At 45.1% G+C, this 576716-nt stretch overlaps 4 protein-coding genes and 1 long non-coding RNA gene across 18 annotated transcripts; 4 read left to right on the top strand and 1 right to left on the bottom strand.

Annotated features, from left to right (window-relative positions):
• Positions 1-48240: 48240 nt before the first annotated feature.
• Positions 48241-51147, top strand: LOC137560766 (uncharacterized). The gene is made up of 3 exons (XM_068271914.1): positions 48241-48313; positions 49800-49962; positions 50319-51147. The coding sequence occupies exons 2-3, from the start codon at positions 49811-49813 to the stop codon at positions 51145-51147; spliced, it is 981 nt and encodes a 326-aa protein (XP_068128015.1). The 5' UTR covers positions 48241-48313; positions 49800-49810.
• An 85375-nt stretch (positions 51148-136522) lies between these two features.
• On the top strand, positions 136523-409095 carry LOC137564051 (pleckstrin homology domain-containing family A member 5-like). 11 transcript variants are annotated; one of them, XM_068277364.1, is made up of 30 exons: positions 136534-136708; positions 136965-137041; positions 157745-157802; positions 285184-285267; positions 289054-289171; positions 303250-303354; positions 308083-308155; positions 316087-316187; positions 316580-316695; positions 331687-332151; positions 338277-338751; positions 340219-340302; positions 342383-342499; positions 345193-345246; positions 348147-348227; positions 355840-355902; positions 361162-361242; positions 361329-361478; positions 375351-375452; positions 377446-377548; positions 383262-383308; positions 383628-383819; positions 385906-386026; positions 386167-386282; positions 386461-386670; positions 387126-387254; positions 389764-389858; positions 391692-391825; positions 408245-408361; positions 408466-409095. In XM_068277364.1, exons 1-29 carry the CDS (start codon positions 136614-136616, stop codon positions 408337-408339), a joined length of 3741 nt encoding a protein of 1246 aa, XP_068133465.1. In that variant the 5' UTR covers positions 136534-136613; the 3' UTR covers positions 408340-408361; positions 408466-409095. The 11 variants fall into 11 exon arrangements, 10 of the variants coding, with proteins under 10 accessions (XP_068133464.1, XP_068133465.1, XP_068133455.1 ...); XM_068277354.1 differs by lacking the exon at positions 383628-383819 and having other exon boundaries at positions 136536-136708; XM_068277357.1 differs by lacking the exons at positions 342383-342499; positions 383628-383819 and having other exon boundaries at positions 136536-136708.
• Positions 408440-464935, bottom strand: LOC137564053 (uncharacterized). Its single transcript, XR_011030500.1, has 3 exons — positions 464530-464935; positions 460049-460140; positions 408440-409136 (listed from the first exon to the last, which is right to left on the bottom strand). It is a non-coding gene; the product is annotated as an uncharacterized lncRNA (long non-coding RNA).
• AEBP2 (AE binding protein 2) lies at positions 464270-523432 on the top strand. Of its 4 annotated transcripts, none has more exons than XM_068277367.1 (10): positions 464270-464397; positions 464507-464911; positions 481902-482112; positions 486450-486557; positions 491730-491913; positions 506323-506474; positions 509082-509149; positions 517239-517352; positions 518073-518124; positions 521153-523432. In XM_068277367.1, exons 2-10 carry the CDS (start codon positions 464691-464693, stop codon positions 521174-521176), a joined length of 1134 nt encoding a protein of 377 aa, XP_068133468.1. In that variant the 5' UTR covers positions 464270-464397; positions 464507-464690; the 3' UTR covers positions 521177-523432. The 4 variants fall into 4 exon arrangements, with proteins under 4 accessions (XP_068133468.1, XP_068133466.1, XP_068133470.1 ...); XM_068277365.1 differs by having other exon boundaries at positions 464471-464911; XM_068277368.1 differs by having other exon boundaries at positions 464272-464397; positions 464471-464911; positions 506350-506474.
• A 13755-nt stretch (positions 523433-537187) lies between these two features.
• On the top strand, positions 537188-564125 carry FOXM1 (forkhead box M1). The gene is made up of 9 exons (XM_068277353.1): positions 537188-537259; positions 542090-542758; positions 545194-545342; positions 549533-549733; positions 549851-549973; positions 553290-553325; positions 555935-555992; positions 559354-559523; positions 561970-564125. Exons 2-9 carry the CDS (start codon positions 542128-542130, stop codon positions 562756-562758), a joined length of 2157 nt encoding a protein of 718 aa, XP_068133454.1. The 5' UTR covers positions 537188-537259; positions 542090-542127; the 3' UTR covers positions 562759-564125.
• Positions 564126-576716: the final 12591 nt, after the last annotated feature.

The following is a 576716-nucleotide window of genomic DNA, read 5'->3' as shown; positions in this document are numbered from 1 at the left end:
TAAGCACAATAGGGGTAAAGAGGCACCCAGGTATGGATAAAACTAACTTAAAAGGCAATAATAAAATAAAAAGAAGGGGTGAGGTGGCTTACCTCAAAGCCGACAGTCTCACAAGACAAAAATTATTTATTTAGCACAAGCTATGCTAAATAAATAGTTTTTGTTTTACGAGACTGTTGTCTTTGAGGAAAGTCAGCTTACCCCTTTTTTTTATTTTATTATTGCTTTTAACTTAGTTTTATTCGTACCTGGGCGACTCTTTACCCCTATTGTGCTTTCACTTGAGACATTAGGTTTCGTCTTTGCATCCTGAAGAAATATATGTTATGTAAATACACAGGGCAGTTTTTAGGGGTGGACGAGGCGGGTGACCGCCTGGGGCACATTCTGGGGGGAGGGGAGCAGTAAATGTTGCATGCACTGTACTACAGCTGTCCCCCCCAATCTTTCCTTGCTGTAGCTGCCAAGGCCGTTGTAACGCCACTCCGCCTTTACTGTATTGGCCGTAGCTGCTGTAACTCCGTCCCTGACTGCTGTAAATCTTCCCCAACAGCGCATGCTGTAAAACTCCACCATCAGTTCATGGTAACTTGTATACTTGTAAATAATGTCCAAGCAAATGGACATTGAGCACTGTCCAGTGTACAGGCCTGCTTTCACACTGATGTGACAGAGCACAGCGGGCATATGAAACTTAGCAGGAGGAAGAGGAAAGAGAAAGGAAGCTGCAGCAGTACCCCAAAACCTAGAGGGGGAAAGTGGGGGCATGTATGTATGTGTTACATAGTGATCCAGGGCCATCAGGATTGCAAGCGATCCCTCCCACCCCAGCAACCGCAACTCCAAGCTACTTCCATTGGGTTGCCGCTTCAGGTCCATCCCCACCAGGACTTCCAGGCACAGGAACTCTTTCTTCCACCAAGGTGTCCTGGCCCTCAACTGAGCTCCCCTCCCTTCTGTAACTCAACAATAGCTACCCCCTAGTGGAACATGCCCCACCCCCTTGTGTAATGCACACTCACCCCATTGTACCTATGTAAATAACTATGCATGTGCGTCATTAAACCCATGTAAAATCCTACCTATGGATATATCTAACCGTGTATGTGCCCATGTATGTAGCCATGGAAAGTCTGTGAGCTGTCTGTGCCAACAATTCCTTGTATGATACCATGTAGTTGGCGATTAAAATTGATTCTGATATATGGGGTGTGGGAGAAACAGAGGAACCCATAAAAAATTGTGTGTATGAGGATGTTTGTATGCATGCGTGTGTGTGTGTGTGTGTGTGTGTTGCGCGTGTGTGTAGCCCATAATAAATTGTTTGTGTGGGGAGGGGAGATGGCAGAGAGTGCATGGTAAAATGTCACTGGGTGAAGGGGAGGCAGACCTGATAAAATGTGGAGATAGTAGCACAGTGAATGAGGCTAGTAGTGGTGCTCGGATAACCCCAATTACGAATTCAAGTGATCACAAAATTCGACTCCGCCCACTTACAAATTTACTAATGATCACGGTTTTGAGTCAAATAACCGCATTTAATCACGAATCCCGAGTGGTATTCGTAATTAAAAGCCTGCCGACTTTAACGGTTAAATCGATTTTAAGCACTTCACCCCAAAGGGGTTTTTACCCTAACGGACAAGAGCGATTTTCACCTTTCAGTGCTCATCCCTTTCATTTGCCAAAAGCTTAATCACTACTAATCACAATGAAATGATCTATATCTTGTTTTTTTCACCACCAATTGGGCTTTTGGGGGTTGATATTTGTTTTCAGTAATTACTTTCTATGCATTTTAAAGGGAAAAACAAGGAAAATTGAAAAAATACACTATTTCTCCAATTTCATCCTTTATAGTTTTAATGTAAACACTGCTACTGTACATAAAACCCACACATTGTATCTGCCTATTTGTTCTGGTTATCACAACATTTTAATGATGTCCTTAGTACAAAGTATGGGGACAATATATTGTTTGGAAATAAAGGTGTATTTTTTCTATGGTGTTTTTTTTTCCCCACTATTTTCCCGTGCACGGGAATGCACGTGCACACGCGGGAGCGCGCACATGCATGCACACAGCGGCAGCAGCACTGTTTGACTTATAAAAACCTCCTGGAGCCGTTAAGAGGCTCTAGCAGGACATTTTTATAAGTCAGCTTGTCATTAAGTGGTTAAACTTTCAAATGAAAAAGTATTCCTGATTAAAACCCCACCAAAACCCACCACACCAAATTAGCCGGATATGTTAAGAAGAACAGTGGGAACAAGAGAAAAAAAAATTCAGAAAGACCTTATAGTTTTTGAGAAAATTGATTTTAAAGAGAGTCTGTACTCTAATATTCTTACACTAAAAAGCATACCATTCTATTCCTTATTTTTTCCTGTGCCACTCTGTGCTGTTTCTGCCACTCTCTGCTGCAATCCTGGCTTGTATTTAACAGTTTTAGGCAGTGTTTACAAACAAACTAACCAGCTTGTGATAGGCTCACATAAACAGAGTGTGTGAGTCATACAGAGTGTGCAGGGGGCCTGCAGAGGGTGTGTATCACTTCTATCCAATCACAAGCAGCCCTGCACATTCCACACATTCAAGCCTTAGCACGACAGACACGACAGAGGAAAGGAGATACGATTTATTACAGAGACAGTGCAATTAGGAAAGGCTGCAGTAAGCCAGAGCACATTAGAACAGGCATAGGAACTTATAGGATAGAAGAACTAAGGCTGAAAAATTTGTTACAGAGTCTCTTTAAATTTTCAAAGGAAAAAATTATATATTTAAATGCGGTAAATACATTAACTGTCATTTACCTCATTTAAATGTATACTTTGTCCCTTTGAAACTTTAAAATCGATTTTCTCAACAACTATAAGGTCTTTTTTGTTTCCACTGTTGTTCTTAACATAACTGCCAAATTTGGTGTTTTTGGCATGTAAGGGGGCTTTGCTATTAGCCGTTAAAGTCGGCGGGTTTTTAATCACGAATACGGACTAGTGATCACAAGTAACTCGTGATCACGAGTCGGGTAATGAGTGCAATCATGAGTGCATTCGTGATCGGCATCCACCGTTCACTAATGCCGATTACGACCTCGTGATTGCAAAAATCGGTTTGTGATCACAAGTTACTCTGATCACAACCTCGTGATGAGCATCCCTGGAGGGAAAGAATATGTAAGGGCCTGTTTCCACAATATCCATATACTCCCCACATGCGTGACAGACAGAGAAAGTTGCCTATTCAGACACCAGCATATTTGTTTTTTTTAAAACTGCCCTGGGAGTAATTTAGTCTAGAAACTGCCCTGTATAGCAGTGGTCCTCAAACTAAGGCCCGCGGGCTGAATGCGGTCCCCCGAGGCTTTTTCACTGCCCCCCCAACACAAAATGTATAACTTATAGATGCTGCCCACTGCACCTTTATATGTTGGCGCCCCACATATAGAATAGCAGTGCTGGCCATACTGTAGAAGCCAGCGAGCAGTCAATTGCTGGCTTCAAATCCAATTCTGCATCAGGTGACCATACTATCCACCTGGACAGCAGGTTGTCACCTGAATGCTTCACTGTCTGGTGCACAAAGATGATCTTCGGGCGCCGCATGACTGAATGGCTGCTGCTGGGAGTTCTCCACCGGGCATGATTGAGGGGAATCAATACTTAGATTTAATGTAAAGTTTTTCAACATCATTTTATGAGGTTTGGGGACCCTTGCTGTATAGTATAGTACATATACAGTATACTGTATATGCATAATATACAATATATATCATACACTTTTGTGAGCACTAGGTGGCAGCACACCACAGTTCTGTGTCTATAACAGCTTGCTGGATTCTCCTGGTTGTAAGAATCTATACGTTGGTTGCTATTGACAACAACATTACACCTTCGTTCGGCACCATATCACAGTAAGTGTGATAATACTTGACTCTCATCACAGCAACAGCATATGAGATAGAACTTCTTAGGCGTCATCACAGTTTCAAGGAGTTTATTCAGTAAACAGATATACAGATGCTCATCCCTACACAGCGAAGCAATTGTTGTGTAGTAAGTCCTCTTTGCGTTACAGCTCTTGGTTCCATTGCATGGCAACCAGGTTTCCTCTTATGTTCCATCCATACTACGTAGCCTGTAGGCCTATATACAGCATACAGTTAGATAATATGACAATACATTACAAATAAAAATAAAGGGTGGAAGTCATCAGCCAGACATCAGAAGAAGCAGCAGTAGTCCGAAGTGTCTGTCTGGAGCCCGTCAGCTGCTTTAGTGCCGACCACTAAAGAGTTAAATGTGACATCATCTGAGCAGAGACGTATCACTAACTCATCACCCCCTATTGGCTGATAAGACCTCGTGATATAATGACCAGCCCAGTCTTTACTGCACATGCCCTGGAAACCTCCATGTTCCAGACACCGGTCATCGTGTTCTGAAGAAGCCAGTGTTTAATGTGCTTGTGAGAATATTTTCATAACAATGGCTCATATTTATGTTGTTTGTTGCCAGCTAGTCTGGCCTCTGCACTGGATATCTCTGATACAGCCTTGGGAGTTCCTGTATCACACTGTTCTTCAGTGCTTCTAGAAATCCTCTTTAAAGGTATACTCTGCAAATCAGTCTTTTAACTAGCCTCAGTTAAAGTAACTGAGGCCTACAAATTCAATCATATAATTCTTAAATTCTAACACTGGTCACCTTCTGTCCTTTGACTTTACAGTTTATCATGTATGGACAGCAGGGAAGCAATTAGGGCCCATTTGCATTTGTGCACTTTACAAGCGATTTCAGCATCGCTGAAAATTGCTAGCATTTTGAAAAACGCTTGTACAATGAAAAATGTATGGAAGTGTTCTCATCTAAGCGATTGCCTGCCGCATTTTCTGAGTGATACAGCATTTTCTGAGTGATACTGAGCGATTAGCGTTTCAATGTTAAGTATAGGAGCGCTGGTAAAATGCTCTGGAAGCGCTGGTCTGTTCACAATCAACAGAGTTTTTCCATTGATTTTCCAGCAATTTTACCCATCAAACCTTGCAGTTTATCCACAAAACACCTCTTTTTCCTGTGCAGATGTCATTTCCTGTTTATGGAAGAAAGACAGCTTATGGAACTAGAAATCGCAAAACGCGAAACGTGAAAAAAACGCTTTCTGTACAGTGAAAAATTGCTGGAAAATCTCTAAGAAAAAATGCTGGAAAACTCCAGAAAATCGCTCACCGTTTGCAATTGCGTTTAACGATTTCTAGTGTAAATGAGCCCTTAAGCCTTTTCCATGTGCACATACTCCCTGGTGAAACATCACTGGCAGTAGCTTCCATAGACTGTCTGTCAGAGTGTTGCAGGAGATGGTTCTGTCAGTGACCATCCAGAGCCTGACCTTCGCCATCTGCTATGGAGAAATGGCAGCAGCTGGTATTAGCTGATGCTAAAATGAGGTTTAATTACCAAAGAATGGGAGCAGTAGAGTGTACCGTTAGCTATCAGTAAAAGCACGAACCGAGCTGAGAAAGATTTCCCCTTTTGCTCAGAAATTCTGCATACCTTAATCCTCAACTGAGGGTGCATCACAAGGGCCAGCCTTTGATATGAGCGACTAGAGCGGTCGCTCAGGGCGCCAGCTCTCAAGGGCGCATGCGCCATCACCCCATGCCGCCCCACTGTCTCTCCCTGCGTCCTCTCAGTCTGTAATTAGAGCAGGACTACAAGAACATGGTTGACGATGTCCACAAATGCAGATAATCCGTGGTTATTTTCTTGTAGCCCTGCTCTAACTACAGATGGAATGGAGGAAGGGAGAGAAGAGTGACGTCGGCGCTGGAGCGTGAAAGTCAGGTGAGTCAGTCTCTGCCCGGCCCGCTGCCGCAGAAGGGGGGGGGGGATTGACTGGGGGCATACTACCTACACTGTGGGCATACTACCTACATTGGGGGCATACTACCTGCATTGGGGGCATACTACCTGCATTGGGGGCATACTACCTACACTGGGGGCAATACTACCTACACTGGGGCATACTACCTACACTCGGGCATACTACCTACACTGGGGGCATACTACCTACACTGGGGGCAGCGATGCTACTACACTGGGGGCAGCTATGCTACTACACGGGGGCAGCTATGCTACTACACTGGGGGCAGCTATGCTACTACACTGGGGGCATACTACCTACACTGGGGCAGCTATGCTACTACACTGAGGGCATACTACCTACACTGGGGGCATACTACCTACACTGGGGGCATACTACTTACACTGGGGGCAACTATGCTATTACACTGGGGGCAACTATACTACCTACACTGGGGGCAGCTATGCTACCTATATGGGGCAACTATACTACCTACACTGGGGGCAACTATACTAGCTACCTATACTGGGGCAACTATACTACCTATACTGAGGGCTACTATACTAGCTACCTTTACTGTGGCAACTATACTACCTATGCTTGGCTACCTACACTGAGGGCACCTACACATGAGATCCTATACTGAGGGCACCTGTACCTGGCTATCTACCTACCTATACTGAGTCTGAGGGCATTTTTGGGGAGGGACGCACCACAGCTATAATGAGAGTTGCAAATTGTTGGTGCTATATATAGGCCTGTGTGTGTGCGTGCGTATGTGTGTACGCGCGCAAAGAGGATGGGGGGGCACCAAAATCCGGTTTCGCTCAGAGTGCAGTGCATCACTTTGAAAACAGTCAACCTCTTCCAGATCTTGCTATATCTGTTATCTTGTTTTCCCCTTATATTTTAAAGTAACTGTAATCAGTGGCGTAGCTAACGAGCTGTTGGCCCCGATGCAAGTTTTACAATAAGGCTCCCCAAGCACTCTATACATAACAATTGATACGGTGCACCAAAATCTGCCAATGGAAACTACAGTGTCAGAGGTGCAGGAAGGGAATGGTGAACGGTTTGTTAATGATTACCACTATTCAAAGTATCTATAGAAGTTATTATTATGAACACAGGACCAATAGAGAGCTAATACTGTAGTTGAGGGAGGGCCTTTCGGGGCCCCTCTGGCCCAAGGGCCCCGATGCGGTCGCTACCTCTGCACCACCTATAGCTACACCCTTGACTTTAATAATTTTCTTTATGATATTCAAGATCCAGTATATCAGGGACATAGCAATAGCCATAGCAGCTGCTATGGGGCCCTAAGGCAGAGGGACCCAGGTGATACTTGATGTGCTCACTATTAACTCTCCTTTGTTTCTCCACCCTGTGACTCTCAGGGCCAATGGGCCATACAGTGCACATTGCATGGGAATGTAAATTGCCCCAAAACTCCTATGAATAGGGAAGGGGCAATGGGCTTTGCCTAGATCTGATGGCCCCATGGAAATTTTGCTATGGGGGCACATAAACTCTAGCTACATCACTGCAGTATGTAGTACTTATATATTTTTCTCTCATGGGGCAACAGCTTGCGGAGAAAGATGCCAATGGCAATACTGTTTTATTCAGCTGTTAATTGTTACCCAAAGATTATTGAGTTATTGTTGTCTTTGAGCAATCATCAAAGGTCCGCACCATCCAATATTCAAGTTTCTTTATTTATAGCTCTTGTAAAAAAGACATGAGTAAAAACATATTGAATATTGGATGGTGCGGACCTTTGATGATTGCTGTGGATTCCCTGTGACTCCAGGGGTGGTCTCTGCACGCCAAATCCATTGGTGCAACAACGCTGGTTTTGTTTGATTGTTGTCTTTGAGGACAGAGACTTATTTGTTTCCTCCCTGCACCCTAAAGTATTATAACTTTTATTTTTTAAATTCTGGATAATTGTCTGGCTCAAATGGATTCACAAGGAGATGGGCATTCTAGCTGGTTGTGTTTTTATTTCAACCTGCCTGATTGACCCTACCATGTCCTTTACTTCTAAAAAATCCATTCAATCACAGAAACTGACTTTACTGAGTCTCCAGCCATCAGTAGTGAGATGTAGCCTGATGTTATTTCACATGGAGGAATAAAAGTTATTTATCCTGGATCTCGATGTACACCTCTTTTCCAATTTCACAGTACTGTGACCTCTAACAGCTCTAAACTATCTTTCTATTAACTTTGAATGTGTGAGGTATCCAAGATAAAATTAAGTGTACAGACTTGTTGGACTATCTTAAAAAGGTAAGTGTGGATATAATAGCCTTACACAAAGTGCACCTTGAGAGGACCCCTTCACTTTCACTGCTTAATGGATAGGTTGGTCTTAATACTTAAGGTGCCCAAATATCTAGCGATGTATGGACAGATCCACCATAAGGCTCAACACACACCATACAATCTTGGTTGTTCAATCTTACCACTTTCATGTAGTATAAGAGCTTATCCAATCAGTCATTAAAGGTATTTTCAATCTGTTGGCCCTTATACTACATAGATTTGGTAAATCTGTACAACCAAGATTGTATGGTGTGTGTTGAGCTTAAGACAGATCTCTCTCTGATCAAATCTGATCAGACAGAGATCTGTTGCCTGTCCATACACCGCAGGCTGACTGGAATCAGGAATGGGCCTAGTGACACCGCCTCCCCAGAGTGTAAAATGTCATCTCTGGTGCCTGGGCTCTGAAAATGTTCACCTCTCCTGCAGGCCCATCTCCTAGTGTGCTCCACTGTAACCTCCATTATCGCAAATGCTGTACCCCGTTTCCTGTGTGTGATGTCACACACACACCTGTGGCCACGTGGCACAGGTGCGCACGGTATCGAGGGTATCAGTGGAGGACGCCGTGAATCATCCCAGTGGGACAGGAAAGAATTTACAGAGCACAGGCACCGAGGGGGTCATTTTGCACTTGGTGAAACAGTGGCCGGGGTCTGTTGAGTACATCGGTCATCGCAATATCGCATGGCGTTACTGCCATGCACCCAATCAAGCACTTTCGGCCAAAATTTTCCAGCATATCCAATCAATGCATTGATTACAGATAGCTGTCATAGCAAATAGGGATGCTCAAATTCGGCTTCGGGAGATATCCGGATTTTTGCTATCCGGATATCTCCCAGTAATGCTGTGCGGGCTGGGCGGGGGGGGGGGGGGGGGGGGTCGAGCTTACCTCTCTGACGTTTTCTTCGGTCGTCCCTCAGCGCCTCCCACGATGCGCTCCAAGCAGCGGTCACCTGATTACAAACACTTCCTCCTTCCGGGTTGAAGGAGAAAGTGTTTGTAATCACGTGACGCGCATGGAGCGCATCGTGGGAGGCGCCGAGGGACGACCGAAGAAGACGTCAGAGAGGTAAGCTTGACCCCCCCCCCCCCCTGCCCAGCCCGCACAGCATTACTGGGAGATATCCGGATAGCAAAAATCCGGATATCTTCCGAAGCCGAATTTGCGCATCCCTAATAGCAAACATCTTGACACTCCTGTCCTGTATGCTTGTGCTACTCGACCACCCATAGCATACCTCCCAACTTTTGGAGACAGGAAAAAGGGAAACTAAGACACGCCTCTGCCACACATTTAACCACGTCCCATTTTTTCAAAACCATGCCCCTGTCCTGTACAGTTTCCCCCCTCCATCCTATGCAGAGATTGACACATGGAGGGATGATAGGGAAGTTATTTAAAGAATAATCACAGCACACGTATGTATTAAAGGATATAAATTAGAGTAAACAGCTCTACATGAAGAGTTAAGAATATATTAAATAAGAAAATATAGATTGAAATGTGCAAAATATTAAATTCTTTATTTCTGGCAAAAAACGTCACATATCAGAAATGTGTAACGATTGCGGAATTATTTCCGTGGTCAGCGCACAAGATGCGCGCTGACACTGCGGAAATCCTCCACAAGCGTGTAATTTAACAGAACCCAGCTATGGTGCTATGCACCTGTAGAGGGAAATTCCCACTGGCAGATGGAGCTGTGGAGTGCAGAGGAACACAGCCTCTGCCCTGCCACAGATGCCAGATGGGAATTGTACGAGTTGAAGCAATTCAGGGCAAGATAGCCCTTAAAGAGAGAGAGCACAGAGACAGAATGTATGTGTGTCCACCAATCTAGTCGCCACCCAGCGACGGTGAACACACAACAGCGGAGACGAAGTGGGAACGCAATCGCAAGAGTGGCGATTGCCAATAGTGACACAAGACCGAATCAGACAGAGCACAAGTGTAGCAAGAAAGACATAGCAAATAACAATGATCAGAACATCAAAGAAAATAACAAACGCTAGCTAAACGCGAACTCCGCACTCATTCGCAACAGCGAACGCGTTAAAGACACGATCACCGCGTATTAGGCGCCCAGTGATAAGCGTGCCACCCTAACTAACCAATGTAACACAAACACAAAATAGAGAACGCGAACGCTTGTTAAATGGTTACCTCACCGAGCCTACAGCAAGCGTTCGTACCAGACAAGACAGAGAGAAGGAGTAGCCAGCAGCAACCGCAGCTCTGGCCTACACTCCCAGACAGAGTACCACCGCCACTACCGCTAGAGCGAATGCGATCCAGACAGACAGACAGATGGGGCTACCAGTAGCAACTGCTGCTCTGGTTAGCACCCCTAAGGCAGAATACAGAAGGAACCACCGCCACTACCGCAAGGGCGAATGCGATCCAGACAGAACGATTTCCTGTCGACCGCCGCTGGCGACAAGACAATCGCAACAGATAGACAGCACAAGGCAATACAAATAATACAACCTGACTGCGCTAGAAGGGATGCCTAGTGCAGTCCCAAGGAATTAGATAATCTAAGATAATCTTAGCAAACAATAGCAAAGGCTGAGACTCCAGGTAAGTCAGCAGGAACAAACCATCATGACCAGCCAGGGATTCTGGGAGAAAATGGTATTTATACTGCAAGCCATCAAAGGAAGCAGCTAAGCAATTTGCATGCCAAGTGGATGCAAATTCCTCACCAGAACAGCAGCTCAGAACGTTGCAGAGTAAAGACAGGTCTCCTTTCCAGAGACCTGCAACGCTCAGAGCTACAAAATGGTCAAAAAGCTGTCTGCCTGTGCAGACAGCAGAGCAGATCATTACAAAATGTTAACACAGTGCCTACAAATGCATAACTCTAGTCCCAGGACTGTAAATGCATAAAACCGCACAACTATCCCTAATTAAGGATCCTGTGCCTCGATATGGGTTATTAATAAAAGCAAGAGCACAAAGGAATGCAACCAATATGATTGATACATACAGGATTTTTTAGCACTTCACAAGCATATTGAAAGATAAGATATCCACCTCACTATTCATATGCTTTGTAACCAGATAGCCAGGGTAGAGATCCCTGTCTCACTCTCTCACAACTTGAAAGAAATTCCTGGCTGAGGCTTTGCCTGGTAACCTGCTATGAGTCAGACTGTTTGCCCATATGACTGACATAGAACCCAGCCATAACACCTGCAAAAGCTCCTGCCTAATACAATCTACAATACCCTGTAGGCAGATGTAGCATACAGGCTGGCAGACAGCAAACACCAAACACAGTAATGCAATGTATCCAATATACTAAATAGTCACCTGAGGCCTGAAGATTGGAGCAATCTAGACGAAGACAAGGTAACAGGGAATGGCTGAAGTACTCACTAGACAGATGCAAGGTCAATCAGGCCAGGGTCAATGCAGGCAGCATTCATGCGAATCCTTTAACAAGCTGGGTCGGTAACAAGGTATCAAATACAGAAGCGTGGTCAGGAATAAGCCGGGTCGGTAACAGGTATACAATGTAGAAGAAGCTTAGTCAAGAGACAAGACAAGCACTTGGTGTGAGCGCAATCTCATCAACAAGCCCAGAATTGGCTATCACGGGCGCAGACTGTAGCGCTCACCAGATACAAATACCAGGCCTCACCAATCGGATCTCAGCGTGTCAGATGATCAGCTGACACGCAGGGAGACATGTGGCTACTGTTACGTAGGCGGAGCGCGCACTGAGACGCGTCCTCCACCTGCCGCCCTGCACGCATGTGAGTCAGTGGCAGGGACAGCAACAATCTGTGAGTCAGCGGCCTGCCGACTCTTTACAGGCTGGAGTTTTATATTGTTGTGCTGCTGATGAAGTTCAGCGTGAAACAAGGCTGCAGAGTGTGATGTGATGCATGTATTTTAGTGTTCTCTGCAAAGACTCTGGGAAGTGAAACAGTTAATTGCAAACTCTCCTGCTCTGTGAAGATGTCGGGACATTTGACCAGTGCCCCATGATGCCGTGATAGAGGCTGCAAATCTTAGTGCCACAGAGAAACCGTTACACTTGGCTGGTCTGCTATAGGACTCATTCAGATAGCATATCCGAAACAATAATAATACCCAAAATGTCTTCTACATCATCTACAATCAGAGGTGGACATAAATAACCAACAGGTATTAGTTGGGCAAGAGATGGGAATATGGAGCCACCTGAAAGTGTTCTATGTGAAGAGCAGTTCTAAACTGGTTCAGGAGGAGGAAAGCTGTTCAAATTTCTGATGCTTCACTGTGAACACAGCCCTGTGCACTCATCTCATCTCTAGACAAGAGGACCTGTGTGAATGCCTGTCACACATTATAGCATTTCCCTTTTTCTGGCGTGAGATGTGAAATAAGTCTGTGACTCCGCCAGATGGAGCAGCCATCATTAATCAATCCACTGCTTTTTACTACACTGTACAAGGTTGTTTTATGAAGTGACACAGGCCAGAAGCGTTTTGTCCTCCGTGTAGAATGTTCAAACATGCAGCCTCCATCTTCCCATAAATCAGCCTGAGTGGACATCTTCTGCATGCTAATCACATCCAGTGATAAATCCCTGAGTCTTCCCCAGACACAAGGCCATTTGTCCAGTCCCCATCAGGTCACTGTCAGCCAGCTAGCATAGCCACACATGGAGCAATCTGTTCTGTCCACGTAACAAATAAATCCATCAAATTGGTGATAAAATCTCTGATTTAAAGTTAAAGAGTCTTTTTAATTAATGATTTCTGTGCATTGATCCTGATGTAATAACTCATTTCTGCTTTCCTATATCATTGGAGACTATGGACTTGATTCACTAAGACAAATAGCATGCCTTATCCGACTTAACACACCTTACCAGAGATAACACGCCTTACCAGAGTTAACACGTCTTATCAAAGCCACCATGCCTTATCAGAGTAACATAGCGAGCACTACGAACTTATGCTTGCTAATTGGCAATGACAAGAGCTCCACTCGTCCTGCCCTGAGCCCCTGCGAGCTTGTAGCATTCGCTATGCTTCTCTTATAAGGCGTGTTAACTTTGATAAGATGTGTTAACTTGGATAAGGCATGTTATCTCTGATAAGGCATGTTATTTGTCTTAGTGAATCAAGCCCTATAAGTGATCCTCAAGACTTGACCTCAATCTATTATAAAAGAGTTTTCACTGCAGGTGCTGCACATGGCTGCAATCATGTGAAACTAAACATAAACAGTTCCATTGTACAAAATATGATGAATCCCCTCCCATCAGCAGTGACTAACTCATATTCAAACAGTTGGGTAAAACATCCTGTGATATTATTTAGCTAAAGTCAAATTTTCAAACAAGAAGAGGCAGGCTTGCCACAATGTTCCCTCCAATCACCCTCTCATTCCCTCCACTTCCCTGCCCCAAAAGGGAATGAGAGGGTGATTAAAGGGTACATCTACCTTTTCCTGGGATGTATGCAATAAACTGCGTTAAGTAGAATTATGTGCATAAAGTTTTACCGCATGATGAATAGTGCATAATGCAATATGTTACATGCAATGCATTGTGCTCTACTCATCGTGCAGTAAAACCTTAACACACGTTATTCTGCTTACTACAGATTAGTGAATATATCCCTTTGTCCCTTAACTAGCAGTATTTTACTACTCACATACTATTTATCTCTAAGTTAGCCAATAAATTGTATCATCCTGATTCAAAATGTCTTGCTTTTACTGATGGCTAACATGCAGGGGCAAACGCAGGATTTTAAGGGGGGGATTCCTGAAAGGTCCAGAAGCACTTATGTCCTCGAGTGCTTCCGAATGCAGGTGGCTCCATACTGCCCATGCACAAAAGTGCGCCTATCTTTGGAAGTACTCAAGGACACAAGTGTTTCTGAGGGCTTCTGGTAGATGCAAATTTGAACAGGGGACAGCGCTGGAACAACTCCCCGAGAGAGGAACGGGAGATTTAGTTTGGACAATTCAGTGGAATATGCCACATAGTGTCACATAGCGCAAGTGATACCCATATGATGAAGGGATATATGCATCTGCGGAAGATGGCGGCGCTATATAAATACTAAATAATAATATTTTGCCTCACCAGAATTGCACTTTTATTTAGCTTTCCTGTATGACAAGAAGCCATAGCCAGCAGCACTAGGGGAAGAGGGAAACAAAGGTGAATGAAGGAGGCTGCTGCACACCAAGAGTGCTTCTGAGCGTTTTTCAAATCAACAGTGATTTGAAAAGCGCTTGGCTAATGTTACCCTATGAGGGTGTTCCCACAGCAGCGTTGTGACTTTTTCAAAATCGCATGTATACTGCTTGTAGCATGTTTTTGAGCGATTCATTCAAAAATCGCTCTGAAAATCACTTCACAAAATCACACTCCCAAGTTGCTAGCGATTGCTATTGTCATTTTGGCGTTGCACTAGCCCAGAGAGAGGAGGAGTGGAGAAATTGAGAATAGCCTGAGATGGAGCAGAGAACTTATCTGTATTGCAGTCCCACATCAGACAGGCTACTTGTCTGTAATCGGACTCCTGTCCCTGTCAGTCTCTCACACAAGTCAGAAAGAAGCCCTCCTGGAGTCTAGGGACTGGCAAAAACTTTTCAACTTGTTTAAAACCTTATCCACACATGCAGTCATTATAACAATAGGGAGAGACAGGACAGATGTTTGTCCGTGGACCCTGAGTCCAGGCAAGCTCTGCATCATGTTGTGCATATTTACCAGCTTGCCTGCCTTCTAATTGCATCATGTCTGACACTTCTGTGCTGTGGAGAGTGGGGGACTCCAGAATCAACATTCTCTCACTGCAGGCTGCATCTTCTTGGGGAAGCTTGGCTGCCTCTCTCATTCTATTAGCAGGAGGGAGGCACCAGACGTAAGAAGGGAGGGAGAATGAGGCTGTTTATATTATGTGGGCTTCCCTGGCTGAATACACAGCTCAGTGCAGGGGGGGGGGGGTGTTCCAGACACCCGGAATAGCCCCCTCCATTCGCCAGTGAACATGGTACAACACTCTACTGCTTCTAATACCAACATAGAGAACTGTCATTCTTAGGACTTCATCATGTATGCTGCTTTAGTACTTGTTTACTTATTGCACAAGCCCAACCAAGCAATTGGGTTTTACTGTGTCGATTGCCCACCCCGATAAAAATGATCTTGATTTCATTCCTTTTTCACTCCAGGTGACTGTTACATATAGCTGCTTTTTTGCATTCCACAGAGTTGCACCCCATACTTTATACAAATGACAGGGGTTATAAAAATGTGTACGTTCATGTTCAAAATAAATAGTTTTCTCAGTTATTTAATTGTTTAGGGCAATAACACATTGCATTGTGTTACACCACCACTGATTGTGCCACATAGGTGTTGCAAAAAATTGTGTGTTTCTTTATTTACTGTTTAAGATATTGATGTGAGCTGACAAGAAGCGCCATCATTTCTCAATCGCAGGTTATGTAGGTAGAAAAAAACAAAGTCTTGTAAAAGTAATACCTTTTAATGGCTAACTGATAACGTTAAATGATGCAAGCTTTCTGGGATCTAGTCCCCTTCTTCAGGCATATTTCCAGAGGTAAGCTGAAATGTAAATACCATAATGTACCGCACACATTTGGAATACTTTACCTCTGGAAATATGCCTGAAGAAGGGGACTAGATCCCAGAAAGCTTGCACCATTTAACTTTATCAGTTAGCCATTAACAGGTAATACTTTTACAAGACTTTGTTTTTTTTTCTACCTACATAATTTGTTTGGCTAAAATGGTACAGAACATTTTTTACTACTTCAGTGTCAGGTTCTGCTTCCATGGCCTAATGTTTCCATTGCCTTCTGTATGCTAACCATCATGCAAAATTCAAATTTGCCTTCTGTCACTTTAACTGCGATTTTCTGAAATACCATAAGGTCTTTTAGAACTTGTTGCCACTGTTCTCCTACACATACCTAGAAAATGTTGTGGTTCAAACATGTATAGGAGCTTTGAACATTTACCAGTCACTTTTAATTCAACTATTGTTCATTCATTACAAACTGTCGGGATTGCTGTTTTTTTTTTTTTCATCAAGCATGTGCACAGACCTTAGGCTTGTTGCACACCTAATGTTAGACATCAGCCTACAGATGACCCTGTGCCATGGTGCGGTAACGAGTCATATGCATAGCGTCGCCCCCCAGTCAGTGATGTATTGCTTGCTGGGCAGGAAGTGCGTCACTGGAATTCTCGTTGTCCTCACATACACGCCACGCCGCACCATGCTCCTGTCATGCACACTTACTGCATCACCCATTGACTTGCATTACTGCATAATCCGGGCAGTAGGCACAGACCATGCGGTAATGCGCTGCAGACTCTGCGTCGGGATTGCGATAAATTGGATACTTCCGTCGCAAAACATGAACTGTGCAAGTCTCCATAGACATGCATGGCCCTTGCGGCAGGGATGTGGTGGGGAAGCGTAACGTAGTGCAATGGAGTGGGTAAGTGTGCAAGGGGCCAATTTCCACTACACCCAGATTCTGGATGCAGAAAACAGACTCCATTGAATCACTACACTTTATAGAGAATTTATGTGTGCATCAAACCAAGTAACACCTGACAAATCTCGCTTTGCAAATTTGGCCTAATTGGCTACTCACGATACATAGCTCTTGCAAATATGCATTTGCTTTTGCATGCCAAAGTTTGCAGGGTTTAAACCAATACCGCAAAGCGGTCGCCCTGCGGGAATTAGTTCATGCTACATTAGCACTATCCAGGAGCGCCACGGGGATGCTTCCCAATGCCCCCATACAACCGGGGTGACGTGGGGCCCCAAGCTCTCTCACTGCCTGGAAACCACAGTGGCATCCCGGAGGGGGAGGCCGGGAGGTGCAGGCGACCCCCCCCCCCCCAAGCGTGGCCAGCGCTGGGAAGAGCCACCCGCACCTGCCTCCCAAAATCTAAAAACAGGCACTTACCTTAACGTCCATTGCGTTCTGCTACATGAGCGCGACTTGGGAGCAAACACATGAAAAAGGAGCGAAGCATGGGCCACACCAAGCTTTGGAGCTCAGAGCTGGCTTTCACACAACACTCCAAGGGGGTGGGGGAGGGCAGGCGCAGACAGCTCGCTCCAGGGCTCTCACCTCCTAGAACAAGCCATCCACCACCCGCCTCCAAAGGGGGATAGAAATGAAACACTACACTTTATATAGAATTTATGTGTGCATCAAACCAAGTAACACCTGACAAATCTGGCTTTGCAAATTTGGCCTAATTGGCTACTCACGAGACATAGCTCATGCAAATATGCATTTGCTTTCGCATGCCAACGTTTGCAGGGTTAAAACCAATACCGCAAAGCGGTTGCCCTGCAGGAATTAGTTCATGCTACATTAGCACTATCCAGGAGCACCACAGGGATGCTTTCCAATGCCCTGGAGCGAGCTGTCTGCGCCTGCCCTTCCCCACCTTGGAGTGTTGTGTGAAAGCCAGCTCTGAGCTCCAAAGCTTGGAGTGGCCCATGCGTCACTCCTTTCTCATGTGTTCGCTCCCAAGTGGTGTTCATGTAGCAGAACGCAATGGACGTTAAGGTAAGTGCCTGTTTTAAAATTTTGGGAGGCAGCTGCAAGCGGCTCTTCCCGGCGCTGGCCACGCTTGGGGGGGGGGCCGCCTGCACCTCCCAGTCTCCCCCTCCGGGATGCCGATGTGGTTTCCAGGCAGTGAGAGAGCTTGGGGCCCCACGGCACCCCGGTTGTATGGGGGCATTGGGAAGCATCCCCGTGGCGCTCCTGGATAGTGCTAATGTAGCATGAACTAATTCCCGCAGGGCAACCACTTTGCGGTATTGGCTTTAACCCTGCAAACTTTGGCATGCGAAAGCAAATGCTTATTTGCATGAGCTATGTCTCGTGATTAGCCAATTAGGCCAAATTTGCAAAGCCAGATTTGTCAGGTGTTACTTCGTTTGATGCACACATAAATTCTCTATAAAGTGTAGACTCCATTGAATGCCTATGGGAAATCTGCATCAGAATAATTGTGTTTAGTTGAAACAGGCCCATAGACATTCATTGGAGTCAGTTTACCTGCATCCAGAATCCGTGTGTAGTGGAAACAGGCCGTGACAGAAGTCTCCAAATTTTGCCAGGGGTATGAATAATTATGGGCAGCACGCCCATAATTATTCATACCCCTGGCAAATTTTGACTTAACCAGCCTGGCGTTCTATTAAGATCGCTAGGCTGGCAACCCATGAAAGCCCACTAGAGGGCGCTCCTAATGCGTACTTCTGATCGCATCCGGCGATCAGAAGTAACAAGAAAGGCCGCGATGAGCTGTCGTTCTTGTTATGCTTTTCTCGTCGCCATGGCGACGAGCAGAGTGACGTCATGGATGTCAGCCGACATCCTGACGTCAGCCGCCTCCGATCCAGCCCTTAGCGCTGGCCGGAACTGTTTGGTCCGGCTGCGCTGGGCTCGGGCGGCTGGGGGGACCCTCTTTCGCCGCTGCACGCGGCGGCGATCAGGTAGCACACGCGGCTGGCAAAGTGCCGGCTGCGTGTGCTCCTTTTTTTTTTTTATCAAATACGTTTTATTGAAGTTTTTCTTTAACACAGATTCAACAAATACAACACATTGTACAGTTACATACATAACCATCCCTTAAGTTACTACAGTATCCCACCCTTCCCATCTTCCCCCTCCCCCCTTCACGGTCCTGTCCTATGCAGGCAAGTAATAACAAAACAGTGAAAAAAAAAAACAACTTCATGTTCCACTACTATTGTGAGTGGTAATCAATACCTTGGTCTTTAAAGGGAATGGTCAAGCAAAATAAAAAAATGAGTTTTACTTACCTGGGGCTTCTACCAGCCCCATGCAGCCATCCTGTGCCCTCGTAGTCACTCACTGCTGCTCCAGTCCCCCGCTGGCAGCTTGCCGACCTCGGAGGTCGACGGGACGCATTGCGTACATTTTTACGCATTCCCGCTAGTGCAGGAACATCAACACATACATTTTTACGCGTTACTGGTTCAATGCGTAAAAATGTACGCATTAAACCAGTAAGGCGTAAAAATGTAGGTGTTGATGTTCCTGCACTAGCGGGAATGCGTAAAAATGTACGCAATGCGTCCCGCCGACCTCCGAGGTCGGCAAGCTGCCAGCAGGGGACTGGAGCAGCAGTGAGTGACTACGAGGGCACAGGATGGCTGCATGGGGCTGGTAGAAGCCCCAGGTAAGTGAAACTCATTTTTTTATTTTGCTTGAACCTTCCCTTTAAGATACTCAATCCATGGGATCCAAATACTTTCGAATTTGAAAGGACAGTTTCTCTGTATGTATGTCAGTTTGTAAAATAGTAGGGCCTTGTTTATCATGTGGACCCAGTCATGCATTTTTGGGGGATCCTGGCGGATCCAATGAGTTATAATAGTTTTCCTGGCATAATAACATAAGAGATCCCAGAGATTGCGTGTGCTCCTTTTTATTTGATAAAAATCGGCTCAGCAGGGCCTGAGCGGCAGCCCCCGGCGGTATTGGACGAGCTGAGCTCGTCCATACCGCCCGGCTGGTTAAAGTTACTTTTAATTAACCAGCAAGTAATTTTTTGACGGGAAATGACATAGGTGCCTCCCAAAAGATAATAAGACGATGTAGAAGAGGCATTATTGTAGGGGAAAAAAAACATTTCTCAGCTTTTATTTACATTGGAGCAGAAAGTGTCCAGTCCAAAATTATTCATACCCTTCTCAATAATTAATAGAAAAGCCTTTATTGGCTATTACAGCAATCAAAGGCTTCCTATAATTGCAGACCAGCTTTTTGCATGTCTCCACAGGTATTTTTGCCCATTCATCTTTAACAGTGAGCTCCAAATCTTTCAGGTTGGAGGGTCTTCTTGCCATCACCCTGATCTTTAGCTCCCTCCACAAATTCTCAATTGGATTCAAGTCAGGACTCTGGCTGGGCCACTCCAAAACATTAATGTTGTTGTCTGCTAACCATTTCTTCACCACTTTTGCTGTTTGTTTTGGGTCATTGTCATGCTGAAATGTCCACTGGTGCCCAAGGCCAAGTTTCTCTGCAGACTGCCTGATGTTGTCGTTGAGAAACCTCATGTATTGCTCTTTTTTCATGGTGCTGTTTACTGTGATTAGGTTCCCTGGTCCATTGGCTGAAAAACACCCCCAAAGCATTAGATTCCCACCACCATGTTTGACAGTTAGGATGGTGTTCTTAGGGTTTAAGACTTCTCCTTTTTTATGCCAAATGAAGGAAACATCATTGTCAGGAACCGGCCCGCGGCACGCCTGCGTATACGGTTCCCGACTGCGGGTTTGACCAGATCGAGAGGGGAAGCAGCCTTAGTCAAGTTAAAACAAGGCTGTGACCCCTCAGAACACTTCTCACTGCCACCACTAGCTGTTGCTAGAAACGTCCACTCGGCTGTCGAGTGCTCAGCACGCAATCCGCGTTTTCGTATTCGGGTCAGCTTTGCGCTTTAGGCGGAATACGGAAACGCCACGCACACACACACACACACACACACACACACACAGTACAGTTGTACAGTAACACGGCACAATCAGGCACTGACTTGTAATGCAAGTTACACTGTAGTGCAGCAAAACCACTAACAGTCGTTCCGAACGATACTGTAAGCCACTCTGCTGTCGAGCGCAACAGTGCCCATACACACAATGCAAATACAATCTCATACGGTAGGGTTGCCCAAACGTACAATCAGGCATGGACTTATACACAGTTACACTTCAGTCTCTTCTAGGCTATGAGTGTTAGTTTAGTACAGCAGAAGTCAAACTTATTAAATAACAATTTAATATTCCAGGAAAAAAAAATAGAACAATGCAGAAAATAATATATACAAAAGATTTACAAAAACAGTAAAAGTTACAAAATAAAAGTTACAACGATACACACAAGGAAATTTGCATAAAAATAAAACGGGGATCAAAACGTTACCAACTTGAAGGTCTAAATGTTGTTTGCGGGAGAACGCAGTTCCGGCCAGTAGCCGGGGAAGTTCTAGCGTTGTTGCCATCTCCTGGAACTACCAGTGGTGACTATCCTAGCTGCTGTTTTATAGCAAATTTGGTGGCCCGAGGCCACCCCAATGTCCAGGTCCAGGAATATCCAATTTCCTGTTTAACGCGGGCAACTTCAAAGGGTTCCCGTTTTAGCTTGTGAAGATTGAAGTAAAACTATCTTCTAGTACATACATCATAAGATTGTATTTTGGGTGAAGCTTCCTGGCTGTCATATGTAAATTTCAAACATTCCTGTCCATTTTGAACTTGGCAGACTCACTAAGGGCTGGTTCAGACGGGCGTTTTTGTGGCGTTTAACGCAGCGTTTCAGACGCAGCGTTTTTTGGGATCTACTGCCATCCCATGCAAGTGAATGGGAGCGTTTAGAGCTGGCTTTTGCAGGCTTTCATGAAAGCCTGGCAGTAGATCCCAGCGTTGCGTCTAGTCTCAAAAGCAACATGCTGCTTTCAGAGGCAGTAAACGCGAGGAAACAATAGCAGAGACCAGAACTGCTAGCCTTGAACGCTTTTCAAAAGCTTTCAAAAGCTAGCTTTTAAACGCTGGCGTTTGAACGCAATGCCAAGCAAAAGCTCAGCAGACGCCCGTGTGAACCAGCCCTTAGTCAGATAGTGTTTTGACCCACAGGCAGCTGTCTACATTAATACAAAAGATCAAAGCAATGCACCCCATTTGCAGGATGTCAGACAAAAGGGAACCTAATTACCTGGCTGTCCAGAGGAACTGTATGCTAATGTAGGTCTATTGACACACACACACACAATCACATTAAAGGCCCATACACACGTCGGATTTTAGCGAACGACCCGTCGTTTGAACGTTCCATCGTTCTGACGTTTTCGCGTCAAATCCGACGTGTGTACAGACTATCGTTCGGGTGATAAGACTGGTTACCAACGATCCGCCGGGCGGATCGCTGGTAACCAGTCTTATCACCCGAACGATAGTCTGTACACACGTCGGATTTGACGCGAAAACGTCCGAACGACGGAACGTTCAAACGACGGGTCGTTCGCTAAAATCCGACGTGTGTATGGGCCTTAACAGTCCCTGAAGCTAGCTGCCAATACCTTCAAAGCCAGACTGGCTGACATACCCATGTGATACAGCCAGAAAAATGAAAAATACGCTTCTGTGCGATACCATACGGCGGCGATATTCTGCATATTACCGTACATATCATCCTCACCCCAGTATATCACCACAATCATTGTGACCAAACAATTCATTTTTTGTTTCATCTAACCCCAACACAGAACACCAGAAGTCTTCTTCTTTGTCCACATGAGCATTTGCAAAGGCCAAAAGAGCTTTTGTGTGCCTTATCTGGAGAAGTGGCATCCTCCTTGGTCTGCATCCTTGGAACCCAGCAGTGCCCTTTGGATTGTCTGCCTTGAGACATTGCGAGCAGCAGAGCTCAGATTCACCTGGATGGCCTTGGTGGTGATCATTCGATTATTTTTCACCTCTCTCACTATCCTCCAGGCCAGCACAGGTGTCACTTTTGGCTTCCAACCACGTCCTCTGAGATTTTCCACAGTACGGAACATCTTGTATTTTTCAATACTGTAGCCACTGGAACTTGAAAACATTTAGAAATCGCCTTGTAACCCTTTCCTGACTTGTGAGCAGCCACAATGCAATGCACAGCTGCAGGTCCTCAGTGAGCTCCTTTGTTTAGCCAGGTCTGTCCACAAACCAACTGCAGAGAGCTGCTGTTTTTCACCTGTTCCCAATTAATCAGGATAATTAGGATACTTTAGAACAGCTTGGACTATTTGGAAGGGTATAGAACTTTGGATTTTCCCAGAGACTGTGAAAGTTTGTGAAGGGTATGAATAATCCTGGACTGGACACTTTTTTGCTCAAATGTAAATAAAAGCTGATAATTTTTTCCCCCACAACAATGCCTCTTGTGCATTGTCTTATCTTTTGGGAGACATCTATGTAATTTACCATCCAAAAAATTACTTGCTGGTTGAATAAAAGTAACTTTAAGTCACAATTTGCCAGGGGTATGAATAATTATGGGCAGCACTGTATGTGAACAGCTCCCTTTAACATTGTAGAAATATCTAACAGTCTTTTGTAACATGTCAGCAGAGTCCTGCAACATAAGGGCAGTAACTTGCCATTTTCTTTAACATGGCACCACACTCCAACAGTTGTCTGTAACAAGAAAACAGTTCCTAGCTTTTCTCATGTAATGTGGACTGCACTCTATTGTAGCACCTTAAAACCTTCTTGTAATATGGTAGCAGCATACAATATCATAACAGCAATCTCTAGCTGTCTCTTGAAACATGATTTTATTTTTAGCAATGTACGGAGAAAAAAAAACAAAAAAAACAGCAGCATCCTAATGAAAATAACCTTCAGAGTTCTGGTGCTGAACCGTTCAGGACCAGAAGGTCCAGGGAGCATCTTCCATCCAGACAGACTAAATTCACAGACTAGTACATAATAAGATGGGTGAACGCGAGACAACTGAGGAACTTCCTGTTGCAGATTCTCCTTTCATTAAAAATGCTGCCTACTTCCCAGCGATACAGACACATGTAAAACACTGGGTACAAGTGAGAGAGTGTCGCATCTCTCACTGACTTTGTCACTGCTTCGGAGGTCACATTTCCACAGAGATTAATGGCTTTAGAAGATGATATTTGATAGACAAGGTACAAAGAGTATTTTCTTCTTAATCAGGCAGCGTGGCTTTCCCTTCATCTAAATCTAATTTTCTAGTCCGCAGAGAATTCCAGAGCCCTCTTCCCCATTGCTGTTGTCACTGACTGAGCACGTCTAAGGAGGCCAAAACTTAGGGACTAGGGAGGGTATGCCAAAAACAGAGAGATTGTAGATAACATGGCTTGTCTGCTGTGAGAATATTCAGTTTTCCCATCCACGCTGACAACATCCCCAATGATGTTATCACAGCTCACCCGGCCAATTCAGGTCGCATAGGCTGGTATACACAGCAGATAGGGGCATGTGCACAAGTTTCTCCAGGAGAGGAAGAGGGAGAGTAGATGAGGGAACAACATTTTTATGAGCCACAAAGGCAAGAAACTTTCGTGACGCTATTGGTTTCTTCTTCTATTACTTTACTGTAAATTAGATTAACTATTTATATGCACGATGTTTGATTTTTTTCTAACCATGGTGGCAGTAGTTGTGGGAGAAGGACTCATCCCTTGTATCCTCCTAGGCACATTTTACACTTGATCAATTGCTCTCAGTTATAACTGAAAGAAAACTGATTTTCAAAGTAATGCCCATGTTTCCCAATGGCTCAGGTCCCACTCTACACCTTTTAACTGAAAGCTTTTTCATAATGCATTGCTATGGAAAAAACGCGTACCAACGCATACCAACATATTAAGTGTAAAAGGACCCTACTCTTTCCTGCAGACACAAATGGGAGCAGGTTAACCAGTAATAATTTGCCGTAGATCCACCAAGAGCTGAGACTACCAAATTCCAGAAAACATTGTATCAGTTAGCACAGTCACATGTTCTGCATTGCCATTTGTTTTCTGATCTGCTGTGAAATCTTCAAGCATAGGCCTCACCTAGTCTAGGCACCAGCGGACAATCTCTGCTGTTCAGGAGAACATTTCTCTTATTCTTCCTCTTCACTTCAAATAACTTCCTATAAATGATTGATAGCTTTATTTTGTATAGGGACACCACATCTGGAGGAAAGGGGGTGGTTGTGGTGCATGACTATTTCCACAATCCTGCCTGGGAAATTTTGTCCTGGGCAGAGGCGAGCGAACAGGGATGTACATGAATATTTAGTAGGCAATCAGTGTGTACTTCTCTGGTTGGCTAGTCACAGTCATGTGATCAATTCTCACCTTTTCTTGTGTAGGCCACATAAATGTAGACAGTGTGTTTATTTTCATAGCACCATATCTAATCCCTGCAATCCCAATCTCCCCCGTCATCACAGTATGGATGCAATAAGCCTGACGTGTGATGTCATTTAAAGGGGCACTATGGTGAAAAATTGTAAAATTTAAAATACATGCAAACAAAGACAAATAAGAAGTACATTTTTTCCAGAGTAAAATGAACCATAAATTACTTTTTTTTCTATGTTGCTGTAACTTACAGCAGGTAGTAGAAATCTGACAGAAGCAACAGGTTTTGGACTACTCCATCTCTTCATAGGGGATTCTCAGCGAGGCTTTTATTCTTTACAAAGATATTCCCTAAAAAAGATTTAAACAATGATGCTAGCCAGCTTCCCTGCTCGCTACACAGTTTTTTGGCAGTTGGACAGAGCAGCTTCTATTCACTAAGTGCTTTTGAAAATAAATGAATCCCTCAGAATCCCCCATGAAGTGATGGACTAGTCCAAAACCTGTCACTTCTGTCAGATTTCTACTACCTACTGTAAGTGACAGCAACATAGGAGAAAAGCAATTTATGGCTCATTGTACTCTGGAAAAAACATACTTCTTATATGTATTTGTTTGCACATATTTTACATTTTACAATTTTTCGCCATGGTGCCCCTTTAAGAAGGTGATACAATAATAATAATACAATACAATAACATTTGTAAAGCGCTTTTCTCTCAGAGGACTCAAAGCGCATAAACATGTCTCAGATTAATACAGGGTTTCAGGATGGACTGTGTTACAGACAGGGGAGGACTGGCCAGGGAGGAAGGGGGGAGATTTCCCCCCAGGCTGCCTCTCATTTAATGATTTAGGGCTGGTACTGTGCCTGGTGAATTCAGGTTTCTGTATAAGGCAATGTGAACCACTAGGCTGGATGAGGGAAATAAACACCCAATTACAGAGCAATTGCAGGGCGGGCAAGCTAGTAAATATACACAGCATGATGTAGAGCAGAGGCTTGCCTGCAGGGTCCGTGAGAAAAAATCTGCCTGGTCTCTCACCATTGTTAACTGCATGTGCACAGCTACATAAGATATTGTCTAGGTTGAAACGTTTTCGACAGTCCCTAGACTCCAGAAGGGCTGCTTGCAGGACTTGTGTAAGAGATAGAAATCCCGACCGTTGTAACTCAAAATGTATTATGTGCCCCCCCCCCCCCCCCCCCAGTGCCAGTGCATTTATACTTTACCCGTCACGCTGTCCCTCGAGTGTCCTTGCTGTATTTCCCACGTGACTACTGGCATGTAGCACGTGGGGCACGTGTGTAGTGTCATTTCGGCTGGGGCTGCCGTGAAAACGGGCCTCTAGTTTGTGTTTTCCCCCCAGGCCAAAAGGTCCCAGTCCTCCCCTGGTTACAGAGGAAATAGTCAGGTGTTTGTAAATGCCATGCTAAACAGGTGGCTTTTCAGTTTGGACTTAAATGCTTCCAGGGATGAAGATGTTCTGATTGGGTGTGGTAGGGAGGTTCAAAGTGTACATGAAGCATGACAGAAGGCTCTGTCTCCAAAGGTTTTGAGGTGGACTTTTGTGGGGTAACCAGGTTATTAGAGCCTTTTGATCTAAGATTGTGGGGCTGTGATGCAGTTGCAACAAGTTATTCAGGTATCCAGGGCCCAGGTTGTGCAAAGATTTGAATGTCAATAAGCCAATCTCCATTTTATCTGTAGCCTGTGAGCGAAGAGTTGGTATTATGTGGCAATGGCAGGGTTGGCTAGTTCACAGCTTTGCAGCTGCATTCTGTACTAATTGCAGGCAATGCAAGTCTTTGTTTGCCATTTTGTTTTAGCCAGTTATTATGCATTCACTTCTGAAGTTGTCTTAAAGGTGTACTGAGGATTCTGAACATTGTATTGTAGAGCCTCCATTTTTACCATATATTCTGTATACAGTGCCCGTCTAGCGTGGGGATCTCTTAAGTGCGGGACGCCGCCCGGGAGACGCTGCAAAGCTGTAGAAGGGCCCTAGGAAATACTTCTGTGATATACCTTAAAATCTACTGTAGTCTGTAAGTTGCAAGTGTGGCGCGAGAAGCGCTGTTGTAAGCATTGATTACAGTAGCTTTGAGCAATAGTTTTTTTTTTTTTCAATTGAAGATTAAAACGTTTTTATCAAGATATCTGTGATGTTTCACTGAAGTACCCTGGTGAACATATAATAGTAAGCTAGACCCACCTGAAAAGTGAGGTGGTTTAAATCCGGTGAGCCTCTCTGTTGTTGGGTGACTGGGACAAGAGTGCTGACACTCGGTTTACACTGCACGGAGGTTGTGTGCTGTTCATACCTGATGGAATAACGCTGTTTGCAGTTTATTTTATAGGTGGCCAAAAAACAGATGGAAGAGTGAGAGAGCGTAGTGGACTGTATAATTTAGTTATTCTGTATATTGCCAGAGGATCGGGAACCAATGCCTGTCTTGATGGAAACATGGTGATTCCTTACTCCTGATCAGATTTTCCTATGAACAGAGTTGTTCTAGGAAGTTGGCGCAAGATGTGGGGGAAAAGGGGTTGGTTTAGGGAATGAAGGTAGATGCTAGTAAAATTACCCATAGATTGCTCAGTAAGATGCTGTATATATGGCCAGCAAAACCTCTCTATGGCTTATATAATTTCAGTAGTTGCACTTTAGCAGCAAAGCTTCTGGATAAGGATTGCAGTGAACTGATTTTGGGACATCAGGGGCAAAAGGAGAAAAATGTGCATAGTACTGTGTTCAGATGTATCCCATCGTACTCAGAATAGTTTGTAAATACACTTAATAGCCGTTGTATGTTACATCTGCTGTGATGAACCACCAGGGAATTTCTAGCACTACACATCATTTAAACTGTGATCCGGCAAAGAGAAGATTCTTTGCACTGTAAGGCCTGGTGCACACCAGAGGAGTTTTTCTGAGCGTTTTGAGTTTTTAAATCTGCTGCTAATGTTATCCTATGTGTCTGTGCACACTGGAGCAATGAGGTTTTGTAAAAAACCCCATAGCATTACATTGGGAAGAGCTCTTGAAACCTTTAAAAGCTCTTCCCAATGTAATGCTATGTGTTTTTTTACAAAACCTCATTGCTCCAGTGTGCACAGACACATAGGATAACATCAGCAGCAGATTTAAAAACTCAAAACTCTTAGAAAAACTCCTCTGGTGTGCACCAGGCCTAAGGCCCAGTGCACACCAAAACCGCTAGCAGATCGTCAAAACGCTAGCGGTTTTGGGAGCAGAGAGCAGATATTTGGCCGGGTGCACACCAAGCGGATTTTGTATGCGATCCACCAGCCGCATCAGCCAGTGAAAACGCTTGGCTATTGTATTTCAATGTGTGGTGCACACCGGCGGTTTGAGGTTTTGTAGCAAACCACAAACGCGCAGCAGGAGGCGCGTTTGCGGCTTGGCAAAAACCTCAAACCGCCGGTGTGCACCATCCCATTGCAATACATTAGCCAAGCATTTTTCCACGCGGATGCGGCCGGCGGATCGCTCCAAAAACCGCTCGGTGTGCACTGGGCCTAAATTAGATTTACAGAAGCTGGATTACCACCCATACTTGTACTTCATCTGCCAGTCACAGAGCAGCAGCCACATTATCACCAGAGGAGCTATTCACAATACTGAGAACAAATGAAGTGGCATGTGCAGAAAATCCCCATCAGTCACAGAGAATATCCACACTTTTTCATGTGCAGCCAACTCTCCCAGCCCTGTGCGGAGGCCCCTGCACACGGAATGGTGAGCTGCAGCAACCACCCTATAAGCAGAATCCCCCTTTCCAGAATTATACAGTGCCCCTTTTGTAAGGCTGGGCAGTGTGTAACTGTGGCTAGATAGTGTCTGACATAGACCAGGGTTCGAATCTTGGCTGTTCCTACTCAGTAAGCCAGTACCTATTCAGTAATGAGTCAGCGAGAAATACTCCTCATCAATGCAGGGTGACCTGTTGATCACACCCTTAGTGACTGTAGCTCTCAAGCGCTTTGTGTCTGACAAGAGAATAGCGCTATATTATTATTATGTGTTTATGCCAAGGTATGGTAAATTTTACAGCAATTTCCTGGGTGTAATCCTGGCTTGCGTGAGCAAGTTTCGCAATAATAGTTGGTTTTATGCCTTCCACCCGGTGCCTTCATGTCACTACACACGATGCAATCTTTGGTATTTTTCGATTGGGAATTAGAGCAATGAAATTCTGGCTACTATTTAGCAGCTCCTCCACGTCCATTGCATAGGATGCCATTGCTCCTCTATGCAACTTTGCAAGCAATCTGCAATGGAATCTGCAAGAAGGAATCAGTAAGGAATAAGCAAGGAATCTGCAAGGAAAATTCAATGCATTGGTCACTTCCTGGTAGCGCTGATCGTGCACTTCTGGTTTGGGGCAGGGGGTACCACCTGTGTGGGCATGTACTTTAACATGCCCACTATACAAGGGGAGAGAGATCGGACTTTGCCCCCCGCAGATGTGCCTGCAAACTGCCGCTGAAATTATGTCCCGCATAGTGGAACATACGAGTGCAACGGGAAATTCGCAATGTCCTGCTATGCGGGACATACGAGTGTAAAGGGTTAATGGGAAAATGAAGCCCACTGACTGACTCTTAAGACCTGCGGATAAAAACGGTTAACAGGCTATTCTGGCCTGTTAACCAGGCTATTCTAATAACAACACTTCTCGGTAGCAAATCTTCAGAAAGCTAGGATTCGTTATGTGTGACTAAATAGTAGTTGTAGCTGAAAAAATATAAATGACTTTAAGAAGTCTTTTATTAATAAATGCAATATAAATAATTAATATATACAGAAAATCATTAAAAGTAGCAATTAAACAATAACCCAGTGTAAAAAAAATAAAAAAGGAAGACAATAAACAAATACTTAAGTCAGGTGAAAATGTCCGCTTTGAAAAATAAATGGCTAAGGCCTCTTTCACAGTGGGATGTTAAAGTTGCATGTTATAAAAAATAACGCAGACTAACGCACAGCAATACAAAGTCTGTGTGACATTCACAGTGCATATGTTGCGTTGTGTGTAACGTGTAGCAATATTTAGAAAGTGCTGCATGCTGTGCGTTTAGCAATACATTTGCTGCATTATGTGTGTTGCACATGCTCAGTAATGGTTGTTTTTTTTTTTAAATGTAACGCATGCGCTGTTTTCGTTCCATCAGTATGCGATGAAAACGGCGCACGAAGAGACACAACGCAGTGCAAAATAACGTTGCATTTCATAACCTACATGTGCTGTGTTAGGGACACGTTGTGAGACTTTAACGTCGCAGCAAACGCAACGTCCCACTGTGAAAGAAGCCTATGTCCTTGATTTCAGAGTCAGGAGACTCAGCGTCAAAGTCCAAACAAGGCAGATGCCAGCATGTCCTCAAGCTGGCGAGGATATAATCGGGATGATGTTTTAAAGTGGAGGACTCCCCCCCCCCCTCCCTCTGCAGCTTGGTTTTATGGAAGCAAGTTTTGGGGTGGGACCAAGCCTGCCCACCTCCAATTTACAACCAATCACAGTTCACCTCCTTGAAGAGAGATTTTTATGTTTACCTTTGGACCACTGTAAGTCAGAAACGATAACTGCCATATTTGTGCTGATGACAGATTAATACACAGTGGATCCGGGGGATCATACAAAGATCAAGAATCACAAGTCTAGCCCAATTGGTTGCACCAAAATTAATAACTCGGCTTAAGAAAGAGCTAGGAACTTCCACAATATCTTAAAACGTGTGCAATTTCAACTGCACCTAAATGTGTTATTATTGTAGAGATAGTCAGTGGCATTCTGCTACAATCTTACCAAAACACGACTGGCTTTACTTTCACTTTGTGCTGTGCATACTAGGGAGAGTCATGCTGGGCCGTTGCCGTGATTTCCTGCAGGACTGTAGTTTCTGAATAGGCCCCCTTGCTGTGGGTTTCCTGGCTATTCCTGTGTATGAGGCTCTGATAGTGTTTGTGCTGTCTTTCACAGGTAACTATGACGAGGTTCATTACCTGGTCTGTGTTGTCACAGGTATGCATGAAAATGTCTTCTGAGCTAAACAACTAGAATACCTAAGCTTCAAAGACAAGTTACCCAAAGCTCTGTAGCTTACTGGGAACACACATACAATTCAGATAACATTAACTGCAATCGGTACAGAAAACATATTGCGATTGCATTTTCTCATGGCTCTTCCGTGACAATGTGCTTTATATACTCTACTTTTTTAATCTCAGCTATACTCTATTTATGTTAGTGGAATAAGAAAAGCCGAGGTAGTAAAATGTGTTCATACATTTTACCTGTTGGAAATATCTAAACTTGATAACCATGATGTACAGCCAACCATTATGTATCATTGCACATTGTAATGTGCCATTTCCTGGCATTCAAATGTAGCATCTATAGAAAAAGTTTCCGGGAAGGTCCTTGACGGTCACCACACTATGGAGGAGAACGTCTTAGGCCTAGGGAAAGGATGAGACCGGGAGCCCTTATGGTGTAGTATCGTTAGACAGGTGGATTATGTAATAATGTGGGTAATGAATACTCACAAAGGTGGGTTGCCCTGATGCAACCAATGACAATCACATGCGGAAAAAAAATGTTTCCGCTCGGCTCTGGAACACTCTGGGACCAGGCGGTCGCTCTCCTCCTGTGGTCCTATATACTGGTGGATAGTCTCCCCGGTAATATAGTAGCACCTCAAAGAGGTGAGGGATACGGAGGCAAATCAGTGGAGGCACCCTTAATCTTATCAACAAGCCAATATCGGAAAAAAATATAAAAGCTCAAAATAAAAAAAGGTATCTTACCTCATCAAAAGACTCACATAGGTGGAAATGTTTATTAAAATAAAGGGGTTAAACCTTTCTACCTATGTGATTTATTTTTTTTCCGATATTGGCTTGTTGATAAGATTAAGGGCGCCTCCACCGATTTACCTCTATAGAAAAAGGAACATTTCATCTGCTGCTTATTTCTTGTCTCCAGTCAGACTCTTGATTTGAGCGCATGCAGGTCACAGGGTAGGAGCCGGTGTAGGGAAACTTATTATTATTCTCCTTTATTAATAAAGCTCCAGTAGATTACATTGTGATGTGCAATAAAGAGTAAGTGGTGATAAGGACACACGTCCACACAGGTACACGCCATGGCATAGGATGGGGAGTGGACCCTGACCATATGAGCTTAGAATCTAAGCATTGCAAGGAGGAATCTACTCTCGGGAGACAGGGACGGATCTAGGGGGGAGCAAGCGGGTCTCTTGCCCCAGGCGCAGTTTGTTGAATTCTTAAAAAGGCGGCAAAATGTGGATGGGGAATGGCAGTTTAGGCGCCAAAACCTGACCTTGCCCCAGGCGCAACTTGGGGCAACTTGGTCTAGATCCGTCCCTGTCGGGAGACACAGAACACAATAAAATCTTAGCAGAGACTTCCTTCATCCAAAATGAATCGATAACATTTTCTAAAGTTGAGCTTTCAGGGGTCTCAGGTCCTAATGGTGCCATCATCTGAGCTGATCTATTTGATGATGGATGAACTGAATCAGCCACATTTGGCACCGCACTGGATCAGACTGGCAGAGAACATCACCTAGAATTCAGAGGATTCAGTGGATCTGCAGAGAATCTGAACCTGGAAAAATAAGGGCCTGTTTCCACTACATGCAGATTGGATGCAGAAAAACTGACTCCAATGAATGCCTATGGGAAAATCTGCATCAGAAAAATCGTGTTTAGTGGAAACAGGCCCATAGGCTTTCATTGGAGTCAGTTTTTCTGCATCCAATTTGCGTGTAGTGGAAACATGCCCTAAGGGTTCCTTGAGGAAGTTAACCCTCCTGGCGGTCTATTAAAAACCACCAGGGAGCAGCGCAGCAGTTTTTTTAAAATCATGAACTCTTCCCCATTGCGGTGAACAAGCGCTAGACGCGCGAAACGGACGTCCGCAGGGGGATCTAGACCTGGCGCCCACCACATCCGCATTGCATCCGACCGAACGCTGACTGTAAGTGTTTCTTATCATCCATTACCCTATTAAAAATTTGAATCGCAGTGCTGGCTTCACCTTGCCTCTCTCCTCCGTACAAGTTTGCTGTCTGCCATTAAGCCTTTGCACGCCTTTCCACAGGACATACACTTACACCCAATACAGCGAATTCAGGTCTGGTCCACATCTCCTGCTGCCACTTATTAAGAGTGCTGGAACTTTACTTTTCTTGCATTGAAATTTTTTAAAATCATGTAGCGAGCCTAGGGCTCGCTACATGATAGCCACCGTGCAGCGGCATCCCCCCACCCGCTTCGATCGCCTCCGGCGATCTGGAAATCCCGTTCAAAGAATGGGATTTCCTGGAAGGCTTCCCCCGTCGCTATGGCGACGGGCGGGATGATGTACCCGACGTCATGACATCATTGGGAGTCCAGATCCACCACTCAGCGCTGCCTGGCGCTGATAGGCCAGGCTGCGCAAGGGGTCTGAGGGGGGGGGGGGCGACGCGGCGGGTAGCGGCGAATCAGCGGTGATCAGTGTGCACACGCAGCAAGCAAGGTGCTAGCTGCGTGTACTAGCAGGTGAGGAAAGTGGAAATGTGACCAATTTATTTCAGGCGATACAAAGATGGCAGCAGTTTTACCATGAGAAGAGGAACCAATCCAGATATTGGGAGATCTTTTTAGAAGCGAGAATTAATCTATATTTTTAATCTGAGTTACCGAGGTGCTCTTGGATTGTAGATCTTTGAAGAACATAGATGTTCCAGCAAACCTGACCTACATAACACCCTCCCTGTGACTGTCTGATTGAAGCTTGCAGTCATATAACTACTCTTTTACACCCAGGTGAAGGTTTCAAACTCTTACCTTTCAATAGGAGATAATTTGGGGGCCTTTTTATAAAGAATTGTGATTTGTTTAAACATCACCATTTCATTGTTTGACACTTTTCTCATACGGTTACCATATTCTACTGCCACATATAAAATGTGTTTCTTTTTCACCAGTGATCAGCTGATAAAAGTGGAAATTATGACTACAGCACCATCAAAAAACAAAACAAAAACTCCTGGCAATATTTTCATGAAAATCGACAATAATTCACAACAAAAAATTAAGGGGAGGGAACACATAATGGGTGCTTTCTATACAAGTATGTACACATGTAAGGGAATGGGGATAAATGCGCAAAAAGATGGCCTGGTGGCATACATCCTATTTTAACGTATGTAAAACTTGACTAACAAAATGGCAGCTACAGTATGTGTGGAATATGTAGTGCATCGGAAAACTGTCTACAATCTACACCCCCAAGCCTCTCAGATAGAAACTATGTAAGCATCTGTGATTTTATCAACAGCCAAAACAAGGTTATAATAATCAGCCAGGGGCAGGGCCGGATTTACCATAAGGCATGTAGGCATGTGCCTACAGGCGCCTGATGATGGAAAAGTGGCTAACTCCCCTCCCCAAGTGCCTCTCTCCCTCCTTCCCTATACAGAGTTCCGAGCAGTGTGTAAATGATAGGTCACTCACCTGGCTCTCTGCATTCCACTGACGAGATCTCCCTTCATTCGGGGGCAATTAACCACTTCACCACTGAGGGGTTTTACCCCCTGAGCACCAGAGCAATTTTCACCTTTCAGCGCTCCTTCCATTCATTCGTCTATAACTTTATTATTACTTATCGCAATGAAATGAACTATATCTTGTTTTTTTCGCCACCAATTAGGCTTTCTTTAGGTGGGACATTATGCCAAGAATTATTTTTTTCTAAATGTGTTTTAATGGGAAAATAGGAAAAATGTGGGGAAAAAAATAATTATTTTTCAGTTTTCGGCCATTATAGTTTTTAAATAATGCATGCTACTGTAATTAAAACCCATGAAACGTATTTGCCCTTTTGTCCCGGTTCTAAAACCATTTAAATTATGTCCCTATCACAATGTTTGGCGCCAATATTTTATTTGGAAATAAAGGTGCATTTTTTTCAGTTTTGCGTCCATCCCTAATTACAAGCCCATAGTTTATAAAGTAACAGTGTTATACCCTCTTGACATAAATATTTAAAAAGTTCAGTCCCTAAGGTAACTATTTATGTATTTTTTTTAATTGTAAATTTTTTAATTTTTTTTTAATTACAAAAAAAAAAAAAATGGGGAGTGTGGGAGGTAATGAGTTAATTTTATGTGTAAAAGTCATTTATTTGTATGTGAAAAATGTGTAGGGTGTAGTTTACTATTTGGCCACAAGATGGCCACAGTAACTTTTTGTTTTAATGCGACCTCCAAGCTTCCTTCCGGAAGCTTGGAGGAAGAATAAGGAGGCTGGACACGTGAGTTTTTTCTCACAATGATCGCGCTGCCCATAGGAGAGCAGCTGATCATTGCGGGGCTTAGATCAACGAACGGGAATGGATTTTCCCGTTCATTGATCTCTGGGCGAGCGGGCGGCGGCGTGTTTACTAGCGGCGGGCGGCGTGTTTACGAGCGGGAGCGCGGGCAGCGTCGGGAACGCGGAAAGTACGTGTTTCTCCGTCCCTGGTTTTTAAAGGATGGAAAAAGGGGCGGAGAAATACGTACGCGCGGGGGTAAAGTGGTTAAAGTGTAACAGAGACGAGATTATAATAAAAGTTTTATACATATGTGGGGCTTACGCCAGCCCTGCGTGCACGGATTGCTTCCACCCCACCTTCCTCAGCCTTCTCCAGCTCCGGTACCGGGTCCCGTAAGTTTTGCCAGTCTCGGCCAGTCTACGCAAGAGAAGGGCACCCTCTACGTATCTCTCTGGCGGCAGCCGGAGGAAGCCCCAGGTACGTATAAAACTTTTGTTACATTTTTCTGATAGTGTGCAGAGTGGGAGTGGGGCCACTTTCAGACAGGCAGCTGACAGACGGTGAATTCATTTGTATTTCAATTATTTACATTTCATTGACTATCTTTAGGGCTGGGACCTACAAGCAGATGTCTGTGCACTTGCTGATCACCAGCGACTTGCAAAGCACTATGGACAGTGGAACCCAATACAGCACTTGCGATTTGTAGAAATCCTAAAAGTGCTGCCTGCAGCATTTTAGAAGCGATTGAGTGTAATGCAGGACAAAATTTGCATTCGCTACAAAACTTGCTCAATGTTTATCAAGTTGTAAGTGAATCCCAACCCTTATTGGAGAGATAATCAGTGAAATACAATTTTTTCTAATTTGATGCAAATTTGTTTCAGTTTGTATGTGAATTGAAATTGGGGAAAATCCAAACTGGCAACAACTACATTTGATTGGTCCAATTTCGATTTGCATAGAAACAGCAACCAAGTTTGCATAACGTCAGGGAGAGAAAAAAGTGCTCACTCCTTTTCTCCAGGAATATGTTCACTTCAAGGATAAAGGAAAGGATGGGGACTATTGTAGAATATCCTCGGTGTCTCAAAAGAAAAAAATAATATAGTTTACTATACACTTCTCTACTTTGAAAACAGCTGTTTTTTATCGTCACGTTTACTGGCAAACTGCTTTGTTCTCCATTTCATAAACATGGCATTAAAAAATGCACATGATATAACTGGATTGCTGTAACCTTGGCTACTTCGTAGAACCATAATAACAGTAGGCTGGATTCACACTGTGCGCTTTGCAGAAGGCACGCATTATGAGTGTGAACTGCAATGAAGACTAGACAAAGACATTACCATAATGTCAGCACAGTAGCGTAGTGGTTGGCGCTTTCGCCTTGCAAGCGCTAGGTCCCCAGTTTGAATCCCAGCCAGGTCAACATCTGTAAGGAGTTTGTACGTTCTACCTGTGTCTGCGTGGGTTTCCTCCGGGCACTCCAGTTTCCTCCCACAACCCAAAAACATACAGATAACTTAATTGGCTTCCCCCTAAATTGGCCCTAGACTATGATACATGCACTACACAATACATACATAGACATATGACTATGGTGGGGATAAGATTGTGAGCCCCTCTGAGGGACAGTTAGTGACAAGACAATATACTCTGTAGAGCACTGCTTAATATGTCAGCGCTATATAAATACTTATATAAAAATAGATAAATAAATAATTCAAAGCCTGCACACAGCGACTTAGAATAACTTACTCAGTTACAACGCAGTTCCAAGGGCGTAGGGCCCGTGGTCGCAGCGGTCGCCTTGGCGACCGGGCCCGGCTCCTGAGGAGGCGGGGGAGGGGCCCGGGGGGCCCATCTCCGTTTGGAGGGCCATGCGCCCGTTCGCGCTGGTAGGAGGGAGCCGCAGCTGCGGGGAGGGCAGCCCGACCTCTTCCTCCCTTCCTCTCCCCGGGCCCCCCCCTCAGATGCAGAGTAAGCGGCTAACGGAAGCGCTATAGGCAGAACTCACCTCCCTGCGTTCCACTCGCCGCTGATCTCCTCTCTGGCTGGCTCTGCATAGATGTTGTTACACACGCAGCTTCCGGCTAAACAGGAAGCTGCGTGTGTAAGCATCTATGCAGAGCCAGCCAGAGAGGAGATCAGCGGCGATTGGAACCAGGGACGGAGGTGAGTTCTGCCTATAGCGCTTCCGTTAGCCGCTTACTCTGCATCTGAGGGGGGGCCCCGGGGAGAGGAAGGGAGGGAGAGGTCGGGCTGCCCTCCCCGCGGCTGCGGCCCCCCCCCCTCCATTATGGGGACAGGCAGCTACCTAATCTATCCTGGGGGGCAGCTACCTAATCTATCCTGGGGGGCAGCTACCTAATCTATCCTGGGGGCAGCTACCTAATCTATCCTGGGGGGCACCTACCTAATCTAACCTAATCCTAGGGGGCAGCTACCTAATCTAACCTATACTGGGGGGCACCTACCTAATCTATCCTGGGGGGCACCTACCTAATCTAACCTAATCCTGGGGGGCAGCTACCTAATCTAACCTATACTGGGGGGCACCTACCTAATCTATCCTGGGGGGCAGCTACCTAATCTATTCTGGGGGGCAGCTACCTAATCTAACCTATACTGGGAGGCACCTACCTAATCTATCCTGGGGGCAGCTACCTAATCTATCCTGGGGGGCAGCTACCTAATCTAACCTAATCCTGGGGGGCAGCTACCTAATCTATCCTGGGGGGCAGCTACCTAATCTAACCTAATCCTGGGGGGCAGCTACCTAATCTATCCTGGGGGGCACCTACCTATTCTAACCTAATCCTGGGGGGCAGCTATCTAATCTATCCTGGGGGGCAGCTACCTAATCTATCCTGGGGGGCAGCTACCTAATCTATCCTGGGGGGAAGCTACCTAATCTATCCTGGGGGGCAGCTACCTCATCTAACCTATACTGGGGGGCACCTACCTAATCTATCCTGGGGGCAGCTACCTAATCTATCCTGGGGGGCAGCTACCTAATCTAACCTATACTGGGGGGCAGCTACCTAATCTAACCTATACTAGGGGGCACCGACCTAATCTAATTTATACTGGGGGCACCTACCTATCTAACCTATACTGGGGGCACTTACTTATCTAACCTGTATTGGGGGCACCTAGCTAGCCTATACAGGTGGCAACTAAACTGGCTACCTATATTGGAGGCACCTACCTAACTAACCTATACTGGGGGCACCTACCTATCTAACCTACGCTGGGGGCAACTATTCTGGCTACCTATATTAGAGGCACCCACCTAGCTAACCTGTACTGGGGGCACCTATCTATCTAACTTATACCGGCGGCGCCTGCCTATCTCACTTATACCGGGGGCAACTATACTGGCTTACCTATGCCTGACTACCTATACTGGGGGTACCTATAGCTGGCTATAGGGATTTTGATATGTGTGTGCATCCGTCGGGTGTTGGGGGGGCTGTTGTTGCCGGGGGGGGGGGGCCCACATCCAGATTCCGCATCGGGGCCCAGAGGTTTGTAGCTACGCCACTGCGCAGTTCTGTAAACATCCCCATAGAATTGAATGGGCAGTGAGATGACATGCAGAATTATTCTGCAATGCAACTGAGCTCTGTGAACTACTAGGCCTAAGAATAACACAATCAGTTACAATACAAGCCAATAGAATTGTTTGGGCCGAGAGATGACATGCAGATTTATTCTGCAACGCAAGTGATCACTGTGAGCAGAGCCTTATGTACTTTATAAATAACACAATTTTTCTGATAAAGATTCCAGAAAGAATAACGGGAATTTGGGGTATGAATCTGATATTTAACTGTAAGAAGTTACTGGTGTCGAAGCAAGGTGATATAGAAGCAGGTTCTAACAATAAACTGCCCCCATAAACCGAATCCTCAGATCCTCCTGTGGTCAAGGCTGAATGATGCACATCAGGCGACCTCTGACCTCCGTCCAGATATAAATATCTTCTCTCTCAGGATTAATCAAGCTGGAGGTCGTGTGAGGAAGAAGCTGCGAGATGCCTCTTCTGTCATTAAGGTTTAATCGATAATCAGCGCGCCGCTTATCCCCCTCCTGGCTGGAATCTGGAAGTTTCTGCAGAGGAAATGAGAAGATCCACAGAGTGATTATTATTACCATTACGTGTTTGATATAAAATTATCTTACTGATATTCTGATGTAGTTGTATGCAAATGTCTAGCCAAATTGCAGTGTCTTTATTAAAAAATTGAAAACGCTAAAGCATAATAATGTTTTATTTCATGGAACTTATAAGACCAATGCAAATAGTAATTGTAACATAGAAATTTTGGACCATCTGAAGTATTTAGTAACTCTATTTTTGGCATATATATATCGTCAGTGTCTTTTGCATCCATTCAGGTGTGTGAGGGTGGAAACACACAAGGCAGTGCATGAAAAGTAGCCTTTTGCTGCATATGCATTTGTGCATTTAAGTGTGTTTTGAGTGCATTTGCATTTTGCATATGCATTTTTCTTGCTTTTTCAATGCGTTTGCATTTCACAAATAAAAATCGCATATGCGGTTTGTATACGTTTTTGATATGGGTTTTATGCTAATCACTAGGAAGTCAACAGGAAGCAGAAATACATCACCAAACTTGTTTTTTTTTTAAATGCATAAAAAAAACACACTAAAAGCCACTAAGTCTGCATCACCATTGACATACATTATGTGCATTTTAGATGCGTTTTGGAAAAATATGCAGCAAGTCTTGCGTTTTTGTCCTACGCACATTGCAGAATGCAAACTTAGGGCCGGTTCACATTACAATTGTGGATGGCCACGCATGCGGAACGCAACGCGTACGAACGCACGCCATTCGCGTTTGTATGCGTTGCGTGGCTGATCCCATCACTGAAAAGTGAATGGGACAGCCGCGCGTTTTTACAAAATCTGCGTGCAGCATGCGTTCCCGGACCGCACAGGTCCGGAACGCATGCAGTGTGAACATCAGACAGTGCACTCTATGCACTGTCTGATGTCGTGCGTGTCGGCCTCCTGCACGCGTTTCCTAAACGCGGCTGGAAACGCGTGCAGTCTGAACAGGCCCTTATGCATTTTTTCATGTGCCCCATTGATTTGCATTATGTGCATTAACTCTAGCGTTTCTGCCTAGTGTGTTTCTACCCTCACAGTTCTCGTTGAAGGGATTTTTTCCAACTCTTTGCAGGTTATGTTTAATTCCTAAATGTTCTTGTGCCTCCTTACATGCTCAGCATGTTTAAGATCTCAAGTACAAAAGGTCCAGGAAGACAAGAGAAGAGGTGATTTCTCTTCACAGGAAGGGCAATGGCTATAAGAAGATTGCAAAGATGTTAAACATACCAAGAGACACCATAGGAAACACCATTCGCAAATTCTAGGCAAAGGGCACTGTTGAAACGCTACCTGGTTGTGGCAGAAAGAAGATGCGGACTTCGACTGCTGTGCGCTACCTGAAGCGCAAAGTGGAGAAAAGTCCCCGTGTGACTGTTGAGGAACTGAAAAAAGATTTGTCAGATGCAGGTACTGAAGTTTCAGCTCAAACAATAAGGTGCACACTGAGTAATGAAGGCCTCCATGCCAGAGCTCCCAGAGCTCTCTTGCTGTCTCCAAAGAATAAGAAGAGTCGACTGCAGTATGCCAAAAGTCATGTGGAGAAACCACAAAAGTTTTGGGATAGTGTTCTGTGGACTGATGAAACTAAATTAGAACTGTTTGGGGCCATGGATCAACGCTATGTTTGGAGGAGGAAGAAAGAGGCCTATGAAGAAAAGAACACCTTGCCTACTGTGAAGCATGGCGGGGGGGGGGGGGGGGGGGGTCAATCATGCTTTGGGGCTGTTTTGCTTCTGCAGGTACAGGGAAGCTTCAGCGTGTGCAAGGTACCATGAATTCTCTTCAGTACCAGGAGATATTGGAAGAAAATGTGATGCAGTCCGTCACAAACCTGAGGCTTGGGAGACGTTGGACCTTTCAACAGGACAATGATCCCAAGCATACCTCCAAGTCCACCAGAGCATGGTTGCAGCTTAAAGGCTTGAACATTTTGGAGTGACCTTCGCAGTCACCAGACTTAAATCCGATTGAGAACCTCTGGTGGGACTTAAAGAAAGCAGTTGCAGCGCACAAGCCTAAGAATGTGACTGAACTGGAGGCTTTTGCCCATGAAGAATGGGCTAAGATACCCGTAGATCGCTGCAAGACACTTGTGTCAAGCTATGCTTCACGTTTAAAAGCTGTTATAACTGGAAAAGGATGTTGTACTAAGTACTAAGAATGATTGTCACTTGGGGGTTGAATAAAACTGATAATGATGTGAGCACAGAAAAGACATTTGTGGTTATTTCATTATAAATGTTATGTTATATTTGTCTTGACTTTGACTCACAAGTGCCTCTTTGATTTAATTGTAAACAAGATGACTGAAATGATCAAAATCAATGTCAAACTGGCCAAAACACTCAATTTCAGTTGAATAATTTTGAACACAACTGTATGTATGTATATATATATATATATATATATATATATATATATATATATATATATATATATAATTTTCTGTGCCCTCTTTAGTGTGGCCCGTTATGTCCCCCTTAACAGGTATGCCCCCTTTGTCCCACTTGTTTGCAATTATGGCTCCCATGTGCCCTTATTAACAAGTGTGGCCCCCATTTGTGTGGCTGCTTTGTCCCCCCAGTTCATTTGGCTGCTATGTCCCCCTTGTTTGTGGGACTGCTTTGTCCCCCATTTGTGTGGCTACTATGTCCCCCATTTGTGTGGCTTCTTTGTCTGTTTTTGTGCTGCCTTGTCCCCTTTCTGTGGCTGCTTTGTCTATTTGTGTGCTGCTGCTCCCCCCCCCCCCTTCTGTGGCTGCTTTGTCCCCCCCTTTCTGTGGCTGCTTTTTGTCCCCCCTTTCTGTGGCTGCTTTGTCCCCACTTTCTATGGCTGGATAGTGTAATGGTTAAGGGCTCTGCCTCTGACACAGGAGACCTGGGTTCAAATCTCGGCTCTGCCTGTTCAGTAAGCCAGCACCTATTCAGTAAGGAGTTTCTTGGGCAAGTCTCCTTAACACTGCTACTGCCTACTGAGTGCGCTCTAGTGGCTGCCTCGCAAGCGCTTTGAGTCCGACAGGAGAAAGGCGCTATACAAATACTGCAATTATTATTATTATTATTATGGCTGCTTTGTCCCCTGTTTCTGTGGCTCCTTTGTCAGTTGGTGTGCTGCTTTGTTCCCCCCCCCCCCCTTTCTGTGGCTGCTTTGTCCCCAGTTTCTGTGGCTGCTTTGTCTGTTTGTGAGCTGCTTTGTCCTCCCCCCCTTTCTGTGGCTGCTTTAGTCATTGGTGTCAATGCAGGGATAAAAAAAAAAAAAACATACTTACCATCTGACGTTTTTTCCTCCTTGAAGCTGGGATCCTGTTTGAACTCCTGTGAGTGCCAGAACTATAGAGCTGGCTTCGGTTGATGTGGCTGCTAAATAGAGCCATCCGCCGCATCACTCGCAGCAGCATGAAGGAATCCTTCCGCTGCCGCAGACCTATGCAGAAGCGGGACTATATTGTCCCGCGGAAGTGTCAAATTGACACCGAACCCCTGGAGGGTTCTCGCGGAACCCCAGTGTTCCCCGGAACTCCGGTTGAGAATAGCTGCCTTAATCTCTAGTTATCTGGCTTGCTGTCACTGCCATGTATCCCCTTTTCTTATTTCCCTCTAGCTTCAAACACAATAGGAGAATGATAGCTGAGTGAGTTGTGACGTCATTAGTCACTTCCTGCATGTGAAGTCTACTGGTCCAGGTAGGTAGTGTGCACCCTGGCCCTGCTCTGCCTCTACTGTCCCCACTGATCTGAAGTAACCAGCCCTCCCGCCTAGCAAAACCATTACCCAGCAAAGCCCCCACCAAATCGCCCCACAAAGCGCCCAGAAAATCGCTCCACAAAGCCCCCAGGATAGCAAAGCGCCCAGCAAAGCCCTGGCAGATCGCTCCACAAAGCCCCCAGCCTAGCAAAGCACCCAGCAAAACCCCCTGTAAATCACCCCACAAAGCCCTCAGCCTAGCAAATCATAACAGAAAGTCCCCAGCAAATTACCCCACAAAGTCCCCAGCCTAGCAAAGTGCGCAGCAGAGCCCCCAGCCTAGCAAAGTGCACAGCAGAGCCCCCAGCCTAGCAAAGCACCCAGCAAAGCCCCCACCCCAGAAAATCGCCCAGCAAAGCCCCCAGCCCAGCAAAACCCCCAGCAAATCACCCAGCAAAGCCTCCAACCCAGCAAATCGCCCCAGCCTAGCAAAGCCCCTACCAAAGCCCCAGGCCCGGGACCCAGCAAAGCCCCGAGCCCAGGACCCAGCAAAGCCCCCAACCCAGCACCTAGCAAAGCCTCCAGCCCAGCACCTAGCAAATCGCCAGCAAAGCCTGATAGACTGATGCAGAGCAGGGACAAGGTCCTCCAGCACCCAAGGCTGAGACACCAAAGTGCGCCCCTCCATCCCTTCCACCCCAGCTGTCACACACTGATTGCTATTAGACTAAGAGGGCCACAGGGCCCACAACCTCCCCAACACCTTAATATCTAGTTATCTGGCTTGCAGTCACTGCTATGTATCCCCTTTTCTTATTTCTTTCTGCTTCATACACAATTAGGAATGACAGCTGAATGAATTGTGCGCCCCCTCCTACACTGCGCCCTGAGGCTGGAGCCTCTCCAGCCTATGCCTCGGCCCAGCCCTGGACTGATATATATGGGTACATGGCTACTTAATTCTGTTTTCTAAGGAACATGGTTACTTAGTTTATGTATACTGGGTCCAATCGGCTACTTAATTATTTTATTTTGTCATGCCTGACTATTTAATTTGTTCATTGTAAGGCACCCGGCTACTTAATTATCTTATCTGGAGGTATGTGACTTCCTAACATTTTTATTTAGTGGTATGTGACTACTTGATGAATTATCATGAGCAGGGCTGTGGAGTCGGAGTCAGAGCAATTTTGGGTACCTGGAGTCAGAGTCAGTGGTTTCATAAACTGAGGATTCTGAGTTGGAGTCGGATGCTTTCTGTACCGACTCCACAGCCCTGATCATGAGGCATATAATTACTTGATTATTTTATCTAAAGTTTATCTAAAGTTTTTCTGGGATGGCCCCCTCTCTGTGAATAACACCGCCCGCTACTTATTTCATGTACATTTGGGTCTGCCCATGACCCATCACGACCACGCCCATGTTTCAGTGCATGTCCACACCACTTTTTTGCTATGGCACATGCAGCGCGGCATATAACCAGCTCCCATGCCAGTGAATCCAGCACCTCCACAGTCCTCCTGCCGCCCTCACAAAAACATTTTTGGAGCAGCCCCTGCATTGTCATGTCATGGGCTGTTCTCAGAAGAGTTCACAATATATTCCCTACCGTAGTCATAGTCTAAAGTCCTACCAAATTATTATGTATTTATATAGCACTGATATCTGCACAAAATTTACAAAAACATGGGTGTGTGAGCTCCAAATCGGGGAGGTGTGTGGTCCCCGCCCCAGGCTGAAACTTCTCTGGTGGGGCCTTAGTGTCCCAGTGCGATGCTGTGTGTATTTGCAAATAAGTGAAACTAATACCTTTATATTAACCTCCTTGGCGGTAAGCCGCGCAGGAGGTTTTCTCCGGCCCTGCTGGGCCGATTTGTTTAATTTTTTTTTTTTGCTGAACGCAGCTAGCACTTTGCTAGCTGCGTCAGCACACCGATCGCCGCAGCCCCGCGCTCGATCGCCGCTATCCGTCGCGCCGCGCGGCCCCCCCCTCAGACCCCGTGCGCTGCCTGGCCAATCAGTGCCAGGCAGCGCTGAGGGGTGGATCGGGACTCCCAATGACGTCCCGACGTCGGTGACGTCATCCCGCCCCGTCGCCATGGCGACGGGGGAAGCCCTCCAGGAAATCCCGTTCTTTGAACGGGATTTCCTGATCGAAGCGGACGGGGGGATGCCGCTGAGCAGCGGCTATCATGTAGCGAGCCCTGGGCTCGCTACATGATATAAGAAAAAAAAACCAAAAAAAAAAACTGCTGCGCTGCCTCCTGGTGGAATTTTTTATACCGCCAGGGGGGTTAACCACTTCAGCCTACAGGTTTGAGATTTTTTTTTACATCTGAGCAACTTTCACCTCCCATTCATTTGCCAATAACTTTAGCACTACTCATCACAATGAATTGATCTATATCTTGTTTTTTCCGCCACCAATTAGGCTTTCTGTGGGTGATACATTTTGCTGAGAATTAATTTATTCTAAATCCATTTTAACAGGAATATTAAGAAAGAAATGGAAAAAAATCATTATTGCTCAGCTTTTGGCCATTATAGTTTGAAATTAATACATGCTACCATAATTAAAACCTATGTACTTTATTTACCAATTTGTCCCGCTTATTACACCATTTAAATTATGTCCCTATCACAATGTATGGCGCCGATATTTAATTTGGAAATAAAGGTGCATTTTTTCAATTTGCGTCCATCACTATTTAGAAGCCCATAATTTAATAAATCATATGGATATACTCCTTTGACATGAATATATAAAAAGTTCAGACCCTTCAGAGGTAAACGGGATTTTAAAAGTTTTAAATTGTATTTATTCAATTCAAAGTGTTTTTTGGTGTAGTTTGCTATTTGGCCACAAGATGGCCACAGTCAAAAGATCGATCTCGCTCCCAGGAAGAAGTATGAAGACGGGGAACTTTTTGATCTCAGAAAAGCCGCAGCATCTGAAGAGATGCTGTCGGCTTTTCTCCGGGGGGGTCCGATCAGTGAAAGGGATTTACAATCCCTTTCATTGATCGCTGGGTTAACGGCCGGCAGCGGGAGCGCGCACGGTGGGCCCGCCGGAGCGCGCGCAGCCTAACTGGATGAAAATTTTCGTCCAGTTAGGCTGAAGTGGTCTTTTTGTGTGTTAAGATGGGTACACTCATCAAACCTTGCTTGGCCAATCACTGTCCAATTTTACCACCTACATGCAAAATGAGAGTTTACATACAGAAATCTGTTCATAGTATTTAATATCTGTTGACCCTCATACTACATGGTTGTGGTAAAATTGGTCAGTGACTGGCTAATTAAAATTGGAAGTGTGTACCAGGCTTTCTTTAGTGGCAGACCTGGAGCCCTCCAGAGCTGTTGCAGCAGCATTTTTGGAATTTCTGGCGATTGCAAAAATGCTAGCTGGTTTAACCTCCTGAGCGGTATGGACGAGCTCAGCTCGTCCATCACCGCCGGAGGCTGCCGCTCAGGCCCTGCTGGGCCGATTTGCTTCAAATAAAAAGCAGCACACGCAGCCGGCACTTTGCCAGCCGCGTGTGCTGCCCGATCGCCACCGCTCTGCGGCGATCCGCCGCGAGCAGCGGCGAAAGAGGGTCCCCCCAGCCGCCCGAGCCCTGCGCAGCCGGACCAATCAGTTCCGGCCAGCGCTAAGGGCTGGATCGGAGGCGGCTGACGTCAGGACGTCGGCTGACGTCCATGACGTCACTCCGCTCGTCGACATGGCGACGAGGAAAGCCAAACAAGGAAGGCTGCTCATTGCGGCCTTCCTTGTTTGTTCTGGGCGCCGGAGGCGATCGGAAGAACGCCTCCGGAGCGCCCTCTAGTGGGCTTTCATGCAGCCAACTTTCAGTTGGCTGCATGAAATAGTTTTTTTTTTATTGAAAAAAAACCCTCCCGCAGCCTCCCTGGCGATCTCAGTAGAACGCTGGGGAGGTTAAATTGCAATTGTATGTATACAGCAGAATTTCTGGAACATTTACGCATATATATTTATATAAAAAATAAATAAATATAAATATATATATATATATATATATATATATATATATATGCAATACAAAGTATGGGGATCTCTGTAAAATCACTTTCAGTCGTTGAACAAAGATTTTGCAGCACTTTTCTACCGAACCTATGGAAATCGCATCAAAAAGCCATGAACGGTTCTAAGAAATGCCGCAAAACTCATTAACAAAAGCGCCCGGCAATTGCGATACTGATTTGCGCTTTATAGTAGGTCCCAGCTCTCATCCGGATTGCTTTTTCTGGGCATTGGCCCCAACACTGGTGACAAGCAGAAATAGTCAATGAGGTGCTAATAGTTTCAGCTTACATGAAAATTTAATGCAAACTGTATGTGGCTTGGAATTGGGGGAAATCCAGTGTATGTCCTACTCATTGTGATTGGCCCATCTCCAAGCTGCATACAATTTGCATTCAAGCTTGAGGGCTCGTTTCCACTATCGCGAATCCGCATGCGTCCAACGCATGCGGATTCGCACATGTCATGTAAGTGGATGGGCCTGTTTCCACTTCTGCGTTGGCGTTGTGCGTTTTTCGTAGCGGTGGAAAAACGCTCAAAAGAGGCAACGATTTCGCCTGCGTGTGGAATGCATGCGATTCGCATGCGATTCGCATGTAATGTATTTGATAGGGATTTCGCATGCGGTTACTACATGCGAATTTGTATGCGAATTCGCATACGAAAACGCGTACAATAAAGTTTCCCATTCAATTTTTTTTTTTTCCCCTTTTGTACAATTACCCACAAGCAAGGCCTTCTTTCCTGCTTCCTGTGTCTGTATTTCAAAGCGACTGGCAGCCATGGAATACACTATTGAGAGCCTGGTATCCTTGGTACATGCTAATCCTTTTATATATGATAAAAGGCTGCCAGGCTATAAGGACAAAGCACTTATTAAGAGGACATGGCACAACATAGCAGAGGAATTCACTCCGGATTGGGAGGACTTGTCATCGTCAAAGAAAAAGTTGGAAGGTGAGTGGTGATCTGTGCACTTGTAATATGTTTTGTGTGTATTGTGATAGCTTTATATGAGTAATGGCCCATAATGTGAATGACAGGTGCTTGGCTCGTGGTTTCCACAGGCCACTGTACTGTCACACTGTAGATCGTACCCTGGGGGTAACATTCCCCCCTCCCCCCCAATTGTAGGGGACTCATGTAGTGGAATAGCATAGATGTGCCTGGAAAATAGATTATGAAGTGCAACAACAGCACAACCCAGCAGTTCTGCAGTCGATAAGTGGGGGGATGATCACGCAGCACGTGTGGCGCACGTTGGCTAACCAATACACGCACTTCCGCCAGATGTCATGTATGCCTACCATTTGTGCGGTGGGGTTACAGTTAGTATACGTAGATAGGTTGATGTCATTACTGGTGAAATGTGCCTTAATGTAACGTCTAAGTACCCCAGCACCAAGAAGCATGATGTATATGAATATGTTAGTGTTAGTGCTTTCACTCAATCAGTCAAACACATTGTTATGTTTGCACATTTTATTAGTAGAAAGCCAGAAAAAAATGCATGTAGGTCTACAATCTCCCAGCTCTGTTTTGGAAGAAATGTGACATACAGTCGCGATTTCTGAGTGCCTCATTCGTGTGCTGACCTCCACTCCAAGTGATGCCACTTAGCGGTGGAACCTCAAGTGCATTCACTTCATCCACCGAGATTCCTTCTTTGTCTATCACGACATTGTGAAGGATGCATGCAGCTTTCACCACAGACACCGCATTTTCCACTTTCAACTGGATAGCTGTATGCAGCACCCTCCATTTGTTAGCCAAAATGCCAAAACTACATTCCACCACTCGTCTGGCCATACTTAACCGGTAATTAAAATGTCTTGTCCAGTCATTCAAGCGAGTGGCTGAGTATGGGCGCATTACATGTCGGGATAAAGCAAACGCCTCATCACCCACAAAGGTGTAGGGGTAAGCAGGATTGTTGGTCCCAGGCCATGGACTTGGTTGCGGCAAGTCCAGCGTGCCATTCTCCATGCGATAGCACAAGTTGGTGTTCCTGAAGATCTGGGAATCACTTGCTGTTCCGTATGCACCAACGTCGATGTACAGAAATTTGTAATCGGCATCAGCAACTGCCATAAGGACAATGGAAAAAAAATTTTTATAATTAAAATACTGACTACCGCTGTGTGGTGGGTGCACGAGTCTGATATGTTTGCCATCCACTGCTCCAATGCAATTTGGAAACCGACACTTTGCCCAAAACTTAGTTGAAACCTCCTCCCAACGTTGGCGGTTAGGGACGGCCATAAAAGTGGCATGAAGTTCTCGCCAGATTACCAGACACGTGTCCTTCACAATGTTTGAAATTGTAGTTTTTCCCAAGCGGTAGGCGAAATGCAATGATGCAAATGATTGGCCAGTGGCCAAAAACCTATGGAGAAAAAGGAATGTACCATTAATGTTCTGTTTTGTTATCTTTTCTCTACAGTAAAATTCTATATGAATAAGTGGAGATCCGTAAGGGACACTTACAAAAAAGAATTGACGAAACTAAGGAAATTGGAGAAAAGTGGGAGTGCTGCTCCAGCTCCACCCACCTACAAGAACTTTGAATTGTTGTCCTTTCTGCGTACCATATATGAACCACGAAGGTAAAGTTACATTTCATATTTCGATTGGTTGCCCAACCATTTAACCACGATCATTAACAACACACATACATTTGACAATGGCACACACTGTGAGATATATAGTATGGCTGAGGGAGGCCTAACAGCTGCTTAGCTCGTACCTAACATTTTAATCATGCATGAAAGCACCGTTTGCTGTACAACAAAAACATGTGCGAGGGCTAGGTCAACCATACTCTGTACCCCCATGTGTATGTCAATGCCCATTCCACGTAGATATGTGTTGCCATGGATGCTGGATAATTACATAATGTACAGATCTGTTGCCACATATACTCAATCATACATTGGGATCTGTTGTTTCTTTTGTTTTTCAGAACAGAGGATAGTTTTTCCACTTCAACTAATGTGGAGGCCGACAGCGACAGTACTTGTGCTTCTGCCAACAGCAACTCAGATGCTGGGGACAATGTTTCAGAGGTGCCATCCACTCATACAAGTGGGAGTGCTCACTCCTCACTTACCACTGTGAGACCGCGGACTAGACCAGCAACTCGACCAAAAAGAGTTAGGCCTGCCGTAGTGGACGAGGAGGAGAATGTACATTTGGCACAAATGAACAAAACTTACCAAGAAATTTTGGAACACTTCAAATCAAACCGTGAGCGACAAAGGTCACCCGAGGAGAATGTGGCCTACAAAATCACAGACTCAATGGTGCCTTACCTAATGGACATTGACCCACGTTACTATGCCGATGTACATGGGGAATTCATTGATGCAGCTAAAAAATATCTAGCAAAAACACGGCAAGACCGTGATGGCAACCAGGGTAATAAGCAGGGGTCCAACTTAGAGGGTAGTAGTTTTCGAGTTCCCAATCAGGGTACATACCAAGAGTGCTGGCCGTCTGATAAGTCGATGCCAGTTCATAGGTCAGAGCCGCAACACTCATGGATACAGCAAGGGCAAGCGTACAGTAGCATGCCTCCCTCACAGATGCATTCAATGGGGCGGCCACACAGAGAAACATCATCTACCTCTCGGACGGGAGCAGATGTGGGCGAAATGTATCATAGGAACCCCACTCAAATTCCCGAAACACGTTCATATCATAATTTAGATAGGCCTTCAGCACCCTGTGCTTCACAAACCACAGAATTCTCGATGACGAGATTCATGTTTGATTATGATGCTACGGAGTAATTACCACATTTTTCTTATTTGCTTTTGTTCGTCTCATTATGTAGTTGGGAATTGCATTATGCACAGTCCGTTGAGTGCACTACAGAGGCATGTACCGAAGCCATCATACAACCTTTCAGTTAAAAATGTTTTGTGTTGTAAAGATTCAAAAGGTAAAGTATTACAGGACCAGAGTGAATGTCCGTATATGTAGTTTGGTTATCATGATTTTGTGAAGTCAGACAGTGATTGATTTGCCATCACATGCAAAGAAAACAGCCATCACTATCATGGCTGCCTTTACTACAAACATATTGTGCAAACAAATCTGCATGCTACAATTTACAATCTGTGAAGCTGCTGCTCCTGGCAGCAGATCTCCCCCTATACATTTCCCCAAGGTGGGGCAGGGTTCTCTTTGCTGCGCTGCACAGCATCCTACCATCCCGCACCGCATGTCTACATCCCAGCGTACAAGATCCTTCCTGTGTCACTCCTTTCTTGCAACTTCATGGTCAGCAGAGTGACACCGAAAGTATACTGCACTGTGGGATGTGGCCAAGTGGTGCGGCATTGTAGCACACAGTGCAGGTTAGAAAATAAAATCAGGAGGCACAGAAAAATAGTGAACACTACTGTTAGAAAAGTACTGTCTGTATTGTTTGCCTCATGGCTGTGTGGACGTACATAGCGATTGAGCTGTAGGTGCGGCCATGCCGCCTTTCCTCTGTTATATGACGATTGTGCCGATTAAAGTGGCCCATTGACAACGCATCTCACAGACTCTGTCTGTCTGTATTACGGCACAGTCATGTGAGGGGATCTGAAGCCTATTTCATTGCCTCCCTTCCCTGTGTATTACAGTGACTTACATCGCAACACTGGGTCAGGAGGCAATGAAAGGGGCTCCTGAGACGCTCATATGCCTAAGCCATAATAAATAAGCGCACAGTATACATCCGGGGATCACAAAGAAAGGAGGTTGTGGAGCCGAAGTCGATAGATGATGTTCACATTGGAACATCAGCCTCTGCTCCTTGCGTGGCTGCAAAATGTTTTTCCTTCAGTAGTTAAAGTGTATGTATCTGCTTATGTGAGGAAAAACATGCACATGTGTTCAAGCACCATTGGTGTAGCAGTACACTTCTCTTGCTGGCCCTTTCATGAGAGGACTGTAAGTTTAAAATTTAACACCCAGTCAACATAAGCAATGAATAATGCAGTCTGAAAAGCAGATGCAGATATGTTGAGTACACTTTGTATTATGCTTTATGTGTTTGTGTTGGTTTACAAAGCTTGACAATGTGACCAAAATGGAACTATTTCCAACATGTTGTGCTACTTGCAAGTGTTTGTTTGATTAAAAATTACAACACAAGATAGCACTTACTATTATTTAATACGTTACCTAAACATTATATTAAAAAAATTTATGTTTTAATGTTGCCTGTGTCCTTTGTTCACCATCTAAAGTCATATAAAGTAACCAGTCCTTGCCAACTGCTGGGTGGTCCCTCCACGTGGCCAAAGCCTCTCCACCTTAACTGCTGCATTGATGATGTTAGTGGAAGTGAAGACAGAGAGGCTTTTGCGACATGCATGGACAAAATAGCGGATGGTAAGGACGACCATTTAACAATGTGGCAATGACATAAATGTAAGAGGGCGCCTTCTCACCTTAACGTAAGCAGAAGTCTCTCCTCCGGGATCACAGCATTACGGTACCAGGTATTCTGCCTCCGTAAATGTGCGCCCAAGGTCTGCAGCAGGTAATCAAAACTGGGCAAAATAAAAAAAACAAAAATGTTACATACTTTTCAGCATTTTACATTAATGAACAAATTAAGATACATTTTCTACTTACGTGCTAGTACTCATCCGTGTATAGTTGAAAAACTTCACCGGGTGACTACGGATATCCTCATAAAGGAGCGTAAACTGTCCTTTTAGAGGCCTCTCCACCACCAGAGGATGCACCCAAAAGCGGTGTCTCCTACGAGGTTGCCTCCTCCTCCTCCGCATCCTCTCCATAAAAAATTGCAAATTGTTCATCATAGACAAAAGCACAAGATCCTCCAAATCCGACATTCTCCTAACTCCTCAAACCACAACCGACTAAAACTCCCACACCAAACACACGTGGCAACACCTTTTATAGGAATGTGTAATCCTTTTCCTGTGATGACAACTTCCTTCTACAGAATCACAGGCATTGAAAGTGTTAAAAACGCTTCTTAATGTTCGCATGCGAATTCGCATGCGAATTCGCATGAAATTACGCATGCGAATTCGCAACACTGATACGAATTCGCATTCCTCCAAATATTACAAACGCGTGCAAATTCGCAACGCAACAGTGGAAACAAGCCCTCAGCCAGTAAGGGTTATCATGCAGTGTTAGGGAGTCTTGCTCAAGGACTCCTTACTGAATAGGGACTGACCCTAACCTGGATTTGACCCCTGATCTCCTAAGTCAAAGGCCGTACCCTTAAAGAGAACCAGAGGTGGGTTTGAATAAAAACACGCAGATTGTCGCTAGCCAGCTGTTTACCAAAGGCTGTAAGTCATCGCCGCTCCCCCGCCTCCTCTATAGTGCGGCTTCCCACCTGTGTCCCTTCCCTCCCCGCCTCCGTAAGCTTCCTCCAATCGGCTTACTTTACTTTGTGGGCCACATAATGGTTGCTTACTTTAGAAAGACGTCAAGTCAATATCACGCTACCACCACGTGATAACAGCTGATGTCCTATAGTGGTACTGCTTGCTGTCAATGCGTGGCACCTATGGAGGAGTCGGCTTTTCGGGCTCTCTTCGCCTGTGTGTTTTCCTGGTTCCTGCTTCCTCCTGAGTGAGCGGTTGGTCACTAGTTAGTAGGCAGATCTACTTGTGACCTGTGGCTGTGTGACTGTCCCTAAAGAGTAAAGGTTCGAGAGTCCACGGGGTGGGGGCAAAGGGGGCGCAATTTTTACACCATCAACCTGGGTGCAATTTAGCATAGAAACTGCCCTCCTTTGAGCCAACAGATATACCTGTCAGGCTTGTCTGGTCAATGACTATAGGTCAGGCTGTATGCCCATATGACCGACCTATAGCCCAGCCCGTAACACCTGCACAAACTCCTACCTAGCACAGAACTACAATATCCCTGCAGGTAGATGTAGCATACAGACTGACAGATAGTATCCACCAAACAGAACCAATAACAATCATACAAGGCACAGTATCACAAGTATAATAGTCACCTGAGGCCTGGAGGATGATGCAATCCAGATGAGAGTCAGATGACTGCAAGCAGAAGTAATGGTATGCAGATCAGGCACTTAAAGGGAAGGTTCAAGCAAAATAAAAAAATGAGTTTCACTTACCTGGGGCTTCTACCAGCCCCATGCAGCCATCCTGTGCCCTCGTAGTCACTCACTGCTGCTCCAGTCCCCCGCTGGCAGCTTGCCGACCTCGGAGGTCGTCGGGACGCATTGCGTACATTTTTACGCATTCCCGCTACTGCAGGAACATTAACACATACATTTTTACGTGTTACTGGTTCAATGCGTAAATTGTTACGCATTGAACCAGTAATGCGTAAAAACGAATGTGTTAATGTTCCTGCACTAGCGGGAATGCGTAAAAATGTACGCAATGCGTCCCGCCGACCTCCGAGGTCGGCAAGCTGCCAGCGGGGGACTGGAGCAGCAGTGAGTGGCTACGAGGGCACAGGATGGCTGCATGGGGCTGGTAGAAGCCCCAGGTAAGTGAAACTCATTTTTTAATTTTGCTTGGACATTCCCTTTAACCACTTGAGGACCACAGTCTTTCTACCCCTTAAGGACCGGCCACTTTTTTTCCATTCAGACCACTGCAGCTTTCACGGTTTATTGCTCGCTCATACAACCTACCACCTAAATGAATTTTGGCTCCTTTTCTTGTCACTAATAAAGCTTTCTTTTGGTGCTATTTGATTGCTCCTGCGATTTTTACTTTTTATTATATTCATCAAAAAAGACATGAATTTTGGCAAAAAAATTATTTTTTTAACTTTCTGTGCTGACAATTTTCAAATAAAGTAAAATTTCTGTATACATGCAGCGCGAAAAATGTGGACAAACATGTTTTTGATAAAAAAAAACCATTCAGTGTATATTTATTGGTTTGGGTAAAAGTTATAGCGTTTACAAACTATGGTGCAAAAAGTGAATTTTGCCATTTTTTCCAAAGTATTCACTGAGAGGCATAGTGAGTTCATAGAAGATATTATTTTTTGTCACAAGTAAGCGGAAAATGACACTTTGTGACAAAAAAAAAGAAAAAAAAAAAGAATCCATTTCTTCTAACTTGCGACAAAAAAAAATGAAATCTGCCACGGACTCACCATGCCCCTCTATGAATACCTTGAAGTGTCTACTTTCCAAAATGGGGTCATTTGTGGGGTGTGTTTACTGTCCTCGCATTTTGGGGGGTGCTAATTTGTAAGCACCCCTGTAAAGCCTAAAGGTGCTCATTGGACTTTGGGCCCCTTAGCGCAGTTAGGCTGCAAAAAAGTGCCACACATGTGGTATTGCCGTACTCAAGAGAAGTAGTAGAATGTGTTTTGGGGTGTATTTTTACACATACCCATGCTGGGTGGGAGAAATATCTCTGTAAATGACAATTTTTTCATTTTTTTACACACAATTGTCCATTTACAGAGTTATTTCTCCCACCCAGCATGGGTATGTGTAAAAATACACCCCAAAACACATTGTACTACTTCTCCCGAGTACGGCGATACCACATGTGTGGCACTTTTTTGCACCCTAACTGCGCTAAAGGGCCCAAAGTCCAATGAGTACCTTTAGGATTTCACAAGTCATTTTGCGGAATTTGATTTCCAGACTACTCCTCACGGTTTAGGGCCCCTAAAATGCCAGGGCAGTATAGGAACCCCACAAATGACCCCATTTTAGAAAGAAGACACCCCAAGGTATTCCGTTAGGAGTATGGTGAGTTCATAGAAGATTTTATTTTTTGTCATAAGTTAGCGGAAAATTGATTTTTATTGTTTTTTTCACAAAGTGTCATTTTCCACTAACTTGTGACAAAAAAATAAAATCTTCTATGAACTCACCATACTCCTAACGGAATACCTTGAGGTGTCTTCTTTCTAAAATGGGGTCATTTGTGGGGTTCCTATACTGCCCTGGCATTTTAGGGGCCCTAAACCGTGAGTAGTCTGGAAATCAAATTCCGCAAAATGACCTGTGAAATCCTAAAGGTACTCATTGGACTTTGGGCCCTTTAGCGCAGTTAGGGTGCAAAAAAGTGCCACACATGTGGTATCGCCGTACTCGGGAGAAGTAGTACAATGTGTTTTGGGGTGTATTTTTACACATACCCATGCTGGGTGGGAGAAATACCTCTGTAAATGACAATCTTTTGATTTTTTTACTCTGTAAATGGACAATTGTGTGTAAAAAAATCAAAAGATTGTCATTTACAGAGGTATTTCTCCCACCCAGCATGGGTATGTGTAAAAATACACCCCAAAACACATTGTACTACTTCTCCCGAGTATGGCAATACCACATGTGTGGCACTTTTTTGCACCCTAACTGCGCTAAAGGGCCCAAAGTCCAATGAGTACCTTTAGGATTTCACAGGTCATTTTGCGGAATTTGATTTCCAGACTACTCCTCACGGTTTAGGGCCCCTAAAATGCCAGTTCAGTATAGGAACCCCACAAATGACCCCATTTTAAAAAGAAGACACCCCAAGGTATTCCGTTAGGAGTATGGTGAGTTCATAGAAGATTTTATTTTTTGTCAAAAGTTAGTAGAAAATGACACTTTGTGAAAAAAACAATTAAAATCAATTTTCCGCTAACTTTTGACAAAAAATAAAATCTTCTATGAACTCACCATACTCCTAACGGAATACCTTTGGGTGTCTTCTTTCTAGAATGGGGTCATTTGTGGGGTTACTATACTGCCCTGGCATTTTAGGGGCCCTAAACCGTGAGGAGTAGTCTTGAAACCAAATGTCGCAAAATGACCTGTGAAATCCTAAAGGTACTCATTGGACTTTGGGCCCCTTAGCGTACTTAGGGTGTAAAAAAGTGCCACACATGTGGTACCGCCGTACTCAGGAGAAGTAGTATAATGTGTTTTGGGGTGTATTTTTACACATACCCATGCTAAGTGGGAGAAATATCTCTGTAAATGACAATTGTTTGATTTGTTTTACACACAATTGACCATTTACATAGAAATTTCTCCCACCCAGCATGGGTATGTGTAAAAATACACCCCAAAACACATTATACTACTTTTCCTGAGTACGGCGGTACCACATGTGTGACACTTTTTTGCAGCCTAGGTGCGCTAAGGGGCCCAACGTCCTATTCACGGGTCATTTTGAGGCATTTGTTTTCTAGACTACTCCTCGCGGTTTAGGGCCCCTAAAATGCCAGGGCAGTATAGGAACCCCACAAGTGACCCCATTTTAGAAAGAAGACACCCCAAGGTATTCTGTTAGGTGTATGGCGAGTTCATAGAAGATTTTTTTTTTTGTCACAAGTTAGTGAAAAATGACACTTTGTGAAAAAAAACCAATAAAAATCAATTTCCGCTAACTTTTGACAAAAAATAAAATCTTCTATGAACTCGTCATACACCTAACAGAATACCTTGGGGTGTCTTTTTTTCTAAAATGGGGTCACTTGTGGGGTTCCTATACCGCCCTGGCATTTTACGGGCCCAAAACCGTGAGTAGTCTGGAAACCAAATGTCTCAAAATGACTGTTCAGGGGTATAAGCATCTGCAAATTTTGATGACAGGTGGTCTATGAGGGGGCGAATTTTGTGGAACCGGTCATAAGCAGGGTGGCCTTTTAGATGACAGGTTGTATTGGGCCTGATCTGATGGATAGGAGTGCTAGGGGGGTGACAGGAGGTGATTGATGGGTGTCTCAGGGGGTGGTTAGAGGGGAAAATAGATGCAATCAATGCACTGGGGAGGTGATCGGAAGGGGGTCTGAGGGGGATCTGAGGGTTTGGCCGAGTGATCAGGAGCCCACACGGGGCAAATTAGGGCCTGATCTGATGGGTAGGTGTGCTAGGGGGTGACAGGAGGTGATTGATGGGTGTCTCAAGGTGTGATTAGAGGGGGGAATAGATGCAAGCAATGCACTGGCGAGGTGATCAGGGCTGGGGTCTGAGGGCATTCTGAGGGTGTGGGCGGGTGATTGAGTGCCCTAGGGGCAGATAGGGGTCTAATCTGATAGGTAGCAGTGACAGGGGGTGATTGATGGGTAATTAGTGGGTGTTTAGGGTAGAGAACAGATGTGAACACTGCACTTGGGAGGTGATCGGACGTCGGATCTGCGGGCGATCTATTGGTGTGGGTGGGTGATCAGATTGCCCGCAAGGGGCAGGTTAGGGGCTGATTGATGGGTGGCAGTGACAGCGGGTGATTGATGGGTGGCAGTGACAGGGGGTGATTGATGGGTGATTGATAGGTGATTGACAGGTGATCAGTGGGTTATTACAGGGAAGGACAGATGTAAATAATGCCCTGGCGAATTGATAAGGGGGGGTCTGAGGGCAATCTGAGCGTGTAGGCGGGTGATTGGGTGCCCGCAAGGGGCAGATTAGGGTCTGATCTGATGGGTAACAGTGACAGGTGGTGATAGGGGGTGATTGATGGGTAATTAGTGGGTGTTTAGAGGAGAGAATAGATGGAAACACTGCGCTTGGGTGGTGATCTGATGTCGGATCTGCGGGCGATCTATTGGTGTGGGTGGGTGATCAGTTTGCCCGCAAGGGCGGGTTAGGGGCTGATTGTTGGGTGGCAGTGACAGGGGGTGATTGATGGGTGATAGGTGATTGGCAGGTGATTGACAGGTGATCAGTGGGTTATTACAGGGAAGGACAGATGTAATTAATGCACTGGTGAATTGATAAGGGGGGGGGGTCTGAGGGCAATCTGAGCGTGTGGGCGGGTGATTGGGTGCCCGCAAGGGGCAGCTTAGGGTCTGATCTGATAGGTAACAGTGACAGGTGGTGATAGGGGGTGATTGATGGGTGATTGATGGGTAATTAGTGGGTGTTTAGAGAAGATAACAGATGTAAACAATACATTTGGGAGGTAATCTGACGGCGGGTTTGCGGGCGATCTAATGGTGTGGGTGGGTGATCAGATTGCCCGCAAGGGGCAGGTTAGGGGCTGATTGATGGGTGGCAGTGACAGGGGGTGACAGGGGGTGATTGATGGGTGATAGGTGATTGGCAGGTGATTGACAGGTGATCAGTGGGTTATTACAGGGAAGAACAGATGTAATTAATGCACTGGCGAATTGATAAGGGGGGGTCAGAGGGCAATCTGAGCGTGTTGGCGGGTGATTGGGTGCCCACAAGGGGCAGATTAGGGTCTGATCTGATAGGTAAAAGTGACAGGTGGTGATAGGGGGTGATTGATGGGTGATTGATGGGTAATTAGTGGGTGTTTAGGGGAGAGAATAGATGTAAACAATGGATTTGGGAGGTGATCTGATGTCGGATCTGCGGGCGATCTATTGGTGTGGGTGGGTGATCAGATTGCCCGCAAGGGGCAGGTTAGGGGCTGATTGTTGGGTGGCAGTGACAGGGGGTGATTGATGGGTGATTGATGGGTGATTGATGGGTGATTGACGGGTGATTGACAGGTTATCAGGGAAGATAGATGCATACAGTACACAGGGGGGGGGGTCTGGGGAGAATCTGAGGGGTGGGGGGGTGATCAGGAGGGGGCAGGGGGCAGGGGGGGGGATAAAAAAAAAATAGCGTTGACAGATAGTGACAGGGAGTGATTGATGGGTTATTAGGGGGGTGATTGGGTGCAAACAGGGGTCTGGGGGGTGGGCAGGGGGGGGTCTGAGGGGTGCTGTGGGCGATCAGTGGGCGGGGGGGGCAGATCAGTGTGTTTGGGTGCAGACTAGGGTGGCTGCAGCCTGCCCTGGTGGTCCCTCGGACACTGGGATCACCAGGGCAGGAGGCAGCCTGTATAATACACTTTGTATACATTACAAAGTGTATTATACACTTTGTAGCGGCGATCGCGGGGTTAACATCCCGCCGGCGCTTCCGTATGGCCGGCGGGATGTTACGGCGGGTGGGCAGAGCCAGTTGCCGGGGGAAGCGCGCGTCATCAATGACGCGATCGCTCCCCCGGCATGCCTAAAGGACGCGCCGCCTGAAGGCGTATTGCGGTCCTTTAGGCGTCCACTTTGCCGCCGCCCATGGGCTGTGGGCGGTCGGCAAGTGGTTAAGAGATAGCGTGGTCAGTTCTAGCCAGATGTCAGTCCAGGCAGCGTTCTTGCAAGTCCTTTATCCAGGCAGAGGTCGATCCAGGCGGCAATCAGACAGAGTCCAGGTATAATAGCAGAGTCGGCAACAGGTAATCCAATTAGGCATGGTCAGGAAACAGAGTCGGCAACGGATAATCCAGTAGAGCTTGGTCAGGGTACAGGCACCAGGGAATCAATCTAGAGTAAACATGGTCAAGATACAAGGCAGAATCGTAAACAGGAGTCAAAAGGTTTTGTGAGCGCATACCCAGCAACAAGCCAAAAGCTAATGCTACAGTGGGATGCGAAAGTTTGGGCGACCTTGTTAATCGTCATAATTTTCCTGTATAAATCGTTGGTTGCTACGATAAAAAATGTCAGTTAAATATATCATATAGAAGACACACACAGTGATATTTGAGAAGTGAAATGGAGTTTATTGGATTTACAAAAAGTGTGCAATAATTGTTTAAATAAAATTAGGCAGGTGCATAAATTTGGGCACTGTTGTCATTTTATTGATTCCAAAACCTTTAGAACTAATTATTGGAACTCAAATTGACTTGGTAAGCTCGGTGACCCCTGACCTACATACACAGGTGAATCAAATTATGAGAAAGAGTATTTAAGGGGATCACTTGTAAGTTTCCCTCCTCTTTTCATTTTCTCTGAAGAGTAGCAACATGGGGGTATCAGAATAACTCTCAAGTGACCTGGAGACAAAGATTGTTCACCATCATGGTTTAGGGGAAGGATACAGAAAGCTGTCTCAGAGATTTCAGCTCTCTGTTTCCATAGTTAGGAACATATACGGAAATGTAAGACCATAGGCTCAGTTCAAGTTAAAGGACAACTGAAGAGAGAGGTATATGGAGGCTGCCATGTTTATTTCCTTTTAAGCAATACTAGTTGCCTGGCAGCCCTGATGACTCTCTGCCTCTAATACTTTCAGCCATAGACCCTGAACAAGCATGCAGCAGATCAGGTGTTTCTGACATTATTGTCAGATCTGACAGATTAGCTGCATGCTTGTTTCTGGTGTTATTTAGACACTTCTGCAGCCAAATAGACCAGCAAGGCTGACGGGCAACTGGTATTGTTTAAAAGGAAATAAACATGGCAGCCTCCATAGTCTTCTCACTTCAGTTGCCCTTTAAGGCTCAAAGTGGCAGACCAAGAAAAATCTCAGATAAACAGAAACGACGAATGGTGAGAACAGTCATAGTCAACCCACAGACTAGCACCAAAAACCTACACCATCATCTTGCTGCAGATGGAGTCACTGTGCATCAATCAATCATTCTGCGCACTTTACACAAGGAGATACTGTATGCGAGAGTGATGCAGAAGAAGCCTTTTCTCCACCTGCAGCACAAACAGAGCCGCTTGAGGTATGCTAAAGCACATTTGGACAAGCCTGCTTCATTTTGGAATAAGGTGCTGTGGATTGATGAAACTAAAATTGAGTTATTTGGGCATAAAAAGGGGCGTTATGCATGGAAGAAAACCAACACAGCATTCCAAGAAAAACACCTGCTACCTACAGTAAAATATGATGGTGGTTCCATCATGCTGTGGGGCTGTGTGGCCAGTGGAGGGACTGGGAATCTTGTCAAAGGTGAGAGATGCATGGATTCCACTCAGTATCAGCAGATTCTGGAAACCAATGTCCAGGAATCAGTGACAAAGCTGAAGCTGTGCCGGGGCTGGATCTTTCAACAAGACAACGGCCCTAAACATTGCTCAAAATCCACTAAGGCATTCATGCAGAGGAACAAGTACAACGTTCTGGAATGGCCATCTCAGTCCCCAGACCTGAATATAATTGAAAATCTGTGGTGTGAGTTAAAGAGAACTGTCCATGCTCAGAAGCCATCAAACTTGAATGAACTAGAGATGTTTTGTAAAAAGGAATGGTCCAAAATACCTTGAACCAGAATCCAGACTCTCATTGGAACCTACGGGCAGCGTTTAGAGGCTGTAATTTCTGCAAAAGGAGAATCTATTAAATATTGATTTCATTTCTTTTTTGTGGTGCCCAAATTTATGCACCTGCCTAATTTTGTTTAAACTATTGCACACTTTCTGTAAATCCAATTAAATTAATTGTACTTCTCAAATATCACTGTGTGCATCTCCTATATGATATATTTAACTGACATTTTTTTATCGTAACAATCAATGATTTATACCGAAAAATCATGATGATTAACAAGGTTGCCCAAACTTTCGCATCCCACTGTATCACGGGTGATGTCTCGGGGTGCTCACCATGCGTAAATACAAGGACTAACCAATCAGAAACAAACAAAATTGAAAACAACCAATAGAGACTCAGCGTGTCAGCTGATCAGCTGACACACAACAAACACACGTGGTTACGGTTTACAGCGGCGTAGCGCGTCCTGAGAGCGCGTCCGCCGCCTATCCAATGGAAGCTGAGCACCAGGCTGCGCTCCAGTGACGTCAGCGGTCTGCTGAGATCCTGAAGCTTGCGCCTCAGCCCGGGTCTCAGCGTTACGCCGCCATGAGTGCCCTGAAGATCTAACAGTACCTCCCTTAGGAGTGGACTCTGGACACTCCAGTCTGGGTTTCCCAGGATTCTTCTCATAAAACTCCCTTATTGCTAAATCAGCATGAACTTGTTTAGCAGGAACCCAAGATCTCTCTTCTGGTCCATATCCTTTCCAGTCAATTAAGAATTGTAATGAATTTCTCAAAATACGAGAATCAAGAATTCTCTCAACCTCAAATTCTTGTTCACCATCAACTTCCACGGGTGGAGGGAGTGGTTCTGAAGTATTGTAATTAGCTGCTGATTTCAACAGAGAAACATAAAAAAATTAACTCCTCTAATGGATCTGGGCAATTTGACTTTATAAGTAACCCGATTAATTTTTTCAGCCACTGGATATGGACCAATGAACTTGGGTCCCAGCTTGGCAGAAAGCTGGCGTAAAGGAATGTGACGGATAGAGACCCAAACTAAATCTCCAGGCATAAATTCATTCTCAACAGTTCGGTGCATATCAGAGAACAATTTCTAGGTATTTACAGCATTCCTAATGTTATTCTGTACTTGTTCCCAAATTTGGTTACACCTTGGAGGACCATTCCTCTAACTCAGGAAGATTGGAAATACCAGAAAGTGCATTGAATTTAGGGTTAGAACCATAGATAATCTGGAAAGGAGACATTTTAGTAGAACTATTAACCTGATTGTTCATAGCAAATTCAGCAAACGGCAAAAACTGAACCCAATCTTCTTGACAATCTGAAACAAGACATCTCAAATACTGTTCCAATTACTGATTCATTCTTTCAGTTTGTCCATTGGACTCAGGATGAAACCCAGAAGAAAATGACAAAGAAACTCCCAATTTGTCACAGAAAGCACGCCAGAACTGAGAAACAAATGGCACCCCCTTATCAGAGACAATGTATTCAGGAACACCATGGATTTTAAAAGTGTTCAACAAAAATCTGGGCTAATTCCTTAGCAGATGGAAGTTTAGCAAGTGGTACAAAATGCAACATTTTACTAAATCTTTCCACCACTACCTAAATGACAGGTTTACCCTGAGAAACTGGAAGATCAACCACAAAATCCATGGACACATAAGACCAAGGCTTTTCAGGAATAGGCAATGGCAACAAGGTACCTTGAGGTGCATACGTGCCACCTTACTTCGGGCACAAACAGAACATGATTTCACAAAAACATCAACATCTTTACTGAGCGAAGGCCACCAAACATCCCTCCCGAGAAGCTCAATGGGTTTTTTTAGCCCCAGGATGACCTGCCGATTTATCTGCATGAAATTGTTTAAAGACGACTTCTCGCAGATCACAAGGATTAAATAATTTCCTAGGAGGTTTATTCTGAGGTGCCTGGTCTTGAATCTTGAGCAATTGGTTGGAAAGGTCAGGAGACAATTTACGAGCAGAGATAATGCATTTCTTAGGAATTATGGATACAGGATCCATATTAGCATTTTTCTTTCAGAAAACATCTTGATAAGGCATTAGCCTTGACGTTTTTTGAACCAGGCTTATAAGTGATGCAAAAATTAAACCTAGAGAAAAACAATGCCCAACGGGCTTGTCGAGAATTCAGTTGTTTAGCATTCTCAATGTACTCAAGGTTCTTATGATCGGTATAAATTGTCACCAGATTTTCTGCACCTTCCAACCAATGTCTCCATTCTTCTAAAGCTAATTTAATAGCTAATAATTCTCTATTCCCAATATCATAATTTCTTTCTGCGGGAAAGAATTTCCGAGAGAAAAATGCACATGGGTGTAATTGTTCAGGACTGCCAGAAAACTAAGACAGGACCACTACAACTCCCACCTCAGATGCATCCACCTCGACAATTAAAGGGACTCCGAACAGTGCAGAAACTATGGAAAGATGCATATCATTTTAAAGCTCTCTTTCTCCTCTTTCCAATGATATATAAACCGCCGCCCTATGCCTTTTAGTTTTCGCTATTTTCGCGATTGAAATTGCAGCGGCCGTGATTTCAATCGCGAAAATAGAAAGAACTAAAAGGCTTAGGGTGACGATTTAGGTGTCGCCAGAAAGAGGAGAAAAAGAGCTTTAAAATGATATCCATCTTTCCATAGTTATTTGTATTACACAGGACGACACTTTCCCCAGTGTCAGCAGCTCCATTCAGCAGAATGGAGCTGCTGACTTTAGGAAAAAGTCGCCCTGTGTAATACAAATAACTATGGAAAGATGGGTATCATTTTAAAGCTCTCTTTCTCCTCTTTCTGGCGACACCTAAATCGTCTCCCTACGCCTTTTAGTTTTCTTTCAATTGCGAAAATAGCGAAAAGTAAAAGGCGTAGGGCGGCGGTTTATATATCATTGGAAAGAGGAGAAAGAGAGCTTTAAAATGATATGCATCTTTCCATAGTTTCTGCACTGCTCGGAGTCCCTTTAAAGATTTTTTTAATATCTGGGTGAACCAAAACTGGAGCAGAACAAAAGGCCTGTTTTAACCCTTCAAAAGCCGTAACAGCCTTGGAGCTCTAACTGGATGGATCTGCCCCTTTTTTGTGAGATCCGTGAGGGTAGCGACTTTGCCAAATAAATTATTAATGAGTTTCCTATAAAAATTAGCAAACCCCTAAAATCGTTGCAAGGCTCTAAGACTGTGAGGCTGAGGCCAATCTAACACAGCTTTGACTTTCTCCTGATCCATCGTTAACCCGGTATCAGAGATTACGTAACCCAAAAATGTGACTTGATTTACCTCAAATATGCATTTCTCTAACTTAGCATACAATCAATTTTCCCTCAGCTTGATTAACACTTTTCTCACGTGATCATGATGATCAGACAAGGAGGAAGAAAAGATCAAGATAAACAACCATAAATTTGCCGAGGAACTCACGAAAAATATAGTTGACAAAGTGTTGAAAAACTGCAGAAGCATTACATAGGCCAAAAGGCATAACCAGATACTCGTAATGACCATCTTTAGTATTAAAGGCAGTTTTCCATTCATCTTTTTCTCTAACGCGGATAAGGTTATAAGCACCTGTAAGTAACCTAGTTTGGAAAAAAATCTTAGCTCCCACAGCCTGTGAGAACAAGTCATCGAGGTCAAAAGGTAATGGATAACGCTTTTTAACAGTAACTTTATTCAACCCTCCATAATCAATACAAGGTCTCAGACCACCATCTCTTTTCTCTACAAAAAAGAACCTTGCACCAGCTGGTGAGGAAGAGGTTCTGATGAACCCCTTCTGTAGATTTTCCTGGATATACTCCCTCATGTCCTGCTCCTCTGGTCTGTTCAGATTGTACAGCCAGCCAGGAGGAGGCATACTATCAGAGAGAAGATCGATAGCCCAATCATATGGTCTATGAGGTGGTAATGCATCAGCTGCTTTAGGAGAAAACACATCTGCAAACTCTTGATAAGGAGGTAAGTTTTGTTCAATGAGTTAATTTTTTGTAAACACTCATCTTTACACTGATCAGACCAGCTAAATAACTGACCAGACTGCTAAGCACTGGGTTACGTTTCTTCAACCATGGTAACCCAAGAATAATTGGATAAGAAGGTAAATTAAAACAATAAAACTGCATGACTTCAAAATGTAGAATTCCTACCTGCAAAGTGACTTCAGTAGTTAATCTTAAACTTTGATCATTCTGTAACACTGTATCATAGATACGTATCAATTCAGACACTGCAGTTTTCTGAATGGATAACGTCTCTGTTAGGGAAATGTCCATGAAATTGCCCACTGCCCCACAATTAGAGATGGCCCGAAAGGTTCGCCGGAGAACTTGTTTGCGCGAACTTAGCTGGTTCGAGTTCGCGGTGAACCGCGGACACTTAGCGAATTCGACCCGCCCCCTATACTACATCACTGGGCTAAACTTTGACCCTCTACCTCACAGTCAGCAGACACATGGCAGCCAATCAGGCTGCACTCCCTCCTGGAGCCCCCCTCCCCCTTATAAAAGGCAGCAGCGTCGGCAATGTTCTCACTCTGTGTGCTGCTGTATTAGTGAGAGAAGGGAGCAACATTGGAGAGATATGGAAAGCGATAGTTAGGAGGCCTGTTGGCTTGCTCCTTGCTGATATTTGTTGATGAAAAGCACCCTAAAACTGCTCTTTTGAGAGCTAATGTTCTTCTGATGTGTTTTTTTTGTGTGTGTGTTACTGACACTGCATATACAGCCCTGTCTGTCGCAGCTGGCCCTTGCTAATTGCTGTACTGTGCCAGGCCCAGAACATTCAGTGCATACCTTTCACTGCCTCTGTGTGACTGCACTTTGTATTATACCACCAGCAGTCAGGTCAAAAAAGTGTTGAGTACCTCACCTTTATCAAAATGAATGAGGCATGGATCCCGGAGGGCTACTGCCTGCCCGAAGACTAAGTCAGTCCCCACACACAGCACCTCTGCCTGCACGCCATGTGACTGCCTGCCCCAAGACTAAGTCAGTCCCCACACAGCATCTCTGCCTGCCGGCGGCGGCTGCTGCCTGCCCCAAGACTAAGTCAGTCCCCACACAGCATCTCTGCCTGCAGGCCACTTGACTGCCTTCTCCACCACCACCAACAAGGTCCAGGACTCCAGGTGGATTCCTGAATTTTTATGGCCACTGCTAGCAGCAGCGGCTGCTACCAAAAATAATAATATTTTTTCTGGTGCATGTACATGCCTAATTTTTCTAGCTGCACTGCAGCTGCAACAACAAAACAAAAGGCATGTACATGTGTCAATTCCCCTTCGCGATCGTTACCTTGCCGCAGTGAGGGGGCTTGTGAATCACAATGAAGCACTGACCAGCTATATGAGTGTGTTGAGGGGCACACCTGACCCAAGATAATAAGGTCGTTGCTTCATTGTGCACAGTTGTTCTGTCATTGAGCTACCACAGCCCGACCATATGGGCTTGAAAAAAGCCATCGCCTTCACTCTCCCCATCGTGCGGCCATCACTACACAGACAGCTGTTTGCGGTGCGTTACACAGTGAGTTTAGTCTGTCAGTATGAAGCAGTACACTACTTACACTTACTGCTGATCCATGTATACACACGCAAGATGTTTTCAACCACTTTAGACCTCCAATTTAGCAATGCAATGTGATTTCTGCCTTTTAGGGATTATAACCCTGCTGTGCGTCAAATCCGTAATTTTCCCCGGGACTTTTGGCATGTATCCCACTCCGCCATGCCCCCTCCAGGTGTTAGACCCCTTGAAACATCTTTTCCATCACTTTTGTGGTCAGAAACAGTGTTTGTAGATTTTCAAGTTCGCCTGCCCATTGAAGTCTATTGCGGTTCAAAAAGTTTGCAGGTTCGCAAACTTTTTCGGAAGTTCGAGGTTTGCGAACCGAAAATCGGAGGTTTGAGCCATCTCTACCCACAATCGATTAGGGCTAGGCAATTGTACACAATTTCTCCAATAAGAATGGGGACGGGTAGCATGATGAGGTTATTTTCTGGAGAGAAACTGATTGCCTAACTGCGTTCTCTCCACCCCAGTTAAGTATTGGAGTTTTCCAGCTTCTTAATTTTATTAGGGCATGATTGAACGTGTCCAGATTCCCCACAATAGAAACATAATTTTTCCCCTTTTTTACAATTTTTCTCTGCTAAGGAGAGTTTTGAAAACCCTAGTTGCATTGGTTCCTCAGTAGTTGTGATGTTACTACTATTGGACGGAACAGTTACAGGAATAGGTATGTGAGACCTTCCCTGGCGACGTTGTCAAACTCGCATGTCAACCCGCATTGCCAAAGTAATAGCTTCTTCTAAAGACAAAGGTACTGGATGACTGATAAGAATATCATTAACAATATCAAATAGTTCAAACAGAAATTGGCCCATTAGAGCTGAATGATTCCAATTAGTTGAGACTGACGGAATTCTGTAGCATATACTTCAACAGTGCGACGACCCTGTCGCAGATTCTTTAGTTTTTGTACTGCAGTAGAAGCAACATCAGGGTCAGAATACAGTATAGCCATAGCTTTAAACAGATTATCAACTGAGGTCAAGGCTTCATGCTCAGGAGGTAGGCTATAGGCCGAAGACTGTGGATCACCTTGTAACAGGGGTACGACAGAGGACACATTTTGAGATTCTGAACCAGAGGATTGAGAACGGACTTTGAAATATGACAAACAGTTATTCATGAAATTACTGAATTGAGATCTTGTACCAGAAGATGTATCCGGAAGAGGTATTTTAGGGTCCATGGGTACTTTAAGAGTAGGAGCTGGAAGAAGTACTGAACGTGCAGTAGGAGAAGCAGGAAGTTCAGGACGAGAAGAGGCATTGACCAATTGAGTAAATTGCACCTGTTGAGCAGATACTTGTTCCGTAAGTGTATTTACAGCTCCAGTGGGAATTAGCAATTGATGTTGTAATTCTACCATGGTGTAGACCCCCCCCCCCCCCCCCGTTAGTCTCCCTATTTGATTGGGGGAATTTCTGGCCCGTGATACTGTCAGGCTTGTCTGGTCAATGACTATAGGTCAGGCTGTACGCCCATATGACTGATCTATAGCCCAGCCCGTAACACCTGCACAAACTCCTACCTAGCACAGAACTATAATAACCCTGCAGGTACAGTGGCGTAGCTACAAACCTCTGGGCCTAGATGCGGAATCTGGATGTGGGCCCCCCCCGGCAACAACAGCCCCCCCTCCCCCGACAACACCCGACGGATGCACACACATATCAAAATCCCTATAGCCAGCTATAGGTACCCCCAGTATAGGTAGTCAGGCATAGGTAAGCCAGTATAGTTGCCCCCGGTATAGGTGAGATAGGCAGGCGCCGCCGGTATAAGTTAGATAGATAGGTGCCCCCAGTACAGGTTAGCTAGGTGGGTGCCTCTAATATAGGTAGCCAGAATAGTTGCCCCCAGCGTAGGTTAGATAGGTAGGTGCCCCCAGTATAGGTTAGTTAGGTAGGTGCCTCCAATATAGGTAGCCAGTTTAGTTGCCACCTGTATAGGCTAGCTAGGTGCCCCCAATACAGGTTAGATAAGTAAGTGCCCCCAGTATAGGTTAGATAGGTAGGTGCCCCCAGTATAAATTAGATTAGGTCGGTGCCCCCTAGTATAGGTTAGATTAGGTAGCTGCCCCCCAGTATAGGTTAGATTAGGTAGCTGCCCCCCAGGATAGATTAGGTAGCTGCCCCCAGGATAGATTAGGTAGGTGCCCCCCAGTATAGGTTAGATGAGGTAGCTGCCCCCCAGGATAGATTAGGTAGCTTCCCCCCAGGATAGATTAGGTAGCTGCCCCCCAGGATAGATTAGGTAGCTGCCCCCCAGGATAGATTAGATAGCTGCCCCCCAGGATTAGGTTAGAATAGGTAGGTGCCCCCCAGGATAGATTAGGTAGCTGCCCCCCAGGATTAGGTTAGATTAGGTAGCTGCCCCCCAGGATAGATTAGGTAGCTGCCCCCCAGGATTAGGTTAGATTAGGTAGCTGCCCCCCAGGATAGATTAGGTAGCTGCCCCCAGGATAGATTAGGTAGGTGCCTCCCAGTATAGGTTAGATTAGGTAGCTGCCCCCCAGAATAGATTAGGTAGCTGCCCCCCAGGATTAGGTTAGATTAGGTAGGTGCCCCCCAGGATAGATTAGGTAGCTGCCCCCAGGATAGATTAGGTAGGTGCCCCCCAGTATAGGTTAGATTAGGTAGCTGCCCCCCAGGATTAGGTTAGATTAGGTAGGTGCCCCCCAGGATAGATTAGGTAGCTGCCCCCAGGATAGATTAGGTAGCTGCCCCCCAGGATAGATTAGGTAGCTGCCCCCCAGGATAGATTAGGTAGCTGCCTGTCCCCATAATGGAGGGGGGGGCCGCAGCCGCGGGGAGGGCAGCCCGACCTCTCCCTCCCTTCCTCTCCCCGGGGCCCCCCCTCAGATGCAGAGTAAGCGGCTAACGGAAGCGCTATAGGCAGAACTCACCTCCGTCCCTGGTTCCAATCGCCGCTGATCTCCTCTCTGGCTGGCTCTGCATAGATGCTTACACACGCAGCTTCCTGTTTAGCCGGAAGCTGCGTGTGTAACAACATCTATGCAGAGCCAGCCAGAGAGGAGATCAGCGGCGAGTGGAACGCAGGGAGGTGAGTTCTGCCTATAGCGCTTCCGTTAGCCGCTTACTCTGCATCTGAGGGGGGGGCCCGGGGAGAGGAAGGGAGGAAGAGGTCGGGCTGCCCTCCCCGCAGCTGCGGCTCCCTCCTACCAGCGCGAACGGGCGCATGGCCCTCCAAACGGAGATGGGCCCCCCGGGCCCCTCCCCCGCCTCCTCAGGAGCCGGGCCCGGTCGCCTTGTGCGACCACGGGCCCTACGCCCTTGTGCAGGTAGATGTGGCATACAGACTGACAGATATTATCCACCAAACAGAACCAATAACAATCATACAAGGCACAGTATCACAAGTATAATAGTCACCTGAGGCCTGGAGGATGATGCAATCCAGATGAGAGTCAGATAACTGCAAACAGGAGTAATGGTATGCAGATCAGGCACTTTAGAGATAGCGTGGTCAGTACTAGCCAGATGTCAGTCCAGGCAGCATTCTTGCAAGTCCTTTATCCAGGCAGAGGTTGATCCAGGCGACAATCAGACAGAGTCCAGGTATAATAGAGTAGGCAACGGGTAATCCAATAGAGTGTGGTCAGGATACAGGCAGAGTTGGCACCAGGGAATCAATCTAGAGCAAACGTGGTCAAGATACAAGGGAGAAATCGGCAACAGGAGTCAAAAGGTTTTGTGAGCACATACACAGCAACAAGCTAAAAGCTAAAGCTATCACGGGCAATGTCTGTGGGCACTCACCATGCTTAAATACAAGGACTAACCAATCAGAAACCAACTGAATTGAAAAAAAAAACAATAGAGACTCAGCGTTAGCTGATCAGCTGACACACAACAAACACACGTGGTTACTGTTTACAGCGGCGGATCGCGTACTAAGAGCGTGTCCGCCACCTATCCAATGGGAGCTGAGCGCCAGGCTGCACTCCAGTGACGTCAGCGGTCTGCCAAGACCCGGAAGCGTTCCGCCGTCATGAGTGTCCTGAAGATCTAACAATACCGTTCCAGCTCAGCCAGGTACTCATGTACTAATGCGTCATACTGCATTGACATTTACCAACTATTCTGTTTGACTTTTGAGGATCTGATGTATCTTGCCAAGGAAACAAACCAGTACGCTACCCAATTCTGTTCAACTTATTCTATTAATAAGAGAAGTAGACCCATGGGGCAGGTGAGGCTTTGGGCAAGTTTGTGGGTCTGGCAGGGGGTAATGTCCAACAGAATTCACCACTGCAGGACAGCAGACGCTAACATTTAAAAGCAACAGATCAAGTTGACAAGCAGGCCGGAGATCTGTGAGGAGTAGCAGCACATTGCGACATGCTTTTTGAGGACATATTATCTCCATACAGACACATGTTGACAACATTGTTGAGTTGGTCTCTCTGTGCGGTTATCAAGAGGTGAGGAAGTTGCAAGACATGACCGTAGGATGCGGCTTGTCACCAGTCAACTAACCCACAGTTGCTGTTACTCACCACACCACTTTTTAGCGTACTACCAATATACTCTACATTTCTACTGCTACCATGAGCCCAGACTACTGCAGCAGAGTTGGAACGTCCTCTTACATTGGGCTTAATATTTTTGCTATTTGTATTTATCTTCTGGGTGCCATATCTGATTATGTTCCCCCAGGTGATGCTGCAATCTAGTAATGGGGTCTCCCTGGCGAAAGCTTACCTGAAGCAGCACTGCTACTCTTTTCCCTGACACACACTCCATCTCAGATCTTCCATCCTTGGGCCTAATGCTTCCACTACTTTTAGATACATTAATGGATTACATTATTTATGGTGTCATCTTGTTCATGATGCCAGCTAGCAATACACTCTACAGCTGGTTTGACGGCCCAGACTACTGCTAGTGCTGTGAGCTGGCACTTACCGGCACCGTCTCAATCTCAGGTCCCTCTTCCATGGCCTAATGTCTGGCATGCATGTCTTTGTCAAGCTGCAAAGTAGCAACTAATCTATTTATCCTGTCCATCATGCTAATTTTCATTTTCTCAAAGTTTTGGGGAAAAAACAAAATGTCACACTTAGGCCCGGTTCTCATTAGCGGATGCTATCCGGAATCGCCGTGCCGGAGCCGTGCCGGAGCCGGACCGCATGCGGACCGGACGAAACGGACGCACGGCATAGCAATGAAAGTCTATGCGACCGTTCACATGCGTCCGTTTCGTCCGGACCGGAGCCGGACCGGATCCGGACTCCGGCGTCCGTTCCAACATGCGCTATTTTTTGGTCCGGCTGGTCCGGCTGACGTATCCGGACCGGAGCCGGAATGTTGCATCCGGCCAATGGAAACCAATGAGAACCGGAGAGCGCACAACACACTGGCTATAAAAAACGGATGTTGTACCACACTTCCTATGCTGACTCTATGGTATGGTGGCCATTTTGGATGGGGACCACATGGCACCAGCGTTCACAGAGTGGAGCAGCAGTGACTTCATGCTGGAGCTCTTTGGCAGCAATATGGAGCAGGATCTGTCTGATAGCGAGGGGGTGAGGCCCTACACATCAGAAGACCTCATCCTACAGGTGCAGCAGGTACCAGCCCTGTGGGACAAGGGGGATGCGGACCACAGCAACATCAAAAAATGCAGAGGCCTGTGGAAAAAAATTGCCAAGCTGTATGTGGAGGACTTTGAGAACTTGAGCAAGAGACAGCAAGGCACAGAGGGTATGTTGACTAGAAGTTTTTGGGGGGGGCTTGTGGTTTAAGCTTGTGATGTATTCCACTTTTGCTATGGATTTGTGTTGCCCACCCACCTGTTCCCCACCCACCTGTACCCCACCTGTGATGTATCCCACCCACCTGTACCCCACCTGTGATGTATCCCACCTGTGATGTATCCCACCCACCTGTGATGTATCCCACCCACCTGTACCCCACCTGTGATGTATCCCACCCACCTGTACCCCACCTGTGATGTATCCCACCCACCTGTACCCCACCTGTGATGTATCCCACCTGTGATGTATCCCACCCACCTGTGATGTATCCCACCCACCTGTACCCCACCTGTGATGTATCCCACCCACCTCTACCCCACCTGTGATGTATCCCACCCACCTGTACCCCACCTGTGATGTATCCCACCCACCTGTACCCCACCTGTGATGTATCCCACCCACCTGTACCCCACCTGTGATGTACCCCACCTGTGCTGTATCCCACCCACCTGTGATGTATCCCACCCACCTCTACCCCACCTGTGATGTACCCCACCTGTGCTGTATCCCACCCACCTGTGATGTATCCCACCCACCTCTACCCCACCTGTGATGTATCCCACCTGTGATGTATCCCACCCACCTGTACCCCACCTGTGCTGTATCCCACCCACCTGTGATGTATCACACCCACCTGTACCCCACCTGTGATGTATCCCACCCACCTGTACCCCACCTGTGATGTATCCCACCCACCTGTACCCCACCTGTGATGTATCCCACCCACCTGTACCCCACCTGTGATGTATCCCACCCACCTGTGATGTATCCCACCCACCTGCGATGTACCCCACCTGTGCACATAAAACATACACAATGACCAATTATTATACATAAATTTATTGTAAAAAATTAATACATTTAAAATCACTCAAAAACTTGAAACTCCAAAATAAACACATTTCAACAAAACATATTAAAAACCAAACATTCACCCTCGTCCTGGTGGTGTGGTAAAATAAAGTCTCAGTTGGTCCCTGTTCCGCAGTGACACTACCCTTGGCCTGGTTGCATACCTCCGCAGGGGCATTAGTGGAAGCACATTCGGGGGTTCCGGAGTCTCTCTTTCCTCCTGCCGCACAAAGTTGTGGAGGATGCATGCTGCCTTCACCACGACAACTGCGTTGCCCGGTTTCAGCAGCATGGGCGTGTGGAACACCCTCCACTTTGACACCAGGATCCCAAATGTGCACTCCACCATTCTCCTTGCACGGCTCAACCGAGCATTGAAGTGTAGCTGGCTGGCATCAAGTCCCCTGTCTGGGTACGGACGCATTACATGGTCGGACAGGGCGAAGGCCTCGTCCCCCACAAACACATAGGGGTAGGCCGGTGCCCTTGTCCCAGGCCAGGGTCTGTCACGGGGGAGACGCAGTCTGCCTTCCTCCATCAGCCGGCAAAGGGTCGTACGCTGGAAAATTCCAGAGTCATTGGAACTACCGTACGACCCCACGTCCACGTACACAAACTTGTAGTCCGCATCTGCCACTGCCATTAGAACAATGCTAAAGTATTTTTTATAGTTGAAATAATGGCTGCCACTCCCCACGGGTTTCTGAAGCCGGATGTGTTTCCCATCCAGTGCGCCAACACAATTAGGAAACTTGCACTCGGTCCAGAAGCCCTGGGCGATTTCCTCCCATTTCGTGGTGTCCGGCACAGGCATGTATCTGGCCCTCAGTCGCGTCCAAAGGATCCTCGAAGTCCTCACGACGATGCCTGCCACCGTGCTCTTCCCAATACGAAATGTGACATGTAGCGATGTATATGTTTGTCCAGTTGCGATGTACCTACAAGAGAAATAATCGAAATCAATTTTTCATGTCGTTACAGGAGAAAGGTTCAAGACAAGGTGGCGCAATATACGGGATGCATACGTGAAATGGCTACGGAAGAAAAAACTTGCCGAACGAAGTGGCAGTGGCGGGGGAAGGCGACAAAAAGACTACCAATTTGCCAAGCAATTGTCTTTCATCAATGCAAGCCTGGAACCTAGACTGTAAGTACCACTACTGTGGGCAGGAACTGAGAGCTCATTTACCATGACTTCGGCCATGTATTGCTATGGCCTCAATTCCCATGGCTAGCGAACTTTTCTCACAAGCTTTATCAAATGTTGGGTAGAAACGGTTGATAAAGTGATTGCTAGTGTTTGCTAGCTCTGTGAATTGACGCCACATGCTGTTTGGCACACCAATAAATATTGTTTTTATCTACAGGACTGAAGACAATTTGGAGCAAGAGGAACCGACCCAGGAGGCACGGTTCAGCAGTGAGGAGAGCTTGGTGGATGATGACGTCGCCGATGTAACCTATTGCCCCGAGGAGAGGAGTAGGAGGAGGGAGTCCTTAATCCCAACTCTCTCCTTTGATGATGACTTGGCAGAAGAGAGCTTGGATGTTGAGGTTGCAGGACCGAGTGTGGAAGAAGCTGAACCTCCACAATCGACCGCTATGGAAGCTCCAGGGGAACAAGAACAAAGTGAGGAGCACCGAGAGACTGCAGCACAACCAGCGCGCAGGGCAACCCCGACACAGGCCAGAGGACGGGAAGATGCTGCCACACCACCAGTGAGGACCACCACACCAGTGAGGCGTCGAGGTACCCTCCCCCCAACAAGGAGAGAGACAGAGTCCGAGATGTCCGGGGCTGTCTCCGGACTTCTCGGGATTCTTCAGAGCCACCAAACTCTCATAACCCGGCAGTTGCAAGATGAGGACAGGGGCCATATCATGGAGCAGTACAAGTCCCACATCACTTCACTGCAATGTGAGCTCGACGCTGTACATGGGCACTACAGGGACGAGCTTAAAATGGTGCATGAGATGCACAGAGGAGAAATCGACCAACTGCGTGCGCAGCATCATCAGTCGGTGGGCCAGCTGCAGAACATGATGCAGCAAATGCATCAACAAAGCAAGGAACTACTGAAATTGCAGGCACACCCATGTTTTCACACTGTGATGTCTCTAATACCATATCTGGAAAAGGTGCCTTCCCAAAACCTGATGGCGTGCCATTCCAATTTGCTGGAGGTGATTAAACAGCACATGGACACGCCATTATTGCAACCACCAATTTTTAGACCCCCACAACCAACAGCGGTGCCCACCTGGCAATCATCACAGATGTACACCGGCTACAGAGGCAGTCAATATGGGCCACCGCTGTCAGGGTCCAGCTCATCCACGACCAGCACCCAAGAGAGTCCAGATTTCCAGGCAGCAACTCCCACCTTTTCTAGTAGTGGTGCCGATACAATTTGAAAAAAAAAGTCAAATTGTTCCTGGACATGCTCCTCTGAATACCTCCGATCCTCGGAGGAAGGATACCATCACAGGGCTTTTTAACTTTTGGTTTTGCTGGACTTGAACTTTAGGGCCTGGTGTCCCCGAAAGACACTACCTGGGTCACAACCTTGTGCCTGTTGCACTGCACCTGTAGTCCTGCACCTGTGCCTTTGATTCCTCTTGTTCCTTACTTTGTTGATCCTAATCACTTGCACAAGACCCTTGGAGCCATGGGTGAAGGACACCTTCACTGGTCGGTGAGAGGCCTAGCCTTTTCACTGACCTGTGTCCTTCATCCATGGCTCAGAGGGTCCTGTGCCAGTGGTTAGGTTTTAGAAGCACTAATAATTTAGGGCCTGGTGTCCCCGAAAGACACTACCTGGGTCACAACCTTGTGCCTGTTGCACTGCACCTGTAGTCATGCACCTCTGCCATCGGTTCCTCTTGCTCCTCACTTTGTTCTTGTTCTTAACCACTTGCACAAGACCCTTTGAACCATGGATGAAGGACACCTTGACTGGTCGGTGAGAGGCCTAGCCTTTTCACTGACCTGTGTCCTTCATCCATGGCTCAGAGGGTCATGTGCCAGTGGTTAGGTTTTTAAAGCACTTCAATTTTAGGGCCTGGTGTCCCCGAAAGACACTACCTGGGTCACAACCTTGTGCCTGTTGCACTGCACCTGTAGTCCTGCTCCTCTGCCATCGGTTCCTCTTGCTCCTCACTTTGTTCTTGTTCCTAACCACTTGCACAAGACCCTTGAAACCATGGATGAAGGACACCTACACTGGTCGGTGAGAGGCCTAGCCTTTTCACTGACCTGTGTCCTTCATCCATGGCTCAGAGGGTCCTGTGCCAGTGGTTAGGTTTTTAAAGCACTTCAATTTTAGGGCCTGGTGTCCCCGAAAGACACTACCTGGGTCACAACCTTGTGCCTGTTGCACTGCACCTGTAGTCCTGCTCCTCTGCCATCGGTTCCTCTTGCTCCTCACTTTGTTCTTGTTCCTAACCACTTGCACAAGACCCTTGAAACCATGGATGAAGGACACCTACACTGGTCGGTGAGAGGCCTAGCCTTTTCACTGACCTGTGTCCTTCATCCATGGCTCAGAGGGTCATGTGCCAGTGGTTAGGTTTTTGAAGCACTTCAATTTTAGGGCCTGGTGTCCCCGAAAGACACTACCTTGGTCACAACCTTGTGCCTGTTGCACTGCACCTGTAGTCCTGCTCCTCTGCCATCGGTTCCTCTTGCTCCTCACTTTGTTCTTGTTCCTAACCACTTGCACAAGACCCTTGGAGCCATGGATGAAGGACACCTTGACTGGTCGGTGAGAGGCCTAGCCTTTTCACTGACCTGTGTCCTTCATCCATGGCTCAGAGGGTCATGTGCCAGTGGTTAGGTTTTTGAAGCACTTCAATTTTAGGGCCTGGTGTCCCCGAAAGACACTACCTTGGTCACAACCTTGTGCCTGTTGCACTGCACCTGTAGTCATGCACCTCTGCCATCGGTTCCTCTTGCTCCTCACTTTTTTCTTGTTCCTAACCACTTGCACAAGACCCTTGAAACCATGGATGAAGGACACCTACACTGGTCGGTGAGAGGCCTAGCCTTTTCACTGACCTGTGTCCTTCATCCATGGCTCAGAGGGTCATGTGCCAGTGGTTAGGTTTTTAAAGCACTTCAATTTTAGGGCCTGGTGTCCCCGAAAGACACTACCTGGGTCACAACCTTGTGCCTGTTGCACTGCACCTGTAGTCATGCACCTCTGCCATCGGTTCCTCTTGCTCCTCACTTTGTTCTTGTTCCTAACCACTTGCACAAGACCCTTGGAGCCATGGATGAAGGACACCTTGACTGGTCGGTGAGAGGCCTAGCCTTTTCACTGACCTGTGTCCTTCATCCATGGCTCAGAGGGTCATGTGCCAGTGGTTAGGTTTTTGAAGCACTTCAATTTTAGGGCCTGGTGTCCCCGAAAGACACTACCTTGGTCACAACCTTGTGCCTGTTGCACTGCACCTGTAGTCATGCACCTCTGCCATCGGTTCCTCTTGCTCCTCACTTTTTTCTTGTTCCTAACCACTTGCACAAGACCCTTGAAACCATGGATGAAGGACACCTACACTGGTCGGTGAGAGGCCTAGCCTTTTCACTGACCTGTGTCCTTCATCCATGGCTCAGAGGGTCATGTGCCAGTGGTTAGGTTTTTAAAGCACTTCAATTTTAGGGCCCGGTGTCCCCAAAAGACAGTACCTTGGTCACAACCTTGTGCCTGTTGCACTGCACCTGTAGTCATGCACCTCTGCCATCGGTTCCTCTTGCTCCTCACTTTTTTCTTGTTCCTAACCACTTGCACAAGACCCTTGAAACCATGGATGAAGGACACCTACACTGGTCGGTGAGAGGCCTAGCCTTTTCACTGACCTGTGTCCTTCATCCATGGCTCAGAGGGTCCTGTGCCAGTGGTTAGGTTTTTGAAGCACTTCAATTTATTAGGGCCTGGTGTCCCCGAAAGACACTTGGGCAGCTATGCCCTACAACTCTTCCAGCACAAAGTTGGTGGTTGGTGTTCCTTAAAACTGACCGGGCTATACCATAGATATGTTATTTTTTTGTCTTCCATGTTGGAAGAATGTTTCCATGTTGGAAAGTGGTTGTTTTTGCAATAAAAAAATTTGTTTTTACATACCTCAGTGTGATGAGTAGTTGTTCTTGTGGTGTGACTGCTCTCCTGAACGTGGTATCCTTCTTCCTAAGGTCATCCTTCACCATCTCCAAAAGGGTATCAAACCTGTCAGGAGATGGAAAGGAAGAAGCTGTAAAGTATGTTGTGGGACAAGGTGTTGGGTGGAGGATGGGGGAGGTGTGTTTACAGAGGTTTGGGAGTGTTGTGGAGGGTGGGGGTGTACTGTATAGCTAGGTATACAGGGGTGTGGGGGTCAGGGTGGTGTGTTTAGCTAGGTATAAAGGGATGAGGTGTTGTGGGGGTGAGGGTGGGGTGTTTAGGAATGGTGGGGGTTGGTGTATTTAGGCCTATATACTTACAAGGGAATAGACATCCGAGTGTAGCTGTAGAACTTCTTCGCATAGCAATTCGCATAACTGTTTCACAGAAAATTCGCTGAAACCATCTTACACCAAGTGTGAGGACATTTTTGCAAGACTGCCAGAGGCATTCTCGATTATCCCTAATCAGAATGTAGTAACCATATATATAGTATCAGAGAACAGTATTAAATTACATACAAAGTATTGATAGAATTTATGGATTTATGCAGCTGGATTTTGTACTTGTTGGTAGTTGGAGTGTGGAGTTTATGTGAAAGGTGGTACAGACTATATAATATTAGAGCAAAGTATAAATAGTGAAGGATAGGAAAAAAAATAAAATAAATAGTACAATCCATATATATATATATATATGTATGTATGTATATACATACACACACACACACACATATATATATATATATATATATATATATATATATATATATATATATATGAATCTGGCCTTTAGATTTCCACTTTAGGTATGGCAATTACAGCACTGATCTGGCCAGTAAGTGTGTACGTTGTGTGGTTGATGTACATGGGACAGGTCCATCTAGTTAGGGTATAGCATGTGGGTCATGGGGTTCCCAAGGAGTCCCACATGCCATAAACAGATTCATGTATCCCTCTATAGATAGTTAGGGTATAGCATGTGCCCCCCCCCCCTCCCCCCCACTTCCTGTTTTTATAGGGTTTCGGGTCATATTCTTCCACAGTGAGTGCTGTTACTCATGTTGGTCAATAAAAATACCCGGTTTTTAACATAGCTTTTGAACACTGTGTGCTTTATTTTCTGCCTCAATTAACCATGTATACAAGGCATGCTTCTGCAGTGTCAGTGTAGTTAATTGGGGTTGTGCCTCAACACATACAGTATTTTTAGAATATTAGTACTATATGTATATCATATGTATGTTTAGAATCAGAATCAATATTATTTCGCCAAGTAAGTTTGCACCTACAAGGAATTTGTCTTGGCAGTTGCTTAACAAACACAAACAAAAACAATACAAGGACAGACAGTGTGTATATTACAAGTCAAGGACATTATGCAAGCAGCGGCGGCTCCAGCTTCAGATTTTTGTTCTGGCTCAGAATGGGCACAGTGGCTGGCAGGTGGGGCTCATGGCAGAAAGTAGCGGCGCGCGAAGCAGTGAAAAATGGGCATGGTCATGATGTCATGTGGGCGGGCTAACTGTAATGTAGTTACATAAAAAATATGAAGTAAATGCACATATTGACAGACAGCGTTTCCCCAGTAAATACACATAATGAGAGACCGCGTTTCACCAGTAAATGCATGTAATGAGAGTCAGCGTTTCACCAGTAAATGCACATACGAGACAGTGTTCCACCAGTAAATGCAAGTAATGACAGACAGCCTTTCACCAGTAAATGCATGTAATGAGAGACAGTGTTTCCCCAGTAAATGCACATAAGAGACAGCTTTTCACCAGTAAATGCACATAAGAGACAGCTTTTCACCAGTAAATAAACGTAATGACAGACAGCCTTTCACCAGTAAATGCATGTAATGAGAGACGTTTCCCCAGTAAATGCACTGAATGAGAGACAGCCTTTCACCAGTAAATGCACATAAGAGACAGCTTTTCACCAGTAAATGAACGTAATGACAGACAGCCTTTCACCAGTAAATGCATGTAATGAGAGACAGCCTTTCACCAGTAAATGCATGTAATGAGAGACAGTGGTGTAAGTGGGCCTGCTGGGGAAGTTTGAGCACCACCGTAGTTTCCCCCCAAAACACACGTAATCTGGCAGCACTCCAAAGGTAGCCATACATCAGGCGATGATGGGCAGATTCAATCAAGAGACAAATCTCTCTCTAATTGAATCTAATTAGAAATAGATTAGTCGGTTGCCCATGCACTGCAGGCCAAATTCCAATCGATTTTATGCTGATATCGATTGGGAATCAACCTTGTGACACCGCAACCACCGCCTTGACGCTGCCCCTCCTTCCTGTTGCACTATACTTTACCTGTCCGTGTCCGCTGCGGGCTTCGGCCGAAATCTGCATACACGTGCCCTAGGTGGTTGCCGCAGTAACATAGGCAAATGTATGCAGATTGTGGATGGAGCCAGCTGCGGACACATTAAGAATAGTACACATTTGACTTTAGAGGGAACAGTGCTGGGGGTTTCGTCGCTCGTCCTGATATTGCTCGCGGTTACAGCTGTACACCTGATCAACCACGACGGTCCGACATCTTTCATCATGTCCGATCAATACATGCAACCAATTTCGACCTGAAATTGGTTGCATCATCTTTCACTTAGCAGCACTGATTTTGATCGGCTACAAAGTCGATAAATGTATGGCCACCTTAAAGTGGACCTGAAGATTGAATAAAAACAAAGAGATTCACTTACCTGGGGCTTCTGTTAGCCCCTGCAGACATCCTGTGCCCGCACATACCTGGAATGATCCTCTGGTCCCCCACCAGGCGCAGTTTGTAATCGTTCGCAGACGCAGTACAGATTTTCTCACACTGCACCTGCGCAATACACTGCCGGCCACAGAAGCGCAAACAAGGATGCGTACGGCCAGAGCTGCGCAGGCACAGTGGCCGTTGACTTGTAAGTCGGCGGTGAATAAACCGAGCTGCGGTGGGGGACCGGAGGATCTTTGACAGGACGTCTGCAGGGGGCTGGGAGAAGCTCCAGGTAAAGTGAATCTCTTTTTTTTTCCCCAGTCTTAAGTTTAGTTCAGTCCAGGGTATGTGAAACTAATGAGTTAAACTGACCCCAGTTCATAGCTGGTCAGCAGGAGGATATCAGTGCACACCGTAAGGCTCCCTACCCCCATGATTACAATCTGTGTGCTCTTAAGAGTTTCCAGTCAGACCTAACTGAAAAGTGAATGCTGGCAATTTGGGAGATGATGAGGAATGAGAGGAGAGACACTCTCAGAGAGGGAAAGACAGTTCCCCCTGCTCGCAGCACCTGGGTCAGAGCTGCAGTCGGGGGCTGGGAAAACACAGGCAGCAACTACAGACAATGAACGTGAGACTGTCAGCCCAAACCTTTCTGTGGGGATTCATTGCTGGGCTTGACTGGCTGCTTTGCTGCTGTCACTTGTATGGCATGGCTGGCTACACTTTCCTGCAGGATGCCACGTTCCCCAGTCAGTATCTCATGTGCTAGAAAGAGGGTGGAGCTGGAGCCCGGCTGACAGGAAGATAGAGGCTGAGAGGAGGAAAAGCTGGGCTGCAGTTGGATGCCTGAGCTGAGGGGCAGGACTGGAGTCTCTCCCTCTGTCAGCCAGCTCTGTCTCTATTAGCTGTGCGGCAATAATGCCCTGGCTGGCGGCCCCGCACCCCACCGTAACATATTTTTACCAATGCCGCCCAGTCTGTTACGGATTGTACGGGCAGGGGGGCTTTTGGGGGGGCTGACTGCTTGTGAGCTGGGGCTTAAGCCTGGGTAAGCCCCAGTGTAGCGCCGCCACTGCATGCAAGTATAGTGGCAGTAAGCAATGTGAGAATTGTTCATTTTCAGTTCTAGCTGATTACTTTCAAGTCCTAGCAGCTCTAACGTGGTTCTGCATTTAGTATGGCTTCCGCTTGAGGAAAAAAGCTGTTCCTGTGTCTAGAGGTTTTGGTAGCGATTGACCGGAATCTTACTCCTGAAGGCATGCGCTGGAAGATGGAGTGAGCTGGGTGAGAGGGGTCAGAGGCAATTTTGTTTGCTCTCTTTCTACACCTGCTAGCATAAAGATCCTGCAGGGAAGGTAAGCTACAGCCAATTATCCTTTCCGCTGTTTGGATGATGCGCTGCAGCCTCACCTTTTCTATTGTTGAGCAGGAGCTGAACCATACAGTCATAGATGATGTTATGGTGGATTCAATGATTGCAGTGTAGAACTGTACAATTACATTTTGAGGTAGGCCAAACTTTTTCAACTGGCGTAGATGGTACATCCTCTGTTGCGCTTTCTTGACAAAAGTGGCAGTGTTGTTGTCCCATTTTAGGTTGTGTGAGATTGTGGACCCAAGAAACTTGAATGACTCTACCTGGGTTATTGTGGATCCATTTATGGTTAAGGGGAGGTGCTGGGGGTGCTGGGGGGGGGGATTTCCTAAAGTCTATTATCATCTCCATGGTTTTGAGAGCATTTAGTTCCAAGTTGTTGCTGCTACACCAGGAGGAAAGCTGTCCCACCATATGCCTGTATGCAGACTCGTCCCCGTTTTGTATGAGACCAACTACTGTTGTGTCATCTGCAAACTTCAGAACCTTAACAGATGGATCTGTGGAGATGCAGTCGTTGGTGTACAGTGAGTAGAGCAGTGGGGAAAGCACACAGCCCTGGGGTGCACCAGTACTGACCGTCAGAGAGCTTGATGTGTGCTTCCCAAGTCTGACCTGCTGTCTCCTGTTGGTTAAGAAATCGGTTATCCATTTGCAGATGGATTCAGGTATGTGTAGCTGGGAGAGCTTGCTGTGTAGCAGGGATGGTATTATGGTATTAAATGCAGAGCTGTAATCTATAAATAAAATCCTGGTGTAGGTTCCTGGGTGTCTAGATGCTGTAGTAGATAATGCATACACATGTTCATGGCATAGTCTGCGGATCTATTAGGCCTGTAGGCAAATTGCAGAGAGTCCAGCAGGGGATCTGTGATAGATTTCAGATAAGCCATTATGAGTTTTTTCGAATGCTTTCATAACCAATGATGTCAGGGCAACAGGCCTGTAATCATTTAAACATGTAGGTTTTGGAATTGGTACAATTTTTTTGGAATTGGTACAATGGTTGAGCTTTTAAAACAGGCCGGGACAGTTGAGAGTTCCAGAGATGCTTTGAATATGTCTGTGAATACAGGGGCTAATTGATCGGCACAGAGATTCAGACATTTTGCAGAGACAGTGTCTGGCCCCATTGCTTTCCTAGTGTTTTGTCTTTTGAACAGTCTGTTTACATCTGATTGGCATATTGGTAGAGCATGCACATCTGGGGACAGGTTAGCAGATTGTGCCTGGCTTCCTGTGTTGTGTAGATGCTGAGGCACCGCAGGGGGTGGAGACCTTGGCTGGCTGGAGGAGTGCTCAGTTTGCCTGCTGCAGAGATGCAAATTATGCAAATTGACTTGGTGTGCTTGGCTTTTGTTGGTAGTGTCAAACCTGCAATAAAATGTATTCAGTTAATTTGCAAGCTGCAGGTTATGTAGTGAAAGTGGAGATTTCTTTCTGTAGCTGGTAATTTCATGTAGAGATTTCCATATTATGGAGGGGTCGGTGTTAGAACATTTTTCCTCAAGTTTTTTTAGAATAATCTTTTTTTGCGTCAGTAATGGCTCTCTGCAGTTTGTATTTTGCATCTTTGTAGAGGACTTTATCGCCTGTACGATATGCCCTTTCTTTATCGAGGCGCAGCTTCCTAAGATGTGATGTAAACCAGGGTTTATCGTTATTGTACCTGGTGCGTCAGTGTATTCATTTAGGTCACTGGTGGATTCTTTAAATATATTCCAGTCAGTTAAATCAAAGCAGCTCTCTAGTTTTTCTACAGCTTCACTCATCTATTTCTTAACTGTGGTCCCTACAGGTTTGGCAGTTTTTAGTCTTTGTATGTATGTTGGGATAAGCTGTATAACAGCATGATCAGAGTGTGACGCCAGGCGACGCCCAGTCGTCCAAAATGCACAAAAATCGCAGATCCAGCAGTCGTTTCTGATCACCGCAATCGATCGCACATCTATTGCAGGGCTTAGAATGACAAACTTTGGTTTTAAGATAGACAGTTCTGGGAAAAGTAGTTAAAGGAATACTATTGATACCCAAGTGTTCTAAAATGACAGTGTGCAAATAATGTCTAAGTAGGTGTGTAAACATTTTCCTACTTTTCATATTAAATATCAGAGGCAAAAGCTGTAATTTATTGAGGGTAGGATTTAGCTATATTGGGACAAATCAATTGCAGAATGGGTGTCTGCTTCAATGCACAGCCAGAGTTGCATATCAGACTACAGAAAGCAAATATCAAACATATCAAACTCTGAAAGCAAAAACAGTATGAAAAGCTGTGATAATTAGTTACATTTCCTCTTCTCTCTTCAGACAGTCAGTCAGAAACACAGGACACAGAAGCTGCAGCTGTTAGGAGCTCTCTTCTCTGTGTGTACAGAGCTACACATAGAGTTAACTGATCAAGTGTGAGGGGAATTTCCCCTCTCCTCATGGCTCAGTCAGCCGTCAGTTTTGGCATCAGTAAAGCTTGAAAGTATTTTGCTAACGGTAAACAATGAAGTTGCTACTAAAATGTATACACCAGTACTTAGCAGCACTTCCCAAACAATTCCTGTGTCAATTGAAAAAAAATATGTGAATCGATAGTATTCCTTTAATTGCATTTAGCACTTAGCTGTAACAAGCTGGTTCCCCAGCCTCCTGGAGAGCTAATGGCCCCTCTCAGAGGATATGCCAGCTGTTTCACTCTGATAAGGAGGCCTAGATTCAGCCAGGCAGGCTACGAATGCCCGGGAGGTCTTGACACCTTGCTCCCTGGTAAGGATCAAAGGGAAGCCAGCTGCCAGCACACACCCTGAATGACCTGAGGCTCATAGCATAATCCATAACTTCCCAGATCTGTCATATTTCTGGGGTTCCGGAGATGGCAGCTTCGCCAAATGTGGGGAAAGTGTAGCATGAGTCCCAGTGCTGGTTCTGTGAAATTCCCAGAACTCTGTCCCCTAAACTCTCATAGCAATATGGGTTTAAAGAGACGGGGGGTAAATTCTCATGATAGACCTGTAATATTTCATGTCCTAGGATTCGTAAAATCATGCCGAGTGTGAATATGCGGTATAGGTTTTAACTGCCCCCACGTGCACCCCAAGACGGGCTGAACTAGAATTCTGCCAGTCTAAGGGTCTGTAAGGATGGAACAGCCCCTGCTCCATCCTCCCGAGGCTGGACTTGTGCCTGTCATAGCCACTCCCCGCAGCGATGGGTGATAAAACTATTGACAGGCTGAAACGCAAGTGTCCTCCACCTTGAAACACCACCTTGATCACATCTGTGCCAGCTTGAGGATATGCTGGCATCCACCTGGTCTGAACTCTGAACTTTGAACTGAAACAAAAGGAACTCTACAAGTTTTTCCCACAAACGGACATCTTTCCACAAATCTAAGTATTTTTTATCCCTTTTAGTTTCTTTTATACTGTGTTATCATCTGTCTCTATACTTTGATTTTAACGATTTTCTGTATATATTAATTATTTATATCGCACGTAAATAAAGACTTTATCAAAGTCGTTTACTGTTCCGCTACACCTGCTATACAGCCATACACAGAAACTGAACTCAGGTCTCTGAGGAGTCGCTACTATTATTGATATCTAGACAGAATACAGCGTGTTTTAACCGTTTTATTTGCAGGATCAGTCAGTCAGTCGGTAGGGACCACTGGCCCATACCAGTGGTGGTGGCAGATATACCCTGAAATAGTGTGTAAAGTGTATTTCCGTAACCGACAGGCTCCCTTCTGGTTTGTCTGCGGCCAATTCCCAACGGTTTCTGCGCATTGACTGTGACCACAGTTTGCACGATCTGTGAGCTGGAACCGTTTGGAAGGCATTTCGCGTTCCAGCCACCAGGGCTTCTGTGACAGTGTTTGGCAATGGTTGTGATCTGTGTTGTGCTGAAAGTATCTAAGATAGCGCTAGCGCTATCAAGAAACAAACTAATTCGTTGGTGTAGCTGGAATGCAATATATTTTTTATATATACAGAGAGACTGTGTAGCCAGTACCCCTCCCTAAAAGTTTTATTTTATTTGGCATGGAAATGTCCGGGAACTACAAGAACATGTGCATGGCAGACCTGCAAAATCTTTGCTAAACGAGAGGCATCGACATCTGCCGCAAGAAACAACAGGAACTGATAAATGACTTGTTTCAATGGGATAGCCAGCAACTGCGGGAGCTGGATGCGTCCGCTGAGGTGGACGCCGGCTCATCTGAGTCACGTCGAGGGGAACCAAAGACTGAAGAACCTGAGCGTACAGAGGTTGAGCAACCTGCGGGCAATGCGGCAACAGTTACGCAGGAGACTGTCAGTGTGAACCCCGATCTCAGAGTTTCTGAAAGTACTCGCCCGGAACCGGCCAGTACTGGACTGTCCGTTTGTGCTGATCCGGTAATGCAGCTGGCATTACGAAAGCTGATGGACACTGACCTGGAAAAGTACATGCAGTACATGCAAGCGCAGTTGGAGCGCCAATCTGCAGAAGCCCGTGAGGAGCGGGAGGAACGGGAGCTCCAACGACAGCATGAGCTAAACATGGCAAAAGTGCAACAGGCCAGCCGGAGTTCGCCGCCCAGCCTCCCTGCTGAAGGAGCACCACCCGTAAGTGCAAAATTTAAATTTGCTAATATTGAGAAAGACACAGACATTGACTTGTTTTTGCGATCTTTTGAAAAAGCATGCCGTCAGTATCGTCTGTCCCAAGACCAGTGGGCCAGACATCTGACACTTTTGCTGCGCTACAAAGCGCTTGATGCTTTCGCAGAGTTACCTGCGGAGAAAGATAATGATTATGCTGCTATAAAAGACGCTATCATTACCAAATACCAGCTGACGCCAGAAGCCTATCGCAAAAAGTTCAGGTCCTGGCAGAAAAAGTCTTCTGATTCTTACCGAGATGTGGTCAGCAGCTTGCTCACCACACTCCGCCAGTGGACTCTAGGCCTCACCAAAGGGTCTTATGATGTCCTGGAGGACTTGATAGTCCTAGAACAATTTCTGAACATTTGTCCTGCTGATGTCCGACAGTTTGTGCTGGAGCGCAAGCCTGCGTCAGTAACGGTCGCTGCGGACCTTGCTGAAACTTTTGCGACTACCCGGGTGCCTGACACACGCAGAACTGCACCATCCAGCTGGAGGGGAGGTCAGCCCAATACTCTGGCAGACTCTCCTGTCCCTGTGAGCCGTCAGCCACAGAGGCCACCCAGCGCAGCTGCTGCGCCCAGGCCTGCAGCACCTGAGGGGGTCACCTGTCACTACTGCCGCCAGCCCGGACACATGAAATTCGACTGTCCGGAGCGGAGGCAGACACCACCAGCACCTGGATCATCTGTATCACCTGTACCACCTGTACCTCACCCACAGCAGAGGCAACCAGCCAGCGAACCACAGCCTGGATCATCAGATTTTGTTCTGTTTGCCAGCGGAAAGGAAATCCGCGACCGAACCGAACAGCAGCAGCCTGTTAGAGTGAACGACAAGGTTGTCACCGAATTTCAAGACACCGGAGCTGACATCACGTTAGTTCACTCGCACCTTGTGCCAGAGGAGAGCATCAGCTCCAGCCGATCCCTTGCCCTTACTGGAGTAGAGGGAACCCTTTTACACATAGCCCAAGCGAGAGTGAAGCTCGACTGGGGGTCCAAGAAAGGGTTGTTGGGGTTAGGGCTGCACGATTTTAGGGAAAATTTGAAATTGCGATTTTTCACTCAGAAATTGCGACTTCGATTTTTTTCACGATTTTTTTTCAAAGCAAGCTTTAGCACTAAATTGCACATGTATGCAGGTGGGGCCTTCTGTGAGGACGCTGGGCGCAGTTAACAATGTGCAGCGTATTGCCAGGGCCGGATTTCTACTTTTTACCGCCCTAGGCCCACCATCACCAGCTGCCCCGACCAACAGCATCTCAACCAAACCCCCCTCCCCCATCTTACACACACACACACACACACACACACACACACACACACACACACACACACACACACACACACACACACACACACACACACACACACATTTCCCCAACACTATAGGTAACCTCACCTAACCTTCCTGCATTATAGGTATCCAAATTACCACACACACCGCACTCCTCTCCTGCAGTATAGGTAGCCATGTGATCCCCCCCCCCTCCAGTATAGGTAGCCACTGTGTTATAAACTGTTCTTATCACCTTGCTTCGACACCATCGTCTCACAGACTGTGAGATCACTTGACTCTCCACACAGCAAACAGGAAATAGACTTTCTCAGGCTTCTCCAATGTTTCCGTTATTTATTCAAGAAACAGGAATACAGATAGATACATTCATCTCCTGGCCAAGCAGACTTCCATGTTGCGTTACAGCTGCTTGAGTATCTTCCTACTGAAGATACCCAGGTCTTCTTGTATCTACTCTATGTTACAGCTAGACTACCTATGTACAGCAAACATTATATCAGATTACATAAAGGAAGAACATGCTTAGAGAAATAATTGGGTTCCAGTCAGTATTGCGAGCTAGTGCGGAAGGAAGAAGCAGAAGACTTTGTAAGCCTGCGAATTCGACCAGCTTTTGGCAACTTTCCACGACACTGAGTGGATCTCTGGAACTACTGAGCGTCAGCTCTGTGTACCCACACTGGCTCAGCGGATCAATCTCCAGCGGCAGCTGCCAGCCGGCTTCGGAGCCTTCCAGTCACCTGTGATCCGGTTTAGGCTGTGACTGATGTGCACTGTCAGTCAAAGTTTAACATCCACGAGTGTCGCCGCTGGTTTCCCCGAATTGCAGCCCGTGCCCGTGTGTGGTCGGCTCCCACACACTACTCACACCAGCTTATCAGTCTCAGCTTGATAAGCTTTACAGTCCGTGTCCGTCTATTCCGCTTGTTTTGCTGTGGAATATCTTGAAACCATTTTCCTTCGGCCCCGGCCCCGTCTGCCTGTTTTGCTAGGCAGGGAAGGATTTCAGGCACCACTGTTATAAACTGTTCTTATCACCTTGCTTCGACACCATCGTCTCACAGACTGTGAGATCACTTGACTCTCCACACAGCAAACAGGAAATAGACTTTCTCAGGCTTCTCCAATCTGGAACCATCTCACTCTGCATAACCAAGACAAGGTACCCCTGAATCACACACTCCACCTTTTGCATGTACCCATTGTACTGCAATGTACCTTTTAACAAACCTTTGGATCGGTGCATTGATTCTGGGAGTGTGGCATTCAATAGCAGATTTACACTGCCATTAAATTCCCACTGCCCGCACACTTGACCCTTCAGACCTTTCACCCACCTTGTGCCATGAAATTTGCTTTCTCCTGGCACAAGTGCTCTTTTCCTCCGTCCCTGCATGGTCCATCTGTGCCAAGCGGAGGGAGGTGTGAAAGGATCAGTACCTTTGTCACCCAACATTAACATGCTTGGGCCTTGCATTCTCATTAACCCCTTATTATACATGAGAATGTCCTCTCTTCGTTCTCCTAGGACGGAATGGCAACCTAGGATCACCATCAGCATGGTACTCTTCATTATAAAAGCACCACCTTGGGAAAGAAAAACATTAGCACTTTGCATTATGCTTTGCTCCGACAGTTTTGTTAGTCTCTTTCCGATCTCCGAAATCTCGTGTTTTAGTCTCTTTCCGATTTCAGGAATCTCGTGTTTTAGTCTCTTTCCAATTTCAGGAATCTCGTGTTTTAGTCTCTTTCCGATTTCAGGAATCTCGTGTTCCTCCAAGCTTAGATCGGCATCTGGAACCTTTCGCTTATCCGACTGACATCTCCATCTTTGCTGCCAGCACTGCAGCTGTCTCAATTCCATATTGCCAAACACCTGAAATCGAAATACAAACAAATCAATTCTTATTAATGATTTGGGATTCGCCCTGCGGCTTGTACTCTTTACACTTTAAATTGATCAATATATATCATAATTGATCTCGTTGCTTTATGGTTCTCCTGAACTCTGTTTACTCTTATTGGTAGATTGGAGTTAAACTTCACCCCCCTACCTCAGTACTATCCTCAGTACTTACCTGTTTAAAATATTAGCACATATAAAGGAGGAATACCGTGCACCTTATCTCTTTAACAGTTCCATCATTTTATTCCTTTCTTCAGCCGAGGATAAACAGTAAACAATGCTGACATATGTAAAAGAGTCGTCAAACCTGTGTACTGGAGGTTGCTGCGGTGAAGGAGGGAGGGGTGACCAGGGAGTGATGTGTGCCGTCCACATCACTCCCTGGTCACCCCTCCCTCCTTCACCGCAGCAACCTCCAGTACACAGGTTTGACGACTCTTTTACATATGTCAGCATTGTTTACTGTTTATCCTCGGCTGAAGAAAGGAATAAAATGATGGAACTGTTAAAGAGATAAGGTGCACGGTATTCCTCCTTTATATGTGCTAAGATTGTTATGGTGCTCTGCACTAACTTTACCCGCTGCACTTCTCAAAGTTCCCCTCGCCAGCCTTGCAGAGGTTACCTATACATGGAGGTAATGATATGTTCTATTGCATGAGATGCAAGCGCCCTCTGATTGAAGCCTTGTAACCCCCAGGTTAAGCATTTGAGTGCCAGACAGTCAATTTTTCTGTTATAGTGTCCTGTTTAAAATATGCTCCCGCGGACTTCACTTGTGGAAGCTCTCACCTCATTGCAGCTCACTCCACATCCCCCCCTATCTGTCCATGCGCGGCCGTCGCATGCACAGATTACGGAAGCCACACCTGTTGCTGCTTTGCAGGTGAGCCTGCAATGCTCTTACTCATTATCGCATTTACTTATCTAGAACTTCATTGCGATACCAGCTCTGCTAGAAGTTCTGTGTGTTGTACCCTCTGATCAATGTTTGCCGTGCCACCACCTAAACTACCAAAAAAAACTGGCTGCCTCCCTGTAGGAAGGAGCACTTTGCACTTAAACTACACAGGGTGCAGGGCTAAGCATACCAGCGTCACATGCCTGTATGCAGATCCCTGAATGCCCACTTGGTAGGTAGCCACATGGCAAACACCGTACTGATACACTGTCACTCTGTAAACGGCAATTCTATCATCGGTATAATTGCCCCATGAACTGCTGTCAGTTGACAGGAGCTGGAAAAAAACACCTTTGACCAATCAGTGGACGAAAAAACCGCACCAAAAAACAGCCCCAGCCCAGCATAGACCTCTCAGTCAAGCTCTGGCCCTGTCCACGACAAAAACCGGAAAAAACGTTACCGCTCTGCAGTAGCGGCGACGGAAACCCGAATTGGTCAACTCCCTTTTTTTCCAACTCCGGCACCCCCCTGATGCACTGTCCCCCCCTATACTCTATTGGGAACTCATGCTGCACCACCCATTAAGGTGCCCCACTTACAGGAATAATCCCATAAGGAACCCAGTACAGACCCTTTCCTGATCTGCACTGCTACGTGTGTCCCTGCACCTAGCTGGGAAACACTTCCTATTCTGGCATTCCTGTCCATGGACCCAGGGAAAATCTCTGGGGAAATACTTTGAGAACCGAGACACACAGGAGAATGTCTCTGCATTTCTACCCCCCTCCCTTTCAGCTGCTCTGCCCGGAGCCGCGAGCACAGCCTGACGTGACGTGGATCCCCCAGCCCCTCCTCCCCCCCTGCCATGACGTGTGGGGGCCATGACTTTTGGGGGCGGGCTCTCTCCACTGCCGCCATTTTGAGTCCTGGACTGCCAGCTAAGATGGCTGCTCCCATAACAGCCTCTCGTTCCTATACCTTAGGAAAGAAAGCAAACTCAAATAGAACATACATTTTTTTATGCATAGTTACACACAGCATCTATCCACAGTGCACAAAAATCAGCCTCAGCATTCCTTCACGTCTCAGCTGTAATCCGAACTGCAATCAGACATACGGATCCCCAGAGACGTAGGAATCTTTCTCCCCTCACAAATCATCTGCATCTCCCCTCTGTACAGCTCCGCCTACCGCCTCCGTCATACCATCTCTATCTAGCCATTGGTGGAGCTGTGTGCCGCTCTGGCCTTGACTCGCCCCCCGCTGCCCGGCTCATTAACATTCAAAAATATGCACTGCTACTGCTAGTCGTAGCTAGTGTCTGCTGGTCTCTCCTCCACCGGACATCTCGGCGAATCACGTGTGAGAGATGCCGGGCAGAGAGACAAGCAGCGGCAGCTAAGGGGAGAAGGAAGCTTCCGTAATGTAGTGGACTCCGTTCCAGCCAGAAGCTAGACTGGACTTGTCCCCTGCTGCCCGGCTCGTTAACAGTAAAAAATATGCACTGCTGTTTGTGACGGCGCCGCGGTAGGCGAAACCATGCGGCCAAGCACAGCGAGCGCTGAAAAAAAAAACCCCGAAGCTACTGACGATCTGAAGATCGCCCGCATGTGAATCGCGGTTTCGGTTTTAAACCGCAAAACCGTGCAGCCCTAGTTGGGGTTGTGAATGATCTCCCAGTCCCTGTGTTGCTGGGGACTGATTTGGGCAAGCTTGTGTCCTACTACGAACCTGCCACAACCGCCTTGTCGCTCACGGGAGGAGACGGACTCTCCGCCCACCATCAGGGTTGAATGTGCCCAGTTCAAGGGTACCAGGTTCAATAGTGCCTGCTTCAAAGGCACCTGAGGTTGATGTACAAACTGTCTGTTGTGATGATGATGTAACTGTACCTGAGTTTACTGTACAAACTGTCTGTAATGAAAATATGTCAGTACCTGTCACTGTCATTAAGGCATGTGTCAATGATGTGAAGAATGTTGATTATTGTAATGACAATGATGTGCCTGTACTGGCAGTCACCCAGGGTGCTGCCAGCACTGTGGGCTCAGCGCCGAACTCCTCGTTCAGTACTGACCCCAGCACAGGGACCTTTCAGCCGCTGACTTCATGCGTCATGGGCCAGCTGGTTGAAACTGACAGCGCTGTACTCACAACAGCACTACAAAGTGACCCAAGCCTGGAGGCACTCAGGCAGCAAGCCTCTGAGTCCCTCGCAGACGAGGCCGCTTTCAAGGTGTACTGGGAAGGTGGGAGACTGTACAGTGAGTCTGTACAGCCCCCTACAAGTAAACCGCAGGCGAATACCAAATGGCTTGTGGTCCCGAGTGCGTTCAGGGGACATGTGCGGAAATCCGCACATGGTAATCCTCTGACAGGGCACTCAGGTGTCCGCAAGACACTTGCCTGTATTCGGAAACAGTTTTATTGGCCCAGGATGAACAGGTATGTAGCAAACTACTGCAAAGCATGTGCCGTCTGTCAGGAGCTGGGAAGGTCCAGGGATTCCTGCGGGGTTCCCTTAGGTCCACAGCCACTTAGCAGGGAAACCCTGCGTGGGCTGGCTGTTGACCTAACCAACCTACAGCCCGTTGTCAGCAGTCCTGGCAGACACCACATGCGACTGCAGTGGCGCAAACGCCCTGTCCAGAACGGTCCATGTCAGGTCAAACCTGAGGGTAGCGGACAGCGTCCTGTCCAGGTGAAACCAAGCCGCAGGATCCAATGGGTTTTCCCGCCGTACCGGCAGCTCGAGACCCGCCAGCCAGGCAGCCGACACCAAAACGAGGATGGGCTGTCCCGATGTCAGGGGGAACTCGACCCAACCGCGCCAATGGCTGCTACGGAAGGCGTCCTGGTGACACCTCCCTGTGCAGAGCTCAGAAAGGGGGAGGTGTGACGCCGCGAAGCCCAGTCGTCCAAAACGCACAAAAATCGCAGATCCAGCAGTTGTTTCTGATCACCGCAATCGATCGCACATCTATTGCAGGGCTCAGAATAATAAACTTTGGTTTTAAGATAGACAGTTCTGGGAAAGGTAGTTAATTGCGTTTAGCACTTAGCTGTAACAAGCTGGTTCCCCGGCCCCCTGGAGAGCTAATAGCCCCTCTCAGAGGATATGCCAGCTGTTTCACTCTGATAAGGAGGCCTAGATTCAGCCAGGCAGGCTACGAATGCCGGGGAGGTCTTGACACCTTGCTCCCTGGTAAGGATCAAAGGGAAGCCAGCTGCCAGCACACACCCTGAATGACCTGAGGCTCATAGCATAATCCATAACTTCCCAGATCTGTCATATTTCTGGGGTTCCTGAGACGGCAGGTTCGCCAAATGTGGGGAAAGTGTAGCATGAGTCCCGGTGCTGGTTCTGTGAAATTCCCAGAACTCTGTCCCCTAAACTCTCATAGCAATATGGGTTTGAAGAGACGGGGTCAATTCTCATGATAGACCTGTCATATTTCATGTCCTAGGATTTGTAAAATCATGCCGAGTGTGAATATGCGGTATAGGTTTTAACTGCCCCCACGTGCACCCCAAGACGGGCCGAACTAGAATTCTGCCAGTCTGAGGGTCTGTAAGGATGGGACAGCCCCTGCTCCATCCTCCCGAGGCTGGACTTGTGCCTGTCATAGCCACTCCCCGCAGCGATGGGTGATAAAACTATTGACAGGCTGAAACGCAAGTGTCCTCCACCTTGAAACACCATCTTGATCACATCTGTGCCAGCTTGAGGATATGCTGGCATCCACCTGGTCTGAACTCTGAACTGAAACAAAAGGAACTCTACAAGTTTTTCCCACAAACTGACATTTTTCCACAAATCGAAGTATTTTTTATCCCTTTTAGTTTCTTTTATACTGTGTTATCATCTGTCTCTATACTTGTTGATTTTAACGATTTTCTGTATATATTAATTATTTATATTGCACGTAAATAAAGACTTTATCAAAGTCGTTTACTGTTCCGCTACACCTGCTATACAGCCATACACAGAAACTGAACTCAGGTCTCTGAGGAGTCGCTACTATTATTGATATCTAGACAGAATACAGCGTGTTCTAACCGTTTTATTTGCAGGATCAGTCAGTCAGTCGGTAGGGACCACAGGCCCATACCAGTGGTGGTGGCAGATATACCCTGAAATAGTGTGTAAAGTGTATTTCCGTAACCCACAGGCTCCCTTCTGGTTTGTCTGCGGCCAATTCCCAACGGTTTCTGCGCATTGACTGCGACCACAGTTTGCACGATCTGTTCGCTGGAACCGTTTGGAAGGCATTTCGCGTTCCAGCCACCAGGGCTCCTGTGACACAGAGTTCCCCAAAGCTGCCCTGCTGACAGAGTGATACGAGTCCTTAGTCGTAGTGTAACAGTGATCAAGCGTCTTACCTTCTCTAGTTGCACTTGTGATGTGTTGCCTGTATTTGGGGAGTTCTTTGGAAAGATTAGCACTGTTGAAATCTCCTAGTATGATTAAAAAAAAAAAGAATCGGGGTACTCCCTTTCCACCTCAGTGATTTGATCTGCGAGATCTTGGAGTGCAGGCTGCATACATGTTTGTGGAGGGATGTACACAGCAGCCAAAATAAATGAAGAAAACTCACGGGGTGAATAGTAGGGTCTGCAGTTTATGAAAAGTGTTTCCAGCCCAGCCGAGCATGTCCTCTTAATAACTGTAACATCCGTTTATATCATCATGCCACTTCAGGTGTGCCTTAGGCTTAATTCACAGTGCAAATCGCAAAGCGATTTTATTTGCCAGATTATAAATGAATGTGTGATTTTGCAGCATTACATCAAACGCAATCGCTCAAAAAATGCTGCATGAAGCGCAGTTTTGATTTCATAAAAATTGAAACACTGCAGTTAGAACACTCATTTTATTACAGTGACACAGCACTTTGCTGATCGACGCAATCAGCAAAGCACTGTAGATGCAAGTAAAAAAAAAAAACGTTATACAGGTAGTCCCCGGTTAACGAACGAGATAGGGACTGTAGGTTCGTTCTTAACCTGAATCCGTTCTTAAGTCGGGACATTGTGCTATCCCTGTTCCTTGTGCCTCCAGTATTCCCCTCTTTGTCTCCCTCGTACCTCCTTACATTCCCCTTTTGCCTCCTATCTCCCCTTACCCAGAATAGGCGCAGTGGAAACCGCATGGAGACTTCTCACCTGTTCCATGGTGGTGAAAGGTCTAAGCGTGCTCCCGGGTAGCTGCGCGGCCCGTTGTCTCTCCCTTCACTGTTCCCCGGCGGCTCCTCTTGCGTCGCATAATGACGCAATCAGGAAGAGCCGCCACAGGCGTCATTATGCGACGCAAGAGGAGCCGCCGGGGAACAGTGAAGAAAGAGAGGACAGGCCGCGCAGCTTTCCGGGAGCACGCTTAGACTTCCCGGGAGCACGCTTAGAATGCCAACAAGGAATAGCCAAAAGGGGAATCCTGGAAGGGGGGGGGGAACGGCGATGGAACGCTGTGGCTGTTACCGTAGATGCACCAGCATCCTAGCAGTGAGCGCACAGGGTTTAAATACATTGTCTCTCAATTAGGGAGCATGCAGTACCACCCACAGCCATTGCATAAGAGGGGGAAGAAGCGCGCGCCCCTAGCAAGAGAAGACGCCTGAACCCGGGCGTCCGTCAGGTCAGCGTCTTCTGCCATGCGGGAGAGAAGCGAGGAGCTGCGTAGGATTCGGCGGCTGAAGTGAACAAGCAATCCTCACACTCCGCTGTTATTACAGTAGCCAGCACAGGCTGCAAGGTAAGGTAAGTAACGAACAATTGTCACCCCCCCTTAAAGGACAACCCCCAGGTGTCCTCAGACTTGACCTCTCAAGGTAACTACCGAGAGAGGCCCAACAGAAAAATGGCAAGTAACAAATAAGACATTCCCCTTCACCATTTTCTTTTGCTGATCACTAGGAGAACGACTGGTTACAACTAAATTAGGCACTCGCCTTCGCCATCTTAGGTGGATCACAAAGAGAGATTTTAGGTTATGGGCCATGGAAAAAAAGTTATGCGTTTCCCTTCAAATATTAGCAGGATCATAACTACAGGTAACTGGGCAAACAGGACAATTACTAAAAAAGTGCCCCGATTTACCACAGTAAAAACAAATAATAGAGTCACAACGTTTCAGATGTTCCTTTTCTGAAAGGCAAGCCCTAACCGCACCTAACTTCATTTCCTCTGGAAAGTTCTCCAATTCCCCAACCTTGGGGGTAGGAGAGGCCAGACCTGGAAAGCTGTGGCAGGGACCATTACTCCTTCTCTCCCAAGCTCATTCACGGAAGCGTTGATAAGTCTGAATTACTAACTGAACGAGATCTTTGAGTCGTTTGGGTATATAAAATCTGGCCAACTCACCTTTGAGACTCTCAGAAAGAACCATCCTAAACTGATCTTTCAAGGCGGGTTCATTCCATAGGACTTCATCACTCCAGCGGAAGATCTCTGTTAAGTACTCCTCCAAAGGTCTTGATCGTTGGCGGAGGGATCGCAAAGCTGTCTCTGCGGAGGCCGCACAACCAAGGTCATTGTAAAGTTCAGAAACAGCTTTGAAAAAAACAGTTACAGATTGTATTGCTAAGTGGTTTTGGTCTAGTGGGTGGAAGACCAGGCTTGAGGCTCAGCTTGTAAAAGTAAAATAATCACATGCACCTTTAAACGTTCAGTAGAAAAAAGTTCTGGGTAGCATAGAAAAATACAGGTGGCAAACGCTCAGAAAAGTCCTGAATTTGTATCAGTCCCCAGAAAACCGCACAGGAAGGGGCACCCTAGATTCAGGAACAGGTGCCATCGGCAGTGAGTGTTCTGGAGTGACCAACAAAGCTCACAAACAGTCTTCCAGTAGTATCTGTTGTTGCGGACTCTGAATTGTAGAGCAGAGGTCGGCAACAACGCCATACAGGCACTCGATGGGATCCTCTTCCTAGGCAAGTTTTACGTTTTGGCTGTTTCATACTGTCAGGATTCTTGCGAACCATCGGGGTCCTGTTGATCCCGCCATTGGTATTAAGGAGCAAGCAGCCCGAGGGCGTGGAGTCTAAGCAAGCATGGGTGTTCACCAGCGCACTACGCAAGGGATGATGGGGTGTCACCCCTAGTGGGTGGCAGACTACTTTGCGGCCTAGTGCTTGCCAGGTCATGACCCCCAGGACTACCGCACCAGTGAGGGGAAGAACAGAGGGTATCTGACAGGATAGAAGGGGGTTCAAGCAGAGCAGACCATAGAGCTATTAGGGCAGGCTTGCTGGGCAGAAAGGCCTAACCCAAAGGGAATCTCCACAAGGGTCCTGACTGGATGAGTTCCCAGGAGGGGAACAGACAGGCAGGGGAAACGCGTTGAAGGGAACAGACTGTGGGGGTCCCAGGAGGGGAACGGACAGGCAGGAGGAATCCCCGGGACAGGAGTGACTGGGGAAGTTCACAGGAGGGGAACGGACATGCAGGGGAAACCCCAGGAAGAGAGCAAACTGGAGGAATTCCTGGAGGGGAACTGACAGGCAGGGGGAATCCCCAGGATGTAGCAGCAGACTTGAGGCGTTCCTGGAAGGGAACTTGGCAGGCTGGAGGGAAACCTCAGAATGAGACCTGGGTAGAGGAGTTCCCGGAGGGGAACAGACAGCTGAAGGAATCCCCGGGAGGCTGCGGCTGACAAGAGGAATTCCCAGAGGGGAACTGGCAGGCAAGGGAATCCCTGGGAGGGGAATGACTGGCAGGGAAGTGACTGAGGGGAGACAGACAGGGCAGTAACTGAGGGAGAAATTCCAGGAAGGGATCAGACAGGCAGGAGTCAGGGATGCAACAGCATCCTAATAGTTAGAGCATAGGGTTTAGATACCCCGACTCTCAATTAGGAAGCATGCAGTACTGCCCACTGCCACTGCATAAGAGGGGAAGAGGCGCGCGCAGGCGCGCCTAGCAACAGAGGACACCTGAACTAGGAAGTCCGTCGGGTCGGTGTCCTCTGCCAGGAGAGAAGGGAGGAGCTGCGTGGGTCCCAGTGGCTGGAGTGAACGAGCAATCATTACACTCTGCCGCCATCACATGAGCCGGTGCAGGCTGCGAGGCGAGGTAAGTAACAAACAATAATTACACTAACCTTCACTTCTCAAACCCCGCTGCCTAACCTTAAACACTTCACCACTTCAACCCCCTGCCTATGCTTAACCCCTCCACCCCTCTACCTAACCTTAACCACTCCACCCCCGCTGCCTTACCTTGAGCACTCCACTCCTGCTACCTAACCTTAACCACTCCACCCCTCTGCCTGACATTAAAGTGTACCTAAGAAGGGGAGGGAGGGGGAATGTATACATACCTGGGGCTTCATCCAGGTTTGTTGCTTCCTCATCGCCCTCCCCCGTCTCCTGGATCCTCTAAAACTGGCCCTGAGCAATCTGCGTGGAGGGGGCTGGTGGAAGCCCAAGGTATGTATAAAACTTTTCTGTCCCTCCATCTCAGGTTCACCCACCCACATAAACTTAACTACCCCCTGCCTAACATTAAGTCGTTGCCCCCCCCCCCCCCCACACACACACACACACAAACCTTAGCCCTATAAACTACCCCTTGCCATAGTAAAAGGGGCTTTTACTATTGCCACCTAAGACAGCACCATTTTTGTTGGCATGCGTCCTGTGCCATTTTTATCTGCTTTGTGAACGGGAGGGGGGATTGATGAGTGGGGAGTGCTTGCAGTAAACTTTGCAACTGTCAACAGCTCAGCAACTCCTAATGGCTTTAAAGGCCTATAATAAAGTAATTATGATCAAAGGGACTTTGCACAAAGAAGTCTTTAAAGGATACCCGAAGTGACATGTGACATGATGAGATAGACATGGGTATGTACAGTGCCTAGCACACAAATAACTATGCTGTATTCCTTTTTTTCTTTCTCTACCTGAAAGAGTTAAGTATCAGGTATGTAAGTGGCTGACTCAGTCCTGACTCAGACAGGAAGTGACTACAGTGTGACCCTCACTGATAAGAAATTCCCCTTTTTATCTCTTTCTTGCTCTCAGAAGCTATTTTCTGCCAGGAAAGTGTTTTATAGTTGGATTTTCTTATCAGTGAGGGTCACATTGCAGTCACTTCCTGTCTGAGTCAGGACTGAGTCAGCCACTTACTGTACATACCTAATATTTAACTCTTTCAGGCAGAGAAAGAAAAAAAAGGAACACCGCATAGTTATTTGTGTGCTAGGCACTGTGCATACCCATGTCTACCTCATCATGTCACATGTCGCTTCGGTATCCTTTCATCAGCATGGAACTGGAATGGTGTTGAAATCTTTGTGCATGTTATAGTTAATATTCTTATGTTCTCATGAAAAACGCAATTGCCCATACACTGAGCCGATTAGCGGCTGATCAATCGATCGCAAATCAATTGACCGGCCAATCGATTTGCTGCCGATTTCAATCGATCTGACATGCAGGAAAATCTAGGTCGATCTGTTGAGATTGCTTATCATTTTGCATTGGACCTAATGGAAATCTGATGGCAAAAAAATGCCATCAGATAGATTTTCAATAGATTTCATACTGAAATCTATTGGAAATCTGTTCCTAGTAAGAAAAAAAAAAATGTTCCTAAACACATCAGATAGATCAGAAATCTATCTGATGATCTATCTGCTGCTAATCTAACGAGTGTATGGCCACCTTAAAATCTCTCTTGGTCAAAACTGACGCGTGTGTGACTTCACACGTGCGCCCTTACTTGGAAACCATGTTGGGCGCGTGTTTGCAGAGACGGAAACCAGCGGGGGACAAGCGAAGGTCGCGGAGAGGTAATGTATGCATTTACACGGGGAACATTTACATAAGGGGGGACAGCGTCGGGGGTTTCATTGTGCTCGTTGATTGTCAGGAAATTGCACACCGTTACCACTGCGCACCCGATCGAGCAACATCTTGCAGCATGCGCAATCGAGAATGTGACCAATTTTCACCCCAAAATTGGTCGCATTGTCGTTCGGGCATGCACCTGGCAGTACCGATTTTACACCAATTCGATTATAATAATCTAATTGGATGGTCGATCGGCCGCCAAGTCGCCTGATGTATGGCCAGTTTGATTTCACAGAAGTGTGATTGACTTGAAGTTACATTATATATAAGTTTTTCCCTTTATTTTGTTGAGCGGTGTATATATGCAGAGTACAGTGCAGTATAATATGGCTACATATAAAGCTACACACAGCTGGTGTGCTGGATGTTGTATCTGCACACACAGTGAACAAGGCGGGTCTGGGCCAGGCAAGCAGGTTTATCTAGCCAGAGTAGTTTACATGGTAATCTATATGTCCCCTCTCCCAACTGTAGATGATTCATGTGCTGGGCTCCTTCCTGTGTGTACAGTCTGTTCATTCAGTACATGGAGTGCACACATGTGTTCTGCACAGGATATGAATCATCAGGAGTGTCTATTATGTCATTCAATGCAGGACATTGTACAGCTGGGTTCTGCGGTCACCATGATGTGGCCTCTACCAGGACACAGTCACTGGTGATTTTGGTCCTCAGCAGCGCCGGACCTAATTACTAAACTTCTCTAGGAAGAAGTCTGCACAATAAAGGTAATTCAATAATCAACTGAATTTTTAAAAACATTGTCTACTATTAGACAAAAATGTCTAATGCCTCGTTTACACTTTGTGTTGCCATGCGTATTGTGGCAAATCTATTTTGCAGCGCAGCAATGCGTTGCGATAACGCACTGCTGCCCGCATTTTTGCACAAAACGTAGCACTCATCTACTCACTGTAGTGAATGGGATCAGCAGCGCAACAGATGGAAATGTAGATGGTGTGCGATCACATGCGTTGCGTCTGAACACTTGGCCATCTGTGTATCATGGTGAACAAGGCCTATGGCTGGGAGTACACTTGTCTGTTGAGAAAACCACAAGTTTTCTCCCATGTGTGTTTCTGCATTTTACTGCACTTGCATTTTTAAGCTTTGCATGCAATTCTAATGAGTTACACTATATGCTTTGCTAAGCGTACTTGGACAATGCGTATAACATCAGATGGAAAATCTCCACCAGTCAGGGGCTGCAGGAGTGGTGCAAAGTTGATGACCCACAACAACGCATTGCATCGAAAAATGCCATGGTGCGGGGTTCAATAGATTTCCAATATATTTCATGCTTTCATCTATTGTAAATCTATGTGAAGGAATCAATCCCTATATAATCAGATTTCGATCAAAAAGTATAGATCATTTTAAGCACACCTGAACTGAGAGGGATACGGAGGCTGCCATATTTATTTCCATTTAACCATACAGGTTGCCTGGCTGTCCTGTTACATAGTTACATAGTTATTTTGGTTGAAAAAAGACATACGTCCATCGAGTTCAACCAGTATAAAGTACAACACCAGCCTGCTCCCTCACATATCCCTGTTGATCCAGAGGAAGGCGAAAAAACCCTTACAAGGCATGGTCCAATTAGCCCCTAAAGGGAAAAATTCCTTCCCGACTCCAGATGGCAATCAGATAAAATCCCTGGATCAACATCATTAGGCATTACCTAGTAATTGTAGCCATGGATGTCTTTCAACGCAAGGAAAGCATCTAAGCCCCCTTTAAATGCAGGTATAGAGTTTGCCATAACGACTTCCTGTGGCAATGCATTCCACATCTTAATCACTCTTACTGTAAAGAACCCTTTCCTAAATAAATGGCTAAAACATTTTTCCTCCATGCGCAGATCATGTCCTCTAGTCCTTTGAGAAGGCCTAGGGACAAAAAGCTCATCCGCCAAGGTATTATATTGCCCTCTGATGTATTTATACATGTTAATTAGATCCCCTCTAAGGCGTCTTTTCTCTAGACTAAATAAACCCAGTTTATCTAACCTTTCTCGATAAGTGAGACCTTCCATCCCACGCATCAATTTTGTTGCTCGTCTCTGCACCTGCTCTAAAACTGCAATATCTTTTTTGTAATGTGGTGCCCAGAACTGAATTCCATATTCCAGATGTGGCCTTACTAGAGAGTTAAACAGGGGCAATATTATGCTAGCATCTCGAGTTTTTATTTCCCTTTTAATGCATCCCAAAATTTTGTTAGCTTTAGCTGCAGCTGCTTGGCATTGAGTACGATTATTTAACTTGTTGTCAATGAGTACTCCTAAGTCCTTCTCCAAGTTTGATGTCCCCAACTGTATCCCATTTATTTTGTATGGTGCTAGACCATTAGTACGTCCAAAATGCATGACCTTACATTTGTCAACATTGAATTTCATCTGCCATGTATGTGCCCATATAGCCATCCTATCCAGATCCTGTTGCAATATGACACTATCTTCCTGAGAGTTAATGATTCTGCACAATTTTGTTTCATCTGCAAAAATAGCAACTTTGCTCACTACTGCATCTACTAGGTCATTAATAAATAAATTGAAGAGCACTGGACCCAGAACAGACCCCTGTGGGACCCCACTGCTAACAGTCTCCCATTTTGAGTATGATCCATTGACCACAACTCTTTGTTTTCTGTCCATTAGCCAGTTCCCTATCCATGAACACAGACTCTTCCCCAGTCCTTGCATCCTCAACTTTTGCACCAGACTTTTGTGGGGAACAGTGTCGAAGGCCTTTGCAAAGTCCAAGTATATCACATCTACAGCATTCCCAATATCCATATTAGCATTCACTACCTCATAAAAGCTGAGCATGTTAGTCAAACAGGACCTGTCTTTAGTAAACCCATGTTGATGCTGAGAAATAAGATTATTTTCTACTATGAAGTCATGTATAGTATCTCTTAGTAAACCCTAAAATAGTTTGCATACAACTGATGTTAAACTTACAGGTCTATAATTTCCTGGATCAGATTTTTTGCCCTTCTTAAATAATGGGAAAACGTGGGCTGTACGCCAATCCACTGGGACTCTGCCAGTTGCAAGAGAGTCACAAAAGATAAGATAAAGGGGTTTATCTATAACTGAACTTAATTCCCTTAGGACCCGAGGATGCATGCCATCCGGGCCAGGTGCCTTGTCTATTTTTAATTTATTTAGTCTTGCCTTCACTTCTTCCTGCGTTAAGTATTTAATATTACAGTTAGAAGATTGAGACTCTTCCGCCTCTGTAGTTTGCAACAGTGCTGTTTCTTTTGTGAAGACAGAAGCAAAGAAAGCATTTAATAACTCTGCCTTACCTTGGTCATCCACCATTGAGTTCCCATCCTCATCCTTTAGGAGTCCTATACAGTCAACCTTTCTTTTTTTAGAGTTAATGTACTTGTAAAACTTTTTTGGGTTAGATTTGATATCCTTAGCGATTTGTTTTTCAGCTTCAATCTTTGCCTGCCTAATTTCTTTTTTACAATTTTTATTGCACTCCTTATAATTGCTTAGTGCAGCCTCTGTCCCCTCCTGTTTTAAGACCTTATAGGCATTCTTTTTCCTTTCATTTTATCTTTAACCTTTCTATTCATCCATAGAGGCCTTTTTTTATTCCTAGACATTTTGTTTCCATATGGGATATACATACTACAGTATTGATTGAGTATAAGTTTAAAAGCTTGCCATTTCCCTTCAGTGTCTTCCCCTTGTAGTACATTATCCCAGTTCACGAAACTTAGTGCCTGCCTAATTTGAGTGAACATTGCTTTTCTAAAGTTCATAGTTTTAGTGGTCCCGCTGCCCCGTGGCCTATCAGTCACCAGCTCAAACGTTATCATGTTGTGATCACTATTTCCCAAATGTTCTTGAACCTGCACATTTGATACATTATCTGGTCTATTAGAAATGATCAGATCCAGTAACGCATTCCCCCTAGTTGGTTCAGTTACCTTTTGAGTCAAGTAATTGTCCTGTAGTGCTGCCAGAAATCTGCTGCTTTTACCAGAATGGGTAGCCTCAATACTCCAGTCAATGTCTGGAAAGTTGAAGTCGCCCATAATTATGACCTCATTTTTACCTGCAGCTTTTTCAATCTGCTGTAGTAATCGCAGTTCTGCAGCTTCATTAATAAGAGGTGGCCTGTAGCATACCCCAATAAGCAATTGGCAACTTTTACTTCCACCATGAATATTTACCCAAACGGACTCCACATCTTCGCAATCTTCCTCCATCTCATCGTTGAGGACAGCTGTAAGAGAATTCTTAACAAAGAGACAAACCCCTCCACCTTTTTTCCCTGTTCTATCCCTCCTAAACACATTGTATCCTTTTAAATTAGCTATCCAGTCATGGCTTTCATCCATCCATGTCTCGGTTATTCCCACAATGTCATAGCCTTTGTCATTCAGAATGAACTCTAGTTCGTCTATTTTATTTGCAAGGCTCCGAGCATTGGTTACCATGCACTTTATATTTTTACCACCACATTTACCAATTTTGTTTACATGAAATTGGCTACTTGAATTTTTACCAACCTCCTTAATCTTTACACTGTCCCCACCCCCCTCTCCACCCTCCATAATGATAGGTTCCCACTGTCTTTTTACCTCATCTTGTCTATGTATTGAGACTTTATCCTCCCGCCTCCCCCCAGATCCTAGTTTAAAATCTCCTCCAACCGTTTAGCCATCTTCTCCCCCAATGCAGCTGCACCCTCCCCATTAAGGTGCAGCCCATCCCTGCTGTAGAACCTGTAGCCGACTGCAAAGTCTGCCCAGTTCTCCAGGAACCCAAACCCTTCCTTCCTACACCAATTTCTCAGCCACTTATTTAACTCCCTAAGCTCCCTCTGTCTCTCAGATGTAGCACGTGGCACTGGCAGTATTTCAGAAAACACCACCTTGGAGGTCCTTGCTTTAAGTTTATCTCCAAGTACCTGAAAATCATTTTTGAGGACCTTCCATCTCCCACTAACTTTGTCATTGGTGCCAATGTGTACCATGACAGCCGGGTCTTCCCCAGCCCCACCCAGTAATCTGTCAATTCTTTCCGCTACATGCCGAACCCGAGCACCCGGGAGGCAACAGACTGTACGGCATTCGCGGTTTCTTCGACAGATTACCCTATCTGTGCGCCTAATAATTGAATCCCCTACCACCAGTACCTGTCTAGCCTTAGCTGCACTCCTATTCCCTTTCTCGTTACAGCAGTCTGCCCCTTGGTTGCTAAGGAGCACATCCTGCTGCAGCATTGCTACTCCTGAATCATCCTCCCCAATATTACGCAAACAAGCATACTTATTAGTGAGGGACAACTCGGGACTAGCCTCCCTGCCACTTTTTCCCCTACCCCTTCTAACTGTGACCCAACTAGCGGCTGCCTCTGCTTCTTGGTCCGGCTGTACTCCACCCTCCTCATCTTCAACGGTTCCATCCAGTGTCTGGATCGTGAGATCCAAGCTCTTCTCCATGTTGTGTATGCTTCTCAGTGTTGCGAGATGCTTATTTAGCTCTGCGACTTCCGCCTCTAACTGAGCAACACGCACACACCCAGGGCAACAGTAAACACCCTCAATCCGTTGATCAAGGCATGCATACATGTTGCAGGATGTACACTGTACAGCATAGTCCAACATGATGACTTTTGTGTGGGGAAAAATTATTTAAAGTAAACTGTGGTGGTAAAAGATGAAATGGGAGAGTGAGTGTAGCTGGGGAGGAGGAAAGGGAGAGTAAGTGAAGTTGGGGAGTGAGTGAAGAGGGGGGGGGGGGGGAGGGGAGGAGGGGGAGGAGGGGGAGGAGGGGGAGGGGGGGAGGAGGGGGAGGAGGAGGGGCGGGAGGGGTGGAGGAGTGGAGGTGGAGTGAGTGAAGTTGGGGTGGAGTCCTCAAAATATAAAGACTACACCACAACGTGCCTAGCACATTGTAACCAATGCAAAAAACCACAATATTGATTGAAGTTTTTTTTTTTTTTTTTTTTTTAGTCCTTACCTACTTCCTCTCACCACTCTCTTTGTGCCTGTGTTGTAACGCCTGTTTTTAACGCCTATGCCACTTGTGTCGCAGCCACTTAGTGAGCAAGCCACAGACTGAGCAAGCTCAGTACTGAGTCCTGAAGCTGACCAAATACCTCCTGTTGCAGCTAGTCCCTCCCCCTAGCCAATTGCCTGCTGCAAAACAAACTAGAGGGAAAAGAAAAAAAAATTGTACTTTTAAAAACTGACACTTGCTGTTTAATATCAGATGAACCACACAGACAATCCACCAGATATTGCAGCAGCAAAAAACAATATACAAACAGCAATGTAATATAATTAGTGCTCACAATTCCCAGCAGTGAAGTGAAGCAGCCCACCACCAATACTTTTAGTGATAGACCCTAAACAAGCATATCCAGAACAGGTGCTCTGACTGGATTTGCTGCATGCTTGTTTCAGATGCTATTGCAGGCATTTAATCCACTTTTTTTTTTTTAAAGAAAATAAATATGGCAGCCTCCATAACCCTCCATTCAGGTGTACTTTATTAATGTCCAGGCAGTCAACAACCAAATATACAACCACTTTAAGTGGTTATATATTTTTGTGTCTTTTATTTGTACATTGAATTTTTTTTTCACTCTACTGATGCCACTTATCGACTCTTTTTCAAAATCATCACCGGGACTCTGGCAACCACCATCTGTGTTGCCGTGGTCCAACCCCCAGCTCAACAGCCGTAACTAGTGCACATAATTAGTGACTGTCGAGCTGGGGGCAGGCCACGACAGCGCAGGTTTCCAAAGAGCTACGTAAGTCTTCGGAAACATGACTGCAACTGCTCTGTCGAGGAAGAGCGTCACCTGTGACCTGAAGATGTTGGATCAGGGGTGGAGCGTCACATGTGACCTGAAGATGTTGGATCAGTGAATTATTTAACCCTGTGAATATCTCCCCCTCCCCCCCACCACCAGCCATTTGTACCTTCGGTACTCTTTAACCTTTTGATTTTTTTTCCATGAGTGGTGATGTATTGACCTAATATAGCATATGTACATATATGTCTGGCCAATAGGCCTTAAGACTTTGCATGTCGCTTTGTTCAACTCCATACCCAGGCCTTTTGGAAGCTGCTACTTCATGCACCACACCATTGACTTTTCTCCTCTACTCATAGTAATGGTGGTCATCATTCTGAGGCAGGGCCAGCGCTTCCACAGATGCAAACTAGGCAATTGCTTAGTGACCCGGAGCTGGCTGCTGGGCCCTCATGGCACCTTTCAACTTTATTGTAGTACCTTGGACTCCTGCAGAGTTTTTGGCAACAGAGCGAACAACAAGCAATTAACAAATGTGTCACTCCTCTATGCAGGACCGTTTCTAGTTGCAATGGGGCTGCTGCTTTTCTGTGACCCGGTGGCACATTATAATGCAACAATCGGCCCTCCAGGAAGGAGGACAGGAGCACATGGACTGATGAGGAGCACACCAGCTGGACAGACGAGTTTGGCCCAGGGACCACAAAAAAGTTGGGGGGAGGTCTCTGATGCCACTTACGGGTGGAGCCCATGTTAATTTTGTCCAGGGCCTAATAGGAGCTAGAACTTGCCCTGCATAGAGGAGTTACATGTCTGTTAAAGCGGATCCGAGATGAAACACTAACTATAACAAATAACTTGTCTATATATCTTATCTAAAGTTTAGATAGTTTACACAGCATATCTAGCTGCAAAAGTTTAAAAAGTGTATGATTATTTATTCCTGTGATACAATGGGGGCAGCCATGTTCTTTTTGTCATATTGTCACAGGCTAAAGCTAAGTACTCACGGGGGGACAATTGTAGCTGTCGCTAGCACACGGGAGCGTGTGCGCGACAGTTCGGCGACAGTTCGGCGACAGCTCGTCGCCAAGTCCCTCTGCATCCACATGGCAGCAGAGGGATTAGCGATGCGGCAGAAGCTGTCGCCGAGGTTCCTCCCCCCCGCCGGAAGCTCCGTGTGCTGTGTGTGGGTAGCTGTCGCTAGCCCGCATACACATGCGGGACTAGCGACAGTTCCGGCGAGGTTGCGGCGACGGCTGTAGCCGGCGATTGAACATGTCAATCGCCTGGCGACAGCTCCGACGGTCGACGGTTCGGGGCGCGCGTCATACACACGGGCGAACTGTCGCCACAACATGCGCATGCCACACGGTTGCGGCGACGGCCGTCCCCCGTGAGTATGGACCTTAAGAGCTGGAGATGGTATCAGATTTCTTGTGTGTAAATTCAGTCCCCTCTCCTCCTCCCCTCTGCCTTTGAAATCAATGGCTAGTAACACCTCCCCCTCCTCCTGCCCAGACTGAACTCCTGTAAGCCCTTGCTATTGTCTGAAAGTGCCTTGGCACTCTGAGGGCTGTGGGCGTGGCTTTTTTAGTTTATAGGGAATTAAACAATTAAAACAAAAATAAAAAAGTATTTGGCTTGAGGAATGCCCTATAAACTGTAGAAAAGGGACATAATTATGCAATGAGTAAAAGTTCATCTCGGATCCACTTTAAGTGCTTGTTTTCCACAGTGCCATCTGCAAAATCAAAGTTGATCATGAAGGGAGACACTAATGGTGCCTGCATACGCACTCATATTGTTATTGTTCCTTGACTGCATTTTACCGGTGCATTTTCTACATACTTAATGAAGTTAAATTCTATGTTACTTGAAACCAAATTGGGCTTGGGCGCCGCCATAGACCATAATGTTAAACAGTCTATAGCAGTGCAGGGGTATTCTCAAAAAAAATCCCTGTAATCCGTGTGCTGGCAATAGCCAGAATCCGATTCCATGTCTCCTCTGGGTTGCTACAACTCAGAGGGGAAATAGTGTTTAACCTGCCAACCAATAAGGACAAGCCTGACTCGTCAGAAATTTTTTTTTGGAATGGTTATGCTGGGTATACACCATGCGTTTTCCCGCTCGATCTGTGGGTCGATCGGGATTGATTAGATTATTTCCGGCGTGCTCAATTTGGGTTTCGATCGTTCCTGCCATCGATTTGCATGTTAAGTATGCAAAATTTATGGCAGGAACTATTGAAGCCCGAAACAAGCATGTCTGAAATAATCGAATCGATCCCGATCGACCTGCGGATCGAGCGGGAAAACACATGGTGTGTACCCAGCATTAAGGATGAGTCAGGCTCGTCTAGTAATTCCTATTACTCATCTGAGGTGTTGCTTCGCATGTGAGATCCTTTGACGGCACCTTGCAGATTCCCGTCTTCTTAGCGACGATCCACGGCAGCGATCTCCTCCTCTTCATTCTTCATCCACTCCCTATCCAGTAATCACGTCCCCTCACAATCTGCAAGCGGTCCGCAAAAATGCTTACAATATAAAGAAATGCCTGAAAATTTTTTTTTTTTACAGCTTTTGGTACAAAAATTGCAGGGAAATTAAATACCAGGAAGGTTAAAGTGATACTTAAAGTGTACCTGAGATGGGGCAAAAAAAAAATGTATACATACCTGGGGGTTTCCTTCTGATCGCTCCCACGCTGCCGTCCACTGCCGCCTGCAGCCTCTGCAACTGGCCCCGGTAAGTCGTCCAGTCAGTGCAGTCTGGCTATGTGCACTCCCGTGGCCGTGAGTGGCACAGAACGCTCCTGACAATGGGGACACGCGCGCGGCTGTATGCGCAGTATGCCCCAGACCAGAGGACTTTCAAGGGCAATTTGCAGAGGCTGCAGGCAGTAAACGACCGCAGTGTGAGAGTGATCAGGCTGGAGGGGGCAGGAAGAAGCCCCAGGTATGTATACATTCTCCCTTCTGCCCCATCTCAAGTTTACTTTAAAGAGAACCCGAGGTGGGTTTGAAGAATGTTATCTGCATACAGAGGCTGGATCTGCCTATACAGCCCAGCCTCTGTTGCTATCCCAAACCCCCCTAAGGTCCCCCTGCACTCTGCAATCCCTCATAAATCACAGCCACGCTGCTGACAAACAGCTTGTCAGAGCTGGCTGTGTTTATCTCTATAGTGTCAGTCTGCTGCTCTCCCCGCCTCCTGCAGAACTCCAGTCCCCGCCTGCATCCCTTCCCTCCCTGCTGATTGGAGGGAAGGGACGGGGCAGGGACCGGAGCTATGCAGGAGGCGGGGGAGCAGCTGAGACTGACACTACAGATGTAAACACAGCCTCACAGCATGGCTGTGATTTATGAGGGATTGCAGAGTGCAGGGGGACCTTAGTGGGGTTTGGGATAGCAACAGAGGCTGGGCTGTATAGGCAGATCCAGCCTCTGTATGCAGATAACATTCTTTAAACACACCTCGGGTTCTCTTTAAAGTGGATCGGAGATGAACTTTTACTCATTGCATAATTGTGTTCCTTTCCTATTGTTTATAGGACATTCCTCAAGCATCAAGCCAAATACTTTTTTGTTTTAATACTCTAATTCCCTATAAACTAAACAAGCCACGCCCACAGGTTTTCAGAGAGCCAAGGCACTTTCAGACAGTAGCAAGGGCTCATGGGAGCTCAGTCTGGGCAGGAGGAGGGGGAGGTATTACTAGCCAGAGATTTCAGAGACAGAGGGGAGGAGGAGGGGGGGATTAGGTTTTTTTTGCTTAAGATGCAGATAAGCTTGCCTCTGTGTAATGTTTACAAACAACATGGCTGCTGTCACTGTATCACAGGAAGAAATAATCACATTCTATTAAAGCTGTTTGCAGCTAGATTTGCTGTGTAAACTATCTAAACTTTAGATAAGATATATAGACAAGTTACTTGTTATAGTTAGTTTTTCATCTCGGATCCACTTTAAGTGAAAAAAGTCAGAATATTAACTCTTTCAGGCAGGGTAAGAAGAAAAGCATCACAGCATCTAGCATTTTTCAAAGCGGTTTTCCACTTTCCTATACTTTAACATTGAGGCAGAAACGCCTCAGAAATCTAAAAAATGTTGCAGCCCCCGAGTTTGCGTTTGTGGAAAAAACAAACCGTTTTGGTGTGCACCAGCCCATTGAAATACATTACCAAGCTGTTTTCAGCTAAGGCTTGATTCACAAAGCGGTGCTAACATTTAGCACCCTGGTGAAAAGCCCCTTATTACGCCTAAACTCAGTTTAGGCGTGATAAGTTTAGGCATGATAAGTTTAGGCGTGATAAGTTTAGGTGTGATAAGTTTAGGCGTGATAAGTTTAGGCACCAACTGGGTTAGCACCGCAGTGCACAGCTGATCAAAAGTTTTGCGCTAGCAAAGTCCGGTGCACTTTGCATAGAGTTTAATGGCGCTGCTTTGCGCGCGGGACTTTGCGCGCGATCTAAACTTATCTAAACTTATCACGCCTAAACTTATCACGCCTAAACTGGCTTTTCACCAGCGTGGTGCAATGGTTATCACCAGGGCTGTGGAGTCGGAGTCATGGAGTCAGAGTCGGGCAATTTTGGGTGCCTGGAGTCGGAGTCGGGAAAAAATGCACCGACTCCGACTCCTAATGAATTTGTAACTGTAATTAAAATAGACAATATTATAAAATGTTCTATTTCTCAGATAATAGTCATTAAAAATAATGTATATATATATACAGTATATATACAGTAATAGCTGTGCTTAGTCCACAAAAATGAAATAAACCAATCAAAATTAGTTACTTGTGCTGCTTCAATAAAGCAGTCCCCGTATTTTTAAGGTCAGATATACATATCTGATTGTGACTGTATATATGATGTGTACACAGGAATCTCTTATATATACTAAATAACATCTATGCTGTAAGAATAAAGCCTGATGTGTAGCTGTGTCACTAATAGAGATTGTCAACGAGATGGAAATAATTCTGCATTGATGCTGATTTATGCAAATGTATGCGCTCCTTTTGCTGATGAAATCAAATAATTTGATATGTTGTTAAAATTTGGTTTGGTGACTACAAATTAAAGGGCAACTGAGACGGATGAAAAGTAAAGTTTTATACATACCTGGGGCTTCCTCCAGCCCCCTTCAGGCTAATCAGTCCCCCGCTGTCCTCCACCACCCGGATCTTCTGCTATGAGTCCTGGTAATTCAGCCAGTCAGCGCTGTCCGGCCGCATGCCGCTCCCACAGCCAGGAACATTCTGCACCTGCGCAATAGTGCTGCACAGGTGTAGAATGCTCCTGGCGGCGGAGTGTGTGCATGCGCACTACGCCCGACTGGCTCAAGTACCTGGACTCATAGCGGAAGATCCAGGCGGTGGAGGAGGACAACGAGGGACTGATTATCCTGAAGGCGGCTGGAGGAAGCCCCAGGTATGTATAAAACTTTAATTTCATCTGTCTCAGGTTTACTTTGTTACACAGTAGTACTATACTCTACATATGCACTCCCCACAGAGCTGCAGGGAATCCACTGAGAATGCTGTGCACATTGAACACAGAGGTGTTGTCTGTTTACAATCTCCTTATTCCCCTGCAGAGTACCTGCACATCATTCTTACATGTACCCACACTTACATTGCCTAGGGCCTGATAGATGTTCTTTGTTCCGGTTTGTACCTTTTACAAGTACTCTTACCAAGGACTAGTTTTAGTCTAAAGGGAATAAATATAGTAGTCTACATATCCTTCTCACTTTAGTTGTCTTGTAAAATTCCTAAGCGTTGGCAGTTAAGAGACGAATTTCATGTTACATACTTTTAATCAACAAAATTGTAATATGCAAATTAGAGGAGTCAGAGTCGAGGAGTCGGAGTCGGTGGAATCCTAAGCTGAGAAGTCGGAGTCGGTGGATTTTTGGACCGACTCCACAGCCCTGGTTATCACGCCTAAAGTCTTTTACTGGGTTAGTACCGCTTTGTGAATCGAGCCCCTAGTGTTTTTAAAAATGCTCCATAACCACTCTGGTGTGCACCAGCCCTCAGTGAGGATTACTATAGTCCAGCTATGTCCCGGCTGGCGAGAAACTTGCATACCTGAAAGTTTAACTCATTCAGGCAGTAAAAAAGAAAAGGAACACACAGATTAGTTATTTGTACTGCACTGTACATACACATCTATCTTATCATATCACCTTGGGTACACTTTTTTTTGTAAGAAGGTTTTCCTGCTGAATCATTCTATAATTAAGTAATCTGAAATCTGAGTTAATGAGATACTACTCATCCCAATAATTAATTCCTGGATAAAGAGATATGAAAATCACTCATGTTTGGCAGGTGCAGGTCATGTTTTTTTATACAGTGTAAGCTGATCCTTATTTACAGTAGTATTCAATTTTGGATAACGATACCATCCCAAAAATACATTTATATAACAAGAGGTTCAAAATTTGTGTGGTTTTCCACAACATTAGAAAGTAGGCCACCATGATTGATAGAGCAGGTCAGTATGATTCTCACTATAATTTGCAGGTTGCATAGCTTATATACTGCCTCCTCATCCTACTCTGCATACAGAGAAATGTGCCATATTGGGCAACCAATGGCTCCACCTTACCCTTTAGGGCCCGTTTTCACTAGCGTGAATCCGCATGCAGACAACGCATGCGGATTCGCATAAGCAATACAAGTGGATGGGACTGTTTCCACTTGTCAGTTTTCATTTGCGTTTTTCTGTGCAGGATTTTTCTGCACGGTAGACCCTGCAGAATTCGCCTGCGTGTGGAATGCAGGCGAATCGCAGGCAATGTATTTAATAGGGAAATCGCCTGCGTTTTTTGCATGCGTTTTTCCCGCGATTTCGCTAGCGATTTCGCATTGAAAGTATTGTAAATTGACACTGGCAGTGACATGGTTAAAATCGCTTATACCCTGCCTATGCGAAATCGCATGCGAAATGGCGGCAAAAACCGCATGCGGAATCGCATCCGCATGTGATTTAGTCAGCGGTGATATGCGGCAATTCCGCACCGCAATAGTGGAAACGGGCCCTTAAGGTTAGGAACACACTAGGCAGAATCGTATATGCGTTTTCCACTATGTGCTATGGAAAACGCATATGCAATTCTGCCTAGTGTGTTCCTACCCTAACAGTTTGCTCTCAATTTTGCATTCAAATAGGCCTCAGCTGGCTGAAATTTCTCACTGAAAAATCGCTTGCACTTGGTGGGAACACACTAGGCAGTGCGTGAAAGTTAGCCTTTTGCTGTATATGTGTTTTGAGTGCGTTTTCAGTGCGTTAGCGTTTTTGTTGTGTTTTAATGGGTTTGCAGTTTGCATATATAAATCGCATATGCGTCTTTGATATGTGTTTTATGCTAACCACTAGGAAGTCAACAGGGAGCGGAAATACATCATCAAACTTGGTTTAAAAAAAATAAATTTTTTTTTAATAATATATACATATAAAAAGCACTAAAACACAATACCTCTGCATCACCATTGACTTTCACTATATGTGTTTTAGAGGCGTTTTGGAAAAATATGCAGCAAGTCCTGCGTTTTAAAAACGCACATTGCAGAACGCAAACATATGTGTTTTTCCATGCGGCCCATTGACTTGCATTATGTGCGTTTTCCGCAACGCTAGAAATTCTGCCTAGTGTGTTCCAACCCTAAAGGAACATAAAAATTAATGTATTCTCACTATTAAATTCACACAGATACACCTCGTCTAACCAAAAATTACAATTGAATCATGAATGAATATGTGCTTGTTCAAGAGTGAGCTATATTCTAGCAAGTTAACAATTTAAGGGAGCATACAAACATCCAATTTTGATTGGCCAATCACTAACCAATTTTACCACCTGCATTTGAATACTATGATCAATTGTGTAGATAAGCTCACATACTACAAAGAAGTCACACCGTTTATCTATTGACAAGGCACAAAGTTCTAACAACAATAAGACCAAGCAGCACTGCAACAAATGGTGGACTACAAGTTCCAGCTGAGGCAAACCACAAGTCCATGCAGCGGTCAACAAATCAGAGGACAATACGTTCCAGAAATAAACAAAGGTCACTAAACACAAATTCCTACCAAACACACAATTGGAGAACCTCACTCCCAAACAGTTCTCTGCTGCTTTATAAAGCCTGCAGGCTGCTTATAAGCCAATGAGAAGTGCACACATAATACACCTAGCCTGCAGTGATAATCAAGCAAAAGCTGAGCAAGTCAGCCAATTAGTAGGAGAGGGCTTCAGTTGCATATAGACAATGGCTATATGACCAGCAGGGGGCACCAGCGTGCAGGATATTCCCTCTCATCTGCCCCCCTCCTAACTAAACTGCATGGGATACTACAATAATTAATTGTTGTTAATTATTGTAGTATCCCATGCAGTTTAGTTAGGAGGGGGGCAGATGAGAGGGAATATCCTGCACGCTGGTGCCCCCTGCTGGTCATATAGCCATTGTCTATATGCAACTGAAGCCCTCTCCTACTAATTGGCTGACTTGCTCAGCTTTTGCTTGATTATCACTGCAGGCTAGGTGTATTATGTGTGCACTTCTCATTGGCTTATAAGCAGCCTGCAGGCTTTATAAAGCAGCAGAGAACTGTTTGGGAGTGAGGTTCTCCAATTGTGTGTTTGGTAAGTTTTAGAGCAGTAGGAGACAGGCCTTGGATGTGGCAGCTCCAAGGTCTTGGCTGCGCTCACATATGGTGTCAGATGCTGGTTCTGGGGCCCCGGGCAGTGAGAGTTCCCGGGGCCCCAGGCTGGCTCATGCACCATTGTTTTTAAACACAAATTCCTGGCTTAAGGTGCGTACACACGCACTACTATAAGGAACAACGGGTCCGTCAGACCCTCCCGCTGGGCGGGCGTTCCGCCGATAGTAGAGCGTGTGTACAGTCGGCAGACTGATAACACTGTTTCTGAATGATCCACTCAGCGGACGGGAATCAAATCTACAAGAAGCTTGGTCAAGAGACAGACAGAAAGCTGCAGCAAGACAAGGCACTTGGTGTGAGCGCAATCTGAGCTACAAGCTTAGTTTAGGCTATCACGGGCGAAGACTGTGGGCGCTCACCTCTCTCATACTAGGACTAACCAATCAAAATTAAAGGAATCCAAAACAACTAATCATTCTGCGGCTTGTCAGCAAGTCAGCTGAAATGCCAGTACGCATGCTGCTACTGTTTACCGCGGTGGAGCGCATACTGAGGACGCGTCCGCCGCTTGGCCAATAGGGAAGAAGCGCCATGCGCTCCACTGACATCAGAGCTTCGCCGAGACCCAGAGGCTTGCACCTCAGAGTGGGTCTTGGCGTTCTACCGCCATATGCGGCGAGGTTTTACATAATCATAATACATGATCATTGGTTCTAAACAATTTCCAAGTTTTACTATTGCTTTTAATTAGCAAAAATACTAATTTGGTGTTATTTAAATAAGATTTATCATTTTCTAAAACTCTAAATTTGTTATTCTTGGCTAAGTATATCAAGCCTGAGTACCCCCCTGGAACCATCAGAAGTACCCCCTGGGGTATGCTTACCACACGTTAAGAACCTAGGCAGTAGATGGTTGGACCTATGTGGAGCAGTCATCGTGCTCACCTCCAGCAGCAAAAAAATCATGAATTGCAGCTATAACTATTGGATACCCAACTCATAGCAGCAGGCGGAACACTAGGCTTGTCCTAGGAAAGTTAAAGTCTCACCTCAAACAACAGCTAAAGCACACATTCAACTAGTCTGCTGTTCTGTCTGAGTATTCAAACCCCAGCAGGAAGTGGCTCCAGCACTGGGCAGGGCAGTTATTAAGTGGACCTTAATCCTCCCCTTCTTCTGTTTCTCCTAAGACTTTTTACATGTTAGGGACAAAAGGTTTAACCGAACCTTGTACTTGGGGAGGTGGAAGTAATTACCCCCCGAATGTGGATGTAAGTTCTGGAGGAAAAGTGTGGTGGAATCCATCAGGGCTGTGGAGTCAGTACAAAAATCATCTGACTCTTTAGTTTATGAAACCATCGACTCCAACTCCGAGTAGCCAAAATTCCACGGCCCTTGCATGGCTATGGGGTGGATACAAAAATCATCCGACTCCTCAGTTTATGAACCCACTGACTCCGACTCCAGGTACCCAGAAACTGCTCCGACTCCACGACTCCGACTCCACAGCCCTGGAATCCATGGAGGCAGTAGTCAGGCAGAGGCATGGAGTTGAGGCAAACCTTCAAACTGTAAGTGCAGAAACAAGAAGACACAAGAAAAGAAGGTGAAAAAAAAACAAAAAAAGAAGTGTTCAGATAATAATACTGGCAGAAGATAATGTCAGAGGAAATACATTTACAGATGAAGAGAGCTTATGAAAAAAGCCCCTCATCGCTGAGCACGCCCCTGCCCCCCCCCCCCCCCCCCCGGAATGCAATGTCGCTAATCCCATCTGGGCCGTGTAGCTCCTTTTCCTGGTTGAAGTGCGCGCAATGGCCGATTGAGCCCTCCTGTGCAGTAGCCAGGGGCTCCGTGCTACTGCGCATGCGTGGGCGGGCTGGCGTGCACTTCAACCAGGAAGAGGAGCTGCATGGCCCCAATGTGAAGGGCGTTAGCGTGCTCAGCAACGGGGGGCTTGTTACAACGGAGGGAAGAATCCAGGGCTGTGGAGTCGGTACAAAAATCATCCGACTCCAACTCCTCAGTTTAAGAAACCTCCGACTCAGACTCCAACTCGGACTCAAGGTACCCAAAATGGCTCTGACTCAGAATCTTTAGTCTAATTCTTACTAGAGTTGTAAATTTGGTACAAAAATCACCTGACTCCGACTCCCGACCAGTGATGATCACCGGATGAAATCCGAATAGGTTTTATTCGGATTTCATCCAGGAAATTAAAGCACCTGTGCGGCGAGGGTGGGTTAAACTTACCCAGCAGGCGTCTTCTTTTTTTTTTTTTTTTTTTAAACTTGTTTATTTGGGATTTTAAACATACAGTAAGCATGAGATTTTACAACCAGGAGATGGCAGAAGCTTGTCATTAAAGGGAACCTAAACTGAGAGGGATATGGATGTTTCCTTTTTAAACAATACCAGTTGCCTGGCTTCCTGCTGATCTGTATGTCTGCAGTAGTGGCTGAATCACACACCTGAAACAAGCATGCAGCTAATCCAGTCTGACTTCAGTCAGAGAACCTGGTCTGCATGCTTGTTCAGGGGCTGTGGCTAAAAGTATTAGAGACACAGGATCAGCAGGAGAGTCGGGCAACTGGTATTGTTTTAAATGGAAAAATCCATATCCTTCTCAGTTTAGGTTCCCTTTAAGGCACAACATAATGGATATACAGTATAATGTTGATTAGACTAGAGAACCAAGTCCTGGGAGACTCTGAATTTTCAGAGTCTTCTGATAACAATAGTGATGTAACGTAGATCAGAAGAACATCCTAGAATCCTAAAACAAGTGTAGTACCCAAACTCCCCCTCCCCCCCTTTGACCCTCCCCCCTCCCCTGCGGTTGCTCTCTCACGGGGTACCAGTGTAAATGGAGTTTTCCATAGATGGCTGGAAAACGGGTCATATCTAAACCTGTTCCTTATGAGGATGGCCGGGGTCCATTCAGTTTTTTAGGGAGCAAGTCTCAGAGCCCCAAGGGTGTCATGTAGGTCTTCAGTGCAGTACCATCCTGTATAGCGAAAAGGACTAACCAAGGATTGGATTTCTTCAGTGGTAAATATAAGAGTTATAAAATGTTTCCATTTTTTGAAGAACTTCTTGGAATTTTTTTCCTTGTGTAGTAGGGAGTCAACTTTGTCCATTAGGAAAAGATCTAAAAGAACATCCTTGACATCTTGTATAGTGGGGGAGGTGGGGTAAATCCACCTGTTGAGTATGGCTTTCTTGGCGGCTGCCAGAGTAAGGTGTAAAATATCAGGATATTTAGGTGAATGAGTTGGGGAGGGTAGGAGATTAGATTTATTATGGAAAAGATACAGCAGAGGTTCTCTATTATGGGTACCACAATTTAACCGCTTAAGGAGACGAGATACTTGATCCCAAAATTGTATGATTTTTGGGCATGACCACATACAGTGGACCATATCAGCGTTAGGTAGGTTACATTTAGGACATTCTGGGGAATAGTGGGAAGGTGGGGTTTTGTAATGAACAGTGGCGTACCTAGGGCATTTGACACCCGGTGCTGGGTATTATAAGACACCCCCCCCCCCCCCCAAAAAAAGTAAAGGGGCAAAAAATGGGTGGCGCTACAACATGCGGCGCGGCAAAAAAATGGGCGTGGCCATGACCGGATGAGGGCGGAGCTAACTGTAATTTGACGTGAACCCGGGTGAGAGTGATATGGAGGCTGCCATATTTATTTCCTTTTAAACAATACTAGTTGCCCTGCTAATCTATTTGGCTGCAGTAGTGAACTGAATCACACCAGAAACAAGCATGCTTGTTCAGGGTATGTGGTTGAAAGAATTAGAGGCAGAGGACCAGCACGGCAGCCAGGCAACTGGTATTGCTTAAAAGGAGATAAATATGGCAGCCTCAATATTATTCTCACCTCGGGTTCCCTTTAAAAGTGCAATGCAAAGACAGTGGGCCCAAGTTTTGGTGACCCTTTCCCCAGAAAATTCACATAATTGTGCAGGTTTTCTCAAGAAAATACACGTAATGTGTGCAGATTTGCCCAGAGAATACGTTCAATCATGTCGGCAGATTTGCCCAGAAAATACATGCAATCATGTCTGCAAATTTGCCCAGAGAATACGTTCAATCATGTCTGCAGATTTGCCCAGAAAATACATGCAATCATGTCTGCAGATTTGCCCAGAGAATACGTTCAATCATGTCGGCAGATTTGCCCAGAAAATACATGCAATCATGTCTGCAGATTTGCCCAGAGAATACGTTCAATCATGTTGGCAGATTTGCCCAGAAAATACATGCAATCATGTCGGCAGATTTGCCCAGAAAATACATGCAATCATGTCGGCAGATTTGCCCAGAAATTACATGCAATCATGTCTGCAGATTTGCCCAGAGAATACATTCAATCATGTCGGCAGATTTGCCCAGAAAATACATGCAATCATGTCGGCAGATTTGCCCAGAGAATACGTTCAATCATGTCGGCAGATTTGCCCAGAAAATACATGCAATCATGTCTGCAGATTTGCCCAGAGAATACGTTCAATCATGTCGGCAGATTTGCCCAGAAAATACATGCAATCATGTCGGCAGATTTGCCCAGAAAATACATGCAATCATGTCGGCAGATTTGCCCAGAAAATACATGCAATCATGTCGGCAGATTTGCCCAGAAAATACATGCAATCATGTAGCAGATTTGACCAGAAAATACATGCAATCGTGTGGCAGACCTGTCCACAAAACACTTCAATCGTCAATAGTTGCCCCCAGTATAGCTAGTATAGTTGCCCCCTGTATAGCTAGTATATTTGCCCCCTGTATAGCTAGTATATTTGCCCCCTGTATAGCTGCCCCCAGTATAGCTAGTATAGCTGCCCCCAGTATAGCTAGTATAGCTGCCCCCAGTATAGCTAGTATAGTTGCCCCCAGTATAGCTAGTATAGTTGCCCCCAGTATAGCTGCCCCCAGTATAGCTAGTATAGCTGCCCCCAGTATAGCTGCCCCCAGTATAGCTAGTATAGCTGCCCCCCAGTATAGCTGCCCCCAGTATAGCTAGTATAGCTGCCCCCAGTATAGCTAGTATAGCTGCCCCCAGTATAGCTAGTATAGCTGCCCCCAGTATAGCTAGTATAGCTGCCCCCAGTATAGCTAGTATAGCTGCCCCCAGTATAGCTAGTATAGCTGCCCCCAGTATAGCTAGTATAGTTGCCCCCAGTATAGCTAGTATAGTTGCCCCCAGTATAGCTAGTATAGCTGCCCCCAGTATAGCTGTCCCCAGTATAGCTAGTATAGCTGCCCCCAGTATAGCTAGTATAGCTGCCCCCAGTATAGCTAGTATAGCTGCCCCCAGTATAGCTAGTATAGCTGCCCCCAGTATAGCTAGTTTAGTTGCCCCCAGTATAGCTAGTTTAGTTGCCCCCAGTATAGCTGGCCCCCAGTATAGCTGCCCCCAGTATAGCTAGTTTAGTTGCCCCCAGTAGAGCTAGTTTAGTTGCCCCCAGTATAGATGCCCCCAGTATAGCTAGTTTAGTTGCCCCCAGTATAGCTAGTATAGCTGCCCCAAGTATAGCTGCCCCCAGTATAGCTAGTTTAGTTGCCCCCAGTATAGCTAGTTTAGTTGCCCCCAGTATAGCCAGTACAGTTGCCCCCAGAATAGCTAGTATAATTGCCCCCAGAATAGCTAGTATAATTGCCCCCAGAATAGCTAGTATAATTGCCCCCAGTATAGCTAGTTTAGTTGCCCCCAGTGTGAGGAAAGCCTGGAAGGAGGGGTGGCGGGGAGGGGGGCCGGACCCCCCACCTCCCTCACCTGGGTCCCCCTCCTTCTGGCGCTTCCCCCTCCTAATTAGCAGCAGCGGGCAGGAGCGGCGAAGAAGACACACTCACCTGCTCCTGGCGATACCGGCGGCGCATAACGTCATCCTCACGCGACGCTGGTCTCCGACTTCTCTGTTGCTCACTGTGCTTCCGCCAATCAGGAAGCACAGTGAGCGGTGGAGAAGGCGGAGACCAGCGTCACGTGACGATGACGCTATTTGCCATCGCCTGGAACGCAGGAAGGAGGTGAGTAAGTCCTCTTGCCCGCTGCTGCCCGCTGCTGCTAATTAGGAGGGGGAAGCGCCAGAAGGAGGGGACCCAGGTGAGGGAGGTGGGGGGTCCGGCCCCCCTCCCCGCCGCTTTCCCCGCCACCCCTCCTTTCCGTGCTGCTTCCCCCTCCTGTCCTGCACAGGCCTCTGTGGGAGGCCTTGATGACACCCCCTGGGGCGCCCGACACCCGGTGCGGGGCGGCCCCTGCAGCCCTATGGTAGGGACGCTACTGGTAATGAATATTAAATGCATATTTGGCATGGTGTAGGAATAGAAGGTGTGACTCACGCCAAGATTCGTTTATAATTAGGCCGAAATACGTTTGCATTCCCTCTAATATTTTTTCTTCTAAGTTGGGGATATCAAAGTATTTGGACCACCTTTTTAGGTTAGTCAGGGCCAATTTTGGTGCTTGGAGATTTTGAAGGCCTCGATGGAGTGTGGAGAGAGACAGTATCTCGTCTCCCAGTCGTATGAACAGATCAAATGGTGTGAATGTATCTAGGCATGCTTTGTTTATGAGGTGTTTTTGGACATATGATCTGATCTGTCCATACATTAAGAAATCAGATTTAGGTATTTTCCAAATTTGAGTAAGTTTGTGGAAAGTAAACCATCTAGATTTGTGTATTTCAAAGAGTTGACTGAGTTTATTTAACCACCCTGGCGTTCTGATTAAATCGCCAGGGTGGCTGCGGGAGGGTTTTTTTTAAATAAAAAAAAAACTATTTCATGCAGCCAACTGAAAGTTGGCTGCATGAAAGCCCACTAGAGGGCGCTCCGGAGGCGATCTTCCGATCGCCTCCGGCGCCCAGAATAAACAAGGAAGGCCGCAATGAGCGGCCTTCCTTGTTTCGCTTATATCGTCGCCATAGCGACGAGCGGAGTGACGTCATCGACGTCAGCCGACGTCCTGACGTCAGCCGCCTCCGATCCAGCCCTTAGCGCTGGCCGGAACTTTTTGTTCCGGCTACGCTGGGCTCAGGCGGCTAGGGGGGCCCTCTTTCGCCGCTGCTCGCGGCGAATCGCCGCAGAGCGGCGGCGATCAGGCAGCACACGCGGCTGGCAAAGTGCCGGCTGCGTGTGCTGCTTTTTATTTCGTTAAAATCGGCCCAGCAGGGCCTGAGCGGCAGCCGCTGGCGGTGTTGGACGAGCTGAGCTCGTCCAGACCGCTCAGCTGGTTAAACCTTGTTCCTCCCATCTAAGGAAGGCTCCATGTTGCATGCCAGGTTCAAAGGCTGGGGTACCCCAGAGTGGCATGTACTTGGAAACCCTCCAGGGAAGGTGGAATAGTTTTCTGGTTTCCTTCCACGTGATGATAGTATCTCTAACAATGACATTATGTCTCAGTCGAGGAGGTAGAGAGGCCCAATTGGAGTGAAGGAGGCCTACCGGGGACCATGGTTCAATCAAGGCTTGTTCCAAGGCGAGATTTGAGAATCCAGAAGTTTTGGATATCCAATCCCTGACATGTCGTAGCATGCAGGCTAAGTTGTAGAGACGGATGTTAGGGAGATTGAGACCACCCAGGCTCTTTGGGAGCTGTAATTTGGATAAAGAAATTCTGGCTCTTTTGTTTTTCCGTAGAAACTGGGAGATGGCTCTATTTAAGAGCTGGATGTCAGTGTGTTTGAGGAGGAGGGGGAGTACCTGCATGGGATAGAGGAGCTTACCAAAAGTGACCATCTTAACTAATGCTGCTCTGCCCATAAGATTGAGAGGAAGATTCAGCCATCCTTGGAGTTGTGTGGTCAATTTGCGGATGAGGGGGGTTATATTAAGGTTGTATAAGGAAGATGGGTCTTTGTGGAATTGAATGCCTAGGTAGGTTATGGTCCTTTGGTAACTTGCACTTCAGAGATGTTATTCATGATCGTTAAAGGGACTCTATTTGACAAGAATAACAGTTCACTTTTGGATTTATTGATCCGGAAACCGGATTCTTGACCTATTTCTTGTATTAGCTTAAAGATCTTAGGTACTTGCTCTTCAGGATTATTAAGGAATAATAGAATATCATCAGCAAAGAGAGCCTGGGTGGTCCGCTCCTCCCCAATCATAACGCCTCCAATCAATTTATCTAGTAGTCTAGCTAGGGGTTCCAGGGCGATATTAAATAGGAGGGGGGATAGGGGGCACCCTTGACGAGTACCCTTTTGTAGTGAAAAGGGAGAAGAGAGAAAACCCGGGGTGTAAATGCGTGCTTTGGGGGAATGATACATTGACCTGTAGAGATTCATGAAGTTTCCTGAAAACTCCATCTTCAAGAGAACAAGGTCCAGCCACTTCCAATTTACCTCGTCAAAAGCTTTATGTGCGTCTAATAATAGCACTGCGCTTTTTTGATAGGTGGAAGGGTAAGCTTTCACTTGTTCAAGGATGGTGAGCAACTTCCTAATATTGGAAACCGCTGACCGTCCCTGTGTAAATCCAACTTGGTTGGGGTGAATGAGTTTGGGCATATACGGGGCCAGCCTGTTTGCCATTAGTTTTGTTAGGATTTTTAGGTCCTGATTTATAAGGGATATAGGGCGGTAAGATTCAGGTTTGGTAGGATCCTTGTCTCTCTTGAAAATCAGTTTAATGTAGGTTTCGTTAGCTGAGGATAGGAAACGGCCGTCCTTTAGGATCTCGTCATACACGCTGACTAGGGTGGGGGATATATCTTTTTGAAGAATTTTATAAAATTCGGAGGATAGGCCATCAGGTCCAGGGGCTTTATTATTTGATACATTTTTAATCACAGAGGAGATTTCAGAGGCTGTGACCGGAGCATTAAGATCTGCTAGTTCATCTGGGCTAAGGGTTTTGAGTGGGACCTTCTCCAGCCATGAAAGGCTTGTATTTTCATCACAAAAGGTGGGAGAGGAGTAGAGTTCCCCAAAGAATTTGGAGAAAATGTCATTTATATCTTTTGGGTGGTGTTTTAGTTCACCACGGTCGTTGTGGAGCATTGATATGGGGGATGGTGTGAACCTACCCTTTGCTAAGGTTGCTAAGAGTTTCCCAGCTTTATTGCCAAATTTAAAAAATTGAAGGGCCTGGTATGGTCTGGTGAAGGTCTCCCTCAATTTCATCCACTTGTCTGTGAGAGCTTTGGCTTTTAGCCATTGGGATCTGAGATGAGGGGAAGGGGATTGTTTATATTGGGTGTAGGCTTGTCTGGTAAGCTGTAGTTGTTGGTTATATTTTTGGAACGTTAGGCGCTTCTTGGAGGTAGTATGAGCTAATATTCGACCTCTGAGCACAGCCTTGGCTGTGTCCCAGAACAAATGAGGGTCTTTTTGGTGTTGGAAATTATCCCCTTTATATTCAAGCCACCATGATTGAAGTAGGGAATGAAATTCCTCGTCATTGTATAAATGGGAGGGGAATCGCCAGATATAATCAGATCCTCTGGGTGTGTGATCTAGGAGATTTATGGATATAGGGGAGTGGTCAGATATGACAAGATCCAGGATTTCAGCCGACTCCAATCTAGAGCAAAGTGAGGCAGTTAGAAACAGGTAATCTATCCTAGAGAAGGATTCATGAGGTGAGGAATAGAAAGAATACTCCCTATCATAGGGATGGAGATATCTCCAGGTATCTTGTAGACATAAGGAGGTAACAAGCTCAGACAGGACAGTGGGTTTGGTTGGGCCTGGGGTGATTTTGGATGTGTTCGACTTCCTATCTTCAAGTGTATGCATAACATCATTGAAGTCTCCCCCTATTAGCATTTGTTGAGGACTAGCCGAGAGTATTTGAGAGTGGATCTGCTTAAAGTAGTGAATTTTCCCTTCATGAGGACCATATATATTGAATATAGTTAAAGGATCCTCAGGTATGTTGACTCTGATCGCCACACATCTACCCTCATTATCGCTGAAAATATGATCAAGCCTGGCATTAATTTTTTTATTAATTAGTATGAGAACTCCAGCTTTCTTGTTGACAGCTGGGGAACCAAAGCATTCGGAGACCCATTTTTTGTTCATAAATTGTATCTCCTGGGCCCCCAGATGTGTCTCCTGCAAAAGAGCGATATCGGCATTAATATGCTTAAGATGTCTTAAAACTTGTGCTCGTTTTACAGGAGACCTCAGACCCTTGACGTTCCAGGAAATCACTTTCATAATATGGGTGTTTCAATGAGCGAGTATATGATGGCGAGCAGTGTAAAACATGAGAGAACAGAGAGATATGCATAATAAACAACCTTAAAATCTATAAAATGAGAACAGCAGACCCCAGAGAGAGCAACCAAAAAGTAAAAATAAAAATAAGGGAACCAAAAAATACTTATGCTCCAACAGTTTGGTGTTGATCCCTTACGCTGAAGGAATGCGTAGAGTGTCTGATGGCGATAGGGTATAGTTGGAGGGAACAAATCCAACTTCCCTGGAACAACAAAAACTTCAAAAATACATAGAAGCATGGACTTCACTTCTTCCCTGTAGCTCCAAAGCTTCCTCACGTCCGAAGCCAGACAAAAATACAGGCCACGGTAGTGATATTAGACCTAAATATGTGAAATGAAAAAAATCACGCAGGATCATCATCATCATCATCTCTTGACTGTGGCGCAGGAGAGGCGGCTTTGCGGTTGGGAGAGGAGAATCGAGTGCGGAGGTAGGAATCAGCTTCCTTGGGGCTCTTAAAGATGCGGAATTTCTCATTGTCCTCCATTATTTTCAGAGTGGCCGGGTATAGAAGAGAGAACTTGACGTTTCTCAGGGCCAAATAGGAGCAGGCTTTGGTGAAGGCTTGGCGTCTCTGGGATACTTCATAGGAATAATCGTTGAATAACCTGATGGGTTTATCTTGATGGAGTAGTGGTTGCTTTAGAGATTTAAAAGCTCTGAGGATCTTAGCTTTCGCGTTGTAGTCCAGATAGCGAACCATGACTAGACGCGGGGTACCTTTAGGAGATTCCGGCTTAGGTGGGCCTACCCTATGGGCTCTTTCCACTTTAAAGTCCCCTTCCAGACAAAGTAGCTGGGGGAGGGTAGACTCGCAAAACTCAGGCAGCTTGTCTAGGCGGATATGTTCAGGTAGACCCACCACACGGAGATTATTCCGCCTTGATCTGTTCTCCAAGTCCTCAATACGTTCATGAGAAATGGAATTCTGTTTGGTGAGATAGTCTATCTTGCTAAATGCTTTATCTAAGTCTCCTTCACATTGTTCAATGCGATGCTCAGCATCATCTAGTCTAGCAGAGTGTTTCTGCAGTTCTTTAGTGATGGCTGATAGGGTCTTAGAGACAGCCTTCCCCACTGCAGCTTCCAAGTCAGGGGCGAGATGTTTCATCATCTCTTTGGCCAGGGCTTTGTAGTTTAGAGGTGGTGGGGCTCTCTTACCGTCTTCCGAGGGTGCATCGGAGTCCTCTCCCCACTCGGGCTGTGAGGCCTGGGAGTCATGACGGGAGCCGCGCTTCCCTGTGCCAGGCGCCATCTTGACTCGTGGTGTCTGCTGCGCTGTATCACCTCGCGTGTTGGAGGAGCGGGTGAGGTAGCGGTCCATGGATGATGTCTCCGTGGTCGGGAGACTGTGAGCCACCCGGGGATGATATCCTCGGGCGTGTGGGTGGGTTTTTTCACCGCCGCGGGCTGGCTGGCTTTACGGAGCTCCGCTACTAGCTTCCTCCCATACAGGCGCCGGAACCGGAAGTCCAGGCGTCTTCTTTAATCCGTCCCTAAATTCCTTCTTACGCTGCGTTCCAAGCACATCACGTGACCACAAACAAATGGGAAGGATCAAAGAAGACGCCTGCTGGGTAAGTTTAACCCCCCCTTGTTCACCTGCACAGGTGCTTTAATTACCTGGATGAAATCCGAATCAGTGCTGGGCCGAAATTACGCATTAGCGTAATTACGCATCGTAATTCACTACAAATGCACCGTAAGCGTTACGTGTAAGGTTACGGTATTACGCGTAATTAATTACGCGTAGACCGTAGGGTTACGTTTTACGCGTAACAAATTACGCGTAAGACAGTAAACTCCCATTGAAATTACACAGTCTGCCGTAATCGCGTAATATTACGCTCCCGTATAATATAAAAAAGCCGCCGACTTTAAGGGTTAATAGCAAAGCCCCCTTAAGTGCTAAGAGCCTCAAATTTGGAGAATATATTAAGGAGATCAGAAGGAATAAGAGGAAAAATTTTTTTTTCAAAAAGACCTTATAGTTTTTGAGAAAATCGATGTTAAAGTTTCAAAGGAAAAATATATACATTTAAAAACCCGCCGACTTTAACGGTTAATAGCAAAGCCTGCTTAAAATTTAGGAACACCAAATTCACAGGGTATATTAAGGGGATCAGTGGGAATAAGAGGAAAAATTTTTTTTTCAAAAAGACCTTATAGTTTTTGAGAAAATCGATTTTTAAGTTTCAAGGGCGAAAATGTCTTTTAAATGCGGAAAATGTCAGGTTTTTTTGCACAGGTAACAATAGTGTTTTATTTTCATAGATTCCCCCAAGTGGGAAGAGTTTTACTTACTTCGTTCTGAGTGTGGGAAATATAAAAAAAAAACGACGTGGGGTCCCCCCTCCCAGACCTCTTTAACGCCTTGTCCCCCATGCAGACTGGGATAGCTAGAATGCGGAGCACCGGCCGCGTGGGGCTCCGCACCCTGACTATACCAGCCCGCATGGTCCATGGATTGGGGGGTCTCGGAAGGGGAGGGGCAGCCAAGCTTTCCCCTCCCCCTCCGAGCCCTTGTCCAATCCAAGGACAAGGGGCTCTTCTCCACCTCCGATGGGCGGTGGAGGTGGAGGCCGCGATTTCCTGGGGAGGGGTTCATGGTGGCATCTGGGAGTCCCCTTTAAAAAGGGGTCCCCCAGATGCCCACCCCCCTCCCAGGAGAAATGAGTATAGAGGTACTTGTAGTACCCCTTACCCATTTCCTTTAAGAGTTAAAAGTAAATAAACACACAAACACATAGAAAAAGTATTTTAATTGAACAAAAAACATAACCACGAAAAAAGTCCTTTAATATTCTTAATTAACCATTAATACTTACCTGTCCCTTTAAAAGCCAGTTCCCACGCAATATCCTCGGAAATATACTAATCAGTTACAATGTAACAAAGTTATTACAATGTAACAACTTTGTTACATTGTAACTACGCCGCACCCGACGTCACTCACCGCCGCCGCCGCCACCGCGTCTGTGCTGCAGGACCCGACAGAGCTCTGAGCTATAGCTCAGAGCTCTCTAAGCATCTTTGTATTTGGGCTCCAAGGAGCCCCATTGGTCCTTAGCAGACCAATGGGGTTCCTTCTGATTTGAAGGAACCCCATTGGTCTGCTAAGGACCAATGGGGCTCCTTGGAGCCCAAATACAAAGATGCTTTCGAGAGCTCTGAGCTAATATAGCTCAGAGCTCTGTCGGGTGAAGGGACGCTAAGTCCCCGCCGGCTCCGCTGCCCTCCCCGCCTCTCCCACATGTCACCTATATACATGCTGGCACCCATGGGTGCCAGCATGTATATGAGTGACAGGTGTGGGCGGAGTGGACGGCGGGAGCCGGCGGGGACTAGCGTGTATGCGGCGGCCGGCGGGTGAGCGGCGAGTGACGTCGGGTGCGGTGGTGTTACAAAGTAACAAAGTTGTTACATTGTAATAACTTTGTTACATTGTAACTGATTAGTATATTTCCGAGGATATTGCGTGGGAACTGGCTTTTAAAGGGACAGGTAAGTATTAATGGTTAATTAAGAATATTAAAGGACTTTTTTTGTGGTTATGTTTTTTGTTCAATTAAAATACTTTTTCTATGTGTTTGTGTGTTTATTTACTTTTAACTCTTAAAGGAAATGGGTAAGGGGTACTACAAGTACCTCTATACTCATTTCTCCTGGGAGGGGGGTGGGCATCTGGGGGACCCCTTTTTAAAGGGGACTCCCAGATGCCACCATGAACCCCTCCCCAGGAAATCGCGGCCTCCACCTCCACCGCCCATCGGAGGTGGAGAAGAGCCTCTTGTCCTTGGATTGGACAAGGGCTCGGAGGGGGAGGGGAAAGCTTGGCTGCCCCTCCCCTTCCGAGACCCCCCAATCCATGGACCATGCGGGCTGGTATAGTCAGGGTGCGGAGCCCCACGCGGCCGGTGCTCCGCATTCTAGCTATCCCAGTCTGCATGGGGGACAAGGGGTTAAAGAGGTCTGGGAGGGGGGACCCCACGTCGTTTTTTTTTTATATTTCCCACACTCAGAACGAAGTAAGTAAAACTCTTCCCACTTGGGGGAATCTATGAAAATAAAACACTATTGTTACCTGTGCAAAAAAACCTGACATTTTCCGCATTTAAAAGACATTTTCGCCCTTGAAACTTAAAAATCGATTTTCTCAAAAACTATAAGGTCTTTTTGAAAAAAAATTTTTTCCTCTTATTCCCACTGATCCCCTTAATATACCCTGTGAATTTGGTGTTCCTAAATTTTAAGCAGGCTTTGCTATTAACCGTTAAAGTCGGCGGGTTTTTAAATGTATATATTTTTCCTTTGAAACTTTAACATCGATTTTCTCAAAAACTATAAGGTCTTTTTGAAAAAAATTTGTTTCCTCTTATTCCTTCTGATCTCCTTAATATATTCTCCAAATTTGAGGCTCTTAGCACTTAAGGGGGCTTTGCTATTAACCCTTAAAGTCGGCGGCTACCTAACATTGATCCATGCGTCAACTTTTCCGCTTGGCAGCATGACCTTACGCATTAATTGCTAGTAGGATTTTACGCATAAACCGAAAACGTAATAACCTGAATTACGGTATACTTACGCGTAATTGCGTAAGTGCTATGCGTAATTATAGACATGTACCGAAATTGACTGTCTATGCCGTAAGCGTAATTTCGTAATGCGTAATAGCGTAAAATTACGCGTAATGATCCGTAAGCGTAGCTTTCTCCATTACGACCAGCACTGATCCGAATAAAACCTATTCGAATTTCATCCGGTGATCATCACTGCTCTCAGTTTATGAAACCACCGACTCCAACTCCGACTCCAGGTACCCAAAATTGCTCTGACTCCACAGCCCTGGAAGAATCAATAGGATCCTGAGGCTTCCCTCTTTAGATTTTGAACCCAAGCTTTGGCTCGGTGCACTTTAAGTCCTTCCCAGGATTCCCCATACAAGGTGGGAATGTGCCTCATGTCCTTCACATGTCATGCACCATGAGGCCTTGTTCACATTGCGTTCGGCATGCGTGTCCATCTGCTTTGGGCTGTTTTTGAGGCGTCTTTTTTTACCCGATTCCCAGTGCTTGAGTGGGCGATTCCTTTTTGTGTCTTCTAAGCGTTTTTCCAGAGCGGTTTTGTAATTCACTCCCTGACGCAAGTCAGGAAGTGAACTCTTTGACCCGGAAAAGAATAAATACAATGTAATTATTCTTAAAAACGCTAACGCAATTGCTGTACAAAGCAATTTTGTGAGTGTTTTGCGTTTCTCCTATACTTTCCATTGAGGCGGAATCGGCTCAAAAAATGGTCCACGCACCGCTTTGCTGCCCGCACAGCGCATGACCCGTGCTGATATGAACTTTCTCAGACATTCATTGCACAAGCGTTTGGTGGGCGATTTCAAAAATTGCCCACGTGTAAAAAAAAAAACGAAAAACCCTGCAATGTGAACAAGCCCTGAGGGCAAATATGGATTGGATGACATAGCCCCCTCATTAGTTATTCTGGTCATACCAGCTGGCATAGGGGAAAACGGGTTAAAAAAATCTGCGTATGTGGAGAGGGTGCGAGTGTGAGGGAAATTAGGGATCATATGGCACTTGAAAAGGATGTTATCACATGATTTAACAGGGTTAAATGAGGAAAAGATATTCATAGGCTAACGCAGGAGGGGGAGGGGGGGGTTACAGCTGCCCAAAATCCCCCCTCAGACCAGGGCCAGTGCAGTGTCTGGGGACAGGCACAAGTTGAGACACCAGAATATCTGCAGGTATCCTACAGCTCACAGAACTGCCCCTTCTTTCCCTGCTACTGTTGACTTTGGATGTAGCAGCAGAGGGTGTACAGAGCATGGAGCAGCAGTGTGTGTACAGGATATACAGCAGCAGTGTGTGTACAAAATATAGAGCAGCAGTGTGTGTACAGAATATAGAGCAGTAGTGTGTGTACAGAATACAAAGCAGCAGCGTGTGTACAGAATATAGAGCAGCAGCGTGTGTACAGAATATAGAGCAGCAGCATGTGTACAGCATATAGAGCAGCAGCGTGTGTACAGAATATAGAGCAGCAGAGTGTGTACAGAGCACGGAGCAGCAGCGTGTGTAGAGCACGGAGCAGCAGCGTGTGTACAGAGCACGGAGCAGCAGCGTGTGTACAGAGCACGGAGCAGCAGCGTGTGTACAGAGCACAGACCAGCAGCGTGTGTACAGAGCACGGATCAGCAGCGTGTGTACAGAGCACGGAGCAGCAGCGTGTGTACAGAGCACGGAGCAGCAGCGTGAGTACAGAGCACGGAGCAGCAGAGTGTGTACAGAGCACGGAGCAGCAGAGTGTGTACAGAGCACGGAGCAGCAGCGTGTGTACAGAGCACGTAGCAGCAGCGTGTGTACAGAACACGGAGCAGCAGCATGTGTACAGAGCACGGAGCAGCAGCTTGTGTACAGAGCACGGAGCAGCAGCTTGTGTACAGAGCACGGAGCAGCAGCTTGTGTACAGAGCACGGAGCAGCAGCTTGTGTACACTGTACAGAGCACGGTGCAGCAGCGTGTGTACAGAGCACGAAGCAGCAGCGTGTGTACAGAGCACGGAGCAGCAGCGTGTGTACAGAGCACGGAGCAGCAGCGTGTGTACAGAGCACGGAGCAGCAGCGTGTGTACAGAGCACGGAGCAGCAGCATGTGTACAGAGCACGGAGCAGCAGCGTGTGTACAGAGCATGGAGCAGCAGCGTGTGTACAGAGCACAGAGCAGCAGCGTGTGCACAGAGCACGGAGCAGCAGCTTGTGCACAGAGCACGGAGCAGCAGCTTGTGTACAGAGCACGGAGCAGCAGCGCATGTACAGAGCATGGAGCAAGCAGTGTGTGTACAGAACTGGGGAACTTAAAGGGAACCTTAACTGAACGGGGGGTAAAGAGTTTCACTTCCCTGGGGCTATTACCAGCCCCCTGCAGCAGTCCTGTGCCCTCGGAGCCGCTCTGGAATCCTCCGGTCCCCCGCTGTCACTTAGTTTCGTTTTTGACGACTCACCAGTCGGCCCGCCGCCATGCATATTATTGGACGCATTCCCTACTGCAATTAGCGCTGTTGCGGACCGCAATGCGTACAAAAATACGTGACAGCGGGGGACCGGAGGATTCCAGAGCGGCTCCGAGGGCACAGGACTGCTGCAGGGGGCTGGTAATAGCGCAGGTAATTGAAACTCTTTACCCCCCCCCCCCCCCCCCGATCAGTTAAGGTTCCCTTTAACAGAGAACAGAGCCAGGTATTTACACACCCCTTGCCTCTGCTGGTTGAATGTTCACTTTCCCCTTCATTACCAATATCGGCTGTCCTCATTATTATCTGTATCCAAAATGTCCCTGATCGACCCTGTTATCAATCGGGAGTAGATCGGACAGTTAGGAAATAATTGTCAGATCCTGTCAGTCGGACGGGAAATTGCATGTACCCAGCATGATATCTTACCATATTATTATACTGTATTGAGAGTGGCTGAGGCAGACCTTTCTGAAATCCCCCCCCCCCCCCCCTCGAAAATCCTGGGTTTGTCCGAATTTGTAGAGGAGGGGGGGTAGTCGCAAGACACAGCAGGTAGACATTACCTTGCCCTGAAGCCGAAACATTGGATGTCACACAGAGAAAACATTGACTCCAGGGATCACCTCTCAGCCCATACATGGTAGTGTACTACAAACGGGGAATATTGTGTTGTCACCTACGACTGCAGGGAGATATTGATTGGTCACTTGACTGTGCGGAGGGAGTCATCTGTAACCTGACGCTGCGAAGAGGAACTACTAGCATCACTCCTAGCATCCTATGAGCTGCTGGTTGTTGTGACCCAGCTGATGTTGGTTGTGCCCAGCGTGGCAGCGTCTAGGCAAGGCAGAAAGCCAATTACACTCCTGCATACTGAAATGCTACTGTGCTTGCATGCCCCACCTCCATTCCTGTAGTGTACCTGTATGAAAGGGGGAGCTCCCTCTGGCCCTGCCCCCGCCTGGTCTGCGCTGTTGGGCGGAGAATGTTGGCTGCGGGGATGGGCGGTGATACTACAGTAGGAGGCGGGAACGGGTGGAAGCTTGTGTTGTGTGAGGAAAGTAGTCTGTGGGCAGTGATTGCGGGGCAGCTAGTGGTGGGCGGGTATAGCAGAGCACTGGGTTGGCGGGGATTCGTATACTCTTGGCTCTAATTCTTGATACTCTGGTGTGGTGGGCGGGAATAGTTCTTGGTACTCTGGTGTGGTGGGCGGGGAAAGCAGAGGTTTGGATGGACGAAGGTCGCTGCAGGCACGACTAGATGAGTGAATGGGCTGGAGTTGTGGGCGTGTTCTGGCGAATGCGCGCTCCCGGGTAGGCGGGTTCAGTGATCGGGTGCGCGCTTGGGGAAGTGCGCGGTCCCGGGCTGGCAGACATGGCGGAGGATGGCGGCAGCCCGGAGTGGGTGATCTCTTTGCCCGGATCTTGGAGGGCAGCCATCACTGCTGGGGGACGCGTCTTCTTTATCAAGTAATGATGGAGACAGGGGGTGTCATTTCGCATTATATATTCTGTATGAAGATCACATGTACATCGAGACTCCCTACATTAATCGTTACTGTGTGTCACACTGCATCCCAATATATATTCTGCATGCCACTGTGCACCAATACTGCTTCCCAATACACACGTTTCCCGCACCAACTGTCCTCAGTATACCCTCTTCACTGTACCCCATTATGCACGCTGTCTCTCCCTTCATCTCTCCTCTTCTGTACCCCTACAGTGAGGAGGCCAAAAGCACCACCTGGTTGCACCCCATCACTGGGGAGACCATCCTGACTGGCCACCGGAGGACCCCAGGTGAGTCTGTGCATCCTGCATACTGGCTTTCTACTGAGCTCATGTCATTTGCTATGCACATACTTTTCCTGATACACGTGCATATACCTTTTTTTTTTTTTTTTTTGTGCTGCATAGTCTGTGTACGCTATATATTACACATACTGTACATATAACCTTATATGGTACAGAACCTGTACTTTATCTACAATGATCTGCCTCATTCTGTCACCTCACCTACATATATTATTCACATGCCAGTACAACATGTCTATGCTTCATGTACAACTGGTGTCACTACTTGTACAGTTGAACTGTAAAGTTACATCTGGTATTATGTATATACACCTTTGCACTGTACATTCATACCCACTGTCAGTGTATGCACAAACCACTATGCAACACAGTCATGATCAAGGTGTATATACATTGTATACCATACAGTCTTTCCCAGTGGTTAGGTATATGCCATTGTATGCTATATATACATATTACCTGTATTATCATATCCTATCAGTGTATATCTACACTTGTATAATGTACAGTCATGCTCATGAGCAGTGTGCATATACACCTGTCACATGTTTGCTGTACAGTTGTACTCAATCTCTGTGTATATATATCCTACACACTTGAATACTGTACAGTCATACTCAACATCAGTATATATAACCTCATAGTAGTATCTAGGTATATACTTACCTGAATACCATGCAGTCACACTCAGCATTTATATGTATACACTTGTACAACCATATGTAGTATTTTTATATGCGATCTGTCATCTGTACACTCACTAAATGTCTGTGTGTAAAATACAAAACTTTGTCATATGTAAAATTTACAGTCTTGCGCAGTATTAGTGCATATGCATATCTCTCATTTGAATCCATATTCTGTATTGGGCTACCTGTAGCTGTGAGTACATTTGAAATCGGTGCTGGTAGACTTGGGCGCAGGATTCAGCGGTATATGGCTGATCCTGCTTCTGCACAAGTCTGGGCCGTTTTAATTACTATTCCCCCTCCAGGCCGACATGGATAGTGGGGGAATGAAATAATTCGTCTTTCAGCGATTGCTGGAGGCCGAATTAATGTGTTTTTTAAGCAACCTCGGCTCCGTCTTCTGATGGACCCGACGTTACTCGCTGAGCGCTGCAATAGGAGTGATTCCTATTGTAGTCTATGGAGGCGCCGGCTGCGCCCAAATCTAGCAGCGCTGAAAAGCACTGCTCCGGTAGCTGTCCCTATAATTTCTAGTTTTACTTGAAGCTGAACTGGAGTTCCAGTACCAGGGTATTATGGTACTGATTGGCCTACCAATAACTGCAGACTTTGCTGAATGCTTGGCTCCCGGGAACCTTGATCCTATATTATCCAATGGACTATCAACAGTTGGGCTCTGTACATTTCAATAGAATTTTAACAACTGGGTCCTGCACATTTCAGTACCTTAGCAGCAGCTGGGTCCTGTATGTTTTACTGTACTCGCAGACATTTCAATGGACTATTGGCCTATCAGCAATTCGGCTCTTTACATTTTACTGGACTAGCCACACTCTTTGTACATTTGACTGGACTAGCCACATCTGGGCCATATATATTTCACTGGACTAGCATCAGCAAGACCCTATACTATATATTTTTTGGCTACCAACCATGGACCACTGGAGTTTGAGTAACTGAGACCTATACTATTCTTGAGACTACTAGAAACTGGCTTCTATTATTCACTGGACTACCAGCAAGTGTGACCTTTACTTTCCACTCATACTATTCTTTTCACTACCAACAATTGGTTCTTCTATTATCTATTGGACTACCAGCAACTGGGACCAATACAATACACCAGACTACTAGCAACTGGCAGCTATGCTATCAACTGGACTACCAGTCTATGATAACCTATGGACTATCTGCAACAAGGTCCTATTCTATCCACTGGAATATCAACAACTGCACTATACACTGGAGTACCATCAACTGGACTGTAATACTATCCACTGGAATATTATCAGTTGGGCCATATATTATCACCTGAATTACCAACAACTGGGACATATATGTACTGCAGTACCATAATTTGAATCTATCTACTGGATTACAGAGAATAAGACTATAACATTTACCAGAGTATCATCAGATGAGGCAGACTCTATCTGCTGGACTGCCAACAGTTGGGAGCTATGCTTTCCATAGGATTTCTGACAGCCACACTATAAGAATACTGTCTATTGGTTTGCCAGTAACTAGGTCTCCGGCTGTTATTGTTGCTTGGTTGCCATTGCTTTCAACTGTTTAAAGGACACCTGAAGTGTGAGAGTTATGAAGGCTGCCATATTTATTTTCTTTTAAAGTGGGATTGTCACCATAAAAATACAATTTCAACAGCAACTGGTCTGAGTGTATTAAGTGATAAAGATGCTGATCCTGCATTCAAAACTTTCAAAACTTTTTCTGCAGTTATGATTTGGAGTTATCACATACTTAAGGAGCATTGGCCCTTTAGTAGCCAGTGCCAAACAGTTGCATGCTGGGGGTTCTTTTTATCTATAATATATTCCTCCTCTTCCATTTATTTCCCTGCCTAGCTGCTTATCTGAAACTTGATCCCCTGTTTACTTGTGTTTACAAGCAAAGCTGAGGTGACTCAGTGATTGGAGGAGAAAAGAGAAAAAAAGTAAAGGGCAGAACTAACATCAGGATTTAGCCTCAAATCGTGGGCAAATGACATGGTTCCCAACAGGAACAGAATTCTCTTCATTTACTATATAACATTCACTGAAATCAAAACGTGGACAGTACAATACATGTGTTATGTAAGTAGATCAAGTATTTATCTACTTATATATGTGTGTGTTTTTTCCTTGCCATAGTATGGCTAATCCTACTGCTTTAAGCAATACCAGTTGCGTAGCAGCCCTGCTGATTCTCTGCCTCTAATACTTTTAGCCGTAGACCATGAACAAGCATGCAGCAGATCAGGTGACATTTTTGTCAAATCTGACAAGATTAGCTGCATGCTTGTTTCTGGTGTGATTCAGCCAAACAGATAATAAGGGCTGCCAGACAACTTGTATTGCTTAAAGGAGTTATCAGGCAATTATAAGCAAAATAAGTGCTACTTACCCGGGGCTTCGTCCAGCCCCAAGCATGTCCTTCGCTGCAGCTCCGCTGTTTGCCGCCGCTTCCTCCCGCTCCCCGGCGATGATGTCAGGTCGACCTGTACTGCGCCTGCACGAGCAATCACCACCACGTGGACCAGAGTGTACTGCGCAGGCGCAGAACTACTGTGCCTGCGCAGTACACTCCGAACCACATGGCGGTGATAGTCATCGCTGGGGACAGAGAGGCAGCGACAGCGAATGGCTGATGTTGGAGCTGAAGCGAGGGACATTCTGGGAGCTTGGGGCTGGACGAAGCCCCGTGTAAGTAGCACTTATTTTGCTTATAATTGCTGATGACTCCTTTAAAAAAAGAAATATGGCAGCTTTGAGCCAATCACAGTAATTGTTCTCCCCTGGCTCTTTCAGCCGGGTGCTCCACCCGGCTGTCATCAGCTCACCTCCTCCCATTCTGTAAGCAGAGTTGCACACAGAAGAACCGGCCCTGCATTCTCTCATCTCGCCCCACCCGGCTACTTTTTCATGCCACCCGGCTACTTTTTAATGCCACCCGGCTACTATTTCATGCCACCTGGCTGGAAAAAGTTCTGGGGAGAAGACTGACAGTGATCACATTAACTAATTTGGGAACGCACAACTATGACCCATTAAAGACCAGAGCCTTCTTTTAATTTTTTTTTTTCTTTGTGATAACCGATTGGCTCAAAGTGATCACAGGGTCAAGAGCACCGCTATTAGCTCAGTGTAGTAAAATATAAGCCACATCAGGCTTAAGCAACCACAAGTGCAGCCTAGGTTTTACTACGGGTGGTCCCGAAGAAGTTAGTAATCCCGAGCCACAGCTTGGGATCAAAATCCGAGGCATGCTTTAAAAGAGGATCCTATTGAGGCTTCCCTCACTGACTTGAAGCTCCCCATGGTTAGGGGTGTCCCCCCTCCACATGGGGGCCACGCAGCTCTTCCTTCTGAAACATGGCTGCACACTAGCCCATCCGCACATGTGCAGTAGCATGGAGTCCGCGGCTCCGGCTTACTGCGCATGTGCGGGTGGGCTGGGTCTGCTATTGCGCGCCCACGATATGATTAGCGCCAATGCATCTTCTGGGGAGCCGTGCTCAGCGACGGGGGACAGCAGAGTTGGGAGGTAGGTCTCAATAGGATCCTGAGACTTTCCTGTCTTTAGGTAAGTATCTAATTTGACTCGGTTATTCTTTAAAAAAAATGGTCCTTTAAAGGGAATGTCCAGGCTCCCTAAAAAAAATATCTACTTACCTGGGGCTTCCTCCAGCCCCTGGTAGCCGATATGTCCCACGCCACAACTTCACTCTCAGCTGCTGGCTCCCATTCCCCGCTGACTGCAGAGGCAGTAGTTCTGCGCATGCGCAGTACACTTCGGACAATGTGGACTTGATAGACAGTGGCGCTTCCGCAGGCACAGTGGAGGATGACCTCACAAGGTCAGCCTCTGCAGCAAAGAGGACTTACTTTCTAAATGTTTTTAAATAGAAAATAAAACCATGGAATATAAAAAAATAAAAAATAAAAAATTGGAGTAGGAGGATAGATACAAATGTTTATCTCATCCGTTTATTTTCACCTTGGGTTCACTTTAAGCGAGGTCACTGCTCAGCCCAAACATTCTGTCAGTCATAGCGTGTTTGGGCCAGTGAAATCTAGGCACTTCTTCAACCCATCTCTACCGGGGTGGAGGCTGAGCAGACCGCTTCTGCCTTCCTGGCAATATCCTCTTTCCTGAATGTAAGACTACCGCTAGATTGTGAAGGACTTCATGGTAGATCTCAACTGCACTACTTTTTCCATTCTGTATACACAATTGTGCTCCTAAAATTGTACATAGGTAGATCATTTTGACTTGCTAATAAAGCAGCTCACAAGCTGAAAAAGTGTGGGCACCTCTGAAGTAGATACTAATATAACAAATTATTTTTTGATGTGGACGAACTATTTAATATTAGTCTTTAGAGTTTAGTTTGGGAGATAAAATCCCTTTAAATTTAACACTTAGAGCTGAGGGTGTAGGGAAGAAAGCCAGGATTAAGGTTCCATTCACACTTGGCAAACGCTAGCGGTTTTTAAAAATGTGTGCTGTTAGAGATTGCATAAAATGCAGTATCTAATGTTCCCACTAGTGTGTTATCGCACTGCAGTATCCATTTTTGTCTTCTGCCCTATTCAGTCAAATGAATGTGGTTAGTGGTATTGTGTGCTGCCACCTGTGTTGTGCAGTGTGATTGTATCCTCAATGTTGGATGGATGTACATCAGTGGAATGGTGCAAAGGGTAGTAAAACATACGGTATGTGTTGTTTACCCCAGTCTTATGTGGCCTCTGCCTGCTTGGGACCCTAAAGAAATTATATCCTGGACTGAAAGAATGGTGGTATTATGGCTAGCACTTTTGCATTGCAGCTCCTAGGGTCCCAAGGCTCGTTATAGAAGACTAGTGACCTTAGCCTGTTTAAAAACGGGCTAGGTCTGTCTCCGCGCGTCTGCTGCGCGTATGCGCGCTCCCACCCGTCGCACGCCCGCTCGCACACCCGCCTGGCTGCGTCCCTCTCGTCTTCCCTGTGTGAGGCTGGGTCCGTGCTGCGCACATGCGTCGTAGCAAAAAGCACGGACCCAGCTACACTGAGTCAACTGTCCCTGCTACGCAGGGACAATTGCCTATTATTATAGAGGATAATATATAGATAGATTTTACATTCTACCTGTGTTTGTGTGGGTTTCCTCCCCCATCTCAGAAACATTCAGATAAGTTAATTGGCGTGAAACTTTGATAGGGACTATGACAAATGGTAGGGAATAGATTGTGAGCTCCTCGGGGAAACAGCAGCATGTCTATATACCCTTTAAAGCACACTGCAGAAGAAGTCAGTGCTATATAAATTCAAAATAATCACTTGCTTGCAAAATAGGATCCACTATTAGAGGAGATTGTGGGAAAGAGTGCTAGCAGTAAAATGGCAGTGTTCAGCATTGTAGTAATATTGCCTGAGCCATGGATTTGAGAGAGCTGATATGCAGAGATCAGTGCTGAGCTCTGTATGAATATTGCGTGTGCTATGTGTGCGCGAGCGTGTGTCAGCAGGCACTGGAATGTACTTATAAAGTGAAGACGTTTTTCTCCTAAGAACAGAGATTATAGCGAATGCTAAGATATAATTCGGGGGAATTAGTGTCAGCTGATGTACTGCACTGACAACGCTACACCCTGCCAGACGCGCACAAAGATGTAAATATTTACAGTGAATTCAGGGATCTGTGCCTTTAATATAGGCCATGTATGGATGTAGAGGACTTGCAGATCCTGAGTGGCTGGAAGTAACCTGGTATCTTATACACGTTATATTCTTTTACCAGAATCCTGCCAGTCTGGGTTCTCTGTCCTGCCTTTTTCAGCATAGGCGAGTATAAGTATGATTGGTTGCATCTCGGCTCTCTGTAGCAAGTCAAATTTGGCCTACTTTATACTCACTAATGACTATTTGGATGGCATTCAGCTTAGATGCAGATGGCTGTTTTCATATTTCTGTGCCCCTTGTTTGTAAACATGGTGGGGATGTCATCATAGCGGAATTGCTGGGAACGCAATATGGAGCATGCTCGAGTGATGAGCAGTAAGTATGTCAGGGCTATGTTAAGGTCTTACCCCAGCATAGAAAGTCATGGATTGTGCGGGGGGAGAGGGAGGGCGAGTTAGGGGGGATTTAGTTAGTGCACAGCGGCGGGGATGCAGCGGTTTAGGTAGGACAGTAATGTTAAACACATTTTTAAAATAAAAACACGATTTATAGGAGACTTCAGTCAGTGTCTCTTTAATTATAATGTCTCTTTATTGTAGTGGTTTTTATGAATGTGTTCATTATTAAGCTATGTACCCACCTGGCGATATTTCCAACGACCGGCCATTTTTACATGACATCGTCAGGTGGGTACAGAAGCACGATTGCGAACGTCGCGCGATGACTAAAGACCGACATGGCGGATCTTTAAGATCCCCGATGACACTGCGCAAAGTATCGCGATTGCTGGAAGTCTCGCTTGCACAGCCGTGTACATCGCATGAGCTGATGCTTCACCCGCCAACAGGAAGAGGCATCGCTAGCGACTGTCGTCAAGGGGACGTCGCTGAACCCATCGAGCGGTGAGTACGCAGCTTTACTTTGCCCACCAATTTAGTGCTTCTTTTTACAGTACCCCTTTTATAATGTGCTCTATTATACTACTCCACAAAAATGCCAAGGATCCCCTGCAGAGTTCTCAAGGAACCCTGGGGTCCCAGGCAACCCTGGTTGAGAAAGCCTGGTGTACACCAATAAACAAAACACATAATTGGTGACAAAATACAAAATCGCTACAAAATACAGAATTGGTAATGACAGAGACAACCGTAACATGATGAATGAAATGTATAATGATTTCCAAGATACAAAAAGGGGAAGAGAGCCCTGCCCTTGCGAGCTTAAAATCTAAAGGAATAGGGGGGAAACAAGAGATGGGATAGTATACAATAAACATATAGAGGCAGTGTGTTTTAGGATATCTGGTAGGAGTGCAATTTTGTCTTAGGACAAAGGGGAAGTGGCCGTGGCCTAAGTTAGTATATGCTTGTCGGAGAGCATTTTAAAGGTAACAAAGGTTGGAGAGAGGCAGATGTGTTGTGGGAGGGTATTCCAGAGGAGGGGTGAAGCGTGTGCAAAATCTTTAAAGCGTGAATGTGAGGACGTAATTCTAGAGGAGGACAACAGAAGGTTGTGTGCAGATCTGAGATTGTGACTGGGTTGGTATCTGCAAATTGGTGAGGAGATGTACAGGGGGGTAAGATTGTGGAGAGCTTTGTAGGTTAGGGTTAAGAGTTTGAACTGGATCCTCTGGTTAATTGGTATCCAATGAAGTGCTTGACAGAGAGGGGCAGCAGAGGAAGACTGAAAAGAAAAATGAATGAATGAGACGAGCAGCTGAGTTCAGTACAGATTGAAGCGGTGACGGTATGTTAATAAATGAATATGTCAGCCTCCATATTTTCTCACTACAGGATCACTTTCAAGTTTAAATATAGTTTTGATATATATTGAGAAATAATTTTATTTCATATACCATACTTCCTTGCTTCTGTGCTTTCAATATGTAAATGTTTAATCGTATAGGTCTGTGAACGTTTGATCAGTATTTTTCCAATGATTTGTAAATGGGAGTGTCTACCACAATTACCATAACTATAATGACTTCATGCGTGCCATTATTGTAGTAAGAAATACTGCACCTAGCATCCTGTGCAAGTAGAGAAGTGGTATGTGGGCTTGCTTTGCACACTGGGAATGAGGTGTGCTAGGTGACTGCAGACAGAGAGAAGAGTATGTGCTGTCTGACTGTGCAGGCAGAGAAAGGTTAATGTGCAAAATGGATCTGTAGGCATAATTGAGGTCATGTGGAGTTTGTTTTACAGATAGAGAACTGTCAATGAGCAGGCTGGATGCACAGAATATGAATCGTGCAGAATTTTTGTGCAGGTAGGTAAAGAGGTTATGTGGAGTAATAGTGCAGGCAGAGAAGGGGCTATGTGCAGGATAGCTCTAATTAGCCCAAGAGGGGTAATATACAGACTATTTGTGTAGGCATGAGTGAACTTATTTGCAAAATGGTTGTTTAGGCGTTGATGAGGTTATGTACAGGTTGGTTGTCCTGGCAAATATGGAGTTGTGCACAGGATGGTTATGGCAAAGGTGGGGTTATTTGCTTGGTGATTTTGTAGTCAGAGAAAGGCAGGCATGCATACTGGGTGGCTGTGTAAGCAATTCAGTGGTTATGTGCACTTGGAATTTTGCAAGGAGGCAACGGGTGTATATTCTGGCAGAAAAAGGGTTATATGCAGGCAGAGAAAGCAATATATTGTGGTTGGCTTTTTACGCAGAAAAAGAGCAATTTGCTTGTAATTGTGCAAGTACAGAAGAGATAATGTGCTGAGTAGCTGTGTATGTAGTTAATATAAAGGTTATGTGCAAGCAAAAATGGGGTTTTGTCATAGGTAGGCTGCAGATTGGACAGAGCAACTGCCATTCACTAAATGCTGTTGAAAATAAATAAATCCCTGAGAATCCCCACATGAAGAGATGGACTAGTCCAAAACCTGTCGCTTCTGTCAGATTTCTACTACCTACTGTAAGTGACAGCAACATAGGAGAAAAATAATTTAGGGCTCATTTTACTCTGGAAAAAACGTACTTCTTATTTGTCTATGTTTGCACGTATTTTAACTTTACAATTCGCCATGGTGCCCCTCTAAGTGCTGGATGGCTGTGCAGGCAGGATAGGGGTTAACTGCTTATCTATGTGGTTGTCGGGACAGAGAAGTGGCCATGTGCTATGCTAGTTCTAAGTGGCAGACAGAAAATGGGTTATTTATGGAGTAAGGCCTTGTTCACACCTAAAAACGCAAACATTTTGTGTTTTTTGTATGCTAGGTTTTTTTGTGTTCCCGGCACTCCACTACTGCACGCTGCATTTTTGAAAAAGCGATTTTTTTCTAAGCGCTTGGCCAGAGCGGTTTTGAGATTCACTCCCTGACGCAAGTCAGGAAGTGAACTCTTTGCCCTGGAAAAGAATAAATACAATCGCCGCATAAAGCGGATTTGTGAGCATTTAGCACTCTTCCTATATCTTCCATTATAGCAAACACGCCCCAAAAATGGTACAGACACTGCTTTGCTGAACGCACAGCACACAAACCGCGCTGATATGAACCTTCTCATAAAGATTTATTGCATAAGCGTTTGTGGTTTTTTTTTTTTTTTTAAATCGCCTGCACTTGAAAAAAGACCGATAACGCCCCTAGTGTGGACGAGCCCTTACTGTGCACACAGAACAGGTTCTGTGCTTGATGGTTTGTATGGGAAGTTATGTGCTGTGTGGGTTTGTGGGAAGGGTAGAAGTTGGCTGTGGCTGTTCAAGAAGGGAAGCAGGTTTGTGCAGGGGGATCTTGCAGGCAGGTCGGCAAGGAATTATGACTATGCTGGCAAGGCAGGGGTTGTCTACCACCTGAAAGCTACACAGGCAACGAAGAGGCAATGTGCAAAGTGGTTGTGCAGACAGGAGTAGCTTTGAGATGTGTGGGTATTCAAATAGAAAAGTGTTATATGCTGACTCTGCAGGCGGATGAGTTATGTGCTGAGTAGCTGCTTAATGGAAAAAGTGATTAAATGCTTGGTTTTCATGCAGGTTTTTGTGCAGCATGGTTGTGCAGGCAGAATGGGATTATTTATATTACAAAATTGGTGAAGCAGCGCTCACAAAAATTACAAACGCATGCAATCGGGTGCCTAATCAGCCCCACAAAGGCAACCTTTTCCCAAGCAGGTCTGTATAAAGTTCAATGTATGCAAGTCCCCTAAGCCAATATGGCAGGAGACTGCAGGATGAAACCGCCAACAAGACTTAAATGAACGTTGGAGCGCTGCGGAACACACTAGGTTACACTATTTACACGCTAGGTTACACTAGTCCAGTCAAATCAAATATCAATATCCGCACTCTCCCTCCAGCAAATATCTTCCAATAGCAATGGATGAAGTTAAGAAAGCCCTTCACGCGTACAGATTCACCAGATCGAAGGGTCTAACGACCAGAATTCACATTGGTGGTGTGGGCCCTCCCGTCGCCTCTCCGGTAATTTGTATGTCGTTCCTGTCCCTCTCCGTCTGGCGTGGATTTCCTCCGTTCTGCACAGGCTTGCAGGCTCTCTGATTCGGACTCAGCTTGTGAAAAAAGTCAGAGGACCCACCTCTAATAGTGTATTACTTCTTTATTAAAAGATTCCTTAAAAACAAGGCTTTAAAAATCAGCAGTGCAGCGAGGCTAGCAAGACATGTCTCTTATAGGGGAGTTAGCTCCCGGGTGGCCATGTCCCTCCTTAACAATGCCTCCGCTCACGCTCTCTATCTCTGCCGTTCTAAAAAAACTTGCCTGGGTTCACATAACAAGTGACGCCGCTCATTGACAAGTCTATGCGTGTTAACTCTGCGCCATGCGCATGTCCACAACTACTTCGCACGGAGGCTCCGTCCTACACGTTGCGCTGATCACAGCTCATCAGGGGCTTAGCGTAGTGACTTATCGGCTTCCCTTACAATACTGTAGTCCCTCCCCACAGCCCTCCAAGAAGTAGCTCCTCCTTCGCAGGTTAAGTCCAATCATTGTTTACTATCTTCAAGGTAGCAGGCGCACACTTTTTATCCGGGATTGTGTGTGATCTAAGCTAATTAATTACAGAAATAGTATTAAGTACAGATCTTCTCACACTCCTTTATAAACCTTACTACAGGTCACGATGGGAAAATGTAGAAATTCAAATGGCACTAAACACATCACGTAAAATTTAAAGATACAGGTCTAACTTCTTAAGCATTATTCAGGAAACAGTTCATATCAATATTGATCCCCTTTGGTTCAAGAGTGTCTGGCTAGTATATCCATTTGGTTTCCCGCCTGGACAACTCACGTATTTTTATTACATCCCTGCCATGATTGATTCAATATTTCTATACCACACATTTTCAACCGGCTCAGTCTGCATCTATGGTGGTTTACAAAGTGTCTTGGGACACTATGATTAATATGCTTTTTTTCAATCTTATACTTGTGTTCACACAACCGGGCCTTTAGTTCTCTCCCTGTACATCCCACATACTGCTTCCCACACTCGCAGCTTAAAAAATAAACCACAAATTTACTGCTACTAGTGATGAACCCCCTTATTTTAAAACTGCGTCCGTTACTTGAAGATGTTATTGTAGTTGTCCTGGCTGTCAATGCAGCCCGGCACAAACTACATGTCCTTCAAGGATAAACTTTTTCAGGTGGTTTTGCACAGCTGGGTGCCAGTATTGATTTCAAATTATTAGCTCTCCTATATACAAATTTGGGCCTATTAGGCACAATAGACCCCAATTGTACATCAGCTTTAAAGATGAGTTGTCAGCCATGCTATCTCAGGAAAAAAAACCAAATATATAAGTAGATATGCTTGCTCTACTTACATAACATATGTATTGCACTGTCCACGTTATGATTCCTGTGAATTTTATAATGGAAAAGTAGAGAATCCTACTCTAGACAGTTTCCATTTCCATATATACTGTGGCTATTTTGAAGCCAGTCGTGATGTAATATTCACCCTTAGTCTCCTCTGCCTGATTTGCCCGCCCTTCACTATAGAAAGCGCATTGTTTCAGCCTGAGAAATTTTGGCCAATCGGAGAGGAACAGAAGTGTTTGAGAGAAAACAGGAGGGAAAGAGGCTTCAGCCAATCAGCTGCATCAGGCTGAGGTGAAAAAGAGAAGCAAAAAACGACAACCCAGCATGCCCGGCAACTTCTCTTTTGTGTACCAAATTTTCTGTGTACCAAATAAGTCATGTAAACTGGGAATGATAATTTATCAACAAGAAAAGTAGTAGAATTGATTTTTGATTTTATGCCCGACAGTTACTCTTGAAAGAGAGGCAGAGACGAAGCACCCCATGTATTTTACCATATATATCAATGGGAACATGACAGTAAACACCTACTCTGCTCTATGTTTCATTCTTCTCTGCTAAATCTGCCTGTTATCAGCCCTGATAAGAATCCCCGACTGAGCATTCAGTCTAGCTTTCACCGGAATGGTTATAGCTGAGTCAGTCTTCTGTGATGTCTTTTCAAGCCCAAGTCTGCCCTCTTGTGGCTCTGCTTTCCTGCTATTTATCCTCAAAGCAGCAAAGCAGAGCCACAAGGGGGCAGACTTGGGCTTGAAAAGACATCACAGAAGACTGACTCAGCTATAATCATTCCGGGCAAAGCTAGACTGAATGCTCAGTCGGGGATTCTTATCAGGGTTGATAACAGGCAGATTTAGCAGAGAAGAATGAAACATAGAGCAGAGTAGGTGTTTACTGTCATCTTCCCATTGATGTATATGGTAAATTACATGAGGGTGCTTCGTCTCTGGTTCCCTATAAGTATGTTCCAGTGTCTGTTGATTATTTTTTCCACCTCTCTATATTGTTGATCAAAACCGGTGGTGAACTGGAAATCCACTCTGGTTTGTTTTTTTGTCTTATTCTGGCACACCTGTTCCCTTGGTAGACAAGCTACTCTCATTTTTTTGACATATACTCTCATGGTTATATCCTCTATCTAGAAAACTTTGTTCAAGGATTTCAGATTTTTCCATATAGTCCTACTGATATGAACAATTTCTTTTAATTCTCAGGAATTGACTCTTAGGGACCGATTTAACCCAATTTGGATGATAACTATCGGTCCCTATATAGCCATTTCCTGTCTGTGTCTTTTACAGTAGGTACGGGTCCATAATTTAGGCACCCCTTTACTTCCAAGTCCAGAAAATGTACTTTGTCATAGTCACATTCCATAGTCAACTCGATATTTCTATCATTATGATTTAACTTATCGATAAATTCCTTCAATGACTTTTCAGGGGAATTCCATATTATTACCTAGGTCGTCTATATATCTTGCCCATTTAACTATTGCGGAGGAGGCGGGGCCCGCCAGAACCTCCTCCTCCCAAACTGCCATGAAGAGGTTCACAAAGCTTGGTGTGAACCCCCGCCCCCATTGCACATCCTTTTATCTGCACTAAACCTCTGGTTAAAAACCAAAAATTACTTTTCAAGGCAAATTCTGGTAACCTGATAATAAAGTCAACCGGAATCTCGTTTAGACCTGTCTTTTGCAGATAAAACCTTGTTGCATCTACCCCTGCCGCACGGGGAATGTTTGTATATGTTGCGGCCAGAACCCGAAGTCTGGCCACTTCGGGTTCTGGCCGGTCAGATCTAGAAGTGGCCGGCTCATGCGGCCAATGTTCAAAATGAAGCTTCCCTGCGGACTTTGGCCGGCCAGAACGCGTTCTGGCTAAGAGTGCCCGGTGCTCCAACGTTTTGACCTACGCGTCGATTTTGTCTACTTTCCCTTCTGCGCGTGCTCAGTACTTTCCACGCCCACTCTGCATATGTGCATTTAGGTTTTCTAATTTCCCCTCATCGGTTTACCCTACGGGTGTGCGGAGTAATAGCCTGTGGCTGGAGGGAGTGCAGCGGCGTGTGTGTACCAATGAGCAGACCCCTTTCTAGGGGCCGTGCAGCCGCCCTGAGCATAGATGAATCACCTATTTCTGCTACATTTTCATACTTATTTCCATTATTACCTTAATAGCAATAACATACAGTGAAACTCATAAACAATCTCCCTATATCCATAGTAGGATATTTCGATTTGTAGGTCACCTCAATGGAGTTCTCCATCATTCTGTCATTAGCGTAGGTTATTTCGACAATATAGGACAAAACGTTGGAGCACCGGCCAAGTCCCGAAGTCCCCTCACCTCTCCCCCGCTGCCTGCACTTCTCAGACCTCACATCAGGACGACCCGGACCAGAGAGGCAGAGCAGCGCGCACACGCGACCCGCAAGACGCATGCACTTCCATGCTGAAGTGACGTCATTGCTCACTTCCGCATGTGAAGTGTATGGGTCAGGGCGGGTAGCGTGCGCGCTGCTCTGCACCTTTCCACCGCTCTGGTCGCCCTGATCTGAGGTCAGCAAATAGCGCAGGCTGCCCCCCCACAAGCCATGCAAAGCGCACAGCAAATCCCTCCAGCCATGCAAAGCACCCTGAAAAGCCCCCACCCCCCACAGCCATGCAAAACTACCCCAGCCATGCACAGTGCCCAGCAAAGCCCCCCAGCCATGAAAAAGGCCCAGCAACCCCCCCCCCCCCCCAGTCATGCAAAGCGCCCAGCAAATCCCTCCCCCCAGCCGTGCAAAGAACCCAGCAAATCCCCCCCCAGCCATGCAAATCGCCCCAGCAATGCCCCCCCCCCCCCTCCAGCCATGCATAGCGCCCAGCAAAGCACCCCCCCAGCCATGCATCCCCCCTCATCTGTGACTAATCGCCACTGTAATTTGATCTCTCCCCTGTGTCACCTGACTGCCACAGCAGAGCAGCCAATGTAAAAGCACAGGATGTTAACAATATGTCAGCTCCCAAGAAAGCAGGATGTAAACACACTGCAGATTTATTGCAGGATTTGTAACAGCTGTATCTAAGTTAAATGCTTTTCTTTAATAAAAAGATTATTATGCTGTATCTTTAAGAGCAGAGAGGAAGTTCCGAGTACCATTCATGATGCAGGACAGGACCCGGGATGCTCTGGGATTTGTGCGTTTTGAACTTTGGCTGACTGACTTTGGCCATTTCTAGAACTGGCCGGCCAATGTCAGAAATTCCCAGCATTTTGGACTTTGGGCGACGTCAAATCGGCCAGTTCTAGAAACGGCCGGCCAATTCTAGAATTGGCCGATTTCTGGTTTTGGCCGTAACATATATAAGGATGACACATTTGCACAAAGCATATGTGCCTCTATGTTGGCCTTTTGTAATACCTGGATGGCATGTTTGGTGTCTGAGGAGATATGGCACCATTGCCACAGCCGGCTGCAGCATGTCATCCAAGTACTGGCCTAACCTATGGGTGACCGACCCCATCCCACTTATAATACAATACAATAACATTTCTATAGCGCTTTTCTCCCATAGGACTCAAAGCGCTTAGGCTCTCTCAGATTCAGTAATTGGTAGTAGGGTGAAGTATTCACACGACAAAAGTTATATTTCTGCAAATGCCAGACTGAACAGGTGGGTTTTCAGTCTGGATTTAAACACGTCCAGAGATGGTTCTGTCCTGATCTGTTGAGGTACGGAGTTCCAAAACATAGGGGCAGCATGACAGAAGGCTCTGGGACCAAAAGTTTCCAAGTGGACTCTGGGTATGACTAGATTATTGGAACCTGTGGATCTGAGAATGCAGGGATTGCTACGCAGCTGCAACATTTCTTTCATGTATCCAGGGCCTGGATTATTCAGTGATTTAAATGTCAGTAGGCCGATCTTGAATAGGACCCTCCATTCTATAGGTAGCCAGTGGAGGGAGTGCAGGACTGGCGTTATGTGGCAGTGACGGGGTTGGTTGGTTAGCAGTCTGGCAGCACTATTCTGTATCAGCTCTAGGCGGTACAAGTCCTTTTTTGGAAGGTCAGTGTAGAGAGCATTGCAGTAGTCCAGTCGGGAGGTAATGATGGCATGAACTAAAGTTGGTAGATCTTCTGGGAGGATAAGGTGCTTGATTTTTGTGATGTTCTTAAAGCGGTATCGTCACCATAAAAATCAAATTTCAACAGCAACTGGTCTGAGTGTATTAAGTGATAAAGATGCTAAGCCTGCATTCAAAACTTTTTCTGCTGTTATGTTTTGGACTTATCACATACTTAAAGGGATACTGTAGGGGGGTCGGGGGAAAATGGGTTGAACTTACCCGGGGCTTCTAATGGTCCCCCGCAGACATCCTGTGCCCACGCAGCCACTCACCGATGCTCCGGCCCCGCCTCCGGTTCACTTCTGGAATTTCCGACTTTAAAGTCAGAAAACCACTGCGCATGCTTTGCCGTGTCCTTGATCCCACTGATGTCACCAGGAATGTATAGCACAATCCCAGTATGGTCTGTGTCTGCGCAGTACGCTCCTGGTGACATCAGCGGGATTGAGGACATGGCAACGCAGGCGCAGTGGTTTTATGACTTTAAAGTCGGAAATTCCAAAAGTGAACCGGAGGTGGGGCCGGAGCATCGGTGAGTGGCTGCGCGGGCGCAGGATGTCTGCGGGGGACCGTTAGAAGCCCCGGGTAAGTTCAACTTATTTTCCCCCGACCCCCTTGTGACGCCGGGCGACGCCCAGTCGTCCGAGGATTCGCGGCCGATTGTCCGATCGCAACCGTGATCGGAAAACTGACATTCTTTATTTTTAAAATAGAAGTTTTTCCTTCCTGCCTTCCCCCCCCTTTTGCCATGAGGGCTGAATGGGCCTGCGTTAGCATATGGCTAAAGCAACCTGGTTTAGCAAGAAATCCTGTTAAGGCTCCCGGAAAAGCTCTGGTGACACTAATGTGCTAATTGGGCAGAGCTGAAATACCAACAGAGTCTATTCAACAGGGGAAGCTAGCACAGCATGAGGTCTATTGACACCTACATTCCTCCCAGTCTTGACGGCACCGACTAAACTGAGTATGGAATGCATGGCGTTGATAACTTTGTCACATTTTGCAAATACCATCCATGGGAGGAATATGAAAATTACATAATTTTGTTTCCCTAATTCTGTAGAATATGGTGATACTAGACATAGCCAGGTAACCCGAGCAGGGGCTGAGATATGAATAATGGGGTCCCCGTGCGCCCAAATATTGCAAGTTTGATGTCCTATGAACGTGTATTCTCAGCCCAATCTGAATATGAAATCGGTTTGCATGTGCGACAAAACCCCGGCGGGGTATGAAATTGGACATATTTTGTGGATGGCTGGAAGTTCCTCCCCTGAGAACTCACTGCCTGACACGCCCCTGGGCTGAGCTTGAGACTCCGCCCAGAAATGTCAGTGCTCAAAACTGATTGCATGAGGACCCCCAGCCAATTCCCCCACTTTCCATCATACCGAAAAGACTGCCACTGCTTGGGGAAATAGCAGTGGCCATCTTGCAGGCGGAGCAACGGCCATGTGGTTCGGCCATATTGCGAACTAACTGCAACAAAGGAACTTTGTCTTTTCCCGAACGGACTTTCCACAGAATCATAAGTATTCGTTCTTTTTATCCCTTTTTCTTTTATGTACTGTGTTATCACTGTCTCTCATCGTTTAATTGTTCACGATTGTCTGTATATATTAATTATTTATATTGTAACAAATAAAGGCTTGTTAAAAGGTCTTTACCTCTCAGTAAAACCTTCTATTCAGTATACACAGACGAGACCTAAACTTCCGAAGGGACGCTACTGTTTTGATAGATAGATAGGAATTGCACAGTTTTAACCGGTTGTTTGTTTCACAGGTCTATAGCCAGTTAGCAGTTATCTCTGGGCTGATAGAAAACAGAGATGGTGGCAAATCTACCCCTGGGTTGGAGTAAAAGTGTATTTTCGTAACCTCACAGGCTCCCTACTGCGTCGTGACGCTCAAACTCCGCCAATTCTACGCAGATTGCGTCCATAGCTCTCAATCTGTGTGCTAGAATCGGATCGGACGGTTTTGCGTGTTCACGGCCAGTGGGGCTCTTGTGACACCCCTACAGTATCCCTTTAAGGAACACTGGCCCTTTAGTAGTCGGTGCCATAGAATTGCATGCTGGGTGTTCTTTTTATCTATAATCTATTCCTCCTCTTCCCTTTATTTCCCTGCCAGCTGCTTATCTGAAACCTAATCCCCTACTCACTTGTGTTTACAAGCAAGGCTGAGGTGACTCAGCGATTTGGAGGAGACAAGAAAAAAAGTAAAGGGCAGAAATGACATCACGAGTTAGCCTTAACTGTGGGCAAAAGACATAGCCCCCACCAGGAACAGAATTCTCGTAATTGACTATATAACATTCACTGAAATTAAAACGTGGACAGTATAATACATGTGTTATGTAAGTAGATCAAGTGTTTATCTACTTATATATGTGGGGTTTTTTTCCTGGCATAGTATGGCTGATCCTACTGCTTTAAGGTGAAAATAGGATGATTTCACCACAGCAGAGATGTGAGTTCTGAAGTTTAAATCCATATCAATTAGAACTTCTAGGCTACGCACATGATCAGAGCTGTGTAGATCCGTGCCTCCTATTCCCAGTGGTGAAGACTGCAAGTTAAGTTGTTTTGTTGTCATGCGCTGCCCTCCGATCAGAAGGACTTCAGTTTTGTCTGCATTTAGTTTCAGCCAGTTGTCATTCATCCATTGCTGTAGTTCATGTAAGCAGGCGTTTATAGTTAGAGTTGGGTCTGTCACACCAGGCTTGAAGGAAAGATATAGTTGGGTGTCGTCCGCATAGCAGAGGTATGTCAGGCCATGTTTTTATGATCGGTCTCCCAGGTGGACATACATTCTCTCAGGCCTTCCTTTAGGATCTCTCGCAAATTATCATAATATTCTAGTATTCTAGTGTGGGATCCTTCTGTAATTTTTTTATAGGTGGATTCATCATTAACCAGCCTTGCCAGTTCTTGATTGTATTGCTCATTGGTCATAATGACAATCCCCCCCCCACCCTTATCTGCAGGTCTTACTACCAACTCATTGTCATCCAAACTTTTCTTAACTGTTGTGGGCAATACATCCCCTTTTCTTTCTGTGATTTCTTCTAAATTTCTACACACCATCCTTTTGAAAGTCTCCACAGTACTTCCCACAGGAGCCCCGTGGGGTTAAAGATAGAATTATTCCTCAGGGTGGTGTGCCTATACTGATCCTTCTGCCCCCCTTTCCAGGTGACTGCAGGTTTATCCAGAAAATATTTTTTTAGTATTCAATCTCCTGATACATTTGTTGATGTCTATATAAGTTTCAAATATATTCAGGGAATTCTTTGGTGCACGTTTCAAGCCTTTGGATAATATTTTTAACTCTTTATTTCCCACTTGACTTATTCTTTCTTTCTTTCTGTCCCCTCTGCATCCCCTTCTGCTCTTCTCTTTTATTTGATTTGATGGGATTATTTATATGATGGCTATGCAGGCAGTGAAAGTGACATGAAAATACCAAGTAGCTCTGCCGGCAGGGAAAGTGTAACGTACTTGACTGTTGTTTAGCTAGGGATGGGGTTATGTGCAGAGTGGATGTACAAACAGAGAAAGGGTTTTGTGCTGGGTGGTTTGCAGGAAGAGGAGGGATCCTGTACTGGGTGTTTATGCTGGCAAGGAAGAGTTAATGTGCCAAGTAGATGTGCATGCTGGGAAGTGGTTGTGCATGTGAGAATGGGGTTAAGTGGAGAGGGTACTGCCAGGGAAAGTGTTTTGTGTGTGCTGGCTGTTTAAATGGGGATCTGAGATTTATTTGCATGTTCTTGTTTACCCAGATATTGGCATTATATTTTGTTTATGGCTGATATCTACACGATATATGTTTGTAAATATATCTTATTTGCTTTAAAATCGAATAAAAAGATATGTTATAATTAAAACAAACCGGGGATCTGTTTTTTTGCATGTTGGCTGTGCATGTAGAGAAGCTGTTTGCTTGGTTAGCTGTGCATGCAGGGCATAGTTGTAACAGGAAGAGAAGGGAACATTGTGCTGGCAGGGAAGGGGTAGTGCGATAAGTGGCTGTGTATGCAGTGAAGGTATATTTTATGGGTGGTTGTGCAGATGGGATGGGTTACCTACATGGTGGCTGTGCACACAGGGAAGTGATTATAGGCTGGATTATGGTTCATATAGTACAGAATTTATATGCTGGGTGACATAGCTGGGGGAGAAGGGGATATTTGCTGGGTATCTGTGCAGTCAGGGATGGGTTATGTGCTTGTGGAGTAATGAAATAGGAAAGAGTGTATATACACATCCTGTACACACCATCTTGCACATCCATCTTCCTCTGCCGACCCATACAACCTTCCTCTGTACATCCCCTTCCGCTTTATGAAACACCAAAACATTAATCTGTGCTTCCAATGGTCTTCCTGTAGTTGTTGCTAATTCTTAACTGACATTGCCTTACAGATCTGCCAACAGGATGGGAGGAGGCATACACCTTTGAGGGAGCCAGATACTACATCAAGTAAGTGATATTGGCTGTAACTGCAGTGTTTTTAATGCTGAAACCATGAAACCATCAATATGAGTTAGCAGAGGTAGATATTGGACAGCTCTATGATTTGGTTGTGTCCCTGTGTTTGGCAAAGCTGGACCTGGTAGAGTTTTTTGAGCTGGAACTGATTCTAACTGTTGTTGATTGGAAGAGATGAGGAAGAGCTTACTGTGTGTTTTTTTTTTTTTTTTTTTGTGTGCAGCTGAACTTGTTCAAAGTTATGTAGATGAACACGAGGTAATAGCAGCTTCTGGCTGCTGTGGGTGGGGTGCCATAAACACGTTTTGTTTGATGTAATGAATTGGTGGTGTCGCTGCAGAATTAGAAAAAAAAATGGCACTTATTTTTTACATCAGATATATCGTATTATATATACAGAAATGCAAGAATGTTGTTCTGTCCATGTTCAACAGCCAAACACAATTGATTGGAAATTTGTCAAGGCTTTCTTCTGTCTCTGAATGGATAGAGAATGCTGTGTTCATGTTCAGGATATCTCTTATCTGGACACAGGTATTGCTGAATTCAGGTGGTGAGGGGAAGTTTCCCCAGTAGGTTTATAGAGAAGAACCGGCACTGAGATTCACCCTCTCCCACGTCATCTAGAATGAAAACTTCAAAATTGGGCTGGGTTCACACATAAAAGGTTTCCTATCAGTTTTTGACAGTTGGCATGAGTTTTGTATGAGTTTACTATGGCTGTGTTCACACATAAAATGTGTACATTTCCGGTCCAGTCTAGTCCTGTCACTTTTGTATTAGTTTTCTAGGTGTACAGTTCCAATCCTGTCAGGTGAAACTGATGAAAAAAATGACAGGATTGGACTGGGCCAGAAATGTACTTTTTGCAGTTGCAAATGCTGCATAGATTTCAGAAATGTGCTGTTATTATAAAATTGGGGGAGGGGAGCAAAGCATTTTCTAGCTTGGAAATTGTCAGGTTCTTGTTGTAGTCTTTGTTCCTGTGAGCAAGATGTTGTTCATGGCTATCCTGGTTCTACCAGCATCTGTGTAAACCTGAGGAACCTACTGGTTTGTGCCACAGAGGCTTTTTATTTGTCTGGCCTAGAGCCCTGCCTGTTGTAGCTGTCTGCTTCCTAAACATCTATAACAACATTTAGATACGCCTTGCAATTTATTTTTAGGATTATCTTGGGGAACAGAAGAATTTGAGAACTTGTGTTTCAAGTACACTTATCCTTTTCTTCTATTGGTTATCAAACATCTAGCTGCTGTTCTGTTGGTATCGCCTCAAAAGGGTTGGCTGTAATGGGTCAGGCACTGTTGTAATAGGTCAGTTATATTGATAAGCTTGGGAATATGAAGCCTCTCACAATGACACTCTCAAGCCCAATCTACACGATACGATTCTTTGAGCGATTCGATTACGATCCTATTAAATCCGACATGTCCGATCGGGATTCCATTCCATTCAATTTGCCATTGCAAAACAATGTCAAATCGAATTGAATCGAATCCCGATCGGACATGTTGGATTTAATCTGATCGTAAATAGAATCGTAATCGAATCACTCAAAGAATCGTATCGTGTAGACGGGTCTTCAGAGGCAGGAAAACTCGACTGAAGCACACTATCTTCCATGTACAATCAATATAAAAGGCAGCTCTGGATGTTTGCTTTTTATAGTGTGCTCTGCTCAGAAAATGGCAAAGCAGTGGAAATGCACCTGATTCACTAGCCCTAATTAGGGCCTATTTCCACTAGTTCTGCATCAGTTTTTCTGCATCCAGATTTCTGGATGTGGCTTTTTAGGGCCTGTTTCCACTACACACAGATTCTGGATGCAGAAAAACTGACTCCAATAAATGGCTATGGGAAAATATGCAACAGAAAAATTGTTTAGTGGAAACAGGCCCATAGGCTTTCATTGGAGTCAGTTTTTCTGCATCCAATCTGCGTGTAGTGGAAACAGGCCCTAAGGGCCCGTTCACACTGCACGCGCTTCCAGCCGCGTTTTGGAAACGCGTGCAGGTGGCCGACACGCAGGACATCAGACATTGCATAGAGTGCAATGTCTGATGTTCACACTGCATGCGTTCCGGACCTGTGCGGTCCGGGAATGCATGCTGCACGCAGATTTTACAAAAACGCGCGGCTGTCCCATTCACTTTTCAGTGATGGCGTGCGTTCGGACGCGTTGCGGTCCGCATGCGTGGCCGTCCGCATTTCGCAGTCTGAACGGGCCCTAAATGCGATTTTTCTGAGGTAGATTTCTGCATCGTGCATCTGTTTTCCCATACAATGAAAAAGTTAGTGGAATCAGAACCATAGACATTCATTGGAGTCAGTTTATCTGCATTCAGAATCTGATGCAGAAATCTGCAACAAGCCATCCATAATTTTTCTGCATCAGAAAAATTGCGTTTAGTGGAAACAGGCCCATAGGCATTCATTGGAGTCAGTTTTTCTGCATCCAGAATCCCCGTGTAGTGGAAACAGGCCCTAAGACTGAGTGGGTATTCTGATTCTTGTATTTGCTCATCAGTCTCTTTAAGCAGCAGTTTCTGCAGATGAATATTTTTCTTCTCTCTGTGCGGCTGTAGTGCCCTGACAGCTCTCTGTGCAGCAGGTGTTTCAGGCTGCTTCTGTATTGCAGAGTGTGCGTCCCTGGGGTCAGCGGGTGAATTAGTAGTCAGGTAACGCCGGCTGAAGAAACGCTCTGATCCTGGGAGGAGAAACATATGACTCATGGAATGAATCTTATTGAGAAATCTTGTCAGGCTTCTACATGTTGTAGAAAAATCCAACACTGAGACAATGGCAGTCTTGGTACCTCTAAATGATATATTGAGAGGGGCAGCGCCCTCCCACCATCACTAAACACCACCTCCCCAGCTTTAATAGCAGGAGATTAGCAGTGACTGTCCTAATGAGAGGGCATACTCTGCCTCCAACTCTTCACACCACAAGCCAAGCAATATCTGCTGATGGGGAATGCTGCCAGACACCACCCTGAACCCCTCAAATTCTGATAACTCAAGGTGTTATGCATAAATGGGGACTGTGTCCCTTCCTTTCTATAATTTGTGCACCTCTTGGTCACCACTGGGAATGGAGGGTTAATTACAATGGGAAGTTTTATTTTTCTCTGACTCCTCTCCTGGGATATTGGGGGGTTATCTTTGTCCCACGCCCTCCCTGTCATATCGTCATCCTCTGAGAGATGCTCACAGAGCTCCCATTAGTTTATTCATATTTTCTAGCTGAACATCCTGTTTCTTTCTCAGTTCCCATGATCCCACATGTCACATGCTAAACAATGACATCCCCCTGGACCACTGGGTGTTTGTGCATGTGTCTGTGTATATGTGCTGTGTGTGTAATGTGCAATTCATATTGCTGTGGAAAGCAAACTAAATGTGTCCTCAGTGTGTATGTGTGTAGCATGTACCATATATATGGTATACACAGCTTTTTATTTTTATTTTGCAGAGCTCATCATAGATGATGCTCTCGTTATGAAGTGTCTTGACAACGTACGCACACGCACACACGCTCTTTCTCACTCTCTCTCGCTCTCTATCTAAGTTCTGGCCAATCTGTGAACTCCTGACCAACTCCTTACATCTCACCAGTTGCTGAGGTTAACTTTTTTTTTTATAAAGTTTAAGCCGTATTTGACCCGTAAGTGGAATTTGGTGATGTGCCTCTCTATGGAAGAAAATTTTCTCTAAAGATATGTGCTCATGTTGCATATATATTTAAATTACAGTATCCTTGAGCTCCCTTGGGGAGGAATATCATTTGCAGGTAGTAGAGGGGGGAGCTGATAGGTCTTGTATTCCCCATGAAAAAAAGTGATAACGAATACAACACAGGTTGTAGGAGGTGTAGGTTTGGGATCTCATGGCTCACTTATTAAACAATGTGGATGTAATATTAGGTATACACCATTCAATTTCCTGTCAGATCGACGGGTCGAACCAATCATTTCCGACATGTCTTATCAACTCCCAATTGATAACAGGATACATTTTGTGCAGTACTGATTTGAAAATCTATTCCATTAACAATTATAAGCAGATCTGACATAAAAAATTATCGGTTCAATCTGTTGATCTGACAGCAAATTGAATGGTGTGTACCTAGCCTAATGTATAGAGAGTTAGGTAGCAATGAAGAGAACTGAGACTTAATATTTGTACAAATAAGAGTCCAGTCAGTCTGCAAGTCTCCAGGGCAGATGCTTTTTTCTTTCCCAAACACACAGAAGGATCAGACAGGTTCAGCAGCCACTGTCATCATAGCGTCTGGGAGACCTGAATCGTGGGAGCACAGCAGGACTGTCGGCACTCTCTCTGCAGGTGAAGTGTGTGGGTGGTGTATTGTCCTGATCCCCTCTTCCCCCCCCACTATGATAATTATATAATGGACCCCGTGTAAGGGAACACAAGCCTGACTTATCCTACAGAGGATTCATGGCCCGCATTGGCCCTTTCTCTGTTCTCACTGCTCCTGGCTGCAGCATCACCTGTAACCATGGCAACCAACCGAGCTCACACATCTTATTACGAATAATTCTCTGATTGGGGGGGGGGGGGGGGCAGCATTGCGGCGTGGGAACCTGCAACGTTTACATGTCTGTTAACAGCATGGTTATGTGTTCTGGGCTCCGCCCCCTATCATCACTGCACTTGTCTTATGTAAGATGCAAAATTTATTTTTCAAACAATATACGTTGACATACAAACAGAAAATACTCAGTATAATTTATACATGCATATACAGTCAGCCTACATTAGCAAAATGTATACATTGGTTTACAGTCCGAACATATTGAAAGTATGTATGCATGGAAATACAGTCAGCAGATGCTGAAAGTAAGTTATACATCCATAAACATCAGCCTCCATATCAAACATGCAGATGTGGACAAATTTGTTGGGTCTTCTTACAGCTCATTAACCACTTAAGTACCAGTGGTCTCTGCCCCCTAAAGAACCAGAGACCGCTGGTACAAGAAACAGTGGAAAATGGACGAATCACCGTCACCGCTGCATGTCGGGAACCTGGGCCACCCACTCTGCCGTCTCTATGATGGCAGAGTTCCTGTGAGCCGGTCTGGAGCCGCTTTCATTGGTTCCTGACCCTGCCTATCAATGTAAGCCAATGGGAGCCTCTTATGTTGATATGTCAGGAGCTGCTTTCATTGGCTCCTGACCCTGCCTATTAATGTAAGCCAATGGGAGCTGCTTACGTTGATAGACAGGGTCGGGAGCCAATGAAATCGTTACACTGTTATAGAGACGGCAGAGCGAGTGAGCTGCGGCGGGGAGACAGCGGCGAGATTGTCAGGAGCGACGAAAGCGTTGAACGTGCGACGACGGATTGAAATCTACACCCTGGCAGCCAGGTAGCCAGCAAAACAAGGCGTAGATTTCAATCACTAAGGTCCTTAAGTAGTTAAAAAAAGAGTGTTATGTTTATATCATAATAGGTTAGGCATATTTTTGGCACCCACAGAAAAGGTCATAAGGGCTCATTCACACTATGGGCTTAATTCACCAAACCATGATAACTCAAATACCACACCTTATCAAAGATATCACACCTTATCAAAGTTAACACGCCTTATCAGAGTAACATAGAGAACGCTACAAACCCACAGGGGCTCAGGGCAGGACGAGTGCCTTTGCCAATTAGCAGGCATAAGTTCGTAGCGCTCGCTATGCTACTCTGATAAGGTGCGATATATTTGATAAGGTGTGATATTTTAGTTATCACGGTTTAGTGAATCAAGCCCTATGTGCATTGCAGTCAATTTTGATGCACTGCACATAGTGTGCGATGGACATTCATTTTTAACATTCACAGTACAGCAGTGCATTGCTGAGTAGTGTATTTCAATGCAGGGAAGTGATTAGATCACACTATGCATGCGCAGTGCATACTAATAATAGTCTATGGGCACATAGTAACGCATGCTACATGTGTTTCAGCGCATGGATCATGCAGATAAGCCCAACTGAATCAGCTGGTTTCCTTACCCTCCACGTCACTTACCCTGGAAAAAGAAACCACAGTGGTTTGACAATGTAGTTAAACAGGTGGAAATGCATGGAAACGCACGATTAATTGCACAAAAACTCACTGATAAATGCATGCATTTTTACTTTACATTTTAATGCACTTCAAACGCATTTACTAGTGAGAATGAACCCCAAATAGCTGGATTAAGCTCGATTCACTCTCAACTATTTAAAAAAATCAATAAAAAAAATTCTCATGGCGTCCTCTTCTCCTTCTCCGTTTGCCCTGGAAAGTCCTCCGTGCCGGGGCCAGCTGCCAGATTTTTCAAATATTACAATCCATAAGAAAAATTGATTGTAATCCTAAAACTGTAAAACAAATTTAAAAAATTGTATGGTGTTTGGCCACCTTTGACCTGATGGTCTTTTGAGAGATTGTAATTGGTTAGGTGTATGTTTATTTACTGATTTGTACTGTCCTTGCCTCTTCTGCATGCAAAACTGACTCCTGAAAACATCTACACAATCCTTCATGCTTCTCTACCCTGTAATAAATATATGTGATCTCCATGCATGTTTGAAGTAAGGGTAGTAACACACTAGACAGAATCGCATATGTGTTTTCCTCTATGTGCTATGGGAAAAACTCATGCGATTCTGCCTAGTGTGTTGCTTACCTAAAAGTCATTGGGTTGTCTGATGAGGCCCAACTGACCAGTGTTCTAAGGTTCTCTTCTAGTAGGTGGTGGCTGCAGGGCAGTCCCTAATTAAAAACTAGAATGCTTGTGTAGGCTGTCTGAGGACGTGTATGCAGGATGTAGTCCCATCTTATGTGTTCGTATGGATGAAGTCGCATGTCTCTCCAGGCAGAAAAAGAAACAGTCAGAGGAGAGCAGTTGCTATGGGTTATAGCACTTTGCACTATCCATGCTTTTGGGATGTGAGGTTTAATAGATGTTCTTGGAGTTCAAATATTGAGGCAGGTGGTGTAGGCTGTGTGCATGGCGTGGAGGGCTGGGTGATGATAGTTTTGTTTAGATGTCTTTTTCTTGAGGTTTATGAGCTTCTAGCAGCTGACATATTTGATGGATGTGACATTCACTTGCTTTGTTCATAACTACATGTATGGGATAATAACCAGGGATAGCTACAACTCAGCAGGACATGCTGGGATTGTCCGTTCACATCTGGCTATGCAGAGATTTTCAAAACCTGCAAAAGATTCTTCATAAATGTATAGGTACTTGTGGCATGCTGGGACTTGTAGATCTAGGAAAGTTTTCATTGTCCTGCTGACTGGGTATGCTGAGACTTCTAGAAAGGTTGGCAAGGTTATGAGGCTTGTTGCTATGGAAAGACAAACTGGGGATCCTGGAACTTGTATTTGGGTAGAATCTGGCAGTGACCCATATCCCCATTCTCTCTTACATTTACTTTCCTATCTATCCTCCTCTCTTCCTCTCTACCCTGATCTCCACTCTCCCCATCTCTTATTTATTCTGTCTTGTTGCTCTCCTCTTTTTCCCTCTCTCCTCTGCACTCTACTCTCACCTCTTTTGTCTCTTTGCTCCACTGCTCACATCAGTCCTTACCTCCACTCTGTTCCTCCCATGCTGGGCTGTAACTGATCCCTATAGGAATATTTTCCTTCTTTCTTTCCTGACATCTAACCCTAACCCCCACACCCCCCATCATGTTATCCCTTTCCTGACAACTAGTTCCCCCCCACCCAAATGTCAACCCATTGAAGACGTCCAACCCTAATCTCTCTCCTTAAGCCTTAAAGTTTCATGTTCAATACTTACCTGGGGTTTCCTTAAAGAGACTCTGTAACAAATTTTTCATCCTTTCTTCTATCCTATAGGTCCCTATGCCTGTTCTAATGTGGTCTTTCCTACTTGCACATTGGCTGTGTTATCTCTGTTATATGATCTAATCTTCTCTCATCTGTCGGGTCTGGCTGGAATGTGCTGTGCTGTTTGTGATTGGTTAGAAGCTATACACACCCTCTCTAGGCCCCCTGCAAGCCCTGTTTGACTCACACACTCTGCTTACTTGAGCCTATCACAAGCTTTTAGCAGCCATGTCTTTTGTTTGTAAACACTGCCTAAAACTGGTAATTACAAGCCAGGTTTGTAGCAGAGAGTGGCAGAAACAGCACAGAGTGGCCCAGGAGAACATAATGAATAGAATGGTATTCTTTTTTTATTGTAAGAATTTTAGAGTACAGATTCTCTTTAAAGAGGAACTGTCGTGAAAATCTTAAAGTTTAAAACACATACAAAAAAGAAGTACATCTCTTCCTGAGTAAAATGAGCCATAGGTGACTTCTCTCCTATGTTGCCGTCACTTACAGTAGGTAGTAGAAATCTGACAGAAGCGACAGGTTTTGGGCTAGTCCATCTCTCCATAGGGGATTCTCAGCATGGCCTTTACCCTCTATAATAAAACCCAAGTGTCTCTGCATCCTATGTCCCTGTGTGTGTGTTTTGTAGCACTGCGCATGGGCAGGGAGGGACGCAGAGACACCGTGTGTGTGTGAGTGCGTGGCGGGGGCGCTTCAGGTGGACGGGCGCATGGAAACAGACTCAGCCCGTTTTTTAAACGGGCTAAGGTCACTAGTTCTTTATATAAAGACATTCCCTGAAAAAACTTTATACAAAGATGCTGGCCAGCCTCCCTGATCACTGCACACTATTTTGGTAGTTGGACGGAGCAACTGCCATTCACTAAGTGCTTTTAAAAATAAAGAGAACCCCCCTATGAGAAGATGGACTAGTCCAAAATCTGTCGGTAATTTCAGATTTCTACTACCTACTGTAAGTGACAGCAACATAGGAGAAAAGTAATTTATGGCTCATTTTACTCAGGAAGAAATGTACTTCTTATTTGTATGTGGTTTAAATTTTAAGATTTTTGCGACGGTTCCTCTTAAAGCCCCATTAGGGCTACTCGCCCCTAGCCGTCTCCCTGGGTGACTCCTGTCACGAGACGTGCTCCATCGCGCATGTGCGGCCTGTCCAGGCACGATCCACCGCCGTGCTCCTGGGAATGATTTGTGCGATTGCTCCCAGGGACAGGAGCGCACCTGGCCCGGGCTGCGCATGCGTGAAGGATCAAGTCTCGGCCAGGCTTTAGGGGACAAAGACCGTGAGGGACGAGCAGCCCTAACGGGGCTTAAGGAAGCCCTAGGTAATGGGCCTGAAAAATCAAATTTGAATCGAAAACGCGATTACCAAGATCACAATTTCGGAATCGTCAAAGTGGCGATTATTGCGATCACATCATTTTCACATGGGGGAAGTTTGAAGAAGCGTCTTCAAACTTCACCAAAGTCCTGTACCTTGCGGCCTGCAGCGTTGGACATACCTTCCGCACGAGTCCAACGCTGTTCGTCCTCTATCGCTGTCTGCCGGCTCTTGTGCTTGGCAAAACTGTGGGTTCCTGTATGTCACATGATATACAGGAAGTATTCCGTGCATTAGTGCCTGTAGTAGGTGAAGTGGATTGACGGGCATTGCTGGACCCTGCTGCATCTTGGAGGACAGAGGGGGCACAGAGAAAGAGACACAGAGAAGGCACAGAGAAAGAGAGAGAGACACATAGGGGGCACAGAGAGAGAGAGAGAGACACAGAGGGGGCACAGAGAGAGAGACACAGAGGGGGCACAGAGAGAGAGACACAGAGGGGGCACAGAGAGAGAGACACAGAGGGGGCACAGAGAGAGAGACACAGAGGGGGCACAGAGAGAGAGACACAGAGGGGGCACAGAGAGAGAGACACAGAGGGGGCACAGAGAGAGAGAGACACAGAGGGGGCACAGAGAGAGAGACACAGAGGGGGCACAGAGAGAGAGACACAGAGGGGGCACAGAGAGAGAGACACAGAGGGGGCACAGAGAGAGAGACACAGAGGGGGCACAGAGAGAGAGACGCAGAGGGGGCACAGAGAGAGAGACACAGAGGGGGCACAGAGAGAGAGACACAGGGGGGGCACAGAGAGAGAGACACGGGGGGCACAGAGAGAGAGACACAGGGGGGGCACAGAGAGAGAGACACAGAGGGGGCACAGAGAGAGAGACACAGAGGGGGCACAGAGAGAGAGACGCAGAGGGGGCACAGAGAGAGAGACGCAGAGGGGGCACAGAGAGAGAGACGCAGAGGGGGCACAGAGAGCGAGACGCAGAGGGGGCACAGAGAGCGAGACGCAGAGGGGGCACAGAGAGCGAGACGCAGAGGGGGCACAGAGAGCGAGACGCAGAGGGGGCACAGAGAGCGAGACGCAGAGGGGGCACAGAGAGCGAGACGCAGAGGGGGCACAGAGAGCGAGACGCAGAGGGGGCACAGAGAGCGAGACGCAGAGGGGGCACAGAGAGCGAGACGCAGAGGGGGCACAGAGAGCGAGACGCAGAGGGGGCACAGAGAGCGAGACGCAGAGGGGGCACAGAGAGCGAGACGCAGAGGGGGCACAGAGAGCGAGACGCAGAGGGGGCACAGAGAGCGCGAGACGCAGAGGGGGCACAGAGAGCGCGAGACGCAGAGGGGGCACAGAGAGCGCGAGACGCAGAGGGGGCACAGAGAGCGCGAGACGCAGAGGGGGCACAGAGAGCGCGAGACGCAGAGGGGGCACAGAGAGCGCGAGACGCAGAGGGGGCACAGAGAGCGCGAGACGCAGAGGGGGCACAGAGAGCGCGAGACGCAGAGGGGGCACAGAGAGCGCGAGACGCAGAGGGGGCACAGAGAGCGCGAGACGCAGAGGGGGCACAGAGAGCGCGAGACGCAGAGGGGGCACAGAGAGCGCGAGACGCAGAGGGGGCACAGAGAGCGCGAGACGCAGAGGGGGCACAGAGAGCGCGAGACGCAGAGGGGGCACAGAGAGCGCGAGACGCAGAGGGGGCACAGAGAGCGCGAGACGCAGAGGGGGCACAGAGCGCGAGACGCAGAGGGGGCACAGAGCGCGAGACGCAGAGGGGGCACAGAGAGCGCGAGACGCAGAGGGGGCACAGAGAGCGCGAGACGCAGAGGGGGCACAGAGAGCGCGAGACGCAGAGGGGGCACAGAGAGCGCGAGACGCAGAGGGGGCACAGAGAGAGCGAGACGCAGAGGGGGCACAGAGAGAGCGAGACGCAGAGGGGGCACAGAGAGAGCGAGACGCAGAGGGGGCACAGAGAGAGCGAGACGCAGAGGGGGCACAGAGAGAGCGAGACGCAGAGGGGGCACAGAGAGAGCGAGACGCAGAGGGGGCACAGAGAGAGCGAGACGCAGAGGGGGCACAGAGAGAGCGAGACGCAGAGGGGGCACAGAGAGAGCGAGACGCAGAGGGGGCACAGAGAGAGCGAGACGCAGAGGGGGCACAGAGAGAGCGAGACGCAGAGGGGGCACAGAGAGAGCGAGACGCAGAGGGGGCACAGAGAGAGCGAGACGCAGAGGGGGCACAGAGAGAGCGAGACGCAGAGGGGGCACAGAGAGAGCGAGACGCAGAGGGGGCACAGAGAGAGCGAGACGCAGAGGGGGCACAGAGAGAGCGAGACGCACGCAGAGAGAGAGACACAGAGGGGGCACAGAGAGAGAGAGAGAGAGAGAGAGACACAGAGGGGGCACAGAGAGAGAGAGAGAGAGAGACACAGAGGGGGCACAGAGAGAGAGAGAGAGAGAGACACAGAGGGGGCACAGAGAGAGAGAGAGAGAGACGCAGAGGGGGGCACAGAGAGAGAGAGAGACGCAGAGGGGGCACAGAGAGAGGGGGCACAGAGAGAGAGGGGGCACAGAGAGACAGAGAGACGCAGAGGGGGCACAGAGAGACAGAGAGACGCAGAGGGGGCACAGAGAGACAGAGAGACGCAGAGGGGGCACAGAGAGACAGAGAGACGCAGAGGGGGCACAGAGAGACAGAGAGACGCAGAGGGGGCACAGAGAGACAGAGAGACGCAGAGGGGGCACAGAGAGACAGAGAGACGCAGAGGGGGCACAGAGAGACGCATAGGGGGCACAGAGAGACAGAGAGACGCAGAGGGGGCACAGAGAGACGCATAGGGGGCACAGAGAGACAGAGAGACGCAGAGGGGGCACAGAGAGACAGAGAGACGCAGAGGGGGCACAGAGAGACGCAGAGGGGGCACAGAGAGACGCAGAGGGGGCGCAGAGAGAGAGAGAGAGAGACGCAGAGGGGGCACAGAGAGAGAGAGACCACTAGTGCTAGGGGCACTTTATTTATTCACCCAGGTCTCTCTCCCTCTATATCTGCTAAAAAATTCATTTCTCACACAGCTCACAAATATATTTCACCTTGTCACTCACAGCATGCAGGAGACATGAGGAGAAATAGGCTGATCTGAGGTGGTAACAGGTAACTAAATGAGCTGGAATATAACTAGCTATAACACTAGTCTGGTTGCCTGCTTGTGATGATTCACTCCAGGCTGCATTCACTTTACAAGCTGCTGAGAGGGGCAAACCACTGTTTACAATTAGCATTATTAGTATCTTTATCAGTCAAGAGAGGCAAAGATAATAAACACACATTGCTAGAATCTTTAACCCCTTACCACCATATCAATAAGATTCTTTCAGCAAGGTGATAATTAAACTATAAACTGAGGAGTTGATAGCAACTCCCCTGTGCAGAGACATGGTCTAGCCCTCTGGGAGCCGTCAGTATTTAGATACATTTTGTATCCAAAACTGACGCCAAAACTGACGGAGGATTTTACAGCTGAGCTGTGTGAGGAATCAAATTGCTCCTAGTACTTGTCCTAATGTGTGCTACAACATACAGCATTTCAAAATAAATGCATACATCGTTAATATTCCTTTAACCACTTGCCGACCAGTGGATTTCGGTCTGATCTGTGCTGCGTAGGCTCTCCAGCCCGCAGCACAGATCAGGTTTTAGCCAGGGCGATCAGACTTACCCCCTTTTTTCCCCACTAGGGGGATGTCCTGCTGGGGGGATCTGATCGCCGCCGGCTCTCTGCGCTTTGCGGTGGGGCTCTTCAAAGCCTCCCTCCGCAGCGTTTTCGGCGCTCCGTCCCTCTCCCTCCCTCTCTGAACTGCTATTGTAGGATAGGCTTCAGCCTATCAAATGACGGCGATCCCCGGCCAATCAGGCCGGGGATCGCCGATCTGCCTTACGGCGCTGCTGCGCAGCAGCGCCGTATGATGTAAACAGCAGGGATTTCTTCCCCGCGTGTTTACATTTTGACGGCGAGCCGCGATCGGCAGCTCTCCGGCTGTTCACGGAGACAGCCTCCGTGAACGGACTTTGAAAGGCCTTGGAAACCCGCAGACGACCAGTTTACGACAATCGGCGTTAGCTGGTCGTCAAGAGGTTAAGCACAGGCAACGCGTTTCGCAGGTCTGAGCCCGCTTCCTCAGGCCAATACAAGTGCCAAATGACTGAAAATTTATGGTGACGGGAGCCTCCCTTCACCATATGTTTTCAGTCATTTGGCACTTGTATTGGCCTGAGGAAGTGGGCTCAGAGGGAAGCTACCTCATGGTATTTATCATTTTTAATCTGTTTTATAACTCCCAGGGCGCCTCTTTCCCCCATTTGTGCTAAGTATACCCCCCTATTCTTGTGATCCGAGGGGGTGGAAACAGGCCACCGTTGGTTCCCGCCACGGTGGACATCTGTTTCTCTTGTTTCTAAGAGAGCGACCACATCCAGGTCCTGGCTAGGACCACCCCGAGTGGAGTCAAGTTTGTCTCCACCTGATTCCTGTGGTCGGTTGCCCCTTGCAACCCTCCTTTGTAAGTAGCATTTCTATCACCATTTTTTTACCCATTGTCTCACACATATTGCACTACTGGGCTCCTGTTTTTGTGTCTCCTTTATCTTTTCCTTAGGGTGCAGAGCCACCCCGACTCGTATCTCGACTTTTCACCAACGGTTCATCAGGGGGATCTGTATGGCTTATATTGTGGTGAACCCCCTCCCACAAGAAACTCTGAGGACCATGGTCCTGGCAATTTCCTGTCTGTGAACCTCGTTGCATTGTGGGAAATAGCTGTTTACAGCTGTTTCCAATGGCCAAAAAAGCAAGCAGCAGGCACATCACCTTCCAGCAGTAAAAATGTCACCATGTGGTAAATGTCAGAATGTAACTCAGGGATTTAAAAGATTTTACAATGGGCAAACACTGACTAAATCATTTATACATAATTATTGTAAAAATGAAGCACTTTTTTTTTTTTTACATTATTTTCACTGGAGTTCTTCTTTAAGATTAGTCCCTTCCTGAATCCTAACCCTTATCACCTCCTCTTAAAGTTAACCCTTTAACTTAAACCCAGATAAAACACCCTTTCAGATGCCTAATCCAAATTTAAAAAATGAACTTTCTCCAACCCCTTTCCCTAACGCTTAGAGGACAACTGAAGTGAGCGGGTTATGAAGGCTGCCATGTGTATTTCCTTTTAAGCAATACTAGTTGTCTGGCAGCCCATCTGAACCTCTGTCTCTAATACTTTTAGCCATAGACCCTGAACAAGCATGTCGCAGATCAGATGTTTCTGACATTACTGTCTGATCTGACAGGGTTAGCTGCATGTTTTTTTTTTTTGTGTTATTCAGACACTTCTGTAGCCAAATAGATCAGTAGGACTGTCAGACAACTGGTATTGTTTAAAAGGAAATAAATATAGCAGAATCCATGTACTTCTTACTTCAGTTGTCCTGTAAAGGGGAACTGAAGTAAGAGGTATACGGAGGCTGCCATATTTATTTCCTTTTAATCAATACCAGTTGCCTGGCAGCCCTGCTGGTCTATTTCTCTGCATTAGTATCTGAATATTAACACCAGAAACAAGCATGCAGCTAGTCTTGTCAGATCTGACTGTAAAATCTGAAACACCTGATCTGCTGCATGCTTGTTCAGGGGCTATGGCTAATAGTATTATAGGCAGAGGATCAGCAGGGCTGCCAGGCAACTGGTATTGCTTAAAAGCAAATAAACATGGCAGCCTCCATATACCTCTTTTCAGTTCCCCTTTAAGGGCCTGTTTCCGTTTCCACTACACACGGATTCTGGATGCAGAAAAATTGACTCTAATGAATGCCTAAGGGCCTGTTTCCACTAAACGTGATTTTTCTAATGCAGTTTGCTGCATCATGCATTCGTTTTCCCATACAATGAAAACATTAGTGGGAACAGACCCATAGGCATTCATTGGAGTCAGTTTTTCTGCATCCAGAATCCGCGTGTAGTGGAAACCGTTCCCACTGTGCACGGCCTGCATCCTGTGAGATGCAATGCCAATGTTACGAGATGCATCCAAATCCCTTGGATGCATGCATTCCCTGTTTTTTGCTGCATGCTGGCCGATTCCCCCCCTTCCCGCATGATAATCAGATGGCAGCCTATTGATTTCAATAAGCTATGTTTTTCTGTCCAAATTCAAATACGGGAAAACACAGTGAATCGTGCTCTATAAATAAACAGGCCCTTACACTCCTAAATGAAGCTAAAACCTAACCTAATTCTCCTTTACATAGTTATTTGGGTTGAAAAAAGACACATATCCATCGAGTTTAACCAGAAAATAAAGTTTAGTTGTCTGCCTTGGCTTCAAATCCAAGCATGTAGATGCATTGTGAGCACATGCTCAGAATACATGAATAATAAAAGTAAACTTTGACCATCTTTCTGCTACCGTCTGTAGTCAGTATAAATGGAGACATCTCTCCAGTAACCTCAACTCCTACTACATGCCGTTTGGGGATATATTTAAGAATTATGTTAACTATAGTACCTTTATACAATTTACACCACAAAAATATATCCCCTCTTCTGTTTCCTCACACAAGAAGCTACTAAAATACTGTTGCATGTCGTAATTCTATCCCATCTCAACTACTACTCTGTGACCTACCAAACAGACTGGCGCCTCTCCAATTCCTACTGAACTCTGTCCTACCTCTCCTTCTGCTCCTGTACTCGATTCAGTGCAATGCTGTGGGCCGTCAATTTATGCGGCTCCTACCTAGCTCCCAACCCACTGAGATTTTCATCCGATCAATAATTTTATTTTTTTTTTTTGTAAACATTGGTCGAAATTTCCAAGGATCTGACATGCTGTGTGATAGATTTCTGGCAGATTCCTGAAGAGTGATCAAATCTGCTGGGAAATAAGAAAATGTGTATGACCTGCTTTAGGCCCCTTTTACACTAGCCGGTAATTCCTACATTGCGTTAGCCTAATTTGCTGCAAGGGGTCGCAAAAGCAATGAAAGTCTATAGTGACTTCACACTTATTGCGGTCCCTTGCATTGCGCTGGAAGTATCAGAACCGACGCAAGGACAACAGTGCTTTACCGCTAGTAACTGCGTTTAACGCGCGATGCTTGGGATAATGTAAGTCTATGGGCGATGCACATAGTGCATGCGCGGACCATCGGGAATCCCAGTGACGTGCTTCCTGCCCAGGAGAGAGTAAGTCACTGAGCGGGGCGGAGCTATTCTTATGACCCTGTCAGCGCACTCTGCTGCAGGGTGATATGTTTGTCATATTTTATGTTGCAGTGGAATGCAGCAGGAGCATCACATCCCCACCGCAAGGCAAAAAATGTATGTAAAACCTGCCTTACTCTTCTCTTGCTCCTTCTTATATCATTTTCAGTTACCCTTTGCTAATTTTCTCTATCTGCTCTGCCCTTTGAACTGTCCTCTCTGCTCTTCTCTGCTCTCCACGTAGCTGGCTTCTTTTTGAAAAGGAAAAGTTTGGGAAAGTTTTGGTGTTCTATAATTGTCTCTTGAGCAGTGAGGACAGAAAGATCCTCAGCATTGATCAGGTTCGGTGACTGGTTTAGTGGAATATGTTTTGTTCCTCGGTGGCGGCATTAGCGCAGTTCTCATTGCATTAGTGTTTGCTGTGCTGTAATGAGACTTATAATGCGGCCAGACTATTAATGTGATAGAGCTGTTGGAGGACATTGCTGAAGGACAATGTCTCTCTCATCTGTTCGGAGACTCTTCACATACCTCCCCATGATTTGGGAGCTCCCCACCCAGGCGGAGAGATCAGCCGCTGAATCCCTGCATTTTTTGGGGGATTGGGCCTTACTTGATTTTTAAGGCTCTGACTTGGGCAGGATGTCATATAGGTAATTAATAATGGTGGCTCACTTTTTCCATGTTAAAGTAGGGCATTCCTGAACATTATCTGTAGAAGTGTCTGCATTTTGTTTTCACAAACTTGGCGGCTACTTTTTGTGCAGGAAAAATGCATTCTTTTTGTTAATTTAAATCAGAATTTTGGTATTTTTCTTTTACTGCAATTTGTACCTCTGAGCAGACTTCCGCTTGGATGGAAGCTTGCTGGTCCTGTGATACAAGGGAAGCTTCCTTTGTCCCTTCATTAATTGGAGTAGCGACATAGCGTGTTCAAGTGTTGTGCGTGGGAACCTGCATTCTTTGGTATTGTGTGTTCTGAATTCATTGGTGTTTGTGTCATGTTTTTGTTGAGTTTATATTGTGCTTCCCTGCTTTTAAAACAATCTAATGATGGTCTGTTTTTATGAAGGCAGTATAGTGATGTCACTTCAAAACTACATATACTTCAGCATTTATCATTCAGGTTCAGGCACTTGTGGCATTCATAAACACACGTTACCCTTAAAGTACTAACAGAACAAGTTTATGTTTTTATTGGGAAGACCTAGCTTCCTATGTATGGTAATATGAGATTTTGTAAGGACTGGGATGGATTCTGGTTGGAGTGTAGGTTTTGCAGCACCAGATGGCTCCCTGTCTCTTGGATCACGTTGTGCAGTCCAGGATGTTTTTCTGTTCTCAGTTGAAAATGGTATGGTTAGTACTGGAGAACACTCTTTAACTTTGTTGGGAAGTAATGAATAACTCATTGTCACTTGGCTTGGTTTGGATAGGACATATTAGGTTACAGCACTTCTTGCCTCTGAGTTAATTGGGCTAGACACACTACTGGATGGCTCACTGTCTTCTTCGTTGAAAGTTTGATCGGACAGCACAGTATGGCTTTATGCTTCTTGTTTGGAATTAAATTACACAGCACAAGGTGGCTTCCTGTCTCTCATGTTGGAGGTAGGGTTTAGGCAGTTGTGCATGACTCCTTGTGTATTGGGTCAGATATTGGGTTGTTAAAAACCAAATGGCCTCCCCTCTGGCTAGAGGTTGTTTTGAACAGTTCTGTAGAGCTCCGTGTCTCTTGGGTCAGATGTTGGGCAGTTCTGGATGTATTGCTATGAATAGGGTCAGAGGTTGATCTAGGTGGTACCAGATGGCTCCATGTTTTTTGGGTTAAAGGTTGGGCAATACTGGATGACACCTACTTCTTTCATGGGCTTGGGTTTGAAATTGGTCTGGGCAGTACCAAGATGCCTCTGAGTGTCTTGGGTCTGAGGTTGGGTTTTACAAAGAAAACAGTTCCCTGTCTTTCAGCTGGAGGTTGGACTGGACAGCACTATAGATGTTCCCTGTCTTTCTTGGATCTGGAGTTTGGATATGAGGTACCGGAGAGCTTCCTGTCTTTAGGGTGGGAGGGTTGGGTAGGGCAAAGAAAAGCATATTTTTGCTTTGTATAAATAGTTGTTTATTCTTCACACCTTACCTGCGCCTACTAATAATTACACTCTTTAATTGCCATGCTGCCAGTTCCGGCTCTCCACCTAGCGCCAGTAATGACCTCCGAAGCTGAATTATTAGTCTTGTAAACTTGCAAAGCTTGTGTTATGATGTGATACGCAGAACTGAGCATTTTTGTGCCTCACTCTATACTACACTTCTACATTTCAGGCTGGTGCAGTTGTTAGGACTATTATGTGGCTGGCACACACTGCATTGGCTTATGACTCCGGATTGGCAGCCAAAATTATTAGACTGGATCAGTGCCAAAATATCCAACATCTACTCCCGGAGGCGTGCAGAGTCTGTGCTGCATGTTGTCTATTCTCCCATGGGTGAAAATCTAATATGACACACAGAAAAATTCTAGACTTACCACAAGTGATACGAAAGAGTCTTGTGACATTTTGCTTGAGTGCATGTATACATAGCACTTTCAGCACGTGTGTTGTCCCATTACATAACATACATGGAAAGTCTGACTGTGACAGGGTATAGGGAATGAGAGCATCCCAGTATGGGTAGAAACAGGGCCAGGAATTATGGCTGGAGATCTCCATGGAACAGAAGTAAGTGGTTGCTTCTGATTCAGAGATGGAAATACAGTGAGCCAATAACCAGAACAGGGAGATGAGAATTTTGGGTAGTTCTGTGCATCGAATTTTTGCATTTAAAGGGTAGGTCCGATCACAATAAAAATCCACTTACCTCTGGCTTCCTCCAGCCCCTTGCAGCTGTCCTGTACCCTCGCTGCAGCTCCAGTGGCACCCGGTCCCCTCTGGTGTAGATGCCGACCTTGCCTGCACTGGCGTCATCCGGACTGTACTGCGCAGGCGCAGAACTACTGCACCTGCATAGTACAGTCCGGATGATGTCAGCGCGAATCTGAGAGCAGCTTGCGCAGGCACAGTGGGCATCTTGCACCAGAGGGGACCCCAGTCCACCGGCGGGAAACAGAGCTACGGCGAGGGCACAGGACGGCTGACAGGCAGGGACAAACCCGGGATTTTCAAGGGGGGTGTTTCTGAAAGGTCTCCCTCAGCCACGCGCAATACAGTATAATATGGTAGGACTTCATGCTTGGTACACATAATGCAATTTCCCGTCGAAGTGACAGGATCTGACCATTATTTCCTAAATGTCCTATCTGCTCCCGATCGACAACGGTAGTGTTCTCCCCAGGCTCTTTTAGCCGGGTGCTCCACCCGAGTAGTTTTGGTGAGCACCCGGCTAGTTTTGGTGAGCACACTTCCTTCTCTGTTTAAAGCAGATTTGTGCAGAAAAGCGCCGGCTCTGCATTCTTTCATCTCGCCCCACCCAGCTACTTTTTCATGCCACCCAGCTGGAAAAAATTTCTGGGGAGAACATTGAACGGGATAGATCAGGAGCAGTTTGGATACAAATTAATGAGGACAGACAGCATTGGTAATGAAGGGGAAAGTGAAGCATTCACACAGCAGTGGCACAGGGCTGTGCTCTTACCTGACTCTGTTAAGTTCCCCAGAGCTGCTCCATACTCAGTACACACGCTGCTGCTCCGTGCTCTGTACACGCGCTGCTGCTCCATCCAAAGTCAACTGTAGCAGGGTAAGAAAGGGGGCAGTGCTGTGAGCTGTAGGATACCTGCAAATATTCTGGTGTCTAAACGTGTGCCTGTCCTCAGACACTGTACCGGCCCTGGTCTGAGAGGGGATTCTGGGCAGCTGTAATCTCCCCTGCGTTTGCCTATGGGCAGGGGCTGGAGGAAGCCCCAGGTAAGTGGATTTTTTTTGTTATAGTGTTTGGATGTATCCTTTTAAGTTTTAATAAATTAATTTGTTTGCAGGGGATGGGGGTTTGGAAGGAAATGTTAATATAAATCAGTTCAGTAATTGGTTTTATCTAGTCTGCAGCAATACAGAGAGTTTTCCATCCAGCCTGTTAGTAGAAAAAGACTGGGCCACTTGGGATGTCTCACACACTAGCACACAAAGCTTTTACCCAGGTTGTGTTTAAGCAGAACTAAAATCAACACAGAAAACAAAATAGGGTACTTATCCGTTAGCCGGGCGCATCCGGCAGGTGGCGCTAATTACTATTCCCCCTCCAGGCCGACATGGATAGTAGGGAAAGATGTAACTCTGGTGGAGTTTTGTCGCCACCTAGAGGATGCGCCCGGCTAACGGATAAGTACCCAAAATAGCTTATAGCAAAGTAATTATAACATCAATGCTTAAAGCAGATCTCATCCAACAAATAAGATTCAGGGGTAAAAAAAATGCACTTACCACAACCCACAATGAAATCCAGACGTAACGTAGGTACCAGGACCTTCAGGAAGCTGGGTACTGCATTGCTGCAGAGGGCTGTCACCTCCAACAATGTTTGCAGGGAGGAGCCATAGACCAAGCTGCTCCTCATTATGCCTGTTCATTGTGTGTTTAAACTAGAGGGATATGGTGGCTGCCATATTTATTTCCTTTTAAACAATACCGGTTTGGCATCCTGCGGATCTCTTTGGCTGCAGTAGTGTCTGAATTACACACCTAAAATAAGCATGCAAGTAATCCAGTCAGACATATCTGATCTGCATGCTTGTTCAGGGTCTATGGCTAAGAGTAGTTGCATAGTTGGAATCTCCCATGTATCTCTTGTATTCATTTCTGAAGCCAGAGCGTGGAAATTAGTCTTTCAATAATTCTGCCAGTACCTACCGGAAGTACTCAAGTTCAGAGTGGCAGAGTGATTTGCCCTAGTAATTCAATCAATCAAATTATTTGGTCTAGAGTTGGACAGCTCAAGCACAAGGTTAGGGCCAGTATGACATCCAGGCAATCTGCATTGTTTAAAAAGAAATTAACGTGTCAGCCTCCATATCCCTCTCAGGTCAGGTGTACTTTAATAGCACAGTGTCAGCTTTCCCTTTTTGTCTAATTTCCCACTTCTACGTAATATCTTACATCTTAGTAAGGGGGCTTTTAGGACCATTGTAGTCCCTTACACACTCCAATGATTTCTGGGTCACCATGAGCTTGCTGGTTAGTCTGTGCCTCTCGGATTCACAAGCCCTACTCCATAGAGCCATATTAATCCATGCCATGCACTGATGAGGATCAAACAATCCGAAACAGTCTGTATGCATGTTGGATTATTATGTCTCTGTACAAATTAACAAGCTGACACATCATTGCATTCCAGCGGTTCTGGAGGTGTGTTTAGCTTCTAAGGGTACAATGGTTAATTTCCATATATTCAGCAGTGTTGCTCTGGGAGACCTCTCAAGCTCGCTCCAACCTGAATTATCGCAAATTCTTTCTGTTTTAGGAAAGCAAACTTTTCATTGTAAAATGAAAGACGTTTTGAATCCGGATACTATTTATTGGCTAAATTAAAAATTGAAGGTAGCCAGTAAATGGTATCCTCCTGATTCAAAATGTCTTGCTTTTACTGATGGCTAACATGGTACAATACTCTATTGCTACTATGAGGGACTACCTAAAGTCTCCAAAGTAGAGTCACGCATTTTACCCTTCTACTCCATATATTTGGTAAGATTGAATTAATAAAAAGTGTACTATTAGTGGGCACCTTAAGCAGCAACGTTTCCCCAGAAGAAAAACCATATAGCGCAGCAACTGTTCACCAGAAAGAACATGTAGTGCAGCAACGTTTCCCCAGAAAATACCTATAGTGCAGCAGCATTTCGCATAAAATACACATAATGTGCAGCGTTTCCCCAGAGAATACACAACGCATAGTGTTTCCCCAGAAAATTCTCCTTTCATGTCTGCTACTCCCTGATAGCGTCCTGGTGCTAGTTCTGCACCTGAAAAGAAGAAAATGTACTAACCTGGCAGACTCCTCTCTCAGCTTCCAGTGTTACTCCCCAATCAATCTTCATTGCAACAAGTCCGGCTGCAAAACTCCCACGCTGACAGGTAGGACTAAGGGAAAATGTTGCCCGAAGCCCAGCACTGGAGACACAAATAGACTCCAGTGCTGGGCTTCGGATGCCATTTTCCCATTGCCCGTAGCTTGAAACAGGTGAGCTGCAGCCGGTGAATTGGTGTGGTGTCCATTGGGAGACTGCAAGCCATTTCATGTCCTGGGGGGGGCACAATCCGATCCCGCATCAGTGGGCCGGAATAAATGGCCAAGTAGGCCGTAGTTTGCCCACCCTTAGTATAGCCCATTGGAGGACCTGGAAGGATGTTCTGGTTATTAAAATGAGCTTTATGGCCTACCAGTTGAGAGGAAACGAATTCAATCCTATTTCTAGTTGTTAATTATATTTTTCCTTTTTCCACCCCACACACCCACCAAATCCATAGGACTCTACAGTACAGTACATACCTATATCAAATTTAGGGATCAGAGTGACTTGCCCTCTCCTTCTTTCAAGTGAATCTTATCCTTCAACTGATCCCCTGTCCAAACACCGCCACAATTCATACCTTCCACCCATAGGAAACAAATGATGGACTATAGAATGCCTGGCAACTGACTTTAAAATATGTTGCTGATAGACAATATAACATTTATATTGCGTTTTTCTCCTGGTGGACTTAAAGCACTTGAGCTGCAGCCTCAAGGGCACGCTCGGTAGGCAGTGGCAGTGTTAGGGAGTCCAAGGACTCTTTACTGAATCGGTGCTGGCTTATTGAGCTGGAAGAGCAGAGATTTGAACCCCAGGTCATCTGTGTGAGATACTCCCTTAACGAGTAGACTATCTAGCCCAGGGATGGGCAAACAACGGCCCGCGAGCCGTATACGGCCTGCGGACCTCCTAAATCCGGCCCCTACGAAGCCCGCCAAAACCTGCAGCATGTTTATTTTTTAACTCAATCTGCCCCGGAGTCTGCAGCGTGTTGCACGCACTCCACCGGCTGGTCTGCCTATCCAATCAGACAGGGGGACTGAGGCGGCCGGCCGTGGCGTGCCCTGGTGCGTAGCTCCGTCACGCTGCTTGACTCCGCCCCCCCACCTGGAGCCATTGCCGCAAGCCCGCTCTGCACTGCCCGCCTGTTGGAGCGAGCGAGCCGAGCTTCAGCGTTCTGTGCTAGGGCCTGGGGGACCTGCCACCTGCCTGGGGCTGCGGCTGCCTGGGCTGCCTCTGACTGGCTGCCACGTGGAGGGGAGTCCTGGCTAGGAGGCATCACACCATCACCACCTGCCTGGCTGCTGCTGTGGAGGAGGAGTAAGAGACAGGTCCTGAGAGGAGGTTGGGTCCAGGTCGCCAGAGGAGAAGGTATTACTTTGCCTGCCTGCCATTTGGCAATGTGCTGCCATTAAGATTGCATTTGTGGGGTAATGTGCTGCCATTAAGATTGCATTTGTGGGGAAATGTGCTGCCATTAAGATTGCATTTGTGGGGAAATGTGCTGCTATTGAGATTGCATTTGTGGGGAAATGTGCTGCCCTTAAGATTGCATTTGTGGGGAAATGTGCTGCCATTAAGATTGCATTTGTGGGGAAATGTGCTGCCATTAAGATTGCATTTGTGGGGAAATGTTTAGGCAATCTCATTGCATTTGTGGGTTGATCTGCTGCCAATCTCATTGCATTTGTGGGAAAATGTGCTGCCAATATGATTGCATTTGTGGGGAAATGTGCTGCCAATAAGATTGCATTTGTGGGGAAATGTGCTGCCAATCTCATTGAATGGCCACACCCTTTCCTGCGATGTCACCGCCCACATCTGGGCATGGCCACGCCCATTTATTTATTTTTTTAATGTTTTTTTTTCTTTTGCTGCGGCGCCGCACTCCGGACCTATTTTCAAAACTCAATGTGGCCCTGGACTTAAAAAGTTTGCCCATACCTGATCTAGCCACTAGTACTATACTGATTCTGGATCTTTATCGTGTTTATTCTCCTGCAGCACAGTAAAGTGAGAAATAATACAAGCTTTTAGCTGGATAACCACAGCCACTCAGGACATTACATATAATTTAAACAGGCAAGTTATCAAACACCTCTGTGGTGTTTTTTGTTCCAGTGTCAGTGTCATATTTAAAGATGAAAGGTTAAACTTTAAACTGTGTAATTGCTGTAACTTTAGGCAACTCTTTTTGACTGTAGTTCTGCTAGAACTGATTTCTTGCTTAGTGTGAATTATTTGGCTGGCTTGTGTTGGGCCATAGGAGTGTTGGTATTTCATGAGGCTGTGAAATCTGCTGCATAGATGATACAATGGTGAAATGCTCAGCATTGGATGAGACAGTGACGCCCCCCCCCCCCCTTTATTTCCAGACTTTGAGAGGGCAGAGCATGCTGGGTAACATAAACATTTGCTGTATTGGAGTCCCTCAGCAGTAAATCCTCCTTTGCTGACAATGCAGCCTTATTTAGCATGTAAAGTCCCAGGAGCTCGGCACACAGCACTATGCAACTAGTGTACATAAAAGTGGTGCCTTACAGTGAGCCCTACCCTGTATAACTTCACCTTCATGTACTAACGCTATCCTTGTGTATAATAACACCTCTTATAACATCACCAGTCTGAACTGACAACACCCCTCTAACTCCACTGTGTAATATCACTCAAATCAAATCAAAGATGGCTTTATTGGCATGACCAAGATTTATACAGGCATTGCCAAAGCAAGGGGAGAAGGGGGTGGGGTAGGAGGCCAATGGGTAAGCAGTCTGTAGACATTTTTATGTTTACAGTTTCGTTATGCTTCTCTGTCTGTGGCATGCTGTGACAGTGTGCAGCAATTGTCACTGTGGATTCTTCTTCTCCCAGTAAGATATCTCATTTTCTAATGTGAGAAAGTCTGGGAATAGTTCCATCAATTTCTTAAAGTAAAGGCCCATACACACGGGGCACAACTGTCTGAGCGACAGTTGCCCCACGTGTATGACACGCACGCCACGAACTGTCGCCGGATAGTGAAGTTGCCGTGCGATTGAAAAGTTCAATCGCCGGCAACTTCTGTCTCCGCAACTGTCGCTAGTCCGCCACACGTACTGCGTGTGTATGCAGAATAGCGACAGGAGACAAAGGCAAGTGAATGGAGCATCCGGCCGGGGTATGCTCCCTTCACAGACAGCTTCCGCCACGTCTCTGCCTTTCTGGCGAGAAGTGTGGATAGCTGTCGCTCCCTGGTCTCTCGGCTGCATGCAACAGGGGACAGTTGTGCCCCGTGTTTGTATGTAGCTTAAAGAGACTATGAAGCGAGAATAAAACTCGCTTTTTCCCTTCTATTCAGCAGGGGCATGTGTGCCCCTGCTAAAGCGCCGCTATCCCGCGGCAGAACGTGGGTCCTTTACCCCCAAAGTTTCCTCCCCCTTCCCCTGCAAAATCCACGACCAACTTGGTCGTAGATTTTGCTGCTCATAGAGGCAGAGCTATGAGCTGTAGCTCTGCCCCATGCACGTCTATCAGCGGTGGATCTCGGTCTCCTCCCGGCCCCTCTCAGTGAAGGAAGACTGAGAGGGGCGGGGGAGAGGCGGCGATCAGTGCTGATAGATGCGCTGAGAGGCAGGGCTGCGGCCGTTAGCCCTGCCTCAAGCAGGAAGAGCTCCCCGCACAGTACGGAGGGGATTTGGGGCGTAAAGGACACCAGTTCTGCCACGGGATAGCGGCGTTTTAGCAGGAGCAAACATGCCCCTGCTGAATATAAGGGAAAAAGCGAGTTTTATTCTTGCTTCAGACTCTCTTGAAGTGTTCCTGGTTGCAGTATATTTGGGGCAGTGCAGCAGGAAGTGATTCCTGTCCTCAAGGGTCATTTGCTCACAGTGTTGGCATAGTCTCCCCTCCCTGGGTTTGTACATCTGTCTGTGTCTCCCTCTTCCAGACTCTATTTCGAGATTGTGAGCACTCAGTCTGTAGAGACTCAGGATTTTCCTCTTGAGAGTTTTGGCGCTTTTCCAGGTATTGGGCCATTTTATATTCTCTCTGTAGGGACTTGTATATGGTTAGCTTTTGTGACCGTTTTATTTCACTTCTCCATTTTTCCACATAGTCCTATTTGCCCTTGGCTGTGATGTGTTTTCTCTGGACTCTTGTTATGACCTGTGGATCTGGGGTTGGAGGGAGTATAGAGTTGACCACTTCTTTCAGTGCACATGGCTTTTCTTGGTCTTCTTTGTGCAACATAGCTTTGTAGTGGAGTGAGTCAGGGCTGCTGGTCTGTAGGTGGCCCAAAAGGAGAAAACACTCTTCTGTATCTCAAGCAGTAATGGGAACCTACCCAGCTCAGCAGGCATTGTTTGAGGTACTTCGATGGACATGGGGAAGGTGTTTGCAGAATTCCAGGTGGAATATTTCTGTTGGGCTGGATTCCCATTTTGATTGGTCTGCGTAAGTGGTGGGGCCTATACTTTAATTCCATACAGTAGGATTGGGGTGATGACATTGTCAAATACTTTCACTCACTGTCTAGCTGCAACCTCTAGAGCAGTTGTCCTCAAACTACGGCCCGCGGGCCGAATGCGACCCCCTGATGCTTTTTCACTGGCCCCCAAACACAAAATGTATAACTTATAGATTTGGCCCACTGCACCTATTAATATCAGTGATCCGCATATAGAATAGTAGTACTGCCAGCACTACTATTCTATATGCGGACCACTGATATTAATAGGTGCAGTGGGCCAAATCTATAAGCTATACATTTTGTGTTTGGGGGCCAGTGAAAAAGCATCAGGGGGTCGCATTCGACCCTTCCATATACTGTAGAAGCCAACGAGCAGTAATTCGCTGGTTTCCAATACAGTTCTGCATCAGGAGACACTGCTGTCCAACTGGACAGCAGATTGTCTCCTGGGTATGCTTCACTCTGGTGCACAAAGATGTTCTTCAGGCGCCGCATGACTGAATGGCCGCTGCTGGGAGGTCTCCTCTGGACATGATTGGGGGGAATCAATACCTAGGTTCAATGTAATGTTTTTTCAACATCATTTTATGTATGTTCCGGCCCCCCAGCAGTATGAAGTATGTTGACCCGGCCCTTGAGGGAAAAAGTTTGGGGACCCCTGCTCTAGAGCCAGGGGTCAGGACTGCCAGAACTGTTAGCATCCCCTCCCTTATAACATCACCTAATTCCCCTGGGTACCCCCATATTCCATCATTTCATGGACAGCATTAACCCCTCCTCATTTATTAGCCTTGCGCCTGTATAATATCACTGCTCCACTTTTGCTTGTCTTGATAAATCAGCAGGTGTGGTATGAGTGCGTGTGTGTCTCTGTACAATCTATCTCAGTTAGAACATGCGTAAGTTACTGTCTTTCAACGCATGGAAATCCTCTAAGCCCCCTTTAAACGCAGATATAGAATTTGCCATAACTACTTCCTGTGGCAATGGATTCCACATCTTAATCACTCTTACTGTAAAGAACCCTTTCCTAAATAAATGGCTAAAACATTTTTCCTCCATGTGCAGATCGTGTCTCCTAGTCCTTTGTAAAAGCCTAGGGACAAAAGGCTCATCCGCCAAGCTATTATATTGCCCTCTGATGTATTTATACATGTTAATTAGATCTCCACTAAGGCGTCTTTTCTCCAGACTAAATAAGCCCAGTTTATCTAACCTTTCTTGGTGAGGCCTCTCATCCCTCATATCAATTTTGTTGCTCCTCTCTGCACTTGCTCTAAAACTGCAATATCTTTTCCAGATGTGGCCTTACTAGAGAGTTATACAGGGGCTATATTATGCTAGCATCCCAAAATATTATTTGCTTTAGCTGCAGCGGCTTGGCATTGAATACGATTATTGTGCAGATCAGGGGGCTTAGATGCTTTATTTGCATAGAAAGACATCCATGGCTACAATTACTAGGCCCAGTGATGTTAATTCAGGGATTTTATCTGATTGCCATCAAGAGTCGGGAAGGAATTTTTTCCCTTTTGGGGCTAATTGGACCATGCCTTGTAACTGTTTTTCGCCTTCCTCTGGATCAACAAGGATATGTGAGGGAGCAGGCTGGTGTTGTACTTTGTTTTTCTGTTTGAACTGATGGACGTATGTCTTTCTTTCAACCTAAATAATTATGTAACTATGTATTTAACTTGTTGTCGATGAGTACTCCTAAGTCCTTCTCCGAGTTTGATGTCCCCATCTGTATCCCGTTTATTTTGTATGGTGCTAGACCATTGGTACAACCAAAATGCATGACTTTACGTTTTTCAACATTGAATTTCATCTGCCATTTATTTGCCCATATAGTTCAGTTTATGAAATGGATAAGCGCTCTGCGATGCTTGTACTCCTATAGACAGACTGTCTATAGGAGTACAAGCATCGCAGAGCGCTTATCCATTTCATAAACTGAACTTTTACTAATGGTGCACGCATTGAGGAGCGCTCCCAATGACATTGATTATAGGACTTATTTCAGTGTTTTAGTGGTGCTGCCTGTACTAAAGACGCATATAGAGTTGTCTATGCTCCATACAGGTGCGCAGTATCGGGGTGCTTGAATTTTATGTATTTTCCATATAGCCATCCTATCCAGATCATGTTGCAATACGTCACTATCCTCCTGAGATTTGATGATTCTGCACAATTTTGTATCCTCTGCAAAAATAGCAACATTGCTTTCTACTGCATCTACTAGGAGGTCATCCTACTAATATTATAAATGGGAAAGTTCGGATGTTTGGATCTTTGGATGTTTGTTACTCGATCACGCAAAAATGGCTGAACGGATTTGAATGAAATTTGACACACACATAGTACAATACCTGGAATAACATATAGGATACTTTTTATTCACATAAACAAAAAGTGGGCGGAGACAAATACAAATTTCACTGGGAAAATGGAAATTGCAGCCATTCTTACACTGTTTATGGTAGGGTTCTCAAGCTTTGCACAGTTGGTCACTGGGTGCCTGGGATTAATATTTAGAAAAGTGGGTGGAGCCTATAAAAGCTAATCAAAATTCACCTATTGATTTTCAAAGGGAATATGTTATTGCTGCCATTCTTGCACTGTTAATGGCAAAAGCCTTAAACTTGGTACAGTTGGTCATTGGGTGACTGGGGTTCAAATTAAGAAAAAGGGGTGGAGCCACAAATAGCCAATCAGATTTGTTTAATTTCAATGCAAATTATTAAGACCGCAAAGCTCACAAACGGGGTCATTGAGTAATTGTGTTAACGTTAGAAAAAGTGGGCGAAGCCAACACCAGCCAAATACATACCCGAGTAATGTCTGAACATCAGTGGGTGGAGAAACATACAAATTTCATTGGGAAAATGTAAACTGCAGCTTTTCTTACACTGTTATTCGCAGGGTCCTCAAACTTTGCACAGTTGGTCACTGGGTGACTGGGATTAATAATCAGAAAAGTGGGTGGAGCCTACAAAAGCCAATCAAAATCTGCCTATTTATTTTCAAGGGGAATATTTGATTGCTGCCATTATTGCACTGTTAATGGCACAAGCCTCTTGCACTGGTAATCACCTGTACCTTGAACAGTTGGCCATTGGGTGATTGGGGTTCAAAATCAGAAAAGGGGTGGAGCCTCAGCCAATCAGATTTATTTTATTTCAATGCAAATTATTGATGCCAAAGACCGCAAAGCTCACAAACTTGGTCATTAAGTAATTGTGTGTTAGGATTAGGAAAAGTGGGCGGAGCCATCAGCGGCCAAATACATACCTGGGCAACGCCGGGCCACTAGCTAGTTAATAAATAAATTAAAAAAGCACTGGACCCAGTGCTGACCATGGTGGGACCCCAATGCTAACAGTCACCCATTTTGAATAAGATCCTTTGACCACAACTCTTTGTTTTCTGTCCATTAGCCAGTTCCCTATCCATGCACACAGACTCTTCCCCAATCATTGCATCCTCAACTTTTGCACCAAACTTTTGTGGGGAACAGTGTCAAAGGCCTTTGCAAAGTCCAAGTTTATCACATCTACAGCATTCCCAATATCCACATTAGCGTTCACTACCTCATAAAAGCTGAACATGTTAGTTAAACAGGACCTGTCCTTAGTAAACCCATGTTGATGCTAAAAAATAAGATTATTTTCCGCTATAAAGTCTTGTATAGTATCTCTTAGTAACCCCTCAAATAGTTTGCACACAACTGATGCTACCGTATATACTCGCATACAAGCCAAATTTTTGACCCCCAAAAAGGGGGCCAAAAGTTGGGGGGTCGGCTTGTATGCAAGTCTTGGTAGTCCGTAGCCCCCCTCGCTCCCCGTTCCCCCCGCGACCGCTGCTGCTATTACCTGGTCAGCCAGCAGCCGCTTCCTCTAATCCGGGTTCCCCTCTTCATGCGTATACGGCAAGTGTTTCACAGCAGCGCGCCGGGCGCTGCTGCTGTGACTAGGCAGGAAAGAGCGGTTCCAGTGGTAACGGCAATACAAATCGCCACTACAGGAAGCCGCGCTCTTTCAAGCCTCCTGCCTCGTCACAGCAGCAGCGCCGGGCGTGCTGCTGTGAAACACTTGCCGTATACGCATGAAGAGGGGAACCCGGATTAGAGGAAGCGGCTGCTGGCTGACCAGGTAATAGCAGCGGCCACGGGAGGGTCGCTATACTGGGGCACTATACTAGCTATACTAGGGCACTACCTACCAATACTGGGCACTATACTAGCTATACAGGACACTACCTACCTATAGTGGGCACTATACTAGCTATATTGGGGCGCTATACTGGGCACTATACTAGCTATACTGGGGCACTACCTACCAATACTGGGCACTATACTAGCTATACTGGGGCACTACCTACCAATACTGGGCACTATACTAGCTATACTGGGGCACTATACTGGCTATACTGGGGCACTATACTGGGCACTATACTAGCTATACTGGGCACTATACTAGCTATACTGGGCACTACTAGCTATACTGGGCACTATACTAGCTATACTGGGCACTATACTAGCTATACTGGACACTACCTACCTATACTGGGCACTATACTAGCTATACTGGACACTATATTGGGGCACTATACTGGCTTTACGGGGCACTATACTAGCTACACTGGGCACTATACTGGGCACTATCCTAGCTACACTGGGCACTATCCTAGCTACACTGGGCACTATCCTAGCTACACTGGGCACTATCCTAGCTACACTGGGCACTATCCTAGCTACACTGGGCACTATCCTAGCTACACTGGGCACTATCCTAGCTACACTGGGCACTATCCTAGCTACACTGGGCACTATACTAGCTACACTGGGCACTATACTAGCTACACTGGGCACTATACTAGCTACACTGGGCACTATACTAGCTACACTGGGGACTATACTAGCTACACTGGGGACTATACTAGCTATACTGGGGACTATACTAGCTATACTGGGGCACTATACTAGCTATACTGGGCACTAACTAGCTATACTGGGGCACTATACTGGGGCACTATACTAGCTATACTGGGCACTTTACTAGCTATACTGGGCACTATACTAGCTATACTGGGACACACTGGGGGGGATCACGCGGCCTGCACCAATCCAGCATTTCCTACCCCTGGCTTATATGGGGGTCAATCATTTTTTTTCCTGTTTTTTCAGGTAAAAGTTGGGGGGTCGGCTTATATGCTAGTATATACGGTAAGTTTACAGGTTTATAATTTACTGGGTCTGATTTTTTTGCCCCTCCTTAAATAATGGGAAAACGTGGGCTGAATGCCAATCTGTTGGAACTCTGCCAGTTGAGTCACAAAAGATAAGATAAAGGGGTTTATCGATAACTTAATTCCCTTAGGGACCGAGGATGTATGCTATCTTTGCCGGTGTTTTACCTTATTTACTTGTATTTTATTTAGTCTTGCCTTCACTTCTTCCTGCGTTAAGTATTTAAAGAGGAACTCCAGTGAAAATAATGTAATAAAAAAAAGGGCTTCATAATTATAATAATTATGTATAAATGATTTAGTCAGTGTTTGCCCATTGTAAAATCTTTTAAATCCCTGATTTACATTCTGACATTTATTACATTCTGACATTTATTACATGGTGACATTTTTAATGTTGGCAGGTGATGTAGCTGCTGCATGCTGTTTTGGCAGTTGGAAACAGCTGTAAACCGCTATTTCCCACAATGTAACAAGGTTCACAGACAGGAAACTGCCAGGAGTACCGCGGTCCTCAGAGTTTCTTGTGGGAGTGGTTTCACCACAATATCAGTCATACAGCGCCCCCTGATGGTCTTTTTGTGAAAAGGAATAGATTTCTCATGTAAAAGGGGGTATCAGCTACTGATTGGGATAAAGTTCAATTCTTGGTCAGACTTTCTCTTTAATACTGTATTACAATTGGAAGCTTGACGTCAGGTGCTGCTATCATCCAGTAAACTGCCAGCACAGCTAGACCTAGTATAATGCTCTTAGCTAGTTCCCTGTAGGGTGACAGTGCGTAGGTGGCGCTATAAAGATGCATCACTAACCTCCTGACGAGCGACAAATCTGTTGCTATGGAGTGGGGTGGAGAGAGCAGAAGCTGTGCACAACGGAGCAGCTTACCACAGGCAGTGTGAGTGCTCTATTGTGAAAACTTTTAATAACGACTGCCTTTGTCAAAAATCTAACGTTAGTACAATGACCAGCAGTCAGTCTGGCATATTGACTTGGCCAAGCACTAGCCAAGAACATTGTTCTCCTCACTCACCTTGACTGCTCTGTGATGCTCCTAGTGCTCTGCTCCAGCAGCCCTATCCCCTATGCATAAAGGACAGTACAGCCTTGGCCCCACACTGTTGTCCAAGGGATTGAGTGCCGATCCTTTCTGTGTACATACCTCATATGAGTGTATGAGGCTTAAGGCATCAATTGGCAAGCCCAGTCTTGCCCAGCTGGGCACTGGCCACTTATTTGCCAGTGCAGCCAAACATCTTGGTGCTAGTATCAGCCAGTAATCATTTAGCTAAGCTGAACATTGGTTGCTGCTGTCTGACACTACAGGCAGACAGTGAGTGTGGCCATCGGACAGTAACCTGCTAACACAATCACTAGATCAGCTAAGGGTCAGATGCTGCAGTTAGCAAGTAAGTGGTAATATCACCAACACAGCCGTCAGAAGGAGGTGATAGCATGGCATGCACATAACCTGATATTATACATAATCTTCTGAACTGTGTGGGGCTGTCCAGTAATCAGACACTTGATATCCTATAGAGATGGTTGTGTATGGAGTCTGAAGTAACTCTGCTCTGTACAAAAGCGGATTAAGCCATGTATTGTTCCTGCAGGTGATGGAGAATTGTGCTGAAATCTGACCACCACCAGCAGCTTTGTACACACTTCTTACACCACACCAAGGGCAGATTTATTTTAAATCTATTGCTTTAACTAGGCACATAGTTGTTTAGTTCTGATTATACTGTGCATGAACTGTGTATGTACAGTATGTATTTATTGTATAGTTCCACATATACACAATATATTGGCAAAAGTTTTGAGGTGCCTGCCTTTACACATACAGTACATGAACTTTGACAACACCCCTTCTTAGTCTAGCCTTAAGTATGGAGTTGGCTCACCTTGGCAGCTTTAACAGTTTCAGCTCTTCTGAGAAGACTTTCACAAGATTTAGGAGTGTGTTTAGGGAGTTCTTGACCATTTTTCCATAAGAGCATTTGTAAGGCCAGCACTGATGTTAGACGAAAAAGCCTGGCATGCAGTCTCCAGTCTAATTCATCCCAAATTTGGTTGAGGTCGGGGCCCTGTGCAGGCAATTCAAGCTCCTCCATATTAATCTCTGTTATCCATGTCTTTATGAACCTTTGTGCACTGGAGTTTAGTCATGTTGGAACAGGAAGGGGGTCATCCCTTCCCACGAAGTAGCTAGAATGAAATTGTCCAAAATGGCTTGGTATCCTTTTTGCTGGAACAAAGTGGCCAAGCCCAACCCAAATCCCTGAAAATCCACCGCACCCTAAAATTCACCCCTCCACCAAATTTTATACTTGGCACAATGGAGTCAGGCAAGTATGGTTCTGCTGGCATTTCCACCAAACCCATTCATAAAAGCATGATTCATCACTCCAGAGAATGTCTCCATGCTCTAGAATCCAGTGGTGACATGTTTTACACCAGTGTATTCGAAACTTTGCATTGCAAACCTAGCATCTAGCTACCTAACCTGGGAGGGGGGCTACAGAACGCTGGGGGCACATCTAGCTGCCTAACCTGGGAGGGGGGCTATAGAACGCTGAGGGCGCATCTAGCTGCCTAACCTGGGAGGGGGGCTACAGAACACTTAGGGCACATCTAGCTTCCTAACCTGGGATGGGGGGCTACAGAACACTGGGGGCACATCTAGCTCCCTAACCTGGGAGGGAGGCTACAGAACGCTGGGGGCACATCTTGCCTAACCTTGGAGGGGGGCTACAGAGCGCTGGGGGCAAATCTAGCTTCCTAACCTGGGGGGGGGGGGGCTACAGAACACTGGGGGCACATCTAGCTGCCTAACCTTGGAGGGGGGGCTACAGAACGCTGGGAGCACACCTAGCTGCCTAACCTGGGAGGGGGGCTACAGAACGCTGAGGGCACATTTTGCCTAACCTGGGAGGATGGGGGGGGGGATACAGAACGCTGGGGGCAAATCTAGCTCCCTAACCTGGGAGGGGGGCTACAGAACAGTATGGGCACATCTAGCTTCCTAACCCGGGGGGGGGGGGGGGGGGGGGGGATGTACAGAACGCTGGGGGCACATCTAGCTGCCTAACCTGGGAGGGGGGCTATAGAACGCTGAGGGCACATCTAGCTGCCTAACCTGGGAGGGGGCTACAGAACGCTGGGGGCACATCTAGCTGCCTAACCTGGGCGGGGGACTACAGAACACTGGGGGCAAATCTAGCTTCCTAACCGGGGGGGGGGGGGGGGCTACAGAACACTGGGGGCACATCTAGCTGCCTAACCTGGGAGGGGGCTACAGAATGCTGGTAATACATCTAGCTGCCTAACCTGGGAGGAAGGATACAGAACACTGGGGATACATCTAGTTAACTGGGGAGAGGGGGCTACAGAACACTGGAGGTAAGGTTAACTATCAATACTTGGGAGGGGGCTACCTAATACTGGTGGAACATCTGTGCCTGTGTGAGATTGTTTTTGAGGCCCAGTGGTTTTCCATATGCCCGCATCATAGCCCTGTTCCCTGCCCAATCCAATTTGCTGACAACAAGGCCCCCCCCCCCCCCCCCCACCTTCCCCCACCTCCACCCCCGGGTCCCCGGACAAGTGTTTGGACAGGAAAGCGGTCTCCGGGCCAAAAAAGGTTGGGGACCCCTGGTGTAAACTATTACCTGTTTACATGTGCAGCCATTTTGTTCCCATTTAACCAAAGCAGATATTAGGCCCCCAACACATCATGTGTAAATATTATGCCCCAATACAGCATGTGCAGATAGTAAAAAACCTCTCTTCGCCAGGCAGTGAAGCATACTTGGGGCAACTTGTCATCCAATTGGCCAGCAGTGTCACCTGATGCGGAATTGGAAGCCAGCGAATGATGCCTCGCTGGCTTCTACAGTATGTGGATGGGTGGTGCCAGCACTGCTATTTTATATACGGGCCACCAATATTTAAAGATGTAGTGGACCACATCTATAACTAATACATTTTGTTAGTGGGGGGCCGGTGAAAACGCCTCAGAGGGCCGCATTCGACCCACAGGCCTTAGTTTGAAGACTACTGGTTTAGGTAGTGACAGGTGCCCCCTAGTTTAGGTAGCGCCAGGAGCCCCCCCAGTTTAGGTAGTGACAGAAGCCCCCCAGTTGAGGTAGTGACAGGTTCCCCCCAGTTCAGTAGTGACAGGTTCCCCCCAGTTCAGTAGTGACAGGTTCCCCCAGTTCAGTAGTGACAGGTTCCCCCCAGTTCAGTAGTGACAGGTTCCCCCCAGTTCAGTAGTGACAGGGTTCCCCCCAGTTCAGTAGTGACAGGTTCCCCCCAGTTCAGTAGTGACAGGTTCCCCCCAGTTCAGTAGTGACAGGTTCCCCCCAGTTCAGTAGTGACAGGTTCCCCCCAGTTCAGTAGTGACAGGTTCCCCCCAGTTCAGTAGTGACAGGTTCCACCCAGTTCAGTAGTGACAGGTTCCACCCAGTTCAGTAGTGACAGGTTCCACCCAGTTCAGTAGTGACAGGTTCCCCCCAGTTCAGTAGTGACAGGTTCCCCCCAGTTCAGTAGTGACAGGTTCCCCCCAGTTCAGTAGTGACAGGTTCCCCCCAGTTCAGTAGTGACAGGTTCCCCCCCAGGTCAGTAGTGACAGGTTCCCCCCCAGGTCAGTAGTGACAGGTTCCCCCCCAGGTCAGTAGTGACAGGTTCCCCCCCAGGTCAGTAGTGACAGGTTCCCCCCCAGGTCAGTAGTGACAGGTTCCCCCCCAGGTCAGTAGTGACCGGTTCCCCCCAGGTCAGTATTATTATTATTATTATTATTATTATTTATTAGATTTATATAGCGCCAACATATTACGCAGCGCTGTACAATAAATAGGATTACAGACAATGATAACAGGGTTGACAGAACAATACAGGTAACAGACCATAGATACAACAATACAGGTAATAGCAATACGATACACAACACAATGCAGATAATAGTACAATGCCAGATCATAAACTGGAATGGTAGTGGTAAAAGATTACCAGTTCCAAATTCTGGGTAAAGTGCACACAGTCAAGTATGATACACAAGGGGAGAGGGCCCTGCCAAAGGCTTACAATCTAGAGGGAGGGGCCTGTGACACAAAAGGAGGGGGTGCATCAAGAAGTTATTGGCAGAAAGGATTAGGGTAGTGTTGAGTTGATGTAGGCCTCCTTGAAGAAGTGAGTTTTGAGTGCTTTTTGAAGGTGTTGAAGGTGGGAGCGAGCCTGATGGGCAGTGGGAGAGAGTTCCACAGGATAGGGGCAGCTCTAGTGAAGTCCTGCAGTCTGGCATGGGAGTGCGAGATGCGTGGGGTGGTTAAGAGGAGGTCGTTGGAGGAGCGAAGTTGGCGGCCAGGTGTATATCTGCTGACCAGGTCAGAGATGTAGGTTGGGCAGGACTTGTGTATGGATTTGTATGCCAAACATAGGATCTTGAAGCTGATTCTGAAGTGAATTGGAAGCCAATGAAGGGATTTGCGTAGGGGAGTTGTGGAGACAGAGCGGTGGGAGGAGTAGATGAGTCTGGCTGCTGCGTTTATGATGGATTTTAGGGGGGCAATGCGATTTTGAGGAAGGCCTGACAAGAGGGAGTTGCAGTAGTCCAGGCGAGAGATGATGAGGGCATGGACAAGGAGTTTGGTAGTGTCTGGGGTCAGGAAAGGCCGGATCTTGGAGATGTTGCGTAAGTGGAAATAGCAGGCTCTAGCTACGGTTTGGATGTGGGAGGTGAAGGAGAGGGCCGAGTCTAGGGTGACACCCAGGCAGCGGGCTTGTGTGGTTGGATGAATGATTGTGCCATTGACAGTGACATAGAGGTCAGTGGGGGGTGAAGCAGCACGGGGCGGGAAGATTAGGAGTTCAGTCTTATCCAGGTTTAATTTTAGGAACCTGGCAGACATCCACGATGAAATAGCTGAGAGACCAGAGGACACCTTCTCTATGGTGGTGGTGGAGAGGTCAGTGGTATGGAGGTAAATCTGGGTGTCATCTGCATATAGGTGATAGTTGAAACCCAGAGAGGAGATGAGTTTTCCGATGGAGGCGGTGTAAATGGAGAACAGCAGGGGACCAAGAACAGAGCCTTGGGGGACCCCAACTGAAAGTGGGAAGGAGGTTGAGGAGGAACCATTGAAGGAGATCTTGAAGGAGCGATTTGAGAGGTAGGAGGAAAACCATGCTAGGGCACGGTCTTGGATACCCACAGATTGCAGGGACTGGAGTAGCAGGGAGTGATCAACAGTGTCGAATGCTGATGAGAGGTCTAGGAGGAGAAGGATAGTGTATTTTCCTTCGGCCTTGGCAAGCGTGAGGTCATTGACGACCTTGGTGAGGGCAGTCTCGGTGGAGTGGCCTGGCCGAAATCCTGATTGTAGGGGGTCAAACAGGGAGTTGGAGTCAAGGTATTGGGTCAGGGCTGGGGGTTGATGGGACGGCTGGGGCGGAATGTGGGGGGTGCAGCAATGTCTAGGGCTGCTGAAAGGGCCTGGTTGTATTTGGCCACGGCTTGCTTTGGGCAGGCAACGTTTGGGAGGGTGGATGTGAGGGAGTGGAGGGGGTTGGCTAGTGCAGTTGGGTCTAGGTTATGCAAATCTCTCTGCCAATGACCTGAGGGTGGTGGAGGATTGGGGGAGCATGATGGGGAGATGGAGAAAGTGAGAAGGTGATGGTCAGAGAGGGGGAAGGGTGTGATGTCCAGGTTGGGGAGGGTGGCGGATTTTGAGAGAATCAGGTCGAGAGTGTGGCCAGCGCGGTGGGTGGGGGAATTGGTGTGTTGGGAGAGGCCAAGGGAAGTAGTGAGGGAGAGCAGTTGAGAGGCTTCAGGGGAGTAAGGACTGTCCATGGGGATGTTGAAGTCCCCAAGTATGATTGTGGGGAGGTCAGAGGAAAGGATGTGTGGGAGCCAAGAGGCCAGGTTGTCCAGGAATTGTTTAATGGAGGTGGATGGGGGGCGGTAAAGGACTGCGATGATTGCTGGAAGGGGATGGTAGAGGCGGATAACCTGTGTCTCAAAGGATGTAAAGTTTAAGGAAGGGGGTGGCGTGAGGACACGGAAGGTGCAGGACGGGGAGAGGAGCAGACCCACCCCTCCCCCAGACCTGTTTTCTGGTCTGTGGGTGACAGGTTCCCCCCAGGTCAGTAGTGACAGGTTCCCCCCAGGTCAGTAGTGACAGGTTCCCCCCAGGTCAGTAGTGACAGGTTCCCCCCAGGTCAGTAGTGACAGGTTCCCCCCAGGTCAGTAGTGACAGGTTCCCCCCAGGTCAGTAGTGACAGGTTCCCCCCAGGTCAGTAGTGACAGGTTCCCCCCAGGTCAGTAGTGACAGGTTCCCCCCAGGTCAGTAGTGACAGGTTCCCCCCAGGTCAGTAGTGACAGGTTCCCCCCAGGTCAGTAGTGACAGGTTCCCCCCCAGGTCAGTAGTGACAGGTTCCCCCCAGGTCAGTAGTGACAGGTTCCCCCCAGGTCAGTAGTGACAGGTTCCCCCCAGGTCAGTAGTGACAGGTTCCCCCCAGGTCAGTAGTGACAGGTTCCCCCCAGTTCAGTAGTGACAGGTCCCCCCCGTTCAGTAGTGACAGGTTCCCCCCCGTTCAGTAGTGACAGGTTCCCCCCCGTTCAGTAGTGACAGGTTCCCCCCCGTTCAGTAGTGACAGGTTCCCCCCCGTTCAGTAGTGACAGGTTCCCCCCCCCCCCCCCCCCGTTCAGTAGTGACAGGTCCCCCCCCCCCTCCCCCCCCCCCGTTCAGTAGTGACAGGTTCCCCCCCCTCCCCCCCCCCCCCCCCGTTCAGTAGTGACAGGTTCCCCCCCGGTCAGTAGTGACAGGTTCCCCCCGGTCAGTAGTGACAGGTTCCCCCCAGGTCAGTAGTGACAGGTTCTTCCCCCCAGGTCAGTAGTGACAGGTTCCCCCCAGGTCAGTAGTGACAGGTTCCCCCCAGGTCAGTAGTGACAGGTTCCCCAGTTTAGGTAGTGTGACAGGGACCCCCAGTTTAGGTAGTGTGACAGGGACCCCCAGTTTAGGTAGTGTGACAGGGACCCCCAGTTTAGGTAGTGTGACAGGGACCCCCAGTTTAGGTAGTGTGACAGGGACCCCCAGTTTAGGTAGTGTGACAGGGACCCCCAGTTTAGGTAGTGTGACAGGGACCCCCAGTTTAGGTAGTGTGACAGGGACCCCCAGTTTAGGTAGTGTGACAGGGACCCCCAGTTTAGGTAGTGTGACAGGGACCCCCAGTTTAGGTAGTGTGACAGGGACCCCCAGTTTAGGTAGTGTGACAGGGACCCCCAGTTTAGGTAGTGTGACAGGGACCCCCAGTTTAGGTAGTGTGACAGGGACCCCCAGTTTAGGTAGTGTGACAGGGACCCCCAGTTTAGGTAGTGTGACAGGGACCCCCAGTTTAGGTAGTGTGACAGGGACCCCCAGTTTAGGTAGTGTGACAGGGACCCCCAGTTTAGGTAGTGTGACAGGGACCCCCAGTTTAGGTAGTGTGACAGGGACCCCCAGTTTAGGTAGTGTGACAGGGACCCCCAGTTTAGGTAGTGTGACAGGGACCCCCAGTTTAGGTAGTGTGACAGGGACCCCCAGTTTAGGTAGTGTGACAGGGACCCCCAGTTTAGGTAGTGTGACAGGGACCCCCAGTTTAGGTAGTGTGACAGGGACCCCCAGTTTAGGTAGTGTGACAGGGACCCCCAGTTTAGGTAGTGTGACAGGGACCCCCAGTTTAGGTAGTGTGACAGGGACCCCCAGTTTAGGTAGTGTGACAGGGACCCCCAGTTTAGGTAGTGTGACAGGGACCCCCAGTTTAGGTAGTGTGACAGGGACCCCCAGTTTAGGTAGTGTGACAGGGACCCCCAGTTTAGGTAGTGTGACAGGGACCCCCAGTTCAGGTAGTGTGACAGGGACCCCCAGTTCAGGTAGTGACATAAGCCCCCCAGTTCAGGTAGCGACATGAGCGTTTCCCCCCCCCCCCCCCCCAGTGTAGGTAGCGACAGGGCCCCACTCAACGTAGTGACTGCGGCAGCAGCCCAGCATCAGACCGCAGAATCAGCCAGCGACCAGTGAGTGCGGGCACGCATGGTACTCCGTAGACATCACAATGCATATGCAGAAGTGATGTCACTTCCGCATATCAGTGTAGTGTCCGCTAGGTCCTAGCACCTGCACTCAGTGGTCGCCGGCTAATCGGGGGGGAGGGGGGGTGTCAGGGGGGCAGCTGGCGGCCAGGGCGGGTCAGGTGCCCCAATTTGCCCGACGTTCGGACGCCCATGGTCTTAGCGATTGACTTTGCAGAAAGTTGGTGCCTCAGTATACACTGTGGGCTCTGATTTTTAAGGAGACTACCTCTTTGTGAGTTGCTGCTGTTGTTTTCACAAGTTGTTTTCACTTTGTTTTAATACCACTAACATTTCCCCATGGGATTATTTAGCAGCAAAGAAATGTCTTAAATGTGCATAAAATTACCCCGTTCTGGCCCACAAACCCCCAAATAATCTAAATACTTTTATGACCTTTTTATGGTAAGAAGAATAGTTCAAATGTGTCACACAGTGATATTCCATTATTACTGGATGTAGCCAAACATACTAAATGTGCACAGTCTAATCCCAAGCAAACATGTTTTGAACCTGCTGATTTTTAGTCGGAGCTATGATTAAGAAACAGCAGGTTTGAAACGTTTGCTTTGGACTATGTGTAGCTACTGTATATGCAGTGGTAGTCAGCATTGAACTGATACTAAAGTCTGATTCCACAAACTGATGACAAGAAAAGTCAGTTCCAAGTTTGCAAGTACAGAGTCATACTATAATCTGCACATGTAGAGCAACAATTTTTATTTAATTTTTTAATTATTTTTTTTTTTAAGGATCCTCTGAGAATTCTTTGCCATGCAGTGCCATGTTGAACTTTCAGAGACCAGTATGAGAGTGTGAGAGCTGTAACGCCAAATTTAACACTCTCTTTCTCCCCATTTAAACCTGAGAGTAACATGACCCCATGGAGGGAAAATGTCTAATTGGGCACAAAGTTTTTTTTTTTACCCTCATGTTATCTTTAGGAATACCTTAGTCCTTAATCAATTTGTAAATGAATGCCCTGTGTGTGTGGGGAGGTGCGCATAGGCTTACCGCACCTCCCCTAGCCCGGTGTCTCCATCCGTTCATCTGTAACCAGCCCTGTTCCAAAGCCCTGATCAGTGGGGTCGGTGCAGGCGTGGAATGTCCATGGGAGTATGAGCGTGCTCCCACGGGAAGACGTAGCCACCGCGCGTGGTCACCTGACCCAGACATAGTACACACGCATGCGCAGTATGTCCGCTTGGGCACCACATGACCGTGCAACGGCTATGTCTTTCCACAGGAGGGCGCGCATACTCCCGCGGACATACTGGGCCTGCACTGACCAGGGCTTTGTAACGGGGTTGGTTACAGATGAAGCGATGCAAACGCCGGGTTACGGGAGGTGCGGTAAGCCAATGCACACCTCCCCACACACAGGGCGTCAGCTTCCAAATTGATTAAGGACTAAGGTATGCTTTAAGCAAAGTCTTCAAGGTATAATTTATAACCTCTGATCTGCAGCATTGCTATCAGTGAGTAAAGCTGGCCATACATTACTCCATGCCTACCACATCGACCATCAGATAGATCTCTCTCTGATTAATCTAATCAGAGAGGGATATATTAGCTGCCAACACACTGCACAGTGCACACAAATTTCCAATAGATTTCAGCATGAAATGTATTGGAAATAGTCCATACTTGCACCACCACTACCGCCTGCAGGGTCTTCTGGTTTCCCCCCATGTAATGTGCACCCCTGGTAACATAATGTGTATCTGCCAGCATGCCGCTTCCAGTGTCTCCCCTCTATCGCCATGAGCATGACCGCGTGGATGCTGTGGGGTCACATGGTATAGGTGCCTGGTGGTGATGTGGAGAAGACACTGGAGGAGACATGCCGGTGGATAGGTGAGCCCAGGGGCTACACATTACACACGGGAGAGATCGGCCGGGGTCCGGCGGTCGTTGAGAAAATGAATGCTGTTACAGCTGCGCACCCGGCCGTGTCTATTTGAGCATGATATTTCTGATCAATTGTGGATGGAAATCGATCGAAATTACGATCAGCCAGGCATGTTGCAGCATCGATCTCCGGCAGATTCAAACTTTAAGATTGAGGTTAGGATCACACTAGGCAGAATCGCATATGAATTTTCCACTATGTGCTATGGAAAATGCATATGCAATTCTGCCTAGTGTGTTCCTACCCACTGTCTAATATTGATGCTGCAAATCAAGTATTGGCACCTTTAGACTTTTTAGACATGCCCCCTGTGATCTGCTGCAGTCCCCACAGTTGATTTGTTGCAGCTGGAATTTAATAGTCCCTGCTGACACACCCTGCTAGCACTGGGCTCACCTTCCCTGAGAGCTGGGAACTCTGTGTAACCTCTGAGTGATAAACTGAGCTGTTTTCTGTTGGACATGTAGAACCAGTTTGTTGGGTTTCCCTGAGTCTGGAGTGTGAACTCTTTCCTGTTGCTCCACCCAGAATCCTCAGACATTAAAGGAGACGTGACCTGGAGCACATCTTTGCAAGCTCTTTGTTTTCAGGTTGTTCTGTCTTTTCTGTTATTTTGATGACAATCTTTTCTTTTTTTATTTTCAGAGAGGTCATGCTCCAAATACTTTAAATTGTGATCAGGAAGCCTTTATTACATATCAGTTTAAAACCTAATTAAGACCTTGACTTCCAGATGACAATTCTTGTGTTAAAGGACAACTGAAGCAAGAGAGATATGGAGGCTGTCATATTTATTTCCTTTTTAACTCCTCTGGTGGTAATCCCGAGCTTAACTCGGGCTCTGATTCAGGAGCTGTAAGCTAGAGCTCAGCTCGGGCTGGTTAAAACTGCCGCTCCTGTGTTTTTCCTGGGTCCCGCGAGCTATCGGCGCTGCACAGTGGGACCCAGGCTTCTCCCCTGGGCTGTAGACCTCTACCTTTTTCTATATCTGATAGAGAAAAGGACAGGGCCACTTTCTGCAAAGGGGGGGGCAGATTTAATGCACCAGAACCCAGCTGATACGGCGTTCCACTGAATCTTATTAAATAGACAATGTGTTGGGACATTCTAGCTTTTAAGTATTAGCATACGTTTTTTTACGATATGTACACGAGAGGTGCATTTTAACTAAACTTAGGATATAGCTGTAGGTAAGACCTTGGAAAGCGTACGGTATTTGTAGAGAGTGCATAGAGGAACAAATACAGTGGGATGCGAAAGTTTGGGCAACCTTGTTAATCATCATAATTTTCCTGTATAAATTGTTGGTTATGATAACAAATGTCAGTTAAATATATCATATAGGAGACACACACAGTGATATTTGAGACGTGAAATGAAGTTTATTGGATTTACAGAAAGTGCGCAATAATTGTTTAAAATTAGGCAAGTGCATAAATTTGGGCACTGTTGTCATTTTATTGATTCCAAAACCTTTAGAACTAATTATTGGAACTCAAATTGGCTTGGTAAGCTCAGTGACCCCTGACCTACATGCACAGGGGAATCCAATTATGAGAGAGAGAGTATTTAGTGGGGGTCAATTGTAAGTTTCTCTCCTTTTTTTAATTTTCTCTGAAGAGTATCAACATGGGGGATCTCAAAACAACTCTCAAATGACCTGAAAACAAAGATTGTTCACCATCATGGTTTAGGGAAAGGATACAGAAAGCTGTCTGAGATATTTCAGCTGTCTGTTTCCACAGTTAGGAACATATTGAGGAAATGGAAGACCACAGGCTCAGTTCAAGTTAAGGCTCAAAGTAGCAGACCAAGGAAAATCTTGGAGAAAAAGCGACCAATGGTGAGAACAGCCAGAGTTAACCCACAGACCAGCACCAAAGACCTAGAACATCATCTTGCTGCAGATGGAGTCACTGTGCATCGTTTAACCATTCGACACACTTTACACAAGAAAATACTGTATGCGAGAGTAATGCAGTGGAAGCCTTTTCTCCACCCACAGCACAAACAGAGCCGGTTGAGGTATGCTAAAGCACATTTAGACAAACCAGCTTCATTTTGGAATAAGCTGCTGTGGATTGATAAAACTAAAATTGTTATTTGGGCATAACAAGGGGCGTTATGCATAGGGGAAAAAGAACACAGCATTCCAAGAAACACACCTGCTACCTACACTATTATATGGTGGTGGTTCCATCATGCTGTAGGGTTGTGTGGCCAGTGTAGGGACCGGAAATCTTGTCAAAGTTGAGGGACGCATGGATTCCACTCAGTATCGGCAGATTCTGGAGACCATTGTCCAGGAATCGGTGACAAAGCTGAAGCTGCGCCGGGGCTGGATCTTTCAACAAGACGACTCTAAACACTGCTCAAAATCCACTAAGGCATTCATGCAGAGGAACAAGTACAGCATTCTGGAAAGGCCCTATCCTATGGTGTGAGTTAAAGAGAGCTGTCCATGCTTGGAAGCCATCAAACCTGAATTAACTAGAGATGTTTTGTAAAGAGGAATGGTCCAAAATACCTTTAACCAGAATCCAGACTCTCATTGGAAAGTACAGGAAGCGTATAGAGGTTGTAGTTTCTGCAAAAGGAGGATCTACTAAATATTGATTTAATTTATTTTTTTGTGGTGTCCAAATTTATGCACCTGCCTAATTTTATTTGAACAATTATTGCACGCTTTCTGTAAATCCAATAAACTTCATTTCATTTCTCAAATATCACTGTGTGTGTCTCCTATATGATATATTTAACTGACATTTTTTTATCGTAACAACCAACGATTTATACAGGAAAATCATGACAATAAACAAGGTTGCCCAAACTTTCACATCCCACTGTAACATTCATTGGGCCCTAGGCAATCTGTGGGTACATCTAGGCCTCTTGCACACTGCAAGTGACTCCGATTCAGATTCCGCTTTTTAGGCCTCTTGCACACTGCAAGTGATTCCGATTCAGATTCCGCTTTTTAATCAGTTTTTACATCCAATTCAGATGCTGATTTGCAGTTTGCTCCCTGCACACTGCAAATCGGAATCTGAATCTGATGTAAAAAACGATTAAAAAGTGGAATCTGAATCGCTTGCAGTGTGCAAGAGGCCATAGCGTGATGTGCAAGTACTCTGCAGGAGAATGAGGGGATTCTTCCTCTATTACACATTATTTATGCACAATCTAAACCAGGTTTATAGGGGATAGACAGCACCTCTGTGTTCAATGTGCACAACATTCTCAGTGGTTTCACAACAGCTCTGTGGGGAGTGCAGATGTGGAGTATAGTACTATTGTGTAGAGATGGGCGAACAGTTTGGCTGTGTTAGCCGAACTGTTCGGGCTGCCCAATCTGTCATTTATCTATGCCTCTTACTACTTCCGGGTCGCAATGACCCGGAGTAGTACGTCTGCGCTGCCCGGCGGAGCGCGTCCTAGCGACGCGCTCCCGTTGCCGGGCAGAAGTGCCCGGCAACGGGAGCGCGTCGCTAGGACGCGCTCCGCCGGGCAGCGCAGACGTACTACTCCGGGTCATTGCGACCCGGAAGTAGTAAGAGGCATAGATAAATGACAGATTGGGCAGCCCGAACAGTTCGGCTAACACAGCCAAACTGTTCGCCCACCTCTACTATTGTGTAACTTAATTTATAGTCACCAACACCAAATTTAACAACATATCAACTAATTGATTTCATGAGCAAACGGTGCATACATTTGCACACAATATTTGCATAAACCTGCATCATTGTAGAAATATTTGCCTATCATTGTACATTCCTACTAGTGACACAACTACACACATCAGGCTTTATTCTTACAGCAGAGATGTTATTTATTATATTCCGTGCTCAGCATAAATGAGTACACCCCCTTTTAAAAGTATGAATTTAATCAGTAGCTCAATGAACAAAAGAACAATTTCCAAAATTTTCACAAGGCTGAGTTTTATTGAACACTTATTTAAAGAGGATCTGTATTGTTAAAATCACACAAAAGTAAACATACCAGTGCGTTAGGGGACATCTCCTATTACCCTCTGTCACAATTTCGCCGCTCCCCGCCGCATTAAAAGTGGTTAAAAACTGTTTTAAAAAGTTTGTTTATAAACAAACAAAATGGCCACCAAAACAGGAAGTAGGTTGATGTACAGTATGTCCACACATAGAGAATACATCCATACACAAGCAGGCTGTATACAGCCTTCCTTTTGAATCTCAAGAGATCATTTGTGTGTTTCTTTCCCCCTGCATCTCTCATGCACTGAAGTTTCAGGCTGCTCTTTTCTTCCTGCAAACAGCTTTGCCCTTGTCTGTAATTCCTCACTATGTGAAAGCCCAGCCAGCTCAGAGGATGATTTATCCAGCTTGTAAAAGATAAGAGAGAAGAGAGAAGCTGCTCTAATCTAAATAACACACAGGCAGTGTGCATAGAGGGGCCTGGAAGGGGGAGTTCATAGCAGAACCACAACACTGAAGAACTTGGCAGCCTTCCAGACACAGGCCTGACAAGTCTGACAAGAGAGAGATAAGTTGATTTATTACAGAGACTGTGATAGTACAAAGTGCTGCAGTAAGCCAGAACACATTAGAATAGCTTTTGGAACTTGTAGGATGATAAAAAACAGGATGCAATTTTTGTTACGGAGTCTCTTTAACTCCATGACATGAAATTAAAGTTGATACTTCAACTTAGATCACAAACTCTTCAGTTTTACTCAGTGGTTGAAACAAAAATGAATACACCCCACAACAAAAACTACTACATCTAGTATTTTGTATAACCACCATGATTTTTATGGATAGCACAAAGTCTTGGCATAGAAAGTACACGTTGGCGACATATTGCAACATCTATCGCTTTCCATTCTTCAAGAATAACCTCTTTTAGGGCTCGTTCGCACTAGATGAGTTGTTGGCCGAATTTAAGTGCGGACATTTTTTCTAAGACGCGCTGAAACGGGCTACACCATGCTTCTCTATGGTGTAGTTTAGAATGGAGCTTTCCGTCCGCGTTCCGCTCAGAAAAGCGGTGCATGGGCCATTTTTGAGGCGATTTTTGCCTCAATGGAAGGTATAGGAAAAACACAAACGCTCACAAAATCGCTTTGTGCAGAAATTGCGTTTGCGGTTTTAAGAACAAATATATTGTATTCATTATTTTCCGGACCAGAGTTCACTTACTGACTGACAGGAAGTGAAAAACCGCAATCGCTCGGGAAAACTGCTTAAAAAAGCGGCTAATTTTTTTTTTTTTTTTTACAGTGCACAGGTAATCGCCGGGAATTGGGGGAAAAAACTCTTTACAAAATTGCCAATGCGGATGGACACGCGGACGGAACGCAATGTGAACAAGGCATTAGAGCCTGGATGCTGGATGGAGAGTGATGCTCAACTTGTCGCTTTAGAATTCCCCACAGGTGTTTAATCGGGTTCAAATCAGGAGACATACTTGGCCATTCAATCACCTTCACCCTGTTCTTCTTCAGAAATGCAACAGTAGCTTTAGATGTGTGTTTTGGATCATTGTCGTGTTGGTAAAATGCACGACGACCAAGTGCACGGAGTGGTGGCAGCATCTTCTCCTTCAGTATAGAGCAGTACATTGTTGAGTTCATGATGCCATTAATGAAATGCATCTCCCCAACACCAGCAGCAATAATGCAACCCCACATAAGGACACTGCCACCACCATGTTCTACTGTAGGCACAATGCATTTTTCTTTGAAATCCTCACCTTTACGAAGCCATACAATTTTGAAACTATTCGTTCCAAAAATCGTGATCTTTATCTCATCACTTCAGAGTATAGAGTCCCAGTAGTCTTCATCTTTTTCAGCATGGGCCCTAGCAAATTCTAGGCGTGCTTTTTTGTGCATGGGATTTAGGAGAGGCTTCCTTCGTGGACAATACGCATGCATGCCATTCCTCTGCAGTGTGCGCCGTTTGGTGTCACCGGAAATGGTCACTCCAGTTTGGCTTTCTACTGCTTTAGCTAACTGCAGTGAACTTGCATGGCAATTTTCTTCAACCCTTCTCATCAGAAGGCGCTCCTGCCGAGAACTTCCGTGGACAGACTTGGACGTCTCTGTAAGATGGTTGCACTTCAATCTTCTTACATTTTTGGATCACTTTTGCTACCGTGTTTTGACTGATATGTAAAGCTTTGCTGATCTTCTTGTAGCTCTCACCTTTTTTTGTGTAAAGTAATGATTTCCTCTCTGGTTTTTTTTGACATTTTGCTTCCATGTGGAGCCATTGCTGATAGCATGAAATGGGAAGGGCTTTTCTTATGTAATGCCCTTTTATAGTCACCTGTCTGCTGGACACCTCTTAAATGAATCATTAAGGCCCATACACACGTCAGATTTTTTTAAACGACTGGTCGTTTGGAAGTCCAGTCGTTCGGGCGCCAAATCGGGCGTGTGTACAGTCCGTCGTTTAGCTGATAAGACTGGTCTTGAACGATCCGCCTGGATTTGTATTCTCTATTTTCAGAAAGTGTGATCTGTATATTTTGTATATTAGTATGTTATGTAAAATTGAATGCCCCGTTTAACAATCATGCATGGAGAAAGGAGCGACAGAGAATTGTATATTTTTTTTTTTTACTGGAGAAATGAGTCAAAGGCCCAAAAGTTCAAATGTAGGGAAGAGGCACATGGTTAAACCAAATGACAGATCTGAGCATAACTCGAAAGTAGAGAACGAAGTTTAAAGTAGAACATTAAAATTATTCATAAGGCTACGTTTACACTAGCACGTTGTGGTGCGTTGCGTCGCATTAGACAATATAATCCTGTTGGTAATGATGACATTTTATTTTCTTTCATGTGCTGGGCAGATGGTTTTAAATGCCACAGTTCTCTTTAGCTTAGAATGGTGCATGTAGTCAGCCCAGTCACAATTGAACTCTGGATTTACAGTATGTCTCCCCCATCGCCAGAGTCTGTTTTATGTTATGTTGTAGGAAACTGTTGATCTTATCATTTTAGCCAGGATGCCTGGGAAAGCCTCCTGAAGTGACAGTTAAGGCATCTAATTACATTTATTTATGTTTCCTAAAGAATGTTTCTCCTCTGAATGACAGTATGTTTAAGCTGTGTTTTTTACATTTTGTCAGTATATGCAGTAATCAAGTCCGACGAAGGCTTATTATTAGCCAAAAGCCTACCATTTAATTATTGTAGAAATGTAGAGGTGACAAAAGGATAAAATTCGCTAAAATCTTTAAAAATGTTGGGGAGCCAGTGGTGGACCAGCACACCCAAAGCAGACACGATGCTGTCGATTAATGTAATGACACATTTATTCACATACTCCTATGAACAACTGGCAAATCTTCAACATTTTTAAAGATTTTAGTGAATTTTATCCTTTTGGCGCCTCTGTACATTGGTACAATATTAGTGGAGGGGTGTTACACCCTCTTTTTCTCCTATCCACAGAGAGCGACATCTTAGTCCTGAGTGGGGACAGGGCTAAATTCCCTACCTGCCTCAACAGTGGTTGCCTGAGTGGTAACCCTGGTTTGTAAGTATAAATACTTACGATTCATATTTTCTCCTTATTTCCAATACATACTACACTATGGCTATCATTTATAAAGGTGCAGTCAGTAGTGCGGGAAAACACCGTTCTTCTCCGCAAGCGGTACTTAAGACTTCTGGGTGGTCATTCATAAAAAAGTTGCCTGTTGCGATACAAGTGCGGAGGTTTTCTGGAGGAAGCTGGCGGTAGCGTGGCGGAAGACATGCGGAAACATAAAAGCTGCCCGATTCCCTCCGTGCGCTGCTCTGTCTGATGCTGCTTGGGAGGTCCGTCCCATTAATTTACAAGTAATCCGCCCGCCTATCGCTACTGTCGAGCAAGTGGTATTTTCCTTCCGCATACCGCTTGCTCTAATCTTTATGAATGGACGTGTTTGTCACTTTTTCTAGATAAATCTAGAAAAACTCCGCACAAGGCGGAAATGTATCGCTCTGCACGGGAATGTCAGCTTTTCATGCGGAAAGAGCCTTTATGAATGGGGATTTTGCTGAGTGTTCGGTAAAGTCAGCGGTATTAAGCATTTCCGCATGCGGAAATGCTTTATGAATGATAGCCTATATTAGGCTCTCGGTTTTCTGTTTTATACCATTTACTTATCTCTGAGTTAGCCAATAAATGGTATCATCCTGATTCAAAACTCCTTGCTTTTATTGTTAATGATGCAAATTGTTTCGGAATGGTAAGCTCACAACGGCGTGTTAGCAGTGCGGTGTGACAGATCCACGAGGCATGCAAATGTGTTACGGAACAGCATGCACACTTACAATTACAGTAAAGCATTCATTTACGGTAATTGACTGTGTGCTCCACTATATGCGTTACACATGCAGTGCAACTTTTTGTCTGTTGCGTTACGATCCTGTTTTTGACAGGAAATGCAACACCCATGTGTAAACCTAGCCTAACCTGATCTGAACTGCCACCTGCATCTTGTCAGTTCAGGAGGATGTGTATTATATCCTACATCTCCCTCTGCTGGAGGCATCCTACATCTCCCACTGCCGGAGGATGTGTGACTGGTGGTGGACTGCCTCTTACATTTCTTTCTGTAGGAGGATGTGGAAAATCACTCTCCCCCTGCATTAGAATGTGTGATGTCACCTGTATTAGGCCCCTTGAAAGCAGCAGGAAGTGCATTAATTTGCATTATGTTTTCATACCAGTCCAAATTATTGGACTGATCAGGTCTACTGCACCATGTGCAACCTTATCTCTACTGCAGATTATGCTTGCTGCTGGAGGATATAGGGCATGATCTTTACTGCAGCTAACTTCTGCCTATCCGGCACCTAGCATCTCCCTCTGCTGTAGGTTGTATGACATTGCCTGTATTGCTGTTAGCATTTCCCTCTGCTGGAGGATGTATGGCATCATCTGTAGTGTAGCATTTCCCTCTGCTGGAGGATATATGACATCATCTGTATTGTAGCATTTCCCTCTGCTGGAGGATGTATGACATCACCTGTAGTGTAGCATTTCCCTCTGCTGGAGGATGTATGGCATCATCTGTATTGTAGCATTTTCCTCTGCTGGAGGATGTATGACATCATCTGTATTGTAGCATTTCCCTCTGCTGGAGGTTGTATGACATCACCTGTAGTGTAGCATTTCCCTCTGCTGGAGGATGTATGACATCATCTGTAGTGTAGCATTTCCCTCTGCTGGAGGATGTATGACATCATCTGTATTGTAGCATTTCCTTCTGCTGGAGGATGTATGACATCATCTGTAGTGTAGCATTTCCCTCTGCTGGAGGATGTATGACATCATCTGTAGTGTAGCATTTCCCTCTGCTGGAGGATGTATGACATCATCTGTAGTGTAGCATTTCCCTCTGCTGGAGGATGTATGGCATCATCTGTAGTGTAGCATTTCCCTCTGCTGGAGGATGTATGACATCATCTGTAGTGTAGCATTTCCCTCTGCTGGAGGATGTATGGCATCACCTGTATTGCTGCTAGCATTTCCCTCTGCTGGAGGATGTATGGCATCATCTGTATTGTAGCATTTCCCTCTGCTGGAGGATGTATGACATCATCTCTATTGTAGCATTTCCCTCTGCTGGAGGATGTATGGCATCATCTGTATTGTAGCATTTCCCTCTGCTGGAGGATGTATGACATCATCTGTATTGTAGCATTTCCCTCTGCTGGAGGATGTATGACATCATCTGTATTGTAGCATTTCCCTCTGCTGGAGGATGTATGACATCATCTGTATTGTAGCATTTCCCTCTGCTGGAGGATGTATGGCATCATCTGTATTGTAGCATTTCCCTCTGCTGGAGGATGTATGACATCACCTGTATTGTAGCATTTCCCTCTGCTGGAGGATGTATGACATCACCTGTATTGTAGCATTTCCCTCTGCTGGAGGATGTATGACATCATCTCTATTGTAGTATTTCCCTCTGCTGGAGGATGTATGGCATCACCTGTATTGTAGCATTTCCCTCTGCTGGAGGATGTATGGCATCATCTGTATTGTAGCATTTCCCTCTGCTGGAGGATGTATGGCATCATCTGTATTGTAGCATTTCCCTCTGCTGGAGGATGTATGGCATCATCTGTATTGTAGCATTTCCCTCTGCTGGAGGATGTATGACATCATCTGTATTGTAGCATTTCCCTCTGCTGGAGGATGTATGACATCATCTGTATTGTAGCATTTCCCTCTGCTGGAGGATGTATGACATCACCTGTAGTGTAGCATTTCCCTCTGCTGGAGGATGTATGGCATCATCTGTATTGTAGCATTTTCCTCTGCTGGAGGATGTATGACATCACCTGTATTGTAGCATTTCCCTCTGCTGGAGGATGTATGACATCACCTGTAGTGTAGCATTTCCCTCTGCTGGAGGTTGTATGACATCACCTGTAGTGTAGCATTTCCCTCTGCTGGAGGATGTATGACATCATCTGTAGTGTAGCATTTCCCTCTGCTGGAGGATGTATGACATCATCTGTATTGTAGCATTTCCTTCTGCTGGAGGATGTATGACATCATCTGTAGTGTAGCATTTCCCTCTGCTGGAGGATGTATGACATCATCTGTAGTGTAGCATTTCCCTCTGCTGGAGGATGTATGACATCACCTGTAGTGTAGCATTTCCCTCTGCTGGAGGATGTATGACATCATCTCTATTGTAGCATTTCCCTCTGCTGGAGGATGTATGCCATCATCTGTATTGTAGCATTTCCCTCTGCTGGAGGATGTATGACATCATCTCTATTGTAGCATCTCCCTCTGCTGGAGGATATGACATCATCTGTATTGTAGCATTTCCCTCTGCTGGAGGATGTATGGCATCACCTGTATTGCTGCTAGCATTTCCCTCTGCTGGAGGATGTATGACATCATCTGTAGTGTAGCATTTCCCTCTGCTGGAGGATGTATGGCATCATCTGTAGTGTAGCATTTCCCTCTGCTGGAGGATGTATGGCATCATCTGTATTGTAGCATTTCCCTCTGCTGGAGGATGTATGGCATCACCTGTAGTGTAGCATTTCCCTCTGCTGGAGGATGTATGGCATCACCTGTAGTGTAGCATTTCCCTCTGCTGGAGGATGTATGGCATCATCTGTAGTGTAGCATTTCCCTCTGCTGGAGGATGTATGACATCATCTGTAGTGTAGCATTTCCCTCTGCTGGAGGATGTATGACATCATCTCTATTGTAGCATTTCCCTCTGCTGGAGGATGTATGGCATCATCTGTATTGTAGCATTTCCCTCTGCTGCAGGATGTATGGCATCATCTGTATTGTAGCATTTCCCTCTGGTGGAGGATGTATGACATCATCTCTATTGTAGCATTTCCCTCTGCTGGAGGATGTATGGCATCATCTGTATTGTAGCATTTCCCTCTGCTGGAGGATGTATGACATCATCTGTAGTGTAGCATTTCCCTCTGCTGGAGGATGTATGGCATCATCTGTAGTGTAGCATTTCCCTCTGCTGGAGGATGTATGGCATCATCTGTAGTGTAGCATTTCCCTCTGCTGGAGGATGTATGACATCATCTGTAGTGTAGCATTTCCCTCTGCTGGAGGATGTATGGCATCATCTGTAGTGTAGCATTTTCCTCTGCTGGAGGATGTATGGCATCATCTGTAGTGTAGCATTTCCCTCTGCTGGAGGATGTATGACATCATCTGTAGTGTAGCATTTCCCTCTGCTGGAGGATATATGACATCATCTGTAGTGTAGCATTTCCCTCTGCTGGAGGATGTATGACATCATCTGTAGTGTAGCATTTCCCTCTGCTGGAGGATGTATGGCATCATCTGTAGTGTAGCATTTCCCTCTGCTGGAGGATGTATGACATCATCTGTAGTGTAGCATTTCCCTCTGCTGGAGGATGTATGGCATCATCTGTAGTGTAGCATTTTCCTCTGCTGGAGGATGTATGGCATCATCTGTAGTGTAGCATTTCCCTCTGCTGGAGGATGTATGGCATCATCTGTAGTGTAGCATTTCCCTCTGCTGGAGGATGTACGGCATCACCTGTATTGTAGCATTTCCCTCTGCTGGAGGATGTATGGCATCATCTGTATTGTAGCATTTCCCTCTGCTGGAGGATGTATGGCATCATCTGTATTGTAGCATTTCCCTCTGCTGGAGGATGTATGGCATCACCTGTAGTGTAGCATTTCCCTCTGCTGGAGGATGTATGGCATCACCTGTAGTGTAGCATTTCCCTCTGCTGGAGGATGTATGGCATCATCTGTAGTGTAGCATTACCCTCTGCTGGAGGATGTATGGCATCACCTGTATTGTAGCATTTCCCTCTGCTGGAGGATGTATGGCATCATCTGTATTGTAGCATTTCCCTCTGCTGGAGGATGTACAGCATCACCTGTATTGTAGCTAGCATATCCCTCTGCTGGAGGATATATGGAATCACTTGTATTGTAGCTAGCATATCCCTCTGCTGGAGGATGTACAGCATCACTTGTATTGTATCTAGCATATCCCTCTGCTGGAGGATATATGGAATCACTTGTATTGTAGCTAGAATATCCCTCTGCTGGAGGATATATGGAATCACCTGTATTGTAGCTAGAATATCCCTCTGCTGGAGGATGTACAGCATCACTTGTATTGTATCTAGCATATCCCTCTGCTGGAGGATATATGGAATCACTTGTATTGTAGCTAGAATATCCCTCTGCTGGAGGATATATGGAATCACCTGTATTGTAGCTAGAATATCCCTCTGCTGGAGGATGTATGGCATCACTTGTACTGTATCTAGCATATCCCTCTGCTGGAGGATATATGGAATCACCTGTATTGTAGCTAGAATATCCCTCTGCTGGAGGATATATGGAATCACCTGTATTGTAGCTAGCATATCCCTCTGCTGGAGGATGTATGGCAGCACCTGTATTGCAGCTAGCATTTCCCTCTGCTGGAGGATATATGGAATCACCTGTATTGCAGTGTTTCCCTCTGCTAGAGGATGTATTGACATTGCATGTATTGTTGATAGCATTTCCCTCTGCTGGAGGATGTATGACATCACCTGTATTGCAGCTAAAATTTCCCACTGCTGAAGGATGTCTGTAAAGATGGCAGGTTTTATCCCTAAATTGCAATCTACGCACTGTTTGTTACATCAATATTTTGTGTACCATTGTTTTTAAAGCTGTAAAGTGTGGCAAAAGAGTGCAAATTGTGTGATCGCAAGAAGATGGCATAGCACTGCGATTGCTATGTCATTTATTTCCGCTCCCATTGACTTGACCTAAACGCCAACACAGGAAAAATGCAGCATGCTCTGTGTTGGCGTTTATGTTAAAATGGAAAATGTGGTAACAAACAAAATTTACCTGATATTGACTGTTCACCAGATTGCGAGCTTTCCCCACTAGTAGATCTGATCTCAGCAGGGGTCTGATCTAACGCTGCTTATGCAGTTGCAAGATTCTCCCCATACTTAGGGTGTGTCAATCTACATCTGTCTGATTAACAAAACAATCAGACATCAATTGAAGGGGGGTCTTCATAAATAATAGATTTTTGTTGGCTTAGTTTTTTTTTATTAGGAATGTTGTCTAGTGTATAGTATAACTAGCTTACATCTCCCTCTGCTGGATGATGTGTGACATGTTCTTTACTACATCTTACATCTATCACTGCTAAAGAATGAGTAACCTTACTAGAATCAGTGTTAATTTTATGCAAAAGTACAAAGTTTGGAGTTGGGTCACTCAAATGGAGTAGCTGATGATTTTGTTTGTCCAATTCTAAACTGCATACATTTGACAAACAATTTGCATCAACTTAACATTCTTGGTATCTCAATGACCTCCCTTGACATTACTACAGCTCACATCTCTCGCGGTTAGATATAAACTATAGTGCTGCTTATGTCTCTCTCTGTTGGAAGATGTGTGACATCACCTATACGGCTGCTTACATTTCCCTCTGTTGGAGGACGTGTGACATAGGCTGTACAGCTTCTCCAATCCAATCCTAAAAAAAAAGCTTTATTGGCAGGTCCAAATACATTTAGCATTGCGAAAGCAAAACACTAGCAATTAGTATGGGAGGGGGTGGTGTGGGATTATAGGCTTGGGGAGGGTATAGGTGCCAGTATAGTCCATAGGGTTAGGGAGGGTATTGGGGCAGTATAAGGGGTATACAGTCAATGGGGTATCAAATTCCTCTTATGTGGTGGCAACATATCGGGCAGCTAATTGCACCGTTGTTTCCCTAGTAGGCTGTTACGTTTCCTTTAATCTGTGGATGTTAAGTCCAGGATATGGGGGGAAAGTCTCTAGAAGTGGGCAGTCCTTACAGATGCATATTTGCTGCAGTGTAGCAGGAAGTGGGCCTCATCCCCCAGGGCACTCTGGTCACTTTGCCTGCACAGTCTCTCCTCCCTAGGCTTCCATGTCTATCTGTGCCGCCCTGTCTCTATCTCCAGGCTGTGAGTACTTAGACGGTACAGGCTTAGGGTCTGTCTTTGGGGTGGTGTAGCCTCTCCAAATAAGGGGCCATTGTGTACTCCCTCTGCAGTGATTGGTAGACTGTGAATTTCTGGTTGTTCTTTTTGTTGCTCCACCATTCCTCTAGGTATTGTGCCTAGCAGCATTCTATAGTCTCTTATGGTCCCTGCTTATGTCTCCCTATGTATGGAAAATTCACCTTTGCTTCAACTCACCTGTGTGCTGCAGTAAATATTGTTCCATGTTAGCCATCATATTGGCTGACATAACCGTTTCCGGACAGTGGTGATTGAAATCTACTGTTTTAATGCTGTTATTAAGCCTGCTAGGGCGTAGAATTCACATCACTGCCGCCACGCGTTCTTGTCACTCTCATCGCTTTCTCCCGCCGCAACTCTCGCGCGCTGCCGTCTCTTTGACGGCAGAGCTCTGTGAGCTGGTCAGAAGCTGATTTCATTGGCTCCTAAACCCTGTCCTCAATATAACCATCTCCCATTGGCTTACATTGATCACACGGTCAGGAGCCGATGAAAGCGGCTCCTGACTGGCTCACAGTGCTCTGCTGTCCATATAGACAGCAGAGTGGGTGGCCTGAGGCGGGTATGTGCGGCGGTTTGTCAGTATTCAAAGGTTTCTGGTACCAGTGGTCTCTGGTCCTTAAAGAGAACCTGTACTGAGTAAAAAAATTTAAAATAAACACATGAGGTAACTTCAAATGAACATTACAGAGTTACCTTGCCATCAGTTCCTATCAGAAGCTCACCATTTTCTTCTGACAATAATCCCATCCAGTTCTGACAATATTTTGTCAGATCTGAAATAGATCAGTTGCTGTCAGTAAAATATCAGTTGCTGTCAGTTATAGCTGAGAGGAAAACGGATGTACCGGGTAATGTCCATGTTTCCCTATGGCTCAAGTGGGCGATGTTACAGTTTAACTGTGTGCTGACCAGAAAGCTGTTATGGGGTAATGGCTATTTTCAAAATGGAGGACGGAAAATTCCCTTGATCATAGTGAACAAATAGGACGCGGGACAGGAGAAAGACACTGAGGAGTAGACTACATGGAAGGTAAGTATGACTTGTGTATGCTTATTTTCACTTTTATTTTCAGTACAGGTTTTCTTTAAAGAGGAACTCCAGTGAAAGTAATGTACCGGTAATAAAAAAGTGCTTCATTTTTACAATTATGTATGAATGATTTAGTCAGTGTTTACCCATTGTAAAATCTTTCCTCTCCCTTATTTACATTCTGACATGTATCGCATGGTGAAACTTTTACTGCTGGCAGGTGATGTCACTGGAAGGAGATAGCTGCTTGCTTTTTTGACAGTTGTAAACAGCTGTTATTTCCCACAATGCAACAAGGCTCCCACAGTGTGAGGTCAGGACCATGGTCCTGACCTCACACTGTGGGAGGGGTTTCACCACAATATCAGCCATGCTGAGCCCCCTGATGATCTGTTTGTGAAAAGGAAAAGATTTATCATGGGAAAAGGGGGGTATCAGCTACTGATTGGGATGAAGTTCAATTCTTGGTTACGGTTTCTCTTTAAGGCTAGGTGCACACTTGTCCCCTGCAGAATGGATACGTTTAAAACTGATCCGTTTTTGTAAACAATTTTTTTTCTCTCCCTTTGAGACAAATGGCTTTTTTTTTTTTTTTTTTTTGCAAGGACGTTTCCAGTCCGTGGAAACGTCCCTGGCCGTGTGTGTGTGTGTGTGGGGGGGGGGGGGGGGGGTGCGCCATGCTGAAAGGGAGAGCAGGCAGGAAGGGGGGAGGGGGGGGGGTCATTCACCCCCCTCCTCCCCACCTGGGTCCCCCCTTCCCTACTCCCCCTCCAGCTAGTTTCAATAATTTAAAAACCATTTAAAATCAATATAATGTAGCAGGCGGTGCGCAGGGAACTTACTTGCTATCCACCACTCGCCGTGTCACTTCTTGTAATGCTGTCCAATGAACATCAGAGGACGGCATTACAGGAAGTGACGTGGCTGCGGTTGGACGCAAGGAAGTAAGTTCCCGGCTGTTACATTATATTGATTTTAAATGATTTTTAATTGTGAAACTAGTTGGAGGGGTAGCGGGGACAGGGGACCCAGGTGAGGCAGGGGGGTGTCCCCCGCTGCCTGCAGCCACCCCCGTCCTGCCTGCTACACCCCTCGGGCATGGCGGCCCCCTATGTGAAATGGATCCGTTTCTGTGTCCAAAACTGCCTGTGTGGAGGGGGATCCGTTTCCCATTGCTTTTCACTACCCCTCCATGTATCCGTGGTCCATGAAAATGCAGCAAATCCGGACCGTCCGTTCAGGTTTTGAAAACTAGTGGCGCAAATGCAGACTAATTGTTTTTTTTCTTGGGTGAAGATGGCTGCTATTTTTAACATTGCTATCCGCGGCTCCGGTTTTGATCCGGGCTGAAAAACGGAGCCACGGATACTTTTCTGGACCTAGTGTGAACTAGGCCTAAGGGGGCAGAGACTGCTGGTACTAAAGTTAAAAGAAAAAGCGTAAGCTTCCAGCTAATAAGCTTCTTGAGATTCTGTTCCTTTATGCTGACGAGATGTTGGAACAGACAGCTTATATACATCTAAATGCTGCATCTTACATTTCCCTCAGATGGAGAATGTATAGTATGATGTGTATTAAAGTTTATCTCTGTCCATGCGGGAAAATGTGTAGCACGATCTTCTCCAAATCTTATATTTCCCTATGCTGGTTGGTGGACGTGTGGTGTTACTTCCTCTCTACAGGAGGATGTGTGACATCACTTTCCCAGTGTTCTCCCCAGAATTTTTTTTCCAGCTGGGTGGCATGAAAATGTAGCCGGGTGGCATAAAAAAGTAGCCGGGTGGGGCAATATGAGAGAATGCAGGGCCGGTGCCTTTCTGTACAATTCTGCGCACAGCATAGGAGGAGGTGAGCCGATGACAGACGGGTGCTCACCAAAACTAACCGGGTGGAGCACCCAGCTAAAAGGGCCTGGGGAGAACACTGCTTTCCTGTAGCTTACATCTCCCTCTTTTGCAGAATGTGTATCATAACTTGTATTGTTGGTTACATCTCCCCCTGCTGGAGGATGTGTGACATAATTTGTACTGCACGTTATGCTAAGTACTCTCCTCACGATGCAGGTAAATGGATCCAGCGATGTCTCCTTGATGACTAGCACTCTGCCAATCCATCTTCTTCAATCTTCCTGTGTGTGTGATGTTACATGGCAGGCACGACGAGACTTCAAGCAATCGCGGTACTTTGTGTGGGGATCTTAAAGAAAACCTATACTGAAAATTAAAAGTCAAAATAAACATACACAAGTCATACTTACCTCCCGTGTAGTCTACTCTTCAATCTATTTTTCCTCTCCTGCTTCCTGTTTGTCCACTGTGATCAATAGAATTCTCCGTCCTCCATTTTGAAAATGGCTATTACCCCATAACAGCTCCTGGTCAGCACACTGTTAAACTGTAACATCGCCCACTTCAACCATAGGGAAACATGGACACATCAGTTTTTCTCTCAGCTGTAACTGACAGCAACTGATATATAACTGGCAGCAACTGATATATTTCAGTTCTGACAAAATATTGTCAGAACTGGAAGGGATCATTGTCAGAAGAAAATGGTGAGCTTCGGAGAGGAACTGATGGAAAGGTAACTGTGTAATGTTTATTTGAATTTACCTCATGTGTTTATTTTAAATAATTTTACTCAGTACAGGTTCTCTTTAAAGATCCAATCCAGCGTAACGGTCATTATCGCTGCACGACGCTAAGCAAAGTTTGCGTGATCATGCGCCTTCACCCATGGCGTGAGATCGCGTAAACGACCGCTCATTGCTCAAAACATTGCCAGCCGTTGGGAAAATCGTTGAAAAAAATTGTGAGGTGGGTACGGGCCTTTAGATCTTACCTTGCTGTAGGATGTGTGACATGATCTGTACTGAAGCTTATATCTCCCATATTTGAGTTGTACATTTCCGATATTTTTTCCAGGAATATATTCTGGAAATAATGTAAACTTATGGATATTCTTCTATCTCCTTTTAATGATAGTACAATATTAGTACATTTACTGATACTCTACTAGCACTTCACCCTAACCCCACTCTCTTATTACTCCTCCCCCACCTACACTTAACACCCCCCTAACCACATGCACACACTCTACTCTTAGCATTTGCTGCTGTAGGAGGGCACTAGACAACCAGGGAAAGCAATAAGGAGCGGTGGCTGGACTACTAGACTAATAGGGTCAGCTATATGGGAGGGAGAGAGACCACACTAAACTACTGGACCCTCTGGGAAGCTATAAATGAAGGGTGGAACCACCAGAACAAGTTATAAGGAGGGGAGGGGGACTACTAGACCCAACAGGGGAAATTATAATGGTTGGGGGATTACCAGTAGACCACCATGGAAAGCTATAAGGAGGGGGCCATTTGAATACCAGGGAAAATAAACAGCACAGCACAAAGTTTCCACATGGGACACATAAAATAGGGGCCACTGTAAGGAGGCATAAAAGAGGGACACTTAAAATGAGGACACTTAACTTAAAGTACCCGTGACCTGGTTCCCTCCCCCCATACTTTTAATATTGTTTAATTACTGGTGCTGCGACTAGCACACAGCACCATCCTGGGCCCCCTGTAGCCCATGTTCTGCTCAGTCATAATCTTCAACGAATCAGAATGTAGAATACGGGCGAGGAGGAAGTGGCAGTTCTTCCTTCCCTCTGCGCGTCCATTATTCAGCCCTGGAGCTGCGCTGTGTGCGATCTTGTGGTATTTGAGGTCAGATAACCTTCCAACCTCAATCACCACAAGCCCGCACACAGTTCAGCAAATCATAAGGGGAACTATAGCGGCGAGTGGAGGGGGCTGGACTAAGGACTGGTAAAGGGGATGAACTGCTACTTCCTCCCTGCCCATGTTTGATGGTAGAACGGGGGGTGCTGGAGGTGGGAGAATGGTGCTGTATGCTAGTCGCACAGCACCAGTCACAAAACCTCTTAAAAATATCAGGGCCAAGGTCGCGGTCAGAGGTACTTTAAAGAGAACCTGAGGTGGGGACAGAAAATGTAAATAAAAAGTATGCTACCTGATCACTTAGCCGCCATCTCCACCGCTACTGTGGCTTGCAGTCTGACACTTTCACTTTTGTGGCCTTTAGGGTCACAAAGCTGGAAGGTGAGTAAGATGCTCTCCCAGTGTGCAGGGAGGCGGGGGAGTGGCCAGAGAGAGCTGTGGAAAGCCTGCAAGAAGGCCCAGTGGGCGTTTTGAGTAGTCATTTCCAGGGCTGTGGAGTCAGTACAAAAATCATCCGACGCCCCCTCGACTCCTCAGTTTATGAAACATCTGACTCCAGGTACCCAAAATGACTCTGACTCCTTAGTCTAATACTTACCAGGGCTGTGGAGTCGGTACAAAAATCATCCGACTCCTCAGTTTATGAAACATCTGACTCCAGGTACCCAAATTTGTTCCGACTCCACAGACCTGGGCAATCCTTCTCCTCACATTACCCTGCGGAATAGAGACAATGATTGTTGCTGAATTTGGGGGGTTATAGCGGTGGTGGTGGTGGTGGTGGGGGGGGGGGCGGGTGCAGAGAAGCATGTCCTGCAGCAGGGAACGTGCCTCTTTATCCCATCTGATTTAATAGGGAAGTAGATGAAATGTCCTGGACCATAAGGGGGAAGCAACGTGTAGGTGCTAATTGGTTAATGTCTCCCTCTGCTGAAGGGACATGTGGCTCTTGGTACACACTTCCCAGCTGCTGTGCTGGGTGCACAGTGGAAGGACAGGGAAAATGATGGTGACGGCAGAGATGGTGATACTCTCCGATCACCCATCTTTCTTTGTGCCAACGAGTCCCGTTACAAGCAAGGATTTGCGATACCTTTACATGGTTTAATCAGCAGAGGGTGCTCTCTGCCCACTTTTTGCACCAGTCAAGTGCACATATCTCTAGTGAAGCCTCACTGGCTGAGATAATTATTGTAAGCGACACAGTGTCTCAGTGCCTGGAAATGAGTGCAACATTGTGACATTGTACCACAGTGCTGTGATTGTTATAAATCACTCTCAATGATGCTCTTATATCTCCCATACCATATGTGTGGGGTCATTTACTGCCTTGCATGAGGCACTGTTATTGTGCTCTAAGGTTTTTTGGGATAGCCTGATGGTTACCAGTTTTTGTTTTGTAACATTTGTATTCATACATATACACCAGTGCTCTGCAGGCTGCCTCTCCTTGTCTCTGAGACACCGACAACTGCAAAACTGGACAGCTGCACAGAAATCCCTGATAATAATGCTCTTATCATTGTATAATTGTTGAATAAAAATAGGTCAAACATGAACTGGACACTATATACAGTATATTATTGTTTCAAGTTACAGGTAACTTCTGTTCATAATACTAAAATGTGTGGGACTGCTGCCATGTTTGTTGTTGCATGTTACAAGAGACTGCTAAAATCTTCCACTGTGTTACAGAAAACTGCTGAGCACTGCTTCCATGTTACAAGATATTTCAAGCATGTTATAGGAGTGTGGTAGACACTGCTGCCCTCTTGCCAGAAGACTGATGAAAACTTGTGCCATGGTGCATGGAACTCTTAGGGCTCTTTCTCACTAACGCTGTGACCTACAGCATGACGTCAGCAGGTTGCTGTTATTGCCCATACACATAGCATACAATTGTCCCTGCGGGCACGCGACGGTTCGTGCAACAATTGTGCTGTGAGTGCGCAGCGCGTGACAAATGTCTGCAGACAAGCCCTTTATCCAACGATTGAACTGTCTGATCGATCCAGGGTTGTTAAGTGTGGACGGCTGTCTTCTGAAGACTGCAGAATCATTTCCAATGGACATGCGCATAATATCTGGCGGAACTGCCTTTCTTCTGTGTGTTTGTGTGTATATGTAATATGTATGTGTGTGTAAACCATCATGAATGCGTGCGTGCAGTATCGGTCGCTATTATAATTGTCGTTAGTTGAGCATTGAATATACAATGGAATTAGACAACAACTATCGCCACTTAGTGCAAGACCAGCTGCTGTGATATCGCTACGACTGTTGTTGCGTGTGTACAATCATCGCTAAGACAAACTATCGATTTTGCACACACACTAAAATCTTTTGTATTTTGTCTGCCTCGTAACTGAAGACATTTGTATGCCGTGTGTATGTATCTTTAGACGGCGCTAGTTCAATTTCACCCAATGGGAAAACTCTTGCTCCGTATGATTAAAAGCTCCCAGAAGCGTTAGTAACCCTCTGGAACGCTTTTTCTAATGTGAATGGTAGCATGAAAGTCAATAGACTGTTTCCTTTGTTATTGCATGCTAGTTGCGTGCTGTAAAAATGGTTGGAACTGCTCCTTGTGTGAAAGAGCCATTAGAGACACTGAAGCCTCCAAAAAACCCCGTTTTTACTTAAGTCTTCTTAAGCCTTAATGCCTTACCTGAAACGCTGCATACCTGCGGCTGAGCTCTCAATTATTACCCCCGAAATCCCTGGGGGGAGATTTTCGGATCACTTCCGCATAGAGGCAGAGCTTTGGGCAGTAGCTCTGCCTCTACTCCTGGCAATCTGCGCTGATCGCTGCCTCTCCCCGACCCTCTGTCTTCTTTCATTGAGAGGGGTGGGTAGAGGCGGCGATCAGCGCAGATTGATTGGTCTGAAAGCAGAGCTACAGCCCAAAGCTCTGCCTCCCCCGGGCAGCAAAATCCACGACTTGGACGTCCAAATTGTTTCAGATCAATTTTGCGATAGATTGTGATTTGATAAGTACCCAAAGTCTATTGCAAAATCAAACGCAATCCAATTGGACAGGTTGGAAATTATCCAATAGATCCGGTCTGATGGAAAATTGTACCATGTAGATGAGGCTTTAGAGGTGGTTGACACTTTACAGGAGACATGTAACATGATTCTTTTATACTATGTTGCATATAACTGTTGCCATGCTAAAATACAGTGCTGTAGATGGCTGACTTGGTACAGTATCAATAATGGATTATACTGCAGCTACCATCTCTTCACATTGATTCCCTTTTGAGTATTGAGCTAAACGCTGTGTAAGGATTATTGTAGGTACATGCTCTTAAAGGACTTCTCCAGTGAAAAAAGTAAGCAGTTATAATCTGACAGAACAGACAGGTTTTAGACTAGTCCATCTCCCCATGGGGAAGTCTCAGGGTTTTCTTCGTTTTCAAAAGCATTTCCTGAATGGCAGTTTAAAGAGAACCCGAGGTGTTTTTTTTTTTCAAATCTTAATAGAACACAGAGGCATGTTCTGTGCACAGTGACATGCCTCTGTGTCCTACTGCTGCCTGTCCCCTGGGCTCTGCTGTCCCCCCTGATTAATAGCGCAAGGCTAGCGACAAGCTTGTTGCTATCCTTCTGTTTACTTGCAAATGTCAATCAGTGTCCTCCGCCTCCCTCATTACATGCCGCTCTCCCTGCCTCTGCTAGCTTCCTCCAATCAGAAGCTAAGCTGCGACCCAGGAGTACTTCCCCTGATTGGGGTCATGTCCATTCATTACATGCATTGCGATTGGTTCGGGGAAGCCTTGCTACACTTTCTTAACCACCGACACGGAAATACTGCTGCTCGGATGCGGCGGTCACGCAGGGATCCACCGCAAAATTACTGGACAAGAACACTTGTCCAGTTAGCCTTGAGCGGCGCCTATCTGGACAAGAATACTCGTCCAGATAGGCTTAAAGAAAACCTGAACTGAAAATAAAAATGCTCAAGTCATACTTGCCTCCCGTGTACTCTACTTATCAAGCTCTTTCTCCTCTCCTGCGTCCTGTTCGTCCACTGTGATCAATGAAATTCTCTGTCCTCCATTTTGAAAATGGCCATTACTCCATAACAGCTTTCTGGTCAGCACACAGTTAAACTGCAACATCGCCCATTTGAGCCATGGGGAAACATGAACACATCAGTTCTCCTCTCAGCTATAAGGCTAGGGCCACACTAGCTCCGGGTGCGGGACGCATCCGCGGTCCGGGCTCCGATTTTCAAAAACCGGAACGCTAACGGATCCGTGCTGCCTTTTTTTGCAGCACACGTTCTGGATCGATTTGCGTGTTTGTTTTTTTTTTTTTTGGTTTTTTTTGCTAGAGGAGGTAGTAGCCACAATGGGGGGCTGCGAGCAAAGCGGCGGCCAGGGGGGTCGCCTCCCCCCTCTGGCTCACCTGGGTGCCCCCCGTCCCGCTCCCCCTCCAGCTCGCTCATAATGTAATAAATTGTACCTAAGGAAGTTCGGCGAGCTGGGCTTTTACGCCCACACCCCTCGCCGCCACTTCCTGCAATGCCGCCCTCTGTATTTCAGTGGGCGGCATCGCAGGAAGTGACTCGAGCGGTGTGGGCGGAAGTGCACGGCTCGCCGAACTTCCTTAGGTACAATTTATTACGTTATATGCGAGCTGGAGGGGGAGCGGGGACGGGGGGCACCCAGGTGAGCGGGGGGGGGGGGTGTGACCCCCTGGCCGCTGCTTTGCCCGCAGCCCCCTGTCCTGGCTGCTACCCCCCTCCAGCATGGCGGCCCCATCCTTCACCAAGGGACACTGGAAACTGATCCATTTCCAATGTCTCAAAATGTCAGTGAAGAGGGAGGCCCGTTTCCCCATTGATTTTCACTACCCGTACGTGTATACGGGTCCGTGAAAAATGCTGCAAGTCCGGACTCTGCGTTCCGGGTTTAAAAACTTATTCCGCGGATTGCACGCGGATACGTTTTTACCTTGCGTGTGTACTGTTCCTATTTTTAACATTGGTATCCGTGGCTCAGTTTTTCGTCCGGGACAAAAAAACGGAGCTACGGATATGTTTTTAAAGCAAGTGTGAACCAGCCCTAACTGACAGCAACTGATGTATTTCAGTTTTGACAAAATGTTGTCAGAACTGGAAGGGATCATTGTCAGAAGAAAATGGTGAGCTTCTGAGAGGAACTGATGGCAAGGTAACTATGTAATGTTCATTTGAAGTTACCTCATGTGTTTATTTTAAATAATTTTACTCAGTACAGGTTCCCTTTAAGTGGTTGCCAAAATAGTAAAATACCATCCAGCCTCCCTACTCACTTGCACACTATTTTGGTATTTAGACTTGGCAACTGCTGTTCAGGAAATGCTTTTGAAAACAGAATCCTCCATGAGGAGATGGACTAGTCCAAAGCCTGTCGGTTGTCAGATTTTAACTGCTTTCTTTTTTCGCAATAATGGTCCTTTAATGTGATTGCGCAGAGGAAAAGACTGGTGGATCTCGAAATGTTGACTTGTGTTTTCTTCAGGGAATAAAGTTGTTAGAAAATATTAACAGGGCTGTGGAGTCGTGGAGTCGGAGTCGTGGAGTCGGGCAATTTTGGGTGCCTGGAGTCGGAGTCGGGAAAAAATGCACCGACTCCGACTCCTAATGAATTTGTAACTGTAATTAAAATAGAAAATATGATAAAATGTTCTATTTCTCAGATAATAGTCATTAAAAATAATGTATATATACAGTATATATACAGTAATAGTTGTGCTTAGTCAACAAAAATGAAATAAACCAATCAAAATTAGTTACTTGTGCTGCTTCAATAAAGCAGTCCCCGTATTTTTAAGGTCAGGTATACATATCTGATTGTGACTGTATATATGATGTGTACACAGGAATCTCTTATATATGTTACGGCCAGAACCCGAAGTTTGGCCACTTCTAGTTCTGGCCGGCCACTTCGGGTTCTGGCCGGCCAATGCGCGAAGTGGCCGCTGCGCTGCGGCCAATGTTAGAAATGGAATGATTCCTCTGAGGTTAATGTATCTTCTGGCCGCAGCGCAGCGGGCAAACGTATAACAACTTAGTGAATTTATTGCAATTCACCCGGCGGCAATGTAACAATTCAAGCCGCCGGCTTTTTCTCTGCCTCTCTCTCCTCCCCCCCCCCCCCCCGCCTCTCTCGCTCTCCTATGGGCCGCCGGCGGGGACACGCGTGTCCCCCCGGAGTCGTTCGTCGCGGCAGGGGAATCCTGCTGTTCTTGCAGAGCGGGTGCTGGCAGAAGCAATGTCTGCAGCCTCCCCACTCTGCTGCCCTGGCGCCACGAACGACTCCCGGGGACACGCATGTCCCCGCCGGCTGCCCATAAGAGGAGAGAGAGAGGCAGAAAAAAAAAAGCCGGCGGCTTGAATTGTTACATTGCCGCCGGCTGAATTGCAATAAATTCACTAAGTTGTTATACGTTTGGCCGCTGCGCTGCGGCCAGAAGATACATTAACCTCAGAGGAATCATTCCATTTCTAACATTGGCCGCAGCGCAGCGGCCACTTCGCGCATTGGCCGGCCAGAACCCGAAGTGGCCGGCCAGAACTAGAAGTGGCCAAACTTCGGGTTCTGGCCGTAACATATATACTAAATAACATCTATGCTGTAAGAATAAAGCCTGATGTGTAGCTGTGTCACTAATAGAGATGGTCAATGAGATGGAAATAATTCTGCACTGATGCTGATTTATGCAAATGTATGCACTCCCTTTGCTGATGAAATCAAATAATTTGATATGTTGTTAAAATTTGGTTTGGTGACTACAAATTAAAGGGTACCTGAGACGGATGAAAAGTAAAGTTTTATACATACCTGGGGCTTCCTCCAGTCCCCTTCAGGCTAATCAGTCCCTCGCTGTCCTCCACCACCCGGATCTTCTGCTATGAGTCCTGGTAATTCAGCCAGTCAGCGCTGTCCGGCCGCATGCCGCTCCCACAGCCAGGAACATTCTGCACCTGCGCAATAGTGCTGCACAGGTCTAGTATGCTCCTGGCGGCGGAGTGTGTGCATGCGCACTACGCCCGACTGGCTCAAGTACCTGGACTCATAGCAGAAGATCCAGGTGGTGGAGGAGGACAACGAGGGACTGATTATCCTGAAGGCGGCTGGAGGAAGCCCCAGGTATGTATAAAACTTTAATTTCATCTGTCTCAGGTTTACTTTGTTACACAGTAGTACTATACTCTACATATGCACCCTCCACAGAGCTGCAGGGAATCCACTGAGAATGCTGTGCACATTGAATACAGAGGTGTTGTCTGTCACCCATAAACCTTGTTCAGATTGTGCATGAAGAATGTGTAATAGAGCTTCCTCTCCTCATTCCCCTGCAGAGTACCTGCACATCATTCTTACATGTACCCACACTTACATTGCCTAGGGCCTGATAGATGTTCTTTGTTCCGGTTTGTACCTTTTACAAGTACTCTTACCAAGGACTAGTTTTAGTCTAAAGGGAATAAATATAGTAGTCTACATATCCTTCTCACTTCAGTTGTCTTGTAAAATTCCTAAGCGTTGGCAGTTAAGAGACGAATTTCATGCTACATACTTTTAATCAACAAAATTGTAATATGCAAATTAGAGGAGTCGGAGTCGGTGGAATCCTAAACTGAGGAGTCGGAGTCGGTGGATTTTTGGACCGACTCCACGGCCCTGGAAAATAAGGAGGTGCCAGCTTGTACTTTGTATATTGCATGACTTGGTACAGTAGACTGCTATAGACTGCTGCTATGCTACTGTAGATTACTATAGACCGCTGAAATGCTACAATAAATGAATACAGAATGCTGTTAGGTTACAGGCGACCAATATACTGCTGCCATGTTAACAGGAAACTGCTGCTATGCCGCTGCGTTACTGAAACAAGCCCCTAGTGTACCACTAAAGATTCCTGTATTGTTACAAAAGACTGTCTAATGCCGGGCATACACGGCACGTTTCTGGATGCAATTATGCACCGGATCGAGCTGCTGGCTAGATGCCCGCGCATCCCCGCTCGCCTGCGCGGATCGATTCCTGCTCGTCCCCACCGGCGCTCCTTATCAGCCGCTCGATTCCCCGCTATTGTCTGCCGGCGGGGATCGAGCGGGGAATCTATCCGGCAGGTCATCGGACCTGTCGGATATTATCAATGGATCCCATCAGCGGCTCGATTGATAAGGAAAGAAAGTGCCGTGTATGCCCAGCATAAGATTGCTCATGCTATAGAAGACTGCTAGGAGCTGCTGTTATGCTACTTCAAATTGACAGAGACAGTTGCGTGTTTCAATGGACGTTTTCCATGGTATAGAAGTGTGGTTATGTTTTCTTCCACTTTACTCCACAGTCTGTTGCCTTGTCTTGTGATTCTGATGCTATGTTACTGGAAACTGCTAGCGACTACTGCCAGGGTATGGTAATGAATGTTGCCATACCTGTTCCTAGTGTGTGGCACACATCAGATAGATTCCTGTCAGGTTCCTGTCAGGTTCGACTTGACAGAAATCTATCTGATGGTCAAATCTGCTGCAAATCTATAAGTGTATGGCCACCTTTAGTGGGCTCAAGCCCTTAAGGGGCCCATACACCTAACGATTTTCCTGCTGATATACAGCAGATGCGATCACTGCGAAGACAGCGGGGACACGCGCCAGCGGAGCAGGTAATGTATGCGGGGGGGGGGGGCAGCGGCAGCACCAGCACCACCACAGATTGTGATCGGTTTCGTGCTGAAATCAATTCACAGTCTGTTTGCAGTAAAGGCAGCCATACGATCCCTCTCTGATCAGATTCGATCAGAGAGGGATCTATCTGTTGGTTGAATCTGATGGCAAATCGACGAGTGTATGGCCACCTTTAATGTTACAGAAGGCAGCTATGGGCTGCTGACATGTAAAAAAATAACTGCTAAAGACTGCTGGCATTTTATTGGAGACTGTTGCTAACCACTTTGTTACAGGGGAACACTAGAAACCTCTTCCATGCTACAAGATGTGCCTAAAAACTGCTGCCATGATATAGGAGACTGATGGAACCTTTTGCCATGTTGCAACAGACCGCTTCTTTGCTATAGAAGACTGGTAGACGTTACTGCCATGGTGTGGCAGACTGTTACCATGTTACAGGACACCCTGGAAGACTGCTGCTATGTTGCAGGAGAAAAGTAAAGAAAGCTGCTATCATAAAGCTCTAGTATACTGATATTTTATAGGAGCCTGATAGAATTGGTTGCCATGCTGTAAGAAAGTGCTTCTATGTTATATGTTAGTACTAGAGACCACTGCCATTTTATAGAGATTGCTGGGGACTACAGCTGTGTTACAGAAAATTGTTAGAGATTTCTGTCATGTTGTTGAAACCTGCTAGCTAGTGATGGTCATGTCTGAAAGAGCTCATGGAGAAGCATGTGATTTGTTTGATCAACTGATAGATCTGCATTCGCCTCCATCAGACTCAAAGCCTGTATGCTAAAAAGTTGTTAGAGCACACCGCTATATACATGCAACATTAAGAAGGGGATGCATATTGCCATATTAAAGGGCATTGCTACAGACTGCTGGCATTGCTACAGGATGCTGCTTTAGGCCTGCTATGTTACAGGATGCTGCTTCCATAATATAGGAGGCCATGTTTTAAAGCAGTAGGATCAGCCATACTATGCCAGGGGAAAAAACACATATGTAAGTAGATAAATACTTGATCTACTTACATAGCACATGTATTATACTGTCCACGTTTTGATTTCAGTGAATGTTATATAGTAAATGACGAGAATTCTGTTAGTGGTGGGGGCCATGTCTTTTGCCCACAGTTAAAGAGACACTGAAGCGAAAAAAAAAATTATGATATTATGATTTGTATGTGTAGTACAGCTAAGAAAAAAACATTAAGATCAGATACATCAGTCTAATTGTTTCCAGTACAGGAAGAGTTGAGAAACTCCAGTTGTTATCTCTATGCAAAAAAGCTATTAAGCTCTCCGACTAACTTAGTCGTGGAGAGGGCTGTTATCTGACTTTTATTATCTCAACTGTAATTGAACTGTTTACTTTTCCTCTGCCAGAGGAGAGTTCATTACTTCACAGACTGCTCTGAAAGACTCATTTTGAATGCTGAGTGTTGTGTAATCTGCACATATTATAGAGTGATGCAATGTTAGAAAAAACACTATATACCTGAAAATAAAAATATGAGAATATTTTCTTTGCTGCTAATCTTCTAGTAATTATTCATAGTACACAACCAATTCATTATATCATATATTTTTTTCGCTTCAGTGTCTCTTTAAGGCTAACTCGTGATGTAATTTCTGCCCTTTACTTTTTTTCTTGTCTCCTCCAATCGCTGAGTTGCCTCAGCCTTGCTTGTAAACACAAGTAAGTAGGGGATTAGGTTTCAGATAAGCAGCTGGCAGGGAAATAAAGGAAAGAGGAGGAATACATTATAGATAAAAAGAACCCCCAGCATGCAATTCTTTGGCACCGACTACTAAAGGGCCAGTGCTCCTTAAGTATGTGATAACTCCAAATCATAACAGCAGAAAAAGTTTTGAAAGTTTTGAATGCAGGATTAGCATCTTTATCATTTAATACACTCAGACCTGTTGCTGTTGAAATTTGATTTTTATGGTGACGATACCGCTTTAAGAGATTACTAAAGACCTCTGTTGTATCAAAAGAGGCTGATAGAAACTGTTGCCATTTTGCAAAAGATGTATGTTGTATTACAAGAGACTGCTAGAGTCAAAAGTTGTATTAACTTTTAAATATTTCTGCCATGTTATGGAAGACTAATTGGGATTGCTGCCATGTTTTTATAAAGCAATAGAGACCTTTTTGTGGTTCAAGAAACTTAAAACTATAGGATACTGCTTGTCTGTTGTGAGTAAAGTGCTAATGTCCGCTACTTTTACTATAGAATGCTAAAGACCATGTTGCAAGAAATTGCTAGATTTCTGGCATGTTACAGGAGACTGCTTCAAATTGCTGCCATGTAACAGAAGACTGCTATAAACATTTACAAGGTTACAAAATATTTTTTATGATGGCTATGAAGGTATCTGTATAGGGATTGTCGAATGCGGTCTTGTTACATTGCTACATAGTTTGGTTGAAAAAAAGGCATCTATTCATCAAGTCCAGTCCAGTCAGTAGATAATAGTAGGTTGTTGCACTACTCGTTCTACTACAGAAGCTCCTAGAACTGCTGCCATATGACAGGAGGTTACTGAATACTTTTGCAGAGTTACAGGAGAATATGTTCTGGTGTTACAGGAGATTGTTAGCGCCACCAAGAGACCACTCTTGTGTTACAGGTAATTACCAGAATCTACTGACATGTCATCTGCAGTCTATCAGTCTCCAGCAACAGGACGTTGCTGGAGACTGATAGAGACTGCTGCCATGTTACAGGAGACTGCTATATACCATTGTAATCTTTCTAGAGACCACTACTGCCTCCATCTCACAGGACTGCTGTCATTGTACAGGAGACTGATGCCATAAGAAAGCATTCAAAATAAGTGGTATCTAGTCCAGACTGTTCTGATCGTAGCCTGGTTCCTGCACACTCCACATTGTGAGTCCCTCACTCGCTGCACGACTGTAACTAAGTTTTGTGGAAGATGTGTGTGATGGAGGGAGGTACACTTTACTCCTCATATAACATAACACCAAGTCTCTGTGCTGCTATTGTGTGATGTGTGGCTAGATCCTGTATTGGCTTGATCGCCCTCTCTCTTCCTCTGACTTCCGGGCGTGTGCCAGTCTCTGGAAATAGCTTATGATTATTTGCTGGAGCCATTTTCACACAACCCTGATTGTTGTGTTCATTTCATATGGTGGAACCATGGCAACCAGCTCTGTGCTAAGTGGGAAAGTTTACACGTCTTTCTGAGAGCAGCTTGCCTCCTCCGCTCCTTCAGATTCTAGCTCTCCGCTAGGGGCCACTTCCTAGGGCTTTGGGCGTCAGTGACATATGACCTCATCAGCCAATGCATAAGTCTATGCCAGTCAGGGATGGTTATATCCATATGCTTGTCAGTGAAATATGAAATAATTGTGTTTTGTGTAAATTTTTAGCCATTCCAGATATTGGGAAGTAAATGAGATTTGATCTTCGTGACACTGTTCACAGCCCAGAGACCTTACTTTGTAATTATACAGCTGTTCCCTAAGTGACATGTGCCACTTCCCTGTAATTTGTTGCTTTCACATTCTGTCTGGGTATATACAGTGGGATGTGAAAGTTTGTCATGATTTTCTTGTATAAATAGTTGGTTGTTAAGATAAAAAATGTCAGTAAAATATATCATAAGAGACACACAGTGACATTTGAGAAGTGAAATTAAGTTTATTGGATTTACAAAAAATGTGCAATAATTGTTAAAATAAAATTAGGCATGTGCATAAATTTGGGCACTTGTCATTGTATTCATTCCAAAACCTTTCGAACGAATTGTTGGAACTTGGTAAGCTCAGTGACCCCTGACCTACATACACAGGTGAATCCAATTATGAGAGTATTTAAGGGGGTCAATTGTAAGTTTCCCTCCTCTTTTAATTTTCTCTGAATAGTAGCAACATAGGGGTTTCAAAACAACTCTCAAATGACCTGAAGAGAAAGATTGTTCACCATCATGGTTTAAGGAAAGGACACAGAAAGCTGTCTCAGAGATTTTAGCTTTCTGTTTCCACAGTTTGGCACATATTGAGGAAATGGAAGACCACAGGCTCAGTTCAAGTTAAGGCTTGAAGTGGCAGACCAAGAAAAATCTCGGATAAACAGAAGCGACGAATGGTGAGAACAGTCAGTCAACCCACAGACCAGCACTAAAGACCTACAACATCATCTTGCTGCAGATGGAGTCTCTGTGCATCGTTCAACCATTCGGCACACTTTACACAAGGAGATGCTGTATGCGAGAATAATAACCAAGTGATCTGGGGAACAAATTATTAACATTTTGGGTACATGGCAGGGAAACTCCCTAGACCTTAAAAAGAGCCTTGCGGTGTGCTCAAAAAAAAGTTGGCTACTCGATCCGTGGGGCTGAGCGGATCAGGTAGCCGCAAAAAACGCAGCTCCTGTGGGCCACACTGGCTCACTTTCATGACCTATAGGTCACGATGCTGGGATGAGAGATTCATTTTCTCATCCAGCGTGCAGGGAGGTGGGGGAGCGGAGGGGGTGCGGCCAGGGAGAGAGAGCTGCCCAATGGCAGCTCTGGAAATCCTGAAAGAACGCCCCTAGCGGGTGTTTTGAACAGGGAATACCTCTCCCTGTTTTTATCTCAAAGATGGCGACAAATAATGTCTCCAATCTCAGGGGAGCTATAGCGTGGCGGTGAAGGGGGGGGGGGCAGAGAGCTAAAGTGTGGTGACACAGAGGCATGTCATGAGGCAGAGAACATGCCTCTGTGTCCCATCTGCCCCCCTCTGGTTCTCTTTAATACAATTGAGAACCTGTAGTCAGTCCTCAAGAGGTGGGTGGACAAACTCCAAGCATGAATTATAAACATGATTCATTGACCTCAACTCTTTGTTTTCTGTCCGTTAGCCAGTCACAGATTCTTCCCCAGTCCTTGCATCCTCAACTTTTGAAGCAGACTGTTGTGGGGATTAGTATTGAAGTCCAAGTATATATCTACAGCATTCCAAATATCCACATTAGCATTCACCGCCTCATAAAAGCTGACAGAGTCAGAGGCGCTTAATTTGAATCCTTGTGCAGATTGTTTGATACTCCTCCCTATATTGCCTGATGAAGCGGGGTTGAACCTGTGAAACGCGTTGCATTTCTTTTTGGAGTTCCTAATAAATGTGTTTGACTGTCTGAATCGCAGTCGTTGTCGTGTCTGCTTGAGGGAGGTAAGACCACCACTTCCTCCTTCAATTTTGCCATTTAAGTTGGTTTTTAAAGAGAACCCGAGGTGGCTTTGTATAACGTTAGTGGGGCACAGAGGCTGGTTGGGCACACTAACACCAGCCTCTGTTGCCCCATGGTGTGTGTCAAAGACCCCCCTGCTCGCCGCTATACCCCCGCAATGCTGGCGACACGCAGCGTGTCGCCAGCACAATGTTTACCCTAGCGCTGTCTGTCAGCGCCGCTCCGCCGCCTCCTCCGCATCGCCGCTACCCGCCCTCGTCCCTTCCCTCACGCTGATTGGAGGGAAGGGACGAGGGCGGGTAGCGGCGATGCGGAGGAGGCGGGGGAGCGGCGCTGACAGACAGCGCTAGGGTAAACATTGTGCTGGCGACGCGCTGCGTGTCGCCAGCACTGCGGGAAGGATAGCGGCGAGCAGGGGGGTCTTTGACACACACCATGGGGCAACAGAGGCTGGTGTTAGTGTGCCCAACCAGCCTCTGTGCCCCACTAACGTTATACAAAGCCACCTCGGGTTCTCTTTAAGCTCATTTAATCTAATCTTATACTTTTTGTCGCCTCTGTTCATTGTATACAATTCTGAGCATGTTAGTCAAGTAGGACCTGTCCATACCCATGCTGATACTGAGAAGTTAGTCTCTGCTATGAATTCTTCTATAGCATCTCTTAGGAACCCCCCAAAATAGTTTGCACACCAGTGATGCTAAGCTTACAGGTCTAATTTCCCGGATCTGATTTTTTTGTTTTGCCCTTCTTAAAGTATACCTTCGGTAAATATTCTCTAACAAACGGGACACAGGCATGTACCTTTCCCCATCACGGAAGTACTTCTGGGGCCATGGCCATTTTGGGGGGGGGGGGGGGGGAATCAGAGCGATGTAGGACGGCAGGAAGTGGGTTGTTTGACTCTGGGAGGAGAGCTGGTTCAGGTAGTACGATCAGTGTTTAAGCACTGTACCGCGATCGCTCGAGAATCGCAGCAACATGCTGCAGGAACACGTTTCGCGATTACCGCTGATCATGGAAAGCCCACAATCGGCAGCAATTGTGGCAGTGAGAGCACTGCCATATAGTTATAATTGCAGTAGTGCTTTAAAACGCGCTTGCACTTTGGCGATTAGCAGGAATCACCCACTAATCGCCCTAGTGAGAACGGACCCTTAGAGAGTTAAGCTTGTCTAATTCCCCCTTATCTGTGACTAAGCACAAGTTGTAATTTGATATGTCAGCTGTATCAGCTGCCTGCCACAGCAGAGATCTAAATGTTAAACACAGGATATTATCAATCTATCTACTTCCATGAAAGTAGGAAGTAGACAAACTGCAGATTTATTGCAGGATTTGTATCAGCTGTAACAAAGGTTATGCTATTGCATATCTATTAGAGCAGAGGCGAAGTTCTGAGTTCAGGTCCACTTTAAAACTATCCCACCTGAAAGAAAGTTGCAAAAGATAAGATAAAGGCAGGAGTTGGATCTGCAAGCAGTGTAGTTTTTAGCTAGGAAAGGAGTTGGATAAACGAGCAGTATGGTTATTAGCTGGGACAGGAGTGCGATCAGCAGGCATGATACATAGTTGTTGGATGGGACAGGAGTGGGAAATCTGCAAGCAGTATAAGTGGCTGCTGGTTGGAACAGGAAGTGGTTATTAGACAGGAGTGAGTTCAGAAAGCAGTATATGTGGTTATTAGCTGGACCAGTATTGGAATCAGCAAGCAATATACAGTGGTTTGCAAAAGTATTCAGCCCCCTTGAAGTTTTCCACCTTTTGTCACATTACTGCCACAAACATGAATCAATTTTATTGGAATTCCACGTGACAGACCACTACAAAGTGGTGTACACGTGAGAAGTGGAACGAAAATCATACATGATTCCAAACATTTTTTACAAATCAATAAGTGCATAGTGGGGTGTGCATAATTATTCAGCCCCCTGAGTCAATATAACACCCTTTTGCTGCAATTACAGCTGCCGGTCTTTTTTAGAGTATGTCTCCACCAGCTTTGCACATCTAGAGACTGAAATCCGTGCCCATTCTTCTTTGCAAAACAGTTCCAGCTCAGTCAGATTAGATGGACAGCGTTTGTGAACAGCAGTTTTTAGATCTTGGCACAGATTCTCGATTGGATTTAGATCTGGACTTTGACTGGGCCATTGTTGCCCTGGCATTATGTTTAGAGTCGTTGTCCTGCTGGAAGGTGAACCTCCGCCCCAGTCTCAAGTGTTTTGCAGACTCCAAGATGTTTTCTTCCAAGATTGCCCTGTATTTGGCTCCATCCATCTTCCCATCAACTCTGACCAGCTTCCCTGTCCCTGCTGAAGAGAAACACCTCCAGAGCATGATGCTGCCACCACTATATTTGACAGTGGGGATGGTGTGTTTATAGTGATGTGCAGTGTTAGTTTTCCGCCACACATAGCGTTTTGCATTTTGGCCAAAAAGTTCAGTTTTGATCTCATCTGACCAGAGCACCTTTTTCCACATGTTTGCTGTGTCCCCCACATGGCTTGTGGCAAACTACAAATGGGACTTCTTATGCTTTTCTGTTAACAATGGCTTTCTTCTTGCCACTCTTCCATGAAGGCCAACTTTGTACAGTGCACGACTAATAGTTGTCCTATGGACAGATTACCATAGCTCAGCTGTAGATCTCTGCAGCTCGTCCAGAGTCACCATGGGCCTCTTGACTGCATTTCTGATCAGCGCTCTCCTTGTTCGGCCTGTGAGTTTAGGTGGACGGACTTATCTCTATAGGTTTACAGTTGTGCCATACTCCTTCCATTTCTGAATGATCACTTGAACAGTGTTCCGTGGGATGTTCAATGCTTTGGAAATCTTTTTGTAGCCTAAGCCTGCTTTAAATTTACCAATAACTTTATCCCTGACCTGTCTGGTGTGTTATTTGGACTTCATGGTGTTATTGCTCCCAATATTCTCTTAGGCCCAGTGCACACCAAAACCGCTAGCAGATCCGCAATACGCTAGCGGTTTTGGGAGCTGATTTCAGAGCGATTCTAGGTATGTTTAGAGAGGTTTTCTAAACATACCTAGCGGTTTTGGGTGCGTTTTTGTGTAGCAGATTACACATATTGTTACAGTAAAAGCTGTTACTGAACAGCTACTGTAACAAAAATGCCTGGCAAACCGCTCTGAAGTAGCGTTTTTCAGAGCGGTTTGCGTTTTTCCTATACTTTACATTGAGGACGAAACGCTTCCGAAATCCGCAAACGCGCAGCAGGAGGCGCGTTTGCGGCTTGGCAAAAACCGCAAACCGCCGGTGTGCACTATCCCATTGCAATACATTAGACAAACGTTTTTATAGGCGGATGCGGCCGGCGGATCGCTCCAAAAACCGCTCGGTGTGCACTGGGCCTCAGACAACCTCTGAGGCCATTACAGAGCAGCTGTATTTGTACTGCCATTAGATTACACACAGGTGAACTCTAATCATTAGCACTAATCAGACAATGTCTATGGGCAACTGACTGCACTCTGACCAAAGGGGGCTGAATAATTACGCACACCCCACTTTGCAGTTATTTATTTGTAAAAAAAAAAACAATGTTAGGAATCGTGTATGATTTTTCCTTCCACTTTTTACATGTACACCACTTTGTATTGGTCTTTCACGTGGAATTCCAATAAAATTGATTCATGTCTGTGGCAGTAATATGACAAAATGTGGAAAACGTCAAGGGGGCCGAATACTTTTGCAAACCACTGTAAATGGTTATCTGGGGCAGAGTGAAATCACATTTAACCAAATGAAGTGCCATCACTCATTATATAATGCGTATCAAAAGGACCATCTTTATTCAAATTAGCTGTGTAAACATCAAGCAATATTAAAACCAATTCTCTGCAAAGCGCTCTACAGTAACCAAACTGTCACTCACATACACTTCCATACTACACTCAAGCAGATACTGGTACCAAAGATTTAATGCGGCATCTTCAGAGTGGGAGATACCGTACATGTATCTCCACCAGGTCTCCTCCTTTTCTGGCTGGGACCTCTCTGGTCTCTTTGTGTGCACGCCAATTAGAATTTTTAATGGCTCAGCCCACTTTAGAGCGCTCTGCAGAGATATGGAGTACAGCCCTGCCCACTCACGCATTGTGCCTGCCTCACAAAGGCTTTGTTAGAATGTCGGACCACCAAGCAGTAAAAACGGTCATTAGCAGGAACAGGTGTGGGGTCAGCAAGCAGTATACATGTAGAAGGGTTTTGGTAGTTCTTGTAGGGACCAAGAGCACCTAAACGAAGTAGAGAGAAACCAGGTGCGCAATTGTGCAGATAGCGTTAGTTAAGCAGTATACATGGTTGTTAGCAGGGACGGGAGTGGGGTCAGCAAGCAGTATATATGGTTGTTAGCAGGGACAGGAGTGGGGTCAGCAAGCAGTATATATGGTTGTTAGCAGGGACAGGAGTGAGGTCAGCAAGCAGTATACATGCTTGTTAGCTGGGCCAGTACTAGAATCAGCAAGCAGTATACATGGTTGTTAGCAGGGACAGGAGTGGGGTCAGCAAGCAGTATACATGGTTGTTAGCAGGGACAGGCATGGGGCAGCAAGCAGTATACATGGTTGTTAGCAGGGACAGACTAGGGTCAGCAAGCAGCATACATGGTTGTTAGCAGGGATAGGAGTGGGGTCTGCAAGCAATATACATGATTGTTAGCAGGGACAGGAGTGAGGTCAGCAAGCAGCATACATGGGTTGTTAGCAGGGACAGGAGTGGGGTCAGCAAGCAGTATACATGGTTGTTAGCAGGGACCGGACTGGGGTCAGCAAGCAGTATACATGGTTGTTAGCAGGGACAGGAGTGTGGTCAGCAAGCAGCATACATGGTTGTTAGCAGGGACAGGAGTGAGGTCAGCAAGCAGCATACATGGTTGTTAGCAGGGACAGGAGTGAGGTCAGCAAGCAGCATACATACCGGTAGTTGTTAGCAGGGACAGGAGTGGGGTCTCCAAGCAGTATACATGGTTGTTAGCTGGGACAGGAGTGAGGTCCGCAAGCAGTATACATGGTTGTTAGCAGGGACAGGCGTGGGGTCTGCAAGCAGTATACATGCTTGTTGGCTGGGCCAGAACTGGAATCGGTAAGCCAGTATACATACTTGATAGCAGGGTAGATCAGCATGCAGTATTAATGGTTAATAACTGAGACCGGAGTGAGATCAGCAAGCAATATTAAAAGGCGATAACTGAGATAGGATTGGGAACAGCAAGCAGTAGAGATGGTTGTTAGCTGTGACATGAGTGGGATCAGCAAGCAGTATATAGATGATTGTTAGCTGTGACATGAGTGGGATCAGCAAGCAGTATATAGATGATTGTTAGCCAGGAGAATCACATGCTGGGCTGTTGTCGCTTCTACTGAGCATGCTCAAAGCAACCATCCATCCTCCTCTCTGGGATCTCAGCTCACAGCTCATCCGTCATTCAGCAAAGGCACACGGACCGACCTGTGTCCCTGTCTGCCTGGCCAGGTGAGTGACCCTTTCTTGTGTTATTACAGATGCTGCACACAGCGTACATAAACTGCACACATAGTCTATAGATTACTCCCATGAGGGTGCTGATGATGGAACTGCACAGCTATAGAGGATTTTATCCAGATTGTAGCACTCATAGAATTATGATGAGTTTATCAGGAAATAATGTCAAGGCCTTTACAGTTCCTACTCATATCAGCACAGTGCAATTCAGCAGCTAACATTTCTGGTGCTGGTTCTGTATGCTGTGAGATCATCTGATTTTACAGAGAGGGATATATCCTCTGACTGTATTCGGCTGTATGACTGATCTGACCCTCATAATTTACATAAGGTTATGTGTACTGGTTCTGAGCACTGTTCTAAAAATCTAATTGTACATGTACAGTGAATTTTATACGCTATCACTCTATACTGAATTGCAGGTGTGACACCAGAATCCCAGATGACATTCTGTGTACTGTCCTCCTGTATACCGAGGTTTTTATTATCTGGGTGTACTTGTGCTCTGATTGCATATTTTGTCGGTATTACTTATCTGTGACTAGTAACTAATGTTCTGTGTACTGGTCCTGGTTCTGATTATCTGTTTGTAAAAGTACAGTGAGGAATATGTGCTGTTGCTGTATAATTAGATGTATTACTGTTCTGACACTACAAGTATAGAGAAAATTCTTTGTATTGCCCTAGTTTTTAGTATTTAGTGGCTTTGATTACCCGATTGGACACATGCAGTGTCTGTGTGTTATGATTTTATATTACTTTATAATTAATGTTTTGAGACTAGTAATGTAAGACTTTGTACTTGTTCCGGTTCTCTGTTTTGTGATTCTAATTGTACTGTAGAATGTCAAATGTGTAATAAAGTTGTATTTTGTCGTTATTTCTGATCCGAGCCTAATAAACTTACATAAGGCTCTGTGTCCTGGTCCTGTACACTGTGGTTCAGATCAATGTAACTTTTAGATACTGTGGTGAGCATCTAGGCACATACCGTATATTTATTCTATTAGCAGTGCGTCCCACTCATAATATGCAGATGTATTATGATCTACTACTACACATATACCCACATAATTTTGTATGGCTGAGGTTAATGCATATATCATCAGTTGACTAACTCCTACACATCTTTTCCCATATGGCAGCAGAATATGTCTGCTCACCACACGACGACTGCTATTTTTAATTCTTTCCCTCCAGGTAGTACCAGGCATTTATACCTACTAGGAAGTTGTTGGTAAGTCATGCAGGGCTGATTATACATTTTGGTTGATTTTGATTGGTAGGCTGCACTGGGTATAGCGTACTGTCACAGAATTAGGTGTACACTGAGCAAGAGGGTCTACATCTCTGGTTTGTCTCCTCATGTACCCCCAGGTTGGCTCTTTGGTTCTCTGTTATGTGGTTTGAAATGGTGTGTTCTTTCACTTCATGGAGACACATAATGCAGGTCACTGTACTTCTGGCAGAAGTAGAAGAACATTGGGAAGTGTGTACAGACCTCTTGGGCAGATGGTGTGGAGTCAGGCAGAAGGCAGACAGTCTGTGAGGTAAGGTAAATCCACTCAGTACACTGCATCCCCAAAACTAGACAGAGCTTAATGACTGTAAATACCATGCAATTTTCACTTCAGATCCTATTCCAGCGAGTGATGAGATCCATATTCAGTTCTGGCATTGATTGAATTTAGAAGAAAGCTAGTGTACACATGTATGCATTTTTTATTTATTTAAATTACGATCAGACTTTAGATACTTTTTCCGATTGATTGAAAATTACATACACATGAATGATAGCCAGTATTTTGAGCAAATGTTTTTCAGCATGTTTGATTTGAACTAGGGATCAGTTGCTGGCAATCAGTAAGCTGTGTATTTTTTTTTCCCCCCAGAGCCGATCAGTTTCTCGATCAAAAATAGTATATGAAGTAAAAATTGCATGGTGTGTACAAGGCCTTAGATTCTCTCCCTTCACATATCTGCTTTGGTGTGATTAACAATTTAGAATCTCTTCCAGTGCACAAAATAATACCGAACACTTTCATTGCCAACGTTTTCCATACACTCCAGTATTTGTATGTTCCTAAAGCCCCATACACACGCTCAACAGCGGTCCTATGCAGCACAAATGTCAAACAACTGTTGTTGTGGAACAAGTTGAAACAACTAAAGTATTTTGCTATTGTTCAAATAGCTGATAAGGATAAGTAGTCAATTCAACTGTTGGATTGACTTCTTATCAGCTGTTCGAACAATAGCAAAATATTTTTTTTTTAGTTGTTTCAACTTGTTTCATAACAAAAGTTGTTTGACAATTGTGCTGCATAAAAGACCGCTGTTGAGCATGTGTATGGGGCTTAAAGGGAACCAGAGACGAAGGAACCTTAAAAATGAAAAAATACTTTATACATACCAGGGGCTACCTCCGTGCCCCATCAGCCTGGATCTCTCCCACGCTGCCTTTCTCCGCTGCTTCTATATGCCGGTACCAGGTCCGGTCGCGGCCAGTTTTCCACCTGTGCAGTACGGAAGGAGCGCACTGCGATTGCGTCGACTGGCCGAAATGACTGGACCCCGTACCGGTGGATAGAGGCAGTGGAGAAAGGCGGCGTTGGAGCGATCCAAGCTGATGGGGCTGGAGGAAGCCCCAGGTATGTATAAATCTATTCATTCATTCGTCTCTGGTTCTCTTTAAAGCGGACCCAAACCAAACATTTTCTTTATTAAAAATATTTAGTTGCCCCACTCTGACACATACAAAGATAAATAAACACTCCTTCAAACCTATGATCATTTCAGTGCATGCTTTTCACCCCTCTCTTTTCATAGCTAGGATTATACTGGGGGCAGCCATTAGCAATTCCTCCATTGCCAGACACCATCTACTCCACCAGTTTGCCGGAAAAATTCCGGCAATTTGAAAGGAAGGGAGGGGTTCCTCCAATAAATGTAAAATATTTTATATTTGTCATCATGCAGTTGAAAAAAGGCTGCTATTTATTATTATAATTTAGAAAATAGATTTTATTTCTGAAATCTTGTATTTTTAATTTGGGTCCACTTTAAGGAATGAAAGATAAATCAAGACAAAGGCCCAAGACTTGTAAGGGTTTATTAACTTCCTCTGGATCGGATATGTGAGGGTGCAGGCTGGTATTGTACCCTATTTTCTGGTTGAACTAGATGGACATATGTCTTTTTTCACCCGTAGGCCCGGTTCACACTTGCGGTTCTCTGCCAAACGGACCGGATGACCTGACCGGATCCGGACCGAATCCGGATCGGAACCGTACGGTTCTGATCCGGATCCGATCAGGTTGCATCAGGTGTTCATCAGGATGCGATCCGGATCCGTTTGGCAAAAGTTAGTACAAACCAAATAAAAATGTTGGGGTCTGGGAGGTCAGCAGAAGGGGGACCTGTGGAATCAGGCCCTCCGCTGTTTAGCACTCACCTCCACCTCCGACATGCTGCCAACATCTCCAGCTCGTTTAAAGTCACTGCTGCTCCACTCCAAAATGCTTGCCCATGTGTCCCCATCCAAAATCGCCGCAACAATCCGCATAGGAAGTGGGGTAGAACATCCGGATTTTTAGCCAGTGTGTTGTGCGCTCTCCGGTTCTCATAGCTTTGTATTGGCCGGATGGTGCAGTCCGGCTCCGCCCCGGATACGGCTGCCGGAGGAGCCGGACCAAAAAATAGCGCATGTTGGAACGGACGCCGGAGTCCGGATCCGGTCCGGCTCCGGTCCGGCAGAACGGACGCATGTGAACGGACGCATACGCTTTCATTGCTATGCCGTGCGTCCGTTCCGTCCGTTCTGCAAGCGGTCCGGCTCCGGCACGGCGATTCCGGACGGCCACCGCTAATGTGAACCGGGCCTAAATAACTATGTAAAGCAATCCCATTCGCTAGACTCTGAACACTCTCTGTAGGCTTGTTTCAGAACTGGATCAGAACCATCCAGTTCTGAAACATGCTTGTAAAGAAATCTTGTACAGTTGGGGCCTGTACACACTGCTGCGCTTGCGCTGCGCTTTTCAATTCGCATGCGCTTTTTAATTGCAAGGTCTTCTGAAAAATAATGAAAATCGTGAAGACTTGTACACACTGGTGCGATGCGCTTTTTCTATTTTCATGAAGGCTTGCGATTTTAAAAGCGCAGCAGTGTGTACAGGCCCATAGTCATTAAAGGTATCACCTAAACAACAGTTGTTGGCTTCACTCTCTGTAGATCAACCTTATGAGAATGTACACTCCTCAATGCACAGTAAAAAGTGAAATCTGATTGGTTTGTGTGGCAGATTTAAATTTTCAGCTTGTGGCTCTCTTTATATATTATGCAGCTGTGCCCACTCTACCTGCCCTCATGCTCCTGCAGATAGTTGTGGTAACCAGCCTTTTATCATTATTGCACAGCCAGACCGGCTGTGCAATAATGCTTCCCCCAACTCCCCCCAACTCATTATGTCTTTACTTTTATTCACAGTGTTTCATCTTTTTGTCTCCTCGTGCCTTGGGCTGTTCTTGGCAGGCTGATGTCAGTACTGTTTATGTAAGGAGAGACCGTTCTCTGTAATGTGTTTATCCACAATAGATGGTCAATGAGATTCTAACAATTCCATCTTGCATACTTGGAATTAGGCCAATCAAATGCAATAGCCTGCTGGTTTTTGATTGGCTAATTCCCAAGCTGCATACAGGTTGCATTTCATTTGCATGCAAGCCAGAATTATTTGCATCTCCTTGATACTCTCTAATCCACAGTGGTCAACAATTTTGTTTCATGTGTCACGTGCTCTTTGATTCACAGTGATCTTGTGTTTGCATTGGATTGTGTTGCAGGGGCATTTTCCTTTGTCATGTGTTTAAAGGACACCTGAACCTAGAGGGATGTTGGAGGCTGCCATATTTATTTCCTTTTTAACTGATACCAGTTGCCTGGCAGCCCTACTGATTTCTTTGGCTGCAGTAGTGTCAGGATCAAACACCTCAAACAAACAACAAATCTAGTCAGACTTCAGTCAGAGCGCCTAATCTGCATGCTTGTTTAGGGTCTGACTAAAAGTCATAAGATCAACAGGACAGCCTGGCAATGTGCATGGTTTAAAAGGAAATAAATGTCAGCCTCCATATTCCTCTCACTTCAGGTGTGCTTTGATCACAGAGATCTGCCATCTTGATTCCTCATGTGCTATCTTGGATTTGAATTCGGTGGTGTGGATTAAGGCTGCCTATACATACATGTAAATCCTGGTCACTTTGGTCATATCTTTTGGTCTTCTATTTCCATACCTGATCAATTCCCTTCCAATCATTTCCAAGTAAAAGTCTGATCAGACACATTAGAGAATCTCTGTGCGATTGGGCCTGGCCAGGAACAGTGGGGGTTGATGGCCAAAGTGTGACACTACATCAAGCAATACAAAGTGGTTTGTTGGCATGTATGCTGTGTAGAGCGAATGGGAGGGTGATTTTCCTTTGTCACATTTTTCTACAGTGATCCACCATCTTGGTTCCCCTTGTGGTATATATTAGATTGGCAGGTGATTTCAGCAGAGATAGTTGTGTGATGTAGGGAGCCCCATATGTCCTTGGCTCCGGATCTCCCACACACCAGCCCGGCAGCAGCTGCTGTTTATCTCCTTGTGCTGAATCTGTACTGCGAGTACCATTAACCCTCTCAAGGCTGCACAGAGGCTGCAAGTAGTGGAGAGGAAACTCTATCTATCAAGCAGCTAACTTTCAAATTCAACTTTGGCGACAGGCTTATATTCCTTCTCTCCAGCTCTATAGGTCAGGAGTGTTTTTATACCGTCCTAGCGGACCAGTAACATGTGGCAGTTCTCAGTATCCAGTCACATCTCCCCTTCTATCAACAGCTACTATATAACTGAAGAGGGATTGCTGATGGCTTGTGCTAACTTGCACCTCTCTTCATCTCGGTCATTAAAGGAATTAAAGGAATTCAGGGTTTCCCAGATACAGTGTATCACAAAGTATTAAAACTGGATAGCTTTCAGGGCTTCACCTTAAAAACTTAAAGAGAATCTGTATTGTTAAAATCGCACAAAAGTAAACATACCAGTGTGTTAGGGGACATCTCCTATTACCCTCTGTCACAATTTTGCCGCTCCTCGCCGCATTAAAAGTGGTTAAAAACAGTTTTAAAAAGTTTATTTATAAACAAACAAAATGGCCACCAAAACAGGAAGTAGGTTGATGTACAGTATGTCCACACACAGAAAATACATTCATACACAAGCAGGCTGTATACACACTTCCTTTTGAATCTCAAGAGATCATTTGTGTGTTTCTTTCCCCCTGCAGCTATCTTCCACTGAAGTGTCAGGCTGTTTCTTCCTGCAGAGTGCAGACAGCTCTGCCTGTATGTAATTCCTCAGTATGTGAAAGCCCAGCCAGCTCAGAGGAGGATTTATCCAGCTTGTAAAAGATAAGAGAGAAGAGAGAAGCTGTCCTAATCTAAATAATACACAGGCAGTGTGCAGAGAGGGGCTTGGAGGGGGGAGATGCATCACAGAACCACAACACTGAAGAACTTGGCAGCCTTCCAGACACAGGCTGACAAGTCTGACAAGAGAGAGATAAGTTGATTTATTACAGAGATGGTGATAGTAGAACATGCTGCAGTAAGCCAGAACACATTAGGATAGCTTTTGGAACTTGTAGGATGATAAAAAACAGGATGCAATTTTTGTTACGGAGTCTCTTTAAGGTAAACAAAAGTTAGCTTTCTTAAGAGAAAGAATTTGCGATAATTCAGGTTGGAGTGAGCTCAGAAATGTCTCCCAGTGCGTCACTGCTGAATATATGCAAATTAACCAGCTGTATTTTCCAAATTTAAGCTGCATTTGGACTTTGTTTCCAAAGGTGAATGTGATTTGAACACTATGCAAGCACCATCACATTTGTGTTTGCGTTGTTCCATGTACACAAACCCTATTATCCTGTGTAGCACCAAAGTACCATCACACTGCATAGAGGAGGCTTGGTTTGGTGTTTGTCCCCCACATACAGTCTTTATCTATGTCCAGTTTTTTACATCTATAGGCAAGAATTGGAGCACACAAGCAGGGCTGTGGAGTCGGTACAAAAATCCACAGACTCCATCTCCTCAGTTTAGGATTCCACCGACTCCGACTCCTCTAATTTGCATATTACAATCTCGTTGATTGAAAGTATGTAACATGAAATTCGTATCTTAACTGCCAACGCTTAGGAATATTAAAAGACAACTGACGTGAGAAGGATACGGAGACTGCCATATTTATTCCCTTTAGTCATAGACTAAAACTAGTCCTTGGTAAGAGTACTTGTAAAAGGTACAGGCCAGAACAAAGAACATTTATCAGGCCCTAGGCAATGTAACTGTGGGTACATGTAAGAATGATGTGCAGGTACTCTGCAGGGGAATAAGGAGATTCGTCCTCTATTACACATTCTTCATGCACAATCTGAACCAGGTTTATGGGTGATAGACAACACCTCTGTGTTCAATGTGCACAACATTCTCAGTGGATTCCCTGCAGCTCTGTGGAGAGTGCATATGTAGAGTATAGTACAACTATGTAACAAAGTAAACCTGAGACAGATGAAATTAAAGTTTTATACATACCTGGGGCTTCCTCCAGCCCCCTTCAGGCTAATCAGTCCCGCGCTGTCCTCCTCCGCCACCTGGATCTTATGGATCTAATTAACATGTATAAATACATCAGAGGGCAATAAAATAGCTTGGCGGATGAGCTTTTTGTCCCTAGGCCTTCTCAAAGGACTAGAGGACATGATCTGTGCATGGAGGAAAAACGTTTTAGCCATTTATTTAGGAAAGGGTTCTTTACAGTAAGAGTGATTAAGATGTGGAATGCATTGCCACAGGAAGTCGTTATGGCAAACTCTATACCTGCATTTAAAGGGGGCTTAGATGCTTTCCTTGCGTTGAAAGACATCCATGGCTACAATTACTAGGTAATGCCTAATGATGTTGATCCAGGGATTTTATCTGATTGCCATCTGGAGTCGGGAAGGAATTTTTTTCCCTTTTGGGGCTAATTGGACCATGCCTTGTAAGGGTTTTTTCGCCTTCCTCTGGATCAACAGGGATATGTGAGGGAGCAGGCTGGTGTTGTACTTTGTTCTCTGGTTGAACTCGATGGACGTATGTCTTTTTTCAACCAAAATAACTATGTAACTATGTAAATTATTTGATTTCATGAGCAAAGAGAGTGCATACATTTGCATAAATCAGAATCCACGCAGAATTATTTCCATCTCATTGACCATCTCTAGTAGTGACACGGCTACACATCAGGCTTTATACTTACAGCATAGATGTTATTTAGTATATATAAGAGATTCCTGTGTACACATCATATATACTGTACAGTCACAATCAGATGTGTATATCTGACTTTAAAAATACGGGGACTGCTTTATTGAAGCAGCCCATGTAACTAATTTTGATTGGTTTATTTCATTTTTGTGGACTAAGCACAGCTATTACTGTATGTATAAATTATTTATGATGACTATTATATGAGAAATAGAACATTTTATCATATTTTCTATTTTAATTACAGTTTAAATTCATTAGGAGTCGGAGACGGTGCATTTTTTCCCGACTCCGACTCCAGGCACCCAAAATTGCCCCGACTTCACGACTCCGACTCCACAGCCCTGCACACAAGAATAGAAGCTTGGTGTGGTGTGTGGCATCTACAGATACATTTGGTCATTATTACTTATGGCAAGCGATAGTTCTCCTTTAGAGTAGAAGCACAGAGGAGGCTTATTAGGATTTGTGGTTTCCAAATGTATTTTGTCATTGCTAGATATGCTATATGCCTATACAGTATATGTTAATACACTCATACACAAGAATAGAACATACTGTATTAAAGAACTGTGGAATAGATTATGACTTTATCCATAGCAACCAATCAACTTTTAACCTTGGTATGAAGCTTTAGCATGCAGTTTGTTTTGGGCAGCAGGCTCATGGTGAATGATCATGTGTTGCTTTGTGGTAAATACATCCTAGTTCTCAGTGTTGCCAGCACACTTGCGGTTCCATCAGATTGATTGCAGCCACACATCAGGCGCTGTGTCCTGGCAGCCTCCGATTTCTTTTATGCTTCTTTTCCTTTTTTCTGTCAGGGTGATAAAACATATTCAGCATTCTTTTAATTAATTTCTGTAAATCGGAGTATGGCTGCGGGCAGCCTGGTGGTGGGTGATGGCTAAAGCTAATTCCAGCGGATGGTGGCGTTTATCTGGTCTTGTGCTGAGGTGACCTACTTACTTCTATTTCCTGGGTAATTGTTATTTAGAGTTGATTTGTTCATTGTATTCCTCCAGCAGAGAGCTGAGTCCTGATGAGTATTAGTGCTTCCATATTGTGTAACCAGGCCTGTCTGTAGAAAAGGAAACAAGTAGACTACCTGCTGCTTTTGTTCTAGTTTGGGACTAGGTGTCAGTGCCCTGATGTCACCTGTCTGAGTGATCTTCGCTGGAAACTGGTTTTGTTTCCTATACAGCATCTCTTCCAGGCATCTATAGATGGGAGGGCTGCAATGAGCACCTGCACCTTCCCAAGTCACAGTAAATGGACTTTAGGAATCTCTACCCCAGCAGTTCGAGGTGACCAAAACCATGTTCACCATGACCTTGCTGGGGTAGTCTCTAACTCGGAGCGTTTCAAGTCCTGCTCCATAGAGCCACATTAATCCATGCTATGCACTGATGAGGATCATTCAATCCAAAACAGTCTGTATGCATGTTGTATTATTGTGGCTCTGTACAGTTAACAAGCTGACAGATCATTGCATTCTAGCGGTACTTGAGGTGTGGTTAGCTTACAGGTACAACAATGGATAATTTGTATATTCAGCAGTGCATCATGGGAGACACCAAAAGCTCACTCCAATTATTGCAAATACCTTCTGTTTTAAGAAGGCAAGCTTTTGTTTTGCATAAAATGTTAGTAAGAGGGCCTTTTGGTCCTTTGTAGCCCCTTACACACTCCTGGGAATTCTGTTTCACCATGCGCTTGCTGGGTAGTCTGGAATATTAGGAGATGGCTATACAATGTTTGTATAAGGTGAATACTGCTCTCTCCTGCCTTGTGGTACAGTGGTTAGATAGACACAACTCAAAACATTCCATTGCCTCTTTGTACACTCATAAATACACACGTATTTATTCCATGTGAGACTAACAAAAGCATAGCCAGCAACTACATCAATGCAGTATGTTTACGATTCAGTACATGTCCCTAAACTAAATGAAAGAAAGGCATATTAGTTTACAAAAATGTACATGATTCTTTGTAGTCATGAATGCTAAGCAAAGGTTTCTTTGTTAGTTGGCACCCTAACAGCAACCCTGTGATTCAGCACAGTGGCGTAATGGTTAGCGCACTCGCCTTGCAGCACTGGGTCCCCAGGTTTTAATCCCAGCCAGGGAGCTATCTGCGCAGAATTTGTATGTTCTCCCTGTGTCTGCTTGACATTCCTCTGGGCACTCTGGTTTCCTCCCACATCCCAAAAACATACAGATAAATTAACGGGCTTTCCCCTAAATTGGCCCTAGACTATAATACATAGACTACACATTATATACATAAGACCCATGACTTTGGTGGGGATTAGATTGTGAGCCGCTCAGAGGGACAGGTAGTGACAAGACTATACTTCGTACAGCGCTGGGGAAGATGTCGGAGATATATATATATATATATATATATATATATATATATATATATATATATATATATTTATTTCTTTGTATAATACTGCAAGCTAATATGCATCATGATTATAAGCCCCATCTGCCGCCATATACATTTTCCACTGGGACTTTCTATTGATCATTGGTGTGAACCAATAGGAGTTTGGTGGAATAATTCAATAAGCTTAAGTGTTTGAATTTATTGCAACACATGGTCTACAAAGTATGAAGAAACTTTCACATGCATCCGTGGTCTCCCTATTCATTTCAATGTAGCCATGTGCGACTTCAGTAGCAGGTGGTTGGGTCTAAAAGTGCGAAAACTCACACTTAAAGCAGACCCAAGGTGCACCTCGGGCGAAATATTAAGAAGAGCGTCCATGGTGCTTGCCTGATGTTAAGTGGTTGTGAAAGCTTGAGGCCGGTTTCACATCTGCAACCAGCATTTTCATTGTGGTGCGTTTTGATAATCGCATTGCAACGCAAAAAAAAGCTTTGTAGTTAACTGCGTGAGGACCCTTTCACACTAGGGTGGTGTGGTGCTTCAAATTGACGCACTGCTACCGCACTCCAGTGCAAACCTATGGGGTCATTTATATTACCTGCACCGTGCTGCGGTCCGCCGGAAATCCTCGATCTGACGCTGGTCCAGAACTATGACACCGCTCGGCTTGGAAGTCATGTTAGTCTATGGTGATGCAGGGATTTTTAAACATGGCGGCTTGCACAAGTTTGCAGTGTAAAACCAGCCTCAAGCTCCAAAACACACCATAAATGAGGCTCTCCAGCGCTCACTTCCTGTGGTGAAAAAGCAAGTGTATTGAAAAATGTTGCATCCACACATGCGCAACGCTAACGCGAAACAGTTTAAAACATCTGCGGTACCATTGACTTACATAACTTCTAGTCAATGTGTGTTACCGCAGATGCTGTGCCGCAACGCGCTGATGACCTTGCGTCAAATCGAATTCTTCTAGCGCATCACATCAGGTATGAAATGTCCCATAGACTTTCATTACTTTAGCGTTACCTTGCGTTAAAAATGGGTAATGCAATACAATGAAAATGCGCTTCAATGAATCATTAGGCAAAAATAAAAAATCCGCCTTACTTACCTGGGGCTTTCTCCAGCCCGACTGTTCCACGCTGACCACTACGCTCTCCACCGCTGTCCCGGGCTCCCCAAACACTGTTCAGGCCGACCTCAAGGTCGTCCTTACTGCGGCTGCATGAAGCACTGCTTTCAATCGTGGCCGCGTGGTCCGCGGCGCACTGCTCGGGCGGGTCATGATTGACAGCAGCAGTACGCGCAGCCACAGTAAGGATGACCTTGCGGTGTGTGTGTCTGTGTATATACAGTACAGACCAAAATTTTGGACACACTTTTTAGTTCAAATAGTTTTTGTTTTTTTTCATGACTATAAAACTTGTAGATTCACACTGAAGGCATCCAAACTATGAATTAACAAATGTGTAAATATAGTACATAACCAAAAAGTGTGAAACAACTGAAATTATGTAATATTCTAGGTTCATCAAAGTAGCCACCTTTTGCTTTGATTACTGCTTTGCACACTCTTGGCATTCTCTTGATGAGCTTCAAGAGGTAGTCACCTGAAATGGTCTTCCAACAGTCTTGAAGGAGTTCCCAGAGATGCACTTGGCCCTTTTGCCTTCACCCTGCGGTCCAGCTCACCCCAAAGCATCTCGATTGGGTTCAGGTCTGGTGACTGAGGAGGCCAGGTCATCTGGTGCAGCACCCCATCACTCTCCTTCCTGGTCAAATAGCCCTTACACAGCCTGGAGGTGTGTTTGGGGTCATTGTCCTGTTGAAAAATAAATGATGGTCCAACTAAACGCAAACCGGATGGAATAGCATGCCGCTGCAAGATGCTGTGGTAGCCATGCTGGTTCAGTATGCCTTCAGTTTTGAATAAATGCCCAACAGTGTCACCAGCAAAGCACCCCCACACCATCACACCTCCTCCTCCATGCTTCACGGTGGGAACCAGGCATGTAGAGACCATCCGTTGACCTTTCCTGCATCGCACAAAGACACGGTGGTTGGAACCAAAAATCCCAGCCAGGTCACTATCTGCAAAGAGTTTGTATGTTCTCTCCGTGTCTGCGTGGGTTTCCTCCGGGCACACCGGTTTCCTCCCACATTCCAAAAACATATGGATAAGTTAATTGGCTCCCCCTAAATTGGCCCTAGACTACAGTACTTACACTACATAATATAGACATATAGACATATGGCAATGGTAGGGATTAGATTGTGAGTGCCATTGAGGGACAGTTAGTGACAAGACTATATATATATATATATATATATATATATATTATATATATATATATATTTTTATATATTTTTATATATATATATATATATATATATATATATATATATACTCTGTACAGCGCTGCGTAATATGTCGGCGCTATATAAATACTAAATAATAATAATCTCAAATGTGGACACATTAGACCAAAGCACAGATTTCCACTGGTCTAATGTCCATTCCTTGTGTTCTTTAGCCCAAACAATTCTCTTATGCTTGTTGCCTGTCCTTAGTGGTTTCCTAGCAGATATTCTACCATGAAGGCGTGATTCACACATTCTCCTCTTAACCGTTGTTCTAGAGATGTGTCTGCTGCTAGAACTCTGTGTGGCATTGACCTGGTCTCTAATCTGAGCTGCTGTTAACCTGCGATTTTTGAGGCTGGTGACTCGGATGAACTTATCCTCCGCAGCAGAGGTAACTCTTGGTCTTCCTTTCCTGGGGCGGTCCGCATGTGAGCCAGTTTCTTTGTAGCGTTTGATGGTTTTTGAGACTGCACTTGGGGACACTTTCAAAGTTTTCCCAATTTTTCGGAGTGACGGACCTTCATTTCTTAAAGTAATGATGGCCACTCATTTTTCTTTAATTAGCTGTTTTTTTCTTGCCATTATACAAATTCTGATGCTGGGCATACATGGGTCGATCCGGCAGCTGATTAGCCGCCGGATCGACTCCCACCGCGTCCCCGCTCGTTCGCGCGGATTGATCCCCGCTCGTCCCCACCGGCGGTCCTTATCAGCCGCTCGATTCCCTGCCATTGTCCGCCGGCGGGAATCGAGCGGGCGCGGGTCGAGCGGCATGATCGGGCCAGCTGAATATTCTCAGCTGGCCGGATCAGCTGGGCGATACACGATACAGAAACGTACCGTGTATCCCCAGCATTACAGTCTATTTAGTTAGGACTATCAGCTGTGTATCCACCTGACTTCACCACAATGCAACTGATGGTCCCAACCCCATTTATAAGGCAAGAAATCCCACTTATTAAACCTGACAGGGCACACATGTGAAGTGAAAACCATTTCACGTGACTACCTCTTGAAGCTCATCAAGAGAATGCCAAGAGTGTTCAAAGCAGTAATCAAAGCAAAAGGTGGCTACTTTGAAGAACCTAAAACATGACATATTTTCAGTTGTTTCACACTTTTTGGTTATGTACTATACTCCCACATGTGTTAATTCATAGTTTGGATGCCTTCAGGGTGAATCTACAATGTTCATAGTCATGAAAATAAAGAAAACTCTTTGAATGAGAAGATGTGTCCAAACTTTTGGGGTGTGCGTGCGTGCGTGCGCGCGCATATACATACACACACTGATGACCTAGCATTGCCTTTGTATATATTTGGCTGGTGTCGGCTCCGCCCACTTTTTCTAACCCTAACACACAAACACCCAATGACCAAGATTTGTGAGCTTTGGCATCAATAACTTGTGTATGCTCATAGAAATTAAATCAGCAATTTAAATATCTCCTTAGCCAATCAAAATTCACCTGTTGATTTTCATTATAGGCTCCACCCACTTAACTTAATATTAATCTGTCACCCAGTGACCATCTGGACAAAGTTTGAGAACCCTGCCATTAACAGTGTAAGAAGGCCTGCAGTTTACATTTTCCCAATGAAATTTGTTTTTGGCTCTGCCCACTTTTTGTAACCTGGTCACTCAATGACCAAGTATGTGAGCTTTCGGGTCCTTGGCATCAATAAAAACAAATCTGATTGTGGCTCCACCCTTTTTCTGAATTTGAACCCCCAATGACCAACTGTACCATGTTTTAGGGTTGTGCCATTAACATTGCAAGAATGGCAGCAATTTTAATATATTCCTTGAAAATCAACAGATGAATATTTATTGGCTTTTCTAGGCTCCACCCACTTTTCTGAATGTTAATTCCAGTCACCCAGTAACCAACTGTGCAAAGTCTGAGAACCCTGCCATTAACAGTGAAGAAGGGCTGCAGTTTTCATTTTCCCAGGGAAATCTGTTTTTAACTCCCACCCAGTTTTTGTAACCTTGACACACAGTCACTCAATGACCAGGTTTGTGAGCTTTCGAATTCCTGGCATCAAAATTGTGTGAATGGAAGCAGTTTATCCAGCAAAGAAATCTGATTGGCTGTTTGTGGGTCCATCCCTTTAGTTAATTTGAACCCCAGTCACTCAATGACCGACTCTAGCAAGTTGAAGCCTCTGCCATTAATGAATGACAGCAGTTTCAATATTCCCCTTCAAAATCAATAGGTGTATTTTGCAGGGCTTTGGAGTCGGAGTAGGGGCAATTTTGGGCACCCGGAGTTGGAGTCGGAGTTGGAAGATTTTTGTACCGACTCCACAGCCCTGGTATTTTGATTGGCTGTTGTAGGCTCCACCTACTTTTCTGAATGTTAATCCCAGTCACCCAGTGACCAACTGTGTCAAGTTTGGGAACCCCTGCCATTAACAGTGTAAGAATGGCTGCAGTTTATATTTTCCCATGTAAAAAGTTGTTTTTGGCTGTTTCTAACCCTGACATACAGTCACTCACTGACCAAGTTTATGAGCTTTGGGGTCCTTAAATTAAACCAGTCTGATTGGCTGTTTGTAGCCCGCCCCCTTTTCAGAATTTAAACCCCAGTCTCCCAGTGACTGACTGTACCAGATTTGAGGCATCTGCCATTAATGGAATGCTATCAATACCCAAGTGTTCTAAAATGACAATGTACAAATAATGTCTAAGTAGCTGTGTAAACATTTTCCTACTTTTCATATTAAATATCAGAGGCAAAAGCTGTAATTTATTAAGGGTAGGATTTAGCTATATTGGGACAAATCAATTGCAGAAGGGGTGTCTGCTTCAATGCACAGCCAGAGTTGCATATCAGACTACAGAAAGCAAATATCAAACATATCAAACTCTGAAAGCAAAAACAGTATGAAAAGCTGTGACAATTAGTTACATTTCCTCTGCTCTCTTCAGACACTTCAGTCAGAAACACAGGAAACAGAAGCTGCAGCTGTTCTCTCTGTCACACACAGAGTTACACAAAGAGGTAACTGATCAAGTGTGAGGGGAATGTCCCCTCTCCTCATGGCTCAGTCTGCCGGCTGTTTTGGCGTCAGTGAAGTTTGAAAGTATTTTGATAATGGTAAACAAAGAGGTTGCTACTAAAATGTGTACACCAGTACTTAGCAGCACTTCCCAAACAATTCCTGTTTCAATTGAAAAAAATATGTGAATCGATAGTATTCCTTTAAGAGTGTAAGAATGGCAGCAATGTAAATATTCCCCTTGAAAATCAATAGGTGAGTTTTGATTGGGCATTGTAGGCTCCACCCACTTTCTAAATATTCAACCCAGTCACCCAGTGGCCAACTGTGTCAAGTTTGGGAACCCTGCCATTAACAGTGTAAGAATGGTTGCAGTTTATATTTTCCCATGTAAAAAATGTAGTTGGCGCCGCCCACTTTTTCTAACCTTGACATATAGTCACTCAATTACCACGTTTATGAGCTTTGGGGTCCTTGGTATCAATAATTTGTATATTCCCATTGAAATAATCAAATCTGATTGGCTGTTTGTGGCTCCGCCCCCTTTCTGAATTTGAACCCCAGTCACCCAGTGACAAACTGTACCAGGTTTAAAGCATCTGCTATTTCCAGTGTAAGAATGGCAGCAATGTAAATATTTCCCTTGAAAATTATCAGGTGAATTTTGATTGGCTGTTGTAGACTCCGCCCATTCTCCTGAATATTAATCCCAGTCTCCTATTGACCAACTGTGCAAATTTTGTGAACCCTGCCATTAATAGTGTAAGAATGGCTGCAGTTTATATTTGACCAGTGAAACTTGTTTTTGGCTCTGCCCACTTTTTGTAATCTTGACACACAGTCACTCAATGACTACGTTTGTGAGCTTTCAGGTTCCTGGCATCAAAAATGTGTGAATGGAAGCCGTTAATCCAGCAAAAAAATCTGATTGGCTGTTTGTGGCCCCGCCCTTTTAGTGAATTTGGAACCTAGTCACCCAATGACCGACTGTAGCAATTTTGAAGCCTCTGCCATAAACAGTGTAAGAATGGCAGCAGTTTAAATATTCCCTTTGGGATTAATATTCAAAATTTACCTATCGATTTTCAGTCACCCAATTATTATTATTATTATTATTATTATTTATTGTATTTATAAAGCGCCAACATATTACGCAGCGCTGGACATTAATTTATGACTTCTTGCTTCCAATGACCAAGAGTGGCAAGTTTGAGAACCCTGCGATTAACAGTCTAAGAATGGCTTCAGTTTACATTTTCCCATTAAAACTGAATGGCTGAAATTTGATTGGCTGTTTTATGCTCCGCCCACTTTTCCTGGATTTATAACCTCGGTCACCAAGTGACCAACTGTGCCAGGTGTGAGGATTCTGGCTTGATTACTGTGAGAATGGCAGCCTTTTATATAATGTATATATAGACGCTCCGGCATATAAGACGCACCTAGGTTTAGAGGGCAAAAATCAGTGACCCCCCCCCCCCCCCAAAAAAAAAAAACCCTGAACCTATGTGCGTCTATACTGCAGGCGCGTCTTATGTACCTTTATCCCCCAAAACATTTTTCTAAGCTACTCTATCTACACTACACTGCCCAGTTACACTACACTATGCCGTTTCCCACCAGTTACAGTACAATACACTACACAGCAATACACTACACTACAACTAAACTCCACTGCACTAAACTACTATTAACTACACTACACTAAACTACACTCCAATTAACTACACTACACTACAATACACTTTCATACATTACCTGATCCTGCAGCCGCGATCCTCCCCCTGGCTGTCAGCAATCCTCTTCAGCATCCTCCTTTCCTCTGCGGTCCCGCAGCGCGTTCCTCTTCAGTGGCAGCAGTAGGCAGGGACACCGGCCGCCCTACCGCTGTGCAGAGCCGCCGGGGTCCACGGGGCCATCTCCATAAACACCGTCGGAGTCCGCTGGGCCATCTTCATAAACACTGCCGGGGTTCGCTGCGTCGCCGCCTCCATACACGCAGTTCTGTGCACTAGCCGCACATGTGCGCCAGGGGTCATGCACAGAACTGCGTGTATGGAGGTGGCGACCCAGCGAACCCCGGCGATGTTTGTGGAGATTGCCCAGCGGATCCTGGCTGCTCTGAACAGCGGTAGGGCGGCCGGTGTCCCTGCCTACCGCTCCCACTGAAGAGGAACGCGCCGCGGGACCCAGGAGGATAGGATGATGCTAAAGAGTATCGCTGACTGCCAAAGGGAGGATCGCGGCTGCAGGATCAGGTAATGTATAGTGGCGATTCAGCTTTCCTGCGCACTCTGCATTGATTTTTCTGTATCTTTAGAATTTTAGACGCACCCACTTTTCTCCCCAAAATTTGGGGGAGCAAAAGTGCATCTTCAGACAAATACGGTATATATACAGTATCTCATGTTGCAGTATACTACAGGTTTTTATTTTTTATTACATAGGGAATTATATGCACTCCAGTCTGGGATTCTAACAGTTTCTCAGCATGTGACAGGCAGCTCCCTCCCCCCTCAGCCTCAAAAACTGCATCACTGTCTGTGAGGAGTAAACAAAGCACACAGAGCCTGCCGGGGCGTGCATAACTTGTATTAATTACAACAGAGGCAGCCCATTCCTCCCTGGGTCGACAAAGCGTGACAAAGAAAAGAAGATTAGATATATTACAGAGACAGTGCAACTAGAAAAGGCTGCAGTAATCCAGACCACATTGAAACAGGTATAGGAACTTATAGGCTAGAAGAAATGAGGCTGAACATTTTGTTACAGAGTCTCTTATAAGATCGGGGTTGCGCACAGGGAGAAATATGTACCTTTATGTATTGGATGGAATCTGTGTAAACAGGAGGGATGCATGAGGTATGTATACACAGGGGGAATGTTGGATTCCAGGAGAGAGGCTGTCAATGTAGGACTGCTGGTATATTCACAGGAATACATTAATCACAGAAACAATGGCAAGCAGGAAAAATAAAGTAAATGGTTACACAGAAGGGGTTCTATGTACAGTGGATATAAAAAGTTTACGCACCCCTATTGAAATTAAGTGTGTGCATGCTTATGCAACCAGCTTATTGTAAATGTATTATTTTCCTAACATATTTCTTTCCATTTGCATTGTACAGGTTATTAGTTACACTAAAGGTGGGAAAAGTTTTGAAAAGATTTGTTTTAATGTCATTTCTTACATCACAAAAACCTGGCACAAGGTTGAGCAGACCTTTTACATTCACTGTACATAGAAGGGAAGCAGTGTGTGTAACAGGAAAGGTGTATGTATGAGGGATGGTGGAAAGGGATAACTTTATACGTGGGGAGGGATGGTGAGCTGAGCTTCCTATATACAGGAGGGTTAGTGCCTTCACAGAGTGATGCTGTATACACGGTGGGAATTATGCATGGGTGTAAATACAGTATGCAAAGGAGGGTTCATGTGTACACAGAGGTGTTGCATGGGAATGTTGTATATAGTGGGTGTATATATAAGATTATATACATTTGTACTGCATACACTGATGGAGTGCTGTATAGCTGGAGTGTATATGGTATATACAAGGTGGATAGTTGTACACAGGAAGGATGATGTACACCTGATGTTTTGTAGGAATGACACTAAATGGATTGACAAAAATTGTGAACCTGTGAGTGACTCGCCAAACATAGTCATCTGATTTGACAGTTGGATCAACCTTGGATAAACGTTGGGGTTACCATCTGTGCAGTTCCCGTCTGTTGATTTCTATTTTAGTATGTTTCTGAGCTGGGGATCTGGATCGATGGTGGGATGAGGACAATCAATGTTACAGAGGACAAGTGTTTCATCACCCCACTTAACTATGTCTGTGCCCAGAATATAATACATTGCTCTGTGTGTAAGCAGTAAGCCTACTTCAAAATACCTGCCCTCTGCTCCTGAAGAAAGGAATGAGGAGTCTGTAATTTCTGACCTAGATATTACCAGACTTCTGCACTGTTCCTGGCAGTATGTGCAGCAGATTGCAGTGCATATTATACAGCATTCTGCACCATTAACGGCACAATTACACTGTACATTGCATAGAACTCTACACTGTTCCTTTAACTCTGTGCAGCAGCTGGGTGGGTGCCAACTGGAGGAGGATCCCTGGACCTTTCCTGTGTGTTATATTACCCCAAACACACTGCATGAACAGACTATTTTGAAGGGAGTCCAGAGCAGTGAGTATTCTTTTCTAAGTAGGGTGAGGACTGATGCAGGGTATGGAAAGGGAGGAAGACTTTTCAGGGGTTAGATCAGCAATGTCAGTGATCGTGGATGTGAATATGCTATGTGTATGTATAGTAGGTAGTTTGGAAGGGGTAATCAGTTTATAGGGCTCAGAGAGGCTTAAGCAGCAAGATTCTTCTGTTCATGTATGGTTGGAAATTAACAGGGTATTCGCTTTGCTGTTGCAAGAAAGGCAATAGCAGGAAGGGAAGTATCCTATGTGTATATATGGTAGATAGCTGGGGTGGTTAGCTGCTATACAGGCATTAGAGAGGCTGAAGCAGTAAGTATCCTTTGTGTACTTATAAAGGGTATTTGTGATGGGGGGTGGCAAAGTATCCTCTGTGGGTTGGAGTCACTGTGCTGGAACAGTGAGTATCCCATATGTGTAATGGTTTTGGGGAGTTAGTCTACATACATTCATACATACATGTGTGTGTGTGTGTTCGTGTGTGTGTGTGTTCGTGTGTGTGTGTGTTCGTGTGTGTGTGTGTTCGTGTGTGTGTGTGTTCGTGTGTGTGTGTGTTCGTGTGTGTGTGTGTTCGTGTGTGTGTGTGTTCGTGTGTGTGTGTGTTCGTGTGTGTGTTTGTGTGTGTGTGTTCGTGTGTGTGTGTTCGTGTGTGTGTGTTCGTGTGTTCATGCAGGATGGAGAAATGTGCTTTCTCTGTGTGTGGGGTAGTTGAGGGGTCACTTGTCCATGTTGGGTTAATAGTGTGGCTTCTGTGTTAGTTTACACCAGGTTTTTTTTTTTTCCCCCAGAAGTTGCACTTTGTAGATAACATACTTTTGGCTGCAGTTTTGTGTTAAAATATTTTATCCTGAGATCTGTGTGCTGATTTTGTTTATATCTGGTTTGGGTTACCAATACTGGGGATGATGGTGCAGATCTGTTGTGGGATTCCAGTATCATCAGTGCAGATATGATATGAGCTCTCCATCCGAGATAATGGTGCAAGCTTCGGTGTGGGTTGATGGTGCAATCTTTTAATATCATGTGGAGGTGCCATTCTAATGCTGGGAACACATGATGCTACTTCTGGTCCAATCGATGGGAATTGGACGGGTATTTCCAACCTGTCTGATCGGTTTCTGATCCCCCCCCCCCTGATCGGCGCTGTAATACATACCCCCCAGGGATCCCGCAATGGCGCAGCCTCCCAATCAGCTCCAGGCTTCGCTATGGGGAGGATCGGGACTGCGCATGACGTCATGATGTCGATGACATCAGACGTCCTGTCCGATCGTTGCCATAGTGACGCCTGAAGCTGATTGGGGAGGCTGCGGCTCTCGCGGGTTCGCGGCTGGGTAAATATAAGTGCCGGCGATCGGGGGAATCGCAGAGGTTTGGGGGACACAGGTAGCTAGCCTAGTGCTAGCTACAAGTATTACAACAAGTTTTATTCAAAAAATCCCTCCCGCGGACGCAGCCACCGAAACTGCGTACCGCCAGGGAGGTTAAGATATATGGCAAACTTAAAATTCTTGTACATATACCCTTTTTTCCTGAAAATAAGCCATACCCTGAAAGTAAGTCCTAGCTGGAATTTTGAGCATGCTTGAAATATAAGCCCTTCCCTGAAAATAAGCCCTAGTGAAAGTTAAAGAGAAGGTAGAGGCAGCCACCAATCGGTGACACAGAGCCGATCGGGCATCGGTCCTGTCATCCCAACACACAGCAAGGTATCCTACAACATACTATACTTTGTATTCTTTGTTGCTGGGCATAAGTGTCCTTCTACTTGGTACACCTGTATTGTATGTGGTGCTGGGCATTACTATTATCATACATTTGATCCCTGTATAGTATTTGGTGTTGTATATTACTAGTGACATTCTATGTCATTTGTTGCAAAAGGTGATTGTTTAGTGTTATTTGGTTTAGAGTTTGTACTGCCTTCTCTGGTATTTTATCACCTGAGCCATCCACATATCTGTGTCCTCTCTCCCCTACCACATACCTGGAATTTCTTCCCTGTGTAACCTAAACATTGCACAGAATGAGATGCTGGAACTATCTGTGGGTAGAGATAATCATCTGGCAGGAATAAGTATATGGGGGGCGGCAGCGGAATTGAGCATGAGAAAGTCCCATGTTCTGTTCTCATGACGGGGTGTGTAAATAGCGCAATACATGAAATGAGTAACACATTGTTCTTCAGGAATCGCAGCAATGCAAAATTGTGAACTGTCAATGAGCCTCTTGTGTTTATAAATCTGCACATTGTCTGATGTGGTAATTCTGCTGACATGAAAACACTTTATAAATTCATAAATAATGATAAAGAATGTGGCCACTAAATCAGACATATTCAAATACCCTTTGTGGCGTTCTGTATGTGTGAACAGGGCTGATATCTGTGTCATGGACACCATGGCTTTCTTACAGAGCAGTGACCATTCTAACTGCTGTCTGGCGACAGTGGATGAGATGATGGCTTCTACCATTTCTAGTCTGTGTTTCTGGAGGCTCCATGCACTTTACTTGGTGGTCACTGTAAATCTTGCCATGTAGCATGAAGGTCACTAGAGAAATCACAGCATGGATCCTCTCTGCCAATTCTGCTTCTCTATCACAGATCAGAGAATTCCCTCAATGTCCTAGAGCTTGGCCATACACAATCCAATCCATGAACAAAGTGATCACAATTAGAGCAGGTCAGTGAGAAGCTAATAATGCTGTTTTTCATGCAACTTGTATGCATTTAAGACCGAAGCCAGTCAGACGAGTGCATTTGACTGGCCCGATGCCAAGCTTGCAGAATTATTTGCATCTAGTGAAAAGTCCCTAAGTCACAAAGATAACCACTGTTTACCTGGTGTTAAATGAATCCATATAGAGCTTTTGATCAGCGAATCGGGAAGTAACATTTTACATACTGGATGCAGTGACAACTATTAGTCCACAGCCAATCAGTCACTTCGTTCAGTTCTATTTATCAATTGTACAATAGAAGGTTATTAAAAGTTCCTAATGAATACATTTTCTTGAAAGCAAAATAATTCAGACTGATATAATTAACACAATATAATCTTCCTGAAACGGATCTGTGGATTTGATCAGTATGTGAGAAGGTGAGCAGCAACTCGGAGTAGCCAATTAGTTGCTAGTAAGTAGCCAATTAGATGCTAGTTCTCATACTCTGCTAGGTTCTATGCAATTTCCCTTCAGATCAATGCGTCAAACTGATAATTTACATGTCCACTCTGCTCCAATTGATAACGGGATCGATTTTATGCATTAGTGATCTGACAATCGATCACGTTATCGATCAGGAGTAGATCAAACATGTTAGAAATTATTGGTTTGACCCATCAATCTGAGGGGGAATTTATGGTGCGTACCTAGCATATAGTACATATATGTGATTAGACTTATCGGCATTGTGTAATCAAGAATGTGTGGTGAATGCTCCCCTCAGAAGAACATAGGATGTGGTTGCTATGAGTATTCCTATACCCTATGTTTTGAATAAGCCAGACACAGATTGTGAGGCATGCAGGGCTTTGGTCTCTGGTGGATGAGAAGAAGCATATAGATATATGTATAGCTAGATGGGTCTCTATAGAAGGACAATTGACACATTACAGGAAATATTCGAGGTGAATAAACAGCAGCAGAAATTCTTATTATTTGTTGGGTATAATGAAGGACTGCAGTAATGTTTGTACATTGTATGTGTTATTTTTCCTTTTGTTGGAGTGGAGGGGAGGAGAGTGCTTCCTCCTCCAGAGACCTGCAGAGTTTTTTATGCAGATTGTTATATAAATATACAGATGATCTAAAGCTACCTCTTCCTCCAACTAGTCCTGTTTATGTAAAGCTTGGAGAGCTCTCTGAGTTATATAAAATCTCCATCTGAAGAGGGGAAAAAAACAAGTGTTTACAGCTCAGCCTTTGCCGGACTCTACAAGTACATTAATTCCAATTACAGTCAGCACATCTCATGGCAAGAGAGACCTTTATGGTGTGTAATTGCAGCGGAAGGCTCTTCACCACCATAATTAGCCTGATTCCTTCATTTTACATCTCATTTACACAACTTGATTAAAAACCTCATTGATATATCAACAGCTTGTACTCAGCAGTGAACGAGTGGTATATTTAGCACGGCGGTGGATTTATAGTTTTGTGCGTATTTATAGTTATGTGATGCTATTTGTATGAAATGTTCCAACTTGTCTGTGTGAGGTCTGAGCATGTATCTAATGACGTGTGTACTTAGACCAGGCCTGTGCAAGGAGCCTGTATCTGAGATACTATGTATGCGGATCAGGGTGAGTAAGGGCTCAAACCCACTAAGAAGCCCTTTCTAATCGCTAGTGATTTGAAAAAGCTCTTGCTTATGCAATGCTATGGGGGATATTTATAAAATCACATCGCTCAAGTGGGTTCACACCCATAGCATTACATTAGCAAGAGCTTTTCAAATCGCAAGCGCTCAGAAAAGCGCTTCTAGTGGGTTTCAGGCCTGACTGAGGCCCAGGCTGTGTAAAGGTGGCCATAGACCTGACGATTATGGGCAGATTCGACAAAGACAAATTTGTCTCTTGGTTGAAGCTGCCCATAAACTACAGGCTGATTCCTGTCCGATTTCAGCATGAAATCTTCAGGGAATTGGCTGAGCCCGTCGTGTTTGCAACGCCGCTGCACCCCAATGTATAAATCCCCCCCAGTGTGTGCATTTATACATTACCTGTCCGATGGCAGCCGCATACACGCTAGCGGCACATGGCGTCTGACGTCAGATGATATGCGCCGCTAGATGGACGGTCACCGCGTGGAGGCTGATCGTGCACAAAGAGGAAGGCAGCTGCTATCTTACAGAGGGTCCCAGGCAGCAGTCTTCGTCTCCAGGAGGGAACCACACTATAGGATGGACATTGATGTTCTAGTACAACTCGCAAAGCCTCTTTGGGATACAGAGGCTTCCATCTTCTTAGGTAAGTAGCTAACTTTAAATTTTCATCTACCTTAGGTACACTTTAAGAACTTGGAAAACTGATAGGGAATGTGGAGAGGCAATACAGTAAGTGAGCTCAGGATGTACTTGTATAAACATAGAAGCATTCTTTAATGATTTAGATGATAATACAAAATATGTATAAAAATAAAATATCAAAATACTATAGTGCAACCACTATAGGCATATTGCACAGCTCCAGAACAGCCATTAGTCCATAGCAAAGTTCCTTATCCACAGCCCAATCAGGGTCTTAACCACTTCCCGCATGTACAAATGGCGGCCGGGAAGTGGATCCCACAAGGACCGCCGCATGTACAATTGGCGGCGGTCCTTGTACGGGCATGGGCGGAGCCATCGCGTCATTCGTGACGCGATCCTCCGCCGGGGACTGGCTCCGCCCCCTTGCACTGTAACCCGCCGGCCGTTCGGAAGCGCTGGCGGGTTACTAGCACCCGGATCGCCGCATACAAAGTGTATAATACACTTTGTAATGTATAAAAAGTGTATTATACAGGCTGCCTCCTGCCCTGGTGGTCCCAGTGTCCGAGGGACCACCAGGGCAGGCTGCAGCCACCCTAGTCTGCATCCAAGCACACTGATTTACCCCCCCCCCCCCTGCCCCCTGATCGCTCACAGCACACCTCAGACCCCCCCCCCCCCCCCCGCCCACCACCCAGACCACTGTTTGCACCCAATCACCCCCTTAATCACCCATCAATCACTCCCTGTCACTATCTGTAAACGCAATTTGTTTTTATTCCCTAAACTGCCCCCTGCTCCCTCCTGATCACCCACCCCACCCCTCAGATTCTCCCCAGACCCCCCCCCCCCTGTGCACTGTATGCATCTATCCCCCTGATCACCTGTCAATCACCCATCAATCACCCCCTGTCACTGCCACCCATCAATTGGCTCCTAACCTGCCCCTTGCGGGCAATCTGATCACCCACCCACACCAATAGATCGCCCGCAGATCCGACGTCAGATCACCTCCCAAATGCATTGTTTACATCTGTTCTCTACCCTAAACACCCACTTATTACCCATCAATCACCCCCTGTCACTGCTACCCATCAGATTAGACCCCTATCTGCCCCTAGGGCACTCAATCACCCGCCCACACCCTCAGACCCCAGCCCTGATCACCTCGCCAGTGCATTGCTTGCATCTATTCCTCCCTCTAATCACACCTTGAGACACCCATCAATCACCTCCTGTCACCCCCTAGCACACCTACCCATCAGATCAGGCCCTAATTTGCCCTGTGTGGGCTCCTGATCACTCGGCCAAACCCTCAGATCCCCCTCAGACCCCCTTCCGATCACTTCCCCAGTGCATTGATTGCATCTATTTTCCCCTCTAACCACCCCCTGAGACACCCGGCAATCACCTCCTGTCACCCCCCTAGCACTCCTATCCATCAGATCAGGCCCAATACAACCTGTCATCTAAAAGGCCATAGACCACCTGTCATTAAAATTTGCAGATGCTTATACCCCTGAACAGTCATTTTGAGACATTTGGTTTCCAGACTCCTCACGGTTTTGGGCCCGTAAAATGCCAGGGCGGTATAGGAACCCCACAAGTGACCCCATTTTAGAAAAAAGACACCCCAAGGTATTCTGTTAGGTGTATGACGAGTTCATAGATTTAATTTTCTGTCAAAAGTTAGCGGAAATTGATTTTTATTTTATTTTTTTGCACAAAGTGTCATTTTTCACTAACTTGTGACAAAAAATAAAATCTTCTATGAACTCGCCATACACCTAACGGAATACCTTGGGGTGTCTTCTTTCTAAAATGGGGTCACTTGTGGGGTTCCTATACTGCCCTGGCATTTTAGGGGCCCTAAACCGTGAGGAGTAGTCTAGGAAACAAATGCCTCAAAATGACCTGTGAATAGGACGTTGGGCCCCTTAGCGCACCTAGGCTGCAAAAAAGTGTCACATGTGGTATCGCCGTACTCACGAGAAGTAGTATAATGTGTTTTGGGGTGTATTTTTACACATACCCATGCTGGGTGGGAGAAATATCTCTGTAAATGACAATTGTTTGATTTTTTTTTTTTTACACACAATTGTCCATTTACAGAGATATTTCTCCCACTCAGCATGGGTATGTGTAAAAATACACCCCAAAACACATTATACTACTTCTCCTGAGTACGGCGATACCACATGTGTGGCACTTTTTTGCACCCTAACTGCACTAAGGGGCCCAAAGTCCAATGAGTACCTTTAGGATTTCACAGGTCATTTTTGTTTCAAGACTCACGGTTTAGGGCCCCTAAAATGCCAGGGCAATCTAGGAACCCCACTAATGACCCCATTTTAGAAAGAAGACACCCCAAGGTATTCCGTTAGGAGTATGGTGTGTTCATAGAAGATTTTATTTTTTGTCACAAGTTAGCGGAAAATGACACTTTGTGAAAAAAAAACATTTAAAATCAATTTCAAGTACATGCAGAGTGTAATGTCAAGCCCACAGTATGCACTCATAAGCATATATAACACTTTCAGATGTTAACAGGAGTGCATTCTATGCAGTAAGTGCCTGAATGGTGGACCACAGAGCCACAAGTCACATGGTCAAGCACACCAAGTGAAAAAGCAGCTTTGATGAGTCTCAAAGAATTACAAAATAAAAAAATCTTACTGCAGATGAAATTGCAAAAATCTACAAATTTTATTATGGGTGTTGTTACATGGTCAAGCACAATTAGATTGCAGACTAGGCCACAGAGCAGCAGGTCTAGTGGTCAAACAAATCAAGTAGGTAGTAGCATAGGGTTGCAGGAGAAGGTGCAGTCAAATGCCACGTTAGCAAAGGCATACTTGCGTTTGTTAGCATCCATGGAAAGAGTAGTGCACTTGCATGTTGTTGTATTCAAAGTAGGCAAGGCTGGGGGAGCTGGTGATGGCTGATGACCATTGTGCCAAACCAGAATAACAGGTACAAAGCCTGAGTGATGTGTGGTATGCCCCAGTTGCAGAAATCGTGTAAAGCCAACATGTTTTGCTGGACCTATTCCAGCTTCCTCAGGGCCACGAGGATAGAGCGCAACGAGCCAACATGGCGAACAGGGATATTACGGCTGGGGCCCTGCCCAAAAGGGACAGAACTGCCCGACAATTTGCAATAGGAGCATGCCACCCCTTCCACACAACAACCCCAAGTGACAACGCACGGACAGGGGACCACATTGGTCAAAGGTAAACCGGAAACTAAAATCAAGAAACTGTGCATACCAAGCCACTCCACCCATATGAACGGCACGGGAGGAAGTCATGTATATCATCTTGGAATACAAATACAAACACATTAAATATACATTGTCGTGGTAATGTCCAGGGCCGGATTTGTGCTCTACGGATTTGTACACTACCTATACTGAAGGGGGGCGGCTGATGACTGCCATAGGCCACTGTTATCAGCCACCCCCCTTCAGTATAAGTAGCAAGATGACCCCTCCCCCTTTCCCTCCAGTATAGGTAGTCGGATGACTTCCTTAATCCCTCCTTTTCCCACCCTCCCACATTTAAGTATAGGTAGCCAGCTTGCCTTCACACCACAGTAGCCATCTGTGTCACTCATTTCTCCACTCGTCTCCAGTGCAGAAGCTTCCTCTTCCTTTCCATCTCCAAAGTGCTGCCCAAGTCCATAGCCACTGGCCACAATGCAAACATGCACAGAAGGCAAGGTGGCTACTGCACAGACAACTAGCAGCAGAGTTCAGCGGTTAGGCGCTCACCTGATCTCCCTGCATTGCAGCATTTGCAAGCTTGCCAATTCTGCACCAGTTTAGCCTGCTACATTGGTGCCCTTCCTCCTGTGGTGTCCTAGGCCATGGCCTAAATTCGGCCCTGGTAATGTTACACCGCCAAACCTATCTATGAAATGAAGAAACAAGTGTTACTTAAAGCAAAAAAATTAACCACAGGCATGCACATCTAGCCAAAGGAATCCCATAATCGAGATAATACCGTAGCAGGACCCAAAAGAGACAGGATCAGCATACAGAATAGCATTATTAAAGCCCAGGGGGATCAGTAGCCCCCCGAACCCTACAGCAGCAATACTGATCCATGTTGCCACCATGCCGGTTTGCATGGATGCGATCCAAGGCAAAGATTTTAAGAGCACATTTTGGCCTTATGTGAAATTGTATCTAGCCACTTAACATTGCAATTGCAATTCCTACTGTCAGAGACCTGTTCGGAAATGCATTCTTTGAATGGCCTTGAAGTCTTGCCCACATAAAATGTCCCACAGTGGCACTGGATTATGTACATTACAAGGGTGGTGTATTCCAACATCTCTTGGAATTAGGCTTTAACCACCCTGGCGTTCTGATTAAATCGCCAGGGTGGCTGCGGGAGGGTTTTTTTTAAATAAAAAAAAAACTATTTCATGCAGCCAACTGAAAGTTGGCTGCATGAAAGCCCACTAGAGGGCGCTCCGGAGGCGATCTTCCGATCGCCTCCGGCGCCCAGAATAAACAAGGAAGGCCGCAATGAGCGGCCTTCCTTGTTTCGCTTATATCGTCGCCATAGCGACGAGCGGAGTGACGTCATCGACGTCAGCCGACGTCCTGACGTCAGCCGCCTCCGATCCAGCCCTTAGCGCTGGCCGGAACTTTTTGTTCCGGCTACGCTGGGCTCAGGCGGCTAGGGGGGCCCTCTTTCGCCGCTGCTCGCGGCGAATCGCCGCAGAGCGGCGGCGATCAGGCAGCACACGCGGCTGGCAAAGTGCCGGCTGCGTGTGCTGCTTTTTATTTCGTTAAAATCGGCCCAGCAGGGCCTGAGCGGCAGCCGCTGGCGGTGTTGGACGAGCTGAGCTCGTCCAGACCGCTCGGCTGGTTAAAGGGCAACTGTAGCGAGAGGGATATGAAGGCTGCCATATTTATTTCCTTTTTAGCAATATTAGTTGCCTGGCAGTCCTGTTGATCCTCTGCTTCTAATACTTTTATCCATAGACCCTGAGCAAGTATGCAGCAGATCAGGTGTTCCTGACATTGTCAGATCTGACAAGATTAGCTGCATATTTGTTTCTGGTGTGATTCAGAGTCTACTGCTGCCAAATTGAGCAGCAGGACTGCCAAGGAACTGGTACTGTTTAAAAGTAAAGAAATATGGCAGCCTCCATATTCTTCTCACTACAGTTGTCCTTTAAGACTGCAATGTTTGACTTTGCAGCACATTTAGTAGAGGGAATTTACTTTTCTTTTAGTTTGTCAGATATGCATCTCCATAACTAAACTGGGCCCCTCATGTTGCTGACACTTGTAAATCCAGTTGTTCTCCCAGCCTCCAGTGATTTAATATGGATATTTTGGCATCACAACAGTTCTGTAAGTCTTACTGTAGAAATAGAAGCTTTAGTTGGCGCCTATCTAACCAAAGCTCTCCTGAGACTTTGCCAAACCATGAAATATTGTAGTATTTGGTCACATTCCTGGCTGGTCATCTGTCATTAGTTGTGTCCTGTCATTATGTACATATGTGGAAATTACACGGAGCCTGGCTCTAGTGCCTGTGGAAGTTGATGATGCAAGGGGAAAATAATCCAGAATAAGAGCTATCTTTGGGATGAATATAGTCTATTCATCCATCTTCCTGTCCCTTGGGGTCTCCTAACACCCAGTGCTTCTTCCTTTGGTCACCTTACCTGTTTGTGCTGCCCCATGCCGCAGTTGTGTTTGCCAGCTGCAGTTCTTGGCTTGTCTTGCTAATTGGAGCGTTTTATTGTAGTGACTGTTTTGTCTTCACTACATCCTGCAGCTCATACCTCAGTTGAGGCAGAAATAACAAGTGATTCCAGCTTTTAGTGGAAGTAATATTAGCTAGAGAACACAAAGTAGCTGCTTCATCCAAGGATATGACGGGAAAAGGGCGCTGGTGGACACTGTGCACTTTTCTCCCAGCAAATATACACAAGTTTTAAAGAGCTGAACATGTGTGATAGGAGAAGACCTGGGTGTGTGGGGGGGGGAGGGGGGGGGGTCTTTTTTTTTTGCTTTTAGCTCATCCACTCTAGCAGCCTTGCTATTATTCCTATTAGGCATTATTTTCATTACCTTGTGCAGCTGCAGTGCACAAGTCTGTGTACACATATTATGTACTGTGCTGCCTGACCTGTGTACCGTGCATTCTGTACAAATGCCCTCTAAGGCCTTGTTCACATTATAAATTGCCAGTGCAAGGGCTGAGCACTTTTTAAAAAGCTTTTAGAGCAATTCACACTTTAAGTGCTTTTCTAAGCTCTTTTCAAAGCGATTTTGACCGGCGATTCTTTATTTCTTTTTTTTTTCTTCCTGATGATACTCGGGAAGTGAACTCTTTGACTTGGAACAGAATAAATACAATGGCTATCATTCATAAAGCAATACTGCATGCAGTTATGCAGAAAACAGCTGACTTTACCAAGCACTTAGCAAAATGTCGATTCATAAAAGCAGTTATCGAATGAAAAGCTGAAATTCCCGAGCAGTGAGGTAAATTACCGACTTGTGCAGTAATTACCTCAACACATGTCAGTAAATGTCCATTCATAAAGATTAGAGCAGGCGGTAATGGCACGAAACATACCGCCTGCTTTGAAGAGGTGATAAGAGCAAAGTTAATGGTGGCCCACAAGCAGAAGCAGTGAGATCTCCTCCAGGCAGCAGCAGCGAGAGCAGAACAAGGCCTCCCCTAAATACCTTAGGCTTTGTGTTTGACCTCTTGGGTTCCTGCTTTTAAGATGTATATTTCACATCAGAAAACCTGCCATGTGTAAAGTGTCTTGAAGTTCTTCTATGCTGTGGCAATTAAGTAGATTGTTAAGAAAGACTAATAGACAGATACAGAGCAGATTCAGGGCAAGCAGAGGCAGAATAACAAAAACATGCACTTCTAAAGGGAAGTTGGGGTGCCTCTTTTATTGTAATGCGGTCTCTGCAAGGAGAGCAGGAATGTAACAAAACACTCGTCTCATGTTACTGACAGCTGGGCTTCGGTAAAACACCGCACTTCTATCGCAGCTGTGAAAATGTTGATGAATTAGCACACAAAAGTCTAAAATACAGATTGCGGTATTTTCCCGACCAGATTTTTTACTGTACAGCCTTTTATGAATGATAGCCAATTTATTTATTCTTAACCAGCTGGGCGGTCTGGACGAGCTCAGCTCGTCCAGTACCGCCGGAGCCTGCCGCTCAGGCCCTGCTGGGCCGATTTTCTTCAAATAAAAAGCAGCACACGCAGCTGGCACTTTGCCAGCCGCGTGTGCTGCCTGATCACCGCCGCTCTGCGGCGATCCGCCGCGAGCAGCGGCGAAAGAGGGTCCTCCCAGCCGCCTGAGCCCAGCGTAGCCGGAACAAAAAGTTCCGGCCAGCGCTAAGGGCTGGATCGGAGGCGGCTGACGTCAGGACGTCGGCTGACGTCGATGAATTCACTCCGCTCGTCGCTATGGCGACGATGTAAGCAAAACAAGGAAGGCCGCTCATTGCGGCCTTCCTTGTTTATTCTGGGCGCCGGAGGCGATCGGAAGAACGCCTCCGGAGCGCCCTCTAGTGGGCTTTCATGCAGCCAACTTTCAGTTGGCTGCATGAAATAGTTTTTTTTTTAAATAAAAAAAAACCCTCCCGCAGCCTCCCTGGCGATCTTAATAGAACGCCAGGCAGGTTAAGGCTGGTTTCACACCAGGACGTTGCGTTTTAGGGGACGTTAAGGTCGCATAACGTGCCCCTAACGCAATGCCTGGTGGTGTTGGAGCAGGACGCTACCAAGAGCCGCGTTACAAGCATCTCTTAGTGCACCTGTTCTGTCGGAGGCACTGCGGAGACCACGTGAGCGGAGCTCTCCGCATCGCGTGGTCCCGCCAGCCAATCAGCGGCCGCTCCAAGAAGAAAACACTGCAAGCACAGTGAATATTAAGTAGCCATGTGCCTGGCTACGTAGCGGCCTCTCCCCGCCTCCTCTCCGCCCCCAAAATAAAAAACCCACCCGTACTGAGCATGTGCAAACAGTCTAATGCGGCTTCGCCGCGTGTAAAGTACTGCATGCAGTACGTTATCAGGACGTGCTGCGTTAAAATGTAACGCAACGTGGGCACTGTGAACAGCCCATTGATTTTTCATTGCTGTGCGGTGGGGTGCGTTACAGGCTGCTCTAATGTGCGCCTGTAACGTCCCACTGTGAAACCAGCCTAAAAGAGATGGGGAAATCGCTTTTCAAAGAGCTTTTTGAAGCGCTTTGCGATTTTCCTATACTTTGTATTGAAGCGCAAACCCTCAGGAAATGGTGCAGGAGCTGCGTTTGCGATTTTGAAAGAAAGCTCATCACTCATGTGAAAACACTCACATAGAGCAACATTGCAGAAGCGCTTTTAAAATGATTTTTGAAATCGCCAGCGCCTAAAAATAATCAAAAATGCTCACATTGTGAACAAGCCCTAAATGGAACAGGTCAGAAGCTTTACTTCTCCTTTGATTTTGTCTTTACTTTTTGAATAGGGTAATGGTTAATGGAAGGGGGGATTTTGATGACGTCATTTGACCAGGGCTGCAGAGTCAGTATAAATATCCTCCCAACTCATCAGTTTAGGATTCCATTGACTCCCATAATTTTCATATTACAATATTGTTGATTGAAAGTATGTAACATAAAAGGCATTTCATAAATGCCAATGCTTAGTAATCTTAGTTATATTAAGACTAGTAGACCTAAGCCCGTTTCAAAATGGGCTCTAGGTCTGTGTTGAAACCCCCGCCTCCCTCTTCTCCTATCCCCTTCCTTCCCCTCTCATTCTCCCCGTGACCGCTGCACAGTCACCGCGCATGCACGCACAGTCAACACGCATGCGCGCACGCCCCTTCTGACCCTATCCTCCCTCAGCTCTCCTCAGTCTCTGCGTCCCTCCCTGCACATGCGCAGTAGCACAAAACACAGGACACACCCCCCCGGAAGTGCAGGGATGGGCCGCAGAGACAAAGAGGTTTTATTATAGAGGATGGCATCAGCTTAATATAGGTCATGGCCAGAAAGCTGACCCTCTACCCTGTCAGCCATCCCAGCCTGTCATTGCCAACATGAATGCCCCATCATGCTGTCTGTATTAGAAGATTTACCGGAGCCCCGTATCAGCCAGGCTCCAGCGTGTAGCCCTGTCATATTGCAGAAAAAATCTCTTTCTGATAAAGAAGGGCCATTTTCTGCAAGGAATCAGAGCTATGCAGCAGAACCCAGCAAATACAGGTTTCCAGTGAATCACTGTAGTGAGAAAAATAGTGAGGCTACCATATTTATTTCCTTTTAAACAATACCAGTTGCCTGGCAGCCCTGCTGATCTATTTGGCTGCAGTAGTGCCTGAACAACACCAGAAACAAGCATGCAGCTAATCTTGACAAATCTGACAATATTGCCAGAAACACCTGATCTGCTGCATGCTTGTTCAGGGTCTATGGCTAAAAGTATTAGAGGCAGAGGATCAGCAGGGCTGCCAGGCAACTGGTATTGCTTTAAAAGAAAATAAATATGGCAGCCTCCATATGCCTCTCACTTCAGTTGACCTTTAAAAAGATTTGGGACATTCTAACTTTTAAGCATTAGCGTGCCTTTGTGTTTTTCTATGTACAATAGAGATGCATTTTAACTAAACTTAGGATACAGCTATAGATTAGCTGTTAAATAGAAATCAAAACTATTCTTTGGTAAGAATACTTGTACAGGGTGCAGACAGGAACAAAGAACATTGATCAGGCCCACTAACTGTGGGTACAACTAAAGGTGCCTATTAACAATATTTTTAGCAGATGCTATCTTTCGACACAATATTTACGATTGAATTGTACAGCAAACATTGGTGAAAATCGATGTAAAACAATTCTTTGGTCGACTGGAAATGAAAATTCTGTTGATTCAAAAGTTTGATATTACGATCGTATCTGAAGAGGAAAAATGCCCTAATCGACCTGTTTATGGGAACAATAGATAATTACCGTCTGATCGCAAAAAGTACGTAGAAAGATTGCATCTGATGAAAAAAATTGTACTGTTAATGGGCACCTTAAGAGTGATGTGCAGTCATTCTGCAGGAGAATGTGGGAATTCTTCTAGGTTTATGGGTGATAGACAACACCTCTGCAATCAGTGTGTACCACGTTCTCAGTGGATTCAGAACAGCTCTGTGGGGAGTGCATATGTACTACTGTGTAACTAAATTTGTAGCCACCAAACCCAATTTTAACAACATTTCAAATTAATTGATTTCATGAGCAAAGTGATTGCATAAACTTGCATACAAAATTTGCATAAACCTGCATCAACGCAGAATTATTTGCATTTCATTGACCATCCCTTCTAGTGACACAACTACACATCAGGCTCTATTCTTACAGCAGGGATATTTATTATATATAAAAGATTCTCGTGTATTCATCAGACACAGTCACAATCAGATATGTATATCTGTAAAAATTATGGTGACTGCGATCCTATATGGTTCCAGAGAAGCTCCACCAAATTTATCCTGATAGATCGGAGCTCTACTTCCAGGGCTCCCGAATACAGGATCTCTTTATCATATCTGGTGGTCTTGTCCTGTAGTTGCAAACCTTTGCCCAAACTGATCCACAAATTAAACTCTATCATCTCCCTTCATTTGAGAGTAGACCCGACTATATGCCTGCTGAGACTACAACCATATACCGCATGCGAAACATAAACTTATCCAGTCCATTATAAAAGCAACTAAAACCTGTATCGCTTCTCAGTGGCTTCAAACACTCTTATCGGTGTGTTCTTACTAGAATCCATTTCACTATGCTAAACGAAAAAATAAAATCAGCAGGCTTAGGGTCAACATAAAGTGTAGCTGCACTCACAAGAGTTTGCTTTTAGCTCATTCACTCTAGCAGCCTTGCTATTATTATTATTAGGTATTATTTTCATTACTTGGTGCAGTTGCAGTGCACAAGTCTGTGTACACATATAATGTACCGTGCTGCCTGACCCGTGTACCGTGCTTTCTGTACAAATGCCCTCTAAGGCCTTGTTCACATTATAAATTGCCAGCACAATCGCAAGCACTGAGCGCTTTTTAAAGCGCTTTTCCCTGTGCTTTTAGAGCGATATCACTATGCTAAACGAAAAACTAAAAGCAAACTTAATGGACAGGAACCACCATTTTAATAGGGTGTTGCAGCCTTGGACGCAAGCAGGCTTCTCTGCCAGTGGTCGCGAAGCTCTTAATAATTTTATTATTGATATTTTCCTGTACGTGGGTGTAATTACTTCCTTTCTCTTCTACTTTCTTTGGCACAGCACAGGCGGCTACCACGTTATTTTGACGATACTAATGTTTTTTGTCTAGCACTAGACCACTATATGCTGCTATGCTTATTATTATTATTATTTAGTATTTATATAGCGCCGACATATTACGCAGCGCTGTACAGTGTATATATATATATATATATATATATATATATATATATATATATATATATATATATATATATATATATATATATATATATAATCTTGTCACTAACTGTCCCTCAAAGGAGCTCACAATCTAATCCCTACCATTGCCATATGTCTATATTATGTAGTGTAAGTACTGTAGTCTAGGGCCAATTTTTAGTGGGAGCCAATTAACGTATCCGTATGTTTTTTGGAATGTGGGAGGAAACCGGAGTGCCCGGAGGAAACCCACGCAGACACGGAGAGAACATACAAACTCTTTGCAGATAGTGCCCTGGCTAGGATTCAAACCAGGGACCCAGCGCTGCAAGGCGAGAGCGCTAACCACTACGCCACCGTGCTTATGTCATACATTCTTAACATCTGCAGTGTATTTTCAAACCATGTATGGACCCTTTTCCATTAGCTGTGTTTTTGCCAAAAACGCATGCGTTTGCTGATTCTTAAGTGCAGCCTGTTTAAAATAAGAATATTGGGTGGCTTTTTCCACTGCTGCGTCCTGATTTTTTAAAAAAACGCAAACGCAAGTCTGTGCGATTATGATGCGTTTTGTGTTTCAATGTAAAGTATAGGAACGCATGAAAAACGCATAGAAATGCGTTCGCGTTTTGTATTGATTTAACCACTAGTATCTATTTTCAAAAATTAAGACAACACTTACCAATCAGAAAAATGCAAACGCATCAGAAACGCACATCAATTGGTCATTGCAGTGGAAAAGGACCCTTATACCATATTTTTATTGCACTTTCATGCCATTGTCTGTATGCTATAGGGCCAGATTGGCCTTTTGAGATGCATTTTTGAATGTATCAATACTTTTCTACCCAATAAAGTTTTTGAAACTAAAAATACGGTGTCTGCTTTATTGCAGCAGCACAAGTACAGCACAAGTAACTATTTTTTGATTGTTCTATTTCATTTTTGTCTACTAAGCACTGCTATTACTGCATATATGTTATTTATGAAGATTTTTATCTGAGAAATAGAACGTTATAATTTCTATTTTAATTACAGTTTAAGCAGAGGTCTCTGCATTTTTTCCCGACTCCGACTTCAGTTACCCAAAATTTGCTCCGACTCCTCGACTCTGAATCCACAGCCCTGCAATTGACAGCTACTATAGACCAAATATAATGATTTTTGGAACATATTTAAAAATAAAGAAAAATTCAACTTGGCTCATAAAATGTATATTACCACTATTACAAATAAGGTGTTCAGTTTAGTTGGTGTCAAGGAACATAGATCCAAACATTTTATATGTTCAGATAATCCAGATACTACAGGCAATAGTAAGTCAAACTAACAGTCACCATGGTCCATCCTTTTTTGGGACATATTTTGTCCCAGGGCTGTCGTTGGTCTCTCATCAGGTAATAGAAGTAACATTTTCTCCACAATGGAGGTCACACATGGTAGGCAGGTTTTTTTTATCTGGGGATTCTATTATTGAGTGCTGATGGACTGGTTAAATACTATACACAAAAGCTAATTTTGTGTACTTTTGCTGTTTGGATGGCATAATTCAGTCGATTACCCACTTAAAGGAAACCTGAAGTGAAAATAAACAGATAAGATAAACAATTGTGTCTGTCCTCCTACTCCTTCTACCGCTGTGCACCTAGCCTAAAGGTTTTATTGTCTCAGCTTTGACACAGTCTTTCAGTGTCCCAGAGCTATAATATATGAACAATTTACCTTTTTTTTTTATCTATCCCCAGCACGTAGAAACTGTTCTCTTCCAGGAAAGACTTATATGGCTGTAATACCTTATCATTGAGTGTTGCACTAAAGTCTGACAGGGTCCCAACTGGGGAGAAACTGTCATTTACTTTCCTGAATATTTAACTCTTTCAGGCATAAAAAAGGAGCACAGCCTAGTTACATACACACGTTTATCTCATCAGGTTCACTTTAAATCCTGCTAGTGTTGATGGACAGGCTGGTAAGTCTCCTCTGCACACTGTTTACCCCGTTATAAGCCAGCACTGGTATTATCTGTCTGAAGCCTTCCTCTTCGAAAGCCGCATCAGGAATTCTCAACAGAGAGCAGTGATCCTGTCCATTTTCTCGCAGGCCGTACGAGTGCTCTGCTTGTTCCTGTAACTCCAGCAGCCCTCCTATTACTAAAGGAGGCAGCACCTTCCTCATCTATTCCTGGCTTTTGGTTACGGTTTGACGAATTGTTCTCAGCATGTCAGATAAACTGCTGAAGGCGGATTGAAGTGCTAATTCCACTCTGAGATGGGATAACGTGCGCTTTGGTTTGAGGAAAGTGACTTACGAATTATGATGAGATTTGTATAAAGAAGCTCTGAGAAATGCGATCAGATTTAATCACATTATAACGGGACATGTTCTTGTAATTCCATCTTTGCTCATGTAGCCCTGGATGCTGGATACCCAGTGGAGAGTGAATTCCTATCTTCTCTGCATGTTGGTGGTAAATGTCTGACTGACTGCCTCCTGTTCTACCAAGTGGTCTGTGTCGGATATAGTTGATAAATGGTAACAGCATGACAATGAAGGGAATGGTACTGGTATTATTGACTAATAGTAGTTGGGGAAGGGTATGGTGCTGTATTATTGGCTAATGTTGGATAAAGGAGACTCATCAAGCAGATCTCCTGTAGGTCGCCCTGACTCACACTGGCACCTGTACAGGGTAGAGTGGTGTATTCTTGCACAAACCTCTGTTGGATGAATGGGACATTCATTTGCATGGGTTTTTTCTGGTTTCCTTTAACATTTTAAAGACATACTGGTAGGTTAACTGGCGTCCCATGAAAATTAGGCCTTAGACCATAAAAAAAGATAAACCAATTACTATAAAATTTTGGAGCCAGTCTGTCCAATCCAAAGCCACAAAAATAGCCACTAATAACAATTGGGAAAACCATCAGAAGTTAAGCACTAGCTGTAATTTTTAAGAAAACTTACCTGTCAAGCCCCAGGGATTTTTCCAACTCGAAAGTGTGACCTTTCTGGGGAAAAGTAAGCAATGTTTACTGGGCACTATGAACTCTGTTCCAGGATTTGTAATGTAAAATATGTACCATAGGCTGTGGGCAGAACAGTTCATGGTGTGACTGTGCTTTATGTAGCCTGTTCAGAAAATTATAATATATCAAATAAAATAATCATTTCTTCTGTCAGACTCAAAACACTTGGGTATCTAAGGAGAGCTGCAACCACTTCAGCCACCCTGGTAATGACTACCAGGGTGGCCGAAGTAGTTGCAGCTCTCCTTAGCATTAGGCAGCTTTGTGGAACATAGGTAGTCACTATTCAAAACTTGGTCTCTTATGTTTAAGGCTACTTTCACACCAAGACGTTGCGTTTTAGGGGACGTTAAGGTCGCATAACGTGCCCCTATTGCAACGTGTGGTGGTGTTGAAGTTGGACGTCAGATTGAGCCGCGTTATGCAGCTCTCAAAGCAGCAACTGCAGGATAGTGATGGTAGGTCCGGATTTTTTTAAGGATACGGAACATTCGAATCGGATCATTGAAAAGATCCGGATCTTTGAACCAAATCATTTGAATCATTTTACTAGGGAAGCAGACTGGGTGAAATGACTAGCAGGACAGGACTTTCCCTGCACTGTACATTCTGTATGTTCCTGTTTCTTCCAGACAGACATTCACTGTGAACCGAATCTTTCATTGTGATGATCCGGATGATTCGACTCACAAAAAAGATCTGGATCAAATGAACGATTCGATCATGATCCGGACAACACTACGAGTCCCACCAGGAGTCACCACAGTGCAGTGAATATTAGCCATGTGGCTAGTCACTGAGCATGTGCAAACAATCTAACGCAGCTCTATAGGGGTAGAACGTACAGCATGCTGCACTTTCATTTAACGTGCAGCGTTATACCCTAATGCAATGTGTGCACTGTGAACAGCACATTGATTTTACAGTGCTGTGAGTTATGGCCCGTACTCATGGGCTGCAAAAGTGGCCTGTCACCAGCACACGTGAGCGTGTGCGCGACAGGCCGGCGACAGCTCGTCGCCAGGTCCCTCCGCGTACACACACGGAAGAGGGACCAGCTCTGCGACGGAAGCTGTCGCCGACGTTCCTCCCCTGCCGCCGGAAGCGCCGTATTGTAGTAAGAGGTTGCTATTGCTAGTCCGCATACTCACGCGGACTAGCGACAGTTGCGGCGGCAACTGTTGCCAGGCGATTGGCCGCGCCAATCGGCCGGCGACGGCAGCGACGAGCGACGGTTCGGGGTGCGCGCCCGTGCAACGGCCCATACTCACGGGCGCGTGTTGCGGCGACAATTGTAGCCCGTGAGTATGGGCCATTAGGCTGTGTTACTGGCTGCTGTAACGTGGGACTTTAACGTCCCACTGTGAAACCAGCCTAAGGTGATGCCTTTAACCACTTGCCGACTGCACGCTTATACCGTGCGTCGGCAAAGTAGCAGCTGCAGGACCAGCGACGCAGTATTGCGTCGCCAGCTGCAGGCTGATTAATCAGGAAGCAGCCGCTCGTGCGAGCGGCTGCTTCCTGTCAATTCACGGCGGGGGGGCTCCGTGAATAGCCTGCGGGCCGCCGATGGCGGCTCGCAGGCTAAATGTAAACACAAGCGGAAATAATCCGCTTTGTTTACATTGTACGGCGCTGCTGCGCAGCAGCGCCGTAAGGCAGATCGGCGATCCCCGGCCAATCAGCGGCCGGGGATCGCCGCCATGTGACAGGAGACAGCCTGTCACTGGCTGCACAGGACGGATAGCGTCCTGTGCAGCCCGGCTTACCAGGGGGGGGCCAGGTAGGAGAGGGAGGGGGAGGATTTCGCCGCGGAGGGGGGCTTTGAGGTGCCCCCCCCCCCCAACACCCGGCAGGCAGGAGCGATCAGACCCCCCCAGCACATCATCCCCCTAGTGGGGAAAAAAGGGGGGCGATCTGGTCGCTCTGCCTGTACGCTGATCTGTGCTGGGGGCTGCAGAGCCTACCCAGCACAGATCAGCTAAAACAGCGCTGGTCCTTAAGGGGGGGTAAAGGGTGGGTCCTCAAGTAGTTAATTATTACATTATCCAGGCACCCATTAAATGTTATCCTGTTGTTATCGCTATTCCCAAAATGTGTTTGAACCCATACATTGGGTTGTTATTTTTTGAGTCAAGTTACTGTCCTGCAGTGTTGCTAGAAATCTGCCATTTTCACTAGAACGATTAGCTTCAATATCCCAGTTGATGTCTGGATAGTTGAAGTCACCCATAACTATGACCTCACGTTTAATTGCAGCTTTTCCAATCTGCTGTAGTAGTTGCAGTTCTGCAGCTTCATGGATATGTGGCTGTCTATAGCTCACCGCAATAACCAATTGGCAACTGTTATTTCCATTATGATTATTAGGCTTCTTTTACACGGCCAGTAAAATTGTACTGCTTAATGGTGAGCAACGGAATGAATAGGAACAGATGCAAATGAATCCTATGTTCGTTACGGTTAACAGCATGCAAGTTTGAGTCCTGCGTGATTTTTCAGGATTGGCCAGATAAAGCAGATGGTAACGGAGGCCGATCTCACAAGGCTGTTTGTTGCACATGTTTTCTGCAAGTTACTCACCTATCGCCATTTATTCAGGTCCCTCACAGAACAAATGCAGGTATACCGATCCCAGAGCCCCAGCAGAAGCATCTCACGCTCCCTTTGGTTGGCAATAGATCGATGGGAATGAACCCTCTCCCCTTGGTTCACTGAGAAGGGACATGACACAGAATATTTATATCATGCTTTTCTTTAGGTGGACTCAAAGTGCCAGAGTTGCAGCCACTAGGGCACACTCAGTAGGCAGTAGCAGAGTGTTGCCTAAGGTCTCCTGAATAGCCAGGATTTGAACCCTGGTTTCCTGTGTCAGATGCAGAGCCCTTAACCAGTATACTATATACACAGTATACTATATACTCAGGCTCTGGGATTGGTACACTGGCATTTGTTCAGTGCAGGGACCTGAATGGACAGTGGCAGCAGTGGCTGAGGAAACGAATGGACACTACCAGGTACCAAGCAGGTAGCAAACAGAACACATTGGAAAACTAGACGAAAAACTGATTCACAATGTAAGAAACTGATCTGTTTTTTTTAAAGGAAAATGGATCAGTTTTTACAGGATTAGTTATCTGTTGCAGTGCAAATCCAGCCTTCAGACTTTTTGTCCAGACATATTCACAATCCTACATCAAGTTCTTCCTTAACCCTCTGGGCGATACAATAAGATCGCCCAGGAGGGGGCGCAGCACTTTTTTTTTTAATTTTTTAGTTTTTAAATCATGTAGCGAGCCCTGGGCTCGCTACATGATAGCCGCTGCCCAGCGGCATCCCCCCACCCACTCCGATCGCCTTCGGCGATCAGAGTAAGCAGGAAATCCCGTTCAGAACGAGATTTCCTGTTGGGCTTCCCCGGTCGCCATGGCGACCAGGCGGGATGACATCACCGACATCATGGACGGCGTGACGTCAGAGGGAGTCCCGATCCACCCCTCAGCGCTGCCTGGCACTGATTGGCCAGGCTGCACGACACGGCGGCGGATCGGCGGCGAGCGGCGGCGATCGGAAGTTACACGCAGCTAGCAAAGTGCTAGCTGCGTGTAACAAAAAAAATTATTCAAATCGGCCCACCAGGGCCTGAGAACTCCTCCTACGCGACATACCCCGAGCTCAGCTCGGGGTTATCGCTCAGGAGGTTAATGGCAGCTGTAAAATATATTTTTTTTTTTTGTTGTTCTTGGTTGGTGGTTGGAGTGGTTGATGAAAGGTAGTTGGAAAGAATATAATTAATGGTTAGGTTTTCAAATGAATCCTGCAGATTGCAGTGATGTTATACAGTTGTGTACATTTGTAATTGTGTTCAGAATGAAATTTTACAAGGACTTTTTAAAGAACAAAATGCAACTAAAATAACATCAATTGTTTTTGTTATACATAAATGTTTTTTTGTGATTTCTTCATTGAGAAAATTATTCAACCCCTTAAAGACTACCACTCTTAAGAACAGAGGTTCATTCAAGTTTTTTCGATCAGGTATTGAAAACACCCGTGGATGTTAACAAGCAGCAATCAAGCATAATAAGCACCAATTAGGCAGATTTAAAATGACTGCGATACTCAGCTCCTTCTAGACATTTACTGGTGTGTTTACAAACATGGTGAAGTCAAGAGAATGGTCCAGGAAGACAAGAGAAGAGTTGATTTTTCTTCACAGGAAGGGCAATGGCTATAGGAAGATTGCAAAGATAATAAACATACCAAGAGACAACATAGGAAGCATCATTTGCAAATTCAAGGCAAAGGGCACTGTTGAAATGCTACCTGGTCGTGGCAGAAAGAAGATGCTGACTTCGACTGCTTTGCGCTACCTGAAGCGCAAAGTGGAGAAAAGTCCCAGTGTGACTGCTGAGGAACTGAAAAAAGATTTGTCAGATGCGGGTACTGAAGTTTCAGCTCAGACAATAAGGCGCACACTGCGTAATGAAGGCCTCCGTGCCAGAACTCCCAGGCTTACCTCCTTGCTGTCTCCAAAGAATAAGAAGAGTCGACTGCAGTATGCCAAAAGTCATGTGTACAAACTACAAAAGTTTTGGGATATAGTTCTGTGGACTGATGAAACAAAATTAGAACTGTTTGGGCCCATGGATCAATGCTATGTTTGGAGGAGGAAGAACAAGGCCTATGAAGAAAAGAACACCTTGCCTACTGTGAAGCATGACGGGGGGTCAATCATGCTTTGGGGCTGTTTTGCTTCTGCAGGTAAGCTTCAGCGGGTACAAGGTACCATGAATTCTCTTCAGTACCAGAAGATATTGGATGAAAATGTGATGCAGTCCGTCACAAACCTGAGGCTTGGGACCTTTCAACAGGGCTGTGATCCCAAGCATACCTCCAAGTCCACTATAGCATGGTTGCAGATTAAAGGCTGGAACATTTTGGAGTGGCCATCACAGTCACCAGACTTAAATCCGATTGAAAACCTCCGGTGGGACTTAAAGAAAGCAGTTGCAGCACGCAAGCCTAAGAATGTGACTGAACTGGAGGCTTTTGCCCATGAAGAATGGGCTAAGATACCCGTAGATCGCTGCAAGACACTTGAGTCAAGATATGCTTCACGTTTAAAAGCTGTTATAACTGGAAAAGGATGTTGTACTAAGTACTAAGAATGATTGTCACTTGGGGGTTGAATAAAACTGATAATGATGTGAGCACCGAAAATACATTTGTGGTTATTTTATTATAAATGTTATGTTATATTTGTCTGACTTACAAGTGCCTCTTTGATTTAATTGTAAACAAGATGACTGAAATGATCAAAATCAATGTCAAACTGGCCAAAACACTCAATTTCAGTGGGGGTTGAATTATTTTGAACAGAACTGTAGGTTTAAGACAACTTCATATTATAATCTGGATGTCTTGGTTTTGTCAAGTTCTCCATTGATGGTGATAATGTGTTTATATGAGGGCTCTGGTTGGGATGGAAACAGAACTTCTATGTTCCATGATGGAGGATTACCAACTTAGCTATTATGTCTTATTACAGTAGTCTGTACTGGTATGTTGTCGTGCTGCAGTGTAGTAAACTGGGAAGGGGAGGGAACAATGTGAGCAGGAAGATGTGTATATTATATTTGAAACTCTTCTCACCATTCCTGTACTTGCCTTTGCAGCCACAATGAAAGAAAAGTGACATGTAAACATCCGGTGACTGGGCTGCCCTCCCAGGAGAACTGCATCTTTGTGGTCAACGACCAGTGAGTACCCAGCCATCGTCCTCTGCTATTGTAGCACTTTTCCATCATTCTCTACCTGAGATATTCTCCTAACCTTTCCTAACCATCTGTCATGAGTCACAGCCTTTCCTAACCATCTGTTATCCATCATAACATTTTGACACAAAGTAGATAAAAGCACAAATAAATTTGGATGTAGCTGCATTTTTATGGTAATTTACCCAATCAGATTATCGTAGGTGCAGACTGTTAAATTTGGGTGCAACGCTGTATCAGTAATCATTGATTAGATTAACGGTAATGTTAGTGTTAAGGTCCGTACACACGCCGGACTGGAGGCAACGACGGGTCCGTCGTCACCTCCCGCTGGGTGGGCGTTCCAACAACAGTCCGGCGTGTGTACGCACTGTTGGCGGACTGATACGGCTGTTTCTGAGCGATCCGCCGTGCGGATCGCTCAGAAACAGCCGTATCAGTCCGCAGACAGTGCGTACACACGCCGGACTGTCGTTGGAACTCCCACCCAGCGGGAGGTGACGACGGACTCGTCGTTGCCTCCAGTCCGGCATGTGTACGGACCTTTAGTGTTAGGTGTAGTCAGGGGGGAGGTCAGTGTTAGGTGTAGTTAGGAGGGAGGTTTGTGTTCTGTGTAGGTAAGAGAAGGGGAGGTGTTAGTGTTAAGCATAGTTCTTTTTTTGTTTGTTTGTTTTTTTGGAGGGGGGATGGTTCGGGATAGGATAAGATAAGGTAATAGTAGAATATCAGTAAAATTACCAATATTCTGCTATTGGGAACAGGCCATAGTATAATATCAGTAATAATCTCAATATTCTATCAGCAATACTCGCACCCAAATTTCCACACACAAAGCTATATTTGTATGTTTTTTAACACTGTCCCATCATTCATCACATTGTAACCACTTTCTATCATTCTTCACTAAACCAAGTGAAGGTGATAATCTTCTGGAGTAGTAACACCCTCCCATCATTTATTACAGCAATTGTGATAGATTGTAAGAACTTTGCATCACACATCATCAAAGTCTCTATCAGGGCAGTCCTGCCTAGAGCCCTCCACATCCTAAGCCTACTTTTTCAGAACATCCCCACTACTCCATCCACAACCTTATATCAGCATGTCCCTGTGTATGTCTTTCAGGAGGATTTCCTTTATATAACTTGCTAGCTCTTCTTTATGCAGTATGTTGCCTTGCTGTAATTTTCACTTCCTACTGATACAGCCCTCTCCCTTTGGAGATGCCATACCCCAGCGCAGCCTTCCTTTGTGCAGTGCTCTGTGTGCTCTAGTGCAGGCCACCTCTGAAGCTCACTTTTTCTTTCAGCATATCCCAGCATCTCCAGAGCTGTCTTCTTCCTCCAGCACTTTCTTATCTCACTGTAGCTGTCTGCTTCTCCATTTCAGATTTGTCTCTCTGTAGCTTCCTACTTCTTCCCTCAATACCCCTGCCTCTCTAAAGCACTCAACATCTCCATCACAACCCACCGCTTCAGTGCTCTCTGCTTCTACAAGCTCAACCCTGCCTGTGTTCTCTGCTTTCACAGCTCAGCTCTACCTTTCTGGAGCATTTTTCTTCCCAAAGTACCGCCTCTTTAACTGTCTGCTTTCCACAGTACAGCTCTGCCTCTCAGAGATATCTGCTTTTCTCAGCACAGTCCTGCCTTTGCAGAGCTTTCTGCCTCTCTCATTACTGTCTTTCCATAGTGGTCTGCTTTCCAAGCATGACCCTTCCCTGCCTCTCTGGAGCTCTCTGCTTTCACTAGTACAGTCCTGCCACTGAGTAAATCCCCCAACCTTCCCCCAGCACAACCTTGTCCCTCCAGAGCTATCTGCTGTCACTGTAGAGCCCTTCCTCTCCAAAAATGTCCTCTCCTTTCCTCCTGAATACAGTCTTGGGTCTCCTGGTCTCTCTACCCCTCCTAACACAGCCCAGCCCCTCAAGGGCTATCTACTGCCCCTGGATAGCAGTTCCTCTCCAAAATGTCCTCACCTTCCTTCCCAAACACAGTCTTGGTTCTTCTGTTCTCTGTGCCCCTCTTAGCACAGCTCTGCTTTGTAGTAGTACATTCCCCACTTCCTCCATTACTGTTATGCCTAACACATCGCTGTCCCTACCCAGCACAGTTAAGACCTCCTTCTGTCCCTCCCAGCACAGTGCTGCTTATTTGGAACTCTCCTCCCTCTTTACCCAGTACAGTTGGAACTCCCCTCAGGGCTCTTTCACACCAGAGCCCGTTTTCTGCGGTGTTAACGCAAAGTTTCGACTTTGCGTTAACCAAGATAAAATGAAAGTCCATAGACTTTCATTTTACCTTTCACCCCTGACGCTGCGTTTCGGTGCATTGCGGTTCAACTCACCCGGGAGCTTTTAATCGCTGGGAGCCGGCGTTTTCCAATTGGGTGAATTAATAGCTTCTGCCGCTGATTGTGTCGCACCGCAACATCCCGACGACATGCCGCAGGCTATTGAACGCGTGCAGGAGAACGGCTCCTGCACGCGTTGTTAGATGTGAAAGAGCCCGAAGTCCCTCACCAGCACATTTTTGACTCTCTGGAACTTCTCTATTTCTCTTCCTTGCACAATCCTGCCTTTCTGGATCTTGTCTTCATAGCCCATCACAGGCCTGCATCTCTGGAATTCCCTTTCTTCTGTCCCCAGCACACTCTTGCCTCTCACTAAACCTTTTCGGGGGATTTTTGAGCGCTTCACTGTGTCAATGTATTTCAATGCCAGTATTCACACTGCAGCATTGCGATTTGTATGAAATCACAAACTCACTGCATGCCGCATTTTTTGAGAGATCACGATGTGTTTCTATTTGCATTACAAAATTGTGTTTTGAGATTGTAAGTATGAATTAGCCCTGTTACTTATAACAGTAGGCAGCATAAGGCCTGACACCCACTAGCAGCACTTTTCTAAGCTTTCTCTGAGCGCTAGTGATTTGTAAAGCTCTTGCTAATGTAATGCTAAGGTGTGTGATCCCACTTACGGGATGCGATTTTCTAAAAAAAAAACATAGCATTACTTTTAGCAAGTGCTTTACAAATCACAAGCGATTAGAAAAGCACTGCTAGTGGGTTCCAGGCCTAATAGATGCATACCTAGTCCATCTTGAGCCTTCTCCTAATAAATAATAAAGGCCAATTTACCATTGCGACCTCCTCAGTGGCATGAATTCACCCAAGTTGACCACTTTCTAACCACAGAAACACCTAGTTGGCATGGTGCCTCCAAGTTAGTGTGTCTGTGGCTAGAAAGTGACCAGTTTGGGTAAATCGATTGCTTTGGAGAAGTTTGCAGTGGTAAAGAGTGGCATTTAGGAGAGAGGTCAGGATAAACTAGGTATGCATTCATTATGGTGCCAACTGTTGCAAGTAACAAAGTTTTGTGCAAAGAACCATGTATTTTGCAACTGTGCAGCATTGGAGATTTCTCATCTGACAGTAGTTTAACTAATCTGCTGGACTAGGAGTTACTGAATGTGGATAATATTTTTGGATGTATTGAGGAGAGGCAGTTAAAACTGTCCTCATCTTACACATTAGAGTATAATGTGAGGTGTACACCTTACACACCCCACTATAGTCCAGAAGTCCAGAATTTTCTCAGATTAATGTTGTATTATCCAAGTTTTCTCCCTTGTTGTATACAGATTGTTTAGTTTCCACTGAGCTGTGTTTGGCTGGGATATTGTCTGATTACTTTCTCAGGCATTGTATTGGCAGTTTTTCAGATTCTTCTTTTATTTCTCTTTTTTTTCCTTTTATAATTGTTACTTTCAGGTCACCTTCAACTATGACCTCTCAGGAAACAAAGGACCGGGCCGTCAGTGTGACCAGTGACACTTCCAACTCTAACCAGCCGGTTAATACGGGCAACCCCACCAGCCCCATCACTCGGGTCAGTGTGTGCCAAATTGCCATGACTAGGAGGCTATGCTCATTTTGAAAGACTGACTCTCACTAGCTTCATTAAATTGGAACACAGTGCATGCAAGGACAGGCACTACTCCTTCCAAAGCAAGTGCTAATTGTGATCTTCACTGGCTCTGCAGATGAGTTCCCAACACTTCCTGCCAAAAACGGTAGTCAGTTCTCTTTAGATGGATAGATAAATAATTGAATCCTCAGTTAGTGGGAACTGTGGTACAATTTCAAATATTCAGGGTGCTGCTCACCCAGACAAATCTGTCTTATGAGACACAAGACAAAGGAGCGTAAACTGCATAATTGTATGTCAAACCTCTTTCCCTACAGCAAACAGGTCTTGCCTGATATGGCAACTAGTAAGCCTGTACAGTATAGGATTTCCAGTAAAAGACCATTTGTCCCTCTCATACTGAATATCGGGCTTGTAGAGTTTCCATAGACTTCCCTATCTATAGCTCCAATCATTAGGCTCATCAGGAGGCAAGCTATTGCCAGCTGGCAAGATGAAATAAGACTGTTGGGTGCCTTTTATAGATGAGTGGCCATGCATAAGTCCATTTAGGATGGGGGATGTGGGAGCGTATATAGGTAAGGAAATTTTCATTATAATACATGTTTAATCAGTTAATGTTTATAGTACAGTATATCTACTCCCCCAAAAACTTCATCTAAAGTCCAGGCGAGTAGATATTCATAATCCCGCTGTGCGCACTCTCGCTCGCTTGTGCACATGCTCGCGCACTTGTTCTCACCGCTGCACGTTAGCCTGGAGATCAATAAATAGGAACACAGTTCCCATTCATTGTTCTAGTTCCCCGGGTCTATGATTGCGGCATCAATTGGATGTCTGCGGTCATTTGTAAACACTGTAAGTTACACTTACACAAATTAGTTCCTGTTTGCGTACTAAAAGCACGTGCAGGAAGCTAATAACTGAGGACATCTTGTGGCCAAATTGTAAAATAACATCTACATTCATTTGTTTTAATAAAGAGACCTACACATAATTTAAAATTAACCCCTTACCTCCCACACTCTCCCATAAATACCCAAATAAAACTGATGCATAAAAAAATTACAATAAAAAACAAAAGCAAAACATAAATGGTTACCTTAGGGACTGAACTTTTTTAATATGTATGTCAAGAGGGTATATTACTGTTATTTTTTTTTTTAAATTATGGGCTTGTAAATAGCGATGGACGCAAAACTCAAAAAATGCTCATTTATTTCAAAATAAAATATTGGTGCCATGCATTGTGATAGGGACATAATTTAAATGGTGTAATAACCAGGACAAACAGGCAAATAAAATATGTGGGTTTTAATTATGGTAGCATATATTATTTGAAAACTATAATGGCTGAAAACTGAGAAATAATATTTTTTTTCCTTAATATTCCCATTAAAAGGCATTTAGAAAAATAATTCTTAGCAAAAGGTACCACCCAACGAAAGCCTAATTGGTGGCAGAAAAAACAAGAAACATCTTTTTGTTGTGATAATTAGTGGTAAAGTTATTGGCAAATGAATGGGAGGAGCGCTGAAATGTGAAAATTGCTTTTGTCCATAAGGTGAAAATACACTGAGGGCTGAAGTGGTTAAGCCACATTACTTTTCATGGGGCATCTCACACCTTTCTCAGGTTATCACAAAATGACATAAGCAGATTATAAATAGGAGAGACTGTCAAAATGAACAGTCATCCCAAGCAACTCATTATATACTCGATTCCTAACTTGAGTGGCCAGAATGGGTCACTCCACCCAGAATTGAAATCTTAGTGTTTGGTGGAGTTTTCTGAGAGATGATCTGGTTAACTGAGGGACAGGTAATGACATCACTACAGAGTCTGAAAAGCACTGCAGAAGATGTCAGTACAATAAAAATAAATAACAATAATAAATATTAAGTCTTTTTAATATCTCTCTGTAACTTCAGTGGTGAGATATCTGTACTTTTCAGTTACCAGCCACATCCATTAACACAGGCTTCCTCTAACGGATTTGTAGAACTGTGTGAGGGACTTTAGTGATGAGATTGCTGCATTCTTTACTTCTTAGCTTTGTACAATTTCCACAACCATTACCAGGAGCTCTCCCTCATGGTGAGAATCCTATGCTTTATATTTCTCAGCGCTGTGCACCTACATACCCTCTACAAGGGGCTACACAGTTGGGAAGTGAGTGAGATCTCACAGCTGTAACACTCAAACGATATTAGAAGCCTTCTAGACTATATTGAAAATATTTATTTAGGATAGCATGGCTCTTAAAACCTACATGCCTCTTTTAGAGCAGCATGGGCTAGTTGCAGCAGTTGACATTGTTATAACAGCAAGTTATGATAGTCATCTGAAGCATTTTGTCCTGTCACTTCTATAGTGTTCCAGCTTCTTCCCTTTATCCATTATTGTCACACAGCATCTAATGGTTACTTTTTGCCAGTCTCCATCTCAAGCCAGGATGGAGACTGGCAAGAAATAAGAGGGAGAAAATAAAAAAATTGCCTTTTTTATAAAAAAAAAAAGTAACAATATTATTGATTAAAAAAATTACATCGCAGCAGCAATCAGATACCACCAACAAAAAGCTCTGTTGGTGGGAAGAAATGGAGGTAAGATTCATTTGGCTGCTAAGCTGTATGGCCGAGCAATAAACTGTTCAAGCTGCAGAGTGCTGATTTGTAAAAAATAGCTTGGTCACTAGGGGCGTAAAGCTGTGGTCTTCAAGAGGTTAAATGTTGCAGCCAAGCACCTGGTCTCCACAGCACCATGCCCCTTGCAGAGTTGCAGTTAAAGTTCTACTGTAAGGCCCCTTTTACACTTTAGGCCCGTTCAGATCACAAATGTGGATGGCCATGCGTCCAGAACGCGTGCCGTACGCAACGCGTACGAACGCACGCCATCTGTGTTTGTGTGCGTTGCGTGGCTGATCCCATCACTGAAAAGTGAATGGGACCGCCGCGCGTTTTACAAAATCTGCGTGCAGCATGCGTTCCCGGACCGCAGAGGTCCGGAACGCATGCAGTGTGAACATCAGGCAGTGTACTCTATGCACTGTCTGATGTCGTGCGTGTCGGCCTCCTGCACGCGTTTCCAAAACGCGACTGGAAACGCGTGCAGTCTGAACGGGCCCTAAATCAGTTGGTGTGCGTTAGTGCGCGTTGGTACGCATTTTTTTCACAGCAGTGCATTGGGAAGATTTCAGTTAAAACGCCTTAAAGAAAACCTGTACTGAAAATTAAAAGTCAAAATAACCATACACAAGTCATACTTACCTGCTGTGTAGTCTACTCCTCAATCTCTTTCTCCTCTCCTGTGTCCTGTTTGTCCACTGTGATCAATGGAATTCTCCGTCCTCCATCTTGAAAATGGCCATTACCCCATAACAGCTTCCTGGTCAGCACACAGTTAAACTGTAATATCGCCCACTTGAGCTATAACATGGACACATCCGTTCTCTCAGCTGTAACTGACAGCAACTGATATATAACTGACAGCAACTGATATATTTCAGTTCCGACAAAATGTTGTCAGAACTGGAAGGGATCATTGTCAGAAGAAAATGGTGAGCTTCTGAGAGGAACTGATGGCAAGGTAACTATGTAATGTTCATTTGAAGTTACCTTGTGTGTTTATTTTAAATAATTTTACTCAGTACAGGTTCCCTTTAAGTGTGTCAAAAGAGACCATAGGAAAACATGGGCATTACTTTGAAAATCAGTTTTATTTCAGTTATAACTGAGAGCAACTGATTAAAGAAAACCTGTACTGAAAATTAAAAGTCTAAATAAACATACACACTTCATACTTACCTCCCATGCATTCTACTCCTCAATCAATTTCTCCTCTCCCGTGTTCTGCTTGTCCACTGTGATCAAGGGAATTCTCCATCCTCCATTTAGAAAATGGCCATTACCCCATAAGAGCTTTCTGGTCAGCACGCTGTTAAACTGTAGCATCGCCTACTTGAGCCATAGGGAAACATGGACATTACCTGGCACATGAGTTGTCCTCTCAGCTATAACTGACAGCAACTGATATATAACTGACAGCAACTGATATATTTCAGTTCTGACAAAATGTTGTCAGAACTGGAATGGATCATTGTCAGAAGAAAATTAGAGCTTCTGAGAGGAACTGATGGCAGGGCAACTATGTAATGTTCATTTGAAGTTACCTCGTGTGTTTATTTCAAATAATTTTACTCAGTTCAGGTTCCCTTTAAGTGTAAAAGGGCCCTAAGTCAGCTGTGCTGGCAGCACACACAGATCTGTGCTGCCTGTCCACAGTGTATTAACTGTCACCTTCCCTATCTGCTTACAGTTCACATACCCTGGCAGAAGTTTTGAAATATTGTTTGCTTTTTTTTGATAGAGAATACGATTGACCATGGTCAAAATGTTCCTTTTCATGCATAGTTTGTAATTGGCGAAACCATTTTTTATCATTTATTTGTTTTGTTTTTTAACATCATATGTACAAGTGGTGGAATCACCCAGATGGCTTTGATCAAACGTTTACATATCCTTAGAGTTTTGGTCCGATAATATACACATAAATTGACACACAGGTTAATTAGAATTTTGAAGTGTACCTGTAGGGGACAAAAACTGCCCTATGTAGATACTAGGGGGTTGGGGAGGGGGAGCCTCTTGATAATTTAGAGGCTGCACCCTTCAACCAAACCAATCCAGCGCCGGGATCTCCTGATCTTCAAACAAACAAGTGATTGTCGACGGAGTACGGCCAGAGCTAATTAGGCTCAGCTTTTTCAGACAAGCTCGAGTGGCTCCATGCTACTGCGCAGGCATTGGCCATCCTGTGCCTGCACAATCTGGACACGCTTGTTCATGTATAGGAGAGCAGCCATAAGTTTTCAGCAGGTTCTGGTGAGAAACAGTGGTCTGCAGGAGGATTTGTGAAGGATCCAGAGGCTTCCCTTTACAGAGGTACTTCTCAAATTTCAAAATCCATTAAAGGGGAACTTCAGCCTAAACAAACATACTGTCATCAAGTTACATTAGTTATGTTAATTAGAATAGATTGGTAATATAATCTCTTACTCGCCCTGTTTTAAAAGAACAGGCAAATGTTTGTGGTTCATGGGGGCTGCCATCTTTTTGGTTGAAAGGAGGTGACAAGGAGCAGGAGACACAGTTCCAACTGTCCTGTGTCCTGATTACCCCTCCCAGCTGCACACGCTAGGCTTCAAATGTCAAATTCAAAATGTAAAAAAAAAAAAATTGCACCAAAACAGCAGAACGAGAACAGCAAAATCAGAAATCCCATCATGCTTTGCACAGCATCAGCGGAAAAAAGCCCGGGCAGTTTTCTTCTGTGCAGCTAAAAATGAGGCTTGTATAAGAGAAACAAAGTTCTGATGCTGTGAAACTGTTAAAGAAACACAAAGCCTTTTCAGTGCTGCTAAGTCGATTTTTAGTCCGGAGGTTCACTTTAAACTCGCAGGCTTGCTTTAAAGGTTATTGTCCATGCCTGTGACTGCTTTGCTTTTAATTACAGTAGTCTGTATAAAATGTTGGTGAGAGTCTTGGCCACATTTCAGCAATTGGAAAGCAGAGCAACTGTCAAAGGACCTGAGAGAGAAAGGTGTTTAACCACTTAACGACCGCCCCCAGCCGATGGGCGGCGGCAAAGACCGGTCCCAAACGACCGCAATACGCCCATCGGCGGGGGCGGCTGCGGGAGTGGCTATGCGGCGATCGCGTCATTCGTGACGCGATCAGCCGCCGGGGACTGGCTCCGCCCCCCGTTCGCCGTAACCCGCCGGCCGTTCGGAAGCGCCGGCGGGTTACTGGCATCCGGATCGCCGCTGCAACAGTGTATAATAGGCTTTGTAATGTATACAAAGCCTATTATACTGGCTGCCTCCTGCCCTGGTGGTCCCAGTGTCCGAGGGACCACCAGGGCAGGCTGCAGCCACCCTAGTCTGCACCCAAGCACACTGATTTCCCCCCCCCTGCCCCCTGATCGCCCACAGCACCCCTCAGACCCCCCCCTGCCCACCCCCCAGACCACTGTTTGCACCCAGTCACCCCCCTAATCACCCATCAATCACTCCCTGTCACTATCTGTCAACGCTATTTTTTTTTTAAGTCCCTAATCTGCCCCCTACTCCCTCCTGATCACCCCCCCCCACCCCTCAGATTCTCCCCAGACCCCCCCCCAGACCCCCCCCCCCCGTGTACTGTATGCATCTATCCCCCCTGATCACCTGTCAATCACCTGTCAATCACCTGTCAATCACCCGTCAATCACCCCCTGTCACTGCCACCCATCAATCAGCCCCTGATCTGCCCCTTGCGGGCAATCTGATCACCCCCCCACACCAATAGATCGCCCGCAGATCCGACATCAGATCACCTCCCAAATCCATTGTTTACATCTATTCTCTCCTCTAAACACCCACTAATTACCCATCAATCACCCCCTATCACCACCTGTCACTGTTACCCATCAGATTAGACCCTAATCTGCCCCTTGCGGGGACCCAATCGCCTGCCCACACGCTCAGATTGCCCTCAGACCCCCCCCCCTTATCAATTCGCCCGTGCAATATTTACATCTGTTCTCCCCTGTAATAACCCACTGATTACCTGTCAATCACCCATCAATCACCCCCTGTCACTGCCACCCATCAATCACCCCCTGTCACTGCCACCCATCAATCAGCCCCTAACCTGCCCCTTGCGGGCAATCTGATCACCCACCCACACCAATAGATCGCCCGCAGATCCGACATCAGATCACCTCCCAAATCCATTGTTTACATCTATTCTCTCCTCTAAACACCCACTAATTACCCATCAATCACCCCCTATCACCACCTGTCACTGTTACCCATCAGATTAGACCCTAATCTGCCCCTTGCGGGCACCCAATCACCTGCCCACACGCTCAGATTGCCCTCAGACCCCCCCCCCTTATCAATTCGCCCGTGCAATATTTACATCTGTTCTCCCCTGTAATAACCCACTGATTACCTGTCAATCACCCATCAATCACCCCCTGTCACTGCCACCCATCAATCAGCCCCTAACCTGCCCCTTGCGGGCAATCTGATCACCCACCCACACCAATAGATCGCCCGCAGATCCGACATCAGATCACCTCCCAAATCCATTGTTTACATCTATTCTCTCCTCTAAACACCCACTAATTACCCATCAATCACCCCCTATCACCACCTGTCACTGTTACCCATCAGATTAGACCCTAATCTGCCCCTTGCGGGCACCCAATCACCCGCCCACACCTCAGAACGCCCTCAGACCCCAGCCCTGATCACCTCGCCAGTGCATTGCTTGCATCTATTTCCCCCCTCTAATCACACCTTGAGACACCCATCAATCACCTCCTGTCACCCCCTAGCACACCTACCCATCAGATCAGGCCCTAATTTGCCCCGTGTGGGCTCCTGATCACTCGGCCAAACCCTCAGATCCCCCTCAGACCCCCTTCCGATCACCTCCCCAGTGCATTGATTGCATCTATTTTCCCCTCTAACCGCCCCCTGAGACACCCATCAATCACCTCCTGTCACCCCCCTAGCACTCCTATCCATCAGATCAGGCCCAATACATCCTGTCATCTAAGAGGCCACCCTGCTTATGACCGATTCCACAAAATTTGCCCCCTCATAGACCACCTGTCATCAAAATTTGCAGATGCTTATACCCCTGAACAGTCATTTTGAGAAATTTGGTTTCCAGACTACTCACAGTTTTGGGCCCGTAAAATGCCAGGGCAGTATAGGAACCCCACAAGTGACCCCATTTTAGAAAGAAGACACCCCAAGGTATTCTGTTAGGTGTATGATGAGTTCATAGAATATTTTATTTTTTGTCAAAAGTTAGCGGAAATTGGATTGTTATTGTTTTTTTCACAAAGTGTCATTTTTCACTAACTTGTGAGAAAAAATAAAATCTTCTATGAACTCACCATACCCCTAACGGAATACCTTGGGGTGTCTTCTTTCTAAAATGGGGTCACTTGTGGGGTTCCTATACTGCCCTGGCATTTTAGGGGCCCTAAACCGTGAGGAGTAGTCTAGAAAACAAATGCCTCAAAATGACCTGTGAATAGGACGTTGGGCCCCTTAGCGCACCTAGGCTGCAAAAAAGTGTCACACATGTGGTATCGCCATACTCAGGAGAAGTAGTATAATGTGTTTTGTGGTGTATTTTTACACATACCCATGCTGGGTGGGAGAAATCTCTCTGTAAATGGACAATTGTGTGTAAAACAAATAAAAAAATGTGTCATTTACAGAGATATTTCTCCCACCCAGCATGGTTATATGTAAAAATACACCACAAAACACATTATACTACTTCTTCTGAGTACGGCGATACCACATGTGTGACACTTTTTTGCAGCCTAACTGTGCTAAGGGGCCCAAAGTCCAATGAGTACCTTTAGGATTTCACAGGTCATTTTGAGACATTTGGGTTCAAGACTACTCCTCACGGTTTAGGGCCCCTAAAATGCCAGGGCAGTATAGGAACCCCACAAGTGACCCCATTTTAGAAAGAAGACACCCCAAGGTATTCTTTTAGGTGTATGATGAGTTCATAGAAGATTTTATTTTTTGTCACAAGTTAGCGGAAATTGATATGTATTGTTTTTTTTTTCACAAAGTGTCATTTTCCGCTAACTTGTGACAAAAAAAAAATCTTCTATGAACTCACCATACTCCTAACAGAATACCTTGGGGTGTCTTCTTTCTAAAATGGGGTCACTTGTGGGGTTCCTATACTGCCCTGGCATTTTAGGGGCCCTAAACCGTGAGGAGTAGTCTAGAATCCAAATGCCTCAAAATGACCTGTGAATAGGACGTTAGGCCCCTTAGCGCACCTAGGTTGCAAAAAAGTGTCACACATGTGGTATCGCCGTACTCAGAAGAAGTAGTATAATGTGTTTTGGGGTGTATTTTTATACATACCCATGCTGGGTGGGAGAAATCTCTCTGTAAATGGACAATTGTGTGTAAAAAAAATCAAATAATTGTCATTTACAGAGATATTTCTCCCACCCAGCATGGGTATGTGTAAAAATACACCCCAAAACACATTATACTACTTCTCCTGAGTACGGCGGTACCACATGTGTGGCACTTTTTTGCACCCTAAGTGCGCTAAGGGGCCCAAAGTCCAATGAGTACCTTTAGGATTTCACAGGTCATTTTGCCACATTTGGTTTCAAGACTACTCCTCACGGTTTAGGGCCCCTAAAATGCCAGGGCAGTATAGGAACCCCACAAATGACTCCATTTTAGAAAGAAGACACCCCAAGGTATTCCGTTAGGAGAATGGCGAGTTCATAGAAGATTTTATTTTTTGTCACAAGTTAGCGGAAAATGACACTTTGTGAAAAAAAACAATTAAAATCAATTTCCGCTAACTTGTGACAAAAAAAAAAAATCTTCTATGAACTCACCATACATCTAACGGAATACCTTGGGGTGTCTTCTTTCTAAAATGGGGTAATTTGTGGGGTTCCTATACTGTCCTGGCATTTTAGGGGCCCTAAACCGTGAGGAGTAGTCTTGAAACGAAATTTCTCAAAATGACCTGTGAAATCCTAAAGGTACTCATTGGACTTTGGGCCCCTTAGCGCAGTTAGGGTGCAAAAAAGTGCCACACATGTGGTATCGCCGTACTCAGGAGAAGTAGTATAATGTGTTTTGGGGTGTATTTTTCCACATACCCATGCTGAGTGGGAGAAATATCTCTATAAATAGACAATTGTGTGTAAAAAAAATAAAAAAATTGTCATTTACGGAGATATTTCTCCCACCCAGCATGTGTATGTGTAAAAATACACCCCAAAACACATTATACTACTTTTCCTGAGTACGGCAATACCACATGTGTGGCACTTTTTTGCGGCCTAACTGCGCTAAGGGGCCCAAAGTCCAATGAGCATCTTTAGGCTTTACAGGGGTGCTTACAATTAGGCACCCCCCAAATGCCAGGACAGTAAACACACCCCACAAATGACCCCATTCTGGAAAGTAGACACTTCAAGGTATTCAGAGAGGAGCATAGTGAGTCCGTGGCAGATTTCATTTTTTTTTGTCGCAAGTTAGAAGAAATGGAAACTTTTTTTTTTTTTTTTTTTTTGTCACAAACTGTCATTTTCCGCTAACTTGTGACAAAAAATAAAATCTTCTATGAACTCACCATGCCTCTCACTGAATACTTTGGGATGTCTTCTTTCCAAAATGGGGTCATTTGGGGGGTATTTGTACTATCCTGGAATTTTAGCCCCTCATGAAACATGACAGGTGCGCAGAAAAGTCAGAGATGCTTGAAAATGGGAAAATTCACTTTTGGCACCATAGTTTGTAAACGCTATAACTTTTACCCAATCCAATAAATATACACTGAATGTTTTTTTTTTTATCAAAGACATGTAGCAGAATAACTTTCGCGCTCAAATGTATAGGAAATTTTACTTTATTTGAAAAATGTCAGCACAGAAAGTTAAAAAAGTCATTTTTTTGACAAAATTCATGTCTTTTTTGATGAATATAATAAAAAGTAAAACTCGCAGCAGCAATCAAATAGCATCAAAAGAAAGCTGTATTAGTGACAAGAAAAGGAGGTAAAATTCATTTAGGTGGTAGGTTGTATGACCGAGCAATAAACCGTGAAAGCTGCAGTGGTCTGAATGGAGAAAAAGGCTCTGGTCCTTAAGGGGCGAAAAGACTGTGGTCCCGAAGTGGTTAACTTTATAAAACAGGGAAAGGATATAAAAAGATATCCAGAGCTAAGAATGCCAATCAGCACTGTTCAAACTCTCGTAAAGAAGTGGAAATTGATGGGTTCTTTTGACATCGCTAGACCAACAAAAATGTTGCCAGAAAATGCCAGAATAATTGTTCGGAATACTAAGAAAAAGCCACAAATCACTTTAGCTGACATCCTTGCTTCGCTACAAAAAGTGGTGCGGATGTTTCGATAACAATTAAATGGACTTCAATAACAATTTAAATGGACTGCTTAGTAAAGTTACCAGAAGAAAGCCATTACTGTGCCAATGTCATAAACTAGGCTGCCTAAAAAAGTGAAAGCACCAAGTCAAGAATCGGTAAATATGGCAGCCTCCATGTCCTCCCCACTTCAGTTGTTCAGTAAGTTTCCGCAAAAAACCTGGCTATATATTATGATGGACATGTGATTATGGAAGGGATTAGTGTTTGAGTCCCTCTGGGGAATTGTTAATGACAAGATTATATACCATGTAAAGCATAGCAGAAAATGTCAGTGCTATATAAAAATAAAGTGCTGTATGGAAATCTTTAGATCAGCCTTTCTCAACCTTTCTACCCTGGAGGTACCCTGTAAATAACTTTTGGATCTCAAGGAACCCCTGCAAACATTTTTTTGATCTCAAGGAACCCTTGCAGTTATTTTGCAGGAGGCGTGGTCTTTGAAAGTATGTGTGGCTGTTTATTTCACTACTCCCTATTACACTGCCACTCATTATACTGTCTCCTGACCCCCAAATTAGTGCTTCTTGTTACAGTACCACCTTTTATAGTGTGCTCTATTATACTTCCCCCCCCCCCCCCCCCCCACGATGGGGTAAAATGCCAAGGAACCCCTGCAGAGTCTTCAAGGAACCCTGGGGTTCCAGGGAACCCTGGTTGAGAAAGCCTGCTTTAGATTGTGAGATGGGACATACAAACGACTGCAGCAAGTCCCACTACTGTGAAGGGGGCACATATACAAACTACAGCATGGAAATTCTACCACTATGAAGGGGACCGAGACGCAAGCTACTGCAGGGAAAAAAGGCAAAGATCCAGCAGATGCAGGGAAATCTTGTCCAATATGTTCTCATGGCTGTGCTTCACGCCATGTATGAGCGCGGCCTTCCTGCACCTGTATGGCCGCACCTGCGCAGTAAGCAGAGTGGCTCTGTGCTACTGTGCAGGTGCAGCCATATTCAGGCACAGTACTGTGGCGCTCGTGAATGAAGAGGTGCGAAGTAGCAATATAAAAGTGTTTCCCAGGCAATGGCTATGGTCTCAAGGGAGGATGTGGGAATCCCCTGAAGGATCCAGCGCTTCCCTCTTCATAGGTAAGTACCGTATTTTTCAGCATATAAGATGCTCCGGACTATAAGACGCACCTAGGTTTAGAAGACGAAAACCAGTAAAAAAAATATATACTAAACCTGGTGTGCCTATAGTGCAGAGGCGTCCTATGGACCTATTCCCCCTAGTAGCCCATCTGTAAGCTACACTGCCCCCACAAGCTACACTAACTACTCTACTCTAACCCCTGCTGTACCCACCACTACTATAACTGCAGTAACACAAGTCATGTAATCAAAAATACGTTTGAACTTACTGGTGTTCCTCTCTTGCACACTCCGTGCATCGATTACTTATTGCATGTCTACTTCCTGTTTGAATGTTTTCTCCAATAATGTTCAGCTGATAGTATGAATATTCAGTGAGAGCTGTGGAATAAAGTGTCATCATAACAACTACTCAGCTGCTCACACAGGGCTTTAACATCCCAGTCAGCTGGTCATGGGAAGCAGATCGAGTGAGTGCATAGATCCCGACTGCAGCTACTCACTAGTGGATGATCGGCATGGGGAGGTTGCGGTCGTGTGTGCTAATCGCCGTGTGCGGATGTACTGATCTTCAACTCCTCTCACTACAAAGTACAGCTGAAGAAATGTATGGAGGAAGTGGCAGGCTGTCAGAACGATAGGACTGCTGCATATAGTGCTTGTCCACCAATGAGAGGATGCACATAAGTAATACAGAGCACCTATCCGGTCTGTTCTACTGCTGTTGGATTGTAACAGGAAGTCAAGATACAGCAGGATGGTGCTTAGGCTGGCTGGGCAGTTTGAAGCTTCCAGCTGCTGGTGATTTCGGGAGGGGATAGGAGTTCAGGTGTGATGCTTCCCTCTTCTCGTATGATACAGTGGGGCCTCGCGGTGGAGATGGAGGGTGGCTCTGCTTGTCACCGTGCGTATGTATGAGATGCTGCAGCTTCTGGCTCACCCTGAATGGAGTGGGTCAGACACAGAACAGAGTTTGGTACTAGCAGCTCCTGTGTAAGAAGCGGGGGCTCTGTATGATGCTCACACGGGGCCAGACTTGCTAGTCGTCTGGTTGTGGGAGGCGGGTCTAGAGTGTAGGTGCAGGGCTCCTGGCTTAAGCTGCGTACTAGTGAATACGCGGCAAGGGAATAATCGGCAGCCATGGCATTAGACTACTAGATTTCTACATTCAGACTATAAGACGCAGTGATTTTTTTTCTCCCCGCTTTTGGGAGAGAAAAAATGCATCTTATAGTCTGAAAAATACGGTAGCCAACTTTTTTTTTATTATAACCTCCTTGGGTTCTCTTATAAGTCATTCTCTCTACTGTGGAAGGAGCAAAAGACAAACTGTAGTGAAACCCCAACACTGTGGTAGGGAGAAGGGCAAGGAAATCTAAACATTGTAAAAGGTTTGGAATGCTTCTGCAGGGGTATCTCACCATTTTTGTGTGTGGGGGAGGCCTCACAGTACTGCAGGGGTATCTCACCATTTGTGTTTATGGGGAGGTCTCACACTACTGCAGGGGAGTCTCACCATTTGTGTGTTTGGGGGAGGCCTCACAGTACTGCAGGGGTATCTCACCATTTGTGTTTATGGGGGAGGTCTCACATTACTGCAGGGGAATCTCACCATTTGTGTGTTTGGGGGAAGCCTCACACTACTGCAGGGGAATCTCACCATTTGTGTTTGGGGGAGGCCTCACACTACTGCAGGGGAATCTCACCATTTGTGTGTTTGGGGGAGGCCTCACACTACTGCAGGGGAATCTCACCATTTGTGTGTATGGGGGAGGTCTTACACTACTGCAGTTGAATCTCACAATTTGTGTGTCACACTGCTGCAGGGGAATCTCACCATTTGTGTGTATGGCGGAGGTAGTACTGCGGGGGAATCTCACCATTTTTAAGGAAAGGGAACACTCACAATATATAACCTGTAACTTTTCTTCCAGTCCTCCAGAGCGTCTGGGAAAGTCCACAATTTTGGGAAAAGATCAAATTCTATTAAGAGGAACCCCAATGCTCCAGTGGTTATGCGTGGATGGCTCTACAAGAAGGTAGCAACACTTGATCTTCCCCTTCATTAGACTGTGAATTGTATACAGCGTGATTTTTGTGTTGATGGGAAAAAAAATAATAATCTGTATTTAGCAACATTGTGTGTGTGTGTGTGTGTGTGTGTGTGTGTGTGTGTGTGTGTGTGTGTGTGTGTGTGTGTGTGTGTGTGTGTGTGTGTGTGTGTGTGTGTATATTATTGTATGTGTATATATATATGTATGTTTTTTGTTTTTTTTTGTAAACCACTTTGGTACATGCCGTGCAGCATCCAGAACTTAGGTACTGCAATGAATCAGGCTGCTCTAATATGCAAACTAAGGGAAAATACTGTCCGCTGAATACCGACAATTCAGCTGACAATCTCTGACTGCCAATGCTTAATCCTTATTCCCCCACTTCTACACAATTTAAAAATCCACAAAGGTGAACAGATAAAGTGGAAGTACACTTTCTTGGTAAATAAAGCATATCATGGGGAAACTCTGTTTTTGCTTGTTTTAGAATGAGTAAATGCTGGTGGCACACCAGTAGCTTCAGACATTTGCTATATTTGCTCACCGGTACATTTTTGACACACTACAACTGATCCATAATGTTACATATCCTCCCACAGGAAGCAACATGGTAATTATACAAAGAAAGTTCATTACAGTACAAATACACACTTAAGCTATGTATACACCTGTATAATCTTTGCAGATCATTTTGGGTGGAAGTTTGGGAACGACCGCTGTATAAGACATGCTGCTCAGATATTGCTTGAGTATCCTGTACTGTTCTGTGGAGAGAGGAGAAGGGAGACATGTAAGTGCCATTATGCTGTGAGGACTTTCTGTGAAGTCCCCGCAGGAAACAATACGAGTCGGGGACAGCAATCCGACCGTGCAGATTGCTGCAGGGGAAGTGACCAATTTCTGGGGACACCTGTACAGTAGTTTCCAAATTAAACTGTCAGGAATAATTGTTTTGTCCAGGGAAAATGTAAAGTGTGCAGTGTTCTCCCCAGGCTCTTTTAGGCGGGTGCTCCACCCGGCTATTTTTGGTGATCACCCAGCTGTTATCTGCTCACCTCCTCCTATGCTGTAAGCAGAGAAGCGCCAGCCCTGCATTCTCTCATCTCTCTCCACCCGGCTATTTTTTCATGCCAGCGAGCTACTTTTTCATACCACCCGGCTGGAAAATTTTTTGGGGGGAGAACACTGGTGTGTATGTAGCTGAAGTTGTATAAATAGGTATTAAAAAGAATCAAATGCCCAGGGGACTACGAGACACTGTTTATCCCTAAGCAGAAGCATGGGGGAAAAAAGCTCTAATTTTTAGATAAACCAAACATAAATATGTATAAAATGCCACGACTGTGGCGGAAGCTTATTTCAGTTCCTAGTAAATTAAATACAAAATGATTTGAGAAGGGACTTAAATCATTGTTTGGACACAGTTAACCCTCCTAATCCACCAGGTCTCCCTCAGTAACCATATGTTATTGCTGTCACCCCTGTGGTTAAAGGAGGAACAGGGTCAACTACAAACCACCTTAGCTGTGCGGCGATGTGGTTTGCTGTGTCAGAACACAGGTGTACCAAACTCCTGCTTTACCAGCAGCAAAATAAGTAATGCTACATTTGTGCTCCTGTGTGTACCATGCACCTCATCTTGTGTATATACAATCAGTCACAAGAATACTTCAGATTTGCCACCCAAAAAATTAGCATTCATACAAATCTTATCATTACAATTTATACATGCAAACGTATCAATGTTACCAGGGTTCCAATACAGAAGTTGTCTTAATCTGAAGTAAGAAGAATATGGAGGCTGCCATATGTATTTCCTTTGAAACAATACCAGTTGCCTGTCAGCCCTGCTGATCTATTTGGCTGCAGTGGTGTCAGAATAACACTAGAAACAAGAATGCAGCTAATATCTGATCTGACAATAATGTCCGAAACACCTGATGTGCATATACTTGTTCAGGGTCTGTGACTAAGGTTGCATTCACAGTGGGACATTGCGTTTTAATGCGACGTTAAAGTCGCTACGTTTCTGCGTTGAGAGGTAATGCACTGCAAGCAGTGAGTTAACACAATGCAACATTTTTCAACGCGACTTTAACGTCACACTGTGAACGGCCCATAGGATTAAGACTATAACGCAGCTTTGCAACGTGGCAATGTGAATGCCACCTAAACGTATTAGAAGTAGGGGTTCAGCAGTATAGCCAGATAACTGGTATTGTTTAAAAGGTAATAAATATGTCGCCTCCATATCGCTCCCTTCAGTTGTCCTTGAAGCCCGTGGTGTGCCTTCTTCATTCATTCGTTCGTTCATTCTCTATTTGATCTATCAGTGGGAGTGGCGTACCCTGCAGGGTGTCTTGGCAGTTTCAAACAAATCCTGAGATACCAGTTATGGAAAGGAAAAGGTTGATGCTTACCACTTTCATTAGTCCTCCCTTTCCCAGGTGTACGTGAAGGCAAACCGCTCACTAGTTACAGTGTATTGCATGGCATAAAAAACAAAAGTTTGCTTTCTTATAACAGAAAGTATTTGCGATAATTCAGGTTGGAGTGAGCTTGAGATGTCTCCCAGTGCGTCACTGCTGAATATATGCAAATTAACCATTGTCATCCTTAGAAGCTAAACACACCTCCAGATCTGCTGGAATGCAATGATGTGTCATCTTTTAATTAGTACAGAGCCATAATAATCCAACAGGCATACAGACTGTTTCGGATTGGTTGATCCTCATCAGGGCATGGCATGGTTTAATTGGGCTCTATGGTGTAGGACTTGAAAAATCCAGAGGTACAGACTAACCAACAAGCTCATGGTGACCCAGAACTCATTGGAGTGTGTAAGGGGATACAATGGTCCAAAAAGCCCCCTTACTAAAATGCATGGAAAACAAAAGTTTGCTTTCTTAAAACAGAAAATATTTGTGTTGATTCAGGTTGGAGTGAGCTTCGAGATGTCTCCCAGTGCATCACTGCATATATTAATTTGCATATATTCAGCACTGATGCTCTGGGAGATATCTCGGAGCTCATTCCAACCTGAATTATCGCAAATGCGTTCTGTTTTAAGAAATCAAACTTTTGTTTTCCATGCATTTTAGTAAGGGGGCTTTTTGGACCATTGTAGCCCCTTACACACTCCAATGAGTTCTGGTTCACCATGAGCTTGTTGGTCAGTCTGTATCTTTGCATGGCATAATATACTTTATTCACCAAGCACACTGTGCTTCCTTTTCTATTGTTCTAAGGCAGGGAACACATTTTTCTTAGCGTTTTGCATGTAATTTTAGGCTAAGTTCATAGAGGTTAGTTGGATAACCTACGCGTTATAATGCATTATGACTATGGACTGCAATGGAGACTGGACATAGACTAATACAAAGCCCACATGCAGCAAGTTAGAATAACGCAATCTGTTACAAAAAAAAGTACTGTGAACAGACCCGTAGAATTATATGGGTAGTGAGCTGACATGCAGAAATATTCTGCAACGCAATTGACCACTGTGAACAGGACCTCAGGGTTTCCAGCTCTCTGTGATTACATTTGCAGTTTCCATGCACGATGTTACACATTTGTTCCCCATTTTACAGATTGCGGTGAAATACATTGTAATTGGTAACACACGTGCTGTGCAGTAAAAGGTAGAAAGCTGTCCGATTTTAAACCAGGGAAAATGTGCAAATGGCACGTGAACAAACAAAAACAAATTCTGATTCCTAAGCAGGCCACCACACTTCAATGACGGTGTGGTTGCATAGGTTTTGCCGTATGCACCAAACATGTATGAATCAAACAAGTGTGACCCCTGCCTAATCATAATGATTGTTTTAATCACCGTAAGCTCCTGTACAATACAGTTGGTCTAAGTGTACTTTATGACTTTACAGGCCAAGATGCAGGTGCAGCAAGGAGAGAGGGGCTAGGTTATGCTCTCCTTGTGTCACCTCTGGGTGCTGCACCCAGAAGCATTTAGGATTGATCACAGGAATCCACATAAAATAGATAAATAGACAGATAATAATAATTAGCGCGGTCTAGGTGAATCTTCAGCTACAGATCATCATTGCGACCAAAACATGTTTAGGGACTTTTCTGTTTGGGAAATCTCTTGCTTCTTGCCGCCATACATATGCCTCCTGGCTCCAGGTCTGTACTGAAGGACTCCTAAATTCTGATTTGTACCTATTCATTCACTGTAGCGATGCTATTCTGTAATGTCAAAGTTGTAGGATATAGGCTCTGCTCCGTATTTGAAGATCTGCACATCCTACACGTAGGTGGCTTATTTTTCACCTACTGTGCCACACGTTGTCTCTGTTACAACAAACAGCAGAAGGTGAGACGGGTGACAGTTCTTCCTTATTTCTGTTAAAGATGCTATTCATACAACGTTAGATAGACATGGGTAATGGCAGCTGCCAGGCTGCCCATCCTGCACTGCAGGAGTTAATGCTCATATGTCATTATTATGTAGTGTTAGCATTCACTAAACACATTCTTCAGTGTGTTACAAAAACCTGTTACTGATCTACTTGTGGTGCTAATTAAACTGAGGTAGTGGAAGCATTATCATTCTTTATCTGCAGAAAATGTCATGCCATCTTACTCCTATACCAACTTCTCAGCTGCACCTCTCTTCCGTTTTGTGTTCAACCCCATCACTGTCAGGGTACTGCCTTCATACTTTAATCCGGTGACTGTCTTTTTCAGGCCAATTCTGGGATGAAGCTTTGGAAGAAACGCTGGTTTGTGTTGTCCGATTTGTGTCTATTCTACTACAGGGGTGAGTGTGGCAATATCCTCTATCACAAATCCTGTACACTAACATTCCTGTACACCACATCACACCATTCTGTACACTATATTCTCCATCGCAATTGTACACTATATTCTTCATGTCACCATTCCTGTACACTATATATTCTCTTTCATTCATCAAGTTCATATTCTCGCTGTCACCAATCCTGTACACTTATGTTTTCCCTGTACACCATATTCTCCCTTTAAGCATTCATGTACACCATGTATTTTCTTTTGCTCCAGGTATTTCATAGCCTTCATGTCACAATTCCTTTATGCTATGTTGTCCTTGTACACCACATCTTCCCTGTCACTATTCATGTACACCACATCCTCCCTGGCATCATTTATGTACACCACATCCTCTCTGTCACCATTCATGTACACCACTTCCTGTCATCATTTCTGTACACCACATCCTCCCTGTCATCATTTCTGTGCACCACATCCTCCCTGTCATCATTTATGTACACCACATCCTCCCTGTCATCATTTCTGTACATCACATCCTCCCTGTCACCATTCATGTACACCACTTCCTGTCAGCATTTCTGTACACCACGTCCTCCCTGGCACCATTCATGTACACCACATCCTCGTGGCACCATTATCATGTACACCATATCCTCGTGGCACCATTATCATGTACACCACCTCCTCCCTGGCACCATTCATGTATACCACATCCTTCTTGTCACCGGTCCAGTGATGAAGTAGGACCTATGCATGCACAATGTTTGAACAGTGCTACTATCATTTTTTTTTCTTTTTATTAATAAAAAAAGTACTGACTTTACTTAACATTCAGACTTTGTCCTGCCCAGGAATTTGGCGCCCGTGAGTGTGGGGTTACGCAACTTGACCAATACCGACTCCATCCCTTTCTTGTTTATAACTGATATCACTGTTCTTTGGCATTGTTATTTATAACATGGCCGCGCAGAAGATATTTCTAAACACACCAGAATGACTCAGTATAGAGAGTTTTCTTCTTGTTAATGTAGTACTCTTGTTTCCATCATACAATTTTGGGTTGCACCAGCGCTGCTATGTTTCTTGTTTTCACTGTTTCACATGCGGTGTACAGTGTGCTGTGATGTCACCTCAGGGACTGGCACTTTGTATTCCGCACACACAGGCACACACATCTTTTCTGTTCCGACTCTGCTGCCGCTTGCTGTAATTCAGCAGATTGCACTCAGATCGCAGCAGGACAGACACTGAACCCCCGCTGTGCACAAGTGTTTATCGCCATCATAGCCTGAGAACTTTTCTCTGCAGCCTCCACTCCTCTGTGCTGTGTTCCTGCAGGGAGGCGGGGGAGGCAGTCATGTGACTGTGCAGAGAGAGACTCCACTCCAAAGCTGTAATTGAATGTCAGCCTCTGTTTTTGCCTCAGGTTATCAAGCTCCATCAGGGTCTGAATTCCCTCATGGCCGTCACAGAGCAAATATATACAGCATTTTTATCCCTGCAATGACTGCCTGCCCAGATTGTGACGGCTTTGTCAGAAAATTGATTCTACATGTCGGAAAGGCAGAAATCATCTTGTGTGTACAGTGGATGATAATGGCCTGAAAGAGGGAGCTGAGCTGCTTGTGACATGAGTGAATTACTGTCCCTGTGGAGCTGAACTCAGCCACATAGACAGGAGCTCTTCTGTCAGGGTGATGACACAATGCTGAAAAGCTTTTCCCATTGTATATGGATGTTATTATAAAGTATAACTCCACTTTTTTATTTTCTTCTCTCCAAGTGAAGATTGTGGGTTAAGGTCTCAGTCACTTTATTATTGTTTGGGCTCTTGCGGTTTACTTCCTGTTCTCATAACTGGGTCAGAGAGAGCAGAAAACACAGTGAAATCTCTCCAATGGTGGTGCAGACAGCAATATAAGCATTTTTATTAACCGTTAAGAAAAGCTATAGAGATGGTTTCCCTCACTTCCTGTTGAGTTGAACATGAAGTAAAAGGAAAAATTACTAATGTTGAACCAAGAGCTAAATAAAACCACAAAGGATATCCTAACCTTTCCCGACTGTGCAAAAGTAATACTTAGGTCGGTTTGTAATTTGACTTTTCATAAGTAACGCCCATGTAATGATGAGAATACTGGTTGATGACTGGTTCACCAGACAGGCAATTTGTAGAGATCAGGGTAAGGATGTAAACTGAGAGGGATATGGTGGGTGCCAAATGTACAGTATTTCCTTTTAATTAATGCAGATTGCCTGGCTGTCTTTCTGAACCTCTGTTTCTAATACCCTTAGCCGTAGACCATGAATGAGTATGCAGGTTGGGTATTTTGACTGAAGTCTGACTAGATTATCCACATGCTTGGTATTGGCTTGTGATTCAGACACTACTGCTGCCAAAGAGAACAGCAGGACAGCCAGGCAACGATTATTTAAAAGGAAATAAATATATGGGAGACACCATATCCCTTTCAGTTCAAGTGTACTTTAAGGGTTATGATGAGAATGGTAGAGATAAGGTTCAGTATTAAGGTGGCCATACATCTATCCACTTGACCAATCGATCATCCAGTTCAATAATTTTTATGGAACCAAATGAAAACCGGTACCGCCACAAGCATGCCTGATCGAGAATTTTATTGATTTTAGGCAGAAATTAGTTGAATGTATCATTTGGACATGCTGGGAAATCTTGTGCCGATGTGGTCGATGGGGTGCACAGCAGTAACAGCATGTGATTGAAACCCCTGGTTGCTGTCCCTCCAAATGTTTTATGTGACCCCCTGGTGCCGGTGCATTTATACTTTACCTGTCACGCCGTCCTCCAAGTGTCCGCCATGTATTTCAGAATTCGGGTCCCACGTGACTACAGGCATAACACCAACAGCTAATGCGGATATACAACGTGGACACTGGTGTGTCTCACACATCTAGTGATGGTGGGCAGATTCGACCAAGAGACAGATTTGTCGCGAGAGGGCTCTTTTGGCTGCCCATGCAGCGCAGGCATATTTCCAATCGATTTCAGCAAGACATTTTTTTGGGACTCGACCTCGTGTCAATGCCCCCCTTCTCCGGCCAGTTACCCCTAAATGTGTGCAGTGCTCCAAGACACAACAACCCCCCCCCCCCCTCCCCTGTACCTCCGCATTAGCATGCCATGTGTGGCTGCCGGCATTATAGGACGTGGGGCACATACCGTATGTTATGTCACACGCGCCCAATGCGATGTATGCCAGTAGTCATGTGGAAGTCGAATGTGAAAATACAGCAGATAAACTCGCAGGACGGTGTGACAAGTAAAATCTACAGGGGGGATGGGGCGCATAAAAACATTTGGGTGGACAGCAGACGGTGGTTTCAGTCACATTCGTCCGCAATTATTGCAGGCCATTAAAGGGAACCTAAACTGAGGATATGATTTTTTTTCCTTTTAAAATAATACCAGTTGCCTGACTCTCCTGCTGATCCAGTGTCTCTAATACTTTTAGCTAAAGCCCCTCAACAAGCATGCAGATCAGGTGCTCTGACTGAAGTCAGACTGGATTAGCTGCATGCTTGTTTCAGGTCTGTGATTCAGCCACTACTGCAGCAAAGAGATCAGCAGGTACGGCCAGGAACTGGTATTGTTTAAAAGGAAACATCCATATCCCTCTCAGTTTAGGTTCTCTTTAATGACTCGCACCTGATCGACCATGTCTGCCCGAGGTTTTCCAGCATGTTTGACACATACATTCGATTCAATTACGGCCCGAAATCCATCGAATCATCAATCAGACATGCATGTGAGTGACGCCACCATATTTTATCCGATTAGTTAATAATTATCAAATTGGAATGTTGATCAACCGCCAAGTCGATAGATGTTTGGCCACCTTTAGTAGTAAGGGCTCGATAGGAATTAGGGGTTGAAGATTAGAGGTTAGTAATTAAAGAGGAACTCCAGAGGAAATCTCCCATATATATTCCTAAACCCACCTCTAAATAAAAAAGAAATTTTAAAGTTTTCAGAACTAAAGCTTTCACATAACTTAAAATTGTTTTGAATAATCTGACGACATCAGCATTCTAGCAGAGAAGTTAGTGCTGCCTTCTGTACTTCTCTTTAGTGTGTCGGCAAGCAATGAGGGATTGGCTGAATAATGGTAGTGAGAGGATAATCTGGGCAGGGATTTTGTGTGAATACGTTGAATCCTGAAGGATGGTATCCATTTGTAGTTCTGCTGCTATTGGATAACAAAGAGGAGTAGAATTACATTGCCATATTAAATTTTTTCAGCAACTACATTTGCAGGAGAATACTAGCACTTTTAGATGAGCAGAGTTACGGCAATAACACTCAGGGCCCTTTTCCACTACAGCGTTTGCGATTGCTTAATCGCAAAACCGCAAACCGCTAGTGATTTGTCAAATCGCTACAGTTTGCTTTTAGCATAGGAATCGCGGTAGGTCATTTCCACTACCGCGATTCGTTTTTGACCGGATCGCGATCGCGCGGCGGAGCGATTGTTGCCGCGATTTTGCTATGCAGTGCATAGCATAGCAAAATCGCGGCCGCGAACGTCGGGGAATCGCCGGTAATTGCGATTCAGCAATCGCTAGCGTTCAGCGTGAACGCTAGCGATTGCTAGTGGAAAAGGGCCCTCAGTGACCTCTATACGTTCACAGTATATAGGTACAACTTCCCCCCCCCCCCCCCCCCCCCAGAGCTCCTTTTTAAACAGTGAGCTCTGCTGCCACGTATGCGTCTATTTTGTAATTAACTTTTTTTTTTTTTTAGTAATTCAGTCAGTCTCTGGGATCACAGTGAATTTGCCAGCCAGAGCTTTGTTACTGGATTTTCCAGCAGGTTTTATTCTCATTTAGCTTTATCTGCTCATCAGTTTTACCAGTGAGTGATGCCAGTGCTGAGTCCAGAGAATCTGACTGAACTGTCTGCTGAATACTCAGACTGAAGGCTGAATAGCTGTGTGTGTATTCAGAGACACAGGTTAACACAGGTTTTTTTTTTTTTTTGGGGGGGGGGGAGTTCTCTATTTCTTTCCAGTTCTCCTCTCAGTCCTAGTTTTTTCTGCCGATTATTACATTTTTAGTCACTGACCTAATTATACATAAACAGATGATCAGCCAGTGGTGTTGTTTAGACAGGTGAATCTTAATAAGCATTCTCAATGACTCCATCCAAAAGGATGCCAAAGGTGCACATATATCAGGCTATTTTGCTGGCTGTTACACGTGATGTCTGTACAGCGCTCCCTCCCCACAGTCATATATCCACAAGTTGATCACACAAAGTTCCACACTCTGCCACTTTTTCCAATCTCTTCCAGAAATGAATACTCTCACCAATGTGTAGAGGCTGATTTGCCACAGATCAGCTAAATGCGTATTTCAGATGAACTCCAAGTCTGCTTCCCTCACACTGGCACCTCAACTTTGGTTCCACTTGTTCCTCAGAAAGAAAGTTTAGACATAGTGTAAAACTGTAATTTTAAGGTGCTCCAAACATGCGATCGCAAGTGCACCTTTGCACCATATGTGTTCCCCACTCCGTGTGCCCGTACTATTCCCGTCACCGGATAATTTGGGAGAAATTCCTGCTCACCAGATCTCTATGCTGCCCCGTCACAGACCAGCAAGCACTCGCATGGATGCAATCACATCAATTATCCATTCACAGGTTTCCAGTATCCTTTGCCTTAGGTTTACCTCAGAGAGAGAAAAGGCCAACGTACATAGCGTGAATCTGTTACAGTCCACAATGACTCTAAGCTTTATATAGTGCAGATTGCATACACCTCTTCACAGTGAACGACCTCCACACTTAGTGCCCGTGTTTACAACTGCCACCAAACAAACAGGTACCCCTAACCGCTCACCAGATATCTTGCTGACCTCACATGGACCAGCACTCAGCGCTTTTTGGTGTCAGTTTAGGAGCTTTCAGCCAGATGTGACATGTAATACCTGCAGGGCTAATATATAACTCTCATAGCGTAATACCGTCTTTATTCCATCATAAAAGATTAAAAGTTACACTCACATTTAGTAAAATAGTATGCGCATATCATAAAACCATTTAGACGTCCTCACCGCCGCTCAGCAAGCGTCTTCCTGTCTGCCGCTTGAAGCCACGCCCTACCGGTTTCGTCAGAGTGACTCATCAAGCCCCTGATGAGTCACTCTTTTATGATGGAATAAAGACGGTATTACGCTATGAGAGTTATATATTAGCCCTGCAGGTATTACATGTCACATCTGGCTGAAAGCTCCTAAACTGACACCAAAAAGCGCTGAGTGCTGGTCCATGTGAGGTCAGCAAGATATCTGGTGAGCGGTTAGGGGTACCTGTTTGTTTGGTGGCAGTTGTAAACACGGGCACTAAGTGTGGAGGTCGTTCACTGTGAAGAGGTGTATGCAATCTGCACTATATAAAGCTTAGAGTCATTGTGGACTGTAACAGATTCACGCTATGTACGTTGGCCTTTTCTCTCTCTGAGGTAAACCTAAGGCAAAGGATACTGGAAACCTGTGAATGGATAATTGATGTGATTGCATCCATGCGAGTGCTTGCTGGTCTGTGACGGGGCAGCATAGAGATCTGGTGAGCAGGAATTTCTCCCAAATTATCCGGTGACGGGAATAGTACGGGCACACGGAGTGGGGAACACATATGGTGCAAAGGTGCACTTGCGATCGCATGTTTGGAGCACCTTAAAATTACAGTTTTACACTATGTCTAAACTTTCTTTCTGAGGAACAAGTGGAACCAAAGTTGAGGTGCCAGTGTGAGGGAAGCAGACTTGGAGTTCATCTGAAATACGCATTTAGCTGATCTGTGGCAAATCAGCCTCTACACATTGGTGAGAGTATTCATTTCTGGAAGAGATTGGAAAAAGTGGCAGAGTGTGGAACTTTGTGTGATCAACTTGTGGATATATGACTGTGGGGAGGGAGCGCTGTACAGACATCACGTGTAACATTAGGAAGAGGGGAATTGCTATCCCCACTGTATAGCGATCCACCCAACAGTTTGGGGACAATCCAAAAAACTTAGGGAGTGGACATTGTGACATTTTGAGGAGCGCTCATACCACCTTTTTTCTAATATTTTGCTGGCTAATCAGAAAATCGATGCCACATGTCCACCTGATTGATGTTTCAATCGATTTCTGGCCAAAATCAGTCAGGCGGATTAATCGGCAATGCTGGAAAAATCTTGGTCGCAAGTGCTCAATCGCGTGCGCTGCAATAATGGTAATCGATATTGCAATGACTGACTGACCCCCGGCAGGTGTGCCCCCCTCCCTTCCCAGTTCCCATGTGTTCTCATCTGTCCACAAGCACGATTCCTGGCCTCCTCTGCCATCACCGCCAAGTTCCGCCGTAGCTGCGATAGCCTATACCATATGGCACCAGGACGGTGTGTGATGTCACATGCGCGCCATGTGGTACAGGTTGTCACGGTGGCGGCCAGAAATTGTGCCAGTGGACAGATGGGATTTTAGGCAGCATGGGCAAAGAGGGGACATTTTTAATCTTTGAGTGCGGCCTGGGATGTGGCGGCACTAGGCAGATTCGATCTGATCAGATATGTCTGGTGGTCAATCTTCCCATACATCGCCTGATATATAGGCACCTTAAAAAAAGGATATTCATCAGCCAACTATGCATCAGAATTCCAGAATATAATTACAATAATTACTGTTGATATTCTATTGGCTTTTAGTCTGGCCTCATAGAAAACAGTCCTATTTTCTGTGTTGGGAGATGCACTTTAAAATGGACAAAGATAATTAATTTGACCCATTTTTGTGCCCAAACTGCAGTGCATTACCTTGTAGTTCCTCTGTGTTATGGGATTGGTTTGTGCTACATTTTTGCTTGTTGCATCATCCATCCAACTCTCCCTTCTGTTCTTGTCCTGCATCTTGTTGTCAGATGAAAAGGAAGAGGGCGTTCTGGGGAGTATTCTGTTGCCAAGCTTCCAGATATCCATGGCGACACCGGAAGACCACATTAACCGCTCCTTTGCCTTCAAGGTGAGATAATAGGTGACTGCAATGTTTCTGATAACAGGTGGCATAGGCACCTAGTGGCTGGATAGTGTAATGTTTAGGGATCTGCCTCTGACACAAGAGGCCTGGGTTTGAATATTGGCTCTTCCTGTTCAGTAAGCCAGCACCTATTCAGTAGGAGACCTTGGGCAAGACTCCTTAACACTGCCACTGCCTATAGAGTGCGCCATTGTGGCTACAGCTCTGGTTCTGAGTCCGCCAGGAGAAATGTTATTTGTCTTGTCTTCTCCAAATGGTCCTTTTTCATTCAGTTTATAGTTTTTCACATCCTTATATGTTTTTGACATTTTTAGTGAAAGGACTTTACTCATATTCAGGTGATAATATACTATTTACCACATTTTTTTCCTTACCAGGCCTCGCACTCCAACATGCGGACATATTACTTTTGCTCAGACACTGGCAAGGAGATGGAGCTGTGGATGAGAGCAATGATTGGGGCGTCGCTGGTGCACTCGGAGCCTGCGAAAAGGTAAAGTTGATGATCTTGGCAGTATTTTGGTGTTTTGAGACTTGGATGGAGGTTGGGCTTTCTAATAGATCTAAACTTCAGTATGTCTGCTGGCCCATTATTTGTATTACATCAGCAAGTTTAGAGGGTGCATGAACTTGGTTTTAAATGCCATTTGTTGGACTGTCATGATAATCTCTTGTATTGAGTAGTCTCAGAGCCACGCCTGGAACAAGCATGCAGCCGGTGAAGTCAAACACCTGGGTCAGTGACTCTAAAGGCTGTTTACACATGCCATTACAAATTCGGCTGAGATGCCCATTCTGCGAGGTCTCAGCTGAGAACCTAGTATGTACTGGTATCCAGCTTACTGACGCTCTAAACAACACCAAGAAACAAGCGCATTGTCTTCCTGTTTACAGCACCCACCAGGAGGGCAGGCTCTAGACTTTTTGCTGCTTGAAGCAAACTTGTGATTAGTCTGGGTGCTTTCTGGGTGGGACATAGTAGACTGAGAGCAGCACGGTGAGAAAAAATAGACTGGGTGCTTCTGGGTTGGGAAAAAATAGGCGGGGTGCTTCTGGGTTGGAAAAAAATAGGCTGGGTGCTTCTGGGTTGGAAAAAAAGAGGCTGGGTGCTTCTGAGTTGGAAAAAATAGACTGGGTGCAGTACTCCAGAGCGAAAGTGGGCTGGGTGACGAAGTGATTGTCTGCATGCTGTGATGGCTAAGTGATTGTCTGCATGCTAGGTTTTGGTTGGCTGGATGCTAATGAGTGGGTGGATGCAGATGGCTGCCTGTTTATGTGTGAGTGGCTAGCTGGTTGATGATGGGTAGGCAGGTGCTGATAACTGCTGAAGATAGGTGGCTGGATGCAAATGTGAGTAACTGACTGGATGCTGATAGGTGTACAGTGGAGTTGGAATGTGCTCATGGGTGACTGAGTGCTGACAGCATGCTGTGGAGTGCTCACTGGTGGCTGGCTGAGACAGCATACACACGCACACACTCACATAGACACAAACAGTGCACACACCCACCCAGACACAGACACTCTCAGGGGGAGTGCAGCTGAGTGAGCGGTGAACTGATTCGCCTCTCTAGGGACAGTAGGGATGCACGTGATTCACCTTCCTCTTTGGCATCCTGGTGTTATTGACTGCAGCGGCATCAGTAATCACTGATCACTTCCATCCTGTCCCTGGATCTTCAGAGAGGTGAGTCACTTCTGCACTCTCTGCATAGACTCACCCCACTACACTCTCACTTCTCCCTCCTCCACCACTTCACCTTGGGCGATGACCGAACTTGCTTGCCCCTTGATATGGCCCTGCACTCAGACACACACGACTGAGTGGCTTACCTCCACAGCAGAAGGAAAGCAGCAGAGCAGCATATGGAGAGGAGGTTGGGCAAGCCAGGAGAGCAGTACATATTAATGAAGGGGTGGGAAAGCACACACAAACTTCCAGCAGGAGGGCTCTGTCAGTCTGTGAGTCTGGCAGTAGCAGCAAAGGGAAAGTCTGAGAAAGATCAGCAGTATCAGTGTACAGTGGATGCCACCCCTTACAGGTTTCCACCTCAATCACATGATTTAGTCGGCTTCATGGTAAGGCCTGCCCTGCCCACCTGAATTTGCTTGCTTGTGCGCCTCCTCTTTGTTCCGCATTGAATAGTACAGTTGTTTAGTTGTTAACTATAGCCAAGAAGCATGTCTGCACAGCGCTCATGCAATGCATTGTTGCCCTTACGATTAACGATCATGAGATGTGGACACTGTTCTAGCGTGCGTATGTTGCCTTAGTGTTGGAGGTGGAGGATGAGCACAACCAGGCAAGATGTATTTTTAAAATATTGACCTATATATCCATAACTTTTTTTTTTTTGTAAACAATTATGTATGTACAATGTGTTACAATGTGTATATGTATCTGAATGATCAGTGTGTATTTAACAAGTTTGTACAGTGATTATACATCATGTTTACAACGTGTGTGTATGTATACTGTGTGCATGTTGTACAGTCTATACACAGCATAAACACAGTCAGTTTATGTGCTGTATGTAAGTGTATAATATACAGTGGTATGAAAAACTATTTGCCCCCTTCCTGATTTCTTATTCTTTTGCATGTTTGTCACACTTAAATGTTTCTGCTCATCAAAAACCGTTAACTATTAGTCAAAGATAACATAATTCAACACAAAATGCAGTTTTAAATGATGGTTTTTATTATTTAGTGAGAAAAAAAACTCAAAACCTACATGGCCCTGTGTGAAAAAGTGATTGCCCCCCTTGTTAAAAAATAACTTAACTGTGATTTATCACACCTGAGTTCAATTTCTGTAGTCAGCCCCAGGTCTAATTACTGCCACACCGGTTTCAATCAAGAAATCACTTAAATAGGAGCTATCTGACACAGAGAAGTAGACCAAAAGCTAGACATCATGCCAAGATCCAAAGAAATTCAGGACCAAATGAGAACAAAAGTACTGTAATTGAGATCTATCAGTCTGGTAAAGGTTATAAAGCCATTTCTAAAGCTTTGGGACTCCAGTGAACCACAGTGAGAGCCATTATCCACAAATGGCAAAAACATGGAACAGTGAAGAACCTTCCCAGGAGTGGCCAGCTGACCAAAATTACCCCAAGAGCGCAGAGAAAACTCATCCGAGAGGCCGCAAAAGACACCACTGTATATCCTGTGTGTAAACAGCACACATACAGTCTGTGAATACCCCCTATGTATAGTGGGTTTACAGTGTGTGTATACTGTGTGTGTACTGTGTACAGTGTGTGCAAGACCAGTGTGTATACTATGTGTACAATATCAGGGCTGTGGAGTCGGTACAAAAATCCACCGACTCCTCGACTCCAACTCCTCTAATTTGCATATTGCAATTTTGTTGGTTGAAAGTATGTAACATGAAATTTGTATCTTAACTGCCAACGCTTAGGAATATTAAAAGACAACTGACGTGAGAAGGATATGGAGACTGCCATATTTATTCCCTTTAGTCATAGACTAAAACTAGTCCTTGGTAAGAGTACTTGTAAAAGGTACAGACCGGAACAAAGAACATCTATCAAGCCCTAGGCAATGTAACTGTGGGTACATGTAAGAGTGATGTGCAGGTACTCCGCAGGGGAATGAGGAGATTCTTCCTCTATTACGCATTCTTCATGTACAATCAGAACCAGGTTTATGGATGATAGACAACACCTCTGTGTTCAATGTGCACAACATTCTCAGTGGATTCCCTGCAGCTCTGTGGAGAGTGCATATGTAGAGTATAGTACTACTGTGTAACAAAGTAAACCTGAGACAGATGAAATTAAAGTTTTATACATACCTTTGGCTTCCTTCAGCCCCCTTCAGGCTAATCAGTCCCTCGCTGTCCTCCTCCGCCACCTGGATCTTCTGCTATGAATTCAGGTACTTGAGCCAGTCTGGCGTAGTGCGCATGCACACACTCCGCCGGGAGCGTACTACACCTGCGCAGCACTATTGCGCAGGTGCAGAATGCTCCTGGCTGTAGGAGCGGCACGTGGCCGGACTGCGTTGACTGGCCTAATTACCGGGACTCATAGCAGAAGATCCAGGTGGTGGAGGTGGACAGCGAGGGACTAATTGGCCTGAAGGGGGATGAAAGAAGCCCCAGGTATGTATAAAACTTGTCTTTTCATCCGTCTCAGGTACCATTTAATTCGTAGTCACCAAACCAAATTTTAACAACCTATCACATTATTTGATTTCATGAGCAAAAAGAGTGCATACATTTGCATAAATCAGCATCAACGCAGTATTATTTCCATCTCTATTAGTGACACGGCTACACATCAGGCTTCATGGCTCGTTTCCACTATTGTGGTGCTGAATCGCAGCATATCACCGCTGATGAAATCGCATGCGGGTGCGATTCCGCATGCGGTTTTTGCCACGATTTCGCATGTGATTTCACATAGGCAGGGTATATGCGATTTTAACCATGTCACTGCCTGTGTCAATTTACATTACTTTAAATGCGAAATAAAAAACGCATGCAACAAACGCAAGGGATTTCCCTATTAAATACATTGCCTGCGATTCGCCTGCATTCCACACGCAGGCGAATTCTGCGGGCTCTGCCGTGCAGAAAAAAACAGGGCCATCCACTTGTATTGGTTATGCGAATCCGCAAGCGGATGCGCTCTAGTGGAAACAGGCCCTTATTTTTACAGCATAGATGTTATTTAGTATATATAAGAGATTCCTGTGTACACATCATATATACTGTACAGTCACAATCAGATATGTATATCTGACTTTAAAAATACGGGGACTGCTTTATTGAAGCGGCACAAGTAACTCATTTTGATTGGTAAATTTCATTTTTGTGGACTAAGCACAGCTATTACTGTATATATAAATTATTTATAACTCTTATCTGAGAATTACAATATTTTATCATATTTTCTATTTTAATTACAGTTTAAATTCATTATGAGTCGGAGTCGGTGCATTTTTTTCCGACTCCAGGCACCCAAAATTGCTCCAACTCCACAGCCCTGTACTATATATAAACAGCCTGTCTATGGTCTGTGCGAGTATACCAGCTGTGCCCATTGCGTAGATGGTGATCTACTGATAGATCTCAAAAGGACTTTGGGGTACATCCACACCGCCCGCCTGAGTGACGTACGCGTCGTACTATGTCTCTTTGTCTTGGATAACCTTAGTGCGATATGCTGTTCTGAAGTTTTGCACAGCAGTGTAAAAAGATTATGATGTTGTATGGTGGGGAGCCATGCATTTAAAAGCATGATGTGCTAATGTTGATTATAATTTTGATGGATGCTGAGCATGATATTGTAAGCGTGATATTGTGACTCTATATGGTCAACTGTTCTGTTTGGCTTACTGAGGAGGATTCTACGATATGCATCTAATTGACTAACAGCTTGTAGTAACCACTGATGGACTGCCGCTGTGCATGTGTTACAGTTTTGGCCTGTATCTGTTATTAGATTCTACCTGGTAACTCATTTTCAGTTTGTAGTTTGTAGTATCTCACAATCTGAAAAAGTGTGGGTGCCTCTGGTGTACACTATATATGTATAGTGATTGTGTGTATTGTGAGCATAAAGCATGTGCACAATGATTTGCATTTTTTGTTCATTTGCAGTGTGTGTAGTGTGTGTATACCACTTTGTACAGCCTGTTTTTACATACAGTTTTTCTAGTGTATGTACAGCACGTGAGGAAACTCTGCTTTCCCCAAGCACACATCAGCAGTATCAGCACTCTAGATACATATAAAGATTTGATCGGTTAGTCATAGTAAACAACCAACATTTCTGTAACTGATCGTCAGTTCTGATGCCTTGATAAGTGGGTGGCTGAGAAGCATTGAGTATTATTTGTGAATGATGTATGATTATGTTTTCCCATTGTTCTGCATATCTAGTGCTTGTTCTTCTGATATATACGGTAGGTGATAAATTGACGTTATTCAGCCAGCACCCCAGTATATATCCACTGGGTGTACTTTGGTGGTCTGTGCGCTTGATGGTTTCTGGTTATTGGACTGCCTCCTCCAGACATGCAGGCACAGCCACATGTTGTGTTCCCTCAAGCCTCTTGCTGCTAAATTATAGACTTGGTCCGGAAATTTCGTTTGTTGGTGAATTGACCACATTGGAGGATTCAGCAGAAATTTTGTAGGAACTGACCAAAAGAATCTTCTGGAATTCTGGCTGATACAGAATTAGTAGCTGAGGTTTGTATTCTGTCTTTTGCATTACAAATCACATGAGAGAAGCTGTTGATGCAGAATTGTAGACCTGAAACGTCCCTTAAAGTGAACCGGTCAGGTTTTGTAGCAAACCATTTAAGTACAACGTAAACTGTGCCTTGATTGAAGAAAACTGTGTGGGGTGAAATTTTCACTACAATGTAACAAAACATACTCCTGTTCTGAATTTTAAATAATACTTTTTACTAGCTTATGGAAAGTGGACTTGTGATGATTGAATGGATCTGACCTCTGCTATTGCCTCCCCCTCCTCCTCCACCCCCCACAAAGAGAGATCCCAGCTTATTGGGCAGTTATAAGAGCAGAAGTATCACAGGGAAAAGAGGTCAATAATTATCCCCTTACTGGCTTACACACACAGTAGGTGTCACCTTTTTTAATGGGAGACATGCACTACACCCAATAACTGCTGTCCATGATTGTCATGTTTGCTAATTTGCATCATTCACTGCTTCACACCACATAGGATTGTACCAGGTTTGTACACTTGTAAGTGGCTGAAAGGAGTAATGGTTAAGGGCTCTGCCTCTGACACAGGAGACCAGGGTTCGAATCTCGGCTCTGCCTGTTCAGTAAGCCAGCACCTATTCAGTAGGAGACTTTGGGCCAGTCTCCTTAACACTGCTACTGCCTATAGAGCGCGTCCTAGTGGCTGCAGCTCTGGCGCTTTGAGTCCACCAGGAGAAAAGCGCGATATAAGTGTTCTGTGTTTGTTTGTTTGTAAGTAAATATGTGCTGTCAGCAATCACTACACAATGTAATTAACGGTCTCACGCAGCTATCTTCTTGCAAAGGCAGAACTCATTGATTTACGGTGCAATAGTAGTTAGCACTCTTGCTTTGCCGTGCTGGGTCCCCGGTTTGAATCCCAGCCAGGGCACTATCCGTACGGAGTTTGTATGTTCTCCTCATGTCAGGGCACTATCTGCAAAGAGTTTGTATGTTCTCTCCGTGTCTGCGTGGGTTTCCTCCAGGCACTTCGGTTTCCTCCCACATTCCAAAAACATACGGATAAGTTAATTGGCTCCCACTAAAAATTGGCCCTAGACTACAGTACTTACACTACATAATATAGATAAATGGCAATGGTAGGGATTAGATTGTGAGCTCCTTTGAGGGACAGTTAGTGACAAGACAATATATATATATATATATATATATATATATATATATATATATATATATATATATATATATATATATATATATACACACTGTACAACACTGCGTAATATGTCGGCACTATATAAATACTAAATAATAATAATAATAATGTCTGCATGGTGTTCCTCTGGGCACTCTGGTTTCCTCTCGCTTCCCTAAAACATACAGATAAGTTAATTGGATTCCTCCTAAATTGGCCCTAGACTATGATACATCCAAGGACACATGACTATGGTAGGGATTAGATTGTGAGCCCCTCTGAGGGACAGTTAAGACAATATACAGTAAACTCTGTAGAGCACTGCGGAAGATGTGGATGCTATATATATAATAAGGAGAACTTTAATTTTAAAAAGGCACTGAATTCTATTTTGCAGTGAATGTTTATACAAGACATAAAGTAGCAAAATAAAAGGATGAAAGTTGAAAATATAATTAAAGCTCGTTTTTTTTTATTTTTTTGTGAAACCGCATGTAGTCTCGTCTTTAAAAGTCCATTACAGTATTGGAAGGCTTATTGTGGCTCTCTGACATCGCCAAAACATAAAGGGATGACTTAACTTTCAGCTATGACAGATGCATTTTAAATCAGTCAGTCTTGGAAATGTGTTTAAAGAGGAACTGTAGTGAAAATAATCTAATGAATAAAATTGCTTACCATATTTTTATATTCATTTATAAATTTAGGCTTTTTTTTTTTTTTTTTTTTTTGCTCTTTGTACAAGGTTTTCTCACCCTAAGTTTACATGATAAAAATGATCTCAGGTGGCATCCTCTTTCCTGCTGTCAGGTGATCTCTGCATAATGTTTGGTTACTTCCAAAGCCGGTATAAAATATACCTGGTCTCCCAAGATGCCCAGGTAGGATGGGGCGGATTCTGCATATGTAATCAGCTTAGGCTAAACAACACTGGGAGGGCAGGGCTACGTAACCATATACAGAAATACCTAAAGATACTGTATAGGAGGTGCTTATGATGCTGAAGACAGGTTAATTAACATAAAAGTAGATATCCTGAATAATTTACTGCATTGTACTATGGGGTCAATTCTCTAAGGGCTGCTCGGAAAAGAAAATGAGGTTGGTAAAATACCGCTTTTGGTATTTCACTTTTTTTTTCAAATTCACTAAGGTTTTATCTCCCCTATGCTCCCCTCCCCGGGGGGCTTTGTATTCAACCCTTCTATACAGACTTTGGGGGAGCATGCTTTATTGCTCCCTAAGCAGGGAGGAACTGGACAGGCGAATGAAACTCCACTGAGCTTTAGTTGCATTGCTTTTCGTAAACCGTTACAGATTGCCCAGCAAACTTATGGTGAGCATATGAGGTGTGTCCCACAATGCATCACTGCTAAATATGCAAATCGTTCCTTTGCTGTCCCTGAAAGCTAAACACACCTCCAGAACCACTAGAATGCAATGATGTCAGCTTGTAAATTGTTCAGAGCCATTCTAATCCGACATGTATACAAATTGTTTCAGAGTGGTTGATGCTCATCAGTGCATGGCATGGATTAAAATGGCTCTATGGGTTAGGACTTGAAACACCCAGAGTTACAGATTGCCCAACAAGTTTATGGTGAACTAGAACTCCTAGGAGTGTGTAAAGGGCTAAAAGGGACTAAGAAGCCTGGTTACTAAAAATGCTATGTGAAAAAGAATTTTGCCTTAACTGGCAATAACCCCGAATTTACGGGCCAATTTGCATAATTTTTTTTTTGCTACACGCACTTTGCTAGCTGCGTGTGCACGCTGATCGCCACCGATTCGCCGCTACTCACTGCGACGCCCCCCCGACCCCATGCACAGCCTGGCCTATCAGTGCCAGGCAGCGCTGAGGGGTGGATTGGGACTCCCGATGACATCATCATGACCATCGCCATGGCGGCGGGAAAAGCCCTCCAGGAAATCCCGTTTGAACGGGATTTCCTGATTGCAGATCGCCGGAGGCGATCGGAGTGGGTGGGGGGATGCCGCAGCACAGCGGCTATCATGTAGCAAGCCCTATGCTCACTACATGATTTAAAAAAAAAAAAAAAACTGCTGCGCTGCCCCCTGGCGGTTTTTAAAGACCGCCAGGAGGTTTAAAACAGAAGGTATTTGCAGTTATTCAGTTTGCTCTTTACCATTAACAAGCTGACACATAATTGAATTCCAGTGGTTCTAGGTGTGTTTTTACTATTTTCAGGGACAACAAAGGGATAATTTGCATACTCGGCAACAATGCACTGTGGGAGACATATGCTCACTCCAAACTGAAAAATATCAAATACCTTCTGTTTTAACCTCCCTAGCGGTATTGGCAGATATACACGTCAATACAAAACATGCTGTGAAAAGTACTGAGGTGCACACACGTCAATACTCTCCTGCACTGTATACTAGACCCTTGCTTGACACATTTTGGTAATTTACAGGAAGAAAAAGATTATGAAATTTTATTTGATCACATTTTGCACAGAAATCCTGGGGAAATTGAACGCCAGGGAAGAAGGCACAATTCTGTTTTACATAGTAATTTTTAGTAAGGGGGCTTTTTTTTTAGCTCCTTACACACCCCTAGGTGTTCTCGTTTACTATGAGCTTTCATAAATACCGTATTTTTCGGACTATAAGACGCTCCGGACTATAAGACGCACCAAGGTTTAGAGGTCAAAAACCAGGAAAAAAAAAATATGCTAAACCTGGTGCATCTATAGTACAGGAGCGTTTTGTAGACATTTTTTTCCTCATGCTCCCTCTGTCCAAGCTACAATAACCCCTGCTGCCCACACTAGCTAGACTAAATACCCTACACTAACCCCTGATGCCCCCACCAGTTACTAAACTACACTATACCAGTATCACTACACAACACTTAACTAACTCCTGCTTCCCCCACAAGTAACACTACAACACATTAAACTAACTGTTGCTTCTCCCACCAGTAAAAACTAACTAAACATTAAATCGTAAGGGTGGATGATCTCACCTATCCAGATGTCCATGTGGGAATCGGTGCTGTCTGTGTCCTCCTTCTCCAGCCGCTGAGGCGATCCTGATGGATTGTGCTTCTGGGTGCAGGCCACTCCACAGCAGGGCAGAAGAAGTGTGATTTTGGCATCCTCTCCTTTAATTCCCAGTACTTGCTGCAGGGGAAGCCTCAGTGCGATCCTGGCATCTTCTTCATTAACCCCCGGTACAGTACTTGCGGCGGTGGGGGCAGCCTTAGGCCCGGTTCACATTAGCGGTGGCCGTCCGGAATCGCCGTGCCGGAGCCGGACCGCTTTCAGAACGGACGGAACGGACGCACGGCATGGCAATGAAAGCCTATGCGTCCGTTCACATGCGTCCGTTCTGCCGGACCGGATCCGGGCCGGATCCGGACTCCGGCGTCCGTTCCAAAATGCGCTTTTTTTTGGTCCGGCTCCTCCGGCAGCCGTATCCGGAGCGGAGCCGGACTGCACCATCCGGCCAATACAAAGCAATGAGAGCCGGAGAGCGCACAACACACTGGCTACAAAAACCGGACGTTCTACCCCACTTCCTATGCATTTTGGATGGGGACCACATGGGCCCAGCGAAGAGTGGGGCAGCAGCGATTTCATGCTGGAGCTCTTTTTGCCAGCAAAATGTCTGATATGTCTGAAGGAGGCGAACAACAGAGAGAATTCCCAGGTTTACGAGTAAAAAATGCCTGGATCCATGGTCCCAACTGCAGTCTCTGTATCCACGGATGGTCTCCACACGTCCACCTGTCTCCAACAATGACCCCAGACCCTTCTGCTGACCTCCCAGACCCCAGGTAATAAAAGGATGTTATCTCCTTAAGAAACCGGATCCGGACCGCAACCGTGTTCACACCGCACGGAAACCGGATGCAAACGGACCGGATCCGGATAGGAACCGTACGGATCAGGTCCGGTCCGGATACGGTGCGGTCCGGATATCCGGTGCGGTTTTTACTAAACCGCAAGTGTGAACGGGGCCTTAGCCTGATCTCTGCAGCCTTTCCCCTAACCCCCGGCACTTGTGTCAAGCAGGCAGCCCAAGTGCGATCTCGACACGTGGCCCCTTAACCGCCGTTACTTGCGGCGGTGGGGGCATCCTCAGCGCGATCCAGGAACTTGCCTCTTAACCCCCGGCACTTGCAGCAGGCATATTCAGCTTGATCGGGCATTTCCCCTCTTAATGGTAGTGCGGTGGGCATAAGAGAGGCAATCCCAGCGCTAGCCGCAGCCACTGTCAGTCCCGATGCCGGTGTACTTCCTGTTTACCGGCGCCCCCTCATGACGTAGGATGCACGTTCCGGAAGTACACCGGCATCGGGACTGACAGTGGCTGCGGCTAGCGCTGGGATTGCCTCTTATGCCCACCGCACTACCATTAGGAGGGGAGATGCCCGATCAAGCTGAATATGCCTGCTGCAAGTGCCGGGGGTTAAGAGGCAAGTTCCTGGATCGCGCTGAGGATGCCCCCACCGCCGCAAGTAACGGCGGTTAAGGGGCCACGTGTCGAGATCGCACTTGGGCTGCCTGCTTGACACAAGTGCCGGGGGTTAGGGGAAAGGCTGCAGAGATCAGGCTAAGGCTGCCCCCACCGCCGCAAGTACTGTACTGGGGGTTAATGAAGAAGATGCCAGGATCGCACTGAGGCTGTCTTCCCTTTCGCAAATAGCAGGGATTAAGAGGGGAGATGCCGGGAGGATCAGCTGGAGGAGGAGGAAACAGCGCACGGAATGTTAAGACCTTCAGCTGCGCTATGTCTATCAGCTTGAAAGGGGCACATTCGGACTATAAGACGCAGTGACTTTTTCCCCCCTCTTTTGGGGGAGAAAAAGTGCGTCTTATAGTCCGAAAAATACGGTAGTTAATCTCTTGGCAGCAGTGGGAGGAGGTGAAAGAGGTCAGATGATCAGTCTGCGTCCAAAGGGAACTTTCTGCCCCAACTCCACCCTGACTACCTCACATGGGTTATGATGAGATGGGGGAAGACGTTAGGAAGGCTCATTGACTGTTTTCTTGACAGCCAGTCATCATTCCTCTATGTCACAGCAGGACAGTTTTGCAAACCAAGTAATAAAAAGTAATGACGCAAAAATTGTTTGTGTGTAATACACAAAACCCTCTGCATTGCAAATTGTATTATATTCTGCACAACTTGCATTATAAAACAAGCCTAAACCAAGGCTCTAATGCAGAGGTCCCCAAACGTTTTGGGTCGAGGGCCGGATCAACGTACTTCAGACTGCTGGGGGGCCGGAGTATACATAAAATGAGGTAGAAGTCTTTGCGGGCCAGACATTGAAGCATACCCAGGTGACAACGTGCAGTCCAATTGGACAGCAGTGTCACCTGATGTGGAGTTTAATTGGAAACCGGAGAATGACTGCTTTCTTGCTTCCATGTGGATGGATGGTGCCAGCATCTATATACGGACCACCAATATTTAAAGAAGTAGCTGGCCGCATCTATAAGTATTTTGTGTGTGGGGGGCCAGGAAAAAAAGCCTGAGGGGGCCACATTTGGCCTGCGGGCCTTAGTTTGAGGACCACTGCTCTAATGCATTGTCACTTAAAGGCCTATAGATTAAATCCATCTAGTATTGGCTGTCAGCCTTGTACCTTGCATGCAGAGATTTTTTTCCAGATTCACTGTTTTTTTTTTTTTTTTTTTTTTTTTAGTATTCATTTTTATTATTTGTAAAAGACAAAATCAGCAGAAATAAGCAGTATAAAAGTATGCATGCACATATGATGTATACATAATGGATTTGAAGTATAGCAGTCGAGCCTCCATTTTACGCAAGGAGGCAGCAAGTTGTTCAATTAATCTTGTGCAAAACTGCAGGAACATCTGGAGATGCTTCTCGTTTCCAATTGGAAGCTATAGCAAGTCTTGCTGCAGTAGGTATATGATTAATTAAAATTCTATCAAATTCATGAGTACCATGGGTGGACTTACCCATTAACATAACAAGGAGATCTAATGACAAGGTGACTCCTAACGCAGTTTGGATTAATTTCTGGATTTCTTGCCAAAAAGGACAAATATCCGGACAGTACCAAAATATATGCTTTATCGTTCTCTTATTCCCACTCCCGACTTCAGCATAACTCAGTGGTGTCCAGATATATTGGTATGCGTGAGAGAGGGGCCGGGCTCAGATACCTTCACTGAATATTGTAATGACGTTATGTACTGTGGATAATGAAACCCCCCAATTCTTAGCTTTTACATTGAGGAACTTTTGCTGAAATTGTTGCTCGATGTGCTTACATGTTTCAGAGAATGGTGTGCCCCTCCCAATCTTATCTTTTGAGAGATTCAACCTGTCTGGAATTCTCATTTTATGTCCATCCATTTTACTGACCTTTTACCAATTAACTTAATTAGTTGTGCGATTTTCCGCCAACTCTTATCTACCAGCATGCAATTTATAGTGCACTTCACTCTGGGAGGGAATGTACATTTATATGTATGTATTTCCACAATAGTTGTCCTTTAAGCAATAACATTTCTTAATTTCAAAATAGATGCGTTAGTCTTTGTATTATTTTAATGATGAAGTTTAAGTGATTTGCAAATCAAAATTCTATGTTTATTTACATTTTACAAAATGATACCGGGTCCCAAATATTTTGGAAACAGATTGTTCTCATGGATTAGTACCAGAAAAGGTGTGGCTTAGTCTAAAAAAAATGAATAAAAATCATCATAGTGTATAACAGCAGATCTGACTCCATGGGCTCCCATAGATTGTGCTCTTCTACCAGAAACGATCCAATATGTATATTTTATTTGCCCAGTTCACAGTGAATGTAGAAATAGTGGTATCAGAGGGAGGTATGAACGTCAAAGAATGATAACCAGCCATTTCTTTCTTTAAAAGATATATTCAGGCATTTTACCGATTTGTGCAAAATTTCTCCACCAGATTCACCAAATATTATGTACATCTAAAAATGTTATGGCCAGATCTGTTCTCGGTAAAGAAATGTAAATCCGCACTTTCCAGCCACAGATGTCTCCTCAATAACTTCCCACCATAAATGTGACATAATTCATTATGAACCCAATCAAATTCACTTTTTCTGCTAAGTTTTCTCCTAGGACCTAGGTTATATGTTTACATTATAAATAAATTTCCTTTCAAGCGACCAGTCGTGCTGGGGAAATGTCACAAACAAACGTTTGCAAACACAGTCACGAATTTTACTGCAAAAATTCACAAAGCAAACGTTTGCGGCCAGCCCCATTTTCTTTAATGGCAGGTGAACGTCTAAAACTGTAGCGGATAAAAGCAAAGCCTGGAAGAATCACCAAATGTGGAGGGTATGTTAAAGAGAATCTGTATTGTTAAAACCGCACAAAAGTAAACATACCAGTGTGTTAGGGGACAGCTCCTATTCCCCTCTGTCACAATTTCACCGCTCCCCGCCGCATTAAAAGTGGTTAAAAACAGTTTTAAAAGGTTTGTTTATAAACAAACAAAATGGCCACCAAAACAGGAAGTAGGTTGATGTACAGTATGTCCACACATAGAAAATACATCCATACACAAGCAGGCTGTATACAGCCTTCCTTTTGAATCTCAAAAGATCATTTGTGTGTTTCTTTCCCCCCTGAGGGGGGAGTGCATAGCAGAACCACAACACTGAAGAACTTGGCAGCCTTCCAGACACAGGCCGACAAGTCTGACAGGGGAAAGATACATTGATTTATTACAGAGACAGTGATAGTACAAAGTGCTGCAGTAAGCCAGAACACATTAGAATAGCTTTTGGAACTTGTAGGATGATAAAAAACAGGATGCAATTTTTGTTACGGAGTCTCTTTAAGAACATTTTTTTTTTTTCAAAAGGACCCAGTAGTTGAGCAAATCGATTTTGAATACTTCAAAGAAATTATTTTTTTTAAGTCAGCAGAATAACATTCTGGATCTGGCAGATGGAGAGGTAATGTGGCAGTCACATGGAGAAAGAGCTATTATAGTTTGATTTTCATATAGATATATATGTTGTTGGCACATCAGTGCACAATATAAAGCAATGTAATCCTGTCTTTTCTTTGTAGGGAGAATGTGGTAAAGCCAGAATTTGTGGTCCCCCAGGAAATAAACCATGTGGCAAACCACAGACTACTCATCCGACCTGAGGCCAATAATAACCAACGGAACAGAGAAATGAGCAGCAGGGTGGAGGAGAAGGCCGTCCGTGAGGCAGAGAGATATGGCTTCCAGAAAGGACAGGACCGGCCCCTAACCAAAGTAAACAGCACCAAAATTCAGTCCTGTATCTCCGATTATGACCTGCTGGCAGCCAATACAATGCACTACAAAAGCGTTCATATCAACGGCCCTGAGAACAGAACGGTTGAGAGTCACAGCCATATCACAGAGACTGACTACCGTCTGAACCACAGGCCTTACATGACACATACGGAGCCAGACCGGGTCATACAGAGAACAAATTCCATGCAGCAGCTGGAGCAATGGATTCGCACCCAGAGAGAGAGGACCCCGGAGGAGGAGACCCCTGGGTCAGTGACTTATTATATCTTCCTACTTACTACCACAACACATCTAAATTAAATGTCCTCAAACTCATAGGGAAAATTTGCCTTCTGTTGCCCCTGCAGTGTACATGTTGCTGTGTGCATGTTACTATGCGCACTGTGTACATGCTGAACACAGCATGTTCTCCCCCCCCCCCCCCCCCTTGCTATCTAGGCAGCCACTAACAGTGCTTACTTTGTTAGAGGACTGCAACCCCTGTGCACTGCAGTTTTGCCCAAGGGATTGGATTGTGTTCGATCCTGACACTCATTCAGCGTGTTTACTTCCATTTAGGGTTAATTGGGATACAGCTGGTGTGTGATATAGTGAAGTAAAAGGAAATAATATCCAAGTTGAACCTTTTGTAATTTTCCTTCTAAGTGGAACCCTGAAGGCTATCTAAAAGATGGGTTGAATCAGTTAAAGAGGAACTCCAGTGAAAATAATGTAATAAAAAAAAAAGTGCTTCATTTTTACAATAATTATGTATAAATGATTTAGTTGGTGTTTGCCCATTGTAAAATCTTTTAAATCCCTGATTTACATTCTGACATTTATTACATGTGACATTTTTACTGTTGGCAGGTGATTTAGCTACTGCATGCTTTTTTGGCAGCTATTTCCCACAATGCAACAAGGTTCACAGACCGGAAACTGCCAGGAGTACCACGGTCCTCATAGTTTCTTGTGGGAGGGGTTTCACCACAATATCAGTCATACAGAGCCCCCTGATGGTCTGTTTGTGAAAAGGAATAGATTTCTCATGTAAAAGGGGGTATCAGCTACTGATTGGGATAAAGTTCAATGCTTGGTCGGAGTTTCTCTTTAAGTTTGAAGATGGCAGTATGACTGTTTGCAAAAATGATGGTCAGTCAGTTGTGAAAGGTTAGAGGTGAAGGAATTTATGAAGGAAAAGATAGGTCTACCTGGAGCATTTACACTGAACAGGTGACATTTAGGACGATAAAGAGTGCAGTGTTGCCAACTCATCCCTTTAATTACTGACACATATGATTTATACAGGTTTTGTGGCTAGGTAGATGCAGTTAAGGCACTGATTATGTGCAAATAGCCCCAGAACCTGTATAACTTAGATGTGTCAGTAATTAAAGGGATGAGTTGGCAACACTGAAAGAGTGTGATTTTTATCAAATCTGTCTCAATTTAGCAAACACACTCAAAGTAGGCTGAGGGGGGTCCTCTTCCAGTTCTTCACAATAATTTTTATCACTCAGATTCTATTGGATGGTTTTAATATAATGAGTCACCTGAGGAGAAGAATATCACCCCCTTAGCTAGTTTTATTATAATCCTTTGTCTTTTTAGTGCTTAGCTGGATTTATTATTATTATTATTATTTATTGTATTTATAAAGCGCCAACATTTTACGCAGCGCTGCACAATAGATAAATGGGTTAACATACAGGTAGAACATACGGAAACTCACAACAAAACAAGATCATGCAAATGATTTGATAACAATACAGTATCATAGGTCAAAATAGAGACTGTTCGAGTCTACAAGAGGGGTGGTTGCGAGTAAGATTGCATAATCAAGCTGGATACGTTAGGGAGGAGGGCCCTGCCGGAGGCTTACAATCTAAAGGGTGGGGTGGAGACAATAGGTGCGTCTTTTGAGAGGGGGTCTAACAGAACATATTATGGTGCTGGTGTAGGGGGGTATGCGAGCATGAAGAGGTGAGTCTTGAGAGAGTTTATGTTGCTTTAAATGGTATTCATTGAATTCATCTCATGGATGAGTAAAAGGATTTAAAAAAAACACACTTATTACCTTTATTGACCTGTAAGAATGTAATAAGATACATTCTTGTGCCTTCATCACTGGTACAGTTCCTTCTAGATTAAGTAGAATTTAACCTTCAATATATTCAGATTTTTAGAGTTATATTTACATCAGTTGGACACCGCTATGGGGACAAAGTTTGTATAGTGGTTTGGTAACTTGCTAATTGGCTCCAGGGAAGAGAATACATTAGGTAAAAATATTACTCTTTACTATAAGAATACTGTTTTCTACAAAAGATATGTTGACAATAGACGGTATTTAATAATGTCTTTGTCCCTAATGGCCTGTTCACTGTCCTAGATATTTCATTATTCCTAAAAGTGAATGGAGAATTATGCCACTACGCTTAGTTTCCATATATGATGCAGCCGTTCCAGAGAAATTCCCTTTAGAATGGTCAGACACATGACCTAGAGATCTGCGCACTAAGTACAGAGCTGCTGGAAGAGTTTTGAGTTTCTTCCTCTGTGTAGATTGCTTACCAGACCCCAGGGACCTCCTTTCTCTGCTTGTTCCTGTGGGGGATGGGGGGAGGAGTTTGGGCAGAACACAATACCACTCATCCAACCTACACATGATCTCCAAACAGGAGGTCAGTATTGTAAGCCCAGCCAGCCATGTTATAAAAATTAACGCAAAAATGGTTTATGTACAGTGCACAATAATTTGTCCATTGTAAGTTATTACAGTATATATTCCACACTGATTCTGAGTTATGGCTTTAAAATTACCAAATTGGGGTCTGTGACTATTTTTGGAGATAAGCTTCCATTTTAACCTTTTAATTGAGTCATTATCTTTGGGCACCTTTTGCTTCTAGAATATTAGTGTCTGCAGTATGCATATAATTGCTCTGCTGTAGAGACTCTTATATTCACTTAACATCAAATTCAGGTAAACTCCATGTGTGTCATTACACTTTTGCCCTGCAAGGGGGGGGGGGGGGGGTATGGCTGGAGTGGGGAAAAAAATGGAGTACCAATCACACTGCCCATCATGTTCAAGAAATGGGAAAAGGGATTTTATTTGCAGAGCATCAGCTATGTCTTCTGTAACCAAAGCGTAGTTATATAGAGCAGCCTAATGAGCCCCAGGGGAAATTAATGAGTTTACAGCTGTGCACGCAGCAATTCTGTATACTGCAGGGAAGGCTTAACCATATAGTAAAAATCCTTCTAACATAAATCTCTTAGGGCTGGTGCACACCAAAACCCGCTAGCAGATCCGCAAAATGCTAGCAGATTTTTAAACGCTTTTTTATTTTTATGAGGCGTTTTGCTAGCGTTTTGCGGATTGCTGCTGCGGTTTTCAGTATAGTAGATTTCATATATTGTTACAGTAAAGCTGTTACTGAACAGCTTCTGTAACAAAAACGCCTGCAAAACCGCTCTAAAGTGCCGTTTTTCAGAGCGGTTTGCGTTTTTCCTATACTTAACATTGAGGCAGAAACGCATCCGAAATCCAAAAAATGCCTCACCCAGGCATTTTTCGTTTCTGCAAAACGCCTGCCGCTCTGGTGTGCACCACCCCATTGAGATACATTGACCAAGCAGATCCGCAGCCGCAAGCGGATCTGAAAACGCCCAAAAAGCCGCTCGGTGTGCACCAGCCCTTACTGTCATGTCCTCTCCAAAGTGAAAGAACTTTTGTTAGGGAAGCTTTGCATTGACTAGACTGCGAGAAACCCATAGCACAATTAGGAAGTCATGAAGTCTGCATACACAATGCACACACTGCACAGGGAGTCATGCTGCCTGCGCATGCGCTCTGTATACGCAGGCAGAATGACACACACTGCACAGGGAGTCGTGCTGCCTGCTTATACAATGCACACACTGCGCAGGGAGTCATGCTGATTGCACATACAATGCACTCAATGCAGAGGGAGTCATCCTGCCTGTACACACAGTTTTCACTGCACAGAGAGTCATGCTGCCTGCCCACTCTTTGCAGAGACTCATTCTGCCTGCACATAAAATGCACATTTGCCTGTCCGTACAGTGCACACTCTGTGCAGGGAGTGGTGCTGCCTGGACATACACTGCACACACTGCACAGGGTGTCATGCTGCCTGCACATACATGGTGCACACATACAATACTTGCTCTGCGTAGAGTGATTCTGCCTGCACATACAATGTTTTCTCTACGTACAGAGTAATTCTGCCTTCACAAACAATACTGAGGGCTCGTTTCCACTGTCGCGAATCCGCATGCATCCAACGCATGCGGATTCGCACATGTAATGCAAGTCGATGGGACTGTTTCCACTGTAGCGTTGTTGAGGTGCGTTTTTTCAGCGGTGAAAAAACGCACAAAAGAGCTGCAGAATTCGCCTGCGAGTGGAATGCATGCGAATCGCATGCAATGTATTTAATAGGGAAATCGCATGCGGTTTCCCCATGCGTTTTTGCCGCAAATTCGCATGCGAATTCGCATAGGTACCAATGTAAATTCACACAGGCAGTGACATGGTTAAAATCGCATGCGAATTCGCGGCAAAAACCGCATGGGGAATCACATCCGCATACTATTTCATCAGCGGTGGAATCCAGGCGATTCCGCACCGCAATAGTGGAAACGACCCCTTACTCTGCACAGTCATTTTGCCTGCACAAACCGTGCACACTCTGTGCAAAGAATCATGTTGCCTGCACATACACTGCACACTCTGTGCAGACAGTCACACAGCCTGTGCATAAGATACACCATAGAAAGTTACATTGCCTGCACATACAATATACATGTTGCCTGCTCACAAAATGTTCTCGCTGCAGAAACTGTCTGAAGCATACAGTACAGAACACAATTGGTGTAATGTGGCCAGGTATACAGTTCAAATTGGACTTATTTTATTGAAAATTATTTTATCGGAAAAGGGTGGGGGTTTGAATGCAATTTTACATTACAAAAGCTTCCACGTTTTATGATGGCAGATGTCAACAAATTGTTTTTAGTTTTTTGTTTTTTTTTTGCCAATGAGACCAGACGGATGCAGAACAGCTGCTATGTGTTGCAGAAACAACTTGGAGAGCCTTGTCCAGCCAAGACTGCTAGCTGGCCTTTAATTCTTACATTTGCCAATTGCCTGCTCCTTTAGTCATCAGTCCCTTACCCTGTAATCACTTCTGCTGCCTTACTGGCCTCATCCTCCAGTGCTCCTCATTTATCCCCTGCTTCCCTTTTTGCTTTACTTCCTCTGTTGCCTATTTGTCCTCTATTCTTAGCCTTTTGTTGCTGCTGTTTTTATATAAGTGCACCTCATCTTTTTGTCCACCCTATCCCATATACACTGTTCGGCATCACTCAATCCTCAGTTCTCCATTGCTCTTTTGTTAGTGTTCCTCTCTTCCCTTCCACCCATAGTGCTTTGCTTTGTTCTCTGCTGCTTCCTCTCTGTCCTCCTTATTCCTCCTCTGTGCTCAGTACCCCATTGCTGCTTTTTCTGCGTCCCCTCCATCCCTTGTGTGTCCCTTGTCCTCTTTTCCTTCCTAAACTCAGCATGTTCTTGGTGCTCTTCATCTGTCTTATTCCTGGTGCACTGCTGCTGCTTTCCTGCTCCTTTTTCATCTTTTATTAGCTTGCCTCCTATGACTGTCCTCCTCATCTTCTCCACTTGTTCCATGTGTTCTGTGCCTTCATTTACTCCTGCCTTTTCTATCCTGTTCTAGCCTCTTCTGTCAGCACCCATTATCAGCCTTCTTCTGTTCCTTTCCCTGTGTTTGTATTGCTCTTCTCTCTGTCACTTGTACTCTTCTCCTTCCTCTTCTGCCGCCTATGTCCCCTTTTCTTCTCCCTCCTCAGGACTCTATTGCTGATTCTCTTATGTTACTTTTTCTCATCGCTTTCTGCCTTTATACCTATCCTACTTCCTTTGCTGCTGAATCTCTGTCCTTCTCTTTCTTCAATTCTTAGCCCTCTGTTGCTGCTTTTCCTGTGCCAATGCTCCTTCACCTCTCCTTCTCCTTCTATCCTTTATTGTGGGATGCTTCCTTGGCTGCTGCTTCTGCATTTGTGTCCACCTCTTTCTCCTACTTTGCTCAGCCCTCCATTGCTACTCCTTCTATTTTGGTGTTTCAGAAATCTCAAAGCTCTTATACTAAACAGCTCTTTTTGCATGGTTTCCTGAAAGTGAAAGAGTTAATGATACCATTGAATGGTAACCTCTTTCCAGCTTTATACACAGATTACATTCCAATGTATAACACAATTTTGCATAAGCCTAACTTTATATGTGTTGCTTTTTTTTCCTTTTGGATAATTATTCTGTATTCATGCAAAAATCAATGCTCTCATTCTGTAGAGTCATGTCCTATCAGACCCTACCCAGGAACATGCCGAGTTATCGGGCTCCGGTAGTGCCGCGATATCCAGAAGGCTACAAGACACTTCCACGCAATCTGAAGACACGGCCAGACAGTGTGTGTAGCACAGCAGGAATGGGATATGACAGAACGATGGTACCTATGAGTGCAACAGCAGAGGAGAAGAGACGGTCGATCCGTGATGATACAATGTGGCAGCTTTACGAGTGGCAGCAGAGACAATTTTACAATAAGCAAACGACTCTGCGGCGACACTCTTCTCTGACCAGCCCAAAAACAATGGTGCACATCTCTGATCAGACACTGCACTCCATACCTCTGTCACCATCCCATGGCTCCATCTCTGGCTATCACACTTATTCTCCACATCGGGCCTACAGATCAGAGGTATCCTCACCAGTCCAAAGGGGTGACCTAACAATTGAGCGCAGACCCAAGCCTCAGACCTGCAAGGTGATCTGAATATTATCTGCTGTTAATGCGTTATTTCATGTGAAAGAGTGACAATCAACAGAGTATCACCTTAAGTTGTGTTTGAGTAGTGATCTCAAAATTGTGAAGTAATAACAGCACTTGCCTCAGTGTTACATAATTGATATTTGCAGTGACATATACAGAGCATTCACTTTGTGTTTCCACTAGTGTTATAAGCAGTGTGCCTTGAGTGTATAGTTGGCTGTGCTTTGTGCAGAACTCACACAGTGTGTCAGCTGCTTGTGTTGTGCACAGAGTCTGTTTGTTTCAGCTGATGGTCTTGTTTATTGAGTGCTCTGTTTTACTGGGATTTGTTATGCAGGCAGTGCCCTCTGTGTGTATTAGCTAACTGTTACTTGGATGTCCTATGTGTCAACCAATGGTGTTGTGTTCAGAGTGCTGTGGGTCTGCTGGCCATATTGTGTGCAGAACTCTTTTTGTGTGTCCACTACTACTAGTTATGTTGTGTACAGTGTCACTGCTCACGGTTAGTCAGTTGGTTGTGTTGTACACAAAGACTGTCTCGTGGGTCAGCTGGTTATGCTATCCACAGAGCATTCCATGTTACCTGGTTGTGCTGTGTGGATAGTACTTTCTATGTGTGTTGCCTGGTTATATTGTGACAGGTAAGTTGTTTCTATGTGCTTAATTGTCTGGAAGCCCCTCCCTGCAGAACTGCATATGCCAGTTACACCTTGACTAAAGCACTGTCAGTCCATATGATGTTAGCTAGGTATTTTTTGTGCAGAACACTCTGTGGGACAGCTGGTTGCATTGAGTTAAAGCAGTACACTGTGTATCAGCTAGTTGTGTTTCGCACAGAGCTTTCTACAAGTTTCAGCTTATTTTGTGTGCCAAGCACTCTGTGTCAGGAGATTATTTTGTGCACAGAGCATTTTGCGCTTGTCAGCAGGTTATGTTGTGTGTAGACCACTCTGTGTGTCAGCAGATTGTTAGGCAAAAGAACTCTGTGTGCCAGATGGTTGTTGTGTGCAGAGCACCATGTATTAGCTGCTATTGTTCTGTGTGTCAGCTGGTTGTGTTGTGTGTAGAGCACTCTGCGTGTCTGCGCTCTATGTATGCTATGTACTGAGCACTCTTATTAGTGTCAGTTGTTTGTGTTATGTGCATAGCAATCAGTCAGCTGTTTATGTTCATTAGAGTGTGCTCTGTGTTTAGTTATGGTATGTGTTGAGCACTCTGTGTGCCTGCTGGTTATGTTGTACCAAAATGCATGTTCCAGCTGGTTATGTGTTGTGCCGAGCTCTCTTTCCACCAGATGATGGTTATGCTATATGTAGAGCACTCTGTGTCAGCTGGTTATTTTGTGTGCAGAGCAATGAGTGTAACCTGGTGATATGTGTGCAAAGTATTCTATGTTATGGCTGGATGTATTCTGAGTGAAGTTGCAAGATAATCTGACATGGAATTGTTGACTTTCTGTAGCTGGGTCTTGTTCCTGATAGAAGGTCAGTGCCAGCGGGATTGGCCCTTCAGCCTATTTCACCGCAGGGTCTTCAAGGCAAAACGGTGAGTGGTGTATTTATCTGTAATAGCAGCATTTATCCTGTGTACAGTGTACAACCTTCCGCAGGCTTCTCCTCTATAGAACCTCTAATGCTCAGCTTACAAAGCAAGGTCCCCCTGCAGAGATAACCAGGAATCATCTCTTTGTAAAGTTCTGCAGTGATTATTTGTGAGTTGAGAGATGCAGTATGAGTATTCCTCTGTGTAATTTTCAGCGTATCTGGAAGAGTCAGGAATACAACACACAGTACAGAGCAAGGCCATTTTAAATATATACAAAGATTTCCTTTTCATCCTATCAGATGATCATAGTAGCACCATCTAGAGACTTTTTGCATCACACTGGAAGGCACTGCAGTAGTCTTAGGACTCTTTTCCACAGACTGTTGATGGGCAGTGAGATGCCTTTCAAACTCTCACAACTGCTTGCTGCTGCCTGGTAAGGGCTCTTTTCCACTTGTGCACGGCATGCGTCTTGTGAGACGCGATGCCGGCACAGCTGCTCGCCTCTCGCAGCCGAATTCCTTTAGCTGCACTATGCGCGGCTATGGGATTCGGACAGTCACGCGCAGAATTGTGCTGCAGGGCCTCAGATTTTTCCTCGGCCACGAATACGGATGCCTTACATAGACTTCTATAGGCTGCTAAAATCCATCCAAATTTGTGGGCGGGGAATCGGCCCAGAATCGCAGCAATGGAAGCCTAGCCTTTCTGCTGGCTGCTGCCTGATAACTGCTCACTGCAGCCTGGCAACTGCTTGCTGAGCACACAGTTCAACAGTCCGTGGAATAGAGGCATTAGGCTACATCCACAGTGACACATTGCAGTATGTAGCCTGTAAAAACCAGGTCACAGCGGAGGGTAAAGTTACGTTGTATGTTATGCGTGTGGTACAACACGTAAAGTGCATAGGTAGTATGCATCACTGCAGCTGGTATCACCCATGTTGTGCAGTGCAACGCTGCTTGCCTCGCATTACTCCAACGGATTCTGTCGCATCGCATTGTTAAGGCAACAATGTGATCGTACAATGACAGTATAATTGCATTGCGTTAGCAATGGGATTATATTGTCCACCGCAACATTCCACAACGTGCCACGGTGAACATAGGCTTTACAGACTTCTAGATTTTGATGGACTGACTTTATTTTGTTCTGTCTAAAAAAAACACTATTACACAGCTGGTTTAATTTTGTTATTGTAAATTCTTGTTAACTAATCAGTCACCAAAAAGTGATACAAGCGATCTGCCAAAGCACCAATCAGTGCCAACTTGCGTTTTTGTTCTACTTCTCTTTTTTTCTCTCTGTGGGTCTAGCTGAATATATAATGCTGGTCTCCACTTGGTGCTATTTGGAGCTCAGACAGCATCTTTCCCACTTATCCTGCAATGCAAAGTGACCAGGTGGGAACCATCCAAATTGTACTGGTGCTTAACTTTCATGCCAATAGTATTATCTGTGACTTCGAGCATTCTGAACATTTGCTTACTGAGTTCTGTCATTCCCTCAGGCCAGTTTGTGTACAGTGAGAGTTTCACTTTGAAATTGTCTGCTGGCTTTTTGACTGGAATGGCTGGACTTGGGAAAATAGCATTACAGGTAGAGAAATATTATCACATAAGCCCTCATATGGAAGATTTGTTGAGTGCACCATCTTATATCTCTTTCAGGGATTCAGTTACCAAATAATCCTATTGGTTCACATTACAACGCTGGACAGAAAATATTTTGCCCCAAGGTGCAAGGCTGACTTGCTACTGCTATCCGTAATTCTTCCTTTGCCCAAGAGCACCATCAGGTTTGCTTATCAGCCAGACACTTCCTGCTTGTGACGCATAGCTACCCTGTATCCCACAATGCAGTGCTCAGCGCTGATTTGTGACCCACACAGTCCAGTCTGTCTGATGTGCAACTCAGGGACTGGCCTGTCTGATTCACAGACCTTTAGAAACAGGCAGAGGTTGACCTGTATAGCCTGTATAGCATGTGACCTTCAGATGCCAGCCTTTATAGAAAATAATGTATGTGACCAGAATGACTTAATGAGCTGATGTCATATCTTCTCCCGCCTGCTCTCTAGCCAGAGGAGCTGACGCTCTTACTCATCAAGCTACGGAGGCAGCAAGCTGAGCTGAGCAGCATCCGGGAACACACACTTACACAACTTCTGCATCTAAAGCAGTCGTGTAGCCCAAAGGTCAGCTGCATGTATCGCCCACCTGCATCATACGTGTGCTTTGACAATCTTGTGACGTGGACTATTCCTGTAGTGGTTGGGCGTGTGTACCTTCCCTTACCCTCAATCATGCATGTTCCATCACTTTGCATAAGTCTTGTGGGCACTTATGGTGGCGGATTCACAGAGACAGTAGAAAGTGTGCTTCTCTGTCATCATTTCTTATTGGGTGTGGGGGGTGTCTACCTAATGTCATACTTTGTATACAGATTGCATTTATGTCACAAATAAAGAATATAAGAGTGCTTTCCTCCCTATGATAGGGAGATGAAGGGCCTGACTGTGATGATGTAATGGAAAGTGCGATCCTGGCTGTGATGGTGAAGTGGAGAGTGCGATCCTGGCTGTGATGGGGAAGTGGAGAGTGCGATCCTGGCTGTGATGGGGAAGAGGAGAGTGTGATCCTGGCTATGATGGTAAAGTGAAGAATGTGGGCATGGATGTGATGGTGAATTGGAGAGAAGGGTACTGGGTATAGAAATAAAATAGAGAGCGTGAACCAGGCTGTATTGGTGAAGTGCCTGGGTGTGGTGGTGGAGAGTGAGTGCCTGGCTGTGGTGGTGAAGTGGAGAGTGTGGGCCTGGCTGAGATGGTGAAGGGGAGAGAGTGCTCTTTGCTGTGATGAAGTAGAGAATGGGGACCTGGGTGTGGTGGGTGAAGTGGAGAGTGAGTGCCTGGGTGTGGTGGGTGAAGTGGAGAGTGAGTGCCTGGGTGTGGTGGGTGAAGTGGAGAGTGAGTGCCTGGCTGTGGTGGTGAAGTGGAGTGTGTGGGCCTGGCTGTGATGGTGAAGTGGAGAGAGTGCTCTTTGCTGTGATGGTGAAGTAGAGAATGGGGACCTGGGTGTGGTGGTGAAGTGGAGAGTGAGTATCTGGGTGTGGTGGTGAAGTGGAGAGTGTGGGCCTTGCTGTGATGGTGAAGTGCCCTGCTGTGATGGTGAAGGGGACCTGGGTGTGATGGTGAAGTAGAGAATGGGACCTGGGTGTGATGGTGAAGTGGAGAGTGAGTGCCTGGGTGTGGTGATAAAGGGGAGAGTGTGGGCCTGGCTGAGATGGTGAAATGGAGAGAGCGCGCTTTGCTGTGATGAAGTGCCTGGCTGTGATGGTAAAGTGGAGAGTGTGGGCCTGGCTGTGATGGTGAGATGCGAAATTGAAGTCCTGGCTGATATCAAGCGATTGAGATGTGATTGCGACAGGTATGGCCCTGCTCTGCATGGGAAGGGGGGGGGGGGAACAGAACCTGTAGAAGGTGTGTCTGGCTATGGTTTTGTTACAGGTCTGGTGTTGATAGGGAGACTGTAAAAGTGAAGATGTAGCTGTAATATAATGCCAGAATACTAGGAAGGGGTGTATCAAGGCTGCTGTAGTTGCCACCTGGGTGTGATAATCTGATTTCCATGTTGCAGTGTGACAGTGAGGACTGATGATTAGAGATGGTCAATGAAATGCTAATTTTCCTAACTTGTATGGAATATGTAAATTGTATGCAGGCCAATCAAATACAATTCTGGGAGAGTTGAATTAGCCCAGTTCACAGAAGCAAACCATTTTCCAGGAAAAATCTGCATTTTGTTGATCATCTCTAGTGACATCAGGATATGTCTGTATTGAAGGGATAGCATAGATCAGTGATACTACAGTATTGCAGTTGCAGGCTGCCTGTAATACAGGGAATACACGGTTCATTTCTGCCATGCATTTCTCCTCTCGATCGTTTTTGCCGCTCGATTCTGCAGTCGATTCTCTTATCTTCCGCTCGTTTTTCTCATCTTTTTCCATTCACTTTTATCAGAAATCGAGCGGCGAAAGAATCGAAAGGGAGATCGGACATCTCGGAAATTATCGAACCATCTAATCACCTAAAAAATGAACCGTGCATTCCCAGCATAAGGATGTGTTATCAATGCTGCAGACTGCCTGTGATGATTGGTGATATCAGTGCTGAAAGCTGCCTGTGATGATTGGGGATATCCGTGCTGCTGGCTGTTATGATGGGTGATATCAGTGCTGCTGGCTGTGATGGATGATGTTAGTGCTGCTGGCTGTAATAATGGGTAATATCAGTGTTGCAAGCTGCCTGGGATTATGGGTGATATCAGTGCTGCAGGCTGGCTGTGATATCCGTGCTGCAGGCTGGCTGTGATGATCAGGGTAGGCTGTGATGATTGGTGATATCAGTGCTGCAGACTGCCTGTGAGGATTGGTGATATCTGTGCTGTAGGCTGCCTGTGAGGATTGGTGATATCAGTGCTGCAGACTACCTGTGAGGATTGGTGATATCAGTGCTGCAGGCTGCCTGTGATATCAGTGCTGCAGGCTGCCTGTGATGATCGGTGATATCAGTGCTGCAGGCTGCCTGTGATATCAGTGCTGCAGGCTGCCTGTGAGGATCGGTGATATCAGTGCTGCAGGCTGCCTGTGATGATTGGTAATATCAGTGCTGTAGGCTGCCTGTGAGGATCGGTGATATCAGTGCTGCAGGCTGCCTGTGATGATTGGTGATATCAGTGCTGCAGGCTGCCTGTGATGATTGGTGATATCAGTGCTGCAGGCTGCCTGTGATGATCCGTGTTGGTTGGGAGAGATGTTGCTGGCAGCAAGAGTTGCAGAGTCTGACACGTTCTCTGTCCTCTCTTTATTCTTTAATGCGGCCAATAGAACGAGATTCTCTCACATCATCTTCAAAGGAACCTCATCTATGTGGATCACCAGGTGGGATTTGGAAGTTTTTTCTTTACATTTGCTGGAGTTAATATTGCATACTGTGACCCATAGCTGAACCGCGTCTGTTGCCTGAGCAGAATTCTCAATTCTCCTCTGAGATACAGATGTGTCTGCAGAATAGCAAATTAGTCTTCCTAATGCCGGGTTTAGCAGCCTTTAGTAATATCTTTTCTGGAATGCGACAATATGTGAGATGTAACCTGTGTCAGACAATATACTCCGTCTGAGAATCTGGGATTGAGCCGAAGGGCAGGGCAGACATAACATGCGAGAGGTGTGAGGGTGAGGAACTTCTTTACCACCTAAATTATACGTTTATTATTTTATCCTGAAGCATTCTCTGTTTGGCTTCCTGCGTATCTCTATATCCTCCAGCAGTGGTTGTATATCTGTATGTTCCAGGCTTTTGGGGGGGGGGGTTGTTATGTTGGGAAGGAAGGTTTATCTTTTTTCCCTGGGACAAACTTCCCTTTGAAGACTGCATCCAACAAGCCTCCAAAACATCCCCCACACTCGCAGTAGTTAATGAGAAACAAATTGCGGCTTGTATGCAGATGCAATGCAAATTGTATGCAGCTTGGAATAGGGCTATTCAAAATTAGCAGGATGTGCATTTGATTGGCTGCATATAATTTGTATGATATTTTCATGCAAACTGGAATTCTTTGCATCTCAGTGACTTCTACCCCATCTAAAACATACAACAGAAAGAAAGCCTCTGTGGGTCCACAACAATAAATAGTCACATGCCAATAATTAGTGAAAAATATATATCCAGTATTTTGTCCATGGACTTATCCTGTGACATAAAAATAAAAACATTTAAAATCTCCTGTATTGTATATGTACTGTATTGTACCTTTATCTGCACCAGTACTGTTCTATTTAATGTATTCACAGACACACATCAACTTACAGCACAGGTCACTTTTAATTGGTCAGCTGATTGACTAGTTTTTTTTAGATTTTCTGTATCAGGTTTGTTTAAACACTAAATTTTTCTGATTTGTTTCTGATATTTACGCCAATTATAACTATTGCGGGCTCCCTTGTTTGATTACACTCTTGACCAGGGGCGTCACAATAGATCCTGCAAGGGATGCAGCTGCAGGGGGGGGGGGACCAGAAGCCGCAGGGGGCCCCGTGGGGGGAGAAGTTTCTTTTCCCTGTCCTGAGAGACTTACAAATAAGGGCACATAGAGAAAAAATGTTCTGCTCTCTGCACAATTGTTTTAATGACTGCATCTGCTTAGCCATTGATAAGGAATCATACAAAGTTTTGTAGACAAAGATTTGTGCAGCAGGCTCCTGTGTACAGAATTGCTCTACCACCAGCCTTTTTTACCCCTCCCTAAGCGCTGTGCACTGTAGTGATACTTGAGTCTGTAGAGCCAGTTCTGCTCCATCAGTGATGGACAGAGTGAGTGTAATAAGCTAAGGGCTGGGAGCACACTCGTCTGTCAGTTTTCTGTATGTTTCCTGCACACCATGTGTATCTGTATGTGTGAAAACATGCATGTTTTATCACAGAAGCTAATGTAATTGATAGAGAAAATGCGTGCAGTGCACTGTTGTTTTTATCTACATGGGGAAAACACATTCAAGTATGCACTAGCCAATTGAATAACATTGTTTCTAAGTTTACCTGTGTAGAAAGCGAGGGGGGGCCCCATCCAAAGTTTTGTAGAGGGGCCCAGTGATTTCTAGTTACGCCCATCGTGACCCATAGTGTTACATTATAATTGTGAGCATAGCTTGTGAGATTTCTGTTGACTGTCAGGTTTTGGGGAGCTTTTTATTTTTATGACACTGTCCATTAATAAAATAAGTCCATTAATAAAATACCGGATATACTTTATATTTCTCACCGGCTTTCTTTCTCTTGAATGATTATGATTTGTTAAACGGTCTTAGTGGGTTAGAATATTTTGGAAATATAGATTTCATCATTATTGCTCTTTAGTGTGTCAGTCTGTTTTACACCATCCCACTCTTTTGTAGATTTGTCGGAACAAAAAAAGTAGAGTTCCTGATCTGCAAAAGGGTTCCAGTGCTGCACTGTGTGTGGAGGAGATACTGAGATGGGTCCTATTCATACTTAAAGAGGAACTCCAGTGAAAATAATGTAGTAAAAAAAGTGCTTCATTTTTTACCATAATTATGTATAAATGATTTAGTCAGTGTTTACTCATTGTAAAATCTTTCCTCTCCCAGATTCACATTCTGACATGTATTACATGGTGACATTGTTACTGTGGGCAGGTTATTTAGCTGTTTCTAGCTGCTCTGTCTGTTACAGACAGCTAATAACAGCTATTTCCTGTCTCTGAACATTGTTACATTGTGGCAGTTTGCCAGCAGTACCGCGGTATTCAGAGCCTCTTGTGGGAGGGGTTTCAGCACAAAATCAGTCACACAGCGCCCCCTGATGGTCTGTTTGTGAAAATCATTGTCTTTCTCATGTAAAATGGGGTATCAGCTACTGATTGGGAAAAAGTTCAATTCTTGGTTGGAGTTTCTCTTTAAGGTACATACACACGTTGGATTTGCGCAAACGACCCATCGTTTGGATGTCCAAACGACCGGTAGTTTACGCAAATCCGATGTGTGTACGCACCTTTAGGCTCTCCTATGGCTGCCACTGCTTCTCTGTCAGATGTTGCCCCCTAGTGACTGGATGTGGGGTTTACAACAGATTGTTATGTTGCTCTACTGTATGTAGATAGATGCAAAGGTGATATTTGAAGTTGGACACAGTTGATGATTGTAGAGAAGACAGTGGGAAGCACAGAATGTTTCCTTTGTGTTGGGGTGGGGAATGTGTTACAATGTCCTCTCTGATATCTGGCTCTGCTCTAAACTTTGCTCCTCCTCCGCCTCTGACATAGATGAAAGACAATGACCCGTTAATCAGCATGGTTCACACCATGATTGAGAACTCTGCGCTTAGACCACAACTGTACCAGCAAGTAAGCCCGTGGACTATATATTATCATGTGTGACCCCTCCCTGGTTGACATCATATGCTTAGTCCACCTGCCTAGTGATATCATGTGCTGAATCCACCCCCCTGGTGACATCTTATGCTCTTAGTGACATCATTTGTTAAACCCACAATGACACCACATGCTTAACCCACTACCCTGGTGACATAATTTACCTACTCCCACCTCCCTCTCCCCTTCCAGTGTTCTCAACTGTCTCCCTTCCTATCATCATCATTTGCTGAACCTGCGATCCTCTAACATCATGAATTAAACCCACTCCTAGACTGGTAACACTATCTCCTCCTACCTTGACTGACTGACTCACTTACTGGTGACATCATGCCATGGCTTTCACTCTCCATGGCGACAACACATACTGACTTCTCTCTGATGTAGTCATATTCTGAAGTTACCTTCTTAATGGTGACAAATGGTAATTCTGCCACCCTGGATGCTGAGTCCAGATTTCCTCAGTGACATCTTATCCTAAATTCCCTTTTTATTCATGATACATACTGAACTCGCCACCTTTTGTTGTAGCATGTGTTAAAGTTATTAGTCACATGATCTGCTTACCTACTACTGACATAAAGCTGGGAATACACAAGTTTTTTTTGGCAGATTTTCTTTCCAGTCGATTTTCCGATGATTTTTCTGATCAATTTCCATTGACTTCTATGAGAAAATTGGTCAGAAAAATTATCAAAATCAGATCGGACCTTTTGGAAATTAGATGGCCATCTATCTGCCAAAAAAACTCATGATGTATTCCCAGCATACGAGTTATGTGGAGGCGAGGACATAGACATTCTTGCATTGCACTTTTCCTCACTACAGACCTCCTATACATACCTTTTTCTGGGCAATGTTATTTACCAGCTACCCTTCAATAATGACGCTCCACTTTCAAGCACCCATAAATAGACTTTTCCTCCATGGCTTCTCATATGCCTGTTTCTTTCAACCCCCCCCCCCCCTCAATACACACTTTGATCACATTACCCAACTCCCCATCAACTTCCCCATCTGGTGATGTCATTGCCAGTCTTCACTGTGTTTGGTCTTTTAAAGAACTGTCCATCAGTTTGGCTGCAGTCCATGTTTGAAAGCACAGGTGGCTGCTTTTGGTGTTGGTATGGCTTCTGTCTGTGTCCTGCTTTCACAGTGCTCTGTAGGTTATGCTCCCCTGTTGCCAAATGTTGATAAACAGTCATGCTAGGGATTTGGCCTCGCAAGCGGTATACTGGTAAGAAGGTCAATTTGTGAATTTCAACAATGGCTTTTAAATCTTCTTCTAGTCAGGGTGCTAAAGCTACACAGAAACTATTGTAACTTGGTCATGCGATATTCAAGAATCCATCAGTGCAATTTAATTCACATCGCAAAACGCTAGCGATTTATAAATCGCTTAGGTTGCTACTTTAAAATCAGAATCAAGGAAAGTATTTTCCATTTTCAATTTTTTTTTGTGAAGCGCAATCGCTTTTTGGAGCTATTTTTAAGTGTGATTGTGCTTCAATGTTTAAAGATAATCGAAATTGATGAAAAATCACAAACGTTTGCATTGGTGGAAAAAGAGCCCTTAGTGTAGATGGCAGGAACACTGAGCGAGTCGGAGAACATTTGGTTTCTGAAAGGTTTGTATAGATCTGTTGATAATATAGAACAAAATGCAGCAGAGTTTATAACTTATTACTTTTAGTGCAAATACCAAAAGATGTTGACCAGCACTTTTCTTATAGTGTTAGCCAAAATTGGCTAACACGGTACAATACCCTACTGCTATTTCTTATAGTGAAGATCTTTTCCTGAGCACAAAGTGACCTCCCATCTCTTCTCTACACTGAATGTAGGTGACAGCTTCCATGACTTTCAGCTTCTTACTGCTGTGTGCAGCTCAATAAGAATGCTGTAATGAAAGCCTAACCTCTCATTAATATATTCATATCTCGTCACATTATTATGATCACCTGCTAATATCCAGAATAACCACCTTTGGCTGTACATACAGAAGTGACTCAGTAAGGTGCCTTTTTCATTGTCGGTAAATTATGATTTGTCCATGACAACAATGGTTGCTGTATTGGCAATTTATTGACCTTATATACCTTTGAAGTCTGTGCCTGTTTGTTGGTTGTGTGCCCCAAATGTGGGCATCTGGTGAGCATAAAAATGTGACTCGTTCTCTATTAGTACTGCTACATTAGAATCTAATTTGCAGTCACTTTTTAACCTGCAGCCATCTCTGATTTTTCAGGAATGGCAATTGATTTAAAACACGCTTTCCAGAAGCCATGATGGCATAAACTGGATAGTGAATTTCACACCCCCATTTGCAGAGGCTGTGCAGTTCATCTGCAGACAACAGCATTTGGCACTTGAAATGTCAGGTGTTCACTTAGGCCCAGTGCACACCAAAACGCACTGATTTTTCAGAGCGATTCTAGGCATGTGCAGAACAATTTTCTAAACATGCCTAGCGATTTTTGGAGCGTTTTGGAGTAGCTTTTTTTTATATTTTGTTACAGTAGAGCTGTAACTGAACAGCTTCTGTAACAAGACGCTTTGAAAATCGCTCTGATCTACGGCTTTTCAGAGCAATTTTCCACTTTCCAATACTTAACATTGAGGCTGAATCGCCTCAGAAGTCAGCAAAAATGCTGCAGGACCCACGTTTGTGTTCGGGGAAAAACCTCATCACTCTGGTGTGCTCCATCCCATTCAAATACATTAGCCAAATGCTTTTCAAAGCGCTGGCGATTTTAAAAGCGCTCAGAAGAGCTCTTGGTGTGCACCTGCCTCAAGGGAGATTTGTTTCACAGATGTTTAGTTTTCCTAATCAAAGGAAGATTAAAAGCAGTTTTCAATGAATAGACCATAGGATGAGACAAAAAAGCACCAGATTGAAGAAATCATAAGGTCTATATTCAGTGTGTACTTGGGATTAGATGTTTCTGATAGCCCAACTAAATTACTTAAAGGCTTCTAGTAAAAACTTTGCTCTAACCGTCCTGCAATTCGTTGAACCATTTTGTTGAACATAGAAGTTGCCATCTTTGACCTTACTGAGTTTCGCCTTTCCTGTGGTTTTCTTAGTCTCTACCTTAAAACAAGTATGTAAGTGAGGAGAATCAAAAGGAAAGCATAGCCTCTACAGCTCCATACTTGTTTCAAGCGAGGGATTTAGAATGTGTTCTAACTAGACAATATTGGTCACAGCCTGGAAACCAGCATTTTTAGGAGGTGAACCTTGCCAGCTTCATAGCACTAATCACAGATGGGTTGTAAGTAAAAAGGTCAGTTTAGATATGCTGTCATCACTGACAGGTTTTTCATCATTGTCTTGACAAAACAAGCTTTATGGGCTAGGCAAAACTTGGGTTGATATCAGCCAGATGTCAGTTTCCAGCATCTTGTAGAAGATGGGATCTCAAAGTAAAATGATAATTTTGCCTTGGAATGGTTTAGGTCTCTGACATCTCCATAGGTCATTATATTCCTTTCCTTTATACCTTTCTGGCATTGTCTGCCTCATAGATCATCTGTTAGTTGCATCACGCCGATACTTGTCAAGTGAAAAATAGCATCAGTTTCCAGACACAGCTTAAAGGGGTTCTTCCGCGAAATAGAAAAAAAATAAAAAGTGGTTTATTTATAAACTATTAAAAATCCTCTTCAAATAGTGCGAAAAGTGTTTTTAAAAAATGAATAGTTTCATCAAAGTAACACGTAATGTAATCAGTGACAGATGTCGGCCAGGGAGGCTAATCCATTTGTTAGGGGTTTTTTTTTTGTACTATAATATCACAAACATAACTGCTGCGTACCTAGTTGACAGTTCTGTAGTCCGTTGCTGTCAGGAATGGCTCTTACAATTAGAATAACGGCTGTTATCTCCCGGAGCTCTGCGCAGTTATTTATTTTAGTTTCAGGGAGGGAGAGAGAGGACCCCGGAGCAATGAATCAGGCAGAGGGAGATCAGCTGATCAGTGAGAACGTAATTTGTTGACGTCATTGCCCGGCAACCAGACTACGGCGTGTATGCAGAATCCTCTTTATCTCCTGAAAGCGAGTGATCTCTTTGTCGCTGCAAGATTTATGGGTTTGTGTTTTCTTATTAACTTTTAGCTGCCTGGAGAACTCAACACAAACCAATAAATCTTGCAGCGACAAAGAGATCACTCGCTAGAGGATTCTGCATAGACACCCTACGTTCTCACTGATCAGCTGATCTCCCTCTGCCTGATTCATTGCTCCGGGGTCCTCTCTCTCCCTCCGTGAAACTAAAATAAATAACTGCGCAGAGCTCCGGGAGATAACAGCCGTTATTCTAATTGTAAGAGCCATTCCTGACAGCAATGGACTACAGAACTGTCAACTAGGTACGCAGCAGTTATGTTTGTGATATTATAGTACAAAAAAAAACACCCCTAACAAATGGATTAGCCTCCCTGGCGTCATCCGTCACTGATTACATTAGGTGTTACTTTGATGAAACTATTCATTTTTAAAAAACACTTTTCGCACTATTTGAAGAGGATTTTTAATAGTTTATAAATAAACCACTTTTTATTTTTTTCCTATTTCGCGGAAGAACCCCTTTAACTGGTGCACAGAATAATGTGCAGTTGCTAGAAGGGTTTGATCTTAGGAAGAAGACAGATGCCAGTAGCTCTGGACAGTTTGTGTTTCCCTGCAGTTCCTGTGTCTGGTGACAGTGATGTCCAATCACAGCTCGGGCTATGCAAGCACCTTACCTTGTGGCACATCCAGGGTTTGCATGAGAAACTAGCCGTGTGGCAGTCACCCATTATCTCCTGTACATTGCATGGGAAGCCGCTCTGTGTGTATTCTCTGTATGAAAAAATGTCTCATGCTTCTTCCCCTAGCCTTGGTGATTACTTCATATTAATGCAGATAATTGTGTAATATATTCTGAAGTGTGTACTGTGGGCCTCGCTACAATGCATATTAACAGCATTTGTCATTTATTTGTATTTGTCTTATGAATCTGCTTTCCCGTTGACAGAATTGGGGCACATTAGGTAGGATTCCCATCATGCAGCAGTAACACATTGTAATAATTAGGCAGTATGGATTGCGGTGCCTGTGCTCGGTGTACAGCCTCTGTACGGAATATTGAACTCTTTCCGGGAATAAAAAAAGAGGCAGAGCCGGCATGAAACGTCCCTAATGTGCTGGTGATCACCTCCCTGCTGGTAGTTCATGTCTGGTGAAATTACGCTGCTTTATTTATTTCAGTCCACATAAATTCTAAAATCTTCTCGACTCCTGGAACAACAGCTGACATTGAACGCAATCCGTACATTTAAGGCTGAAATGGACGTTTCTGCTTTTTCCTGAAAATGTTTTCAGCATTAATATTTTCACAAAACTAAACCAAATTCTGCTACATATGTTGTATAGACAGTCCTTCAATCTGCAAAGATTTGCTTTTTTTTATGAAGAATTTGCAGATATTTACTTCATTATGAATAGCTTTTGTAATTTAGGAAAAAAAAAGGTCCGAATTAAGTAGCTGAAGGTGCAGTGCAGCCCAGGAAAATTTTGAATAATGTTAAGATGTTTAGAATCATACTCTCATGTCCTCCTTCTCTTCTGCTAAAACATTCCTTTGAAAACAGAGTTACATTTCTTGAGACAAATACAGTATGTAAAATAATTAGGCAACAAAGTCCAGATTACAGTAGTCAGTTTTGCAAAGGAAAATCGATAACCACAATATGAAACTCTGTTCACAATCAACATATTTTGTAATGTTAATGCATTTTTTTGTGTGTATGTTATTATCTTTTAAACTCAAACAACTAAAAAAACGTAATTTAGTATCAAAAGCTACATGACATAAAAAGTAACTGTGCATTAACACTGGTAGATATGCTACTTTTTAGTAGACGATCACTACTTTACATTTGCATACAAGTGGCATATATGCTTTTCTGGATATGTAAAGACAGGCCAATCGGCCACAATGTTTAAGGCTTGTACACACGTCCAACAGAGTGCACGACTAACTCAAAGACCTGTCCAGTCGCAAGACCAAGCAATTGCCCGACTTGTACTTTCCCTGCACCCATCATCTGAACAACCAACTCATTTGTATAATGCACATACAAACAGAATAATTGACTGGACAATATGGCCACATTCAAAATAAGTACAAGTCGTTTAAAGGACACAAGTGGCCAACTTCACGATATCAGACCAGCAGTCGTGTGAGTTGATCGTGTGAGTTGATCTGCCAGTTGGATCGGGCAAACCGCCTGTTATCAGTCGCTCGTCTAGTTGTTTGCCACATGTCCAACAGACCAGCTTTGGATGATAGTTGAGCAGGACAGTTGCACATGTGTACGAGTCTTAAAACCATTTACAGGTGAGGTGAGTTACATTTAATATCTCATTACAATGGGAGCTGTCAAGCAGTGTTATACTGTATATTAGGCAGATAGTGTACAGTCAGCTCTTGAAGGTGATGTTTGGAAACCAGTTATGATCTGAACTTTTACAAGGCCAAATTCTGAAGTTAATGATTAGTAATTTTCAAGTGGACCAAGGACAGAAAACCGGTGAACTATCACAGAGTTATAGATGTCCAAGACTCGCTGTTGCATATAGGGACTGCATAGCTACAGGGCCAAATTCTGATGTCTAGTGATTAGTAATTTCTAAGTGGACCAAGGACGGACAACCGGTGAACTATCACAGGGTTATGGATGTCCAAGACTTGCTAATGTATATAGGGACTGTATAGCCGCAAAACAGTCAGAGAGCCCATGCTGACCCCTATACACCACCAAACACACCTACAGTCAATACATGACATCAGAATTTGACAATAAAGTAATGAGAAAAAATGGTGCAGTCTAATTTCCTTTGGCTTCAAAATTACCCAAAGCTCAATTTGGTTAAACATTTGTATGATATGCTGCAAAAGCATGTCGTATTTATGGAGATACCACCTCACAACATACAGGACTTGAAGGATCTGCTGCTATCGTCTTAGTTCCAGGTACCAGTATATAAGTATATAATATACACGCACTTGCACACACTTCAAATGGTGCATACATGCTGCCTAGAGGTTTTTCCTGAATCTTCTCAACAGTTTTTATGTTGACACGATAACTTTCACAGCACCATCTTGTAACACTCTGTAGTCATTTCCATATTAAACCTATTTAGGTCATTTTTGGAAAGGTTTTGGAATATATTTTCTTGCCATCTGAATGATGATTAGAAATCTCCCTCCCTGCATGTAAGGACATATCCATGCTTTGCCGTTGCTCTGCCTTCATTCTGCTAATGTTTGTGATACAAGCAGTTGCCTCATTGGCCGTTACATGTGAGAGTAAAATTCTAGCACACACAACTTTTCACTGTTCTCTGAAGGGCTCAGCTACTCTGGAAAGTTTGTCACTTAGAGATTCATTACTTGATTAAAACCACCTCTCTTGTAATGCATAGAAATGGAGATGCTGCAGAGAGAATTGATCAATTCTAAGTGATGAATAATTGCCCAGTTAGTTTGGCCCAGAGGTTTACCACCTCTCATCTTCTGTTGTGTTCTTTACAGATGACTCAGGATGAGTGTCGGCCTTCAGCATATAAGCATCGCTCTGAAGAGGCAGATGTAGATGTGAGTATTGCTGCATGCTTCCCTCACCAGGTATCATGCTAGAAGATATTCCCTAAGTTTGTGTGCATAACAGTTAGTATAAAAGTCATGGTGCACTCGGTTCAGAAAAAAAACCTGCTCTAATCTGTGGGAGCATGCAGTGGTGGCTTTTTTCTTGGCTGTTAATTTAATGGCCAAGAATCCGCAGTAGTACTTAATTAGATATCAAATTAACGTCCAAGAACCTTAAAGGGATACTGTACGGGGTCGGGGGAAAATGAGCTGAACTTACCCGGGGCTTCTAATGGTCCCCTGCAGACATCCTGTGCCCGCACAGCCACTCACCGATGCACCGGCCCCGCCTCCGGTTCATTTCTGGAATTTAAGACTTCAAAGTCTGAAAACCACTGCGTCTGCGTTGCCGTGTCCTCGATCCCGCTGATGTCATCAAGAGCGCACAGCGCAGGCCCAGTATGGTCTGTGTCTGCGCAGTACACGCCTGGTGACCTCAGCAGGAGCGAGGACACGGCAACGCAGGCGCAGTGGTTTTCTGACTTTAAAGTCAGAAATTCCAGAAGTGAACCGGAGGCGGGGCCGGAGCATCGGTGAGTGGCTGCGCGGGCACAGGATGTCTGCGGGGGACCATTAGAAGCCCCGGGTAAGTTCAGCTCATTTTCCCCCGACCCCCCTACAGTATCCCTTTAAGTGGTTAAATATTTTATACGTACTAGAGTGATCTCAGCCAAGGTGGCCAGTGTGGACTGTATAGCATTTGTACAATGCAATCATTGGGGAACTAATCAACTTGGCTATGTTGACCTCCTGCTGGAAGCCGCTTCATCATGTGCTGTGCCACCAGCCATCTCTATAGAAACAGAACACGTCTGTAGTGCCTGGCACTTTGCCCCAAAATGTCACCCAAGGGATGGGAACCCGATCCCTGCAGGCAGTATTTTTTGTGCATGTCAATGCTGCTTTACTCAAATAGCCACATCTCCCTCACCATTAGTCCCCCCAGCTCCCCCTCCGCTGTATTGCTGTCAGCCCTAGGGAAGTCTGCAACTCTACTGTGTGGGCATGGCCCTGGCAGTGGGCCGCCAATCACACTATGTACGTGTAGTTGCAAATATTACAAACTGCGCAAGCATACAATGCTTCAGGCTATGGGATTACGATCAAGGAGATGTTGGGACGTGGCAGGGACAACATGTGGGGTGACAGCGGCACAATAGATTTGAGCGGCAGGACACAGAGGGATACTATGAGGAACTGGAAGAAGCCCCAGGTAAGTCACACTCAACTTTTTCTCCCCACTTGAGGTTTACTTTAAAAAACAGCAAAGCAAACATAACGGTAGCTAACATAAAAACAAACAAGCTGTAAATTGGCCTTGGACTATGACAGAGATCGGATTATCATGAGCACCTCTGAGTGAGACAGTGACTTTGTATTGTTTACTGCTGTGGAAGATGTCAATACTTTACAAATGCATAGTAAGAATAAGGCATATTTACAGCAAGAAGCACATGCTTCCTTGGCTCTCCCTGTTTTTATTTGTAGAAAGAGTGTCTAGACGAGTTCAGAGACGGGTGGGATACGAAACTATAAAATACAGGCGCTCCCTAAGGGCTGGTTCACACGGATGGTTCTGCGGCAGTAAACAACACTTGTTTAAACACTGTTCATGTCGTTTGCGAAAACGCCACATTTTGACCCCAATTTTCGCCATCAACCCATTGGAGTTTAGCCGGTCCTGAAAGCAACATGTTGCTTCCAGGTATCGTTTACCGCCATGGTTTCGTGTCCCCCCTGCAGGGATGAAAAACGCTGCCCGCCGGGAAGTGCAAGCTTGCAGAAAAGCATTTGGACCGAGATGCCGGGCTGCTGCCGGCAGCTGTTTCACACATACAATTGAACCAGCCCTTATTAACAAACAGGCCTGTTCTGGAAGATTGTTAGTAAGTTGAGCCCTATGTTAAACATGGTGAAATGTGGATAAATGGTTTACTTTCAGACAACTCTGGATTTGGATGTATACCGATAGTAGAAACTATGTTTTGTTTTTTTCAGTGTGCTTTTAAAGTGTTTTAACCACTAACCTTCCTCCCGGGACAAGTATCTACGTCACTGCAAAATCCCTCTACAGCTCTCAGGGACGTAGATACTTGTCCCTTGCCGGCGCGCACTCCTGCTCGTTCCTGCACTTGTTCACGATGCCGATTAATAGAGGGGAGATCAATGAATCGAAATTTAGTTTCAATGAGATGCCTGCGGTCATTGAAACAAACAAACAAAGTTACACTTGCACACATTACTTCCTGTTTGTGTACTATTAGTATGCGGCCGGCAGAAAATGTTTGAGGACAAATAGTAAAATTACACCTACATTCATTTATTTCAACAAAAAGAACTAAACATAATTCAACTCCTTACCTCCCACACTATCCCATAAATGGTTACCTTGGAGACTGTACTTTTTTAATATGTATGTTAAGAGGGTATATTACTGTTATGTTTTAAATTATGGGCTTGTAATTAGTGATGGACACAAAATTGAAAAAATGCACCTTTACTTCCGAGTACAATATTGGCGTCATACATTGTACTAGGGAAATATTTGAAACGTTACAATAACTGGGACAAATGGGCAAATAAAATGTGTAGGTTTTATCCACAGTTGAACTTTTTTAATAAAAAACTATAATGGCGGAAAACTGAGAAATAACTTTTTTCCATATTTTTCGTATTATTCCCATTAAAATGCAGTTAGAATAAAATTCTTAGCAAAAAGTGCCACCCAAAGAAACAAAGCCTAATTAGTGGCAAAAAAACAAGCTATAGATCCTTTCAGTGTGATGAGTACTGATTACGTTATTGGTAGATGAATGGACGCAGTGCTAAAATGTGAAAATTGCTCTGGTTTTAAAAGACAACCAATGTGACATGATGAGATAGACATGTGTCTGTACAGTGCCAAGCACAGGAATAACTAGGCTGTGTTCCTTGTTTTCTTTCTCTGCTTTAAAGAGTTAAACATCAGGTATGCAAGTGACAGATTCTGTCCAGGTCAGGACTGGGTTAAACTATAGCATAACCATCACTGATAAGTAATTACAGCCATAAAACGCTTTCCAGACAGTAAATTGCTTCTGAAAGCAGAAATGAAATAAGGATCAATAATTAATAGATTTGAGCTCTGGCATACTTTAATTACCGGTAATGCAATGTCCCTAAAAACAGGGACATTGCATCCTCCAGCCATCGAGCGCCAGGTCCTCCTAGTGTTTACATTGACTCTGAACTGTTGGGGTTTGAGGACTGACCCTGAGCTTTCTGACCTAGGCTGCTTTTTTTCACCAGTGCGCCCACTGCTCTCTTTTATACTTGCATACTTCAATGAAGGAGTCATTGAACTGAGACAATGAAACCGTAAAAACTTAAAAACTCAATTTAAATATAAAAAAAAATTGAAGGATGGCAAAAAAAAAAGTAATTTGTTTTTCTCATCAGTTTATTTTCACCTCGGATGTCCTTTAAGGGGAAAAATTAAACTACTTATGACAGTTCATAAAATACTGTAACAACAAAAAAGTTTTTTATAATTTGTACGTGAAGACAACTTTGTATCTCTGAAACTGCTGTTATGCTGTCTAGTTAAATTAGACGCCACCTGCAGTGTTTCAGGGTCAACAGCACACCTTGCGTCCAGCAGGCAGTTGAAAGTGTAGTTAAAGGGAATCTGAAGTGAAAATAAACTTCTGATATGATTTGTATTTGTAGTGCAGCTAAGAAATAAAACATTAGCAGCAGAGATAAGTCTAATATTGGTCTCAGTACAGAAAGAGTTAAGAAACTCCAGTTATCTATGCAAAAGAGCCACTGATCTCTCCGCGGCTTTCAAAGTCGCAGAGAGCTCTGTCTTCCGAAGCTTATTATCTCAACTGTCTGTCACTGTATTTTGGGTTTTTTCTGCAGATATAAGTTCAAAAGTTCACTAGCCTGCTCTGTGAAATAATTTAGAATGCTGAGTGTAATGTGTACACTGCAAATATTAAAGAGAACCCGAGGCGGGGTTCTTCCATCGCAATCCATATACAGAGGCTGAGTCTGTCTATAGAGCCGAGCCTCTTTTGCTAGTTCGTTTCCTTCAAAGTCCCCCCTGCGCGCTGTCGGACCCCATAAAACACAGCCGCGCTGGCGACACGCAGCGTGGCGCAGCCGGCTGTGTTTATCTCACTGTCAGTCTCGCCGCTCCCCCGCCTCCTGAATCGCTCCGGTCCCCGCCCACGTCCCTTCCCTCGCCGCTGATTGGATGGAAGAGACGCTGGCGGGGACCGGTGCGATTCAGGAGGCGGGGGAGCAGCCGAGACTGACAGTAGTGAGGTAAACACAGCCACATAGCGTGGCTGTGATTTATGGGGTCTGACAGCGCGCAGGGGGGGCTTTGGAGGGAACGAACTAGCAACAGAGGCTGGGCTCTATAGACAGACCCAGCCTCTGTATAAGGATTGCGATGTAAGAACCCCGCCTCGGGTTCTCTTTAAAGGAATACTGTAGGGGGGGTCGGAGGAAAATGAGTTGAACTAACCCGGGGCTTCAAATAGTCCACCACAGACATCCTGTGCCTGCGCAGCCACTCACCGATGTTCCGGCCCCGCCTCTGGTTCACTTCTGGAATTTCAGATTTTAAAGTCTGAAAACCACTGCTCATGCGTTGCCGTGTCCTCGTTCCCACTGATGTCACCAGGAGCGCACTGTGCAGGCCCAGTATTGCCTGTGAGTGGCTGCGCGGGCACAGGATGTCTGCGGGGGACCATTAGAAGCCACAGGTAAGTTCAACTCATTTTCCCCAGACCCCCTACAGTATTCCTTTAAAGAATAATGCAGTATTATAAAAATGCTATCTAACTGAAAATTATTAATATGAGAATGTTTTCTTTGCTACTAATGTTCTATTAAATATCCATACTACACAACCAATTCATCAATTCATTATATCATAATTTTTTTCCGCTTCAGTGTCACTTTAAGTTTTGTTTTCCTTTTTTTTTGGGGGGGGGGGGGTTGTACACCTCTGCATGGGAACGATAAATATATGAAAAAAACAAGACTTTCTACCTGCAGTCCAAAGGAAATCTCTAACATTCTGTAGCTTTAATAATAAATACAATATGGTCCTGTTCCTGGTAGTAAGGAGTCGAGCACAAAGCAGCTAGTAAATTTTCTCTACTAAGTCATGTGGTCTGATGTAACCTTCCTGCTGGCTTTTCTCTCCTCCAGGCCAAGCTGAGCAGACTCTGTGAACAGGATAAAGTGGTCCAGGCCCTGGAACAAAAGCTGCAGCAGCTGCATAAGGAGAAGGTATGAGCACCATCTACTGGTCACAGCTCATAATTGCAGCCTGTTGGTCCCAGGCACAGTTAATACATTTTTCTCTATTTTTACAGTATACTCTGGAACAAGCCCTGCTCTCTGCTAGCCAGGAGATAGAGATGAATGCTGACAATCCAGCAGCTGTACAGAGTGTGGTGGTACAAAGAGATGAGCTGCAGAGTGGGCTTCTTAGTACATGCCGGGAGGTATCACGGGCCACAACAGTAAGTGCTGATAAGCTGCATCTGCACTAAGTTTTACATCGCCATGTCCTGGGACTCCTTTTTGCTAAAATATGTATGAGAGCATGATAAATATGCATAAAGTGCATTGCTGCACATTGTAGCAAGGAATGTGGCTGTACAAGGCAGGTAAACTGTTTTGTTCAGCTTTATTACTACCATGTTCTTCTCTCAGCATCGCTGCTGACTAATGACCCAGCCAAGGATTTCTGCTCTTGTCATTAGTCACTCGTTATCATGCGGTGTCTTTGTGTCACATGATGGAATGTTACAGCTAATTGAAGCTCTATATTCTACCTAGAATTCAAGGAGAAGGACACTCTTGATGGTGTCAAGGTACACATTTGGACAGAAATGAACATTTGATTTACAAGCGGGATGGAAAAATGCCATCTATGTGTGACTGGAGCAGCCATCCCTAAACGGGAGGGAGCCTTCAGCACTGTTAATCATCAGCAGGCAACTCTGTTCAACCATGCATACCTAGATATTTTAACATAATGCTTTCATTCAGATACGGAACTTATAGCCAAGTGCAGGAACATTTCTTATTTGATATTCATTATATAGATCATTATTCCAAATGAGTTGGTCACAAAAAAATCTTGTAAAAAAGAAAAAAACATTCTCATGACACTGCTGCTGTTATTATTTAGTGACTCCTCCAAGTCTGTTTAAAATTCCCCAACTATTATGTTATGTTTAATTTGTGGGGTCTCCTTTTGATCCTCTGTCACTTTCATTTATATTGGGAGCCATATATTCACCTCAGACACTACTTACGTGTATATAAGTGACTGGTCTGGTCTGATTCTGCACTTTGTTAGTTCCTGAAGTGAGGGCTTTGGTTAATATTGTGGTTAGAATGGCGCCTGAATTTCTGGTACAACGGCTTGCAATAAATTTCCCCTTACCTTTGTTCTAATTCCCTACTTGCTCAAATCTGCCAACACACTCCTGCCACGTACTCTTTGTAGGTGCATTTCACCTTCTCAGCTATCCGCTAACCTTCTGTCTTGTCACAAATGTTTGCTAATTTTAAAATATTCGCCTTTTTCTACAGCTTCCAAGTCAACACCTGACATTTTTGAAACCTGTCCTCACTTCCCCTCATTCACTCCTCCTCCTGCTTATTGCTGGTGGCATTTTGCCTAATCTTGGCCCCTTTCTCATGCTGTACCTGTCTCATCGCTCTATCCCTACACTACAGTCCACAACACATCACTCCCGCACTGCTTTAACATCAATAATGCTTGCATCCTCATTAACATATCCCCTTTTCCTCACACTTCTTGCTTCTAGAATTTTCACTTTTTTAAACACGAGTTGTTTCTGCAATAAACTCACAATATGCATGTTTTTTTCATCTCCAACTCCTGTAATTTTTCTGGGGTTCAGTGAGACATGGCTGACAGCCTCTGACATGGTCTCACCTGCTGCTCTTCAGCCATTCTCCTAGACCTGCTAATTAAAATGGTGGTAGAGCTGGCCTCCTCCTAACTGAGCATTGTTCCTTAAACCCAGTCTCACCCACACCTACATTTTCCCTTCTCTCATTTGCGGTTTATGTTGTCTGTATCTTCTCTTCCTCATCTACAGATCACCATAATGCAATGGCTATCTGGTCCAACCATGACTATGGCCCTATCTTCTGTCCCAAAAATTTTGGATGACTTCAACATTGCGAGTTGATACCAACAATATCCCTTTGCTAAACACTTTTTGCTCACTGCCTCCTTTGTCCCATCACAGTGTGTTCCTCTACCAAGTCTCATAGGACAGACAGACGTCAGGATGTGTGCTCCTAATCCCTAGATAGGTTTCATGCAATGAATGTTTGCATGTCTGCACTATGCATGTTACAGGGCCAGAGTTAGGGCACCTAGATTTACCTGGGTACTTCTGCACAGCGTGACTAATGCATTCTTCTGTGAACTAAGACCCTGGCTTTAACTTAGCTGTAGGGATAACAGTGGTGCCTGGATGAGTGAATCTGTGAATGCATTTGTTTGAACATTTGCATGCGAGTGTGCGAAGGGTTTGCTATTTTCTGGCAACACCCCCTTTCCTTAATAACTTATTTAATGTCCTAACTAGAGGTGATGTGCCTGGATATATGTGGTTTTTTTTTCAAAGGACAGACACACACTCAACCTTCTTTACTTTCATCTGTTCCCTGTCCAAGTTCTGATACTGTACTTTCAAAGTCTCTATGGGAGCGTGTTTGCGCGGCGCCACGAACGGCAACAATTTGCAATGGACCTACCTCGTACATCCAGGAACACAGGCAGGCATAGATGTGGACTACGAAGGTACGTCCAAAAACCTTAAGAGGTTAATCAAATTTGATCTCATCTTTCTTCGTGTTAGAACTTCAGCTCGAAAGCTCACACAGTCTTGACCATAATCACTGTCTGGTCCTCTTCAACTTCTAATCGCTTTTACCACCTTATCTGACCACATCAAGCAAACAGCCCCAGAACATCATTCCGACTAAAACGTTGAGAAGTCACTCCAGGGCAGCTGAACAGCCCTGGCATAAAAGCAATATAAATTAAGACTTTCAGAAAAACAAAGGTGACTAGCAACTGAGTCTTTAGCAAATCAATCTTATTTCTCTTTCCTCACAGTCCTTTAATTTTAGCACCCTACTCCTTAGGGGTGCATATACTCCAAATTATTTTTGCTCACAGAACTTGATCCCTTGGGCAACAGTTCATGGCCAAGTGTATGGGCATGTACTGTTGCTGAGGCTTGGGGAGGAGAGATAATTGGCCTTGATTCATAAAGCATTACCGCATGCGGTAGTGCTGAAAACCACAGACTTTCCTGACCACTTTGCAATGTGTCAATTCATAAAGGCTGTTACCGCATGAAAAGCTGACATTACCGACCAGTGAGATAAATTACCGACTTGGCTGTAGTTACCTCCAACACATGTCAGTAAATTGTCAGCAAATGTCAATTCATAAAGCCTGCAACAAGCGGTAAGCCTGACGATAGTTACCGACATCTCTGGTGAATGCAAAGTGCAGGGAGCTGAAGTCTGTTTGAGTCATCTGTGCAGAGAACCATCTGTGTGAGTCATTTTAGAGAGTCATTTGTGCAGGCAGGGAAAGTCTGTGCGAGTCATCTGTCTAAGTCATTTGTGCCAGTCATTTGTGCATGGCAAAAGAGAGAATCGCCACACTGCTTTATTCTACCAAATGGGCTGCGGTAATTTACCGACCTTCAACGGCAGCTGGGGAAATCTTTATGAATTTGCACACAGACCGGGAAAATACAGAGTGCGGTATTTTCCTGACAAGATTTTTTTTATCACACTGCTTTTTATGAGTGTGACAGCTGTGGGCCAGAGTACACACAGTAGATTCTAGCAGAGTCGGACACCATAGCTGAAAACCATCTAGTGTGTGTACAAGGCTTTCTTCTAACATTGTTTTATCAGCTGATGAGTTTACCAAATTATAAATGAACCTGATAACACTAGAAACCGCTTGGCAATACAGTTTCACTTCCCTACTTCTTACTTTCCCCACCTCTGCTTTAACATGTTTCACTCAGTTTACTGAACAGCAGATGTCTTCCCTGACATCCAAAGCTTGTCTCATTACTTTCCCAGGACCCCATTTCCTTTCACGTTATTGTCCATCTATCGCCTCCTTCATCCCTTCCTTGGCTTCTCTTTTTCATCTTTGGAAGAGCAAAGAGAAATCGAGAGCCCGATATGGTGTAGTATTGTTAAGTTGGTTGTGGTTAAAAGCAAAATATTTAGATATACTCACAAACATGGGTTACCCATAGGCAACCACTTCAAGTGTAGGAAAGGGGGAGTATTAGAACCTGACCCCACTCAGGTTTTTAAGATGTCGCTCTCTGTAGATAGGAAACGGGGTAGCACCCCTCCACCGAGGGTGGACTTAAGATTTCAGCAAGGCTTGGTGTACAGAGGCGCCAGAGTAGAATAAAAACGTTTAAAAACAGTCTAAAAGAGGGGGATGTTCAGGTGGACTTACCTCCCTTAAAAATATAAAACTCAATTGAGTCACAATATATCAATACAAAAATATTTTTAAGTGGAGTTCAATAAAATATTTTTGTATTGATATATTGTGACTCAACTGAGTTTTATATTTTTGAGGGAGGTAAGTCCACCTGAACATCCCCCTCTTTTAGACGGTTTTTAAACGTTTTTATTCTACTCTGGCGCCTCTGTACACCAAGCCTTGCTGAAATCTCTTTTTCATCTGTTACTTCACTACAATCTTTTTCTCCTCATTTAAGCATGTAGTCATAAAACCAGTTCTCAAGAAACTCTCAATGGACCCATCAGCCCTCTCTAACTACTAGCATGTCTTAAATGGCATGTTCATGCGGACTTGGTTCATCACCTGTCTGCTTATAATCCTTATTACCTCTAGTCTGACCTCCGTCCTAACCACTCCACTGAAACTGCTATAATTTAAGTGGCTAATTACCTACTTACCTTAAAGGTAAGGTCCAAGCAAAATAAAAAAATGAGTTTCACTTACCTGGGTCTTCTACCAGCCCCATGCAGCCATCCTGTGCCCTCGTAGTCACTCACTGCTGCTCCAGTCCCGCGCTGGCAGCTTGCCGACCTCGGAGGTCGGCGGGCCGCATTGCGTACATTTTTATGCAATCCCGCTAATGCAAGAACATTAACACATACATTTTTCCGCGTTACTGGTTCAATGCGTAAAAATGTACGCATTGAACCAGTAACACATAAAAATGTATGTGTTAATGTTCCTGCACTAGTGGGAATGCGTAAAAATGCACGCAATGCGGCCTGTCGACCTCCGAGGTCGGCAAGCTGCCAGCGGGGGACTGGAGCAGCAGTGAGTGACTACGAGGGCACAGGATGGCTGAATGGGGCTGGTAGAAGACCCAGGTAAGTGAAACTCATTTTTTTATTTTGCTTGGACCTCCCCTTTAAAGAGAAACCGTAACCAAGAATTGAACTTCATCCCAATCAGTAGCTGATACCCCCTTTCCCATGAGAAATCTTTACCTTTTCTGAAACGGATCATCAGGGAGCTCTGTATGGCTGATATTGTGGGGAATCCCGTCCCACAGTGTGATGTCAGCGCCTCACAGCACTGAGGTGCTGACATCACACTGTGGGAGCCTTGTTGCATTGGGAGAAATAACCGCTGTTTCCAACTGCCAAAAAGCAAGCAGCAGCTACTTCCACTGACATCACCTGCCAGCAGTAAAAAATGCCGTATAATAAATTTCAGAATGTAAATCAGGGAGAGGAAAGATTTTACAATGGACAAACACTGACTAAATCATTTATACATAATTATTGTAAATATTAAGCGTTTTTTTCATTACGTTATTTTCGCTGGAGTTCCTCTTTAAGTTCCCTAGCATTCAATCTCCATTGAATTTCTGTGCAAAGTGGTTCAATTAATTTCAAATAATTTTCAAGCATTTTTTTTATCAATTTTTTTTAATATTGGATTCAATACAGGTTATTGTATTGAATTTAATACAAAAAAAAACCCCAAAATAGTTTGCCGCCAGATGTTTATGACGCTGCGTGGCCCTCAATCGCTGGGGGAATATGTAATTGCATGTAATCGCTGAGGGAGAAGCAAATCCGCCGATGGGCATGGAAGAAGACACTGGGGAAGCTATCAGAAGTACACAACGAGGGATCAGCACGTCAATGGTCAGTATATGTTACCAAGGTATAGGTGCCGCAATATATGTAGCCAGGTATAAATGTCCCCAATTTAGTTAGCCAGCTATAGGTGTAACAGTATAGGTTAGCCAGGAATAAGTATCTCCTGTATAGTTAGTAGCTATAGGCAGGGCCGCCATCATTTTTGGGCCCCTCACACAACATCAGGCCTGGGCCCCCCCCCCAATATAGGACACATTTGTTGCTTGCCCCGATATCGTTTACTGTTGTTGTTGCACACCCAATCCAGAAAGTCGGCCCTACATCTTGCAGCTTGTCTGACCGATATATGCAACCAATCTTCAATCAGGCATGCATTTGGCAGCAAAGACTTTCATCCGATTCAATTATTATTGAATCAGATGGTCGATCAGCTGCCAAGTTGCTGATGTATGGCCACCTTGAAGGAAACTAGAGATGATTGATACTGTTTTATACATACCTGGGGCTTCCTCCAGCCCCATGTGCACAGATCGCTCCCACGCCACCGTCCTCCGCTGCCTGCAGCTCCGGTATCGGGTCCCGTTAGTTCAGCCAGTCAAGGCCATTCTGCGAAAGAGGAACTGCGCTCTTTACGTATTTCTCCAGCGGCCAACGGAGAGATACGTAGAGGGCACACTTCTCTGGTGCAGACTGGCAGAACTAACGGGACCCGATACCGGAGCTGCAGGCAGCAGAGGACGGCGGCGTGGCAGCGATCTGTGCGCATGGGGTGGGAGGAAGCCCCAGGTATGTATAAAACAGTCTCAATCATCTCTGGTACACTTTAAGACATTCTTAATAGGAGACAAGCAGCAGCTACAAATGATTAAATTAGGATACACAAAGCTTAAGAAGCTAGGACAGGCAGTGAAAGGGTTAATAAAAGAAAATGCAGGATGGAGTGAGCAGAGCAGATAAAAGAGCAGAGGGCAGGTCAGTCAGTGAGACTGAATAGTGAAAGGAAGGGGCGTGAGCCATTACAGAGTATACCTGACCTCTGTGCAGATTATTCCTGCTCCCTGAGCTGCAGATAGGAGTCAGTTAGTAATCAAAGATTATCCCCTGCCCACCAATCATCACAGTAATGTGGGCACAGGATTGTCAAGTCAGTGGGGGAGGTCAGGGAACTCATACATTGTACACAACATAGCGTCCATCAGCACACAGGCAGTCTGACAGGCTGTGTCCTGTGTATGCAGAGAGCTGGGCGGCTGGGACTGGAGACATAAATCACTTGCCTTTCCCTTCACGTCTCCCCAGCACGCCCAGCGCTTTCCTCACTTTCTTTCTGATACAGTGGCTGGCCGGGATCACATGGGGCCGGGCAGCCAGTGAGAGAGCAGAGTATCTCACTCCTCTCTCACTGGCTGCCTGGCCCCATGTGATACCCGACCAGGCTACTGAGTGTCTCTATCTCCGCCCCCCGCATACTGCACAGCGGAGAGAGGAGACGCAGCCATAGGAACAACGGCTGCGTCTTCAGCGTTCAAGGGGGCACCTTTGCCTAAGCCCCTAGCGACGCTGCTGGGGAATGTCGGGCGGGCCCCCCCCCCCCCCCCCCCGGCACCAGCCCCGTCACTGATCTGTCGGCTCTCCCCCTCTGATGACGGGCCTGGCTATAGGTGCTGCAGTATGTTAGCCAGGAATAAGTGTCCCCAGTATAGTTAACAGCTATAGGTGCTGCAGTATAAGTTAGCGTATATATATATATACAGCATACCTCCCAACATTTGAAGATGGGAAAGAGGGACACTTAAGCCGCGCCCCCTGTGCGGCCTTAAGCCACACCCCTGCTTTTGCAGGAGGGTGACAAGGGGAAGAATGAGTTTGCGGAGGAGGGTGCCAGTGGGTTGGAGAGGGTGACACTGGGTGGAAAGGGGAGTGCCAGTGGGTGGGGGAGGAAGGTGACAGTGGGTAGGAGGAGGGTGTCAGTGGGCAGAGAGGAGGGTGCCAGTGAGCATGGAGGAGGGTGACACTGGGTAGGGAGGAGGGTGCCAGTGGGTGGGGAGGAGGGTGCCAGTGGGTGGGGAGGAGGGTACCTGTGGGTGGAAAGGAGGGTGACACTGGGTGGGGAGGAGGGTGCCAGTGGGTAGGAGGAGGGTGTCAGTGGGTAGGAGAAGGGTGACACTGGGTGGGGAGGAGGGTACCTGTGGGTGGAAAGGAGGGTGATACTGGGTGGGGGAGAAAGGTGCCAGTGGGTAGGAGGAGGGTGTCAGTGGGTAGAAGGGTGACACTGGGTGGGGAGGAGGGTACCTGTGGGTGGAAAGGAGGGTGACACTGGGTGGGGGAGAAAGGTGCCAGTGGGTAGGAGGATAGTGTCAGTGGGTAGGAGGAGGGTGCCAGTGGGTGGGGAGGAGGGTGCCAGTGGGTAGGGGGGTCGTCAGTGGAGGGGGGAGAATGCCCGTGGGTGGGGAGGAAGGTGCCCCTGTGTGTGAGGAGATTGCCCTGGGGAGAGAAGACAGGAAGAAAATGATCGAGGCGCTAGCCGCGCTAATAAGGGATGCGGGAGCCTGCTTTATTCCTCCCTCCCTCTGAATGCCCCCACCTGCTGTGAATGTCCCCCCGTAGGCAGTGTGTGGAGAGCGGAGCGGTAGGTCCTCTTACCGCAATCCATGCGCACCGGCAACTAGTCTCCTGCTTCCTGTGACGTCATGGTAAACAGGAAGCAAGAGACTAGTTGCCGGTGCGCATGGATCTGCGGTAAGAGGACCTACCGCTCTGCTCCTCACACACTGCCTACGGGGGGGGGGGGGGGGACATTCACAGCAGGTGGGGGCACTGAGAGGGAGGGAGGAATAATGCCGGCTCCCGCATCCCTTATTGGCGCGGCTGGCGCCTCGATCATTTTTGTCATCTCTTCTCTCCCCAACCGGCCGGGACTTAAGGGGGGCTTTCTGGGATAGCGGGAGAGCCCCCCCAAATCGGGAGAATCCCGACCAATCCGGGACGGTTGGGGGGCATGATATACAGGAGGTGGGCAGATGACAGCCGGGTGCTCACCAAAACTAGCCGGGTGGAGCACCCGGCTAAAAGAGCCTGGGGAGAACACTGATATATATATATATATATATATATATATATATATATATATATATATATATATATAATGTGTTAGTATATATGCAGTATAAGTTAGAATAAGTGTCCCCAGTATAATTAGCAGTGTCTCCAGTATGACTGCTATTCTGATCCCAACTTCCTCCCGACCCCCTCCCACCCGACTGCCTTCTAATCCCCTGGGGGGCTTCATCCCTCCGTTCTGGATGCGGAGGAAAATCTGCGATCGTTGCTGAAGAGAGCCTTGATGAGTAAAACTCCAGGATCTCTATTCACAGCACTGCCTGGGGATCGGGAGGGAGGGAGCCGCCGGGGGATCAGAAGGAAGGGGGTGGGGTTATCCGAATGGAGAGAGGGAGGGTCGTTTGAAGGAGGGATCAGGAAGGGAGGGAGGAACATGTCCGCCGCACTGCTCTGCCCTGCCAGCTCCATGTGGGCTACCCTGGGACTGATAGATGCAGGTTGGCACACTGTGGGTAGCTTAGATCGCTACCCACAGAGTGCTAACATGCATCCATCAGTTCTAGGGAGGCCCACAGAAGCAAAAATAGCGGAGCCGGTGGCGCAAAACCCGCCCAGCGGTAGGTGCCGACGGACCCATCGTTTGCTGCTGTAGTGCGTGTGTACGCACCTTATCTCAGTTTTCTTCATCTCTTTACCTTATGTTTCAGTCCTTCATTCCTTTAGACTGTTTAGGTACATACACACGACTGATTTTTCCAGACAACCGGTCGTTTGGACGTCTGAACGACCGGTCATTTGCACATCAAATCGGGCATGTGTACAAACGATCGTTCAGCTGATAAGACTGGATTTGAGCGATCCGCCAAACAGATCCGTCAAAACCAGCGTTATCAGCTAAACAACTGTTTGTACACACGCGCTTGCATGACCAGGGCCATCCCTCCAAATGGGTTAGTGTAATTGCTGTGTAATGTTTTACTTTCTCTGCTTTGTACCACCTACTGGGTGGCTGTGTATTGTGTATTCTGTACTCTTGGTTCTGTGATGCTAGCGTACAAATAGTCTGCCTAATAAAGATTGTAGTTTTTGGAAAACACAAATGGAAACTGGTACATCAGTTCTAAAACATCAGAATACTGCAGCTTCCTGCTCAACCTGACCCCTCTTAGTCGGTCTGTAGCCATACCTCATTATAGGTTGAGTCAGCAGTAAGACATGGCTTCAACTGACTTATGCTGGGATTACACCATACAATTTTTTGTTAGATTTTTCTGTGATGCTGGAAATACACGAGTCAATCCGGAGTTGACTCCCGCCGCGTCCCCGCCGCTGTCCGGATCGATTCCCGCTCGACCCCGCTTCCTTATCTTCCGCTCGTTTCCCCGCGGGTGGGGATCGATCGGGGAATCGATCCAGCGGGTCATCAGACCTGTCGGAAATTATCAATCGAGCCATCAGCGGCTCGATTGATAAGGGCGCATAGACCCGTGTATGCCCAGCATTAAGGTGCATACACGCACTGCGGCCGCCAACGACGGGTCCGTCAGACCCTCCCGCTGGGCGGACTTTCAGGCGACAGTAGCGAGTGTGTATGTGCTGTCGGCAGACTGATGAGGCTGTTTCTGAATGGTCCACTGAGCGGATCGCTCAGAAACAGCCTTATCAGTCCGCCGACAGCGCGTACACACGCGCTACTGTCGCCTGAAAGTCCGCCGAGCGGGAGGGTCTGACGGACCCGTTGTTGGCGGCCTTAGTGCGTGTGTACGCACCTTTATGCTGGGCATACACAGTTAGATAGTGTCCCGGTATCGAGCCGGCGCTTCACCGTTCGTCCGCGCAGATCGATTCCCGCAGGCGCTTCTTATCAGCGCTTGTTTTTTTTCTATTGTCCGCCCGCGGGGATCGAGCGCGGTATCGATCCACCGCGGTGATCGGACAGGTTGGATCTTCTCAATCGAGCCATCAGCGGCTCGATTGATAAGAACTATCTAACTGTGTATGCCCAGCATTTTTATGCTGGGCATACACGGCAGCTTTCTCTCCTTATCAATCGAGCCACTGATGGCTCGATTGATAATATCTGACAGATCCGATGACCTGCCAGGTAGATTCCCCACTCGATCCCCGCCGGCGGACAATAGCGGGGAATCGAGCTGCTGATAAGGAGCGCTGGCGGGGATGAGCGGGAATCGATACGCGCGGACGAGCAGGGATGCGGCGGGAGTTGATCCGGCGGCTAATCGACCACCGGATCGACCCATGTATGCCCAGCATTAGATTCTCTAAGTTCAACATGTTGGAAATGTATCTATCTTACCATCTATCTGCCGAGCAATTAGGCATTGTTCTACTCAGCAGGAGATGACCAGAAGACAACGCACCAGAGATGACCAGTCTCTACAGAAAATAATCTAATTATGCATTCTAACAAAAAATCTAGTGCTGGGCATACACGGGTCGATCCGGCGGCCAATTAGCCGCCGGACCGACTCTCCTCGCCACGTCCCCGCTCGTCCGTGCGTATCGATCCCCGCTCGTCCGTGCGTATCGATCCCCGCTCGTCCGTGCGTATCGATTCCCGCTCGTCCCCGCTCCTTATCAGCCGCTCGATTGTCCGCCGGCGGGGATCGAGCGGGGAATCTACCCAGCAGGTCATCGGACCTGTCGGATATTATAAATCGAGCCATCAGCAGCTCGATTGATAAGGAGAGAAGCTGCCGTGTATGCCCAGCATAACAGAAAAATCTAACAGAAAATTGTATGGTGTAATCCCAGCAAAAGTAGTTACTTTCTCCCTTCATGCAGTGGCGGCTCTACACTGGGGCAGTTGAAGTAACACAGCCTAGTTATCTGTGTGCTAGGCACTGTACATACACATGTCTATCTCATCATGTCACATGTCACCTCAGATGTCCTTTTTAATAGGCAAAATCTGGTTTCTTTTAAAGCGGACCTGAACTCAGAAGTTCCTCTCTGCTCTAAAAGATATGCAACCACATAATAACCTTTAAACTGGACCTGAACTCTTGCACAGGACAGTAAGAAAACACATAGACATGCACTCTGTATGTATTTAGAGCGTTAAGCCTGTCTAATTCCCCCTCATCTGTGTCTAATTACAAGTTGTAATTTGATCTCTCCCCATGTCAGCTGACTGCCACATCAGAGTTAATAGGTAAACACAGGATGTTAACAATATGGCTGCTTCCATGAAAGCAGGAAGTAGAAACAGTGCAGATTTATGGTAGGATTTGTATCAGCTGTAATAAAGAAATGTTTTTCTTTAAAGGTTGTTATGCTGTTGCGTATCTTTTAGTGCAGAGAGGAAGTTCTGAGTTCAGGTTCGCTTTAAAGAAAAACATTTGTTTGTTACAGCTGATATAAATACTGCAATAAATCTGCAATTTGTCTACTTCCTGCTTTCATAGAAGCAGACGTATTGTTAACATCCCATGTTTACCAATTAGCTCTCTGCCGTGGCAGCCAGCTGATACAGCTGAGGGAGCAAATTACAACTTGTGCTTAGTCACAGATGAGGGGGAATTTAACAAACTAAACTAAATATATACAGGGTGCATTTCTATATGTTTTCCTTCTGTCCTTTGAAATTTAAGTTAGGCAATAAATGGTATCATCCTTATTCAAAAATTCCTGTCTCTAAATAAAAACAAGCTCTCTGCTGGAATCCGCAGCAACATAGATGAGGAAGCAAGCATGGAAAAAGCACTGTTTCTCCCTCCTGCTTCCCACCCACTCCTTAGCTCAGCCTGTGTGATCTGTAACACAGGAGAAGCTTGCTTGTGACAAAGGATTGAAGCATGTTATGTTGTTGATTTTCATCACTTTGAATTTGCCAGTAATGTATTGCTCATGCTGGTATGTGGCTTTCCGGACGCCATGCATGTTTGTGTAGAAAAACGCATTTGTTTTCCACTGCAGTTCTGTTGTATTAAGCTGGCCACTAATGGTCCAATTTCTAGCGAAAAATCGTTCGAGCGATCAGAAATTCTGATTGGATTGGTTGTAAATAATCTCCGTTGGTGGACACAATCGATTATGAACGAGTGAAAAAAATGTCGCCCGAAAGAATTTTTGTCGTACGAAAATTTGGATTTTCTTGGTGGTCGTGATAGATAGGAAGCAAAGATTGGTTAGTTGATGGTGTAGTGAACGATTTTTCATCCGATCAGAATTTCTGATCGCTCGAACGATTTTTTGCTAGAAATTGGACAGTTAGTGGCCACCTTTAGATAGATAGATCTGTGTGTTTGTAAAAAAGCAACATGGTGTCTTTTTTTTCTTTTCTTTACATGAAAAATGCATTCGGTGTAAACCAGCCCCTTGATTAACTTGAGCGGCCAGATCTAATGCATTTTCATGTACTGAAAAAACTGAGACAGCCACATGTAGTAGAAACTGGGCCTTACGGAAGCATCAGCAAACTGCTGTCCAAAGTTTACTCAGCGATGAACTGTAATAATTTAAAGAATACCTGAAGTGAGAGGGATATGGAGGCTGCCATATTTATTTCCTTTTAAACAATCTAATGGCATCTAATTCCAACATCTAATCTATTAAATTGAAAAACTTTGCCTCAATCAATTTTTGGTTGAAATATGCTTTAGCAATACTTGTTGCAGTACTGTTAAAAGGTCAACAATGCCTATTAGAGCTTGGGCAGTATCCTATATATTTCAGTACGAGGCGTCCAGTACAGCTATGTATTTTCTGTAGCGCCTTTAATTGTCTATGTTAAATCAAGCTCTTTTTCTGCTAGTGCAATTTGGTGTTTTTCCCTGAAACGCAATCACAGGCCTGCTGCATTTTCGGTGCGTTTGCGCTCCTATACTATGTATAATAGCACAGGAAAATCACGTAGCAATTGCACTGCTATGCTATTTTTCGGCAATTCAATCGATTTTCCTGCTGAGTTCCCCCTTCCTGAGTTTTTTTTCCCTCTGCTCCAGTTGTTTTAAAGAAAGCACAACTTGAGCAGAAGTCTGCTTTAATATCAATAGTGTTGGCCTCAGTCTTCACCACAACAGGTTTTGTAGGCAGCTTGACTCTGCATAGCAAACTTAATGGATACAGATACCTATTTGGCCCCTTAACCATTTCCCAATGGCTTATACCTTGTGCAGGAGTTGGAACATTCTTGGAGAGACTATGACCAGTTAGAGCGAGAAGTCACCACGGCCAGGAATCAGCTAAGAGAACGTTTGGAGCGGCTCGGAGAGGTGCAGGTATGGTGAAATGTGCCCCATCCGCAGAAGAAGAGCAAGATGCAATACTGTGCGCACAAAGCATACACAGAATACTGAAACAACAATCAGGTGGCATATATAACTACATATTCCTCCAAAAATGTATCAGATATACAGACCATACGATGTACCACTCATAGTAGTTTATGTAAATATCTGCTACTGCCAACAGTGTGGCTCTAAACTCCCTCAACTCTGAGTCTGGTGCACCCTAGCCCCCCCCCCCCCCCCCTTCCCTGCTCAGCAAAGGCTCTGGGTCTCCTAGTGCCCAGTGACAGTGGACAAGCCTTAGGTGTTTTAGCATACAGTCCTGACCAAAATTGTTGGTACCCCAGAAATTTTTCCAGAAAATCAAGTATTTCTCACAGAAAATATTGCAGTAACACGTTTTACTATACACATGTTTTTTTCCATTTGTGTGTATTGGAACAAAACAAAAAAAGGAGGGAAAAAAGCAACACAGTACATGGTGGAGGTTCAATGATGATTTGGGGTTGTTTAGCTCCCTCTGGCACTGGGATGCCTTGAGTGTGTGCAAGCCATCATGACATCTGAGGATTGCTAAAGGATTTTGGATTAGTGTCAGAAAGCTGGGTTTGTGTCCAAGATCTGGGTCTTCCAGCAGGACAATTGTCCCCACACATACTTCAAAAAGCACCCAGAAATGGATGGCAACAAAGCGCTGTGAGTTCTGAAGAGGCCAGCAATGAGCTCAGATCTAAATCCCATTAAACACCCGTGGAGAGATCTTAAAATTGCTGTTAAGAAAATTCACCCTTTCAATAAGAGAGACGCGGAGCAGTTTGCAAAGGAAAGGTGGTCCAAAATTCCAGGTGAGATGTGTAAGAAGCTTATTGATGATAATAGGAAGCAACTGATTTCAGTTATATTTTGCAAAGGGTGTGCAACCAAGTATTAATTTAAGGGTGCCAATAATTTTGTCCAGTCCATTTTGGAGTTTTTGTGTGACATTAATGTCCAATCTGCTTTTTTTTCCTCCCTTTTTTTGTTTTGTTCCAATACACACAAGGGAGTAAACGTGTATAGCAAAACATGTTACTGCAATACTTTTCTGTGATAAGTGCCAACAATTTCGGCCATGACTGTAATTTGTCTATTCGGTCTGACTAGAAACACATTTGTAATGCTCAGCTGCTGCTCTGTCTTGATATTTAAATCACACTTCAGGGCTATCACCAGTTCCGTCGACTGAATGGCTTGTTGATGTTTATAGCATCTCTGTACTGCTCCATGTTCTGTTCTGCCAATTTTTCATAGTTCTACTTAAAGAGAACCCGAGGTGGGTTTGAAGAATATTATCTGCATACAGAGGCTGGATCTGCCTATACAGCCCAGCCTCTGTTGCTATCCCAAACCCCACTAAGGTCCCCCTGCACTCTGCAATCCCTCATAAATCACAGCCACGCTGCTGACAAACAGCTTGTCAGAGCTGGCTGTGTTTATCTCTATAGTGTCAGTCTGCTGCTCTCCCCGCCTCCTGCAAAACTCCAGTCCCTGCCTGCATCCCTTCCCTCCCTGCTGATTGGAGGGAAGGGACGGGGGCAGGGACCGGAGCTATGCAGGAGGCGGGGGAGCAGCTGAGACTGACACTACAGATGTAAACACAGTCTCACAGCACGGCTGTGATTCATGAGGGATTGCACAGTGCAGGGGGACCTTAGTGGGGTTTGGGATAGCAACAGAGGCTGGGCTGTATAGGCAGATCCAGCCTCTGTATGCAGATAACATTCTTTAAACACACCTCGGGTTCTCTTTAAGTGCACAGAACACACAAGGTTCCACTTGTACAGCTATCAGGCATTGGATACATACAGAGGGCATCCTGCAGATCTCACCAGATGAGTTTCCTTCCATCTTAGAGCATTTCATTTTTTCAAACACCAAGTGCATAAATTGTGTATATACTGCTTTTACCCAGTGTATGCTGATGATAAACGCTTGGTTTGTGCAGACAGAAACAGCTGGTATCCAGCGGGCACAGATGCAGAAAGAGATCTGGAGGATCCAAGATGTCATGGAAGGACTCAGCAAACACAAGCATCAGAGATCGGCAGGTACGTGGAGAACATCTGAGAAGGACACAGGGAGGTGCATGACTGGTTTTTTTTTTTAATAGATTAGACAGAGGAAGGTTACATTTCTCTATTTTCATTGATAATTTATGTTTGATCTTAAAGGGAACCTGAGGGGAAAGGATTTATGGAGGCTGTCATATTTATTTGCTTTGAAACAATGCACATTGTCTGGCTGCCCTGATTATGCTCTGCCTCTAATACTTTAGACCCTTTAGACAAGCATGCAAATCAGCTGTTTCTGACCAAAGTCTGACCAGATTAGCCACATGCTTGTTTCATGTGTGTGATTCCTACACTACTGCAGCCAAAGAGATGAGTAGGACTGCCAGGCAATATGCCTCTTACCTCAATTTCCCTTTAAAATGAACAGTAATTTTAAGTCTCAAATGAGTAAAGAGCAACGCCCACAATTCATCATTTCAGGACACTGAATGGACTATTTCATAATAACTATTTATTAACCCTGAAAAGGCAGGAATACATTCTGAAACACTGGTTTATAGCACACCTACCGGTAATAGCCTATTCATTGTATAAAGCTATATAATCAAACTTGCAAACTGCTTTTTTTTTTTTTTTTTTTTTTAGGCTGTTTTGGAGGCGCTAGTCTAGTTTAGGGGACCCAGCAGGAAACCTCATAGGGAAATTCCACTAAAATGATTGGGTGGTCAGCACCCTCTTTTTGCTTCATGCTACATACAGTGCTGTGATTGGAGAACTGTTCCCTATGAGGTTTCCTGTTGGGTTCCCTAAACTAGACTAGCGCCATTTTGGCCTTATCTTTGCAAGGTATCGATTGTTAATCGATGACCCTGCTCTAGTATGTGAAACTGCTGCCTTGGCTGGCATGGCCCACCTGCTGATGTTCCTTGTCTACATGCTGCACTTATATTTGCAATTCATTAGATTTGGATATAGTCAGGGCCGGATTTACCATAAGGCACTGTAGGCATTGTGCCTACTGGTGGCTGTTGATGGAAAGGCGGCTCACTCTCCTCCCCAAGTGCCTCCCTCCTTCCCTATGCAAAGTCCTGATGAGAGTATAAATGAGAGGTTACTCACCCTGCTCTCTGCATTCCACTGATGAGATCTCCCTTCAGTCAGGGTCACCTCTAGCTACTTAATAGGTGGTTCTTCTAGCCACCTAATGCTAAGGGACACCTAATAGCTACCTGTGCTGGCAAGGGAAGTAAGAGAGAAGTGACAGCTGGGACAGCCAGTACATTTGCGGTGCAATTAGGTTGGGGTTTGTAGTTTCATGGAGGGTGAAATCTGAGGTGGCAGTACAGCTGTGCCTGTAGGCTCCTGTGAGGTAAATCCAGGCCTGGATGTGGTACTGGTTTCTTGGTGTTCTTCCTGCCACAGACTGTTTATTCATAGTATGTGAACATCATTTTTTTTTATACTGCATAACACATACTGAGTGGCACATCTTTGATTACTGTTGGGCTTTGTAATTGCACTCCCGCTGAGTAGATATCATTAAATTTGACTGTCAGCCCCAATGCAGTGTGCTTGTGCATAGATAGATTTGTAATGGCTTTGTGAAAGGACATATAGGGCTCGATTCACAAAGCGATGCTAACCCAGTTAGAGACTTTAGGCGTGATAACCATTTTTATCATGCCTAAACTCAGTTTAGGCATGATAAGTTTAGGCATGATAAGTTTAGGCATGCTAAGTTTAGATCGCATGCAAAGTCCCGCACGCAAAGCAGCGCCATTAAACTCTATGCAAAGTGCACCAGACTTTGCTAGCCCAAAACTTTTGATCAGCTGTGCACTGCGGTGCTAACCCAGTTGGTGCTTAACCACTTGCCGACCGCACGCTTATACCGTGCGTCGGCAAAGTGGCAGCTGCAGGACCAGCGACGCAGTACTGCGTCGCCAGCTGCAGGCTAATTAATCAGGAAGCAGCCGTTCGCGCGAGCGGCTGCTTCCTGTCAATTCATGGCGGGGGGCTCCGTGAATAGCCTGCGGGCCGCCGATGGCGGCTCGCAGGCTAAATGTAAACACAAGCGGAAATAATCCGCTTTGTTTACATTTGTACGGCGCTGCTGCGCAGCAGCGCCGTAAGGCAGATCGGCGATCCCCGGCCAATCAGCGGCCGGGGATCGCCTCCATGTGACAGGAGACGTCCTGTCACTGGCTGCACAGGACGGATAGCGTCCTGTGCAGCCTCGATCGCCGGGGGGGCAGCAGGTAGGAGAGGGAGGGGGGAATTTCGCCGCGGAGGGGGGCTTTGAGGTGCCCCCCCGCATCACCCAGCAGGCAGAAGAGATCAGACCCCCCCAGCACAAAGGGGGGCAATCTGATCTCTCTGCCTGCTACCTGATCTGTGCTGGGGGCTGCAGAGCCCACCCAGCACAGATCAGTAAAAACAGCGCTGGTCCTTAAGGGGGGGTAAAGGGTGGGTCATCAAGTGGTTAAACTTATCACGCCTAAAAACTTATCATGCCTAAACTTATCACACCTAAACTTATCATGCCTAAACAGAGTTTAGGCGTGATAAAGGGCTTTTCACCAGGGTGCTAACTGTTAGCACCGCTTTGTGAATCAGGCCCATAGAGTGATGATACAAGGTACCCAGTTAGTGCAAGGTTTGAGTGAGGTATGGCTTGTGGGAGATATGATACACTATAACAGTTACACGGAACCAGAATCGCCAGGATTTTTGTGAAAGATCTAAACAAACCCAGAAGCCCCCTACTAAAAGATTATTGCAAAGTCCAGTCTTGCCTTCTTAACCTTCTGGGGACCGCCTAACGCCAATGGGCGTGACGAAGGCTGCAGCCCCAGGACCGCCTAACACCAATTGGCGTCAGACCCTGGGGTGGGGATTTGCAGGCGATCGCGCGCGCATCTCTGCATGAATGACTGAAAGGCGATCGCCGCTAGGAGACTGTTAGACGGCGTCTTTTATAGCCGTACATCGCTGTGATCTATGGCAGCGTTGTACTTGGGACAGCCGTGTGACACGGCTGTCCCCCTGGGAGACATGACAGCTGAAGCCTATGACAGCCGATCACGCTGATTGGTTGGCAGAGGGAGGGGGGAATATAAAAAAAAAAAACAGGAAAATGTATTAAAAAATATTTGTATAAAAAAAAATAAACATTGGGGAAGTGATCAGACCCCACCAACAGAGAGCTCTATTGGTGGGGAGAAAGGAGGGGGGGGGGGGTCAATTGTGTGCCGAGTTGTGCAGCCCTGCAGTGAGGCCTTAAAGCTGCAGTGGCCCATTTTGTAAAAAATGGCCTGGTCTTTAGGGGAGTTGAAGTCCATGGTCCTCAAGTGGTTAACCTGCTGAGCGGTCTGGACGAGCTCAGCTCGTCCAACACCGCCAGAGGCTGCCGCTCAGGCCCTGCTGGGCCGATTTTTGTCAAATAAAAAGCAGCACACGCAGCCGGCACTTTGCCAGCCGCGTGTGCTGCCTGATCGCCGCCGCTCTGCGGCGATCCGCCGCGAGCAGCGGCGAAAGAGGGTCCCCCCAGCCGCCTGAGCCCAGCGTAGCCGGAACAAAAAGTTCCGGCCAGCGCTAAGGGCTGGATCGGAGGCGGCTGACATCAGGACGTCGGCTGACGTCGATGACGTCACTCCGCTCGTCGCTATGGCAACGATGTAAGCAAAACAAGGAAGGCCGCTCATTGCGGCCTTCCTTGTTTATTCTGGGCGCCGGAGGCGATCGGAAGAACGCCTCCGGAGCGCCCTCTAGTGGGCTTTCATGCAGCCAACTTTCAGTTGGCTGCATGAAATAGTTTTTTTTTTATTTAAAAAAAACCCTCCCGCAGCCACCCTGGCGATTTAATCAGAACGCCAGGGTGGTTAAAGAAAACCTGAACTGAAAATTAAAACTCAAAATAAACATACACAAGTCATACTTACCTCCCGTACAGTCTATTCCTCAATCTCTTTCTCCTCTCCTGTGTCCTGTTTGTCCACTGTGATCGAGGGAATTCTCCATCCTCCATTTTGAAAATGGCCATTACCCCAGAACAGCTTCCTGGTCAGCACACAGTTAAACTGTAACATCGCCCACTTGAGCCATAGGGAAACATGGACATTACCTGGCACATCAGTTGTCCTCTCAGCTATAACTGACAGTAAATTATATATAGCTGACAGCAACTGATATATTTCCCTTGTGACAAAATGTTGTCAGAACTGGAAGGGATCGTTGTCAGAAGAAAATGGTGAGCTTCTGAGAGGAACTGATGGCAAGGTAACTGTAATATTCATTTGATGTTACCTCATGTGTTGTTTTTTTTTAAATAATTTTTCTCAGTTCAGGTTCCTTTTAAAACAGTGAGTAGTTACACATGCATCTTCATCTACAGAATATCTCTAACAAGTCTAAGCAGCAGACCCATATATAACCCACACCTTGCACTACGGTAGCTGGTTATCCTGTATCATTCTTCCCACCAACCCTGTCAATAGAGCCATAACCAATCTAATGAATCTTCTGCTCACTGGGTACCCCCTTTAAAACCTCTTTCACCAGCTCATCCATAGAACCACACCCAATCCATACCTTGCACTGACTCTAGGTTCCCTGTAGCACCTCACCCTGGTGCAACATCCATTATCCATTTTTGCACTAACTTGGGTGTCTTGTATTGCCTTTTCCACGGGCCCACCCACAGACTAATATGCAGCCCACATTTTGCAATGACTGGTACCCTGTATCACCCCATCATCAGCCTTGCCTATAGAACCATATACAAACATTGCACTGGCTGGGTACTCTAATCACCTTATCACTGTCTCCAAAGAGTAATATCGAATAGGTTGTCGGGGTACTATTTAGCACCCCTCACTCCAGCCCCACCCATAGAGTAACATCCAGTCCATACTTGCAATGACTTGGTACCCCGTATCCCCTTTTTCACCAGCCCTGTCTATAGAGCCCTATCCAGTCTATACCTTGCTATGGCTGGGTACAATACAACACACCTCTCTCAAATCCAGCCATAAAGTTTTTATTACTATTACCATTATGTATTTATCTATTGCCTATATGCAGCGCTTTACAGAATGTGTCGCTTACAATCTTATCCCCACCATAGTTATAGTTTAGTGTCCCTATTGCGGGGGGGGGGGGGGGGGTGCATGTTTTCATGCAACAAGCATGTTTTTAGCATGTGGGAGAAGAGTGGGGGGGGGGATATAGGGAGAACATACAAACTCACAGCAGATAGTGTTAAGGCCAATATATGAACATTAGGACTGTAGTGCTCTAAGTCAAGAGTGCTGTCCACTATGCTAACATACCAAGCAGTGACTAGGTGCCACCATTTCTCCAACCACCTCCACCCATGGAACCATATCCAACCCATACCTTGTAGAGACTGCCCTGTTCTATTACTCTCACTAACTCTGCCCATAGAGGCATATCTAATCCATACCATACCTTGACTGGGTGCCCCTTATCACCCCTTGCAAGCCTAACCATAGAGCAATGCCAAGTCTATGTCACTGACTCTGTTCATCAACTCCCTCAGCTCTGTATGGTCTACTCCACGAGCCCTGTCTGTAGAGCCATATTGAGTCAATACCTTGCTATAAGTGGGTACCATGGGAATACTTATTAGCTGCTCAGACATTACCAGCACTTTCATTATCAATGGAAGGTTATTGGAGTCTACACCTTGACTGATGACTGATTGATTGTTGTATTTGTCCCTTGGCAGGTACTTCTGACTCCAACTTACTTTCTTCAGGGAAGAGTACTAGTGAGGTAAGTGATGCCGCAGCTCTTCTATAGCAGGTTCTTATCCGATTATGAAAGTATGAATTGAGACCTAGATATGAGATTTTTTATATTTTGGAAGAGAATTGGGAACCATAAAATATGGGTTTCTGGTAAATGGGCACTAGGAAAGGTGTGATGTATGTTTGAGGCTTGCTTAGTATACATCAGTAGGTAGATTTTAATAACACAAATGTAAACATGCATTGGTTTGTGAATAGCAGATAGATTTGTTCTCATGTTGTGGGGGGAGGGTGAATGTATGATACTACCGTTCTCTATAAACCGCCTGTTCTGCAATCTCCAGGAGGAGGAGCTAGTCCCACCGCGCCCTCCGCTGCCTCGATCCTATGACTATTCCAATACAGTTCCTGTTCTTCCCCCTGTACCCAGTGACAGCAGCTCATCCTTGCTGTGTTATAGCCGGGGCCCTGTCCAACTCCCCGATGACAAGACCTCTCATCATATCCAAGTTTATCAAAGAAATGGATCCTATTGTGTAAGAAGCTAAGCTGGCCCCATCACACTGCCATGCCCATCCCATGTCATTGTCCAGCGCGTCCCCTTTTCCCCGCTTTGACTTTTAGGTGTGACCACCCATATCTCTGTGTCTGTTTTCCTACTGTAGCTGTATAAGAAGTGGCTGCCTCCATAAGCTGTGATCTTCATCTTCATCTGCTTATGTTGTGCTAATCTCCCCTCCTAAGCAGATATCCAGGACACTGACTCTATGTAAACAAAAGCTCTCTTCCTATTAAAGCCTTTAAGTGCAGAAAATTTAAAGTCAATATATAGGCATAAAGAAAACTTAAACATGAAATGTTTATCTGATGTGAGCATTAAAGTGCCTTTTTAGCTTAGGGCTCATTCACACTGGGTGAGTTGCAGTTAGTTTTAACTCACTGCACATAGTGTGCATTTTTCATGAGAACATGAAAGTCCATAGACTTTAATTTTATCATTCACACTACAACAGTGAGTTGCTGTGCAGTGCATTTTAATTCGCCAAGAGTGACTAAAACTCATGGAAATGCACGCTATGTGAGTTTTAGCACATGGATTATGCAGATGAGCCCAGCTGAATCAGCTGGTTTCCTATTCCTCTATGTCACTTCACTCTGGTTTGACAATGCAGTAAAACTCATGGAAATACACAGCGACTCACAACCACATTCACACCCATTCATGAGTTTTTATCCATGCATTTTAACTCACTGATTAGTGTGAATGAGCCCTTATACATTTCATCAAATACAATTATTTCATCAGTTTCCCCAAAGTTTTTTACTGGTCAAAACATCCAAACAGCTAACACCAATGTTTGTTGAAACTACTACAGTGGTGTATAAGACTTGCTGTTGTTAAATTGAAGAGCATGATTGGATCTGTGTATCTGAAGATCAGTGGGTTTTTCCGTACAAGCCCAGAGTGCAGCAGCTGTACCCAGAGGTCATTGTTATGTGCAGAAGCATGAACACCCTGCCCCATTGCCAGCCTGAAGTAGATGCAGGGCATGCCTGTACAGAGTGTGAAGTGCCTGTACAGAAATTACGTACAGAGGAACTCTGATCATGTGATCAATTCATTAATTGATAAGTCTAGGTATGTTACTGCTTTATTATAACTGAAATGTATTTTAATAGTTTAGGGAACTCTAAAGATATTTTTATTGTAAGCTGAACTTAAGCTACATGTGAGATACAATTTTGCTTGAAACAAACTTTCCTGATATTTCAGGTAACCGTTTTTTCCCATCTGTTTACAGATAAGCTGCTTGGCTCTCAGCTAAGCAGACTATTTTATTTTTTGAATAGGAAAGGCGGCATGAACAGGTGGCTAAGAAACAGTCTACTCCTCTGGTTTCTAAATTATTTCATCTGTCTCAACACCTTGGGAATAAAGATACAAAAGTATCACAAAGAACTCCAATGATTTGAAAATAGAACATAACCTGTTCCTTAAGTATCACAAACGTTCTCTCCCCTTTAGAAAACATTGACATGATATAGTGTAAAAACTTAAGCCAAAGAAACAGGATTCCAAAGATGATCCATACAGCGAAGGCAGGTCTGTCTGCAATGCTCAGAGGTTCATAGCTGATGTAATTATCAATTACAGCAAAATAGGCTTTGTGCTAAACATACAGAATTATATCTCAGTGACTGCAAATAACCTGAAAACTCAGCGGATTCTTCCAGTAAATAAAATTCAGGCTGACCAACAATGCTGGTCAGGTCTGAATCCATTTTGTTGGCTACTCATAAATGTGCTTCAGGTAAACTTTTCAGTCTAGCAACAGTAGATTAAGCAAGCCCGCGTTGTTATTTATGTGAACATAAGATGGTTCCATGTTGCCGTTTTTATGTAACTTTCATAATGTGGCTGCTTTTATTGATTCTTTTGGTGTAGTTACTACACTGGATGGAATGAGCAATATTTGCTGATATTTTATTTACATCATCATTGTCATTGTGTGTATGTTCTGCTTCCCTTTATAATGTTTTGTGGTGTTAATGAATGTGTTTATAACAAAGCAGGACATATCTGACATTAGATATTATCACTCAGTAATGGTTCCCTTTCAGGGTCCAGATTACAGACTCTACAAGAGTGAACCTGAACTCACCACTGTGGCTGAAGTTGATGAATCAAATGGTGATGACCGAATTGACCTCTCACTGGACATAGAAACTGCTACGAACAAAGGTCCATTATAATATTCTTTATATAAGTGGGAAGTGTCCATAGGGACACTGAAGGACAGTACACTACCTTCTATATATAGAGCGTTCTTTGTGCAATAACAGCCAGGAGAGACACTAATGCAAGGTTTCGGTTATCTTTAGGTTCACACTTCCCTGTGGGGGTTGTCCCTCCAAGAACCAAATCTCCTCCTCTTGAATCTACTACAATAGCATCTTATGTCACCTTACGAAAGACCAAGAAGCCAGAGATAAAATCGGTATGTGGGCTGTTCTGGTTTTGGCTTCATTACAGGTAGCTTCTTGTCCTTGAATAGTGGAATTTTGTCTCCTGGAAAACAGATCATTGGCACATAGGCTCATTCATGTTTGCACGTCTATGGCCTAGTAATCCTTCTCTGTATCCAGAATTTCTGACTCTTGTTTCCCTTTTCACAGGACAGGCCTCGTAGCGCTGTGGAACATCTCTGTGTAATGGAGAATCCCAGACCTCGCATGACTCTGGAGGAGCAGCTGGAAAGAATGCGGCGACACCAGGCTGCATGCCTCAAAGAAAAGAAAAGGGGGCTTTCCTTTCTGGGATCCACTGATCCATCTCCTTCCGAAAGTCCTTCCTTCTCTAGAGAAAATTCTATAAAATTGACCCAGGTAGGAAAAGGAGCTCTACACAAAGCTAATCCATCAAACACCGCTGCAGATTATCATGTAATTAAATGGGCAGCTCGGTTGCATAGTGGATAGCACTTTCGCCTTGCAGCATAGTGTCCCACGATTCGAATCCCAGCCAGGACACTATCTCCATAGAGTTTGTATGTATCTCCCTGTGCCTTTGTGGGTTTCCTCCCACATCCCAAAAGCATACAGGTAAGTCAATTTTCTTCCCCCTAAATTGACCCTAGACTACGATACATACATCACATGTACATACATAGACTTATGACTATGGTAGGGATTAGATTATGAGCCCCTCTGAGGGACAGTGACAAGACAATATACTCTGTACAGCGCTGTGTAATATGTTGGCGCTATATAAATACTAAATGATAATACATGAGAATATAATAAATTAAGATCCATATAAGTAATAGAGCTCCCCTCTGCAGGTCCAAAGGAAGGAGAACGCAGTCAGTGATGTGAAGGTCAAAGAAGAATCTGAGCCAGAGCCTAAAGACACTGTCGCACTAAAAGAGGAAGCAGGAGCCGACAAGTCTCTGGTGCTTACTGATATGGAGGTGGGTGAGGCTGAGGAATCTCCTGTCATAAGGAGGTGGGTAGGTATGAACAGTATCTTGGGATGATGAGGTAAATTGGGCTTGAGGAATTTTCTGGGATAAAGAGTTAGTTGGAGCTAAGATGTGATGAGGTGGGTAGAAGGCAGGATTTCCTCTGATAAGGATATGGTTGTTTAAGATTTGGAATGAAGAGGAGGGATATTGTGGGATGAGGTCAGTGGAGCTATAGTGCTTGACATAGATGGAAAGGTGAGATCTCTTACGTTAAGGAAATGAGTGGAGCTGTATGATTTGGAATAGGTGAGGAGGGTAAATATCATATGATCATTTTGTGGGTGGAGCTGTAAGGGTCTGGGGTGTGGAGGAGGATCCATGGTAAATTGAAAGCTATCAGATCTGGAAAAGGTGGAAAGGAGGGGTCTCCTGTAAGAAAGAAGTCAAAGCTGAGGAGTCTGGGGTGAAGAGTAAATATGTCCTGTAATTAGGAAGTAAGACTGTAGAGTCTATAAGGACAACTGAAGTGAGAAGAATATGGAGGCTGCCATAATTATTTCCTTATAAACAATATCAGTTGCCTGGCAGCCCTGCTGATCTATTTGGCTGCAGTAGTTTCTGGATAACATAACACTAGAAACAACCATGCAGCTAATCTTGACAGATCTGACAATAATGCCAGAAACACCTGATCTGCATATGCTTGTTCGGGGTCTATGGCTAAAAATATTAGAGGCAGAAGATCAGAGGGACAACTGGTATAACTTAAAAGTAAATAAATATGGCAGCCTCCATATCCCTCTCCCTTCAGTTATCCTTTAAGGGAGGGGGGGATAAAGAATCTCCAATGATAAGGAAAGAGGTAAAACTGTGCAGAGTTTGAGGTGGGAGAAGGAGTCTCTTTTAAGCTGGCCACTAACGGTCCAATTTCTAGCGAAAAATCGTTAGAGCGATCAGAAATTCTGATCGGATTGGTTGTAAATAACCTCCATTGGTGGAAACAATCGATTATGAACGAGTGAAGAAAATGTCGCCCGAATGAATTTTCGTCGAACGAAAATTTGGATTTTCTTGGTGGTCGTGATAGATAGGAAGCAATGACTGGTTAGTTGATGGTGTAGTGAACGATTTTTCGCCCGATCAGAATTTCTGCTCGCTCGAACGATTTTTCACTATAAATTGGACCGTTAGTGGCCAGCTTTAGTAAGGAAGGAAATGAGGTTGTAGAGTCTGAGGGGGGGGGGGGGGGGAGAATCTCCTGTGATAAGGAAGTGGATGGAGTTATAGGATTAAAAGCAAATCTGGAGTGAAAATAAACTTGAGATAATGAATTCTTTGTGTAGTATGGATAATAAATATAACATTAGTAGCAAAGAAAAGAGTCTCATTGTACAGGAAGAGTTAAAGAGACTCTGAAGCGAGAACAAATCTCGCTTCAGAGCTCATAGTTAGCAGGGGCATGTGTGCCCCTGCTAAACCGGCGCTATCGCGACGCTAAACGGGGGTCCCTTACCTCACAAATCCCCTCCGAGCAGCCGAGGGATCTCTTCCGGATAGAGGCAGGGCTAACCCCCACATGCGTCTGTCAGCGGCAGCGCGTATTTCCGCCTCTCCCCCGCCCCTGTCAGTCTTCCTTCGCTGAGAGGGGCGGGGGAGAGGCGGCGATGCGCCGCTAATAGGCGCGACTAGAGGCAGGGCTGCAGCCGTTAGCCCTGGCTCTAGGAGCATCAAAATCTACGACCAATTTGGTCGATGATTTTGCGGGGGGGGTTGGGGGTGAAGGGACCCCCGTTTAGCTGCGGGATAGCGGCGTATTAGCAGGGACACACGTGCCCCTGCTAACTATGAGCTCTGAAGCGAGAATTATTCTCGCTTCAGTGTCTCTTTAAGGTGCGTACACACGCACTACCGCCAGCAACGACGGGTGCCGGACCCGTCGTTGCCGGCAGTAGTGCGTGTGTACTCACCTTTAACAAACTTGCATGGTTATCTATGCAAAAGAGATACTCTGAGCTGTTCACCAACTTAGTCAAACTCAGTCCTGTTTTCTGAAGAGCTTAAATGGCCAAGAAACAAGGAGCGCTTTAGATAAGGTTTTATTACAGGAAAGTTCAAAGAGCCATTAGCTCTGCTCTGTTTTACAGCTTAAAAGACAGATTGTGGATTCTAAATTGTAACTGTGACAGTATAATATAATTTTATAAATAAAGCTGTATAACTAAAAATATGACTGCTTGTAGGATACATAATAAACACAGAGCAGTGGGTAAATGGAATTTGATTTATGACTGACAGTCCCGCTTTAAGGTGTGGAGGAGAGATCTCCTGTTAAAGTTGTAGTGTCTGGAGTGGGAAGCAGTCGTCTCCTGTGATAATTAAGGGTGAACTGTGATTTGAAATCGGTGAAGAAGTAGAGTAAAGAATTGACTGATTAATATAGATTGTGAGGTTGGTGCAAATAAGGATGTGTCATGTGCAGATAAATAACATTTTATCACTCATCTTCCACCTGCAGCCTGTCTGTTCTGCTGCTTCTTCTCCCAGCGATGCCAAAGACGTGACTGAGGAGCCGGCCACTACAGAGCCTATACCAGAGTCGCCAGAGAAATGGTGGGTGCCCAGAATAGTCTCCTGGAAAATTGCTTCCAAATTATTTTAGCCTGCAAGCCATAAGCTATTCTCCCAGTCTTTATGGAAATAACTGACATGAATAGGTGGGAAACATGACACACACCTATGTATCACACTGTTTGAATTAGGGTTCATACATTTGGTTTTAATAATTTTATTTAGGCAATTACAACAGAATTCCAAAACAGATGAGCACCAGACTTGCTCCATACAGAGGATTGCAAACAGACAAGAAATAATATTCCGTATGCAACATTAAAGAGACTGAAGCGAGAATAAATCTCGCTTCAGAGCTCATAGTTAGCAGGGGCATGTGTGCCCCTGCTAAAACGCCGCCATCGCGCGGCTAAACGGGGGTCCCTTACCTCACAAATCCCCTCCGTGCAGCGGGGGATCTCTTCCGGATAGAGGCAGGGCTAATGGCCGCAGCACTGCCCCACGCGCGTCTGTCAGCGCGTATCTCAGCCTCTCCCCCGCCCCTGTCAGTCTTCCTTGGCTGAGAGGGGCGGGGGAGAGGCGGCGATGCGCCACTGATAGACGCGACTAGAGGCAGGGCTGCAGCCGTTAGCCCTGCCTCTAGGAGCAGCAAAATCTACGACCAATTTGGTCGTTGATTTGGCGGGGGGGGGGGGGATTGGGGGTGAAGGGACCCCCGTTTAGCCGCGGGATAGCGGCGTTTTAGCAGGGGCACACATGCCCCTGCTAACTATGAGCTCTGAAGCGAGAATTATTCTCGCTTCAGTGTCTCTTCCGAGCATGACCCTGTCGTGCCTGGCGAATAAACTGATTCTGATTCTTTAAAGCCTAGATGGTTCTTGGCCGAGTCTGTTAGTCAGCCAGCCAGTTAGTATGTGTCCAACGGCCTTCAATCGTCCTTGATGCGTTGGCTAAAAAAACAGACTGATGTTCATTTTTTTTCCTTTATCCTTAGGTTTTATTATGGAGAGCCCCCTACTTCTCGTTCACCCCCCTTTCCATAAGACAATACATGCATCCTTCTGTTTCCCCCTAGCACTTAAACTAAAACAGTACATGCATCCTCTCTGACCTTTCTTCCTGTTTCCTTGCCATAGGACAATGCATGTGGCCTGCTGCTTCTTCTTCATCTAATCATAAACCATTACTTGCAGCCCCTTGCTTATCCTTCCCTTCCTTTTTCTGCAGGTTCAGTACTTCAGCTTCTCCTGTCTCTTCTCCCTTTCCCTCTACAGTGGACAGGATATGCAGCCTTTTTCTTCTCCACTCTCTCTTGCTTTTTCTACCCCACCACCATCTCTCAAAACAGTACATGAAACCTCAATTGCTCTTCTACTCTCCGTGAGACAATTCATGCAGCCACCTGCCTCTTTCCACTGCACTCTTTATTCAACAATAGTTTAGTCTTTGGCCTCTCCTATAGGACAATTCATGCAGTCTTAGACACTCCTCCCCTCTTCTATCCATAGGACAATACATGCAGCCTTTTCTTTCTTTCCCCTCCTTTCTGTATAGCACAATACATATGTAGCCTTCTGCCTCTCTTCCCCCTTCTCTATAGAACAATATATGCAGCCTATAGCCTCTCCTCCTTTGCCGCTCCATAGAACAGTACATGCAGTCTGCCTTTCCTCCACCTCCCCCATCCCCAATAAGAGAGCTCCTCCCTCTCAGCCATGCTGAGTTTTTATGAACTGTGACACAGCTGCTCTTTACAGAACCTTAGGTGACAGGTATTGCATGAACAGCTTGAGGACTGTTAAACTACTAGTAGGAGATGTGGAATCCATTTTGTTTGTTCCCCCTTTGACTAAAGCTTCTGTGCTACTCTTCCAGTTTACAGGTTGTGACTGCTGTCTTGAAGCATAAAGGTGATAGTGAAGAAGTCCCAATAGAGGAGGAACGCAGCGGAATCCTCTTCTCCTATGACTTTTCTGCAGACACACTGAGGAGGCATGTAGCATTAGAAGGTGAGGATGCCTATCCTTACATGCAGAACTATTCCACGTGTGCATGTTTGGGCTTTGTTATAATACAAGTGTGTCTGACATGATATAAGTGGGCCTCAAAGCCCACACATGGGTATTACAGTTGTGGAGGTAACCCTACCATTACTTTCATAGGTGTATAGCATTATATTGTAGAGGTGGAACCGATGAGATGCCAATACATAGTCTCTGTTAGTGAAATCACTTCCTGGTGCTTTAAATGCACATGTGACCTATTCGCCAGTTGGTACTTGGCCCCACCTCTTCTGCATACTTCAATGCAGTATAATGGTAGTTACATGCTGGCACCCAATATGGACTCATTTCCCCATAGACAAGCATTTGGATGTGCAGCAATAGGAATGAGGCAAGGTTTACTAATCTGCCCTGAGTGCATGCAAATACCATTCCAGCTACAAATCTTTAGCTGATGTTAAATAAGTCAATTTTGAACTCGATGGACGTAAGTCTTTTTTCAACCCAAATAACTGTTACTTTAACCACTTGTTGCAAAATGGACGTTTATAAACGTTCTATTTCTGCACCTTTCAGCTCATGGCATGAGATAGTTAAGATACTTGGTCAGATGCTCAGACACTTTCTGCACTACAGACTTTCACTGCTATAGGCTGCAGGCTTCCCAGAGGAATTGTTAATGCCTAACCCCATCATAGCTTAACAGAAAGATGGAGCAGTTCAAACAGCAGAAGCCCTACCTACAGTCATTAAAGCTAGAGCTATGCTCAGATACTATGTAATTGTCACCTAGATCGATTGTTAGTGATCACCCTTAAGCAGGCCATACACTCATTGATTCCTCTTGGCGATATACCGCCGATTTGATCACTCTGATCGGATCGGTGAGAAATCGCTGCAGCATTTGGCCTGCTCAATCCAGTGATTTTTGTCCAAAAGCATTTGATTGGTCTAAGTGGAAAATTTAGGCAATATCTGAATGTGCTCCAATGCTAGAAATCGACGGTAGTTTGGGGGCGCAACGCTAGCAGCGTTCAATTTGGCAACCGACAAGAAGGCACTCTCACCTGTTTGCTGCACGGTCTAGTCTCTGCTTCTCTCTGGCATCTTCTTCACTTCCTTTCCCCATGCACCTGTGTGATGTAATGCAGGGGATAGACACTAAGGGCCTCTAGCTCCCCTAGTGTATGTCCCCTGCATTACACTACCAGGCCTCAGGGACATGGAAGTGAAGAGGAGCAGTTGGCAGGGAGAAGCAAAGCCTGGGACCACATGGTGGACAGGTTAGAAGGGGGGGGGGGGGGGGGGGGAATACTGCGACCTTGGCAGGCACACAGATTTTCAGTGATTTCATGCTGAAACTGATTGAAAATCTGCATACAGTGTATCAGAGGCGGATCGAAGAGGGATCTATCGGCTGGCTACCAGTGTATGGCCACTTTAAGTGATGGTTTTAGAAAAGATTGCTGTAGAGACAGGCAAGTAGAATGTTCTGTTCTATGGGGAGGGATTGAAAGGGGTGCTTTTTGCTTAGTGATCCAGCATGGTAGATCAATAAACATCAAAGTGGCACCTGTACTGATTTTAGTTTTCTGCCAGAGGAAATTACAGATGGCTGGCTTATGGTGACGATTATCACCATCTGATAATCACCCTTTGAATCTAGCATCTGTCAGTAGTTTTACTCCTGGTACTTGGATGGTTGGATTATGGTGACAATAATCTAGCATCTGTAGGTAATTCTACTCCTGGTACATGGATGGCTGGTTTAAAGAGAATCTGTATTGTTAAAATCGCACAAAAGTAAACATACCAGTGCGATAGAGGACATCTCTTATTACCCTCTGTCACAATTTCGCCGCTCCCCGCCACATTAAAAGTAGTCAAAAACCGTTTTTAAAAGTTTGTTTATAAACCAACAAAATGGCCACCAAAACAGGAAGTAGGTTGATGTACAGTATGTCCACACATAGAAAATACATCCATACACAAGCAGGCTGTATACAGCCTTCCTTTTGAATCTCAAGAGATCATTTGTGTGTTTACCTTCTGTCCCCCTGCAGCTCTCATCTACTGAATACTAGTGACAGGCTGATCGTTTCTTCCTGCAGACAGCTCTGCCCTGTCTGTAATTCCTCAGTATGTTTCAGCCAGCTCCTTTCACAGCCTAACAGAGGAGGATTTTTATCCAGCTCTCTTCTCTCACTGATAAGAGAGCAGAGATGCTGCTGGCTTATGTAAATAACACACACACTGGAGTGTGCATAGAGGGGCCTGGAGAGGGGTGTGCATAACAGATCAGCACAGAAGAGTTGGCAGCCTTCCAGACACAGGGCGACAAGTCCGACAGGGGAAAGATACATTGATTTATTACAGAGATGGTGATAGTAGAAAGTGCTGCAGTAAGCCAGAGCACATTATAATAGGTTTAGGAACTTGTAGGATGGTAAAAAAAAGGATGACATTTTTGTTACAGAGTCTCTTTACGGTGATGATCTAGCATCTGTTGGTAGTTCTACTCCTGGTACTTGGATGTCTGGTTTATGGTGACAATAATCTAGCATCTGTACTTGGATGGCTGGTTTAAAAAGAACCGGCCTGAACGAACATACAAGCTATGCTTCGTTCTTGCCGATATGAGGGTATGTTGGTGCCCGGGCTCCTTGTTGACTGTGGGATACCTGGGTCGGCCGTGTTGGAAGTTAGGATTTTCTCACTGCACATTGCCAAACACAAATCTTATGTGGATAATAATGTGGTATTTTGAGGATCATTTATCACTTGTCCTGGGGGGATTGAACAATATACTTACTAATGTGGGTTGGGTTCATTAGGAAACCCCTGGGTTAATGTGTATTATAATTGTGCTATATATTTTCTCTGCCATCTGTATAGTTTCATGGATGAGGTTTACAAGGATGAGGCCTTTTGACATAATACATACCTATGGTTAGTGGGATTTTTACCGATGGCTGTCTCCAATGTTTTTTCCCCCTGGCTGGATTTGGAGGATGTGGTGGCTGGTCTCACCCGCCGCCTCCGGCGGCGGTCCGGGCGGGGCTTAGCGGATGCATCGGGATGGTTGCTTTTGCACCTTCCCGCTGTGTCTGCCCGCTCCGCCCCGCTGCCCGGCGGGTGTTCGGGCGGGTGGGCGTGGTTGTGTTGACGCATCGGGTATGTTGCGGATTGCGCCGCCCCGCTGTGTTGGCTGGCCTCGCCCCCCCCCCCCCCGCCCGTCACTGGCCGCGGGTGGGGGTGGGCATGGCTTGCGCCTTGCTTTCCGCCCGCTGGGGGGAATAAATTGGAGGCAACACGGGGAAGTGACGTGTCTCCAGAGGAAGCCGGAAGTCCGGCGAAACCGGTCGAGGGTACGCTTGTGCTGCGTCCCGACCTAGGCACCCCCTCACCGTGGACCTGCCTGGCCGTAGGCCTCCATCAAGGCACCCTGTCTTCCCAGTGAATCCACAGGGCTTCCAGCCCCACCAGTCCTTTCTGGATACCAGCACTTGCCAAACACTGATTTCAGCGGCAGGAGACGTAAGCAGCCCTATGGGCATCAATTGTGAGAGACTTTCTATGCTACACACACAGGAGAACTGTTTCCTGCGATAAACTATAGTGCTGGCTGCATTGATGCTGATGCTACAATGAGCCACTGATGCCACTATCATCTGTTTTGAATTATGCTTGAGCTATATGTTTTCACATTACTGTGTGTGCTTTACCGCATGGCTTGCTGCATTACATGGCTGCCTGGAGAGGTGCACTCTGCTACTACACCAATTCCTGACTAACCGCTGAGCTTCTCTGGCTTGCTACAGCTGCTGGACTGTATTCATTTCCTTTGAATTGCATGCCTCAGATCAAGCGTTCCTCATGGATCATACTGCTTGTTGACAAACTGCATGTAGCTTGTTGGCTGACTTTTTTCACCCTGAGCTCAGATGGACGATCAATAATTGCTTTTTATCAGCAGTGAAGCAGATGCATATGCTTCACGTTTTTTTCTGTGATCCTTTGGGGAGTGGTGAGCTGGTAGTGGGTGGATGTGGGGGTGGGGTGGTCCGTTAGGTGGGGAGGGAGGCTGATGGGACGAGGGCACATTTTTAATGTGAATTTTATTGAATAATGTTGATTGATAAAGATTTTGTATAGATTTGTTCTAAATCAGTTTGTTGGTGTTTGTTCATTCGGATCATAGCCACTTAAGTATATCTCGCAATGTTTGATTTATTACAGAGATGGTGATAGTAGAAAGTGCTGCAGTAAGCCAGAACACATTAGAATAGGTTTAGGAACTTGTAGGATGGTAGAAAAAAGGATGACATTTTTGTTACAGGGTCTCTTTACGGTGATGATCTGGCATCTGTTGGTAGTTCTACTCCTGGTACTTGGATGGCTGGTTTATGGTGACCATAATCTAGCATCTGTACTTGGATGGCTGGTTTAAAAAGAACCTGAACTGAAAATAAAAAGTCAAAATAACCATACACAGGTCATACTTACCTCCTGTGTAGTCGAATACTCAATCTCTTTCTCCTCTCCTGCGTCCTATTTGTCCTCTGTGATCAATTAAATTCTCCGTCCTCCATTTAAAAAATGGCCATTACCCCAGAACAGCTTCCTGGTCAGCACACTGTTAAACTGTAATATCACCCACTTGAGCCATAGGGAAACATGGACATTACCTTGCACATTCAGTTGTAACTGACAGCTGCTGATATATAACTGACAGCAACTGGTATATTTCAGTTCTGACAAAATATTGTCAGAACTGAAAGGAATCACTGTAATTGTGAGCTTTTGAGAGGAACTGACGGTAAGTATGTAATATTCATTTGCAGCTATGTCATGTGTTTATTTTAAATAATTTTACTCACTTCAGGTTCCCTTTAAGGTGATGATAATCTAGCATCTGTTGGTTGTTCTACTCCTTGTACTTGGATGGATGGCTTATGGTGACAATAATCTAGCATCTGTAGGTAGTTCTACTCCTGGTACTTAGATGGCTGGTTTATGGTGACAATAATCTAGCATCTGTAGGTAGTTCTACTCCTGGTACTTGGCTGGTTTATGATGACAATAATCTAGCATCTGTAGGTAGTTCTACTCCTGGTACTTGGATGGCTGGTTTATGATGACAATAATCTAGCATCTGTAGGTAGTTCTACTCCTGGTACTTGGCTGGTTTGTGATGACAATAATCTAGCATCTGTAGGTAGTTCTACTCCTGGTACTTGGATGGCTGGTTTATGGTGACAATAATCTAGTATCTGTAGGTAGTTCTACTCCTGGTACTTGGCTGGTTTTTGGTGACAATAATCTAGCATCTGTAGGTAGTTCTACTCCTGGTACTTGGATGGCTGGTTTATGATGACAATAATCTAGCATCTGTAGGTAGTTCTACTCCTGGTACTTGGATGGCTAGTTTATGATGACAATAATCTAGTATATGTAAGTAGTTCTACTCCTGGTACTTGGATGGCTGGTTTATGGTGACAATAATCTGGTATCTGTAGGTAGTTGTACTCCTGGTATTTGGCTGGTTTATGATGACAATAATCTAGCATCTGTAGGTAGTTCTACTCCTGGTACTTGGATGGCTGGTTTATGATGACAATAATCTAGCATCTCTGTAGGTAGTTCTACTCCTGGTACTTGGCTGGTTTATGGTGACCATAATCTAGTATCTGTAGGTAGTTCTACTCCTGGTACTTGGATGGCTGGTTTATGATGACAATAATCTAGCATCTGTAGGTAGTTCCACTCTTGGTACTTGGATGGCTGGTTTATGGTGACAATAATCTAGCATCTCTGTAGGTAGTTCTACTCCTGGTACTTGGCTGGTTTATGGTGACCATAATCTAGTATCTGTAGGTAGTTCTACTCCTGGTACTTGGATGGCTGGTTTATGATGACAATAATCTAGCATCTGTAGGTAGTTCCACTCCTGGTACTTGGATGGCTGGTTTATGGTGACAATAATCTAGCATCTGTAGGTAGATCTACTCCTGGTACTTGGATGGCTGGTTTATGATGACAATAATCTAGCATCTGTAGGTAGTTCTACTCCTGGTACTTGGATGGCTGGTTTATGATGACAATAATCTAGCATCTCTGTAGGTAGTTCTACTCCTGGTACTTGGCTGGTTTATGGTGACAATAATCTAGTATCTGTAGGTAGTTCTACTCCTGGTACTTGGATGGCTGGTTTATGATGACAATAATCTAGCATCTGTAGGTAGTTCCACTCTTGGTACTTGGATGGCTGGTTTATGATGACAATAATCTAGCATCTGTAGGTAGTTCCACTCCTGGTACTTGGCTGGTTTATGATGACAATAGTCTAGCATCTGTAGGTAGTTCCACTCTTGGTACTTGGATGGCTGGTTTATGGTGACAATAATCTAGCATCTGTAGGTACTTCTACTCCTGGTACTTGGATGGCTGGTTTATGATGACAATAATCTAGCATCTGTAGGTACTTCTACTCCTGGTACTTGGATGGCTGGTTTATGGTGACAATAATCTAGTACCTGTAGGTAGTTCTACTCCTGGTACTTGGATGGCTGGTTTATGGTGACAATAATCTAGCATCTGTAGGTAGTTCTACTCCTGATATTTGGCTGCTCCTAAGTCACATGATCCACAATTTTAAAACAGGATTTTAAGCAGCAGATTTTACACAACAATGATAGCATTTGAGCATGTTGTCAATATTTGAAAAAACAAATACAAAGCTGAATATAAGTAACATCTTGACTCAATTGTCACTTTTCATTTAAAGATATCTTGAATAAATTGATTGTCACATTTTCATTTAAAGATAGAATCGTAATACATCAACAGTCCAATGTTAAACTTTATACTTCATAATGCAGTAGTAAGATAAGTATTTTGGGTATAAATACAATACAATACAGTAGTCTCAGTTATCCTGCACCAACAGGGATTGGATGGTGCAGGATAAGTGTAATATTTTTGTTGATCAAAATTAAATTATATCTAGTGTACTTTCTGGTTGCTTGAGACTCGATGTTAAAAATGTGAGGGACTCAATACTGCAGTATTATACCCCACTGTATATACAGTACATAACATCAACTCTGTATTCAATTTTAACATAAAGTAATTAAAATAATATTAATCTTGGGGGAGCCGTGGAACCCAGTCTTTAAAGAGGAACTGTAGTGAAAATAACAATGAATAAAATCGCTTAATTTTTTCATTATTCATTTATAGATTAGTCAGTGTTTTCCCATTGTAAAATCTTTACTTCCACTGATTTACATTCTGAAATTCACTGGTGGTGACCTCTTTTGTTCTGCCAGGTGATCTGTGCGGAATGTTCGTTACTGAGAGTTCTATGCACTGAGGGAGATATTGCATGCTTGGCAGTTCGAAAAAGCTGTTACCAGTATTTACTACAATGCAACCAGGTTCACAGACAGCAAACTGGTCATGATGTCACACTGTGGGAGGAGTTTCACCACAATATCAGGCACACTGGAACCCTCCCCCTCAGTTCATTATTTGGTTAAAGTTCTGCATTAAGTACAGCAGAGCCCACAACTAGCCTGAATATTTAGCCTTCACCACTGTAAGTACTGATGGTGATTTGTGCTGGTTGGTTGAGTTCCAGATAACAGGGACTCTACTGTAGTATATAAATTGTTGAACAGGCCTGCTAACAAGGAGTGGTGAAAAGGCTGCTAAACAATACCCCACACATAGGAAAAGCTCCTGGAGTGCTTTGTGATTGTCATGGACTAACTTCACTAGAGGACAGTGGCATTATCCATAGAGTAATGATACAGGTGTTAAAGATACTAATACAGTGGTTTGCAAAAGTATTCGGCCCCCTTGAAGTTTTCCACATTTTGTCACATTACTGCCACAAACATGAATCAATTTTATTGGAATTCAACGTGAAAGACCAATACAAAGTGGTGTACAGGTGAGAAGTGGAACGAAAATCCTAAATTATTCCAAACATTTTTTACAAATAAACTGCAAAGTGGGGTGTGCATAATTATTCAGCCCCCTTTGGTCTGAGTGCAGTCAGTTGCCCATAGACATTGCCTGATGAGTGCTAATGACTAAATAGAGTGCACCTGTGTGTAATCTAATGTCAGTACAAATACAGCTGCTCTGTGAGGGCCTCAGAGGTTGTCTAAGAGAATATTGGGAGCAACAACACCATGAAGTCCAAAGAACACACCAGACAGGTCAGGGATACAGTTATTGAGAAATTTAAAGCAGGCTTGGGCTACAAAAAAATTTCCAAAGCCTTGAACATCCCAAGGAGCACTGTTCAAGCGATCATTCAGAAATGGAAGGAGTATGGCACAATTGTACACCTACCAAGACAAGGCCGTCCACCTAAACTCACAGGCTGAACAAGGAGAACGCTGATCACAAATGCAGTCAAGAGGCCCATGGTGACTCTGGACGAGCTGCAGAGAACTACAGTTCAGGTGGGGGACTCTGTCCATAGGACAACTATTAGTCGTGCACTGCACAAAGTTGGCCTTTATGGAAGAGTGGCAAGAAGAAAGCCATTGTTAACAGAAAAGCATAAGAAGTCCTGTTTGGAGTTTGCCACAAGCCATGTGGGGGGGGGGGGGGGGGACAGCAAACATGTGGAAGAAGGTGCTCTGGTCTGATGAGACCAAAATGGAACTTTTTGGCCAAAATGCAAAACGCTGTGTGGGGCAGAAAACACTGCACATTACTCTGAACACACCATCTCCACTGTCAAATATAGTGGTGGCAGCAGCATCATGCTCTGGGGGTGCTTCTCTTTAGCAGGGACAGGGAAGCTTGTCAGAGTTGATGGGAAGATGGATGGAGCCAAATACAGGGCAATCTTGGAAGAAAACCTCTTGGAGTCTGCAAAAGACTTGAGACTGGGGCAGAGGTTCACCTTCCAGCAGGACAACGACCCTAAACATAAAGCCATGGCAACAATTGAATGGTTTAAAACAAAACATATCCATGTGTTCGAATGGCCCAGTCAAAGTCCAGATCTAAATCCAATCGAGAATCTGTGGCAAGATCTGAAAACTGCTGTTCACTAACGCTGTCCATCTAATCTCAGTTTTGCAAAGAAGAATGGGCAATGATTTCAGTCTCTAGGTATGCAAAGCTGGTAGAGACATATCCTAAAAGACTGGCAGCTTTAATTGCAGCAAAAGGTGGTTCTGCAAAGTATTGACTCGGGGCAGAATAATTACGCACACACCACTTTGCAGTTTTTTTTTTAAAAAAATGTTTGGAATCATGATTTTTGTTCCACTTCTCACATGTACACGTGTTGCAAACCACTGTATAGCTACTTGATAGAGGATGGTGATAAGGTTAAAATTAAAATTGAAAAGACTCAGATATGAAGCATACCCAAAACGGTAACTCCAAATGATATAAAACTACATGATTTGATATCACCTACCGTGTAAACTAGGTCTAAGCTATCAGTAGTTTCAGAAAACTAGTAAGATGTAATCATTTTTGTAAAATGTAAAGCCCAATCTACACGATACGATTCTTTGTGCGATTCGATTACGATTCTATTTACGATCCAATTAAATCTGACATGTCTGATCGGGATTCGATTCGATTTGCATTGCAAAAAAAAGGCAAGTCGAATTGAATCCAATCCCGATCGGACATGTCGGATTTAATCAGATCGTAAATAGAATCGTAATCGAATCGCACAAAGAATCGTATCGTGTATATGGGGCTTAAAGGGAACCTGAAGTGAGTAAATTTTTTTTTAAATAAACACATATCGTAGCTGCAAATGAATATTACATACTTACCTCGCCGTCACTTCCTCTTAGAACAGTGCTGTCCAACTTCATGGGCATGGAGGGCCATTTTTTTTCAGACCCCATGGTGGAGGGCCGAAGGTTCTTGCCGCAGTAAAAAAATGCAATTAAAGGACAATTAGATTGGCAGCACTTTCCACAAAATGCAATGCAATTGGCAGCAGATCCCCACAAAATGCAATTCAAGAGGTCATTGAAGCTGTGTGGCGCGCGCAGCACGCTGAAAAACAAGGGTTCCGTTCTGCGCCGAAAAATGGGTGTGGCCATGGACCAGAATGTGGGTGTGGTCACGGGTGGAGACAAATTTACATGAAGTTAGCAATGTGGGACATTAGATCAGCACAGTGGTGGCGAACCTTTTGGAGGCAGAGTGCCCAAACTGCAACCCAAAAGTCACTTTATCGCAAAGTGGCAACAGCCACACGTTTTAACTCATACAAACGTATTAACTCATACATGAACATTATGGAAAATCCAAGTTGAAAATTAACTGTGAAGATAAACAATTTCATCCATCCTACTCCTGAAAAATGTATTCTTTTTTTTTTAGAACCTCCCAGTTTTTTTTTCCGTTTTAAAAAGCTAAAAAAAGTAGGTTTAATGCTATTGTCTCACTCTCATATGATGATGATTCAGCTTTTCCCATAGTCTCGCAGTTAGCAATCATGAGGCCCCCAACAAATCATGAGGACCCCAACAAGATACATTCAGCAATCATGATGCCCCCAACAAGACAAATTTAGCAATCATGAGGCCCCCAACAAATCATGAGGCTCCCAACAAGACACATTCAGCAATCTTGAGGCCCCCAACAAGACAAATTCAGCAATCATGATGCCCCCAACAAATCATGAGGCACCCAAGAAGACAAATTCAGCAATCATGAGGCACATAAATAGACAGCATTTCACATACATAGGCAGAATGCCCCCTTAATATGGTAGACACCTCTCACCTGGCTTTTACATTCTCCTCTACTGGCTGCTGTGCCTGGCTATACTGTTTTTGGCTGGATTGGGGATGATGTGTGGGCTGAAAGGCCTTGCGGTGATGCTGTGGCCGGGCTGGCGGTGATGCTGTGGTGTGGCCAGCTGAGGTAGTGACAGGTTCCCCCCCAGTTAGATAGTGACAGGTGTCCCCCCAGCTGAGCTAGTGACAGGTGCCTCCCAGTTAGATAGTGACAGGTGTCCCCCCAGCTGAGGTAGTGACAGGTGCCCCCCAGTTAGATAGTGACAGGTGCCTCCCCAGTTGAGGTAGTGACAGGTGTCCCCCCAGCTGAGGTAGTGACAGGTACCCCCAGTTAGATAGTGACAGGTGCCTCCCCAGTTGAGGTAGTGACAGGTGTCCCCCCAGCCGAGGTAGTGACAGGTGCCCCCCAGTTAGTGACAGGTGTCCCCCCAGCTGAGGTAGTGACAGGTGCCCCTCAGTTAGATAGTGACAGGTGCCCCCAAGTTAGATAGTGACAGGTGCCCCCCAGCTGAGGTAGTGACAGGTGCCCCCCCAAGTTAGTGACCGGTGCCCCCAAGTTAGTGACAGGTACCCCCCTGCTAGATAGTGACAGGTGCCCCCCAAGTTAGATAGTGACAGGTGCCCCCCAAGGTAGATAGTGACAGGTGCCCCCCAGCTGAGGTAGTGACAGGTGCCCCCCCCAAGTTAGATAGTGACAGGTGCCCCCCAAGTTAGATAGTGACAGGTGCCCCCCAGCTGAGGTAGTGACAGGTGCCCCCCAGCTGAGGTAGTGACAGGTGCCCCCCCAAGTTAGATAGACAGGTGCCCCCCCCCCAAGTTAGATAGTGACAGGTGCCCCCCAAGTTAGATAGTGACAGGTACCCCCCAGCTAGATAGTGACAGGTACCCCCCAGCTAGATAGTGACAGGTACCCCCCAGCTAGATAGTGACAGGTACCCCCCAGCTAGATAGTGACAGGTGCCCCCCAAGTTAGATAGTGACAGGTGCCCCCCAGCTAGATAGTGACAGGTGCCCCCCAAGTTAGATAGCGAGGTGTCCAGTCCCCGTTACCTTTCATCAGCGCTGTCCTCTCCTGTGTCCCCGCTGGCGCTGCCTCAGCTCAGACCTCACAGATCGCGGCGACTGAAGAGAGCAGAGTGCGCATAGCACCCGCGCGGAGGAACTTCACATGCGGAAGTGATTAATGATGTCACGTCCGCATGTGAACTACTCCATGTATGCGGGTACTACACATGCGCACTCTGCTCTCTTCAGTCGCCGTGATCTGTGAGGTCTGAGCTGAGCCAGCGCCAGCGGGGACACGGGAAAGTGCACGATATGAGGCTGCAGGCATGGCGCCTATAGCGGAAGCCATGCCTGCAACTCAGGGAGACGAGCGGGACGCAGCTGGAGGCCTGGCGGGCTGGATGCGGCCCGCGGGCCGCCAGTTGGACAGCACTGTCTTAGAAGCTCACCATTTTCTTCTTACAGTGATCCCTTCCAGTTCTGACAATATTTTGTCAGAACTGAAATATACCAGTTGCTGTCAGTTAAATGTCAACAGCTGGTAGTTACAACTGAATGTGCAAGGTAATGTCCATGTTTTCCTCTGGCTCAAGTGGGTGATAACAGTGTAACAGTGTGCTGACCAAATCCGACATGTCCGATCGGGATTCAATTTGATTTGCCATTGCAAAACAATGGCAAATCGAATTTATTCGAATCGAATCCCGACCGGACATGTCGGATTTAATCGGATCGTAAATAGAATTGTAATCTATTTTCACAAAGAATCGTATCGTGTAGATGGGGCTTAATGGTTATCTCCTGCTGAGTAGAACAATGCCTAATTGCTAGGCAGACGGTTAGATAGATCATTTCCAACATGTTGGAAATTATCTATCTGGCAGGTAAATCTTACAGAAAATCTAATGCTGGGAATACACGTTACGTTTTTTGCGAAGAACCGTTCCGATAGATGCCTTCGATGATAAAATTCCGACATGTCCGATTCTCCGCTCGATTCTGTTCCGCTCGATTTATCATAGAAGTGAATGGAAAAAAGATAAGAAAAATGAGTGGAAGATAAGAGAATCGAGCAGTGAATGTATTCCCAGCATTACAGAAAATTGTATGACGTGTACCTAGCATAATGGTCCAATAATGCATTTAGATAGATTTCCAATATATTTACAAGAAGGTACTGCACACCCTATGTATGCTAATTAATGCACTGAGTGCAATGGGTGCTGAGTCTGTAATTAGGCTAAAAAGCCCTAGAGAATATATATATATATATATATATATATATATATATATATATATATATATATATATATATATAATGTGGACTCGTACACCAGCATGAGATTCATCAAAATTATATTGTAAACACGAAAGCTGATTATATACAAACAAGTGCAGATAATGCACTGTGCACAAATAACATACCGTATTTTTCGCCGTATAAGACGCACTTTTTCTTCCCCAAAATTGTTGGGGAAAAGTGGGTGCGTCTTATGCGGCGAAGGTACAGATTTTGTTATGCAGAGGTGCGCAGGGAAGCGGTATATACGTTACCTGCTCCTGCCGCCGCGCTCCTGGCTCCAGTCCTGCTTCGCGATCCTCTTCTGCCATCCACCGATGCCTGCTGCTACAGCCGCCGCGCTCCTGGCTCCAGTCCTGCTTCGGGATCCTCTTCTCCCATCTACCGCTGTTGCAGCCGCCGAACATCGCTGGCCGTTGAGTCCTAATTAGCCGCGCGGTGATTACGCAATCAGTACACGTGCACCGGGGTCACGCATGCGGGGTCACGCATGCGTGACCCCGGCGCACGTGTGCTGATTGCGTAATCACCGCGCGGCTAATTAGGACTCACCGGCCAGCGATGTTCGGCGGCTGCAACAGGGGTAGATGGGAGAAGAGGATCCCGAAGCAGGACTGGAGCCAGGAGCGCGGCGGCTGTAGCAGCGGGCATCGGTGGATGGCAGAAGAGGAACCCGAAGCAGGACTGGAGCCAGGAGCGCGGCGGCAGGAGCAGGTAACGTATATACTGTAATTACGCTGCTGGCACAGGGGGATATGGACAGGGGGACATGGCCGGCACAGGGACACTGACAGGGGGGCATGGCTGGCACAGGGACACTGACAGGGGGGCATGGCTGCCACAGGGATACTGACAGAGGGACATGGCTGGCACAGGGACACTGACAGGGGGGCATGGCTGGCACAGGGACACTGACAGGGGGGCATGGCTGCCACAGGGATACTGACAGGGGGACATGCCTGGCACAGGGACACTGACAGGGGGGCATGGCTGCCACAGGGACACTGACAGGGGGACATGGCTGGCACAGGGACACTGACAGGGGGACATGCCTGGCACAGGGACACTGACGGGGACATGGCTGGCACAGAAGGGCATGGTTGGCACAGGAGGACATGACAGGCACAGGGGGAAACAGCAGGCACAGGGGGACACAGGAACAGCCAATCCCTACACTGATCACATAGGGGAACACAGGCAGGCAACATGGGAATAGGCAATCCTTACACTGTCCCCTTATGTGGTCAGTGTAATAGTATGTAGAGTAACTGGGGGGTGAAAAGTCCATAAGACGCCCCTGCATCATAGACGCACCAAGGTTTAGTTTTTTCTTTTTTTTCCTGATTTTTGCCTTCTAAATCTGGGTGCGTCTTATATGCCGGAGCGTCTTATACGGCGAAAAATACGGTAAGTGTATTGGCAACAAGAGACCAAACCGGTCCAAAGAAATACAGCATAATGGTATATGTCAGCAAAACATGAAGTAAATGGCTGCACAAGCAGTATCCCTTTAAGAGCAGCAATGAAAAAACACAAGCACAGTTTTAAACATGAATGCAGTACATACAAGTGGTAAGGTAGCAAGGGATACAGTCAAACAATTGTGCAGTTACAACATGAATGGTATACCCTGACAGCGGCTGTTTCAGGGGTTCCCCTACTTCATGTTTTGCTGACATATACCATTATGCTGTATTTCTTTTGACCGGTTTGGTCTCTTGTTGCCAATACACTTATGTTATTTGTGCATTGATAGATTTCCAATAGAGTTCATTCTGAAATCTATTGGAAATCTATTCCTAGTGTGTGGCACACATCAGATTCCTGTCAGATTTGACTTAACAGGCATCTGACAGAAATCTATCTGATGGTCAAATCTGCTGCAAATTTTTAAGTGTATGGCCACCTTAACAGAGACTAACCACACAGTAACGTGACACCCATCATGGCGTGTCTCTGATAATACAGAAGTATTCTACACCTATAAGTGTGGTTAGAGAACACCTTAAAGTGGACCTGAACTCTTGCACAGGACACAAGGAAAACATAACAGAAATGCACCCTGTGTATGTATTTAGGAGTTTAGCCTCTCTTTCTAACTCCCCCTCATCTGTGTCTAATCACTACTTGTAATTTGATCTCTCGCATGTCGCATAACTGCCTATGGCAGAAAAGCCCATTTTGAAAGTACAGGCTGTAAACAAGATGTCTGCTTTTATCAGGGCCGGCCCTAGACTTTTTGCCGCCTGAGGCAAATTTTTTAAAAATTGTCACCGCCGCCCCTCCCCCCCCGCTCTGGGGGGCCGCCGAGCTGGAGGGGTAGCTGGCAGGACGGGGGTATTGGGCCAGCGGCGGGGAGGGGGGTCGGACCCCCCCTCCCTTGCCTGGGTCCCCCGTCCTCCGCTCCCCTCCAGCCTAAATAGAAGCAGCCGTATGTGTAAGAGGCACGGGCGGGGAGGACACTCACCTCTTCCCAGCGTGCGCTCCACTGACGTCACTTCCTGCAGCGTCCTGCAGGAAGTGATGTCAGTGGAGCGCACGCTGGAGCGAGGAGGAGGTGAGTGTCTCCCTGCCCGTGCCTCTTACACATACGGCTGCTTCTATTGAGGCTAGAGGGGAGCGGAGGACGGGGGACCCAGGCGAGGGAGGGGGGGGGTCCGACCCCCCTCCCCGCCGCTGGCCCAATACCCCCGTCCTGCCAGCTACCCCTCCAGCTCGGCGGGCCGGCTCCCCGCACCCACGGACGGGCGGGTGCCGCCCCTGGAAATTTGCCGCCTGAGGCAAAAGTTTCACCCCGCCTCATGAGCGGGCCGGCCCTGGCTTTTATGAATCAGGAAGTAGAAACTGTGCAGATTTATTTTAGGATTTGTATCAGCTGTAACAAAGAAATGTTTTTGTTTAAAGGTTATTATTCTGTTGTGTATCTTTTAGAGCAGAGAGGAGTTCTGAGTTCAGGTCCACTTTAACAGGAGCTGACTGCTGAAATAGTGTGAAGAGTAGGGACAAGAGACTGTGCCTATATGTGCCATAGAAGCAGAATACTGACATTACACACCTCACGCCTGATAATACAGGAGAAGAGTGTACCCGTAGGTGCCATAAACCGGTAAGCAGAAAACTGACACTACACACCTCTTGCCTGATAATACAGGGATAGTGTTCCTGCAGATGTTGTAGGAGAACACCGTGACATCGCTCCGTACAAGTTTCTGAAAATACAGCAGACACACTGTTCCTGGCGATGATGTAGGAGGACAGTCACATTATTGTGGTCTGTCTATCCAGGTAATTTATTCACTTTCATCTGATCATGTTTTTCAGGTGCAAATCTGTCACCTCTTCAAGACCCCACAACATTGCCAGTGACAGCTTCCCAGCCACAGCTGACAGAGGGATCCCACTTTATGTGCGTGTAGCTGGGCAACGCGTTACAAACATGTAAGCAAAACTGTCATGTTATATTTCAGAACATTATACTGTGTTTTCTCCTGTTTGATGGCAGCATTGAGTGATATCTGTTCTTGTACCGTATTTTATTTCAGTCCAGACACTACACGAAGGGAGGACATTGTGCAACTGTACAGTTATAACCAACCAAATCTGGAATCGCTGCCATGTGAATTTGGATTCCTGCTTGCTGCTACTATTTTCTTGCACACGAAGGTTGAAGAGCCGAAATGTGAGACTTTCCTGCTTGGTGACGGAGGAGTTCTCCTTTATGTCATGAACATTATCTGCTCTGCTTTTGTTAATTGCCACACACTGTTCACCGGTTTTCATCTTCACCAGACTTTTAAGAGACTGTGTTCTATTATTTTACACTTAATTTGTAAAAAAAAAAATCTCTCTCTCTCTATATATATATATATATTTATATTTAATATGTGCCATTTTCTGCTGATGGGGATTTTCATGGGCGGGTCACTCCGCTGTGCTTGCAATCACTGCCACCTCATCCTGGGATTCTGCCATTCTTCCACAAGCGGATCTGTGCAGCAATAACAAGGCTCTTTTACTGGTACGAGTGTATAAATGTAATTATGTCCATTGTATATTCATTATACAATGTCCACACAATGATGTAAGTAGATCCAAATACCAGAGTTTAAATGCAAATGTTCATAGCTCATTCCTTTTATAACATGCCAAATAAATGTTGATGTTGTTTAATATCCGGCTGTTGGATTCTTGCTGAGAGCCAGCTATGGATATTCTGCAGGGTAGATGAGAAGAATATTTTGAAATTCCCTGTACCTCTGACATGCATATGAAGCATCCACTCTATGCCTCTAAAGGTGGCCATACACTTATAGATTTGCAGCAGATTTGACCATCAGGTAGATTACTGTCAGATGCCTGTCAAGTTGAATCTGACAGGAATCTATTTGATGTGTGCCACACACTAGGAACAGATTTCCAATAGATTTTGGAATGAAATCTATTGAAAATTGATCTAAATGCATTATTGAACCATTAGATCCAATGCAACTCTATGGGACATTGATCTGCTGCCAGCAGCAGATCGACCTAGATTTTCCATCCTGTCAGATCAAATCTATTGAAATCGATCAAAATTGGCTGCAAATCGATCGATAGATTAGATATAATCGATCAATCGATGGCTGAAATCGAACAGTGTATGGGCCCCCTTAAGTTTTAAGAGGCACAGACTAACCAGCAAGCTCATGGTGACCCAGAACTCATTGGAGTGTGTAAGGAACTACAATGGTCCTAAAAGCCCCCTTATCGCAAATTCTTTCTGTCTTAGGAAAGCAAACTTTTGTTTTTCTTAACATCTTAGTAAGGGGGCTTTTAGGACCATTGTAGTCCCTTACACACTCCAATGAGTTCTGGGTCACCATGAGCTTGCTGGTTAGTCTGTGCCTCTTGGATTCACAAGCCCTACTCCATAGAGCCAAATTAATTCATGCCATGCACTGATGAGGATCAAACAATCCGAAACAGTCTGTATACATGTTGGATTATTATGGCTCTGTACAAATTAACAAGCTGACACATCATTGCATTCCAGCGGTTCTGGAGGTGTGTTTAGCTTCTAAGTACAATGGTTAATTTGCATATATTCAGCAGTGTTGCTCTGGGAGACATCTCAAGCTCACTCCAACCTGAATTATCGCAACTTCTTTCTGTTTTAGGAAAGCAAACTTTTGTTTTTCTTAAGTTTTAAGGTTTTGTTTATACTATATTTGTTACTGCTTTCAGTAACCTTGGTTATACAGAAGCCATTGTACTTAAAGAGGAACTGTCGCGAAAAACTTAAAATTTAAAACACATACAGTGATGTGAAAAACTATTTGCCCCCTTCCTGATTTCTTATTCTTTTGCATGTTTGTCACACTTAAATGTTTCTGCTCATCAAAACCCATTAACTATTAGTCAAAGATAGCATAATTGAACACAAAATGCAGTTTTAAATGATGGTTTTTATTATTTAGTGAGAAAAAAAATCCAAATCTACATGGCCCTGTGTGAAAAAGTGATTGCCCCCCTTGTTTAAAAAAATAACTTAACTGTGGTTTATCACACCTGAGTTAAATTTCTGTAGTCATCCCCCAGGCCTGATTACTGCCACACCTGTTTCAATCAAGAAATAACTTAAATAGGAGCTATCTGACACAGAGAAGTAGACGAAAAGCACCTCAAAAGCTAGACAACATGCCAAGATCCAAAGAAATTCAGGAACAAATGAGAACAAAAGTAATTGAGATCTATCAGTCTGGTAAAGGTTATAAAGCCATTTCTAAAGCTTTGGGACTCCAGCGAACCACAGTGAGAGCCATTATCCACAAATGGCAAAAACATGGAACAGTGATCAACCTTACCAGGAGTGGCCGGCCGACCAAACCCCAAGAGCGCAGAGAAAACTCATCCGAGAGGCCACAAATGACCCCAGGACAACATCTACAGAACTGCAGGCCTCACTTGCCTCAATTAAGGTCAGTGTTCACGACTCCACCATAAGAAAGAGACTGGGCAAAAACGGCCTGCATGGCAGATATCCAAGGTGCAAACCACTTTTAAGCAAAAAGAACATTAAGGCTCATCTCAATTTTGCTAAAAAACATCTCAATGATTGCCAAGACTTTTGGGAAAACACCTTGTGGACCGACGAGGCAAAAGTTGAACTTTTTGGAGGGTGCGTGTCCTGTTACATCTGGCGTAGAAGTAACACAGCATTTCAGCAAAAGAACATCATACCAAAAGTAAAATATGGTGGTGGTAGTGTGATGGTCTGGGGTTGTTTTGCTGCTTCAGGACCTGGAAGGCTTGCTGTGATAGATGGAACCAAGAATTCTACTGTCTACCAAAAAATCCTGAAGGAGAATGTCCAGCCATCTGTTTGTCAACTCAAGCTGACGCGATCTTGGGTGCTGCAGCAGGACAATGACCCAACGCACACCAGCAAATCCACCTCTGAATGGCTGAAGAAAGACAAAATGAAGACTTTGGAGTGGCCTAGTCAAAGTCCTGACCTGAATCCTATTGAGATGTTTTGGCATGACCTTAAAAAGGCGGTTCATGCTAGAAAACCCTAAAATAAAGCTGAATTACAACAATTCTGCAAAGATGAGTGGGCCAAAATTCCTCCAGAGCGCTGTAAAAGACTCGTTGCAAGTTATCGCAAATGCTTGATTGCAGTTATTGCTGCTAAGGGTGGCCCAACCAGTTATTAGGTTCAGGGGACAATTTCTTTTTCACACAGGGCCATGTAGGTTTTGAGGTTTTTTTCTCACTAAATAATAAAAACCATCATTTAAAACTGCATTTTGTGTTCAATTATGTTATATTTGACTAATAGTTAAATGTTTCTGCTCATCAAAAACCGTTAAGTGTGACAAACATGCAAAAGAATAAGAAATCAGGAAGGGGGCAAATAGTTTTTCACATCACTGTACATATAAGTACATTTCTCCCAGAGTAAAATGAGCTATAAATTACTTTTCTCCTATGTTGCTGTCACTTACAGTAACTAGTAAAAATCTGACATTATCGACTTTGGACTAGCTCATCTTCTCATAGGGGGGTTCTCAGGGTTTTCTTTATTTTAAAAAGCACTTAGTGAATGGCAGTTGCTCCGTCCCAACTGCCAAAAAAGTGTGCGGGGAGGCTGGCCAGCATCTTTGTATACATATTTTTCAGGGAATGTCTTTATAAAGAATATAGGCCATGCTGAGAATCCCCTATAGAGAGATGGACTAGCCCAAAACCTGTCGGTAATGTCAGATTTCTACAACCTACTGTAAGTGACAGCAACATAGGAGAAAAGTAACTTATGGCTCATTTTACTCTGGGAGAAATGTCCTTCTCGTTTGTATGTGTTTTAAATTTTAAGATTTTTGTGACAGTTCCTCTTTCAGTGGCTCCATTCACATGTATGTGATGTGATATGATGCAATACTGATAAGCACAGCAGCACTAGTTTTCGTGTGCTATCACTTCAGTAAATTAGGTATTGTGCATACCAGTAATGTGATGCAGTACAATACATAGCCAACTGTGTTGATAAGGTGAACAAGCCCTAGAGGTTCATACACACGCTCAACAAAAGTCTTTTAAATGCACAATTATCAAACAACTTTTGTTGTTGAAGCAAACCAAAAAAGTTGTTCGCGATTGTTCAAACTGATTAGACACAGCTCAAGTCAATCCAACAGTTGGATTGACTTGAGCTGTATCTTATCAGTTGTTTTAACAATAGCAAACATCGTTTTTGGTTTGTTTTAACAACAAAAGTTGATTAATAATTGTGCATTTAAAAGCCTTGTTGAGCGTGTGTATGAGCCTTAAGAGTGAATGAGAAGGTAATTGAGGGTGGTATATATTGTAAAGCACTAATACTCGCAAAGGTGGGTTGCCTTTCCTGCAACCACCAGATAAGCCTATGGGGAGCTAACCCCATCCAATGGAGGAGTTAGTAACCAGACAAAAAGGGGTGGAGGAGCCCAACATGAAATTAAGGGCTGGTTCAAATGGGCGTTTTTGTGGCGTTTACACAGCGTTTCTGCGGTTTTTGGGATGTACCGCCGTCTCATTCAAGTGAATAGGAGCGTTTAGAGCTGGCTTTTGCAGGCTTTCATGAAAGCATGGCGGTAGATCCCGGCGTTGCGTCTAGTCTCAAAAGCAACATGTTGCTTTCAGAGGCGGTAAACGCCAGGAAACAATAGCAGAGACCAGAACTGCTAGCCTTGAACGCTTCCCAAAAGCCTTCAAAAGCCAGCTTTTAAACGATGGCGTTTAAACGCGGCGGCAAGCGAAAGCTCAGCAGAAGCCCGTGTGAACCAGCCCTAAAGAGAGGTAATCTTGCCCCTCCAGATGAATAACACTGATGTTTTAGGAAAAGATTTTATTCAAGCACGATTGTAAGTATTACAACATGTTTCACATGCTCTTACCCGCTTCCTCAGGTCAATCTATAAAAGCAAGTGTCTTATTATTGTTTGTGGAGCGTGGGCGCCTCTCTAGTTGGACTAGAAAACCTCGAAACATGTTATCTTTACAACCGTGCTTGAATAAAATCTTTTGCTACCACATTGGTGTTAATCATCTGAAGTGGTAAGAATACCTCTTTAATTTCATTTTGGGCACCTCCTCCCCTGTTTATTGTCCCTTAAGAAATAAGTGCTGATTCACATGGGATCCTTCCGGGCTTGTGATTGGTGGCTTGTTTAGGCGATGCCAAATTCTTTCCTGCTACCGAGCAGAAAAGCATGTGGCATCCTTCAGTGTGATTTTACTGGCATTTCATGGTCGCATCGTGTTTGTTTCAAAAATTGTTGTTAACCTGATTGACATTTTCTGGATTTCAGTGTCTGAAAACGGTGCAATTTCTTCACTTTTAGACCCTAAAAATCATACTGCTAGATACATCTGCGGCAGCCCTGCACATTACACCGATGCTCCGGCACCGCCTCTGGTACACTTCTGGAATTTCAGACTTTAAAGTCTGAAAACCACTGCGCCTGCGTTGCCGTGTCCTCGCTCTTGCTGATGTCACCAGTAGCATACTGCGCAGACCCAGTAGGGTCTGTGCCTGCGCCGTGTGTTCCAGGTGAAGTGAGGACACGGCGCTCAGGGGAAGCGAGGACACGGCAACGCAGGCGCAGTGGTTTTCAGACTTTGAAGTCTGAAATTCCAGAAGTGAACCGGAGGCGGGGCCGGAGCATCGGTGAGTGGCTGCACGGGCACAGGATGCCTGCGGGGGACCATTAGAAGCCCCGGGTAACTTCAACTCATTTTCCCCCGACCCCCCCTACAGTATCCCTTTAATACAGATTTAAAATAAATATGACATTATTAACATACATGCCGACTTCATTAAAGAGTAACTGTCTGGCATAAAATAAAAAATCAATACTTCAATTTTTATCTGGTAAACAAGTAATAAGGACGCTAACCAGGCAATCCAAAAGTTAAAATCTCTATTATTTTTCTTGTTGACAAATGATTATTCCCCAGCTTACCTGACTTTTATTTGGTAATACACAAAATTTGGTACGCAAAAAGGAAGTTGCAGGGCATGCTGGGTTGTCCTTTTTTGCTTTATTTCCCCTCAGATTTAACTAATGCAGCCTGATTGGCTGAAGCCTCTTTTTCTCCTGTTTTCCCCTTCCACACCTCTGTTCCTCTCTGGCCAATATTTCTTATGCTGAGACAATGCGCTTTCTATAGTGAAGGGCGGGCAAATCAGGCAGAGGAGAGTAAGGGAGGAAATGACATCAGAATTGGTTCAAGACTTCCGGTTCCGGCGCCCGCATGGTGGTGGAGGAATAGTAGAGCTCCGGCGGACGGTTGCGCTTCCCAGCCTGCTACCCAGCGATTGCCCGCCGAAACCTCCCGCAAACACACCCGGGGAGTAAGCCAGCGCCAAAGAAGCGAGCGGTGCGACGTATGGACCGCTACCTGACGCGCTTGGGTCAGAAATCGAAATCCCGCAGAGAGGACACTCCCAAGATGGCGGGCAGGAAATCTGCACGGAAGGCCACGCTACAGAATATGGAGGAGGAGGCGCAGTCTCGCTGCTCCAGCTCGGACGGGGAGTCAGAAGTAGGATCGCGGAGAGGAGGCACAAAACACAGCCTGCAGATCGACTATAGAAAACTGGCAGAAGAGGTAGGCAAAGCATTAGCACCTGACATACAAGCCACCATACAGGACACTATTAAACAAGCTCTGCAGGGCATTAAAAAAGACATGCAACAACAAGCTAAAAGAATTAAAGATGCTGAGCAGAGAGTGGGAAGCTGTGAGGATGACTTACACGCTGCCAACCTCAAGATAGAAACCCTGCTCAGAGACAACGCTCTAGCTCACAATAGAATCGAGGACCTGGAAAATCGATCCAGGCGTAACAACATCAGAATAGTTGGCCTATCGGAAGAAATCACTGACGCTCAACTGTTTGATATTTGTGCTAGAGATATCCCTGCAACTTTAGGCCTAGAAGCCCCGTTAAAAGTGGAGCGTGCACATAGAGTGGGGCCTATACGCAAAAAGCAAGCCCGCAATATGCCATGTATGGTGATGGTACGCTAGTTAGACTTTGCAGATAAAACAAAACTAATGGCTGCCTACCGCAACGGTGACCAACTTGAAATACAAAACTGTCATTTGCGCCTCTTCAACGATTACTCGGCTGAAGTGTCAAAAAAAAGGCAGGCCTTTGTATCCTCATGCAATACTCTAGCTGCCAGGGGAATAAAATTCATGCTACTATATCCTGCTACACTGAGGATTATGGAGTCAGATGGAAAACAGCGCAACTTTATCTCGCCTGAAGACGTGCAACACTACCTCCTCAACGCACAGATCTCATTACGCTCCTCACCCGAGAGGCAAACATCCCCTTCCAGAGAAGGTCCTGCTTAAAAGGGACTGTTGATCTCCTATGTAGCCTTCCAAAAGAGCAAAAATTCATATAGCAAGGCCTGGTTAGTAAGCGTGACTGTCTCGGAGCTAGGTGGAAAGAGTCACCATCGGGAAAAAAAGGAAGTCCATGTACGGGAAATGTACTTTTTCCCTGAAAGCGTTATTTGGGTATACAACTAACATTCTTCATTTCCTCATGTTGGAGGAACAGGTTATGGGGGAACGGGTTCAGGGGATGGGGGGTGGGAACGGAGGTACACTGTGTCGACCATTATTTAGTAAGATAACCTCTATGTATGCTTATGGTGTAATCCCAAAAGTTATATGCCATGCGGAATCTGTCATCAGATGAGACTTATATCATGGAACGTAAAAGGCCTGCAGTCAGCAGGCAAAGGATCACGCATTTTGAACCATCTAAAAAAGTTAGCTCCTGACATATGCCTCCTTCAGGAGACGCATCTAACACAGCACCAATTTCAGTATATGAGGAAAAAATGGGTAGGAGAGGTATATGGAGCCCCTGCAGCTCATAAAAAAGCAGGAGTTTTGATACTCCGTAACAGAAATTTTAAGGCAGAGGTCTTACATTCTGACGCAGATCCGCATGGCAGATGGCTATCATTAGTATTGAAGGTTCACAACGAAATGTTTCACATTTGGAATGTCTATGCCCCTAATGAGCAAAACCAGCTTTTTTTTGACTCTTTAATTTCAAAATTGTCAAAGATCACGCATCCTAATTTAATAGTAGGAGGAGACATGAACTCAGTGGTGGAAGCCAAGGAAGATAGATCAGGAGCCAGCCCTCATACAAGGTCACATGACAGAAGGTTAGCCACTTTGATCGAAGCCACCAGTGTGATTGATACCTGGCGTTTTTTACATCCTGCCTCAAGAGAATATTCTCATTTCTCCCATAGGCATAAGACGCATTCACGTATAGATGTTATTTTTGTTCGGGACAGGCTTGAACCTAGACTTTTAGAAGCAACCATACAGGACATGATTATCTCTGATCATGCACCAGTAGCCATTGAATTACATGACTCGATGCCAAAAGGTAATAATTTCATTTGGCGCTTTCCTTCTCATCTATACACAGATGAAAACTTAATTAACTTAATTAAAAACTGGTGGCTAGAATATCAAAGTGACAACTCCCAGCATAGAGATAATCCCATCTTATTTTGGGAAGCTTCCAAAGCAGTTATTAGAGGTAAAATTATGGGATATTTAAAAAAGAAAAAACTAGAAGCAAATAAAAATTATGCAGAAGCAGTACTGAAGGTGAGACAGGCATACACTAAATACAGATCTAATCCCTCTGAGGCAAACAGGAAGAACTGGGTTACTACTAAACTGAACTGCGATACCTGGCTTAGAGTACGAGAGGAAACTCACAGACCGTATATAAATCTTCAGTACTACAAACATGGGGAAAAAGTTGGAAGGCTATTAGCCTCTCTAACAAAAAAAACTTTCTTCAATTCAAAACCAATAGCAGTTAGGGACACAAGGGGAGTGCTTGCTCACCATCCCTCATCAGTATGCAACCTATTTGCAGATTTCTATCAGCAACTTTACTCCTCTAAAAATCCCCAAGTGACAAACATTCAGACCTTTTTACAGAAAATCCCCTTAAAAAAATGGACAGAAGAGGAACAGGAATCATTAAACGCAGATATTAACCTAGGGGAGATTAAGACGGCAATCACTTCCTTAGCACTAGGAAAGGCCCCAGGTCCTGATGGACTGTCCTCTGAATATTTCAAAATTTTAAAGGAAGAAATTGCGCCAACACTAGTCACAGTCTACAATAAAATAATTCACACGGGAAACTATCCCTCCACGGGACATTTGGCTCACATCAAGCTGATTCCCAAGGAGGGAAAGGACCCAGAACAAGTCTCCTCTTTCCGACCTATCTCTCTCATAGATCTAGACGTAAAACTTCTCTCGAAAATCCTAGCCAATAGACTGGCGGATATTATGCCTAGGCTAATGCACCCAAACCAAGTGGGGTTTGTCAGACATAGAGCAGCGGTGACCAACATTAGAGAAGTTATTACTATACTGGAACAAGTAAGAGCATATCCCATAACGCATAAATCAGCAGCACTTTTAAGTATAGATGCGGAAAAAGCATTTGATCAGGTGGAGTGGGATTGGCTATTTGGGGTCCTAGGTCAGCAAAATTTTAAAGGCCACTTTCTCAATGCCTTGAAAGCCATATATTGTAACCCACAGGCCCAGATTTCCATGCCAGGCTTACTGTCAAAAACTATTGCTTTAAAAAGGGGGACGAGGCAGGGATGCCCACTTTCCCCACTACTTTTTAATCTTGCATTGGAACCACTAGCCATTCTCCTGAGAGCCAAACTCAGGGGAATAGAGGTGGGGGACAAAAAGGTCCAACAGGCACTATTTGCAGACGACATCCTCCTTTTTATGTCCGACCCACTCACCCAAGTCCCTTTAGCAATGCAAACAATTAAAGAAGTGGGTGACCTGTCAGGGTTTGTGATTAATCTAGAAAAGAGTGAACTCCTTCCTTTGTCTTCCAGAGCGAACACAACCCTTTGGACACAATTGGGAGTAAAGCTAAACACGACAAAAATTAAGTACTTGGGAATAACAATAAGTAGAGACCCAACCCAACTATATTCTCTAAATTTTACCCCATTAATCCAAAACATTATTCTTCAGCTAGAGAAATGGCAAAATTTTCCAATAGGCTTTGCAGGCAGAGTGGCCTTGATAAAAATGGTATCCATGGGAAGACTGTTGTACCCCTTGCAGACGCTCCCACTCCTCCTGAAACACAAAGATGTAATGGCGCTCAACACAGCCTGGTCAAAATTTATCTGGAACTCTAAGAAACCTAGGATTTCAAGAGCCAAACTGTCCTTGCCTAAACTATTAGGCGGGCTCAACCTTCCTTCCATCAGGGAATACAATTTAGCAGCCATGCTTCGCCATTCACATGATTGGATCACTTCAAGCGAACAATACTCAAACACAAAATTAGAACAAGAGCAGGCGCTCCCCTGGTCACTGACTGGACTCTTGCATGCCTCTCTTAAGAACCTCCCCCTGAGACTAAAACAGAACGCTATCTTTAGAGATACTATTGCAGCTTGGAAAGCGGTTAGAAAGAAATGCCTTCTTCCATATAAAATATCCAAATACCTCCCAATCTGGGGCAATCCTAATTTTCCTTCTAGTATCCAACAAAAAGCCTTTGCAAAATGGGACGAGAAAGGGATCAAATCCTTGGGCCATATGTTTAACGTAAAAGAAGGGAAGTGGATTTCTTTTGCTGAACTGAGACAGAACTATAACTTACCTGCAGGGGACTTTTTAACCTATGCTCAGGTGAGATCTATGTCAGCCGCAGTTCTGCGATCAGAATCCTCTATTATGACTCCTACAAAGTTTGATGCCATACTAAAACCAGCTATTAAGCATATCTCACTAGCAGAACTATATGCAGCAATTAGAGATCTGTCAAACCTCAACATAGCATCGAACGCCATGAAAAAGTGGGAACAGATATTGGGCGAAGAAGGGGTGGGGACACAGATCCTTGAGGGTAACATGATGGTTAGAAAAATCATTAGGGATGAAAAGTGGAGATCGTCTCATTTGCTCTTCATCCATAGAGGCAAATATGCATTTAACATTAAATACAAGATAACCCCCCCTGGCTACAACCCAAACTGCCCGAAATGTGGCCTAGCCGATGCTGATCTAATACACTGTATGTGGGAATGTCCTAGAATCCAGGCTTTTTGGGATATGGTACTTAAATATACGAGCAAGATATGTAAAAAAAATTATTAAAGTCACAATTGCTCATGTTATTTAATTATTTTCTTACTTCTTCTAAGTTGACGCAGGAGAGCCCTTCCCTTATGTGTCATATTATAATGGTAGCAGCCAGAAGAGTGATTCTATGCAAATGGCTTGATTCTTCCCCTCCAGGTCTAACGGCTTTGAAGCAGGCGCTTTTATACATTTTCCATATGGAGAGACTAAATACCCTTCAATCTAAAGAACTAAAAACAAACACATTTTTCAAGGTATGGAGGAACTTTATCGGTCACCAATTCAGCTCTCAGCAAATCTCAGCATTAATAAGAGACTTCATCTATACCTCGTGGTACTGCCTGGAAGATATTGGAGGCACGCTAGGCCAACTCAAGATCCGGACCTAGGAATGTTTTTGTATTTCACCATAGTCTGACTATTAGGAGTAAGGCAGTAGTAATTGCGACACAGTGTACCCCTGGGAGGGTTTCGTGGGGGGGGGGTTAGGGAGGGAAGGGCAAGGGATTTGGAACTTCTGTTTTCTGCACAATTTATAGAATGTGAATATGCTTATACAGTTCCACTGTCTCTTTGTAATCTGGAGAAAAAAAAAAAAGCCTTAATAAAAATGTTTTGAAAAAAAAAAAATTGGTTCAAAATAGCCACACTGAAAATGGGAAATGCAATGAAGGATTTTTTTTACTGTAGAAAAATCACTAAAATCAAATGTGGACAGTGCAATACATATGTTATGCAAGTAGAGCAAGTATTTATCTACTTATATATTGGGGGGGGGGGGATTCTGAAATAGTATGGCTGACAGCTCCTCTTTAACCACTTGCCGACCGCGCACTCATAACGCGCGTCGGCAAAGTGGCAGCTGCAGGACCAGCGACGCAGATATGCGTCGCCGGCTGCAGGCTAATTAATCAGGAAGCAGCCGCTCGCGTGAGCGGCTGCTTCCTGTCAATTCACGGCGGGGGCTCCGTGAATAGCCTGCAGGCCGCCGATGGCGGCTCGCAGGCTAAATGTAAACACAAGCGGAAATAATCCGCTTTGTTTACAGTTGTACAACGCTGCTAACAGTAGCAGCGTTGTACCAGATCAGCGATCCCCGGCCAATCAGCGGCCGGGGATCGCTATCACATGACAGGCAGGAGCCTGTTAGAGGCTGCACAGGACAGATCCGTTCCTGTGCAGCCTCTGATCTCCGGGGCAGGGAGGGAGAAGAGGGAGAGGGGGAATCCTGCGGTGGAGGGGGCTTTGAGGTGCCCCCTGCCAGCCACACGCAGGCAGGAGCGATCAGACCCCCCCAGCACATCATCTCCCTAGTGGGGAAAAAAGGGGGCTATCTGGTCGCTCTGCTTGGTGTTTGATCTGTGCTGGCGGCTGTAGAGCCCACCCAGCACAGATCAGCGAAAACAGCACTGGTCCTTAAGGGGGGGGGGGGGGTAAAGGCTGGGTCATCAAGTGGTAAACCTTCAGACGGGAAAAAAATGAGTTTAACTCATCTGGGGCTTCCCTCAGCCCCCTGCAGCTGATCGGTGCCCTTGCAGCCCCGCTCTGATGCTCCTGGACCCGCCGGCGGCTACTTCCGGTTTCGCCGTCACCGGCCGACAGGCTGGGAACGCGAAGAATCACTCGCACCCTATACTGCTATTGCGGCCTTCCTTGCCACAAGGAAGCGGGGCTGCGAAGGCACCGATCAGCTGCAGGGGGCTGAGGGAAGCCCCAGGTGAGTTAAACTCATTTTTTTCCCCTGACTTAAGGTTCACTTCAAGTTTCTTCAGTTCCGTTTTTTTTCCCTGTGTACTGATTGTACTAGTCCAGTTTTCTGCACTGTAAACAGAACAAGGAGAATTCACCGCATTTTTAGAGTGGACCTTAACTCTCACACAGAACAGAAGGAAAACTGAGAAATGCACCCTGAATGTATTTAGAGAGTTTATGATAAAGAAGGGTAAGAGGGAGAAAAGGGGAAAATGGCGTTGTATGTACCCGAGTCCAACCCCAACGTATTCAAAAGAGTGCGAACAGGTATAAACGACTCAAAAATGTATTGGTATCAAAAAAGTATAAATGGCAGTAATACGTGAATGCCAGAGCAAACACGCTGAACATATAACCTCCCAACACTTCAAGCATATAGGCAATTTGGATTTAGGAAAGATACATGCAAATATTTGCATACGCACAGGGCTGTGCGTGCAATTAGCTAATATGGAATCCAAACGAGCGAAACATATGCTGGTGTCCACTTAAAAAGTTCGGAATGGTAGCAACAGCTAGTTTGCAACAAGACAACAGCAGTCCCAATTGCAGATTTCTGATTATAATAATGGATGACATGTATGGTAAGCCAGGTAGCAGTATGTAGGATGTAAATGTAGTTTAAACTGACAATAGCTTCAAGGAATGTTCCCGTGTGCAGTCTCAGATGCCTGGCAGATAACAAAAGACAAAGGTGATAGGATGAGATGCCAGTCCATGCAGGATAAACAGACTTGGAAGAATTAAAGCAGGGTCCTCAGACATTTTGTGGACAAAGTCCCAATCGCAGACCTCCACAATTAAGCATAGCAAAGCAGCAAAGACAGTCTAAGCCAGCAGCATAACAGAAGATACACAAAAAATCACTTGTAAGTGGTAAGGCACATCCGCTGTAAGCCCGGGGGGATGGATCCACACGTGCTGTGGCCTGCAGCGAAGCCACTGGAGACCGCACAGCGCGTGTGGATCCATCCCCCCGGGCTTACAGCGGATGTGCCTTACCACTTACAAGCGATTTTTAATCATATCTATGCAAGTAGAACCTTTAATGTGAATAAACTGGTATCCTTAGTAATACACTATGGGGCGCTCCTGTTTTCTTTAGATTTGCTCTTGTACCCATTGGTGAAGTTGTTCCAGGATACAGTGTATATTGCAGAAGCGACCAAGGATTCATTGAAGGGGTCATATCTTCATAGTAAGAGCGCAAGGACTTTGTGGTTTTTTTCTTTCGACTAGCAGCTGCACATAGAACAGATGATCATAAGTTTGTAGGTAAATACCAATCTTCATTGCTCTGCTCTCTGTCCCAATGCATAGACAAATGACTGCTGGAGAATGAAGGTATGTATATCGCTATTAACGCCCTGAGCACAGGTCCCAGCTTTTGCATATGAGTGGATAATCCTGAGATGCCAAAGCAAGCTAGCCATGCTTTCATACAGTTAGGAAGTGTTGGGGGTTAGGCTTCATCCTCTGACCAGTTTCAGCCTGTCTAATTCCCCCTCATCTGTAATTAATCACAAATGTAATTTGATGTGTCAGCTGGCTGCCTCAGTAGAGCAGCTAATTTGTAAACAAGATGTTAACCCTATGTCTGCTTCCATGAAAGCAGGAAGAAGACACTGCAGATTTACTTCAGGATTTGTATCAGTAACAAAGAAATGTTTTTCTTTAAAGGCAATCTAAAGTGAAAATATACTTATGATATAATTAATTGTATGTGTAGTACAGCTAAGAAATAGAACAAAAATAGCAAAGATATGAGTCATATTGTTTCCAGTACACAAAGAGTTAAGAAACATTACTTATCTATGCAAAAGAGCTTCTCTGATCTCTCCGACTAATTTAGTCAGAGAGAAGTGCTATTTTCTGAAGCACTTATACATCAAAGAAACAGTGAAATACAACTTCAGATAAGCTTTTACTGCAGAAAAGTTCAAAAGGTCATTAGCTCTGCTCTGTTTCATAGATTAAAATGCAGAGTGTAGTTTGTAAACTGCAAATATTAGAGAATGATGCAGTGTTATTTAAAAAAAAAAAAAAAAAAAGCTATGTAACTAAACAAAAATGAGACTCTTCTTTGCTACTAATGTTCTATTAATTATCCGTATTACACATACAATTCATTACCTCATAAGATTTTTTCTAGGATGCTAGTTAAAAGAATTAACATAATTGATTAGGCAGGCATAGTACATAAGGCAGCATTCCCTTACCCTCATCAGTTGTTTTCCTGTCCAGCAGGATGCTGGTTGTGGGGGGAGAGCTGGCCAACCATGATAGATTTCAGGAGCTGCGGCATACAAGTGTCCCCTGTGTCAGCGCTGGTCAGGCGAGCCAGCGGGGGTGCCTGCTGTCTGCATCGGCTTCTCCCCCAGTCTGTGTTACACGCCGGAGGACGCACGCAGGGGGACATGTGACTTCCACATTACGTGACCGAGGAGGAAGTAGAGTGCGTTCCATGGCTTGGCGTGCATCCCAGCGGATATTTAGCGGCTGATTGAGCTAGTCTGCTCGGTATTGCGGTGGATTTCTAAGGTAAAGCAAACCTTTTCATTATGATTGGGCGGAAACCTTCAGGTGACCTATTCAAGGGTTGTGCATCCTGGTCAGTCTTGTGTATGCTGACCATGGAATCGTCTGCAGGCTCTTGCCCCCAGGGTTCTGAGGAGACAAGCTCCACTCCCTCTCTGGTATGTGTCTTCTGTTATGTCTTTATACCGGCTATATGAGGGTTATCAAGCACCCTCCCCTGGCTCCTCAGTTGTAACTTGGTTTCCATCCTGGAAACACCAAAGAGGAATAGCTGCTGAGTTTATTTTGCCTGATTGGTGTCCTCTTGGCAGCACTGCTCATGCATAAAATCCCTGGGCCACAAGCGATGGTCGGGAGGCTGGTGCTGGTGGGGGGAGTCCAATATAGGAGAACTAGCCAGCATAAGAAATGGTGCTGTTCCTGACGTTCTCCCCTAGGCTGGAAAGATGGGATCACAGACATGAGCTTCCCAGCTTGTTCCAGCAGCAGGGATATTCACTCATATAGTTCAGATTAGACTAGAGTGTGATTTCCCCCTGTGTGTTTTACCCTCTCTCTTTTCCTCTATAATCTAGTAAACTAATGGAAACTTTCAGGGTAATGATAGTTGCAAGGAGTAATTTGCTTCCCATTTGATTGGTCAGGCCTGCAGTAAACCTATGCTAGCTGAAGAGACTGACAATTGTTGCAGGGATGTGCACTCACATGGTTGATTTTTAGAGTGATTTTTTCCCTGGTATAAGTTTATACTTTCTCTTGTCCTCTGTGTCCATGCAATCTAGCAGTGGGTGCAAAGCAGGAGGTGAAGGTGAATTGTTGCCATTGCGGCAATAGGCTTCCCCAGGGTTATAATAAGATGATTTGTCAAGCCTGAACTGCAACGATGGTGATTGACAATCTATGGAAATTTTCAGGAAGTGAATCTCTGGGTAGTTTCAAGGAGTTCCTTGTTTCAAACTTGTTTCAGATCTGATTTGCTTTTGTTTCAGACCTGCTTTGCATTTGTTTCAGATCTGAGCTGTCTTGCATTTGTTTCAGATCTGTCTAGCATTTGTTTCAGATCTGTCTAGCATTTGTTACGATCTGTTTTGCTTTCGCATCTGTTTCAGATCTGATTTGCATTTGTTTCAGATTTGTATTGCTTTTGTTTCAGATTTGTATTGCTTTTGTTTCAGATTTGTATTGCTTTTGTTTCAGATTTGTATTGCTTTTGTTTCAGATTTGTATTGCTTTTGTTTCAGATTTGTGTTGCTTTTGTTTCAGATCTGATTTGCTTTTGTTTCAGATCTGATTAGTATTTGTTTTGTGTAATAGATTGCGGAAAAGCCGCCGCGCGGACTGGCAGCGAGGCGGCTGGTTCCGCATTCAGCTCAGCGGTTTACACGCAGCGGCGTGCGTCTGATGTGGCTGGGCCTTCTAGTGCACATGGATTGAGGAATACGTGCGTGTGCGCTGAGAGGCAGAACCTTTATGGCAAACGGAGAGGGATCAGCTGACCAGGTTGGTCTGCTGATCTCAGAGCGGGCGGCTATTGGTTGATCAGTGCTGGGTGGCGCCAGGGAGCGCCGCTCTATATATAGTCATTGCTGGTCAGTCTCAAGTTGTCTGCCGTTGCGAACACTTACGTGAAAGCACTCAGACCATAGTCAGATCCCACAGTGTGTTAGAACCATGAGGACCTGGGAATTCACACTGAGCCAGATTACTTCTGTGTTACTATTGTGTTATACTTCAGACTAGTTCCAGGGTGTTGAGACCACGGACCTCACACCCAAGACTAGGGATACTGTGTTACCATTGTGTTATACCTCAGACTAGTTCCAGGGTGTTGAGACCACGGACTTCACACCCAAGACTAGGGATACTGTGTTACCGTTGTATTACACTTCAGACTAGTTCCAGGGTGTTGAGACCACGGACCTCACACCCAAGACTAGGGATACTGTGTTACCATTGTGTTATACTTCAGACTAGTTCCAGGGTATTGAGACCACGGACCTCACACCCAAGACTAGGCATTGTTTGATATCTGTTATGACCTATTGCATTCCTGACTATCCTTCTGCTTTCTGATTCGGTACCTACGCATATCTGATTACTTGTTGCCAACCCTGCCTGTCCCTGGTTACCGAATCAGCCTTCTGTCTCTGTACCTTATCTGCCCGTGTGTTGCCGACCTAGCCTGCCCGACCTTGCGAGCTATCCCTCTCCATTTAAAGATTAGTCTCCAGTCCTGCTTGTGACACCCACCTTCTGGGTGTCACTTAGCCACAGGGCATTCCTGCTATTCAGCCTGGGGCTCCTATGTGACGAACATTACGGAAAGTCGTGCGCAAGCGCCAACGATTTTCGTATGGTCGTGCACAATTACTGTCAGTTTTGTGTAAATGTACAATAGATGTCCTTTTTCCTCTCTTCTTACTGAGAGCAACAGTAACCTTCCCCCACATCCTGTTTCAGGAAAGAATTTCACAAGTGGCCAACTCCCCTGCCGAGAAGCCATTTGGCTACACAGCTCATCTTCCCCCAAAAGAAAAACCAGCTCGAACCAGTAAGTTTAAAAATTCCCTCCAAGCTCATAGCCTCAAACAAAGGGAATGTTCATTTATTAATAATTCAAAATAGGTTTGGCACAGCAAGACAAAAATTACATTCCCTGATACCTAGGAAACAGTTCTGTCATTCACCTGAATTATAATTTTCTGGCTATCAGGAATCAATAGAGAAACCACTTTATCCGGCCTGTGTAGAACGCAGGCGATAGAATATGCATGTATAGCCTCGTTTGATACAGGGTCGCAAGCCGCTTATGAATATAGTCTCGGATTTGCAATGCGCCAATCTGGGGCGGAGTTACACAGATTATTAATAATCGGTACATTTCTTGCTCTGAGTCTGGAGGGCGGCAACCTGCTGATTAGGAGGTAAACCCGCCTTAAACACACCTACTTTCCAGGTAGTGACAGCCCCAAAACTCAGGTCCTATAAAAGTGGGGAGGGACCAAACCTGCCCAGTTCTCCAAATTCCATCGAGCAGAAACGTTCATGCAGGCGCTTAAGGAGAGCCAGCGCCTGCAGTGCTCAAGGACTCTAAAGCTGAATGCCTACTTTTAAACTGGACTATTTTTCTTCATTCTTCAAATGGACTGCTCAGCTAACTAAGTAAGAATTTTCTGATTTTATTCCTTTTTATTTTTAAGCTCTGTGTGTATATGTTAATTGGTGTATATAACTGTATGTAATGCATTTTTGTTATTAAACGTTTTACAAATCGTTTAGCGGTTATGACCTGTTGCTGAACATACACAATCTTATCTATTCTCCTGAACTCGCTACCCTGTGTTTAATAGAAGTATACATTTATAACCCGTATGCGAGAACCCGGCTCAGATAGTCCGATCTGACCCAGATTCCTGCATACTGCTAGAGGTTAATAGAGCGTTCTCGAAGTCCTAGTAATTACAGTAGCGGGCTGTGTAACTCGCTTGGTGGCAGATCTTTGAATTGTATGTGTGAGGTGAATCCGTTGGCATCCGAACGCTCCCTTCACGAGTCAGTTCATCAAATTGCGAACGCAGGTTACCATTCATGATGAACAAATGACCGTGTGAGAGGATTTCTGACGCTGATCGATTTACCCCATCCGCAGACCGGCCTTGCGGTCTGTGACATTGTTTGGCAGCTTACTGGGATTTGTGTATGTTCAGAACATTAACGGCAACGTTATTTGATTAACCTGCCAGAACAGATCCAAAATCTGTGGTCAATAACCGGTGCATTACCATTTATATAGACTAAACGCGTAGCACAGAGTTCCCCCCCCCCCCAATCTCTTTTGCTATCCTATCTTTTATTTGGCAACCATGGCTAATGCAGCAAGATACAAGAAAATGTCAGTGCCAGACCTAGTGAATTTGTGCGAAGAAAAAGGCATTGTGACTTATAGGAAAAAGAGAGCGCAATTGATCGAGGACTTGTTGCGACTGAATACCCAGCCGGAGCAGATGCTGGGAGAGCACACTCCTGGTTCAGACGGTGCTGTAACTGGGGCAGAGGGAAGTGAGCGGTTGGAGCAAGGCAACCCACTTCCAGACCCAGAGGAAAACGGGACCGCGTCTGAACCGATCGCTTTAAATGCTGAGGAGCATGGTAACCGGCGGGAGCCCGTCCATGCAAACCCTTCCTGTGTTCCGGATACTGGAATGCAGCATGCTTTACAAAGACTGTTGGATACAAATCCTGAGCTGTACCTGCAGATTGTCAGAGAAAACGCTGACCGCGCAGAACTGCAGCGGCTGGCCGACAGAGAAGAACGCAGGGAGCAGGCAGAAAGAGAAGCGGCAGAGCGCCGGTGGCTTGCCGAGAAAGAAGCGGAAAGAGAGGAGAGAGCAGCCGCACGCCGACATGACCTTGAAATGGCCAACCTGCGAGCGCAAGGCCAAAAACCCTCGCAAAGTGCTCCGGAACCCCAGCCCACAGCAGGCCCATTTGGGACTCCCAAGTTTAAATTCCCAGAAATGGAGAAGGGAACTGACCCGGACACTTATTTACACTCCTTTGAAAAGACTTGTCATCAGCATCATCTGCCCCAGGAGCAGTGGGCGAGATATCTGACACCCAACTTGCGGGGCAAAGCGCTTGAGGCGTTTGTGGACTTACCCGCTGAGAAAGACAATGACTATGAGGCGATAAAAGCTGCAATTATTGCCAAATACCAGCTGACCCCAGAGGTCTATCGCAAAAAGTTTCGCTCCCTGCAGAAAGGCCACACTGACTCTTACACCGACCTGGAGAGTCGCTTGCTGACCGTGTTCAGGCAGTGGTCGCGGGGCCTCAAAAAAGACTCTCACCAAGGTCTGGAGGACCTCATCATACAGGAGCAGTTGCTGAACTGCTGCACTCCAGATGTCCGGCAGTTTGCCTTGGAGCGGAAGCCTGACTTCGCCAAAGCTGCCGCAGAACTTGCAGACACTTTTGTGGCCACCCGTGTGACGGACAGCCGCAAACCTCCAGCCCAGAGCTGTAAAGGGGGGAGACCTGTGCAACCCAGCTCTCCTCCCCCTGCTAACCGTGGGAATCGGGTCCCACAGCCACAGAGGCCGGATGCTGCACCTGCTACTCATCCGCCTGATGCCACATATGTCCCGAAGTGTTACCACTGTGGACAGCGAGGACACCTCAAGTCTGCCTGCCTTGAGGTGAGGACGCCGTCTCCAGAGCCTAGCGCAGAACCGGCTAGCGCCTCCTCTACTGCCGAGAAGCCATTTGGCTACACAGCTCATCTTCCCCCAAAAGAAAAACCAGCTCGAACCAGTAAGTTTAAAAATTCCCTCCAAGCTCATAGCCTCAAACAAAGGGAATGTTAATTTATTAATAATTCAAAATAGGTTTGGCACAGCAAGACAAAAATTACATTCCCTGATACCTAGGAAACAGTTCTGTCATTCACCTGAATTATAATTTTCTGGCTATCAGGAATCAGTAGAGAAACCACTTTATCCAGCCTGTGTAGAGCGCAGGCGATAGAATATGCATGTATAGCCTCGTTTGATACAGGGTCGCAAGCCGCTTATGAATATAGTCTCGGATTTGCAATGCGCCAATCTGGGGCGGAGTTACACAGATTATTAATAATCGGTACATTTCTTGCTCTGAGTCTGGAGGGCAGCAACCTGCTGATTAGGAGGTAAACCCGCCTTAAACACACCTACTTTCCAGGTAGTGACAGCCCCAAAACTCAGGTCCTATAAAAGTGGGGAGGGACCAAACCTGCCCAGTTCTCCAAATTCCATCGAGCAGAAACGTTCATGCAGGCGCTTAAGGAGAGCCAGCGCCTGCAGTGCTCAAGGACTCTAAAGCTGAATGCCTACTTTTAAACTGGACTATTTTTCTTCATTCTTCAAATGGACTGCTCAGCTAACTAAGTAAGAATTTTCTGATTTTATTCCTTTTTATTTTTAAGCTCTGTGTGTATATGTTAATTGGTGTATATAACTGTATGTAATGCATTTTTGTTATTAAACGTTTTACAAATCGTTTAGCGGTTATGACCTGTTGCTGAACATACACAATCTTACCTATTCTCCTGAACTCGCTACCCTGTGTTTAATAGAAGTATACATTTATAACCCGTATGCGAGAACCCGGCTCAGATAGTCCGATCTGACCCAGATTTCTGCATACTGCTAGGGGTTAATAGAGCGTTCTCGAAGTCCTAGTAATTACAGTAGCGGGCTGTGTAACTCGCTTGGTGGCAGATCTTTGAATTGTATGTGTGAGGTGAATCCGTTGGCATCCAAACGCTCCCTTTGCGAGTCAGTTCATTAAATTGCGAACGCGGGTTACCATTCGTGATGAACAAATGACCGTGTGAGAGGATTTCTGACGCTGATCGATTTACCCCATCCGCAGACCGGCCTTGTGGTCTGTGACATCCACCCCTTTGGAAGTCTCAGGCTGTTGGAAGGTCTCCGCACTTCCCAGAGGGAGGTATTTCTCATACTGCCAAGGACCACCTGCTCCTCGGGTGGTCCCACTCAGTCATTACTGTTGCACCAAACACTCACACTATATAGGTGTCCAGAGGTTAGTTATACTTGTATTATTGGTGATTCTGCAGATCATCAATAATCGGGTATATATCTGTATTCTTGGTGATACTGCAGATCACGAATAATCAGATTCTCTCTGTGTGCTGACACCGATCGTTACAGAACGGCAGACCCAAACCATATGGACGCACTGTATAGTCACGTTGAAGTCCTGACTACCTCGGTGAACAATCTTTCCGGGGTGATTATGTACCAACAAACCCAGATCAATCAGTTATTTGGGGCTATTCAGGAACTTCAACTAGCTATAAATTCAGTGCGATCTCCTCCGGTCACAGACATTAAGATCTCTGTACCTGAAAAGTTTTCTGGCCATAGATCTCACTTTCAGAACTTTAAAAATCGAGTGTTATCATACTTTGAGTTAAAGCCTAATTCATCAGGAACCGAGACACAGAGAATTACTTTTATCAAGACTCTGTTGTCAGGGGATTCCCAGACTTGGGCATATAGTCTCTAGACAGGGCATGAGGCCCTAACATTAGTTGAGGAATTTTTTAAAGCAATGGCTATAATTTATGATGATCCGGACATTTGCACTTCTGGACTGTTTTCTGTCAGGGTTGTCAGACGGGGTCTCTGATCTAATGTTGGGACATCCTGAGCCGAAGTCTGTTGATGAGGCCATTTCATTAGCAGTCAGGGTTGATCGTCATCTACGCTACCAGAAGCAGACTCAGAGTAGGAACAATGTGAGATATGTCTCCTACGCCTCTCCTCCACCCGCTTTACCTCCGCCTGAGCCAATGCAGATTGGTCGGTCAACATTGTCCCGGGTGGAGCAGAATCGCAGGAAGACAGAACAGCTCTGTTTATACTGTGCAGAGGAGGGTCACAGAGTGCAGAATTGTCCCAAAAAGTCGGGAAACGCTGCCGCCTAGGTGTAGTCAGAGGTAATACCATGGGCGTGCAGTCTTTACCTCTAAATGATGAACGTTTGCTCCTTCCTTGTTCTATTTCATGGGAGGATCAAACAGTTGCTACTGAAGCTTTCTTAGACTCTGGCTCAGCAGCCAACTTTATGGATTACGAATTTGCGAAAAAATTGGGGATTCCTATTTTTCCTTTGAACCAACAGATTCTAGTCACTGCAGTAGACGACTCCTCTGCAGAGTAAATACCCTCTATCTCAGACCCCAGAGTTAAGGGTCATGGTGGGGGATGTTACATAGAGAGAGTCTACAATTTCTGGTTTTGCGGATGACAACTTCCACGATCATTCTTGGCATGCCATGGTTACAACTTCACTCCCCTCAGATCGATTGGGCTTCAGGTCAGCTAACGAGCTGGTCTACCCATTGCCATCATCATTGTTTAGCGAAGGTAACCATGGGTAACACCAAGATTCAGGTGGAAGGTTTGCCAAGCCAGTACTCAGAATTTGCTGACATGTTTTGTCCCAAATCAGCGGATAAACTTCCTCCCCACCGTCCCTTTGATTGTCCCATCAATCTCAGGTCTAGTTGTATGCCCCCTAGAGGTCATCTCTATAATTTGTCTGGGCCAGAGAAATTGGCTATGCAGGAGTACATCAGAGAAAATTTGGCTAAAGGTTTTATTCGTCCCTCTCGGTCACCAGCAGGGGCAGGATTCTTTTTCGTTAAAAAGGATGGAGGCCTCCGTCCCTGCATTGATTATCGGGGCTTAAATAAGATTACAGTGAAAAATCGCTATCCTTTGCCTTTGATTGGCGATTTGTTCACTCAAGTCACCAACGCAAAATTTTTCTCGAAACTGGATTTGAGGGGTGCATACAACCTTGTACGTATCAGGGACGGTGATGAATGGAAGACTGCCTTTAACACACCCAACGGGCATTACGAGTACCTGGTGATGCCCTTCGGATTGTGTAACGCCCCGGCCATCTTCCAGGAGCTGATTAATGAGGTGTTCAGGGAGGTGTTGGGCAAATTCGTCTTAGTGTATCTAGACGATATACTGATTTTTTCATCCAACCTCTCAGAGCATAGAAAACATGTTAAGTTTGTGTTGCGGAAATTGAGACAGAATCTGCTCTATGCCAAATTGGAAAAATGCATCTTCGAAGTGACCTCTGTCGCCTTTTTGGGGTACATTATCTCGACCTCTGTGGACCCTGGAAAGGTTTCTGCTGTCTTGGAGTGGCCTCAGCCTGTGGGACTGAAGGCACTCCAAAGATTTCTGGGGTTCGTCAACTACTACAGAAGGTTCATAAAGGGGTACTCTACGGTGGTCTCGCCTCTCACCAGTCTCACCAAGAAAGGGGCAGATACTCACCATTGGTCCGCAGAAGCCCATGCTGCTTTTTCCACTCTAAAAAAACTGTTCTGTTCTGCACCCATATTGAGACATGTAGATGTCACCTTCCCCTTTATCGTGGAGGTTGATGCCTCAGAGGTGGGGGTGGGGGCTGTATTGTCTCAGCGTTCTGGTTTGCAGGGAAAACTCCACCCATGTGCCTATTTCTCTCGTAGGTTTTGATGATATCGGCAACCGGGAACTTTTAGCCATCAAGTTGGCCTTTGAGGAATGGCGACATTGGCTAGAGGGGGCAGAACATACCATCACAGTTTACACGGACCACAAAAATTTAGAGTACATAGAGGGCGCCAAGAGACTTAGCCCTCGACAGGCCCGGTGGTCGTTGTTCTTTTCAAGATTCAGATTTGTAATTACGTATACCCCTGGTAGTAAGAACATCAAGGCTGATGCCTTATCCAGGTGTTTCGAGCCTGAGACAGCACAGCCCTCTGCCCCTGAGACCATTCTACCTCAAAAGGTGGTCTTGGCAGCCACTGAGACCTGGAAAGACTGGACTGTCACTCTGAGCCCATACCAACAGGATGTTCCAGAGGGGAAGCCTGAGGGGGTTCTGTTTGTGCCATTGCCTTTTCGCCTACAACTGTTACAGCTCTTTCATTCCCACAAGAATGCTGGTCATCCTGGGGCCACCAGAACTCAGGACCTGCTTGCGAGATGTTCTTGGTGGCCGTCTTTGGCAACAGACTGTAAGGAGTTTGTGAGAGAGTGTGCAGTGTGTGCTAGGAGCAAACCCTCCCATCAGGCACCTGTTGGAACGTTGCAGCCTTTACCAGTTCCGAGTGAACCTTGGACCCATTTGTCCATGGATTTTGTGGGAGAACTCCCCAGGTCTGAGTGCATGACAGTCATTTGGGTGGTAGTAGATAGATTCAGCAAGATGGCTCATTTTGTCCCCCTGAAAGGACTCCCCTCGGCCCAGGAATTGGCTGATCTCTTCATCCAGCACATTTTCCGGCTGCATGGCATTCTGGAAAATGTAGCGTCAGATCGGGGAGTCCAATTCGTATCTAAGTTTTGGAGGGCATTTTGCCATCAGTTGGACATGGATCTTTCTTTTTCATCAGGCTACCACCCACAGACCAATGGCCAGACCGAAAGAGTCAACCAGTCCCTGGAACAGTTTCTTAGATGTTATGTTGCAGACGCACAAACCGACTGGGTAAAGTTTTTGCCGTTTGCAGAATTTGCACACAACAATCTGAAAAGTTCCTCTTCAGGATTTTCCTTATTTCAGGTGGTGTCGGGAAGGTCACCCAAGTTTGCCCCATTGTCAGTAGCGTCTACTCCATTTCCAGCCTTGGAGGATTGGCAGAGGGCCTTGAAACAAATTTGGGGAATGGTTAAGATAAATTTGGGGAAGGCTTTTCAGAACTTATGCTATTGATCTTCCTACCAGCATGCGAGGTGTAAGATCATTCCATGTGTATTTGCTTAAGCCGGAAGTACACGTGGATTCCGCTCCCCGCCCCCATACACCCCCCCAACCCCCCCCCCCCCCCCCCCGTGTTGATTGATGACCAACCTGAGTATGAGATGGAAAAGATTCTGAACTCCCGGCTAGTGCAGAACTCCGTGCAGTATCTGGTTCACTGGAAGGGATATGGCATAGAGGAGAGAACTTGGGTGCCAGATTGTCGCATACACGCAGAGGAATTAAAGAAGGAGTTTCATGACTCACATCCTGGGAAGCCTGGTGGGAAGTGTCCGGAGTCCACTCCTCGGGGGGGGGGTACTGTAATAGATTGCGGAAAAGCCGCTGCGCGGTCTGGCAGCGAGGCGGCTGGTTCCACATTCAGCTCAGCGGTTTACACGCGGCGGCGTGCATCTGATGTGGCTGGGCCTTCTAGTGCACATAGATTGAGGAATACGCGCGTGCTGAGAGGCAGAACCTTTATGGCAAACGGAGAGGGATCAGCTGACCAGGTTGGTCCGCTGATCTCAGAGCGGCCGGCTATTGGTTGATCAGCGCTGGGTGGCGCCAGGGAGCGCCGCTCTATATATAGTCATCGCTGGTCAGTCTCAAGTTGTCTGCCGTTGCGAACACTTACGTGAAAGCACTCAGACCATAGTCAGATCCCACAGTGTGTTAGAACCAGGAGGACCTGGGAATTCACACTGAGCCAGATTACTTCTGTGTTACTATTGTGTTATACTTCAGACTAGTTCCAGGGTGTTGAGACCACGGACCTCACACCCAAGACTAGGGATACTGTGTTACCATTGTGTTATACCTCAGACTAGTTCCAGGGTGTTGAGACCACGGACCTCACACCCAAGACTAGGGATACTGTGTTACCGTTGTATTACACTTCAGACTAGTTCCAGGGTGTTGAGACCACGGACCTCACACCCAAGACTAGGGATACTGTGTTACCGTTTTATTACACTTCAGACTAGTTCCAGGGTGTTGAGACCACGGACCTCACACCCAAGACTAGGGATACTGTGTTACCATTGTGTTATACTTCAGACTAGTTCCAAGGTGTTGAGACTACGGACCTCACACCCAAGACTAGGCATTGTTTGATATCTGTTATGACCTATTGCATTCCTGACTATCCTTCTGCTTTCTGATTCGATACATACGCATATCTGATTACTTGTTGCCAACCCTGCCTGTCCCTGGTTACCGAATCAGCCTTCTGTCTCTGTACCTTATCTGCCCGTTTTTTGCCGACCTAGCCTGCACGACCTTGTGAGCTATTCCTCTCCATTGAGAGATTAGTCTCCAGTCCTGCTTGTGACGCCCACCTTCTGGGTGTCACTTAGCCACAGGGCCTTCCTGCTATTCAGCCTGGGGCTCTACCCCTTTGGAAGTCTCAGGCTGTTGGAAGGTCTCCGCACTTCCCAGAGGGAGGTATTTCTCATACTGCCAAGGACAACCTGCTCCTCGGGTGGTCCCACTCAAAGTCATTACTGTTGCATCAAACACTCACACTATATAGGTGTCCAGAGGTTGGTTATAATTGTCTTATTGGTGATTCTGCAGATCATCAATAATCCGGTATATATCTGTATTCTTGGTGATACTGCAGATCACCAATAATCACATTCTCTCTGTGTGCTGACACCGATCGTTACATTTTGCTTATGTTTCAGATGTGCATGGCTTTTGTTTCAGATCTGCATTGCTTTTGTTTCAGATCTGTATTGATTTTGTTTCAGATCTGTATTATGTTTCAGATCTGCATTGCTTTTGTTTCAGATCTGTATTGATTTTGTTTCAGATCTGTATTATGTTTCAGATCTGTATTGCTTATGTTTCAGATCTGTATTATGTTTCAGATCTGTATTGCTTTTGTTTCAGATCTGTATTGGTTTTGTTTCAGATCTGTATTGTTTTTGTTTCAGATCTGTATTGCTTTTGTTTTGAATTTTGTTTGATTTGTCAAACCTGCACTTAAACCTTTACTGGCTGTAGAGATTAACAATTTTTCAGTGAGGTACACTTTAGTATTTAGAGTGTAATTCCCCCTGTATGTATTTAGAGTGTAATTCCCCCTGTATGTTTTATCCCATCTCTATATTCTGGCAAAGGTGAATGTAAAGCAGAGTGTTTCGAGATTCTGAAATCTTAAGCAATGTGGACAGTAGGTTTTTCCAGTATTATAAGTAATTGTTGAATCTGCACAAAGGGCTCAGTTGTGTGGCAGATTTATTCTGCATGGAAATTCACTGCTGATACAAATCTATGGGTCTGTGCACAGTGCTGGGTTGTACCTCATCGCATTGTTCTAAAAAGCGGCATGCAGATTTGTGTAAAGGCCAGGTCTGGTCTCCATTGCAGTTCACACTCATAATGTTGCGTTACTATGCATGCTTTATGAACTTAACCACTGTGAACCTAGCCTAGAGCTATCGTAGCGGTGGGTGTTGTCGATTCACTTAAAGAGGAACTCCAGTGAAAATTCTTCCTTTTTACAGTAATTATGTATACATTATTTAGTCAGTGTTGGCCCATTTTAAAAGCTTTCCTCTCCTTTATTTACATTCTGACATTTATCACATGGTGACATTTTTACTGCTGGCAAGTGATGTAGCTGGAAGTACCTGCTGCTTGGTTTTTTGGCAGTTGGAAACAGCTGTAAACAGCTATTTCCCACAATGCAACAAGGTTCACAGACAGGAAACTGCTAGGAAAACGGTCCTCACAGTCTCCTGTGGGAGGGCCTTCAACACAATATCAGCCATACAGAGCCCCCTGATTATCCATTTGTGAAAAGGAATAGATTTCTCATGTAAAAGGTGGTATTAGCTACTGATTGGGATGAAGTTCAATTCTTGGTCATGGTTTCTCTTTAAAGGGGAACTTGTTAGGAAGCTGTTAAACTGGATTCCAAGAATGGCAAGTTGGATAAGACTAAAGCTGTCAAACCTGATAAGCCTGAAAAATCTGCAGCCTCTTCTGAAGCTGTGTCTAATGCTAGGAAATGTGCTATGTGAAGTGACTGTATGCCTGATTCTGCATAACACCTGAGTCAATTATGCACTGAAAAGGTGGTGAAAGATGAATCCCCTACATTGCTTAAAGGGGAACCAGAGACAAACGTTTTCTAAAAAAATGAAAAACAGATGTTATACATACCTGGGGCTTCCTCCAGCCAAATAAGCCTGGATCGCTCCCACGCCGCCGTCCTCCGCTGCCTCTATCGCCAGTACCGGGTCCCGTCACTTCCGCCAGACGCGACCAGCCTTCCGCATGCCCAGGGGCTCCCTCCGGCTCTGTACGCATGCGCCTGCGCAGTACGGAGGGAGCGCACTGCGCTTGCGTCGACTGGCCGAAATGACGGGCCCGGTGGACAGAGGGCAGCGGACGACAGCGGCGTGGGAGCGATCCAGGCTTATGGGGCTGGAGGAAGCCCCAGGTATGTATAGCATCTTTTTCTCGTGGTCTCTGGTTCTCTTTAAAGATTTGATGGGATGGATGAGATCAGAGATGTCATCTGCTATCAAAGAAATTGAAGAATCTATCACACCTTCTAATTCAGATGTTACGCCTGCATTTACCCCCTCTACTTCTGATGCACCTATTGCTGGTCCTTCTAATCCTCCTAACAGACCTCTTAAGAGGAAGAGAGTCGGTTGATTCAGATAAATCTGCCGTCTGAAGGGGAAGTAGATATCTATTCTTTGGAAGCATTACCACAGTCCGAAGTAGACGCATCTGAGGGTAAAGGCGTTAAGTCTCAGAAATTCGATTTTCCACAGACTTTTTGAAAGAGTTAATTGAAGCTATGCATAGGGCATTACCAAAGAATAAAACAGTGATTACTCTTGATCAAATGTACAAACGTTTATCTGACCTAAGATTGTATCTAAATTCCATAGATCTCAAGAGATCTTTTTACCATCCTTTTGCACTAATCCATCAAATCGAAAGGAAGAAAGGTTGCATTGTCTAGATGTGAGAAGGTGTCTAATGGAATATCTTCAGAGATCCAAGATTTGGAGGAAGTCCAATGCTTTGGTTCTCTTTGCCGGGAAGCAGGCATCTAAAGCAACTATTGCAAGATGGATCAGACAAGCTATTGGCCTTGGCTTTATCGTACTTGCACCAGGGCAAGCAGTTATCAGAACCAGTGAAAGCTCATTCAACCAGAGCGGTTTCTACTTCCTGGGCAGAGAGAGCAGGAGCTACTATTAACAAATCTGTAAAGCGGCAACCTGGTCAAGCCACAATACTTTTGTTAAGAATTATAGACTTGATTTAACCTCTAACTCTGGCTTATGTTTTGGTAGAAGAGTTTTCCAGGCTGTAATCCCTCCCTAATTATGTCTTGTTTATCTTCTCAGGGTTGCTGTCCTGAGACGTCCTGGAAAGACAAACTTACTTATGGTAACGTCTTTTCCAGGAGTCGGAAGGACAGCACCCTTACTACCCACCCTGATGTATTGTTAATTATTAAAATTATTTGAAGCATCATTCTGTGTGGTCTTTTTTATTACTGATGAGGGTAAGGGAATGCTGCCTTATGTACTATGCCTGCCTAATCAATTATGTTAATTCTTTTAAAGAGACACTGAAGCGAGAATAAATCTCGCTTCAGTGCTTAAATTTAGCAGGGGCATGCGTGCCCCTGCTAAAACGCCGCTATCCTGCGGCTAAATGGGGGTCTCTTACCTCCCAAATCCCCTCCGTGCAGCGGGGGATCACTTCCGCATTGAGGCATGGCTAATGGCCCCAACCCTGCCTCACGCGCGTCTGTCAGCGCATATCTCCACCTCTCCCCCCGCCCCTCTAAGTCTTCCTTCGCTGAGAGGGGCAGAGGAGAGGCGGCGATGCGCCGCTGATAGACGGCGCTGAGAGGCAGGGCTGCAGCCATTAGCCCTGCCTCAACAGCAGCAAAATCTACGACCAAGTTGGTCGTAGATTTTGCAGGGGGGATTTGGGGGGTAAGGGACCCCCGTTTAGCCGCGGGGTAGCGGCGTTTTATTCTCGCTTCAGTGTCTCTTTAACTAGCATGCTGTCCAGTTGGAAATGGAGGGAGACAAGTCTCAGGGTTGCTGTCCTTCCGGCTCCTGGAAAAGGCGTTACTGTAAGTAAGTTTGTCTTATCTTTTCGCTTTAGTGTCACTTTAACCTCCTTGGCGGTCAATTTTTTTTTTCCTTTTTAAAAAAATCCTTTTTTTTTTAATTTTTTTTTTTTGTTTCATGTAAAGCTACCAGAGTGGTAGCTACATGAAACACCACTAGAGGGCGCATGTGGCCCTCTAGTCCGATCGTCGCCGGCATCTATAGCAAACAGGGGAACGCGTATATAACGCGTTCCCCTGTTTGGCTTCTCCTGTCGCCATGGCGACGATCGGGATGACGTCATGGACGTCAGCCGACGTCCTGACGTCAGGCACACCCGATCCAGCCCATAGCGCTGCCCGGAACTCATTGATCCGGGCAGCGCAGGGCTCTGGCGGGGGGGGGGGCCTCTTCAGCCGCTGCGTGCGGCCGATCAAGCTGTGCGCGCGGCTAGCAAAGTGCTGGCTGCGCGCACAGCAATTTATAGAATGAAAATCGCCCCACCAGGGGCTGAGATCTCCCCCTGCGCGGCATAGCCCGAGCTCAGCTCGGGCTTACCGCCAGGGAGGTTAAAGAGAACTCGAGGTGGGTTTGTCAAATTATATTAGGACACAGAGGCATGTTTTGTGTACAGTGACCAGCCTCTGTGTCCTTCTATCGTGCCTCCAGAACCCCCCCCCCCCCCCCCACCTCGGCTCCGCTGTCCCCATTAAAAAAAAGTGCCAGGCTAGCGACATGTGGATTGTCTCTAGCCTGCTATTTACCTCAGCCTGTCATTCACCACCCCTCCCCCACCTCCTGTATAGCGTGGCTCCCCACCTGTGTCCTTTCCCTCCCCGCCTCCGTACGCTTCCTCGCTATACAGGAGGCGGGGGGGGGGTGCGGTGAATGACAGGCAGAGGTAAATAGCAGGCTAGCGACAATCTGCATGTCGCTAGCCTGGGGCTTTTATTAATGGGGGACAACATAGCCGAGGAGGGGGTGGGGGGCTGGAGGCACACTGAAAGGACACAGAGGCAGGTCATTGTACACAGAACATGCCTCTGTGTCCTAATATGATTTGACAAACCCACCTTGGATTCTCTTTAAAGTTTATTATGCTTATCTTTTAGAGCAGAGCGGAAGTTCTGAGTTCAGGTCAGTTTTAAGTCTGGTGAACTTGTATGAGGGAGGCTCAATTCACAAATTCAGAGTTTATATACATAGGAAGTGGCCATTAGAATAATTTGACTAACCAATGAAATGTGTATTGAATCTGCTGTTGGTTTTAGCCCACCTTAGACACAAGGATTTCACTCTCTTTGTTTTCAGTAAAAATGGGCTCTTGAGTTAGCCCATACTGTCTCAGGCAGTGCTAATATTGATCTGCATAGGTGGGAATCGGGATAAGGAGTGCAAAGGAAGTCTTTAAAAGTGGGAAGACAAGAAAAAGTAGGCACACAATTTTTAAGCAGGGACTCACACACTGTGTAGTTACCATCAGTAGAAGCATAGATTATAGATCTTATACTGTACACACTGGAGGTGACATGTCCGTTTTACTATCTATAACATACAAATATGTATATATAAGTAGAGTAACCATACTGTACATATTGGCCTCAATTCACTAAGCTTTTTTAAACACTTTATCACACGTTTGATCATTTACCTTATGAGTAAAATCTAATTTTGAATTCACTTAGGTGTTACAGATTTATTGAACGTTTTATTGATAAAACATTTGCTAAATCTAGAACACCCTAATGAATTCAAAATTAGATTTTACCCATGAGATAAATTATCAAACGTTTGATAAAGCTTAGTGAATTGAGGCCATTATTGTAGGTAACTTGGCAATTTTAGTAGCTATAATATATATCTGTATAGGCTTAGCTACAGGCATAGTAGAGTAACAGCTTGTGCAGTATATACTGTTTTCCGCGAATCGCCAGCGATATCGGCAGTGAGATCACTGCCATATAGTTTATATTATGCTAGCGCTTTAAAAAGCGCTAGCAACTGCCGGTGATAAGTGGTAAATACCCGCTAATGGCCCCAGTGTGAATGGGCACTTAGGGGGGATGCGGGCAGCCGTGATTGTCAACTGCATTTGCTGTGCACTGCATCAAGCAGTACAAAGCTATAGGCTGCAGTGGTGAGCAGATTTCTGCTGCGCTCTGATCAAATAATGCAATAGCTGTCAGTTGTTTATATGATCTTATATAAATCTAATCGTTTATCATGGCCATAAACCCTGCTAAATATCACTGTTTTCCAGACACATTTGATAAGAAAAGAGCAAGTACCGGTCCTTGCCTCACCAACTTCATTTACAGCTGCTCTGTATAACTCCTCCCTGCAGAAGTGATTCCTTTTGGGCGGATTTATTCATGATGCAAGCCAGAGGTCAACACACCTCTGACTGTGCACTCTACAAAGATTAATGTGAACTTGTATTATTACCACTCTTTGGTATGATCTGGCATTGTATTATATATGTATTGTGTAGTTGTATCTTATTGCTTATTACCTGTATTGTGTTGTCAGTTACCCCTGTTATCGCTGTGTAATATGTTGGAGCTATATAAATCCAATTAATAATAAATAACACACTTTAAAGGGAACCTAAAGCGAGAATAATATGGAAACTGCCATATGCATTTCCTTTTAAACAATATCCATTGCCTGGCAGTGCTGCTGATCTATGGTATATGGCTGCAGTAGTTTCTGAATAACACTAGAAACAAGCATGCAGCTAATCTTATCAGATCTAAAAATAATGTCAGAAACACCTGATGTGCTGCATGCTTGTTCAGGGTCTATGGCTAAAAGTATTAGAGGCAGTGGATCAGCAGGATACAGTGGGATGCGAAAGTTTGGGCAACCTTGTTAACCGTCATCATTTTCCTGTATAAATCGTTTGCTGTTACAATAAAAAAATGTCAGTTAAAGGGGCACTACAGCGAAAAACTGTAAAATGTTAAATATGTGCAAACATATACAAATAAGAAGTCATTTTTTTCCTATGTTGCTGTCACTTACAGTAGGTTGTAGAAATCTGCCAGAAGTGACAGGTTTCGGACAAGCCAATCTCTTTATAGGGGATTCTCAGGGATATATTTATTTTCAAAAGCACTTAGTGAATGGCAGGTGCTCTATCCAACTGCCAAAAAACTGTGTAGAGAGCAGGGAAGCTGGCCAGCATCATTGTTTAAATCATTTTAGGGAATATATTTATAAAGAATACAAGCCTTGCTGAGAATCCCCTATAAAGAGATGGACTGTTCCAAAACCTGGCACTTCTGTCAGATTTCTACTGCCTACTGTAAGTGACAGCAACATAGGAGAACAGTAATTTATGGCTCATTTTACTCTGGAAGAAACGTACTTCTTATTTGTACATGTTTGCACATATTTTAAATTTTACAGTTTTTCGCTGTAGTGCACTTTAAATATATCAGAAATTGCGCAATAATGGTTTAAATAAAATTAGGTAGGTGCATAAATTTGGGCTCTGTTGTCATTTTATTGGTTCCAAAACATTTAGAACTAATTATTGGAACTCAAATTGGCTTGGTAAGCTCAGTGACCCCCGACCTACATACACAGGTGAATCCAGTTATGAGAAAGTATTTAAGGGGGTCAATTGTAAGTTTCCCTCCTCTTTTTATTTTCTCTGAAGAGTAGCAACATGAGGGTCTCAAAAGAACTATCAAATGACCTGAAGACAAAGATTGTTCACCATCATGGTTTAGGGGAAGGATACAGAAAGCTGTCTCAGAGATTTCCGCTGTCTGTTTCCACAGTTAGGAACATATTGAGGAAATGGAAGACCACAGGCTCAGTTCAAGTTAAGGCTCGAAGTGGCAGACCAAGAAAACTCTCGGATAAACAGAAGCGACAAATGGTGAGAACAGTCAGTCAACCCACAGACCAGCACCTAAGACCTACAACATCATCTTGCTGCAGATGGAGTCAGTGTGCATCATTCAATCATTCAGCACACTTTACACAAGGCGATGCAGTATGCGAGAGTGATGCAGAGGAAGCCTTTTCTCCGCCGACAGCATAAACAGAGCCGCTTGAGGTATGCTAAAGCACATTTGGACAAGCCAGCTTCATTTTGAAATAAGGTGCTGTGGACTGATGAAACTAAAATTGAGTTATTTGGGCATAACAAGGGGCGTTATGCATGGAGGAAAAACAGAGCATTCCAAGAAAAACACCTGCTACCTACAGTAAAATATGGTGGTGGTTCCATCATGCTGTGGGGTTGTGTGGCCAATGCAGGGACTGGGAATCTTGAGGGACGCATGGATTCCACTCAGTATCAGCAGATTCTGGAGACCATTGTCCAGGAATCAGTGACACACTGAATCTGCGCCGGGGCTGGATCTTTCAACAAGACAACGACCCTAAACACTGCTCAAAATCCACTAAGGCATTCATGCAGAGGAACAAGTACAACGTTCTGGAATGGCCATCTCAGTCCCCAGACGTGAATATAATTGAAAATCTGTGGTGTGAGTTAAAGAGAGCTGTCCATGCTCGGAAACCATCAAACCTGAATGAAATAGAGATGTTTTGTAGAGAGGAATGGTCCAAAATGCCTTCAACCAGAATCCAGACTCTCATTGGAACCTACAGGAAGCATTTAGAGGCTGTAATTTCTGCAAAAGGAGAATCTACTACATATTAATTTCATTTCTTTTTTTGTGGTGCACCTGCATAATTTTGTTTAAACAATTATTGCACACTTTCTGTAAATCCAATAAACTTCATTTCACTTCTCAAATATCACTGTGTGTGTCTCCTATATGATATATTCAACTGATATTTTTTATCATAACAACCAACAACTTATACAGGAAAATCATGACGATTAACAAGGTTGCCCATACTTTCACATCCCACTGTAGCTAGGCAACTGGTATTGCTTAAAAGGAAATACATATGACAGCCTTTGTATCCCTCTCACTTCAGTTATCCTTTAAAGCCATACATGTCAAACTCCGGCCCGTGGGCCAAATCTGGCCCTCAGAGCCATTAAATTTGGCCCTCAAGTGGTTTCTCCGATTTGCATTATGTTTGGCCCACTCTAGACCAGGGAAGCTATATTGGAGGTGAAGCCCTAGATCACCAGGGAAGCCATATGGTGGAGGGAGGGGAAAACACTAGACACCAGGGAACTCTATAGGGGAGGGAGGGGGAACACCTGAGAACTTTATAAGAGAGGAAGGTGGCCAGTAGACATTGAGGTTGGCCCGCGACTAGGTCCCAGTGTAAAATTTCGGCCCACTTTGTATTTGATTTTGACACCCCTGCTTCAAGCTATCAGGGCATTTACAAGCCCTCCTGTGTTTTCCATGTCCTACCACTAGTGACCTTAAAGAGAATCTGTATTGTTAAAATCGCACAAAAGTAAACATACCAGTGCGTTAGGGGACATCTCCTATTCCCCTCTGTCACAATTTCGCCGCACCCCGCCGCATTAAAAGTGGTTAAAAACAGCTTTAAAAAGTTTGTTTATAAACAAACAAAATGGCCACCAAAACAGGAAGTAGGTTGATGTACAGTATGTCCACACATAGAAAATACATCCATACACAAGCAGGCTGTATACAGCCTTCCTTTTTAATCTCAAGAGATCATTTGTGTGTTTCTTTCCCCCCTGAGGGGGGAGTGCATAGCAGAACCACAACACTGAAGAACTTGGCAGCCTTCCAGACACAGGCTGACAAGTCTGACAAGGGAAAGATACATTGATTTATTACAGAGACTGTGATAGTACAAAGTGCTGCAGTAAGCCAGAACACATTAGAATAGCTTTTGGAACTTGTAGGATGATAAAAAACAGGATGCAATTTTTGTTACGGAGTCTCTTTAATGGCAGTACACTTTTGTAGCCAGTCATGCCAGAAAATACCAGGTGTTGATGGCCGGCTGCAGCATCCACTTCCTATTTATCATATCATAGATGCTCTTATCTTTCTGATTCCTCAGAAAGCTTTAATTTTAATTAACAGACCACTTATCACCATGTTACAGGTCCTCCAGACTAAAGAAAATTCCTTATCTTCCATATTAATTTAAAAAAAAATCCTAAATCATTAATTATCTCAAAATTATTTTGTTTAAATTCTCTAGTGAACCATCCTGTAACTCCCATGTTTTAAAAGTTTTTAGTCATTAGTCAGGACCCAATCACTAGGACGACATTGCAGGGCCGAGGCTGTATGGATGCATTGGCAGCCTGCAGGCTAGTGATGTGTTCTGTTGCTATGTGGAGTGCCGATGAAGCGGCGCATGAGTGGTGTCGAGTTGAAGCCAGGTGAGTCGGTAGATCAATGCTCCGAGGCGTCGGTGGACGCTGTACACATGCTAGACTCTTGGCAGAAGCATTCGTTATTGGCTGCCTCAGACATGTTTCATCTATTGTGTGTACAAGGCCTTAGAGCATATCAATAATACTGGTGTGTGTGACCTGATGTGGTGATTGGGCCTACCATGGTGCATTTAGATTTTAGGTAAGATCAAAATGCAGTCAGTATGTGGGGGCTGAGTAAAAAGTAAAACAATTTATCGAGAGATTAAATGTCCCCCAAATATCTAACATCTGAGCATCACACAGCCTATGGGGGTGCGCCTGTCGACCACTGAGACCAAGCGCTAACTATATGTGTAGTGAGATGTGGGTGTCAAAAACACTCTCTAGTGAAAAGATACAGGAGACAAAAGTGGGAGCCCAATGGTGTAGTATGTCAAAAACAATGGAACGTAATAAAAGTAAGACACTACTCACAAAGGTGGGTTGCAGAGGGGCAACCGACCACAGGAAGCAGGTGGAGACAACAAACCCGACTCCACTCGGGGTGGTCCCTAGGGACCTGGATGCAGTCGCTCTCATTGGTAAAAGAAAGGGGACAGATATCCGCCGTGGTCGAAGCCACGTGTGGTCTGTACCCACCCCTCAGACGGGTGAGGTAAGGGGGTATGATTGCACAATAAGGGTATAAGAGGCGCCCTGGTGTAATAAAAGCATCTAAAAGCAGTTTAAAAACGGGAAATAAATTTGAGGTAGCTTACCTCAGTGACGAAAAAATCTTTGTATTTAACAAAGGTTTTTATTAGTAGCACAGGCAACGCGTTTCGTGGGTCAGAGCACGCTTCCTCAGGCCAATAACAGTGCCAATTCCTGACAGATTCAGCAAAGGGAGCAAATATCCCACAGCCAGGTCGTGCTGAAAAATGAAATCTTCATCTCCATAAAGCTTTTCCGCAGATGGAACTTTTGAACCAGAAACAGCGCCAGAGGCGCCTGACCTGGGCTACAGAGAAGCAGCACTGGACTGTTGCTCAGTGGTCCAAAGTACTTTTTTCGAATGAAAGCAACTTTTACATGTCATTCGGAAATCAAGGTGCCAGAGTCTGGAGGAAGAATGGGGAGAGGGAGAGGCCAAAATGCCTGAAGTCCAGTGTCAAGTACCCACAGTCAGTGATGGTCTGAGGTGCCATGTCAGCTGCTGGTGTTAGTCCACTGTGTTTTATCAAGGGCAGGGTCAATGCAGCTAGCTATCAGGAGATTTTGGAGCACTTCATGCTTCCATCTGCTGAAAAGCTTTATGGAGATGAAGATTTCATTTTTCAGCACGACCTGGCACCTGCTCACAGTGCCAAAACCACTGGTAAATGGTTTACTGACCATGGTATTACTGTGCTCAATTGGCCTGCAAACTCTCCTGACCTGAACCCCATAGAGAATCTGTGGGATATTGTGAAGAGAAAGTTGAGAGACGCAAGACCCAACACTCTGGATGAGCTTAAGGCCGCTATCGAAGCATCCTGGGCCTCCATAACACCTGAGCAGTGCCACAGGCTGATTGCCTCCATGCCACGCCACATTGAAGCAGTCATTTCTGCAAAAGGATTCCCGACCAAGTATTGAGTGCATAAATGAACATAATTATTTGAAGGTTGACTTTTTTTTATTTTAAAAACACTTTTCTTTTATTAGTCGGATGAAATATGCTAATTTTTTGAGATAGGAATTTTGGGTTTTCATGAGCTGTATGCCAAAATCATCAATATTAAAACAGTAAAAGGCTTTGAACTACTTCAGTTGTGTGTAATGAATCTAAAATATATGAAAGTCTAATGTTTATCAGTACATTACAGAAAATAATGAACTTTATCACAATAAGCTAATTTTTTGAGAAGATCCTGTACACAGCTGCAGACATCCGGATGGTGAATTGTCAGTGAGGCTGTGAGGTGGCGAGTATTAGTGTTGGGCGAACAGTGTTCGCCACTGTTCGGGTTCTGCAGAACATCACCCTGTTCGGGTGATGTTCGAGTTCGGCCGAACACCTAATGGTGTTCGGCCAAACTGTTCGGGTTCGCCCGAACTGCTCAATGGCCGGCCGAACAGGGCCCCTGTTCGGCCGAACAGGGCCCTGTTCGGCCGAATACGGCCCTCCTATGGGGTCGCAGGCAAAAGGGGGGAGCATGCCCCGATCGCGGGGGGGGGTCGGAAATTCCCCCCACCCCCTCCGCTAGCGCTCCCCTCTCTGCCCGCTTCCCCATAAAAAAAGTTTAATGAAAGTTAAATAGTACCGGTGGCTGGCAGTGGAGTGAGGAGGAGGAGTCCGACTAGGAGAGTGACGCGTTGAGGCCGGGCAGCGGGCGGTTCAGCGGTAGTACCCTTGTGGTACTTCCGCCCTTTCTCTGACCTCACACTAGCGAGTATCTCAGATGCGAATACGGGCCCGGAAGGCCACAACATCTGGTGAGTCTATGCCTGAAGGGGGGGCCCCCAGCTGTTGGACTAAAGAAGTTGTTTTTATGTGCAAGCATTCTATGAGCACCTACCTGTTTATTTAAAAGACTATCCATATGTAAAGCACACACTGAGGAGCGCTCCATTGGCTTTTAGTCTTGAAGAGACATTCCAATGTTAATTAATGCTTGTGTTGGAATATTGTTTACTGATTCTATTAGTATATGTGTATGAGCGCAATATCTGGGTGCATTTTTATTTTATGGCTAACAAGCTCCTGGCAGGTGCACCAGAGCAGTTGACAGGCAGTAAATTCAGTCCCTTCAGCTGACTGAAAGAGGACCGAATTTTGTATTACTTTTTGCTCTAAATGGTGCATTAGGGCTTATTTTCATGGGATGTCCTATTTTTCCATGAACAGACTCTTTTTTTTTTTTTTCTTGAACAAAAAAAATCAACATTTATTCAAATGTAGTCATGTCACCACCATGGAATACATCATGAGGTTTTTTTTTTTGGCAGATAGATGGCTCGATAGATAATTTCCGACAGGTCCAATCTGATTTTGACAGTTTTTCTGATCGATTTTCTCGTAGAATTGAATGGAAATTGATCGGAAAATCGATCAGCCAGTAAATCTGCCAAAAAAACGAATTGTGTATTCCCAGCATAACTCTCCAAACCCTGAAGTCTTTTATGAATTTCTTGAGACTATTTCCTTTTTCCATATACAACAATCTACACTGCTCAAAAAAATAAAGGGAACACAAAAATAAGACATCCTAGATCTGAATAAATGAAATATTCTTATTAAAGGGAACCATAACACAAAAAAAATGAGTTTCACTTACCTGGGGCATCTACCAGACCCTTGCAGCCATTCTGTGCCCTCGCAGTCACTCATGGCTCCTCCGGTCCCCCGCCGCCAGCAAGTTTTGTTTTTGCCGACTTAGAGTGGCAGGTTGCCACGCGCACCTTTGCATGCATTCCCGGTGGTGCAGGAAGCTATATCGCGGACATTAACACGTACATTTTTACGCGTACATTTTTTACATTGCACTTGCAACAGGTAAAAAGGTACGTGTTAATGTCCGCGATATAGCTACCTGCACCACCGGGAATGCATGCAAAGGTACGCGTAGCAGCCTGCCACTCCGAGTCGGCAAAAACTAAACTAGTTGGCGGCGGGGGACCGAAGGAGCCGTGAGTGACTGTGAGGGCACAGGATGGCTGCAGGGGCTGGTAGATGCCCCAGGTAAGTGAAACTCATTTTCTTTTTTTAGAGTTAAGGTTCCCTTTAAATACTTTGTTCTTTACATAGTTGAATGTGCTGACAACAAAATCGCATAAAAATTATCAATGGAAATCAAATTTATAATCCCATGTAGGTCTGGATTTGGAGTCGCACTCAAAATAAAAAAAAATAAAAAAAAACTACAGGCTCATCCAACTTTGATGTAATGTCCTTAAAACAAGACAAAATCAGGCTCAGTAGTGTGTTTGTGGCCTCTGCGTGCCTGTATAACCTCCCTACAACGCCTGGGCATGCTCTTGAGGTTGTGGATGGTCTCCTGAGGGATCTACTCCCAGACCTCGACTAAAAGCACCCACCAACTCCTGGACAGTCTGTGGTGCAATGTGGCGTTGGTGGATGGAGCGAGACATCATGTCCCAGATGTGCTCAATAAGATTCAGGTCTGGGGAACTGGCTGGCCAGTCTGTAGCATCAATGCCTTCATCTTGCAGGAACTGCTGACACACTCCAGCCACCTGAGGTCTAGCAGTGTCTTGCATTAGGAGGTACCCAGGGCCAACCGCACCAGCATATGGTCTTACAAGGGGTCTGAAGATCTCATCTCGGTACCTAGTGGCAGTCAGGCTACCTCTGGCGAGCACTTGGAGGGCTGTGCATTCCCTAAAGAATTGCAGCCCCACACCATTACTGACCCACTGCCAAACCGGTCATGCTGGAGGATGTTGCAGGCAGCAGAACGCTCTCCACAGCATCTCCAGACTCTGTCATGTTTGTCACATGGTCTGTGTGAACCAGTTTGTGAATCTGTGAAAAAAACAGGGTGCCATTGGTGAATTTGACAGTCTTGGTGGCAAATGCCAAACGTCCTGCTTGGCGTTGGTCTGTAAGCACAAAGGCAGAGGTAGCATTCCTGATGCTGGGTTGTTGCCCTCCTACAGCCTCGCTATGGAGCACTTCCTCATTAGGAAGTGCTCCATAGCGCGGCTTGCAACGCGTCTATTTGGACACTTGCACCTCGTTTATACGCTGGGCGGAAAGCGGCATTATGGGTAATTAACCCCGCCGCATCTAGCCGCTCAGCTGCGCAATTAGAGCTAATTTGAATCACAAGTAACCACCGTGGTTACTCGTGATTAATCCGTGGAGAGCAAGGCTACTGCCAGCTTTCAAAAGTGACTACAACATTAGCCAGAAAGCATAGGAACTGAGGAGTGGTGTGTGTCCACCGCCTGCAGAACCACTCCATTATTGGTAATGTCTTGCTAATTGCTTATAATTTCCATCTGTTGTCTATTCCATTTGTACAACAGCACGTGAAATCAATTGTCAATCAGTGTTGCTACCTAAGTGGACAGTTTGAGTTACACTGTGTTGTTAGTGTTCCCTTTATTTTTTGAGCAGTGGTCATTTACCAAGACCCTGGCACTGCCACCCCGTACTGTTTTGGGTCTTGTGGGTCTTTTGAGTGTGATTATTTTGGGGGTGTCTGCTTTACTTGGTGAATGGTCTATCTCTCCTGCTGCTTGCTATTGCCAATTGATTTTACTTTTGTTACATGTATGCCTGGGCACTATTTGAATATATATTTTTTTTTATTAACTGTAGCTAAGACTTATTGTTGGAGTAGGACTTATATGTTGAGCATCCCCAAATCTTGAAAGATCATGCTAGGGCTTATTTTGGGGGCATGTCTTGTTTTCAGGAATATCTCCTTTCATCTTCCTCCCTCTCTCCCCCTCACATACTCTCCAACTCAAAAACAATGGACAGAACCTTTTTGGTGTTCACCCTACCTACCTAGAACTCAATTTTCCTTTTCAATTAAAATCTTTTAAACAGATGATTATTAATCAATAAATATTATAGTGTATAATTTGCAGCCAGATAAAAAAAGAAGACTGGTTACATAACATTTCTTATATAAGACCTATTTCTGAGTTCTTTCCGAGGTAAGAGAAGGTGCCCCAAAATGCAAAGGATGCATATAGTATAAATTAATTAAAACAGTCTTGCTTAGTCTTGCTTAGGTATGGAGGTTGAAAACCAATGAAAGAAGTTGTGTTTTGCGGGACTTGTCCTCTTCCTCAGGTCAATACAATCGTGTCTTTGAGGATAGCAGCATGAACTCTGAGCACCTAATGGCTTTGAGTCCATGCTGCTTATCCTCAAAGATACTTATTGTATTGACCTGAGGAGGCAGGTGAGTGCTGCAAAACCCAGTATTTCATTAGTGTCCAATAAACATTTTCCTAACCTCCCATACTGAAGTAAAGTCCTTTGCATTTAGGGGTGCCCCCTCCCACCTCGTATAGATAACCTCCCCCTACTACCGGTACCCCCTATGATATTACATCCAGTGGTAATTTGCTTCCATCAGGTCCAAAAACACACATCAAATTGACCACTAGCAACCCACGTTTGTAAGTAGTATTTGATTTCATTAGTTGTATCACTATTAGGGATGGTCGCTGGATTCCGCGGAATTATAAATTCCGCGATTCCAGACGGAATTTGGTGATTCCGGTTCCAATGCGATGGAACGGAATTGCTATAGTGCTAAGGCAGAATTACGTGGAATTTTACGGAATTCACATTATTTTCCCCACCGAACTGATTTCTGCCTAATAAGAAGAATTTCTACTCGATAGACTTCCTCCCTCACTACCTCCTCCTCCCGGAGGGAGGAGGGTCTCATCTTCCAGGGAACTGTAGGATTTCAAAAGCCAGCTTACATACCTTGGCCGCGAATTGAACCCAGGTCTAGTGCTTGGTAGGTAGCTCTCTTCACCACTATACCACCACCAACACTACATGCTAAAGCCAGCCTAGCATGTACCATTATGATGTATCCAAGAGAAGAATGAGCTTGCTTAGGGATTTGTAGGATGTCAAAAGCCAACTCGCATACATTGGCCAGGCCCAGGAATTTAACCCAGGTCTACCGCTCTGTAGGCTGCTATCCTAACCATTATACCACTAACACAACACACTACAATGCTACTGACTGGATAGTGTAATGGTTAAGGGCTCTGCCTCTGACACAGAAGAACTGGGTTCAAATCTCAGCTCTGCCTGTTAAGTAAGCAAGCACCTATTCAGTAAGGAGTTTCTTGGGCAAGTCTCCTTAACACTGCTACTGCCTACTGAGTGCGCTCTAGTGGCTGCCTCGCAAGCGCTTTGAGTCCGACAGGAGAAAGGCGCTATACAAATACTGCAATTATTATTATTACTACATGCTGAAGCCAGCCTAGCATGTACCATTGTGATATACCCAAGAGAAAAATGAGCTTGCTTAGGGAATTGTAGGATTTCAAAAGCCAACTCACATACATTGGCCAGGCCCGGGAATTGAACCCAGGGATACCGCTCTGTAGGCTGCTATACTAACCATTATACCACCAACACAACACACTACAATGCTACATGCTGAAGCCAGCCTAGCATGTGCCATTGTGATATACCACATATAAATAACGCAGCTTGGATCTATGCCAATCAAATGAGGTTCTTGCCAGTTTGGATTTATTCAATAATCCCAAGGTGCATACCATACTTGTTAGGAATTCACCTGGAGGTTCCCGCAATGTGACCGCTCCTGACGAGAGTTGCGTCGGGACCTCCACTTCCGCATGCCAACGGCCATCCTCCGCTGGTGATGCGTGCACTGGGGATCGCTCTGTGCATACTGGTGGGCGGTTGTCTCGCTCCTCTCGGCCACAGTATGGTCTGAGGCGGCGACAGAGGTAGTGTCAGCTGACAGTTTAGTCAGCTGACGGGTTTATTTAATAAATATAAAATATGAATACTGTCCCTGGCCGGAATTGAACCCTGGTCTCTCACGCCAGAGGCGATACCTTTAACCAGTATGCTATAGTTAATATACAGCCAGGAGGTTTTGTTAGTAAGCTGAGTAGTTAACCAACTAACATGTATTGCTACCTGTGTCAGCTGATCTCTTCAGCTGACACTTAAACAGGATTATTGCCTGCGTGTGATTGGCTGCTGTGTGCATGTGGTCGACCACTGATTGGTTGCATGAAGTATTTAAACCTGCTGAGCGCTTCCTTTGATTGCCCGTGATAGCTTTGGCTGTGTGCTTTTGCTGGGTGTAATTTACTGCTTATTGGTTACCTGTGAACCGACCTCTGCCTGGAATCTGACTACGCTTTGCCTGCCGCCTGAACCGACCTTCTGCCTGATCCTTGACTATTCTCTGATCTCTGCCTGGACCGACCTAGGATTACCTGACCTTGATTTCGCCTGCTCCTTGTGTACCTCGATACTTCTGATTGTACGTGTATGACCTCGGATTGTTACTGGACTCTGCTTATCTCCTGTTAGGTTCTGGTGAGTTACATAGTTCACTCTACGTTCAGCTCCTAAGGCTTGCACCTACAAGGCCTGGGTGTAACCGAAGTCGGGCGGGTGTTGTTTCCTCACCTCCCTTTCAAGCGGGGACGCGCCACATAGGGTGAAGAAGGTGGTGGTAAATTGGGGCATAGGAGCTGAGCTGTGAACTGATAACTTGCCAAGCCTGACATTACAATACTATTCGCAGCAAAATTTCCATCAACTCGGAAAGTAAACATCTTAACCCCCTTGCCGGTCCAATTCCCGCGGCAAGGGGGTAGCAGAGCACTTTTTTTGAATTTTTTTTTTTAAATCATGTAGCGAGCCCAGGGCTCACTACATGATAGCCACTGAGCAGCGGCATCCCCCCACCCACTCCGATCGCCTCCGGCAATCAGAGTAAGCATATACCGTACAGAACGGGATTTCCTGCTGGGCTTCCCGGGTCGCCATGGCGACGGGGCGGGATGACGTCACTGACGTCATGGACGTTGGGACGTCAGAGGGAATCCCGATCCACCCCTCAGCGCTGCCTGGCACTGATTGGCCAGGCTGCGCAGGGGTCGGGGGGGGGGGGCGGCGCGGCGGGTAGTGGCGAATTGGCGGGTAGCGGCGGCGATTGCGTACCACACGCAGCTAGCAAAGTGCCCAGCGGGGCCTGAGAAATCCTCCTACGCAGGTTACCCCGAGCTGAGCTCGGGATAACCGGCAAGGAGGTTAAAGGGAACCTGAAGATTGGAAAATTATTTAAAATAAACACGACGTAGCTGCAAATAAATATTAGTTGTTTTCAAAATTATTCAACCCCCAATGCTGTAAAGGGTTTTAGGGAATTTAGTGTACATTTGTAATTGTGTTCAGAATGAAATCTTACAAGGACTTTTTAAAGAACCAAATGCAACTAAAATGACATCAATTGTTTTTGTAATACAGTATTAAATGTTTTTTTTGTGATTTCTTCATTGACACAATTATTCAACCCCTTAAAGAGACTCTGCAACAAAATGTTGATCTATCCTATAAGTTCCTTTGCCTGTTCTAATGTGGTCTGGCCTACTGCAGCCTTTCCTACGTGCACAGTGACTGTATTCTCTATGTTATCTAATCTAATCTCCTCTCCTCTGTTGGGCTGAGGCACTCAGACTGGAATGTGCAGGGCTGCTTGAGATTGGCTAGAAGCTATACACACCCTCTCCAGGCCCCCTGCAGGCTCTGTATGACTCACACACTCTGCTTATGTGAGCCTATCACAAGCTGGTTAGTTTGTTTGTAAACACTGCCTAAAACTGGCAATTACAAGCCAGGTTTGCAGCAGAGAGTGGCAGAAACAGCACAGAGGGGCCCAGGAGAACATAATGAATAGAATGGTATGCTTTTTGTTGTAAGAATTTTAGAGTACAGATTCTCTTTAAAGGAAAACTTAAGTCAGAGAAAAAAAATGACATTTACTCACCTGGGGCATCCCTCAGCCCCCCGAAGCTGGATGGTGCCCTCGCAGCCCTGCTCCGATCGTCCTGTCCCCGCCGGCGGCTACTTCCGGGTTCGGCGACAGCCGCCGACAGGCTGGGAACGCGGCTGATTTTCCGCGTTCCCAGCCTGTCGGCGGCTGTCGCCGAACCCGGAAGTAGCCGCCGGCGGGGACAGGACGATCGGAGCAGGGCTGCGAGGGCACCATCCAGCTTCGGGGGGCTGAGGGATGCCCCGGGTGAGTAAATGTCATTTTTTTTTTCTGACTTAAGTTTTCCTTTAAAGACTACCACTCTTAAAGAGACACTAAAGTCTCCTAAAAATCATGTTTTTAATTAAAAAATGTGTTTAACATCTTTGCCCTACCTAAACCGCCGCATCCCCACCGCTGAAATCTATCTAAATCCCCCCTAACTACCCCCTCCCTCTCCCCCGCAAAATCCACGACTTTCTTGGTCGTGGATTTTGCTGCTGTTGGAGGCAGAGCTATGAGCCGCAGCTCTGCCTCCATGCCCGTCTATCAGCGGCGGATCTCCGCCTCTCCCCCGCCCCTCTCAGTGAAGGAAGACTGAGAGGGGCAGGGGGAGAGACCCCATTTTAGAAAGAAGACACCCCAAGGTATTTCGTTTAGGTGTATGATGCGTTCATAGAAGATTTTTTTTCTTGTCACAAGTTAGTGGAAAATGACACTTTGTGAAAAAAAAAAAACATTAAAAAATCAATTTCCGCTAACTTGTGACAAAAAAATAAAATCTTCCATGAACTCACCATACTCCTAACGGAATACCTTGGGTGTCTTCTTTCTAAAATTGGGTCACTTGTGGGGTTCCTATACTGCCCTGGCATTTTAGGGGCCTTAAACCCTGAGGAGTAGTCTGGAAACCAAATGCCTCAAAATGACCTGTGAAATCCTAAAGGTACTCATAGGACTTTAGAGCACCTAGGCTGCAACAAAGTGCCACACATGTGGTATCGCTGTATTCAGGAGAAGTAGTATAATGTGTTTTGGGGTGTATTTTTACACATACCCATGCTGGGTGGGAGAAATATCTCTGTAAATGGACAATTGTGTGTAAAAAAAAATAAATAAATAAAAAAATTGTCATTTACAGAGATATTTCTCCCACCTAGCATGGGTATGTGTATTAATACACCCCAAAACACATTATACTACTTCTCCTGAGTACAGCGATACCACATGTGTGACACTTTTTTGCAGCCTAGGTGTGCTAAGGGGCCCAAAGTCCTATGAGCACCTTTAGGCTTTACAGGGGTGCTTACAATTTAGCACCCCCCAAAATGCCAGGACAGTAAACACCCCACAAATGACCCCATTTTGGAAAGTAGACACACCAAAGTATTCAGAGAGGGGCATGGTGAGTCTGTGGCAGATTTCATTTTTTTTTTGTCACAAGTTAGAAGAAATGGAAACTTTTTATTATCCTTTTTTTTTGTCACAAAGTGTCGTTTTCCGCTAACTTGTGACAAAAAATTAAATCTTCTATGAACTCACCATGCCTCTCAGTGAATACTTTGGGATGTCTTCTTTCCAAAATGGGGTCATTTGGAGGGGAAACATGACAGGTGCTCAGAAAAGTCAAAGATGCTTCAAAATGGGAAAATTCCCTTTTTGCACCAGTTAGTTTGTAAACGCTATAACTTTTACCCAAACCATTAAATATACACTTACTGTTGTGTTTTCCACGCAGCAACATGTCACTGGTTCGCCTGGTCCTTGTAGTGCACACAGATGGAGAGCTACGCGTGCGCGCACCAGGCGGCAGGACCTTTATGCCAGCACAAGGGGAATCAGCTGATCAGGCCGATCAGCTGATCCCAGCTGGACTCCAGATTGGCTGAGTGGCTGGGGCGGCGCTGTGGTGCGCTGCAAGTATATATAGGACTTGCTTCTCAGTTGCAGGTTGTCTGTCGTTGCGAATACTTACGTGTGAGCACTCAGACCTCAGTCAGATCTTACAGTGTGTTAGAACCAGCTGGAGCTGGGAATTCACACTTAGCCAGATTCCACTTTACCTCTATTGTATTATTGTACTGTTATTATCTAGACTAGTTCCCGGGTGTTGAGACCAAGGACCTCACACCTAAGATTAGGAACTGTGTTATTACTGTTATTATCTAGACTAGTTCCCGGGTGTTGAGACCAAGGACCTCACACCTAAGTTTAGGAGCTGTGTTACTACTGTTATTATCTAGACTAGTTCCAGGGTGTTGAGACCAAGGACCTCACACCTAAGATTAGGAACTGTGTTACTACTGTTATTATTTAGACTAGTTCCCGGGTGTTGAGACCAAGGACCTCACACCTCATACTAGGATTGTGCTATACGGTTACCTGTTATAATATCTGGCTTGGCTGACCACTCTCCTGCCTACTGATTCGGTACCTTGCCTATCTGTCTACCCTTTGCCAATCTTGCCTGAACCCGGATACCGTATCAGTCTTCTGTTTATGTAATTTATCTGCTCGTGTGTTGCCGACTCGGCCTGTATGACCCTTCTGGCTGTCACTCGTCCCTTGGGTGAGCAGCCTCACTGTACTCCCTACGACACCAACCCTCTAGGTGTCCATTTATTGTAAAGGCTACCTGCTCCACAGGAAGACCTCCTGCAGTCCAGTCAGTGGGCTCTAACCCATAGAAGTCCACTGGCTGCAGTACAGTCTGATTCCCAGCCCATCAGGGAATCCTTGGCTGCAGTACGGTCTGATTCCCAAATCCATCAGGGAATCCCTGGCTGCAGTACAGTCTCCATCTCTTCCTCTTAAAGAGGTTAGTTTCGACATAGTCAGAGGCCACCTGCTCCTCAGGTGTCCACTGCCTGCAGTGCAGTCCAATTCCCTGCTCTTCAGGGAATTCTCGGCTGCAGTGGTGTCTGTATCTCCCGCTCCTCGGGAGATCACTTATCTTACTGTTGCACCAAACACTTACACTACATTAGGTGTCCTGTGTCAAGCTATACGTGTATTATTGGTGATTCTGCAGATCACCATATAATCAGGTATAGCATCTGTATTATTGGTGATACTGCAGATCACCAATAATCAGATATTCTCTGTGTGCTGACACCATTCGTTACACTGAGAGATTGCATTAGTTTTGGACTTGTACCCTCAGGCCCCAAATGGGCCTATAAGAACCTGCACAGGTCCTTCACAACTTGTAGCTCTCTGGAGGTAGCAACAATGCTAGGGCTTCCCCGACTACTGGTCGGAAAAATGGCGTTCTCCCGCCAACAACGCCCAGATCGATACGCTGGTAACGTTCTTTTTATCCCCTTTTATTTTATGCAACTGTCCTTGTGTGTAACTTTGTTTCTTAACTCTGTAATTTTTATTTTGTTTTTGTAATCTTTTGTATATATTATTTTCTGCATTGTTCCACTTTTTTCCTGGAATATTAAATCGTTATTTAATAAGTTTGACTTCTGCTGTACTAAACTAACACTCATAGCCTAGAAGAGACTGAAGTGTAACTGTGTATAAGTCCATGCCTGATTGTATGATTGAGCAACACTACCGTATAAGATTGTAATTGCATTGTGTGTATGGGGCACTTCTGCGCTCGACAGCAGAGTGGGAAGTCTCGGAGTGGCTAACAGTATCGTTCGGAACGACTGTTAGTGGTTTTGCTTCACTACAGTGTAAGATTGCAATTGTGCGTGTGTGGGGGGCGTTTGTCATACGTTGGCCTAAAGTGCGCAGCTGACCCAACATACGAAAACGCCAGTGCAAGTCGCTCGACAGCAGAGTGAAAGTGTCTAGCAACAGCTAGTGGTGGCAGTGAGAAGTGTTTGAGGGGTCACAGCCTTGTGGTAGCTCGACTAAGGCTGCTTCCCCTCTCGATCTGGTCAAACCCGTAGTCGGGAACCGTATACGCAGGCATGCCGCAGGCCGGTTCCTGACATATTTCACCACGATTTCGCATAGGAATTAATGCTAAATCACACAGGCAGTGACATGGTTAAAATCGCATCAATACTAACCTATGCGAAATCGCGGTAAAATACGCATGCAAAATTGCACCCGCATGCGATTTCATCAGCGGGGAATCAGCGCAAGTGGAAACGGGCCCTAAAGCTAATGGGAATCCATGTGTTCGTAAAAAAAGTCAGATACTCACCTAAGGAGAGGGAAGGCTCAGGTCTTAATGAGCCTTCCCTCTCCTCTCCGGGTGCCCTCGGTGCTGCGTTGGCTCCTCCGTTCAATTCCCCCGCCACGGGGACTTCGGAAGTCTTCGGGAGCCGAGTCCTCCCGAAGACAGGCGGCTCTATACTGCGCATGCGCGAGTGCGTCATAGAGGGCGCTCGCGCATGCGCAGTGTAGAGCGGCCCATCTTTGGGAGCACTCAGGCTCCCGAAGCATTTCCGAAGCCTCCCTTCAACGGGGAAACAGCGGTATTTGACCGAAATGGTCGAATACCGCTATGGGGAGCCAGTGCAACAGCGGGGACCAGGATTGGAGAGGGAATGCTCTAAGGGACCCAGAGCCTCCCTCTCCTTAGATGAGTATTTGACTTTTTTTTCAGTATGGGTTCCCATTAGCTTTAAGGGGTTTTATGACTGCAGTCCTTAAGTGGTTAAGAACAAAGGTTCATTGAAAACACCTGTGGATGTTAACGAACAGCAATCAAGCATAATAAGCACCAATTAGGCAGACTTAAAATTACTGTGATACATAGCTCCTGGTGTGTTTACAAACATGGTGAAGTCAAGAGAAGAGGTGATTTCTCTTCACAGGAAGGGCAATGGCTATAAGAAGATTGCAAAGATGTTAAACATATCAAGAGACACCATAGGAAGCATCATTCCCAAATTCAAGGCAAAGGGCACTGTTGAAACGCTACCTGGTCGTGGCAGAAAGAAGATGCTAACTTCGACTGTTGTGCGCTACCTGAAGCGCAAAGTGGAGAAAAGTCCCCGTGTGACTGATGAGGAACTGAAAAAAATGAAAAAAATGTGTCAGATGCGGGTACTGAAGTTTCAGCTCAGACAATAAGGCGCACACTGCGTAATGAAGGCCTCCATGCCAGAGCTCCCAGGCGCATCCCCTTGCTGTCTCCAAAGAATATGAACATGCTCTTATAATTTCTCATCTGGACTACTGCAACATACTACTTTGTGGACTAACTTCTAACAGACTGGCCCCACTCCAGTCGGTACTGAACTCAGCTGCTCGTCTCATTCATCTTTCTTTTCGATCTTCCTCTGCTGACCCTCTCTGTCAAGCTCTTCACTGGCTGCCAATTAACCAGAGGATCCAGTTCAAACTCCTAACCCTAACCTACAAAGCTCTCCACAATCTCTCTCCCAGGTACATATCCTCACTAATTTCCAGATATAATCCCAATCGCAATCTCAGATCTGCACACGTTATTCTGTTGTCCTCCTCTAGAATCACTTCCTCACATTCACGTTTACAAGATTTTGCACGCGCTTCACCCCTCCTCTGGAATGCCCTCCCACAACACATCTGTCACTCGCCAACCTTTGTGACCTTTAAACGCCCTCTAAAAACGAATTTGTTCTGACAAGCATATGCGCTACCTTAGGCCACTTCCCTTTGTCCTAAGACCAAATTGCACTCCTACTAGGTATCTTAAAACACACTGCCTCTATATATTTTATTGCATACTACCCCTCCTCTTGTTTCCTCCCATTCCCTTTACATTGTAAGCTCGCAATGGCAGGGCTCTCTCCCCTTTTGTGTCTTGGAAATCATTATACATTTTACTCATCATGTTACTTTTATCACTGTCATTACCAATTCTATATTTTGTATTCTGTATTTTGTATCATTTTTTTTATTTTGTCACTAATTACCTATGTATCTTGTATATTGGTGTACACCATTGTCTGTATTATTATGTACCCCATGTTTGTTTCTTACTTTGTACAGCGCCACAGAATATGTTGGCGCTTTATAAATCAATAATAATAATAATAATAATAAGAGTCGACTGCAGTATGCCAAAAGTCATGTGGACAAACCAGAAAAGTTTTGAGATAGTGTTCTGTGGACCGATGAAACAAAATTAGAACCGTTTGGGCCCATGGATCAACGCTATGTTTGGAGGAGGAAGAACAAGGCCTATGAAGAAAAGAACACCTTGCCTACTGTGAAGCATGGCGGGGGGGTCAATCATGCTTTGGGGCTGTTTTGTTTCTGCAGGTACAGGGAAGCTTCAGCATGTGCAAGGTACCATGAATTCTCTTCAGTACCAGGAGATATTGGATGAAAATGTGATGCAGTCTGTCACAAACTTGAGGCTTGGGAGACGTTGGACCTTTCAACAGGACAATTATCCCAAGCATACCTCCAAGTCCACTAGAACATGGTTGCAGATTAAAGGCTGGAACATTTTGGAGTGGCAATCGCAGTCACCAGACTTAAATCCGATTGAGAACCTCTGGTGGGACTTAAAGCAGTTGCAGTGCGCAAGCCTAAGAACAGGGGTCTAGTCCTGGGAAAAGAAGTGAGTGGACTCACTGGGAAAACCCCTGCGCTGTGCGCATGGGCGTGGTCAAGCATAACGTGGGCGTGGCCATGGGTGGGGCCAAATATACATGACCTTAGCAGTGATGTAAAAGGTCTGCCGAGGAAGTTTGAGCTCTGCCGTAGTGTATCCCCCAAAAATAGATGTAATCTGACAGCATTTCACCAAAAAGACACATAATCTGGTAGAAGTTCCTCCAAAATACAGATAATATGGAAGTGGTTCCCCCAAAATAGACAATGTGGCAGCAGCAGTTCCCCCAACATACACATAATTTGGAAGCAGTTCCCCAAAATACGCGAAACCTGGCAGCGAATCACCCAAAATACACGTAACACCCAAAAGACATATAATCTGGCAGTAGTGGTCCCCCAAATATACACAATCTGGCAGCAGTTCCCCAAAATACACGTAATCTGGCAGCAGCCGTTCCCCTAACATACACATAATCTGGCAGCTGTTCCCCAAAATACATAACAGCGGTTCCACAAAAATGCAGATAGCAGATAATCTGACAGCAGTTCCCCCAAAACAAGTACCCCCAGCATAGGTAGCCAGGTCTATAGGTGTCCCCAGTATAAGTAGCCATGAGTATAGTAGTCCCCAGTATATGTAGCCAGAGGTATAGTTGCCTAGTATATGTAGCCAGGGGTATATGTGCCCAGTATATGTAGTCAGGGGTTTAGTAGTCCCCAGTATATGTAGCCAGAGGTATAGGTGTCCAGTATATATAGCCAGGGGTATATGTGCCCAGTATATGTAGCCAGGGGTATATGTGCCCAGTATATGTAGCCAGGGGTATGTGTCCCCAGTATATGTAGTCAGGGGGTATATGTGTCCCCAGTATATGTAGCCAGGGGTATATGTCCCAGTATATTAGATGTACAGAGGCGCCAAAAGGATAAAATATGGTAAAATGTTTAAAATATTCGGGTGGCTGTGGTGGGCCGACCACTCCAAAATAGAGACGATGCTGTCGTTCAAATTTAAGACCATTTATTTACATACTCCAGAAACAATGTCGCAACGCGTTTCACGGGCACAATCCCGCTTCATCAGGCATTAAACAAACGGAGTATCACACTGAAAAAATGACAGAGACAAAGGTATATCAGAACACTGCAGGTGTATGGTAATATCCAAGTAAAGAAGTTCATAGTAGTGGATTACATTATATCTTGTTGTGTAACAGTGTATTACAGGTTGAAAGTATTATAGCAAGGAATAACTTTTGTTATATGTGGTAGTAGGCATAAGCTTGTAAAGGGCGTATGCCAGTGTGGGGGTAAACTGGAGTGGTAGATAGTGTCTTGGCGTATTGATCACATAATAGAGGGGGTGGTACAAAAAGGGGGTGGTAGAAATACCTACATGGTATAGGGATCTTCCCCCCTCCCCGCCGAGTGTGGCCATAGCTTTCCCCTCATGGTGCGGCCCCTCCAGCCCCCCAAATCAGCCACGAGTGGGCCCCAGGGGGGGGGGGGGGCCAACGGCGGCCGCATGGGCTGCATCCCCTATTGTTACGCGCATGGTACTAAGAATGAATGTCACTTGGGGGTTAAATAAAACTGATAATGATGTGAGCACAGAAAATATATTTGTGGTTGCAGAGGTTGCGACCGCATCGGGGCCCTTGGACCAGAGGGGCCCCGAAGGGCCCTCCCTCAACTACAGTATTAGCTCTCTATTGGTCCTGTGCTCATAATAATTACTTCTATAGATACTTTGAACAGTGGTAATCATTAACAAACTGTTCCCCATCCCCTTCTTGCACCTCTAAAACTGTAGTTGCCATTGGCAGGTTTTGGTGCCGCCGTATCAATTGTTATGTATAGAGTGCTTGGGGGGGCCCCATTGTAAAACTTGCATCAGGGCCCACAGCTCCTTAGCTACGCCACTGATTATAAATGTTATATTTGTCTGACTTACAAGTGCCTCTTTGATTTAATTGTAAACAAGATGACTGAAATTATCAAAATCAATGTCAAACTGGCCAAAACACTCAATTGCTGTGGGGGTTGAATAATCTTGAACACAACTGCACATACTAACCTCGCTGTCAGTTCCTCTCAGAGGCTCAACATTTTCTTATTACAGTGATAATTCCAGTTTTGACAATATTTTGTTAGAACTGAAATATACCAGTTGCTGTCCAGTGGCGTAGCAATAGGGGGCGTGCAGAGGTAGCGACTTCATCGGGGCCCTTGGGCCATAGGGGGCCCGAAGGGTCCACCCTCTGTCACATACAGTATTAGCTCTCTATTGGTCCTGTGCTGGTAATAATCACATCTATAGACGCTTTGAATAGTAGTAATCCTTAACACACTGTTCCACATCCTTCTTGCATCTCTGATATAGTGGTTGTCCTTGGAAGGTTTTGGTACACCATATCAATTGTTATGTATAGAGTGCTTGGGAGGCCCCATGTAAAACTTCCACCGGGGCCCATAGCTCCTTAGCTACGCCACTGTTGCTGTCAGTTATATATCATTTGCTTTCAGTTACAACTGAATGTGCAAGTTAATGTACATGTTTCCCTATGGCTCAAGTGGGTGAAATTACAGTGTGTGCTGACCAGGAAGCTGTTAGAGGGTAACGGCCATTTTTAAATAGGAGGACGGAGAAATTGATTGATCACATTGGACAAATGGGACACAGGAGAGGAGAAAGAGATTGAAGACTAGTCGACTACACTGGAGGTAAGTGACCTGTTATTTTGCCTTTTTATTTTCAGTTCAGGTTCTCTTTAAATATTTTTTTCTTTGCATGTAGAGGGAAGATTACATTGGAGTTTTTCATATATTGTAGCAACCACCAAAACAAAATCTTACAGTCAGCGAGTCCTTCTAACCCGGAAATGAAGTTCCTAACGGGGGTAAGAGGTGGAGCCAGCCTGTTGCCATGGACGTAGTAAGTGGATTGCTGAGTCTGTGACAGGAAAAGATGCGTAAGACCCCGCCCTTCCCGACTGACGTCAGACTAGAGCAAAAACATGGCTGCTACTGCAGAGCCGGAGACGCCATTATGCGGGAGCCCCGTTCTGGAGGAGGAAGAGGGGGAGGGAGATGAGGAGAGCTCGGAGAGATCTTGCAGTCCCGGGAGGGAAGCGCCCAGTGTGGCAAGCACCGCCCCCTCCATAATTACCGACACCACCGTAACCACTGGTGGAGGGGAGGAGGCCGAGCCGCTGAGCAGGATGGATTCCGAGGACAGGTCAGTCCTTGATCCAGATAATGTTTCTATTCATCTCCACAGACAGGAGACTGGGCAGTTCTCTATAACCCCGCCCCATGTATAATTATACTATCGTTTTATATACACAGCCTACCTTTACCGTGTACCGTATTAAACTCTGCAGGTGATGCTGCTACCTCATTACACAGTACTACTGTATGTGGCTGAGATTTTAGCATGTTTACAGGTGTCCCTTGAAATCTGCTGAAGCTGCGTAATGATACAATTACATCACAGATGTTAAAAGTACCCCTGAAGCAGGGTAAACAAATTTGAATTAAATGAAACCAAAAATCAATGGAAAAAAAACGCCAGTTTAACTTACCTGGTGCTTCTATCGGCTCCCTGCAGCTACCCTGTGCGTGACAAACCAATCATCGGGTCCTCTGCAGCAACCCACTTTTGTTTTTGGTGATTCAGCGAGTCGATGGTCAATGCGCCTGCGTGGTCTCAATCATGCTCCCGTCGCCTGGAGCGTACTGGACAGGTGCAGTGGCCATCAACTCGCTGGGTGGCCAAAAACAAAAGTGGGTCGCTGCAGGGGACCCGGAGTATCGGTTTCTCACCGAGCTGGGTCAGGGCGGCTGCAGGGATCCAGTAAAAGCCCTAGGCAAGTTTAAGGAGTACTGTAGGGGTGTCGGGGGGAAAATTAGTTGAACTTACCTGGTGCTTCTAATGGTCCCCTGCAGACATCCTGTCCCCACGCAGCCACTCACCGATGCTCCGACCCCTCCTCCGATTTCACGTCTGGAATTTCGGACTGATGTCACCAGGAGCGAACTGCGCAGGCACAGACCATACTGGGCCTGCGCAGTACGCTCCTGGTGACATCAGCGGGAAGGAGGACATCGCAACGCAGGTGCAGTGGTTTTCAAACGTTAAAGTCTGAAATTCCAGAAGTGAACCGGAGGCGGGGCCGGAGCATCGGTGAGTGGCTGCACGGGCACAGGATGTCTGCAGGGGACCATTAGAAGCCCCAGGTAAGTTCAACTAATTTTCCCCGACACTGTCCCACGCTGACAGCTCCGTTCGCAGCCGCCGGCCCGGGGTCCCCGTATGGTGCAGAGGACGACCTCCAGTTGTCAGCGTGGAACAGTCAGCTGCGAGGGGCTGGAGGAAGCCCCAGGTAAGTAAATGGGCTGTCATTTACTTTGCCTGATGACTCCTTTAATAAACCCATGTTGATGCTGAGAAATTAATTCTCTGCCACAAAGTCTCTTTGGAAACCTTCAAATAGTTTGCACACAACTGATGTTAAAGAGAAACTCCGACCAATAATTTAACTTTATCCCAATTAGTAGCTGATACCCCCTTTTACATGAGAAATATATTACTTTTCACAAACAGACCATCAGGGGCACTGTATGGCTGATATTGTGGTGAAACCCCTCCCACAAAGAAATTCTGAGTACATACTCTTGGCAGTTTCCTGTCTGTGAACCCTATTGCATTGCGGGAAATAGCTGTTTACAAAACAGCAAGCAGCAGCTACATCACTTGCCAGCAGTAAAAATGTCACCATGTGATAAATGTCAAATATAAATCGGGGATTTAAAAGATTTTACAATGGGCAAACACTGACTAAATCATTTATACATAATTATTGTAAAAATGAAGTACTTTTTCATTACACTATTTTCACTGGAGTTCCTCTTTAGGCCCGGTTCACATTGGCGTTCCCTGTCACGATCGGATCTGGACCGTATACTGTACAAACGGAACGTACGTTCCGCATAGCAATGCAAAGTCTATGCGGACGTTCACATGCGTACGTTCCGTACAGAACGGAGCCGGTTCGGATCCGGACTCCGGACACTTTTCGAACATACGCTATTTTTCGGGTCCGGATCATCTGGCCCACGCACCCGGACCGGAGCCTGACTGCACCATCCGGAAATAGAAACCTATGGGAAACGGAAAGCGCAGAACACACAGGATACAAACACCTGACGTTCTACTCCACTTCCTATGCGTATTCTAGCGGCCATTTTGGATGGGGACACATGGGCAGCAGTGGAGCAGCAGTGACCTTACGTGCTGGAGCTGTTTGGCAGTGAGGTGGAGGTGAGGCCTAAACAGCGGAGGATGTGATTCTACAGGTGCACCTTCTGCTGACCCCAACAATTTTTTATTTTATTTCGCTGTTTTTACCACACGGATCCGGATGGCAGCCTGATGCAAACGGACCGGATCCGGATAGGAACCGTACGGTTCCGATCCGGATCAGGTCCTGATTCGATCCGATCCGTTTGCATGCCAAAACGCAAGTGTGAACAGGGCCTAAAGCTTACAGTTCTATAATTTCCTAGATCTGATTTTTTTGTTTTGCCCTTCTTAAAAAAGAGGAACCTTCTTATCAATTCTTGTGGTATCACGAACAGGAAGTAAAGGGATCACTAAAACCTGAACACAAAAAGCAGCAAATAATTTATAGGTTTGTTGAGAGGCACTGAAACATCTAGATTTTGGTTGCTACCTATGTTACCCTCGGAGAGATGAGGTCCTCGCTGTTTATGCCCTTATAGACAGGAAATGAAAGGGGTTCTGTGTGTGGGAATAAATGGCAGTAAAATCCTGCCAGAAGATCAAGCCATACCTCACAGTCTCAAACTAAGATGTGATTTGGATGGGATCCTACTTTTATTGTATACTAGCTGATTGCCCGGCGTTGCCCGGGTATGTATTTGGCTGGTGTTGGCTCTGCATACTTTTTCTAACCCTAACACATAATTACTCAATAACCATGTTTGTGAGCTTTGTGGTCTTTGGTATCAATAATTTGCATTGAAATGAAAAAAATCTGATTAGCTGTTTGTGGCTCCACTCCTGTAAGGCTTGGTGGTGTATTCTCCACAGTCAGCATGCAACGCATGAGCTGAGGTGGAGGAGGTACACACACTAGCACAAGGAAACAGGCTATCCCTAGTATAGTGGAGGGGAGGACTGACTCCAATAGGAGATTGTGGCGCACAGAGCCGGTGCAGATCTGACAGCCACAAACAATGCTTTCGTTATAACGTCTCAGCGCAAAGTAGCGCTGAGCGCATAAACCAGAACTGAGGAGATCAGGACAGGTAGACAGAATGAACGCTTGCTAGCTAGCGGCTACTTAGCGACAGCAAGCGTCCAAAACAAGACAGACTGGAATGAGGCAGCCAATGCGATTGCAGCGATGGCGTGCCTCACAAAGACAGGACAGGACAGGATAGTCAGGAAATAGCAGGATCAAGATAGATGAACGTAACACAGACAAATATACAATAAGTATGTTTTCCTAGCGTATTACAATTACAGCTATCAATGAAACTATTTGTAACGTCTGACTAACATATGTATATATCGGCAATGAACCGATATGACATAAGCAGGAACGCTGACTAGGACTGGAGTAATACAGGGAACAGGACTCAGAAGGATTCGCTATCTCTTCGCAGAGATGAACGCAATCCACAAACAGTAACAGAACAGGATTCAGAAGGATTCGTTATCTCTTCGCAGAGATGAACGCAATCCACAAACAGTAACAGAACAGGATTCAGAAGGATTCGTTATCTCTTCGCAGAGATGAACGCAATCCACAAACGGTAACAGGACAGGATTCAGAAGGATTCGTTATCTCTTCGCAGAGATGAACGCAATCCACAAACGGTAACAGGACAGGATTACTAGCTCAGCACGGGTGCTCACGATACGCGCAAACTACCAAAACGTGCTGGAAAGCTGACTAACTGCACACAGGATATAAACAGTTCGTGTACGTATACATCAGCGACACTGATGTATCAACGTAACACGAATACAAGGAAAATAATAAACGTGCTGGTATGCATATATATTGGCAATGAACCAATATATGATGCAAAGACCAGCAAAGTATCTTTAGAACAAGAAACACGATCGGGGGCTGAAGCGACAGCAAGACAAGCTTAAACTGAAGCTATGAAAACCCAAGGAAACCCTGCAGGAAGCAGATCCCCACACTGAGGTCATCCAATGGGAGCAGACACGCAGACCCACACACAGGCGAACGACAACCAGCCACAAGCCGACAGCAGGGAAAGGCAGACAAAGCCATGCAGCCCACACGGAAAGAGACCAGAACCACCCGAGCCGCAGCACCACCACCCCCAGCAACACCCGCTGCAGCAGCGATCATCACAACTCCCTTTTCTGAATTTGAACCCCAGTCACCCAATAACCAACTGTACCAGGTTTGAGGCCTGTGCCATTAACAGTGCAAGAATGGCAGCAATTAAATATAACCCCTTGAAAAGCAATAGGTGAAGTTTGATTCACTTTTGTAGGCTCCACCCACTTTTCAGAATATTAATCCCAGTAACCCAGTGACCAACTGTGCAAAGTTTAAGAACCGTGCCATTAGCAGTGTAAGAATGGCTGCAGTTTAAATTTTCCCCGTGAAATTTGTATTTGTCTCCACCCACTGATGACCCGGGTATGTATTTGACTGGTGTTGGCTCCGCCCACTTTCTAACTCTAACGCACCTACACTCTTTGACCAAGTTTGTGAGCTTTGGGGTCCATGGCATCAATAATTTGTATATTGCAATAGAAATTAAACAAATCAGATTGGCTGTTTGTGGCTTCACCCCCTCTCCAGTATTTGAACCCCAGTCACCCAATGACCAACTGTAGCAGGTTTGAGGCATCTGCTATTAACAGTGTAAAAATGGCAGCAATTTAAATATTCCACTTGAAAATCAACAGTTGAATTTTGATTGGCTATTATAGGCTCCACCCACTTCCCTGAATATTAATCTGGGCAAAGTTTGGGAACCCTGCAATAAACCGTGTAAGAATGGCTGCAGTTTATTTTCCCTGTGAAATTTTTTTGCCTCCGCCCACTGTTTGTAACCTTGACACACAGTCACTCAATGACCAAGTTTGTGAGCTTTCGGGTCCTTGGCATCAATCATTTGTATTTTCCCATGAAACGAAACAAATCTGATTCACTGTTTGTGGCTCTGTCCCCTTTTCTGAATTTGAACCCCAGTGACCCAATTACCAACTGTACCAGGTTTGAGGCTTGTGCCATTAACAGTGCAAGAATGGCAGCTATTTGAATATTCTCCATGAAAAGCGACGTGTTTTTTGATTGGCATTTTTAGGCTCCACCCACTTTTCTGAATATTAATCCCAGGCACCCAGTAACCAGCTGTGCAGTTTGAGAACCCTGCCATTAACAGTGAAGAAAGGCTGCAGTTTACAATTTCCCAGAAAAATCTGTTTTTAACTCCACCCACTTTTTGTAACCTTGACACACAGTCACTACTTAATGACCAAGTTTGTGAGCTTTTGGGTTCCTGGCATCAAAATTGTGCGACTGGAAGCAGTTTATCCAGCAAAGAAATCTGGCTGTTTGTGGCTTGACCCCTTTACTGAATTTGAACCCCAGACACTTAACGACCGACTGTAGCAGGTTTGAGGCCTCTGCCATTAAAAGTGTAAGACTGGCCTTGAAAATCAATAGGTGAATTTTGATTGGCTCTTGTAGGCTCCACCTACTTTTCCGAATATTAATCCTAGTCACCCAGTGACCAACTGTGCAAAGTTTGAGAACCCTGCGAATAACAGTGTAAGAAAAGCTGCAGTTTACATTTTCCCATAAAAAAAAGTTAGTTGTTTTTGGCTCCGTCCACTATTTGTAATCTTGACATACAGTCACTCAATGACCAATTTTATGAGCTTTGGGGTCCTTGGCATCAATAAGTTGCATTTTATCATTGAAATTAAACAAATGTGATTGGCTGTTTTTGGCCCGCTCCCTTCAGAATTTAAACCCCAGTCTCCCAGTGACTGACTGTAGCAGATTTTAGGCCTCTGCCATTAAGTGTAAGAATGGCAGCAATGTAAATATTCCCCTTGAAAATCAAAAGGTGAATTTTGATTGGCTGCTGTAGGCTCCGCTCACTTTCCTGAATATTAGTCCCAGTCATCCAGTGACCAACTGTGTCACCCACCCACCCAGTTTGAGAACCCTGCCAATAACAGAATTCTGAAATCAATCTAACAAATTTGATTGGCTTTGTGGCTCCACCCCTTTAGTGAATTTGGACCCCAGTCACCCAATGACTGACTGTATCAGGTTTGAGGCCTCTGCCATTAAGAGTGTAAGAATGGTAGCAATGTGAATATTCCCCTTGAAAATCAATAGGTACATTTTGATTGGCTGTTGTAGGCTCCACCCACATTTCTGAATATTCATCCCAGTCACCCAGTGGCCAATTGTGTAAAGTTTGGGAACCCTGCCATGTTAAAAATTTAGTTGTTGGCACCGCCCACTTTTTATAACCTTGACATACAGTCACTCAATTATCAAGTTTATCAGCTTTGGGGTCCTAGGTATCAATACTTTGTATATTCCCATTGAACAATTAACAAATATGGCTGTTTGTGGCTCCACCCTTTCTGAATTTGAACCCCAGTCACCCAGTGACCAATTGTACCAGGTTTGAGGCATCTGCTATTAACAGTATAAGAGAATGGTAGCAGATTAAATATTCCCTTTGAAAATCAAAAGGTGAATTTTTATTGGCTGTTGTAGGCTCCACCCACCTTCCAAAATCTTAATCTCATTCACCCAGTGACAAACTGTGCAAAGTTTGAGAACCCTGACATTAACGGTGTAAGAATGGCTGCAGTTTATTTTTTCCCAGTAACAGTTGTTTTTGGCTCCGCCCACTTTTTGTAACCTTGACACACAGACACACAATGACCAAGTTTGTGAGCGTTCAGGTTCCTGGCATCAAAAATGTGTGAATGGAAGCAGTTTATCCACCAAGGAAATCCTGATTGGCTGTTTGTGGTCCCGCCCCTTTAGTGAATTTGAACCCCAGTCACCCAATGTCCGACTGTAGCAAGTTTGAAGCCTCTGGCATTAAAAGTGTAAAAAAAGCAGCAGTTTAAATATTCCCCTTGAAAATCAATAGGTACATTTTGAATGGCTGTTGTAGGCTCCACCCACTTTCTTGAATCTTAATCACATTCACCCAGTGACCAACTGGCAAGTTTGAGAACCCTGCGATTAACAGTCTAAGAATGGTTGCAGTTTACATTTTCCCATTTAAAATGAATGGCTGAAATTTGATTGGCTGTTTTATGCTCCGCCCACTATTCCTGGATTTGTAACCTCTGTCATGAAGTGACCACCTGTGCCAAGTGTGGGGACTCTGGCTTGATTACTGTGAGAATGGCAGCCTTTTACATTTTTTTCCATTGACTTGAATGGGTGAAATCTGATTGGCTGTTTGTAGCTCCGCCCACGTGTACAGGGGGGACACGAGACCCCCAGAACATATCATCCCAGGTAGTAAGGGATCTGTGTACCAAGTTTCGTTTAAATCGGTCAAGCTGTTTTCGAGTGAACCACACACACAATTAGATAGATAGATTGTGCCTTTACTGTTAAGAAAATGACGGAATTGTTTTAGCTGAACATACAGCAGCATGTGATCTGTAAAGTGACTCTTTGAAAAATGGACATTGGTTAGAATCTGAATCTCCACTCCACTTACAGTTGAGTGGTTTACTAAATATTTATGTATTTGCATTCCCTGCCTTTTGGGAGCTAGTACTGGAAGCTCAATTTTGTTGGGTTGAAAATGATCATTTTAGCTACCTGAATATATAGTAAACCCAGTGTTCTCCCCAGAATTTTTTTCCAGCCGGGTGGCATAAAAAAGTAGCCGGGTGGGTTGGGATGGCACGGCACAGGGAAATTTGGCGGTGTGGAAAATTTAATGTGCACCAATTATGTACTCTAGTGTTAGTGTAGCGTGCATAACTAAACAGCCGCTGCTCACAAAAGGTGCACAGTAGTGTTTAACATAGTAGTGGCCGAACTAGTGAAGTATCGTGGTAGCAATACATCACTACCGCACAGCTTTATACATCACTACCGCACAGCTTTTCTTAGCTGCGGCCGTTATTTAGTTACGCACACTAGTGCGTATTGTGCATGGAAACAAAATTAAGCTGCATTGATTTATTAGCACGAGCAACAGGAGATTGCTCGCACTATATCCTTTGATGAATCAACCCTCTTGTCCTTTGTTTTACATGGTGTACATTTACCACTTCTAGTTATATTTTTAGCATTTTTTTTTTTACTTTTTCATTTTTTTTTTATATTTCCTGAATGTTATTTCATATGCACGATTTCCCCCTTGGGGTGGGGGGGAGGGTGTTCGTGGGGTATTGCAGATAGTGTGCAGGGGCCATATATAATGATCATATATAGACCCTGCACACTGTCTTCAATACCACACCACGCCACCCCCAACACCCTGACCGCTGGTAATATCATGCTGCACATGCAGTCAGCCGCCCTGTCAGCCACCCCAGCGCATACAGTCACAGTCAAAGTCCGTGCACGCAGCCAGCCTGAAATGGCTGTCGGCTTAGCCTCGCACTATCACCGCAGCGTGTCCGGCTGTTACGACATGCCGGGATCTCTTGCAAACAAAACAAGCCGCGCTACTCCTGAATCAGTCTCTTTGCACGAGATCTCGCGCTTCCCAGCGAGCCCGTGCATTGAGCCAATGAATGCACGGGCTCGCTGGGAAGCGCGAGATCTCGTGCAAAGAGACTGATTCAGGAGTAGCGCGGCTTGTTTTGTTTGCAAGAGATCCGGGCATGTCGTAACAGCCGGACACGCTGCGGTGATAGTGCGAGGCTAAGCAGACAGCCATTTCAGGCTGGCTGCGTGCACGGACATTGATTGTGACTGTATGCGCTGGGGTGGCTGACAGGGCGGCTGACTGCATTGGTGACAGCCGGGCGGTAATTGATCTTACCCGGGCGGCGCGCCCACCTGTTTGGCCCTGGGGAGAACACTGAGTAAACCCTTGCCAAAAAAAAACCTGCCAAATGTGTAATGAGCGCTTGTCTTAATGGGTTAAAAATAAGGAAATTATGTGTTTTGTATCATCAAAGGAAGGAATCAGAATCCATGAGGCCAGGCAAGTAGGGCAGGCTGCCTCTGAAGATGATGATCCATCCTCACACAAAGTTGTGAACAGACAATGCAATAAAATTACGGAGCAATTACTGATGACTGAAATATTCGCTGGTGATCATTTCAGGTGGCTGGATAAAACGCCAAATAGTGATGGTCACCTGAGGTGTTTGATCCAGGTTCTGCTAGTGAACACTGTTATGCGATGATGAATACAAGCAAGCACAGTAAATGAGTGGTCGGGTACTGGCTTGGCTAGAAAGCACTATGTTGGATCCAGATTCAGCTAGTGAGCAATGTGTATGAAGTGGTCAGGTCCAGGCGCAGCTAGTGGGCCATTTGGTCCATGCTAGGTTAGCAAGCACTGTATACCAGGTGTTGGGTCCAAGCTCATCTTTTAAGCACTGTGTATGAAGTGTTGTGTCCAGTTTCTGATAGCAAGCAAGTACTGTGTATGAGATTTTTGGGTCCAGGCTCTGTTTATGGGCACTGCTTTAAAAGCACTAGTTCTAGGCTCCTAAAGTACAGATACACGGTAAATTAAAGTTGTTCTGTGAAAGAAAAAAAGAACCGCAATAGTTCTCAGGATTTCTGAGCAATCAACCCGGATCACTTTGGACGATACCAATTTGTAATCAACAGTATGTAGAGCTACTTAAATTTTGAATGATGTGTCCACGAAATGCACCTGTGCAGGAAGAACAAAATGTGCTGCATTGTGCAGTGATGTTTTTCTTCTGATAGAAAGCAGTTCTTGAGTTTGCTTTCCCACAACATCATATCCACTATTGTTCCAACTTCCAAGATCCCACCTTGAACTGTCTTCTGCTATTGGGGTACATGCAGCATTTACCCTGAATTGCTGATGCATCTTTCATCCTTTGTTTCCACCAACTTCAATCTAGCTATGTGTATGTAGTTTTAGTGAGCACTGTTGGATTCAGGCTTTTAGGTCGATTCATAAAAATGCACTGCTCAACCAGCACCAGTTAAAAAGTAACATGCGCATGCTACGCACATTCATGCTGCATAGCGCGCATTCCTAAGTTGAGGGAGCTGTTTACAAAGTTATGTGCACTCTTTTTAACCGGTTCAGCCCCACAGTGTCGAAAACCTCATGCATCCGAGCAACGTTCACCTCCCATTCATTCACCAATAACTTTATCACTACTTATAAGAAGGAATTGATCTATATCTTGTTTTTCCCGCCACCAATTAGGATTTCTTTGGGTGTACATTTTGCTAAGAATTATTTTTTTCTAAATCAATTTTAACCACTTGCCAACCGCCCACAGCCGATGGGCAGCGGCAAAGTGGACGCCGAAAGGACCGCAATACACCCAAGGGCGTTGCGTCCTTTCGGCATGCCGGGGGAGCGATCACGTCATTGATGCGCACTTCCCCCGGCAACTGGCTCCGCTCACCTGCGACGACAACCCGCCGGCCGTTCGGAAGCGCTGGTGGGTTGTTAACCCCACGATCACCGCTACAAAGTGTATAATACACTTTGTAATGTTTACAAAGTGTATTATACAGGCTGCCTCCTGCCCTGGTGGTCCCAGTGTCCGAGGGACCACCAGGGCAGGCTGCAGCCACCCTAGTCTGCACCCAAACACACTGATCTGCCCCTCCCCCCTGCCTACCCCCCAGACCACTGTTTGCACCCAATCACCCCCCTAATAACCCATCAATCACTCCCTGTCACTATCTGTCAATGCTATTTTTTTTTAAATTCCCTAAACTGCCCCCTGGGGACTCCTGATCACCCCCCCCCCGTGTACTGTATGCATCTATCCCCCCCTGATCACCTGTCAATCACCCATCAATCACCCCCTGTCACTGCCACCAATCAATCAGCCCCTATCCTACCCCTTGCGGGGCAATCTGATCACCCACCCACACCATTAATCGCCCGCAAACCCGCCGTCACATCACCTCCCAAGTGTATTGTTTACATCTGTTCTCTTCTCTAAACACCCACTAAATACCCATCAATCACCCCCTATCACCACCTGTCACTGTTACCTATCAGATCAGACCCTAATCTGCCCCTTGCGGACACCCAATCACCCGCCCACACGCTCAGATTGCCCTCAGACCCCCCCTTATCAATTCGCTGGTGCATTAATTACATCTGTTCTTCCCTGTAATAACCCACTGATCATCTGTCAATCACCTGCCAATCATCAATCACCCCCTGTCATCCCCTGTCACTGCCACCCATCAATCAGCCCCTAACCTGCCCCTTGCGGGCAATCTGATCACCCACCCACACCATTAGATCGCCCGCAAACCCGCAGTCAGATCACCTCCCAAGTGTATTGTTTACATCTGTTCTCTTCTCTAAACACCCACTAATTACCCATCAATCACCCCCTGCCACCACCTGTCACTGCTACTCATCAGATTGCGTTGAAAGACATCCATGGCTACAATTACTAGGTAATGCCTAATGATGTTGATCCAGGGATTTTATCTGATTGCCATCTGGAGTCGGGAAGGAATTTTTCCCTTTAGGGGCTAATTGGACCATGCCTTGTAAGGGTTTTTTCGCCTTCCTCTGGATCAACAGGGATATGTGAGGGAGCAGGCTGGTGTTGTACTTTATACTGGTTGAACTCGATGGACGTATGTCTTTTTTCAACCAAAATAACTATGTAACTATGTAAGATTAGACCCCTATCTGCACCTAGGACACCCAATCACCCGCCCACACCTTCAGACCCCAGCCCTGATCACCTCGCCAGTGCATCAATCACCACTTGTCACCACCTGTCACCCTCTACCACACCTACCCATCAGATCAGGCCCTAATTTGCCCCGTGTGGGCTCCTGATCACTCGGCCAAACCCTCAGATCCCCCTCAGACCCCCTTCCGATCACCTCCCCAGTGAATTGATTGCATCTATTTTCCCCTCTAACCACCCCCTGAGACACCCATCAATCACCTCCTGTCACCCCCCCCCCCCCCCCCCCAGCATCAGATCAGGCCCAATACAACCTGTCATCTAAAAGGCCACCCTGCTTATGACTGGTTCCACAAAATTTGCCCCCTCATAGACCACCTGTCGTCAAAATTTGCAGATGCTTATACCCCTGAACAGTCATTTTGAGACATTTGGTTTCCAGACTACACACGGTTTTGGGCCAGTAAAATGCCAGGGCAGTATAGGAACCCCACAAGTGACCCCATTTTAGAAAAGACACCCCAAGGTATTCTGTTAGGTGTATGACGAGTTCATAGAAGATTTTATTTTTTGTCGGAAGTTAGCGGAAATTGATTTTTATTGTTTTTTCACAAAGTGCCATTTTTCACTAACTTGTGACAAAAATAAAATCTTCTATGAACTCACCATACATTTCTAAAATGGGGTCACTTGTGGGGTTCCTATACTGCCCTGGCATTTTCGGGGCTCTAAACCGTGAGGAGTAGTCTAGAAAACAAATGCCTCAAAATGACCTGTGAATAGGACGTTGGGCCCCTTAGCGCACCTAGGCTGCAAAAAAGTGTCACGTGGTATCGCCGTACTCATGAGAAGTAGTATAATGTGTTTTGGGGTGTATTTTTACACATACCCATGCTGGGTGGGAGATCGATCTCTGTAAATGGACAATTGTGTGTAAAAAAAATAAATAAAAATAAATAAATAATAAAAAAATCTAAAAATTGTCATTTACAGAGATATTTCACCCACCCAGCATGGGTATGTGTAAAAATACACCACAAAACACATTATACTACTTCTCCTGAGTACAGCGGTACCACATGTGTGGCACTTTTTTGCACCCTAAGTGCGCTAAGGGGCCCAAAGTCCAATGAGTACCTTTAGGATTTCACAGGTCATTTTGCGACATTTGGTTTCAAGACTACTCCTCACGGTTTAGGGCCCCTATAATGCCAGGGCAGTATAGGAACCCCACAAATGACCCCATTTTAGAAAGAAGACACCCAAAGGTATTCCGTTAGAAGTATGGTGAGTTCATAGAAGATTTTATTTTTTGTCACAAGTTAGCGGAAAATGACACTTTGTGAAAAAAAAAATTAAAATCAATTTCCGCTTACTTGTGACAAAAAATAAAATCTTCTATGAACTCACCATACTCCTAACGGAATACCTTGGGGTGTCTTCTTTCTAAAATGGGGTCATTTGTGGGGTTCCTATACTGCCCTGGCATTTTAGGGGCCCTAAACCACGAGGAGTAGTCTTGGAACCAAATGTCGCAAAATGACCTGTGAAATCCTAAAGTTACTCATTGGACTTTGGGCCCCTTAGCGCAGTTAGGGTGCAAAAAAGTGTCACACATGTGGTATCGCCGTACTCAGGAGAAGTAGTATAATGTGTTTTGGGGTGTATTTTTACACATACCCATGCTGAGTGGGAGAAATATCTCTGTAAATGGACAATTGTGTGTAAAAAAATAAAAAAAAAATAAAATCATAAAATTGTCATTTACAGAGATATTTCTCCCACCCAGCATGGGTATGTGTAAAAATACACCCCAAAACACATTATACTACTTCTCCTGAGTACGGCAATACCACGTGTGGCACTTTTTTGCAGCCTAACTGCGCTAAGGGGCCCAAAGTCCAATGAGCACCTTTAGGCTTTTCAGGCTTACAATTTTAGGCTTACAATTTAGCACCCCCCAAAATGCCAGGACAGTAAACACACCCCACAAATGACCGCATTTTGAACAGGAAGACCCTTGAAGGTATTCAGAGAGGAGCATAGTGAGTCCGTGGCAGATTTCATTTTTTTTTTTTTTGTTGCAAGTTAGAAGAAATGGAAACTTTTTTTTTTTTGTCACAGTGTCATTTTCCGCTAACTTGTGACAAAAAATAAAATCTTCTTCTATGAACTCCCCATGCCTCTCAGTGAATACTTTGGGATGTCTTATTTCCAAAATGGGGTCATTTGGGGGGTATTTATACTATCCTGGAATTTTAGCACCTCATGAAACATGACAGGTGGTCAGAAAAGTCAGAGATACTTCAAAATGGGAAAATTCACTTTTGGCACCATAGTTTGTAAACGCTATAACTTTTACCCAATCCAATAAATATACACTGAATGGTTTTTTTTTTTATTTATCAAAGACATGTAGCAGAATAACTTTCGCGGTCAAATGTATAGCAAATTTTACTTTTATTTGAAAAATGTCAGCACAGAAAGTTAGTCATTTTTTGGTCAAAATTCATGTCTTTTTTGATGAATATAATAGAAACTAAAACTCGCAGCAGCAATCAAATGGCACCAAAAGAAAGCTGTATTAGTGACAAGAAAAGGAGGTAAAATTCATTTAGGTGGTAGGTTGTATGAGCGAGCAATAAACTGTGAAAGATGCAGTGGTCTGAATGGAGAAAAAGGCTCTGGTCCTTAAAGGGAAGGTTCAGGGAGGGTGGGTAAAAAATAAAAATCAATTTCCACTTACCTGGGGCTTCCTCCAGCCCGTGGCAGGCAGGAGGTGCCCTCGCCGCCGCTCCGCAGGCTCCCGGTGGCCGACCCGACCTGGCCAGGCCGGCTGCCAGGTCGGGCTCTTCTGCGCTCCAAGGCCCGGAACTTCTGCGTCCCACGCCGGCGCGCTGACGTCATCGGAAGTCCTCCGGGCTCTACTGCGCAGGCGCAGAACTACTGCGCCTGCGCAGTAGAGCCCGGAGGACGTCCGATGACGTCAGCGCGCCGGCGTGGGACGCAGAAGTTCCGGGCCTTGGAGTGCAGAAGAGCCCGACCTGGCAGCCGGCCTGGCCAGGTCGGGTCGGCCCCCGGAGACCACCGGGAGCCTGCGGAGCGGCGGCGAGGGCACCTCCTGCCTGCCACGGGCTGGAGGAAGCCCCAGGTAAGTGGAAATTGATTTTTATTTTTTACCCACCCTCCCTGAACCTTCCCTTTTAAGGGGTAGAAAGACTGTGGTCCTCAAGTGGTTAACAGGAAGAGTAAGAAATAAAAAAAATTATCATTTCTCAGTTTTTGGCCATTATAGCTTGAAATTAATATACGCTCATGTATTTTTTTTTTTTTGCCCATTTGTCCTGGTTATTACACCGTTTAAATTATGTCCCTATCACAATTTATGGCGCCGATATTTTATTTAGAAATAAAGGTGCATTTTTTTCAATTTGCGTCCATCACTATTTACAAGCTTATAATTTAAAATATAATATACTCTCTTGACATGCATATTTAAAATGTTCAGACCCTTAGGTAACTGTTGTTTTTTGTTTTTTTATTTTAATTTTATATTAAAAAATGTATTTTGGTAATTTTTGGTAAGAAGTTTTGAATCAGGATGATACCATTTATTGGCTAACTTAGAGATGGATAAACAGTGAGCTTTCGACTTATAAAAAGCCTTCGTCGGACTGGTTCCTGACCAAAACTGAAAAACACAGCTTATATACACTGACATACAGAGGAGAAACATTCTTTAGCAAACATAAATGTAATTAGATGCCTTAACTGTTACTGAGGAGGCTTTCCCAGGCATCCTATCTAAATTGATAAGATCAATAGAATCCTTCAATTTTTGGTGTGGGAGGGAAACGGACAATTTTAAATGTAAAATAATGTAATTGTTTAAAAAAAATGTATGTGGGTGTAGTTTACTATTTGGCCACAGTCAAAGTCCTTGATGCAAACGATCTCGCATCCAGGAGCTACAAAGAGGACGGGAATTTTTTGGGGGGGCAGAAAGACGGCTGTCTTTGATGAGATCGTCGGGGGAGTTAGATCGTTAAATGGGAACTATATTCCCATTCACTGATTGGGGGGCTAGCGACAGGAGCGCGCGTACCATGCAGCAGTAGAGCCTATCTGGACGAACTTACTTGTCCAGATAGGCTGAACTGGTTAAAGGATAACTGAATTGAGAAGAATATGGAGGCTGCCGTATTTATTTCCTTATAAACTATACCAGTTGCCTGGCAGCACTGCTGATCTATTTGGCTGCAGCAGTGTTTCACACTAGAAACAAGCATGCAACTAGTCTTGACAGATCTGATAATGTCAATCACCTGATCTGCTGCATGCTTGTTCAGGGTCTATGGCTAGAAGTATTAGAGGCAGAGGATCAGCAGGATAGCCAGGCAACTGGTATTGTTCAAATGAAAATAAATATGGCAGCCTCCATATCCTTCTTGTTACAGTTGTTCTTTAACTGCCGCGCGCTGTGAAGTATCGCGGTCGCACTACTTCACAGCGCGCAGCAGTTAACTACTAGCCGACCACGTTGCACCGATGGGCGTGGCCGCGACAGCAGGACCGCCTAAAGTAAAGGCGTAAAGCCCTGGGGCTCTGTTTTGCAGGAGAACGCACGCAGGGTGCGCGCGCATCTCCTGCTTGGTGGGCAGAGCGGAGCTCTGCCTTCAGTCTCCGAGCGGCGATCACCTCTCGGGAGACTGTTACACAGCGAAACTGCCGTCTATAAAGCTTGAACAGCAATGCGATCTGGTGCAGCGCTGTACTGGGGACAGCCGTGTGACACGGCTGTCCCATCCATTGGCCCAGAAGTGATAGGCTGAAGTCTATGACAGCCAATCACAGTGATAGGCTGGCGGGGGAGGGAGGGAGTGGCCACTGCAGCACAAATAAAAAAGACACATTTTTAATTAAAAAAAAAAAAAAAAAAATATTTATAAAAACAAACGAGGGGGAATCACTTGTGTGCTGTGTTGTGCGGCCCTGCAGCTTGGCCTTAAAGCTGCAGTGGCCTATTTAACAAAAGAAGGCCTGGTCTTTAGGGGGGTTTAACACTGTGGCCCTCAAGTGGTTAAAGGAGCGCGCGTAACTTTGTAAATAGCTTGCATAACTTAGGAAATCTCGCTAAACAATGCGTAGAGCGCACTCGTTTTTTAACTCGCACTGCTAGAGCTGCACACTTTTAATCTACCTCTATGCTATTTTTTTAACACATTTATATTGATTTTATATAACTGATTGTTGCAGTAATAACTATTGGTCTTGTGATGGCCAATAACCACTTTGTTTGAATTTCTAGTATAAGCAGCACACTGATGGATGTGGACAGCACAATCTCCAGTGGACGTTCTACTCCAGCCATGATGAATGGGCTAGGCTTATCATCATCCTCTTCTAGCAAAATCATCTCTTACAATTGCTGCTGGGACCAATGTCATACCTGCTTCTCCTCCAGCCCGGACCTTGCAGAGCACATCCGCTCCATTCATGTGGATGGCCAACGTGGAGGGGTAATTACCTCTTCCCTAATAATCTTGATGGGGTATCGTTTTTATTTTTTGAAAAAAATTTTTCCCTCTTCCTCTCTGTTGTAGGCAATCTGAGCATACTCTTGTGGTGGGAATGTGTGGATGATACCTACAACAATTCTCTACTTCTCTGTTGTGACACTGATATGTCTACTGCAGGGATGGTGAATGGATGCAAATAATTCCGAGCTTATGCTGAATTATGCAAATTTTGTATGCAAATGTATCCAGCTTGAAAACTGACCAATTGGATTCCACTTGTGTTTGGACCAGTTTCAAGCTGCAAACATTTCCATGCAAAGTTTGTGCATTTCTGCATTGTTTCTTATTGATCGTTCCAATTCCTGAACTGGAATGAAATTGGAGAAAGGAGCTACACGGCTACTAGGGCTGTGATGTTGGAAGCAATCATTGGGTACCAGGAGTTGACAAAATGTATGTTTTATTTCACAGATAAGTCACACTAAGGCCTCTTTTCCACAGGCGGCTGAACTGCTCGTTTGTGGAGGAGTTCAGGCTGCCAGCCACAAGCGCCATTGGCTGCAATTGCATGCAGCCAAATGGCAGTATTTTGTAACATTGCATGCCCGCTCTGTGCAAGTGTGTGGACATAGCGCATGACAGAGCAGAACTTTGTGGCGGGCCTTGGGTAGCACCCGGGTGGAATTTCAGAACAGCCGGAAGGCCCGCCCACCTAATTAGTCCTGGGGAGAACACTGGACGTCATGTACACAAGGTACCTGCGGCCATGGAGAGGAGGTGGTGCGCCAGCAGACAGGTGAGTATACAACACTGCACAGCTTGGGGGGCAAATTATGTGGAGGGAGACGTGGTGGGCCCGGCAGGTGGAGACGGCTGCACAATTTATGCTGAAATCTATTAAAAGTCTGTTTGCATTAAACTAGTGTTAAGATACCCAAGGTGACATGATCAGATAGACGTGTATGTACAGTGCCTAGCACACAAATAACTATGCTGTGTTCCTTTTTTTTATTTTCTCTGCCTGAAAGAGTTACACATAGGTGTACCCTGTGACCCTCACTGATAAGAAATTACAATTATAAAACACTTTCCTTTCAATAAAATGGCTTCTGAAAGCAGAAAAGAGAGTCAAAAGTTCATAGATTTTAGCTCTGGCATACTTCAATGAATTTGTCATTGAGCAAAGACAATAAAACAGTACAAACTTAAAAAGTAGATTTAAATATAAAACAAAACTGTGGAATATCGTAAAAAGTCATTTTTAGGAGGAGGAAATAGATACAATTGTTTGTTTTACTAGTTTGTCACCTCAGGTGTCCTTTAACACAGTGCTGTCCAACTGGCGGCCCGCGGGCCGCATCCGGCCCGCCAGGCCACCTGCTGCGGCCCGCTCGTCTCCCTGGGATGCAGGCATGGCTTGCGCTATGGGCGCCATGCCTGCTCCCTCTTACTGTGTCCCCGCTGGCCTCTCCGGTGTCGCCGCTGGCCCCTCCTATGTCCCCCTGCTGCCGCTGCCTCTCCTATGTCCCCCCGCTGCCGCTGCCTCACAGATCAGACCTCACAGATCGCGGCGACTGATGTAAACAGAGGGCGCATGGTACCCGCACGGAGTACGTCACATGCGGAAGTGAATCATTAGTCCCTTCCGCATGTGACGTTCTGCCGCGCGGGGGTCATGCGCGCGCTCTGCTTGCTTCAGTCGCCGCGATCTGTGAGGTCTGATCCAGCGGGGAGACCGGAGAGGCCAGCGGGGAGACCGGAGAGGCCAGCGGGGAGACCGGAGAGGCCAGCGGGGAGACCGGAGAGGCCAGCGGGGACACAGGAGAGGCCAGCGGGGACACAGGAGAGGCCAGCGGGGACACAGGAGAGGCCAGCCCCAGAGGTAACGGGCTCGCTACTGGTGGGGGCACCTGTCACTAACTGGGGGGGCACCTGTCACTATCTAACTGGGGGGCACCTGTCACTATTTAAGTGGGGGGCACCTGTCACTATCTAAGTGGGGGGCACCTGTCACTAAAGGGGCATTCTGCTTATTTATGTGAAATGCTGTCTATTTATGTGCCTCATGACTGCTGAATTTGTCGTGTTGGGGGCCTCATGATTGCTGAATTTGTCTTGTTGGGGTCCACATGATTGTTGGGGGCATCACGATTTTTTGGGGGCCTCATGATTGCTAAATTTGTCTTGTTGGGGGCATCATGATTGCTGAATTTGTCTTGTTGGGGGCCTCATGATTTGTTGGGGGCCTCATGATTGCTGAATTTGTCTTGTTGGGGGTCACATGATTGCGAACTGTGAGACTATGGAAAAGCTGAATCGTCATCATGAGACAATAGCATTAAACCTACTTTTTTAGCTTTTTAAAACGAAAAATAAAACTGGGAGGTTCTAAAAAAAAAACCCACATTTTTCAGGAGTAGGATGGATGAAATTGTTTATCTTCACAGTTTATTTTCAACTTGGATTTTCCATAATGTTCATGTATGAGTTAAAACGTTTGTATGTAGTTTAAATTGCTGTTGCCACTTTGCGATAAGTGACTTTTGGGTTGCAGTTTGGACACTCGGCCTCCAAAAGGTTCACCACCACTATCCTAATCTAATGTCCCACATTGCTAAGTTCATGTAAATTTGTCTCCACCCGTGGCCACACCCGCATTCTGGTCCATGGCCACACCCATTTTTCGGCGCGGCTCGCTACGCGCGCCGCTCAATGGAACCCTCGTGTTTTCTGGCGCGCTACGCGCGCCACACAACCACCATTATTTTAAATTGCATTTTGTGAAAAGTGCTGCCAATCTAATTATCCTTTAATTGCATTTTTTCCGGGGGGGGGGGGGGGGGCTGGGGGGGGGCCTGCGGCTCTAGCAAGAACCTTCGGCCCTCCACCATGTGGGCTGAAAAAAAAATGGCCCTCCATGCCCATGAAGTTGGACAGCACTGCTTTAACAGATCCCTCTCTAATCTGATTTGCTTAGAGAGGGATCTGTCTGATAGTCAAATCTGCTAATCATCTGTCAGTGTATAGTAGGCCTGAACGATATATCGTCTGGGGACCGAATTCGCGATCACGGAAATGACGATTCCGTGATCGTCAAAGTGCCGATTTTCACATGTCACTCTGCAAGTGCAACCAGTCTGTGTTCTCCCAGTTTGCGGAGCTCGCCGCTCCGTACAGCGGCGGCTTTCATTTGCGGCAGCGGCTCACGCTCTCCTAACGTACTTCCTCCTAACATGCAGGCTCTCACTTTCAGTGGCCTCTAACTCCGCCTAGCGCCTATGTCACAGCTGGGCGGGTGGCAGAGTCCGCCCACATGCTTATCAGGCTGTCAATCAGGTGCTTGGCCACAAGCTCTCTTCTACACTCGGCGGCAGCTCACTCCGCCTAGCGCCTCTTACGTCACAGATGGGCGGGCAGCAGACTCCTCCCGCATGTGTGTGTCAGGCTGTGAATCAAGAGCTTGGCCAGTGGCCACAAAGGCCGATTATCAAGCCTGCTTACGTAGGATTTACAGCTCTGCCTCCTTTGCACAGAAGAAGGCTGGAGGAGAGTCAGTGTGCCAGCGTCACTGATGACTGTGGTGATCAGCAGTTAAGTTCTGCATACTGAAAAGTTGCTGTAGTCTGCTGCTGGGCATGCTGCTGCTGTGTGCATTTGTGCAAAGAAGCGGAGTGGGATCACTTAATCCTAAACAGACTGGCTGAAGCTTGACTAACACAGTACAGAGTCAGACTCTTAGAGAGTTTTAGTGAATTTAGTGCTAAAGCTTGATTTGAAAAAAAAAATCGTGAATTGAATCGAAATCACAATTTTTGACAAAAATCGTGCAATTCAATCTTTTCCTAAAATCGTTCAGGCCTAGTGTATAGGCACCTTTACCTCTTGCACAGATGCAGCAGTTAATGACAAATGGCATTAGAAATCCTTGTCATAGTAGGCACTTTCCTTGGATGCTAATTGCTGTGTTCACTTTTTGCTATTTTAATAAAATACATTAATTTTAAAATACATAGACTGAAAATTCATAGTGTATTAAAACCAGGGACCATATGCAATTCACATTTCCTCCTGAGTTTTCTCCTAGGAGATAATTTTTCATCTTTGATTTAAAATAACTTTTTAGCACTTTGCAGTGGAAAAAGTAGGTGAAAAAGTACTATCAAAATTATTTAGAGTATTTGTTTGCTTGCGGGTAGTTTAAAAAGCATTTTATTTACAAGTTTTAAAATCTCACCTAGGAGAAAACTAAGGAGAAAAGGTGAATTGCATATGGGCCCAGGTTTCCTAGTTGCCCTCTAACGTTTTGTGTTAATACTTTTCCTTGTGTTGTATTGCAGGTGTTTGTTTGCTTCTGGAAAGGCTGCAAGGTGTACAACACACCGTCCACAAGCCAGAGCTGGTTGCAGAGACACATGTTAACGCACAGTGGAGACAAACCCTTCAAGGTAACGGGGATTTCCTGAAACCTGAACATTATAGGAAATACAGTAGGCGGGCTACATGGTTTCTGCTGGATGATTAGATATGAAAGGACTTGTATATACACATGGTAACCTGTGTGAGGCCAGAAGCCCACTAGGAACGCTTTTCTGAGCGCCTTGTGATTTGAAAAGCTCTTGCTAATGCAATGCTATAGGTGTGATCCCGCTTGAGCGATATGATTTTATAAAAAATACCCCATAGCATTGCATTAACGAGAGCTTTTTTAAAATCACATATGCTTAGAAAAGGCTTCTAGTGGGTTTCTGGCCTTAGGGAGGTTTTGTGATCTCCCAGCATTATGGGAACTAGCATAATGGGCTTATGCTGTTTCAGTTAGGGGGACAGGTCAGTATGATACATTTCGTGGTTTTGCTGCTGAGCAATGAGAAATCTGGGACACATCATAGCAGGCTGTGCAGCTCTTGTTGGATGAATGGGTGAGATGGACCTACCTATGTATGGTAACCTTTGTTTGGTAGTTTTGTGATTCTTGCCGCTCATCATGGAGCATGGGAAATAACATAGTGAGATGGACGATTGGACATGAACGACCTGTGAACTGTAACCTGTGTGTGGTGGTAATCCGGTCTTGCTTCTCTTGGAGCACAGTAGAAAGTAACATGGTGAAGTTATGCTATTGCTACTGCATGATTTGATGCCAGACCTGTGTAAGGTAAACACCCTGAGGGATTTTTGATTGTTTTACAGCTCATTTTGGAGCACTGTGTGATGTAACATAGCAGGATGATGCTTCTATTACAGGGATGTCCAACTCCAGTCCTCGAGGGCCAAGGTCCTTGAAAATTTTTGTCACAGTTCTAATTTATGGAACGGAATCAAGAAAGGTGTGATTCATCAAGTAGAACAGATTTCTCAGTTTATCCTAAACGCTGGCATGGATATGGCTCTTAAAGAGGAGCTGTTAGGTATAGGGTCTCAGAGAAAATAAACACATATATCAGTAGCTAAAGATTGGCTGTACTTACATTACATATGCATTTCACTGTCCACGTTTGGATTTCACAGATTTTGTATATAGTATATGCAGAGATAGATGCTCCTGACAGCTCATGGCAGGCTCCATGTTTGTGAAGCCAAATGTGTCGTCATGTCCTGCCTGCTTCTGATCACAGATAAGCTCGTTCTTGAACAACACAGTGTGCAGTGAATATTAATGAGCCATGTGGCTAGGAACAATAGCTGACTCCTGCAGTGTAGTCTGCCAGAGATTTATCAGTGCTTCGCGCGCTGGACTGATTAGAAGCTCCTGTACCGTCTCATTAGCAGCCGAGGGGAGGGCCCCAGAATGCTTTGCAGTTTAGCTGCGGCTTGCGTCTTTATGGGTCTATAACAGACTTTAAGATAAGCACACATCAAAGGTAACTGAAATGTTTATCTTCACTAATGGCTTTTGAGCTTCCTTCTAAACTGTTTAACACAGGAGAATAGAGGTTTAAATTAGCTTCTGCAGCCTGACAGTTACTCTTTAAAGATTAGAATTGGACAACCCTGTTTTACTAGTTGTTTGGCTATGATGAGTCTCAGTGAGTGCAGTGACTGGACACAATGAGGGAGCCCTGGTCCTGCCCTCGAGACCACAGGTTCCAGTAACAGTGAAGAGCAGTAGCCATGATTGGCAGTGCCCCACCTGATTGGCCACAGGTCATCTGAAGGCTGGAGCAGCACAGGAGTGCAGTTGTGCAGGGGGCAGGGTAAATGGGGAAGAACAAAGTTACCTCCCGTCGCTTGGCCAAAGTGATCTGACACGATGGATCTCTGGCTTGGGGGGGGGGGGGGGGGGGCAACCATGCACACGCTGGATTCTTGGTATCGGCCACCTCGGCTGAGTTTCATCTGGCATGTGTGCGGGCCTTGAAGGGAATGTCCAAGCAAAATAAAATGAGTTCCACTTACCTGGGGCTTCTACCAGCCCCATGCAGCCATCCTGTGCCCTCGTAGTCACTCACTGCTGCTCCAGTCCCCCGCTGGCATCTTGCCGACCTCGGAGGTCGGCGGGACGCATTGCGTACATTTTTACGCATTCCCTCTAGTGCAGGAACATTAACACATACATTTTTACGCATTACTGGTTCAATGCGTAAAAATTTACGCATTGAACCATGGGGCTGGTAGAAGCCCCAGGTAAGTGAATCTCATTTTTTTATTTTGCTTGAACCTTCCCTTTAAGGACCCTTACAAACCCCTGACTTAAAGGGAACCTGAAGCGAGAGGTATATGAATTGAAAGATAGGAGGCGCCCAGTTGGAGAATTTGTGCGATTAAAAAGAGAATACACTCTATATCTAGAGACAAGTATTCTTTATAGATTAGAATATAGTCAAAACGAGATTGAATATAATTTCATTTATTAAATGCGAACAGCACTGTGACAACGCGTTTCTCGGCATAAGCCGCTTCCTCAGGTCAAGCAAGTGCTGGCAATTAGAGCGAGTGAGGGTCAGAAGTGCCTGATCCCCTTGGGCGACATTGCTGGACCGTGCCAACGATGCGCTGTGTTGCTATTTGGGGGGGAGGACGAGCAGAGTGTGCGTGACAAGCGGCGGGTGAGGAAGTGATGCGAACAATAGGATTAGCAGCACTGGGGGTCACCAGCTGCCGTACACACGCCTGATTATCGGCTGAGGTGGTAGTTTTCGGCAACCTCAGCTGACTTGTAGGGCACCTGAAGTGAGAGGTATATGAAGGCTGCCAAATGTATTTCCTTTTAAACAATACCAGTTCCCTGGCAGCCCTTCTAATCTATTTGGCTGCAGTAGTGTCTGAATCACAAACCTGAAACAAGCCTGCGACTAATCTTGTCAGTTCTGACAATGATGTCAGAAACACCTGATCTGCTGCATGTTTGTTCAGGCATTATGGATAAAAGTATTAGAGGCAGAAGATCAGCAGGATAGCCAGGCAACTGGTATTGCTTAAAAGGAAATAAATATGGCAGCCTTCATATCCCTCTCACTTCAGGTGCCCTTTAAGTCAGCTGAGGTTGCTGAAAACTACCACCTCAGCCGATAATCATGCGTGTGTACGGCAGCTGGTGACCCCCAGTTCTGCTAATCCTATTGTTCGCATCACTCCCTCACCCGCCGCTTGTCACGCACACTCTGCTCGTCCTTTCCCCAAATAGCAACACAGAGCATCGTTGGCACGGTCCAGCAATGTCGCCCAAGGGGATCAGTTCTTCAACTGACAAAAAGGGAAAGCCATCCTGGACAAATCTGAATCTCTATAAATCACCACTAAGTCAGATCTCTTGTGAAAAACTAGCTTTATTACAACAAGCTAGGTACATTAAAAACAATAAAAAAAAATATATAAAAAACTCCCAGAGGCTGCCAATTATAATTGATATTCACCCCCACCCAGAATAGTAGTAATAAATTCAAATTTGATCTCTGACTCTCTGGTCACCGCAGGCGCTGCATGTGACTATAGGAAACTATATAACGTGCACAGTAGGTGCCAGTGCCTAATAACAAGAAAAAAGGAATGCGTGCATGCCCACGCCCTCCCACAAAAAATGCGGGCGTACGCATATGTGCATCAAACAATCTAATGTGCCATCAATGTCTGTCAATACAGAAATAATCAACAAAAACTCTCAATACTGTGCCGAAAAGGGGCACATCTGCGCATGCCCACCCTCACACACAAACCAGTGGGTGTGCGCATGCGCATAGGTCCCTGCATATAACAATAAATATACAAAAACAATTAAATACAAAAGATACAGGCAGAAAAACAATCCACATGTGTATGTACAAATCCCTCAATATACAGTCAGGGATTCCTCCCTCTCCTTACAAAACCTCGTCTTAGTGTGCTTAAAATAGTGTTCCAAGTGCCTGCTTACCAGAGAGGAGGTGCGTGGGGGGCCCGGGGAGGTGCCTTGTGCGGTCGCAGATGGCGGCTGCTTCTGAGGAGGCTAGCCTCCTCAGAAGCCGCTGCCAGCTGCGACACTATTTTAAGCACATCTGTGATTTAACACTGAGACGAGGTTTTGTAAGGAGAGGGAGGAATCCCTGACTATTGTTTTTGTATATTTATTGTTATATGTGGGGACCTATGCGCATGCACACACCCACTGGTTTGTGTGTGGGGGTGGGCATGCCTGTGCCCCTTTTTGGCACAGTATTGAGTTTTTGTTGATTATTTCTGTATTGACAGATATTGATGGCACATTAGATTGTTTGATGTACATATTTTGTGGGGGGGCGTGGGCATGCACGCATTCCTTTTTTTTCTTCATATTAGGCACTGGCACCTACTGTATTAGCACTCAAAGCACTTTATATAGTTTCCTATTGTCACCTGTGGTGACCAGAGAGTCAGAGATCAAATTTGAATTTATTATTACTATTATGGGTTTTTGAATATCAATTATAATTGACAGCCACTGGGAGTTTTTATATATTTTTTTTAATTGTTTTTAATGTACTAGTATATGTTTGATTGCCACAGGGCACAATTGGGGTGCACATAGATGCACAATTATGGTAGTGCTCATTTGCTTGTGCCCAAGGGGATCCGGTCCTGATCCCCGACTGGCAACATCCTTCAAAGGTGTGTATGTATCTTCAGGCTTCAGAGCTACTGACAAAACCATTTAAAAACAATGCAGTAAGAATATCGCTCCATTTATCACACCAGCAGTTACACTTCACCCATTACACCATGTAAAAACAGACCCAAACTCTCTTCAGAGTGGGGAAGGTTAGATGACTTATGGTTGCCAGAAGTCAGATGGCAAAAGGCTAACTAGCCAAGTTAAACCCTTTCCATACAAGATAATGTCCCAGGTACGGTACATCTCAGCAATGTTGTTGTCGTCTTGTTTTCAGCTATATACTACCAATATAAACTACTTCCCAGTTAGACCTGTTTCCTCTTCGCAATTAAAGAAAGATGTATCCTAGTACTGATGAGCCACCTTGTGTTCACAACCAGTTACAAAGAAAAAAAATGCACTGGTCACTTAGGATTTGTATACATTTACTGAATAGCTAACTCTTTGTAGTCAGGGATGACAGGAAAAGACCCTCAGGTTTTCTGTTTCCTGCGAGCATGGTTCAAAAGAATTGTCATTTCCTGTATTCTAATTATGTCATGTGTCTTTTCAGTGCGTTGTCGGAGGATGTAATGCCAGTTTTGCATCACAAGGAGGCCTCGCTCGTCATGTGCCCACCCATTTTAGTCAGCAACACTCTTCAAAAATGTCCAGTAACAAGTCCAAAGAGGATTCGCCTTCCAAAGCTGGGCTGAACAAACGGAAGAAGCAGAAGAATCGGCGGAAGCGATCACTGCGTAAGTGGATTGGCAGACTGATTGAAATTGTGATCTATTTTGTGATCATAATTTCTGTTGTAATTTTGGAAGGAATATTTGGTCATCGTTTGTTGTAGTTGTAATCAAACACAACAACAGATGTGCCGTCTTTCCAGACACACAACTATAAAGAACAAGTTAGAAACTGTTTCACTAAACATGCTAAAATTCTGTACATACTGTACATGCCAATATAGTGAACAGCAGATTTCAAAGTACAGCAAGAGTAATAGGAAAAAGAAAACCTAATGTGGCAGAATATTACAGGTAGATAGTTGTGTACAGTGTTAGTTTATAGAACATGATGGATGCAGAATACAAATGCGTATAATTTTTACTAAAAAAAAAAATTAAAACGAGCAAATAAAAATTGACAACAAAACATTGAGGTAGTTGCTCAGGTATTCAACATTGTGTTGAGACAAGAAAAGACTATACACCTGGATTTTTTAGTTCTTTGTTTTTATCTCGGGTTTAGAGGAATAGGGTCAAGCTCTGTACACACTTTCAGTATCTGTTGCTTGTAGAGATCAATATTCATTCCCTAGGGCGACCGTTCATGTACGAGAGCCTACGGACTAGTGCTTGTGCTACAGCTGAGTGACATTCTGTTGTTATGGTGAAGGAGGAGTGGCATTATGTGCAACAGTGGTCTTTTGTCAGCTGGGTAAGGAGCTTGGAGGACACCCAAGATTCTTGACCAAAGCAGACCCAAGTTTGAGTTCAGACATTGTATACAAAGCTTAAAGGGAAGGTTCAGGGAAACCTGTAAAAAAATAAAAAACCCTATCCACTTACCTGGGGCTTCCTCCAACCCGTGGCAGGCAGGAGGTGCCCTCGCCGCCGCTCCAGAGGCCTCCGGTCGTCTTCGGTGGCCGACCCGTCCTGGTCAGGCCGGCTGCCAGGTCGGGCTCTTCTGCGCTCCAAGGACGGGCTCTTCTGCGTCCCACGCGGGCGCGCTGACGTCATCGGACGTCCTCCGGGCTGTACTGCGCATGCCTGGCCAGGTCGATTTTTATTTTTTTACAGGTTTCCCTGAACCTTTCCTTTAAAGGGAGCCTGAAGGGATAGGGAGGCTGACATATATATATATATATATATATATATATATATATATATATATATATATATATATATATATATATATATATATATATATATATATATATATATATTCATATTTATATTGATCATCTGCTTATTATACTTTTAAGCTGGCCACTAACAGTCCGATTTCTAGCGAAAAATCGTTCGAGCGATCAGAAATTCTGATCGGACGAAAAATCGTTCACTACACCATCAACTAACCAATCATTGCTTCCTGTCTATCACGACCACCAAGAAAATCCAAATTTTCGTTCGACGAAAATTCATTCGGGCGACATTTTTTTCACTCGTTCATAATCGATTGTGTCCATCAACGGAGATTATTTACAACCAATCCGATCAGAATTTCTGATCGCTCGAACGATTTTTCGCTAGAAATTGGACCGTTAGTGGCCAGCTTTAGCTGTAGACCCTGAACAAGCAAAAGCAGATAAGACGTTTCTGACAAAATTATAGCTACATGCTTGTTTCAGGTGTGTGATTCAGACACTTTTGCAGGTAAAGAGATCAGCAGGACTGCCAGGCAACTGGTATTGTTTAAATATGGCAGCCTTAATGTACCTCTTGCTTCAGGTTACCTTTAAGAGTCTCTTTGGGATTTTTTTTGTAGCTTTTGTCCCAGGTGGGATAGAATGTCATAAGTTCCTGTCCATAAAGGATGTGGGGTAAGTTTATCACAGAGTTCTACCTCTTCCTCCTATCACAAAAAAAGTTGATTACCTGCATCTCGGCTGCATTGAGCTGAGCAGCTTACCTTCTTACTGCTGCCAAAATGGTGAAGGTGGGGCATGCCCAGCTCTGTACAAAACTCTTCAAGCTGTTCTGGACAGAGTCGGGAAGCATTTGAAACCTCTAGTTTTATTTATTCATTTTTTTGCGGTCTGTGTTCAAAAGAAAGCATTTTTCTTTCTTCCTATTTCATTGACATCCAAGCTTCCATAAAATGAGTGGGAAAGGGTATCCGTTCAGAAGCATGGATATCAATAAAAACCTGACAAATAACTATTATCTTCCTAAACTGTAAATAACAGTGAATGTTTCTCTTGGGCTAGAAGCCTTCTTTATGATATCTATAATAATTTCCAAGCCGTCTGCTCTATGTTTGTGTGTGTCCACCCTGGACATATGCCCTTCTGCCCTGTCCTGCTGTGCCTGGCCGTGGCGCTGATTGGATGGCGCATGTGCGGCGGGATGGTGCGCGCGACATCTAGAGAGAAGGCACGCGCACTCCTGCCCTGCACTGCGTAGCGCACGCCACCAGCTAGTTCCTTCTATATTTCTGGTGAGCTGCTCGTTTGTGGTGTTTTTTACAAAGACTGTCCCTACTAGTTATGTAGACTGGAAGTCTCTTCTGTCTTTTCATCTAACTGTGCTATGATTATTCAAGTGTAATATGTTATACCCTTTTCCTGTGAGAAAGGGTACTGGATGGGTAACGGATTCTTAGTGGTGTCTTTTTTGTTTGTTTTCAAATCAACATTTTTCCAATTTATTTTGTACTCGACATATTGTTTCACCATTGTTTTACTCTTTGATATTAGAAATACGTTTATAAATTAGAGGAGTGCCTCAGAGGTCCTGATTATAAACTAAGCAGATCAGTATCCCTGTGGTAGGTGCTACATAAGAGATAGATGCTGCAAACAGTGTGCTGCACTTCTGTTACTCTGCAGTTTCTCACCATTCTGAATGACCCCTTCCTACCCTTCCCCCAGTAATGGAGACACTTTGAAAGACAGTGAAGGTTGTGCCAGAAAAAACTAAATTAAACCCATTGAATGCGGAGGAGCATTCTGCCTCATACACTTTCCAACACCTGGAATTTGGAGTCTTTGGCGGCAGTCAGAGACTCACAAGCTTCCCTTTCAGTCACTGGTGTGAGCACTGCCACACGCCTTACTTTGTATTACTGTATAACATGAAAGTACAAATTTGAAAACTGTTGTTTTATTCCCTTAGATGGATTTACAATTTGAAGAATTCACCGTATGTTCCTCAGCTTTATAACAGAAGTAAACGTTTTCGTTTTTTACATTCTGTGCTGGGCACTCAAAGAAGTGCTCACATCACAGGTCACTGCAGCTAGTAACAGCTATTTTTGTTTTGTGTTGTTGTTCATGCTTTTTAATGAATTCGCTCCCAGGCATGGGACACGCCACAGAATTGCTGTGCTCTGTATAATGTCACTGTGTCACCAGCATCGCTTTTACTCAGTATTTGGGGGTGGGTGTGTTGTATTATGTGGAGTATGTCACTGAACAGACCTGGTTGGAATATCACTGTCTTGTGTAGCCTGGCTAGCTGGCAGTATGTTTTCACATGCATTACTCAGGCAAATGTCATTGTCTTAGTAACCCAGATATTGAGAGTGAGGACAGTTCGTTAGTTGCACCTTACATGTTTAGTAATAGTCTCCTTTGCATTTGTATAAGGCCTGCAGCCATCAGGTGGGAAGGAGTACCCCTGACCAGCTGTTCTAAAGAGTGACTATATATTAGCCCTGTGAATAGCGTTCATATGTCTTAGATTATCAGGGTGTCTATCGGTAATAATACACGTGATGTGGTGTGACTAGTCAGTAAGTTATATATTAGGTTATACTTTCTACCTGATGAACACACTAAGCAGCCCTGGAGCCCCAGACGTCTCCTGAACAAGTCTCTACAAAATGTAAGTTTCAGCATCACTTGATGCTGCTCCAAGTGTAAGGTAACATCACAATCACCATGAGCTCCATACTTATCATCTGCCTAATTGTGCCATCGTGGATCTCTGTTTCTAGTAGTATTTAAACAGAGATGAATTAGCAATGTGAGGAATACAATCTGCGGAGGAACCGCTGCCTCAGTTGAAATTAATTCAAAGTACAACTCTGTTTCCCTTTTGATTTTACATCCATCAGTACATTTTACTATTAGGCACTTTCAAGATCAGCAGCCAATTCCTAGAGGCAGGTTAGGGATAACGGTAACATTTAAAAAATACTGTTATATTGAGTGTGTCGATGTGTAGGGTCCAGTAGATCACCTACAAATGCATTCGTACATATCCTCTAATAGCTGCCTACAGATGTCAGTCTTATGGGTTCTAGTACTCTTTTTACTATGTTATTAATGATGGTTGTTTATATTGATAATAGCCAAAATCTGCTTCATGAATGTCTAGTACACACATGTACCTATTAACTTCTGATCCATTGAGCCAGTGAAATCATCGGATGGTCAAACCATTAGCAATAACCAGTTGTAGAGCAATCCTGATAATAAACATGGATTGTTTGTATGCATGTAGTTTGACTAAATGGCTAAGGTGGCCATACATCTCTGGACTTGGCAGGCAATCGACCATCCAAATTGATAATTATCGAATCGGATAAAAATCTGTGTCGCCAATAGCATGCCATGATTAAGGACGCTCTACATCTGAATGTCAGCACATTGGTGTATCGATTTTTAAGCCTGATTTATGCCGGATTGAATAAAGCATTTTACTTTCACCCGATATTGTGCAGAGACCATGCCTTCACTTTATGAGGATTACGGGCCGTATTAGCCCTAAAGCTAAATAGGTTGATAATGACCTGATCCAGCAAGTGACCAATTAAAGGGATCTTAGCAGCTACTATTTTCAAATGGCTGAAAGGGCTGCCATGTTTGAGAAGTTAAACCCCTTTACTCTCTTTTCACTGCCATTATCCAGGCTAGGTGTGAAATTCACACCTGACTTTTATCTGATTGAAGCATAGCAGGGAAGACTCATCCTCCTCCCTAATGCTTAAAGAGAATCTGTAACGTTAAAACGTCCCCTGGGGGGTACTCACCTCGGATGGGGGAAGCCTCAGGATCCTAATGAGGCTTCCCACGCCGTCTGCCGTCCCTCGGGGGTCTCGCTGTAGCCCTCCGTACAGCGGTGACGTAATATTTACCTTTGCAGGCTCCTGCGCAGGCGCTGTGGCTGCTTTCGCTCCGAAGGAGGCGGAAATACCCGATCTCAGTCGGGTCCGCTCTACTGCGCAGGCGCAAGTCTCCGGCGCCTGCGCAGTAGAGCGGACCCGACTGAGATAGGGTATTTCCGCCTCCTTCGGAGCGAAAGCAGCCACAGCGCCCCCGCTGGAGCCTGCAAAGGTAAATATTGAATTGAACAGTCGGCACAGTCGCCGGCTGTTCGGAGGGCTGCAGCGAGACCTCCGTGGGACAGAGGACGGCGTGGGAAGCCTCATTAGGATCCTGAGGCTTCCCCCACCCGAGGTGAGTACCCCCCAGGGGATCTTTTTGTCGTTACAGAGTCTCTTTAAAGTGGATCCAAGATAAACTTTTACTCCTTGCATAATCGTGTTCCTTTCATATAGTTTACAGAGCATTCCTCAAGCCAAATACTTTTGTTTTAATACTCTAAAGCCCAATCTACACAATACGATTCTTTGTGCGATTCGATTACGATTCTATTTACGATCCGATTAAATTTGCTTTGCCATTCCAAAACAATGACAAATCGAATTGAATCTAATCCCGATCAGACATGTCGGAATTAATCAGATCGTAAATAGAATCGTAATCGAATCGCACAAAGAATCGTATCGTGTAGATGGGACTTTATTCCCTATAAACTAAACAAGCCTCGCCCACAGCTTTTTAGAGTGCCTTGGCACTGTAGCAATGGCTTATGGGAGCTCAGTCTGGGCAGGAGGTTACTAGCCTGAGATTTTAGAGGCGGAGGAGAAGGGGACTGAATTTGTCACATTACACACAGGCAAGCTGATGGCATCTCCAGCCCTCAGTCTGTGACAATGTGACAAACAGAACATGGCTGCCCTCATTGTATCACAGGAATAAATAATGATAAACTATTGAAGCTGTTTGCAGCTTGATTTGCTGTGTAAACTATCTAAACTATAGATAAGATATATAGACAAGTTACTTGTTATATTTAGTTTTTCATCTCGGATCCGCTTTAATGGGTTTGTTTGATCTAACTTTGTGGGAAATTAGGTGAGTTCTTATAAGCCTTCCATCTTCTGTTGCTTGGGAGCTGTGGACAAATGGAGGAACTACATGAAGTAGAATAATTCTGCCTGTGTTTAACCCTTACATGTAAAATAAGTCTATTAAATAATAAACCATATTTTTAGCATGAATTTTTAATTTGCTATTAAGCTGCCCTGGGAGTTAAATATGGTTATTTCCCTTTAATCCCTTACTGGAAACTGATCAGGAAGTAGTACTGCACTCTTCGCTCTCGATAAGGATCCTGCAGAAATGCATTCCTCGATGCCTTATGACAGTTTAGATCCATAAACTATGAATGAGACTGATATTTGAGATGTTTATCCACAGATATGTTGGTAAACGGGTCAGTGGTCAAATTAGTGTTTGAATCCTTCAGAAATATTGACCTGTGACCTATCCATCTTAAGAAAGCTGACCAGTGGTGGAGTCTTAAAGAGGCACTTAAACCAGGGCAAAAAAATAGCGCAGGACGCTATTGCAGACAGGAACTCGTAGGAGACGGGTGGCCACGCCTGCACGGGCGCAGTGAGCCTGTCGGCCGAAAACAATGCTAGCTAGCGGCGGGGGACAAGAAGATCAGTAAATGACTGCAAGGGCATGGGGCTGGTAGAAGCCCCAGGTGAGTAAAACTTATTTTTATTTTTTCTAGCTTAAGTATCACTTTAAGACGCCCGTAGCTGCCTACCTTGCAGAGATTGTTGTAAATGGGAATATCGTAGTGAAATTTGCTCTCACCCCTTTTTCACCTGACTGCCACGACACATGAGCTCATTTGAAAGCACAGACTGATAATATGTCTGCTTCCATGAATCAGGAAGTAGAAACCGTGCATATTTATTTTAGGATTTGTATTAGCTGTAACAAAGAAATGTTTTTTTTTTTTTTTTTTTTGTTTAAAGGTTATTATTCTGTTACGTATCTTTTAGAGCAAAGAGAATGTTCTGAGTTCAGGTCCGCTTTAAAGTGAATAGATGGATCATCTTCTGTACACTTCTGTCTTAGCGGTATCAAATTTCATCTGTACAGTACTTACAGTCCACTACTTACAAATGATGCAAGTTAAAGCATTTCAAAGATATAACGTTGTCTTCATTTACAAACGATACAATACTGTATTATTACATATATTGGTTGTTAGATGGTACAGTATTGTGTAAATTGTTATAAGCCGTTTGAAACTCCTTTAAAGGAACTCTGAGCACCTCTCATACGCATGCCTTTAAGACTGCGACCAGTACCTGAAAGTACTTAAAGATGCATGCCTTTCTGTAGCCTGTGCTCCCCTCTTTCATTTGATGCCTGAATCGCCGTTCTACACCAAATAGTTTTTGTTCGATTTCAATTTAAAAATCGTGGCTGCCATCTTGGCTGTTATAACTTCTGGATCACCCATGTCTTCTCTGTTAGAGAAGTGCATCACTGAATGAAGCAGGAAGAGGAAGTGACGCACATGGCCATTGCAATAGGCTCCTCCAGAGGGGTCATAGCACGACTTTGTTGAAAGTCGTGTGTCTTAAAGGCATGCCCATGAGAGGTGCTCGGAGTCCCTTTAAACGCATATTGAAAACAACCAAAAACTATCATTTAAACTACCCATGTCCAAATCCAGAGTTGTCCGACTAACATGCTCGGCTTTTGAGGTAGTGAACGCTAATGTGGATATTGGGAATGCTGTAGATGTGATATTCTTGGACTTTGCAAAGGCCTTCGACACTGTTACCTACAAAAGTCTGGTGCAAAAGTTGAGGCTGCAAGGACTGGGCAAGAGTCTGTGTGCATGGATAGGGATCTGGCTAATGGACAGAAAGCAAAGAGTTGTGGTCAATGGATCATATTCAAAATGGGTGACTGTTAGCAGTGAGATCCTACAGGGGTAAGTACTGGGTCCAGTGCACTACAATTTATGTATTAATGATCTAGTAGATGCAGTAGAAAGCAATGTTGCTATTCTTGCAGATGATACAAAATTGTGCAGGATCATCAACTCTCAGGAAGATAGTGACATATTGCAACAGGATCTGGATAGGATGGCTATATGGGCACATAAATGGCATATACAATTCTATGTTGAAAAATGTAAAGTCATGTGTTTTGGTCGTACCAATGGTCTAGCACCATACAAAATAAATAGGATACAGATGGGGACATCAAACTTGGAGAAGGACTTAGGAGTACTCATTGACAAGAAGTTAAATAATCGTATTCAATGCCATGCTGCTGCAGCTAAAGCTGCTAAAATTTTGGGATGCATTAAAAGGGAAATAAAAACTTGAGATGCTAGCATAATATTGCCCCTGTAAGACCACATCTGGAATATGGAATTCAGTTCTGGGCACCACATTACAGGAAAGATATTGCAGTTTTACAGCAGGTGCAGAGACGGGCAACAAAATTGATTAGAGGGATGGAAGGACTCACTTACCAAGGAAGGTTAAACTGGGTTTATTTAGTATAGAGAAAAGGCTCCTTAGAGGGGATCTAAATAACCTGTATAAATACAACAGAGGGCAATATAAAAGCTTGGCGGATAAGCTTTTTGTCCCTAGACCTTCACAAAGAACTAGAGGACATGATCTGCGCATGGAGGAAAAACGTTTAGCCATTAATTTAGGAAAGCGTTCTTTACAGTTAAGTGATTAAGATGTGGAATGCATTCCCACAGGAATTAGTTATGGCAAATTCTATACCTGCATTTAAAGGAGGCTTAGATGCTTTCCTTGCGATGAGACATCCATGGCTATAATCACTAGGTAATACCCAGTGGTGGTGATCCAGGGATTTTATCTGATTGCCATCTGGAGTTGGGAAGGAATTTTTTCCCTTTTGGGGCTACTTGGACCATGCCTTGTAATGGTTTTTCGCCTTCTGGATCAACAGGGATATGTGAGGGAGCAGGCTGGTGTTGTACTTTATCTGGTTGAAGTCGATGGACGTATGTCTTTTTTTTTTTTTGCCAACCTAAATAACTATGTAACTTTGTAAATTTAGCCCTGATAAAAATCCCAGACTGAGCTTTCAGTCTGGCTTTGCTCAGGAATCATTATAGCGGAGTCATTATAGCAGAGCCTGAAGAGGCGCAGGCTTGGGCTTGAAAAGACATCAGAAAAGACAGACTCGGCTATAATGATTCCTGAGCAAAGCCAGACTGAATGCTCAGTTGGGGATTTTATCAGGGCTGTAACAAGCAGGCTGAGCAGTGAAGAATGAAACGGAGAGCAGGGTAGGTGTTTTCTCTAATGTTAAGAAAAAATGGGGGGAAGGCTGCGCATCCCTAAACGCATGCTGCAATTGAATGGTTAATCACATAGGCATACACCGCCTCTATTAGACTGAAAAATGCATATCCTGCATCTGAATTGAATGCGAAGTGTGCATAAAGCCTAATAGAGGTGCTGCGCACATGAGCTGGTTGTCATTTCAGATGCAGCCTTAGTGGTATGCGCTGGCGCTCTCCTCGTTTTCTCTAATGTCCCCACTGATATATATGGTAAAATACATGAGGGTGCTTTGTCTGTGGTTCACTTTAAGGGCCCGTTTCCACTTGTGAGGTGCGAATTAACCGCAGAAAACGCAAAACGAATTTGCACGCGAATGTAAATTGTCGCATATGCTAGTAAGTATGTGAATTTAACCATGTCAGTGCCTGTGTGCTTTTACATTGATTTTATGCGAAAACGCCCACGAATTTGCGGTAAAATTCTCATACGAAAACGCATGCAAATTTCCTATTAAATACATTGTATGCGGTGTGCGAATTCTGAGGGCTCTGCCGTGCAGATTTTTCCTGCACAGAAAACCGCACAGGCCCATCCGCTTGTGTTGTCTATGCGAATCTGCATGCAGGAAACTCGTGCAGATTCGCTCTAGTGGAAACGGGCCCTAACCATTTCAGCCCGCTGGGATTTTTCACCTTATGCATCAGAGCAATTTTCACCTCCCATTCATTCGCTAATAACTTCATCACTACTTATCACAAGTAGTACTTATCACAAGTTATTGATCTATACCTTGTTTTTTCCGCCACTAATTAGGCTTTCTTTGGGTGGTACATATTGCTAAGAATTATTTTTTTATAAATGCATTTTAACAGGATTAATAAGAAAAAAATGGGAAAAATCATGATTTTTCAGTTTTCGGCCATTATAGCTTTAACCACTTGAGGACCCACCCTTTACCCCCCCTTAAGGACCAGCGCTGTTTTAGCTGATCTGTGCTGGGTGGGCTGTGCAGCCCCCAGCACAGATCAGGGTGCAGGCCTTTTTTCCCCACTAGGGGGATGATGTGCTGGGGGGGTCTGATCGCTCCTGCCTGCCTGGGTGTTGCGGGGGGGGGGCACCTCAAAGCCCCCCTCCGCGGCGAAATTCCCCCCCTCCCTCTTATCCCTGTCCCCCCTGGCAATCTGGGCTGCACAGGACGCTATCCGTCCTGTGCAGCCAGTGACAGGCTGTCCCCTGTCACATGCCGGCGATCCCCGGCCGCTGATTGGCCGGGGATCGCCGATCTGCCTTACTTGCAGCAGCGCCGTACAATGTAAACAAAGCGGATTATTTCCGCTTGTGTTTACATTTAGCCTGCGAGCCGCGATCGGCGGCCCGCAGGCTATTCACGGAGCCCCCCGCCGTGAATTGACAGGAAGCAGCCGCTCGCGCTAACGGCTGCTTCCTGATTAATTAGCCTGCAGCCGGCGACGTGGTCCTGCAGCTGCCACTTTGCCGACGCGCGGTATGAGTGCGCGGTCGGCAAGTGGTTAAAATAATCCACGCTACCATAATTTAAACCTATGTATTTTATTTGCCAGTTTGTCTCGGTTATGACACCATTTAAATTTTGTCCCTATCACAATGTATGGCGCCAATATTTTATTTGGAAATAAAGGTGCATTTTTTCCGTTTTGTGTCCATCACTATTTACAAAATTATAATTTAAAAAATGTTCATAGTATACCCCCTTCACATCCACATATATATAAAGTTCAGACCCTAAGGTAACTATTTTATTTTTTTTTCCCATTAAAACATTTTATTTGGGTAATTTTTTGGTGTGGGAAATAAACGGTTAATTTTGAATGTTAAAATGTGTGTGAATTCCCTTCAAAAATGTTTGTAGATGTAGTTTTACTATTTGAATTTTTTTGTTTTTTTTTTAATCTTGTGCTTCTCGCTAACCAGAAGCACAAGGAGGACGGGGAAGCACGGCACCCACGCAGAGATGGTTAAAGAGAAGCTGTCAGCCATACTATATCTGAAAAAAAATAAAATACTTGCTCTACTTACATAACATATGTAATGCACTGTCCACGTTTAAATTTTACTGATTTTTCTATAGTAAAAAAAAAAGAGACAATCTTTCTTAAATTCTCTATTTTAACTGTGTCTATCTTGAAGCCAATCCTGATGTCATTTCCTCCCTTACTCTCCTCTGCCTGATTGTGTATGCCTTGCCCGCCCTCTTCCCAGTGTTCAGGCACTCCCATCCAGCTCTGCAATAGAAAGTGCATTGTCTCAGCATGAAAAATATTGGCTAATCAGAGAGGAACAGAGGTGTGGGAGGGGAAAACAGGAGGGAAAAAGGCTTCAGCCAATCAGGCTGCATTAGTTAAGTCTGAGTGGAAAGTAAAGAAGCAAAAAAAGACAACCCAGCATGCCCAGCAACTTCCTTTGTGTGGCAATGTTCCAAATAAGAGTCATGTAAACTGGGGAAAGATCATTTATCAACAAGAAAAGTAATAGTGATTTTTTTTTTGTTTAACACTTGGATTCCCTGCTAAGCATACTTGTTACTTTTTTTTACCAGATAAAAATAATTGATTTTTGATTTTATGCCCGATAGTTACACTTTTTAATCTCCTTTTATTTGCTCTCTAATTACTTCTCTAGGAGAACATCTGATAATTTGTCCTGCAGCTGGCAATGATGTCAGTCAGCTTCAGTGAAGTGCAAATATGCATTCAAAAGACATCAAAGCAGTCTGAGACTAGGAACCCAGTGGGGTGTTTTTGGCAGCGTTTTGGGATCGCCAACAATTGGCGTTGATTCCCAAAGACGCTTTGCCAATGTGAGTGGGGGGATAACCCATAAGTGCATTTGCGATTAGGGGTAATCGCTAGAGATGCAGCATTTTGAGTGCATTTGCGCACAATGCAAAGTATATAAGCGCTTCATAAATCGCTTATTAAATCGATTATGCAGCACTTTAGGGGGCCAAGCGATCACGTTTTAAATAAAACTTTAAATACTCACCCGGTGCCTTGATTTCCTTCTTCCATCCATAGCTCCGCCCCCTAAATAAAGAGGTCACAGGCACTTCCCTGGTCCTAGTAAACCACCTATGACCTCTTCTTTTAGGGGGCGGGGCTACGGAAGGAAGGAGGGCACCTGGTAAGTATAATAAAGTTTTATTTAAAAAAAAAATGAATCGCAAATCACAGTTTACTGTACAGCGCTTCCAAGCGTCAGGAAATTGGGAGCCCAATGAATCGCTGCACACAGCTCTGCAGCGATTTTAAAGCGGGTTCCAGGCCGTGGGCTGGTTCACACTGCAAGAGCTTTTTCTAAACGCTTGTGATTTTAAAAACTTGCTAATGTAATGCTATGTGTGTGTTCTCACCTGAGCGATGTGATTTTATAAAAATCACCCATAGAATTGCATTCGCAAGAGCTTTTCAAATCACTAGCGATTAAAAAAAAAAAAGCTCTTGTAATGTGAACCAGGCCTTAGTGTTTTTATATTAATTTTAAATTGTGTTTAATGTTTAAAAAAAGTTTTTTTATTACAATTTACAGTATATCAATTTAAAGAAAATTTCACCTTTCTTGTAAAAATTCTGTAAATGTAGATGGAGGCTTCACACATCCTTTGCAATTTAATTGATTAAAAATCTTTTCATTTAAATCTGTAGACCCACAGTTCAAATTGCATATAACGCAAAAACTGGAATCGTTGCTGCACTGTAGTCAGTCAGCACCTGGGATAATTCTGTGCCTGGCAGCAAACTTGTTGCCAGCTGCTATTTCTGTTTTGAAATATATTGAAGTAGCTGTGTTTTATATGAAAACAAAGCAGCCTGCATTATGTGACTTGGTATTTGTTTAACCTTAAAGTACTGCTAAACTGAAAAGATATTGTTTTGCTCAATAAAATGGAAACTCCCTCTAACAACCTATGGGTAGTGCAGTCATACAACTGACTATAAGGCCTGGGACCCACTAGCAGTTATTTTCTAAACACTTGTGATTTGAAAAGCTCTTGCTAATGTAATGCTATGAGGGATTTAAAAAAATTCACATCCCTCAAGTGGGATCACACCCATGACATTACATTAGCAAGAGCTTTTTAAATCACAATCGCTTAAAAAGTTCTGCAAGTGGGTTCCAGGGCTGATGGCCACCCTGCCGATATTGCGTCATTTGTCGGACTGTATTCCTATCCTAGCTTGATAGAAAGTAGAAGCACCACAGACCTTTGTGGTTCGTTTTGGATATTTTAACCACCCTGGCGTTCTATTAAGATCGCCAGGGCAGCTGCATGAGGGTTTTTTTTAAATAAAAAAAAAAATATTTCATGCAGCCAACTGAAAGTTGGCTGCATGAAAGCCCACTAGATGGCGCTCCGGAGGCGTTCTTCTGATCGCCTCCGGCGCCCGGAATAAACAAGGAAGGCCGCAATGAGCGGCCTTCCTTGTTTTGCTTAGATCGTCGCCATAGCGACGAGCGGAGTGACGTCATGGACGTCAGCCGACGTCCTGACGTCTGCCGCCTCCGATCCAGCCCTTAGCGCTGGCCGGAACTATTTGTTCCGGCTGCGCAGGGCTCAGGCGGCTGGGGGGACCCTCTTTCGCCGCTGCTCGCGGCGGATCGCCGCAGAGCGGCGGCGATCGGGCAGCACACGCGGCTGGCAAAGTGCCGGCTGCGTGTGCTGCTCTTTATTTCAGGTAAATCGGCCCAGCAGGGCCTGAGCGGCACCCTCTGGCGGTAATGGACGAGCTGAGCTCGTCCATACCGCTAAGGTGGTTAAAACTATTAATTTTTTTGTCTTGAATATGTATAAGGTTATGTAGGAACAGCTATTGTGCATTATTCTAGATGGTGATATTCACATGACTTCTAGGCTTGGTTTAGAAATATTTCTCTCTCTCTCTTCCTCTCTCCCTCTGCCGTCATCTCGTGTCCATGTTCTGTTCATGGATGTCTCACTATAGCAAGGCACATGCCTCTCTTAGTGGGTGGGTCTCTCGTTTCTAACACCCCCTTCCCTCCCACTCTTTCTGCATTGACAGATACTGACTTCCTGTGTCATCTTGCAGCCAGGCCACATGACTTCTTTGATGCTCAGACGTTGGATGCCATTCGCCATCGTGCCATCTGCTTCAACTTATCAGCCCAAATAGAATCTTTGGGGCATGGACACAGTGTGGTCTTTCACAGCACGGTGAGTCAGACTTGACATAGTGTCATGCAATTACCCTTTTTTGTTTTTGACATGACACTAATATACACTCCTCACCCTGCAGCTTTGATGAGCATTTGTTATCACGGCAGCAGAAAATACAGGGATTTGCAGTGTGAAAAAGTGCTTTCCTATGCATCCATGGCATCTTGTGTATTCACAGAGGCATACATTTTATTTTTAAAGAGGCAGTGGCATATTTAGAGCTTAGGTCCACTTGAAGTAGGGATAAAGTAATTGCTTATTAAATGACAGCTTAAATGTCAAAACTGCTCTGATCCTTTAGGGTTTTCATGTGTTGGTACTGAAGTGGTTAAAGTATACCGAGCACCTGGGTGCTCCTAAGTGTAAGGTTTCAAATGAACCTCCCCCTAAGCAGATGGTGGCACTAGGATGATTGCTGACAGATTTCTGCATAATATCTATTGGAAATGTGTGGGCAGGCAATAGATCCCTCTCTGATCAAATATCACCAGAGGGATCTATCTGATGGTCGGACTTGGTGGCAGATTGACCGGTGTATGGCCACCTTTAATTGTGGTAGGGCAGGAGTGTATTTTCAAACTCTCCATGAGCACTGTTAGGAGATAACAAGAACTGGGTTCAGTCTGCAGAATGGGTGAGTCAGTACTGTGGATTTTGCAGAGAGCGATTCAACCAGCCACGATAGACCAGGCAGGTGATGTGGAGATAGATTTTTTTTTTTTTTTTTATCAAACAAATCAGTGTTCACAACGCATTCGCTGGCGCAGTAACTCCGCTCCCTCAGGATAACTACTTATAGCAAACTTGAGCTGAAAATAAACTGATGATAAAAACAATTGTATCCATCCTTCTACTCCTTTTATTTTAGAATCTGTTTAAAAGTAGGTAGAAAGAAGGTTTAATGTTCGTTTTTGTCTCGGCTTAATGGCACAGTCTTTCAGTGTCCAAAAGCCCACACCTCATGAAAATTGATGAAGTCGCACTGGATGTAGATAAAACTGTAATAAGTGGATAAAGTGGTTAAAAACTGTTTAAAAAGGGTGGTAGTGGTGGACTTACCTCCCCAGAAGACTAAACAGACAAATGTGTCGGCAAAATTCACTTTATCCGTGACTCCAAGTATTGCAACGCATTTCGCGGGTCGAGTCTCTCTTCCTCATGCTATAACAGGAGCACTGTTGCTTAGCCATAGCGATTAAAAGCACCTCCGTGTGGTGCTTTTACTCGCTATGGTGCTCCTGTTATGATCTGGGGAAGCTAGCCCCGACCCACGAAACGTGTTGCAATACTTGGAGTTACTTTTAAATTGTTTTATTCTATACTGGCACCTGTTAAAATTTTGTCTTCCTGCAAACTTAGTCCACCCTTGGGGTGTTGCCCTGCCTTCCTTCCTGTCTACAGAAAGCGACTTTTTAACCTAAGTGGGGTCGGGTCTAATCTCCCCACCTGCTGATACAGTGGTTGCCATAGTGGTAACCCTCCTTTGTGAGTAACTCTCCTTTATATATTCAAATATCATTCTTTGAAACATACTGCACTATTAAGGCTCTCGATTATGTCTTTTTGTTTCCTTGCAAACTATTATCTTACTCTGTACAGCGCCATGGAATATGCTGGTGCTTTATAAATCAGTAATGATATTTAAGAGAAGATCTTTTGCCCTGGTCCTACCTGCTTTGAGCCAGAGAGGTGGGGGACAGCCCAAAGTGTCTCAAAGCGCAAATAAACCTAAGTATGGTTTTTTTGGTCATCTGAGTAAATTCTCATAGGTTGTGGTGGTAGTCACCCTCTCCTAAGCTGTAGCAGTGAAGAGACCGTGTCTGACAAGAAATCAACAGAAGCTCATGAGCACTCGTAAAATGGAACGTTTACACTTTTCCCCTTTTGGAGTTTGTGCTATGTGTTGTGTAAGCGCCACCTTCTAGTGTTTTGGTTTCTGTGAATAAATGAAGGGGCAGCTCCAACTGACTTACTGGTTACATATATAGATGTAGCGCTTATCCTCCTCATTGCTGTATACTGTACATACATGTTTATCTCATCATGTCACATTTCACCTCAGGCACACTTTAAAGGGAACCTAAACTGAGAAGAATATGGATTTTTCCTTTTAAAATACCAGTTGCCTGACTCTCCTGCTGATCCTGTGTCTCTATTACCTTTAGCCACAGCCCCTCAACATGCATGCAGATCAGGTGCTCTGACTGAAGTCAGACTGGATTAGTTGCATGCTTGTTTCAGGTGTGTGATTCAGCCACTACTGCAGTCAGAGATTAACAGGACTGACAAGCAACTGGTATTGTTTAAAAGGAAACATCCATATCCCTCTGTTTAGGTTCCCTTTAAGGGAGAATCCCCACATTTCTACAGGTTTTTTTTTATTATTATTATTATTCGCTTTTATTTTTTCATTTGTGCACAGTGGTTTTCTCTCTCTACAGAGTGTTGCAGTCCACCAGACTTTGCTTTTAAAAGTATTGGATATGCACTCCCTTCATCCCCCTCAATGTGAGGACGCCTGTGAGAGGCTTGTTTCCTTTCTTTCAGGAAGCATGTTAGTGCAATGGTAGGGGTCAGTGTTTGAACATGATTTTCTTTTCTCAGGTAATTGCAAAAAGGAAAGAAGATTCTGGGAAGGTGAAGTTGTTGCTGCACTGGACTCCAGAAGACATGTAAGTGGCCTACATACCTTGTAATACTGTGTGCTGATGGGACTTTACTGTTTCTGTTCTGAACTGTTATGAAGGAGGCTCAGGTAGGGTGGGAGGCCGAGATTTTTACCTTGCACAGAATGAACCCTAAAGTGTAGCATGTATGAGGCCTGCAATATTTATACAAATTCTATTTGAAGCCCTTTCCTTGTACTGACTCCAATGAATGCCTATGGGAAATTTGCATCAGAAAATACCGCCTTTGGTGGAAACAGGCCCATAGACATTCATTGGAGTTTTTCTGCATCCAGAATCCGTGTAGTGGAACATGCGTGGTGAGTTCATCTTACTTCAAAAGCTTTCTGTTTGGTGAGTTGTTCTTAACCTCCCTGGCGTTCTATTAAAATCGCCAGGGAGGCTGCGGGAGGGTTTTTTTTAAATTAAAAAAAAACTATTTCATGCAGCCAACTGAAAGTTGGCTGCATGAAAGCCCACTAGAGGGCGCTCCGGATCCGCACTTTCGATCGCCTCCGGCGATCAAAAGTAACAAGGAAGGCCGCAATGAGCGGCCTTCCTTGTTTCGCTTTCCTCGTCGCCATGGCGACGAGCGGAGTGACGTCATGGACGTCAGCCGACGTCCTGACGTCTGCCGCCTCCGATCCAGCCCTTAGCGCTGGCCGGAACTGTTTGTTCCGGCTGCGCTGGGCTCGGGCGGCCCCTCTTTCGCCGCTGCTCGCGGCGGATCGCCGCAGAGCGGCGGCGATCAGGCAGCACACGCGGCTGGCAAAGTGCCGGCTGCGTGTGCTGCTTTTTATTTGATAGAAATCGGCCCAGCGGGGCCTGAGGAATCCTCCTGCGCAGGTTACCCCGAGCTGAGCTCGGGATAACCGGCAAGGGGGTTAAGCAGCTGTTTTATAGTTCAAAGAGCTTATTTTACATGAGTAAAAGTGAGACTATAAGTTGTGCCCTTTGTGTTGGGAAATTAACAGATTCTGCCTGTGTGCTACATAGCTTGCCAATTTCCCTAGGAGGCTTCAAGTTACCGATAAATACTGGCACTTAAATTTGCCAGTAGTTGCTTCAGTGAGCCTGGCACAGCTAGGGAGGGGATGGAAGCAAGCATAACTTTGCTCAGTAATGTTGCATAGTTACATAGTTATTTGGGTTGAAAAAAGACTTACGTCCATCGAGTTCAACCAGAGAACACAGTACAACACCAGCCTGATCCCTCACATATCCCTGTTGATCCAGAGGAAGACGAAAAACCCTTACAAGGCATGGTCCAATTAGCCCCAAAAAGGGAAAAAATTCCTTCCCGACTCCAGATGGCAATCAGATAAAATCCCTCGATCAACATCTTTGGGCATTACCTAGTAATTGTAGCCATGGATGTCTTTCAACGCAAGGAAAGCATCTAAGCCCCCTTTAAATGCAGGTATAGAGTTTGCCATAACTACTTCCTGTGGCAACGCATTCCACATTTTAATCACTCTTACTGTAAAGTATTCGAACCTTAGCACTGCACCCCTGAAAATAATACACTGTCAAACAACCCATGTTTGGGTTCAGTTTTAAATCGGGATTAAACTCAAAATAAAAATCATATTAGTTTTTTATTCCATCACTACAGCCTGAGGGGGGTCTGTGTGGATGATGTTGTGGTAAAACCCCTCCCACAGGGTGATGCCATGAACATGGTCCTGACAGTTTGCTGTCTGTGAACCTGGTTGCATTGTGGGAAATAATGCCTTTTTCCAACTGCCAAGCAAGCAATATCTCCCTTTGTGCATAGCACTTTCACTAAACGAACACTCCATACAGATCACGTGGCAGAACTGAATCCGGGGGAAAAAAAACCCAGTGGGCAAACTGACTAATCTGTCAAGGACCCTTTTCCACTAGCAATTGCTAGCGTTCGTGCTAAACGCTAGCGATTGCGATTCAGAAAAGTTCCAAATTTTCCCGGCAATCGCAATTTAGGCTATGCACTGCATAGCAAAATCGCGGCAAAAATCGCTCCGCGCTGCGATCACGCTTAAGTAAAAAACGAATCGCGGTAGTGGAAATTACCTACCGCGATTCCTATGTTGTTAAGCAAACCGTAGCGATTTAAAAATCACTAGCTGTTTGTGTTTTTGCGATTCAGCATCACAATTGCCGCTAGTGGAAAAAAATGCAGCACACAAAAAACATACCTATGTGTTCAGGGAAATCTCCTATTCCCCTCTGTCATAATTTCGCCCCTCCACGTCGCATTAAACATCATAAAAAACTGTTTTATATAGTTTGTTTATAAACAAAAAAAATGGCTGCCAAAACAGGAAGTATGTCAGTCCACTGGACATCTCAGCAGGAGAGGAGCGCAGGTTACAGCGTGTGCAGTATGCCCTCTCCTGCTGGATCGTAATCAGCTGCCTTCTCTGAGCCAGCTGTTTACATTACACATCCTACGTTCTCTTATGTGGAGAAGGGAGGGTTGCTGCGGAGACAGAGTGTGAGTGTGACAGGCTGGGACAGCCTGTGTAACGATCTGCAGGCTCCGATGAACTAGCCTGACACGCTTCATTGGATCACAGCGGCAGGGGGACAGATACAAAGATTATTCATTGTAAACTCACACGTATTGCAGCCGGACCTATAGCGTGAAGTCTGTATTTACCTTCTGTCCCCCTGCCGCTGTGATCCAATGAAGCGTGACAGGCTAGTTCATCGGAGCCTGCAGCTCGTTACACAGGCTGTCCCAGCCTCTGCTTGTCACACTCTCTGTCTCCGCAGCTCCCTCACTCATCTACCTCACAGAAACAAAGCTAAGAGAACAGAGGAGGTGCAATGTAAACACACCTCATTACTGAGGAGACAGCCCCTTCCAGATAGAAGGCGACAAATCCGACAGAATGAAGAAACAGTGAGTTATTTCACAGAGGGGGCATTTAAAAAACGTTGCAGTAAGCCAGATCACATTAGAATAGGTATAGGAACTTGTAGGATAGAAGAACAAGGGATGAACATTTTGTTAGTCTCTTTAATGAAAACTATAAATAAAAAAAACAAAAACTCAGAGATAAGTCTTCTTGCCTTTTTTTTTTTAACTTACCCAAGGATTCCTCCAGCCCCATAAGCATGGATGTGTCTCTCGCCGTCCTGCGATCACCTGTTCAGCCACCGTCAACTCCTAGTACGTGGCTCAGTCAGACTCCGTCTGACTGAGTGACGCCAGCTGAAGCCTTCTGCGCTTGCCGCCGCTGACGTCACTGAGCCCACTTACCAGGGCTTACCGCTGCTGAACGGGACATCGCAGGGGGACGGCGAGTGATAAATCCATGATTATGGGGCTGGAGGAAGCATCGGGTAAGGGGGAGTAAAAAACAAACAAAAAAAAACCTCAACTCTGAGTCCCTTTTAACCACTTCACAACTGAGGGGTTTTCCCCTTAAAAACCAGAGCATTTTTCACTCCTCCCAGGCAGTCATCATTCATTTATTTATTAGGCAATATGATTGGTTATTGGGGACTGGGGTCCCCAAAACCAATCATTGGACTGTGGAGCTGGTGTGCACGTGCGTGCGTGCGGCGCGGGGGCGCGCGATCGCGCGCTGCACCTTTGTTTACAACTGTTGTTATGAATGAAGACTGCCTCAAGCAGAGGCAGTCTCCATTCATTTATTTGTCATGTGGTATGATTGGTTATTGGGGACTGGGGTCCCCAATAACCAATCATTGGACTGCAGGGGCTGTGCGGGTGGGTGTGTGCACGCGCGATCGCGTGATCGCGCGCACACGGACACAATAACAATGTGCCGGCGGTTTGTTATGAAGACTGCTTCTCTTTGAAGCAGCCTTCATACATCAATCGGGGACTCTAATTGGATTTAGGAACACTCGTTCCTAATGTCCAATTAGTCAACTGCTGTGCGGGCTGGCTAGAGTGTGCGAGCGTGTTGCCCCGCCCACTCCCGGCATGTAAACAGAAACATACGCCTTTCTCCGTCCCTGGGGGAGAAGCAGTGCGCAGAGGGACGGAGAAATTTAGCACTGCGGAGGTAATTAAGGATACTCCATCTGCATCTGTGATGCAGGTTAGTGCACAAATTGATTACATACAAACATGATGCAACGGATTCTATCAGAATAACGCACGACAAGCTGTTTTCTCTAGCACAAAAGAAGTATTGATGGACCCTATCCATACAGGTCAATAATAACTGATATTTTTTTCAATAGATATACATGTTAGTGCATTGTGGGTGCACTTAAAACACCAATGATGCGTTTCCTGTCTGGCATTATAAGAGCCGTTCTTCAGACTGTGGAGGAAATATATTTGCATCACGTGTTATGTTCTTTGCGATTACATTTATCCATTGCAATCCGTTGTATTTAATTCCATGCACAATGCACATAGGGCACGATCAAATTCGTCCAAACCCGAAAATTTGGCAGATTCGTAACACACTTTTGGACTGTGCTGTGAAATGAAGAAACTTTCTAAAATAATGCATTAGATTTTTTAAAAGTGAACAGAAAATATTTGGTGTGACCACCTTTTACACTTAAAACAGCATTCAGTTTACCCAGGTATACTAGGACACAATTTTCTATGGAATTCAGTTATTGAATTGTTGCAAACATTTAGGAGAACTGACTACACCCCCACGGAGGCAGTAGTAGCACAGGAAGCCCTTCAAGTGACCTCACCACCAGGGAAACTAACCACAACTACTCCCCAAAAATAAAAACACAAAGGATGTCAAGAGCTCACTCCCAAGCACCTATTTAAACGGTCTGCATGGTAAGCCTGCCAGCAAATTAAAGGCATTGCAAAGCACCTGCACCTCAGTACTGTCCTAAAGAGATTTGGAAGCTTCATTGGGGTGCTCTAGGTTTCCAAACATGGTGGAGTCCCAAATGCTAACACTTCTTAGGACCACTGCCCACAAGCTACATCCCAAGGGGTTGGGAGCAGCGCAGATAGCCCCCCCCCCCCAAGTGGCAAGTTGCATCATTATGCGTAACTGATGTCTGTTTTTAGGATAGCGGAGATAGTTTAACCCTTAATTTATTCCAGGGTGCTGGAGGGGACATGAGTGATCGGGAAAAAGCACTGCTGACTGTGGTCCCGGAGGGTCTGTACCTCTGCGCACTAGATGAGGTGACCCGGTATCCATGCCGGGGCCAGTGCCAGCTTGTGCACTCTACCCCCAGTTGCTCAAGCACAATTATAATTTCAGTATTTCACAATGCTCCTAATGGCCAGCAGCTATTAGGGTATCGGACATACAGTGATGTGAAAAACGATTTGCCCCCTTCCTGATTTCTTATTCTTTTGCATGTTTGTCACACTTAAATGTTTCTGCTCATCAAAAACCGTTAACTATTAGTCAAAGATAACATAATTCAACACAAAATGCAGTTTTAAATGATGATTTTTATTATTTAGTGAGAAAAAAAACTCCAAATCTACATGGCCCTGTGGGAAAAAGTGATTGCCCCCCTTGTTAAAAAAGAACTTAACTGTGGTTTATCACACCTGAGTTCAATTTCTGTAGTCACCCCCAGGCCTGATTACTGCCACACCTGTTTCAATCAAGAAATCACTTAAATAGGAGCTATCTGACACAGAAGTAGACCAAAAGCACCTCAAAAGCTAGACATTATGCCAAGATCCAAAGAAATTCAGGAATAAAGGAGAACGAAGTACTGTAATTGAGATCTATCAGTCTGGTAAAGGTTATAAAGCCATTTCTAAAACTTTGGGACTCCAGCAAACCACAGTGAGTGCCATTATCCACAAATGGCAAAAACATGGAACTGTGATGAACCTTCCCAGGAGTGGCCGGCGGACCAAAATTACCCCAAGAGCGCAGAGAAAACTCATCCGAGAGGCCACAAAAGACCCCAGGACAACATCTAAAGAACTGCAGGCCTCACTTGCCTCAGTTAAGGTCAGTGTTCACGACTCCACCATAAGAAAGAGACTGGGCAAAAATGGCCTGCATGACAGATATCCAAGGTGCAAACCACTTTTAAGCAAAAACATTAAGGCTCGTCTCAATTTTGCAAAAAAAATCTCAATGATTGCCAAGACTTTTGGGAACATACCTTGTGGACCGACGAGACAAAAGTTGAACTTTTTGGAAGGTGCGTGTCCCGTTACATCTGGCGTAGAAGTAACACAGCATTTCAGCAAAAGAACATCATACCAACAGTAAAATGTGGTGGTAGTGTGATGGTCTGGGGTTGTTTTGCTGCTTCAGGACCTGGAAGGCTTGCTGTGATAGATGGAACCATGAATTCTACTGTCTACCAAAAAATCCTGAAGGAGAATGTCCGGCCATCTGTTCGTCAACTCAAGCTGAAGTGATCTTGGGTGCTGAAGCAGGACAATGAACACACCAGCAAATCCACCTCTGAGTGGCTGAAGAAAAACAAAATGAAGACTTTGGAGTGGCCTAGTCAAAGTCCTGACCTGAATTCTATTGAGATGTTGTGGCATGACCTATAAAAGGCGGTTCATGCTAGAAAACCCTCAAAGCTGAATTACAACAATTCTGCAAAGATGAGTGGGCTAAAATTCCTCCAGAGCGCTGTAAAAGACTCGTTGCAAGTTATCGCAAACGCTTGATTGCAGTTATTGCTGCTAAGGGTGGCCCAACCAGTTACTAGGTTCAGGGGGCAATTTTTTTTAACACAGGGCCATGTAGGTTTTGAGGGTTTTTTTTCTCACTAAATAATAAAAACCATCATGTAAAACTGCATTTTGTGTTCAATTATGTTATCTTTGACTAATAGTTAACGTTTTTTGATGAGCATGAGAAACATTTAAGAAAATTAATAAGAAATCAGGAAGGGGGGCAAATAGTTTTTCACATCACTGTAGTCCAACACTTTGATCAGAAGAAGACTGTGTCGGATTTTACTGGCAGCCGCACCATATAGCAGCATCCACATTTTTCTATGTCGGACTAGGTCTATAGCAGGGTTGTCAAACTCAATCACATGATGCCTCTTTACAACAGCCTCAACTCGTTCATAGCGCATGGTTTCTCCTCGCTCAGTTCATTCTTTCTACACAACTGATTTGCTTTAAATGCTTGCCTGTTGGGCATTAGTAACTGTAAATAAAAACTTTAAACCAGGGTTGAATTCATCCCAATCAGTAGCTGAAACCCCCACCCCCCCAAAGAAATCTTTACCTTTTTTCTCAAATACTGCATCAAGATCCCATGCATGGTTGATATTGTGGTAAAAGCCCTCATACTGCTGTCTGTGAACCTCATTGTATTGTGGGAAATAACGGCCGTTTCCAACTGCCAAGCAAGCAGCAGCTCCCTCTGTGCTTAGAACTTTCCACAGAGATCACCTGGCAGTTTATATTCTCTAACTAGTAAAAAGGCCCTCCCATTAAAAAAATGGGCGCTGGGCCACAGCCGCTACCACCGCCCCCCAACCCGCAACGCACACACAGACGCGTCCTGCTCACCTTTCCCCCACTGCTGTCTGAAGTATATATGTTGCAGGCAAAGTTTGAAAGCAGGCATTCTATAGGATGCCTAGACAATGTATACAATGCCTGAAGTGTTTAGGCAAGGTATGCCTAATCACTTCAGGTAGGCAAAAAACTCCAGGCATTGTATATATTGCCTAGGCATTCTATAGAATGCCTGCTTTTCCCACATTGCCTGTAACCGATGCACACGGAGATGTTGCTTGCTTGGCATTTGGAAAAAGCTGTTAATTCCCACAATACAATGAGGTTCAGACCGCAAACTGTCAGGTCTGGAAGCACGGACACAGGAGGGTGCAGAGACACAGGGGTGTTACTATATAGGAACAACCCTTTTGATAATTTAGCACAAAATATGGGCCTAATCAAATCTATGGTGATTTGCAATACGGTATTAATTTTGCCCCTTATAAATATCACATGGCTACAGCAGACCCAGCTATCGGGCCACCTTGTCCACCACAGCTACTGGTGTAAATGAACACTTTTATAGGAATATTGTTAAAGTAGCAGCTTCTTTTCATATTCTGTTCAGTTTGAGATGAATTTTAAAACAACCGTGGAATAGGTTTCTATCGTGTTTTTTTTTTTTTTTTTTCTCTGCAGCCTCCCGGATGTATGGATAAATGAGACAGACCGGCATCAGCTGAAAACTAAGGTTGTCCATTTATCCAAGCTACCAAAAGACACAGCCGTTCTTCTGGACCCCAACATCTACAGGTGGGCAACCCTCTCATACCCTGACATAATTTCCAGTCTTCTTATGACTTATAAAGTGAATGTAATGTAAAGGAAAATAAAATAAAACAGCTACTTACCTGAGGGGGAAGGCTCTGGGTATTATAGAGCAGTGTTCTTCAACCCTGTCCTCAACTTCCACGAAACATGCACTGTTGGTGGGCCTTCACACAGGTAGGTAATCAGCTCTGCTGAGGCTCTAATTACCTTACTTGTGCATGTTTGTTGCTTTCTGCAAAACATGTACTGTTGGTGGGCCTTGAGGATAGAGTTGGGGAACTCTGCTATGGAGCCTTTCTGCTCCTTTTACGGTCCCCGCATTCCAGCGCTGTCTCTCTCAGTAGCAGTATTCCACCGGTCAAATACTGCTCTGTGCAGCCATGGGAGCCTTCAGAAGTCTTTGGGAGCCTGAGTGCTCCTAAAGACAGGCTGCTCCATACTGCACATGTGCAAGCACGCTTTTTCACTCGTGAGCAGTACGGAGCCGCCCCTCTGAAGCATCCCACGGCTAGGTGTTCTAACGGAACTTACATCACTGGAACGAGGGAACCGTGAGGGGAGTGGAAAGACTCTATAGGACCCAGAGCCTTCCCCCTCCTTCGGTATCAGTTTTGTTTTTTCTTCACTTTACATTAGCTTTAAAAGCAAATGTGTGATATTTTCTAATGTTAAGTGCCTTCTGACTTTGTGCTTCTTGTACAGAAATCCCAGTAAAAGGATTCCCCCTGGTGGACTGCTGAGAGATCACATTTTGGTGTGTATATCAAGGTTTCAAAACACTTAGATATGACTTTGCAGCAAGCTCCTAAGAAGAAATTCTGAGTGGGTGTGGTTTTCTCCTTTGCTTTAACCACTCTGGCGTTCTATTAAGATCGCCAGGGTGGCTGCGGGAGGGGGTTTTTTCAATAAAAAAAAAACTATTTCATGCAGCTAACTGAAAGTTGGCTGCATGAAAGCCCACTAGAGGGCGCTCCGGATGCGTCCTTCTGATCGCCTCCGGCGGCCAGAAGTAACACGGAAGGCCGCAATGAGCAGCCTTCCGTGTTTCGCTTACCTCGTCGCCATGGCGACGAGCGGAGTGACGTCATACAGGTCAGCCGACGTCCTGACGTCAGCCGCCTCCGATCCAGCCCTTAGCGCTGGCCGGAACTTTTTGTTCCGGCTACTCTGGGCTCAGGCGGCTGGGGGGACCCTCTTTCGCCGCTGCACGCGGCGGATCGCCGCGCTGCGGCGGCGATCAGGCAGCACACGCGGCTGGCAAAGTGCCGGCTGCGTGTGCTGCTTTTTATTTGATGAAAATCGGCCCAGCAGGGCCTGAGCGGCAGCCTCCGGCGGTGATGGACGAGCTGAGCTCGTCCAGACCGCTCAGCTGGTTAATCATCAGTGATAGATTTTGTTTTTTTTATAGAACATTTGCTCATTTTTTCAGAACTGCATCTAACCACTCCCAATGAATATAACACACCACCATGCTCACTATACCAGGACAGGCCCACAATGTATGAATAATGAACATGCGCACAAAAGAGAAAAAAAAACACCTGCCAATCGCAGCCAAAGCAAACCTTTTATCTCTATGGTCACAACCACATATCTATTGCACACTCCCATTCTTCACCATAATGGATGGCTGTGCTATACATTCAGATGTCGTGGCATTTGTCACATGATCACACTTCAAGGTAGCAGAATGTAGAATTGGCCACCTGTCACCAGAGGAGGATGTGACTATCTCAGCACACTTACTAACTGTAAAACTGTACACGAAGGAAAAATGGTGCACAGCAGTGAGGAGAATGCTCTTTGGGGGCAAGGGTGGACAACTGTATGTGCAGGAATTTGTATGCTGGGTTTAAAGGGGAGCATACACAGAAGAGCAGTGGTGAGCAGTCCTTAAAGTGAACCCGAGGTGAGTGATAGAGGCTGCCATATTTATTTCCTTTTAAGCAATACCAGTTGCCTGGCTGATCCTCTGCCTCTAATACTTTCAGCAATAGACCGTGAACAAGCATATGCAGATGTTTCTGACAATTTTGTCAGAACTGATAAGATTAGCTAAATGCTTGTTTCTGGTGTGATTCGGACACTTCTGCAGCGAAGTAGATCAGCAGGGCTGCCAGGCAACTGGTATTTAAAAGGAAATAAATATGGCAGCCTCCAAATCACTCTCACCTTGGGTTTCTTGTGGTGCATTGTTCAGGTTTCCATTAGCTGGGAGTAGCGATGGTCAATAAAATCCAAGTAATTGAGTTGCTGCAGGATTATGCAAATGTATGCAGCTTGAAAATGGACCAGTTAAATGCCTGCTGCATATATTTACATTAACTCAAAATCATTTGTACCTCATTGACCATGCCCAGCTGTAAGGATAATTTCAATTTGTCCCACACTTGTATTTGACTCCAGCTTTCTATGCTTAGAGCATTGACAGTTTGACTGTAGATACTGTTTTTATGCCCCCCCCCCGCCCCCCTCCTTTCATCTGACCCATAAATTGCTTAAATGATACCAGATACGAAACATGCTAGAAAAACAGTGGGAGCAGGCATATGCTGTCACCTGTCCTGATGCCTATCGCTTTCCACATTCTAACTTCTTCCCCTGCATTATACCTAAATGCCCCACCGACGACCTCTTCCGAGTCGGGCACTACTGCACAGGCACTGGCCGGGCTGCCTACATCCTACAGCGTGCGCCCGTGGCCGGGATTCATTTTTACTCAAAGGGAACCTTAACTTTGGGGGGGGGGGGGGAGGGGGGAGAGTTTAACTTGGGGATTCTACCGGCCCCCTGCAGATGTCCTGTGCTCGTGCCAGGACAAACCGTACCTCTGGTTCCCTGCAGCAAGCTAGTTTAGTTTCTGGCCAGTGTGCCTGCGTGGCCCTGCGCGTCCTCGTTCATGCTCCCGTCACCGTTCTGCGCATGCGCAGTACGAGAAATCTAGTCCTTCACAGGACAGCAACGTAGATGGGAGCGTGAACGAGGATGCACCCGGCCAGTCGCCTGAATCGAAACTGGCTTGTTGTGGGGGTCTGGAGGATCGGTTTGTCCTGGCGTGGGCACTGGACGGCAGAAGCCCAGGTAAGTAACTCTCTCACCCCCAACCCCCTTCTTAGTTAAGATTCCCTTTAACCATAACCCTGTCCTGATAACCAACCCTTCAATCTCTTTCCCTTGCCCCTTGCCTGACTCAAGTTCTATTTCCCGTTCCCCATCACCTTGGACTAATTCTAGCATCCTCCATGCCCGATTATAGACTCCTTCACCACTGTGGCCCTAATTCTATCCCCACACCTTGCATTGTTGCCTTTATTTGCCCCTGGTCTCTGACCAGTTATAACCTCCCAATGAAAAGCTAGTCCCCAATAGAAGGAATTTAGTTTCCATTGTTTCATTCATTCCTCCACCAGTAGTGTGTAGAATAGAGAGAAATGATTGAGATCACCTGTCACAGTGGATCTAAAGGCATATCTGCCACTGCTGGGCTTTGTGTAGTGTCTCAGCCTTCCTCTTATTGATGATGTAATCATACTTGGCAAACTAACCCCTTTGAACTTTCACCCACTGTTATCTTATTTTTTTTCTTTGAGGAAAGCTGGAGATATTGGAAGAATCAGGATTTTTTTCTTTTTACACCAATCACTGCATTCCACTTCAGACCTTCAAAAACAAAGTAGTGAAACATGGAAATTTGAGCAAGACACTGTATGTTATGTGATAAAAAGTAATAACTTCACATACTGGAAACCATTTCACTTATGTGTTTTTGCTTGGTATTTCAGAGTCGTATCACAGAAACGTCTTAAAGGAAGATAACAGATGTGCCAGAGTGGCAGCGGTACAACTTTCAACACTGACAAACCCCTCGATTTGAAACTTGCACATATGCTTGATCCTTGTTCCGCCAGTGTTTTATTACCGTGTATGCTTATTGTAAACCCGTATTGTGGGGTACAATGTCTGCTTTTTCCTTTTCTCTGTTTTCCTCCTATCAGTGAGTGTCAGGCCCGAGCTTGCTAATTGCCCATTTTTTCTGTAACATTATTTTATCCCTAATTAGTAATGTGACCATCACAGCTGTCTCCTCACACTGGTTGCTGTCATGACCATATCTGAGGCCTGGTGCACACCAAGTGTTTTTGGTAGCGTTTTCAAAACCGCTGCCGCCTGTGAAAATGCTTGGCTAATGTATCTCAATGGGATGGTGCACACCAGCGGTTTGAGGTTTTTAGCAAACCGCAAACGTGGCTCCTCCAGCATTTTTGCGGTTTGCTGATGCGTTTCTGCCTCAATGTAAAGTATAGGAAAAGCTCAAACCGCTCTGAAAAACGCTAGATCAAAGCGGTTTTCCAGGCATTTTTGTTACAGAAGCTGTTCAGTAACAGCTTTACTATAACAATGTATGAAATCTGCTACACAAAAACGGTCCAAAAAATGCTAGGCATGTTTAGAAAACCTCTCTAAACATGCCTAGAATCCCTCTGAAAATCTGCTTCAAAAACCTCTATCGTTTTGCAGATCTGCTAGAGGTTTTTGGTGTGCAGTGGGCCTCACTGAGATGTCACCATCACAGTTGTCACGGCCTATTTCAATGACCAGACTGTCACTTATCGGTGCTGTCCCATCATACTGGTCGCTGTTGCAGCTTAATTTAGTTAACCAATTATCACCTACTATCATAGCTGGCCAATGTCACTACATTGTCTGATTGAACTGTCTACAAAACAACTGGTAAAGATGGCCATACATCTCGTGATTTGGTGAGTTGATTGACCTGCGGATTCTATCATTTCATTGAATCAAGAGAGAATCGAATGTGTTCCAGTATGTGCAATTGACAATAATTGGCGGATATCTGGGTGAAGCATGTAGTGGATTGATCGCATAGGATATTGCATGTAGTGTGTGGGCCACTAGTCGATCGACTTTTGATTAACCACACTGTAATGATCGACCAATAAAGTAAACCGATTAATCACTAGATGTATGGCTACCTTTGCATGTTGCTGTCACGGCCCAGTCTAGTGACCAGACATGCTAGTTATCACCACTGATGTCCTTCCTTCTGGTTATTTCTACTATCAAATCTTGTGAATTGATTGTCACTGATCACAGTGACCCCCTTGCTGTTACAGCCTAATCTTAGTGACAAGACTGTCCAAATATAAACCGTATTCAAATATTGGACACTCGCCTCCGAATCTAGTGACCAAACTGCCATTAATAGTTACAGCCCAAAAAAAAGACACTCAAACCCCTAACAATGTGCCTCTTGGGGGTTGTGTTAATCTTTCCCATCCCCCATTGATCATTGGGAAACAAATTGGAATCCCAGGAACGTCTGTTTTACTGACACATGAAATGAGACGGATTCTGCACCAAAGTCATAGCTGAACTCTGCTGAAAGTCACTTATTTTTATTTACTGGTCTTTTCCAAAATGTTGGAGCTGTTAGCGCGCTGCTTGTATATAATGCTGAAGATTTGTAATATATTTTTATATGATGAAGTTTCCTGTAGATTGATGTTTTTTTAGATGCATGAGAATTACTGTACACACCTGGTGAAGAGGAAATGAAATAGGCCAGGAGATCTCACTTTTATAATGGACTTGAAAAAGCACCTTGTATCAATAAACTAATATTATGTGGTTCTGTTGTGGGTGGAGCTCACTGCTCCCACAGTGTTGCCATGTCCCACAGTAGTACTCCCAATTAACAGTCGCTCCTTCCTCTGTTCTGGAATAGTATAAGGGTGGTTGTGGCACACAGGGTAAGTGATAAGACCATACTTCTCTCATGAGTATTATCCAGACAGTAGCAATCGCTCAGTATTGTTGTCAGCATAAGGTGATGTATAAAATCCTTCAGCTGGAGCTGACCTGTGGGCGATCTCGCCTTTCCTATAGATAAAGCACTTCCAATTACTGTTATTAGCCATGATGAGATGCATCTTTTATGTTGTAGCTATTTGTTTCCTATGTATTCGGCCTTCTATCATGGTGTAATTCCGACTTGGTGGAATTTTTTTTTTTTTAATTTTTACAATAAAATCTTAGACCAACTTGTGTAACTTACTCTTCAAAAAATCGCTTACTGGAAAAGCAAGCTCTTATTTAGTAGGTCTCAGGGCACAGATCTAAATGCACCATCCTGATAGCTTAACACTCATTGGCCTCAATTCTGGTAGCTATGTGAGGTAAATATTTTATTTATTTTTTTTTGTAGGTAAAATACCCCCCTTTTTTTTTTCTTTAGTAATTCCGATTTTACTTCATTTCTGAACATGAGGTAAATGCATAAAGTGAGGTATTTCAGTGGTAGGCATGCAGTATGTAAATAATAGTAGTCTTTAATTGTCTTCCATAAATTAGGATTTTTTTTATTTATTTTTTTTTGAGGGCGGAAGGTGTATAGCAACCTATGAAAAGTATATTTATAGGCATCCCATATTTTAAAAAATCCAGTAAATATTTGGAGTTTTATTTTTACTATTCTTTTCTATTCATCAGCCTGAATAGGAACACCACTAAAACTGCAATAAGAAGTCCACTAAAAACTTCAAAATGCATACAAATTGACTTTACCTCCAGGTACGGGCAGGTCTAACTGATCTGTAAATTATGTGCTAACATGCCCCCTAATTTCCATGAGAATAGCTATTTTCAGTACAATTAATGCAAATTACCTCATAATTTACATGATGTGGTAAAACATGACTAAAACCTACCAAAATTGCTAAATGTAATTAATTCATGAGGTAAACTACCTCACAATGGGTAATTTGTTTGATAACCCTACCAGAATTGAAGCCATAGCATAGCATAGCCATTTAACCACTTGCCGACCGCCCACTACCTATGGGCAGTGGCAAAGTGGCACCCCCAGGACCGCCTAACGCTCCTGGGGGACTGAATAGCCGGGGATCGTGCGCATCCGCCGGCATTAGGCTCCGCCCACCCTCGGCGTCAACCCGCCGGCCAATTAGCAGTGCCGGCGGGTTGTTAACCCTTGATCTGCCGCGTTCAAAGTGTATAATACAGGCTGCCTCCTACCCTGGTGGTCCCAGTGATCGATGGACCACCAGGGCAGGAGGCAGCCCATGTAGTAAGCACAAAAGCACACTGATCCTGCCCCCTGATCGCCCACCGCACCTCTCAGACTACTCATGGACACTTTTTTGCAGCCTAGGTGCGCTAAGGGGCTCAACGTCCTATTCACAGGTCATTTTGAGGCATTTGTTTTGTAGACTACTCCTCAAGGTTTAGGGCCCCTAAAATGCCAGGGCAGTATAGGAGCCCCACAAGTGACCCCATTTTAGAAAGAAGAAACCCCAAGGTATTCCGTTAGGTGTATGGTGAGTTCATAGAAGATTTTAGTTTTTGTCATATTTCTCCCACCCTGCATGGGTATGTGTAAAAATACACCCCAAAACACATTATTCTATTTCTCCTGAGTACGGCGATACCACATGTGTGACACTTTTTTGCAGCCTAGGTGCGCTAAGGGGCCCAACGTCCTATGAGCACCTTTAGGCTTTAAAAGGGTGCTTACAATTTAGCACCCCCCAAAATACCAGGACACTAAACATACCCCACAAATGACCCCATTTTGGAAAGTAGACACCCCAAAGTTTTCAGAGAGGGACATGGCGAGTCTGTGGCAGATCTCATTTTTTTTGTCACAAGTTAGCAGAAATGGAAACTTTTTTTTTTTTTATCACAAAGTGTCATTTTCCGCTAACTTGTGACAAAAAAAATAAAATCTTCTATGAACTCACCATGCCTCTTAGTGAATACTTTGTGATGTCTTCTTTCCAAAATGGGGTCATGAGTGGAAGCTGGCATGAATGGAGTGCACCAAAGGCTATAAAATTGCAAGACAGTGTTGGCAGCAAGATGTGTTACAAATACAACAATTAAATTCCTGTTGGAGCGCATCTCTGGGACGTTTTTTTTGATCAATATAGGAAGTTTAGATTCAATCGTCCAATTAGAATAGTCAGCCATTGAAGGGGTCATTAGTTGCCAGGTAGAAAACAAGATACCCCGATTGGCTAAAAACGGCTGAGCAGAGTGCCTAAAGAGGACTTCTTGAAACCAGACCTCACTTTCGTTTGAAAAAGCTCCGAGGGAGGAGCGAAACATGTCACGTGAATTAGGCCACCAGTGACGTCGGCTGATGAGCTTCCGGGCTCGGGGACGCGGATGCACGCAGTGGGACACCAGACGCTGTCTACAGCACTGAACACAGCCTGAATGAAAATTACAAGTCTGCATAGCCACAGCAAGGACTGAGGAAGTTACGCAATGCCCAGTGACCTGACACTCAGATGGATGCAAGCCGTCAGGTGGTGAGACCCCCGGTGGGGCATCTTTGAGTGTGTACACTATAAGTTGAAGACGTGGCTGTGCAGTGTGGCTCGCTTGCTTCTATAAGAGCTATTACTGATGTGATTGAGTTATGAAGATCTGACACATTAATGTTATCTGTGCAATTGTGTTTTTTGGTGTTCTTATTTAACCACTTCCCAACCGCCGTATTGACAATTGGCGGCCGGGAAGTGGACCCCGCAAGGACCGCCGTATTGACAAATGGCGGCGGTCCTTGTAGGGGCATGGGCGGAGCGATCGCGTCATCCGTGACGCGATCCTCTGCCGGCGCCTGTCTCCGCTCACCCGCCGCAACATCCCGCCGGCCATACGGAAGCGCCGGCGGGATGTTATCCCGACGATCGCCGCATACAAAGTGTATAATACACTAATGTTTACAAAGTGTATTATACAGGCTGCCTCTTGCCCTGGTGGTCCCAGTGTCCGAGGGACCACCAGGGCAGGCTGCAGCCACCCTAGTCTGCACCAAGCACACTGATTTCCCCCCGCCCCCTGATCGCCCACAGCACCCCTCAGACCCCCCCCCTGCCCACCCCCCAGACCCATGTTTACACCCAATCACCCATCAATCACTATCTGTCAACGCTATTTTTTTTTATCCCCCCCCCCTGCTCCCTCCTGATCACCCCCCCACTCCTCAGATTCTCCCCAGACCCCACCCCCCTAGACCCCCCCCCCATGTACTGTATGCATCTATCCCCCCGATCACCTGTCAATCACCCCCTGTCACTGCCACCCATCAATCAGCCCCTAACCTGCCCCTTGCAGGCAATCTGATCACCCACCCACACCAATAGATTGCCCGCAGATCCGACATCAGATCACCACCCAAGCGCAGTGTTTACATCTATTGTCTCCTCTAAACACCCACTAATTACCCATCAATCACCCCCTGTCACTGCTACCCATCAGATTAGACCCCTATCTGCCCCTAGGGCACTCAATCACCCGCCCATACCCTCAGACCCCAGCCCTGATCACCTCGCCAGTGCATTGCTTGCATCTATTCCCCCCTCTAATCACACCTTGAGACACCCATCAATCACCTCCTGTCACCCCCTAGCACACCTACCCATCAGATCAGGCCCTAATTTGCCCCGTGTGGGCTCCTGATCACTCGGCCAAGCCCTCAGATCCCCCTCAGACCCCCTTCCGATCACCTCCCCAGTGGATTGATTGCATCTATTTTCCCCTCCAACCACCCCCTGAGACACCCATCAATCACCTCCTGTCACCCCCTAGCACTCCTATCCATCAGATCGGGCCCAATACAACCTGTCATCTAAAAGGCCACCCTGCTTATGATCGGTTCCACAAAATTCGCCCCCTCATAGACCACCTGTCATCAAAATTTTCAGATGCTTATACCCCTGAACAGTCATTTTGAGACATTTGGTTTCCAGACTACTCACGGTTTTGGGCCCGTAAAATGCCAGGGCGGTATAGGAACCCCACAAGTGACCCCATTTTAGAAAAAGACATCCCAAGGTATTCTGTTAGGTGTATGACAAGTTCATAGATTTTATTTTTTTGTCAAAAGTTAGCGGAAATTGATTTTTATTGTTTTTTTTCACAAAGTGTCATTTTTCACTAACTTGTGACAAAAAATAAAATCTTCTATGAACTCACCATACTCCTAACGGAATACCTTGGGGTGTCTTCTTTCTAAAATGGGGTCACTTGTGGGGTTCCTATACTGCCCTGGCATTTTAGGGGCCCTAAACCTTGAGGAGTAGTCTACAAAACAAATGCCTCAAAATGACCTGTGAATAGGACGTTGAGCCCCTTAGCGCACCTAGGCTGCAAAAAAGTGTCACACATGTGGTACCGCCATACTCAGGAGAAGTAGTATAATGTGTTTTGGGGTGTATTTTTACACATACCCATGCTGGGTGGGAGAAATCTCTCTGTAAAAGGACAATTGTGTGTAAAAAAAAAAAAAATCAAAAGATTGTCATTTACAGAGATATTTCTCCCACCCAGCATGGGTATGTGTAAAAATACACCACAAAACACATTATACTACTTCTCCTGAGTACGGCAGTACCACGTGTGGCACTTTTTTACACCCTAAGTGCGCTAAGGGGCCCAAAGTCCAATGAGTACCTTTAGGATTTCACAGGTCATTTTGCGACATTGTTGGTTTCAAGACTACTTCTCACGGTTTAGGGCCCCTAAAATGCCAGGGCAGCATAGCAACCCCACAAATGACCCCATTCTAGAAAGAAGACACCCAAAGGTATTCTGTTAGGACTATGGTGAGTTCATAGAAGATTTTATTTTTTGTCACAAGTTAGCGGAAAATGACACTTTGTGAAAAAAAAACAATTAAAATCAATTTCCGCTAACTTGTGACAAAAATAAAATCTTCTATGAACTCACCATACTCCTAACGGAATACCTTGGGGTGTCTTCTTTCTAAAATGGGGTCATTAGTGGGGTTCTTATACTGCCCTGGCATTTTTAGGGGCCCTAAACCGTGAGGAGTAGTCTTGAAACAAAAATGACCTGTGAAATCCTAAAGGTACTCATTGGACTTTGGGCCCCTTAGCACAGTTAGGGTGCAAAAAAGTGCCACACATGTGGTATCGCCGTACTCTGGAGAAGTAGTACAATGTGTTTTGGGGTGTATTTTTACACATACCCATGCTGGGTGGGAGAAATCTCTCTGTAAATGGACAATTGTGTGTAAAAAAAATTAAAAAATTGTCATTTACAGAGATATTTCTCCCCCCCCCAGCATGGGTATGTGTAAAAATACACCTCAAAACACATTGTACTACTTCTCCTGAGTACGGCAATACCACATGTGTGGCACTTTTTTGCAGCCTAACTGCGCTAAGGGGTCCAAAGTCCAATGAGCACCTTTAGGCTTTACAGGGGTGCTTACAATTAGGCACCCCCCAAAACGCCAGGACAGTAAACACCCCACAAATGACCCCATTTTGGAAAGTAGACACTTCAAGGTATTCAGAAAGGGGCATAGTGAGTCCGTGGCAGGTTTCATTTTTTTTTTTTTTTTGTCGCAAGTTAGAAGAAATGGAAACTTTTTTTTTTTGTCACAAAGTGTCATTTTCCGCTTACTTGTGACAAAAAATATCTTCTATGAACTCACTATGCCTCTCAGTGAATACTTTGGGATGTCTTCTTTCCAAAATGGGGTCATTTGGGGGTTATTTATACTATCCTGGAATTCTAGCCCCTCATGAAACATGACAGGGGGTCAGAAAAGTCATAGATGCTTGAAAATGGGAAAATTCACTTTTTGCACCATAGTTTGTAAACGCTATAACTTTTACCCAAACCAATAAATATACACTGAATGGGGTTTTTTTTAATCAAAAACATGTTTTGTCCACATTTTTCGCGCTGCATGTATACAGAAATTTTACTTTATTTGAAAAATGTCAGCACAGAAAGTTAAAAAAATCATTTTTTTGCCAAAATTCATGTCTTTTTTGATGAATATAATAAAAAGTAAAAATCGCAGCAGCAATCAAATAGCACCAAAAGAAAGCTTTATTAGTGACAAGAAAAGGAGGCAAAATTCATTTAGGTGGTAGGTTGTATGAGCGAGCAATAAACTGTGAAAGTTGCAGTGGTCTGAATGGAAAAAAAGTGGCTGGTCCTTAACCTCCCTGGCGGTAAGCCCGTGCTGAGCACGGGCTATGCCGCCGGGAGGCACCGCTCAGGCCCCGCTGGGCCGATTTGCATAATTTTTTTTTTGCTGCACGCAGCTAGCACTTTGCTAGCTGCGTGCAGTGACCGATCGCCGCCGCTACCCGCCGACCCGCCGCTATACGCGTCGCCGCAGCTGCCCCCCCTCCCAGACCCCGTGCGCTGCCTGGCCAATCAGTGCCAGGCAGCGCCGTGGGGTGGATCGGAGTCCCCTTTGACGTCACGACGTCGGTGACGTCATCCCGCACCGTCGCCATGGCGATCGGAGGGGCTGGGGGGATGCCGCCGAGCAGCGGCTATCATGTAGCGAGACCTCGTCTCGCTACATGAAAAAAAAAAAATGTTTTAAAAAAAACGTATTTGCTGCCCCCTGGCGGATTTTTACAAACCGCCAGGAGGGTTAAAGGAATACTTAAGGCAAAAAAAAAAAAAAATGACATTTACTCACCTGGGGCATCCCTCAGCCCCCCGAAGCTGGATGGTGCCCTCGCAGCCCCGCTGCGATCGTCCTGTCCCCGCCGGCGGCTACTTCCGGTTCGGCGACAGCAGCCGACAGGTTGGGAACGCGGCTGATTTTCCGCGGTCCCAGCCGCTGCTATCACCCTCTATGCTGCTATAGCGTCTATATATACGCTATAGCAGCATAGCGGGTGATAGCAGCGGCTGGGAACGCGGAAAATCAGCCGCGTTCCCAGCCTGTCGGCGGCTGTCGCCGAACCGGAAGTAGCCGCCGGCGGGGACAGGACGATCGGAGCGGGGCTGCGAGGGCACCATCCAGCTTCGGGGGGCTGAGGGATGCCCCAGGTGAGTAAATGTCATTTTTTTTTTTACTTAAGTATCCCTTTAAGGGGTGTAAAGCCCACGGTCCTCAAGTGGTTAAAAAATGGTTGCTTATTGAGGGTATTAGATTCCCCATTAGGGCCGGTCCACACTTGTCAGGTTGCAGATCGGAATGCGTTTTAAACTGATCAGTTTTTTTTAAAATGTACTTTTGCAGCATACGTTTCCAGTCCATTTAAACATATGTCAAAAACGTGTCCTTCCTATCTGTTTCTATTGGATAAAGAGGTCTGCAAAGATGACGCTAAGGGCCCTTTTACACTTAATCAGTTGCTCTCGGTGAAAGAAAACTGATTTCCACAGTTTTCCTATGGCCCTTTTTACACTTAAAGCGGAACTGTACAGTGAAAATAAACACATTGTTTCACTTACTTGGAGCTTCCCCAAGCCCGCAGCAGCCGTCCTGTCCCGCGCCGCTTCTTGACGAGCCTCCGTTCTCCCGCCGCCAGCTACTTTCGGTTTCGCGTGTGATGCCACTGCGCCTGGCCACGCGTATCGTTCTCCGCTATTGCAGAGGGGAATGCAAAGAAAGGATACGCTTGGTAGGGCTGCGCTGGCATCGAGGTACGGGACGGAGCGGCGGCGGGAGAACGGAGGCTCGGGTAGGACCAGCGCGGGACAGGACAGCTGCTGTAGGCTTGGGGAAGCCCCAGGTAAGTGAAACAATGTGTTTATTTTTACTCTACAGTTCCGCTTTAACTCGTTTTAACTGAAATCTTTTTCACAATGCATTGCTATGGAAAAACCGCGTACTAACGCACACCAACTGATTAAGTGTAAACGGGAACTTAGGGGAGGAGCAGGCAGTAGGCAATCTGCTTTGGCATCCGTGCTCTGTGCAAAAGTTCTCCGTGAAGAGGGAGATCCATTTTTGTGTTGCCTTTCATTGCCTCCGTGGGTAACCGGGCTCGTGAAAATCTGCAAAATCCGGGCTCTCCATTCAGTTTTCTAAAACTGAGCCCACAGATACGTTTTTTGAAGTGTGTGAAGACGGCCGCTATTTTTAACAATGGTATCCGTGAGTCCGTTTTTGTCCAGGGCACAAAAAATGGGGCCACACATACGGTTTTGAAACAAGTGTGAACCGACCCTAAGGCCTTGTTCACATTCCGATCGCGTTAGCGTTGGGTGTTATTTGACGTGATTTTTTTTGTGATTCCCAGTGCTTGGGTTTTTGTTAGAGATTCTAAAGTCTCTAAAAAAATGTTTTTTTATTTAATAAATATGTTTAATACTTTATCCTAACTTTATCCCTAACTAAACTGCTGCATCCCCGCCGCAGTACGCTCTCTAAATCCCCCCAAACTACCCCCTACCTCTCCCCCGCGAAATCCACGACTTTCTTGGTCGTGGATTTTGCTGCCCTAAGTGCTAACGTGTGAGGTAGGGCTATTGGCTGCAGCCCTGCCTCACATGAGTCTGTCAGCGGCGGATCTCCGCCTCTCCCCCGCCCTCTCAGCGAAGGAAGACGGGCGGAGGAGAGGTAGAGATCTGCCGCTGACAGGCGCTTGTGAGGCAGGGCTGCAGATCCTAGCCCTGCCTCAGACAGAAGCACTGCCCGGATTGCCCCACCTGGGGAATTTGGGTGGATTTAGATAGTGTACTGCGGCGGTGATGCGGCGGTTTAGTTAGGGATAAAGTATTAACACATATTTATGAAATAAAAAAAAACTTTTTGAGAGATGCAGTCTCTTTAAAAGTGCTTTTCTAAGCACTTTTGCAGGGCAGTTTTTTAATTCACTCCCTGACGCAAGTCAGGAAGTGAGCTCTTTGACCCGGAAAAGAATAAATACAATGTAATTAGTCTTAAATGAAAACGCAATTGCTGCACAAAGCGATTTTGTGAACATTTTGCATTTTTCCTATACCTTCCATTGAGGCAGAATCGCCCCTAAAATGGCCCATGCATCGCTTTTCAGATCGCAAAGTGAATAGAATGCCCCAATCTGAACTAGTGCATAGGAAAGCATGGTGTAAGTGCTTTCAGGGCAATATTGAAAAATCGCCTTTACTGTGAACTATGACAGCTAACGTACCTGAAAGTCAAGCAAAGGTTTAGAATATCCACACTATCTATGCCTGCATACGCATAGACAATTGTAATATGACCTAAGATTATCACTGAGTATAATCTGCGGATTCTCAGACAGTTGCTATTACTAGACACATCATTTTGGTACTTTTAATATTTATAAACGTGTTGAATTTACGTTTATTATTCTTGAATACAAATTATATTTAAAATTCCGCAAAACAGAAAAGCATGAAGAACGTACGTGAGACGCAAAAAAAACAAAACAAAAAAAAACACAGGAGAACCCCTATAAGGGCCTTTTTCCACTAGCAATCGCAATCAAAAACACTAGCGATTGCGATTTTTCATTAAATTTATTAATTCTGTTATGTGATTTTTCATTTGCATTGCGTTATCATTCTAAAAATTGCTCCAGAAAGTGATTGCGATTTCCAAATCAAATCACTATAGTGGAAAATACTTCTCATGATTTCAATGATAAAGTAACAACCCTAACGATTTAAAAATCACTAGCAATTTGTTATTTTGCGATTCAGCTGTGTAGTGGAAAAGGGCCCTCAGGCCTCTTTTCTATGAATTGTTGATAGGCAGTGAAATGCCTCTCAAACTCTGACAACTGCTCACTGCTGCCTGGTAACTGCTTACTGATCACACTGTTTAACCTCCTTAGCGGTAACCCCGTGCTGGACACGGGGTAAGCCGCCGGAGGGTGCCGCTCAGGCCCTGCTGGGCCGATTCTCATAATTTTTTTTTTGCTGGACGCAGCTAGCACTTTGCTAGCTGCGCCAGCACCCCGATCGCCGCCACCGCCGCGCGCCCGATCGCCGCTATCCGGTGCGGCGCGCGCCCCCCCAGACCCCTGCGCTGCCTGGCCAATCAGTGCCAGGCAGCGCCAAGGGGTGGATCGGGTCTCCCAATGACGTCCCGACGTCGGTGACGTCATCCCGCCCCGTCGCCATGGCGAAGGGGGAAGCCCTCCAGGAAATCCCGTTCTTTGAACGGGATTTCCTGATCGCCTATCGCCGGAGGCGATCGGCGGGGCTGGGGGGATGCCGCTGAGCAGCGGCTATCAAGTAGCGAGCCCTGGGCTCGCTACATGATTTAAAAAAAAAAAAATTAAAAAAAAACTGCTGCGCTGCCCCCTGGCGGTATTTTTCATACCGCCAAGGGGGTTAACAGTCTGTGGAAAAGAGGCCTTACTGCACACAGCAAAAAAAAAAAAAAATGTTTTTTTTTTGCACAGACAGGTGTGCTCCCAGCCTTCATGTGGATTGTAGACACAGAATAGAGACACCGAGAGCCCAATATAGTGTAGTATGTACTGGTATGTGGATATGACAAGTAAGTATCTATTTATACTCGCAAACATGGGTTACCATCCAGGTAATCACTATATCAGCAGGTGAGATTAGACCTGTCCCCACTCAGGATTAACTCGCTCTCTATAGATAGAAAATAAGAGGCAACTCCCCTCAACCAAGGGTGAACTCAGGAACTGTATAAGCAAAACAATGCTGCCTCTGCCTCCTTCCCCCCCCCTTTCAAAACCATACATACATGCACCCCCATCTAAGATCTACATAAAGCGGGCATCTCCTGCTTCATCAGGCAATAGAAACAGAGCATAAAACTCAAATAAGTCTGGTGCAAAGCTCAGAGACAGAGGCGCTGAACTTTACACCAGAATTATTTTGAGTTTTATGCTCAGTTTCTATTGCCTGATGAAGCGGGTGATGCCCGTGAAATGTGTTGCACTTGCACTTTCTGGAGTATATAAATACATTTTTGTTTTGAATATACACAACACTCGTCTGTGTCTGCTTGGGGGAAGTGGGTCTATCTTTGCCTCCTCTCATTTCAAACATTTTATCCTTTTGGCGCCTCTGCTTATACAGTTCATGTAGACCTTAGATGAGGGTGTGTGTATGTTTTTGGGGGGGGGGGGGGGAGGGTAGGCAGAGGCAGCAGTGTCTTGCTGGGGGACTTCAAGTTCTAGTCGTGCCTCTGGGTGACAAATAGTATATGCCAAGTCGCAGTGGGTGCTTATTAGTCACAGACCGTAAGTGAACAACTGTAATGGGTGGTAATTTAGGTCCAATCCCATTAGTGTTGTCCGGATCATGAACGATTCGGATCTTTGATCCGGATCTTTTTTGTGAGTCAAATCATCCGGATCATCACAATGAACGATTCGGTTCACAGTGGATATCTGCTGGACTCAGGTTTTACTGAATTTGCCATATGCTTGTTTCTGGGTTTTGACTCAGACACTACTTATGCCAGATGATCAGCAGGGCTGCCAGGCAACTGCATGTTTTACAAGGAAATAAATATGGCAGCTTCCATATCATTCTCACCTGTGGTTTTTTTTTTTAAAGAAAATCGGATACTTATCTGGGGCTTCTACCAGCCCCTTGAAGACATCAACTCCCGTGCCATGCTGTCCCTGCAGGATTTTGCGTTTGCCGCCACCGGTCACGGTGTCATTATCACTGCGGCTGGGACTGTGCACGTCTTCACTTCCGATCCCATCATCGGTAGCTTACTGCGCAGGAGCAGTTCGAGAAAGCTTTGTACTGCGCAGTAAGTCCCGATGACATGATCGTGAGCGAGGACACACGCTAGTGATGGGTCGTTCGTGAACGAGCCGGCTTTTTGCTGCGAACGACAAGAGCCGGCTCTCAGTTTTAAAAGAGCCGATGCCTCAGCCGCCCCACAGAGCTCTGCAATAAAGGGTGCTGAGGCATGCTGGGAGATGTAGTCCTCCTCTTCCAGCTTGTAGGAGTGTATGGGGCGGAGCAGAGCAGTAGCAGGAGGGATTGCACCATTCAGAGAAGCAGTCTGGAGTTGTCATGGAGACAGGGGCGGGGCTTTTACTCCGATTCGGAGTGGTGTCTAGTGATATTTAATGAAGAGCCGATTCAGAGCCATGGGAGCCGATTCAGAAGAGCCGATTCTCTGAGAAGAGCCGGAATTCCCATCACTAACACACTAGAGATGGGAAGTTCGGATCTTTTCAATGATCCGGATGATTCGAATCGGATCATTGAAGAGATCCGGATCTTTGATCCGAATCTCGGATCATTTTACTACCGAAGCATTCGGGGGTGAAATAAACAGCAGGACAGGTCTGTGGGCAGGAGAAGGGGAGGGGGTGGACACACAGAGAAGGGGAGAAGTTGGACAGAGGGCAGGGAGTGTACAGAGAAGGGACAAGCAGAGAGCAGAAATGTTTGCACACAATACCCACATGCTGCAATCATATGCTTTACATGTATTTCACCTATATGGTCATCTGTATACTCTGAATGGAAACGTCTCACAGTGAAAGAAAGCATTCCCCAAAGATAAGTGCAGCTGTTTAGTGCCGAGTGCAGGAGGATTATATTGCCTTTCAATCACACTGTCTGCAAAGTTACTGAGCTGAGCCAAAAGCTTCCCATGTGTTCACTGTGCACAACTACGGAACAGGCAGCCTATAATGAGCAGCACATTGCAGCCAGTATGTGTGCTCTACACATATCTGGCAGTGGCACCGATGTCTGCTCTCTCTCATCTACCTGTCCCTGCAAGGCTGCCTCCCATCCAACAGAGCGATCCCTGCTTCCAGGACCCCGCTGCCCGTTGAGAGGGGGCGTGCCGCTCCTGGCCCCGCCCCTTTTCCGATCCGAATCGTTCATTTTGATGATTCGGATGATCGACTCATAAAATAGATTCGGATCAAAGATCCGAATCGTTCATGATCCGGACAACACTATAACACACGCGGCCCTGGCTGTGCAGCTGCAGAGATATTCGTCTAGCTAGATGAATATTGACACCGTGACCGCCGTCGGGGAATGGAAGATCCTGCAGGGACGGTGCGGGACTTAAATTATTATTATTTTATCATCTTGCACGAGTCCACATATGTCTTGAAACAGAACTAAAAGTAAAATATATCAGTGAAGTTGACACATAGCTTGCTATACTAGCAGCCAGGCTTGAACAGAATGTACAGTGCAGGGAAACTCCTGTCCTGCTAGTAGTGATGGGTCGTTCGCGAATGAGTTGGCTCTAAGAGCCGGCTCTTTGCTGCGAACGACAAGAGCCGCTTCTCAGTTTCAAAAGAGCCGATGCCTCAGCCGCCCCACACAGCCCTGCTTTGGTTTGTAATAAAGGGCGCTGAGGCATGCTGGGAGATGTAGTCCTCCTCTTGCAGCTTGTAGGAGTGTATGGGGCGGAGCAGTGCAGTAGCAGGAGGAATTGCACTAGTCAGAGAAGGCAGCAGTCTGGAGTTGTCATGCAGACGGGGGCGGGGCTTTTACTCCGATTCTGAGTGGTGTCTAGTGATATTTAATGAAGAGCCGATTCAGAGCCGTAAGATTCAGAAGAGCAGATTCTCTGAGAAGAGCCGGAATTCCCATCACTACCTGCTAGTCATTTCACCCCCAGTCTGCTTCCCTAGGAAAATGATTCAAAGATTCGATTCGAATCATCCAAATCCTTGAAAAGATCCGGACTTCCCATCTCTAAATCCCACCACTCCCTCTGCCTCTTCCCAGCCTGCCCTCCTTCCGCTCTCACCTTTAGGTAATAACCGTTTGTAATGCCCTACGTCACTAAGCTGCACGTCATAAGGGAAAGCACACGCTGTCAATGCACCGCTTTTCCTTTCCACCAGTTTTCCGTTTTCATAAGCTATCTTACCACACCGCCCCTAGACTTCTTTGATTCCGCCCCTCCTTGTGATTGGCTCTAGCCTTTCACATTTATCATTGCACCCTGGTCGGCCACTGACAGCAGACGCTGTAGATTCTATAATGATTGGTGTGGGCAGCATACTAACGCGAGACGAGCTGTTGCTGCTATTGGTCGCTTAAGTCACATGGTGGTACGTGCCGCAAAGCGCGCAAATTCAAACAGCGGTGACCGGCGGAGCCCGGAGTCCTGAACATCTCAAGCGGTAGAAATTCTCTGATACTTTTTGTGGGCGGGAGGGAGCGATCCTTACACATACCGAGCGAAAGCTGCAGTCATCCAAATATACCTATCACCATGGAGGGGGCTGTTATGAGTGGCAGCTCTACGTGGGGTGGGCTTGTCCTTGTAGTGCATATGGAAGAGAAAGGGCTGCTCACATTTAGTTGTATGCTTGAATGTGGCAGGGCAAGCCTTGACCTTCCATTCTATTGTATACTGAGGCTTTAGACTGAATACTGTTATAATAAGTGATAAGCTTCATTCTGACTGTACATGCAAATTTAACGAATGGTGCCCATACATGGTACACATTTTATTTTCATCCAATCTTACCATTTCTATGTAATATAAGGGAACTGCCTAAATTATCCTTTCAGTATAGTCACTTAATTTACCCTTATACTACATAGAAATGGAAAGATTGGATGAAAAAAATTGCACCATGTATGGGCACCACAACCCTATCAAGCCCAGTAGCTTTTGGCTGGCTAAATTGCAGCAGATAAAAATGGCATGGGATGAGTGCTGATAAAAATGGTATCGCTATAGGTGGCAATACAATAAAATCTTGTTATTTATAGTAAACCCAGCCCTTAGGTCCCAGCAAATGCACCTGTATAAATGTACAATGCATGACCAATTCTGATATAGTAAACTACTTTTCCTTGTCCCTTGGAGTTTATTAATAAAGTCTTTGGGAACCACTGCTTTAAAATAAAAACCAGATACTTACCTAAGGAGAGGGAAGCCTCTGGGGTCTAATGAGCCTTCACTCTCCTCGCCCGGTGCCCTTTCCAGCGCAGGATCTACCGTAGCAGTATTTGGCTAAATTAGTCAAATACTGCTGTCTCTGCTGCTGAAGGAAATTTTCGGGAGCTAGAGTGCGAGCGCCCTCTCTCGTGCAGTATGGAGCCGTCTGTCTTCAGGAGCACTCTGCTCCCGAAGACTTCCAAAGTCTTCTGCAGTGTGGGATCCTTAGCTGCACTGGTAGAGGAGAGGGAAGGCTCTTTAGGACCCAGAGCCTTCCCTCTCCTCTTTATTACCCAGAGCCTTCCCTCTCCTCTTTAGGACCCAGAGCCTTCCCTCCCCTCATTAGGACCCAGAGCCTTCCCTCCCCTCATTAGGACCCAGAGCCTTCCCTCTCCTTAGGTAAGTATCTGTTTTTTATTAGTTCCCAATGACTAAGAGATTCCACTGTAGTAAAAGTATTGGGCACTATAATTTACCTTGCAAGTAATTGTGGCTTTTACTATTGTTGCCGGTGGAGGGGGCGTTAGGCAGGGGGTAATTAAGGTTAGCCATGGAGATGGAGTGCTTAGGGCTATGCATGGGGGAGGGGGGTCGAGGTACCCTGCGCAAGAATTGTGGGGTCAAGGAGGAATTAGGATGTCTCTGGATTAGACCACCACAGTACAGCGAAGCCTCTGGATAATCCAGAGATATCCTAATTCCTCCTCGACCCCACAATTCTTGCGCAGGGTACCTTTGAATATATCTAACAAGCTACCTAAAGCTGCTTGTGCATGGCTTATTCCTTGGTGCACAGGAGGCTTTGTGTTATCGGTTGGGCCATACTGCAGTACGGCAGCGCCCATTCTTGCTCAGGAGCATGGTCGTAAAGAGCGTCCTGGCCAGCATCAGTGGGGTCGAGGAGGATGCGGGAAGCCTCTGGATGCTCCATCTACTATGGTATCTTCACTTCTGGAATTTCAAACTTTAAAGTCTGAAAACCACTGTGCCTGCGTGGCCGTGTCCTCGCTCCTGCTGACGTCACCATGAGCGTACTGCGCAGGCACAGACGATACTGGGCCTGCACACTACGCTCCTGGTGACATCAGTGGGAGCGAGGACACTGCAACGCAGGCTCAGTGGTTTTCAGAATTTAAAGTCTGAAATTCCAGAAGTGAACCGGAGGCGGGGCCGGAGCATCGGTGAGTGGCTGCACGAGCACAGGATGTCTGCAGGGGACCATTAGAAGCCCCGGGTAAGTTCAACTCATTTTCCCCTGACCCCCTACAGTATTCCTTTAAAGTGAACCTTAACTGAGAAAGGGATATGGAGGTTTCCTTTTTAAAAAAAAACAGTTGCCCGGTAATCCTGCTGATCTCTTTGGCTGCAGTAGTGGCGGAATCACCTGAAACAAGCATACAACTAATCAGAGCACCTGATCTGCATGCTTGTTGACGGGTTGTGATTAAAAGTATTAGAGACACAGCATCAGCAGGAGAGTCAGGCAACTAGTATTATTTTAAAAGGAAAAATCCAAAACCTTCTCAGTTTAGGTTCCCTTTAACCTCCATGGCAGTATCCTAGAGGCTCAGGGTGGAAAAAAGAAGCTAGAATCAGTAATCCTGAGCCTGACTTGGGGTAGTCCCCGGGAGGCTTGTGCAGAGCCTTAAGGAGAAACCGCAACCTTGAACTTCATCCTAATCGGTAGCTGATACCCCCATTCCCATGAGAATCCTTTTCTCAAACGGATCATCAGGGGGCTCTGTATGGCTGATTTTGTGGTGAAACCCCTCCCACAGTGTGATGTCAGCGCCTCACAGCACTGAGGTACTGACATCACACTGTGGGAGCCCTGTTGCATTGTGGGAAATAACAGCTGTTTCCAACTGCCAAAAATGCAAGCATCTCCTTCCAGTGACATCACCTGCCAGCAGTAAAAATGTCACCATGTGATAAATGTTTGAATGTCAATCAGGGAGAGGAAAGCTTTTACAATGGGCAAATGCTGACTAAATTATTTATACATAATTATTGAAAAAGATTAAGCACTTTTTTATTACATTATTTTCACTGACGTTCCTTTTTAAATGAAGCAGCCGTTTTAACTCCTCCCTCGGGATCCTGATGCTGTTAGCCATTCTCCTTGTCCATGGAGGCTCTGCATACCTCTGGTAAGATCGCCGTTTGTCGTCATGACGACAGACGGCAATCTTACTACAGGGTTACAGCGCCACCCAGACAACAGAGGGAGAATTGCAGCGCTGGATCCCAGGGAGGTCGGTAAATGCAGGGCTGCTGCAGATCTCTTTGCAGTGGGATTTATTTATTTATGTTTTCCTGGTTTTAAGGTCTAAAAGCCTACAAAAAAATTCCACCGCTTTTAGACCATCAGATCCAGAAATAATCCACCAGGGAGGATAAAGTGCATACACATGCTACACAAGACTTGGGTGGCCACCCCACCCCAGCCAAGCATGCATGCAGATATCTCTTGAGCTCATTTAAAACCTTGCCCCTCCTTCCATCCCCATAGAGACCGATGTCACTGTTTGCCCAAACTGTCACCCAAGGGTTCAAGTTCCAATCCCTTTGGGCTACAACTTGCACATGTTTACAGTGAGGCACTGGAGATCCTTACTCCACATGACTCCTGGGGGTGGGGTATAAAGGTGTCACTGGTGATGGATGTGGCACATCTGAGGAAGGGCTACGTCCAAAACATGTTGTGTGCCTCTGTTCTGCTCTGATTTTCAATACAATTGTTGAAAAAGCCTTTGGAATGCGGTCTCTGTGTTTGTTCTATTGGAGTTTCTTAGTTCATTTGCACAGTGTGTAGTACTGTGTTCTTGCATGGATCTTCAAGAGTAGATCAAAAGCTTCTGTAAGGGCCCGTTTCCACTATAGCGTTGCGGAATCGCCGGCGAATCACCGCAGGCAAATCGCATGCGGGTGCGAATCCGCATGCGTTTTTTGCCGCGATTTCGCATGCGATTTCGCATAGGTAAGGCTGTATGCGAATTTAACCATGTCACTGCCTGTGTAAATTAACATTAATACCTATGCGAAATCGCGGCAAAAAACGCATGGGGAAAACGCATGCGATTTCCCTATTAAATACATTGCGTGCGATTCGTCTGCATTCCACACGCAGGCGAATTCTAAAGGCCCTACCATGCAGATTTTTTCTGCACAGAAAAACGTGCGGGGAAACGCACAAGTGGAAACAGTCCTATCCACTTGTACTGACTGTGCGAATCCGCATGCGGGCAACGCATGCGGATTCGCGATAGTGGAAACGGGCCCTAAAGCAGGAAGTATAGTGTGTTGGGGAAATTGTAAAATAATGCTAGCCATACTGTAGTCAATAATAGTACCAACCAGCAGTTGTTGCTGGTATTGATTGATACCATCACCCAGTGTATTCAATCTTGATTAAACTTTTGGTAGCCAAATATAGTAAATCTCTATTCGGCTGCAGGGCCATTTTTTTTGGGGGGGGGAGGGGGAGGAGAGTGTGCCTACCCCAGCCTGGTAAGGTATGCAGAGGATGACATGTCGGAAGTTCAGAGCCACGTTTGGAGGAAGAGAATAAGCCACTTGGAACAGGTTACTAAAACTGCTGTCTCCCACCTGCTCGTTTGACTGTATTAGTCAGTCAAACAAGATTTTGCTGGCAGAGGTTTACATTGCACAGCAGTCTTCAAACAAAAAAAATCATTTGAAACTGCTAATGGGTTAAATATAGGTTTTTTTAAAAAAAATTGAGAATTGCTGAGTGCAGTAAAACACTATCCTATCCCTCTACGATGTATTTTTTCCAACATTCCCCATCACCCTTTCAATTCATAATCTCCTCAAATCAATTGGAAAGGGAGGCATGATGGAGGCAGTAGAACCTTGGCAAGTTTTGATGCAGGTAATCAAATTGGCTGGAAATATGTATCTGTATGTGGCAAGCCTAAGATCCTCCATGGGAGGGTGTGATGATGGATCTTTTCACTCTACGAGGCATTGTGCAATATGTCTGTCTTTTAGTACAGAAGATGAATAATGTACTATAACGGTTGTATACTTTTTCTTTTAGAGTGTTTTTCCAATGGCCTCCTCCTTTGATATCACACCATGAGATCAAGCCCCCGCAGGCCACTTATCCTAAAGAGACGTAAAATAAACCTTTTACAAAAAGATGGCGTCCGTAGTAAGGGAACTCCTGAACAACGACCATCCTCCGTAAGCAGAGCTGAAGAACAGCATGGACAGAATTTAGCTTGCAATGCAGATAAGACCCTTGGACAAAGTCTAGCTGCAACGGCAGGGCTGACTGCAAGACCTGAGACTAGTTTGACTAATTCAGTGGTGGTCTCATCCACCCTAGATCAAATCCACATGTCTGAAACCACCATAACTTCTAATCAGACCCAAATTTCCACTCTAGGAGTCTCAGCATCTCAGTCTGCTGATCTCAGCACAGAATCTACTTCTTCTGGGATAAAGGTTATTGGTCATCCCACCATTCCAGACACCCAGCTTGTGGTCTTGCCTCCCAATTCAGATATGGAAAGCATCATTCAAGCGCTGACTGTACGTGGCCGAGAGAAGGGTGGACCTAAAAAATTTATCCTAATCAGCGAGAGCCCCTCCTTTCGCACTCAAGCTGAGAAACTTTGCTTCCAGAACAAAGCTGAGGAGATAGTGACATTACAAATAGAGGCAACACCATTAACCCAGCAATGTGCAAAGGAGAAGCCAATAGGTAACAAAGCCAATTATTTCTGTGTTATTTCTTTTGCATGCAGAAGAAGGGAAGGAGAGGTGTAGGTGTTTGTGTGTAAACAATATCCACGACCTACACATCTTCTCTACCTCCTGGACATCACCCATTTCCCCTACTGTTATAAATCTAAACTATTTTCTTAAAGTAAACATGTGGGGGGGGGAATGTCCCTTGGGGGTACTTGCCTCAGGAGGTGGAACCCTCTGGATCCTAATGAGGCTTCCCTCATCTTCAAGTTAGCCCGATCCAGCACTTGATATGAAAGTAGCCAAACATGATTGGGTCCGCTCTACAGCGCAGTCCACTTGAGCACTAGTGCACATGCATGCACACTGACACACAGTCAACAAGGACATCTTCAGGGTCCCAGCGCTGGGTCCCCTCTGGGGAGGAGGGAGGGGGAAGCCTCTTTAGGATCCAATGGGTTCCCCCTCCTGAGGTAAGTACATTCTAGAGTCTAGGGCATACATATCAAACTCCGGCCCATGGGTCAAATCTGGCCCTCAAGTGGTTTCCCCACTTTGCATTATGTTTGACCCACTCTAGACCACCAGGAAAGCTACATTGGAGGTGGAGCCCTAGATCACCAGGGAAGCCATATGGGGAGGCAGGGGGAAAGCATTAAACACCAGGGAACTGTATATGGGACGCAGGGGGGTCAATAGACACCATGGAACTCTAGACACCAGGGAACTGTACAGGGTTTTGGAGGGGCCATTAGACACCTGGGAACTTCATAAGGGAGGAAGGTGGCCAGTAGACTTTGAGGTTGGCCTGCGTCTAGGTCCCAGTGTACAATTTCGGCCCACTTTGTGCTTGAGTTTGACACCCCCTGGTCTAGGGGCATTTTTTTTCACTACAGGTTTACTTTAACCTAAAAATGCTGTTTTTTATAGTCTACTTTTCTAAACCAGTGTATGGGTGCATGACACAGAATGCTCCCTCCTCTGCTTCAGATTTCTGTTATGTGGTATATTTCCCTCCCACACCTTTGTAGTGCTACTGGGTGGATCATAGGAACATACCAAATTTTATACAGTATATGCAATCCACAACCGCAGATAATGCACCTGCTGATCTGCTCATTCAGAGGCTATTTAAGAATAGATCTGAGGGTTATCGGTTACCAGTCACAAGTCTTGTGGCCATTGCACCAGTAAACAAGTAGAGAAGCTAGAATTCACAATGGTAAGAAAATTAGTAAAGAGGACACAGAGAAGCCAAACTTTCACCTAAGGCAACTCGCCTCACAGGGGAAAATGCCAGGGAACCCCCTGGAAAGTCGGCAAGGAACTTTGAGGTTCAAGGAAATCCTGGTTGATAGACTGTTTGTAGAAAGCATGGGTTGGCTTTTTTAAAGGAAACCTGAAGTGAGAGGCATATGGTGGTTGCCGGGTTTATGTCTTTTTAAACTATACCCTTTGACTGGCAGTCTCTTGCTGAACTCTTTGGCTGCAGTAGTGTCAGAATTGCACACATGAAACAAACCACTTAGGCCCGTTCACACTGCACGCGTTTCCAGCCGCGTTTTGGAAACGCGTGCAGGTGGCCGACACGCACGACTTCAGACAGTGCATAGAGTGCACTGTTTGATGTTCACACTGCATGCGTTCCGGACCTGTCATTTTCAGTGATGGGATCAGCCACGCAACGCACACAAACGCGGATGGCGTGCGTTTGCATGCGTTGTGTTCCGCACGGTTGGCCATCAGCGTTTGTGATGTGAACGAGACCTTAGACTTCAGAGTAGCTGATCCGATTGTTTAGGGTCTGTGGCTAAAAGTGTTAAAGACAGATGATCAGCAAACAGACAGGCAATTTGCATTGTTTAAAAGGACGTCAGCCTCTATATACCTGTAGAAACCTTCATTTTATTCTGAGGAAAAAAAAAAAAAAGCAAATGGTGATATTAGGTTGACCCGTTGTAATATGTAGCAGTCTTAGTCATTGTATGAGTAGGCAGTCTATCTTCCAAAACACAGCAAAAAGAAGATTCAACATCAGCAGCAAGATGAGGAAGCTAAGCTGTCATATCACCACCGTGAAAATGTATGTCAATGGGGACACACTGGTCAAGAAGAGCGGTTTCCGGCAGTTGCCTGCTTCTTATCAAACTAAAAGAGCCGCTTGGCAAATTACGTTTTTGGGGAAATGCCTTTTTTGTTTAACCAGAGAAAAGTTTATCGACAAGAGTCACGGTGTACAAAGATCATCTACACGCATAGCAACATAGATTGACCATGGAAAATACAATAGGGCAAATGTAGCAATACATACATTTAGACTACAGTTGTGTGGGCACATCCAAAGGATAGCAAAAGTACTGATGGGAAATGTCTTTAAAATCTGATTGGATCCTTGAAAATTGACATTCAAAGGATACTAACATTTTTAATTTATTTTTACCCCTTTAGTTTTTCAGGTTGAGAGTGATGAGTTGAACGTTAGCCTTACAAATATACAGTGGCTTGGTAAGATGACTTCTGATGAGCTGGGGTCATGTGAGGAGTCCTCTGAACCTGAGGAGAAGGGAAATCTCAACCCTCAGCTAGGTTGTGCCAAGGTAAATTCTTGCAGTGCAGTTCTAATATAGTTGCACCTTCTTAAAATGGATAGTCCACGTACATGTGTGTTTTTGGTTTTTGAGGCTGTGCAAGTGCATACAGAGACATGACTGGGGAATGTGGTGATAAGTTGCTACAGATGGGGAACAGTATGGCAATGCACATTGGACGTATCAATGTTTGATCACCATATAAAATAAATGGCATACAGCTGGGAACATCAGACTTGGAGAATACTGGTTGATAAACAAGTTAGGTAATTGTATACAATGCCAAGCAGCAATAGCTAAAGCAAATAAAATTCTGGGATGCATAAAACGAGTAAAATATATATTGAGATGATAGTGCACTACTCCCTCTGTATAAATCACTTGTGAGGCCACATCTGGAGTATGGGATAAGAGTTTTGGACACCACACTCTAGAAAGGACGTTGACCTTCTAGAATGGGTACAAAGAGGGGCAACTAAATTAATCAGAGGGATGAGAGATCTCTTACTAAGAATGGTTGGACAAACTGGGCTTATTTAGCTGGGGGGGGGGGGGCGCTTGGCAGATGAGCTTTTGTCCCTAGAATTGTACAGTGGACAAAGGGACATGATCTGCGTATGGAGGAGACAATGAGATCCAGAGTATCTTACCTCAGGCAGTAATTATGGCAAATTATATCCGCATCTAAAGGGAAACTCCAGTCGCCGGGAGCATCCTGCGCAAGGCGCAGTACAATAAAATATCTACTACGCCTGCGCAGGATGCTTCCAGCAACGGGAGTGCGGGCGAGCGCGGCTAGTACGGCGCGGTGGGCGGCAAAATTGAAACTGAGCCGCGGCAGAGAACCGGAGGATCTTAGAATGCCGGCGCAGGCAGTGGGTGACTGCAGGGGGGCTTGTAGAAGTCGCAGGTAAGTAAAACTGGCTTTTTTACTCTGACTTAAAGGAATTGTCAGGCGCAAAAAAAGGTAGTTTCACTTACCTGGGGCTTCTACCAGCCCCATGCAGCCATCCTGTGCCCTCGTAGTCACTGAATGCTGCTACAGTCCCCATCGACCAGCTAGTTTCGTTTTTGCCGACCTCTGTGTCGGCGGACCGCATTACGTACATTTTTACGCATTCCCGCGAGTGCAGGAACATTAACACATACATTTTAACGCGTTACTGTTCTGTCAGTGACTGAGCTGTCCCCATACATCACTGCACTAGATCGCAGCACTGTACAAGTATTTGCGGTATATATCTGTGTGTGTGTGTATGTATATATGGTGTGCATATGTAACATGTCAAATTATTTGATTTCATGAGCAAAGGCTTTACACATCAGGCTTTATTCTTACAGCACAGATGATATTTAGTATAAATATATGTATGTACAGTGGTGTGAAAAACTATTTCCCCCTTCCTGATTTCTTATTCTTTTGCATGTTTGTCACACTTAAATGTTTCTGCTCATCAAAAACCGTTAACTATTAGTCAAAGATAACATAATTAAACACAAAATGCAGTTTTAAATGATGGTTTTTATCATTAAGTGAGAAAAAAAACCTCCAAATCTACATGGCCCTGTGTGAAAAAGTGATTGCCCCCCTTGTTAAAAAATAAGTTAACTGTGGTTTCACACCTGAGTTCAATTCTGTAGTCACCCCCAGGCCCGATTACTGCCACACCTGTTTCAATCAAATCACTTAAATAGGAGCTATCTGACACAGAGAAGTAGACCAAAAGCACCTCAAAAGCTAGACATCATGCCAAGATCCAAAGAAATTCAGGAACAAATGAGAACAAAGTACTGTAATTGAGATCTATCAGTCTGGTAAAGGTTATAAAGCCATTTCTAAAGCTTTGGGACTCCAGCGAACCACAGTGAGAGCCATTATCCACAAATGGCAAAAACATGGAACAGTGATGAACCTTCCCAGGAGTGGCTGGCCGACCAAAATTACCCCAAGAGCGCAGAGAAAACTAATCCGAGAGGCCACAAAAGACCCCAGGACAACATCTAAAGAACTGCAGGCCTCACTTGCTTCAATTAAGGTCATTGTTCACGACTCCACCATAAGAAAGAGACTGGGCAAAAACGGTCTGCATGGCAGATATCCAAGGCGCAAACTACTTTTAAGCAAAAAGAACATTAAGGCTCGTCTCAATTTTGCTTAAAAAAAAACATCTCAGTGATTGGCAAGACTTTTGGGAAAATACCTTGTGGACCGACGAGACAAAAGTTGAACTTTTTGGAAGGTGCGTGTCCCGTTACATCTGGCGTAGAAGTAACACAGCATTTCAGCAAAAGAACATCATACCAACAGTAAAATATGGTGGTGGTAGTGTGATGGTCTGGGGTTGTTTTGTTGCTTCAGGACCTGGAAGGCTTGCTGTGATAGATGGAACCATGAATTCTACTGTCTACTAAAAAATCCTGAAGGAGAATGTCCGGCCATCTATTTGTCAACTCAAGCTGAAGCGATCTTGGGTGCTGCAGCAGGACAATGACCCAAAACACACCAGCAAATCCACCTCTGAATGGCTGAAGAAAAACAAAATGAAGACTTTGGAGTGGCCTAGTCAAAGTCCTGACCTGAATCCTATTGAGATCTTGTGGCATGACCTTAAAAAGGCGGTTCATGCTAGAAAACCCTTAAAGCTGAATTACAACAATTCTGCAAAGATGAGTGGGCCAAAATTCCTCCAGAGCGCTGTAAAAGACTCGTTGCAAGTTATCGCAAACACTTGATTGCAGTTATTGCTGCTTAGGGTGGCCCAACCAGTTATTAGGTTCAGGGGGCAATTTCTTTTTCACACAGGGCCATGTAGGTTTTGAGTTATTTTTCTCACTAAATAATAAAAACCATCATTTAAAACTGCATTTTGTGTTCAATTATGTTATCATTGACTAATAGTTAATGGTTTTTGATGAGCAGAAACATTTAAGTGTGACAAACATGCAAAAGAATAAGAAATCAGGAAGGGGGCAAATAGTTTTTCACACCACTGTATGTATATGTATGTATGTCCTTCTCAAAAAATTAGCATATTGTGATAAAGTTCATTATTTTCTGTAATGTACTGATAAACATTAGACTTTCATATATTTTAGATTCATTACACACAACTGAAGTAGTTCAAGCCTTTTATTGTTTTAATAATGATGATTTTGGCATACAGCTCATGAAAACCCAAAATTCCTATCTCAAAAATTAGCATATTTCATCTGACCAATAAAAGAAAAGTGTTTTTAAGACAAGTCAACCTTCAAATAATGATGTTCAGTTATGCACTCAATACTTGGTTGGGAATCCTTTTGCAGAAATGACTGCTTCAATGCGGCGTGGCATGGAGGCAATCAGCATGTGGCACTGCTCAGGTGTTATTGAAGCCCAGGATGCTTCGATAGCGGCCTTCAGCTCATCCAGAGTGTTGGGTCTTGCGTCTCTCAACTTTCTCTTCACAATATCCCAGAGATTCTCTATGGGGTTCAGGTCAGGAGAGTTGGCAGGCCAATTGAGCACAGTAATACCATGGTCCGTAAACCATTTACCAGTGGTTTTGGCACTGTGAGCAGGTGCCAGGTCGTGCTGAAAAATGAAATCTTCATCTCCATAAATCTTTTCAGCAGATGGAAGCATGAAGTGCTCCAAAATCTCCTGATAGCTAGCTGCATTGACCCTGCCCTTGATAAAACACGGTGGACCAACACCAGCCGCTGACATGGCACCCCAGACCATCACTGACTGTGGGTACTTGACACTGGACTTCAGGAATTTTGGCATTTCCGTCTCCCCAGTCTTCCTCCAGACTCTGGCACCTTGATTTCCGAATGACATGCAAAAGTTGCTTTCATCCGAAAAAAGTACTTTGGACTACTGAGCAACAGTCCAGTGCTGCTTCTCTGTAGCCCAGGTCAGGCGCTTCTGCCGCTGTTTCTGGTTCAAAAGTGGCTTGACCTGGGGAATGCGGCACCTGTAGCCCATTTCCTGCACACGCCTGTACACGGTGGCTCTGGATGTTTCTACTCCAGACTCAGTCTATCCTGGTTTTTGTTTTTTGTTTTGCGAGTCGAACTTGGACGGGTTTTTTTTTTTCCCAACCAAACAGTAACTATATGTAATAGTGGTAAGATTATATTGCGCACTGTCAAAGCGTGCTTCCAAAGAAATGTGTGTTAATCATCCTTTATTGTTTTTCCCCTCATCCAAACAGCTGGAGGAGGAAGTGGCAGATCCCCCTGCTGCTCAGCAGTGGCCCATGTATATCTCAGAACGCCCCCCATACTCCTACATGGCGTTGATCCAGTTTGCTATTAACAGCACTCCAAGCAAGCGCATGACCCTGAAGGACATCTATACCTGGATCGAGGATCACTTCCCTTATTTCAGATATGTGGCCAAGCCTGGCTGGAAGGTGAGCAGTATAAGATTGTAGAAACGAGGGATGAGTTGTTTGTTGACTAATAAACAGGTACACTTTATTTCTGTTTGTAAACCCTTATAAACAAATTCATTATGTATGTCCCTGTAGAACTCCATCCGCCACAACCTGTCCCTGCATGACATGTTTGTTCGTGAGAGACCCTCCTCCAATAACAAGATCTCCTATTGGACCATCCATCCTCACGCCAATCGCTGCCTTACACTTGACCAGGTCAGTTTGCTAAAATGTATTTAAAGCAGCATTTATAGTTTAAAAAACATTGTAAATTAAGTTGTTACCCTAATTGATCATATCAATTATGATGAAAATTGTTTGCTGTGATAAAGTGCACCAGACTGTTATCTTTACTGGTTTTGTTTAACAGGATATAAAACTAGTTTGGACCTTCTTTACTGGTTTTGTTTAACAGGATATAAAACTAGTTTGGACCTTCTAACGATAAGAACAGAGCTTGCAGTACCTTAATCCAAGGAATACAAGAAAATAATGTCACAGCCTAGGGTGGTCTCTTAAAGCGGACCTGATCTCAGAACTTCCCCTCTGCTCTAAAAGATAAGCAACTGCATAATGACCTTTAAAGAGTAACTGTCAGGCTGCGAAAGCTAATTTAAACCTCTATTCTCCTGTGTTAAACAGTTTAGAAGGAAGCCAAAAAGGCAATACTGAAGTTAAAAATCTCTCTTACTTTTGATGTGTGCTGACAGCAAGGCTCTGTATTCCCAAGCTCTTAAAAGGACGACAGGCCGCATAGCATACTGCAAAGCATTCTGGGGCTGCTTGGGTCCTCCCCTCGGCTGCTAGTGAGAAGTTAGTCTCATGTTACAACAGCCAGCACTGAAAAATCTCGGGCAGAGTATACTGCATGAGTCCGCTATTGTTCCTAGCCACATGGCTAATATTCACTGCACAGTAGTGTTGTATTTTTTCTGAGTGGAATCATCAGGAAGCAGGCAGGACATGACGACACATTTGGCTTCATAGGAGACAGACAAACATGGAACCTGCTATGAGCTGTCAGGAGCATCATTCTCTGCAAATACTATATAACAATTCTGTGAAATCCAAACGTGGACAGTGAAATGCATATGTAATGTAAGTACAGCCAATCTTTAGCTACTGATATGTGTTTTTTTTTCTCTGAGACCTTATACCTAACAGCTCCTCTTTAAAAGAAAAAAACCCTTTTTGTTACAACTGTTGAATCCTGCAATACATCTGCAGTGTCTACTTCCTGCTTTCATGGAATCAGACATAGGGTTAACACCGTGTTTACAAATTAGCTTCTCTGCCAAGGCTGTCGGGATTCCTGTGCTGACACAGCTGAGAGATCATATTACAGTTATTAGTCACAGATGAGGGAACTTTCTAAATACATACAGGGTGAATTTCTCTGTTTTCAGGTCCACTTTAAAGAAAACAAATTTGAGGCTAACAATATGATAAGAGTATGTTAAAATATTCATACTATAAATGGTTTTATAAACTATTTTACTGTGTTAAAAACTACAATTGTCACCTGCTCACATGTTAATGTAGAAAAGGTATAGAAACAGATGTTTAAATATTTTATACAGTATACACAGTTTGGCTTATTTTACAAATGTTTGCATCACTATGATGCCTAATGAATGCTTTCTCAGAAGCTCCACATAAAATTCATATTTGTATCACCAATGGCCATAAACCATATAATTTTTGAGAATTAAGAGAATACATAATTGCTCTTCTATTAAAAAAACACCAGTGTGATATCAGTCAATAATGGCATCAACTAAAACTTCTGTGATGCCAAAGGCTGCTGTTGCTAAATTCAACTTCTCGTACCTTTAAAATATTACACAAACCTTTAACCTCTTGACGACCAGCTAACGCCGATTGGCAGCGCCGTAAGGCAGATCGGCGATTCCCTGGCCTCTGATTGGCCGGGGATCGCCGTCATTTGATAGGCTGAAGCCTATCCGTCCTGCGCAGCTGAGAGGGGAAGGGAGAGGGACGGAGCGCTGAAAACGCTGCGGAGGGGGGCTTTGAAGAGCAGGACATCCCCCTGGTGGGGAAAAAAGGGGGTAAGTCTGATCGCCCTGTCTAAAACCTGATCTGTGCTGCGGGCTGGAGAGCCTACGCAGCACAGATCAGCCAGAAAGCCACTGGTCGGCAAGTGGTTAAAATATCCTCTTCCTTGCACCAGGTGTCTGTTACATAAAAAAAAATATATATATATATAAATTATATATATAAATATAAATAAATTTATATATATATATATATATATATATATATATATATATATATATATATATATATATATATATATATATATATATATATATATATATATATATATATATATTTATTTTCTATCGCACGCACGCGCCTTAGTTATCCAGCATTGATGGGGATTGGCTGAGGCTGGATAAGTGTGCTTTCTGGTTGCTTGAGATTAAATGTTAAAAATAGGCCTAGCTAATACAGTACTACACCTCACTTTCTTTATACATACCATGAACTCTGTATCAAATGTTAAAATCTAGTAATTGAAAATATAGTAACCTTGAGTTGTGGAACCCAGTGTTTAGAGATGCTGTAACTTTAAAAATGTCCCCTGGGGGGTACTCACCTCGGGAGGGGGAAGCCTCTGTATCGAGGCTTACCCCATCATCCTCCGTCCCACGGTGGTCTCGCTGGGCTCCCGAAATCACGGCTGACAAAGTCGGCTGTGGCGCACGCGCTATAGTGCCTGCGAAACTTACTTTCTTCAGCTCCACCATAGTAGTGGCGGAGAGCCGCTACTGCGCTGGAACCGGGGAAAGTAAATATTTACATGGCCGCAATTCAGGGACCAATAGCGAGACCACTGTGGAACGGGGGAAGCCTCGATAGGATCCAGAGGCTTCCCCCTCTTGAGGTAAGTGCACCCCCCGACACTGAAGTTACAGGTCCTCTTTAGGAACAACAGAACCTACAAACGCCTAAGAAGTTGGACTTTACCACTGTGAGTACCACTGGTGAGTTTGTTCTGGTTGGTTGAGATTTCTGGTTAGTTGCTTTCCAGATAACTAGGACTCTACTGTATTTTTCTATTCTACCTTAGCTGTAATCTAACTGTACTACAGTACAAAATACTTATATTCTTTTTTTAGTTAGCTTGCAATTTCTGTACACTGACCTACCATTCCCCTCCTCTGGCCTGCCTGTGTCCAATGGGTGCTAAATTAAATTAATGTATATTATCTATCCCTCAGTTGAGCTTGTAATTCCCCTTTTTTGGCCAATTTGGTATTGTTACAAGTAAATATAGTTGTCACACATCGTTTTATGCTTGGATACTGTTTGCATGCAGCATGTACTTCATGTAGAAAATAAAAGCTGTATATTTAATATGGGTATAAATAACGTCTATTTTTATAATTACAGCTTCAGTGCTAAAATAATACAGATGGTAATGTGCTTCTAAATAAAATCTATCAGCAGTTTTGTTAATCTATTTTTTTTTTTTTTTTCCCTGGATGGTTCAACATGCTCCCTGAAGGCCAACAACTCCATGTCATCTGTGTACAGTGAGCCTGTAAGTATATCTGTGTATTCTCTACTAGATCTTGTTCTCATTTAAATCTATTCATGTGAATGTTGGCAGCATGTTCATACACAGTTTGAGCTATTTTGCCACTCTTAATACTTTTCATAAAATGCAAATTGCCCTAGCTGCCATGCTGAGCTTTTAGCTTCAGTAGGTTCTGAGTCTTGCCTCGGACAAGCACACAGCCAGTGTAGTCTGAGCCTCTAGCATACTGCGTCTGTATATGAGATTCTGTATCAAGGCACAGTATCTGATTTAAAGAGCAGCTGTAGTGGAAGGAATATGGAGGTGATTATCCAATTACCTATTAAAAAAATGCCATTTGATCAGATTTTGTGCTGATCCTTTGGCTTCAGCAGTGTCTGAATCACATCTGAAAAAAAGCATGTAGCCAGTGAATTCAGAACATCTGGTCTGCATACTGGTTCTGTAGGAATGTAACACCTCCAGAACACTTTAACTGTAAAGAAATTCTCCAGACACCAATAAAGTTCTTTTTAAGAAAGATTTGTATTAAGGGCCTGTACACACTGCTGCGCTTTTCAAATCGCCTGCGGTTTTTAATCGCAAGATCTTTTGAAAAGAATGAAAATCGTGAAGACCTATGCACACTGGTGCAATGCGCTTTTTCTATTCTCATGAAGGCATGCGATTTTAAAAGCGCAGCAGTGTGTACAGGCCCTAAATCGTAAGGATAAAAAGATTCAGTGATGAAATGCATTTTATTTATATATATATATATATATATATATATATATGTATGTATGTATGTATGTATGTATGTATGTATGTATGTATGTATGTATGTATGTATGTATGTGTATATATATATATATATATATATATATTCTATAGATATAGATATAGATATATCTATATCTATATAGAGAGAGAGAGAGATATAGAGAGATAGATATAGATATATCTATCTCTCTCTCTCTCTCTCTCTCTCTCTCTCTCTCTCTCTATCTATCTATCTATCTATCTATCTATCTATCTATCTATCTATCTATCTATCTATCTATCTATCTATCTATATATATATATATATCTCTATATATATCTATATATATATCTATATATATCTCTATATATATCTCTATATATATATATATATATATATATATATATATATATATATATATATATATATATATATATATATATATATATATATATCTATATATATATATATCTATATATCTATATATCTCTCTCTATATATCTATATCTATATATATATATCTATATATATCTATATCTATATATATATATCTATATCTATATATCTATATCTATATATATATATATCTATATCTATATATATATATCTATATATATATATATCTATATCTATATATATATATCTATATATATATATCTATATATATATCTATATCTATATATATGTGTGTGTCTGTCTCTGTCTCTGTCTCTCATATACATATATATATCTATATCTATAACACACACACCACACACACACACACATATATAATCATTACTGTGCCAATATCTTCCGTAGCGCTGTACATAGTACAAAAAAATCCTGAACTGAAAATTAAGTTCAAATAAAGTCAAAATAAACATACATAAGTCATACTTACCTCCCGTGTATTCTGCTCCACAATCTTTCTCCTCTCCCGCATCCTGTTTGTCCACTGTGATCAAGGGAATTCTGCGTCCTCCATTTTGAAAATGGCCATTACTCCATAACAGCTTTCTGGTCGGCACACTGTTAAACTGTAACATCGCCCACTTGAGCCATAGGAAAACATGGACATTGCCGGGCTCATTAGTTGTCCACTCAGCTATAGCTGCCAGCAACTGATCTATTTCAGTTCTGACAAAATGTTGACAGAACTACAAGGGATTGTTGTCAGAAGAAAATGGTGAGCTTATGAGAGGAATTGATGGCAAGGTAACTATTTGATGTTCATTTGAAGTTATCTCATGTGTTTATTTTAAATTTTTCTCAGTACAGGTTCCCTTTAACTGAGCCACATGAAAACGTGGGCATTACTTGGAAACATCAGTTCAGTTATAACTGAGCAACTGATTAAGTGTAAAAGGAGCCTAAAGGTGGCCACACACCATACAATAAAATGATCCAATTTTATGGCAATTTGATAAAATGAATGGTTGTCCCAAAAATTCAAAAGGGTTTTTTTTTTTTTACTTTCGTTGAAGACAATTTCCCATTTTTATTTGATAAAATATCGGGAGTGCTGGATTTTTATGAAAATTGAATGGTGTAGGGTAGATACGGTAGCCTATTACGTGATGCACTGACCCAAGCAATTTTTTTTGAGTTTTCATAATTGATTGCAATTCTTGAATTGAAAGATATTTAAAAAAAATTGTATGGTGTGCGAGTGTGTGGCCACTGGTCCTAGGAGGTTGGATGTCCCAGACTTAAGTCAACCTTCACATGAATATTCTATTCTCTGCAGTACAAATGCACGTAAAGGCCAATATACACATTAAACATCTGTGCTCATAGTTTGAGTACATTTTATGTTTGTGGTGGCGGGCATGTAACCTATTCTATATTCATCTGGGGCTGTATGGTAAATAAAGATATTTTGCTGTCACAGAAAAGGCCTATTCCGGACCTGAACAGGAACACACAGACTGCAGTGATCAAAGCTAGAGGTAAAATGTTCCTTCAGTTTTTTTTTTGTTTTTTTTTGATGGATAGATAATTTGAATCTGCCAGTGGCTGAATTCCATGTAAGCTTAAGTATTGCAAATGTGCAGGTGCTATGCGTCTCCATCTTGCCGACCCAATGTAGTCCCACTAATGTGTAATGTGCCCCCCCAGTGCACTATACATTACCTGCCCGTGGCCACCGCTTATCTTCTGGTTTCCTCTGCTTGCTCCAGGCGCACTCTTTGCTCCATACACTCATCCCACGTGGTTGGTGGCATACGAGCGAGCGCGTTCCTCCAGCAACCACGTAGGGTGCGTGTATGGAGGAAGGACAGAGGAGGGTAAACAGCGGCCACGGACAGGTAATGTATAGAGCAGCGGGGGCACATTACACTGGGGGGACATTGTTGGGGTTTTGTCGCTCGTCCCAATATTCCTCGCTTTTACTGCTGCACACCCGATTGAGTAAATCGACCCTACATCATGCAGCAACTCTGACTGATCAATGCGTCCAATTTCGGCCTGAAATTAATTGCATAGTGGTTTGGGCATGCACTTGGCGGCTCTAATTTTCATCCTATTAATTAAATCGGAAGGTCAATCGGCTTATGTATGGCCATCTGTACTGTAGTGTGTGTGTGTGTGTGTGTATGTATGTATGTAGTCAGATATTCATAGCAGAGTTATACAAATCTGAATTTTTTATTTTATTGGTTTTAAAGCAATCTGAACTCAGAACGTCCTCACTGCTCTAAAAGATACACAACAGCATAATAACCATCAAACAAAAACAAGTTCTTTGTTACAGCTGATACAGATCTGCACTATTATTAATCTGCACTATTTCTACTTCCTGATAAATGGAAGCAGACATCTTGTTAACATCCTGTTGCTTTCAAATGAGCTTATCTGACATCTCTGCAAGGTTGACACGGTAGACATCAAATTACAACTTGTGATTAGACAGGCGAAACTCTCTAAATACATACAGGGTGCATTTCTCTGTTTTCCTTCTGTCCTGTGCAAGAGTTTAGGTCCACTTTAAAGAACATTCCAGTTGGATAAATAAAACCGAAAAGTCTGAAAAGAGTACAGCAGCGCCAGTAATGAGACCGTGAAAAATAGCCCATTATACAGATAATCATACTCTGGCTGTAACAGGTTGGGCGACTGGCAACAACCCTAAGTCCCAGCCCTTGAAGCGGAACTGAAACCTGTTTAAAAACTTTCACTTACCTGGGGCTTCTGCCAGCCCCTTGCAGCCGACCCGTTCCCACGCATGCACTCACCGATGCTCTGGTCCCACACCGTGGCTCACTTTCACTTCACGCAGTTCGGGGGAAGTGCTTCTGCGCGACTCTGGCCGCGCAGCTCCTTGTTCACGCTCCCGTAGTCGTGACGTGTACTGCGCAGGCGCAGTAGAGATTTTCTCATACTGTCTGCACAGGGCACTCCTGGCTACAAGAACACATTCTAGGATACGTGTGGCCAGGGTGCAATGGAGGTCGACTTAGAAGTCTGCTTCCGGTATGGGAAAAAAGCTATGGCAGGGGAACAGAGGATCGGTCCAGGACTGAGGGCATCAGCTACAGGGGGCTGGCAGGAGCACCAGGTAAGTGAAACTCTTAATTTTTTTTATTTTAAACCGCTTTCAGTTCCGCTTTAACTAACCACCCACCCACTTGTCAACTCTGGGACTACATTACAATAAATACCACCTATGTTATCTCCATACTTCCCAGCGTGCCCTGGAGTTTTTCATGAGGTACCACTTGGTGTCCTTGTAATGTTGCATCAGATCATTGAGTTCTTTCCTAGGATGTAATGCAAGTATGAAGAGCTTACACTTTTTTAAAGGAGCTTTTGGGTTTTTTATCTTGTCCTGATGGAAAAGATGGGTCAGCTCCTCCTTACTATCCCACACTGAAGCAGTACTTGAGTAAATCCATTTGTTAAAAAAAATCACCTTACAGGAAGCAGAGAATTAGGTGTGCCATTTTATTAGCCAAAGGCCTAGCTTTAGCCTAGGCACCCACTGTGGATGTTGTGGGTAAATGGGTAGTAAATTAAAACAAAATTTGGACTTACCTTGGGCTTCCTCCAACCCCCGAAAGTCCGCAAGGTCCTCCGCCATCCTCTTCTTCAATCTCCTGGTCCCACTGGCGGCTCCAGTAATCAGTGACTTCAGGTGAAGCCACTCGCCCGTTACATCATCGCGCCGGTGACCGTTAACCTCCTGCGCATGTTTGGTTCAGTCTTTAGAGAATCGTGCAGGGGGCTTACCGACGTGATGGCGCAGCGGGGGAGCGCACGCGAGGCTTCACCCAAAGTTTCCAGCGGGACCAGGAAAGGGTAGAAGAGGGTGCTGGAGGATCTCACGGGCTATGGGGGGCTGGAGGAATCTACAGGCAAGTCCAAATTTCGTATTTATTTACTGCCCCAGGTCCTTTTAAAGGGTATACTTTGACCTGTGGATTAGTTAGAGCTGGGATTCCCTCCAGCTTTCCCCAGAAATTAATGTTGACAACCCGCTACCTCTCTAGAATCTTTACTTATATATTTCTCCCGGGGATTTCAATGGCCCACTTAAACACATTTTGTGAACTTCACAACAGTATTGTGGTGAGGAATGAACACCAGTGGTTTTGTTTTGTTTTTTTCCTTGTCTAAAGTTTGGTTCACACATAGCGGTGTTCTGTCCAGAAATTTTTTTTCCAGCCAGGTGGCATGAAAAAGTAGCTGGGTGGGACACAGCGGAAGAATGCAGGGCCGGCGCTTCTCTGTGCAATTCTGTGTACGAGGCAGATGAGATGAGCTGATGACAGCCGGGTGGCCACCAAAATTAGCCGGATGGAGCACCCAGCTAAAAGAGCCTGGGGAGAACACTGCATAAATCTGTAAATTTCTAGTCCTGTCAGTTTTCTATCAGTTTTACCTGGCTGCACTAGAAATGCACACCTTTTTATGTGTGAAAACAACCATAGAAAGCTGATGCAAAATGGACTGGACCAGAAATGTGCACCTTTTTATGTGTGAACACCGCTATAGCGGCACATACAAAACTGATAGGACTGGAAATGTACAGATTTATCTGGGAACACTTTCATAGCAACACATGCAAAACTGATGCCAACGGTCAAAAACTGACCAGGTCTGGACACCTTTTTATGTGTTAAAGAAGAATAAGCCATTGGAATTGGAAAGTCATCAGTTCACTGAATAGCTGACTTAGAATAAGTTTATAAAACTGATGAGGATACTGTTAGATCTATTTCTCATATACTAGTAGAATAAACTAAGAACATGTCCATAAACTTTTTTTTTTTTTTTTTTTTTTGGTCTTCTTTCTTTTCTCTTCTAAAGCTCCAGAGAGAAGGATGAAGCCTCTGCTGCCTCGTGTTGACTCCTACCTCATTCCAGTCCAGTTTCCAGTCACACAGTCAATTTTGTTTTCTCCAGTGGAGGCATACTGCACTGACCTGGGGCCGTTTGACATATCACAAAGCAGCAAACGTGTCAAGATTGCCCCAAAGGTAAAAACAAGAAGGCTTCTGTAGGCCGTGACCCTAGTGAGCATTTTTTCAATTACCTACATTCTTAAATGAGTTATCAGGCAATCCTAAAGAAAATAAGTGCTACTTACCCAGGGCTTCCTCCAGCCCCATGCTCCCAGCATTTCCCTCGCCGCAGCTCTGCAGTCAGCTGTTCGCCGCAGCTCCGTCCCCATCAGGCTACTGAGCATGCGCAGTCCGTTCCGGCCCATGTGGCGGTGTTTGACAGCGCCGTTCGCGCAGGCGCAGTACAGGCTGACCTGGAGGTCGCCCTGACGTCATCGCCGGGGACTGGGCTGGAGCTGCGGCGAGGGACATGCTGGGAGCATGGGGCTGGAGGAAGCCCCCGGTAAGTAGCACTTATTTTCTTTAGGATTGCCTGATAACTCTAAAGAAAATCTGTATATTTAAAAAAAAAACCTTTGAATACTTGCCTCCTAACGAGGCTCCCCCCCCCCCCTTCTGTTAGAGTGCCGGGACTCCCCAAAGGGCGGCGGAGTAAATATTTTTATGTACCGTTATCCTGTGCAGGTGCACCAGCGGCTCTTTGTTCGGGTAAGGTGGAAATAGCCAAACTCGATCGTATCCGCAGTAGTACAGCGGATAAGATAGGGCTCGGCTATTTCCGCCTAGCCCGAACGAAGAGCTGCTAGTGCGCCCGCGCAGGATCGCAGAGAGGTAAATAAATCGCTGCTTTTCAGGTGAAGCCAGCGCTGGATTCTGACAAGCTTTAGAGGTCGGGGAAGCCTCATTGGAACCCTGAGGCTTCCCATATCCTGAGAAAAGTATCCCCCAGAGGTTTTTTTTTAGTTAGTCTCTTTAAAGTGAACCTGAAGTGAGAGGAAAAGGGAGGCTGCCTTATTTATATCCTTTCAAACAATACCAGTTGCCTGGCAATCCTGCTCATTCTGGTATCAGTAGTTTCTGAATCGCCCAACTAAAACAAGCCTGCAGCTGATTTTGTCAAACGTTTGATCAACATGCTGCTTGGTTAGGGTCTATAGCTAAAAATATTAGAGGCAGAGGATCAGCAAGGCAATATGCATGGTTTAACATTTTAAATAAATGTCACCTCCTTTTCCCTCTAAGTGGAACTAAAGAGGAAACTCACTTTTGGTTTTATACTTGCCTAAGTAGGTGGGAGGCTCGGTTTACCATAAAGCCATACACGTCCAGCCCGTGTGCGCTGTAACTCTGGCCTGCCAATAGGCAGCCGGATTCCTCTCCTGTAGTACGCTGGCACGTCCTGACAGCATTTCATACGTATAGGCAGCCAATGACTGGAACGATCTGTAATATTATGCTCTTTCTGTATATGCCTGGCTTGAGAAAGGAGCTGCACTCCGAAACGTTGCCATTGTTATATAGGCTGCACATGACTTCTGATTAATTAAAAAGAGCATAATACTACAGATGGTGCCAGTCATTGCCTATACTTTTGAGTCTGTAGCGCTGACAGACTGACCAGGCACGTCGATATCTACAGCTACGGAGGTGTGCTTCACCGCATACAATTGCTTACGGCATGTCATGTGATGTCCTGTAGCAATAAAGACACAGCACTGGAATCGGCGATCAGTGAATTTTTTGCCCCTAGTTACTGCCCGCTCGTGACTCTGGGGACAAGGAGAGGAATGTAAGGAACAATGTCTGCAGCATGCGGCCTGAGCCACGCAAAGTTTTCCCAGCCCTGCCATAGAGCCTTCCCAGTCCTCGCTCCATTCTTCATCTTTGGCACCCCTCAGGCAGCTTTCGGAACTATAAATATTGGTAGAAATTAGGAATGGTGTGAACTGTTCTGCAGGCCATGGGCAAGCCTGCCTCTGTACTACTTCCAGGTCGGCAAGGTCCCTCAGTAGTGCGCAGGCTTGGCCGAGCAGAGGGCGTCCTCGATCACACACCTGTGGCCAGGCACGCTCTGCGCATGTGTATAGCGATCGAGGACGTGCGTCGCTGCTCCAAGCCTGCGTACTACTGAGGGCTTGCCGACCCGGAAGTACTGCAGAAGCAGGGCTGCCCATGGACTGTTCTCAGTAGAACAGTTTGCTCCGTCATTAGTAGAAATGTCTCACACAAATATTCTGTAGCAGGATTGTTTTGGTAAAAGGGTGGATGACCCCACCTGTTGTGTACAAGCTTTGAAAGCATTCCAGAGTGTCCTGTGCAGTTTGTTTTATTAGATATACAGTAAATCATAAAATCAACCTTTTGAGACCACATTGGGTCTCTTTATCAAGGTAAAGGCTTGATTGGCCAAATCTTGCAGCACAAGCCACACTAGTAAAGGAAATTCCCACTGGAGCATAAGGCAACTCTCTTATACTCGTTCACAGCCATGTGCAGTATGCGTGTGGCTGCTGCAGAATCCCTGTTGTGAAAAGGGTAAGCCTAAAATTTTGAAAATGTTTTTGTTTTGTTTTTTTCCAAGTTTCTTGTAGAGGCTGAAGAAGCTTCCTCATTGACTCAATCAATGGATGTTAAGGTTGAGCAAGAATCTGTAGACATTAAGACTCCTCCTCCTTTTCAGTGTAGGAGAGTAAGTGGGTCTCGCAGGAAGCAGCAGCTTGTCACCCCACTTTCTCAGGAAGCAGAGCTTGTCCTCCCTGAGTGCACAGCTTCAGAGTCAGTCCTGGATACAGATTTGACCTTGCTACAAGACTCACAAGAACACGAAGGTGCCTGCCAGATCACACAGGAAGAGGACTATTCCTTCAAGACCCCCATTAAGCAAAGGCTGAAGACACCTGCTTCCTCCACTCCCAGTAAGTTCCCTGAAGCATGTACCCTACCACCATGGGATTCTGAATCCCCTCTGTCCAAACATCTGCTGCCTGATTTCAGCCCTGTCAGAATACCCTGCAGCACCGCCCTCACCCCTTTCAAGGACAGTTACGGGGCTTTGAGTTTTGGAGAGACTCCTTTCAAGGATCTTCCCTTCTTTGGATCATCCTCTGACCTGGGTGTTTTCTCTCCTGTATCTCCCCGGTCAGACACACTGGACACTCCTAAGAACGTTCGAAAGCAAAAGCGCTGTTCCAAGGAGCTGCAAATAGAAGGTTCTGCCAACCACTCGTTACTGGAGGGGCTGGTGCTGGACACAAAAGACGAGAGTCTTAGTAAGATTCTCTTGGACATCAGCTTCAGTGGGATAGACGAGGACACTGGTATGGGAGGAGACCATTCCTATTTGGGACAGCTTCTGTCTGAACTGAGGTAGAAGTGTACAATGAATTTCCACTTTTTTGTTAAAAAAAAAAAAAAAAAAAATGGATTTAATATATACCAGTACTAAACTAGTTGATGTTCATGTTAAAAATTGATCTAGGTGCTATTTATGAGTTTCTAAAATTTTGCAGGATTATCTAATTTCATTTCTTTACAACCATGCCAGCCATACATTGTTTGAAGTACAAATCACTCTTCATTCCAATGTTCCTAAACGTGTAATTGAGAAGGAATTTTATCATTTTCAGGAATGATCCTTAAGGTGGTCTCTAACGGTCCAATTTCTAGCGAAAAATCATTTGAGCGATCAAATTCTGATCGGATTGGTTGTAAATACGGTAATCTCAGTTGATGGGCACAATCGATTAAAAACTATTATAAAAATAGTCATTGGATTTTCATAAAACCAAAATTTGGATTTTCTTGTTGGTTGTGATCGGAAGCAAAGATTGGTTCGTTGAAGGTGTAGTGAACGATTTTTCTTCCAATCAGAATTATCTGATCGCTCAAACAATTTTTCGCCTCAAATTGGATTGTTAATGGCCACCTTAAAGAGACTCTGTAACAAAAATTGCATCCTGTTTTTTATCATCCTACAAGTTCCAAAAGCTATTCTAATGTGTTCTGGCTTACTGCAGCACGTTCTACTATCACCATCTCTGTAATAAATCAACTTATCTCTCTCTTGTCAGACTTGTCAGCCTGTGTCTGGAAGGCTGCCAAGTTCTTCAGTGTTGTAGTTCTGTGATGCATCTCCCCCCTCCAGGCCCCTCTCTGCACACTGCCTGTGTATTATTTAGATTAGGGCAGCTTCTCTCATCTTTTACAAGCTGGATAAATCCTCCTCTGAGCTGGCTGGGCTTTCACATAGTGAGGAATTGCATACAGGCAGAGCTGTCTGCACTCTGCAGGAAGAAACAGCCTGACACTTCAGTGGAAGATAGCTTTAGGGGGAAAGAAACACACAAATTATCTCTTGAGATTCAAAAGGAAAGCTGTATACAGCCTGCTTGTGTATGGATGTATTTTCTATGTGTGGACATACTGTACATCAACCTACTTCCTGTTTTGGTGGCCATTTTGTTTGTTTATAAACAAACTTTTTAAAACTGTTTTTAACCACTTTTAATGCGGCGAGGAGCGGCGATATTGTGACAGAGGGTAATAGGAGATGTCCCCTAACGCACTGGTATGTTTACTTTTGTGCGATTTTAACAATACAGATTCTCTTTAAGGTGTACTGAAGTGAGCCTTTGCTTCTATGCACATCCAAACTTGTTACCAGATCCTTTGTGTCTTTTTCTTATCTACAGCACTGCGTTAAGTGCTGGGAATACACAATGGGCTTGATTCACAAAAGAGTGCTAACTATTAGCACGGGCGTTTTCGCGCGAATTTTCGCATTGCGCGCGATCGCGAATTTTCTCGCGAAACGATAACGTTTTCGCGCGCAAACGCGAATTTTACCGCGAAATCGATATCGTTTTCGCGCGAAAATTCGCGTTTGCGCGCGAAACCGTTATCGTTTCGCGAGAAAATTCGCGATCGCGCGCAATGCGCAAATTCGCGCGAAAACGCCCGTGCTAACAGTTAGCACTCTTTTGTGAATCAAGCCCAATGAGTTTTTTTCGGCAGATAGATGACTCGACAGATAATTTCTGACTGGCCCGATCTAATTTCTTCTCATCACTTCTATAAAAATCAATCAGAAAAACAATTGAAAATCAGATTGGATCTGTCGGAAATTATCTATCGAGCTATCCTGCCAAAAACTCATGTATTTCCAGCATGTCATTACTGCAAATGACACTACCCTTTAGCATGTCTTGGTAGGAAGGCATTGAGTAACTTAAACAATAACATATAATAACAGTAACCTATTATTATGCATACATAATGCAAGGTGAGAATCTGCAAGTTTTTGCAAGTGTGTTTATGGAAATGCCAATTTTATTTTAAATTCTGCCTAATTACTATCCTAGTAGTCATTAGTCTTTAAAAACTATATACCAAAATCGGCACAGGTCACATGTAAGTATAAAATACAGTTCCACCGTGCTTCACATCTGAAGTATTAAGCCGATAGTTATGTCCCAGCCAGCACCCAAAAGGAAAGGCTTACCAGCCACTAACAACCCACGTTATAAGGTTGTATACACCACATGTGATTCCCAGTGGCCACGGAACTATTCCAATCTTTAATTGCATGAAGGCATGCTCCAGATAGCATCAGTGTAGGATCGATGATGTATCCTAAAAATTGATACTAAAACAGCAATACTAAGTGTAGACCGCTTTATTAAGGATAAATGAAGCATAAAGACCTAGGAGTACTCGCATATGGGGACTAAAGATATGGTTACCCAGGATTAAAAAAAGGCGCATGTATACTGGTCAGCAATAGGTACAAGAGAATGAGGTGTCACACATCTCCTTCCCTTAGGGAAGTATTCCCTTAAATACCCAAAGTTGTACTTTATTAGAGTTTACTATAATGAGATTATACTGCATTTACATCTCATTGACCATCTCTGCTAAAAACAGGCAACCAGAAACTGCAGGTATTTTTGTGTAGTGATGGGCATTACTGTATAGGATTTCAAAGATGAATAGTGCATGTTCCTTGATAGTCAGCAGCAGAGAAATGTAGCTTGCTCTTCCCAGGCATGTGGAATATTTTATACTACATTCTAATGGGGTTTGTCAGAAGACATTTACAGTGGCTTGCAAAAGTATTCGGCCCCCTTGAAGTTTTTCACATTTTGTCATATTACTGCCACAGACATGAATCAATTTTATTGGAATTCCACGTGAAAGACCAATACAAAGTGGTGTACATGTGAGAATTGGAACGAAAATCATACATGATTCTAAAAAAATTTTTGTAAATAACTGCAAAGTGGGGTGTGCATAATTATTCAGCCCCCTGAGTATACTTTGTAGAACCACCTTTTGCTGCAATTACAGCTGCCAGTCTTTTAGGGTATGTCTCTACCAGCTTTGCACATCTATAGAATGAAATCCTTGCCCATTCTTCTTTGCAAAACCGCTCCAGCTCAGTCAGATTAGCTAGACAGCTTTTGTGAACAGCAGTTTTCAGATCTTGCCACAGATTCACGATTGGATTTAGATCTGGACTTTAACTTGGCCATTCCAACACATGGATACACATGGATATGTTTTTGTTTTAAACAATTCCATTGTTGCCCTGGCTTTATGTTTAGGGTCGTTGTCCTGCTGGAAGGTAAACCTCCGCCCCAGTCTCAAGTCTTTTGCAGACTCCAAGAGGTTATCTTCCAAGATTGCCCTGTATTTGGCTCCATCCGTCTTCCCATCAACTCTGACCAGCTTCCCTGTCCCTGCTGAAGAGAAGCACCTCCAGAGCATGATGCTGCCACCACCATATTTGACAGTGGGGATGGTGTGTTCAGAGTGATGTGCAGGGTTAGTTTTCCGCCACACATAGCGTTTTGTATTGTGGCCAGAAAGTTCCATTTTGGTCTCATCTGACCAGAGCATCTTCTTCCACATGTCTGCTGTGTCCCCCACATGGCTTGTGGCAAACTGCAAACGGGGCTTCTTATGCTTTTCTGTTAATAATGGCTTTCTGCTTGCCACTCCTACATAAAGTCTCTTATGTGTGTGGATAAGCGCTCAAGACTTGCTTGCATACCAATTGCAAATAAAGAAGCAGGTGAAAGTAAAGTCCCCCCTTCGGGGAAAGACTCGCCAGATGTTGCGGCCTTCAGGGCCCGTTTGCGCCTCCGGGGTATTGGCCGCCGCGCAGCCTCACTGGCACTCAATCAACTGACGCTCCAGAGACTTTGATTGATGAAGCACACAACTGGGAAGAGCGCCCCCATTATTACAATTTGCTAAATTATTGGACTTGTTGATGGGTCTTGCTTGTTAAATCAAGATATTTATCCTTTTATCCTTTTTATAAAGATATTTATCCTTTTAACAGCAGACCAGGGCAATATAGTTGTTTTCCTGCTGTCACCATCTCTTATGCTGTAGGGGATGGGGGAAGTCTCTAGCAGTGTTAACCAACCCTGTCCTCAAGGCCCACCAACAGTGTATGTTTTGTGGAAATCCCCAAAAGTAGTTAATCAGCTCTGCTGAGACACTGATTACCTCATCTGTGAATGTTTGTGGTTTCCTGCAAAACATGTACTGTTGGTGGGCCTTGAGGACAGGGTTCCGAAACTGCTCTAGATGATCCACAGCCTTCCCCCTATGTACGTACCCAAATTGGGCACTTTTTTACCCTCACAAGTTCTCTTTTACACCTAAACTTAGGAATGTGGAGGCTGCCATTTTTAATTCCCTAAAGGAATACTACTGATTAATCTCCTTAGCGGTAACCCCGTGCTGGACACTGGGTAAGCCGCGCAGGAGGATTTCTCAGGCCCCGCTGGGCCGATCTACATAATTTTTTTTATTGTTTTTTATACACGCAGCTAGCACTTTGCTAGCTGCGTGTTACTCACGATCGCCGCCTCTCCGCCGATTCGCCGCATCAGCTAGCGCTAGGCTAGCTACATGCTAAAAAAAAAAAAAAAAAAAAAGGTTAAAAAAAAAAACCCCTCCCAAGGCTGCGGGAATCATACCGCCAGGGAGGTTAAAGAGAACCCAAGGTGGTTCTGGGCGGGGGGGAGGGGGGAGTTGCAGATGGGACACAGAGGCATGTTCTCTGCCTCATGACATGGTTTTGTCTCCTCCCTTCTCCTTGTCTCCTGCATGCTGTTACACAGTGAAGTATATTTGCAAGCGGTTTGAGGAATGAAGGATCACTTTTAAGCAGAGAGAGAGAACTGGGTTAATAAAGTGCCCCTAGCACTAGTGGCAATGTGTACGCTAATATAGAGTATTAAAAAAAAGCAGGGCTGTGGAGTCGGAGCAATTTTGGGTGCCTGGAGTCGGGAAAAAATGCACCGACTCCTAATGAATTAAAACTGTAATTAAAATAGAAAATATGATAATGTTTTATTAGATAATAGTCATCATAAATAAATTATACATACAGTAATAGTTGTGCTTAGTCCACAAAAATGAAATAAACCAATCAAAATGAGTTACTTGTGCTGCTTCAATAAAGCAGTCCCCGTATTCTTAAAGTCAGATATACATATCTGATTGTAACTGTACAGTGTATATGATGTGTACACAGGAATCTCTTATATATACTAACTAACATCTATGCTGTAAGAATAAAGCCTGATGTGTAGCTGTGTCTCCAATAGAGATGGTCAATGACATGGAAATAATTCTGCGTTGATGCTGATTTATGCAAATGTATGCACTCTCTTTGCTCATGAAATCAAATAATTTGATATGTTAAAATTTGGTTTGGTGACTACAAATTAAAGGGTACCTGAGACAGATGAAAAAAGTGTTATACATACCTGGGGCTTCCTCAAGCCCCCTTCAGGCTAATCAGTCAGTCGCTGTCCTCCGCCACCTGGATCTTCTGCTATGAGTCCCGGTAATTCAGCCATTCAGCGCTGTCCGGCCACGTGCCGCTCCTACAGCCAGGAGCATTCTGCACCTGGTAGCAGGTGTAGTACGCTTCTGGCGGCAGAGTGTGTGCATGCAAACTAAGCAAGACTGGCTCAAGTACCTGGACTCCTAGCAGAAGATCCAGGTGGCAGAGAAGGACAGCGAGGGACTGGTTAGCCTGACGGGGGCTAGAGGAAGACCCAGGTATGCATACAACTTTAATTTCATCTGTCTCAGGTTTACTTTGTTACACAGTAGTACTATACTCTACATATGCACTCCCCACAGAGCTGCAGAGAATCCAATTAGAATGTTGTGCACATTGAACACAGAGGTGTTGTCTGTCGCCCATAAACCTGGTTCAGATTGTGCATGAAGAATGTGTAATAGAGGAAGAATCTCCTCATTCTCCTGCAGAGTACCTGCACATCATTCTTATATGTACCCACAGTTACATTGCCTAGGGCCTGATAGATGTTCTTTGTTACGGCCTGTACCTTTTACAAATACTCTTACCAAGGACTAGTTTTAGTCTATGACTAAGGCTTCTTGCACACCAAGACGTTGCATTAGGTGGCACGTTAAGGTCGCATAACGTGCACCTAACACAACGTATGGTGCTGCAAGAGCCGACGGTAGAGTGAGCCGCGTTAGGCGGCTCGAGTCCTATAATGTCTCCCAGAGTGGCGCTGATTGGCCAGCGGGACCACGTGATGCGGAGCGAGACACTCCGCATCACGTGGTCCCGCCGGCCAATCAGCTGCCGCCAGTGCAGTGAATATTAAGTAGCCATGTGCGCGGCTACTGTAGCTGGCTCTCCCCGCCTCCTCTCCGCCCCCCACTGCGCATGTGCAAACAGTCTAACGCGGCTATAGCCGCTCCAACGCCGTAGCATGCTGCACTTTGCACCGAACGTGCAGCATTACATGTAACGCAACGTGGGCTGTGTGAACAGCCCACTTGTGTTACATTGCTGTGCGTTGGGGGAGCGTTACAGGCGCACTAACGTGCGCCTGTAACGTCTTGGTGTGTAAGCAGCCTAAAGGTAATAAATATGGCATATGCATGTCTACATATCCCTCTCACTTCAGTTGTCTTTTTTAAAATTCCTAAGCGTTGGCAGTTAAGAGATGAATTTTATGTTACATACTTTCAATCAACAAGATTGTAATATGCAAATTAGAGGAGTCTGAGTCGATGGAATCCTAAACTGAGGAGTCTGAGTCGGTGGATTTTTGTACCGACTCCACAGCCCTGAAAAAAAGTTGATTTAATTGAGTGATCCTTTGAGTACCTAAAGCTTCCCAGTTACACCTACAGCCCACTGTTCCAGTGCCAAGTCCTTCCAAACATATTAGAATAGCTTTTCAAATCTGTTTCTTGTGCTCGTGCTCCAGGCATGTATGAGCTAATGCAGACTAGCCATCTGCGAGTATGGTCCATTCATGCCCAGTAAAAAGTAACCGCTTGTTCGCTACTTTTTTTCAATTTTTTTCCTTTGTGCTCAAGTGCTTTGCTCTACTAGGCATGTGTGGACTTTACTTCTGAATTTCTAGGATGGGTGTGATCATACATGTCTGGAAGCGTGGCCAGAAGAAGAGGGTCCTGCAGAGGAACATTTGGCTCGAAGAGGAACTGGGTAGCCTCTGAACCATCCAGATACTCAACAACTACTGAGATGAGTATCCAAGTTTTACCCCCACCCGTCACAGGTTTGCTTTAAAAGACAAAAACTGCCCAGAGTTGCTGTCAAAAATGATCTTTTGCTTCAGTAGAGTCCGAAACCTTGCAACGAGCAATGTAGCCAGTTCACCTTGAACACAAGATTTGTACACTTGTTCTGGGTGTGCTGCTGGTCCAATAATATGTATTGAATGACAGGTTTTCTTCAGAAACCACAATGGAAGCAGTTTGCTTTTATTTGCAGTTTGTGTATTTGCATATTGAGCTTAATTAAGGGGACCTCTCAGTTGTCCCAGAAGATCTGCAGTTGGATATCATAAGTTAATTTTCTGTATTATCTGCAGTTTAGTAGTTTTACAAACCTTCACCTGGGTCATGTTAGAACAGTGATTGTGACAAAGCGTTAAGAAATTAGCAGTTGCTAAATAAGTCTTAAACAGGCACCCATAGTTAGTGGTGCGTTGCTTGTTATAAAAAACAAAAACTTTAGACTACTGTCCTAGGACCTGGAGTGTTTAAAATCTAACGCCTACTGTGGATTCTGACTGCAACTTCAATCACACAGCCACTAATTCACTATTCAGTTGGTAACATTTACTATGATCTGATATGACTCAAGTTAGTGTGGCAAATCCGAACTATTTAATGACAATTATTTGTTCCAGGTTTTCTGGAACCCTAAATATTCCTTAGTAAATCAGGTCTATTGTGTAGAATGTCTAATTATTTAATGTTTTTGTACATACTGTATATTGTTGTATTGTTATATGCTCCTGTGTTGTAAGTCACTTTATTAGCTTGTAAATGACTTTTAAAAGTGTTAAAAGGTAATTCCACTTTAATGCAATAAAAACACATTTTGCAAGAAATGGTGTGAAGTGAAATAAGCTCTCTTTAGTGTACAGGAAGTTGTATTAAGGGCTGGAACCCACTAGAAACTTTTTCTAACCGCTAGTGATTTGAAAAAGCTCTTGCTAATGCAATGCTGTGGGGGATTTTTTTTATAAAATCACATCCCTCTAGTGAGATCACATTACATTAGCATTACATTCAGGGCTGTGGAGTTGGTTCAAAAATCTTCCGACTCCTCAGTTTATGAAACCACAACTCCAACTCTGACTCCGGGTACCCAAAATGGCTTTGACTTTGACTCAGGGCTGTGGATTTTGTACAAAAATCATCCGACTCCTCAGTTTATGAAATCAACGACTCTGACTCCGGGTGCACAAAATTGCTCCGACTCCACAGCCCTGATTACATTAGCAAGAGCTTTTCAAATCGCAAAGCGCTCAGAAATGCGCTCCTATTGGGTTTCAAGCCTAATACAGACTTTTCACCTCCAGTTGGATACAGTTATAAAGGAAGCCTACAACAGTCGATTGTCCCAAGCTGAAAACTACCAAATTTATGCCGTTGGGCATTGCGTCGGTTATAGGATGGGTGTGAAATGGCATGTTTGTGTTTGTAAGTAAAGTTGGTATTAAGTGTAAACATAGCACTTGAGCGCTTTAGTCACCAGGGACATGCACAGTAGACAACCCTGGAGCAATAGGGCACTTGGACCAAGGACTCTACTGAACTGGTACTGGTGTGTGAACTTTTTTTTTTTTTTACCAAACTGGTTGTTTCTGGTTTGACCCAGATCCAAATTGCATGTAAACTAAAATTGGCATCTCATTGACCACTTCTAGTGATGGCATGTGCGCTTAGTTCACAGGACTTGGGTGTGGGCAGGATTTGAGAGAAGTTGTTGCTGAGTGTGTTGTATGTGATTGCAGTAGGGCAACTAATATTAGCAAGGGTTGGTGAAAGGTTAAGTAAACAACATTGTCCTACTGCAGTGGTCTGCAAACTTGGCTCTCCAGCTGTTAAGGAACTACAAGTCCCACAATGCATTGCGGGAGTCTGACAGCCACAGTCATGATTCTTAAAGGCAAATGCATTGTGGGACTTGTAGTTCCTTAACCTCCTGAGCGGTATGGACGAGCTCAGCTCGTCCATCACCGCCGGAGGCTGCCGCTCAGGCCCTGCTGGGCCGATTTGCTTCAAATAAAGTGCAGCACACACAGCCGGCACTTTGCCAGCCGCGTGTGCTGCCTGATCGCCGCCGCTCTGCGGCGATCCGCCGCGAGCAGCGGCGAAAGAGGGTCCCCCCAGCCGCCTGAGCCCAGCGTAGCCGGAACAAAAAGTTCCGGCCAGCGCTAAGGGCTGGATCGGAGGCGGCTGACGTCAGGACATCGGCTGACGTCCATGACGTCACTCCGCTCGTCGCTATGGCGACGATCTAAGCAAAACAAGGAAGGCCGCTCATTGCGGCCTTCCTTGTTTATTCTGGGCGCCGGAGGCGATCGGAAGAACGCCTCCGGAGCGCCCTCTAGTGGGCTTTCATGCAGCCAACTTTCAGTTGGCTGCATGAAATAGTTTTTTTTTAATTAAAAAAAAACCCTCCCGCAGCCTCCCTGGCGATCTCAATAGAACGCCGGGGAGGTTAACAGCTGGAGAGCCAAGTTTGCAGATCACTGCAGTAGGACAATGTTGTTTACTTAACCTTTCACCAACCCTTGCTAATATTAGTTACAAACATTAGCCAGTTAATGGCAGACCATTCATTTCAATTACATGGCAGGTTTGTTGCATCACTTACATTCAATTCAAGAACTTTGTCATTGTGTAACGCAACGAAATTACCTTTCATGACAACCCCACGGTGCATATAGGGAACATGGTAACAAAAGTAGGAAGAGACGAAATTATACAGCGACCTAAGGATTCTTCATCCTTAGCAGTGCTGCTCAGCAAGATTTCGGATATCCGAGTTACCCAGATAATCCAAACTTTTTCCACTATCCAAACTTTGAATAGCAATTCGGATATTTTTTAAAATCCAAATAGACTATCCGAGCAAACTCTGATTTCCCATCTGAAATCCGGGCGGATAGTAAGCTCAGATATCCGAGCAGAAGCTAAAATCCCCTTCAATGGCAAAAATTCCTTTCGAAGAGAGAGAGATGATGCCACATGCCTCATTTACCCTAAAAAACGGTTTACAAGCAATTTAAAGCCCACTTCCGGATATCTGAATCCGGGCGGATATCTGGGATACTGGGCAAAAAAAGTGGGATCAGCGCATCACCAGGCCGCCTCTGAATGGCCCCAGCTCAGAGATGCGCTGAGCCCCCCCAGAAACTGCAAACGCACCTTGAACCCAAACAGAGGCTCTGCATATACACCAAAGGAAAACTATTAAGTGGGAGCAGCTGACCAGAAATAAATAAATCAAACATAGCAAAGAAATGAACAGCGCTACTTAAAAACAGATGAGTGCTTACCTGCAAAAAAGTGCACACCCCACTCATGGGATTCAAATACACAATGAGCATACACATGACCTGTCTACCACTTGGAGGATGTTAGTTTCACTAACAATTTGCAATTTGTTAGGTACTTGTCCCTCCCACTGTCGAAGAAGTCTTTCCTCCATGGGAGGGGACCTAACACTAACTTAATTCTACCTATGCATATGCATAGCCTGGGCGCGCTACCAGTAAAATTGAGACAAAAAGGAGGAAAGACTTCTTCGACAGTGGGAGGGACAAGTACCTAACAAATTGCAAATTGTTAGTGAAACTAACATCCTCCAAGTGGTAGACAGGTCATGTGTATGCACATTGTGTATTTGAATCCCATGAGTGGGGTGTGCACTTTTTTGCAGGTAAGCACTCATCTGTTTTTAAGTAGCGCTGTTCATTTCTTTGCTATATCTGGGATACTGGGTTCGGATATCCGATTCGGATTCCAAAATTCCAAACTTGGGTATCCGGATCCGAATTCAATCCAGATTTTGAAAAGGGGTATCCAAGCAGCACTGATCCTTAGGCCACTTTCCCAGTCTGCATTGTGCTGGGTTTTCCTGCACAGGAAAATGGTTCACAGTCTTGCCATTTTCTGGTGTTTCAAAAAAAATACAGAAGAATACCTATTATCCGGCACAGGCGGGCATTGCCGGATGTGTTCTTGCCCATTGCTTGAGAACCTCCGGGCTTGGTTCACACACAAAAAGGTGTCTTGACAGTTGGCATCAGTTTTGCATGTGTTTCTACTGCTGTGGTCACACAAATCTGTATATTTCCAGTCCACTCAGGTAAAACTGATGCATAACTGACACGACAGGCCAGTACTGAACCAGACTGGAAATGTACAATTTATGTGTGAACCAGACCTTACACTTCCTGCATCTCTCAGCAGCTTTCCTGCATCTCTGTAGAGTTCCCAAAGCATGCATGTGGCCCAATGTGGGTCGGGTGATGTGCCAAGACCCGTACATGGATGCAGGAAGTGTAGCAGGTGGTACCCAGATGTTTTCAAGTTGTTTCTGCTGCGCACCACTCAGCTAAATACAAGTCCTGCCCACTTTAGTGTAATTACAATCATAATTTAATATGGATCCTAATCTCTTCTGAGGGCTGGAACCCACTAGAGTGCTTTGTTGACTGTTTAGAGAGCACTTAAAATCACTAGCGTTTTTCCCTGAATGTGCTGCCAATATAAATAAATGTAACCATTTCCACAGTAGCGATTGTAATTAGCAAAATCGCAGGACATGCAGCATTTTGGGAGCGTTTGCGTTTCAATGTAAAGTATTGAAGCACTGGCAAATGGCTCATGAATCGCTACACATAGCGATTTGTGTGCAATTTTAAATTACTGCAAACTGTAAAAAAAAATTTGAAAAGACAATCCGAATTAAAATCACTACACAATCGCTGGCAAAAAGCTTACACTTTTGAAAATCTGTACCAAAATTGCCAGAAAGTGCTCATGAAATCTCTTACAAAACGCTACTTTAAAAATGCTAGCAATTTGTAGTGAGTTCCAGGCCTGAATGATAATTATTTGTTTTTCTTTGTTTGTTGGTTCTTGGAAGAACCTTGATGTATAAACACCTATACAGTGCATCTGGAAAGAATTCAGTGCATCACTTTTTCTACGTTTTATGTTACAAACCTTATTCTAAAATGAATTAACCACTTGAGGACCGTGGGCTTTACACCCCTTAAGGACCGGCCACTTTTTTTCCATTCAGACCACTGCAGCTTTCACGGTTTATTGCTCGCTCATACAACCTACCACCTAAATGAATTTTGCCTCCTTTTCTTGTCACTAATAAAGCTTTCTTTTGGTGCTAGTTGATTGCTCCTGCGATTTTTACTTTTTATTATATTCATCAAAAAAAGACATGAATTTTGGCAAAAAATGATTAAAGTAAAATTTCTGTATACATGCAGCGCGAAAAATGTGGACAAACATGTTTTTGATTAAAAAAAAACCATTCAGTGTATATTTATTGGTTTGGGTAAAAGTTATAGCGTTTACAAACTATGGTGCAAAAAGTGAATTTTCCCATTTTCAAGCATCTATGACTTCTCTGACCACCTGTCATGTTTCATGAGGGGCTAGAATTCCAGGATAGTATAAATACCCCCCAAATGACCCCATTTTGGAAAGAAGACATCCCAAAGTATTCACTGAGAGGCATAGTGAGTTCATAGAAGATATTCATTTTTGTCACAAGTAAGCGGAAAATGACACTTTGTGACAAAAAAAAAAAGGTTACCATTTCTTCTAACTTGCGACAAAAAAAATGAAATCTGCCACGGACTCACCATGCCCCTCTTTGAATACCTTGGAGTGTCTACTTTCCAAAATGGGGTCATTTGTGGGGTGTGTTTACTGTCCTCGCATTTTGGGGGGTGCTAATTTGTAAGCACCCCTGTAAAGCCTAAAGTTGCTCATTGGACTTTGGGCCCCTTAGCGCAGTTAGGCTGCAAAAAAGTGCCACACATGTGGTATTGCCGTATTCAGGAGAAGTAGTATAATGTGTTTTGGGGTGTATTTTTACACATACCCATGCTGGGTGGGAGAAATCTCTCTGTAAATGACAATTTTTTAATTTTTTTTTACACACCATTGTCCATTTACAGAGATCTTTCTCCCACTCAGCATGGGTATGTGTACAAATACACCCCAAAACACATTATACTACTTCTCCTGAGTACGGCGATACCACGTGTGGCACTTTTTTGCACCCTAACTGCGCTAAGGGGCCCAAAGTCCAATGAGTACCTTTAGGATTTCACAGGTCATTTTGAGAAATTTCGTTTCAAGACTACTCCTCACGGTTTAGGGCCCCTAAAATGCCAGGACAGTATAGGAACCCCACAAATGACCCCATTTTAGAAAGAAGACACCCCAAGGTATTCCGTTAGGAGTATGGTGAGTTCATAGAAGTTTTTATTTTTTTTTCACAAGTTTGTGAAAAAAAAACAATAAGTCAATTTCCGCTAACTTGTGAAAAAAAAATAAAAACTTCTATGAACTCACCATACTCCTAACGGAATACCTTGGGGTGTCTTCTTTCTAGAATGGGGTCATTTGTGGGGTTCCTATACTGCCCTGGCATTTTAGGGGCCCTAAACCGTGAGGAGTAGTCTTGAAACCAAATGTCGCAAAATGACCTGTGCAATCCTAAAGGTACTCATTGGACTTTGGGCCCCTTAGCGTACTTAGGGTGTAAAAAAGTGCCACACATGTGGTACCGCCGTACTCAGGAGAAGTAGTATACCGTATATACTCGGATACAAGTCGACCTCATGTATAAGTCGACCCCAATATTTGACCCTCTTAAACAGGAATTTATTAATTACTCAAATATAAGTCGGTGCAGCAAAGTTAAGGGCTGTGTGGCCCTTCTAGCAGTGTGGCCCC

Source organism: Hyperolius riggenbachi, chromosome 3 (assembly GCF_040937935.1).
Source record: "Hyperolius riggenbachi isolate aHypRig1 chromosome 3, aHypRig1.pri, whole genome shotgun sequence".
Taxonomy (NCBI): domain Eukaryota; kingdom Metazoa; phylum Chordata; class Amphibia; order Anura; family Hyperoliidae; genus Hyperolius; species Hyperolius riggenbachi.
Note: the sequence above shows the minus strand (reverse complement) of the source record. Positions and strands in the feature narration are given on the sequence as shown.

What these genes read in the sequence shown, in the direction of transcription:
- LOC137560766 (XM_068271914.1), top strand. Translation starts at nt 49,811, where the DNA reads ATGAATAAGTGGAGATCCGTAAGGGACACTTACAAAAAAGAATTGACG. An exon ending in ACCATATATGAACCACGAAG is followed by an intron (nt 49,963 to 50,318) that starts GTAAAGTTACAT and finishes TTTGTTTTTCAG; the next exon opens with AACAGAGGATAGTTTTTCCA.
- LOC137564051 (XM_068277364.1), top strand. Translation starts at nt 136,614, where the DNA reads ATGGCGGAGGATGGCGGCAGCCCGGAGTGGGTGATCTCTTTGCCCGGA. An exon ending in AGCAGCTGCATAAGGAGAAG is followed by an intron (nt 361,243 to 361,328) that starts GTATGAGCACCA and finishes CTATTTTTACAG; the next exon opens with TATACTCTGGAACAAGCCCT. An exon ending in CAGGGAAGAGTACTAGTGAG is followed by an intron (nt 383,309 to 383,627) that starts GTAAGTGATGCC and finishes TGCAATCTCCAG; the next exon opens with GAGGAGGAGCTAGTCCCACC.
- AEBP2 (XM_068277367.1), top strand. Translation starts at nt 464,691, where the DNA reads ATGGCTGCTACTGCAGAGCCGGAGACGCCATTATGCGGGAGCCCCGTT. An exon ending in AGGATGGATTCCGAGGACAG is followed by an intron (nt 464,912 to 481,901) that starts GTCAGTCCTTGA and finishes TTGAATTTCTAG; the next exon opens with TATAAGCAGCACACTGATGG. An exon ending in TCGGCGGAAGCGATCACTGC is followed by an intron (nt 491,914 to 506,322) that starts GTAAGTGGATTG and finishes CTGCATTGACAG; the next exon opens with ATACTGACTTCCTGTGTCAT.
- FOXM1 (XM_068277353.1), top strand. Translation starts at nt 542,128, where the DNA reads ATGAGATCAAGCCCCCGCAGGCCACTTATCCTAAAGAGACGTAAAATA. An exon ending in TGCAAAGGAGAAGCCAATAG is followed by an intron (nt 542,759 to 545,193) that starts GTAACAAAGCCA and finishes TTACCCCTTTAG; the next exon opens with TTTTTCAGGTTGAGAGTGAT. An exon ending in TGGCCAAGCCTGGCTGGAAG is followed by an intron (nt 549,734 to 549,850) that starts GTGAGCAGTATA and finishes ATGTCCCTGTAG; the next exon opens with AACTCCATCCGCCACAACCT.